The following is a 569,144-nucleotide window of genomic DNA, read 5'->3' on the forward strand; positions in this document are numbered from 1 at the left end:
AGATATGAGAAATATTTAGGAATGTATTAAAACACATAATTTAATTCTTTAAGTTTGAGTGTTGTATGAACTTACACGAAGAATATAAACTGGTATTGAGTAACACGTTATGACGGTGTCAATGGCTAATGCATTTTAAAGCAATCGATAAAGTTAGACTTGCAAAATCGCTCCCCTACATTACGATATTAAATACATAGTAAATTTATAGTCTATAAAATAACTAGGAGCTCTTTCCACCACCAATTTGTGGCTTTTGTTTGATGGAAATCCGTTAATTAAAATTTAAAACAATTCATCCAGCATTTAGTGAACCCATGCAGGAGGAAGCTATCGATACATGCATTTTATGATCGCGGGCCGTTACAAAAAGTGGGGTAATTAATTTTAATGATGGAGCTCTAGATGCTCTAGAAAACAATCTCTGGGGTCCTTGAAGCATTCAATCTGATACCCAAAGTTAAGACGGAAGTAATTACAAATAAGCTAATTCAAAAGTGTCTAAGATATTTAAAATTATTCACCTAATGTGATGACAAAATCGTGCACAAATAATCCGTGCGTAAATTTTCCCGAACACAAAATACAGGTTTTGACGTAATCACAACAATTTATACATTAAAGGTTCTGTAATTTCATTTGTAAGGGAGACAATTTTAAAAATACATTAATACAGTGTACGCGATTTCTTCATATGTTTTATCTGGCGGCCCCCACATAATTATGTGGTGACTGCCACATAATTACTTTGTTTCTAATTATTGGCCCTCTTACTCAATATGGTGACATTGACCTTTAAACCTTGACCTGTTTGATTTAATTAAATAACTGATGAAATGGTGCACCTTTAAGCAACATTTATGTATTGCATCACACCAATGAACGGTAGAATCAAAACTTAGAGCGACTCCTTAAAAACAGTCGCCGTTATTAGAGATGTTATATTATGTTTTATCTATCAAATAATGCTGCTGAAGTCGAATCAGCTCTCAGACGACGCTGACTGCAATAGAATGACCAATGTGTAACTAAATGATAAAGGCCTACAATAAATATAAAAAAAAAAAAACCTCAGATACGTATACATCAATGCATATTACTGTATACAAGGACATATTTGCCTCGGTTTATTTTTGTTCCTTTTGCCTTTATTGTCTGCGGGTGATTTTAAGACTGAGCAGCTAGATTCCATTGTCTCAAATCATTTCTCATTAAACAAAGCTGTGTTTGGACGAATTAAAGACGAGGCAAAACTGTTTGCCAGTGTTTATTGGCGAAAATTACATGGGTCGAAAATTACCCTGTATACAGTATAGTATTTCTTAATGAAGCTTAACTTTATACATCAATTCTATTCAAGGATAAATAATTTCATTAACATATCTTACTTGTTAGCGGATTTTGAATTATGTCGAAACAAGTAATATTACGAAGTGGGTTTTTAAGGTTTTCAATTTAATAGTAAAAAAAAATAATCAAGTAAAGCATTTAGCGAAATAAAGATCTCACAAGTCATACTTTTAGACTGGAAAAACTTATACTCCACGGTAAATGATAAAATAAGGTCATGAACCATAATTCAAGAGAAAAAGAATCAAATAGCGCATGCACAGTATAATCTTAGAAACAATCAAACGTCAAGTGACAAATATCATAACCAGATGGTAAATCGACTAGGTTCAACATAAAGTTAATCAACTAACACATCGGATAATATGCGTTTACAGTAGTAATGAAATAACCGGAATTTAATTTCAAAACGATACAAAGAAGAGCTATTCTCATCATAATGTTTAGTTAAAGCTGTCCTCTCTGGCATATAAAGCCCCGATCTGTTGTTCCAGGTGTGGCTTCTAGACGGTAAGCGTCCGTGTTAAGTCTTATGTATTTGCCATCAGAACTCCACTTTAGATCTTTCATTTCTCTTCCTTGGTTATCAAAGTATTCCGAAATGAAAATTGTTTCGCGGGAACCTTGGACATACAAAGAACCCGTAGAATATGTCTCTGAAAAATAATAAATATTATTTTATCAACTGGTTTTTGTTTTGTTTTGGGTTTTTTTTGTCGAAATCAAATGAATAACTGTTTGGGTAATTGTGTGTAATAATAGCACATAAAAAAAAAACCAGATAACCCAGAACTGTTTTTCTGAAGTACACAATAATACTTTATCTTATCTTAATATATTCTTACTTGCAAGTTAATAAATGTACATGTTCATGTAGTATAAAGTAATTTTTCAAGCCCCCGTTTTGAAAACATACAATGTACATGTTGTACCTCTAAAAAAACAAATAACAAGTGGCCCATGGGTCATGTGAGCATAAATAAGTCATTCATATTAATAACGTTTATTACACGTAACAGATACCGATTTCTCATTATAAATTAAAGCTAGTCACAAACCACCCGGATTCAACGGCACTGACGTTCTCAATTTCAAGTTGATTAGTCTGCTTTTATTTTGATAAATAAAAAAAAAAATAACGGAAATATAAAAATTGTTTAGTTGAAGAACACATGACGATTTCAAATCCTTAGTACTTACTGATAAACCAGACGGCAAAATCGTACACACGATCAGAGGTCAACAACAGCAAGCGTGCAAACTCATCCCTGCACGTCGATCTGGCTTCGCTGATGGTCATTCCTGTTGAGTGATATTTGTAACAGATTCGGTAAGTAGGATCCCACGTATACCCCTTTAAGGAGCAAGTCTCCGCAACTTAAAATAAATCAAATGATCATCATCATTAAAATGTGGGTTTTTTTCATCAAAAATGCCTTGGACTAATTTCTATCTTACAAAAATCGTAATCGCAACACTCTTTTTTAAATGTTTAACACCGTAACTGCATTTGAGTATTTTTACTACCTAGTACTTTCTTAAAAATCATTATGAGTTTACTTTGCTCTTCAAACGTACAACCCTTATACTTATTTGATTTAATTCTCAAAATAAAGTCAGCACCTACATGTTAACACCAGCGCAAATGATTTTTTACGGTACTTGGGTTTCAATGTAATTTTTGTGTAACATTTCATCAATTTATTTCGTTATGAGACTGTGGCTTTAAATTATAATTGAAAAGGAATAATTTTTTAAAAATAATGTGGCTTTGTGTATTTGGAACCGCACAGGTTGACGTGTAGATACAGTATATTTGCACATCCATTGTTCTTTCCCACTGTAAGTCCATACGGAGGAACTGCAATTATTTTTCTATAATCGCAATTGCTTTGTCTGTATATTATAACGTCATAAAGGCGTGACGTCATAATTTTTTCCATGACGTTAAAGATTTAAACCACTTTATGATACATCATGTGTTTTTCTCCAACTCCAAAAAATTGATGTATTTATAATTAAAACATGTCTTTTAATAACATTTTAAAGGAATTACTGTTATAACATATCATTGATTCTGTTGACAAATATATGTGAATTAAAAAGATACATTACAGTCTAAATGTTTATTTTTGAAGCAATATCTAAATATCAAGGTCTAGGCGAATACAGGGTATTTGCGAGTGGTAAAATGCAAATATAAGTAATAAACAATGATAGTTTAGTGAACATGGCGTTATGAATAGCAACTGCTCTGATGGCATACATTCCATGATGCGCTAGCGCGCATCATGAAATATGCCAACAGAGCAATTGCTATTCATAACGCCATGTTCACTAAATAACGTTGTTTATTTCTTTTAAAAATGAAATCGTATACATGTATGATAGAATAACAAGGTCTCAAAAGTCTAGATAACAAAATCCATTTTGTAATTTAATGCAAGTCTATTTTAACTAGAATTTATAAAAATCAATTTATTTTACATATAAGGAGGTCGGATATACAATTATTACACTGGTTCAGAAAATTATTCCTACATTTTCCAATATATTTCGATAATCACACTTGTGCTCAATAAATTCACTTCCATATTATAAGTTTAATTTCACTTTAAGTTAACTTTAATCTAAACTTGTTTATGTGAGGAGTAATGAACATTTAAAACAGCAATAGAGAATACCTTTGTACCTTTTTGTACGTGCCATGTGCCATTTGACATTATATATTCTTTGTAAATCAGAAAAGGATTACCGAATCCTAGACATGTATGAGAACAATTTTTTCTAAGAACCGAAAAGCAGTCTCGTTGTAAGACACAAGCGTTTCAACACTGCACCAGAGACTCGAATTTCTCTTCAAAAACAGGTGACTGTACCGGGGCTAAATTCTCCATTTCCTTATAGATACTGAAATATTCACTGCATTGTCCACACCAGTTTATACTTATCTGTAGAGCAAAAGCAGAGCACATCAGATATCTGAACATTTCGAAAAGTCGAAAGATTCTAAATTGTTACAACGTTCTTTGCAAAGCTTTTTGATTTTAAATTGCTGCTCGAGATTTTCCATCAAAACTAAAATCACTGACCTTTATTTCATTACAGTCTTTGGAATGTTAGAGTGATTTTTATACACGAATTAAAGTTAAGCACTTATTTTCATTTTTTCACTAATCTAGATCCATAACTTGCATTTTGATGTTCACTTTCTTTCACCGAGAAACTTTCATTAAAAAAGGTTTAGTTTCTATGATGGTGTAATGCAGTTAGAAAAAATCATAAAAAGCTTGACATGATCATACTTCGTTGCATTCATTCTATCCGAGATGATGCTATTAATCTGAGTTAATTGATATAAGGGAATAAATGAATTGATCGATCGATGAGATTTTAATTAAGAGGTTGTCCTCGAAAAAATCAATCGAACGAAAAAAAAAACATGCTAATCAATTATGATTATGTCAGGTATCCAGATATATAAAGATCAGATATAGAAAAACATTTTTAAAAATAATGTTTACTGTTCAAGGGACATGGTCACGATTATAGTCGAATTCTATTTTTCTTTTTGCATTATTTACAATGCTTTAGAAATGCATTTCTATTTTATCATGTGAAATCTGAGAGTCAGTCGTAGAGTTATAATAAGTAAGATACAAGGCTCACAATTCTTTGTCATGTAAACAACGCTCCTGTCCTGTTTTTGCTTACATACATGTAGGTTCAACTTATGAGTAAAAAAAATTTTCAAGCTGATTTGTTTATCTTATTTTTTCTTTTTAAGCAAAAATAAACATTTTTTAACGTTTAACACATTCATTGCAGGTTTAAAGCTGAAAAAATTCACTTCAACATTCGGAATGTAAATAACAGCTTTCAAATTGTTTACTTTAAAAAGAATTGCAAGCTGTGAAACTTATAACTGAACGGAAGACCTTCAAGTTCTGGTTGCCTATTAAAATGCCTCACTGAAGTTGTGAATCAAAAAATCGGAAAAACAATTTTTGACCAAAATCGTGACCATGCCCCTTTAAGATGTCTGTATCATATTCTATAGAAACATTTCCAAGGTGCACTGAAAATTCAACCCCCCACATTTTTCCCTAATTTTACAGCACTCTCTAGGATATTCCTCGTAAGATATTCCGTGCTTAAATGAACCATTTTCATTTATGCAAGTGTTTGTGCCGATGTTTAACTACGATGTGATAAATTTGATGGACCATCTTTGTTGTCTTTAAGAAAAAAATAATCCTTAATTAGTTACAAAGTATTTTTGTCCCTTCATTATAAAATGTCCTGAGATAATATTCGAATCAAAGTTCATTAAAGGGACTAAACCCTATAAAAATGTTTAGGATTTAAAATTTATCGTTGCTAAGTCTAACTTGAAAGTTTTACCTCGAAAAAACTCCGATAATGTTAAATATCAAGCGGAAGTAGGGGTGTTAAAATTATGTATCATAAAATTACGTACGTCACTCTGTTTTTTATGTGCAAGACATCTTTTTTATTGCTCTTCTTTGTCGTTTTGTTTTTCAAAATAAGTTTTTTGGAAATGCATATTAAATAAATATTGAATCACTGTTGCAAAGTATAAACATGTATCGATAATTGTGCATTTCTTGGTCATAAATTAAATTCGTGTTATACACCTGTTTACCTGATATGTAAAATTTGCTCAGAGACATAATGGCGGCACTGTCGTGGCTTTTATTTATATCAACATTCAAAATTAACATGTCACTTCCATGTTCATACTCTATGCGCCGAACCTATCACTTGTAAGCTTTTGGCAGTAACGTATTCACAGAATTAATTCAACAAACTATATCAGAACTTGGGGGATCTGGAGAAAACAGTATCCCCTAAGCAAATGGTTATATGTCAAAATTGCGCCAATTTGTTTTCACACAAAATGAAATTCAACCGCCATCAAAGCGGTTTAATGTTGATCTTTACAAGCTTACAATGCATCATTTACATATATTTACATCTCCCAAGTTTTATTCCCTCTATTTCTTACGGAAACTTATAGTCAATTCATAGCTCTGTAGAAACAGCCAGACTGAAATATACACGCCCCATTGATCGAAATCTACAGCGGCTGAAACTGACAAGAAATGACAGGACAGATATCGAGACGACCTGTTTATCGATTGGTCCAAACCTATAGCGACCTAGGAAAAATCACGGACTGCACGAAATAATCATGACAATCTCAGACTCAAAGGCTCACAGGAGAAGATTTGGCTGTTTCTTTTAGCTAACTTACTTACGTACATCAACAGTAATTTAGTGGATTTTACTTACTTATCCTAACCAATTTATTGATTAGCTTAAAGTTGTTAATATAAACAATACAATGCTTTCTTTGATGATTCATTCGGTTATGAAGGTAGTGATCATTGCAGACAAAATTTACATAGCAACGCGGGTTATGAATTTTTTCTGCAATGTCACTACCTTCATATCCCAAATGAATCACCAAAGAAAGTATTTTATTGTTTAAATAACCACATAGCAATATATGAATATACATAATCATTTCTCATCACATTCAAAATCAAAGCCACATCATTTCCCGAACAAACTATACTCATGATCAATACTTGGATAAGATAAACTTTTACCTTTAGTGCTTTAGAGCTGACTGCATCGTTGTCAAAAATGAACCCCGTCATTCAGAAAGAGATTAGTCTGACTGGGTTTAATTTGAAAACATTTTATTGAAGCACCACCTTCGTTCAAAACAAGAGTGGCCACAGAACTATTAATCCTAAGTCTAGCTGTCTCTGCTACAATGTTTGAAATAACATGTAGCCAATATAATCTAGGTAATATATGTGACCAGACAATGCATGTTAAAGGCATAGTCAAAATCCCTTTTTATAAACTTTTGTTGTCTACGTAACCATGGTAACGGGTTATCATATTTACAAATGTTATTTCCACCTGCATGGATAACCAGAAATCTTGCAAGTCGATATTTTGAACGCAAGTCACAAATAATATCAGCAACACCGTCAAAACTGAATCCTGATACTCCTTTCTACAACACTGATACACCTGGTAATGAATGGTACATACCAAACAGCTGATGAATTCGATGCATATATATTGCTTAGATTTTTTAAAATGAGAGATGAACCTACAATCCGTATTTAATCTACAATATCATAAACGTTAAACAATGCATATACACATGTACATATATCACTTGCAAGCTAAATTGATAATCAGCCAAACTGAAGAATTAATAATGTTGTTAGTTTAGATCGACAGTAAATATGTAACCAACTCAGGTCTCGGGTAATGTTTATAAGCAACTGAAGACCATCTTCCCCTTCTTTGAATTTCTTGTTCAGCTATGCCTAACATGTACATGTATGTAGCAGCTCTTTTTTCTGAACGAAAGCGTTTTAAATGTTTTGCTCCAATACCTAAAAATGTCAGTGTTTTTTTTATTAAGGTTAAAAACTGGTATGAAGGCAAGGAAGTACCTCTTAAATGGCAAAATAAAGGGCCATCCTCCATAGAGCTTACTTGCAAAAACGTCTCCAGCATGTCAAAACATACTAATGACCCTGAAGATAAATATAATAAAAGCCTTGCCACATCGGTCTGTTTTAGAAAAACGCAGGCTAAGTATGATAGTATATTTGGTGAATTGTAGATCTCAGAGATGTAAGACCTTTTTGGGAATTGATTTTAATCAACTCTCCTATGCACTTACTCGGGCAAACCGAAAATGAAACAGTGTTTGGACCTAAGCTCAATTCAATAACGCTGACAACACTTTGTTCCTGAAAATAATCGATAAATTCAGATGCAATGTATTCTGAAGCATTGTTTTTCAAGAAAACCTATTTATTAATACCATGAAAATAGTAAGATTTTAAATGGTACAAACAGTTTAGATATTTTTTGAAGTCGTATGTATTCATACGCTAGACTTCAATATACTAGTCTCGTTCAACCAGACGCTCGGATGTCTCCGTTAATATCCGACAAAACAGAGAGTCTCTCTTGCTTGTCGGAGACAAACGGAGACAGTCGAGAGTTTGGTTGAACAAAACTAGAGTTCAATCTTGCCTGGATCCATAAACTTTCTCAGAAATATTTCGATTACTGATACTACTTGCCATGCAAAATCACATATCGCTGATTTTAAAATTAATGATAATCGATAAAATCAACTGCTGTCAGTACTCCAGTACTTTGATTGTTATTGTTGTTTGATACAGATGTTAGTTTCAATAATGCAGAGAAGACCGAAACATGCAATTGAAAATGCAGATCAAAATAATAATGCTCATACTTAGATTAATCATTGTAGGTAATATATAGTAAACCAGCAATATTTTGAGCAAAAGTTAATAGGTAATGGGGCATCTAATCTCTTTAACAGGTTTGGTTTTTCTTAAGCCAGCCAACATATTTTGTTCAGTAAAAGTTTTACATGGATTCTCCAGGCCAAGGATTTGCATATTAATTGTTGCTCAAAATTGACAAATAAACTTTCTCTGTCGAATATGCAATACCTTTCGAAGCTAACAAGGCTAAAAATATTGACTATGTGATCTACCGGGATTAGCCAAAGTGGCGGCAAACAAAACTGTAACCTAAAGTTATGAAAAACATTACTGGCTTTAACATAAGCTACTTTGTGTTGTGTGAGAGACTCGCGTCAATAAAATGATTGACATGTCATTCAAAAGGCTCCAAAATTGAGAATCTGAATCGGCAATCTCATGAATGACATTACCCTTTTATTTTTTTTATGTCTTTTGATTCAGAACTTCTACCAAGTCTAGATTATCAACATGGTGTATCAATTTCTTATTTTTCAACTTGTCAGAACAAATAAAATCCTAAAACTGTAGGGACAAACTCCAAGAAAGTTATATCGTTTCTCATATCCATATTTCACTCTTTTGACCGACATAAATAAGACCAAGATGTCCCAAAAATAACCCAATATCCTACTGTCCTTGAACTATCTGTGCAAGTTTTTATCAGATTCCCAATGTGAATCTGGAATTTTGTAGTTCCATTCAATTCATTAAGATTTTTTAACCACATCTGAAGATCACTACATGTATACTATTATACATATTTAAATTTCTCTTGACAGGGGTATGAAATGATATGGTTTGGAGACACCTGGCATAAGCCCATAAATGCGACATGTAAATGTCCTACCCGCTGTTAAGGCGCTCGTTACAAAAGCTAATGAGTGAAGCTGTTTCAATGTAATTTTGTATTTAGTATACTTTTCTTTAATGCCCCAACTCTCTCTTCTGGAATGACCATTGACGTACAAACTGAGGCTATACTTAACCCCCCAAAATCATTATAAGTTGTTGGACCCCCAATCTTTTCATCTCATAAAGGAACACCGACATGTAACCTGTAACAAATTTGCTAAAAACTATCCATTAAAACTGAACAATTGCCTGTCCCTTGATCTCCAGAAAACAAAAAATCATCTACATAATGAGAAATGGAATTTAAATTACTGTGCCGTTCTACTGATCAATGTAAGGAAGTAGAAAATTTCTCAAGCAATGCACATGATATGGCAGAATTCATTAATAAGCATTTTTCTATGTAGTATTTGTCTAGAAAATTAAAACCGAGAAGACTTAAGTCCTCGGGTCTTATTAGTAACAATCTAACAACATTAGAAATATCCATATTTTTGTTCTGTGCATTTGGACCAAGGTTTTACACTTTGTAAACATTTTGATCAAATAATGAATAGTTTCCACTGCAGATTTCAGTAAAACTCCTATTGGACTGCAATTACAGTTTTTAAATTGTGGGCCATCCAATGGACCAAAAATGCGACCTAATTCTATTTCTTTGCTCAATTAAGCTAACAATTGGTCTTTATTTTCTGAGGCTTACACCATATTTTTACAAGACACAGGACCCCTAGCACCAATCATATTAAATGTACTCGGAGCTAATCTGTAGTCCTTTGTAATTTCACTTTTTTAAAACTCAATGAGTCTTTGATGGCTAAGACATGAAAGGCATATAATTACGCAATGTTGGTTCAAGAGATTAGCAGTTCTTGAGAGAAGCATCTGTCTGATTTGTAATTACAATTAAATAAAGAGTCTGCCAAGTGTCAACGGCTAATTCACTTTGTAAACATTAAATTATTAGAATGCATGACAAAACAAACGTTGAATTTGGAAAATAAAGTTCGAAATAAAGTTAATTATAGAACAGTCATTTTTGCACTGTGAAACTAGCATAAAACCCCCTTATGTGCTCTTAAATCCTGGTAAACCCTACATTACTATTACTGTTGAATATAACCTGAAGCACATTTGCAGCTCTGTTCTGCTGCTACCTTGATAAAGAAAAACTATGGCTTGTGTGAAGAGCATTTAATAAAAATGCCAGATGATGTTATACTGAATATAAGAATGAAAATGTGAGACTGCATACATTTAGTAAATTATCAACAATGCAGCAGAAGGTGGGGCCCAAAAAATATACTGAATATAAGAATGAAAATGTGAGACTGCATACATTTAGTAAATTATCAACAATGCAGCAGAAGGTGGGGCCCAAAAAATAACCCACAAGAGGAACACTGAACTGCATGAGAAGTGTCCCTCGCCCCATCCAAAAATGTGCTTCGTTTAACAGTAAAGATTCTAGTAGAGAATCAAAATTTAAAGTGGAAATTAGTCTATCCGAACTTATGAAAATATTTCCTAAGAACATTAAGAACAGTGGTTAACTAAATTTACAGCAAAAGAAATGCAATAAAGTGTGTTAATTTTGACATGCATGCTCACTGTGAAATGAAATACATTGTTATTGCCCTAGATAACCCATTTCAATAATCATAAAGTTTATTAACTAAGACATATTTGGAATGCATCAAAATGTAAAATGTACATGTTTAAACTGAAACAATTGCTGTAACAATGCAAAACAAGCCCTTAAATGTCTATTTATCTAAACATGTAAACATCCATGTACACTTCCCTTGACAACCTTAGGTGCCACCTCAGTTAGGCACCTCCCAAGCAATGCTAATTAAGAGATCATGAAATATGTCAGCCCTTTTAAAAGCTGGAGGTAAACAATTGTTCTACTGAAAAATATTCTTCACACATTTCTTGCCAAAGAAACAAAATTAAAAACACGTGAACACACCTACATCTTGATGTTAAATACCTTGTAACACCCGTTACACATCTTACAACTTAATCCCAATTACTTTTTCGAATATGGGGTGCCACCTCAGATAGTCGCCCCTTAATATTAAAATTAAACCTGGAGCATGATAAATCTTTGTCATAAGACTTGTTAAAATAAAACCTGAAAAGTATATAAACTATCAAGATGATAAATCATCAACTCTCAACACTTAGGGTCTCATGCCCTATATTGTAAACATCTATTACTTCAATACAATGTACTTCTTCCCACTTTACTCTAATAAAACAAAAGGAAATTGCAAGATTTCAACATCATGAAAATACAGAGCCACCAACAATGGATACTGCCTCAGTCAGTTATCCATTATCAGTAGACCCTATATGACAAATATCCTACATTGTATATGTGTTAATCTTGTAAAACAGCAAACCTGCCAATATGAGATTTAAACCTCATACAGACACCTGAATGTTAAAAATACTCAAATACTTAGCCAGTAATAATGGATACCGCCTCAGCCAGTTATCCATTATTACTGGACCCTAAAAAACAAATATCCCAGAACATTATTGTGATATAGAAACTACAATGTTGGAAACAAGGACACCCTGATATATCTCTGAAATGACTCGGAGTGCCATCTTCCCATAACTCTTATTTGAGAATCTGAGAAGCCCTGCAGGTGAGTCTGAGTTGCTGCTCCTATTCTGAAACTGTGTGCTTTGAATTTATGACTGTCCAACTTTGAGAACTTCAGAGCCGATTTCAGCACCTTGCAGAATTCTGACCGGGATATAGGCCTTCCAGAGCCATAGCAAAAAAGAGGTCCATCCTTCACACCTCTCACTTTGAGATAATTCTTCATGATTTGCACAGGACAAAATTTGCGGATTGGCTGAGGTTTGATTTCCAGATGCATAGGATTTTTCCCCAGATTATGCTTGAAGTTGGTCATTGTTATGATCATACAACTTGCTTTGGCTATTGTCTTGAAGGATACATTACTCAAAAGCAGCAAGTTTGGGTTAGAATGGGAGCAAACTGTGATTTCTCCTACTCGGAGGAAAGCATAAAATGCTATTATAAACATAGCCATGAACAAACATCTTTGGTAACTAGAATTGGCTACATGAGGCACTGCTACTAAAAGGTTTTCCAGGATATCCAGAGTAATAGGCTGCCTCACATCAGGAGAGCTGACCAGACGCTTTGCCCCACTTAACATTTTCTTTATCAAGAAATGATTTGAAAAGTCTGGAATATTAGACATTTTAAAATAATATGCCAGCGCTGCCAAGTATGTTGTTATCGAGCTTGGTGCTTTGCCTATACTAAATAGATAGGAAACGAAACTAATAATGTGTTCGAGAGAAACATCCTTAATACTGCATGTATTGTAATAACTTTGCATGAATGTCTGAAAACAATTTAGGGCCTGCTTGTAGACAATCTTTGTATTAGGGGCTAAAGCTGCCTCAATCAAGGTAACAGCTGTGTTTTGGATAGCTGCAAAAGGTGGCTTGGTATGGCTGTTGGTTCGTCCTCGCTGTCCAATGACACCTCCAGAAATTTTTTGACCTGCAACCGTGAAAGTAAATCAGGTAGAGTATTGAACAAACCTGGAATGTGTTCTGCAGAAAACAATATATTGTACTTCATAAGTGCCAACACTAGTCTTCTAACCAAAATCATGATTTTCGAATCCTTTGATGTCTGTGCATTTACTATGTTGACCACTGCAGCATTATCAGAATGGAAAATCGCACATGAATTCTGCAAAACGTGGCCCCATACTTCCACAGCTACAACAATTGGAAATAATTCTTTCAGAGTAATATTATATTCTTTCATACTCTCTGGCCAAGCTCCATAGAACCATTTTCTTCCAAACACAGCTCCAAAACCCCAAGAGCCAGCAGCGTCAGTATATAAATGTAACTGCTCTGATGTCTTCCAAATGGGTTTAAACAATATGGATTTCCCGTTGAAATGATTGATGAATAATGACCAAGCCGCTAAATCTTGCCTACTCTCTTTAGTAAGATCCTTGTGATGATGTGGCTTCGCAATACCTTTAGTAAGGTCTATAAGTTGTCTTAAGAAAGTGCGTCCTGGTATAATCACAAGACATGCAAAATTAAGCAGTCCTATTAAAGACTGAAGTTCTCTTAGGCAAACTTTGCGTTTGTATTTCACTGCATCTATTGCTTTTTTTAGCTTAACCAATTTGTCCTCAGGAAGCCTCATCTCCATCGCCACAGTGTCAATCTCAATACCCAAGAACACTAACTTTGTATTTGCCTGAAATGTCTTTTCCTCCTTCAAATAAACACCTAAGCTCTCACAAATAAGTCTGAAAACTAACAAACTCTGATTACAAATTTCTGATCCAGGTGGACCGATAAATAAGAAATCATCCAAAACATGTACTATGTGTGGAATGTGACCCTTTACCCTACCAATCCATTCTAGTCCTGAAGAAAATTTCTCAAAAATAGAACAAGAACTAGCGCAACCCATGGGTAAGCATTTATCAAAGTAAAAGCAACCATCCCACTGAAAACCCAGTAATTCATGATGGTACGATGCGAAAAGCTGATTCAATGACAGTTTTGGCAATCAGGCAACCCTTACCCAATGAAACAATAATATTCATAGCATCATCAAGAGTAGCATAATGGACTTTTGTAAACACTTCTGGTATAAAATCATTAATAGAACTGTTTTCAGGAAAAGATAAATGGTGTATGAGCCTAAACTGACCCTTTTCTTTTTTTGGAACAATACCAATAGGGGAAATTTGGAGATTATCAAAAGGGAGTGTAACAAAAGGTCCCACTATTCTGTGAGCCTCGAGCTCTTTTTGTAGTTTTTTGTTCACAATAACAGGGTTCTGCAAAGCCGACAAAAGATTTTTAGATGACCTGAATTGTCTTGGTCCCTCATAATGCAATTCAAACCCGTAAGTAAAACCTGCCACCAGATAATCTGCCATAGCAGTATCATAGCCCTTTAAAAAATACTTCAAAACTTCGGGTCTTACTGGGGTTACAATTTCATTGTTGTTTTGTTGTTCCCAAAGAGGAGTTGACACTTTGGTTCTTAACGACTGCTTGGGTTCTGCATTTTGTTTTAGGGTGGTTTTTCTTACATTCTGTACAGATGTACTGAAATTTGCAGCGCTCAAGCTTGCAACCTCCCTCTCTATTGTAAGACCAGCAGATACCTCTTGGTAATTGGTTTGTAAAAGCTGATCTTTGTCCAGGCCTTGTACGAAAGGAACGAAAGGACTGCTTGTTCTCTGCTCTGGATCTCTGGGCCTGCAGCATGAACTCTACATTAATTTTACCCCATGGAGTACCCCTTATCTGTCTATCCATTCTTATTTGCTTATCATATGTTTGCCATGACACATTTCCCGATGCAGCCATGTCACGTACTGTCTCTGCATGTTTTATGAGATTTGGTGTTGCATTTGGAAATTTCTCAGCATATATGGCAACAAAGCGCAAGAAAGCTGTCGTCCATTGAAAAATGGAGTTAATAGACTGTTTGGCCTTTTTTGGTACTACCGATATGTTGTCATTCTTCTCGAGTTTAAATGTATAGTTGCTACTGTCTGGACCAGGAACCAAGTTATTAGGGAGCAGTACCGCGAGATCAATAAACTGATCCTCCCATATTTTCTGTTTCAACTTCTGAGGAACCATAGCCGAAATAGGGGTTGACCAAGTAAAAGTATCTATTGCCTCACTGGAAGCATACTCATCATTTGACCTTTCTATCTCTTTAAATGTAATCTCTGAATCAGACTCACCATCCAAACTCTGGGGGGACTCGCTCCTGTCTGGAATGGCGGGGACAGCTCTGTCCTCTAATGCTTCCAACACCGCCTGTGTTACTCTCTCTACCAATGTTTCCTCCTGATGATCAGAGCTCTGATCTTTTTTGGACTTTCCTCCTTTTCTTTCCGCCGAACCAGCTCTTTTTCTTTTCACACCAACTTTTGGTCTAGGCATCATGCTGTAAAAAACTGTACCCTACAGCTGAAGTTTTCTATGACTTAATGTAACCAACCCTTATTCTTGATACATTGCCTACTTATCAATAACAGTAAATTCCTACAGGATCTAAAACCCAACTTGAACTTTATCCTAAACCCCAGTGAGTCCTTCCAATGTGTGAACAGAGATTAAAATTTTTGGATTTATTTGTGCCTATTCATGCCTTTTAACAATTGGAATCACACCATCAAACCTAAATTTATAATACATCAAAAATTTTATGTCATTCAGGAATGACTTAAACCATTGAAAAATGTAATGTAAGTACAAAAGTAATGGCAATTACATGTACATTGGCTCCGTTAACCACAAGTTTCTGACCTACAATCCAAAGCACAAATATGCTAAGCCAAATATGCTATTAAACACATAACCCATGATTCAAAATAATGGTTACCAAACATATATATTAAACCAAACCTTTAGAAATTGATAACCTACAACTATACTATACATGTAGACCTAGCAGCTTACCATAAAAGAACTCAAAATTAAAACCTATCTATACGTCTTTGTTCACAAAGCTAACGAAACTTGTACTGCAAACTCAATATGCATGTAAAGTATGTATAACTCACCCCACATTAAGGTAACCACCTAACACTCAACCATGTAGAAGAAATTATCTAAACACCTCATAGACTAGTCACACTGGATATGATAACTGATCACTAAGCCATATGGTGACCAATAAGTAAACATATCATAACACCACCACACTGGATATAACATCATAGGTAAACCGCCAAACATAATCCAACTACCTCGGATATTACAACGTTGCACCTAAACCATAAAGGGGCTCCTTGGTAAGCCATATATCATAATCCAACTGTATTGGATATGACAACATAGCACCCAAACATAAGGGGGCTAAATGGTTACCAGAAGATCCAAGCATGCTGGACATAACAACATAGCACCCAACCATATAGGGGCTCTTTGGTAAGCCATACACATGTATATCATAATCCAACCAGACTGGATATGAAAACATAGCACCCAACCATATAGGGGCTAAACGGCTACCATATGATCCAAGCATACCGGATATTACATAACATAGCACCCAACAAACTAGGGGCTATTTAGTTTACCAAGTATCATAGTCCAACCATGGGGGATATCACCATATAACACCCAATAGTATAGGAGCTAAACCGTCCATCATATATTAGTACATACAGATATTGGCCAAAACAACTAACCTACACTCAAGCCTATAGCAATGGACCATGCGCAACACCTGAGTCCAAACGATAGTAAATATTTTGTATCAACAACATGAACAATATGATTAAAGTCACTACAATTTAACCCTACTTGGTATAATACCTATGTTCAGTGTATGTCGTACTAGAACAAACTGCGAATATCAACTGTGAATCTAAACTTATATATTTGAACCTTTTATGTTTGTGACATTTTATATACTATTTTTCTCCAGCACTAAACACTGAGCTTTCATTTTCCACAAGCTAATGAAGCTATAGGCTATTAAGTCCTGAAACCACTGATGCTCTGACACTGTTGTAAAACTTAGGGTAGCCCTGAGTCTCATTCAAATGCACACCATCCTCACAAAAAACCTTAGCTTTATTTTCAGGTGACCAAAAGCCAGCATGGCGCCAGAATCTGACTCCTGACAAAAAATCTCTTCCTAGCCTCTCATCCAAAAGCCTGTTAACTAAATCTACCCTAGAATTGAACCACTGTGAGTCAACAGCAAATCTACCTGGTTTAGTGGGAGGCTTCCTGTGCAGGATTTGGTATCCGCAAACTCTGCGCACTCCCCGACCTCGAAGCATCTCTGTAAAGTCAACTATTTTATCAACTAAATCATTTACTTCTTCATCAATACTGCAGAGATCGTTAGAGCCTATTTGCAAACACACTAAAGCTGGTTTAAACTTTTCCACCTCCCGGATACCTCTCTGAGAAGTCTATCAATCGTGCAACCCGAATAACCTCTGTACACAACGTGTTCACGGTTAAGTCCTAAGTTAGTTCTAAAATTCACTGAGTGATTCAAAAACCTCTGCAGGCGCACGATGAATGAATGTCCAAGAAACAAAATTGTATTCTGCATGTCCCCAAAAAATTTAGATACTCACAAAAAAGAACAACACCTGCCAAAACTTCCGATGCAAGCTAATTTGGAGCCAAAATTGAAATATTTAGGATCAGGCTAATAGCCTGAAAATGCTCTTACCGGTATGAGTATAAAAACCCCAAAAGACCCTTTAAATCCTCATACTGTACAAATATGACTAATTAAATGTAACATAGTAGAAAACTATATAATACCTAAACTATAAGTATTTAGATCACATAATTTCCTTTATATACATGTACATAAATACACAAAGATCAGAAGATATCATTGCACCATAGAATAAAATGAAAAATACAGAAGATAAACGGAATAGTGGGAAAAATACATACAGATGTATAATTGTTATGAGAATTTTCATTCAAAAGAAAGCAACGTTATAGTACTAGCATAAAAACCCAAAGATCAGAAGATATCATTGCACTATAGAATAAAATGAAATATACAGAAGATAAACGGAATAGTGGAAAAAAATACATACACATATTTGATTATTCTGAGAATTATTCATTCAAAACAAAGCGACGTAACTAAGAAAAAATTCATTTCAATGAGTACACTTTTCAGACAATTTAACAAAGTAGCTAGATTTTCAAATAGATGTATATTATGCATGTTGCAATCTGTAAGGTCTGTTTGCAATCGACCAAAAGTCGCATTTTTACACGTTGATGGCTTATTAAGGTCTTCCGTTTCCAACGGAAGACCTTATTGTTATTCTTCGGTTTCTTTTTCCCTATTATTTTTATTCTTTTTTTTTCTTCCCATTTTTGTGCACGCAATTTCTCAGAAACGGCTCAACCGATCTCCATCAAATTTTCAGATGTGATAGATAGTGGTCTGAACCTGATAGCAAATTTTTTGCATTGATGACGTCACATCCGTTTTTGAGATATTGAGATTTTTCTAATTTTTATATGGGTATTTTGTCTGCGGCCGTTCTCCTAAACTAAAAGAGATTTTGAGCTCAAATTTCTACGGTTGGTAAAGGAAAGATTGAAGTTTTGCATGATTGTTGTTTTGTATGTTTAGCACTATTGGCGCCAAAGCTCGCTATGGCTCGAAAATTGACATTAAAAAAGCGTCGTTAATTTTTGTGCTTTTCTCTCTTTATCTCTTTTCTGGAAAATATTTTGTTAAAACATGTAATGTAAAAAAAATTATATTTACAAGACCTTTTAGCTGATATCAAGAAAAAGGGGCTGGCCCCTCAAATTAGGGACCTAGAGGGCTCTAAAGTCTTTTACCCATAACTCTTTACTGAGGGATATTTTGTAATAAATTATAGAAGTAAATATGCTTATCTTAATTTTATGTATTCAAGCAATGTAATGATTTTATCATGGGTTACGTAATTAAGGGTTTTTAGGGGCCAAAAGTCCAAAATTTCGATTATCCATATCTCAGAAAGGAAAAATAATTTGTAATGCAGTACAGAAGAAAAGTTGTTCAAAATGATGTTCTCAACAAAATGCAATCGTCAAAATTTCGTTAAACGGCCCCTAAAAGGAGATAAGGGACCGGCCCCTAAAACCTTCTTTTTCATATATCTCCGGAACAGTAACGAATTTCTAAACACTTGTTTAACAAATTTTAAGTAGAATTAAATGACCTTTTATTTGATATCAAAAAAAAGGGGCTGACCCCTCAAATTAAGGGATTAAAGGGCTCTTAAGTCTTTAATCTGTAGCCCTTTACTGAGAGATATTTTGTGAAATGTAATAGAAGCAAATGTGTTTTTTATCAATGTTATGTATTACAGCAATGTAATAATTTTATCATGTGTTACGTAATTAAGGGTTTTTAGGGGCCAAGAGTCCAAAATTTTGATCACCCATATCTCAAAAAGGAAAAATATTTAGTAATGCAGTACAGAAGAAAAATTGTTCAAAATGATGTTCTCAACAAAATGCAACCTTCAAAATTTCGTTAAACGGCTCCTTAAAGGAGTTATGGGATCGGCCCCTTAAACCTTCTTTCTCATGTATCTCCAGAACGGTAACGAATTTCTAAACACTTGTTAAACAAAAATTGTGTAGAATTAAATGACCTTTTATTTGATACCAAGAAAAAGGGACTGGCCCCTTAAATTAGGGGACCAAAGGCCTCTAAAGTCTTTAATATGTAGCCCTTTACTGGGATATATTTTGTGAAATGATGTAGAAGCAAATGTGTTTATTTTATAGTTATGTATTCAAGCAATGTAAAGATGTTATCATGTGTTACGTAGTTAAGGGGTTTTAGGGGCCAAAAGTCCAAAATTTCGATCATCCATATCTCAGAAAGGAAAAATAATTTGTAATGCAGTACAGAAGAAAAGTTGTTCAAAATGATGTTTCAACAAAATGCAACCGTCAAAATTTCGTTAAACGGCCCCTAAATGGAGATAAGGGACCGGCCCCTAAAGCCTTCTTTCTCATATATCTCCAGAACGTAACGAATTTCTAAACACTTGTTGAACAAAATTTGTTTTCAAGCAATGTAATGATTTTATCATGTGTTTTGTAATTAGGGGTTTTTAGGGACCAAAAGTCCAACATTTTGATCACCCATATCTCAGAAAGAAAAAATATTTTGAAATGCAGTACAGAAGAAAAATTGTTCAAAATGATGTTCTTAACAATATACAACCTTCATAATTTCGTTAAACGGCCCCTATAAGGAGATAAGGGATCGGCCCCTAAAACCTTCTTTCTCATATATCTCCAGAACGGTAACGAATTTCTAAACACTTGTTGACAAAATGTGTTCAGAATTAAATGTCCTTTTATTTGATACCAAGAAAAAGGGACTTGCCCCTACAATTAGGGGACCAAAGGGCTCAAAAGTCTTTTATCTATAACCCTTTATTGAGGGATATTTTGTGAAATGTTATAGAAGCAAATGTGTTTATCGTATAGTTATGTATCAAAGCAATGTAATGATTGTATCATGTGTTGCGTAATTAAGGGTTTTAAGGGGCCAAAAGTCCAACATTTTGATCACCCATATCTAAGAAAGGATATATATTTTGTAATGCAGTACAGAAGAAAAGTTGTTCAAAATGATGTTCTCAACAAAATGCAACCTTCAAAATTTCGTTAAACGGCCCCTATAAGGAGATAAGGGATCGGCCCCTAAAACCTTCTTTCTCATATATCTCCAGAACGGTAACGAATTTCTTAACACTTGTTGACAAAATGTGTTCAGAATTAAATGTCCTTTCATTTGAATCCAAGAAAAAGGGACTTGCTCCTAAATTAGGGGATCAAAGAGCTCTAAAACCTTTTATCTATAGCCCTTTAATGAGAGCCATTTTGTAAAAGGTTATTAAAGCTAGATTAGGTATAATACGTTTATATATCCTAACAATATAATGATTTTTTTGCGTTACCCAATTAGGGTTTTTAGTGACCAGAGGTAAACAACTTTGATCTTTTCTATCTTAATTGAAAGAAATGCAAGTATTTAAAAAAGCAAGAGAACTTATAAAAAGCGATACAATAAATCATTAGTACTTCACTCCTTTTTCCATAACATGTTTTGTTGTCGAAAATCAAAGTCGATGATGTCATATTTCATTCTAAAAATCGAACGGAAGACCTCCTCGTTGCTCGCAACGAGATCGTGTCTAGTTAAATTTCTCTTCATAAACTGTTCATTGATTTATTGTTTTTTAATAATATCAAATGTCTGCAAAACAATACCAATTGTTTGATCTATTTTGACAATTTAAAAATACCCCTATACATTTGTACATATACCTTCTATCTTGCTTGGTTTATCTTTTTATATCGCTCTTTATACCGGGCGTCAAGTAGAGGAACAAAGAAAAAGAAGAAGAAGGCATTTTTATGATTAAATTGCATTTAAACATACATCGATTTCACCATTTAAGGTTAAATTTATTTATCCATTTATCAAAGTGAACGGACAATATTTTTCCTTTTTTTAATTAAATTTCATAATTTGAGCTTTAATGACTTTGCGCGCGAAAATTAGCGAGAACATCATGAATTGCTGACGTCATTATAGTACGCATTTACATCATCAGTCAAAGCAGAAGATTTTAACGAAATGCCGAAGAGAAAAACACAGAGCAGCGAGAGCCAACCCTATCAACGAGCAGGGAAGCAACCGCCTTTCCTAGAGCCGCCTAAAGCCCCTTCGACTACGGATTATCCTGAAGTTCAGATGAATCTGGCACCTGAACTGCCCCAGTCCATCCCTGGTCCTTCTTACACACTTGGTGCACAGGAAACTCCCCCTGTGGAGCCGCTACCTCCTCACCAACTGCAAGACCTGGCGGAGCGGATATCCACCATCTTAAAAGACAGAGGGAGTCCTCAGTCGCAGGAAGAAGGTATATCTCAGTATGGTTCTGAACTTTTGAATGCACGTGTAGCCAGTTACGATAATGAACTGGGACATAATTTACCCAACAATGTCAAAATAAAAATTGCTAATGGGGAATATGTTAATTTGGCATCTTTGATTAACAATAGAACCGAAACTGACCCAAATGATGATACAAAGTATTTCTCACTTCAAAATGGCAGCTTAGCTCTATCTGCTTAATCCAAATTAAGACCCATCACTGATATTCAGGTCTGGACGGATGCTTTCCTTGTTTATGCATCCATCTTTGCTTTGGCTCATCCCACAGAAACTTCAGGCCTGTTTAAATATATTCACACAATACGGCTTGGGGCAAATCGGGTCAATGGTTTGGGGTGGCGCGATTATGACATCCAATTCAGACTTAAGAAAGAGTGCAATCCTTCAATGCCATTTGCCACAGTGGATAAGGAGCTATGGCTGCTTTACATGTACAACAGCGCACCTTCTCCACAGCATCTGGTAAACCAACCCCAGCCTCTGAAATGCTATAATTTTAATTACAGGGGCATACCACCCATACACAATGTGTAGAAACACTACTCGAAATTCCTTGAATTTTAGATCTGGAAACTTCCAATCAACCTGGCGTCCCCAGTCAACAGTCAAACCAGCCACAAACAGTAACATAACCCCCCCTTCCCTTGCATGCTAGACGTCAGTAACGTTGCTTGCACTCCCATTAAAGTCCCAGCATTATCCAAATATTTGGCAAAAAACCCTTATAGGGAAAACCCTCGAATTACTAGAGGGGTTTCAATTTGGTTTTAAATTATGTTATGAAGGTCCTAGACGGCCATACAACTGTAACAACCTTAAGTCTCTAAAGTTACTTACCACAGAAGCCATACAATTGGTTAACAAAGAAATAAATATGGGCAGTGTTGCTGGACCTTTCCTTTATATATGCCATTTGGGTGTTCAGTAAGTTGTGCTAAATTTGAAAAGTTCGCTTCCTTTTTGGAATGGGTATTAAAAACTCTGTGTCAATCTTATAACGTAGTGCACTACCTTGATGATTTTCTACTAGCTGGTCTTTCTGGGACTCAGGAATGCTATTATCTAGTGTCAAAATTTACCACTCTTTGTGATGAATTAGGGGTTCCACTAGCCCATGACAAAACCTTGGGTCCAACAACAAAATTAGTGTTTTTAGGACTCGAAATCGATACAGTTGCAGAGACGGTTAGTATTCCCTTAGACAAATTGGGTCAATTACGTCATCAACTTGACTATTTTCTTTACCGTAAAAAGCTGACCCTTACTGAAATCCAATCACTAACTGGCCTACTTAATTTCTGAATTAGAGCTATTCCAGCAGGCCTAGCATTCGTAAGGCGCTTGTATGATGCCACAGCTGGGCTTAGCAAGCCTTATCACAAACGTAGAGTTTCTTTGGAAATGAAGCAAGATATACAAATGTGGCTTGTGTTCCTGGAGTCATTTAATGGTATAAATTCTTATAAGCAGGTAGACTGGGCCAGTGACTTTCAGTTAGAATTATTCACAGACAGTGCTGGTTCTGAAAACCTAGGTTGTGGGGCTATTTTGGGAACTCATTGGGCCTTTTTAACATGGCCTGAATCCTGGAAAGGGGCATGCATTTTTAGGGACATCACATTTTTAGAATTGGTTCCCATAGCAATGGCATTCTCTATTTGGGGTAAGGAGTTGGTGGGAAAGAGAGCAATTCTTCACACAGATAATAAAGCACTTGTTACCATTTTAGATACTAAACATCCAAATCACTCAGAGTCATGATTCTCTTAAGATTGTTAGTCCTGAAGGGACTTGTGCATAATATTCAATTTAAAGGGCAGCATAATATAGGAGTTCAAAACGTTAAAGCTGATTCTCTCTCTCGTCTGCAGTGGAACAGATTCAGACATGTCTTTCCAGAAGCCGACGAGCTCCCATCGACTGTTCCAGACTCATTCCTCAGACTCATCTACAATATCGAGCACAAGAATTGCTAAGTTGTTCCTTGTCTGAAAACACAAAGAAGTTATACATGACAGCAGTTCATCAGTTTAATTTATTTTGCCATGCTTATGAACGTAATCAAACTTGGCCACCAAACCCTAATGACTTGATCCATTTTGTAGCGTATCTCTCATTTAAACAATTCTCATCAAGCACAGTCAAAGCATATATTGCAGGAATATCATATTATTGCAGAATCCGGGGTTTTCTGGATACAACAAAATCATTTATATTACTAAAGGTATTGGTCGGATTTAGTCGTATGAACACAAGAGTTGACAATCGCAAACCAATAACCATCAGCATCCTTCAAGGTCTAATTTCTATTTTTCCTCAGGTTTGCCTATCAAACTATGAATCAATTTTATTCAGTGCACTTTTTTGCACAGCATTTTTTGGATATTTTAGAATAGGGGAGCTAGTACAGGATTCAAAAGTAAAACCAGGTCATGCAATACAAGTAGGTGATGTTCGGTTATCAACCAGCAGTTCAGTCATTCTAACCCTAAGACACCCCAAAACTGATCAAGAGGGAAAGGGTGCCACAATCATTTTAGTGCCCTCTAGCTCAATCTGCCCTATCCAACATCTAAATAAATATGCAACTTTAAGACCAAATTCCCTTGGAGCTTTTTTCATTCATTTGTCTGGCTATCCAGTGACCAGATATCAAGCAGAATCGGTATTTAACAAGGCTATTAGAATGCTAGGCTTGGACACCAAAATGTATAAGACTCATTCTTTCCGCATTGGAGCAGCTTCCAACGCATGGGATAGTGGATTGAGTCAAAAGGATATTGCGGGCAACGGGGGTTGGAAATCTCGTTGCATGTATAGGTACATCAGAGGTTAAGCATTTTGCTAGCATTTATATTGTGCATTTAAGGTGTTATACAATTTAGTTTGTTATTGTCTCGCTGCCCTGTTTTTATTTATTTCACAACAGGGTTACAATGGTAGCTGCTGTATGTCATATCTAGACAAAAACTAACATACTATTGTGGAATACGTAATATGTGTGTATATATTTCTCGTTCAATTAATTTTGTATTTGTAGATACTAGAATTTGGATTGTGGGTTCGTCCATTATTAAGAGAGCCTTTTGTCAGACAAGGCATTCAATATTTCAAACTCACCTCGAGCTAGAAAGGCATCGGGCAACAGTTTTCTGGCAGGGTAAGGGTGGAATGAAATGGGGGGGGGGGGAATCATGCCGAAAATCAAGTGTTTACTAAAAGTAGAGGACCCACCCAATTTCCTCGTATAGCACTGTGGGGCAATAACATACCGGGTGATAAAGGTGAGAAGTCTGTTGATTTAAGACTAAAAATCAACAACACCTTGGTTAGTCTGGCCAAGCTGTTGCCCGACACTGTTTTGGTTTGGTCACAGATACTCCCCCGCCAGCACTGGCGAGGCGGTGTTGACCAAGGAGCAATGGATATGGTCAGAAAACGGTTAAACAGTTTTGTTGCAACCGCCTTAATCCGCACAGGGGGAAAAAATATATTCGATATCCAGAAATTCAGATTATTGTCCGCACTTGTTTGCCCCTAACGGAGTTCATCTCTCTGAACTTGGTAACCAATTTTTCTTGTACCGCCTCCAACAAGGTTTGCAGACCTTCATTACAAAACCCACTGAAAAAGTGTCACCAAAATTGGGAGAGTTTGGGCCGTGGCTGTGCTATGACTAGTTAACGGGTTATAGTCTCAGTCACAAATTTGTAGTGGCTGCATTGATTATATTATTGCTCCTGATTTATTTGCACTTATATACCCAGTCATTTTGATATTGCCAGACAATGATCTTGCCTATGATGCACATCTGTTATGTATCTGACAATATTTGATCATTCGTTAACCTTTTGTTGATTATTTTTTTATTTTTATCTAAAGTTCATTTTTCTGTTGAGATGGGGGCGCTTATTTATTTATCTATTTTTACTACTGGTGGCGCAGACTATGCCATAGCATTTGGCATAGTCTCGTGGCGGCTTGAAGGCTTACAGTAGTATCATTGGCCTGGTTATAACTAATATGTGCTTATCTTGACAGTATGCAATTGTGAACATCTGTTCCCAGGGTTCACCATTTTTGCATTTTGAGGGATGGCATACAAGGCTATATATTGATGCCTCGGCTCCCTCACTTAGACGGCCATGGCCCATTCAGCCAATAAAAAGAATTCAGTATGAACTAGCTATTTCTTCTTTTTTATTATTCATTGGGAATACTGGCACTCCCTTATTTTAACTTTCATCTTTGATAATAGGAGTTCACCATTTAAGGTTTCATCCATTTATCAAAGTGAACGGACAATATTTTTCCCTTTCTTTTTTATAAAATTTCGTAATTTGAGCTTTAATGACTTTGCGCACGAAAATTAGCGAGAACATCATGAATTGCTGACGTCATTATAGTACGCATTTACATCATCAGTCAAAGCAGAAGATTTTACCCACCCTCCCACCCTCTATAACTAGCATTTTCGGTTATTGAATAGAAAATGTTTCATATTAGTTGTGATTTTGTTACACCTTTTCTGCTGTTAGATTTGTTGTATTTACAGGTTGTGTTGCTTTTGATCTTGCTGAGTAAATGTACTGTCTTCACCAATCCCATCGTCATGCCCGTTTTTCGCATCTTCTTCACCAAAGTCTGAGACGCCTCAAAGTGTGGATGCGGCTTTTAGGCTTACCAGTAGTATCATTGGACTTGGTTATAACTAATAAGTGCTTATCTTGACAGTATGTAATTCTGAACATCTGTTCCCAGGGTGCACCATTTTTAGGGATGCCATACAAGACTTTATATTGATGCCTCGGCTCCCTCACTTAAACGGCCAATGCCCATTCAGCCAATAAAAAGAATTCAGCATGAACTAGCTATTTCTTCTTTTTTATTATTTATTGGGTAAACTGGCACTCCCTTATTTTAATTTTCATCTTTGATAAATTGCATTTAAACATACATCAAACACACTTGTGAATTTTTTTTATGTGCATCCTAACATTTCTTTATATTTTTCTTCATTTAAATTGTGTATTAGTATGTTGGAACATGTTTCATTTTAAGAAGCTTTATAAATGTGTATTATAAATATTACAATGCTTTTCATACAGAGGTGATCGGGGTCTATATAAGATATCGTAGTTTGGGTTATCACGATATGGGTTGACCTCATTATCATCTTGTTGCAGGGATCCGGAATGGTTTAAATCAAAACATTTTTTATTCACAGCCAAAGAAACCTGTACTGTCTCAGTTTCACATTCTGAAATTTGGAATCTTCCAGTATTTGTCACATCATTTTTATTTCCAGGAACAACATCCATGCATCTAAAAATACAACGTTAAAATTGAAATAATTGTAGGGAAAATTGGGCGTATTTATCCCATCCACTCATCACCTTCCTCCTGCCTCCTGCAAAGGAAGATGGAGCATGAGAAGGGAATCGATATTAAATAAGATTAGCAGTGCTTCGTTTGCGATTTACTTCATATAAAACTTCATATATATTTAACCTGACAATAAATAACTTGCACTATAAAAAATTATAGGTTTTATAATGTACATATTGATAATTGGAAGATATTCAAAAGTAGTTAATTTAATAGCTTTAGGGACCTTAACAAATGAAATTCAAAATTATAAACATTTTAGTATGTTTACTTAACAATTTAAAATTGTTTGGAACATCAAATTGATTTCTTTCATTTAACTGACAAACTTCTGCAAATTTAGATGGGTTTTGTTAATTTCTCGAACTTATTATGCATATGAAATAAGAGCATTGTTCTCTAAGATCAGTTGCCTATAGGAGAATGTAGGGAAAGATTAAATTACCTATTGAACCTGTAAAATAAAAAATAAGAAATAAATCATTGAAAGGTGAGTGGAGTTGTTGTCATTACAATGGTTTTTTTAAGAAACAAATTAACATACGAGTATGGTACACAGATTGTTTACATGTATTATTTGCATGAATTTGAAATCGTATTATTTACAGTGAATGTGTGAGTTTGACATTATTATACGCACTTCATTTTATATGTACTTGTATGGAGATTTTATCAACATTTCTGAAATGTTCGTTTCTTTTATGTCTAAATGGCACAAAACTCATATAAGTTGGTTTGATTTAAGAAATTTACATTTGTCCCATTTGAAATGAGTCTTGTGAAGTAAAGAATCATATTTGTTCATTTCTAATTATTATCTAACCAATGCATGAAATATTCTCAGCAATTAGAGTCCCACCTTTCTTCTATTACTGCAATTTCTGCAAAGTGGGTGATACAGCTGTTTGTCTCCGAGCTTTTGCGTTCGTTTAAATTTTCTATTGTTGCATACAGAGATGTTCGAGGCATTCGATTGGTGTGGGTTACCGTTTTATTTTTTTTATTTCTGAAACAAAAACAGTTTATCTTTTTGTTATTGTGGTGATACTGTAGAAATAAAAGAATTTGAGATCTTTTAAATTTATGGTATATGAAAGAAACGTTACGAAATATTCATATATTGATAATAGAGATTATAATTATCATTTTCCCCCTATTATTTTCTGTATTTTTCATTCAGTTGGACTTTAGCCAGCCCCTTATGATTCTTTGTAATGGTATGGGTTGGCTTTAGACAGACTGGTTTTCAATAATTGATTTTTTTTCATTTTCATGAAAATAAAATCGATCTTTTCAGTTGGATAATTGGGATAGGTCTGATGGAAGTTTCCTACGAAAAACATTTTTAACCATGTTCACATTTTTGTAACTGTTTTAGATATACATATAAGTAAGATTTATAAACAGTAAGCTGAACATTTTTACAGGTGTGGTTGTTTATGTGTTTCTATCTATTTCAAAGTAAAAAAAATGATTAGTTGTGCTATTTTTAAAGATAAAATTTTCGACATTATAAAATTTAAAAAATACTTACCTGTTATATCTTATCCATATAACTATTGCAACGAAAACTGATGTGCATATAATACCAGCTAAAAAGCTAGTCAAAATCACAACTGAAATACAAAGGATTTATAAGGGTATAGCGAGTTGTATAGGGATAACAAAAAGCGTGTAGAAAAATTATATTAGTACTTTCACTGCGTTGGCATTCAATTTTAGTTTATTAACTTTAATATTAAAGATGATAGGAAATATGAAAACCTGTAAGATAAGTTTTTTCTTTGAAAGGTACATCAACAGCTCTCCGGTGTATTGATGATATAACTGTCGCTGTCAAATATTCCTGACGTTCCTGAGATTCTTTTGTCGATATTAACTCTCTTTCATTAAACGGTTTTAACGAAGATAAATTTGAGAGGCAAATAGGTATGTTTTGACTGCAGTTTTCTAGAAATGTTGAAGAAAAATTTACATAAGGTACATGCACTCTCCAGGGTTTTTTATATTTCTGGTAAAACGAGAAATTAATACTTTTAACGTCTGTGTGAATTCCATTTCATTTTTGAAACGAACACTTTATAGTTATGGTTTTTAATTCCGTTTATCAATTTTTGGAGGGCATTATTATTAGTATTACATGTATTATTATTATTTCATAAAATTACTGACTTTTAACGCTTAGTTGAAATCCTGTGCCTTCGTACATATCGTCTGATATAAATGATATTTCGACTCCCAATCCCGCTGTTTCTATATGGTGTTTTTTTTCTTCACAGCTGTGAAACAAAACACGGGAAGAACTGATTTCTTCTATCTAAAGAAAAATAGATTTGGATGAGTGAAGGAAAAACGTCATGATATTTTTACACTCCAAGCTTAAACATGGAAATATCTGAAATTTCAATGTTTTAAATGAAGCATACACGTACAATAATTACATTATTTTGTAAAAACTAACTTTAATGATATATTTTACCAAGATGGCTTTAATGTGTTACATGCAGCCTATTACCTTCAGATAGTTGGTGCAACTACCATTAGTTGTGTTAATACACAGTTTATTTATACGGATAGACAGTCCAGAGGAACATTGCGGTTTTGAGACTAGAACAGTCCAAGTTATGTTCCTGTTTGGCAATTTTTCTGCAATGTATCGTTCATTACAGTCGTCAAGTGTAGTTATATAAGGGTCATAGAATTCACCAGCTGTTAAAAATACAATTTTAAAAAAAAACGAAAAACATATCGTGATAAATACCTATATTACCAAAGATACTAGTAATTTAATTGTATCGTGAAGACATCAAAATCTGTAGCATGCTCCATATCGATTTCTTAAAATGACGGCTGAAAATACACAATTTTCTAAATGCTCATAAAATTACTTACCCGAATGCTTCCAAAACATTATCACAAGAATTAGAACTGTCGATTCCATAAATCTTGTGTATATCAATATCTATTGTTCAAAGCAAATCTGTTAAACCTTTGATATGTGGTCGCTATTTCTCGGCGTGTCAAAATAGTTCCCGTTTTTGAACGCATGACGCTTGTTTAGATCGAAGGATATGATAAATATATTAGAAGGAAATGCATGATAAAAAAACCACACATGCACAAGGCCGCTAATCATATTATATTTAGGTATATTCGATTAATTGCAAGTTCTTTTTGGATGATAGAGGTGTCATCATTTATCATTTATTTCCTCATTTTATAATATTATCAAGCACGTACTTGAACGTTCTAAGTTATTATAATATCAAATTGCATACGCCTATCCTTGTGAATTGTATTTAAATTGACGATATCTTCTGTAAACTATCAAGTCAATGTATTTTTAAGCACTGTATTGAACTTTAATTTCAATTGAAATTTATTTGTGTTGGAACACTGAAAACTATACACGCTATAAAGATAACACGTATTGTTTTGTAACATGAAATAATACTTTCCACAAAGTATTTCGAAATAAATCATTCTAAAATATAAAAAATAAGTATAGTTTGTAATCAGGAATTCGATACTTTGTCTTGAATATTGATGAAAGAAAAGAAAAACAACCTCATCGCTTGGAATCTATCCGTAATTGTTCATTTTACGTTGGATTTTTTTTATTGTTTCTGTTCATAAAAATAAGAAAATCGATATTTTTAGGAAATTGTGAAAAACCAGATGCGGACATTTCCCAAGGATAACGTTTTTAACCACGTGTTAACGCTATTCATAGAGATAGACACCCATGTATCAATAGGATTTTTAAACACTAAGTGCAGCTTTTTACTCGTGAATTTTTTATTATCGTTTTCTTTGTTTCAAATTAAAACATTTAATTTTTCTCATATGTATTTATATTTGTATTTATTGTCTATGCCAGTTTTGATAAGAAAAAGGTAAAAAAAAAGTTAACATTTTTAAAACTTTAAAATTATGGTGGCATAGATCTGCCACCACTTGTCAGATAATTAGGTTGACTTGTCAGATCTTGATGTCGATTTGTCAGATAATTATGTGGACTTGTCAGTTCTTTAAGTCGACTTGTCACTTATCTATGTGTTTAAAATTTAACACTACAACCTTTCTACGCCCAATTTGTGCCATCAAGTTGAAATAATATTTTCTGACAAGTCGACATAACGATCTGACAAGTCGACATAAGCATCGTTTAAGTCGACATAATTATTTGACAATTCGAAATACTTATCTGACAAGTCGACATAATTATACGACATAACATCTGACAAGGCAACATCATTATCTGACAAGTCGACTAATAATATGAATGATAATTTTTTTTCTGTCAGATAATTATGTTAACTTTTCAGATCTTTATGTCGACTTGTCAAATAATTATGTTAACTTGTCAGATCTTTATGTCGACCTGTCAGATATTATGATGCCAGGTAAATGGCAGTTAGTGGCACTAACAAGCCTTAACATCAAAATATTGAGTTTCTAGTCAATACGGTAATTTTCTGACATGTCAACATAAATATCTGACAAGTTGACATAAATATCTGACAAGTCGACATAATCATCTGACAAGTCGACATAATTATCTGACAAGTCGACATAATTATCTGACAAGTGGTGGCAGATCTATGCCACCACATAAAATACTTACCTATTACTTTGTATTAAAATCACAACTGAAACAGCAATGGATGTGCATTTAACACCAGCAATATTGCTAGTCAAAATTAATTTCACAACTGAAATAAAGAAAATATATTAGAATATAAAGGGTGTATAGAGAAAAAAACAGCGTGTAGAAATATTGTGACCGTGTTGGCCTTCAATTTTATCATGAGATATTGGAGATGATATGGATAATGTTAACCTGTAGGATTATTTATCTTTGAATTTTACATCTTCTTTGTACCATAGTTTAGTTAGCATTATTTTAGTTAAAACTTTATAAGTTATATCTACATCAATAAAACGTTAGGTTATATTTACATGTTCTATTTTGATTTTTAAAAAACCAGCAAACGAATTTGTCTACTACACGTTCATGAAACCGTCAACAGTACAATATTCTTCCGCATCTAAATTACCCATAAAAAATGGACGTATAGTTTAGACTTTGTCCTTTATATAAATATTCGCACTCAATCCTATATGAAGCTTATATGTCGCTGTAGGGGAGACGGGACGTTGATCACGTGGCTTTTAGTGAAACATGGCAGTATTTATTAAACATTAAGTGATAGGTAATAAACAATGTGAACGTCAATTTGTGTAAATCATTTTTTAAATCTATAGATTTGTAAAGAAATTATATCCATATTGATTAAATGGTACCTTAAAAGAAACAATTTTCAGTTCTTTTAAAGCAGGCTAACATATTCTTATCCGTTGAATTATGTGAAATTTCCGAATTGAAAGTACATTTATTACTTAAAGGAATTTTTAAAGTGGCTTGAGACACCAATGCATTATTTGATTAATCGATGAGCAAAAATATTGTAAAAAAAATGAAACCAATATTGACTTCCAATAATTTTATATGAATTTTTTTGTATTTTATGATAGAAACCGAAAACATTGTTTTATCTGCGAGCGGGATATCTTAGAGCTTAAACTTTGGTATCAATTAAAACACAATACAAATTATCTATAAATACATATCAAAGACGGTCATATAAACTTTACAGTATTTCTGTTAAAAATACATTTATGAAAAACAAGAATTGTAGATATCTTTTTAATCTAAGGATAAAACTGGAAATAAACTGTTACTCACATTTAGCTGCACAATCATATTTCAACAAGAAATTGAAACGGATTGTGAAATTAAAGAAAAATTGATAAATTTTAAAATCAAACCGATCCCAATTGTAATTCAACTGATTTCTTTGTAAATTATCATTGTTTAGTAAGTACTTTATGTGACTATATGGTATTCATTAAATTTTATCTATAGATTAAAAAAATGGGATATAATATAATAAAAACAAAATTTTCAGAAATAATTATTTAATAAAAGAATTAAATACTAGACAAAACGATCTTTAGCACGTATTTATTTATACCAAAGTATCGATAACTCCGTTTGTGTATAAATCGAAATCATTATAAGTAGAGTATACCAAAAAAATACCCCCAAAAAGAAAAAAGCAAGCTTTAAGTCCAAAGACCCATGTTACAGTGTATCAGACCGAAGGTGTTTGCACGATATAGAACCCATTGCTGATCAATGTTTTTATTCATGCATATAAAGAAAAAAACTCCTATGATTTTTTCTTGTTGGTGATACAAAATTGATTTCAATCTTCAATTTCAGGTTCAATGTCGTCGTACAATATTACTACTGTTGCTGTACACTTAGCCTCACCTGTTTCCATAGTAAATGCGTCTTGCAGGATATGGCATCGACTAAACTGACGTAATTTGAACTTCGACCCGTACTAGATCCTACTCTTTCTACATAGTGTTACTGTCGACGTGAGAAAACATACCTAGGATTTCTATTTGTGTTCTTAATATGAACAGTGCACTTTATCATCATTTAATTACGCATATTCATATGCCTTTCAGTTGATTTTGCATCTTAATATAACAAATACATTTTTTTTTTAAAAAAACGACTATTTACTCTTCAGCTTTAAAACGTATATGCTTTTAAATGAAAGAATGTATTTTATAAAGTATCCCAGTAAATCATAGTTTTGATATCTAAGCTATAGTATGACTATCTCATTTCTAATATATGTGAAAGGTTAGTTATTGTTACCATATTTAATACCTGTAGTTAGAGAGTACCACTGTCAGAGGTACATTTAGCAGCTAAGCATATGTGATTGTGAAACCTTGTTCCATAAACAGGTGATCGTTGCAAAGTTTTATATTTATGTTTATCATTTATTATTATTGTTTATTATTGTATCTTGAAATAATGTAATCTACACAGGAGCTACATTCAAATTTTATGTTTTTATTTAATTACTTATTGATATTGATAATGATATAGAGCATATTTCTATATTTTTGTAAATTGTGTTCAAGTGCAGTAACTTGACCCTGAAAGTATGAAGCATTAAAATCAGGGTTATCCTTCTTTACAAATAGTTTGATTAGTAATGTATTTCATGAATATTTTCATGCTGATATCTATTAATTATATTACAGGATTTAGTCCTTTATTCCCTACATTCTATATCTGAATAAATGAAGAACCCTTAAGTGGACTTGATGATCTTTGGGACAGCCCACTACCACATAGGCTTAAATACTAAGTCATGGGTCACATTACATGTATCTTCACAGTAAGTAAATGGCAAATACCATTTCTTGAATCAGAAATTATTAACTCGTAAATAAAAACATCGTCAGTACTTTTTGTAATTTGATTTTGAAATGTATTTACATTGCTGTAATATTTAGGCGAGACAATTAATTATTTTATTTCATTTATTGATTTGGATGTTATAACGGGATTTAATTTAAGTACCAGTTTTATCTGAAAGTTCAAGAGAACGACAACTTTTTTCAAAGTGCGTAAATATAGTGGACGCACTTTGAAAAAAAAATTATTTCACAGTGCATTAAAATGATTCCATATTTAACGCACTTTGAAAAAAAATTCCAATGTGTGTTGTAACACAGCATCCACTGTTGACCGTTCGCACCCGCCGTGCGTTCCTTGTCACAGTTTGGAATTGAATGTTATGATCGAGGTTAATGTCATAATAGGGAAAAACGAAAAGCTAATGATTTGGTTTGTTTGTGTTAGTCAAAATACAAACAATGAGCAAACACTGACCTCCATTACATTGCAGATGAGATCAGGTACCTATGGGTAGTAAGCATCCCCTGTCGACCGGTCGCACCCGCCGTGTGCTCATTAACAAGATCATAAAAAACCGTAGTCAGTCCGGTGTATGAATAATAGTCTAACAAGTATGGAAAACGTCATTCAGCGTGTGTCTCAATGAAACATTATAATTGCCGACAAAGTCATTGTATTGACCATAGAACTTGCGTAGAGATGATTTACATTTTTTCTCGTTTTCCTCTTTTTTCTCCCAATTACTTATCTTTAATTTTGTAAATAAACAAATCATTAGAAAACTTCTCGGCAATTTACAAGTTTCGTTTTTACAAATTACTACTGATAAATTCCTTTTTTAACAAAATTGCTCTTTTGACCTTTACATCTGTATTATACAGTTGGCCAATACAAGAAATCTTCGAACTTCTATCTATCTGTAAAAATTATAAAGATTATCTATAAATAAGTTCATGCTGTGATAGTTTTGTTTATCATATATACGATGTTTCCAACAACTTCAACAACAGGTTTGTGAATCTTTCCCCGGAAACACATTCCTAATTACCAGAAATAAAATTTTCAAAACCTGGAAGAGTAAACATAACCATGGATTTACTTTGTTCTGCTATGTTTTGTTTCATATACCTAATGATATTTTACTTGTGAATTTACGTGAATTGTACTAAGTATCGAAAATTACGAATAATAATTCACACGATACCTACGTCCTATATGCTCACACGTACTGATCTATGGTTTAAGTATTTATACAGATTTGAATAAAAAGGCTTTTAAGAAGCCAATCACATAAGTGTATATCAAATTAAGAGCCATGTTATACCAGGAAGAATGTTAGGCAGTGAAACATGATTCGTGAATCGTGATAAATAATGCAACTCGCAATTCGTATGTACATGTAGAAAAATAACGCTCAACAAGTTCACACACATCTATTAATCACTAACAGCTTTCATTGTACAACTACGGTACAATAGCAGAACCACGAGCTACTTGATTACCATATGCAGTCTGCAGTATTTTACCTTTGATTTGTAAATTTTGCAATCATCAGGAAGCGAAGTAGATAGGAAAATTTATCGGTTTTGAAACCTTTGTTTCAATCAAAATAGTATACAAGTTTTAAAAAAAAAATTGCATTATTTAATTATAAGTATTTGTTTAAATTTAATAAATCTACGGACTGGGATTTCGCGCTTCTCTTACAAAAAAGAAGATCGAAGAAATATGTTCAAGATAATACGCGTACGTGTACCACCTCTCGAATACTTTGATAACTTTTCTTCGGTGACGTAAAGATGTGATCGCCGTCATTTATGGTAGTTTTGACATGAGCATTTCCATTTGTTTTTAGGTATTTATTCTTTTTTTTTTGTTCTCTCTGGTACTTTTAAAGGTCACAAACATTGATGTAGAGAACCTGAAGAGAGTTTTACGTAAATAAAAAAATACGAAGAACAAGGTGTTAAATATTTTGGCAAAAAAAACTATCTCCGATACATAATTGATTTAAGTATTATGCAATTGATGTGTTCCAAAGTATTTATTAATTCAGCTTCACACAGTCTCAACAAGCCTAATCATTATCGTATAAATACTTAGATATCGTATCCCCCCCCCCCTCTAAGAAAACAAAGTCGTACTTGGTAAAGGATGTTGACCATATCTGCAATTGAAAGAAGAAATCTTTAAAAGTTTATTTTTTAGCAAATATTGATGTACTTAAGTGCGTTCATCCTTTATGGATATTTAAAAAATAATGTGTTTTCTATATAAAATTTGTAGCATACCTTTTTGTACTCTAGCAAACATACATACTAATGCAATGTCTTGGATCCGTTCCGATTCTGAGTGCTGAATCCATGGAATGTGTCGGTAGTCCTTGTTTTGTGACATAGTATGGTTGTTTTGTGTTGTAAATACGCTTGATATGTCCATATCTAAACTGTTACTGTTTGCTATTTTTTACTCTTTAAGTTTAACGACTGTTCTAGCTTTTAAAATACACATATCACCATTGTTGATATTTAAAAACGGTTCAAATGTTTAAAAACGTGTTTCTTTTTACGTTGGCAATAGTGTTTTTTCTGCCAAAAGCACTGTCATTTGTTTGGGAGATTTTAACGTATTTCGAGATTTTTGCTTCTGATGTTTTTGGTTTCTTTTTATTTTGTCAATTATTGCTACTGATTGTGTTATGTATGATTTATATGTTCTTGTTATTGAAAAAAATATTTCTCCTATTTGCTAATAGCGATCAAACACCAAAAGTATTTTAAAAGAGACCAAATATTTAAAACGAATCTCTTCTTTCTATGAAAAATTAGCATACGTTTAATTGTTAAATTAAAAGCAAACATACATTTACCTAAAGAGGCTGATGTGATGTCTTTTGACGTTGTTTCCATCGTTATTGCGAGTGCTGAATACGTGGAATGTGTTAGTTGTTCCTGTGTTGTAAAGTATTGTTTCTTTTGTCTTGCAATTGGCACCGGCAAACTCCAGTTAGATGTCGAAATATTATTTGTAGCTGCCGTTGTTGTTCTCATTCTAATACTGGACCGCATTTCTGTTTTGCATACAAGAAAAGTAATACATGTAACAAGATTTATTCTGAAGCATTTTCTTGTAATTAAAATATCTACATGTATAACTCCACGCATTGAAACAATAACAAATATTGTAAAGCAAATAATGAAAATGTAGTTCAATAAATAACAATTCAATTATATGCAATTGTATTACTTAACGCATGTTAATTTTTGTTCATTTTTATACCAACATCTTGCCAATGTTTATCTGTTACAGTATAGCTCAATATTCGTATAGTTATTTTCAAAGTACATGTGTCTGCTAAGCTACATTTGTTTGTTTTGTAGATTGAATAGAATTAATAGATGACATACACATGTATTACCTGCTGTAGAAGATGATATTGATGTTCTCGTTGTTAATGTTGATGTTGTTATTCGGTCATTTAGCACTTGTAAAAAAAAAGGCTAGATTTTTCTATTGAAAAATATTTTTTCTAAGCACGTTACACTCTAAATGACGTTAAAAAATAGAAATGTTTGTTTTAATTTTCAGTTTGTCATTTTCTTAATAAAAAGAATTTTTCAAATCTTTATTTTTATTCCCAAAAATAGCGGAAGATTGTTACCTCTTAGATTTAATTCAAATCCTTTCGAAGTCAACTCGTCATAGTTTGATACAAGTTTTATGAGTAGTCGATTCCCCAGAGCGCTTCTCTTCATTGTTAGTTTACCACATTCGTTAAATATTGTAAAGCTTCCACCGAAGGGATCAATTTCCTCAATCTGATAATTGAACAAAGGTCAATTAACTCTTATGTATGGATAATTTTCTTTCTACATATATTTTGCTATGGTTTAATTTCTTAAAACCAAAATGACATTTTTTTTTATTTCAGGTGATATTTTTCACCATAAACGTTACTTTACAAAATAGATTAAGTTCTGTTCTTTTATCTAAAATCATATAAAATAAACATGAAATCTCATCAATTTAGTCCAATTGACGGTCCTGATGACATTCTAGTTTGTAAACAATGGCCCTGTATGTAAAAAGTGAAGTTACTTCTCTACCTTTAATAGCCCTTTGAAATTGAATAATGGAAAATGTATGCTCAACAAATAATAGTTTGAACTTATTTTCTTTAAATAGTACAAAGGGATTGGGCACAAGTTTTAAAACTGTTGTAGCCCTTTCTCTAAATAAACGAATAATGTGAATGATGAAAACACAATACTGTGGAATCATTTAAATTCGTGGGGGGCAATTTTCGTGGATTGTGGGTTTTATGTTCGTTAATGGGGACGTAATTTCGTGGGTCTCATTGTTTTCAGTTTTATTAAGAAAGATAGTTCTGGAAAGTTTGTTTGCTGACACGAGTTATCTTTCTTTGCGCCAGTACAGGTACATGCTGTTTATACCGATACTAGGTATTAGGTCTTGAGTAAAACTCAGCAATAAATTCGCCAGAAGGCAAAATAATCTATTTAAAGTGTGATTTTTTTCTTGGTCTGTTCATTTTTCTCGAAGATGTGGCTGAGACAATAACTGACTATAGGTAAACTCAAAACAACAGCATCAACAGTTCCTGGTCTGCCCGACCCCGGGGACTAAACAGAACCTCGGGAAGTGGCAGTATTCAAGCTGCAATTGATGCAGTTGAAACTATTGTTACTAGTACTACCGATAGTCCGCTCTCGACATCAAGGAAAAGAAAGCGGGGTGAACATAACAACCAGGTGGACGAAGAACAAAGGGCTTAAATTGGCAGACTCGCTGTTGAAGACGGTGTTGCAAGGGCAACAAGGCGCTTTATGTCCAATTCTGGTATAAAAGTGTCAGAATCAACAGGAAGAAGCATCCGAGACCGGTATCTAAGAGCAAGAAAAGCATCTGTTATGTCATAGTATTTAATTACTTTCATATGACGTAAATATTAAATTACATTAAGCAATGCCGCATTTTTTCTGTAATAAATAAAATTAAATACGCAATACATATGATGCATTAATTTTTGGGGGATTCACATCTCGCTGCTCTTCTCAAATCCCCTCGAGGAAACACTTTGATGCTTGGTTCCTTGGATAGTGAGGTACAAAACTGGATCCGCCAAGTACGGCTCAATGGGGGTGTTATCAATTTGAGAATCGTTATGGCGGAGGTGTAGGCCATTGTGACCTAGTTCTACAGAAAAATATAAGCCCGGTTTGGTGGCCACATTGAAATCACTAAGCATCTTGCTAGGTCAATTATGCGCCGTATGGGTTTTGTAAAACGGAAAGGGACAAAGGCTGTTAAAACTTTACCAAGTGATTTTGACGACATCAAATGTGAATTTGTGAAAAAGTCAATAATTAAATGTTGTGAATGACTATTTTGTCCAGGATTCTCTTATTATCAGCTGGGATCAAACTGGCTGCCAGCTGGTTCCCGGGGGTGAGTGGACAATGGAGGAAAAAGGATCAAAGCAGGTTACAGTCGCCGGAATTGATGATAAACGACAGATATCACTTCTTCTAGGAATAACAAAATCGGGAATTCCCCTGCAACTCATATATGCAGGAAAAACAGAGCACTGTCTACCTCAAAATATAGAGTTTCCTTCTAATTGGGATATCACGTTCACCGAAACTCTACGGAGCAACGAAAGTTCGATGCTGCGATGTGAGGATAAAGTGATCGTGCCCTATGATAACGAGATTAGAGAGGAACTTCCGTTAGATCGAATCAACCAGAAAACCATTGCTATTTTCGACATTTTTGCCGATCATCGCACGAATTCTTTAATTGAATAATTGAAGAGCCCGGCATTCAGCCCCTGTATGTCCCAGGCAAGTGCACTGACAAGCTACAGCCGTTGGATGTGGTCGTAAACTACGATTACAAGGAAAAGTTAAAAGCAGAATTCCACGAATGGTATTCCACCCAAGTATTAGAATCGCTTCACCATAACGGTCCAAGGAATACCAATATCGATCTAAGAACATCGACACTGAAGCCTTTACACGCTAACTGGATAATTAATACTCATTACAACATGTCAAAACGCCCCGAGCTGATTAAGAGCGGCTTCCAAAAAGTCGGACAGTAATTAGTCGATCTATTATTCTACCGAGTAGTAATTAAGATTGAACTGAAGTATTAAATGTTATAAATAAATAAACTTCTCTTCTTCACACTGCGTTCTAATATTTTTTGCTGTAAAACACAAACGTTATCTTTATATACTCTGCGTTCTTTGCATTGAAATATGAACATGAAACTTAAAAATGCCTTTACTTCTACTTTATGCGTACATATAGAGATTTTTTATTTTAAAAAGTACAAATTCGGTGTCTTTATTCGTTGAGGAAGTAAATTCGTGGGGAAGGGGTACCCTTGAAATCAACGAAAATTGAGCCACCACGAATCCTAATTATTCCACAGCATTGCTTAACATGTTAACCATCTACCAAAATATGAAACTTTACTAAATGAGAAAAATACCTTTAAATAATCTTCACATAAACCCCTTGACGGTCTTATAATATCCATGTTGATATCAATCAAAATTTCTTTTGTTTCGGCAGGTGCTGTCACATTCCATGTGTAGATTGTATTGCTTTTATAGTTGACCTTTGGGTAACCAGGGGACTTGATATGTATCACATAGGATGGCGACAGTTCTATGTCTTCAGAAATCAAAAGACTTGCTGGAATATTAGATAACGAAATAAATATAGTTTATTCTACTGTCGAGTGAATAAAAATGAATAGCATTACTATAACTGACGAATGTTGGTGTGATTAAAAAAATATCCATACTGTATGGGTCTTATCATTTTTAGCTGTCGAATTGCAACTTCAGGGTGACGTTTACTCAGAATGAAAAAAAATCCACTGATGATAATGAAAAACCATCTATTGTGTGTTATAGACCTGTGCTTGTATTGTGGTTTTTTTATTTTCAGAAAAGTAGGTCAATGGTCGACCTACTTTTTGAGTTAATGGCCATTGAATATTTATTGAAAAAATCAAGAAAAATCCCATAAAATTTTACATTACGATTGAGATTTTCTTAATCATAAAAATATTACAAATAATTAAACACTTTAAAAAATAAGATACAGTTTATGATTGGTAGTGGCACTAAATAAGTACACAGCAGCAAGATTTCAGCAACAATGTTAAGAAATAATCCAGTCCGAATTTCCTCTATCAGTTTTCAAATCCCTATTTTTTATCCAATTTTTAAAAAATTGAATGATAACATAACCAAAACATTTATAGTATTAAACTACTTATATTGACCTTATTATGTTGGCATGAAATTTATATGAGATCAATGATCCAAATTTTGAGATATGGTGTCTTTTTTTTAAAGCATTTTTCAGTATTTTTATAATTCTTGCCATAAGATTATTTTGATGAATAAGTAAGGTAAAAGCAACGGAAAATATGCAAAATTACATAGACTTAAATATAAAATCTTAACTTTTAATGTTAGACTACTGCCAAAGAACTTTTAGCACAGAACAGAATCTGCAAAATTTAGTCCGAATTTCCTCTGTTTGGCTAAAAGTCAATCTTTGTTTGAGCCTAATTCCATAATAAACTAAACATATTGAATGTTTTGTCAATAATAATTCATTTCATAAATACTTTTTGTGTTTCGAACAAATTTAACTCATTTCATTGGACTTGAAGTAATAACAATCGGAATTTGAGAACTCAAACCCTGAGTAAACAACACCCTTAACTGGGTAAGTAAATTATGAACGTACAATGTTACACTGACAATTTTGTTATATATTACAATCGTTTTGTTCAGTATGAAGAAGAGCTACATTAAACAACTGACTCGTCAGAGATAAAGTGCTTTGAGTCGGTACCAGACACCTCGTCGAATGCGACAATTCAATAAAAGTCAACTAATCGAAAGTAAAACTCGCCGATGCGACATGTCACAAATGACAACTCATGGATGGCAAAAACTTATCGGTATACTCTGAAATAAAAATCTTTGAACACTTCTCAGATTGTTTTTTCACACTCAGTTAAGACATGGCTGAGGAAGGTAGTGATTTCACTTTTATTTGGTCTCAAAGGAATGAAAACAAATTGACATACATGTACAATGACTTTGTACATCTAGTATGCTATATGAAAAATAAAAATAAACTCATTGGAAATGTATACTGAGCGATTGTAAGGGTATTTTAATTCAAGGGACCGCACAAAATGGAAATTACAGTCGTGTCAACCGTCAGGATGGCAACAGTTACTAGTAAATTACCCCCTGAGAGACATGCCCACACTATTAAGTACTTATAAAAATGTTTATATTAATAAAAATTTCAATAAATATTGTGGATTTTTTTTTTCACTTTCGATGACTGTCGATGAATATCGATGTGCTGTCGTATCCATGAGTTGTCTATTTCGTGAATTTTCCTTTAGATGAACAGTCCATTCTGTGAGTTGTAGCATCGATGATTTTTTTCGACGGATTATTTTTCGATGAGATGTCATGGGTAACAAATTTCAGTGAAGTTAACACATCATTAGCAGATGTCATGGGTAACAAATTTCAGTAAAGTTAACACATCATTAGCCCGAGATTCCCTAGAACAAACTGAATTATCCATAACGCTGGATATGTTACTGAACCTTTACTTTTCCATGTTTGTTAAACACCTTTTAAAATAACCATAAAGCAAGCTTTCTTATTATTAAACTTATATTATACAGTTTAATCAATATATACTTAGTTCAGTAGTTAACTTATCCGGCTTGTGCAATACAATCCCCGAGTTCAAATCACAGGCACTTGAGACATTTCAAATTGTAATAAAAATTTGAGGCCGACACTCACCTGTTCCAATGAATAAATTCTAACTTGCATATTATTTGTATATTGTGTACTATTTGAGAAACTATTTCAATGTACAACGAGCCACCTTAAATAGGTATAAATAATTAAAATTCTATTTCGCCATTTTTCATTTAACAATATTTTGCACTTTTTAATAGCCCTGTTTACGCTATACATTTTAAACTTCAAAATGGACTGATAACACCTTAGCTCTGTCGAGTCTGTTTGACTCTGCATATCAAAGTTGTTTTTTAATCAAATCTGCAACTTGTAAAAATTATACCAACTTGTATTTGCATTAACTTACAATTATTCTTTCTTTTTAATTTTTTTTTTGCTTCCGAATTCACTTCTTTAAACATGTTCACCTTTTATAAATTATCGCTCTGAATTTTTTTATTAAATCTTTGCATATTTTTATAGAATAATTGGTCAGAACAAAAACAAAAATTAATATTGGACATCAATGAAGTGAATTTTTGAAACCATTCTTGTGTAAAGAGATAGGTTTTTAAACTTTTAAACATGTTTTCTTTTCTCGTTTAGAGCATTTGACAAAAGTATGACAATTTTTCAAAGAGAAAATGAACACTGCACACTAGTACGGTCTCTATACCCATATGATTAAGTGTTTAGTTAGCTGTCCAGTGATGATATTTCAAAGTGAAATGGTGCACTAAATATTTATTTTATGGATTGTTAAAGTATCATTTTATGATTCTGGAACAGGAATTTGTTATTCAAAGGAAAAAAAAATATGCTCTTAATTATTTCATACATTATTTCATTCCTTAAGAGAAAGTTGAAAGCCTGTTTTGGTTGCAAGAAAGACACTTCAATAGCCAAAAGCTTAAATGTTTTTGTGAATAATTAATATATTTAATTAATATCTAATGAAAATATGTTCAGTAATGTCAATAAGACGTTTAATATTGTTTTTAAATTTATGAAAATTAAGAAAATAATTTTTATTCTTTCTTCTTCTCATTAAAAAAGATGTGTCCAGTTATAGTAAAGATATAAAATGTTAGGCAATCAAACATTTTAATGGAGCACTCTACCTTACCATTAAATAAACACATATTAGACGAATCAGAAGCTCTTTAAGAGTAAATAAAGATAAAAGAAAGAATTAATTTTTTCAGCCGTGGTCTAGCTACAAAATGCTCGTGAATTGTTACCTACTATTTTTATATGGTGTATTCACTGTTGATGCAGTTGACCTTGCTGACTTTTTTGATATTGCTGTCGTCGATTGTGTTGAGATAGTGCTTGTTGTAAATGGTATACCCAACTTCGACACTAAGAAATATAAGCTGTATTTTAAAGTCTCCAATATTCTATTACTTAGCGAGTTGTCCATAAGAATGTTTGGTACGATTTTTAATGAATATATACATATATTTTTGTTTTGTTTTAACGTTCTACCATACATTTGTGACAACTGACTGCATATGTTGTAACAAGTGGTCCAGAGGCCTTGGTAGTCGCCTGAGAACCATAGCTTTTAGATAGACATCCTAGAGAGTCTCATCTTTGCATTTTAAGCTTCATTTTGGAGTATAAACTCTAATCCAAGACTCCTGTCGTTGTTTCCACTGCTTTTATTGTTTGAATTTTGCAGACATCAATTCATAAAAGAGGAAGGGCAAGAGTCGGAGAAATCTTGGATTATCGTAAATCAAAAATCGTAAACTTATGGTAAAAAGAGACCTACTGGCCTTAAATGGTCATTCTTTTACAATATTAAGGTTTCGTTTATAATGCAGACATCATACATACAATTTATTGCTACAAACATGCAATGCACAAGAAATTAAAGTGGGTTTCCTAAAATATAACACATAACTTTTGCGGCAACATCTTTCTGGCAATATTGCCGCAATCTCATTTGCATACGAAAAATGCTACTGCAGCAACATTGCCGCAATGTATTGCCAGAAAGGTGTTGTCGCAACAATATGTTGCAGCAAAACTTTTGCGGCAACATCTTTCTGGCAATATTGCCGCAATCTCATTTGCATACGAAAAACGCTACTGCAGCAACATTGCCGCAATGTATTGCCAGAATGTTGCTGCAGTATTGCTGCAATAATGCCAGAATGTGTTGCCAGAAGGTCCATATTTTGCTAAGGGTAACCTTTGGACAAATCAATTCAAGCCGTTGCAATTCAATATAATTTTCTTTATTTGGTGGAATCTTAGTAGAGAAGTTTTTGTTTGCTGGTGGGATGCCGAAACTTTTAAAGACACAATGTCTTTCTTCCTAATTCCGCACATACTACATTATCCTTCTAATTACTTTGCATTAAAATTTCGATGCATATATAGGAAAATCAACCTTTGTAATTTTGTGCCGCAAAAACTATTTTGAATGTGTTAGTTTAAATTTAAATACATTTAAATTGAAACTGATTTGGGGTATTTTATAATTTATGAGAACAATTTTAATCTACTCTAGGGATAAAAAAAATGAAACAAGCAGTTATAAATATTTTAGATGTTTAATAAATATATTATTGTTTTTTTAATTGTGTCACGAAAGAAAAAGTCATTCAATACCATCAATGTTGCATCATTTGAATTTTTTTCAAGAACAATGTGTTATTTCCTACAATACACGATATTTACTTATTTATAAAACGACACGCATGTTTTCATAACGCGAAATCACGTATGATACGACAACTCTAGAACTAAGTCATTGTTTCCATCCCTTTTTGCTTATTCCATGTACATGTATCTCTTATTACAAAATTTATTTGTTTCTAGTGTACATTCTTACACCACAGTGTAAAAAACACTAATTCTTGCAAGAATTTTGATTAAAAACACCACTAAGAACATGTCAGGATTCAATACATATTTTACAAAAATGTTAAAAACAAGTGAAAAGTGTCCAAATAATAATTGTGAAAAAATTTGGTCTAGGACTTTTAAATGGATTAAATGTGTTAATTATATTTGAAGAAAATAAATAATAATATTATCACGAAATTATTTTTTTTTCATTTCATTCCAATATTTATTATTAGTCATCTTTTACCTTTCAATGTGAGTTGAAATCCTTTTGAAGTCAGCCTATCGTCGTTTGATATGAGTGATATTAGCAGTCGATTTCCCATTGCTGTTATATCAGTCGTGTGCTGACCACATCGCTTGAAAAGAGTAAAACGTCTCGCCAAAGATTGGATTTCTTGTATCTAATTGACGAACAATTATGAATATATTAATGAAATGCTTAGATTTACTCGTCGCTTTTAGACGGAGTGTGTTTTCGTTGCGACCACAAGTGATATAATACAACATGCATAGTCTATTAACGGGGTGAGCATCGAATGAATGATAGGTCGGTAGGCTTTTGTGTGACATTTATATAACTATACATTAGCCGAATGGATGCATTTCGAAAATCATTTTTTTTTTCTTAGGGGCACTTTATTCATAGTTATAAAGTTGCATGTTTTAAAATTACATTTTCTTAATTTTCTATTTTAGTTAATTAACTGAGCATCGCAAAATAAACTTCAGAAAATGACACATGTCTAAACCAATCACGCAGGCTTTTTGAATTGAACATTACAGCAGCATTTTAAAAAGTTAATTTGAATATGTTTATCTCAAACTGTTATTTTTCTTTCTTTTTAAAAATGATCCAGGAAAATTTTATCTATAAACTAGTTTATATTCATCACATTAACAAGACGTCTTTTTTTATCTGATGTAAACCTTGTCGGGAATGTAGGATAGTATAATCACCAGAGGTATTGATTCAAAGTTAACTTTAAAAGACACAAACCTGTAAATAGTTGGAACAAGGATAACCACGTGTCCTTTGGATTTCCATTGTTATCCTTATAAAAATTTCTTCTACAGCGTCATCTGCTACGACATACCATGTGTAGTTTGTGTCTCTTTCGTAGTCTGTGTGTGGATACCCTGGTGACATGATGACTTGTTCATTATTTAGCGACAGGGTAACAATTGAATAGTTGTAGGAAACACCCAATGCCGGATCTGAAATAACCAGAATTATTTCTTTTATCTGATAAATAGCGACAATGTAACAACTGTATAGTGGTTACAAGCACCCAATGTTGTATCAGAAATTAATTCAGACGTCACTCGGTACTTTATTATATCAGGATTTTATATATTTACTATCAAATGACTCGTAAAGGTTCATTCAACAACATCTATAAATATCATTCATTAGACTCTGTAGAATATTATCGGATTTTCACAAGATTTATTTTCAACAATATTGAGTGAATATTGGTTAGGTACGGTTTAACTACGATTCAATCTTTCCACGGAATGATAATTTCTAAGTATGGAAATAGGGATGCATAGAAAACACTTTCTTGTGCTTGCTTTTTTGATTGAAATTTAAAAAGATAAGTAAACATAAAGTAAATTAATTTAATTTCTTGACAGAATTGCTAGATCAGTTAAACCTTTTTTAAATCAAAAAATTCCTTTGATAAACTAACACCTAAAAATGCACGCGATTTCATATTTTTTATTTACACACAAAAAATCACATATAGAGTTGTATAGTGTGATCGTCAATAAGTACCAAAATTAAGTACTTTATTTAACAAGCGATCATTGTTCCATTCCCACACTTGCAACTCTATACGTTAAACATTCTCAAAACGTTTGAAATAGTACAAAAATTAATTACTATGATTCACAAGCGACCTTTGCTCCATTCCCATACGTGCAGGTCTTTTAGTTAAACATTATCAAAACATTTGATATAATAAGGATATGGTGGTGTCCATCACAAAGAGGTATTCACATTTACAGGCTTATTTGTTACAAGGAAATATATTTTAAATATAAGTACATGCACGCTGAGTAATTGCAATCAAAATCACTCAGCTGGGGTTACACTTGTACACCTGTCCTCTTATTATTTCGGGACTGTAAAATAGTTACTTTTCACTGATTGCCATTTTTTTCGTTACAGTTTATTGGTCCTTTGAATGTTGAAAATGTGATGGCGGAAGCATCAGTCACGTTTCTCCTACAAAACAATGATCGCTGAAATACTTTGTAGAAGATATTCCCTGTCGTATAATTTGATTCCCTATCCTCGGCGACGTTGAGATGTGATCGGCGTTTAAATGTTGTATCGTATACACCTTCAGGAAGTTCAGGAAGGGCTCTCATAGTCCGTTTTCCCGATGTCATCGATGGCAATTTGTCATATACGTTTGTTTCCTTGTAATTATTCCGTGTATCAGGTGAGATAAAACAGGTCGAAAAAGATTAAAAATTATATTGATTATTCTGATCGGCAAAGTAAAAATGATACAAAATGGAAAAGACTTAAAATTGTAAAAATCACTTACAAGCTTCAATATTTTAATAATGTTTCTAATATTAATTGAGTTTTAAAACAACTGTACAGTGTGTATAGTTATGATTTTCAATATTTACCCTCTTCGTCTATGTCTCCAGACTGCTAGTGCTACAATCACAATTAACGTCACTTAAAGAACCCCTAACCCCACCAGCAATATAACTTCAACATGATACAGAGAAAACGTTTAAACGGATTCTGTGAAATTTTCGAGAACAAAGATAAAGTTGCATTAACAAACGTTTATTTTTTTGAGAATGTTTCCCCTTTGTCAAAGGTTGTGTATGCTGGTTGGATTTTAGATTCTTCATGTTTGGTGTATAATGTGTGTAATTACTTAGTCGTCTAAAAACTCCAATTACGAATGCCCCCTATAAATAAACTAAATGTTTAAATAAATATCTACGATTAATGTAAAAATTAAATTACCTGTTGTCGTGTCCATTAACGTAAACAAACTCAAGGAAAATGTAAGGTCTTTTAACTTTGTTTCCGTTGTAATTGAAGTATTTGAATATGTTGAATATTTTGATTTTCCCTATGTTGGTTGGTATGGTCTTGTTTGTGTTGTTATTTGTTCAGAAACAAATGATCGGGATGTCGAAATTTCATTCGTAGCTGCTAGTGTTGTTGTCAGTCCAAGGCTTGACCTCTTTCTATGTGAGACGGGTATCCCCACGGTCGATAAGGAAGCTGCATAGCTGTACGTAGTCTTTGATGACGGTGGTAATGAGTTAGGTGTTGTAACCGTTGATATTTTTGGCGGTTTAGCTGGTTTTGAAACATTGGTCTTATATGATCAAACTACTATTTCATATTAATTAAAAAAATCTTTTTAGGTAAAAAATCGTAACACCTCAATCTTTGAATTGCTTAAATAAATACAATCTTTATATATACATTCAAAATTGTATATATTTCGATCGGTTTTTAATTTTCTAATCAATCGAATGCTCTGAATATTAGAGTAAATTATATGCAAAGGATATTCAACTAAATGGGTCGTTATAAATGTATCCAATACAGAAATACGTACTTTTTCTATATGTTGCCTTTGTTGTTGATGCAATTGTCGTTGTTTTTGATTTCAGATGTGTTGCTTTTGTTAAGATTTTTGTTAAGAATTTTGATGGTGAAATTATTCTCGACACTATTTTTTCGTTGCTTTTCATCTCTGTTGTATTCGGTAATGTTGTTGTTGTTGTTGTTGATATTATCGACGCTATTGTTGACATAGATGATTTTCTTGTTGTTAACATTGATGTTGTTGATCTCTCCTTTAGCACTTGTTTAAAGAAAAAAAAACGAACAATTAAAATTTAATCAAAGCACGTTTAAGACTGTTAACGACCCCTTAAAATAATTAGCATATGACAAATGTTTTTATTATTTTTTTTCATAGTTTTGTTCTCAACAAAATCTGACATGCTTCACTATTTTAAAGATATGTTTATATATTTATTACCTCTTAATTGTATTTGGAAACCTTTTGAAGTCAACAGATCAAAGTTTGAAACGAATTTGATAAGAAGATGATTCCCCTTAGTTATTCTGTTTGCCGTAAGTTTGCCGCATTGGTTGAATACAGTAAATTTTCCACTGGATGGATTGATTTCCTGAATCTAATATAGGAAGCATCGATATTCATTTTTTGGACATATTATTTTATCATTAAATACCTTTAAATTAAAAAAAAATGCAATTCTAAGTGACATTTCTTAACCTTTAATTAATATGATAACTGCAATTCTTTTGTTTAATTTAAAAGAATGAAAATCGATTTTGTGGATTATTTAAAATTTACAGAGCCTAAATGTTTTGCAAACAATGGTGTTGGTAAATTAGATTCTACACTCCAAGACTGTTTGACAATGTTGATCGACTCAACAACGAGATTTGCTGTTCAATAAACATTAATCAAACAACAGTATAGCAACGCATGTAAAAGAATAATTATCACTTATTTCTTTTTGAAAAATAACCTGTAAATAGTCTTCACATAATCCATTTGGGGGTTTTACAATATCAATCTCAATGTCAATTGAGATTTCTTCTGTGGAGGCCGGTGCTGTCACATTCCAAATTAAGACTCTGTTGTTTTTGTAGTTGACGTCTGGATACCCGGGGGACTTGATTTTTAACACAGTAGATGGCAACAGTTCTACATCCTTTGTTATCAGAATCCATGCTGTTATATCTGAAATATAAGTACATGTATACACATGTATATTGATATGTTTTACATTTTCGAATAGGTAATCAATTGTTCTGGTACCTACATTGTATTAGAGAAAGATCTAACAGTGAAATGAATGAAGAAAAAATAATGACGACATAGGCTTTATCAAAGTTTTAAATTAGTTTTGTTTGTTACAAAGGATTCGTGATTTCGCATATGTTTTACAAAATAGCAATTATATACTCGTATTACCTTCCCAGATACTGGTAAGTTTCTAAGCATTTAATGATGTTTCTGTTTTTAGTTAATGAAATTCGACATGTAGATGGTAAAACACAAAAACAAAAAAATGCTCTAGAAAGATTATTTGTACGAATTTCCTTAAACATGGACGATAAATATACGACGTAAACAAACAAAAAACTGAATTTAATGTATTTAAATTTTGAAATCATTCTGATCTAATTCAGTTTTATTTTATTTGAATGATGAAAAAAAAAAGAAAAAATGCTCGTTTGTACTCTATTAGTTTAAAACTACACCTATTAGGACCCAACGTAATCTGTTGAATCGTGTTTTTCGGTGTAATTGACAATTCACTGCGGTAGATGTATTTGCCCTCAACAAACACCTTTTCCTTGGCTGAAGCCCTCGGCAATTTTAATTTTTGTTAGGGGAATAATATTAAATATTACTTTACCATCATACAATAAACGTAAAATGTCTAGTCTGATTTTTAGTCTGTTGATTTTTCCTATTGATAAATGCACCAGGTCCAACGCAAAACTAAAGTAACGTAAACAAGGGGTATGGATGTAGAAAAATACTCTGTTGAGCCAATATCTTCTTTAAAAAATGATTTTAAAAATGTATCGCTTGAAATTGTTTTAATTCTTATTGCTCTCTGGACACCCCCCCCCCCAAAAAAAAACCACGTTTTTACGACACATTGACCACTAAAGATAGGAGAATTATCCTTATTATTCACAAGTTCAAAATTATGTTTGTCAAAAGAATTTACTCACCACAGAGGATCAGCAGGAAGAGTTTGATAAAGATATTCCTCATATTTCTCAATAGGCCAGTACCTGAATAAGAACGCAAACAAAACTTGCCCCGAACTACAATCACGCGTATCGTGCTTTTAAAACATTATAATGATTAACAAGGAAATAACAATCCTTAAAATAAACAAACTATTATCACTTATGTATCAAATATGGCCTGAAACATAAAAACAGAGCTGTCAAAATTATCACATAAGTTTGATAATGGATATTTTTTTATCTAACTTCTTCAATATTAACAATGCTTGAACCTTCCTGCAAGTACTTTAATTAAGTGCTTAATTGGTCGTTATATTTAAAACATATATGTTGTTTTATCATTGAAATTGTTGCATAATTTTATAGTATACTTTTTCATTATGTCAGCTAAATTAAAATTGATTTACGATTTATATCTCAATAATTGCTATTATAAGGTCTTATGTATCATATATATGCATTTACTGCTTTAGTGCTTTATCTCTTGTTTTAATTCCAAGCTCATAACTGTAACATAGTTATTACCACTTATGTAACACAAGCTTATGTTACATATAAGCGGATTTTTGTATCAGTTTTTAACATCACAATTAACGGTACCACTTACAGAATTTTTAAACAAAATTTTATATGTAAATGTAAAGAATATTTAAACGTTTAACCCAGAATTTTTGGAATTATATTTTTGTAAAATTCAGAACAAACCTCCACTTTGTCTTAATAGAGACGGGTCGATGGATAACATACATGTACAACGACATGACAGACTCATAATGTGTGTAGGGATAATCAAGCTGGATACGTGTTTCACTTGTTAGAATGTGATATTCTATTCTTCAATTGGCAATATGATTTGGAAAGAAAATGTAAATAAATGTTGAACGAAATATTTTAAAGTTCTGTGATTTACTGTCAACAATCAGTTTTGTAATTCTTAAAAAACTTGAATATCCATTGCAAAAATTTATGGGTTTAACTGGTTTCCACAGTATAATGATTAAGCTTTAAACTTCAGCAGATTCCAGACTGTTTGTATGTACACGAATGGACGTAACTGGTACCTTTTGTACCATTTTTATGATTTTTGAGAGAACAAATAAAATGATTAGTATTTTTTGTTGAGTTCGCTACCTTCAAATAGGCATGAAAGACAAAAGATAACATTTTAATATTCATTTTTTATGATATGAATCAGTGTTATTGATAATGTTATTGTTGCCAATGTTTTCTTAGATAGTGGTTATAAATCAACTGTTCTTTTGTTGCAAACGTCTTTCAATTCTATCATTATAAAACAGGAACACATGAATAAAACAAACATTCTATGAGCATTGCATAAGCAATACATGTCCTCTGCCGGCGACTCCAGTTTATTTGAGGGTATTGTTTTATGTGCCAAACATATACGGTCAGTGGATAAACATGATTCGATTCTGGAACAGAGTACTTTCATTTGACTCTGATCGTATTACCAAACTTGTATTGGACATTGATTTTAACCTTTGCTTTAAAAAAAACCTGTAACTAGTGTAGTGAAATAAAAAAAATACAAAATATAAATTCATTGAATTATTTTATCAATTTTTTTATTATCTAAAAATCCACGCCAGGGATCAACATATGTATACAATGCATTAAGACGATCGGATGTGTATTATTAATTATAATGTTTACTCAATTATTACAGTTCATTTTTCATTACGCTAATTAAATGTATATACACGGGCAACTGGACTGATATATAGCGCCGTGCATGTTGCATGATTTTAATATTATATTTTTTGGATATTTTTAGACTGACTTAAACGTTCGACAGGCCGAGTCTTCCTCGTTTTTAATGTATATTGTAATTAACAAACTGACTGTGTGTATTTACATACTCAATTGTACACAGGTCACTATTTACTGAGCAACAAAGAAATGGAATATTCACTTAAGTTTTATAGAAAAAAAATTGTTTATTTTACATTTACTCAATACTGAATAAACTACTTAACAATTAAAAAAAATTAATAAAACAACCATTAATCAAAATGCAACGAATCTGAACATGTTCGTGAAAATGGTAATCATAAGTGTATTGTCATGTAATTAAGGTTTAATCTTTTATCGTTTGACATACAAATCAATTTTGGTGTTTATTTAAAAGAATCATTTCATTAGTTACTGCATTTGATTGCAATTGAAAGCTATTTTGTTTTATGCTCACACGTTCAGATTAAATGAATATACACTATACATATATATCTAAATTTTAGCCCTCTCAAATCCATATTTACATGTATTATCCTAAAAACCAGAAAAACGATTCTTATTTTTCGTTGGTTTGCATTCATATTTGTTGTCAATTTTGGCCTTTTGGAGTATTGATCGAAATATCTGACTTAAAAATTAAGCCGCTTCCTGGATAAATCAAAACTTGCACCGGACGGAAGTATGCATTTATTTTTATGATAAAGGTCGTGATGATAAAAACTATTCTTAGCATGGTCTGCATGCTCAAACTACATGTACAAGGCAGGATAAATTATAAAGATTTAAATAGAGCACAACTGAGAAACGTCCAATTATCTGAAAATACAAACATAAACTCAAAATTGTTATTCTTTATAAAAAAAATACAGTCATAATGATATTGAAACGACATGGCACTGGTTTCAAAGGTATGAAACTCTTACAAGACATTAATTCTATCAGCCCATAGAATAAAAACAACAAATTTGTGGAATTATGAGAGTTTTAAAGCATCCACCATATTTTCATGCCTTAAGCAGTAACTTTTTTCTCTTCTATCGACTTAATAAGATGTGCCACGAATAGAACAGAACACACAGTCCTTACTTAATTGGGAAATCGACAAAGACCTTGAAAAATAATAGATACGAGAAATATTTAGGAATTTATTAAAACACATAATTTAATTCTTTAAGTTTGAGTGTTCCATGAACTTACACGAAGAATATAAACTGGTATTGATCATGAGTAACACGTTATAATGGTGTCTTTGGCTAATGCATTTTTAAGCAATCGTTAGACATAAAAAATCGCTCCCTTACATCACGACATTAAATAAAGTAGTAGATTTATTGTGTATAAAATAGTTAGGAGCTCTTTCCACAATCAATTTTTGTCCCCCGCCACAACGCGGAGCGGGTACATAGAAATGCCGGGCGTCCGTCCGTGGGTCCGTGTGTCCGTGCGTCCGTCTATCACACTTTTTTGTAAGCGCTCTCATGCCTACAAATTTTGACGCATTTACATTAAATTTATACCAAATGTTTATACCACTATTGCCTTAGTCAAGTTCGAAAATCAGCATTGGTCGATACTTTTTTTTTAGAGTTATGGGACTTTGACCACAATAATGACTCCGTTTTATCCAAAAATTGACCTTGTAAGCGCCTACAAATTTTGACGGATTATAATTAAATTTATACCAAATGTTTATACGACTTATACTTTGGTCAAGTTCGAAAATCAGCATTGGTCGATACTTTTTGTTGGAGTTATGGGACTTTGACCACAATAATGACTCCTTTTCATCCAAAAATTGACCTTGTAAGCGCTCTCATGTCTACAAATTTTGACGCATTTTCATTAAATTTATACCAAATGTTTATACCACTAATACTTTGGTCAAGTTCGAAAATTAGCATTGGTCGATACTTTTTGTTGGAGTTATGGGACTTGGATCACAATAATGACTCCGTTTTATCCAAAAATTGACCTTGTACGCGCTCTCATACCTACAAATTTTGACGGATTTACATGAAATTTATACCAAATGTTTATACCACTAATACTTTGGTCAAGTTCCTTTGGTCGATACTAGTATACTGCTTGACTGGCGGGGGACCCAGGAATTCTATTCTTGTTGCTTTTTGTTTAATGGAAATCCGTTAATTAAAAAAAAATAACAAATTCATCCAGGAGTTGGTGAACCCATGCAGGAGGAAGCTATCGATACATGCATTCTATGATCCCGGGCCATTACAAAGAGTGAGGTAGTTAATTTTAAGGATGGAGCTCTAGAAGCTTTAGAAAACAATCCCTGGGTTATTTGAAGAATTCAATCTGATACCTAAAGTTATGCCCGGAAGTAACTAACAAATAAACTAATTCAAAAGTGTTTAAGTTATTAAAATTATTCAACTTAATGTAATGACAAAATCGTACACTAATAATCCGTACTTAAATTTTCCCTAACACGAAATACAGCAACAACAATTTATACATTAAACGTTCTGTTATTTCATTTGTAAGGGAGACAATTTAAATACATTAATACACTGTACGCGATTTCTTCATATGTTTTATCTGGCGGCCCGACAAAATCTCAGACGACGCTGACTGCAATACAATTACCAATGTGTAACTAATTGATTACGGCCTACAATAAATATAAATCAAAGGCCTGAAGGGCCACATTGGCATCGAGTTGAAGTTAATTTGAAGAGTACAAAGCTGAACAACTTTTTTAATGAGTCAAAATAATTTTTGGTATTCCATCATTGATCACACATACACTTGATTAAAAAAATCCTTAACAAATTATGATTCTGTAGCTCTTAAGAAGTGTACGTACAATAACATGAGACCAACTTTTCTTATTGTTTTGCTGGAAATTAATTTTTTTTTTAAATTGAGTCGGGCGGTCAATTTAGCACAAATAAAATTTAATATAGATTTTATGCAGTCAACTAAAACAATAAAAATATCAAAATGAACTGGGATTTCTTTTATTATCAAAAGCCATTTTAATTTGGCTATTGACTGCATTCATTTAAAAATTGGTATCAATTATACTTCCTTTTTAAAAACAAATATATTAGACAAAATACATCTGTCGACTACTTTCAGATAAATAAAAAATATGTTTTTATCACAAAATTAATCAAATTTCAATTCATTACAATTGACTCACCTTATTCCTAAAAAGTTTTGAATGTTACTTAAAAATTTTAATAGAAATATTCTTGGAGTTAAAACATTGTAGATATTTTTTTTCTCTATTCAAATAGAATTAATAAGTATTAAAAGTATGATTCTATATATTGTACATTGCTGATAAAAACTGTCTCTTATTATCAATTGATTTAAAAATTCTATGGGTCCAAATGACTGGACCGAAAAGATCAGGTGTAGATATAAGAAGGCCCCCATTCATATCGTTTACAGTTAAAAGTGAAAGTACGCTAGTTGGTTTAAAGTTACTTTTTGATGTAGATATAGCTCTGTGCAGGAAGTTTTTTGTTTCTAAAAGATCAAGCATTTGTACATAGTCAACATTCGATATGGATTCAAAATAATCTGTTTTGCAGGCAGAATTATTTTATAAACAAATTGAGTATGTAGGCCTAACTATCGCAAGTGTGTGAAGTGTATTCATCCGCTGAAACCAAGTCATATTGTTTACAATAAAATATGAACATTGTCAAAGACATCAACTATTTTTTATCTGCCAACTTGTTATATTGACGTACAGTTCTGTTCTAAATGGAAGCAAGTCTTCTTTTATTCCTCAAATACAAAAGAAAACTTTGCACTCATTTTCGCGGATTTATTGATAGCATGCGTTGTTCAGCTCCTTACACTTCCGGTGGACGTACGATCCCTAGATGGCTTTCGAGCTTCGCTCGACGCCATAAAAATGCGCAGATAGGTATACATCAATGCATATTACTGTATACAAGGAAATAAGCGTTCCTTTTGCCCTTGTTGTCTGTGGGCGATTTTTAGACTGAGCAGATTCCAATATCTCAAATCATTTCTCATTAAACAAAGCTGTATTTGGACGAATTCAAGACGGGGCGAAACTGTTTGCCAGTGTTGATGGGCGAAAATTACACGGAGCGAAAATAACCATTTATACAGTATTATATTTCTAAATGAAGCTTAGCTTTATACATCAATTCTATTTAAGGATAAATATTTTCATTAGCATATCTTACTATCTTACTTGTTAGCAGATTTTGAATTATGTCGAAACAAGTAAAATTACAAAGCGGGTTTTAAAGGGACTTGGATACGATTTGACTTCAAATTTTCAAATTTTATTTTTCCACTTTCAATAATATACTGATAAATATAAAAGTTTTTAATGCTATGTCAGAATTTGAAAGTCAAAGATCAAGTTATAGGCGAGATACAGAGTTCGTAATACTTTGTTTTGTAAACAAAGCTCGAATATTGTCATTTTTTACATGTGTTGTATTGGTGTAAGTTTCAATCAAATGTATTTCTCTTTTATTGATACTAGTATTTATGAAGAAATTGAGTAAGTTTAAATTATTTTTTACATATCATTCTGTCTAAGAAATGGTAAATCTCTACATTACATATTTTGTAAACAACTATAAGACTCGAGCTTAGTTTACATAACAACCAATTCTTACCTCTGTATCTCGCTTGTACAAGTTACAAAATTTTGGTCAATCAGTTAAACTGCACCAGTAAACCATTTTATACATAAAAAATTAATATTTTTTTTTTTATCTCAAATCGTGTCCAAGTCCCTTTAAAGGTTTTCAATTTAATAGTATAAAAAAAATCAAGTTAAGCATTTAGTGAAAAAAAAGATCTCACAAGTCATACTTTTAGACTGGAAAAACTTATACTCTACGGTATATGATAAAATAAAGCCATGAACCATAATTCAACAAAAAAAAAATCAAATAGCGCATGCACAGTATAATCTTAGAAACAATCAAACGTCAAGTGACAAATATCATAACCAGACGGTAAATCGACTAAGTTCAACATAAAGTTAATCAACTAACAGATCGGATAATATGCGTTTACAGTAGATTTGAAATAATCGGAATTTTATTTTAATGATACAAAGAAGAGCTATTCTCATCATAATGTTTAGTCAAAGCTGTCCTCTCTGGCATATAAAGCCCCGATCTGTTGTTCCAGGTGTGGCTTCTAGACGGTAAGCGTCCGTGTTAAGTCTTATGTATTTGCCATCGTACGATGGTTCACCAGAACTCCACTTTAGATTTTTCATTTCTCTTCCTCGGTTATCAAAGTATTCCGAAATGAAAATAGTTTCGCGGGAACCTTGGACATACAAAGAACCCGTAGAATATGTCTCTGAAAAATAATATTATTTTATCAACTGGTTTTTGTTTTGTTTTGGGTTTTTTTTTTGTCGAAATCAAATGAATTACTGTTTCGGCAATTGTGTGTAATAATAGCACATAAAAAAACAGATAACCCAGAACTGGTTTTTTTTAAGTACACAATAATATTTTATCTTATCTTAATATATTCTTCTTTGCAAGTTAAAACATATACATGTAGTATAAAGCAATTTTTAAAGACGCCGTTTTGAAAACATACAATGTACATGTTGTACCTCTACATAAACATATAATAAGTGGCCCATGGGTCATGTGAGCATAAAAAAGTCATTCATATTAATAACGTTTACTACACTTAAAGCAATATGAGCTGTATTTTTTAGAATTTTATTTTGCTGCAAAAACCTGCTAGTATGATAAGTATGCATATAACTTAAACTTTTATGATAAATAAGGTTTGAAAAAATCATTATTTTTTGTCAAAGGAAATACTTTTCTTCTAAGGAATATATAGCAAATCAATTTGTGTACAGGACGACAATAATTCAATTTTGCTCCAATTAAGGCTTCTTAACGGCCTTTTCCACAAAAATATGGCTTACAGAAATTTAAAAACCATGATATTTTTGTCATTTTAGTAGAAAAGAACATTGTAGTAAAAAAAAAATTCAACATCAAAAATGCAGCTCATATTGCTTTAACAGACACCGATTTCTCGTTATAAATCAAAGCTAGTCACAAACCACCCGGATTCAACGGCACTGACGTTCTCAGTTTCAAGTTGATTACTCTGCTTTTATTTTGATAAATTAAAAAAAAATAACGGCAATATAAAAATTGTTTAGTTGAAGAACACATGACGATTTGAAATCCTTAGTACTTACTGATAAACCAGACGGAAAAATCGTACACACGATCAGAGGTCAACAACAGCAAGCGTGCAAACTCATCCCTGCACTTCGATCTGGCTTCGCTGATGGTCATTCCTGTTGAGTGATATTTGTAACAGATTCGGTAAGTAGGATCCCACGTATACCCCTTTAAGGAGCAAGTCTCCGCAACTTAAAATAAATCAAATGATCATCATCATTAAAATGTGTGGTTTTTTCATCAATAATGCCTAGTACTAATTTATATTACAAAAAACGTAATTGCAACACTCTTTTAATGTTTAACTCCGTAACTGCATTTGAGTATTTTTGCTACCAAGTACTTTCTTGAAAATAGTGATGAGTTTACTTTGCACTTCAAATGTACAACCCTTATACTTATTTGATTACTTCTCAAAAATAAAGTCAGCACCTACATGTTAACACCAGCGCAAACGATATTTTCACGGTACTTATGTATCAATTTAGTTTTTTAGTAACACTTCATTAATTTATTTCTTTATAAAACATCGGCTCTAAAATATAGTTGAAAAGGAATAATTTTTTAGAAAGATAATGTGGCTTCACTGCATGCATTTGAAACCACACAGGTTGACATTTGTGTACAGTATGAAATGGTAATGGTAAGGAGATCGGATATACAATTATTACACTGGTTCAGAAAATTATTCCTACATTTTCCAATACATTTCGATAATCACACTTGAAATTTTGCTCAATAAATTCACTTTCATATTATAAGTCCGATTTCACTTTAAGTTAACTTTAATCTAAACTTGTCTGTGTGAGGAGTAATGAACATTTAAAACTGCAATAGAGAAAATGTTGTACCTTTTTGTACATGCCATGTACCATTCGACATTATATATCCTTTGTAAAACAGAAAAGGATTCCCGAATCCTTCGCATGTATGAGAACAACTTTTTCTAAAAATCGAAAAGCAGTCTCGTCGTAAGACACAAGCGTTTAAACACTGCACCAGAGACTCGAATTTCTCTTCAAAAACAGGTGATTGTACCGGGGCTAAATTCTCCATTTCCTCATAGATACTGAAATATTCACTGCGTTGTCCACACCAGTTTATACTTATCTGTAGAGCAAAAACAGAGCAAATCAGATATCTGAACATTTCGTAAGGTCTAAAGATTCGTAATTGTTAAAACGTTCTTTGCAAAGCTTTGTGATTTCCAATTGCTGCTCCAGGTTTTCTATCAAGACTAAAATCACTGATCTTTATTTCATTACAGTCTTTGGAATGTTAGAGTGATATTTATACAAGACTTAATGTTTAGCACTTGTTTTCATTTTGATCCATAACTTGCATTTTGATGTTAACTTTCTTTCACCGGGAAACTTTCATTAGAAAAGATTAAGTTTCTATGATGGAGTAATGCAGTTTGAAAAAATCATAAAAAGCTTGGCATGATCATACTTCACTGCATTCATTCTATCTTAGAGAGAAAATCCGAGATACTGCTATCAATCTTAGTTATTTGATTTAAGGGAATAAATGAATTGATCGATCGATGAGATTTTAATTAAGAGGTTGTCCTCGATAGAATCATTCGAACCAAAAAAAAAACATGCTAATCAATTATGAACATCTGATTATGTCAGATATCCAGATATATAAAGATCAGATATATATAAAACACTTTTTAAAATAAGCTTTCGTGTTCAAGGGACATGATCACGATTATATAATTATGGTCAAATTCTATTTTTCTGTTTTTATTATTTACAATGCTTTAGAAATGCATTTCTAATTATCATGTGAAATTTGAGAGTTGTAATAAGCAAGATACAAGGCTCACAATTCTTTGTCATGTAAACAAGGCTCCTGTCCTATTTTTGCTTACATACATGTATGTTCAACATACAAGTAAATATTATTTTACAAGCTGATTTGTTTATCTTATTTTTCATTTTAAACAAAAATAAACACTTTTTAACGTTTAACACATTCATTGCAGGTTTAAAACAGAAAATTTCACATCAACATTCAAAATGTAAACAACAGCTTTGTTTACTTTAAAAAGAATTGCAAGCTGTGTAACTTCAACTCAATGGAAGACCCTCAAATTTTGGTTGCCTATTAAAATGCCTCACTGAAGTTGTTGTGAATCAAAAAATCGGAAAAAAAAATTTTTGACCAAAATCGTGACCATGCCCCTTTAAGATGTATATATCATATTCTATAGAAACATTTCCAAGGTGCACAGGATATTCCTCGTAATACTCTATGGAAACATTTCCAAGGTGCACTGAAAATTCAAACCCCAACATTTCTTTCTTCTGATTTTACAGCACTCTCTAGGATATTCCTCGTAAGGTATTCCGTGCTCAAATGAAGCATTTTTATTTATGCAAGTGTTTGTGACGATGTTTAACTATGATGTGATAAATTTGATAGACCGTCTTTGTTGTCGTTGAGAAAAAACTAATTTTTAATTAGTTACAAAGTATTTTCGTCCCTTCATTATGAACTGTCCTGAGATAATATTCAAATCAAAGTAATTCCTATGAAAATGTTCTGTATTTAAACTTAATCGTTGCTAAGTCTATCTTGAAAGTCTTACTTCGAAACAACTCCGATAATGTTAAATTACAAGCGGAAGTAGGAGTTTTGGAATTATCTATCATAAAATTACATACGTAAGTCTGTTTTTTATTTGCAAGACATCTTTAAATTGCTCTTCTCTGTCGTTTTGTTTTTCAAAATAAGTTTTATCGAAATGCATAAATATTGAATCACGGTTGCACAAGTATAAACCTGTATCGATAATTGTGCATTTTTTGGTCATAAATTAAATTCGTTTTATACACCTATGTTTACCTGATATGTAAAATTTACTCAAACACAATGTTTGAAACAGCATGTCGCCAATATAATCTAGGTAATATATGTGACCAGACAATGCATGTTGAAGGCAAAGCCAAAACTCAAATTGTCAATAACCTTTTCTATAAACTTTTGTTGTCTATGTAATGGGTTATCATCATTACCAATGTTATTTCCACCTGCATGGATAACCAGAAATCTTGTGGATATGTTGAACACAAATAATATCAGCAACACTGTCAAAACTGAATCCTGATACTCCTTTCCACAACACTGATACACCTGGTAATGAATGGTCTATACCAAACATCTGATGAATTCGATGCATATTGTTCAGATTTTTTAATAAGAGATGAACCTACAATCCGTATTGAATCTACAATACCATAAACGTTAAACAATGCATGTATACATGTACATACAGCACTTACAAACTGAATTGATAATCAGGCAAACTGAAGAATTCATAATGTTGTTAGTTTAGATCGACATTATATATGTAACCAACTCAGGTCTCGGGAACTGTTCTGAAGACCATCTTCCCCTTCTTTGAATTTCATGTTCAGCTATGCCCAACATGTACATGTGTGTAGCAGCTCTTTTTTCTGCGTTTTAAATGTTTTGCTTCAATACCTAAAAATGTCAGTGTTTTGTGTATTAAGGTTAAAAATTGGTATGAAGGCAAGAAAGTACCTCTTAAATGGCATAATAAAGGGCCATCCTCCATAGATCTTACTTGCAAAAACGTCTCCAACATGTAAAAACATACTAATGACTGATGATATTTATAATAAAACCCTTGCCACATTGATCTGTTTTAACGTATGATAGTATGTTTGGTGAATTGTAAATCTCAGAGATGTAAGACATTTTTGTTAATGTTGTTTGATACAGATGTTAATTTCAATAATGAAGAGAAGACCGAAACATGCAATTGAAAATGCAGATCCAAATAATAAATGCTTATACTTAGAATAATCACTGTAGGTAATATATGGTGAACCAGCAATATTTCAAGCAAAACTTGATAAGTAATGGGGCATCTAATCTCTTTCAAAGGTTTGGTTTTTCTGAAACCAGCCAACATATTTTGTACAGTAAAAGTTTTACTGGGATTGTCCAGGCCAAGGATTTGCATATTGTTGCCCACAACTGACAAATAAACTTTCTCTGTCGAATATGCAATATCTTTTGAAGCTAACAAGGCTAAAAAATTGACTATGTGATCTACCGGGAGTGGCCAAAGTGGCGGCTAACTAAACTGAAACCTAAAGTAATGAAAAACATTGCTGGCTTTGTCATAAGCAATCTTTGTGTTGTGTGAGAGACTCGCGTCAATAAAATGATTGACATGTCATTCAAAAGGCTCCAAAATTGAGAGTCTGAATCGGCAATCTCATTTCTATAACCACTGCCTTAATCTGAATGTTGAACTTTAATGATAGACTAATTCTCTCAGGAATGACATTACCCTTTTATTTTTTTATGGCTTTTGATTCAGAACTACTACTAAGTCTAGAGTATCAACATGGTGTATCAGTTTGCAACTTGTCAGACTACAAATAAAATTTTAAAACTGTAGGGACAAACTCTAAAAAAGTTACATCATTTCTCATATCAATGTTGCACTCCTTTGACCGACATAAATAAGACCAAGATGTCCCAAAACATCCAACTTTCCCTGAACTATCTGTGCAAGTTTTTCTCAGAATTCCCAATGTAGATCTGGAATTTTGTAGTCCCAATCAATTCATTAAGAAATTTTAACCACATCTGAAGATCACTATATTATTATACATATTTATACATGTATTCCTCTTGACAGGGGTATGAAATGATATGGTTTGGACACACCTGGCATAAGCCCATAAATGCGACATGTCCTACCCGCAGTTAATGCTCTCGTTTCCGATTTCATGAAATTCTATTTCATAAATATAATTTATTAATTTTATAATAATATGGACCACAATTTATTTACAATGCAGCTGTTATGCTTAAATCTGAAGTCGCATGTTTGACGTAGATTTACGCGACCCGCATTGCCTGTAATGTACAGTACAGGTAAAGTAACAACAACAAGCAGCAGCAGGAATAACGGTCAATCACACCGTCGCGGTGTCATCACGGTCGCAATCCATACCGCGATCAAAAACCGCGATGGTGTATCGCGAGAACGATAAAAATACCGTGACGGTAACGCGGGCCAATACGGGATCCGCATTGCCTGTACTGTATTCCTCTTGACAGGGGTATGAAATGATATGGTTTGGACACACCTGGCATAAGCCCATAAATGCGACATGTCCTACCCGTTGTTAATGCTCTCGTTACAAAAGCTAAAGACTGAAGCTGTTTCAATATAATTTGGATTTTTCTTGAATTTCAAGTATACTTTTCTTTAATGCTCCAACTGTCTCTTCTGGAATGAAAATTGACGTACAAACTGAGGCTTTAACTAAACCAAACAAAACATTTTAAGTTGTTGGACCCCCAGTCTTTTCATCTCATAAAGGAACACCTACATAAAACATGTAACAAATTTGCTAAAAACTATCCATTAATACTGAACAATTGCCTGTTCCTTGAGCTCCAGCAAACAAAAAATCATCTAAATAATGAGCAATTGAATTTAAGTTACTATGCTGTTCTACTGACCAATGTAAGAAAGTAGAAAATTTCTCAAACAATTCACATGATATGGCAGAACTCATTGATAAGTATTTTTCTATGTAGTATTTGTCTAGAAAATCAAAACCGAGAGGATTTAGATCTTCCGGTCTTAATTAGTAACAATCTAAAGCATTAACAATATCCATTTTTCTTTCTGTGCATTTGGACCTAGGTTTTGCACCATGTTAACAGCTTGATCAAATGATGAATAGTTTACACTGCAAATTTCAGAATCAATGAATTCATTAGTAATGTTTCCACGAGGAAACAGTAAAACTCCTAATGAACTGCAATTAAAGTATTTAAATGGTGGGCCATCAAATGGACCAAAAATGCGACCTAATCCTATATCTTTGCTCAATTTAGATAACAATTGGTCTTTATTTTCTGAGGCTGATACCATATTTTTACAAGATACAGGACCCGTAGGACCCATCGGAGCTAATCTGTAGTCCTTTGTAATTTCACTTTTTTAAACCCATTTTAAACTTAGTTAATTATTTCTAAATATATACTTTTGTTTCTAGCGACATTACTTTCCTCTTCCTTAAATTCGAAGCCATGACAGTGAACATTGCAATAAAAACAACTCATCATTATGTCTGAATGTTTTTAATCTTTTGCCATGTGCATAAACGCTTGTGAAAATTTCATGGCCATACCGTTAGTTACATGGGACTAGCGTGTGCAGTCAAGCGTGCCCCGAGTACCTCGCTACAACCGATTATAGCGCTTACAGCCAAAGGCACAAATGTTTACCTCGTAATATACGGAGTCTCGTTATAAACGATCTCGTTGTATCCGGAATGTTTAAAAAGGAAATAAAAAAGAAATAATTTGGGACGAAAGAATCATCTGTTGTAAGCGGTGCCTCGTAATAACCGAGCTTGTTACAGGTAATATACCCGGAGGCCACAAGCAGCATAAATTAAAAATGCATCTGTCCATTCAGAAATGGAAGGTGTTTTCTTATCTTTTGATTTGTTTCTAATCTTAATCTGTCCATCTTCTAACACAAAAAACTGTTGAGTTTCAGGTGCAGGATCTAAATGCAATAGTTTGGCCAGGTCAAAGTATTCATCATTTCAAATTCTTTCTTGTGTTGTCAATGGAACATTAGTACCAAGATCAGATGTAATACTAACACGGAGATTAATATGCGTACCTCGTGAGCCACCAGAGTCGATGTTACAGTAAACATACTGGTTCTTTGCGTTTAACAGAATTGAGGCTCTAATACAGGCATAGTTGACATCTGTTCAGCACGCGGTGAGCTAGACATTTCACAAACATTAGGGGAACTGCTATTACTTATTAGGTTAGTTACTGACTCACTACGGAAATATATTTGGTTGATGAAACTCATAGATGGCGAGGCGAAGCCGAGCCGTCTATGAGATTGATCAACCAAATATATTTCCGTAGTGAGTCAGTAACTAACCTAATAAGTGTTTTGTTTTGTTTTCCCGAGCGACATATTTATTCACAAATAGCGATGATCTACGCAAAGCCATGTACAAGATGCCTTACATCTCGTTCAATTAAACTCATTTAAACTCTTCAGAATTATCAATATTTCCTGTCAAATACGCTTTAAAAATATTCGCTTCACCCATATTACTTACAATGTTTTGTTGTTATTCAATTTTAAACCTCTGCAGAGATTTGAGCAAATGTCGACGCTGCCATTTTGTTCTGCTCAAGACACAACAATGTGACGTCTATATTCAAAGGGCAACTACTCCAATTTAACAATAATTCCAAAGGGCAACTACTCTAAATATTTTAAGGACCTACTGAACACGATTTCTTGTAAAATAATATGAAATATCGAGATGAGTAGGTGAGGCGGCGGCCAATGACGGCCATATTGCCTAATATTAATCCTCAAAGAACCTACATAGAGATATATGAGGCAATCACGTGCCATGTTTAATCCAATGAAAATGTGACATTTCAGTCCGAGGGAAAAGAATTGGAAATTTGGGTATTGTTCAGAACACTTGAATTCGGTAGTTAGTCTGTGGCCAGCGTGGGGCTCGTTACACGTGCTTGGTCTGGCCATCGTGGGTCGAAATGATCGTGGAGGTCTCGCATACGGGTACTTTGATTTGGATCGCCGACACGCTCCCGCTTTCAGCATTCTAGTGCTAATTCTCTTGCAATAATTTAACAAGAAAACTGTCAAGATGTTGCTTGCAAATAACCTAATCTGTAAATCTATAGTTGAGAATTTAATCTTCGTACACGTCCTCGATTCTTTTTTCTTAAATTGGCCAAAAAAAATGAAAATGCATAAATGAAATATGAATTGATGTGTTCTGTTTTGCAATTTTGAAGCTTAAATTTATTCAGATTGCTACTTTACCTCACTGGAAGTATTTGATTTTTTTTTCCGCTGCTCATATTTCCTTCTGCACTCGGCCGAGGATTAAAATGAAGAGGCTCGAAAATAATTAAAGTATGAAGTCATGTTGTTAAAGTTTTCCGGAAAAATTTCACTAATTTATTCTCAAAAACTGTATTTATCGGTAAGGGGTAAATTTGATTATCTTGCACAACCAGAGCGCTAGACATCATGTTTGAAAATATTTTATAAATTATTTATGCTTGTTTGGGTTTCATAAACAAGAACGTAAGGAATGTCTATTTATTAATTATCATGCTCGGTGTTTTATAAAAAAATATTAATAATTTTAAAGCTTTTAATTTCAAGTCAAGAATATCTCATAGTTTATCAAAATATTGACCAATGCCCGTTAAGCATAGTCGGAGATTTTAATATAAAAGCAAATGAGCTAGGAAATACGTAAAAGAAAAAAGTTTTTATAACTCTTCTAATGTTAATTTTCAAAAATTACCATACCTTGTAATATAAAATTAATTTATTTGGTTTCCTCGGGCGGTTATAATATTCTCCAAAATTGATGAACAACATGATCCTGATATGGAGAAAATATTACAAACTAGTCAGAGACTACTGTATTTTACTACTATAGAAAAAATAGAAATAAATACCATATATCAACAATGTATGGCAACAAGGGTAAATAAAACAATAATAAAATAAAATGCAGAGAAGCTACTATAAATACATAAAAACAAAGGGTATTCATGAAGATTATGTATGCCTATCTTATCTTTTACTGCAGCAAATGCGCTATCCAAAACCTCTGGCATATAGTTCTTGATGATTTATCGGGCCATGGCAGAATATGTCATAGTAATGGAAAAGAAACGCGTCTGTATTTCATATTTCAAATTTGTAAGATATCGCCTTAAATTTTATTATATATTGTCTCCTTGTCAATCCGTTTGATACCAATCAGTAGTTCACTGAAATCAAAGTTCAGACCAAGTGTGTCTTCATCGATGTTTTATTTCATGTACAATGTACAGTAGTACTAGCATAAAAAACCCAAAGATCAGAAGATATCATTGCACTATAGAATAAAATGAAATATACAGAAGATAATCGGAATAGTGGGAAAATGTAAACAAATGTATGATTATTATGAGAATTCAAAGAAAGCGACGTAAGTACAATTTCATCTCAATCCAATCTAATTAAAATTAGATCTTACATCCGCTCACGTACGATCGCTACATTAAGAAGATCTTAGTTTATCGATCGTACGTGAATGGATCTAAGATCTAATTTTAATTATATTGATCTCAATGGGTCCACTAATCAGACAATTTAACAAAGTAGCTAAATTTTCTAATAGATGTTCATTAGGCTTGTTGCAATCTGTGAGGTGTGTTTGCAATCAGCCAAAAGTCCAAAATAGTTTCTAGACATGCTCGATGCCATACGACTTCAAATATGCCTTATTTGATTTACAATTAACCAAGTTTATAACATGTATCAACCCAGTAATTATTCTACAGATTTTCAAAAATACTTCTTATTTTCAGTCACATTGACCTATGCAACCCTGCTAAGAGACACATATCTAAGAAAGATCTGCATGATAGAAGATTTAGGGTTAAATATTTATGCATTTCTATCTTGTGCAATATTTGTGACTGTTCTATTTGTTAACATCGAATGTGAAATATATAATAATTGCATGCTTATTAAATGTTCTTCATTATCTATTATTGATGCATTGTTTTTTAATTATATCAAATGTCTACAAAAACAACACCAATTGATTCATTTACTTTGACAATGTAAAGAAGTCTTACACGTCTGTACTTATACCTTCTATCTTGCTTTGTTTATCTGTTTATGTCGCTCTTTATAACGTGAATGCGTCAAAAAGAGGAACAAATAAAAACAAGAGACCCATGGGCCACATCGCTCACCTGAACAGCAGTTCCTTGTAACATTACATTTCGTAGCATATGCTTTTTCTATTTTAAACATTGAACCCCTTTCTCGGGACCCAGTTATGGTCCGAGGTTTATGGTTGGCTTGAACAACATAAATAGTAACATAGGAATGAAAATGTGAAGCACTGCGGAGGGACCGCACGTACACAACCTGAAAAACTGAACATAGCAGAGTTCCACTTCAAGAGGAATAACTCTCAGACTGTACAGAACACAAGAAAGATAACTCTTGGTTCCACTACATTAGAGTTTACACAATTTGAGGATCCTTGTATAGTAATCTCACAAACTGTAGCATTATAGTTCTCGAGAAAAACTTTTTAAAAACATTTTCAATATATCTTTCTATGTTAAACTTTGAACCCCTCTTGGGGCCACAGTATTAGTCCAGTGCTAAAGTTTTAATTATTTGGAATCTACATTATTTAAGGATGCTTGCCTAGTTATCTCACAAGCTGAAGCATTATAGTTCCCTAGAAAAAGATTTTTCAACATTTTCCCTCTATATTTCTATGCTAAACTTTGAACACCTCTTGGGGCCCCAGTATTAGATTGAGATCACGGCTTTTATAATTTCGAATCTACACTATTTGAGGGTGCTGACGTAGTTATCTGACAAATTGATGCATTGTAGTTCTCGAAAAGAAGATTTTTAAACATTTTCCATATATACCGGTACTTCTAGATTTAACTTTAAACCCATCTTGGGTCTCTAGTATTAGTCCAGGGGTCACTATTTTAAAACTGTCAAACCTTCATTATCCAAGGTTGTATGCATGATAGTAATCTCACAAATTGAAGCATTGTAGTTCTCGAGAAGAAGATTTTTTAACATGTTACCTTTATATTTCTTTAATAAATTTTGACCCCATCTTGGGGCCCCAGTATTGGTCCGGGGGTCACGATTTTACCAATTAGGAATCTACATAATCGAAGGATGCATGCATAGAAATTCCACAAACTAAAACATTGTAGTTCTTGAGAAGAAAATTTTTAAACTTTTCCTTTATGTTTTTTAAAATGTTTAAATTTTGAACCCCTCTTGGTACCCATCAATTGTCCGGGAGTTACAATTTTTTGAATCTACATTATTTAAGGATGTACATGTATGCATAGTAATATCCCAAACAGTTGCACTATAGTTCTTGAGAAGAAGATTTTAAAACATTTTCCTACATATGTTAAAATCTAAACCCCTACTGGGGCCCCACTTTTTGTTCGGGGGTCACGATTTTTACAATCTTCAATATGTATACAACCTTTTGTGTATGTATTGGCATTTTTGGTGAAGTGGTTCTTGAGAAGAAAATTTTTAAACATTTTTCATATGTAGTTCTATGTTAAACTTTGAACCCCTCCTGGGGCCCCAGTCTTGGTCCGAGGGTCACGATTTCTACAATTTAGAATCTTCATTATACATACAAGCTTTTGTGTAAATATTGGCATTTCTGGTGCAGTGGTTCTTGAGAAAAAGATTTTTTAAACATTTTCCTAAGGTATTTCTATGTTAAACTTTGAACCCCGCCTGGGGCCCCAGTTTTGGTCCGAGGGTCACCATTTTTACAATTTAGAATCTTCACTATATATAAAAGCTTTTGTGTAAATATTGGCATTTCTGGTGCAGTGGTTCTTGAGAAGAAGATTTTTAAACATTTTCCTATGTATTTCTATGTTAAAATTTGAACCCCGCCTGGGGCCCCAGTTTTGGTCCAAGGGTCACCATTTTTACAATTTAGAATTTTCACTATGTATACAAGCTTTTGTGTAAATATTGGCATTTCTGGTGCAGTGGTTCTTGAGAAGAAGATTTTAAAAAAAATTTCCTATGTATTTCTATGTTAAACTTTGAACCCCGCCTGGGGCCCCAGTTTTGGTCCGAGGGTCACGATTTTTACAATTTAGAATCTTCACTATATATACAAGTTTTTGTGTAAATATTGGCATTTCTGGTGCAGTGTTTCTTGAGAAGAACATTTTTTAAACATTTTCCATATGTTGTTCTATGTTAAACTTTGAACCCCGCCTGGGGCCCCAGTTTTGGTCCGAGGGTCACCATTTTTACAATTTAGAATCTTCACTATATATAAAAGCTTTTGTGTAAATATTGGCATTTCTGGTGCAGTGGTTCTTGAGAAGAAGATTTTTTAAACATTTTCCTATGTATTTCTATATTAAACTTTGAACCCCGCCTGGGGCCCCAGTTTTGGTCCGAGGGTCACGATTTTTACAATTTAGAATCTTCACTATATATACAAGCTTTTGTGTAAATATTGGCATTTCTGGTGCCGTGGTTCTTGAGAAGAAGATTTTTAAAGACATGCACCCTAAACTTACTGTTTCGCAATTATCTCCCTTTTGAAAAGGGCTGTGCCCTTTATTTTAACAATTTATAACCCCCTTTCCATAAGGATGCTTTGTACCAAATTTGGTTAAATTTGGCCCAGTGGTTTTTGAGAAGAAGTTGAAAATGTGAAAAGTTTACAGACGGACGGACAGACAGACAGACAGACGGACGGACGGACGACGGACAACGGGTGATCAGAAAAGCTAACTTGAACCTTCGGTTCAGGTGAGCTAACAAGAAGAAGGCATTTTTATACTTAAAATGCATTTAAACATACATCAAACACACTTGTAAATACTTCTAAAGTGCAACCCTAACATTTCTTTATATTTTTCTTCACTTAATTTTTGTATTAATATGATGGAACATGTTTTGTTTTAAGAAGCTTCATAAATGTGTATTATAAATATTACATTGCTTTTCATACAGAGGTGATCGGGGTCTATATAAGATATCGTAGTTTGGGTTATCACGATATGGGTTGACCTCGTTATCATCTTGTTGCAGGAATCCGGAATGGTTTGTATCAAGACATTTTTCATTCACAGCCAAAGAAACCTGTACTTTCTCAGCTTCACATTCTGAAATTTGGAATCTTCCAGTATTTGTCACATCATTTTTATTTCCAGGAACAGCATATATGCATCTGAAAATACAAAGTTAAAATTGAAATACTTGTAGAGAAAATGGTGCGTATTTATTCCACCCACTCACCACCCCCTCCTGCAAAGGAAGAAGGAGCATGAGTAGGGAATTGATAATAAGTAAAATTCGCAGTGGTTCGTTTGAGTTTTACGTTTTTATAACCTGACAATAAAGAACCTGCACTATAAAAAATGAAAGATTCTCTTAAGTACAAAATAATAACTGGAAGGTATTCAAAAGTAGTCAAATTAATAGATGTAGTGACCTTAAAGCTATACACGCTATAATTTACATCAATTTTGAATGACAGTGAAAACGCATGTGTTTGTCTACTTATAAAAGTTATCCTTAATCTGTAAATTACAATGGTGAATTCCATCTCGTTACAAAGATATAGATTAATAATTGTTTATTTTCCTGCCAGGAAAATATACCTTTTCATGAATATTGATAAAGGAAGAGCAAACCGACCTCATTGCGCATGTCAGCGGAGAACTAGGCAGTCGTTATTGTTTGCCTAATTAAATATCCAACTTGATTTTTAATGTGCTTAACAGTTGTTAATTTGAAATACATACATGTATAATGAGTAAAATACGTTTGTCATTCACGATAACCTTACTTCTGCATTAACACTTATAGGATCTATAAATAGCACATAGGGGGAAAACACAGGTCTACGTCATTTTTTTAAAGGCAGTATTTATATCTACTCACAGGCTTGTTTTTTTTTCTTTTGTTTGTAATCGTATATCGGACAAATTTATGCTTTACTGAAAATATCCTTTCCTTTGTGAAACTATCACAATTATGAAGATGTTGACCCTTCACAAGTTTTGGTATGATAGGCTAAATTTAGCTGTCGATATCACGTGATAGATTGATATTCACAAGGAGGCATTACTTTCCTGGCAGGAAAAAAAAATATTTTTGTTGTTTAATATTTGATATATTTGTTATTTGATCGAATTGATTTATTTCTATAATTCAATTAAAATCAGTCAAAAATTGATATTTTTCTTATCTTTTTATGAATAGGATATAAAGAGGGGGAATGGGATATATAAAGCGGATGCTTGAAGAAGAAAAATTTATGTTACTTATTAGCCTTGGCTAGCTAGATACATTTCTAATTAAAATATTTTGTTTGTTCATGCATGCGCTCTATGTTTTCTGTAAGAAAAACTGCTTGAAAACAAGCTGTTTTATGCTAAAAAAATGCAAAAATGGCAGGAAAAGGTTGTCTTTACGATGTCGTTTTACTAAATTGTAGGCAGTTGAATCAAAATGAACATTATGTAAAACACACGCACACAATCATATATATATATATATATATATATATATATATATATATATATATATATATATATATATATATATATATATATATATATATATATATATATATAGAATAACAGTAATATGATGATGTTCATTTTAAGGGGCCAATTTAGGCCCGTATCATCTGTATCACCAAACTTATCATGCATATGAAAGAGAGCAAATTATCTATAGGAGAATGTAAGGAAAGATTGAAATACCTATTGAACCTATCAAATCCAAAATACGAAGTGAATTCATTGAGAGGTGAGTGAAGGTGTTGTTATTGTGGGTTTTTTTTCGGAAACAAGTTAAAATACGAGTATTATACACAGATTGTGTAAATATATTATTTGCATTGAATTTCTAAGTGTATTATTTACAGTGAATTTGTGAATTGACATTTTGATAATACATGTACTTGTATGAAAGTTTATCCACATTTCTAAAATGTTCTTTTATTGTATACTGAACAAAAAAGAAAGGTATATATGTAAGTGTACAATTTTGTTTTACTTTCGTTCGAACAGAAGTTTTGACAATAAATGTCCTATATAACAGAGTTAAACTACATTCTATTGGGATGAAAAAATCCTGATTATTCGATCGTAACGCCCTTTTACTGACAGTGAGTACAATGGTTAGAAGCCCGTGTTACACACAATTTGACCACGTGTATCCCCAAAATTCTTCGCGAAGAAATTGTTTGCTGTCTGAACCAAAAAAAATCAAAAATTTAGTTCATTAAATGCGAATTTTGAAATGCCCCGATTGTCTAAAGAAAACTGTGAACGCTGCGTTTGGATGCTTCATGCAGGCATGTACCGAAACGCTGTAGCAGCCACAGTCGGAACGTCTCAGAAGACGACCAGCCTTCTTTGGAGACGTTTCCAGACCACTGGATCTACCGATGACCGGCCCCGCGGTAGAAGACCTAGAGTAATCACCCCTAGGGAGGACCGACGAATCCGGTTGCTTCATCTGAGAAACAGATTTTTAACGGCGGTAGATTCAGCTCAAAATGCTTATGGGCGGATGATTAGCTCTCAGACGGTTTTAAACAGACTGAAGCGTTGCGGTTTGAAAGCCCGTAGACCGTCAAAGAAACAGAGCTGACAGATCGACACAAGACCTCCCGACGGAACTGGGCGCGGCACCATTTGCGCTTTCGGGTGAAAGAAGGGTCCAGAGTTCTCTTTAGTGACGAGTATCGTTTTAGTTTGAAGTTTGCCGATGGAAGAACTCGTGTCTGAAGGAGACGTGGAGAGCGTTTTGCTGGTTGCTGTGTGATAGAAGTAGACAGATTTGGTGGTGGCAGTGTAATGGTTTAGAGGAATTTGTGGTGGAAACCGAACAAGACTTGTTGTAGTGAATGGTACCTTAACATCATAAAGATATATGGTGTTGCTAAAACGCGGAACGGAAAACGGATAATCTTATCTAATGTTATTTACTTGATAGATTTGTTAATCATACTAAAGCCATATAAAACCAGGTAGTTTTTGATATTATTTTTAAAGATTAGCAATACTGGATTATTTATTCAAGAATAATATTATTTCCTAAGAATTAAGAGTACATGCATTGACCACTATATTCTGTCCCAAAATATCCTCGATTCACATTTTGCTGAATAACTCTATACCTCAGAGTTCAAGCATTTCCTTTCAGAAGCATGAACAATTCTCATTATTCCTTTTTTAAAACGTCGATCCTCTCTAGCTCATCAGCTGGTTTCAATACACGGCTAAAAATAAAGAAGTCTACTGGGTTTTGCATTTCAACAGACCCAGATGATAACGTTGAAAAATTGTGCAAGGTCTGCTGAGTGACTTCCAAATGAAGAAAAGGTGTCAACATTTCCCATTATAAATCTCCGTAAGAAATCTGTTCTCGATCCTGTTAATTTTTCCGATTAAAAATGATAATGTGTCAATTAAGTTTTCTGGGATATTTCTCGTTTCATCAATTTCAATTCAATCTTTTATAGGTATGTGTATTTTTTTTAAATCGTCCAAATGTGCTGCATGAATATTTTCGGATCAACAGACTATAGTCCAAATTTATAATCGGAAAATCAAACCAGGCAACTTCTAGTGCTCTCTATTCGGATGATGTGTATATAGCTGCAGTAATGCAAACGTAAACAAAATCGCATTGCTAAAAATACTAGTTTCACTAAGTACCGGGTATTTTAATGTATTTTTATTTTGAATGTCGTCACTCGTACGGGGTTTTTTTTCTCATCCTAATGAAACTCTATCGCCTGTATGATTTAAGATCGTATAGAAATTCAATGTTGATGTAGGTATATACATCATATTTGAAATACAAAAATACTCATAAAACACTGTAAACGCTTTCACCAAGTGCCTACGTAACGCTGATATGCCAGCAATACAATACTAGGAAAATAAGTAAAAAGTTACAGCTAATTTACTCGTTTAACCATGTTAATATTTCACAATTCGTAAACATTTGGGGTTTTTTCCCTTTCGTACTCAACTAACGCCAACTGAATATAATGCTACATGTATATTTGATAGACACTTATAAGAAAACCAATAGAACAGCCACATGTTGATAATCATTCATTAGATATGAATAAATGATACAAAGTCAATCGTGCCTTGCCAGTCTATATCCTTTTAAAGCGATGAACGTGATATGATATTTTCCGTTCCGTTCCGCTTTCCGTTCCGTTTTCCGTTCCGCGTTTTAGCAACACCCAAAGATATAGAGATGAAATTCTCTTCTCTGTTGTACTGCCATATCTGCGCACCAATGGCACTGGTCTAACATTCCAACAGAACAACGCAACAGCTCACACGGCTCGAGCAACAAGAGAATTCCCAAACCAGAACAACGTTGACATGCTAGACTGGCCCTCAGAATCTCCGGATATCTCGCCAATCGAACACGTTTGGGACGAGTTAGGTAGGAGAGTAAGGATGCGCAGACCCCAGCCTTGCAACTGGCAAAAGCACTAGAGGAGGGATGGAATAATTTCCTGGGGCATGTAATTCAACGATATGTATCCTTTACGTGTAGAAGATGTGTCGCAGTATTGAATGCAGGTGGTGGCCACACACGGTACTAACTTGTGAAATTCCATTTTGTCCCCAGGGTAGATCAGAAGAGTGTTTTAAGCCTGTTTGTTTCTAAAAGTGTTTTTTTACAAAAGAATATTGTTGAACATTGGTGCATTGTTATCTTAATCAAACACTGTTCTGATCCTTTGATTTTAAATAAATTGACAACAAATTATTTATGCTATACCTTTCTTTTGTTGTTCAGTATATTTCTAAGTGGCACAAATCATATATGCCCCATTTGAAATGAGTCTTGTGAAGTTAAAAAGACATGGTCACGATTTTGGTCAAATGTTTTTGTTCTGTTTTTTATTCAGAATGCTTTAGAAATGAATTTCTAATGATCGAACAAAATTTGAGAGTCATTCGTACAGTTATAAGCACGATACAGAGTCACAATTCTTTGTCATGTAACGAAGGCTCGTGCCCTGTTTTTGTTTATATCGGTTCAATATACATGTACCAGTTGAAAAAAAACGAGCTTATTGTCTATCTCTTTATTCATTTTAAGCATTTATTATAAACAGATATTAACTTTTAGAACATTAATTTTAGGGCCTACTACTGGAATTTTCACATCAACGTTTAACATATAAACAAACGCTTTGTTTACTAGCAAAGCATTTTAAGCTTTGTAACTCGCTTATAACTCAACAATGGACACTCAAATTTCGTTTGCCTATTAAAATGCCCTACTGAAGCATTGTAAATAATAAAATCGAAAACATAATTTTTGACCAAAGTCGTAACCATGCCTCTTTAAGTATCATATTTGTGCATTTCTAATTAGTATCATATTAATGCATAAAATATTCTCAGCAATTTGAGTCCCACCTTTCTTCTATTACTGCAGTTTCTGCAAATTGGGTTATACAGTTGTTTGTCTCGGAGCCTTTGCGTTCGTTTAAATTTTCTATTGCTGCATACAGAGATGTTCGAGGCATTCGAATGGAGGGGTTTGCCGCTTTATTTTTTTTATTTCTGAAACAAAAACTGTTTATCTTTGATTTTTGTGGTGACATTATAAAATCAAAGAATTTAAGATCGCAAAATATGTTTAACATTAATTATAAAACAAGAGGCCCATGGGCCACATCGCTCACCTGAGGAACAATAGGTATGATAAAACAGCTTAATGGAGTCATAATACATACAATCTGGACAATGTACAATAATACATGTAGATCCTGTATAAATAAAATCCATTTTTCCCCCTTTATATTCTTATGTTTATAATCATTAGTCCCTTTTCTAACAGGATGATTTTATAGTCATATCACATGATGAGTATTGCAGTTCTCAAAAAGATCCTTAATAATTGTTTATATATGGGATATAAAGCTACATAAAACTCTGAACCTTCTTGTGAGATCGAATAATTGTCCTCGAGTCAAAGTCTTAACAATTATAAATCATTTGGCTGATTAGTTTCTGAGAAGAAGATTTTTAAAGATTTACTCTATATATTCCTATGTAAAACTTTAACACCCCCCCCCCCAATTTGGCCTCACCCTACCCCAAGGGATCATGATTTTCACAACTTTGAATCTACACTACCTGAGGATACTTCCACACAAGTTTCAGCTTTCCTGGCTGATTAGTTTCTGAGAAGAAGATTTTTAAATATTTACTGTATATATTCCTATGTTAAACTTCGACCCCCCATTGTGCCCCACCCTTCCCCCAGGCCTGGGATCATGATTTTCACAACTTTGAATCTACACTACCTGAGGATACTTCCACACAAGTTTCAGCTTTCCTGGCTGATTAGTTTCTGAGAAGAAGATTTTTAAATATTTACTGTATATATTCCTATGTAAAACTTCGACCCCCCATTGTGCCCCACCCTACCCCCAGGCTTGGATCATGATTTTCACAACTTTGAATCTACACTACCTGAGGATGCTTCCACACAAGTTTCAGCTATCCTGGCTGATTAGTTTCTGGGAAGAAGATTTTTAAAGATTTACTCTATATATTTCTATGTTAAACTTCGACCCCCAATTGTGCCCCACCCTACCCCCAGGCCTTGGATCATGATTTTCACAACTTTGAATCTACACTACCTGAGAATACTTCCACACAAGTTTCAGCTTTCCTGTCTGATTAGTTTCTGAGAAGAAGATTTTTAAATATTTACTGTATATATTCCTATGTAAAACTTCGACCCCCCCCCCCATTGTGGCCCACCCTACCCCCAGGCCTGGGATCATGATTTTCACAACTTTGAATCTACACTATACCTGATGATGCTTCCACACAAGTTTCAGCTTTCCTGGCTGATTAGTTTCTGAGAAGAAGATTTTTAAAGATTTACTCTATATATTCCTATGTAAAACTTCGACCCCCCCCCCCTAATTGTGTCCCCACCTTACTCCCGGGGTCATGATTTTTACAACTTGGAATCTACACTACCTGAAAATGCTTCCACTCAAGTTTCAGCTTTCCCGGATAATTAGTTTTTGAGAAGGAGATTTTTAAAGATTTACTCTATATATTCCTATGTAAAACTTCGACCCCCTTTGTGGCCCCACCCTACCCCCGGGGGTCTTGAATTTCACAACTTTGATTCTACACTACCTGAGTATGCTTCCACACAAGTTTCAGCTTTCCTGGCTTTATGGTTCTTGAGAAGAAGATTTTTGAAAAATTCTAGAAATTTTTCATTAATTTCGTATTATCTCCCCTTGACGGGTGTGACCCTTAATTTTCACAACTTTGAATCCCAATTGCCCAAGGATGATTTGTGCTAAGTTTGGTTGAAATTGGCCCAGTAGTTCTTGAGAAGATGTTGAAAATGTGAAAAGTTTACGGACAGACGGACGACAGACAAAATGTGATCAGAATAGCTCACTTGAGCTTTCAGCTCAGGTGAGCTAAAATGATTGGTAAAAACTACGATGTTCTTTTGTATTTTTGAAATATGATACACACGTAACAAAATATTCATGCATGGATAATAGAGATAACCAGACTCTTGTTGCTATAGCAACAAAAAGGTCTTCCGTTTCTCATGTATTAATATGTCAAAAAAATGCATTTCTCTCGTATAAAAAGAAAATGAATGTTATATATCATGTAAAGAATTTTTCCAGTGATTATTTCCAAGAAAACAAAACAAAAAAATACAAAAAGTCATTTTTTTAGTACTTTCTGTGACAACCGAAAGTTATGCCAGTTGAAACAGAACATAGTAAACAAATCTTCATACATTTTTCTGTCTTTCCTCAAAGTTTGGATAATCAAGTTTTTGTTAGTTATGAGATCTCGTAGAGAAAAGGTTTTGGTACAGGACCGGAAATTGACAAACGGAAGTGATTAAAGAAATTTAAAGTAGATATTTTTGTGCATTTACTGATGGTACGTTACTGTTTATCACACTGGGTAAAATCTGTTATGAAATATAAACTTTTGGAAAAACTTCTTTTGCTTGAACTCTTCGAGTTAGAACCGGAAGTGACGGGCGATCAAAAAAAAAACCCGTTAAACACATTGTGCAACAAATGTATATCATCCATATAAGTTTTAGTATCTTGATCTCTCACAGTTTTTGAGATCTCGCAGGTACAAAGTTTTTATAAAAGAAAGCTACCTGAGATGTTTGAGATGTCTCACCGGAAGTAGAATTTTTTCATTTATTTAACCATGAGTAGAAGACCATTTATATTTCTACTGCTAAAATGTAAGTTCCATGTTAAATAATAACAAAAATCAAAATTGGGTGTACTTCCTAAGACGACCAGAAGTTACGCCGGATAAAACGAAATAGTGTTAACACATACAAATACACAGGTCTATCATCCCACAAGGTTTGGTTGTTCAAGTCGTTACCATTTTGAGATCTCGTCGAAATAATGTTTTTTGTCTCGGGAGAGAAAACGGACAAACGGAAGTGCTCAATGTAAATTGTATTAAATATTTCTTGTATACTTGCTTTTTGTACATTATTGTTCATCGAGCTAACTACAAATGTCAAGGGAAAAAAGTGAAACTGATAAACAGCTTGATTTTTTTGAACTCTTCCTGTGTGGACCGGAAGTGACGGAAGACAAAATGAAACTAGTTAAACACATTTTCAATCAAATGTCTATCATCCGTGAAAGTTTGTTGGGGAAATGTATATTGGGGAAAAAGTTATCGTTTTTAATACTGATGTTCTGAAAAGAAGGTACCAGCTATTTTGTACCCAAGCATACAATAAGCAACCTTGCGTATTTTGATCGATCAACAATATATAGGATGATTCAAGTGGAGGGTATACACACTTAAAACCTTCTCGATTAAAATTACACAAAAACTACACCCTTCCTTTCTCGAAATATGTAAATAGAAAAGCTAGGTTCAATAATAAAGTCCCTTATTCAGACAACATTTCTGCTGTAGTTAAATTCATTCTGACTTTAGCCGGTCTCTTATGCTTCTTTGTGATTATAAGGGTTAGTTTTAGTCAGACTTATTTTCATTTAATTTTATTTTTTCATTTTCATTTTCCTAAAAATAAAATCGATCTTTTGAGAAAATTTGAAATCGTTAAATAATTGGGACAAGCCTGGTGGAAGTTTCCTACGAAAAATGTTTTTCACCATGTTCACAATTTTTGTAACTGTTATAGATATACATAAAAATAAGATTTATAAACAGTAAGCTGAACATTTTAACACGTGTGGTTGTTTATTTTTATCTCCCTATTTCAAAGTAGAAAAAAAAACGTTTTGTTTTGGTGTGCTATTTTTAAAGATATAATATTTTATGTTATAATTTATTTTAAACATACTTACCTGTTATTTCTTATCAATATAACTATTGCAACGAAAACTGATGTGCATATAATACCAGCTAAAAAGGTAGTCAAAATCACAACTGAAATAAAAAGAATATATCAGGATATAGCGAGTTGTATAGGGATAACAAAAAGCGTGTATAGAAAAATTATACTTTCACTGCGTTGGCATTCAATTTTAGTTTATTAACTTTAAGATATTAGAGATGATATGAAAACTGAAAACCTGTAAGATAAGTGTTTTCTTTGAAAGGTACATCAACAGTACTTTGGTGTATCGATGATATAACTGTCGCTGTCAAATATTGTGTAGACAAAACACCTGGTGAAAGACGTTCTTGAGATTCCTTTCTCGATTTTGACTCTCTTTCATTAAAAGATGTCAAATATTGTGTAGACAAAACACCTGCTGAAAGATGTTCGTGAGATTCCTTTGTCGATTTTGACTCTCTTTCATTAAAAGGTTTTAACGAAGATAAATTTGAGGAGCATATAGGTATGTTTCGACTGCAGTTTTCTAAAAATGTTGAAGAAAATTTACATGAAGTACATGCACCCTCCAGAGTTTTTTTTATTTCTGGTATACAGAAAATTAATAATTTTAACGTCTGTCTGAATTCCATTTTTGAAACGAACACTTTCAAGTAATGTTTTTTATTTTTTTTATAAATTTTTGGAGGACATTATTATTAGTATTACATGTATTATTGTTATTATCTAATAAATTACTGACTTTTAACGCTTAGTTGAAATCCTGATCCTTCGTGCATATCGTCTGATATAAATGATATTCTGACTCCGTTTCCCGCTGTTTCTATATAATTCTGTTTTCCATCACAGCTGTGAAACAAAACACGGGATGAACCGATTTCTTCTATCTAAAGAAAAATAAATTTGGATAAGTGAAGGTAATATGTCATGGTATTTTTGCACATCTCCAAGGCTCAAAACATGGAAATATCTTGAATTTCAATACTTCAAATGAAGCATACAATAATTAAAAACTGATTTTCATGATACATTATACAAAGATGGCTTTAATGTGTTGCATGTAGCCGCTTACCTTCAGATAGTCGGTGCAACTATCATTGGTTGTGTAGATAGAAAGTTGATTTATACGGATAGACAGTCCAGAAGAACATTGCGTTTCTGAGACTAAAACAGTCCAAGCTTCGTTACTGTTTGGCAAATAACGATTTTCTTTGTTACGGGTAGTGGCAATGTATCGTTCATTACAGTCGTCAAGTATCTTTAGATAAGGGTCGTAGAATTCACCGGCTGTTAAAAATACAATTTTAAAAAAACGAACAATATATAGTTATAACTATACTTTATCATTACTAGTAGTTTAAATGTATCGTAAAGACGTCAAAATCTGTAGCATGCTCCATATCGATTTCTTTAAAAGACGGTTAAAATTACACAATTTTCTAAATGCTCATACAATAACTTACCCGAATGCTTCCAAAAAATCATCACAAGAATAAGAATTGTCGATTCCATAAATCTTGTGTATGTTCAAAACAAATCTGTCAAACATTTAGTATGCGGTCGTCAAAATATTTCCCGTTTTTAACGCATTACGCTTGTTTAAATCAAAGGATATGATAAATATATTAAAGGAAAAGCATGATACAGAAATACACAAGGCCGAAAATCAGATTATATTTAGGTATATCCAGTTAATTGCGAGTTTCTATTTGGATTATAGAAGTGTCATCATTTATTTCCTCATCTTATAATATTATCAAGCACGTACTTGAAAGTTCTGAGTTATTTTACATGTAACATCAAATTGCAAACGCTTAGTATCCTTGTGAATTGTATTTAAATTGACGATATCTTCTGTAATCTATCAAGTCAATGTATCTTTTTATGCACTGTGTTTAACTTAAATTTCAATTGAAATTTACTTCTGATGGAAGTCTGAAATTATACACGCTATAAAGATAACACGTATTGTTTTGTAACATGAAATTCGTTAATTGATCAAAAGTTAAGTGGTATGAGATAATACTTTCCAAAAAGTATTGCAAAATAATTCATTCTAAAATAAAAATAAGTATAGATTGTAATCAGGAATTTAATACTTTGTCATGAATATTGATGAAAGAGGAGAAAAACAACTTCATCGCAGGGAATTTATCTTTAATTGTTGATTTTACGTTGTTTTTTTAATTGTTTATTTTCATAAAAATGAGGGAAAAAGTCGATATTTTCAGGAAATCTTAAAACCATTGGATGATTGTGAAAAACCAGATCCGGACGTTTCCCAAGAAAAACGTTTTTTAACCATGTGTTAACGCTATTCATAGAGATAGACATACATGTATCAATAGGATTTATAAACACTTAGTGAAGCTTTTTACTCGTGAATTTTTTTTTGATCGTTTTCTTTGTTTCAAATTTAAACATTTAATTAGAGCTTTGTATTTATTTTATATGCCAGTTTTGATTTAAAAAAAGTTTTAAAAAATTGACATTTTTAAAACTTTGAAATACTTACTTATTATTCCGTATTAAAACACAACTGAAACGGCAATACTGCTAGTCAATATTAAAATCACAACTGAAATAAAGAAAATATATAGGGTGTATGGAGACAACAACAGCATGTAGAAATACTGTGACCGTGTTGGCCTTCAATTTTATCAAAAGATTTTGGAAATAATATGAATACTGATAACCGGCAGGATTATTTTTATCTTTGAAAGCTAAATCTTCTTTGTACCTAATTTTTGTGTGCTTTCTTTTTGCAAAAATTTTTACTTATATCTACATCAATAAAACGTTGGGTTATATCTACATGATCTATTTTGATGAAAAACAGCAAACCAATCTGTCTACTACACGTTCATGATACCGTCAACACTACAAAATTCTTCCGCATCAAAATTGCCAATAAAACGGACTTCTAATTTAGACTTTGTCCTTTATATAAATATCCGCACTCATTTAATATGAAGCTTATATGTCGCTATAGGGGAGACAGGGCGTTAATTACGTAACTTTTGTTGATCACGTGGCTTTTGGTGAAACATGACAGTTTTTATAAAATATCAAGTGTAAGTTTATAAACAGTGTGGTCGTCAATTTGTGTGAATCATTTTTTAAATCTATAGATTTGTAAAGAAGTTATATCCATATTGATTTAATGGTACCTTAAAAAACAATTTTTCAGTCCTTTTTAAGGAGGCTAACATATTCTTATCGGGTTGTATTATGTAAAATTTCCAAATTGAAAGTACATTAGTTAGAGGAATTTTTAACGTGGCTCGACACACCAACGCATTTTTTTGATGGATCGATGAGGAATTATTTTTGAGAAATGATTTTACAAAAATGTAACCAATATCGGCTTCCAATTATTTATATGTTTTTTTTTTTGTATTTAAAGATAGAAAACATCTTTTAAGCTGCGAGCAGGATACCTTAGTTTAAGAGCTAAAACTTTGGTATAAATTAAAAAACAATACAAATCAATAAAATCATATCATAGACGGTCATATATACTTTATAGTATTTCTGTTTAAAAAAAATGTATATGAAAATGAAAACAAGAATTATAGATTTTTTTAAATCTATGGATAAAAACTGGAAATAAACTGTTGCTCGCATTTAGCAATTGCTGTAAAATTATATTCCAACAAGAAATTGAAACGGAATTGTGAAATTAAAGAAAATTTCTTTAAAAGATCCCAATTGTAATTCAACTGATTTCTTTGATATTATCGACAGTTATTTCTTTAATAAAAATGGAAGTCGTAAAAATGCTTACCTTGTCATTGAAATCTAAAAAAATTATTTTGTTAAAAACCATTTTGATTCTACACACAAGTACTCTGAAGTTGACATTAAAAAGATGCTTGAGTTTCTGATAGACAACATCTATGTAGTTTTTGGAAATCAAGTCTTCCAACAATCTGTTGTCCCCATTGTTAGCAGACCTATTTTTGTATTCTAATGAAGCAGCAGAATTTATTAAAAATCTTGTACGTGAAAAAAAAATCACTCGCTGTGGCCTTCAACTCAACATTCAGGTATATTGACGACGCATTATGTAATGGATAAATAACTCGATAGTGTTGAATAGTTTAGAGAAAACATCCCCTCCGAGGGCCGAAGGCCCGACAAGGGGATGTTTTCTCTTAACTATTCAACACTATCGAGTTATTTATCTTACTTAAAAAAACTTCCCCCTACTGAACCTCAAAGAAGCATTGACCCATTGAGATATCCAACTGTGCTGTAATACAAAAGCATCTATCTCATTTATGATTCCAATAGTGCCATACACAATAGCCTAACCAAACAGCCCCTTTTATTCATGGACGAGTGAACAGGTGCGCATGCTTTAAGCCCCTTTCACAATTGGCGCACGAGCTGAAGCGACCAAATATTTGTGCAACCAAAAAAATTAGATAAGGTTCGCAAACTGTTGCCAAAATAATCGCATATGAAAAAAGTACTCGTACGAAACTCGCACAATATAAGCGAGCGTTGTGCGATGTAAACGCATGAAATCTTGCGATATATTTTGCGTCTATATGCGACTGTTGTACAATGAAAGCGAGTGTTGTAAGATAATGGAATAGGATCGCGCGGGAGACGAAGTGATCGGACGATTGAACGTGCGCCAATGCGATTGGACGGACGGTGCTAGTCCGATCATGCGTTCCATTGTATTAATGCTCGTACGAGTCAGAGCGGGTATATATATACGGCCCGTATTCGATGGTTTTTGTTAGACATTTTTGAATGCGAGGGAAGATGCCACCATAAAAATGACAAAAACAGCAGCTAAAGGCAAAATGGCGAACCGTCGAAAGAAGGCCAAGGAGGAGACCCAAGATCTGCCGCAGCAGCCGAGCCCTAAGCCTGTTGATGATCCGCTGGAGCCTACCGACGAGGGGGACGAGAGGGACAAACCGCTAGACCAGCCTGCTGAGCATTCAGAGCCTTATGGGTCCAGTGAGGAGGAGGAAATGGAGGATTCCATCATCAAACAGAAATCCATGGAATTGACTCCCGAGCAGGAACAAGAGCTGGCAGAGTTTTATGAGGAAAATCCATGCTTTTATGATAAAAGTCGGAGTGACTTTAAAAACTCAAAGAAGAAGGATCGCCTACTTTAGGAAAAGGCAGGAACCATGAACTTGACTGGTGTATGAATGAAAATAAATTAATAAAAATTTCATTTGTATTATTTTGATTCACCATATAAGTGGGATTTTTATCAAGAGGCAATTTTATCGGTTCATACCCATAAAATGGCAATATTCATCAATTGAGAAGTAATTTTACCGATTTTATAATCTATAACAACCGATACTTAATAAATTGTTATCATGATAGTCAATTAATTCTACCGAACTCAAAACCGTCGCTTATTATACCAGTATTAATCTGATTGATTGATTGTTCGATATCTTGATTTCTTAATATATACTTTTTATGACATTTGTTTCTTATCAGTGGCAGATATCCGGCTCTGGTACAGATCACAGCGGACCATCCTGGACAAGGTCCAGAAAAAGAAGAGTGGCCAGAAAAGATGTAACCTTACAGCCAGGCAAAAGTGGGTGAAAAGAAACTTACGCTTCCTGAGAAGACACATCGTGCACCGGCCACAGGGTTCCCAGCTCGGACAAATTCCAGTTGATGAGGAGGATGAGGATAGTGAACCCGCCTCAATTACACAGGCACCAACAAGGAAGACGCAGAGGAAGAATAAGGACTTGGATACAGCCATTATCGAGAAAAGTGACAGGCAGACGGTCGTCCTGACGGCAAAGGTGGACGCAGCAATGAGCCACGGCAGCAACGAGAAGCAGGCCTGGGTGGACTGGATGTTGCAAGCCCTCCAACCCCTCACTCGACACCTCTGGCGGGACTTCACGAAGGAGGCGTCGCTCTCGTCAATAGTACCAAGACTGGGCGGAGAGTGAGCAGCAGCAGCACGTTGAATCGCAGCCCCTGCAACAGTCTCTAAGACCCGCGACCCCAAAGTTGGTTCCGGTCAGGCCAGCGTCAATGCCCACACAATGGCCACAGGACCCAACACAGATGCAACCCCAATCCCAGATGTACCACTAGATGTATCCTGTCAGCTGGCCCGGGACAAGTCGCAAACATGCTCCCCAGACACCGAAAGGAGTTTCTACCAGCCAGCAGCAGTCCCAGTCTTCAGACGTTTTGGCCGCCGCCGCCCGTGCTCTGAATGAGTGATGGATGAAGTCCCAACAGCAGAAATTCAATTTTGTTTATAAATTAAATTTAACATTAATGAACAAAATTGTTAACTTTTCAAGAATAAACATAACGTAACTAGTAAAAAATAAAGTTTACATGTCACGTAAAGTTAACATGTACATTTTTTCATAAGGGACATGCAAGTAACGTTTTATTAAGTTTAATAAAGTGTGTTGTAAAAAGAAACGAGTTATGAATGATAATTATTACTCATTGTACTGTTTAGTAAATTAAAAGTTTATTTTATTGCTGTACAAATTACATCCTTATATGAAGAAATCGACATCTACATGCATGCATTATCAATATCACTATATCATATTTTGCTGTTACGGCAGGCTTCCAACCTCGCTGTTGTAGTAATGTTTCAGGTACATTTGTAGGTTTGGATTTTCTTGCCCTCCCGATTTGGCAAGTTGCCTCTGCCAACTGCTTCCACATCTTGCAAAACTCGGTCGTTTCTCCATGCCCCGGGGATGTAGTTGCCCGCTTCATCTTCCTGATCAAGTTCATTGTTCTGCAACCCGGGATAGCGAAGTCTCATCAGGTTATGCAGGCATATGGCTGCCATGACGATGAGCTTGACTCGGTCTGGATCCTGCTGCATCGTTCCCAGCATGCATCTTCAGCGGTGTGCAAGGATGCCAAAGGTGTTCTCTACCACACGACAAGCCCTGGACAGACGGTAGTTGAAGATCATTTCTTTGTTGTTCATGTTGCGGTTTGAGTAATCCAAGATCTGAGGGGGAATGCGTCGTCTCCTATTAAGAAATACGGGGTAGGTCTGTCATCATGTGGCAGGGGCTCTGGGTCTGGCAGGCAAAGAGTGTTATTTTCCAGTCCATTTCTCAGTGGGCCATTGTTGAAAATCTGGGCGTCTGATGAGGAGCCTGAGTACCAACGTCGGCCCAAAGAAACTTGTAATTGGCGTCGACCAAGGCCAAAAGGCTGAAGAACCCCTTGTAGTTGTAGTAAAGGGTACCAGACCGACTTGGGTTTCTTATGGCAACATGTTTTCCGTCCAGAGCTCCGCAGGTGTGGTAAAAATTCCATATTTCACCAAACTTCTGTGCTACTTCTCGCCACTCTTCTTGGTTAGTTGGAAAGGCAAATACTTCGTTCTGATACTCGTCGATCATGGCCTGGCACACTTCTGGGATGAGCAATGCTATGGTATTGTGGGCAACACGGAAAGAATACTGGAGGCTCTTGTAGCTATTCCCTGTCACTATATACCTGAGGGTGATGGCCAGCTTCAGTCCAGGCTCTAGTGGCCGTCCGTAACGTTCACTTTTCTGGATTCTTGGAGTAATACGCTGCAGTAGCTCGTAGAACATGGCTGGTGGCATTCTCACGTGGTTCACAAAGTTCCCCTGGCATTCTCTCTCTATCTCCGTCATCAATGTGTGATATTGGCCAAATAACATGCGCCTTTCAATCCATGGCTTGACCCACCAACGTCTTCTTTGTCTTTCATACCTTTGTCGACGACGAATAAGTAACGGCAGCACGGCCATATCTCTTTGCTGGTGTTCTTGGAGTTATGCTCGGATATTCAGCAAACCTAGCAAACGGCGGGGAGGTATTGGTGCAGCAGCATCCATGGTCAATAAAGGTCTAAAACAAATATGACTATACAGTGTATATGTACAAGTGGCAAAGCATGACAAACTGAAACTTATAAATCGTGCAGTGATAGTAAAACGTTGCAAGATTACATGAGACACGTTGAGCAACAGTCTCACGGTCGCAAAACAGACGCATTAACACCAGCGATTTATCTTACGATGTTTATAAATCATGCCTCACTCTTGCGAGTACACAAAACGTTGTAAAGTGTCGTACTAATGTTCGGGCGTTGCACTGCGAAAATTTTGAATGCGTTGGGTCGCGTCTGAATAGTGTGCATGTCCACTATTCAGAGGAGACTTGATGCGACCAGTAAAACGTATGCAACGAATGCGAGAGCTCGTGGAACGTACGCGAGGGCTCGTGCAACGTATGCGAGAGCTCGCGCAAAGCCCAAAAATTTCGATCGCAAAGTGGTGTAAAGAGGTCGTGCGCCAAATGGAAAAGGGGCTTTAGTAATCCAGTCCGCTGTACTGAGCAGACTTAAATTTAGATGATGATTTTTTTTAATGCAAAGTACATTAAATGTTTATAGAGGTCTACACTACCGGGAAAGACACGGATATCGTTTGAATGATATTTTAGACTTGCAAGGAGAAAGGACAAATAAAAAATTTGACGAAAGTTAACAGACGATGATTTGTTAAAATCTTTGAAAGGGGTCGTATGAAGTCATATTGCGACAATATTCCCTATATTGTTAAAACTAAGGAAAAGGATTGATATGGTTCAAGGTTCAAAGAAGAAGTCTAAAAGTGTTTATGGAAGTGATTTATATATGATCCCAAATCTATCAAAATTATGAAAAGGAGATATTACTTCTGAAATCTCATTCGTGGCTTATCGGATATAAATATGGATAACAAGATTCTGTGTAATAAATTTGGATATATGTTGGAAATACACGTTTCAACATTTTGTCATTTATATTTGTTTTATGCACTGTTGGATATTTAAATATCAAATTGATGGGCGGTTGGATATTAAAATTATCCAATTGCCAATCAGTTGGATATTTATATATTCAACAACTGTTGATTGAATAGTGAAAATAAACGTTGACTAAATACAATAGATGACGTCATAGAAGTTTTTTAAACAATTAATAATTGTTATTTCCATACTTACGTCGACTCGATATATCCCCGTGAACTTGAAATAAAATTAAAGATACCACTGACTCTGCTTCTTCTGTTTCATATTTGGATATTTTACTGGAAATGGACATTGATGGTAATCTAACAACAAAACTTTATGATAAACGCCATGACTTCAATTTTTCAATAGTCAACTTTCCTTACTTATGTAGCAATATACCTTCTTCACCTGCATTTGGTGTTTTTGTCTCTCAGTTAATTCGACACACAATGGCATGCTCTTCGTATGAAGTTTTTAAGACGAAGCAAGCTACTGACAAACAAGTTGATAACACAGGACTATCAACAGTCTCCTTTGAAGTCATCTTTTCGTAAGTTTTATGGTCGATACAACGACCTTGTCAGCTAATACAATCTTCCAATGAATTCTATGCTGACTGACGTTTTTCATACAAATTGTTAGACCCTAATTAATAACCTAATTGTCTACGGACTTTTCCGTTTTTTTCCCGATTGCGACAAAGAGCATACTACGGGTGTGACCGGTCGGCAGAGAATGCTCACTCCTCCTATGCACCTGATCCTGCCTCTGAGGTTTTTTAGAGGTCCGTGATTGCTCTGCTCTGGATTATTGATTGAATACTGAATTGTCCACAGATTTTTCTCCTTTTTTCCCGATTATGAAATTTTCCCCAAATTATGACATCTTTCCCCGATTAAGACATTTTTACCGATATGACATAGGGAACACGGCGGGTGTGACCGGTCAGCAGAGGATACTCACTCTTTCATGGCACCTGATCCTACCTTTTTTAGAGGTCCTTGTTGCTCTGCTTTGAATTTGTATTTCGTTTTATGGATTTTTGAGATGGTTGACAGTTTGTTATTGTCATTTTTTTCATTAGTAAGTACTTTAAATGACTATATGTTACTCTATGAATTTTATCCAAATATTTAAAAAGATATAAAATAATTAAAAAAATATTTTCAGAAATAATTTTTAATTAAAAAATTAAATACTGGAATAAACTATATTTGGCATGTATTTATTCATATCATATTTATTGATATCAGTGTATTGATAACTCCGTCTTCCTTAACACTGATATCAAAGTATCGATAACTCCGTCTGTGTACAAATCGAATACATTATTACATGTAGTAGAGTATACTCAAAAAATACCCCTAAAAATAAAAAAAGCAAGCCTTAAGTCCAAAAACCCATGTTACAGTGTATCAGACCGCAGGTGCTGGTACTATATAGAACTCATTGCTGATCATTGGGGTGTGTTTTTTTTTCACGCATATAAAGAAAAAAAATCTTATTTTTTTTTGTTGGTGATACAAAATTGATTTCAATCTTCAATTTCAGGTACAATATTACTACTGTTGCTGTACACTTAGCCTCTCCTGTTTCCATAGTAAATGCGTCTTTTTCTCTCTGTTGACATCAGTTAACCCAAGCATGGCATCGACTAAACGGACTTAATTTGGGTAGCGTCTATGAATTTGTTGATAAAATAACGGGTTTTGTGTAAAATTAAACGAATTATCTTTTATTGAAGTTTTCGCAAGGCATTTTGTAAACTTTGTTTGGTACAACAATTTTACACACACCTTGCATTATATACCACAGAAAACTTTTGCTTACTTTTTTTATCTGATTTATGGGAGGAAAAAAAACCAAGGGAGTAAGCTGCTGTTAAAACTAACTCGGTTTCGTTCTGCTGCTGTTCACATATTTTATCCATATCAGGGTTTGCTTTGCTTATATTAATTCTAAGGACATAATGGAAGTATAACTCCGAAATACAGATGCAGTCGCCCGTCATGACACAAAGAAGCGGTAGCGTGGTAGTTCCCGAGTGCCATTATGACCACTCCAATCAAATATCTGTACATATCACCAAACAAAATTATATATTTACATTCTACTGTGTTTTTCCATTAAATTCCGTGATGTTTAAATGCCTCTAAATGCAACTCCTATTCACTGCGTATGAATTTACTAGTTATTTACATAAGTAGTTCTCAAACAGTGATTTCTATGTTATCGGTTAAAAAATGTATTTCATGAATGTTGTCAAAACACCATGTTTTATAATTATTCAACAAAAAAATTGATTTTGTTGTTAAAAGCAACATTTCAAGAGTTATTTATCATGGATTATATTTTCATGCTCGTCGATCTCATCTCAACAGTCTATGTGAAAACCAGTTTAAACCGGTTTTACAAAACAGCTGTTCTTGCTGTTACTTATTCACTCCCTCCATGATCTGCACTTTATATAGATTTATTTAAGTAAACAATTGATTTCTTCAGTAAGGGAATGTAAATATAAGCATTGAATGATTTATTTTTGACGTCGTCGTGTCAATAACTGCCGTCAGGTGAGCAGACAAATTATCATAACGCGCTAACGCGCGTTATTCAATTTGTCTGCTCACCTGACGGCAGTTATTGACACGACGACGTCAAAAATGAATCATTCAATGCTATAATAATGCGTACTGTATTGACAGTACACTTGCTGAAAGATGTTCAGAAATTCTATTGTCGATATTGATTCTCTTTTATGCATAGTTGCAGGTTTCCACACAACTAATTCTTAGCTACAGATAGTTCTGTAATGACTGCAGTATTTCGCAAAATGTTGAAAAATTCTGCCTTAAAGATAAAGGAACTGTTTTTTATTTCTTAGAAATATTGAATAGAAATTGAGAACCTGGATTCTGTTCGAATATTTTTTTTAAATGAATATTTTAGCGTCTTTTATTTCATTGCAATTTTTTGCAGGGCAATTATAATATTTTAAGAACTATATTTTAGTGCATGTTATTATGTTTTCAATAAATATGACTTTTGAATATAACTGTTTATTTCACTCAAAACCACGTTGGTACAATATAATTCCTTTTTCCTTCATACGCGCAGTACAGAGAAATACTGCTAACACATATCAATTAGGTAGTACATATACATATACTGTATTCTAAAAGATTACTTCAGCGTTATGTTATTTAATGTCTTCCGGTTTATTAAAGGGACATGGTCACGATTTTGGTCAAATTCTATTTTAATGTTTTTATTATTTACAATGCTTTAGAAATGCATTTCTAATGATCAAATAAAATTTGAGAGTCATTCGTAGAGTTATAAGCAAGATACAGGGCTAACAATTCTTTGCCAGGTAAACAAGGCTCGTGCCCTGTTTTTGTTTACGTAGTTTCAATATACCAGTAAAAATCTTTTTTCCAGCTTATTTGTCTATCTTTCTATTTATTTTAGGCATAGATAAACAGTTCCCAACGTTTAAAACATTCGTTTTAGGTTTAAAACTGAAATTTTTACTTCAGCGTTCATACTGTAAACAAACGCTTTGTTTACATAGCGAAGAATTTCAAGCTCTGTTACTCGCTTATTACTCAACAAATGACAATCAAATTTTGGTACCTATTAAAAATTCCTTTATGATTCATTTAAAATCGGAAAAATAAGTTTTGACCAAAATCGTGACCATGCCCCTTTTAAGTGTTTTCAATCACTTTTTCTTTCCTTATTGCATACTCATAATGTAACGTATAATGTGATTTATGTTAATAACAGATATTGTTACATTAAATTGTAAAGAACTGTCTTAATGACTTGTATTCAAAATTGATATTTATCAAATGTAAACTTTTAATTAAATGCATCCTTTTTATGTACGCAGTTTAATTTGTAATTAAATCTCTGTCACTTGGAATACTTCTTTCGGAATAGTCATACATTTATTTTCAAAAGTATACATGACTTAATCTTTTCAGTAAGGCATTGCTTTTTTACAGTTTTTAAAAAATCAAAATATGCTCTAAAGAAAAGAGGTATCCTGCAGTTAATATTTCGTCTAAACTGTAGCGCTTTTGCTAACATAAAACATTTTCACTATTATGCAATACATGTATTTAGTTAAAATACATTTAAAGAAACGCAAATTTAAAAAATACTTATACGAGTCTTAGTTATGTTAGTTATCTTACACGACACTATGTTTTGTGAAAGCTATTTAAATTATAAAAAATAGTTAGTATGCAATAAAGTTGAATAGTATTTAAACCACATGGTACGAAAAGAACCCAATAAAAATTGTTTAACGGGAATCATAGTTCGCGATAACATTAGTTTCATTTTGGTTTTACGTGGTCTTCGTACTTAAATGAGACAAATATTTCAATTACTGACACATCAATGCATATAGCTACATGAACATGTACATACATGTATATTGAAAATGTAAGGCCTAGTGGTAATTTAACACGTAGTTGTTTTTGATTTTGCGGTCGCTTGTTTGATTCTCCATTATAGTAAAAGCAACACCCAGATAATATGTCAATCAAAAAGGGTACCACTCTGTGATTTTGCAGGTAGTATGTAGGGAAGATTCTCGAATTACACATGTTGTTTCAGGTACATGTAGCGCTAGCAGTTGTCATGATGCAAGGATGTCGAGAACATCTGATCTCTGGATAAATGGACCCTCGAGGTGCTCACATTATAGGGGATGCTGCATATCGTCTCAAGGATTGGCTACTGACGTCTTACAGAGATAATGGACATTAAACCCCAACTCAACGCCACTATAATACGTGCTTTCTCAATTACACGAGTAACGGTTGCATTTCGTGTGTACAAAGATTACAAAATGTAGACACTCACAAAGTTGAAACTGCTGTTGACTTAATTATAATTGTTTGCTGCATTCTACACAATATTTGCATTCTGAACGAAGATGAAATGATAGACTACTTCGAAGATGAAAATGCGGTAAATCATAATCCTCTGCCGATAAATCAGGCAGGTGGAAATGCGGAAGCAAATGCCAAACGCGATAATATTGCAAACAGTCTTTGAACTTAGGAAGTGTTGATGCTTACATGTACTCCTCCTAGGCACCTGATACCATCTCTATCTTTTTAGAGGTCCATGTATTTGTATGCTCTGCTTTGAATTTGTATTTCGTTTTATGGATATTTGAGATAGTTGACAGTTTTTCATTGTCATGTTTCCTTTTTACAGATTTCTTTCTTGTCTGCAAATGTAATTCAAAACGTTCTTTTAAATTACAAAGACATAATTTTGTAACATTTATATGTTGTTTGAAAAAACTCATTAAAGCGTCATTAATCCATGCCGATTTAAACTCTTAATATGATTACTGTATACAAGGGTTTTTTTCTGACAGTTGATTGGTGAATGTTCAAAGGGTCAAATTAAAATAACCCTGTATATAATATTGACATGAACGATCAAGTACAGATTAGATTTTTGATTTGTTATTTTAAATAACACTTCAGACAGTGTATTAAGCAGGAAAATATAGGTTAAGTTAATCAACCTTTAATCAAAATGAAAATTTTCAACAAAAATCGATGTATATGTACCATAGTTTTATCAAACAAAGTATCAGCGAGAAATTGAGTATTTTCTCTGATATAACAAAACAATATCTATCTAAAGAAGATATCGAGTATTTTCTCTGATATAACACATAGATAGATAGATAGATAGATAGATAGATAGATAGATAGATAGATAGATAGATAGATAGATAGATAATCATAGAAATGAGGAATCGGGTATTTTCTCTCATATAACAAACAAAAAAATTACGTAAAGAATGTAAAAATGGCACTACTGAACTACAAATAAAGTGCAAAGAATGTGTTCATAATGTCCCATTGTAAAATCAAAGTACTGGAGTACTGAGGTGAGTTGATTTTATCGATTAACATTTATTTTACAATCAACTAATCTTGCATGGCAATTAGTTTCTAGTCTGTATTTGAATTACGAACTTTAATGTATGAATGTTTAGGCTTTTCTGACAAGAATTTCGAGAAACCCCATATGAATCATGTTGTGTAATATTTAAAGATAGATTTCAAACTATGCGAAACAATTCTAAAAATCGTATGGCTCCAAGCACTATTAATATCGAACTCTAGTCTCGTTCAACCAAAAGCTCGGCTGTCTCCATTAATCTCCGACAAGCGGGAGAGCCTCCCTGCTTGTTGGAGATTCACAGAGACAGCCGAGCGTCTGGTGGAACGAGACCTAATAACACTCTGGCGTAGGAACACATGAGACTACAAAAATATCTAAATTGTTCTTATTATATAAAATCTTACTATTTTCAAAATGTTTATAGCTTAACTTTATAACTTTCCTTGAAAAACAATGCTTCAGCATACATTACATCGAATTTTTCTATTATTTTCAAGAATTAAGTCTTGTCAGCGATGATGATTTGTGCTTAGGTCCAAACACTGTTTCACTTTCGGTTTGCCAGCGTAACTGCAGAGGAGAGTTTATTAAAATCAACTCCCAAAAAATCAATAATGCATTACTGATTACACTTTGTATATCACATTTTAAAATTACAGTTCTGGAAAATTTTACTTTTTAAAATGTTTTATGATAAAAACATACAAAATTAACTGTGAATTTAAATAGAGAATTTCTGTCTTAATTATACCCCCCCCCCCCCCGCAAACGAAGTTTGGGGGGATATATAGGAATCACCTTGTCCGTCTGTCTGTCCGTCCGTCCGTCCGTCCGTCTGTCTGTGCAATCGTGTCCGGTCCATATCTTTCTTATGGAGAAACATTGGAAGTTCTTACTTCACACAAAGATTACTTATGACCTAAGGGTGTGTCATGACCTTGACCGAAGGTCATTCGGGCAAGGTCAAGATCACTGGCAGAAAAAATACAAAATTCGTGTCGGTCCATATCTTTCTTATGGAGAAACATTGGAAGTTCTTACTTCATACAAAGATTGCTTATGACCTAAAGGTGTGTCATGACCTTGACCCAAGGTCATTCGGGCAAGTTCAGGGTCACTGGCAGAAAACATACAAAAATTCGTGTCCGGTCCATATCTTTCTAATGGAGAAACATTGGAAGTTCTTACTTCACACAAAGATTGCTTATGACCTAAGGGTGTGTCATTGGGCAAGGTCGAGGTCGTTGGGAAAAATAGTGCAAAATTCGTGTCCGGTCATCATCTTTCTTATGGAGAAGCATTGAATGTTCTAACTTCACACAAATATTGCTTAGGACCAAAGGATGTATCATGACCTTGACCCAAGGTCATTTGGGCAAGGTCAAGGTCACTGGCAGAAAAAGTGCAAAATTTGTGTCCGGTCATTATCTTTCTTATGGAGAAGCATTGAATGTTCTTACTTCACACAAATATTGCTTATGGCCAACAGTTTTAAAAAAAATAGAGCAGTTGTTGTTTAAAGAAAATAGACGGTGAAATAGATTCATCCAATAATTTCTATAATTGGAAAATTACACGCATTATGATTTTTATCTTAGCGGGGGTATCAATTGTGAGCTTGCTCACAGTACCTCTAGTTTTAATAGTCATCTTTTCTAATTTTCAAAGCGAGAACATATTTTGTTTAAACTATAGTACATTTACACATAGTAAATATAACTGTTGTATTTCAGACCTGCATACTAGACAAGATTTTAGATTTTAAGTTTGCTGGCACAACCTCTACATGCCATCGTGTGGCCACACTCGACAAATGCAGATTCAATTTTATTTATTTCCATATTCCATGCATATCTTGCAAACATCAGTATCTGTAAAACATAAATTTGTAATAATAGATGTGACAGATACAAAATTTGAAACCAAACAAAAATGCACTTGCTTTCAATACAAACAAGACAAATATAATTATGTAAGTATGACAGAAAAGTATAGATTTTAATACTAATAATCGTCAGTTGAAACCAAAAAAATTGGAGGGGGGGGGGGTTCAAGATTCTAATGATCACATTTTTACATGCCACTATATACAGACTGAGAGTTTAGTTGTAATCTTGTGTTCTTTTAAAAAAAAATGAGCAAATATGAAGGGGAAAAATCACTACCGACAAATCAGCATTGGTTGGATAGATACACTCTATAAGTTAAGTCAAAGGCGATGTATTATAAAAGATGACCGATTTTTGAAAAGGTCAGTATTCAATGTTTCGAACATGTAAACCTTTCTACTTTTTTGCATCATTGGCTCCTTTTTTTAAGAAACTCAAGGAAACCGCCAAAGATTTCCATGTGTTCATTGTGCATGCCCTCCTTCCTTTGACACTCGTCATCATACCTTTTCCGTTGGGTGTCAATGAAATTTTTTAAGAACTTCACCAACTTCATTTGACCTTTTTCTCTATTTTGGCTCATATTCAAAAGATTCCTTTTTTATCTTCTTAGAAGCACTACTACATGAATTTTCTTATTCGGCATCAGACTAATTTTCAGTTAAATTTTGTTGCTGTTGCAGTTTCACTTGCAGTGAAAGGCTTTGAAGCTTTTGAATTACCACTACCAGAGAACACGTCAACAAAGGACTCTGCAATGTTTGGCTTTTCAGCCATGAAAGCCAACTCTTTTTATCATATGGGTAATATTTGAGATTCCTTCCTGATTTCTTATTATAATCATGCACATTTTTTAATCCCCTAGGAAATCCTCAAAAGGATTTTCTACGCCCCTCACATTGTGCATCTGTCATTATATGTCCTTTTCCTTCCAAAACTTTACATATTTTGTTCCACATTGATTTCTTTCTCAACTGTCCACTGTTAAGTAAATATTTGACAGAAGAAAGCACAGCATATAATACTGTGTCTTTATCACAACGAAATGTACCGCACGGAATGCTAACAGGACCGGTCATAATATTTAACTCATCATCATCATCATAACACTGTTCTCATTAATATTTGTCTTCAAATTGTCTCCCTTTCGAATGAAAATTACGTATTTTTTATGTATGAAATTTGTATGATTACGTCAAAACTTTCATTCTTTTGAATGAGAACATGTGTTGGGGCAATGCATAGATTATCTTTGTATGTTTTTGTCACCACAATCAGTGATTCACACTTCAAATTCACTTTGAATACCTCTCTATCCAACCATTATAGATAATCTAAAATTAGGACCATACCAGCTAAAATAAGTAAATAAAGAAACGGCTAAAAATATCAGCTTGAAACAGAACAGAATTATAAACTGAAAAATTTCATTCAATTTATAACGATAATGCAATATGCCTAATGATTCAGAATAAAGCCTAAATGCCTAGTTGCAATTCCGATAGCTTACTGAGAAAGTCTTGAAAATGCTAAATTGAAAGTAAAAGGAACCGACAAGACTTTTTTGAGTCAATATTTCTGACACAACTAGTTTGCAATGTAAACTTTGTAAAGATATGAGAAACTACTTTACCTATGAATGGTAAGTATTTAAAAAATAATTTCAAAATCCCTTCATGACGTCATTCATCACTAAAACACACTTTATTCATACAACGCCCCGCTTTGATTTCTCAAGTTCAAAAGGAACCGCCATCTCAATATCCAATGTAAACAAAACAAGAATATTCCAATCCCGGATGAAGTAAATTACAAAACCAAATGAGGAGAAAATATTTCCGAAATACTTATTTTTTTAAATTTGTGATTTTTCTCATTCCTCTCTATATATTCTATATTGTATTGAAAATCGCCATTGTGATAACAATATGGCCGCTATGCAAATTAGTAAAATGTACACCATTTCTCCATATGGGTTTAAAATAGTTAAATCAATGTTGATTTCTCTGGAAAGAAGATCTAGAGTGTAAAACAAATTTCAGTTTTGTACTTGTGATATATAAAAAGTCATGAATATGACGAACGTTATGCATTTGTGAAAAGAAATGTTGTATTCTAATTGGGAAACTGTTATGACAGTCACCAAAAGAGCTACCAAATGAACCTTATTCAAAATACTAAATCAAACATATTGATAATTTAAAAAAACGAGTGATAACATTAGTTCCAATGTTATTAGTATTTCAATTTTTCATATTGTTCTTGTTAGCAAATTAATTTTATTAAACGAGCGAATGTTAACATTGCCGTAGTTTATGGTAACGTTCCTCTTATTTTCCGTGACAAAAACCTGTCTCCTCAGAAGACCATCTCATTTTGCAATATTGCAGAATTTGGCAAAATGGTAGATCATGCAATGAAATCGTTTTAACTGCAATAAAGAACTTCAAATTTAGATGCATTAAAATATTTACAAAAAATTTTCAATGGCAGCCCACGAACCAGTATAACAAACGGGATCAAGTAGATCCTGGTGCAGAAAGCAATCCATTCTGTCATGTCAATACACAGAGAAGGGTTGGTTTATTTTGGGGATGATGTTTCAGTACCAATGGGCTTTACCAGGCTGTATCGGTTATTTCTTAAATCTACTTTATGGTAAACATTTCCTTGATTTTCATTCACATGGGATCTGCTAACAAACATTTTGTCGTACACATTGTTCGGGCAATCCACGTATAGATTCGTATCGCTGTCAATTATTTGTTGGTTCTGTGTAGTTTCTAGTTCCTGTTCTACGTCTGTTCCCCTAAATGGTAAAAGAAAACTGACTTCTTTATTTGGTTCAATTTCATCGTATAGCACTGCTGGTTTTTTAAACTTAGTCTCTTTTATTTCCTTAGTAAGTTTGTCTTTCGTCTCTCTATTGACACTGAAACAAAAACAAAAATATCTGACAATCTTTTATTCTAATTGAAAAGGAAAAGTTTTCAAACTATTATTTTACAGTGTTTTCTTGATTTTCATTCATTCATTCAGATTGGGTTTGTTAACAAACATCTTATCCTACACGCTGTTCGGACATTCTACTTACGAATTTAAATCGCTGTCAATCATTTGTTTGTTCCCGGTAGTCTTTGTTTCGTTCTCTTCATTGGTTCTTCTTAAATGCGAAATAAAAGTGAGTTCAATCTCAGGTTCAATGGCATCGTACAATACTGCTGTTGCTGAAATTTTGGCCTCTCCCGTTTCCAAAGGAATTGCGTCTTTCTTCTCTTTGTAAACACTGCAACCAAACAAAAATGACTGGTAGTCTATCCTACTTGTAAGAAAGGAAACAAGTTAATGTGGCTTGGAACACCTTTGATATTAACGCGGATAAAAGGTCATTATAATCATAATGCTTTCACTGGTTGGGAATTTTTAAGTTTTTATTACATTATTTGATCAAATATATGTTTTAAACAATTTTTGAAATAGAAAAATATATAGGCCCCTGTGGGATTTTAACTCATGACTAACAGATCAGTAGTTTACGCTCCAACTTATAACACCGTTAGGTAACAATTTATAGGGGGAAAACAAAAAAATGATACTTGATTTTATTGTATATTTCGATAGGAAAAGACGTCCCATACGACCTTAAAGTATTTCCTATTTGTTTAATTGTATAACTCTTATTTCATAAGTGGCAATTGAAACGAAACTCACCTCGAACGTCGCTGTTTATAAAAAGCTCGGATAGATAATATGCACACGCATATGACAATCACTCCCATTACCGCAACAGAAAGGACTGTAAAAGATGTGTATTTCAGATTTTTAAGAACCATACATAAACTACAGTGTAATAGCAACGAATCATTTTAAACTTATTATTTGAGTAGCTATCTATTATGTTATAAAACATTTTGTGACAAAATGGTGTGACCAGAACTTCATTACATTTAATTTCCTTAACATATATATATATACGTATCGATTTTGTACTATATAACCCATAATACAAATGACGCCAAAATGAGGCGCCGGCGGGGTTTGCTTATTTATATTTAAAGATTTAATCGTACGATGGCCTAAAAATATATAAATATAAGTAATAAGGAATCATTCTTTGAATATTATGAGGTGATAATTTCAGTCGGGGCGTGATCCAATCTATCATGAAGCCCTTCGGGCTTTATTGGATTTGATCACGCCCCGACCAAAATTATCACCTCCATGCGCGGATCCAGAAAATTTTTCCAGGGGGGGGGGGGGTCCGAAGGATAATTGTGTTTGCCAGGGGGGGTCCGAGGCATATTTTCGCGATAATTTTACTATGTAAATTTAATAAATTTTCATTTTCCAGGGGGGGTCGGGACCCCCCCCCCCCCCGACCCCCCCCCCTCTAGATCCGCGCATGACCTCATAATACTCAAAGAATGATTCCTTATTCCTTATATATATATGGGGGGGGGGGGTTGTGTGTGTGAAAGCTTATTATCAAACTCAAATGCCCTGCCATTGTTTTGCACGTTGTATATAGCCCTGACCAAATTAAACACAGGGTACACATTGTCAAGGAAGGACGGAAATTTACATCACTATATAAATATTTGAGCATTTTATTTCTGAAATATGCATATTATACTGTTATGCATATTCAAAAGGTGTCAATTTGAATTTGATAATCATATTACTTGAATATTGTCTGTGAATTATTTGTTTGCTTATTACACCTGTTTACACAATGTTATATCAACATGTTACTAAATATGTAAATTAAAGAATATTAGCATTAATACGTGATATAGGGAATTTGAATTTACAAACAAATGCAATACACAATCTCCCTGTCAACCATTTGTCACATTCTCTTGCAAGCAACAAGAAGATATTTTTTGAATAATTATTGCGGAGCGCTTGTTGTGATAAATCATTTTATACTGAGATGCTATTGGTCCGACAGCAAGATAAAAAAGAATGAAAAATAGAGGTTTATTTTGGACCATCAATCTTTAAGTTAGGTTGAGGTAACAGTAATGGAAAACCAGCCAAAGATATCGTGTGATGGCGATGTGATGTATATTATGATATGATGAGTATATTTTATTACAATAAACAATTGTAGGTGCCGGTACATGTATGTAAACATCATTATATACTTACTTGAAAGCACGAAAGGATCTGGAAATGAAATGGCACTCATTAGTTACAATTATATTTTAAAGACGATAGTTTATCAAACTGAATGTTATTAAATATTTGTTTGTGAGAAAATTATGTTCGGAGCTTTAAAGGGGCATGGTCACGATTTTAGTCAAATTTTATTTTTCTGTTTTTATTATTTACAATGCTTTAAAAATGTATTTCTTTTTATCAAATTAAATTTGGGTGCCAGTCGATGAATTGTAAGCAAGATACAGAGCATACAATTCTTCGTCATGTAAACAAGGCTCGTGTCCTGTTTTTGTTTACATAAGTTCAATATACCAGTAAAAAATCTTTTTTGTTCCTTTGTTATTAAGAGACTGCACTAGATTTAGACTGCACTAGATTTTTTGATGAAAATAGGAACACATAACATAGTTGAAGATGAAAATAGGCCATTTATTCCAATAAATGACAAAGATCTAAAAACCATTAAATATTGAGGGGGTCAGACGGGACTAGAAAAACACCGCTGATACATTTTCAAAATATATAGCTTGTTGTGATAAATCATTTTATACTGAGATGTTATTGGTCCGACAGCAAGATAAAAAAGAATGAAAAATATTATTTTGGACCATCAATCTTTAAAGTCAGGTTGACGTAACAGTAATGGAAAACCAGCCAAAGATATCGTGTGATGGCGATGTGATGTATATTATGATATGATGAGTATATTTTATTACAATAAACTATTGTAGGTGCCGGTACATGTATGTAAACATCATTATATACTTACACGAAATCTCGAAAGGATTTGAAAATGAAATGGCACTCATTAGTTACAATTATATTTTAAAGACGATAGTTTATCAAACTGAAGTATTACAAGTACAGACACTGTATCGCCAATTAACAATGAAAGAACCTGATTAGATTAGATCACAATTGATAAAAAGGGCTTTGTGTGTCTAAAAAATAATAATCATCTCAACTCTATGTTATTAAATATTTGTTTGTGAGAAAATTATGTTCGGAGCTTTAAAGTATTAAATTACATTTCAAAGTAAATGACCCCAACTCTGCTGTCAATTCATGTTAATGTTGATGGGTTTTTTCTTCACATACTTATGAGTAACCAAACATAAAATTCATGAGAATATTGAAGCTAAAAATTCAATTAGGAAAGCCTCGCGAGAATTTGACGTTAATGAGAAATAGTGCATATGCCGAAAATACTTGTACATGTTCTAAAATATCAAGAATACAGTTTAATTTCACATTCATGTTTTATTTAAACTTGAATGTACTTTGATAAAGAATATAAATGACTATTTGCACCTGGTAGTTGAGAAGCTATTGTAGACGACGTGTTGCTGATAATTGTTGTTTGATTCACAGACAGTGTTGTTTTCGAGCTAGTCTCTGGAATACTAGATGACTTCTGGTTTGTGGTAGATGAAATAAGACTGGTTGTGGATTGCGGTTCGCTTGTGGTGTAATGGGGTTGGCTTGTGTTGGCTTGTGTTGTATTGCAGTTCGCTTCCGTTGTATTGTGGTTCGCTTCCGTTGTATTGTGGTTCGCTTCCGTTAGACAGTGTTTGACATTAGATGTGTCAACTTTTGATTGTGGTGTTGTGGTTTCCATTTTTAGGGAGTTCGTTTGATCTGTTGTAGTCATCTGGTTAATAAAAAATATTTTGAAGTCCATTGATAATTATATTTAACTAGTTGTCTTAAAAACTGAAATATTTGATGCAAATTTACGGGTGTCTTTCATCTTATTATTTTATAAAAGATGCAATTTTATACATACCTTTTCTTGATAATGTAACAAACAAAAATTCCTAACGTACAACAACTTCCCTTTTGCAGCTTAAAATGATAAAAATAAAAAATATTGTGACACTTTGTAATTGGTGTGAATTATTTCCGGGAAAGATTTAGTTATTCAACAAGGCCCATTGTTTTAATGAACATTTGTCGAACAATCATTTAATTTGTATTACTTTTACTTACAGTTTGATTGTTCAAAAATGAAATGTGATCCTCACTGCTGTTGCAAAATAGAATTTAAAACTCAAATTGTAATATGTGTGGTGAAGTAAGGAAAATGTATAAGAGGAAGAGGAATTTAAATCATATTGCGGTAAAAATTGGCAAACGCCTGTTGTTACCAAATAAATTGATATTTTGACGTCATTTTTCTCTTACCAGAATAACTTTTAACCTCAAACTAATAAAAATTAATCACATAACGCGCTCATTATTTTACTAGGGAAAAAATGATTTCACTGATATCTGTTTTGTTTCTAAAACGGAGTACAAATATATTTAACTAAGTTTATGTAGTTTCTCGGAGGGGGAGTACACATCGCGCCATATCGTATGTATTGCTCTTTTATGGCTTCTTGAATAGTTGAAGCTTAGAGCATCGATTTAATATGAAATCTGGAGATCAAGTAATCTTGCCTGGCTTTATCTAAACTCACGTGAAAATTATTTGGAATGCTGATATAAGACACCCGCTCTTTTACCTGATCACAGTTCATGCTTATCCCATTGCTTAGAAATGATGGAAACGAAACGGACTTTACTAAACTTGAAAAGGAAGTTTCCCCTGTAATATTTAGCATGTTGTTAAAGGGGAAATAAAACATGTCAACTCAGAAAGCAAAGTTAATTGTGAATAACATAAGAGAATACATTTTCTAATTCCGAAAATGCAATGTGTTAATTATTCCAAATTAAGAACGAAGACGAACACTCGGCTTTATCTATATTATAAACCCTTGAAAACAAAGGCCCTTATATAAACACTTAAGTTTTATAAGACTTTAGTACAATGTATTCCATATGAATGCCCATGTATTTAAGATGTTTTATAAATTTCATACTTCATAAATAGCTGAGAGAGAGTGAGAGGGGGAGAGAGAAAGAAAGAGGGAGAGAAATAATAACATTCTTATTCAAACATTCACTTTGTAATACTGATTTTAAATTTTAAAAAAAAAATTAAGTGGAGAATATATATCTTTTGTTTCAACATTGTAGTTTGTTCATTTTGGAAACATTACCAACAGGACTTTGTGAAGACTGTTAAGGAGAAAAAGATAAATCAGACTACCGCAGTTGCCCAACATCTCCAGACAGTGAGTCATCTGCAAATCTCTCCCATAAAAAAACATTTGTTGTTTTTGACAACGAAGCAATAGGATGGTCTCGGTCGTCTGATATAGCACAGCTTTTTTTCATATGATGGCAAGAGTTACTTGAATTATAACATTGATATGTACCAAAAAGCAAGGGATATTACAGGGTTGTCTTATTATTCATAGAAGAATCACACGAATCGTCATGGTAAACGGTAGACAACACCAGTATAAATCGGGGATTTTTAAATTTTCGTAAATCAAAGAGATGTCCCGTACTTGTTTAGCAAAAAATTTAATTTTCAACTGTTCCACTATGCTTTAGATATTTTGAAAATTCTTAGTATGATGCACATAGGGTCTTAAAGATAAGATGTTTAAAGTTTATATCAGCTATTTGAAGAGAAACTGCACTGTTATTGTCGAAAAAAATAACACATTTCAATTTCAGGTGACGAAATTAGAAGCCTGCTTTACATCTGTAATTTTTGAAAAGAAAATTCCAAAGGCTAAAGCAAGACGTCTTGCGTTCTCTGGATATGGTTTGAACTTTTTAAGTCTTCCGTTCAAGGGAGATCGGAACTTTGGTGTAAAAAGTATTCTACAAGAGCGCGATTTAAAAAAGAAGATCAAGGTGTTATCCAAACTTTTATTTGGGGCCAAATGTACAGAGAAATAGAACTGTTTTATTGTTCCTGTCAAATATTAACTTAAATATCTGTCTATCTGTCTGGCTGATATTCTGTTGACTTGTGTTTTATTATTGAATTAATTTTATATACGTAAATAATAAAATTAATCTTAATCACCAGTACAAGGTCTTATTCATTTAAGTCAATTTAGTTTGAAACTTCCTTTATTGTTTAGGTGAAAAACAATAACGCCATCTGACAATTTTAAATGACTATTTAAGACCAGTTCTCTGTAAAAATCACACATATTCAAAATAGGGTGGACACAGCATCTCTCAGAATTTCTTGAAACTTGTCACATGGTATCATATTAGGTTGAAACTAACATGCATGACCATTTTTTTTTCTCAGCCTCTCCCGTTACCATGGTAACAGGAATGCAAAATTTTTGACCAAAATGGCCGATTTTTTGCATAGCTATTTTGTAAAAACTAGGCTTTTTACATGATTTGTTTTACACCCCTGCATCATACTGAACCCTGATTACTAATATTTTTTGAAACTACTATACCAACACTTTAGATTGACATATTTTATATTTTGCATGAATATTTTGAAACATTGTAATACTAAGTACTAAAGTTGCTAAAATAGGGTTTGAAAATTTTGAAAAAAAAATGAAAAAATTGAATCAAGTTGGATCAAAATAAAAGAAATATGCAGGATCATCAAGAAATATCACTTACATCATCTAAAACTAGAGGCTACATAAAATGAAAATCATTAGAAATATTCATGGGCAAATAATTACAAATGTTGTTTGCAACCAAATGAAAAATCGTCAAATTGGCAATATGCCAAATTTAAGATTTCATACATGTATCATGTAGCATCATACAGAATCTTTTTATAACAATAATGAAACCAATTAAAGCTTTACAGCTGAACAAATATTACAGTATTTGAAACATATATTGAAAAAATATGATTATAAATGAAAGGTTTCATGGAATAATTCTGGAACAACAACCCCCCCCCCCCCCAATTCATGTATATGCCAAACACATGTAACAATTTTCATACATGTATCACGTTGTGTGTCATACAGAATCTTTCAATAAATACATGTAATTCAACAAGGTAAAGCTTCACATTTGAACATCTAAGGCAATGATCAAAACAATAATCATTTATCAGTAATAAAACAATTCTGGAGCACCCCCCCCCCACACCTGAATTCACCATTATGTGAAATAACAGTTTTCATACATGGATCATGTAGTGCAGCATACAAAATCTTTGACACTCTAATTCAACAAGATTAAGCTTCACATCAAAACAGCTATGACAGTGTTTAAAACACACACTAAAAAATATAATCATGAATAAAGGTATAATAAAAATTTTCTTGAACATCTCCCTCTCCCAAACCTAGATTCACCATTTTGCCAAATAACAGCTTTCATTCATGGATCATACAGTGCAGCATACAGAATCTTTCTATAAATTCAACAAGGTTAAGCTTCATACCAGTTATATGACTAACTATGACAGTGTTTGAAACACAAATCTAATATGATAATATATAAAGGCATGGTAAAGTATATCTGGAACACACCCAAACCTCAGTAGAATTTAGAACATACATGTATCGATCATGACTACCGACAAGAGTTTGTACTCTGAAATACAAATAAGAATGGTATTACAAAGTATATACTGCTAGGTACACTAGAATAAACCCTTTCTGTTCTGTAAAATCAATTTTGTTACAATACTCACAATTACAGTTGCATTGATTATATTAACAAAACTAAAGCAAAATGTTAATTTTTAGGCGCATCTTTGACTTAAAGTCAAGACTTCATATTTATGACATTACAATGATCAGTGTTCAAGCTCAAGATTGTGCTTCTACAAAGTGGTCTGATTTATAATTCTGCATACTATGACAATTCCTCAAATGTAAACATAGCTAATAAATGACAACATTAAAAGTAAGTGATTATATCTTCTGTGAAAGCATCTTAGAAAATTTGATCATACAGTAGCAACCAAGATTATATTCTTGATGAACTTTTAAATATAGCTGTTTACTATTTGAATAAAAGACATGAATATTATGAAAGGTCTTTCAAGATTTCATTTTTAAACAGAAATAATCTTTCCTCTTCTGTCGCTGCCAATACATCGTCTCTGTCCATTTTTTTCTCCTTAAGTCCATTTCTGGAAAAGAAACTGGAAATCTGCTGGCTTGTTAGGAATTCAGACTTTCTGAATCGATTCTGTCCATTTCTCTGTTCTGTTCTCATTTCCTCTGCCACCTTTAATGGATCTTCTTTTCTTCCTGTTACTTTACCAGCATTGAATTTATCCAATAAAAACTGTTTCTGGTCTTCTGTAAATCTCGTTTTTGGTTTATGGACTTTGAGTGCCCATCCCATTTCTTTCAAAGGTGGGGTATAGTCATCAACCTCTACTTCTGTTGAGATTAACTGACTATTAGCTGATGAGAAAGCTCCAGAGCTCAGTTTTGAACAATACTTCAGCTTGCACCTATCTGGCATGGAACGCAATGCAGCATGATCATTTTTGCAACCAACAATAAGATGGGCATCAAGATTTGACGAAGTCCTGAAGGAGCTCATAAATCCTTCTTTTGGGCAAACAAACACTTTCTTTTGTTTAAGTACAACGTCTGGTACATCTTCGTCTGTTTCATCTTAAATGAAAGATAGTTTAATGTTACTGAACATCCTTTACAATGAAACTATCTATGGGTTAAATATAAATATTTTATTTTTAAGTAAAATGGGTACTTATAAATATAAATATAGATTGATATATATATAAAAATTATTTATGATATAATTATAATATACCATTATCAGAATCTGTGTCTGATTCCACCACATCTGCTGGGACCACAAGATCGGCATCAAACAAAACTCTCAGAGGGGTTGTGCTAATTTTACCTTGGATGAGAAAATCCCAAGGATACTGTTTTCCTGAAAATAAGGAAATGTAAACTATATATACATGAAAATGTTAATTAACAGTGGCATTTTCTTGTAAAAAAAAAATTAAATATATACATGTACATGTAGTATCAAGCACTACATGTATAATTTGTCTGAGAATCTAAGAAATGTTTTACCCTTTTCTTAGAGAAGCAATTTTTTCTTTAAATTGAAAAATTACAATGTATCAAAGTAATTATCAAACTGAAAAACTTTTACATTAAATATTTTTCTTACTTAACTAATACATGTAATACCTTGATTTTGATTTTCCAATGTAAATACTAAATATATTTTATTATTAGTACTAACTAGTATTTATAGTAGTAACCTATCGTTAGTACATGTATTAACTTTCAAGGTTTGGCTATATACCTGTCCCAATCTCGAAAGCTTTCCAAACAGTGAGGCCAGGGGCATCAAACACAAAATTGTGAAATTTTGTGATGGATGGAATACTTCGGATGGGCTTGTCTCCGTCAATTACCACAGTAGGGCTAACAACCTTCACTAAGTACTGTCCATGTTGCTGTGAATCTATAGCCTACAAAATTGCAATAGTGTTTTCAGACATACCAAATGTCTGGATTTAAAAAGATAATCCTAGACCTTCAAGTTTACTTTTGCTAAGGTGATCAAAAACTTACTCTTTTCATATCTGTAGCACAAGTAACATCATGTCCCTCATTGATGTAGCGCTTTATGGAACATTTCAAATGCGATGCCTTTCTGTCACAATCTCCTTTACCGGCCTGAGCTTCACAGAAGTTGAACGAGTGAAGACGACTTCCAAGCTCTTGATAAAGTATTGAAAAAGTGAGGGAGCTCTTGTAGCATCCTGCGTTGTCTGTCCAAAAGTTTACTTTTGAAATTCCATGGACACTTGCAACAGTATCAACTAGGATAGCTGCAGTGACTGAAGAATCTTGGGAAAATGGACCTTCAAGAATATGAACACATGTAAATATTTCTGTGTCATGTTTTCCCTTCAAGTAAACCACACTGATGTGCCAGCTGATGCCTCTTTTGGCAAACCAATCTGTCTGGCCTTCTCTGTACTTCCTGGGAAGAAATTTCATGGCCCAATCTCCAACTATGAATGCTTCACCATCATCCAAGCACTGTGTTATAGTCCGCTGTGCACGTTCCTGATTTTTGGATCTCACGATATGGCATCTCCACTCGCATATGTTTGAGACAGCATTTTCAACCTGTAAAAGCGAACATAAATATATATATATTGTTTTCATGAATAGTGATAAGGTTTTAAAAGTTTTTTGTCATTTTCAAGTTGAGCACATGCTAGAAATCCATATTTTTAAATAAATATTATAATTAATAATAATAAGTTCTGGTTTGCATAAAGAACTTTTCTCAGGGTGTGGATGACTCTTGAATAAATTTCACAAAAATTTGACAAAAAGGTTGAATTTTATGAAAAAAAATCAGTTCAAGAATGATTACCTTGAAAAGAAATGCATCTTGGTTGTCCCAGTTTCTTGCAGTTGTCTTTTCCAAAATTAACTGTAAGGTATCATCCAAATTCTTACAGTCAATGCATACCTGGTCATGTTCATGGTCTGTGCATGGATTGTGGAAGAAATCTGAGGAATCACTTAATGCATAGGAACAACAGTGATAAGCCACTGGAGATTGCAAAGTGATGTGCATCTGAAATATTAATTAATATTGTAAACTGAGAGCAAATGATAAATGAAATTTAATTCCTTCTAAACATTTGGGTGTGAAAGGATTTATCGTTTGAATGGAATGTTTCAGACATTTAATGCATTTTACCTTGTACTCAGATTTCAAGTATTGTTTGGCTGCTAGAAGTTTGGAAGTGATCTGCTGTTTTTCTTGAATGGTAAGATCAAGATCCGTAATGACATCTTCTAGGTCACTGAATGCCTGCCCTCCCTCCACAACATAATAATCCAGGCCTTCTAAGGAATGGCGAACAGATGCACGACAGTCTTGGAGAATCTTGAACAGAGTACTCTCCCCTTAAAAAGAAATACAGAATAGTAACATAAACCCAGAAGAAATATTTTTTATAACATTATTACATTTTCTATTCCAAATTTAATATTCTATTGTAATATACATGTGTATATATGTTTTTCAATGAATTTCATTTAAAATCAAATATCCAGTATTTAGTATATTATTTTTCTGCAGTAGCATCACAGTGAAAGCATAAAAAATCATGAGAAGTCATATGACATGTATGTACTAGTAACATTAAAATTCAGGAAATCAACGTATACACAAAATGCATTGTATTTAAATACAACTCAAAAGTAGATACCTAAGCATTCCATATTTTGTTCCTTGCATAACTGCTGATATTGTCTCACTACACTAGCTGGTGCCAGGCTCCTTATAACATTCGGAGTCTTTATGATTTCTCCTGTAGACAGAACAAGTGTTTTCTCCCCAAATGGCAAATCCTTGATAATATTGGTTGAAGTAATGAAGTCAATGAAATGCTCCAACTGACTGTCTTCATACTTGAGGCGGTATTGCTTCTGAGGAATAATTGGTGCTCCAATTCCATCTCTCTTCATGTGCTTTTTAGCTGTGTAAAAGCGATACCTTGTAAGATTTGGAATATATTTCAAAACTTCTTCAAAGGAGAAATCAATAGTAACTACAGATAATAGCTGTCGTCGATAACACCAAGATTCTGCTTTCATGTATGAATCTGCAACCGCTTGCAAAAACTGTTCCGGAGATTCCTTGTCTTCCTCAAAGTTTTCCACTTCACTAAACAAATGTTGTTTAATGCTATCAGAGTCTTCATCCCTAAATATAGTATCAAGTACTAAGGAAACACATTGGTCAGCTTTTACATAGTATCTTCTTTGAGTTCTTTCACTTGAGTCCTGCATTCTATTCAGCATACGTTTCACCGGACTTACTCCACACACAGTCAGAAAGTCATTTAGTTTTTCAAATCTTTCTTCTTGTTGAACAGTTGAGTCATCAGTTTCCTGGCTCCCTGTCAACTGTTGACTTGTCTGACTTGACTGACTTGATGCATAACTCACATTCTACAGAACAAATAAAATCAAAGTGGTGAAAGTATATGAATGAGTTAATTTGTAAAGTAAATATGACATTCTGAACATATATTCTATTGATATTTAGAATAGACACATGACCATTTATTTCAGCTTACACAATTATTACTTTGCATTTTACTTCTTTTTTAATATATCAGGCAGAGAGAGAGAGAGAGAGAGAGAGAGAGAGAGAGAGAGAGAGAGATATTTTTTAATCTTTATTTAAAAATAAACTCTGAACCCTTAGTTATTGTGCCTGGTAGCCATACACAGTAACATCCAATGCTTATGTGTTCCTTTTTTTAATCACATGCAATTCATCTTTCTTAACCAAGTGTTAGATTCATGGTTTTCAGATGAGAAAAACTTATATCTGCAGACATGTGGATAGCCAAGAAAGATACAAGTTATTGACAAGAACAGTAAAATCATTAGAAAACTAAGAAAGAAAAACAGCTTTCTAATCAATTTCTTTGTATATCTATGTGTTTAAGCCTAGTAGATAGATTTAATTATCTACTAGATCATAGCAAACTGACATAGAAAAATTGAATGACATTTAACCAATGCCTTAAAATAAGTTTCTATAAACATATATTACCTTGCTATTTATAGCTTACATCTAAGTATGCAATTATTGAGAACCATAAGTCAAATATATATTTTTTTACTCTACTCACTATAGTCATTGATCTTTTAGGTGGAAGGTCGTCTAAACTTCTTCCTTTTCTCTTAAGATCAGAAGTTGAGCACTCCAAATCCTGAAATGATTTATTTATGGTTAAACCGTGTAATAGCAATAATGAATACCATTATATATCTTACCTGCTGCTAAATTGTAAGGAAATCATTGGTTAACAGCAGTCACATGGACATCGTGTATATTCCATACACAGTCAGTACGAAATATATCTCCCCTTCAGCATTATGATGTCATTATTAGAGTATTGTGACGTCAGGTTTTGCACCCAGATTGAAACTTGTAACTTTGTTTTAAAACATTTGATTTTCATAAATTAATTATCTTTATGTCATTAACACAAAGGCAGACGGGACGATATAATCATTACATAGTCATGTAGTGATCGGGTACAGGATATGATACCTGGTTAGTAAATTTCACAACCGGCTCGGAATTAACTAACCAGGTATCATCCCGTACCCAGTCACTACATGACTATGTAACTAATAATACAATAGGTGAACAGCCAAAAGTGTTGAATGAGCAAAATTTATGCACCTATACATGTAATAACTTTTGTAAATATCTATCCTTATGGGAATTGATGTGATGATTTCTTTAATGGTCATAAAGTCATATTGTGATGTCAATTGCACCTTCTCAGGCCTATTGGGCAGAGCTTGGAAAAACACTTTGAATGTATCAATTAAAATTAACAGATGTTGAAATTTTACACAAAATGGAGCTAGCTCACTTCTAATCAATTAAGTACCGATATATTTAATAGACAACCTTATATTAGTCTCCTGGTAAAACCATTGAATTTAATGAAGTCTTACTCACATCACAACATATGATATATGTGTTATATTTACATTTGGTATTATAAAAAGGGGGTTGTCATGGAGTCCTACATAATACATTTGAGGTGACTTTTTTTTAGCTCTGCTGGAAAAGCCAGAGAAGCTGCGATTATGATGTCAATGATTACCTTCTGATCTATGTCATCGTCATGATTCTCTAAAACTCTTTCTCTACACAGTCTACATATAGCTGTAAATAAGAATCAATATACGGCCGTTAATTATGCAAAAAGTCTTGTACTCATTGCTGAATTAATATAAATTAAACATGAAAACCATGCGTGCATGTCTTTTACAAAAGTGAGAACATGCAGTCATCAGGAGTCAACCAAGAAAAACTATATAAAATATGTTTTATTAGTGCCATAGGCTAAGATGTATGTTCTTTATGGAAATCATATTAAAATGTATAAACTACAAGGTTTACTCCACAAATGTTGAAATTTAAAAAAATGCTGAATCAATCATCATTTGCCCAAAAATTTGACTGCTTGATTTGATAGACAAATGAAAAATAACAAATTAAAGAACAAAGAAAAATCAGTTAATTCAACACTATCACGGATTCCCCTAGTATTTATTCAAATTAACAATACAGAACACGTACATTGTACATGTACATAATTTGTGGTTTTGAAAATTATCTTCAGCTTTTCATGATAATGACCAAATATTGTATACATGTATCAAGATACTTACGCGTTCCAACTGGAATAATAACTCCAATGGACTGATGTATATTTGAACACATATCTGCTGTAACATGCCTATCTGCTCCCTTCCCTTGGTGATGGAACCTGAGAATAGGTGTATCTCCAATGCCACACCTTTTTCTCCTTTGTCGTTTTGATACATTTTGAAGAATAATTTCTTTATGATCCACACAAATATTAAGTTTACTGGTGAAATTAGATTTTGTTAATAAAATTTCTGCTAAAATAATAATTTGAATGTTTTCATCAAGATTAATTAAAGGTGTTTTAGAAGCTGAACACTGTAGGGAATCTTGTAGTTGTCTCCCGATGTCACACTTATTTTCCTCATTCATTTTGCATGGCAAATACTTTAAAAAAAAGAAGATAACTTTATCTTACAAAATAAGCAACCAACATTATTCAAATTATACATAAAGGGGAACTTGTTAGACTTGTAGTATGTATCGGTAAAAGACTGCACAATTATAGACCTACATGTATAGGCAATATCTTTCTCTTTCGATGTCATATTTTTTTTGTCCTTCAAAACTGGTTTTATTTGAATATAATCTATTGAATAATTGTTGCACAATCCTGTCTTATAATTTATTATTAAATTCATCATAAAATATGGAGAATCATATTACACCAGAGATTGCCTTGGGAAGTAAATTTAAAATTATGTTTGCAACAAAATTAGACCTAGGATAATATGGGAATGTGTTCAAGAATACGTAATTGTAACTGGAAATTACCTTCTTTCTTCATTGTGACTTCTTCTCCTCAAGTAAACACCAACAACTGCAACAGACGACAGATGAAATGTCAAAACACTTTGTTTACAACTACAATTTGCACCTCCAGACACTAGAGAGTTCATCAAAGGGGAGTAACTAGGTATCAAGAAATGCTTCAAATATTGAATATTTATAAACATTTAGGTCTGTATATCTTTTACGTCTTTTATTTGCCCACCAATAATTTATATGTTTTATAATATTCACATATTGGTCTTTCATATTTAATTGTCACACTTTATTAAAATGGCTGCGATTTTTTTTATTTTTTATCTTTGAAAACTAACAAAATTTACCCTATATAAAAAATTTTGGAATTAAAATATGATATATAATAGATTTGAAATTAAAATAATTTAAGCAATTTAATCATTTTGAACTCAATTTATAGAAAAAAACTGTTTTGACAATTTTTAAAACTTATAAATACATTTAAACACTTCATTTCATCATGAATACACGTTTTTCAAAAATGACAATAGGGCGGAAGTTTGTTCTCCGTTTCCATAGCAACAAAGGACCATTATCAAAAACTAATTTTACATTTCTCAATCAATGACCTATCTTTACAAAAATATGTCATAAAATTTTATTTTTTTCTCTATGCGTGGCCAACCTATTTTGATAGTTACAGAGAACTGGTCTTTAAAAGCTTTAAAAGCAAAAAGGTCACAATGGCAACTTTTGGGTCGGAAGGAAATCTTCGTAAATATTGTATTTCAAATGGTTAATTAGAACGAATTTAAACATGTTTTAGCAATTAAATTTCCAATTTATTCTCTTAGTATTGCTTGAAGGGGAAGGAAACTATACATGGTTATGAAATACACTTAAGATTATTTTTTCAATAGAAATTCCGGAACATCATTAAGAAAATTAAGAAAACTGTACGGTGACTCTAAAATAGAGCATAATCTAACACTTGACAAATGTGAACTTATCATAAAATGAAAACGAGGGTTGGAGTCGGAGGAATTCCGACGTAATTGTGGGAATAGTAAACAGAATCCAACCACCGAAGAAAATATCTGCTGCAGTGTTTTTGACCATTTAGAGGATTGATAATGTATCTTAATACATCCAAAGTTCGACATTATTTTCAGTTATTCCCCTACGTAACAAAACATTTTGACCCGGTTTAATTTTGAAATAGACTCGGGGTTCATTTTCAAAGAGGATTTTTGAAATCCATGGTGTTGAATTTAGACCAATATTCTTTAAAATTTAGCAGCATCTATATTTTGAATTGCACCTTTATTGAATCTCTTAAATCAACAACATAAAGAATTCATATTTACAGCTATCGTTTATTAAGAAATAACTGTGTGTGTGTGCGTGTGCGTGTGTGTGACCTTACTTCTCTTTATGTTTAGTTTGAACCACACGTGATTTTTCGATAAGCATGTGCGAATGTGCCATTAAGCTTCATTTATGCAAATTTATTATTTGAAAGTAGTATTTTCAACTGATTTTATTTATATTCGCCAAGTTTTCTCAAAAGTGATGAACAATGTCACGTAATATGTAATTAAACAAGCCTTGCGCTATCTGCTAAAATTCTTCAAAAACATATCCTCTATTGTACTGAGACTCAACCATTCCAATAATTTTTTATTGTTAAATTCACCTTTACTGTGTACGAAAAATTAGCAATAATGATTCAATCAACATTATTATATATATATTTTTATACTACATTGTATACAAAATATAGCCGCTGACATAATTATGTTATGGGATATTATCCTTTTAGACCAGGACACAGTCGTTATTCTATATTTAAACAAGCAATCAATTTATTTTATTATGCAGAGGACGACATATTTGACGAAAAGTATTCTTCTAGAAGATTATACTTCATGTAATATTTTTGACTTCAGTGCCACATTAGAAAGTTTGCTAATGTAAAATTAAGTAGATTTTTTTTTCAATTGTAAATTAATTTAACAAATTCATCCAAACACTAAGAAAAGTACATGTACAATACATAAACTTTTCAAGTTTTAAACAAGGAAGTGGGTTGTAAGTACGAACGTGTAATTCTTGCTTGTAATCAACATGTATAGACGTAATGGTTTGCTAACTATTTTAATATAATAAAAATGCATGTACTAAAAATCGAGGTTTTTTAGTATGATGTTCATTATCGTTGTTTTTATGTATTATATACTCGGATCTTGTTTGAACCCGATTTCCATTGAACACATGAATTTCAACAGCATCAATTATGATAGCTGATATTCAATGCCCTATTTTAGAGTTATGGATATAGAAGAAAGGAAGGAAATAAAACAGGAAAAACTACTAAGGAAGTAGCACCATCCACCTGGTACTTTGAATTAGTATTTAGTTATGTTAATGTTTTATGAAACGTTTCTAGCGAATACATGTTTTACAAAATTATGTTGATTCTTATGTCTTGTAAAATGATAATACACTCTGATCTAATTATACGTATTTATACAGCTCCTGTTAAGGTAAAAGTTGTTAAATATCATCAATATGAAACAGCAGATTTTTTTACCCCGCTCCGAAGGAGAAGGGGGTATATTGTTTTACCCTTGTGTGTCTGTCTGTCTGTATGCCGTAACAAAAATTTCTGTCTCATTTTTCTCAGCAGCTATTCATTGCAGATGCTTGAGATTTTAACACATTATTTGTTTAGGCATGCATATATCGTGGTGTATATTTGTACCAATCAGACGTCAACTTCCTGTTAAATGACGACTTTGTTTATTCTTAGCCTAAATTTTCAAACAAATTTTCGTAAAAGATTTTTCAGCAACTATTTATCGCAGATGCTTGAAATTTTAACACGCTATTTAATTAAGCATGCCATATCGTGGAATATATACTGGCCAAAATTTCTAACGCCCCACTTTTAATTTCTTGAAATCAAAGAAACCTTAACATTAATTTTTACGTCGTTACCACTATCGTCTGCCTTTTAAATTGTTTAACCTTCCATGCGAAATAACTGTAATCGAGTAAAAAAATTACACGACCGTGACCGTTTTTGTTAAAAAGCGGGGAGTGCGAGTTCGATAGGTTTTTCGGGTGTATTTTTTGAAAACGGTTAGATTCAGTCAGTTCCCTGTCTATAGTTTCTGATGAAAATCACAAAACAAATTGACTAAAATGCGGCATATGACTGCACAAGAACGTGCAAGAGCAGTTGGCTTGGTCCAAGCAGGACGCAGTTTACGAGAGGTTTGACATGTTTTCTTTAATAACAATTGCTTTATTTACTTACAACTTTTTCAAATTTTGTTCTTACACACTAAGAGGTAATCTAAATTCATGATATTCATTACAGGTCGCTAGAGTTTTTAACAGGGACGACAAAACAATTCAAAGGCTTGTCCGGAAGTTTAACGTAACGTAACCGGAAGTGTTGACGATTTACCTCGCAAGCCAAAACGTGACGACTCCTCAACAGGACCGCTACATTCGTGTAACTCTACTTCGGGAAAGGAATCTCACAGCAAGCGCTACAGCAAGTCACACTTTCGGAACGCTTGGAAGGCCCTTAAGTGACCAAACTGTGCGAAACAGGCTGAGGGAGAGAGGATTGCGTGCGAGACGACCATATGTAGGCTTGGTGTTGTCAGCCAGACACAGACAGCTTCGTTAAGCTTAAGCAAGACTTCATCTGAGGTATACCCTTGCAGATTGAGGTCAAGTTCTCTTTACCGATGAGTCCAGGTTCAATTTGCAGCGATCAAAGGGGGCAATTTGGTGGTGGCTCAGTAATGATATGGGCGGGAATATCATTGCACACGAAAACGCCCATGGTTCCTATTCACCAAAACCTAAATACAGCCAGGTATCAAAACTTAGTTCTTCAGCCAGCGGCGATTCCGCACATTAGAGCAAATCGTGGAATGGTTCTGATGCAAGATAATGCTACTCCCCACACTGCCAGAACAACACAACAGATGATACAGGGACATAAAATTCGCTTACTTGACTGGCCCCCATGCAGTCCTGGCGTCAACCCTATAGAGCATGTCTGGGACGAGATAGACAGGAGAGTCAGACAGCTTCCACAACCACAAAATTTGGCGGAACTTGAGAGAGACCTTATCAACACTTGGAATAACCTTCCGCAAAGGGTTTTATGTAATTACGTTAATTCCATGAGAAGCAGATGTCTTGCCGTTATTCGCGCGAATGTGGGACACACGCGGTATTAGTGCTGTGATGTTTACATTTAAGGGTACCTATACATTTCATGATTATGTAACAAAACCATTGAATAAATTTTGATTGAATTTCAAAAAATGTTTATTTACTCTTTATTCTTTACACCTAAAATTAGTTACGGTCGAAATGATTAAAACCAAGAATAGTACACTACAAAAACTTGCCTGGGGCGTTTGATATTTTGACTAGAATACATGTATTTTTGTACCAATCGGATGCCAACATCCTGTTAAATGTCGACTTTGTTTAATTTGCATATTCACATTAGAGTGGGGGTATTATTAATGAACATTGACTCAAAGACTTCTTGCATTAAATAGACTGCCCTCTTGGGGAAAAGGACGTTCTTTCAAATGTTTTTTTCCTTCCGAGCTGAAAATCTTTGGGGAGACCTTTAAATTGTCGGAAAAGGCTCTTTTAAACAACGAGGGCACTTAAATCAGGCTATGCTGTAGCAGCGTAGCGGATTCAAAATTCGAAAACGGCACTGGAAGTAAAACGCATCGACAATCTCGTCTAAAAATCATCCCAATGAAAAGACAAAGAAATGGGTGCCATGGAACAAATCATTTCTGCAAAAACAAACCAATGCGAGGAAATGAGGGACACTCTTAGTTCCTATGAACCATCTGTGTTCTTTGGTCATCCAGTTTATGACAAGTAATGGGGCACTGCCTAATCATACGAGGCAACAGTCAAAATCTCACCGAGGGCCTGGACGGGAAGGAACATCATGGGGGATATCATAGCCCGTGCAGCCGGAAATTTTTGAAAACGCAATAAAAAGAAAAGTCATCAGAAAAACATAAATTTCTTCAATTATGTAAAATGAACTCATTGACCCTTTTTGAACGTCAATTTTAAAGTTATTGTCGCTTAATGCACGCAGACTTGTCATTTTGAATGTTGTGAGTGGAGAAGATACTATATATCCATTTTGGCGCTGCTCGAAGGTCAAAACCCATACTCCAGGGCCTAGGGACATGAAATTTAAAATTTTAGCACGGAACTTCCTGGTAAACATAATTATGAAGTCATTTTTTATTACAGATGTGTCATAGTAGAGAAGAAGATTTTTAAACATTATGTGCATTAACATTATATTGCCATATTGCCCTCCCCCAGGTCCTGAACCCCTGACCAAGGGGCCATGAATTTAGTAAGAAGGGTTAGTGAACATCATAACCATGCATTCGGCTTTTCCCCCACATGTATGGGAGTAAAGAGGAAGATTTTCTAAGATTTAATACATATTCTCTATATGGCTATAGTGGCACCGCTAGGGCCTAAACCCCTGTTCCAGTGGTCATGAATTTATCAATTAAGGTAGAAGACTTCGTGGACATCATAAGCATAGATTAAGTTTTTAACAAATATCTATGGGAGCAGAGAAGAATTTTTTTTAAAGATTTAATACATTTTCTACATGGTCACATTGTCCCCGCCCTAGAGACTGAACCCCAGAAGCAGGGGCCATGAATTTAACAGTTGTGGTAGAGGGCTTCATTGACGTCATATTAAACCATGCAACCACTTTTTTCTTAACATGTGTGGGAGTAGAGAAGAAGATTTTTGAAAATTTGGCATATTTGGTGGCGCTCCAGGGGAGGCAGAGTCATGAAATTAACAATTTAGATTTCTCTTACCAAAGTATTGTTCCACGCCAAAAATGGTAACAATTGGCCATGTAGTTTTTAAGAAGTTAAAAATTGTTAACGGGCGACGCACGACGACGGACGAAAACAGATAGCAATTGGTCACTAGAGTAAACTCGGGTGAACTTAAGTATGGAATGCCATTGCAGTAAAAATTTTAGATTATTTTTTAAGTTGCATCATATGGTAAGCTATTTAATTTATACGTACGTAAGTTATCCCTTGCGCTCGATCGTCCGAACTATTCGAGATGGTTACTTGTTCACTTACTTCACATGGTAATGCTACAGGATAATGCACCAGAAGTGGAAAGTTGAAAAGGAGTTTAAGAATAGGAGATTTGTTACGCAGAATCTTATAATAGATTTTTATCAATAGTATCAGATCAAGCAAGATCCTTACTAATTTCTTCATCTTCTTCTACATCTTTTCGTAAGTTCTATGGTCGATACAACGACCTTGTCAGCAAGCAAGATCCTTACTAATTTAGCAATATACCTTCATCACCTACATATGGTGTTTTTGTAACTCGGTTAATTCGATACACAAGGGCATGCTTTTTGTATGAACAGTATCTTAACTGCTGACAAAAAAGTTGGTAAAACAGGACTATCAACAGTCTAGCTAGAAATCATCTTTTCGAAAGTTCTATGGTCGATACAACGACCTTGTCAGCAAATACAATCTTCCACTGGGTCGCATGTTGACTGAAGTTTTTTATACTAATCGTTAGACCATAACTAATCACCTAATTGTCTACGGGCTTTTCCGTTTTTTCCCGATTACGACAAAGAACACACGGCGAGTGTGACCGGTGTAATGAAGAATAATGACCCCCGTAGAATAATGACCGGGGGTCATTTTTCTACGTAGAATAATGACCCCCCGGTCATTATTCTATGCAGAAAAATGACCCCTCGGTCATTATTTTACGTAGAAAAATGACCCCTTTGCCTGAAGAATAAGTGTCATTTTCATAAAAATGAGCACACTCCACATGAAGAAAAGTGACCCCTGTAGAATAATGACCCCCTTGTAGATTAAAGTTTTTTTAGTATATTTTTTTTATTATTTGTGAAATAGTCTTTACACTATTGTAATTTTTACTGCTGCAGTTTACAGAAAGTAACAGAAATTTTAATTCATATTCAAATAAACTTAAAGTAAAGGTAGGGGTATATCTTAGAAAATAAAAATCCTTCCGTTATAACAATACATTAACGTATTGCATCGGGGTATGGTTGTCATCTTAAAGGGGCATGGTCACGATTTTAGTCAAAAATTATTTTTCCGATTTTAATGTTCACAACGTTTTTTTCAATAGGCAGCCAAATTTTGAGTGTCATTCGTTGAGTTATAAGCAAGTTACAGAGCTTGCAATTCTTTGCTATGTAAACGAAGCTTTTGTTTACATTCTAAATGTTGAAGTGAAAATTCCAATTTTAGACCTAATGAATGTGTTAAACGTAAGGAACTGTTTATTTATGCTTACAATGAATTAGACGATATAGACAAATCAGCTTGAAAAGATTGTTTACTGGTATATTGAACCTATGTGTGATAGGGTGATATTTCATATTAATTAAGTAATAATTTCATTATCATGAAATTATTAATTAATAGTTCTATAAATTATAAGTTTACAGTATTTACTATAAAAGTTGTCAATATAAACAACTTTATGTACAACCTAACAGTATGTAAATAGCTACATAGTTATTTATATAGTATGACATCACAATGGTCATTATGGTCAGTGTAAACCTGTTTTAGTTAATTATATATCACATGGTCAATTCTATTTTTGAATTCTCAATTTCATTGGTCCTTTAAATTCCCTCTCTTTGCTTTGTCCTTTTTGATCTGATCTTCATACTGACCAGATGTGTTTAGCTTAAGACCAAGAAGAAATCAATAGACTGTAAGTAATTGTTTTATATTTTATGCTATTTATATTAATGCTTATTTATAAAGCATATTGTATTTGCTAGATAAGTATATGCTATATAGTGAAATGTAAATCTATTTAAATGTAAATTATCATGAGTGAAAACTTAGTATTTGAGCAACACTCATTATAGTTATTTTAACAATCTTAAGCTAGATAACCTAAATGTAGTTTTAAGAGTATTGTTATATGTATTAGATTCCATACCTGAAGAATATATCAGGATCATGCAGATGCAGATCAATTAGGCTTTGTGTCACACATAGGTATGCATATATATAAATATCAGATTTGATACTTATTGCCTAAGTTAAGTTTAATATGTTTTATTTATTAAACATTAATAACTAACTAAATTATTAATTGCACAGGATAAATATTATTGAACTCTATATATAACAGTTAGCACTGTGATAAGGGGAATAACTCTTGCTTGTAAACTGTGCTTGGCAAAATCATGAAACCTATTCAATACAATGATATATTATGTGTGATCTATTTTATTTTTATGATGATGTGATATTGATAAATTACTTATTGTGATACATGTATTGTTAAATATTTCAGAGCTTATGATATAATATAATATAAAGTAATAATCAAGAACCCTACGTTGGAGTTGTTGTCTTAATCTGTCTACAATAACACCATCATTACATATGTAAACAACAACAGGACAGGACACGAGCCTTGTTTACATGACAAAGTATTGTGAACCCTGTATCTTGCTTATAACTTTACAACTGACCCTCAAATTCCATTTGATCAGTAGAAATGCTTTCCTTAAGCATTCTAAATAATGAAAACAGGAAAATAGAATTTGACCAAAATCGTGACCATGCCCCTTTAACAATTACAGTTACATATATCTATAGTGTTCCGATAGGGCCACTTCGACCTTAGGGCGAAGATGCAAAGTTGCAAAGGCGATAGTGCGAAGGCGAAGGAGCAAAAGTGCGAAGATGCGACGACGAAGCGCGAAGATGTGATGCCTAAAGTGCGAAGTTGCAAAGGCGAAGGAGCGATACTACTATCGCTCCTTCCCAACTTCGCACTCTGGCCTTCGAATCTTCGCACTTTCGCCGTCGCCTTTTTTGATTGCATTCAGCAAGTCTCGGTCGATTAAATAGAATTTAATGCAGGCACCGTACTTGTCAAGATTTTCCGATTAATCCAGGCTATTATTGGTACGCATGCGCTAGCCCATCGCGTTTACTATGAATGTTTATAAATATTTTAATGTGTACATTTGACATATATGTTCACCAGTGCTAGCTATGCCTAATAATTATCTACTCCACACAAATTTAATGTCCACCATAATTTGTACATATGCACTTCCAGACTCCTGTCACTTACCAGCCGTATGTTTACCGTGGACCAAACACAGTAACATTCTAATTTTATTATGCGATACTCCTTGCTCATGCATAGATCTAGAGGGGGAGAGGGGGTCCGCCCCCCCCCCCCCCGGGATATCTAATATTAATAATTTCACGCAGTTAAAGGGGAGAGGGGATCATGACCCTATCCCCTGGGATAATTTAATTTTATTAATTTTATAAAAATAAAATTTCCAAAATATGCCTCAGAACCCTTAAACGATAGAGAGCCCCGCAAGTATAAAACATAGGTAATCACAGATTACAAAGCTCACCGAGACGAGGCATCACCTTTGTGAGGCATCACCTTTATGAGACCACCTTTATCATATTATATGAAAACCATCCTTTATGATCTTGGATATTCATGGATTCTGTTTTGACACAATATCGTATATCATCTGTTAAAAAATTGTATGATAATCATATGATCATATGTTAATCAATACAATAATATAAAATTTAAAATTGCATCCTATCATACTTACAACATATATCATATAATACAATTAAATACCGTAAAGAATTCTGAGATATGATATTGTAACGTATGATATGACATTTTATTGTGTTATACATTATTGTATTTGATCAATAATACATCATAACATATGTTATTATATTGAATAATATAGTATGATATTGTATTGTATGATAATGTATCATATTTGATAAATAATATGATATTGTATTATATGATACAATATAATTTGCTTCAACATTGTATGGTATCGAATGATACAATATCATTGGATAAAATAAAATATTATATAATACAATTATATTAAACGTATTATATCATATGATACAATAATATATATTATAACATCATTACAATTTCATGTAATATAATAATATATCATATAAACCAATATCATATTATACAATATCGTATGATACGATATTTTATAATATTACAATATCATATAAACAATTTCATTTGATATATTTTTATATTACAAAACCAACATCATATTATACAATACTGTATGATACAATATCATAGAATATACAATATTATATCATAGGATGCAATATTCTATATTGCAACATGAAATGTAATAGTATCATGTGATTAAATGATTAATAATAGTACAATATAGTATTATACAATATTGTGTCATAATATACAATCCTATACATAACAATATCATGATACTATATCATATTAAATATAAAAAATGATACAATATTATATCGTATCATATAACGTTTTACAATATAACATATAGTGTTAGATTGTCTCCTATTAAACAATTGTGTTTCATATCATACAATACTATATCGTAGGAATCATGTTATATCATTTAACAACAACCATATCTATCTATCAAGCAGGTTTGAGTGAGGTAGGAGATTTCTTTAGCGTCCTTGATAATGGAGATCAGGCTCTGCATCTGAAGCAATTTCTGCGTTTTATTTATAATATAGTTAAATCATAGTAGTATCACTTCTTCGCCTTCGCAACTTAGCACTTTCGTCTTCGCATCTTCGCGCTTCGCCGTCGCATCTTCTATATTCTTCATATTGTTCATGAATTATACTTGCATTGAGGATTTCCACTATTACTTTGGATACAATAAAAATCGTGTGATCAAAATCAAGGGGGATATAAACCCCTAACATAGGCCCTAACCTTTTATCAACGCTTTTAGAAACAATCTTTTCTTAATATAATCGAGCAATGTTTATTATCTATTAAGATTTACTATAGTCAGGTACTCTTCACACATTTGCTATAAAAGAATAAAGTCTATTCATGATCACAAATACAACATTACAACAAATGTTTAGAAAATGATGTTCATGTATTACGTAGAAGAAAACAAAACAAACGCAAAATGATTTTTTTTAAAAACCACTTTCCTCATGAAATGCAAATAAGAAGTATTCATATACCTGCCCCCTTAGTATTTTTCCATAAAGATATATACATGTATCATTCTAAGATTGACAATTCATTCACCAATGAATATTGCTTATATTATTAAAACAATTATTCTTTCATGATAATTGTTCGTTAATTATCACACAATATCCTCATTGTGTATGAATCTTTCTTTATTTGTGTCATTTTCCGCCGTATGACGACGAGAGAAGTGGTGTAACTGTTAACATTCAATTTGTAGCAATGTAAGAGTGTTTTGTGTGTGCTTGCAACGGATATGAAAAACTATATACAGCGATTTATTTACGGGGTAACCAATACGGGGGGGGGGGGGGGGGGTCATTTTTCTATTGGGGTCATTTTTCTTCATGTTTAACATGAAGAAAAATAACCCCTGGGTCTTTTTTCTTCAGAAAAATCCAATTATTCTTCAGCTAGGGGGGTCATTATTCTACGTCGAAAAATGACCCCCGGTCATTATTCTACAGGGGTCATTATTCTTCATTACACCGGTCAACAGAGGATGCTCACTCCTCCTAGGCACCTGGGGCCCGTTTCTCAAAAAGGCCTACGTCCAGGCGTAAGCTTAGTCCGGACTAAATCAGGGACTAAACCTCAAAACCAGACTAAGTTGCGTTTCACAAAAAGGCGGAAACTTAGTCGGGACTAAATTTGGGTTTAAATCTACGCCTGCTAATGGGTAGGCGTAAGTCCTTAGTCTGTGCACAAAAATGGCGAGTGTTTTGTTTTTAAGGCAAAATAAACAGAGAATTTTAATTTTTGGTTTGTTATACGTGTTATTAAGGTAAACATTCACCATTTATTGAAATATTTGTACATGTACGTATAACTTTAAAAAATACCTATTGTTCGATAACTGTTCCTATTTTTAAATAGATTAAGATTAAATCAATTTGATAATTAATGGGCTTACCTTATTAAACACATATAATATACATTACTTTTCGTTAATGAAATCTATATTTTAAGTATGAAGAATTAAAGATGGGTATACCCCGATAGATGATATAAACACAATAATTAAAAAGATGCTGTAATTTTAAATTAAACATGTATTCCCCAACAAGATAGATGTATACATAAGTATGAATAGATTATTGATTTTTAAATCAATACTCAGTAAGCATAGACTGGAATTTAATGATTCTAATCAAATTTGAACCTATGAAACGAAACTGATTTCAAAATATTGAGAATACTCCTTTGAATAGGAGCAATTCAAAACGTTTACAGTTGTAATTTGTCCTTGTGTGTTGTTGTATATTCTATACATACATGTATACTACTTACAACTTTACAACACGTATACTTTCTCATTTTCATTTTTTTACTCCTAGTATCTTAACAAAACCGTATGAAAGCTACATGTATTTTGAATGTTTATGAACTCGCATTTAGATACATGTTCAATCAATTTTTGTTAAAATATTACTTAAAATATGTTTTAGAAGCGTGCAGAGTGTGTATCAATTGTAGATCTATTGACATGCGTTTGTCGAGGTTTTTGAAGATTCTAAAATTTCACATGCACACCTTGAATTTTCGGAGCTCAAATTAATTCATTTATTTTATTAATTCTAGGATTAAGTGTTCAATTTCCTTCATATTAAACGTCGATTGTAATTCTTTTTAAATAGGTATGGTTTACATGTACTATGGATGATCTTCGTGCATATGCATATGTGTTGTTTGTTTGTACTCATTTAACTGAATTGGTATTTAATTACTTGAATTCATGATAGTTTTGTTTCATCATATTTTTAAAGATGTATGTATATCAAGGGATGTTTTTTTTTTTATTTCGAAGTTGTCGACTTGCAATACAAAAGCGTTGTTTTAGCATTTTACAGCAGTGTACATTATTTACAAATTTAATTAGCGTGCATTTGTCATACTTGTTTTAATCAAGATACTGTACACAGAGTTATTTTCGTCCCGTGTAATTTCCGCCCTTCTAACATTTGCAAACAGTTTCGCTCTGTCATGAATTCGTCCAGTCACAGTTGTTACTTAAAAAAATTCACCCGCTGACAACGAGGGTGAAATGATTGGAAATTAAACGGGGGCGAATAATCCCCTGTATGCAGTATATATTACTTTCACCCCCCCCCCCCCCCCGGAAAAAAAACAAAACAAAACAATCAATCGATTAAACCAAAAAACAGGAAAGGGAGTTGAGAGACCCAGGCCACAAATGTTGATAATTTCTGTCTTGTTAATTGTTGACAATATCTTTCAAAACTATTATCATTTGAATCGCAGAAAATCAAGAATCGTTTCCATGTCACTGTCTACATTCTTTCATTATTGGAACAGACGATGGAACTTTTCTTCCTTTTGTAGACATGGACAAGGTTCATGTAATGTTAGTTATACAGTAGATATTTTCTATTTCAGTTGGTTGCTGTTTATAACCTATGGACATATTATTTTCTATAAATTATATAGTGATAGGGTAAAAAAGAATCAAGCCTTATCCCAGCATCTGAAAGTGTCTAAATATCTACATGAAGCATACTTATCATTCTGCAGATGTATGCGGGTATATCTACTGTACCCTGTCCCTGTATTCTATAAATATTTGAAGTTTACACGAACATTGGAGTTAATTTCTATGTATTGTTTCGTTCAATTAATATGTACAATTGTGCCTCAACATCATCTACAATGCATTGAATCATATATTTGGTTTCTGAATCCTCTTATATATGCCTTTTTCATATCAACTGTTTTCTTTAAAATTCCATTATGTTAAGAAGTGTATAGGCATTTGTTCTACTTTCATAAATACACACTGTTATGAGCGACTTGAACTATGCACAGTGGTATAGAATAGCATGTGTACTTTCGGGACATGTACTATATATATGAATTGGAAAATTGATCCACCACATATAATCATAGCCTCAAAGCAAAACAAAATAGGATATGCGCATGCTTAGTACTCAGCGGAGATGTCTAAGTTCTTCTACATTTAAACCCTAACTTACGCCTCTTTCAGAAACGCAACTTAGACCCGACTAAATATTGGCGTAAGTTCGTTAGTCGGACTAACTTAGGCCCTGATTTACGCCTTTTTGAGAAACGGGCCCCTGATCCTACCTCTATCTTTTTAGAGGTCCGTGTTGCTTTGAATTTGTATTTCGTTGTATGGATTTTTGAGATGGTTGACAGTTTGTAATTGTCATTTTAGCTCGCCTGAGCTGAAAGCTCAAGTGGGCTATTCTTGTCACATTTTGTCTGTCGGTCCGTCCGTAAACTTTTTACATTTTGAACTAATTTAGCACAAAGCATTCTTATCGAAAGACGAATATAAATTGCAGAAATGAAAGACCGATCTACATATATTCAAAGCGGAGAAAACCTCGAAAATGTAGAAAAAGGGGGTTGCATTTTTAAAACTCTTCTTCTCAAAAACTACTGAGTCAGTCTAATTTAGCATAAATAATCCTTATGGACGGGAAAATATAAATTGCAAAAATCATGGGCTAATTCTGTTTCAAATCTGAGTTATTACGAAAATAATAATAAAGAAAATGCGTGTTTCAATCAGTTTAGCTTCGGGTTCGGTATTCCATACGGAGTCAAGTGAAGTCGTACACAAACGGACTCGTACCCGAACAGACTAATAATCCATTGGTCCGGTCGAAAACAATGATACTTGGGTTGTAAATGTTAAATATAATCTGTAAAGGTTAGGTTTTGATATAATTACAATAATTAAGAAAATATGAGATAAATGAATGTAGATCTTTGATAATATATTGCCATCTCCTATAAGTTTGCAAAAGAGGTCCCTATGGTATATCAACATTTGATAGAAAATACCTGTTTACATGCAATCTTTTCTTTAAAAAATGATTAATTAGCTTGACAAATTTATAAATTCTTTTCACTCTTTGAATGAAGGCATAGTATTATAAATGAAGTCATTTTTTACTCGCAATATGATTACAAGTCTGTTTGGGTACGAGTCAGTTTGGTTACGAGTGGAATGTAATTTTTCCATATTTCTACAACGAGGTTCTTTATTTCAAGCAGCCATGACGTATGATAAACGGGTCGATCTGACAAAGATGAATTTGTTTGTTGTGCAACAATTCGTGTGCGACGTGCAAAGGGAATCTTTGAAACATGCAAAATACACTGGTGTCGATTTGTGAAGTAAATTGAGCTTAAATATTTCAATGCGTGGACAGTTTTCACATAAGACGGTGATGTTAGCTTGTTTTGATTTTTGTACCGTTTTCATTATTTATGCTTTGTAAACTGTATTATGTAATATTTACGTATCAAATCAAACAGAGACTTCGCTAAATGAGACAGTTGACTGTTTACCTGCGCAAATTAAGCAAAATCTGATGTATTAACAAAGTACTAAAATACAATTCATTCTATCGGTAATTCGGTATGATCATTTGCGTAATGGTTGATTAATGCAATGTGTTTTGTTGAGATGCTCAGAATTTTCTTGAGTTTATTCAGTTTAAACAGAGTTTAATATCGCTGACGGAAATATATAGGTATATATATGATACATTTTGAAAAATAAATTGTGCTCTTTATTTGTTATACTGCATGTTTCTTTTGTTTAATTGTTTACATTTTCTATTTACTAACCATATTTGAGTGTTTAGCTTCGAATTATAAGCAAGATACGGAGCTTTGCTCACAATTCTATGTTTGAACACAGATCTGAGGCCATTCTTTTTTCCAATTTTAATGCTGAATAGGAAATACCAAGTTAAAAATCTTAATCTGAATGTAATAAACTCATGTGAACAAAATATGACTCAAACCTAGCAGAATTGTGAGCTCTGTATCTTGGTTATAATTCTACTATTGCATGACGCTGAAATTTTGGTTGATCAATAGAAATGTCTCGCTAAACGTTAAATACTAGTACAAAATTAAAAGGATAATATGCTGTAACTATCCTCTGGGGCCCCCTCTTTATACAATGAATAATATGAAACCTACATCAATTTTGATAGTTTTTCAGACAAGAGTAAATAAAAACGACACCGTTAAAACAGTTTCCATAGTTCTGACACATTTCTGTTACGGGGAAGGCATTATTGCTATTCCTTAGAAAATATTATGCAGCGCAAAATCATCCTGGTTTGTAGCCATTTGTTGTTTTTTAATAAAGATGAAAATAATGGTTGGGCGTTAGTAAAATAGAGTGATATGCAACAGTCGTTTAATTATAATGGGGAAGACACCTTAAATTTTTGAATGCTTTTGATTTAAGGAAATGAGCGCATTGAGGTACAATTATCTTCTTCACATCTATAGGAATATTTTTAATAAAATACAATAACTATTATAATATATTTTTTAAAAAACAATAACTAGTAAGTAGTTGAGGAAGAAATGAACCGACATTCTCTCATATATTTTGATAGCTTTCATAAAGTGGGGGAAGGGGGGAGGGGAGAACGAAAATATAGGGAATTTGAAGTGAACAGTATACCCCTACCAAATGTTTAGTTTTATATCTTGCGTAATTTAAACGTTGATTGATATTAAATAAAGCGTGCTATTGTTCTAAATACACAACCGTTGTGTGGGTTACCTCCCCTTACCTGGATACACATCACTCTTTGACGCTATTTTTGAATTATTGTTTTTCAATTTTCGGTAATAAATAAAAATATTCCGACGTGTACGGTGATAATTTGTATTATATATTCGTAATTATATCGTTATTTCACAAACTAGTCTGAATTTAAAGCAGATATATATGGAAATTATCGATTTCAAATTTGAGGGCAATACACCCCCTTGACGACGGGCTGAGACAGAGAAATATCAGCCCCGACAGCCCTAGCTTTAGGTTGCTGTCCCACCTAGTCCAAAACACGTGTATCAGGGCTGATACACTACTAGGTATATGATATACAAAATAACCCTGTGTACAGTATCTTGACTAAAATATAGATATAAAAGCACTCATCTAAGAACCCCTAACCTATTTGAAGAAAGTTTTATAAATAAAAGGTTTATAAAAGTTTAATGGAAAAGGCATCTTAAAAATCCCCTCCGGATAATACATTTTGCATCTTTTCGGTTTTAACAAGTACATTTGAGTATTACTTTCCCCCCCCCCCCCATCTGCTTTGGGTTATTGGGGTGGGGATGTTTACAATTGTTGATATAATAAAAATGACAAATGCAAGCTAGTTAATTGTGTAAATAATGCACACTATTGTAAAACTGCTAATATAACGTCTTTTGTATCGCAAGTCGACAACCTCGAAATTAAAAAAAAATTCCCTTGATATACATACATCTTAAATATGATGAAACAAAACTATCATGAATTCAAGTACACTAATTAAAGATCAGTTCAATTATATGAGTACAAATAAACAACACATATGCATATGCACGGATATCATTGATAGTAAACCATACCTATTTTTAAAGAATTAAATCGATGTTCAATATCAACGCAATTGATCACTTAATCCTAGCATTTATAAGATTAATGAATGTAATTTCCGAAAATTCAAGGTGTGCATGTGAAATTTTAGAATCTTCAAGATCCTTAACAAACGCTTAACAATAGATCTAAAATTGATACACACTCTGCATTCTAAAACATATTTTTCAATTGTATCTAAATGCGAGTTTATAAACATTCAAAATATCAGGCGGCTTCCATACGGTTTTGTAAAGATACTAGGAGTATTGTAAGAAATGAGAATGCATACGCTTACAAAAATTGTAAGTACATGTAACATAGGTAAGGAACATACAACCACACACAAGGACAAATTACAACTGTAAACGTTTTGAGGAGTATTCTCAATATTTTGAAATCAGTTTCGTTTCATATGTTAAAATTTGATTAGAAACATTAAATTCGAGTCTATGCTTACTGAGTATTGATTAAAAAAACAATAATCTATTCGTACTTATACAATATACATCTATATATCTTGCTGGGAAATACATGTTTAATTTAGAATTATAGAATCTTTTTAATTATTGTTGTTATATCATGAATCGGGGTATACCCATCTTTTCTTCATACTTATAGTAGATTTCATTAACGAGTAGTAATGTATATTATATGCGTTTGATAAGGTAAGCCCATTAATTATCAAATTGATTTAATCTTAATTTATTTAGAAATAGGAACAGTTATCGAACGATAGGTATTTTTTTAAGTTATACGTACATGTACAAATATTTCAATAAATGTGAAGGTTTACCTTAATAACACGTAAAAACCAAAAATTAAAATTATCTCTGTTTTTTTTTTTTTTTGCCTTAATAACAAAAAACTCGCTATTTTTGTGCACAGACTAAGGACTTACGCCTACCCATTAGCAGGCGTAGATTTAAACCCAAATTTAGTCCCGACTAAGTTTCCGCCTTTTTGTGAAACGCAACTTAGTCTGGTTTTGAGGTTTAGTCCCTGATTTAGTCCGAACCAAGCTTACGCTTGGACGTAGGCCTTTTTGAGAAACGGGCCCCAGATGTTTCAACTTCTAGAGTAAGTGACCACATGCCCTTCATTTTTTACTGTACAGTATCAACAAAAAATGCGGGGTTACGGCCTTGGACAACAAACCTTTAAGCGAAAGTAAGGAAAATAATCCACAAGTAAGATAGGAAATCATTAAATATCGGTGCAAAAATTTATGTATCGAGTACTCGATTAAGAAAAATTAAAGCATACAGACCCGTATAAAAATATTGAAAAAGAAATTGGTGATATTGAACTTTACGATTTTGAAAATGAAATAGTCAAATATAAACAGAATCTATAAAAGGAATCAGATACTCTGTATGCATATAAATCAAAAGTGGCTATGCTGAGAGCTAGAGCTCATTAAATAGATGAGGGTGAAAAAATACTTCATACTTTCTACGTTTAGAAAATAAAAATCAATCGCACAATCTAATAAATAAATTATCATTGAGAGAAAACTGATTTAATGAAATTCGAAGTGCATTAAGTTCTTATTATGAAAAGTTGTACACTTCAATTATATTTCGTTATACGATATTGATCAATACATAGAAAACACGGAACTAACGAATTATTTGTCTGATGAAGATAAAGAAAGCTGTGATAAGATTCCCACTATCGATGAATGTGCGGAAGCCGTATATAACATGAAATAAAATAAATCGGGGGGTTTCTATGGAATTTCAAAAGAATTCTATAAAATGTTTTGGAAACGCATAAAACTTTATCTATATGAAAGTCTTGTAAGGTCTTTTGAAGTGGGTTAATTATCATCCTCTCAGCGGGCTTCTGTAATATCGCTTATACTCAAAAAAGGAGCCTTATTAAATCTCGATAACTATCGACCAATAAGTCTTAAAAATCAGGATTATAAAATGCTAGTTTTGTATTTGCAAAGAGGCTTGAATTATTATGAATAAACTTATGAATAAGAATCAGACTTGATATATCAAAGGAAGATTTATAGGTTAAAGTGTCAAGTTTGTTCTAGATATTTATGATTATTTTATCACAAAAAAAAGAATTAATATTGTTTACTGATTTTAAGAAAGCATTCGATTCGGTTGAGTGAGGTGCTTTGTTTAAAACAATTAAGATATGTAATTTCGGATGTATTTTCTAAACGTGAATAAAAATTTCATATACAAAGCCATATTTTTATATAAACAATAATAACTAGCTGAAAAGAAGGTGTAAAATGTCACGAGGCAAAAGACAAAGATGCACTGTCTCTGCTAGCTATTTATCTTTGTTATATAATACTCTTGGTATTAAAGATCAATGCGTCTAAAAGTATACATGGATTTAATTTAGGACAAACAAAATAAAATATGTGCAACATGCATATAACTGTACGTTTTCATTTTTAAAAAAAATGCAGAATCATTAAAAGATGCCGTAAATATAACAGGGGTTTTTTTCAAGAATGTCCGGTACTAAATTGACAACAGAAAAAAAACAAAGTGTATCCTTTTAGGGCCACTGAAAATTCGCTACAATATGTATAGGCTGTTAGAATGACCAACTATCCGGTAAAATCACTCAGAATTTTCTTAGGACATGATAAGAAAGCAAAAGATTAGAAAAATTGGTAGATTAAACTTTAAAACTTCGAAAAATACTAGACTCCTGGCGAATTAGAAAGTTAACGTTATTTGGAAAATGCACATCTAATAATATCTAAACTCCTGTATCTGTTTACAGTTCTGGACACTCCAAATATTGAATTCATAAAAAGTTTAAACAGAATTATATATAACTTGTCATGGGGTAAGAGAGAGAGGATACACGCAAGTCACTTGTAAGATCAATAAATGAGGCTGGTCTTGGCCTTATAGATGAAGAGTGCAAAATAAAAGTGTAAAAGGGGATGGATCAAAATACTCTATAGTAAGAAACTTTTTCTTAGAAAATATATGGAAGACATATTGAAAATTAATGGAATTGATTTATAGTAAATGTTGAGAAGCAATATTGTTAATTTAAATGATATTACTAAAAAGATGAAATCAAAGGGAAATTATTTTTGTGAATATCTTATCACCAAAAACGCTATTAGAAAGTTGAATGTAGATTATTCCAATGTAAACAATACTAAAAATCAAAAAACATACTTTCACCTTTGCAAAAAAACAGCCAGAACTTGAGAATCATGTATCTATTATAAAATCTTAATTGTCACAAAAGATCCATAAACTAATAATGAAAGCATAATGGTCAAACGAATTAAAAATATCAAATGATTAGTGGAACAATATATACAATATATACAAAGCTAAGATAATAAATGCATTTGATAAACAAATAGCAAAATTTAATTTTAAACCTCTACACAATCAGTTGAACTGTAATTATAATGTTAATAAATAGAATAAAGATGTTGGAAAAAACTGTATAAGTTGGGAATAAGTTGAAAATACTGATCATTTAACATATGGATGTTCTGAAACAAAAATTATGGGGAAAAGGATTGGGAATATTTAAGTTGAAAACACTTGTTGTAGGTTGCTTTACTTGCTTACGAGTTCATTATCACAAACACAACAAAAAATTTCAATAACATATCGTCTTTAGGATACAAAATATATAAATATAAAATAAAGTGTACTAGACTACAAAACAAATTCCAAATGAAAATGCACTTTTATCTACTCTGAAGTCATCTCTATTATTATCACTTTTTTAGGCAATGAAATCCAATTTAAAAAAATTGAAAATACTAGCAGACCAAGTATGATTTTTTTTTCTTTTTTCTATACATGTATAAGTATACATATTTATTCACATATACGTCTATTTACGCTTTAAAAATACAGTTATAAAGCTATTTTTTTATTAACATTGCATAATACTCATTTTTTTATATGTTATGTAAAATATTTACTCTTTTTTTAAATTGTACTTACACAAAGCTGAAACAAAGATTGCATTGTCAGCAAAAGCAGGCATTCTAGGAGTAGATTTTATAATCAATATATCATCGATATATATCCAATCAATATACCGGTATTTCGTAAAAATGAAAGCCTTATATTGATAACGGGATCTGAAACTATTTCATGTGAAGAACAGCATGATGAAACACCTATTCGGATTTCTGTTAATGACTTTGATGTACCATATAAAGACTGTCTTTGCTGGTTTAGAGGTCTTCAACTATAAAGTTGTATCGAATCTGAGGGATAAAATTCCAACGGACCTAGCAGTATTTAACATGAGAAATACCTCACCAGTTCGATGCGTCCAAAGATGTGCTTTAAATAAGAACTGTCTGTCAGTTTCTCTCACGAGTAATTCTATTTGTCAAGGATACTCAAAAGTGTATGGAATAAATTCCTCTTCTTTGATCACTCACACAGGAACAAGATTATATGCTTGGAGAATAACAGGTATTGCTCTTCCATGACAATGAAAAATGCAATAAAACGTCAACTAAAATGATTTTTGTAATGTTAAACATTCAGCGGAATTAATTCTTTCCAATTAACAAAGGAATATCTTGATTATGTTTATCTAATCTTTAATAACAAGAATGATTATGCATGTATTATCATCTTAGAATACCTATTCTTAATTTTTAAGCTAATCTAATTAAAAGCTTACTCACGTAGATATGTTTCTTGGACGAACACGAATTGAAAATGAATTCTTCAATAAACATGCTAATTGCAGTATAAACTGAAAATTTTACAGTATCCTTGGCAATTAAAAAATAGTTCTAGGTCATGATATGGCCGTATTTAACATCGAGTAATATCATGTATATCCATTACAAGATATACACACACCACGTTCATTCACTGTGGAATAAAGCATATACAATACCTTACTACAGTTTTTATTTAATACATTTACATGCTCAGAGTGAAATATTTTATTGTCCTCTCTGTCTCTCGGATTTATCTGAAATATTTTAATGACCAATATTTTCTGTTACTAGGAAATTATGCATTATGAAAATTTTAAAGCCGAGCTAAAGGTAAAAGAAACCGGATAAAACAAAAAGCGGAAATGCCCCAAAAGGTTGAACTATAAATATTACTTTACAGTTATTGAATTAATCAAAATTTGATTAGAATAAAAGTTGTTTGTGTCGAACTCTATGACACCATTAAATCTTGGGTTATAATTATGAAGTTCGATTTATTGTTTAAATTGCAAAACTTGCATACATCTAATCTCTAAAGGCCATTTCTACAACTTTTCTCTTTTTTCTAAGTACATACATTTTTTTTAAATCAATTGCTGCTTTCATCTCTTCAATAATCAAAAACAATTGAAGCTCTTAATTTTTGGTCGCTAGTTGAATTAGTTTGTTTATCAAAGTTTCAGAAAATAACAAATAAAACGAATAGCGGCCTCGTCTCAATGGATAAACAGTAAGCGTCAGTGCTATTAATTCTATTCCGAATACAAAGGGGAAAAAATATCGCACGAACACGTCAACTGTTATCAACGTGAAATCAAATTACTTCACCGTACGGCTACTGGTTTGGGTCCAATAAAACATTGCACTTGCAATTAAAACAGGCTTTCTAATCAGCTTTATCAGACACTTTATGTCGGATCCTTTAGAATTAAGTCACAGTTCTGGAAAATTTGATAGAATATCGGATTGTCCAAGACAAAAAGCAGAAATCGCCTGCAAAATACGCTGGTCGATTATATTAACTCTTGACACAAAACTACGTATATTTTAAAATGAGCTAAACATATATATATTTGTTTTAAAACTATTTATAAAATTCACTGCGATGACTGATTTTATTATTGTAAATTATTTTAAGGAAGGAGTCTTTTCGTTATCAAACACACTTCTTATAATAAGAAATTCATGAAATTTTGACACAGTCAAACGGATCATATAACCAAATGATTCTATCAGATTAATCAAATTTGACCTTTTTGTTTTTGCATAAAGGTCAGGTCAAGGTCACTACCTTTTTCCTGGACGTAAAGGATGATAAAAATAAGTATAGCTCTTAGTAGTTCTGTAGACTTTTGTTTAAGATTTGAAGATTCTATTCTTTAATGAAATGATAGAATATCAGAATGTCTATCAGCTTATACTACTAAATTGAAATGAATATTTATACTAAAATTGATAATGCTTAGCCCGCATTTCCTCTAATCTTTCTTAAATTTTGAAGAAATTTTGATTATTTTTTTTATGCTCCCAATAATAAAATATTTCTGATTTATATGTATTATGAAGACTGATTTTAGTGATTTTTTCACAAAAATCAATATATAGAATGGGCGCTTTAAAAAGCTTACAAAATTGTAATTTGATAGGCAAATCATATTTTAAAAACATATTCTGAAACCCAAGTATCATATTATTAATTCTAATTAGTAAAAAATCCAACATTAATGTTATTGTTTTAAAAATACTAAAACAGACTCATTAATCTGCAGCAATTTTGAATTGCGAAACATTTAATATTTTCCTACGCCAATATTACGCCAAAAATATTGTCCTTGTTAGATTCTAAACATTGATTAGTTTTTCTGTGCCAAGTTGTATGATAGTAATTAAGAAAGAAAAATATACTATTTTAATTTCCTTTCATCGTGATTTAATGAACAATTAATCAAATTTACGTTTTATAAGTCCAAAACCAGAAAAGACTCCTTCCTTAAAAACTCTGCTTTTAGAAGATTTTAGGCAATATAAGATGATATACCCACTGACTGAAAAACAAAAGTATAGATACGCATTTATTGACCCAATATGAAGTACATCATTTAATTGATTTACCTTTAATTTGACAATGGGAAAAAAACAACCCTCTAAATCAAGCAAAGAAACATATTAATTTTGGCCTAGATAGTTATCAAACATTTCCCAAATTATTACATTACTGGTTTTTTGGTTTTTTTTTTTTTTTTGGTTGTACATTTTGATATTATCTCTTTAAAAGCCTAAGGTAATACTCGAGCATAATTATCTCTATATGTGTACAAATAATTTCCGCAATTTGGTTTTAGCTAAATATTTTCTAATTGTTTTTGTCATCAGATCTAACTCTTTCATATCTCTCTGTACTTTGCGAACCCTTGATTGGAAAATATTTCTGACTAATTACAATATGAGAACACAAATTACTGACTTTCACTCTTGTAACCCTTGACCTATAACATTAAGTATACTGTTAAAAGACGAACGATTTCGATTTATTTCCTTAACCAATTTAATTAATTAAGATTATTTTGTATTATATGATAACGTTTGAAATCATATTTTCAAATTTAAAACAATTCTTTTTGTTTCAAATATTGAGGTAAAAAGAAACACGACAAGGTCATTATCGATTTCCTGAACTTTGTCTGGTGAATGATGTTAATTCTTTCTCCAAAGTGTCAGGGAACAATATTTGTTTTGGGAGGGGGTAATTTTCCTAACAGTGACTTTACACTGTAGTCATTAATGACTAGGTCCTTCCTTATAACTCGCATATGTACAGAACATGACAGTTGTTAGCAATTGATGAATTATGGCAAAAATGAAGAAGATAAATATTTAAAAACACATTCTTGGATATTGATGTGATTTTAAATATAGTACTTGTTCAAATTTGGGTTGTACTTAAAGACCGTCAAAATAGACGTACCATGCTGATTATATTTGATCTTTGAATAATCTATATATTTTCAAGCAATGAAAACAGACAAATACATGTAGTGATAAATTAACATTGGTCTTATTTATTTAAGATCAATGGTTGCAAATGAGTATGTACAGAGAACAAAACACAATTCATTGAAAACCAATGGCTGAATAAAATCAACCTTTCACTCGGTTATATTCTATTCAAACCTTCACGATTATTAATGACACAAAATATACGTAATCTTTATAAGAGTCCATACATACTTTTAATAGTCAGATGTTGACAATAACTTTAAATCAAGCCCGAAATAATTACAAAACAGGTAAACAAATTAGCACACGGATACTTGAGTATAGTCCACTAATGAATTTTCCATACGCGGTAATGTTAACGTTAGGGTTCATAGCTCTGGCCCTAATTTTCTTTCAGCAACGAGGGACCTCTTGAATGAAAGCTCATCAAATTGTCTCTTTCTAGTTAAAATTTCGTGATGTGAAGTCAGATTCCTTTTCCGGCAAAATGTGTCTGTATTGAAAAACTGCGAAAATGAAAGTAAGAGTAGGGAATTTCACAGTTTTGAAAAGGGTGTACATCAAACAATTTCAATTCTTTTCTTTAAATGATAATTTAATTGTGACACTTGCTTTTAAACTCTTTTCTGACATGTGTCAAGCATTTTGATTTAAAATGTCCCAATAAATGTATATACACTCTGCAGGTATAGGGACTATTTTGCTTAAAGGCACTACTTTGTTGTTAGAGGGATATACCCACTTATTACCTTCCACATTTATTTCAGAGGAGTCGTCTTGTAACGTATTTGGATATACTTGGAACGCATCTCTATCGGTTTGTTACAAAATTCACACGGGGAGCAACGTTTACCAAACAGCAGTATCACAATGTTCGTCGGAACACCCAAGAAGTAGACTGTTGTTGGTGGATTCAGAGTCAATCTACAACTTTCTTCTTGACCTTATAGGTATTGAAATATTTAAAACAAAACTGTTTGAAGACTTTTAGCAAAATATTTTATTTGTATAGCAACATTCATGACAGCATGTGTTGCAAAATAACATTATTTTTATTTTCATATCCAAGTAACACAACCTTAAACATTCAGCGTTGTAGCTTTAAGATGTGTTAATTAACACTGTTTTGAAGGTACTAGTAATATACTTGTGTTAAACTTTATTAATCTTTCTTCACAAAAACCCGATGAAACGAAGACAACAAAAAATTATAAATATGACAAAAATTAAAAAGTGTTTTTTATTCCGAGATATATTGAATTTCGCATTTGCTTCTGGGCCTGCATATTTTAATGGGTCACTAAATACTGTCGGACTGATCCAAGAAATATTCTTTTGGTCTGTAATAGATTCTTACATTAGGAATGATCAATCGTTTTATGGATACACTTTGATCTACCGCCATTTCTACTTGATTTGTAAATTATACTTTAATAGAGACCCACAACCTTGGAGCTGTCTACCTCCAAGGGACACGCACCCCTGGATCAGCGTACGTTGACGACGAAGGTCGACCAATCCCATTTTTCCGCTGGGATGTGGGAGAACCAGAACCTACAGGGGATTATCTCCGCACAGATGACGTTAGCAGACTGCAGGAAGTCTCTACAGGCGTTAATGCTTATAACTATATATGCAGCATATATAACTATTTTTGAGTAGTCAACTGACATTATGTTTTTTTCAGAAATAGCAGTGTCTCAGCATTAATAAATATTTGAAACTTTTTGACGTGTCAAAATTTTAACATATCTAGCATAAGACTAGTACTAAGATTCACACTGCTTAAAGAAAAAAATGAGAGCAAAGGATTATCTTTTTTACTTGAGTTAGTTTTGCATTATCCTTAAAATTAATATGTGAATTATTGAATCTGGTTGCAAATATGTCATGACATTATTTTTATGACTTAGGATTCATATAAATGGCAGAATAGACGAAACATTCAAAGTGTATGCTGCTACGAAAACTTTATATATATAAAAGTACGACTTAAGTAATTTGTTTATTGTGAATTGAATATCTTTGAGTCGAGAGGTCCATTGAGGGAAAAGTTTGATTTTTTATTCTATACACGTTCATGTAATTATATATTTTGTAAAATGTATATAAATAGCTGTCATTTGCATAAGAGCTCTCACTGATTGTCACCGAAATTGTCACTGACAATGAATCAAGAATTTTACTGCTTCTTTGGGAGCCTCGGGGGATAAACGTTGTCGCTTATATCGATAATCTTAGAATACCAGTTCATCTATTTAGCTGAAAAAACAGTCGTGTTATTAGAATATGTATCATTTGTTGCTTGCATGTTTGGAAATAAAATATATATTCATTTCAGGGTGTTACGGGATTTGTGTTTTACTGTAATTATAATCGGGGCGATTATAAAGTCTCCCAAACGAACGAGCCCATGATTGGGTGTAAAAATGACACACCTGGGTCAAACTTTACAGACAAAAAAAAATAATGCTTAAGATTATTTCTATTTCTGAAATTTGATGATGTTTCACCGGGGTCGTTTCCGGGGGTCATCAGGTGAACTGACATACCCAAGGAACAAGAATATATATGGATTACGGGTTGGGATCTTAACCGCCTTCAAGATATTTGGACACTTTCTGTTCGAGGGGTCGAAATACCCTCGGGGCCCATAACCTACATACCATTTGATGCTCCTTGACACAGCTGTTCGAGGGGGTCGAAATACCCTCGGGGCCCATAACCTACATACCATTTGATGCTCCTTGACACAAAAAACAATTATATATAGAGAGAGAGGAGAGAGAGAGCTTGGCGGTGGAGATTTCAACGGATTATATGATATTAGGGCACTTCCTGTTTCAGAGGGTACGGAACGACCCCATATGGTCATAACATTACCATATAAAGCCCCATTACACAAGGAACAAGAATATATATAGATCAGGGGTAGGGTTGTCAATGGTTTTTGAGATATTAAGTAATTTCCCACACCTGGGGGCTGGGGATGACCCCAGGTACCATATCTAATGTATCATATATATTGCCCATAACACACAATATATGCATCCGAAAACCCCATATGCATGTCAACATCTTGAACGGTTTTTAAATTATAACCATTTACAATACAGTGTATAATTTTTCCCATGGGATTCAATGACCCCCCAAATATGGTTGACCAACTCCGTTAAAAATTTAAGACAGGGTGCACAACTAAATATGCATACGTATTATATCCTCGAGTTTTGTACAATTCTGTTCAGCCATCTCAGATGCAATGGATAAGTTCAGAGGCGAGAAAGAAGGAAAAGAAGAAAACCGTACAAACAAAATAAGTTTCTAAACTTCGTTTAGGAGATAAAGAAGTTTATAGAAAAATTTGCAGTTCTTAATAAATATTGACGAAGTATATGTACTAGCAATAATTTGATAATGAAAAACAGAGATTTTCATATGCATATTCATAAACGATTAACGTTTGAGGTTGATTTTTGCATGTGCGCGGGAAAAGGATTTCTGAATAGCAGCATGCAGAACGAGGTACTACGACAGGTTTGTTTACAGTTGTTTAAATTCATATAAACAGGTCTTTGTGCTGTAACAGAAAAAATATCTGATATTGTCATCTGCATTTCACGAGGATTGTTGCGCATCGGTGCATTCTTGATTCATTGTCAGTGACAATTTCGGTGACAATCAGTGAGAGCTCTTATGCAAATGACAGATATTTATATACATTTTACAAAATATATAATTACATGAACGTGTATAGAATAAAAAATCAAACTTTTCCCTCAATGGACCTCTCGACTCAAAGATATTCAATTCACAATAAACAAAACTTCTTAAGTGTTCATACTGAAAAAATAAAATAATTCTAAAACCACTCAATAAAATGGTATAAAATTTTCTCTGTTTTGTAATCGATGTATCCTTAGCAATGGCACAGATAAAATAAGACACTGCCGAATAAAATCAGTTACCCGTGACGAAGACTCAGAAGAAATAGTGTTTTTTGCAGTACGCACTTCGTATAACCTACAACTCTTTGCTATAAATGTAACTCTTTAGTAACAGTTTCAAATGAAAACCACTTGGTATGGGTAGAATGACAATTGAGGAAACAGCCAAAGCCGTTGGAATGTTGGTGTCAGGGTTGTCTTAAGGGCAGATGTACTCACTTTCAATCCACTGAGCATTTCTTCATCGACATTGCACTAAATATCTAACAATTTGTGTTAAAGTATTTTAACATCTTTTTTCGCTATTATATATTGCAGGTATTTTCCATCGGCAACTAACAACAATCCGAAAGCTCTAGGAGAAATATAACAGAACCGGAAGTATCCGTGATCTCCAGCGAAGGTCAAGGTCACGTGTTATAAGCAGAGGTCAAGACCAATACATCGCCTGAAACCATTTGACGGATAAGTTAAAAATAGATACATGTACCTTAACGTCAAAACCAACGAATGGTATCAATGGCCGTCCAATATCACTACATATCATCCTCAACTGACTTTAGGAAGTAAACGAAAGACGTCTAGCCTACGAGCTAGACGTCTAAGAAGAGGATTGGTCCTAAATCAGAGACATCAAACAGCACGTATGGCATGGGCACAACGGCATCGCAGATTTGCCGAATGTTCTTTCTGTTGACGAGACCAAAGTAAATCTCCAAAGTCATTAAGGTAGGAGGGGTGTATCTCCGGCAAGGAGAATGTTACAGCACCGTTTGTATTGAAAAAAAAAATGACAGATTTGGTGGAGGCGATATATCATGGTATTGGCGAGAGTCTGTATGCACAAAAATTCTTTTCGTGTCATAAAGGGGTCTTACAACAAGAAGGTATCGGGATGACATTTTTTCCGACCAGTTCTTGCCCCTCATTTCATGGCTAACAGAAACGTGATTCTAGCACAAGATAATGTTCCATTATATAGCTCTTATTCAATGCAAGAGTTTCTTGAAGCTAGCAACATCCATGATTAGCCCTGACCCGCTAAATTTCATGATCTCAACCCTATTGTACACATTTCAGATTTAGTTAAAAGAAGTGTCAGAGCCCTCTCCGCACTACGCACTGTTGACGATTTGGTAAGATCTGTACAGATAGGTCAACCAACCGTCCAAAGGTATATTCTTTCCATGAGACTAATAGAATCATTCATTATATACTCGTGTGGGATAGTGAAATTCCACCTCGGGGACAAGATTCACGGTCTAGGACGAGGCTTTGCCGAGTCCTAGACCGTGAATCTTGGCCCCGAGGTGGAATTTCACTATCCCACACGAGTATATAATGAATGATTATTATTCTCGCATTATATTACCTTAAAAAATGATGTTTGACAACTTTCTGTTATGACGTTCAAAAGATTACTTTCAGTTTATTCCTCCGCGTGCTTCAAATAGTGCAAGTCAAAATGAGAGCATACGACAGTTTTTTAATTAAAAATATGATAAATTGTAATTAATTAAGCAACACAATTACTTAATGGATAATCTCAATGCACCATTTTGCATTTCCCTACAGCAGACAACGTTTGTTTATGTTTTAAAACGGCGTAGTAATACACAGTGTAAGAAAAATCTCACACTGCTGTCTCACACCGGACAAACCGATCTCACACCGGTGATAATGCGAGACAACGTTGTCTGGCAGTGATTCGAGCCAAAAGTGCATATACATCTTTTTAATCGTCGTGTGATTTTGTGTGTTAAGGGTTTGATATGTCAGGGGATCGTTGCTTTAAAGTGTTTTTAAATTAATCAGATTTTCACACATCATTTATGTGAAACATGTCTTAAGTGTAAAAAAAAATTACATTTCGTTTGTGGTTGTTTCACATACATTACAAATAATATTTGGTGAACACACAAAGGTTTTGTTGAATGTATAGATTTTAATGATTTGAGTAATAGCTATACAAGTTTTATCATATTCAGACAATGAATATCGTACCATACACAGAAGTTGGTTTTTTTCTACTATGAGTAAATATCTTATTAAACAAAACAAAACACATTGCTGTATGACCCACCTCCTGTCGATAGCAAGAAGCCGGCAAGTTCATAGTTAAATATGAAGTTTTTAAAATGCACGTGTCCACTGCTTAAAATGGTCTTCATTATAGGTTCTCATATTACAACGTTCTTTATCAAAGTGCGTCTGTCCTTCTTTTCTCTCCGAACGCGTTATTCTGCTGCCATCGGACCAATCACGTTTTCGCGTAGACATCTTGTGTAGGTTCTACAATTAGCTTGACACATCACGTGGTAATGAATATTTCAAAGTTTACTGACCAGTTTGACCCGGTCAGTAAATAAATTAATCAGAATTTATATTTAATTATTTTAGATGCATTTGATTTAAACCCTATGATTGGCAGAAAGTTTATAACTTTTGTAATTTAAAGGGGATGTGCGGCCATCTTAAACATTTGAGGATTTCTTGAACTGGCTTGTTTCTGTCCGAAACTGACCAAAACACGTTTTCGCGTAGACATCTTGTGTATGTTCTAAAATTAGCTTGTCACATCACGTGGTAATGAATGCCACAACTTCGGCCGGTTGTTAAAGGGGCATGGTCACGATTTTGGTCAAATTCTATTTTTATGTTTTTATTATTTAAATGCTTTAGAAATGCATTTCTAATGATCAAATATTTGAGAGTCATTTGTAGAGATATAAGCAAGATACAGGGCTCACAATTCAATGTCATTTAAACAATGCTCGTGCCCTATTTTTGTTTAGATAGGTTCAATATACCAGTAAAAATATTTTTCTAGCTTATTTGTCTATCTGTTCATTTATTTTAAGCATATATAAACAGTTTCTAACGTTTAACACATTCGTTTTAGGTTTAAAACTAAAATTGTTTCTTCAACGTTCAAAATGTAAACAAACACTTTGTTTACATAGCGAAGAATTTCAAGCTCTTTAACTCGCTTATAACTCAACAAATGACACTCAAATTTCGGTTGCCTATTAAAATGCCTTTCTAAAGCATTGTAAATATTAAAATCGGAAAAATAATTTTTGTCCAAAATCGTGACCATGCCCGGAAATACGTTGAATTGAGTTTTTAATATATCGTTAGAATTACAACACTTAGAAATTTTATGTACGACTTCCGGTTCGTGAAAGTGACCATTTTAAATCAACAACTTGATATTTTGTTGGATGTAGGCCCTGTAAAGGTAAGTAGCAAACGTTTTTGAGAAGTGGGGAGTTGAAAGGATGTCCAGAGTAAAAAACTGAAGCAAGCAGGAGATTAAATTTACCCTAATTTAATAAAAACAAGCAACCGTCTGAGCCGAATTTTGGGCTATATTTAACGAATTACTTAGAGAAGAACAGGTTCATAATTCAGAAGAGACTTTGACGATTATCGTCAACATGTTTATATCATATAAACCGCTGAAGATACGATACTCTTTTAAAAATAGTTTGGTCAAAATTAATATAAAATCTAGACATTTATTGATTTTAAACTTTATCTTCATTAATTGGTGGATAAAATGAGTTCTAGAAATTAATGTGATTATAGAAAATATAGTTTTTTTCTGCTGTTGCAACAGTTAACATGCTTAGTAGCGATCCCCCCAAAGGATTAATTTTCGATCCACGCCTGACCTAGTAATACATTCAATAGTAAAACAGACTATACTATTTTTTTTTCAGAATGTTCATTGAAAATGGCTCGATAAACGAAGTTTTAATACAAATAAGACATGCATTTAGTTTTTACGAAAGCAGGGTATTGCCAACCAAAAGCAACCAAAAGCAACAAACATGGCTATGATTTTATTAAGCAATCGAATGTTTTTTTCAACCACGTGTAGAGTGGTTAAACACGAACGATAACTCTGTTTTGAATATTATCTTTTAGTTTAAATAACCACTGGATGATGAAATAAGATATATATCTTAATATATTTTCATGTTTTAGCATAAATCAAAGTATGATTTAATATGAAAAAACGACCACTATTTACGTATTTTGAGAATATTATCCGACACTTATACTTCCGCTCGAAATTTTTCAGGAACTGAACAAATCTCGGGGGTGTCTCGTGAACTTTCATTCGAGCATCTCTGGATTCATTACATACTTGGCAACGATAAAGAAAAAAATCCGAACACATTCGCGGGGGTGATGATGCTAACACGCGGAAAAAAATGTCGGAGGAAATTAGTTGTACATGTACTTGCAAGTCAAAATTTACATACAGAGTTATTTGTGAACAAACGGGACGATGTTAAAGTACATGTATAAATAAATCTAGTGTAAAGGAACGGGCGTATGTAGATCAAGTCACAGATTGTACTTCGCTCATCGAATAACGTTATTCGGTTTATCGTGAAAATATTTGTTAGAAACTGTTAAGTGAGCATATATATTTTATACGTCACCGTTTGTAATACACCGTATGTGGAAAGTCGCATGAGTTGAACACACTATTTATCCTCACAAAAAGCTTACTGCAAAAAAGTAGATCCACGGAAAAATTCGGGTTGACACGCCGTGAAATCCACTAGACGTTTTACAGCATTTGTCTTTACTAAATCTGTACTGAAAATCTTTGAAACATCGTCCCCAGCTCCATGGTTGTTTATTTACATGTAAAACTACAAAATGCATTATGACGACTCGATCTTCACGTAAAATTTGCAATCCGAGGTTGATTAGCGTGTTTGAAAGTCAGCGGCAAGTAGAGCGTCAACAGGTAAGAGTGGGCGGTACTTGCAACTCGCGATCCAAATTGATAATCTACTGTGGTTTCATCAATATTCGATGAATAGCAATTTCGCGAATTTCGTTAATAAAATTGATCCACGAAATTAAATGTTTCTTAAAGTGCAATTTCTATTAACATTTTGTATTGATAGGGTCATTGGCCAATTTACGTATCCTTGAAACTGATTATCGCTTTATCCACAAAAATTGAATTGTCGTCACTCAACGAATCAGTCCATCGGTCGAAGCGTCTACACCCATGGTAGATTTGTGATAACAGAATATTTCGATTCCATCCTTTTTCTTGGAATTTCGGTCCGTTTGAACCTATAAATTAGCCATACATTTTATATAGTATGGAAACTTTTAGTAAGCGCAAATTCTTTTCAACCGCTGCATGGAATGAAATTTGTAGGCATTAAAGACACAACGTGCAGATATGCATAATACCAGGAAATTCCGATTCCTTAATTTTTCTGGGAATTTCGGCCTTTTGAACTTAGCCATATGTTAACAATTTGTAAGCGCGTCTCTGGGAATTTGAGTCCTCTTAAAAAACAGGAGTCGGATCTGCATGATAATATATGTTAATATCTTATAAATGTAGCTTTTTGGGTACCGTAATTCTGTAACTATGAAATGGAAAAATGAAGTTTTTTTAATCTAGTAAGCCTTCCATTGTTCTTCAAGAAGATTATACTTCAGATTATTTAATCGTGGGCTTCCATCCGAAAATGAATCAGGATGTGGAGAAGATGTAAACTGTTTGATTGTTTCAGTTTGTACACAAAAGATGATTAAGAAATATGTACATGTACTTTCAGATTGGCTCATGCATTACACCTTATATTATCGCATGGCATAATCACCTTTGCTTTCATTCTGTTGTTTGTTGTCCGGTTCATTAATTACTGATTTTTTTTTTAAATATCTTTGTCATTTAGGCCTATATACATGTAGTTTTGAAAGGACGAGTGCACTTATGGGCCCCGGTAAAAAGTGAAAAAATAAAGAGATGAATTAAGCATATTTTTCCCCAACATTATCTATTGATATCTATTCCATAAGAACTAACAAGTTTTAGCGCTGGATTTATTGTATATAGAAAGCACGAAGCTTTAAAATATAGTAGGGGTCAGCAGACATTCGTGATTTTATATACTATATACCAGTAGTAAATCGAGGACGGGCATTCATTTCAATGCCTTTGTTCACTGTCAGCGTAACCGAGTACAAACTTGTGGAAAAGACAATATACGCATTATACATTTAGAAAATGCCTGTTAAAGTAAGAAGTTTGTACTACATTAGGCTGGTACCTAAAAAATGAAAAACGTATGAAAATTTCAAGGTTTTTCCTAGAGCAAGCGAAAGCTACTTCCTGCGTGACCCATGTTTGAACCCACGCATGGAATAAATTATTTCAAACAATCACGTGGGTTCTATCCAGGTAAACGTTTGTCAAATGTGCTGACTGTAAAACATTGACACGTTTGAAATCGCTTTCCATCATCGTTGTATGGTCAGGAATGTTTGTTTGGTCACTATGGTAATATGCAACTTCAATGTTTATTCGATTTTTTATTCAGACGTAAAATAATGCTTCAAGTATAATTCAGCAAACGCACCAATTGATCCACCAACAGAGCAATGTTGATTTAAATATAAATCAGAAGTATCCATCACTGCTTAACTATTACGACAAAAAAGCAAGTTGTTGATATTTTCTACATAAAACAGCGCTAAAAAGGGGCCCATTCTCTATAGCTTAAGTGCACTTGTTCTTTCACCTTGACTTACTTAACTTAAATATCAGAATTAAATGTTCGCGGATATGGTCGGATTAAGTTAAATGCGGATTGTTGTAATTACTTTTTTGGCATTTGACATCATATATGATATAAGATTAATAGGCAAGACTTATTTTTAAATCAATTTAATAAATGGGTTTTTTTTCTATTTTCAGATATTTGCTAGTATATATTTTTTATACATCATGATAATATGGTGTACATAGACTGCAGCCTGTTAGCCTATACGCCACTGGCAGTGGTCTTAACGATTTATCTATACTGAGGGTAGGGGTGGAGTTCTCTACTTACTGACAAAGAAGCCTCCTCACTTGTCGAGCTCCCCTTTATAATTCATAATTGTAAAGCCGTCCAACAACTGTTGCAGGACATTGTCGGTCTATACACATCTCTAATATGATAGATCTTTAGGTATTGTCTTCCCTGAATAGTTATACTAGGTATCCTCTGTGAAGAAGATAAAATCTTCTTGAATTTTAAAAGAACAGTCCGTAAAGGAATTAAAATCTCATTCTAGTAATTCATTTTCATTTTTGTAATTCTTTTTAAGGCATTAAGAGGCATTCTTTGTAAGCATTTAAACACTTGTATAGGTGGTTTGGCACGCATAGTCACCGATTTTTCTAAAATTTAATATGGTGCATATTATCATATACCTATCATAAGAAGACCAAAAGTTGGTTGCTAGGCAACTCCGTTACCATGGATACCAGTATGAGCCAGAGAGAGCTTAAAAGGGGGCGTATATATATGTTTAGAATTTTTTTTAGAGTAATCTGATATGACCTTCATTAGATGGACAGATGTTTGAATGGATGAATGTACAGACAAACAGATCACTATATAGGTCACATTCAGCGCATGACCCTTATTTATAATTATTAAATATTCGTTGGCATTCTTTAAAAATCTTCTCAAAAATCATTTGGCAAAAAAAGCTGAAACTTGTGTGGAAGCATCCTTAGGTAGCAACTTGTGTGGAAGCATCCTTAGGTAGCGTAGACTCAAGTTTGTTCAAATTATGACTCCTAGAAGTAGGGTGAGCCCACAATCAGAGGGGGCGGATTTTTACATAGGATTAAAAAAAAGTGATCTTCTAGAAGAAAAAAAAGTTAAACATTTAACATGGGAATATGTGCAGAAAATTTTAAAGATTTATTAAAACAAGAATTACTTTCCTAACTTGTCAAGATATATTGTTCTGATTTCATCAGGGTTATGGCTACAGTTGAAAGGTGAGCCATGAGGCCCTCAGGCGCCTCTTGTTTGCCTAACTGATTGCTATTGTAATATGTTATTATATGGTAAGAAAGATCATAATGCTACATGTACATGTATCCATTTAGTGCGAAAAAAAAACAGTTGACTTCTTCCTTGATGTTAAATTTTCATTCAAATAATTTAAAGATTAAAGTATCGAAATATAGTATAGTAATTAAAATTAGAAGACTATTTAAAAATTGACGTATTTTGTAGCAGGGGTTTAGGCACTATACATGTAGATATAAAACTCAAAATAAGGTGTATATTCCTTTTTTATTAATAAACAAATTAAAGTTAAACTTGGTATAAACGTTTAACTTACTGATGTTTTTTTAAATTCGAATGTACATTAGGGTTTGTTAATCATAATGTAATATTAATCTATAATATAAAGTCTGTTAAACTCACGATGAACTCCATTACGTCTGTGAAATATTGAAAGGTTCTATACTCTATTCAAATGTGACCACAAGCATCTGTGGACTGACTGTATAGCGGATTCAGCACATCTAATTTTTTTTGAGATTGGATACTCAACGGTGGCATATCTTTACATATAATACATATACATGTATGGGCCTTATTCTCTTTTGAGAAGTGGACAGGCGTAGCCTACATCCACATCCTACATCCACATTCTCTTTTGAGAAGTGGATGTAGGCTATGCCTGTCCACTTCTCAAAAGAGAAAAATATGGGCCTAACGTTATGTGTTTGGAAAATATATTTTTCTAAGGATATTTGCGTTTTTCCGATTGAGTGAAACACATGTCTTTTTTTTTTTAGGTTTTAAATGGAAATCTACTAATTAGTATTTGCTACATGCATTGATCGACTCATAAAAAAAAATCCGGAATTATCTTGTTCAAATGGACTAGATATTATGCTACTTCCTGCTATTTCAAGTTAAATGCGCGGGCATGTTTAGACTTCCTTAGTTACGTAACAGTATTGCTATAGAGAAGCTGCGTTTTCGTGACTCTCAAAGATTGATAGTTTGTGAATACTATCAATCTTTGCCTTCGCCCATCGATTCGTCGAAAGTGTCCGGTGCTCGTGTGTGGTTATACATTGTTCAATTAGAACAGTTTATCAACAGTAAAATTATTTTTATTCTTTAATTAACTCAGAAACTCAGTTGAAAGGACGTATTTGGATATCTTGAAAATTATCGTGTCCAAAGATGAAGGACACTAAGATTGTGACATGTGAAGCCCTGCCCAAGCGTGAACCGATTGTAGTAAATCGGGACGTTTGGTACAGCTTCATGAGCAAAGAGGATGCCGACCCTCAGGCCTGCTGGCTTGAGAGGAAGCGACAAGAGAGGATGAATGTAAGTTTTTGCCTAAATATGAAAGTAATGTTTTGCATGTATTTACAGTTGTTAACAATTTATGAAAATATTTTTTTTAATATTTGAAAATCATTTTATATAAGGCTAAAAAACCTGCCCTGGGAGCTTCCACATCTAGAATTTCTACATCTACAACTTCCTCCTCTGGGTCTGTGGTCTTGGACTCCTTGAAATTGAGATGTATTCAGCAGAAGGGTAGGGGTTTTGTATTTTAGTTTGAATAGATTTATTGGGTCTGGTTAGTGTTTACTTGGCATATAAAAAGTTTGCTTTCCCTCTCTGACCAAATGACAAAAAATTTATAAAGCTTTAACTATTAATAAAACTTTTTTTTCTTTTTGTCATTTGAAATGCAGTTATTATAGCAAATATATTTTCTAATGGATTAAATTAGAAAAAATTAAGATCTTTTGTGCAGCTTTTATTAAATAAAAACAAATTCAAACTATGAGTAAAGGATATTAATTGCATTCATTTAGGTTAGTTGGGGGGGGGGGGGGGGGCTATTAAAGGATTTTCCTTTAAGATCATTAAATATTTACAGAAATACATTCATTTTTAATTTAATTATTCTCAAATTATAAATCATTTTGGAAACTTTTATGAAGGTATCATTTAATTGAAAAATGTATTTATACAATAGTGAACAGAAACCAAAACCAGACACCTTCTCCACCAAATTCAGTTTCACCACCAAGTTCAGTTTCATCAACTGCATCAGATGATGAGGTACCCAGAAACCTTGAAACTGCATCAGATGATGAGGTTCCCAAAAACCCTAAAAAAACATCTTCCAGGGCTGAATATGAAACTGAGAGAGCACCACTCTCAGGTCCTTCTAACAGCAAGCACTATGCCAATATCGGCCAATATTTAAACGAAATCTACAAAAGAGAACAGATTTGTGACATTTCATTCAAACTGGGCAACATTATTTACCCAGTGCATAAAGTCGTTCTTGCTAGTCAGAGTCCTTTGTTTGAGAAGTTGTTTAACAGCAAGGACTTTACTCAGCCACCTATCAGACCTAGGCAAATTAGGGTTACTGGTGTGTCAGATGAGGCTTTGAAAATATTCTTAAATAGCATTTATTCTGGTGATATCAATATCGTTAAACCTGATTGTCTGCATGAGGTACTTGTTCTCTCACGGATGTTCGAAGTGCAGCAAATCATACATATGTGTTTGCAGAAAATCTCCTCTCTTGGTCACCTTGACACGATTGAACTTTTGCAAAAGATGAGGAGTCATAAAGATGTGCAACTTTGTGACATTCTAATGGATGTGATAGCCAAAAATTTTATGGAGATTAGGAACAGTTCCTCTTTCTACGGCTTAGATGTGGACACCTTTTGCATGATTTTGTCAAATGAAAGGCTTCATGTAAATTCAGAGATGGACATTTTTGAGAGTGCTGTAAGTTGGCTTCACCATCATAAGGAGGATCGAATGAAGAATCTGGAGAGAGTGATGGACATGGTCAGGTTCTCGCATCTATCAAGCCAGCAATTGATGGAATGCTTCGTACAATGTCCCACCCTTAAGCAGAGCCCCCATTGTGTGGGCTTGATCACTATGGCCAACTGGTAAGTAAATGTACTTTTCAATCTTACCTTACTTTTTATATATGAAAAAAATAAATCATAGGCTTATAGCTTGAAATTAAACAAATTGAGCATAATCAATTCTAATACCAACTTTTATTTGCAACAACTTTATTTCTCAATTTACCAGAGTCAAACTGGTTTGCGGCTAATAATTTTTGGGACAGAGATCATCTGCTCTTTTTTTGTTGTAAAAGAAAATGACAGTGCATTAAAGAATATTTGAATTCAATGCATCTTTTATACCTTGTTGTAGGGTTCAAACCTCGATCAGCCTCAATCAGCAAGATCCTCTGAATCTGGATATTCAAGAACCTAGGAGCCTTGCCAACAGTGGAGGGAGTGTTGAGCAATATCTAAAGGTGCATGAATAGTTATGTTTTGTTATAACATGAGTACAGTGTACCGAATTGTTTTTCCTTTTACATTGATTTATGCTGTTTTTTGATTAAGTATTTTTATACAGTATTATAAGCAGGTATTACTGGTAGTTAGTTTTACTTCCACACAAAAGATCAGAATTGATGTTTCTATAAATAAATGACTGAATTGACAGCATGCATTATCAGGTTTGCTCCATGTGCAGCAAATTCTGCTTAGATAGATTGATCATCGGTCTGTATATAAAGTATTTTCAAAGGTAAGTACAGTAAATGTATATGTTAAAACTCACCCCAAAACTGGAATGAATTTATTTTAATGGAATGACTGTATTGACTATAAACCACCTTGAAATTCATTTGTTTGCCCTATTTTGACTTGCAATGTTTATAAACTTAGGAAGGGAAATTCATTTTTCTTTTCATATGCATGCATGAGAATTAATATTATGATTACACATATTATGATGCCCAGAATTTTATGAAATACACCTGCATACATGAATTACATAACTATTCATTAGCAGACTTGGAGAGAAAAAAAATTCTTTGAGAGGTGATCTAATATTATAAATATATTTGATATATCATTTCCTTTTTTACATGATGCATTTATATGTTTCAAGGAGAGAACAAAAACTTCATTGAGAGGTGGCCTAATATCAGAAATATATATATGATATTAGCTCTAGCTATTTCAACATTTCAATGCAACATTTCATTCTATGTCTGCTCCACATTCTGACCTATTCCTTTTCTGTCTTTCTTCTTCCTGTTGCCCCTACAGACACACTGTAGCTCTGAGTTCAAGGAACCCGATGTCACTTATGACATTGTTCTAATGACTGAAGATGCTATGGAGGATTTTAATCGTCATGCCTGTTCCCGAAGTCAAAGCTGGTCCACCATTTCTGCACCTTGTATCAAGCAATACAGGGAATCAAAATGTAATATTTTATTGTCAATATACCATCAAAAAGTAAAAAGAAATTGATGTGAAAATGATATAAAAAGGAGGATAAAACAGTAAAAAGTATATTTTTCCAGGCTCATCATAAGGAAAATTGACTTGTTTTAATTCAGTAAAATTCCCAAAATGTAAGAAGACATCTTTGGATAAAGAAATTTGGTTTCCTAATAAGTAAGCTTATTTATATTAGTAGAAGAGAGTTTAACAAATGTCAGATGGGTGAAATATTATTACTTCATTCATTAATCCAACAAAACCTATTTTTCTATTATCCAAGTTCCTTGTTAGCGAGTTTTACTGTACGTGTTTACCTTGGTAACAATTAATGTACTATTTAGGCATAGCTTAGATATAAGCCATTTTATTTGTACATAACCTGTTTTTTAATCAGTTTATCTTTATGTCACCTTTATTCACTTGATGTAGTTGCAGGCAAAAGGGCATGGACAGTTGGATACTTTCAAGTTTAAGTTGATCAAGGTTTAAACTATAAACCTTATCAAAGTGCATGAATGCCCCTAATTTTTAGACACTTCAAATATTTAAATTTGAAATTCATTTAGAAGATGTTATTATTATGGTCCGTCCTAGGGACAGAGTAAAAAAAACTTCCTTTACAAAGAATTTCATTATCAATGTGGAAATTGATATCTTAAAGTTCTATTGTTGAAACATTAATCATGCAGTTAGATATTCAGGTAAACAGAGCTAGGGACTTGCTTCATAATTATGTACATATGATGACCAGAGTTTATTATTTTGTAATAATTGAACTTACTTAAAACAGCTCATTATATGATCATAAATTACATATATACCTAGGGTCTATGATGAACGACAATCTGCAATGGGATCATAATCATACCAAACCAAGCTTAACTGGACTACAAAGCATGGATTGTATGATGGGGAGGAAACCAAAGCAAAAAGATGTTTCCATAGCAGAGGGGAAAAGCAACGACTGCGTCAAAAATGTTAAAAAGAAAAGGAGTAAACGATATAAAAAACAGGACCTCTCTGATGTTGGTAGAGACGATTCCAGAAAGGCGATGGTGTGGGGAGGAGACCAGTGGTACATGGTTGGTAAGTAGATACAGTTCTACCTCATTATGTAGAATGCCAGTATATTTAACTCCTAATACATGCACATGTACCCGGTAACTCTTTAGTCTTATTACATGGACATCTGGAAGGAATTTGCATCAGGAAGTTCTATCCAGTGTTTCTCTGGGGGGGGGGGTTAAAGTTCTATATATTTCTAATCTGTGGATATCTTAAAATAAAATTATCCTTCCTTTTGATCAACAGTTAAAAATATTAATGAAGCTTGACTTATGCAATGCTTTTAGTTTTTCATGACATGTCATCAATATAATAAACTGAAGAACATGTTTTCTTTCATTCTTTTCTGGGTCTTACTTTTTCTAACTTGATCATATCTTTTAAACTTTAAAATCAGGAGACTTAATGTCTTAAAGGGAAAAAGTCACTGTTAGAAGTCTATCAGGATTGTACTAGTAGATAGATCAAGTTGGTCGAATTTCCATGGGACTTTGACAGGGTCTGGGGTAAAGCATATTACAAAATCAGCAAAAATTGCAGATGACCAAAATAGTTTTCATTTTGAAGAGAATATATATATACGGTCAAATTTCGTTATCTCAAACTATATGTAGATGAGACTGTAAAAAAAACTTCGAGATATATGAGTATTCGAGATATCGAGCGTAAAATACTTTAAAAAATAAGTTGTTGGGACTTACAAACCAATTCAACATATCCATGGTATTTGAGGTAGAAGTGTTCAACTGTATTTGTCAAATCAAATTGTAGGTGGAGCCAGGTACAAAGATTCGGAGTGTCCCTCCCCCACCAATAAAGTGTTGGTGTACTCGTACGAGACAAAAGAGTGGAGACCATTGGCTCCATTGAATGTTGCCAGGATGGAACATTCCCTTTGTGAAGTAGATGGCTATATATTTGCTATTGGTGGAATAGGTGAAGGCAATCGGTATGTACCAGTATAACAGTCTTCACAATTTTCAGGACAAAAAGAGAAATATTGATTGAAATCAATAAAAAGAAATTTGGGTGATATAAACTTTTATAATTATTTTCATATATTTTTCATCAATTCAGCTTGCTTTCATCAGTAGAGTGTTATAATCCTAGAACCAACTGTTGGTTCTATGTGAAGGCACTCCCTGAGCCCAGGGCTGCTGCCTCTACCTCGGCTGAGGGGGGCAATGTTTGTCTGAAAGGGGGATACAGTCAAATGAATCATGGGCAGCCCTCCAATTTTTACTATGAGAACAAAGTTGAATTATTCTACAACATGGAAACCAATAGGTAAGTAAAGAAGTCATAAGCTAGCTCATCAAAACTTTTCTTTTCTGATAAGACTTGTCTGCCTTAACTGTCAATGACTTTTTGTAAATGATATAAGTAATGTGTGAACTTTTTCATATTAATTATTCTTCTTCTCTTTTGTATTTATTTTTAGGTTTAATTGTGATTAAATCCTATTTCTAATTTATTCACTGGATTAGTTATACTAAATAGTTTTGGTAATTCATAAATGTACATAATGTGATTATAAAGTAATCTTTTCATATCTTTTTGTTTTCAGGTGGTTAAGAAAATACTGAGCCATTCCATCAAACTGAAATCTTTTCTGAAGTTTTTTATTCTTTAAGGACAATTAAAAATCTGAACTTGATCAAATTTAAATCTTTATTATCAGTGTAATATTTTTTAATTGGATACTTTAGTAACATTGACGTAAATGGGGCAAAAGGAATTAAATTGTTGGCATTCATTTATTTTTTTTGTTACTTTGAATTTATTTTATAAGTTTGCATGTAAAGAGTATGAACTTTTCTGGCAATAGAACAGTGCCTGCAATGTGGGGGCTTAATTGTCCTGGCCAAATAGTCAATACTTGTACTCTTATAGGTCGATATACCTTGCTTTTCAAAACTATTCATATTGTGATTGTGTCTGTTTTTCAAGAAAATTGATCTAATAACATTTTTCCCATTACTATTCAAAAAATCTATCTGAATAATTTTAATGGAATAAAAGTATTAACAATGCAGTGATTTCAAAGCCTTTTTTTTAACCTAGCTTGCTTTAGGGTCCAAAAATCAACTAGATCCTCTGAATCTGGAGGCTTCCAAGCATAGGAACATTGATCTCAATCACAAACCAAATGTTTAACAATTTCTTGGTATATCTTTAATTAAATGTACATAAATGAGTCTTCAAGATACTTCAATAATTAATTCTGTTCTTTTCAAAAACACAATAAAAAAAAATAGTCTGCCGCTGGGAAAGAAACTATATGTTTTAATTACAGTTTATTTTAGAATGAGATTCTGGAATTTGAATGTGAAAAGTGTATTTGTAATTACGTATAATATGATACAAAACTAGGGAAAAGGGTCTAAGTGATTTTAATTAACTTGATCTTTAGTAAATAAATTGAAGGCCAATATGAATATTATTATCAAGCTTAGTCATATCAATTGATTAATTTGTAATATGATGATTAAGTTTTATTTTGAATTACTTTATTATGGAAAATTCAACATTCAATATACCATGTGCATATCTAACACAAATACACATGCGCGCGCGCAGATAGACCCTGCTGTGAGCGATATCAGAAGAAACCAATTTCATAATGAGAATCGGCAGCGGAAAGTTCTATATTTGTATAACTGTATTAATTTCTTTCGTTTCACTTTCAAACACTTGATTGACGAGCGGCATCATTTCGAATTTTGTAAAGGTAAAAAAGGGGCATTTGTAAAATGTTCGGCTATTATTGACCGGTTGCCATGGAAACAGAAATAAAATTTTTGAAAAAAAAATAGCAATTTAAAGCTATTTTAAAGACAAATTGCAAGTGGTACCATCAGTAGCTATACAAAATAAAATAATTATATAGATAAAAAAGGTTGTGAATTTTCAAATCATAGAAATTTATTCATGGATCAAATGAATAGCTAAAAAGGTGTTAACATGGTATATAAACAGCACTTCATGTATAACATTTTTTTCATTTATTTCAACATAAGTTTGTTTTAATGGAAGATCTTTATATTGTTTAGTTTAGCATATGAAAATTGAAATCCGTTGATAGGGTTACACAATAAATTAAAAAAAAGAATCTTCATATTTTGCGATACTCAAATGAACTGACTGCAATTACCAAACCTGTTCTCAACTTTTACGCAATATCAATTGAAGCTGCAATTTAGCAAAAGGAATTGTCGTTCATATATGAAGTTTTTAACAAGAATTTCTGAATGATTTTCTTATGTCTGTTTCCTTAACAACGACAGTTAAATAACGCTTGAATATATGATATAAAGGTTTGGCCCGTTTCCCACATATAAACAAAGAATAGTTCTAAATTGTGTTTAAAACAAGCACTTCTGCCTTACAGGATCACATTGATTTTTATTCATTTTTTTTATTTTTTTTTACTTTGTTACCATAGCAACAAGTATTAAATTTTAAAAATCTTAAATTCATATTTTAAATACAGCCACAAATCTATAAATAAGTTTGGTTCAATGATTACTTCTTATGATAATTCTGGTTGCTTCAAGTACATTATTCGTAAGAGATTTTTGGTTTGGGTCATGCCTCATATTTGAAGCTCTTCATTGATTTTGTATTTCCATTTCCTTTCGTACGTTCAACCAAATAGTCTTCTTTGTCATCCTGATTAATATAGCATCGAAATGTCTGTTCATTGTTAAGGACATTCTTTACTTGCGACGTGAAATGCTGAATCTTTGCAAAATCTCGTTATTTATGTCAATAATTACAAATATGTCCATGCCCTTTGTTGGTTTGCTACGTTTCCATTCTTGACGGTAACGAAAGTCACCGTCTCAATTTCCGATGTTAAATCGAAGAATCCATCCGCCATGAAACAAAGTGAAAGAAAGAGGAATAGTGATTATTTTTTGGGAGTTGATTTTAATCAACTCTCCTATGCAGTTACTCAGAGAAACCGAAAGTGAAACGGTGTTTGGACCTCAGCACAAATCATTGCTGCTGACAAGACTTAGTTCTTGAAAATAATTGATAAATTCGATGTAATGTATGCTAAAGCATTGTTTTTCAAGTAAACTTATTATACCCCCGCTCCGAAGGAGGGGGGGGGTATACTGTTTTACCCTTGTGTGTCTGTCTGTCTGTCTGTCCGTCCGCCTGTCTGTCTGTCTGTCCGTCCGTAACAAAAATTTCGCATTTATCTCAGCAACTATTTATCGCAGATGCTTGAAATTTTAACACACTATTTGTTTAGGCATGCCATATTGTGGGATATATTTTTGTATCAATCGGACGTCAACTTCCTGTTAAATGACGACTTTGCTTATTTTTTAACCAAAATTTTCAAACAAATTTTCGTCAAAGATTTCTCAGCAACTGTTTATCGCAGATGCTTGAAATTTTAACACAGTGTTTGTATAGGCATGCCATATCGTGGGATATATTTTTGTATCAATCGGACGTCAACTTCCTGTTGAATGACGACTTTGCTTATTTTTTAACCAAACTTTTTACAAACAAATTTTCGTCAAAGATTTCTCAGCAACTATTTATCGCAGATGCTTGAATTTTTTACACAATATTTGTATAGGCATGCCATAACATGCCATATCGTGGGATATATTTCTGTACCAATCGGGTGTCAACTTCCTGTTAAATGACGACTTTGTTTATTTTTAGCCGAAATTTTCAAACAAATTTTCATCAAAGATTTCTCAGCAGCGATTTATCGCAGATGCTTGAAATTTTAACACACTATTTGTTTTGGCATGCCATATGTGGGGATATATTTTTGTATCAATCGGACGTCAACTTCCTGTTAAATAATGACTTTGTTTATTTTTTGCCAAAATTTTCAAACAAATTTTCATCAAAGATTTCTCAGCAGCTATTTATCGGAGATGCTGGAAATTTTTACACAGTGTTTGTTAAGGCATGCCATATCGTGGGATATATTTTTGTACCAATCGGACGTCATCTTCCTGTAAAATGAGTACTTTGTTTATTTTAGCCAAAATTTTCAAACAAATTTTCCTCAAAGATTTCTCAGCAGCTATTTATCGCAGATGCTGGAAATTTTAACACACTATTTGTTTAGGCATGCCATATTGTGGGATATATTTCTGTACCAATCAGATGCCAGCTTTCTGTTAAATGTCGACTTTGCTTATTTTGCATATTCACATCAGAGCGGGGGTATCACTAGTGAGCATTGGCTCACAGATATCTTGTTTATAAATATCTTGAAAATAGTCAAATTTTAAATGGTACGAACAATTTAAATATTTTTTGTAGTCGTATTAATCCTACGCCAGAGTTCAATATAGTCTCGTTCAACTCGACGCTCGCGGCTGTCTCCGTAAATCCTTGTCGGAGATTTACGGTGTCAGCCGAGCGTTTGGTTCAATATTAGAGTTCAATATTGCTTGGATCCATACAATTTTCGAGAAATATTTCTATTACTGATACATAGTTTGATTGAATTAATTTTATCTTTAAATATTATTTAACATTATTTATATGGGGGCTTCTCGATATTCTTGTCGAAAAAGTCCAAAATTAGGATTTAAATTATAAAAATGTGCGTAATTCAAATTAGAAACTACATGTACTTGTCATGCAAAATAACATATCATTGATTTTAAAATAAATAAACATCGACAAAATCAACTCCCGTCAGTTCTTCAATACTTTCATTCTAATTACCTCTAGTCAAAATCAGTACTCTCATGAAATAAAAAAGTACCATTTTTTAATATTTTTGTCATGTACCTCCAATCAAATCGGTTTTGAGCTGCAATTTTGAACTATTTTAAAATATTATTGGTAACCAAACTGATTGACTTGTTTCGAGTACAATATTTATATCAATTGGTCAACTAGCTCAATAGCAATCCTTTAATCGTTAACGGGCTCTCTTAATATACACGTATATGTATATGAAAGATATATTCTTTGTACTGCGTGGACTGTAAAATTATGCAATGAACCAGCTACACACTATAAATGAAATCCAATCCTGTATATATAGAAAAGGCATGTGGGTAACTCTTAATCAATCAGCGTTTTGGAAGCATGAGTAATTTTCCACACTGAGAATGCGTGAAATCAATTGTGTTTTAATTAGATTTTACCAATGCCTACATTAATCTATATTGATGATGCAGGGTTTTTCTAACTTACACGGATTTTTATTGATTGCATTTTATCGATTGAATTTGCAACAAAATAATTAAATTTGCAATTTTAATGTCTTTGATACCGCTGGTTTTATTTCCAAGAAAAATGGAAAGTTCAATCCTAACTCAGATGTCCCTATGCCTGATTTTATTTTACTTCAACACTGGTGCTCTGTGCAGTGTGGAAAACTTTCATTATAAAAAAATAAATGAAATCCTGGACAAAATTCCAGTGGACGAAGCAATATTTTCCTCGGTCAACAGTTCGCCGATAAGATGTGTCCAAAGATGCATCCGCTCACCAAACTGTATGTCCGTGTTCTTATCCGGTGATTTTTTGTGTCGCGGGTATTCCGTTGTGTATGAGAAAGATTCCCCAAATCTTACTGCCAAAATAGGCGCTTCCTGTTACGCAGTTCATGTTTTAGAGGGTTTGTATGTTTTAATTTTAAAAAATGATGCACTTTAAAATTTCAATGCATTTTTTTAATCTTATGCTGTTTTTAATCATTATCAATTTAGGGTTTTTTTTATACTGCCTTAAAGTTATGAAATTGTCTTTTAATTTTATTTTTTTCTTCAATTATGAAAAATAATATGAAAATTTTAATACGCGCGTTATGTGTTTGTTTCTTTCCGTTCTATTATTCAAATCTCAAAGATGCAATATCCATTTCGTCAAAAGGACTTTAGTTCTGTGCTTGTTCTTTAGATCCTGTTTTTGATTGCACCCTTAAAGGATATGCATGGCATACGGAATTATCTATTTGCTACAAAATCCACAGACAAAAGAAATCCATCATTGATGCTATTGCACTGTGCAGTCTCGAGCATCTGCGCAGTCGGTTATTGCTCGTGGATTCAGACGACATGTACAATTTCCTCATCGACAAAATGGGTATTGTATCCATTTATACATACAATCATGTATAAATTATGTTATTTAAGCAAAGGTTTTGGGGGGGGGGGGGGGTCCTCATTCAGAATGAAAATTTTCAAGTAATATTTTAGTTTCATTATGGACAAGATCATCTTTTAAAGGAAGGGGGAGGGGGTTATTCTTTTTGTTTTCTGTTTTTGTTTTCTGTTTTTGTTTTTTGTTTTGTTTTGTTTTGTTTGTTTTTTTGGGTTTTTTTGGTTTTTTGGTTTTTTGGGGTTTTTTTTTTTTTCTTTTTGTTTTCTTTTATGCATTTCACCAACAGATGAAAGTGTTTGGAGCAAATGATACCTAAATTATTACAGGTTCTGTTTTAACCAAATTTTATTGAATGGTGCATCTTGGGATATTATTTATCTTGAAAGGCTAGGTCCATTTGTTTCCGATGCTGGAGAAAATAAAAGTTTTTGAACAGGTTAAATGTTTTGAACAGGTCACATTATTAGAAAAACACTAAATCTAACCTTTTTAGGCACTTTATGGACCCTTGTGAGCAGACTTGAACCTGACTTGCACGTTGGGATTGGTAATAAATGACATATAATAGGATACATATTCCTATAATATTGCACCATTTTTTTTGGGGGGGGGGGGGGGTAAAACTTAAATGATGTCACTATATTTAATATTAAGGTGGAATAACACATCATTACAAAATGGCTGACCGCTGATCGAGACGACATTTCGTTTTATTAAAAAGATTTTATGGACTAAAACATGTAACTTACTCCATTGCCGAGTGGATAAAGTGTCGGACTTGTGATCCGTACATCCCGAGTTCGAATCACGCAGGGGTTTTTGTTGTTACTTACTGGAATAATTATTTTAGATATTCATATTTTTATCCCCAAACTGCAAGTTTTTCGCTTATTTGACATTTGTACAGCTTATTTATCATTATATCTTTCATTATCAAAAAATTTCCTGTTAATTTGAGTGACATTTTCCAGGTGTGTTATTCCACCTTAAGATATCTACACACATTTTACAATACATTCAATGGTAAAAGATTGAGTCATATAATTTGACATATAATTTAATCGTACTTTGCTATAATATTTTTAAAACAAAAATCATATTATTTGATACACGTATTTATTATACAGTAATTAAGATGATTATAAATCATACGATACAATACAATTTTCTATCATTAAATTTACCATAAAAGCATATATGATAAAAAATGTCTTACAATACCATTTAGAATTGAATAATGATTTTTATTATGATTTGATAAATACATCTTTGCATCGTAAACCCATGGCTAGAATATTATCGCTTTATAGTTTAAAAAAGCAATCTTTTAGCTCCTAGCTAAAGGAAGAAGAAATCGTTTTTTCGAGCGGCTGGTGTTTAAAATCCCCGTGTATTAAATAGTGTATTTTCAGAATGGTCCGCATCTCAAACTAGAAAAGGTACCAATCTATTTTTCTCAGAGGTACTTGTTAATCACGAGTAGATTACCTTGAGAAATTTTAATAGCCCCATACGCAAAGATGCATAATAGAATGCACTTCACTTTTTCATTACTTGTTTGGATCTTCGTCCCAAAACTGATTACTGTAGTACCCACTAACCGTTTGTGTGTTTTTGAGACGGATATCCTTTTTTAAGTATATATAGGAGTATGGTACAAAATGATACCTGGATCTTCCATGTACTCTTCTAATCTACTTTTGGTATCAATTAATAGGGACTGACAGAGGGGCATGTTCTCTATAGTAACTTTTTCAGAAAATCCTTTCCCTTGCTCTCTCCCCTTTATTTACTCTCTCTCTCTCTTTCTCTCTCTCTTTCCCAAAATTTACTTTTACTACATAAGAACTGTATAGGATAGAATAACCAAATAGTTAAAATTTTTCCAAGATGATTATACAAACATATGTACAAGATATGTCACGTATGTCCATGTATGTGTTGTGAAAGTGTAAAATTCAAAACCTTTTCAGAAAATAAGATAATGCACTCAATGTTTTAAAACTTTTGAAAATTCAACAATACATGTACATATATTTTATTATCATTTTCAATTCTTTTCGATGCTTTAGTCTTATTTTTCCTTATTTGCTTAAACAGTTTCGGGCCACCTTGGATCGTTATATGTGCAAGGCAGACGCATTAGCGAAACCAGTTTTGTCGATGACGTTGGAAAAACGATGACGTATTTCCGGTGGGGCGCAGATGAACCTAAGACCGGTACATATCTCCTCGTTGATGTCGTCACACTTCTACAGGAAGCATCTTCAGGAGAGACGTCTTACGGTCACATCTGTCGAGTCTATTGATAACGTTATCCTTTATTTTATTGCGTATGACAAGAACTTTACTGATTTGAAAACAGTGGAGAACAATAATTCTTTTCTTTTTGTTTTATGACAATAAATTCCTGGATAAAGACTCCATGTTTAGCAAATTACTTTTTTAATTAAAGTACATTGTGACCAAATGCAAATTATGGAAACTCCCTTTGTTCAAAACGGAACTCCGTTGCTAGAAGAAAATAAGAAATTCATACATATTCATAATATGTACGCCTACAGAAAGAGAATAATATATGTCATCAAACTTTACACATAGCATCCCATTTTAATCCGAGAGTCCATTATCAAGGCCGAAGGCTGATATTGATCGAGGATTCCTTGATCCCCGCTTATGCTTATAATTGTTTAATTATCGTCTGACGTCATGACATCAGGCATATCTAAGGTTTTAAAGTTGCATTCTCCGAAACAATGCAGAATACTGTGCCGGGTAATTATGCCAGTGCCATGGTGGCATTTTTGCACCCGTCTAAGCTGCATATATCGAAAAATTCAAATATGCCACACGAAAGATCATTGCTTAAAGAGTTTACAACCACCTTTGTTATCATCGTAACTCACCTGTCAGGTGAGATATTTACCTTTCAAAAATAATTTCCTACAGGAAAATAATTTTTCCCGTAGAAAAAAACAATATTCCTTCAGGAAATTTGAAATTTCCTATCGGAATACAAGAACTTCCTGCAGGAATTTCAATTCCGACAGGATTTGATAAAATCCGATAGGAGATATTAGTTTCCTATAGGAAAACCGCCTATCTGATTCATATTCCCACAGAAAATACCATTCTCCTACAGGAAATATAATTCCACTAGGATTTGTAGAAAATACTATAAGATTGTCAATTTTTCCTTAGGAGAATCATTTCTCCAATGGGAATTATAATTTTCCTATGGGATATTAATTTTTAAAGGTAAATATCTCACCTGTCAGGTGAAACACACTAAAACAAAATTGATTATATACTTTCTAGACAATTGTCTATCATATTGTATGTATGAATTTTTCCGAAACTGCCTCTTAATCGGGTGCAAAAATGCCACCTTGGCACTGGCATAGTTATCCGCACAGAGTTGTAGGCAATGCCATGGTAGCTACTTGTAGCAATATCTATATTTTTCATTTTAAAAAAAAAAGTTAACCCGATGTATATTAATGTGGCAACAATTTCAATTCGTCATTTATGAAAATTAATGTTATTATGGGGTTTTATAAGCAACAGTGGGCAAGAGTTTTCAAGTAAAAGGAGGTTTACAATGTACATATGTAATCCTGATAGCCATGTTTGAACGGTGGAGGAAGGAGATGACTAATCGCAACAGGTTGTTACCTGTAGACTGAAAGTAATAATTGATGTTGAAATATCGTTAAACAACCTTGGACACGTTCAATCAAGACATCGGATATCCCATTTTTTTAGTTAAAGCTGAAGCAGGATATCGGACCATAATTTTAGTGGACAATTCCAAAAATGGGACAAATTCAATTATGTAAAAAATGCAGCTTTATTTGAAAAAAAAACCGCACTTTCCTTACGTTCCTGAGAAACCTGTTATTTGAAAGGCCTTTGATTTGTCTACTTGAAATAACAAATATGATTTAATAAATTACATTGCATATATATAATTATTTTCTTCGGCCAATCTCAATCTTACAGTTATTTGATACTTTTCTAAAAATAATTCAAAGTATTGAAATAAATAAGATTCAAAGAAAAAGACTTGCTATACACATTGAAATATTCCCCTTTTTCATTTTCGCACTTGGCTGTAGCTGTCAGCTGGCGAATTAAAAATGGGCGAATTCCATTGTCTCAAATTATCTCTCTTTGAACAAAACTGTCTCTGGGCAAAACTGTCCGGGCAAAACTATTTGCAAGTGTAGAAAGGCAAAAATTACACGGAGAGAAAATATAACCCTCTAAACAGTATTACTTCTTGAATTTGCATGTTTATGATCAGTAGCGAAAATTAAAAAAGTTATTGTTACATGCTTCCAATGATATAATTTATTTTGTCAAGCTTTTCGGAAAGTTATTACTTGTGTTCATATTATAGTTTGATAAATTAACACTCGCCCGAAAGCATTTTATTCTATTATGGTCTTTGATCCACACCTCTTTCTGTACAGGAGTTACATGCCCTTTGTTTATCCCGGATGTTTACTTCTTATCGCGATCTCTAGATTTCGTTGGAAGATTTTACAAGTTTTTTAAATTTTATTTGGTTTGTTTTCCTGCACTTATTGACAGAGAAACGATTATTAGTGTTTAAATTCATAGAATCCTTCCATGGCATTGCTGTATAAAGGATGAATATTTGGGATAAAAATACCTATTACATGTACATGTACCACAAGTTTTAATGGATTGCCTTATAAGGACATAAGTTCTGCATGAATAATAATCTAGATCAGTAAAACAGACGAATTTGAAGAGGGAGCAGAACTACAGGTATACAGGTTAGTCTTAGCCACAATTTCTTTTTCAATCTAAGCCCTTTAATTATTAGTGATGTAGCTATGTAAATTAATTAATGATAGTTGTTAAAATTTTGTATTATATAATTCAACTTTTAAAGCTTTGTGGCAATAACACATGGAATATTCGATCATTGCAAAGTCATGCACTGTCAGAGTTTCATAGAGCGAGACACGTTTCAGTAATATTCCAGATATTTGCCACCATAAAGTATATAACCATTTTTTGTCATTTTTTTATCTTGTTTTTTTCTGCACTAATAATTTTGTTTCCTGCACTATTGAAAGATCAAAATATCATCTGAATATTTCTGATTCTCTTTCTCTCTCTTTCAGTTATGTCTTTGGCGGACTTTCTTCGTGGCAATCTCCCGACTACAGAGGAAAAAGAGGAGTCGGATTCGGAAGCTCCAAGCTTCCCAGTGAAGTGGAATACGACAGCCGTCACTATCCCCGAAGATGAACACACCATCTTTGCAGCAGTACGCTATAATGACACCCACAGAATCGAACAGCTGCTTCGTCAGAGTATAGATGTTAATATTGTACACAATTGTACGTCAGTTTATGCTCTCTCTCTCTCTCTCTCTCTCTCTCTCTCTCTCTCTCTCTCTCATTGGTCTGCAGGAACATGATTGGTGTTTCTAATTTCAAAATTATCCATGCAAAAAAATGTTTAAAACACGTGTGTTGCAAAAATCCAACAACAGGTAAGAGAAAAGAATTTATGTTGTTTGATTGATTTCCTCGTGTGCTGTTTAATTTCCTGTCGAAAGATTTTACTGAGACGTTCTAAGAGTAGGTGAAGGGACCAAAAGTTGTTCGCCATCGTAAATTATTTTAAATAACAAAGAATCATGCATTAGATCTTTTGGTTTTAATTTAGTCTCAGAAAGTCTATAGTTTTCGTAAATTCGTTTCAATCTTCGTCCAACACTCGGGGACCCAGTTTCGCATAGGCTTACTTAGTACACATACGCTAACTGGTTCAGGGTTCTCGACGATGTTTCGACCAAAAGTGTGGAACAAAATTCTTACTAGTGCTGATAACCAATAAAAATACATGTAGAATAAAAAAAAAACATTGAATTATACGTAGCATCCTTATTGGTCATATCCCGGCCGGTGAAACGAAGAATTTGATCCAGGGTGAAAATTTGATGAAACTAATGTCCAGTTTGTGTGAGAAAAACTATTAAGAGAGTTAAATTGAAGCAAAATTACATTATTGTCATCCTGTAAGCACTAAGGTTACTGAATATTCCATTTCATAGATTTTTTTTATTTCTAGAAAAATAAACTTTTTATTGTAATCCTGTTCATCATACAAATTTAAAGTAACATGCAAAATTATAATAATAGCACAGAAATATATCAGTTTTCAAGATGTAATATATAGTAAGTTGCAAGTATTCTAGGATTGTACAAGAATGAGTATGCATGAAAATTTACTTGCAACATGCCTCAAGTTTCTAACGTTTTTAAAGTATACTCGTACTAAAATTACGAATTTTAGGAAAATAAACTTTTTAAAAATGAATACTGTAAACCTCTTCTCTTGAGCGAATTCAATATTGTTAGCCTTTTTATGACACTTTAGAAGTCCAAATTCAAAAAAAAGAACAAAACATATGCATGGTTTTACACTTGATAAACTAGGATAACCACAATCTTTAGATAACGATTCGTTAACTACAGTTTTCATCTGTTAAACCATTGTTGTAAGCTACAGTTAACGAATGCTAATCTAAGTTTATCTGTCTGTAATTAAACGTGGATTTTGCTGATAAATATAGATTTACGTCTGTAAACTATAGTTTGCGTTCGTTAACCATAGTAAAGAGTTTTTAATCATATATACAGTTTCACAAATCGCGAAACTATATATATCAGATAATGCTAATCGTAGTTTAGAGTTGTTAACAGTAGTCTATAAATCTTATTCATCAGATAAACTTTGATTTGCAATCGCTATTTTAGTTTACTGTCGGTAACCAGCCGTAAAACAATCTTCGACTAGTTTACCGACTGTGAAACTATGTTAAGCTCATTTTAATTGTGTGAATTTTGCGTGCAATGCCTATCGTATATCGTAAAGTTTACAGGATAGCTGTAAATATGTCGTATTGTAAATTATGCTATTATTATAAAACACCTTTGGTCTCAATATTCAACTTTAAAAAATGATCCCCAGGTCAATTTTCAACCCGGGTTAAAATTCTTCATTATATCATGACACGAGGCCATGGAAATATCGAGCGATTGCCGATAAATACATGTACAAAACCATTGAGTAAATCAACGATATATCGCCGATAAAAAGCTCCGCGGGCAGAAAGTGTACCGAGTGGCATACACTCGAAGAGCAATGTGTCATATATAGTAGAACATTTATCAATATTTTGAGCTGTCTGGTGAAATTCAATCAACAATTTGAAAAAGCGGGATTGGATTATGCTGATATTACATGTAGTTAGATAATCCTACCTGAATCATGTTAAATATTTTTGCATTTTCACATAGCATACATGAATCAATCGAAAATATGTTTCTTATGCATCTTTGCTGGATTCGATACTAACAATATTCTTTAAATTATAGCATCTCAGTGTTTGCTGAGGAAAAGCAAGGTGCAGAAAAGTGTTGCTATGCAATTGAATGAATACACACCTCTTCATGTGGCTTGTTTGCATTCATCAATTGAGGTATATTGTTTATGTAAAATTGGATGTAATATTGGGTGAAGATTATTTCTATCTAGATCTATCTATTAATCTATCTATCTAATTTAAATTAAATTATAAGGTAATAAAGTTGCTGTTAGAAAACAAGGCGGACGTGAATATGATAGATTCAACCAAACGCACTGCTCTACATTATGCCACCTTGGCAAACCGTCCAGATGTTGTCAATATTTGCATAGAACATGGTGAGTCTCTCTCTCTCTCTCTCTCTCTCTCTCTCTCTCTCTCTCTCTCTCTCTCTCTCTCTCTCCTCTCTCTCTCTCTCTCTCTCTCATTGATTTTTCAATTTTGCACTCCATTGCTATAGGTGCCAACGTTAACCAACAGACGTCGAGCGGGAAGACAGCTCTGATGTACGCCGTGCAGGAGAAGAACATGGCCATTGTTAAGGCTTTGCTGGCGGCTGGTGCTGACGTCACATTAAAAGACCTCAAAGGTGGTGCGGCCATTGAGATTTGTCTACTTTCCGCAGGGAGAAAAAGCAACGTACAGATTATTGAGGCTCTCTTGGAAGGTTGTTGGATAACTTTTCCATTACATGTATATGTCTTTGTTACTATCAGTAAAGTCGTATGGTATAGTAATCAGTGCATACTAGAGAATGATCTTGGGTTTATTATTGTATCTACCACGACGTTTTGCAAAGGTTGAAATTCAGGTGCATTGTTTTTAAGAGTATACTTCATCATGCCAATGCAATAAAATAAATCAAGACTTATCTAATGCTTCGAGATTTTCCCCTAATGATTGATGATAATCATGTATCTTGTATGCCTATAATGAATTAGATATATTTTAGCTGGAAGTGATCCTAATGCTGAGAATCACTCCAAAGCCACGCCCCTAATGCTGGCCGCGGGAACAGGGCAGTTAGACGTCATCAACCTCTTGTTGGACGCGGGAGTCAATATCAACCATGTGAGGGTTTTTTTCCTTATCCTATTTTTTATGCCGAATTTCAGTGCAAAGTTTTCTTTAGACCTTTATTGAACTCAAAGAATAGTTTGATATAGACTGTAATTTTTTAGGAACCAGTTACCTTTAAAACAGTATTTTACCCAGCATTCTTAAGTTTCAATTAAAGATTTCTCTTTGCTCGTTAGGAAGACAACAAGGGAAAGACGGCGTTCCACATCTGTTGTGAACACACCCGTATGACCCGAGCAGGTCGTCTGCTTTTATCCCGGGGAGCAGACATCAATCATAAAGACCATTCAGGTCGGTAGCAATTCCATTGTACAATGTATTTTGGGTTCCCGGCTTATTTTCCATATGTTCTATTTTTAATACCTTATTTTTCATGTCTGATTTTGTACATTTATATAGGAAAAACTCCATTAGACAAAGCCCTGCAGTTCAGTAAGATCGGGACCGTCATGTTCCTATTACAAGCAGGCTGTCAGAGAAGTCCCGATTTGATGAAGACCGAGAAGATCCGAGAACTCTGCGGCATGTATCCGCCATTGACTCTATTTTTGGAACACGAGTTCAATCAACCGTGGAACCTGCTGAGGTTATGCAGATTCAACATCAGAAACTCCGTTAAACCCAATAAACTTAAGGACATCCCACACCAACTTCTGCTTCCAAGAACTCTTCTAAATTATTTGACTTTTAGTGATGTAGATTTATACCTTCTTTAGAATTGTGCAATAAGTTGACGTTCAATTATGAACCATTTTTGTACGTTATGAAGCACTCTAGTATACTTCAAATATTTGAAGTAAATGGATAACTTTAGTACAATTATCGTGCAATAGTAGTTACTGGTTTCTTTTTTTAATCTACTTTTTTATCAATTTAACAGTGTTATAATTATGATGTCATAAAAAAATAAACAGATAAAAGTGCAGTACTTTGCTCACAAAGATTGTTTTGTTTGACTGCTTTCTCCAGCCATTCACAACCAAACTATCAAAATCTATCTTCCCTCTAATCATATTTGCCTTTTGAAACAAATGATTATAAAGAAATGCAATATTCGGAAACCGAGCTCCTGGGGGGGGGGGGGGGGGGGGGGGACAAATTACACCCTTCCCAACCACAGGCACTTGTTTCTGAGAGAAAAAATTACCCTATAGTATTATTAACTATAGGGTAATTTTTTTTTCTCAGTAACAAGTGCCTGTGTGTTATTATACTATAGGGTAAAAAATTTTCTCAGAAACAAGTGCCTGTGTTCCCAACCCAAAAAAAAATATGTCATGACAAAAAAATAAACTCATTCTGGCAGCAAAGAGGAGTGGCCTTTTTATGTGGGCGTTGTATCGGTCCCCTCCTCTTTTTAAGATATGTGACCCCGAAACGGTATACTCAATCAGGGAAGTATAATATACGTCTCTGACTCAATGCTATAACGTTAGGCCTTAGGCGTCGGAACCAGGGTAAGGGCTAGGGGCACAGTCACTTGTTTCTGAGAAAAAAATTTACCCTATAGTATAATAATAACAAGGGTGTTATTATTATATACTATATAGGGTAAATTTTTTTCTCAGAAACAAGTGTCTGTGGCTAGGGGGCACTTATTTGCAAATCTAAACATAACTATAACCATTATCCATTTTTCTTTGGCTTATCAACCTTTCTGATATGTCAAGCCCCCCCCCCCCCCCTTCAGTTTGCTTCCGACGCAACAGTAGACTCGGTGATACGTTGAATTCCGGAATTTGGTTTGAATATTATAAATTACAAGAACTCTTTTGTAGTTGAAAACAACAAATGGCCGGTGTGGACAATTTCGAGTTTCTTCTGCGTGAAATTAACAAATTATGTTCTTACTACCGAGATGCATTAGCTTTAATCGGCGCTTTATATGCATCTAGACAAGCATTACGTATTGTATGTTGTATATTGAAAACTGGGAATGATCATGTGTTAACCAAACTATCTGGTTTGGTTGACCTAAAGAAAAACTTCGGGGAATGGGCAGGTGCGATAATTTTCATTAATGTAAAGTAAGGTTACCGAAAAAGATTTTAGAGATAGGACTTATGACTTGATATTTGATTCGTCTGAAAAGAGATCTCTCTCTCTCTCTCTGACCCCCCCCCCCCCGCCCCCCCCCCCCCCCCCCATTTGGCTTGGTCATGCCCTTTTCTTCTAAATCGCATAGCCCCCTAACTCCGTCACTACCCCAACTCCGTCACTTTCGGGAAACTTCTCGCTGTTTATTTTACAAGTCGAGTTTAAACTAAATTGTTAATGTGTCTTCATTCCCTGGCGTATCATGGATCATGTAGGTGACGAACTATGATAGCACGTGTGATAAACGTCGTATTCAGAGGGCTTATTTGAATAATAATAAAAATATTTTTGTAAATAATTTTATAAATTATTACGTTTCAGATTATATTTAGTGATTGCAAATGATAAAAAACCGCAAAAAATAAATTGCAGAGAAACGCAGATGTTTTCTACTTATGGTGACAAAGTTTGGGTACTCGGGGATACACTTATGAACATACATATGGAAATTCAAAATTAATAAAAACAACATTTTAAATGTATGGGGATATCACAATGATTGTATTGTAATTTCAAGTTCAATTATTATGTAAAATCATATTTCCCAAGTTGTGACTGGAAGCAGTGAAGGGATTGGGAAGGCGTATGCCAGGGAGCTGGCCAAGCGAGGTGTGAACATTGTTCTCATCAGCAGAGGGGAAAACCGACTGTATAAAACAGCAGAAGATATTAGTATGTTGATTAATAAAAGAAGTCATTTCTATAATGATAATTTGGATTTTAGACAATGAAACAACATTGCACATTTCTGATTTTTTTAACAATTAAGTCAAAATGAAATAAAATGACTGAAAAGTGGCCAGTTTCATCAATATACACAAATAATATATTCATTTGGGTGCAAGTAGATTAATTTTTTTCTTCAGAAAAGGATTTTAAAGTTCAAACTTGCACCATAGCACTTGACTTTAACTCTGGGAAAGATGTATATTCAGTTATATGGGAGAAAATAAAGGACAAAGAGGTTGGTATTTTAGGTAAGTGAATAAATGTTGAATGTATATAATTTTATTTAAATATTTTGGTATGTTACAAATGCCTCCTCAAAATAAGTCATATAATTTTACGAGTTACAAACATTTCTATTGTAATCTATTGTTTGGCATTTATACTGTAAATTTAAGGTGTATTGGTAGTATACTGAGAACTCATATGCCAGTCATTCCCATATTTATTATCATTTCAAACAGTAAACAATGTAGGAGTGATGTACGACTACCCACAGTATTTTCTGGACGTCCCTGAAGAGAGGCTCTGGCAGCTGATCAATGTCAATGTGGCAGCTGCAACAATGGTTTGTAGAATTTTCATAATTTATAAAATTCTGATCATTTTTAGGATACTCTAGGTTTCATTATATTACTCAGTTTCATATGATTTTGAAAGTATTACATGTATGAAGATTGAACGATCTTGGTGCTGTATGCATACATGTACCCATTCGTTCAAGAATATTGTTTGATAATTTGTGATTTATTTAATTGTTTAGTGTTTTGTTTGCAGATGACATATATGATCATGCCACAAATGGTAGACAGGTAAACCAAACATAATTACTTATATGTAATATATTCTAAACTAAGCATTAACCCTTTGCCAAACTTTGCACCCCATCTGCTGCCCCATTTTACAGTAAGAATTAGAGCAAGTATATAATTATAGCCAACTAATATCTTACATTCACTGATAGATTGTTAGAGTTCAGCCTAGTTTGTTTTCATGACTTCTGACATCATCGACGTCACTGATGTAATATAAAAGCGAGTATAGGCCTAAAATATCCTCGTGAAAGCTTCATATAAAACATACAGGCTTCATTTAAAACTTGTTTTATCAATACAAAATATTTCAGAAAAAAAGGAGCCGTAGTGATGGTCTCATCTGGAGCATGTTCACAGATCACACCTCAGATGACTGTTTATGCAGCCACAAAGGTACTATACCTGAATTTCATGTACATGTACATGTCAAGGCAAATATTAAGTGACACTTATCCAATTTACCAATTGTAACAAATGTATTAGAGGTTTCATTAAGATTCCTAATTAAACTTGAGGAATTAATTTCTGCAAAAAATCAAGAACCTCCCATTGCAGATTCTAAAATTGTGCTTTTATTTTGTTAATGTACGGGAATACTACATGTACATTGAGTCATTACAAAAGTTCAGCACTTGCAATTATAAGTTCTCGCATTTTGGTACAAAACGGCAGGATCGCCAAATTAAGTACTCCTGTAAAATAAAGAATCGGTTCTACAAAATTTGGATGTCAGTCAAGCTGTGTAAAATGTCACTCAAATGTTCATACTTTTGATTGGCTTGTACACTATTAATTTTGTATACATTGCATGATCTCTTTTTCAGAGTTTTCTAGACTACTTTGCCAGAGCCTTAGATTTTGAATATCGGAGTAAAGGAATCATTGTACAGTCACTGATGCCGTTTTATGTAGCCACCAAAATGACCCGCTTCAGTCACACCTTATCAAATCCCGGTCTGCTTATCCCCTCCGCTGAGAGATACGCAGAGAGTGCAGTGGCAACCTTAGGGTACACTAGCAGGACTTCAGGGTACTGGCCTCACACAATACAGGTACAGTGATAGAATTCCTGGTAGGATGAATTAACTGTCCAAGGTTCTATTAAGGTATCCGATCCATATTAGGAGCTAATTTTCTAACCTTGAATATACATGTATATCATATACTCTGATATTAATTTGAAGCATTTTAGAGAAGAAAAGGATTTACCAAGAGAAATTTTCAAAAATGTTATTACCTTAGCAGTAATTTATTAAAGAAAATTGCATTAAGGTCTATGTTGAGAAGCAAATTTTTGAAAATGAAATACTAAATGTTCAAAATATCAATAAATGCTTATGTGGAAAGATGTATTTAATCATTAGTATTAGAAAAACTTATGAAAAAATTTTGTAGTGGAAAGGGTTTTTAGAATCAATTTTTATAGATTATGAGCAAGGGGGGCAATTCTTTAAGAAGAGGAAAATCTCATATATTAGGGTACATTCCACTCGTACATACTGATACTTAAACATGAAAATTATATCTAGTAGTAAGTACCGGTATACTCAGTATTAAGCCCATACAGTGAATCTGGGGCTATTACGGATTGGATACCTTAATATTTGTTGTACTTTTGGAATGGATCAAGAAGAAGTAAAGATGGCAGAAGAACTGGTATGTTACTTCTGTATGAAATACTGTTGTTTCAGCAGTAATACAACAAGAACATCAATTTTCAAAGATTTCATTGTAAAGTTCATCCATGAAATAGAATAATCATCTCAATGTATAGGAATTAGGTAACCTTGAAAATGTGAATTTTGCCATATCTATGGATACCAATGAAACCACAGCATATGAAATGCAGACAACGTCGTATTACCTAATGGTCAACACTTACAAACAAACCATGTGGCTTTTATTTTTTCAGGCTTGGTTTACCAATTGGATTCCAGAATGGTTGTGGATGAGAGGAGCCACCACACTTAATAATGCTCTGCGGAGGCAAGCAGAACAAAGAAAGGCACCGCAAAGTCTGATAAAACGAGACTCCAGCGAGTTTGATATATCCAAGTTTTCATGATACAGTCAATACAAGGATACTTTTAACAAGAGAGAGAACAAAGTAACTTGTGATAAAATTGAAGAGCATCTGTTCCCTGTGATTAGTGAATTTGTTCATTCTGGTTCAAAACCGTTTTGAATATCTTCACATCCCTTTTTTTTATACAAATTTGAACAAGTCTGGTCAACAAGTGAAATGGTACAGGTATTCCGCTATTCAGGTGCAGTTGAGGTATTTATTTCCAAGTGCAGTAAAATTACTAGCAATCTATTGCGGTGTATTTTATTTTCAGTGGAACTGAGTTTTATGTCAATAAAATATGTGTCAACAGTCTTCTTTTCTTGTCAGTTGAAAATCAAAATTGGAACACTTCTCAATATCTTTTATTTTTTCTGTACCTTTTAAGAACATGACAAATTATGCATTGTTTACTTAAAATATATTACCAATAAATTGGATTTTTTTTCTCAAAGATGTACCACTATTTATGAATATTTTAATATTATTTTAATATATGTATTAAATCATCACTGTCAGTTGTACCCTTTTTTATACACATTTTGACCAAATAATGGACAATTTAAAGAAAAAAACACTGTATATCCATTAAATTTAAAATAATCAACAAAACCCTGTACCTTAGCACTAGAATTCAAATACATTCCAAGAATGAACACAATAGAATTTCACAACCTTGTGTTTAAAAAAAGAGAAGTAATCCCTACAAAGAGTTTGTCCTTCAGACATGGGTAAATAAAATATATAAAGGCACAAATTAAGTAATACTTCTGGAAATTCTCAATTGATTTTGGCTTATGGGGTAAACATTTAAAAAAAAAAAGAAAAACAATTTTTTTTAAAGTGCTTAACAATTTCAAGATAACCTGGTCAAGTCTTGACTCTGTATAGTAATTAAAATTGTTTGCTATATACAGCTAAATCCTCAATAGCATATTATACTCTTATAAATCTTGATTTGCACATACTTTAAAAAACAAACCTTAAATTACAATCAACTGATTTTAATCTGGCTTGCGAAAACTTTAGGGTGTAGACAAAAAACCACGTAAAAATCATATCTGACATGAAAGTTGAAAAAAGAAGGAAAAATAGCTCACAAATTGCTAAATGATAAGCAAGATTCAGCTTTACAAACACAGAGTAAGGACCTGCAATATAAACGGTGTTAAGAATAGCATTTTGTTTTAAAAACCATCAATACTGTAAAGTCTCTAATATCAGTGGAGCATTTAATGACATTATATACATTTTCCACATACAGTGCCAATACCCAATGAAATGTGTATATATACTGATCGATACATAGGAACTTAATGTATGGCTGTCTGTGGCAAGACCAAATAAATTCATGCAATGAACTTAAAACTCATGAATGAGATATATAACTGTAAATGTATCCCCTACTAGATATACATGTATATGTGTACATGTATAGTATCGACCATTAGTATAGTATTGGTCAAGACAAAAACATGGAATGTTTGCATTGAGCAATAATTTGTAACAGTAAAACTTTTTCACAACAAATGGTATTAGACAGAAACACATGCAGTTAGCTTAGATGATATTAAATGGAGATGGGAGAATTAAATTCAATGCAATTGGTTGAAGAAAGATAACAGATAGTAGATGATGCAAATCTACCGGTACTCTCAATTAAAAACATTTGTGCTCAAATAATTTTTTAAAAAATTGCAAATAAAAAATGTATCACAAACGGTAAGGTATACTTATGAAATCTAGCTAATAAACAATGTGAAAATCGTTCATCAAAAACATGTGCAGTTAACAGTTGTTCATATAACAAAACAACAATAATAAATCATCAGTGTATAATTCCAATAATAACAGATTTCCTGCATAACATATAAAATATTCCAATGTAAGTTTATAGGCTCTGCCTATCAATCAGATATCCCACAGCCACTGATGTTCGACGGTTTATTGCCGGGAGAATTCCGCTGACGCGATCGAAGGTTCCAGCAGAGAAGTGGGAGGAGGACGGCATTATGGTGGGGGTCAGTGGGTGGGGGGAGGTAGAATGGGGGGAGCTGGTCAGGGTTGACGGATATCTCGGCCTGAGCGGGTGGAACGGAATCGTCTTCACTTTTTTGGAAATCGCCCTCACAAGGTCTCTAGAGTGCTTCAGATTGTATGCTGTAAAAAATGAAATATTTTCAATAAAGAACGAAATGCAGGCAAACATTTCACATGAAATGTAGTTTGAAGATGGAAAACTTTTTTAAGCTGTTAATTTGGGTGTGTAAGAGAGGGGGGGGGGGGGCTCTTTGGTTTCACTTACCTTTCAGTCTGGCTTTGATTTCATCATCAAAATATCCACACTCTATCCACTCATCATAATCTATGATGTAATCAAAAGCTGTTTGACCTGTACAAGTCAAAATATATTTATTAATATTTGCTCTTAAATATTTGTCATAAAAAATAACACAAGATATGGAATAAAATTGTTTTTAACAATAATAACAAATTGTGTAGGAGATTGAGTATTAGGGTTTGTTGATATAGAAAACTAGCAGTATTAATGTCAATGCTTTGGTTATCTGTTATGCCAAATTATAGTACAATAAAGAAAAAAATTGCATTCGTGTCAAAAAAATTTGAAAAGTAACGGAACATCTTTTCTTCTGATAAATGAGCTGTAATAGTATTGTAACAATCTACTTGTAAATTTAATGTATATTGCATGGTTGGAAAATAACTTTGAGGGTTTCTAATGAGAATGAAAGATGCAAATCACAATTACATACAAAACATGTTTTTGTCTCAAAACTTTGGACAGGTATATGTATAAAAACGCTATATTCTGTCGGTTTGCTCCTCATCAATGGTCTCAGTATCACCTACCCATGTTATTTTTGTGCCTGTAGTTTGCCTTTCTGTCAATAAGAGTGGAAGCTGCAAACTTGTTGTTGGACTTGGTGGCAAAGAACAATGGTGTCTCCCCATCATCATTCAAAGCATCTACATTGGCATCATATCTCAGTAAAAGTTCCAATATGTCAGCCTCCCCACTCAGACTTGCTGCATAATGCAGGGAACTACAAAACAAAAGGGTACAGGGTATTTCTTTATTGATTTATAGTTTCCAACAATTTAAATATTTTTTTCAGAGAATATTGAATTTCAAGCTGTTCAAAGTCGCATATTGCAATTTTAAAATAATTTATGAAAAAAGTTGTTAAGAGACACTTACGAGTTGTTTCCAGGGTGATATTTGGGATTTGCATCTGCTCCATTGTCCAACAGGAATTTAACTGCATCTTGGCTGTCTTTACTTCAAAAAAGAAAAGTCTATCAATCACAATATCTTCATTAAAATCATCTATTTACAGTTATGTTATCAGTTAAAATTTTGCAACAGTTATGCATACAGTGTAATTTGTTCTGTTAGAATTCTCCTCATCAAGATATCTTGTTCTTTCTCCTTGAAAAAGAATCCATTTGCCAAGAGCCTACAATAAAAAATCAAGAATCAATCTGTTGAAACTACTGTACTTTGAATATAGTAAATGCTTTTAAAAACAAGTCTTTGTATGGTCATTTTACAAATGCTCATTTTTTTTAGGTAGTTACAAACTGAAAAAGAAACTGCTAAAATTAAGATTTAAACAATGCATTCTAAAAACGCTTGAACAAGAAACAAACTTTGATGTTCAATCCCAATGCAAAAATATATCAGCAGAACACATTAAACTCTACAATCTCTCACCACTGAGCACACTCGGTGAAGTCGTTAGCTATGGCCAGGTTGAGCAGGCTCGGGGGAGGTTTGTTGGTTTCTTCTCCAGCAATGGCTTTAGCCATAAAACCATCATGGTCATATCTCATCATCATTCTCATCACATCGATACGACCTTGCATTGCACAGCAGTGAATAGGCAAAAGTCCCTGAATACAAGTAAATGCAGGTATTGAGACTATGTAATATCAATAATCATAAAATATTGTTCATTATTGATGTTGTTTATATGAAAATGTATATGAGTTCAATTGATTTATAGGTACATTACTCTGTCTGTTTCTTTAAAATTAATCATTTCTTTAAAAGGAAAATTGACATAATAAACAAATGGTTGCATGTGAATTCTCTCAGTAATTATAATAGATCTTTGATCCTGGTCACGGCACCAAATCACCCTGGCCAGAGATTCAACCAATACAATTTCAATTACATGCTTACCCTAGTGTTTCTTTTACTGAGACTGGCATTTTTGTTCAGAAGAAGCTCTATGCTAGTTAGATCAGATGGCTTGTTGCTTTCACCATAGCACTTGACATGAAGGGGAGTGTTTCCTTCCACGTCTTCAGCATCAACCATGGCTCCAGCATCTAGTAACATCTGCACAGAGATCAAACCATTGAAAATGTTTCTAATTTTGCTTATACAGGAACTCAATTTAAATGATGATTTTAAAAAATGTTTATGAAGTCTCATTATGAAGCTTGTTGTTAAAAAAGTACAATATTTTAGTTAATATTTTGCTTTGAAACAAACCTCCATTATGTCTGTGCTTTTCCCTCTGTGGAGTGGTGTAGCCCCCTTGTAATCGCGTACATTGATTTCTACTCTTAGTCGCAGAAGTTCCCTAATGGCATCCTTATGTCCATAGTAGGCTGCTGTATGGAGCAGAGTGCTCCCATTTATACACCTAGATAATCAAATTAAGAACCCTTAAACCATATTGTTTTAAAACTATAAAAACTTGGCAGAATGCTTCAAAATAATACAAAAATCTTTTAAAATTTTTTAGATTTGGTATTGTTAGGGGTTTTTGGTTGTTTTCTTTTTTCTGGGATGTGGGACTTTTTTAGGGGAAGATGGTATAAAGTAAGGAATATTCATTAGTAAATAAGAATTTCATTAAAAGATTCCATAAAGAATCTGCTTAATAAGGCAGACATTCTTAGATGCACTAATAATCATTCTATAATGAACTCTAACACTGTATTTTATGATAACTGGCATTAATGTAGACTGACCTGCTTCTGAGACAGCAAAGTTCCTTGACCCCAGTAGAGTGATCCTTGATGACCCGGTCCATTAGTTTCATGTCCCCACTCATAATCTTTGGAACAATCACAGAGTAATACTCGTACAGCTCTGAAATAGGACCAGATTCCATTCAGTTCTTGAAATGACCAAAACAAATCAATCAATGAGATTTATGAATTACAGTGTGGATGTTGAACATCATACCGGTATGAAGCTTTTTCTCATACACATGTACAGGTTTACTATTATATTTTCTATTAGATGTGGCATTATTTTATGCATGTAGACTTAACCAGCATGCAGATTGTAAGACTTAAGATGTAGATATAATTATTTCATGGAATATGATGATTCCACATTACACTGCTATTTGATGCATTAAGTTTTTGTATATACCAACGAGATATCTCTTGAAATCATCATTTTTCACTGTTTCAAATGGTGTGAGGTTCTTGACGTTTTTGCAATGGACATCACATCCCCACTCTATCAGGTACTACAATTACAAGAACAGTACATTCATGTACATAAAAAAGTATATTTAATTTCTACATACATTTCATTAAATCTATTCAATCAGACTATAATTATGAGAACAGCACATACATGTACATTAGAGTTATGATGTTTTTCTATATACAATGCATTAACCTATTAGATACACTGAACTTGAAGAATCCTGCACAATCAGTTTAGTTAAAACATCAATATTGGCAATTTAAATATACAAATTGGAGTGACACATATAAATAAAAGCAACCCACGTGACAGATTTTCCGCTGCAGTCCCTCTATCCCAGAATTCAGTGGGGTGTTTTTAAGGATATTTTTGCTGTCAATGTTGGCTCCATTCTCCATTAACAGTCTTGCAACTTCCTGTATGAAGGATACAGACAAGACTTTGTAGTAGTTAATTATCATTGCCGAAAGGATAAACATCAGATTTTTTTAATTTCTTCTCTTAATCTGAGACAATGTTTATTTTTAAAATACTGTAAGTATACTACAATGGACATTTATTTAAGAAATATCATATGAAGAGTATTAATTTAATAACTGTAAACATACTAAATTTTGTGTCAATCATTTTTCTAAGCACCTTTCACAACAAACAATATATATATGAACAAAAACACGCAGTACAGAGGCTTTGCTTTTAAAGTGCTACATGTAATTTATGATTACTGTGGAATCATTAAAATTCGTTGGGGCCAGTTTTCGTGGATTGCTTAAATTTTACAGGTTCGTGGGGACGTAATTTCTTGTATTCTCGTATACAAAAGGAAATATGACTTTATATTGCCTTAATTTATTAATTCGTGGAGGATGTTAATTCGTGGATAAGAGGTACCAACGAATTCCACGAAAATTGAGCCACCACGAAATCTAATGATTCCACAGTACATTAATTAAGTTAATACCATAATGAGGAATTAATACATGTATAGCTCTAATCTAAGACTCAAACTGATACTATAAAGTAATTTAATTCAATTTTTGCACTAAAATATATATACATTTAACATATAGCTTTATTAATAACCTTACACTAATTTTTTTATAACAAAAACCACTTGATTCGATCTGTACCAAAAAGCTAAAAACACAAAACAAAACAGAAACCACTAGCCGCTTTTGCATTTCTCAATAAATCTCTACAATCCATGCCATTTGATCTTTTTCTGCTTGGCTACAGTAAAACATTTAAAATACCAAAATACATGTATACCATATCTACATGTATAGCTGCTAAATTCAACATCAAATTTTATCATGTGGTGAATATACCAGCCACCCTACAAGTCTTCCTTACAAAATGGCCATTTTTGCAGGCCCAGTGGAGAGCGGTGTATCCCAATGAATCTTTGGCTGATAGCAGCCAACGATTGTGATTCATCCAGCTCTGACATAAAGGTGAATCAAAAAATTCAGAATACCAAATAATTTTAAATCATAATAAATTTTTCAATTTTTTTATTTAATTTTATACGTTATGTTATAGTTGCACTAAATGTGCAGACTTTTAGTTCTCTTGAACAAAAATAACTATAGATAACGCACAAACTAATTATCTCCAAAGACCAAATACAGTGCTGGTGTTTATGCATGTATAATGCAGGTGACTGAATTCACTATTAAAGAAAGATGTGAATATTAATTTTTAAATGTTTTATGGGTGATTTTCTATTTTGTACATTAAATTGTATTTACATCTGAATTTGGAATTCAAAATACTTCTAACTTTAAAAAGTCAAATTTTCTACTGAAAAAAATAATTTTCATTTTAAATCTATAATTATTGTAATGTTTTCTCTTATCATAATTCCTCAACAATATCATATTAATTAAAAGGAACAAACGTTAAACAACACAATCACAGATTCAAAAAGAGAAAATAAATTAAAAAAACAAGAGTTAAAAATTAAAACTTTATTTGAATCTTAAGTTAAAAAAAATCAAATTACGGTTATTACTTTATAAAAGCATCTTGCAAACTTACAAAGTGTCCATTTCTGCAGGCCCAATGTAGAGCAGTGTTTCCAGATTTTGGCTCCTTTGCATTGATGAACTGAGGATGACTCTGAAAGAACACAATCATTTTCTCCACAGTCTCAAACTCGTTGTCTCGAGCTGACTTGATGAACAGTCGTTGCCATGACCCTGTGTTCCCTGGGAACACTTGGTACAGGAACTTGGCCCCGGCCTTCAGCTGCTTGTTACGACTCGGCGCTTCCATATATATCTGGAAAATGAAAGTGTTGGTGAAGAATTGGCACCTTTATGAAAATACATTGTATTGATTGTTTGTAAAATTAAAAAAAAATTCTATCTAGTCTAAACAATTTGATGGAAAAATAATTATATTGAAAGAGAGAGGAAGACCTTTATATCTATACTCTTATTACCGTACCTTTTATTAGATTCTATATACTGGACCGATAATGTTAACAATGATAACAAAGTTAAGCTTTTTACCTCGTAATCAGGATGGTCTCCAGGCATAATTTCCAGTAATCCTGCCTCCGGTAATCGTAGCATTTCCCGCACTCCTGGACCTGCAACAAAGCAGGAGACACTCTTTGTTACATTTCAACATTTACCATGACAAGAATCATGTATTAAAAGATCATTATTCCAGGATAGGAAATACATTCTTAAAAAAGGGCTACAAAATAAATTATGCCTACATGAATGCCTCCTTCCACCTACCTTTAGAGACCCCACTAAAATCATCAAAATATTCCTCTGTGTCTTTGTGTTTGATGACAATTTTCCTTCCTTCTGTCCAAAGTTCTTTCGATGTTGCTTCATAAAATCCTGATCCATTTGTTAGGCTCTATTATGGAAAAATCCACAATACATTTGCTACATGCAAATATATATTTTAGTCTGGAAATTTTGGTTTAAAAAGTTTCTTACCAAGTTAATGACAAAAGCCAGACAGAAGTCATTGACAGTGACGTTCCGTGGAATGGTGATTACATCAAAACGGCTTCTCATCTTGTCACGAATCGCGCGTCGAACCTAAACGGGAGCAATTTGTTTTAAAACTTCAATAACCACATCTACGTACCTCTTTTATAACAGACATAAGAAAAAATAAGAGAATTGTGCAATATATATGTGCATGATAACTACGTGTATGTACATATACCTCACTCTTGCAATTTTCAATATGCTGCATCCATCTTTTACAATAATCAACATCAAATTTCTTCTTGATCTTCTCTTGGGCTATTCAGGATAACATTTATAAGTAGCATTATCGTATTTATATTTACTTCCCATTTTCCTTAATTTATATAATCAATAACATTATCATATTTTATCACGCATAGAAAAAATATAATTCCATATACTTTGACAAAATGTTTCTGCAATTTACACACAAAAAAATCGGGTTTTTTTTTACCTTGTCTGTGCATTTCAATCTCATTTTTCAGTTCTTTTCTCCTCTGAAGCTCTTGCATGTTGGCAACAATTGGCGCAAACTTATCAATTTCATGTTGGGCCTCTCGAATCAGCATTGCAATGAATTCCTACAATTAAGAGATTTTTAAGAGATTCTCATACCTTACTTAATCATAATTATCTCAATTTTTATCAGTGGGGTCTTTGTTTTACTGTATACAGAGAAATATTTGCCCCCTTTTATTTTCGCTCCTTTCGCCCTCGATGTCAGCGAGCGTATTTGAGAACGGACGAATTACAATGCTCATATTGTCTCTTCTTAAACACAACTTTGTCTGGGCAAATTCAAGACGGGGCAAAACTGTATGCAAGTGATGAAGGGCGAAAATAACAAGGGACGTAAATAAACCTGTATACAGTAAATGCATAGACTCCCTAAATAAATAATATAGAATAAAGATCCTCAAAAATTACCATAGCAATTGTTAATTGTAATACAGTATATATGTATCATTGAAAGTTTAATAAAATATGGCATTGCATGTAAGCAGCCAAAGTCAGAAAGCCATGATCTACCTTTTTTCTCCTACCAAGATAGTGACATTGAGTTCCTGACGATGGCAAATAGCAAATATTTCATTTCCAGAAACCCACACAGTATAAATCTATGGACTCTAAATCCCAAGCATTTTCACAGCTGCTTTAACAACAGTTTTGGCAAACATAGAATATGTGATACAACTTACAAATCTGTTGACAACTGCTCTGCATTGGCGGAATTTGTAAGCCATCATGAAGAAAAAACAGAAATATGAACACACTGCCATAGCATCAGCCTGCAAGGTTCAAAATGAAATTTAGGTAAATTTCAATTAACATTTAAAAATTACATTTTACATACTGATAAGGCCAAGAGATTTGAACAGATAATTTCTAAAAAGGTGTGTATAAAATATCAATTACCTCAACTAAATCCTCTGAATCAAATGGAGTATCAGCATAAAACATGTTCTCTGCAGTCTTCAGGGCCAAGTTGATTGTCCATCTGAAGAGTAATTCATTCTTACGGATCTTAATAACTACATTTATTTCACAGAGAAAAATTAGACATGGATAAATGTGTACATATGGATACATGTACATATACTTGACCATCTGTACTTCTAGCGACTTCACACAAATTTTATTCAAACTTTGTCAAGAAATTCGTTTTGTCATAGCAATCTAGTTTTATTTAATAACAATCACACATCTACTAAAACTAGCAAACTACTAAGTAAACTCATCTCTTCCAAAATTAGTTCATAATAATATATATATGTGAAAATATGTGATTAATTCAGCTAAGACTGTAAATAAATATATCCCTATAGTATCTCTTTACATGTGACCAAAGAGGCTTCATTCCTGAATAATTGCACAAATACTGGTGTGCTTTCATGATATATTTTTTATAATTCTTATATCTATACTAAAAAATTCAAAATAAATTCTAGTTAAAATGTTTGCATTGTGCATCAGACTGTAATAAATGTTAGAGAGAGAGAGAGAGAGAGAGAGAGAGAGAGAGAGCTAAAATATTAACCTACATGTACCATAAATGCAAAGATAAGGTACTTAGGTGATGCAAATTGATTATATGTATTTTGTTTTGCATTAATCCTAAGAGAGAGACAGACAAACAGACAGATAGAAATGAACCTACCGGAATAGAAATTACAAAATAAAAGAGATGACTTTAGATAGATGTACATCATATGTTGACTGATTAACACTACGTCTGGCACTAGTACGTCAAACTCACCGATCATTCAGAAGCAGGTCAGAGGTAAACGTGTTAGGGACGAAGGAGTTGACTAGAGCACACAGGACTCGGCTATCTACTAGGTCATCTATGGACTGAAAAAGTCAACAACCAGTCAAACCCGACCTTTAGTCTCTGGGCACACTGTATCGTCTGGTGCTTTATAGATTTAGTTGGGTTGTCAATAACTCAAATTCTACCATTCATAATATTATATGATTTTAATTTTAAAACTAACTTGGTGGCTTATTGCTTAATTGGTGCATATACTATATATCTTTGCATTTGTCTACAGGATTAAGGGAACTATCTAAGGAAATGCTAAAACACAAACACACCTCTATTTTATTTTCATTCTCTTAATACTTTTTGAAGGTAGATTATTGTTTAATTCTATAGACTTAGTAATTCATATGTTTTCATTTAAATTCCTTGTCATAATTTCAAGCATAAACTTAACCTGCAAATTCAAAACACAAAAAATAATAATGTTCAAGTTTAAAAACCAAATTCATTTTAGAACTTTTAGCTATCTTCATAGTTTTTTAAATTGTTGCATCCAGAATATGATTTAAACTATATTGAAATTTGTACATAAAAGGCAAACTCACATAACAGGAAAGGTTCTTCCCATCTTTTACAGTCTGGAATTTACAAAATAATAAAAAAAACGTATAAAACTTCTCAAAGTTTATGACAATTTACTTCAGTATTTAGTACAAGTACTTTCAATAAAGTAAGATTGTTTAGCTTTCTATAGTCAGTTCAGATAGAAACCTTGTAAATTTTTATTTCAATTTCATAATGCACAAATCTTTTTAATTTCACGTCAACAAATAGTATGCCTCAAATTTCTTCAGTAGAGGCGGTTGGTAACCAATTTCTCAATGGAACTTCTTAGGAACACTACATTTATTTAGAACATTGTACAGACCTTGAGTTGATAGTTCACCATTTCCAAAATACAGTCATCAGGGCTAGGATAATCCCCAAATTCTCTCTTCTTCTTTTTGAAGTTTTTGACATAGTCAGCATTGGGCCATTTAATCCAGTCTGCAAAGTCATCCTCCTAGAGACAAAGACGGATAAAAAATTTATTTGTATCTCATATGATTAAGCTTATAAAAACATGTAGTGATAATAATTGACCCATCTCTAAATTCTTAGCCAAACTATTCCATGCACCATCATGATTCATGAACAAGACTTGGTTCATCCGTCAATAGCATTTTATTGATGTTTCTGAAAATAATAGATTTATTACTTCTCTTCATATGTTATAACTTTTATTCCTATTTTGACTGCTTTTGCAACATCTGACATCATGCATTCACAAGTTCACATCATATGCTACTGCAGTCAGTAAGAATGGTCTAGAATGTTCACATACATGTACTTTCAGATAAATTCTGAAAATACTTGCTGTGCTTTCAGACTACATAACAAGTGATGTAGATGTATCACAAGGCTCACGAGCCATCAAACATAATGGATGATCTCACATTTGATCTAAGTCTCACTTTTACAAATTTAAATAAATATATGACTGAAAAATGAGACGGGGATCAAAAGTGAGCTTGTCTAAGCTTGAGTCAGGAACAATAACTCACATCATGTTCCTCCTGAGCCCCCGCTGCTCCGAACCCAGACAGTAAGGACTTTTTCTGCTGCTTCTTCTTTTTCTTGGCAGGAGGAGGCTCTGGGGTCCACTGCAAGATCAATGCATTTGCTCTGTATCAAAATATGTATCACACTGATTTGCCACCAGCTAGCAACATAAAATATATATATACATGTATATTAAGCTTTCAAACTGTTGCTTTTACCATAAACACTTCGGTCAAGGATGCAGCTCCTGTTTATATGGTAAACAATGTAGGGAATTTGAATCCCATTCAGTATTTTTATACTCTGGTCCAGAGTCTGGATTTTTTAACTCCTTTCAATAAGTTTAATGGTCATCTTTTATTATAATTTTTATACTCTGAATTTTTTAATGCCTTTCATTCATTTTATGTTCCATGGAGGTTCTAAACATATGATATTACCATAGAACACTTATTTGTTTACGTTTTAAAAGTTGTCTTATCCCACAGATATGCTAAATCAACTTTTAGTACATCAATGGGATAAGGCAAGTTTTGTTGTGTTGCAATATACTTAAATAATTGGTGTAGTATAGCCTACATGAGAGTTACATACCTTGAATGGGACCTGACATAGAACGTCTTCGTCTAACTGCTGGAGGTATTCAGCCCTCTCCCACACAAACCAAATGTCATGACAGATCAGTCTCCACAGTAGGTCAAACACCTGGTGACACAATCAAATGTTCCTCTAATTATTTTTTTTTCTACTATATACATGTACTATATTTTCTCACAATGGAACACAAACTGATAAAAAAGTGAATTGTGGGGGTTTTTATCCATTCTCCATTACATTTAATACATGAATGTATATTACTTGGGTGAAAATGTTTGCTACTCATGTTCCCTAATACTGTCTAACATCAATGTACAAAGGTATACTATATACCAGAATGACATACATGTACATACAAAAAGCATTTTATTTTTCATTTTGTAAGCTAATAAGTATCATCATCAAGTTTATAATCTATTATCAGGATGACTTCCGAATTTTTTTTCTGGTTAAGATCGAGTGCAATTATGTAAACTTCCAATATATATACCAAGTAAGTAAATAACAGAAATTAAATTCAGACCTGGTCAGCACTTCTCATGGCAAACATCCGTGTGTCTACAGATACATCTGCAGGTAATACTGAAGATTTTTTTAGTTCATCAACAATCCAGTCCACCCTAGTCTGCTTCTGTTGCTGAGATAGGCTAAAATAATAATAATAATTTGCTCATAAACAAAATGTTACATAAATTTTGCGGCATCACATGTGTGAGAGGGGCCTTACTAAAGTAATTAATAATGCAAGTCAGAGTAAAAACACTCCTAGTCTAACTTCCATTACCTGATAACTTAATTGTTAACGAATTACTGGATGTTTAATAAAAAAAGTCAAACAAATGTAAAATCTGAAATTATTGAAATAGATTATAATCTTCACGATCCCTACCAAATGCATAAATAGACACAAATGAAGGAAAAGATTTATAGAGTGCAGTACATTTGGGATTTTTTGTTGCATGATGCTTTTATTTAAAAGAGAAGCGACTTAATCTGTATTGTATTTCCTACACAAAAGTAATTTTTCCACAATAGTTACACATTAACTTATATCATTTCTGCTTGTTAAATATTTTGTGATTTATGAAAATGACAAAAAAAGCAAAACATAGATTTAAAAAAACAAATTAATGTGCATGTTGTTTGGAAAACAGTTCATTGTACAGTTAAAAACCTCCTAGGCTATAACATAAAAACGTATATTCTACCATTTTTATACCCCAAAAAAACCCACAAAACAGTGTTTTATTAAATAATACAAGTTTCTTACTCGTCCATGCTTTCAAGTCGTTTGATGTCATAGCCTGTGATGCTTTCCACCAGGTACTTCATGTGTGTTCCAGAGAGAAGATCCATGAGCACATTGTTTAATAAATGGTCGTAGGGCATGAGCCGCAGATTGACCCAGGCCGTAAAACCCTTTATTCTTGTCCTCAGTGACATGTTGGAGCAACTTATAGTAAAGGAGGAGGTCTGGTGCTACATTATTTTCTCCATGGAATCTGAAAAAATTAAAGATAATCACTATTGCAAAAAAGGGAATCAAATGAGTGATTTAAATAACGGTTAAATAACGGTTAATAAGGGTTAAACGATTTTTCGAAACGTTGAAATGTTTAAAATCGCCCATTTATTTTAGAGATTGGTATTATTGGCATGAATATTGAGTTGCATATATGGACAGAAGCTTCTGCTGGGTATATTACTCGAAGAGTAAATATTTCTGTGTGTAACTTACGCATTAATCGTCCACCATTATTTAGATTTCCGATAATCTTTTATTTCCGCCATTTGTAAACAACCTTGATGTTTCTAATGATTTAACTACTCGGAACCGAGCACTAGTTATATTTTTTGAAAAGTCTAGAGAGATTCGGAAACGTTAGTGACACACGAACCCGATTAAAATAAAGTTTCGCGTACTACTAAAAATCTTCACTTGTATCTCGTTAACTTTTTAAAATAAATATAAAGGAATATTCTATTGAAAATAAACTAACAAGCGATGGAATTTTAAATTCTTTCTCCTTTTTGCAATATTTTTTTCTTTATCTTTTTTATCTGCACCAAATGAAGAAACTTGAAGGGTGGGGAAATTCAGTCATGGACGTAACACTGCATAATGAATCCTGGACGTAAAACTCTAAATATAGTGAAATAAAATAAATTGAATCTTCTTTGATGAGACATCTATTCATCACTTTGTTCCCATATAGTTCATATTTGATATGAAATATATACATCCCTGATGTACGTTAACCGTCCGTCAGGTACATGCATGTACATACCAATTGAACAGATTACTGCTTACTATTTTGTCTTCCACCCAAGTCCACACGCGCGCGTGAACACACAAAATGATTTCACATTCGGTTTTGGGGTTGTTGTTTTTTTTTTGGGGGGGGGGGTGTAATATAATATATTACACATTATATAGATATACAATAAAGACATTATTAAATCGGTTAATTTCTTTATTTATAATTTCTAATGAAACCTTTAAACATGTTAAAGAGACATTTGGTGAAATTATTAAATTATTAAAATCATGTGCGGATCGTTATATATAGAGAGGGAAAGGAGAGGGGGATTTGGTAAATTCAAAATTTACAACATGACATTATTCTGGGAATTCAATTTTCGTGCATATGGGTACTAGTACATGCCTATATTTTTCAAGATTCAGAACTATACATACATATATATAGATCCTGTCCTTCTTTTTTATAGGCTGACCCCATCGCTCATCGAGACATTGTCCGTGCATTCTTTAATGCGACAAATATTCCATCAAGACTGAATTCCAGTCCCGAGGACTAGGATCCATATTTTCCTTTGTCGAGGAAAATGTTCAACCAGTGAGGTTGCCAAATGGTAAAAATTTTGAGTCCTTTTTGATAACCCAGTAAAATCGAACTTCATTAAGACAATTAATGTAGAATATGATGCGGACACTGAAGATGACTGGCAGAAACCCCATGCACCGTTACGCAAACGCGGCAGACCAGTAAATAATACAGAATAATAAAAAGTGTGGTTTAATAAACGATAATCTATAGTTGTGTCGGTGTGTACATTTCTATGACGACATACTAGTACCTCTGTTTATTAGAACCATTTTAACAAGAGCTTGGATAGTTGTGTCAAACAGCAATGTGACGAAGGCCTGTCTATTTCATTGCTGGCCATTCAGCCATGGCTCTTTGAAATCAACCAGATTTGTCTGGCTTTTGAGCTAAGACTACGCAATCGGTGTATATTTCGCTTGAAACCGCGTCATTTTAACTTGTTTTGACGCAAGAAATAGATATAGCTACGTCCAACCGAAAGTCCAAGGTCTTGTTAAAATGGTTCTGACAAAACAAGTTAAAAATAACGCGGTTTCAAGTGAAATATGCACTGATTGCGTAGTCTTGGCTCAAAATTAAGCCAGACACTTCCTGTTGATTTTAAAAAGCAAAAGCTGAGTGGCTAGCAATGACATAGACAGCTACCTACGTCACATTGCTGATTTACACAACTACCCAAAGTCCAAGCTCTAGTTAAAATGATTCTTAGTCTCAACTCCGCCTACTACGATCTGATTGGACAAAGGTCAATCAAAACATTACGTAAAAACTTTTTTGGAGTTAGCGCCTATTAAATGCTTAGAACAAGAACTACGTAGTTCGCTGTATAGTCTAGGAATAGCAATTTTCAAACAACCAATGTTATGTCAATTTAATAGTTGGAATCTGAAATTTAGAACTATTTCAACAAGAGCTTAGCCTTTTTAGGTAGCTGTGTCAAACAGCAATGTCGCGTAGTCCTGTCTACGTCATTGCTAGCCAATCAGCCATGGCTCTTTCAAATCAACCAGATTTGTCTGGCTTTTGAGCCAAGACTACGCAATCGGTGTATATTTCGATTGAAAGCGCGTCATTTTTAACTTGTGTTGACGCAAAGAATAGTTAGCTACGCCCTGCTGAAAGTCCAAGGTCTTGTTAAAATGGTTCTAATACCATACCTAAATGGAAGTAAAAATCTATATTGTAGCTGAACAGTACACCTCGCTTTAAATTACTATTAAAAGGATGTATTTATGATTTTATATTTTAAAAAAAAGTTGGACATAATATTAGGTTGTAAACAGCTACAGTAAACAGTACGCTGTAAACAGTGACCGTAAGCAGGTAAAGGTAAGCTGTAAACATAAGCAGTAACAGTAAGCTGTAAACTGAACGTAAACGTTTACAGTAATTATTCATCGTAAGCAGTTTACTGAGTTATTTATTTTAATATGATATTAATTTTTAAACAGCTGTAACTGCATATATTTAGCAGTCCTTAGATTATGGTAGACTTTCACTACCCTCAATCAAAGTAAACACAAACGCCAGAACGTAATAGTTCATATGAACGGAATGATACATGTATATATGAACTTTAATTAATATCTATCACAGATACATTTTTTTTTTACAAATAAAGAAAAGGTTATTTAATGTTTTCCACGCGAACAGTTGGGTGTGTATGCAATATGTCCCCAATATTAATCACGATTTAGTATTAGATAATTATGGTCCACTTTGTCTGATACTACACGTTGTTTGCCAAAAAATATTCTCTAGAATCTTTCATTATTTCCAGTATTGCATGGATATGCTTTTGATAAACAGATTGAGAGTGGGTGCTTTTCACAATCAACTGGTAATACATTTGTGACAAACTTTAAGCAATTTTAGCATGAATTGATGAAATCAAAATAAAAGGTTAGATATAAATAAAATACATGTAGGTGAGATACTATAATTTAAAAGTATTATACATGTATGTATATACATCGTACAGTAGTGAATTTTTAGTTACTGTAGTACATATGGATATATATATACGAATGATCTTCCTGTAAGTAAAATTTATTGGACATTAATTGTATAAGCCAATAGATAAATATGAATTAAGTTAAAGGTACGCGGATCTGCATATAGTAAAGTTATCAAAAATACACATTGAACACTCTAGATCTGGCAAACACACTTATCCCTCGTAGACCTTCACTGAGAAATTTTCTGGATCCACGCCTGGGTTTTGAAAACATGAGATCATATTTAGATATACGTGTGGGCGAATTGGTTTTTTTCCTCAAACAATATAAATTGTAATTCTATCTTATCAATGATACTTAAATATAGCTAATGTTTGAAAACAAATCGCAGTCATGCAGTTACGTCATGGACACAACTTTTCTGTGGTTATTTCATATATGCGAGGCAATAAGTGGCATGTAATGTAAGACATGCTCAGGAGATTTATTTCAAGATTACTATGTTACATTCTTAAACCCTAAAAACTTGACAAGTTTTTCTAATCTCTACACTGTTCCCGACAAATAGTTTCCCATTTCCTCACCGTATGAATGGAATTTACCTACCACGCTAATGAGATTTTTTTTTAATTAAATGTATGGTGGGTTTTTGTTTTGTTTTGACAATGTCCGCTACCCCATGCATACGATAGCGAGGATGGGTTGTCAACAAAATGCCCTTCAGATCGACTTTATTTTTTTGATAATTATAGCTAAAAATTATTTGTAAGTAAAGAAGATGTATTTTAACTTTAAATTTTAATGTTACACAATATCTTTTACAGAAGTCTTCTGTAAGGAGATTTATTTAGTCTAAAAAAAAAAAACACCATCCAGCCACAGGGCATCTTATCAGCTCTGCTCTCTATAATACAGTGGCGTCGGAAGCAAATTGGAAGTCGGGGGCTAAACTTATGAAAAATCTTGACAAGCAAAAAAAGAGTTATCGTTATTGTTTACGTCTAAATTTGCAAAAAATGTTTTGGGAGGGGGGTAGCTAAGCCTCCCCCTAGCCCCCCCCCCCCGGTTCCGACGTCTTTATTACATATATATAAATAATACACATAGGCTGTATATATATATATCATAGAGATCAGAGCGGATAAGATGTCCCTGTGATCAAGCCCTCCAAAACCACCCAGCCCCCCAAAATACATAGGACACATTTTTATTTATAACTTTAAGATACATATATATATATATATATATATATATATATATATATATATATATATATATATATATATATATATATTGCATCATGAGGAATAGCGCGTTCTCTCTAACCCCGCTCCCTTTCCCTCTTTCGTACAAACAGAAAAGGGAAACAGACAGACATGCCTACAGACGGACGGACCAAACGACGGACGGCCGACGGACGCCGAGCAAAATATGATTATAAAAAAGTTAAAACTGCATGATCTTTCAGCTCAGATGAAAGAAAATTGATTGAAGAATATTTCCACATACTTAACACTATGTAAATAGTTATATACATGTATTGGTAAAATGGAAGTTCTACGGCCTACAGTAGCCAGGGTGTAGGCATATTCACCTTTAAGTGGTTAAAGACTGTCTTTTTTCGCCAATGTTGTGCAAAAAAACCTATTCCTCCGTTCACGAAAATCTATTTGTGTTAAAAGTATATTATTTCTCAGAGGGTGACAATTAAATTCACACCCTCCGGTGGAGTTGTTGCTGTAAGTGAAGCCCAACAGAACACTTGCAGGTGATTTAAAAGGGAAACTGAATTAAAAATCAGATGAAACTTTGGTTTCTTTGAACGTCAAAGGACATAAGAGACAGTGGAAGGAAAAAACTCAATAGGTTTGTGGGTCTTATTATTTCAATGATCAATGTTATTAAAATATTTTTTTAAAAGTTAATTATACATGTAACTGGGTGTTGTGCAGTTGGATTCCACATAGGTGCGAATCTTAAAGCGAAATAGGGTCGGGAAAACATTTCTTTTTCATATTTTAATAATTTATAGCTTTTTGAATAACAGAAAAACAATTTCATTTCAAGCAGAGGCATATCATATATTTTTCTCTTAATAATCGCCTATCTAATACTATAGTAATGCATTCGTTTATCATTAAAGGGGGTTATATTATTACTAATATTGGGTTTGTTACCGACAGACTACGGAAATAAATTGGGTTGATTAATCTCATTGACGGCGAGGCGATTTCAGGCGAAGTCGAACCGTCCATGAGATTGATTAACCTGATAATAGGGGTTTTTTTTTTTCCTGGGGACTATTAAAGCGATGATCTAGACTTTCGAAAATCAAGGTAAAAGTGGCCTTTTATCTCGTCAAATTTAACACAGTCAAAGTCTTCACCCTTGCTTATTTGCAATATTTTGTTGCTTTTCTCTTTCTTCTGCAGAGGTTTAATCAAATCTCGACGCTGCCATTTTACATAACATTGTGACGTAAATTCGAAGGCATCTACTAAAAAAAAGTAATTTCAAAGAAGCTTCTCCAAATATTTTAAGAACTATAACGGAACACGGTTTCTGTGTGAAATATTATGCATTGTCGATGTGTGTGGGCAAAGGGTCGGCCATATTGCCGAATATAAGTTCTCAACAGACTGACATAGAGATATATCCGGCATTCACGTGTCATGTTTAAACCAATGAAAGTTTGACATTTCAGTCAAACAATTTTTTATCACGAGAAAAAGTATCTAACGTCAGGCGCCTGTGATTTTAAGTATCATAGGTATTGTAAATGAAAAAAATAAACGAATTTATCATGCAGACAATGTACATTGTTCATCTATTTAAGGATAAATTCACAACTACAATTTAAAAACAAAAGAAGTAAATAAATACATAATACAACTGTGACAATTATTATTTATACCAAGTATAATCTATAGTTTGACTAAGCTTTTCCCCCTTGGTTTCAGGTCCAACCAACATGCAGCTACTAATTCTTCTAGCCTCTTCAATTGCAATATGTTCCAGTATTCTCGAGCCACGGAAGTCCCCCGATTCGCTGCTTATCTCTAACATCGTTAATATGGAAGAAGTGAGCGATTCTATTTCTCCGGATGTCAAGCGCACCAAAGTTTTGTCCATCTGGAACGACCTTAGCGTGCTCTCAACAGTTCTCTCCAAGACCAGAAAGACCCCCAACAAGTTTACCAGAGTTTCAAACTTGTTTCAGCAGAAATACGATAATTATATCAAGGATAAATACTCTAAATTTAGTAAGGAGCAAATTAGGAAAATGCTCTTTCGTTTTGGATGAAGTTATTTTGTTTTGATTTAACTAAGGGTAGTAATAAATATATTGCAGCAAAATATTGTAAAACGGCTTTCATTTGTTTTTTTGTTTTTTTTTTTTTATTTATTTCATTTATTCTATATTTATTATGTTTATAGAGTTGAATATTTATGTCAATAGTGATTCATTTTGTTTTCCCTTTGTCCATTCCGTGCAGCGGTTTTTAAAAGAGAAGTTGCGTCGACAAAAAAAAAAAAAAGAAAAAAAAGAAAAGAAAAGAAAAGAAAAAGGAAACAAGAGGCCCATGGGCCACATCGCTCACCTGAACAGCAGTTCCTTGTAACATTACATTTCGTAGCATATGCTTTTTCTATTTTAAACATTGAACCCCTTTCTGGGGTCCCAGTTATGGTCCGAGGTTTATGGTTGGCTTGAACAACATAAATAGTAACATAGGAATGAAAATGTGAAGCACTGCGGTGGGACCGCACGTACACAACCTGAAAAACTGAACATAGCAGAGTTCCACTTCAAGAGGAATAACTCTCAGACTGTACAGAACACAAGAAAGATAACTCTTGGTTCCACTACATTAGAGTTTACACAATTTGAGGATCCTTGCATAGTAATCTCACAAACTGTAGCATTATAGTTCTCGAGAAAAACTTTTTAAAAACATTTTCAATATATCTTTCTATGTTAAACTTTGAACCCCTCTTGGGGCCACAGTATTAGCCCAGTGCTAAAGTTTTAATTGTTTGGAATCTACATTATTTAAGGATGCTTGCCTAGTTATCTCACAAGCTGAAGCATTATAGTTCCCTAGAAAAAGATTTTTCAACATTTTCCCTCTATATTTCTATGCTAAACTTTGAACACCTCTTGGGGCCCCAGTATTAGATGGAGATCACAGCTTTTATAATTTCGAATCTACACTATTTGAGGGTGCTGACGTAGTTATCTGACAAATTGATGCATTGTAGTTCTCGAAAAGAAGATTTTTAAACATTTTCCATATATACCGGTACTTCTACATTTAACTTTAAACCCATCTTGGGTCTCTAGTATTAGTCCAGGGGTCACTATTTTAAAACTGTCGAACCTTCATTATCCAAGGTTGTATGCATGATGGTTATCTCACAAATTGAAGCATTGTAGTTCTCGAGAAGAAGATTTTTTAACATGTTACCTTTATATTTCTTTAATAAATTTTGACCCCATCTTGGGGCCCCAGTATTGGTCCGGGGGGTCAAGATTTTACCAATTAGGAATCTACATAAGCGAAGGATGCATGCATAGAAATTCCACAAACTAAAACATTGTAGTTCTTGAGAAGAAAATTTTTAAACTTTTCCTTTATGTTTTTTAAAATGTTTAAATTTTGAACCCCTCTTGGTGCCCATCAATTGTCCGAGAGTTGCAATTTTTTGAATCTACATTATTTAAGGATGTACATGTATGCATAGTAATATCCCAAACAGTTGCACTATAGTTCTTGAGAAGAAAATTTTAAAACATTTTCCTACATATGTTAAAATCTAAACCCCTACTGGGGCCCCACTTTTTGTTCGGGGGTCACGATTTTTACAATCTTCACTATGTATACAACCTTTTGTGTATGTATTGGCATTTTCTTGAGAAGAAAATTTTTAAACATTTTTCATATGTAGTTCTATGTTAAACTTTGAACCCCGCCTGGGGCCCCAGTCTTGGTCCGAGGGTCACGATTTCTACAATTTAGAATCTTCATTATACAAGCTTTTGTGTAAATATTGGCATTTCTGGTGCAGTGGTTCTTGACAAGAAGATTTTTAAAACATTTTCCTATGTATTTCTATGTTAAACTTTGAACCCCGCCTGGGGCCCCAGTTTTGGTCCGAGGGTCACGATTTTTACAATTTAGAATCTTCACTATGTATACAAGCTTTTCTGTAAATATTGGCATTTCTGGTGCAGTGGTTCCTGAGAAGAAGATTTTAAAAAAATTTTCCTATGTATTTCTATGTTAAACTTTGAACTCCGCCTGGGGCCCCAGTTTTGGTCCGAGGGTCACGATTTTTACAATTTAGAATCTTCACTATATATACAAGTTTTTTTTGTAAATATTGGCATTTCTGGTGCAGTGGTTCTTGAGAAGAACATTTTTTAAACATTTTCCATATGTTGTTCTATGTTAAACTTTGAACCCCGCCTGGGGCCCCAGTTTTGGTCCGAGGGTCACGATTTTTACAATTTAGAATCTTCACTATATATACAAGCTTTTGTGTAAATATTGGCATTTCTGGTGCCATGGTTCTTGAGAAGAAGATTTTTAAAGACATGCACCCTAAACTTACTGTTTCGCAATTATCTCCCTTTTGAAAAGGGCTGTGCCCTTTATTTTAACAATTTATAACCCCCTTTCCATAAGGATGCTTTGTACCAAATTTGGTTAAATTTGGCCCAGTGGTTTTTGAGAAGAAGTTGAAAATGTGAAAAGTTTACAGACGGACGGACAGACGGACGGACGGACGGACGGACGGACGGACGGACGACGGACAACGGGTGATCAGAAAAGCTCACTTGAACCTTCGGTTCAGGTGAGCTAAAAAGGGAAAGAAAAAAGATATAGGGACCGACGGTCCGGCTGACTGATTTACCTCTCCTTCTTGGTTTTCTCTTCGGTTCATTTGGGTGTTTCTAAAACGTAAACCGACACAGAAACGGGGCTGAATGGAAAAAATTAAGTCGTTAACTTGATAAACTTGTCAATTTACTTTTTTACTATTTTAATATATCAATTTGCCCTTCAATAGGGCAGTACCGCAGTTATCAAGAAGGGGTCTATAAAAGGCAGCGCATGCAATACAATGCATGCGATGGTCAATAATATTTCATTTAGTAGACTTGCAGGCCTGACAACCCGATTGTAACGTATATTGTTAACCAATATTTACATCCAACAAGTATTATTCCTTCTATTTCTTATAGTTAATTCATAGCTCTATAGAAACAGCCAGACTGAAATCTACACGCCCCATTTATCGATTGGTCGAAATCTACAGCAGCTGAAACTGACAAGAAAATGACAGGACAGATATTGACACGCCCTGTTTATCGATTGGTCCAAACCTACAATGACCTAGGAAAAATCACGGACTGCACGAAATAATCATGACGATGTCAAAATCAAAGTCTCACAGGAGACGATTTGGCTGTTTCTTGTAGCTAACGTACTTACGTACATTAACAGTAATTTAGTAAATTTTACTTACTTTTCATAATCAATTTATCAATTACCTAAAAAAAAAAAAATTTAATATAAACAATAAAATGCTTTCTTTGACGATTCATTCGGGTTATGAAGGTAGCGATCACTGCAGAAAAAAATAACATATCCCGCTAACGCGGGTTATGTATTTTTCCTGCAATGTCGCTACCTTCATATCCCGAATGAATCACCAAAGAAAGCATTTTTTTATTGAAATGATGCTGGTTAACTGATATATTAACAAAGCTTAAAATATTTCTGTTTAGGTTATTATTTAATCTTATTAAACTTTGTCCATATATTAATATTCATTTTACTCCAAATTCAAAGGAATGTATTTTTTTTTATTTTCCGCTTTGCACTTGAGCAACCCTTGCGCTTCGCTAATATAGTTAATGAAATTTCATAAAACATATATCCATAAAACAACTCATATTTCTAATATTAAATGAAAACAATATTAAAAATATTAAAACATGCTGGGCATCTCATCAATTTAACGTTCGTTACGTTTCATTGATATGCGATCAATTAAATTGACATCTGAATGGCATACCAGTATGGATCATCTTAGTCCCTATTTAAAATCATAATTATATGTTTAAAATAGATGAACTAAATATTTGAATTACTATTTTATCTCATGTGTGTGTGTGTGTGTGAAGGTTTGACATGAAGGCGGAAAACTAATTACCAACATAACTCCCCAACCGCTCAGGATAACCGTATAAACCTGAAATGTTATCTATTCCACTGTTTGAAGCCTACATTACTAGTATATCATTATCATGAGCTTTTGAAATGTTTCCTAAATATTTTTATACTCTATTCTACATTGTAGCCTTTTTCTGACCAACGGAGGTCATTCTTTGGACACAACTTAATCTACAATAAATAACAAATGTATGAAGTAAGAAACATGTTTTATATATATTTATCATGATATTATGTACAATCAAAGAAAAATTCTTAATCAATTACTCCACTGATGATTTTAATGGCAATTAAATGAATGATGAACACATTAATACTTTAGAATGAGAGAGACTTCAAACTTATACTACATACTTGTAAGCTGTAACCAACCTTGATGTTTCTGATATTATTATAAAAATTAGTTAATCACAGTGTCTTTATGTGTCTCACAATTTCTTACAGTACCATTCCAAAACTTTCCTTCGTGTTTTCCTATAGGTACACTCATCAAAGGCTTGCAATAGTATCATTTTCCCACTCTCTAAATATAACAAGTCTTTTTCCTTAAAACACTTGCTATCATTACAATGCATTTCCGAAGTACCAGCCAAGCACAACAACAAAATTTTCCTTTCACACTCCACTGAACTTGCTTTCACTTTCGCTTTGACTTGGCTGCTGGTCTGTTGAAGACCTGTTTCATTCCACCTCCCTTGGTCATGTGGGTCTTGAGATTCTGGGCGGTGTCTGCTATCCAGGGCGAGTCAAACTGGGTGGTGTCCTGGTCCACCAAGTGGGTGTATTTGGTGCGCCCAGATCGTCCAAAGTTCTTGACCTGAAAAAACAAATGATTCAACACAGTTGAAATCATATTATTTTATGCAGTTTTATTTCTTTCATGGGAAAGGTCTGCCTTCATGCTACATGTATATCAAATAACAGCATGCCCAATATATTTTTTATAATTCTTCAAAACAATCTACAGAATTACAAAGTATTTAAAACTCAAAAAAGTCCATTGTAAAAATTATTTTTACAGAGAGCGAAAGCTGCAAATATTTTTCCACAAAAAATTGAAAGAAAAAACCCAAATGCAAATCCTACAGATGGAAACCCTATGAAGGTACTTGAATGTTCAACAAGTGAAATATCTATGGAAAGATGGAGATTTTGTATTTATACCAGAACTAAGTCTAAATACTACTCTAATCACCTGCATGACTTTGGGAAGAATTGTCTTATCGAAATGATCCTCAAGTGTAGGTGATGAGAAGTCCTGTTTGTACATATTGTCTTCATCGTTTTGCTGCAAAAGAAAAGTAGATTTGATTTGAACATAATATTATACAAACTGATGTAAAAAGTAAGTTTCCAAAAATCAGAACAAAAAAGATTCAATTAAAATGTATTTATCATTTATTATTTAATTTCTTCACATTAATCTTCATGTCCTAAGTTTCTTGAATTTCAAATATACATGTACTGCAAAAATTACTGTTTTTATTAACTAAAAGTTTGGTCCTTTGCTATGGCTTTACTACCAAACTTACCACAAAGAAGGCACCTCTGTGATAATATTTCTGTAGAAACTTGTATTTGCCTTTGGGGGCTTTGTTTGTGACAAGTTTGGGATTCTGTGCAAATTCCTGTCGTCTCTCTGCCTCACTCATGTTTCGCACTCTCTCTATCTCCATCTTATCTTTTTCAATGCTATAAAGTTGGGTAATTTATTTTTTAAATGAATTTTCAAAATACATAAACATTAGGAAGATAAGAACATGTATTGTTTAAACATGTATATAACAAATATACATGTAACTTCACTATGAGCACAAATAAGTTTCCCACATGAAAATCCAAAATTGTTCATAAATATTTCTTGTTCAAAAAATTTCTTCAACAAATGTGTTATGACTTATGAACTGACCAAGAATCAACAATGTATATCATAATTTTTTATAATCCATTCTCACTTATCTTAACCTTATTAACCAGTATATTAGAATGGCCTACTTTTCGCGCTCCTCCTTGTCTCTCTTTAGTCGCCTCAGCTCTCGGACTTTCCAAGCCTCGTACTCTTCTTCGTCATTTTCATCACCAGAGTCCAGAGCATCACAGGCATCCTCCACAGTTTTCTCCTCTTCAACTGCCTTGCGAGCATCATCTTTGATAATCTACAAACAGAAATACTGATGAAGAATGTTTGTAAAGTACAAACAGCGAAAATTTTAGATGTACAATGGACTAGAGTTCTGGTGTAAAATACTGGTACATGTACATAAAAAATTCAAGTCTTTCAAGTATAAAAAAAAATGGCTTTTTTGTCTAGTAGTCAATATCTGTAAAAATAAATACAGCTGTATGTCTTCCAAAAATACTTTTTGTGGTTATTCAAGGTGGGTACCTTTAATGTGTGGGACCTTCTTTCCTCTGCTATTTTCTTCGCCTCAATTTCCATTTCTCGTTTCTTTGCTTCTTCTTTTTCCTTCTCCTGAATGGTGATTCTGTCTCGTCTGATAAATACATCAGCACCATACAGATAATAGAACATCTTAGGAGACCAATATGTACTGTTCGGTCAAGTAACACAATAGATTTATTTAGCCTGGTGATTTTAGAATACATGTACAATCTAACAATCTTACATGCACAGTATAACCGTTCATAAGAAATTTTCTACATAGATTTTATCAATGAATAAATTATATCTGAAAACTTTTTGTTTTAAGTTTACAGTCAAATGGTAAATGATGCATGTTTTTTGGGATTTTTTTTTTTTTACAGTCAAATGGTAAATACAACATACTCCACATGTCTGCAAGTAGTTTTCTTAGTATTCATTTAAATACATCTCCTTTAATTCCCTATTATTTTTAAGTTTAAGTTTTAGGAATGCACAGCGGAATACTCAATGAACTTACTTCCTGACAAACACAGGTTTTAGTCTGGGACCAGTTTCTTCCTCAGAATCAGAATATTCTTCATATTCAGAGGATTCCTCCTCACTCTCCCCCTCCACCTTTTCTTCCTCCACTTCTAAAACTTCCTGTAAAATACAAATAAGTTAATACTAAAACTTCTCTCTCTCTCCCCTCTCTCTCTCTCTCTCTTTCTCCTCCATCTTTTATGATACAACAGCAAATTCTGAACCTTGTTCCTCATAAGTTGAATGTTTATACTTATTGTAAAGCATTACAAACATTATCCTACATAAACGAAACAAAGTTTATGTACAAATATTTCATTTACAAACCTCCTCCTCCTCTTGTCTCTGTTGCATCCGCTGGCGAAGGAGAAGTCTTCTTCTTTCAATTTCCTAAATATACAAAATATCTCTATAAACAACTTACTTCTTGTGAAAAACATGCATGCAATAACGAACTGGTGCAAACATTTATTTTATTCAGGCATTATTACAATCAACATAATCATTGTACCTCTTCGTCCAACTCCTCTTCCTCTTCACTGCTTTCTTCCTCTTCTCCAAATCTCTTCCTGTGTCGTTCATCTTCAGAATCGGATTTCTCCTGAATAAGTTCTGGTTCCACTACCTCCCTTCTGTGCCTTGCAATCCTATAACCAAAATAAATCATTTTTAAGGTTGTGGGCTCATTTTTCTCTCTCTCTCAAAAATTCATATCAAATCAAAGACTTCCACTTTCTGCTCTTGTCAACAAGCATTACCGTACATATGATAAAGCAATTGTAAAGTGATTTTAATTTTAGATATATTTTGATAAACAAATCTGATTTTAATATTAAATAAATGTATTTCACTTTTTCATGAAAAAATGTTCAATTCACAAAAACATAAAAAAGTAAAGTGTTTAAACCATATCAAAACATTATCAAATTAACTATAGAAGGTACCTGTCATCGTCATCACTATCGTAACCAACATCTCCGCGGTTTTGTAATCGCCTGAGTCGTCGGTCTTGTGTGTCCAAAGGAATCTCTTCTTCCTCTGGAGCGCTGTCTTCATTAGCCTGTTGCTGCTTCTTCTTTCTGTTGAACTCAAATTCCTCATCACTTTCTTCACCTCCACTGCTGTCTGGTGCAAAATCTGGTCTACAAATTCCAATGTGTTTTATGATTAATACAATGACTGGAAACATTTTAAGCCATTGAAATTCATGAATGAAGGGTAACATGAATAGTGTTCTCATTCTGTGTTATGATAATCCGATCGTTACAACAGAAATCAAGATTTTATATGACACTGAAAGATGAAAGGGGGAATAATGCATATTCATGAATACATGTTACATCAAGTCAGCTTTTAATTTTGATACTTTAATAAAACTGTTATAAATTGCAATCTACTTTTAAAAAAAATTATATACATTTACATATTCACTTTCTAAAGCATGTTGGAATACCGTATAACGGGTATTTTCTGCGGCTTGAAATTTTTGTGGTTTAACCCCTAAAAAGTATCAAATTATATTCTGCGTTTTCAATTTCTGCAGTTACATTAGACCGCAAAAAAAAATAAATACATACCTGGGTATGTCTACCGGATTTGCCTTAGGGAACGTAAACTAGAGAACCAAACTTACACTATTGTAGCGTTTTTATTTCAAGTTCAATTATTTTATTTCAAAGTCTAATTTTCTTTTTCTGTTTGTAAGCTCGCGTTTATATGAATCTCTGAAATATCTTGTCGTGGACTCTTTTAATTTTGGATAATCGGCTTTGAATTTTCTCATAGCTGCGGCAGGTCCCTGTTCAGCGGCGTAGTTCCCGATTATGGCTCGGTCCCCGGGTGAATAGGTCGAATATGAACCACATTTTTTGCTCGAATTTGGTGTTGTAGATTTATCCATAACTTCAGACACCCTTGTGTTACACTCTTGGATCGATCTAGGGGATAAACTTGCCGATAACTGTCCGTTAGGATTTGGAAGAATACTTCCACGCTTTACATATCTTTAAATCGACATTCTTACCGTGTTCACGGTGAATGAGAACTAACTCTCAAATGTTTTACAAGTCTACTAAATACTGCTTGTGAACTTTTCTCAGATCATTTTTATTTCATACTCGACTAAAAACACAGTCCTTATATCTGTTCAGCTATAATTGATATCGCACAGGTAACATGAGATAATTAGGTGTGAAATACGACGCAGAGCCCCCTAATAACGGACTGATCACGTTTGAAAATTATAACTTGTATTTTAAATAGTGTCAAAATAAGTGATTTTTTTTAAAGAATATTTTGCATTTTGAATTTTTGCGGATTTTTCTTATCCGCAAAATACCGCAGAAAATAAACAACCGCAGAAAATACCCGTTATACGGTAGTCTATATTGTAAAAAAACCAATGTTTCTTTTTCACAATCAAATTCATATAACGATTTAGTATACATAAGGTTTGATAAATTTTACCGTTTTCCTGTAACGTATCTGTTAACCTTCACTTTCTGCATAACAACCTCCCCTGAAATGTAAGTTCTTTATTATCACACAGAAGAAATAAACATCTTCTTTCAGATTTAGTAAATGCACGTTACAGAAATTAAATCTATGGTAGAATAAATGTTAAGAAATCGAGAAGTCACCACATTGCTGCAAGATAATCAAATTCTTCTGGAGATATTTTGTTGTTATGATGTATCAAAATCATTAATTACCTTTCTCATTTTTCATGGGGATGGCACCTGCCGTGGACTGGATGGGAACGTTTGGAAATGCTTTCGACATGTTTAATACCGAATTCTGTATTCCAAATAAGTCAGTAACACTGATCAAAGAGAAGATGTTGCTGATCTACGTTTAGCAAAAGAGATCACTACATCACATTGTCAATTTGAGATACAGACTGTTCACTCACAAACACAAAATTTTCGTTTACCAGTGCCAAACACGAGCTTATCCTAAACACTTCCTTCCCCCTTTATTACAAACGCTTGGCTGATGATCGCACTTAATATTCTAAAATGAAAACCGCTTCATAAGAAAAAATATTTATCCGGATACGCTCACCACCAACGAAAAAAAGTAATAAAAATTAAAACAAACAAATTATATGAAATAATTATGAACTAAAATAACAAAAAATCTATTAGGAATAAAATATTTAGGCCGATTTAGCAAAGATCGAAATCAAACTGATAATATTCTAATTTAACTAGGAAATCATAATTACAATGCACGCTGTGTTTTAAATGAGACAACTTAATTAATTCATAAGCAGTTGTGCCGTGCAGTTCAGCTACCACTTCTTTTCATTGTGCTCATAATTATTGCCTTGTGTACTATCCTAATCTTTCTTCTCTTTTTTTAAGCGATATTTTTTCTAAAGCTTAAACGAGGGTTGTCCAAAAAGTTCGTGGACAATCGCGTTTTTGTCATTCTAAATGGGTTTACATATACAAATTGTATATCAAAATCTTTGTCATAAAATTTCAAAAGAAACTTAAGGAAGGAGTCTTTTCATTATCAAACATACTTCTTATAATAAGAAATGCATGAAATTTTGACACAGTCAAACGGATCATATTACTTAATGATTCTATCAGTTTAATTAAATTTGACCTTTTTGTTTTCGGATAAAGGTCAGGTCAAGGTCACTACCTTTTTCCTCAACGTAAAGAGTGATAAAAATAAGTGTAGCTCTTTATAGTTCTGTAGACATTTGTTTAAGATTTGAAGATTCAAATCTCCAATGAAATCATAGACCATGAGAGTGTCTATCAGCTTATACTACTTAATTGGAATAAATATTTATACTAAAATTGATATTGCTTAGCCCGCATTTCCTCTAATTTTCTTAAATTTTGAAGAAATTTTGATTTTTTTATGCTTCCAATAATAAAATATTTCTTATTTTTATTTATTATGAAGACTTTATATAAAGATATAAATTGACAGAAAAGCTAATATATTGACCGTTTAATAAGAGAGAAAAACTGATTTTAGTGATTTTTTCACAAAAATCAATGTATAGAATGGGCGCTTTAAAAGCTTATAAAAATGTTATTTGATAAACAAATCATATTTTAAAAACATATTCTGAAACCCAAGTATCATATTATTAGTTCACATTAGTAAAAAAAAATCCAACATTATTGTTATTGTTTTTAAAATGCTAAAACAGACTCATTATATATATATAATCTGCAGCAATTCTGAATTGCGCAATATGTGATATTTTCCTACGCCAATATTACGCCAAAAATATAGTCCTTGTTCCATTATAAACATTGATTACATTTTTCTATGCCAAGTTGTATGATAGTAAAAATGAAAGAAAAATATACTATTTTAATTTCCTTTCATCTTGATTTAATGAACAATTAATCAAATTTACGTTTGACAAGTCGAAAACCAGAAAAGACTCCTTCCTTAATTAAAGTGGTTTTTTAATGTTTCCCATAGAAATAAACTAAAATTTTAATGTATCAAAGGGTTGCGGAATGTACGCACGACCTAGCGTAAAAATTGTCCAAACTTTGTAATTGAGTTTTTAGATATTAATATTTACAATTTTTATAAAACATTTCAAAACTTCATAATCTTCTTTTATGATGTAGTCTGTATGATGTACGTCATTTTCGCACGTCGTATGAAGCTATTTTCAAACTAGCAGAGGACTTTTAAAAGATATTACAACAAGAACATGTCTTTAAAAACGCATGAAAAAGCGACACCATCTGACGGCACGGAACAGCGCGCCATCATAAAATTGTATCAACTGGGGTAAAACACCGATAGAAACAAAACAAACGATTAAGGAAACAGGAAAACCATCGAATTAGTTCTAGTTTACTTATCCACAAGATGGAGTATGCTATTGTACCCTCTGACCAAACGGTAAATGCGGCATATTACTCTCATGTAAACCGTTATAGATAAGTTGTTATAGGCCAACGTCAGACTGGGCCGTGCCGCCTGTATAGGCAATGTATATACTTAGTATAATGATAACTTCAATACAAAAATGTACATTGCTCTGATTTTTATGCATATACATGTACATTAGTATACTCTATATTAAAATATTATAATGCTTTCGTGATAATGGCGCCGTTATTTGGAATAAAATTACATGTGTCCACGAACTTTTTGGACAACCCTCGTATATAATCGAAATATAATGCTAGAATTATCACAACAGAAAAAAACCCTATTGACTCTTGTTTGAAAATTAACAGTCTTGGTAGATTTTTATAGTTCATCGCAGAAAGGAGTGGCTGGAATAATAACATCTAGATATCATGAACTCTGGAATATATGTTTCTCTCTGCTTCATTTAGTGGACAATCAGTAAGAAAGAGATACAAATCTTTTACACTGTTTATATTTTTATAAACATGTTCTTTTATTAATTAAACTTGTATTCGTTCTTGGTATTTATATGCTAAACTACAATAAAAATATTCAAGACTCAGTTGAGTACTAGTGTGTGCTGTGTGTTCGACTGAACTACGTTAAAACGTTACTATAAATATGCGGCATCACTGATTGGTCAATGGTGTGTCGAACCTTCATGATTTCAAAATAGTCATTGGGTTTTTTTAAGTAGATCAAGTTGCTTAAAAACAAAACCTTCATAATAAACGAAATTGGATTTTTCCGTTTTGGTTTTTATTCCATTGCGCTTTTGTCCTTTATTGAACGATTCATTCCTTTATTGAACGATAATTGCCAATTGATGATTAATGAGAAAATATAACATTTTAACAAAGTACTTTCCTAAAAAAAATTATGCAGCGTGACCATTTCTTTTGAAACTAGATATGTAAAAGGAAGGGCATGCGTCGAACCTTCATGATTTCAAAATAGTCTCTCTTTTTTTAAATAGATCGAGTTGCTTAAAAACAAAACCTTACTAATAAACAAAATTGGATTTTCCGTTTTGGGGTTTTTTTTTCATTGCGCTTGAGTGGTGTCCGATGTCATTGATCTGAGACATCGGCTAAATCAGCATCCGATTCATTGGTATTTTTTCCGTATAATTGTCACAGGGTCGTGTGTGAATAAATAACGCTGAATCCCTGGTACTGATTTCAGCTACACACCGGTTCTTTACTTCGAGGATTATATTTAATAAATAAAACCAGGTATTCAGAACTATGAGTTTACAAAATATATGAAATATCTTGCACAGACTGTTTCTACCATGAAGATTGAAGATGGGGTTGGGGAATTAGCGGGATTTAAGCTATTTATAGTGAGTTAGTAAAGTCATGCATATTAATGAATTCAGTCGTAAATTTCTATTGGTCAGCTGTAGTATAGTGTGGTCAACATACACCCGTAAACAAAATCCTCACGTGACTAACCAAAACTCATTCATACATTCACTAATTCACTCGCATACACGCTCGATTGGCAATGCAGCGTGCCAAATATAAATACTCAAAATATAAAACTTTTAAAAAACAAATGCGACATAATTATAAACAAACTAAATCTTTAAAATATGTTGTGAATCTCAGCTCGTTATGTTTATTGGTTTCGTCGTTGGATTAAATCATCGATCCAAAATTATTATTGGCGAATCATAGGTTATTTTTTTTCGTTTTACCACACACGAACAAAACATAAACAACTGTATCATGGTTTTTTTTAAACAATCATTTTCGAAGTTCAATTTATCTTTAAGAAAGAGGAGCCATGCACGGATCCAGAACTTTTTTCCGTGGGGGGGTGCGGGGGGGGGGGTCTGAGGGATAATATTGCTTTCCACCCCGATCTAGATCCGCACATGAGGCCTATCACTTTCTTGTTATTTAAGACCTGTTTCATGCTTATAAAGGTATTATAAAGCTTATTTAATAGGGTTTCAGTCTGGTAAAATCTAAAAAAAAAAAATATAAACTATGGTCAAGAGAAAATATTCTAACGACTGCATGTCTTACAGGCAGATCACTTCAAGCAGTGATCATTTTGTCTGCTGTTCCTCCGAGGTCAATCAGCACTTTAAATTTTCATTGATTAATCTCACTTGTTTGTTCATCAACTTTATTAAATTTGTTTGTTCATCAACTTTATTCATTAATTGCTTAGTTTTTATGAAAACAAATTTGTAAAAGAAAGAGAGAATGATGTTTATGATTCTGAAATATTATTTGAATTCAAAATAAAACAAGTGAAAAGCCGTCAATGTGACAGCAAACCGGGTTTTCATTTATGTGAACTGTATCCATAACCCATGTCTACCAGTATCCAGTGAAATGGAGTACCCTATATGCAATATTTTGCCAAAAAATGACTAAGTTCAAAAGCTGGTATTTTTTTTCATAAATTATCGGAAATCAAACTCCTAGCAATGTGCACATCTCTTTTATGTGCAATTGATCTGCAAAAGAACAACTTCCTATCTTAGGAACTGTAGGAGGAGTTATCCGTACAATGAGGGTACCCTATATGCAATATTTTGCCCAAAAATGCCAAAGTTCAAAAGCTGGTATTTTTTTCAAAAATTATCAGAAAATAAAATCCTAGCAATATGCACACCTCTGTTATGTGCAATTGATCTGCAAAAGAACAACTTCCTATCTTAGGAACTGTATGAGGAGTTATCCCTACAATGAGGGTACCCTATATGCAATATTTTGCCAAAAAATGACTTAGTTCAAAAGCTAGGTTTTTTTCCAAAAATTATCGGAAATCAAATTCCTAGCAATGTGCACACCTCTGATATATGTACAATTGATCTGCAAAAGAACAACTTCCTATCTTGAAAACTGTAGGAGGAGTTATCCGTACAATGAGGGTACCCTATATGAAATACTTTGCCCAAAAATGACTAAGTTCAAAAGCTGTTTTTTTTCCATAAGTTATCAGAAATCAAAATCCTAGCAATATGCACACCTCTTATATATATACCGGTATGTACAATTGATCTGCAAAAGAACAACTTCTTATGTTGAAAACTGTAGGAGGAGTTATCAGTACAATGAGGGTACCTTATATGCAATATTTTGCCAAAAAATGACTAAGTTCAAAAGCTGTTCTTTTATTCCATAAATTATCGGAAATCAAAATCCTAGCAATATGCACACCTCTGATATATGTACAATTGATCTGCAAAAGAACAACTTCCTATCTTGAAAACTGTAGGAAGAGTTATCCGTACAATGAGGGTACCCTTTTGGCAGCCGCCCGCCCACCCGCCCGCCTGCCCGCCATTTTCACCATTTAACCCGGTTAAAAATGAGTATACACATTTTATTGAAATTTTGTTTATTTTTTTTATTTTTTTCATAGTTACATGTACATGTACATTACAACACTCTTCAAAGCACAACTTTGTTGCTCCTATACATTACATGAACACTATTCATGATGACATCAATTTTACTTTATACCAGTCCTGTATGTGACCTTGCTAGCTTTACATGTGTATTGAATAAGAGATACTTTCTACATAAAAAATCATCATTTTTCAATAGTTGTTCAAAAATTAATTTGAGTTGTGCCTAGTACTGCTTTCAATTTTTGAATTGCATGAAATAACTTTTTCTGTCAAGGTATTACAAATTTACAACATTGACCACTTTTCTTCAATACTTTGCTTAACATATACATGTATATCCATGTACAAAGAAAATGCGTTACCAGTAGTACATCTTTGAAATTTTTGCAGCTTATTATTTGTTTCATTTTGATCGATATTCTACTCAATATGAGAAGATAAAATACATTGTTTCCTTTCTCATTCAAACCCTTTTCAATACAAAATGTCAATGGTAAAATTATTGACTTGCTCGCTCATTCCAAGAAATTTATTCTGGTGTAATCAGAATATTAAAGGAATGTTCTATAAGCGTTCTCTCTGGCTGTATCGCTAAAGTCTCCAAAGACAAACATTTCACTTCAGTTTCCCTTCAATCTGACGTTTGATGGTTTCCCTTTCCTTGATGGCTTTCCAAGCAGAATCCCTTTCTTTCTTGGTGGGAGTTTTCTTTTTCTGTCTGGTTGCTTGGATTTTTCTGTAAGCTTCCAAAACCTGCATAAAGTACAGTGTGAGTACATGCATTAAAGTAGTTTTGAGCTATATCTTTACCATGAAGTATGTAATGTTACCACTAATTTCATAAATATATTATACTGTACTGCACCGAATGAATTGCAGATATTTTAGGATAAATTTACCCAAAAAATCCATTTAAGGACACACAAGACATTCCTCAATTTTATATAATTTTCTTTGATATATTATTATTTATTAATTATCATTTAAACCTGTTAATTCCCAAAAATTCAGGGTACATTTCCAAGCTCTTTTCAGGGCTAAAATTTTTAGAATTTTCCTTAAAATAGCATGCAAAATGCATTTGAATGCTTATTAATAAAGTTGTATCATATATTTTCAATTCAACATTTCATATCTAAATAAAGAAAGTATCAAATAACATAAGAATATAATTTTGGAGTTACCTAATGGAAATCTTCACATTGTGGAGATGAAAAAAAAATAGAAAAAATGGAAGATAGGTCGCGTCTGACCTTAAAGTATGGTCTACTAGTATTTCAGGGATAAGTAAAATTATTTTCTACTTAAGTATCTTAGTGAGTGTAGATTTTACCTCAGCATCTGCAGTTGCGAGCTTCTTCTTCAGTTCCTGTTTCTTCATTTCCTCCCTCGCCTTGTCTAGCAGTGTTTTAGTGACAGAGACGACGTAGTTACTGACGGCCTTCAACTCCTGCTGTTTCTGTCGGAGTTCTGACAGAATCTCGTCGTCGGGGTTATCATCCACTTTATCTTCACAGTCCAGAATACCTGTAAATACATCAATAAGATTAGTATATGTGCACCCTGAGAATATCTATTTCAAATAATCAAATTTACTCTCTTAAACATTTCTGGTATAAAGGTAGTTATGTGTTGTCTGTGTTGTTGTTTTTTTTCTTCAAATGTTATCAATTTCATGTATTTCAAAAAAACTCTATTAGTCTCTGGCCTATTCAGTGTTATGTAGCAAATAAAAAAACCAGACTTTACTTTTTTGCTGATTCCATTGATAAACAAATGCTGCATTTCATCTGACTAATTTCAGCATTCTATACATAGCACTGCAGTGTTTGACAATTATGTACAGCTTAAGGGTTTTTCAAGTTTGTTTCACGATACTCTCACCTTGTTCCTCCAATTCCTTTCTAATTCGCTTTTCCAAATGAGCTGGATTACCAATATTCAGCTGTTTAGCCAACACTCTGGGTGAAATGGCTGGAGCTTCATCTGGGGACTCTGCAAATTTTGAAATTCTTTATTAACTTATTCATTAAACAATTATTTACACTATGTACTTTTGTAATAAAAATTGAGCTTCATTCACTTTCCATCTTTATTATTTAAATTCCAAATAAGATGTGATTTGTATCATTAATTTTTCAAATCTACTAAAAACTTTTCCCAAATATTTTGCTTCCATATTCAATTTAATATTTATAGCTTTAATTTCATTATATGCATGATACCTTTTCCTCCAGTGATCTCATTCATAGTGTCATCCATTGGCGTCATTATATTTTCCTCAATCAGAGCCGATACCAATCTCTGGGTAAGCGGTCCAAATGGTGATTCCTCCATATTGCTTACAATGAAGAAATAAAATGGAATGCAGAAATAATGCAGTAAAATAACAATATTAGTATTTTTTGTTTGTCCATGCATATACAATGTACTGATTTTCTATTCAAGCACATCTTCATTACATGGACATTTAAAAAGAACAACAATAGAGGAATGGATAAAATGACTTTCTAAGATGGTACCTCTGTTCTGCCTTCTTCAGTAGGGTTGTGGCATCATTGGAATTACTCATGCTATTGTTATTGTTGTTGTACTGGCTCCTTCTTTTTTCATTCATCTTAGAACCTGTTGATGTGAGAAACAGGAAAACATTCAAAAGTCAGGATCCAGACATACCTCTACATTACAGATACTATTTCTTTTTAGATCAATAACAATCAATAATTTTTTCTAGAATTTTACCTTCTCTCTGCTCTTCTATGAGATCCTCTTCTGCCCATTTTTCAGCATAATGCTTTCCAAGGGGAGGAACTCTGAAGTAGTCAGCCTCCTCATCGTGAGTGTTCAGGATGTCCTCTAGGACTTTTACATCCTCATTTGTAATGTCTGCACAATATGGCTCAACTGATGCCCAGAACCTATTGACTGCATCATTCTTTGGTAAGCGGGGCAAGTCTAAAGGCGAGTCTGCAGAGAAGTCCAACTCTTGGGCCTTTGTCTATAGAATCATGGACAGAAGCTACATGAGTTCATAACATATTCCCATTAAGTACCAGTACAATCTATTTTATTGTTTTAAAAAAGTCTTATAATAGTCCTACAGTACAGGCAACGCGGATCCCGTATTGGCCCGCGTTACCGTCACGGTATTTTTATCGTTCCCGCGATACACCATCGCGGTTTTTGATCGCGGTATGGATTGCGACCGTGATGACACCGCGACGGTGTGATTTACCGTTATTCCTGCTGCCGCTTGTTGTTGTTACTTTACCTGTACTGTACATTACAGGCAATGCAGGTCGCGTAAATCCACGTCAAAAATGCGACTTCAGATTTAAGCATAACAGCTGCATTGTAAATAAATTGTGGTCCATATTATTATAAAATCAATAAATTATATTTATGAAATAGAATTTCATGAAATCGGAAACTACATTCGAATTACAACATAACATGATTATTATGCTGTTAAATTTTGTGATGTGTAAATAAGAACACATATCTTTGTATTTGACGTGCTTATTTCAGTTATTATTTCTATTAGTTGATAATCCTGTTTTTATAACAATCTTAAAATTAAATATTTTCATAAAATGAACTCGTATCAATGCAGAGCAATTTTATCTTCTCATTTTATAAGTTGACACGCATAGCGCCGTAAACTGTCAATACATGACTTGTGTATGTTTTAAATTGAGAAATAAACAAATGTCGGGAATCAACTAAGAAATCTATTTTTCCATTCAATAATAAAATTATCATTCATATATAAAGTTGGTGCTGCGTTAAAGCACATGGAATCATAACGTGTATCAGTATGCGTTTCCTGTGTATACATATAAAGTTTAAGTCACAATCATTTTCTGTGTATACATGTAGTGATTAACAAACTCTGGGTAGAAAACGACATGCCCTTGGGGGTTTTCACACCTATTCACGACAAAAGAAAAAGTCTATATCGCGTACGGCTTCGTCTAATCGCACAACACCTTACGAGAGAGAGAGAGAGAGAGAGAGAGGGAGAGAGAGAGAGAGAGAGAGAGAGAGAGAGAGAGAGAGAGAGAGGAGAGAGAGAAGTTTAGGCGTAATTTAACGTACACTTCTGTGAAATATACTAATATCCAATACTAAATATTCATAAAATTAGTATTCATAAAAGAATATGGTACACTGTGATTGAATCCATCATGCAATTTCAGATTTGAGTCCACGTGCTGCACCTGTCAATCAAATCAACCCGCTAGCTCTACCACGTGTTTCCTCCATGATAAAGTTTCGTTCTATAAGTTTTATTCTTAATAAAGAAAATAAGAAGTATGTTTAACAGTTAAGTTTTTTTTACAATGTTCGTGATGCATGATGTACTGTGTTTGGAAAGTTTAATTCGTTGTGTTTTTTCCCTATCTCTTTTAGTTTATAATGGAGGTTTTTTGCGGGAAGGAACATCTTCAACACGTTTAGCGGTTAAAGAATGCAATAAATTCTGTGCGTTCAAGCGTAGAGTGATTTCCTGTCAGTGCGACGGTTTCACACCTTTGTGTAAAACAATTGGGACTAAAGTCAAATAAAGTTAACTTCGACAGTCATAAAGCGGTGGGGGGGGGGGGGGGGGGGGGGGGGGGTAAGATTACGATAACGGGAGCGGGTTTACATACACTGTATTTGTAGTAGCTTTATATTCAATAAGATTACATGTACATGCCCACATAAAATGATATCAATACATTTACTGAAATGTTTAAATGTTTTTTTATCGGCATGAAATGCAAAACTTTCAAAACATGTTCTTAATTTCTTTGAAATGTGTAAGAACATAAGAACGGTTTAACAACATTTCCTTCTCAAAATTTTTTATCTAGTTATTCTGTTAAGAGAGAGAGAGAGAGAAAGAGGAGGGCTCGGTCGCGAGCGAACGCTAACCTCCGTCACGGCGGGTAGCTGGTACACCATCACGACACCATGACATGGGATACCCACAATTTCTTTCGATTACATAATTTTATGCAACTCTGGGTATCTCTAAGGCTCCTTACTCTCTCAGTCAGACTGAGTCTTGAAGAACACACGGCTTCGCACTTAAAGATTGTCGTCGCAAACGTAACGCACTAGAAAGTGGGAATCCTCGCGCTATGACAAACGACGAGCCATATATGTATCTAAAGTAACTCAACACAATTTCACTTAAACGTGAATTCACAAAAAATATTCTTTACACGTAGAAGACCTTGTAAGAAATGAACGGAACATGCTAAAAATACCGGGTTGGTAATTTTATAGGAAGCCCTCATTTTTAATCATTTGCTCGTCATTAGTTGACACGCATGGACTTCAAAACAAACAATACAAATTTAGGCGGACCAATTAATTGTTAAGAAAACACAATCACACTGCGTACATATTTATAATTTTATTGGCAATTAAAATCATTTCATGATAATTTTTAATTCAACGACCTTCTTAAAATATGATAATGGATTCGAAAATATTTTATTTGCAATTGCTGCACGAGTATTAAATTAAATACTTTTATAATTTATTTAATAGCTATGAAATAAAAAAAAATAGTAAAACAGACTCCAAGTATTTCGATATAATCTCTGTCAAAATCTGGTTAAATATCGTCATTAAATATTAAGAAACATTCAATTTATTTGTCATTCGGGGAGATAACTCCCGCTTGTATACGATACTTTTCCATCGATAATTTTACCGTGGCGGGGACAGGTAGATGATGAGTTTACCGTGATGGGAACGCGGTATACCTGTCTCACCTGGCCGATCACCTCGATGTGTTTATACCGTGACGGGGCGCGGGAAACACGGGATCCGCGTTGCCTGTACTGTACATCTTGTATAATTATATCACCTCATGAGGTGTCTCTTATCTCAAATACAAAATGTATGTGCAAACAAAACAATCTAGAAACTGCCTCTGAGCAATGCACTCACCTGAGCAATTTTACTTTTGGGTCTTCCAGGACCAGGTGGTGTTGGATGAGATCCTTTACCACTCTCAGAGCCCTTGAACTTCTTGTTCGGTTTGTCCTCAATCACTTTGCCTCTTTTTCCAGAGACGGGGGTATCAGGCTACAAAAATAACAGTATCTTAACAATGGTTTTACCTATTTCTTATTTTATTCATCAGATTCAATCATTTGGGTAATTTTTTGCTACTTGAATAAAGAGTGTGTATTTGTTAATTCAAGGGATTTGTAATGTTGATTCACACCTTGTTTGATTTAAACCCTTTGATATCTTTCTTGTCTGCCCAATTCACAAGAATTTGTTTCTCATTTTCCAGCTGTTTAAGTCTGAGACCAGCCGCTGCTAACAATGTTTCCAGATCAGTCTGAATAGCATCCAACTCTTCAATACCGATACCATCTTCCTCAGAGCGTGACAGAACTGCAAAAGAAAAATGTTTCACAATTAACAAATGTGTGTCCATCAATGTAACAATGAAAGTTTTTACTTGGTATTGAATACATTCAACACATACATGCATAAACAATGAAAGGATACATCTATGTGACTTTCTTGCCTTTTAGTCTCTGTGTGAATCAAATAAGCAGCTAGAGAATTAAAAGATGCGCCTCTAGTCCTAATTTTTTAATTATCTTACATAAAATACTTCTTTAGTCAAGATTCATCACCCTACAAACTACTAATAACCCTTGCACTTACTATTGGTGTACTTTTGGCATTGTGTCACATGGTCCACTGGTTCAAGATCGGGAAACTGCAATGGACAGTCTTTGTCGTTTGCAGTTTTACCCTTTCCCTTCATCTTGGATTGCAAAACACAAGCAATGTAAAGAATTAAACGCGATATTCAGAGCATTTTTGGTTGTTCGCCTTTTTTTGATGCAAAAAACACCATATAATTCTTCATCAAGATAAAGATAATGCCATTAATTCATATTTAGATTCCTGACTTGGCTTATTGTTTTTATTCATTGAGGTCATGCACACGTTTCTTATTACGTGACAAACGCATTAGCCCTTCAAACGTTTCCCTAACACAGATTAATGTATTGTCCAATAATACGCCTCGTAACATTTACAGCGAATAATTTTAATTATAACAAAGTCGTTTCGGCTTCCTCTCCAATATGGCCGTAGCCGATGGTCTCGAAAGGAAACTTTTACTATTTGCCGTGTTAAGTCGCTGTGTGTTAATAGTTCTGCAGGTAAAATTAGTCAGTGGCATAAATGGTTCACTTAGAAACTTTAAAGGTTATTATATGTGTATTTTCTGTATGTAGCATACTTTTTACATTTTTTTGGCCGATGATATATACAAGACCGTCGTGCACATAACTAAGCAAAGTCTATTTACACGACCGTCGTGCAAATAGCTATAACTGAATATTGTGATAAACACACGACCGTCGTGTGAATTAATTTATGAAAATCTATTTACACGACCATCGTGTGGATAGTCTATCTATGTAGCCAAGCTATATACAGGATATTTTTTTTTTAGTGTAGGACGATATCATAAATGTCAAAGTTAATTATGAAATGGAATTTATGTGATCCTGAACCCGATCAATTTCTAATATCCTCGCAACATTTTTATGATTTTACATGTGTATAAACTGATAAAACTGGTAAGTTGATGTATCCACACATAAAAAATATATCACTTCCATATATCACCACGTATTATAAATTAATTTATTTATTATAATAAGATGATAATATAATAATATGATGAAGAAGGATATTTTCTGTTGTAGACTATAGTTGGAGCTGTATTCAAAATTTCGGGTATAACTGTCATTGTGTATAAAGGAATTACAGTCAACTCGTAATCAAACTAACACGTACCCAAACAGACTTGTAATCAAATTGTCTAGTGAAAAATGACTTCAATTATAATACTTTGCCTTCCTAATCAAAGAGTGATAATAATTTATAAATTTGTCAAGCTAATTAATCAGGGTTTTTTTTAAGAAAAGATTGTTTGTAAACAGAAATTTTCTATTAAATGTTAATATAGGGACATCTTTGGCAAACTTATATGAGATGACGATATATTATCAAGAATTCTACATTCTTTTATCTCATAGTTTCTTAATTATTGTAATTATATCAAAACCTATAACCTTAACAGATTATCTTTTACATTTACAATCCAAATATCATTGTCTACCACTGGACCAATGGATCATTAGTCTGTTTGGGTACGACTTCACTTGACTCCGTATAAAGAAAAGACTTCCAGGCAACACACATTTTTCTCTGATTGACAACACTGAGCATGTCCGAGGTTTTGTTATGTTTACGTTTTTTTATTACCGGAAAACCATAAATTTCCTTCTTTGAATATATATGTCTTGTTTCATATCCAATATATGTACGGTGTACCAGACAAGTATACTCTATGTATACAGACCTTTTAAAGAATTTAATCAAAAACATTATAAAATAATAGAGTTCGGTATACATTATCTTTTATTGATAGAAAAAAAATCGTCACTAAATTTAATATGAATAAGCAAAAAAAAAAAAAACAACAAAAATACAGTTAAATGTTAAAATTGTAAATTCGGACATTAAGAATATTTTATTCATCATATTTTGTCATTAAAATAAATTGAAAGTTAATGTGGAAGAAAAATTGTGTTACATAAATAATGGTAACTTAAAAACAGTAGATATCATTATGGTTATTTTAAAAAAATCACAAAAGCAGACAAATACCTCAATTATCGTAAATTAAATGTGGTTTGAATTGTACCAAATTGTTAGAAAATAAGTCAAATGCTGGGTTTAAATATACATAAATTATTTACAACTGCATAAAGTTACAAAGTCAAACATGCATGTAATTCATTCATCTAGTATCAAGGGCCCTTAATGGGGGGGGGGGGTATACCAGGCACATTAAAAACAATAATATATTTATCATTTTCATCCTTATAACAAAATAGTAATGAAATACACAGACACGATGTCCAGATCAAATTACAATTTTTCTAAACTGAATAAGAAATGATTCATAGATGAAATATATGACTGTCAAAATAGTAAGAATAGATCATCAAAACTGCATCAGAAGTCAATTTGAGGTGGATAAATTTGCGTGGTCATTTTTTTTTACATTTAGTACAGTACCATTTCGAATTCACTTCTTCAAACACCTTCTTTGGAATTGAAAGGCACGACTTGTGAAACCACTCCTTACATTCCTCACATTTCCCCATTTTTTCTTCCCTATTGTCTGGTAATCTGCAAATGCAGAAAAGTGGAATCTTAAAGGACTTTGTCACCCTTTTCTGCATATTCCTTTCTTCTGATGGAAAAGGGCACATTTGGTTTTCTGCCAAACATGAGAGCAAATGACTTCTCATACTTTTCTGGGTGTAAGTTTTCATTGATGGGTCATTTCCAAAACAAAGATCTGTTGCATATGCAATTGAAAATAATCCACAATCATATCCTCCTTTTTGTCGCTTGCAATTGATGACATTTATACCCATGGTCTGCTCTTGGATCATCATAATGCATGCAGCTTGCATTTTAACGTCCATGGAGACTGATGTATACAGGGAGTCGAAGATGTCAACACAGTTATCATTACAAAACAGGTTTGATATTGTCAACCAATGCAGGGCACCATCATGTAGAATTTGTATGAAATCTCCAGTTTCAATCGCAAACTGCAGTTTGCTTCCAAGAATGGTGTCCTGTAGTCCATGCATCTTTGGAAATTGTTGTGTTAGTAATTTTTGTGCTGCATTTATGTGGACATCAGTAAGCATCTCCTTAGGGTCTCCAATCATGTCTATTTCATCACTCCTACTGGTATTGGTTTTACTATGCCTGCTTTCATTATTTGTTTCCTTTTTGTTCAACCGTTTTTTTTCCAGCAATCTTTTTCTTGATTGGAAAACATTTTCTTTTCCTTTCTGAAGCCTTACATTTCCTCTAACTGGAGGAGTTTTTGGTAACTTTATAGTCTTCAAGTCTTTAAGAATTTTGGTTGCTCTGCCTGTACTGCAGGTGGATGTTCTTGATTTATCTTTTTTGAATCCTGCTGGGGAAGGCACAGGAGTTGTGCTTTTTTCTGGAGTGTTCGATTCAAAAGAAAACGGAGAAGAAGGCATTGGTGTTAATTCTCTTGGATTGTCTTGAAGTGGAGTTGGAGATAAAGATTGTAATGAGGCTAGTGAGGAAGGCCAGTCTTGAAAGGATTCACTAGTACAAGGTGAAGGCACCATGTTGTCATTACTGAGTGAAGATTCAGGTGATAATGAAGGCAGTGAACATGGGGAAGAAGGCAAGTCTTCAACGCTTTCATTGGTTTGAAGTGAGGGCACCATGTTGTTATTTTTGGACAGCAATGGTGAAGATTCTGGTGATAATGGTGGCAGCGAACATGGGGAAGAAGGCAAGTCTTCAACGCTTTCATTGGTTTGAGGTGAGGGCACCATGTTGTTATTTTTGGACGGTAATGGTGGAGATTCAGGTGATAATGGTGGCAGCGAACATGGGGAAGAAGGCAAGTCTTCAACGCTTTCATTGGTTTGAGGTGAGGGCACCATGTTGTTATTTTCGGACGGTAATGGTGGAGATTCAGGTGATAATGGTGGCAGCGAACATGGGGAAGAAGGCAAGTCTTCAACGCTTTCACTGGTTTTAGGTGAGGGCACCATGTTGTTAATTTTGGATGGAGATGGAGCTGAGATGATTGGTGTCTCTGGTGTCACACAGGGATAAGGTTCATCAGCTTCTTCTGCTTTAAAAATGACTTTTTCCCCACTGAGCCATGCATCATACATCGTAGCAAGAGTATCCATTTTTTCATTGAACTCTTTTGTACCCAAAGTAGATGCATAATCTGCAATAGCCTTGCATAATACCATCATTTCCTTGAATTTTTGGGTTTTTGATAATGGATTTTTCTTAAATTTTTTTCGCAGATGTTGACTGCTTTCTGGTGTTTCTGTATTTGTCCTTTTGTGTCTCCTACTTGTCCATATTTTTTTCTGGTATGATAGGTGCCACCTCTCTGCAACATCATCAATATTGAATATATTTTCTCCCTGCTCTATCCTTCTGGCAAAAACATGTCTACATGGCAAAAGCATGGTCTTCTTAAGAGAACAACTGCACATTTTATTGTTCTTTAATGTGCTGAAACGGGCTTTCTCTAGTTCTGCAATAAGGATGCCTGCTGCATATGGTGTTATGTTTTTAACAATGTCATCTTTTACAACATCATCATCTCCTAGGCGGTATGCAGTTTTAAATGTATGGTTGAATTCTCTGTGAGTCATTTCGTTTACTTTTCCCCTGTGCAGTAGTAAGATGCTCTTTACTGCCTCTGTTAGTGTCATATTTCTTTTCAGGATATCTTTGATTTTCTGGTTATGTGACTCCATCCTATTATTTGTTGTGTTTCCCAGATTAATTTGTTGGATTGTTTTATAGAATGCCCAATGTTTTATCTGATGTGGCTTTCCCCAGTTTTTGTTGTAATAGGCCATGAAACTATCAGGGGCTGTTGCTGCCAGGTGACATAATGCTCTTTCAAAAGCTGATTTTGATTTCGAAAACACAAGTGACTGAAAAGATTTCTTAAGATCATTTTTTTCCTCTTGTGGTTTTGATAATTTTTGAATAAATCTATCTACAGCTTGAATGACATGGAATTTACAAAGTTGAATTTCTGCCCCTGGAATAACTTTTCTGACAGCTGCAATTTCCTTCATGTCTTTGTCTAATACTACAACTTTTACTTTTTCTAATTTGTGTATTCTTGAAATCTCTGTCATGACAGCTGAGAGGGTGTGTTCTGTTTCATGGGTGATAAAAGCATACCCTACAGTTTGCCCAGTTCCATTTCCGTCTTCTACCAGAAGGGAAAATAATGGCATTCTCAGCCTGTTTGTACAGTAAGTAGAGTCAATCATTAGCACCTCAGGGAACATGGCAAATGTTTGCTTCATGTCACCAGTGACCAGAAGAAGAAACTCCAATACTCCTTCATTATTTGCTTGAACTGAAATGACAGCCTCAGGGTCATCTTCACCTACAAGTTATTAATTGATATTAATTTTTGATAGCACATGAAAATGCTAAACCAGTTTAAAATTTAAATATTTATCACTTGATTATGGTTGTGAATCTCATTCATCCATCACTACAATTTATTTTAAAGAAAACATCAAGTTGAAATATTTCAAGGAAGCAATTTCCAGGCGGGGTAAATAAATCATTCTTCACTAAACTTAGAGACACTTAATAGCACCGTAGCAACAAATATTGACAGTTCAGAGTTGTGGCACAAATCAGGATAATTAATCCCTGAAGACTTATTAATGTTCACCTTTTCAATTTGGCTGTGTAAATTCTTTAATTATGATAGAAATTCTTGATAAGTTAAAAATAATAGACTTGTTGAGATATTATAGATAAATAAAATCATAAATTAATCAGATAAATGATATTCTTTCATGTCTCATAATCTACTTACAAAGCTTCTTTAGTTCATCCATCAATAATTCTTCTTCAGTCTTGTCTCCATTTCTTTCTCTTTTTGCTTTTTGGTGTACATTGTGGAGATCTTTAAGGGTGATGACTTGGTGTTGTTGTGCTTCAATATGTTCTTTCAGGTATTTGACTTTTACACCAAGCTCAAGCATTGTTTCCACTTCTTTTTTCTTTGCTTCACTTAACCGCCGTTGTTCTGGGTAATGCTTAAATGCATTGCTGAAAAAAATATAAATTTAAATGCACATTATTGTTCAAATGTATATGTTATTTCATTTTTTAAAAATAGATCAAGATGTTTTATGTCACGATTTGATTTAAATTGAAAGCTTAATTTGTTAATGTGTTCTTTGACTTTTTCAGAAGTGCAATCCAAATTTGATAGATTTTCAAATGATTTTTTTTTTTACATTGAGACCTTAATACATAAATATAAATGAAATCTTATGCATACTTACTTGCTAGTCTCATGATTGTGAGCAGTGACCAGAGTTTGAACAACAAGCTTTGTCTTCTCTTTGTTAACAGTGAGAAAAAGTCTTGCTTGGCAATCTTGTTTAAAGGAACTGGAAATTAGAAATATGAAGTATTATCAAGCTATTAAAAACTGTCAAACAATTACCATATTTATTCTAACATAAAGTATTTAGATTAATATTCAGACTTAAATCATGTTATCATTTTTCATTTCACTCCTCATTTAATAGCATAGTGAAGTAAGTGAGTAAGGGATATGCCTCCATTTTGTGAAATCAACATATACAGTACATGTACTTCCTTTTGATAAACTTATTCAAATCAATTGAACTAACATATATGTAAAGTATAAAGGTTTCCATCAAACTAATTAAATTAACACAGTAAAATTAACCCCCAACCAATCCCACCTCCCCCAAACAAAATTATCCCTCAGTTAGCCCCTCCCCTCAAGGTGGGGGGGGGGGGGAGGTCTGATATAAAACACTTTGGCATCAGTGTCAGGACACTTAAGTTAGCCAACATAATAAAAATATGTATCATGCAATCTTATTCATATGCTATTGCTTCATATTATGAACAGTATGAATAGTATCATATTGTATCTTATGATACAATGTTGTATCATTATAAGCACAATATTGTATTATGTTACAATATGAAATTGTATCAGATGGTATGATACTGTATTATCTGAATCATGATATTATATGACACAATATTGTAGAATATGACACAATATTATATCATTTGATTTGATATAATATGATACAATATTGTGTAATTTTATATTATAACATTATATTATATGATTATTGTATTTATAGAATTGTATGATATTGTATTATATTGATAAATGTTTTATCATACATGATGATATAATATGAAATTGTACATATAATAATACATTATTGTATCATTTGATATGATTTAGTGTGTTATAACAATCAATGTGTTATTTTAATATGTAAACGGTGTGACCGTTGGACCGAGCGCAGATATAACACAGTGCAGTTTGATTTTTGTAGATCAAAATTTATTTGAACGCACTCAGTAAGATCCGCCTGGTTGCCTACTCAAATCATTAGCTAAAGTTTAAGTAAACGTCGCGTGCTCAGTCTACATTATGACGTCATGTTTCAGACGTAAAACATACACGTTTTGTCTTCGGAAATAGCCGAAGAGAGTAACGTTATTCCGAACGTTTTTAAAATTTCTTCTTTCATTGTTTATCAATTTAATTCAAATAAATAACGCGGTAATAAAATCGAATACTTTATTCAGTATCTAAAAGTTCAGTTCTTGATGGTAATGTTTTTATTTTCCATCTGATAATTTGATAAGATATACATAGAACTAGTCGTGTTTCTTGATTGAAGCACTTTTGAAGCTTATCTGGTGTTCTCTTTTATTTCTTTTAATTCAAATTACCTATTATTGAAACACTAGAAAATTTTAATCGAGTTTAGGGGCAATAAACATCGATAAGTACCAGTCAATCAATGATCGAACTAACTTTTAAAAAACAAAATGGCTGCCAATATGGCGGCGCCCAGGGCTGGAAGAAAATTTTTTTGGCCTTAGTACCCCTGATTCAACTTTCATTTTTCACTGATTTTCTTATATATACGTGTTACCATTAATCCTCGCTTCGCGAGGCGGGCTTCGCCCGCCTCTCGCTGCGCTCGGTAATAATCATTAATTATGCTATTCATATAATATGATAAAGTACGTGTTGTCTCAGAAAAGTGATGTCTCGTCTCGGTGAGCTCTATAATTTTTGACTACATATGTTTAAAATTATCTACTGTTGTATATAAATTTGGTTTTAGAGCTTTTATAGATTAATGGTTATATTTAGAACCTAATTAACTTGCTTCCACCTCCATATATACGTAAGTGGTGCTATATCAAATAAATCATATATATTAATCTCGTTGATCAGTGGGTCAAGATTGTTTTAAATATGGACCTTCTAAAACATGGATATTTGGACAAAATATCATTGAGACTCACAGTAATCTAAGACTTTTTAAAGAATCAAATATTAAGAAAGGATGTTAGGATTAAAGGACTGTGTGAATTTCACACGATTTTCCTAGCCGCAAACGGGATGACAAATTTGAATGACATCAACAATATTGTGAGCGCAAGTGGTGGTGAAATGTAAACCTGTGAAGCTAATGAAGTCAAATGATTAGATTGAAATGGTCATGTCTCATCCAAATAAACCAGCATTAAACAGATTTATGTACATTAATTTCTATGTCGGGTAGCGTTTATCGTAGTCCACACTCGCGGAGGTATTGATAATTTTGAAGTGCATAAAGGACATTTGCATTCAAATGAAAATAAAAAAATACGCAATGTACATGTATTTCTTTAAGGGACTTCTGATCAAGCACACCCTTTGTCGTGGTTATATACCTGTAGGTACTCCAGTGCAATCGGAATTTTTAGTAAGGTCCATTTGCACAAGTATGAAAATAGGCATAGAAACCCCACCCCATCGCGCGACTAAATGTAAAAAAAAAAAGAAGTAAAAATAGAAAGAAAAGAAAACAGTATATATATAAATATCAATTGAAAACTACAGATACCCCCTCCCCGATTTTAAAAAGAAAATTAAATCCAGGCACGTAGCATCGGGGGGGGGGGGGTGGGGCTGCCCCCCCCCCCCCCCCCTTTTCTCGCATCGGCCATTTTTTTTTTAATTTATTTAAAATTGATATAAAAATAAGAAAATTAGGAGTGAAATACTTATTGATTTCAAACCAGTAAAAGCGCGCGTTTTTTCGGGAGGGGGGGGGGGGGCATGGCTTAAAATACAGTTCTTGAGACTTCAAGTTTTTTTAAAGCTATACACGCTATAATTTGCGTCAATTTTGAATGACAGTGAAAACGCATGTGTTTGTCTACTTATAAAAGTTATCCTTAATCTGTAAATTACAAGGGTGAATTCCATCTCGTTACAAAGATATAGATTTTTAATTGTTTATTTTCCTGCCAGGAAAAAATATTGATGAAGGAAGAGCAAACCGACCTCATTGCGCATGTCCGCGGAGAACTAGGTGGTCATTATTGTTTGCCTAATTAAATATCCAACTTGATTTTTGATATGCTTAACAGTTGTTAATTTGAAATACATACATGTATAATGAGTAAAATACGCTTGCCATTTACGATACCCTTACTTCTGCATTAACACTTATAGGATCTATAAATAGCACATAGGGGAAAAACACAGGTCTACGTCATTTTTTTAAAGGAAGTATTCATATCTACTCACAGGCTTGTATTTTTTTCTTTTGTTTGTACTCGTATATCTGACAAATTTATGCTTTACTGAAAATATCCTTTCCTTTGTGAAACAATCATAATTATGAAGATGTTGACCCTTCACCAGTTTTGGTATGATAGGCTAAATTTAGCTGTCGATATCACGTGATAGATTGATATTCACGAGGAGGCATTACTTTCCTGGCAGGAAAATAAATATTTTTAATTGTTTAATATTTGATATATTTGTTACGTGATCGAATTGAGCATTATAATTAACAGAATAAAGGTAACTTTTATTAGTAATCAAACACATACATTTTCCTCTTTATTCAAAATTGACGCAAATTATAGTGTGTATAGCTTTAATTTTACAATTAAAAATATGCAATATAATTTTTTGTCATTTTCATCCCCCCTACTGCCAGTACATAGTAAATAAAAATAAATAAAAAGAAAAATACCTTTGATTTGGCCGTAGTCCTCTTCCAGTTTGTCTCGGTGCACCTCCATGTTTACACCTGTACAACACGTTTCTAAACTTGAATTTCTGGTCAAATGTTTTTGATTTAGATGAAAGTTTCTTGTTGGCAGTCTCTACGGTTTTGCTGTGACTTTTTACCCAAACCGTATTTGTAGCTGTAGACCATTGTAATAATTTGTCCTGAAATTCCTGAAATGAACTGAATTCGTCCCCTTCGTTCATCCTAACATCTTAAAGTTTCCCGCTATAAACTCTAGCTATGTGCATTGAATTGATGCGCGGGCATGCACATGTCTTAAGGCTTCCCGATGGATTTTACAGCGATATGTAGAAAGTCACTTGTCTGTACTTCATACGATATGACGTCATAATTAACTTTGACGTCACGATCTGCATTCAGGGAATGTATCTTAACGTTAAAAGTGAATTATATCAAACCAGTATAATACCGCACGTTTCCTTTACATAGATGCTCCTCTATTGAAAAATTGACCAATGACTAATTGTTGAATTAATTTCACTCGTCATTTCTACACAGTTGCATAGGGAGTTCCTCATGAACGACAACCGTTTCAATTCAATTAACAGGGTTCATAGATACTGCACATAATGTTTTACGCCAATTATTTAATGAGCAAGGAAGAAAGGAACGACTTGACAACAGCAAAATCTATGTCGGTAACTGATTAACAAACTTGGAGATGAAATGAACATCAAAGACGCAATCAACTCGCCTGACCGGCAAAATTTTATATTTTAATAACTTTAATGTGATTATTAAAAGTTGTTACGAAAAAGTTATATATATGACATTTATTAATTTAAATTTATATATATATAACAGTTTATGCTAACTGTTATAGATATTAAAGTTTGAATAGATTGTTTTCAAACATTTACATGTTGCCCGATCGAGTTCTTTGCGCCCATTAATGTACACAAGACAGTACCATAAACTGCATCGTCGGATACCCACGGGTGATCGCGTCTTTTACTTATCGATAAGTAAAAGACGCAATCACCCGTGGGTATCCGACGATGCATAAACTATGGGAGCTTTGCAATTTAGTACATACGTTTTGGTTGTATTTAAAAGCATTTCCGTTCTTGCAAGGCGTTCAAACTTGATAATTTAAATCGTACGGTACTAATGTACAAATGGGAATCATTTATCACAAATCAACGCTTCGTACAACAGACATCATTTTCTACATTGTATTTGATCACCTCATAATATTCGAAGAATGATTCCTTGTAACTTATATTTTGTATAATTTAAATAATTTAATCAGCAATTGTACGATCAAATATTAAATAGTCATTGATCTCATGAAATGTATTGGATAATACATTACAAAATGATTTGTAATGTAATTATAGACAGATACTTGAATATATAATGTACCGGTACATGTATATGTTTTTAAAAAGCACAGCCACTAGATCTTTTATCGATCATATTTTACAGAATGATTCAGTCATTACGACAACTGTATTAATTCAATGAATAGGGTTGATAAAATACCGCACATTATGTTTAACGGTATAATATATTGAGCGTAGAAGAAAGGACGGACATGACAACCTCATAATTTATGTCAGGAACTGATTAAGAAATTGAGAGAGATGAAATGAACATCAAAGATGCAGATATCTTTATTGATCATTAATCAGTTCGCTTTATCTTCGACTGTGTGTCATTTTTATGATAAAATGCAGTGTGGTAGTTGTTGGGAGCAATTACAAACATTTTGAATTTAATAAAATTTATTAATATAAAATACTGAGTAATTCTACTGTCAGCCACGCGCTAATTTTGCCCCCCCCCCCTTCCCATTTCAAAAAAAATGATGCTAAGTGTCTGAATATTGTGTTTGATACGAGGATAAATTTTTATAAGATCAATAATACATAACGTTAGCTTTGACGGATCATGAAAAAATATCAATAGAGTATAACGTTAGTACTGATTTTCATTTTCATGTATGGTACATGTAGTGTTGGCTAATGCACTTTTGTTTAAGATTAAAGGGAAATTTTATATGTTATCAGTCATCAAGATAGCAACCGTGGTGAATTATTTCATGATTCCCAATGAAAATCCATTTATATCATTTTTATATACTTAAGTTAATAATAATCATTTTTCATTATGCACCCGTGTGGCTAATTGATTTTTTTCTTCATACACCAGTTATGCTTTTAACTGAAATTGGTGCGATTTCGTCATTTAGATCCACCGATGCGTGCCGAACTTCACAGGGAATGAAACAACACATTACCTAGTATGTAATAACAACCTGAAATAAATGGTCGTGCGAATAACCGGTAAACAATAAGTGAATACACGACGGTCTTGCAAATAGCTAATGAGAGTGAATACACGACGGTCGTGCGAATAGCTGCTGAGTGATTTATATACACGACGGTCGTGCGTATAGACACTACCCATTTTTTTACACTCCATCATTTTTTGGGGTCTTTTTTCTAATATGAATCAATTTGCTTTTTAATGTGACTAGGTCCAGTACAATCACTATATTTGCTTAAATTGCCCACAAAGCTTTATTTACCTATCTGAAGTATGCTTAGTTAGCTACTCAATCATACTTTTTTTCTTGGTGGGCATTCTTACCAAAAAAAATCGCATCTAAAAAAGCAACCCAGAGCAAAAACAGTTCAAACATCGGTGCTTTTGAGCAGTTTAAAGCTGTAACGGGATTGGGGAAATAATGAAGGACCAGACCGGGATTTGAACCCGGGCCCCCTGAATTCTTTAGTCAGGTGCTCTACCAACTGAGCTATCTGGCGCCAGTATAGCTGCAGGTCTGTAGCTCCCGGGCCTGAAAAAATTTGGATGGATGACCTGGGAGCTACAGTGCCTCCCATAGTAAAAAACTGCAATTTACGGCGCACAAAAAATTGCGCTAGTTTTGGACTGATTAATCTCATTTCCGAACACATTCTGTTCAAATGTTTGATTCAAAAAAATTCCTCGGACATTTTACTACAGATATCGTCACTTCACTTGCCTCTGATATTCTTTTAAACTAGCTGCAGAACTGTAGCTCTCCGAGAAAAAAAATATTGACAGACCGGAGAGCTACAGGGCCACCCATTGAAAAAATTGTATATTTATTGCGCAGAAAAAGGTGCGCTAGTTTTGGACTGATTTACCTTATTTATACGCAAATTCTGTGAAAACGATTAGTACCATTAAAATCTTCATGCAATTTACTACTGACATCGCCTCTTTATTTGCCTCAGACTTTCTCCGAAACACGCTACCGACCTCGGAAAATCAAGTAAGTTGAATTTACATCGAGATCGAGAGTCGCCATTTTTACATGTAAACAAAGTGGACTACATGAATTTACGGGACTGGTGATGGTGTTTAAAAGACTATCCGAGGCAAGTGAAGAGAGGATATCAATAGTAAATTGCATGAAGAATTTAATGGTACTAATTGTTTTCACAGAATTTGCGTATAAATAAGGTAAATTAGTCGAAAACTAGCGCACGTTTTTCTGCGCAATAAATATACAATTTTTTCAATGGGTGGCCCTGTAGCTCTCCGGTCTGTCAATATTTTTTTTCACGGAGAGCTACAGTTCTGCAGCTACTTTTAAACACCCTCACCAGCCCGGTAAAGTGAAGTGGCGCAGTTTGTTTTACATGTAAAAATGGCGACTCTCGATCTCGACATGAATTGATATTAATACTTCATTTTCTGAGGTCGGATAGCACGTTTAAGAGAAAGTCTGAGGCAAGTGAAGTGACGATATCAGTAGTAAATTACCTGATAATTTTAATGGTACTGTTTCCCCAGAATTTGTGTGAGAATAAAGTTAATCAGTCTAAAACTAGCTCATTTTTTTGTGCGCCGTAAATTGCAGTTTTTTACTATTGGAGGCACTGTAGCTCCAAAGTCGTCCATCCGAATTTTTTTCAGACCGGCAGCTAGCGCCAGTAAAGTGTGTATTCGGAACGGTCTGACCGTCACAAAGCATAACATGCATTTCTATTGTTTGAGTAATTATACAATTACTGTTGTGTCTCTGAAGAGTCATAACTTGATCATTTATTAATAAATTTTATTCAACATGTTAGAATTTCACAAGAAATTTTATGATCAATTGTTTGCATACTCATCTAAATTTCTTTCTTCCAGATCATTTTTAATAATCTTATTCCTGACCATGATGCTGATGTATTCAATCCCCCCACAAAAGTGGATTCATCTCATCCAAATGGAGCTCTTGACTATGTTGTAGAAACTACGCTTTGTGGACTTAATCGTTGGGATGCTATTTATTTCATTCACATTGCAGAGCATGGATACATCTATCAAAACAGTCTAGCCTTTTTCCCTTTGTTTCCATTTCTTGTCAAACTCATTGCAAACACATTTTGTTATATTCTACAATTTGTTTTGATTTATAGAAATGTAATACTTGTATCAGCTGTTATTTGCAATGTGACATTCTTTGCATTATCTGTGATATTGTTATTTAGACTTGGTAGAAATGTTTTGGATAATTGTTACACTGCATATAAAGCTTGTCTCCTTTTTTGTATAAATCCTGCAAGTATTTTTATGGTAGCATCTTACTCAGAAACTTTGTATTTTTTCTGTGTAGTGTATGGGCTCTATTATTTAGAAAGCAGTAGAAAGATGCTAACAGTGTTCATGTTTGCATTAAGCTCACTAGCAAGATCTAATGGATTGCTTAATATTGGATTTATATTATATGATAGTTTTACATTCTTGGGAATGACTTTAAGAAGCTTCTTCTCTGGTATTTCAATCACAAAAATGAAAACAAAAATGTTGGCATTTAGAATTTTTACATTCTTTAATATTATGTTAGCTCAGTTAACTTACTTATTCATATCAGTAGTTTTGTTCTTAGTGCCATTTATCCTGTATCAAATCTATTATGTGAATGAAATATTTTGTAAAATTGACACAAGCACTCTCTCTGCAATTCCAGATTATTTAGTGACCTATGGACTAAATAGAGGTTATCATATTATTGGTGACAGTATACCACCTTGGTGTAATCTAACCATCCCTCTGTCGTACAGTTATATACAGAGTTCTCATTGGGGAGTAGGATTCATGAAATATTATGAGCTCAAACAAATTCCCAACTTCCTTCTGGCAGTGCCAGTGACAGTGCTGAGTGTGGGTTGTATGTGGTGCTATTTCAAGTGGAACCGAAGGACATGTTTGACACTGGGAATGGAGTCTGATATAACAGCAATCAAGAAAAATGATGGAGAGAGAAGGTGTTTGTGGAACAATCCCAGACTTCTTCCATATGTTGTGCATATTCTGATGCTGACACTCTTTGGATGGATGTTCATTCACATACAGGTAAAAACTTTTCAAGCTACTTGTAAAACAATCTTAATCTCCCCAATAACATTCTCCTGTGATTACCAGTAATCTATTGTTATCACTTTTATGTGATGTAACAATAATAGGAATGAGTTCAGTTACCGTAGTGAAAGATAATACATGGTTATTGTGAAAAAGTTTGCGAAATTCAATGTAATTATTAAAATTAAATCTGAGATCCGCTATTGTATGATCGCTACACTAAATATAGCGTATCAAAGAGGAGCAGATTTATAAGTCTAATTTTAATTAGATTGGCGGTATTGAACTTGAAACCCAAAACATTCAGTAGAATGGTTTTCAACCAATGAACCACTCAGTTAATTAAATACAAGTACATGTGATACCAGTACAAAAATTTGATTAAAATCAGATCTCTTGATCTGTTCTGGCGGTGTAATGTTGCTACACGAAACTTTGTGTAGCGATTTTCAGAGCGGATCAAAGATCTGATTAAAATTAGATTGACCGGCAATACTGGTAAAGATATTAGTATCCATGAATGTTTATCGATCCCATCAAAAATGATCCTTTTCAAAACAGAAGTTGTTACTTTATTTTATGATTTTCCTTAATATTTTCCTCGTCCTTGATTTGCATACTCTCATTGAAGGATTATTATGCTAATAAAAATGATTTTTTCTACAAAAATTTGAATTAAGCTGACGTGTTGATATCTTCCAGGTACTGACAAGAATGCTGTTTTCCTCCTCACCCATACTCAACTGGTTTGCTGCCTACTGCACCACAGATGAAACAAAAACACAAGTTACCATAAGAAACGAATATGATGTTATCAGACCAAGAGAGGACATTTGCAAGGTGGAAAATGAGGAGAACCTTCGACATTCTCTGAAAAACATTCTTACAGACCAGATCGTAAATTTCAGCACACAAAGCTTTGTTTCTAAACTAATTTTGTGTTATTTCTTATTTTATTTTACTGTTGGTACATTTATGTTTTGTAATTTTCTGCCATGGACATAGTAAATTTAAAATGATAATTAATCACTCATTGTTCCTGATTTCTCAACTGAATACCAGCTATTACAATATTATATATAATATGCTACAATGTATTTCTCGCTATCACTACCCTTAAGTTTGACTTTTTCAGAAGTTATTTTTCTTTATTTAAAATTATTTGTCCATCAAATCTTCCCTTATTTTTAGAGATGGATGGGAGGTATGGTGTTTGGAAAGAAATAACTATAATAGGTGTTCTTTCAATTATGTGTACACTTTATCTGTAGTGCAACTGCATACATTTATAACAGCGTCTCCACTTATAGGATACACAGTTCATATCAAGACACCTTCACTAGCCAATGGTCAAATTCTTTTGTTCTCATCTCATAAGAATAAATGGATTGGGCAATTTGTGGCTATAATTATTTTTATATGGCTAATATATCTGATCCTGTTCCATACATTGATGTTTGAGTGAGCAGGGATGTACCATTATTTATTAAGTGATCAAATAGGCAGATGGCAGATATCTACAGGGAAGGAGGAGGGGTAACTATTTGTGGCTATTGCATTTTTAGTAAGTGTATATACACAGCTTTTTTAAAATCTTGATTCAATAATGAAATTTTGACTTCTTTAAATCCTTTAAAAATTTCTATTTATCAAGATTTATATTTCTGCTACACAAGTTTGATATTCAGAGGACTAATAATTTTTTTGTGTACGAGTTTTTGTAAAAAAAAATTAATACACATGTACCAGTAAGCAGTTTTTATTTTCCAAAGTCCAGCTATACAGCAAAATTCTTAAACTCTCAGCAGTTCCACATCACTACAAAATCAGTGACATTAAACAAAAAACAGAACTTATTATAATTTCAAGTTCATCCATTGGAATAGGCTGTTCTAGATATTTGTGATAGCTTAATTTGCCAATTATTAATTGGTAAAAATTCCAAACAGGTGAATTCTAATCATTGAATTAGGAAAACTGTCAATATATCATATTTGGCCTGTACAATATTTGGCTGATTTTTACACAAGTTAGCATGGATTTGAATTAAACAAGAGATGTTTGTGAAACACTTATGCCCCCTCCCTTGGAAACATCCACAGAGAAAATGAACGGAAACTGCAAATAATTGGAATTTTTCTAAGTCAAAGGGGCATTACTCTGTTGAAAAGTAATCGAACATACCCAAAATGAAATCTGACCTAGATATTATTATTATTAATGGTATACCATATTTCATTCCAATATGTGCAACCTCTGCAAAGAAAATGTAAGGAGACTGCAAATGAGTGGAATTTTACTAAGTCCAAGGGGCATAACTCTGTCGAAAATTGCTTGATCGTACCCAAAATCAAACTTGACCTAGATATTATAATAAATCTGTATACCAAATTTCATTTCAATACCTGCAACCTCTGCAAAGAAAATGAATGGAAACAATTGGTGAACTGACCCACTGATGGACAGCAGCAAAGTAATATGCTCTCCTTTCTTCGAAGGGGACATAATTACACCTATTCTAATACCTATATGCAAGGCATTTAGCGACATACATGTACTTACACTATATGAATACACAGCCAATGTATAGTATTATATTTACAGTAAATCACTTCCTATTGCCCCTTATGGAAAGCTCAGAAATTAAAATGATAATTCCTCCCAAAAATAAAATTAAATCTGGTTATTTAAGTTTTATTTCATTTTGTATTGCATACAAATTAAAACAAGTATATCACAACATAACATCAGCTTACATTATAGATTCTTACATAAGATTTTAAAATTATTTGTAACACTACCGTTTTTAATTTGACATACACTATCTAAAATCTTGATTACAACACACTTTTCTATATATAAACTGGTATATGCTGTACATTTTTCAATTTGTTGTCATCACAGAAAAAGAACAGGTAAACTAAACACATCAAGCACTTAATAACAAATACACACATTCCAAACATTAGCAGGATTTCATTGTGTCCTTCAGCTGATTTTCCAGATATGTACGGTCCTTGTATTATTTTCCATGCAGCGGTATAGTCCAGGCATGCAGAATTGGAATGTTAAATGTATAGCGATGTACACGGTACCATACAAAGGTCATGGCATGAAGTGAAAAATCTACTTTAATAAAAATGATTTTTTCCTGCAGTTTTTAAAATTGACAAGAAACAATATATTTTTCAACTTTTAAATGTGCAAAACTAGATTTTAACCCATTTCATGTTCATGTATTTTCTTATAAAATTCCTTTAATATTATAAAGCCTTTTCATGGTAACTGCTTTTAATAAATATGCTACCTTGATACCCTCTAAAAATAACAATAATTTGACATAATACATATAGAGCTCTTCACCTAAAGATTAAATATGGTAAATGTACTTTTGTTTTCTGCTTTACTATCACTGAACACTAATAAATAACTGAATATTGTCCTTTTTAACTACAAAAAAAATAATGATAGCAGACTAGGATTGTTCATTGTTTTTGTCAGACACTTTGCTGTGGTCCCTTTAAGACATTTCATAGCTGGCTTTTGAGTTCATTCTCTGTTGACAGCAGGAAAAAAAGAAGAACAAGATGTAAATCCCTGCAGCAATAAAACAGTTGTAGGCTGTTTGGTCAAATTTTTCGTGGATTTCTGTCATGGAGTAATTCCCTTTAGCCCATTCTTCTGCTGAAAGGGGAATGTCTTCAAAGAGAGCCACACTGTGAATTTTGTAGAAAACCCCCAACAGTCCCTGCAAAAAAAGTAGATATATATACATTGTATATATATAATGGATGATATAATGGATGTCATGTTTCTCTTTGTCGGAGGAAGATCATCTCAACTCAAACAACAGATGGTATAATAAGCATGATGAAAATATTTACATATATATACCATTTAGCGGTTAAGTTCTGTGATTGTTTATTTTCTGCAGTATTTTGTGGGAATGAAAAATTCGCAGAAATTGAAATAGCAAGCTATTCTGAAATTTACTAAATTATTCACAAATTGCGATAATTACCATATCTACCAGTTTCAGCCATTTTGTATTCTCAAACGTGCTACAAAGAAGTTTGTACCCAGTAATACCTCAAATTTACTTTTTATATCATTTCTGAGTGGAACAATTCCTAAAATCCCCAATAACAATTATATCATAATATGTTACCGGGACATCTTTTCCAGTATATATACATGGAAATTGAAATAGCAAGCTATTCTTAAATTTACTAAATTATTCACAAATTGCGATAATTACCATATCTACCAGTTTCAGCCATTTTGTATTCTCAAATGTAAAAAATACACACTCAAAAACGATATATTCTAAAAAAAAATTTGGTAAATAAATATACACGTATCGATCTGCACATTTGGATAATGAAGATAATGTATTCTTAACGGTTGTACGAAATTCATTTGCTTTATTTAAATTTGTTAGATAAACACTGACCATGCGACAATTACCGCATCTAAAATTTCAAGAGGTACGTTGGCTAATTATGTAATAGGAAATTACATTGTGTCGAGGTGTCTTTTATATGGGCCAGCATGTCAATACTTTTTGGCCAACCTGTCAAGACCGAGGTGACCACCAGGGGCCGAGGTGTCTGTCTACCATAATGGATGTCATGTTTCTCCTTTTGTTTTAAAATTGTCTTTTATTTTTCCGAGCACTTTCATATGTCATTCCCGAAGAAATTTATGTAAACTTTTAGCCCATCTTTCAACCCAAAAATATGGAGGGAACATTTCATAGGAGAAATATTGAGATTTTTTTCATTCTAGTCTGTAATAATTGGTTATTGATTGAACTTTTGAAGCAAAATGATAAAGCAAAAAATGTAATCATGTGATCCTTGCAAACACATCTTTATGTAGATTTTAACAACAGCAAAAATAGTTTTAAAACTTTGAGTATAGCGCTTTAAAATAATTTTGATAAGTTCATGTTGATAGTAAAATGATATCTCATATCTAGTACATGCATTATACGTAAACAACATAATTTGGATAACATTTTCAATTTGTACATTATCAAGACAATACACTGTTCAGACTGGTATAGAAACTTACCAACATGACAATACCCCAGATGCTCAATATAGAGCAACATATTGAAAGTTTTGGACCACAAATTGGACATTTAACCATCTTGATCGTTTACAGATTCCTGTGACTCCTAGTCTGAATATGGCCTTGACCTTCTGTCACATGATAATTTGTTGAAATTCACATTTCGAACCCGAAGAATATCGTTTTTAGAAAAAAAACCTTCCCAAAAAGTAATTGTTAATTCTATTCTAAAACAACAATTAAGACTATTGTGACAATATACAAAGGTTTTAAATATATCCTGAAGATTGTTTTTCAAGCAACAGAAACTTAATATATCATCGGGATCGATATTCGTTATACCTTAAAGATGGTGGATCGATTGGGTGGGTGATTAATTTTTAACTACTAGTAGGCTTATGTATTTTGACAATATTGCCTTGATTTATGTGTTTTACTTGCCTAACTCGTTTTATTGTATGAGTTTATTTTGTGTATAAAATTTCCAGCAATGTTATTGGTGTTTGGATTTAATATTATTTGACAAGTGATGAACTGATGAAGGCAAAGATCCTGATGATCAGTATATGTAGGAAACATGTGCTTGTTTACCATTATCTTATTTCATATGTATATGTCAGATGATATGTTCTGAAAATTACGAGACACGGGTATAAATCAGGAATATATTTATTCACTTCAGGTTTATTAAGGTGAATAGGATAATACGATCACTGGCGGTGTGATGTCTAAGTACAGTCTAACTATTATTACAGTCAAACTTCGTTATTTCGAACTAGATGGTGCTTTATAAAAACTTCGAGATATCCGAGTATTCAAGATATCGAGAGTAAAATACCTGAAAAATAAAAAGTTGGGACTTACAAATCACTATGCACTTGTATTCGAGAAATCAGTGTTCGAGATAATGAAGTTCAACTGTATTTCTAACTTTAATTGATAAAAAATTACGAGATTCAAAGTTCGTTATATTGAGTATTAATGCTTTAAGAATAAGTGGTTGAGACTTAAAACCAATTAAAACATATCCATGGTTTTCAAGAAAAGGTTGTTTGATGTACCAAAATTCAACTGTATGTCACCTTTCATTTCATAAAACAACCAAATATTAGATTTTAAACTTTTCAGACATCAAAATTGAAGTAGGATACTATGTCTTTCAAAAAACTATAGAAATCTGTAAATATTTTTAAGCAGTTACTGGCTCTTAGCCATACTGATTTAATATTTATTATGCAAAAAGGGAAAATATTTCCCAAACTGTAAAAGTTGCAAAAGTATCCTGATATTTTTGAATTTTTGTCAAATTAAAGAAAGATGGTAATTAAATTTACGAGATTCAAAGTTCGTTATATTGAGTATTAATGCTTTAAGAATAAGTGGTTGAGACTTAAAACCAATAAAACATATCCATGGTTTTCAAGAAAAGGTTGTTTGATGTACCAAAATTCAACTGTATGTCACCTTTCATTTCATAAAACAACCAAATATTAGATTTTAAACTTTTCAGACATCAAAATTGAAGTAGGATACTATGTCTTTCAAAAAACTATAGAAATCTGTAAATATTTTTAAGCAGTTACTGGCTCTTAGCCATACTGATTTAATATTTATTATGCAAAAAGGGAAAATATTTCCCAAACTGTAAAAGTTGCAAAAGTATCCTGATATTTTTGAATTTTTGTCAAATTAAAGAAAGATGGTAATTAAATTTACGAGATTCAAAGTTCGTTATATTGAGTATTAATGCTTTAAGAATAAGTGGTTGAGACTTAAAACCAATAAAACATATCCATGGTTTTCAAGAAAAGGTTGTTTGATGTACCAAAATTCAACTGTATGTCACCTTTCATTTCATAAAACAACCAAATATTAGATTTTAAACTTTTCAGACATCAAAATTGAAGTAGGATACTATGTCTTTCAAAAAACTATAGAAATCTGTAAATATTTTTAAGCAGTTACTGGCTCTTAGCCATACTGATTTAATATTTATTATGCAAAAAGGGAAAATATTTCCCAAACTGTAAAAGTTGCAAAAGTATCCTGATATTTTTGAATTTTTGTCAAATTAAAGAAAGATGGTAATTAAATTCCAATCTAGGGTTGAGGGTTGCCCTATGACAACCGTGGGTCAAGGATAGTTCAAAAGCTGGTTTGGGTTGCAGTGTTTTTGGGGGCCTGATTTGGGGCTGAAATTCGGCCCCAGTCCCAATTGGAAATTTCCAAATATTTTCCCAATTTCGGACCGAAAATTCACAATTGTAATTTAAAAAAAAATCTTTGTACGAGTTGTCAAAATTTTATGTACGTCTTATCTAGCATGTTCCGGTTACGGTAATGAATACTGGATAAACAATAGAAAAAGAAGCATTGTGCTTTAATTTGTATTTCATTTTGAATAAATTATAGTCATAGAAACCATTAAATTTCATTATTATCAATGAAAATGAATTTTCCCAATTTTCCTGTTTTTCCCAACTGAAAGGGCCCCAGCCCCCAGTCCCAAATTTGTGAGAAAAAAAACACTGGGTTGGGTGCAGTGCCATTGTTCCTTAATTTCGGTCTGTGAAGCCCTTAACCAATATGTATGTCTGACATTACTTGTCTGGAATATATGACCAGTCAGGCTCCAATTTCACTCACATATTACTTTTTGGTATAGAATAGAAAGTGACTTTGAACCAAGTTTATAGGTCAAGGGCTTAGCATATTTAAGAGATATCTTTATAAAATATTTTTCCGGGGTTTTTCTCTCACTCTGTTCCCCTAGCCCCATCTAGTTTAATACTTTAACTCTAGAACGACAATGCATGTTACTTACAAGATCATACCATAATATAATCTAAAAATTAGATATTATTTTTTTCATTGAAATTTGTAAACTTTTTTCTGTTTATTTTAGTTCATTCGGAGGCCAACAGCAGGCGCATAGCCTATGTGGAGCAATGTTTTGGTGCATCTGGACAGGTAGTTTTAGGCTTTTTCTCTATAACGGTACTTCAGTATTTTGACATGTTCAAGATTTGCGAACGCAGAATGATTACTTCACAGAACTGATTCCTTGTCATTGGAAAACAGAAGTCTTTCCACAAATTAGTCATTTATCACAAATTACTCATCTAGTACTGCATGACATTGTATGGTTTAAGTTAGCTGAGTCACTATGTGCAGGGATAGGTTAAAATTTGTCATTATACATATCAGTACTTCTGACCATTGTCATAATATTATTTAAATTAAGCTATCTTTTATATGGATAACATTAAATACATGTATAGGAAAACTGGCATTGTGGTATGTTCTATGAGTATGTTATATGAAAATTTGTGCCAAAGTATGTTACATATCAGTGACATAACCCCTTCCTTCAGCCCCCCCCCCCCCCCCTTGTTCTGTGTGTTGAGTTTCCAAGAAAAATTTGACCCTGAGACAATCATAAAGACAAGAATCTAATTCTTATCGATAAATCAAAGCTCTTTATATTTCTGTGGTATGAAAACCATAGCTTCATTCTTTCTTTTATATGATTCAAAATATGATAGAAATGAAAACTTCTTAATTAGGGATTAAGCTGTTGAACGGTAAGTAGTAGTAAGCTGTGAATCACACAGTAATTGTGTTGTTTAGTAATATACAGAGAGTTATTGACACATTCCTTCGGCATTTCTGTCAATCCGTGAATGTATTCATCAACAGGAAGTAAGTTAACAAAGCTGAAATTAGTTGCAAGCAGGGAGCTTTGTTTTTTTTGCCGGTACACAGTCTAAAGTAGCTCTGCTTCCTTTAAACTTCTAAAATGTAAAAAACGGCATATCCAGATCAAATAGCAATATATCCGTATAAAAATTGTGAAGTAAAAATGAAAATCAGTTTATTTATGTGTCAAGGGACACTAGATTTCCATTTCCATTTAGTTTAAAATAAAATCTATTTCAGATTATAGAACCTGTATTACATATAATTATGTATAAAGGAAACACATTGTACTCTTGCACAAGTCTCTATGTTGTTTTAATGTTTCCATTTAAATGTATGAAAGAGAGCATAAAATGATGAACATGGAGACTTAAGCAAGTCTACACACACTGTTCAAAACTTCATTTTGAAAATAAATACTGTTAGTGTATACAGGGTTATTTTCGCCCTTCAACACTTGCAAACAGTTTTGCTCCATCTTAAATTCGCCCAGACACGCTTGTTTTAAAGAGGTAACTTGGAATATTGGAATTTGCCCAGTTTTAAATTCGCCCACTGACAACGAGGGCGAAAGGGGTGAAAATAAAACAGGGGCAAATATTTCCCTGTTTACAGAACGGTAGATTGAAAAATTTGTTGCCTTTAAAGACCTATGGACTATGAAAAGGATACAAAATTGGAATGATCAGTGAAAGTGTAAAATTTTAGTATACTGTTATTAATTGATCACTTTTTATAAACATACCCATTTATATCATCTCCTTGCTTTCATTGCAGCCATTAAATGTAACCGGTCGAGCATTAGTTGGAGAAGGTGTCCTAACCAAAATGTGTCGGAAAAAACCCAAACCTCGGCAGTTCTTCCTGTTTAACGATATTCTTGTGTACGGCAATATTGTCATAAACCGAAAAAAGGTGTGTAGAATGAAACTTAAAATTTCAATGAAAAAATTTCAGATTATTTACTAATATCAAATATTTCCATAACAAAAGTTCCATTGTATTATAATGTATGCATGAAAATTAATCATGAATTAAAAGCAAATTAAGTTTTTTTTTCTGTAAAATTAAATTACATGTACCGATATTCCTATAATTATTCTAGCAGACATATATTTATTACAGGAGGCAAGTTTGTTTAATGACAAGAATTTTGTATTTTTATGACTTTATAGTTGACGTAAATTTTAGTACTACACTCAATGCATATTTTTCTGATTTTTTGCAGTATAATCAACAACATGTGATATCATTAGAAGATGTTAAATTAGAGGATGTTCAAGATGAAGGAAGTATGTATATCTTAGAAATAACTAGCTTATTGAGAGAGAGAGAGAGAGAGAGAGAGAGAGAGAGAGAGAGAGAGAGAATTTTATGATATTGAATAAGGATGGATTTCTGCTTTTAATTTTTAATTTTAATATATTTAATAATAATGTGAAAATATCTGTAGTGATACATATATGTGTTGAATTGATAATCCTGTTTGGAGTTTACTGATGGCAGAACTGTGTTGTTTGTCCCTTTAAGGTTCTTTTTACACAACCGATGGTAAACGAGGTACATGTACTGAGTGATTGCTGTGTAGTGTTTCTCTTAGTATGCTATCTTTTTGTACTAAATATTTCAGCTATATACATTTGCCCCAGTAAACAACATCTTTTACTCTCCTTATACACATTATAAACATTTGATATGAAATAAGTTTTATACATGTACATGATGTATTTTGATATTAGAAGATATCATTGTTACATGTACAGAATTACTGGTAAGTAACCAGAAAAAAACCCACTGTAATTATAACAGTATATCAAAATTAGTTTGGGATTCCTGATTTATATTTAAATGTTCTGTATAACAGCACAATAATCTTTTTTTTTAATTGATATAATGAAAAATTCTTCCATGGAAGTGTTGAAATGTGAAAGAAAATTGTAAAAGTAAAAGATATTTAACTACATGTATTTTACATGAATAGATGTTATTTTCAAACACATGCAAATCTGTTACAGAATTACCAGGGTGTTTTAATTTCATAGGATGAGTGTTTATAGGGGCAAATATTGAGTACTGATTGATACATTAATCTGGTTTTTGGTTTGTCATGACCTTCATCGCACACACAAAAATTTCATTCCTAGTTTCAGTTTAGGCAAAGTTCAAAATGTAAAAGAAAATATAAAACTGTATTTCTATGTAATATTGTATCATGCATTGCATCTCAAGGGTGTTTAAGGTACATCATAGACAGTGCAATATTGCGTATCTATTAAGTACATTTGTATATCATGGTATATAGCATTGATGGTAAATGAATATATTGCTGTCATTAGAACAGTTATAATTACAGAATATTTGTTATAAACTGGATTTTTATCAAAATGAACATTATGGTAGATCAATTATAAATTGTTGATTTTACAAGTTAACCATACGTCCAAGGCATGAAAATTGGGGAAGTTTCGAAAAGTATGATACCAGACCAGAAAATTCATATTCACCACAAGATAATTAAATTGCTGAGTTTTTTTTCACTGACACTTTTTAGGTATATTTGAATTTTAATGAAAAAGAAAAATTCACTGTTAAATAAAAGTTAAGGGATTTCCTAAATGTAATGAGTTTATATGTGAAAATGCGCCACTGCATGTATAGTCAGTACAGTGTACGTCACTGAGTGACACACAGTGACACAAAATGATAGCTGAAAGTGCAACAATGTTTTTAAGCAGGAAGCCTCCTGCCTTTTGTTAAGTGGTTTATTTTTATATATTTTTTTTATTGGTAGTTTCATTATTCTAGAATAAATTTTGTTCTAAACTGGTTTTGTAATTAATAGGAATACATTATTTTTTCAAGTACCAAATTTTAAAAAATCCATCCAGAACTCCTGCAAACAATTAGTGCATTGTATAGATTTATTGTAAGAATTTCCGTGATGCCGAAGGTTAATATTTAGATGAAGCAACTTGCAAAACACAGACTCTGAACGTGGTACAGTGAATTATTAGAAGGGTGTCTTATAGATAATATTGATTTCACAGCTTTTATTTCTAAAGTATGAAGCAGTTATCTGAGAGTTAATCTGAGTGGTCTTTTTTCTTTATTTGATATCGAAGTTCTTTACATACGGATTTAAGACCTATATTATATACATGCTAGAATTCCTTGGGCTTGGTGCTGATCTTTCCCCCATTTTATAGCTTTGATCTTAAAACTGCTATTGGAATTGTCAGAACCTCCACTGTTTATAAAAAAAAATTTTGTTCTTTTGAAATATATTTAAGGTAGCTTTACTTAGTATTTCATAACTTGCACTATAGCTATCTGGGTCACATATTTGTAGCTTAATTAAAAGCAGGTAAATGAGAAGTAATTTTGACTGTCGATCTCTTTATTTTTCATTGATGAACGAATGCCATTAATTTGGTCTTCATGTAGGTTCTTTATGTAATAATGCATGGAATTATGGAAATGATTGGTTTTGTAGTACTCAGGTACAGAAATGAGAGTAAGAACCCATTTTCTTATAGAATCAAATGTCAACAGCAACTAACACAAGCAAAATCATTAAAGAACAGCCAATTTTTTTTAATGCAGCAATATCCTGAAATAAAATTTGAATAGATTAAATCATGTCCCCTTTTATGCAATCTTTATTTTCCATTTTTGGTTGATAATAGTTAATTTTCATGGCTTTTACTGTCCATAGATTTTATTTCTTGCTTCACCATTGCCCATAATACACATTTTATGAACATTAACAAAAGAATGTTTTCAGCTGCCTTTAAGATATTATACATATAAAAGAAATCTATAGGTAAGAATGAATATAAGGTTGTCATTTTCCTTCTGCTTTAAAAAAAATGTACTAACCAGGAACCATTTCAGTATTGGGTAAAACTTAGTATGTTGAGACATGACTTACAATACAGATCTTATCAATGGCTAATTTAGATGTGTTACTTTAAACATACGTTATCAAACAGTGATTATGTTAAGGTTATATAGGGACACATCCCAATTTGATCGTAAATGTAATGGAAAAAAATTGTGTTCCCAAAATTTAAAGGTTGTTTGTTCTTATAACGCTATTCTTTATGCCATGGTTATTTTTAATGTCCATTGAAAGATAGCAATATTTTGTTTTGTTTACTTTAGATCATAAATTCTTACAGTAATATTTTTTTGTTTTATACTGTATTAAGTTAGCTTTGAATATAGAAAATTAATAATAATTGAAAGTAAAATGGCAAAAACAAATATGCTGAGTTTTATATTATGTAAAAAAAAATGCTGCGAAAACTGATTACATTATGAAATTGGTTATTATAATAGTCAAAGAGATGCATACAATATTTAAAAGTACTTCCTGATAACAATTGACCATCTGTTACTTGTCTGATTATTTGTATTAATCGTAACCTTCGTTTGATTTCAGCCTTACGGAATGGCTGGAAACTAATAAGTCCAAGCAAATCCTTTGTTGTATATGCAGCTACTTCTACAGAGAAACACCAGTGGATGTCACATATCAAAAAGTGTGTGGATGATCTCCTTATTAAACGTATGTACTGGCAAGCATGCCTGTCTGGTTCTTTCCATAAAAAAATAAGAAGCCCATTCTTCTGCAATATCAAGGTCATTGTTGAAGGTCAATGTCATTCATCAAGGCCAATGTCATATCTTCTTAGGTTTAATAACTATGATCAAATGAAATCATTGGGATGGCCTCTACGATATCAAAACAGATCTGATGTCAGAGGTCAAGGCTATCCAGCAATGATAAGGTCTTTCTGCAGCTCTTTTAAATTGTCATACTGAATCAAGCATTTCCTTCACAAAGTGAAGTTTGTATTAATCTGCTTTATAATGTATTAAAGTACATGTACTTTTGGAACAGATGTTAAGAGCAGTTTTAATCAGTCAAGACACTTTTTCAAAAGCTGATTGACTGGTCGATTTTTGGAAAACAAATTGTCACTGTCATTGAATGGTTTGGGAGGGAAACTTCAAAGTTTTATTTGGGAAAGATGGTATTTGAATAAGTGATTCAGACATTGTGAATGTTGGCAGCTGACACCACTGAACTATTAGATGAAGATTAGAGAGGGATGTTTTGTCTTCTTCATAAATAGTTTGATGTGGGAATACTAGGAAATAATGTAGGTGTTCCTGCTTTAATGGTCACGTAATATGTGTTTATAAAGGAAACAATTGTTATTTTGTAGAGGGAAAAACCCAGAACACAGACAATGATTCCCCTGTGTGGGTGCCTGACTCGGAGGCCACTCTCTGCATGCATTGCAAAAAGTCCCAGTTCACACTGATCAATCGGCGGGTTAGTAAGCAGACTGGTGTACTGTCAAACGGTTATTTTGATATTGAATGGGGACTGAGAAAAATACATGGAGATTTCGAAGCATTCCAGATATTTGGGTTAAAATACATAATGAAATGGTGGTTGAGATGTATTCCAATTCACTTGGATACATTTATGGTACTAATATGATTCAACTGTTCATGAATGGTAGTGAGCAGCAAAAAGTACAAAAAGCTTTGAAAGATACACATAGAAAAGTCTAAAATTGTTATACTGGTTGTGAATATTGAGCTGACATAAATTAATAACCAGTAATGCTTTACAAATAATTCCTGAGTACCCGTAGTCATTCTGTTTGGGTCATGCTCAGTGTTCCAACTGCTACAAGCCATCAACATAAATCATTTGTTCCTTTTGTGTTGCTTACAAAATAAAACTGATGTGTGCATGAATGTGTGGTGTACACTTTATGAATATGATGCAGAATTGATGCTCCATGCCATTTTGTTGAGCAAATTCTTATATTAAAAGTATGGTTGATAAGAATAAAAGAAATAGTTAGTTTTGTATGATGTTGATGATATGCATATTCCACATAATGTTATCCTCTGTATGTTTGAATTTTCAGCACCATTGTAGAAAGTGTGGGATAGTTGTATGTAAGGACTGCTCCAGCAACAAATGGCTCCTCCCCCAGCAGGCATCTAAACCCCTCCGTGTGTGTCTAACATGTTACCAGGGCCTGTCACACACCAAGGCAACAGTACCGGTGACTAGTGAGTACCGTACAACATAGTACAATGTATATTGCACTAGCTATTTCATTCTTACAGACTGGTAATTTGTTGGAAATAAAGTGATTTGTGTGAACATCAGGTTTTCCTTATTACATATTGGATATATAACAAGCTGAAAGGTTAAGTTCAGGCCTCAAATTAAAAGCCATATCTGTTGGAGATAAGTATCAAAACAGAGAAAAATCTATTGCTCTAATAAAATGAATGTTAGTTATACATGTATTAAATGGACACAATCAAACTTTTAGTTAGCAACATGACAGGCAAAGCTAATTTGTAATTTTGAGTGCATATTTTATAAAAATGCATAAAAGCAGAGAACAAATTACTGAGCCCAAGACTGCCTCTTGATCTTGGGGCCTTGCTATGAGTCTCTTTCACATTTATACCTATACTTTATATAGTCATTATGTAATTTGTAGATACTCATGCTACAGACGATTCCTCTGGTGATTCATCCTCTGATGACGACGAAGAACCAGCCAATCAAGATGTCAATGAGGTTAGTGTCATTACTTCACAGCCAGGAAGCACTCCACAGCCATTGATTTATATTGCTTGCTCCTTATACATGGGGGGATCTAGGGGAGTGTCAGGGGCAGTCCATACCCCCCCCCCCCCCCCCCCAAAAAAAATAAAAAAAATTCTAATTTATTAAATTCACATGGTTATTTTCTGGAAAATTTGCCTTGGACCCAACCTCCCCTTCTCCCCCTGAAAAACCGGAAAACAAATTAACCCCATGGCCATGGACCCTCCCCCCCTGTGGAAATATTTTCTTGATCCGCAGGTTTTTGCCTGATGGGTTAACTTGGTTTCTGTTTATATAGTCAACTTGCAATTGTAGGGAAGGAAATGTAGCTTTGATGTACTCAATCAAATCAATCAATGTGGTTGTTGTTTTTATTTCAGGAGAATAGCATTCCCCCAGAGGTACATATGTCCATATGAACTATCTGTATAATGACATCTTAGCTTTATATCTACCGTAGAATAATGCTGTCAATGCTATGATGAGCATGCTGCATGAATTTCATGCTTTGTAACAAGTAGACATGAAATTTGAACAGATTACTTCTAATCTAAACTTTTTTTATTGAAATTATTACATGTAAATGTATTATCAAAATTATTCTTTATATATCAAAAAGGTCTTCATACTGTCTATTTTAAAAGAAAAGTATCAAAACAACAGATGTTTTGAAAACCTTTTTCTGAAGACTGAATGAGCTTTTCTGGTCAAAATTTCGCCAGGATATGGTGTCCCCATTGTCCTTTATTTTTCTCCTTTTTTACATGAGTGGAATCTTGAACTTGTAATCATAACAAGACAGCTAGAAAGGTCAATCAAATTTTGCTCTAAATGAAAGCATTCTGAAGAAAGTGTGGGGAGGGTGTCGGGCAATAATGTTTTATTCTTTCTGTTAATTGTGCATCTCACTAGATAAAAGAGAAATACAGGTTTTAATTTAATATGTTTCTGATACATATGGTGCTGTTATAATATCATTGTGTAGTATTTTATTGTAATTTGATACTAATATTTGTTGACTAGCAATGACGACTGAAATGATATGGAGTTTATTTTCTTCAAGTTATTTCTTTAAATCTTTCAAATAAATTCAAGAGGAATCCTAGCCTAATATTTATTTTACATTTATAAAAATGTTAAAATAAAGGGATTGGTCATGTATAATCATTAAAGCTTTTGTTATTTCAAAAGATCATTAACCAAAGTACAAATCTTTGATATGCTATATATGCATGATAGTTTTTCAGGTAACTTCACTCAGTGCATGAGCACACCTGTCTATTTCATTTTTTTCACGATTTAGATGCTTTTTACTTAATCTAAAGCAGTTGCTGTATTCTGGGAAATATTTCCCACGTTTTATTATACCCCCCGCAAACAAAGTTTTGGGGGGGTATATAGGAATCACCTTGTCCGTCCGTCTGTCTGTGCAATCGTGTCCGGTCCATATCTTTCTTATGGAGAAACATTGGAAGTTCTTACCTCGCATAAAGATTGCTTATGACCTAAGGGTGTGTCATGACCTTGACACAAGGTCATTCGGTCAAGGTCACTGGCAGAAAAAAATGCAAAATTTGTGTCCACTCCATATCTTTCTTATGGAGAAACATTGAAAGTTCTTACTTCACACCAAGATTGCTTATGACCTAAGGGTGTGTCGTGACCTTGACCCAAGGTCAAGGTCACTGGCAGAAAAAATGCAAAATTCATGCCCTGTCCATATCTTTCTTATGGGGAAACATTGGAAGTTTTTACCTCACACAAAGATTGCTTATGATCTAAGGGTGTGTCATGACCTTGACCCAAGGTCATTTGGGCAAGGTCAAGGTCACTGGCAGAAAAAATGCAAAATTCATGCCCTGTCCATATCTTTCAATTGAGGAAGTTCAAGGTCATTGTTTCAAAAATGCTAAATTCTGTCTGTGTCATGTCTTGTATTAATGGAATTATTAGAAGCTAAAATTTGACACAAAGCTTGCCTGTCTCAGGCCACATAAAACTATCTCATCCCTGTCTCTCTAAAAATAGCCTGCCCTGATGAAATTTTTTTTAGGAAAAAAAAAATGTGTGGAAATTTTTTTTTTGGAAAAAATCAGCCTCGGTATACCAATAATTCAATATGTTTATATATCAAATTTTTCTTAGCGGGGGGTATCAATTGCGAGCTTGCTCACAGTACCTCTAGTTTTTACTCCTTTTGCCCTTATTGTCTGGGCAAATTTTTAAACTGGGTGAATTCAAAACAAATTAGCTTTTAAATAGCTGTGTTAATTAGAAAGAGTATTTATTTCAAACTTTGTCTGGGTGAATTCAAAATGGGGGCGAAATAGAAGGGCGAAACAAACACAGAGCGAAAATAACCCTGTATACGGTATTAAAATTGTATCTTTTGAGTTAAAGTTCATGCATTATATAATATTGTTTGACTTATCTTTTTACTAGGGACAGTTCCAGTCTTATGAGTGATAGTAAAAGGGAAGTGTATTGGATATTCTGCAGGAAAGAACCATCCTTCAACCAGTTGAACCAACCATTATAGTGCTAAAGGGAAACAATTTATTCACACGGATAACAGATATATATTGTTGTGGCTTAAAATTCTTCTACTAGCAACACAATCTTGCTTACTTGACCATCTGTTTCACTTGAATATAGTCTTGAAAATGTCTTTAGATATGCCATTTCAGGTCTGTGATGTATTTTGTAAACATGCTTTTGACATTTTTTTTTTGTCATTGGTGAATGATGGTGGTATATTTCAATGGTTTATAACCGTTCATTAAAAAAAAAGCTTACCAGTATGCAATTCATTAACTCATGATTTTTTACATAAACTAGCAAGTACATGTACCAGAGTAATGATCAAGTGTACATTAGGCAAAAAGAATAAGAATTTGTCAGTAATGTTTAATGTAGGCAATTTCACATTATTGGGAAATGGAATTCAATGTTTTAATAAAATCTAAATTATTTTAAAAAATAAAAATCTTGATTTCTTCCAAAGCTGATTCATTATAGAACTATACCACCAACTAAATTCTATTCAAATTTACGGTCATCCCTTTGGTGTGAAACTACTCATATTAATCGTGATATTTATTAGCAAATATTTGTACATATTTTTCTTTAACAAATTCACATACTATATGCAAAAAACAAAGTTCACATCTATAGTGTTTATGTATATCAACAGTGAAATGTATGTTCAAAAGATAATGCAAAATTCAGTCAGATTTCAATATGTATAATATGTATTTATACATACCGTATATAAATTGTGTAGCATGCATGATCATACACTTTGAATAAGGTATGTTTTTTTTTTGTAATGCATATAAACAGATTTGTATTTTGACACTAGCAGCTGGTTTATCATTTTAAAAAAAGCAGTTTAGTTTCTGGGATATGTGGTCTGTTCCAGAGAGAAAATTTTATTTTGATATCATGGCATGAGTTTAGCATTACTGTACAGTTATGTATGTATGGTATGAAATTTCTGAAAATTAAATATTTTCATTTCCCTTTCATATATTAAAGTGGCTAAAATCATTCTTGGTATGCAAACATTTTGTTTACAAAGCGAAGAATTGTAAGCTCTGTAACTCGCTTATAACTCATCAAATGACACTCAAATTTTGGTTGCCTATTAAAAATGCCTTACTGAAGCATTGTAAACATTAAAGTAGGAGAAATAATTTTTGACCAAAATCGTGACCATGCCCCTTTAAGTCATTTACATATATATTTGCAACTAAAGTAGAGGTCTTATTTACATGTATCGGTACTTTTCCAAACCTCAGTTAAAAGTTCCTTATAGAAACAAATTGGATAGGTTATTTTTTAAGCAAGCTAAATTACAATACCAGTATCTTTGCTTTGCATGGTTTTTGAAACATTTACCAGTAAAGTGTCTGCTTCATGCATTTAATCAAAAGATTTTGTTTTACTTCTTAAAGAGTTTTAAAACAGATTGATATAAAAAGTGACGGTTTTTTTAAATTCTTGAGGAAAAAATTTGATTAAATTTCTCAAACCTATCTTTGTACAATGTAGTACATATATATAATTTTTTTTAAAAATACTCCATTGTAACCTTAAATCTGTTTAGAAGCAATGTAAGCTTGTATTAAACTCATAGTATTCATATAAATCAGTTTATGTAACTCAGGTTTTTAATGTTTATAATTATATCATTAACTGGGTTGTTAACAAAACAAGACTTGGATCCATATGTGCTGGAAAAATGATACAAATTTCGTTGTATGACATATTTGCAAACGCTGATTGTTTTTTTTGCTTGTTTTTTTTTCTTTGTTTATATGCTGTAAACCAAATTTATTCGCGGTGACTTTATTTCACGATTAACTTCCAATAAACTGGCTCGCGATGACTAATGTTCGTGACCAAGCTTTATCCAGACCCGTATTTTGTTATAACAACCATACGATACAAAGACTGGTTTGCGGCAAGAAATATTCTGCGACGATGAGGCTCTCGCTAACCCTTCGAAAATTTCTCGCACACGAATAAAAGTTGGTTTACAGTATGTTATTGTTATTGATCATTCCATTTCCAGTACATGTGTACTGCTGATTGTTTTCCCATGGGAAGTTTAAATGGAATGGATGTAATAAAATAGAATGGAATAGAGTAGCTAGTATGATCTATTTTATTGAATTGAAGAGTTAAAGTTGAATAATTTTTCTACCGTTTATATGTAGTCGCTAGGCTATTGATAAATTTGTACAGATGAACATTTTTCAATGACTGTAATTAGAAATTGCCAAAATTGTCAAATTTTCTTTTAAAACAATTAAGTAGCTGGGTTGGATCATATGTACTTAGACCATCACCATAGAACAGTATTTTTGTACAGGTGTATAAAACAGACCTTTTTCATGATAAAATTCACAGTGCATTTCATGCTACGATTTTTTTAATTCTGTTAAATTTGTACGTATCTTATATAACACAATAAAACTATGGTATTATAAAAATAAATGGTTTTGATTATTTGTTTGTTATAGGGTATACATGTATATCGTTATCTATATCAGGGTTGTTAAAAAACATGCTCTGACATATCCTGTTGTATGTGTACTCTATCTGGGTTGTTAAAAAGCATGCTCTGACATATCCTGTTGTATGTGTACTATATCAGGGTGGTTAAAAAACATACTCTGACATTTCCTGTTGTATGTGTACTATATCAAAGTTGTTAAAAACATGCTCTGGCATATCTTGTTGTATGTGTACTATATCAGGGTTGTTAAAAAACATACTCTGACATATCCTGTTGTATGTGTACTTTATCAGGATTGTTAAAAAACATGCTCTGACATATCCTGTTGTATGAGTACTATATCAGGGTTGTTAAAAAACATATTCTGACATTTCCTGTTGTATGTGTACTATATCAGGGTTGTTAAAAAACATACTCTGACATATCCTGTTGTATGTGTACTATATCAGGATTGTTAAAAAAACATGCTCTGACATATCCTGTTGTATGTGTACTATATCAGGATTGTTAAAAAAACATACTCTGACATATCCTGTTGTTTGAGTACTATATCAGGGTTGTTAAAAAACATACTCTGACATATCTTGTTGTATGAGTACTAAATCAGGGTTGTTAAAAAACATACTCTGACGTATCCTGTTGTATGAGTACTATATCAGGGTTGTTAAAAAACATACTCTGACATATCTTGTTGTATGAGTACTATATCAGGGTTGTTAAAAAACATGCTCTGACGTATCCTGTTGTATGAGTACTATATCAGGGTTGTTAAAAAACATGCTCTGACATATTCAGTTGTATGTGTACTCTATCAGGGTTGTTAAAATAACATACTCTGACATATCCTGTTGTATGTGTACTATATCAGGGTTGTTAAAAAACATGCTCTGACATATCCTGTTGTATGTGTACTATATCAGGGTTGTTAAGAAACATACTGTGGAATCATTAATTTTCGTGGGGGCCAATTTTCGTGGATTGCTGAAATTTTATAGGTTCGTGGGGACGTAATTTCGTGTATTTTCTTATACCTACAAAACGAAATATGACTTTATAACCCTAATATATTATTCGTGGAGGATGTTAATTCATGGATGAGAGGTACCCACGAAATCCACGAAAATTGAGCCACCACGAATTCTAATGATTCCACAGTACTCTGGCATATCCTGTTGTATGTGTACTATATCAGGGTTGTTAAAAACATACTCTGACATATCCCGTTGTATGTGTACTTTTTGCATTTAGAACATAACCCACATTTTCAGCCATCAGCAGTTGTTGAATATTCTATTAAGTGATGTTTTTAATCATTAAGAATTTTACTAAGCTCACAGCAACATCACATTTTCGATAGACAACCAAGAGAACCATAAACAAGGAGGGATAATACTTAATTGGCCCAGACTTTTTGATCAGCAAATGATCGAAAAAGTGCATTATGTTCCAAGTATATTAAATCATATTCAATAAAACTAGACAACATTGAGATGGTGACCATCTTAAATTATGGACAATATGATGAAAAGCCTTTCAGAGAATTTTCCTTTGACCTTGACCTATAATATAGAAATTTTCCAGCTGGCATAGAACTTCTAATTCAATCTCATCACCCCTTACATACAGGCAATTTGTTCAATCTGAGTAAGATATAACAAACAGGGAATAATCTTTAGTATAAAACTGATTATTAAGAGATCTGATATGACCTTCTCATTCACTTGGTTCAAGGTCACTGCACACCATTACCAAAAAAGCTTTGTTTATAAAAGTATTGGTCAAATAAGGCTAAGTGAAGAGTATCTATGCTCTTCAAAAAGAGTAACTGTGTGATCTGTTATGACCTTGACCTACAAACATCATTCAAGGTCACTGCAAACCATTTATCAAGGACAACATGTTGGAGCAACGAGAGAGAGAAGTTATGCTCCGGACAAGGATTTTTCACATAATTCTGCTATGACCTTCACATTGGACCTTCAAATTTGGTTCAAGGTCAAGGTTCAAGGTCACATAACACCTTTTACTCTAATGCTCTGTTTATGTGAAGCATGAGTCAAATAGAGCTTAGTAGAAAGTATATATGCTTAGGAAAAGGGACTTTTGCATGGTCGGATATGACCTTGACCCTTGACTTACAAATGTCACTGCACACCCTTTGACTACTGACACTCTGTAAGTGAAGTTTGAGCCAGATTGGACCAAGGGGAGAGAAGATATGCCCTGGACAAGGATTTTGTATATAATTCTGCTATGAGCTTCACTCTTGACCTAGAAACATACCGTAGTTCAAGATTGGACCAAGGGGAGAGAAGATATGCCCCGGACAAGGATTTCGTATATAATTCTGCTATGAGCTTCACTCTTGACCTAGAAACATACCGTAGTTCAAAATCTCTGCACACCTTTTACCCAAAGGCACTCTGAAGCTAAAGTACGAGCCAGATTAGGGGAAGGGGAGAGAAGATATGCTCCAGACAAGCGATATCGTAAAACCGAGGGACAGAAAGACAGATGGGCAGAAAGACAGACAGACGGACAGACTGATCACTTTAGGGCGCCCACAGAGCTGATCCCTAATTATGCGCTTAAGAAGGGGCTTGGTTGCTTCCCTCACTCCACCCCCTTTTTAATCTCATAAATTTTACTTGGTATGATCAAATTATTGCTAAACAAATCAAACTGTGCAGAAAAATTTATGTTTTACAATTACATGTAATATGCAAAGAATGGATGTTTCTTGATTGAAAAACACATATAAATAAGTCATTAGACTTTTAATTGCATTGATAAATTGCAGCCTTCAAAGCACACAACATTTTTCATGTAAATCGATGTGTCTATGAAATTTTTTAAAAACTCTTACAACTTTGCTGATGGGTGCTGGAAGTGTCTTGTAAAGGCCCCACTCTGCCCTACAGCTATCATTCTGTCCATCCATTTGTCTGTCTTTCCATCCATCTGTCTGTCCAAGATCACTTGTCCAGAGCATATCTTTTCTACCCTTTGCCTAATCTGGCTTATACTTCATCTACAGAGTGCTTTTTGGTGGAGGGTGTGCAGTGAACCATATTTCAAGGTGTAAGGTTAAGGTCATAGTAGAATTATATACATAAAATCTTTGTCACAGGCATATCTGCTCTCCCTTTGATATACCGGTAATTTGGCCCATAGTTCGCTCAGAGTGTCTACTGTTGATGGGTGTGCAGTGACCTTGAATGAAGTTTGTAGGTCAAGGTCATATTGAACCACTCAAAAAACTTTTTTTCCATATCATATATGCTTTTCACTTGGCCCTATTTGGCTCATGCTTCACATAAACAGAGCTTTTGAATAAAGTGTGTTATGTGACCTGTCTGCTTATAGAAAACCAAGCTTTCAACAAGCCAATTTTGGCCACCAGTTGACCAGAATTTTTATTAACCTCCTCAGTCAAACAAGTGTATATTTATTATTTTGCATTTTATCTTCTGCTAATTTATAAGAACATTATTGGTTAAAAGCCATCAAGCACATCCATACACAGACTGTCCTAAATATCCCTCCCCCTGTGTATAATGATGCAATTCTAACTACCGGTACCTATTAAAAGCAATGCAAGCCAAAATAGAATATCATATTAACTACATATGAGAATCACTTGTCTTTATTGCTCCAAGTGGGGTATTTCTAGCACCTTGTACTCCCCTCTCCTTTGGGGCTTTAATACACTCAACTCTTACTGCTCTTGCATTTGGTCAATATACGTGTATTCAGTTATCTACAACTCAGGAAGATGGAGATATTGTCATTGCTCAATCTAACCTAGTCAATCTCTGAAGATTATTCACCATGATGAATTGCCTAGAATGATAGAAGCGGGAAGTACAGCAATACATGTATATTGATGTATTGAAATTCTACATGAACCAGTACTACTTAGCAATTCACAACCTGTACATGACTTCATGTACATGTATTACTAGACCAAATAGAAAATTTGGATTTACTTCTAATTTGTAATCTGTCTTTTCTTTAATGTTTTGTGCATTTTTATCTAATCCTACTATTTCCTGTAAACAAACAAGTAGAAAACACAATTTGAGGAGTTTTTTTTATTTTAAATAATGGCATCACATGTTTACTTTCCCTTCTTAGTTTTAAGTTTTCTCTGGTAGAACTCGAGTTCTTTTCCCTCCAAAATGTAACCGTCACATCGACCACACTGTCCTGGGCGGGATGCCACTTTAGCTGTTGAAAAAGAAGAGAAAAACATTACTGGTAATGGTATAATCATTACAATACTGCTTCTGGTAATCTTAGTCCTATAAACATGGAATTCAGAATCCGGTAATTGTCCTGCATTTTGTGACAAGCACTTCTCAGGATAATTCATAAAATTCATCATGTAACCACATCATATTCCACAAAAATTACTTAAGACACTTCTTCATTTTGAAGCCTTAAAAGGTTGATTAATTCTATGTTCACTGCACTGAAAACACTTTAAGGCAAAACAATTTTTTCATAGAAAAATAGAACTAGAATGAAAACCTTTATGCAACTAACTCTGGCAATCTTAATCCTACAGACATGAATGGATATCAGAATCCGGTAATTGTCCTGCATTTTGTGACAAGCACTTCAGGATATGTTTTAAAATTCATCATTTAACCACATTATATTGAAGAACTAGTTTACTTCAAAAGTTTATATAGTATAATAGAGCCAGTCTTTTCTAAAAGTCTAGGTAATCTATGGGTTTTTTTCCTGAATGAGGATTTCCATTACTTATTCTTTTAATAAATCTCACCACCGTCTCCACACTGAAAATAATAACCTATGCTTTTTAATAAGAATAGGTTATTTGTACATGGTCTATTGTAAATTGTATCAGTTTTAACTTCAAGTCCTGTGTCAAAAGATTACACGAACAGCGACAAACTGATTTTGATATTAGCACATAGTTTAGGTTCATCAAGTCATGTACAGACACTAGGAACCAAGCAAGATGTGCTCATACACTTGGTACAATTAATAGACAATGATAATGATCAGGGGTCAGAATTTTTGATTAATTGGAAGATGTATCTGCATCAGCAGGGGGTATCAGTCATAGTGAACTGTACTCTCCAAATACAGACTTTGTGTTTCACTCTGGGAAGGTTACACATGTCAGAAAAACACTGCAACAGCAAAGAGTGATGTCTTCATCAAGGTTAAGAACAATGCTGGCTCATACTAATATCCTTCAGGAAAAAAAAATAAGAAACAAATACCAAAGATGAAACCAATCAGCACAACTGCTACAACTCCTTGCCAAAAAAGTAAATACCTTGTTACCTCTTTCAGAAGTTCATGTTCTCAATCACAGACTCGTGTAGGGGAATCCGAACTAACTCATCACCAGAGGTCATAAACAGAGTAAACTAAGTGTTGTAGTAAATAATGATTAAGACCTCTGGCCTTGACCCTAAAGTTAACTACTATTGACACTGGACCAAATATGAAGTCTATATTTTGTACATATGCCAGTCCAGTCAAGAAATAAATCTTTTTTATTTGATTTCATTTTATGAAAGTAATGTAAATTTAAGATTTTACGATGGTCATCAACATAAGCACGAAAATCCATTAAAAATGTATCTGCATCAGCAGGGGGTATCAGTCATACTAAACTGTACTCTCCAAATACAGACTTGGTGTTTCACTCTGGGAAGGTTACACATGTCAGAAAAACACTGCAACAGCAAAGAGTGACATTTATCCCTTGATATATTAATACTAAATAATCATATTTCAGTGCCTCCTTCTCAAAAAGCTCTAAACTCCCACCCCTTTAGAACAAAAAGCTGATTTCATTTAATAGTTAATTAAATTTGAAGTATCTCTACTTTGATTAAAATTATCCCCTTCCCCATTTATTCAACAATATCCTATAACAACATACCAAATTTCTTTATGTGATCAAAATTATAAATATTTTGGGTTTTTGGATAAGGAAGTATTTCCTGCCTTCCTAGAAAAGTCAAGCCATTGTTTTCCCCCCGTCATGAAAAATCATTTATACATAACTAATTAACTAAATGATAATCTCTCTCAGATGTTCGTTTTGTCAATCACAGATTCATGAAGGGGAATCCGAACAAACTCATCATTAGAGATAATCAAGAGCTTCATGTTCTCTTGAATGTTTACAATAGCAGGTGAAAGTCTATCTGGCATGGAACTACCTATCCCAAAGGATACAACACATCATACTACCTGCTGAAAGCCAAAACTATACCAAGTACTAGTATCTAACACATGGCACTAATTGGCGAAAACTTATCTAGCCCAGGATTTTGAAGGAAAGCTTTTATTATCCATGTTCAATTTGACACACCACCTCTTACATCAAAATACAACAATAATCAATTCTTTTTTGGCCCAACTTGTTGAAAAAAATACTATTTCCACAAAGAAAAACCTACCACAACAAATCATTAAATTCCAGTTTCTTTAACGTGCTATATACATCAAAGGCTAAAGTAAAATCCGAAGATTTTCAAAATTTTGATGCGAACCAAGATGTGTTGTAGATCAAAATCTGTCAAAGCATTCAACGGCATGATTCAACCCTGATCTCTGACCCAGAATGGTAGAAAGTTTGCAAGAAGAGCTGTCCTTGAGGTTAATTATAAATGGACCAGAAATGTAGGTTTCCTACACAAGAAATGTGCACAGTTTTCAGAACTAAATACCATGATAGCAACACAAGATTTTTCAAGCAGATGTATGTATAACATGCTTCATCATGGAGCAGAAACAGTGTATATTTACTTTGTTTGTGCTCAGTGTAACTATGACAAAGCTATTCCTTGGAATGAGTTAACCAGTGTCAGAACGACAACTGAACAACATTCCTCGCTTCTATTTTTTTCTTCATCGCACAAAACCACCTTTGCATACCATCTCTTCAGTACTAATTCTATATTTATAGTTTAACAAGAGGACAACCAGTCATATATGAATTGAATAAATAATAAACTATACAATACACATAGAGTGGCTAACATCTGTGAAAATCAGTCATTCATCACCATTATTTACCTAGAACTCGTCCAGCTGAGAATTGATCGTCCAGGGCATGTTCAACCTTTGCCAGCTTTTCTCTCTCGGCGTACTTTCTCTTTGTCTTTTTGGAGGCTGTCTCCAATTTCTTCAGTACAGCTTCCTCTTTTTCTGCCTACAATAGTTTGCATAATACTTATTACCAAGAACAAAATATTCCAATATCAATATAGAATCTGGAACTTTGTACAATAAAACCTATCATTACAATAAAACCCTGATATAGCCTTTACCTCTCCTTTATACCAGACTCTACACACAGACTAGCCTGTAATTCTGCTGCAAGATACTGTCAAGGCTTAGGTGTAAAGAACACAGTAGAATGGTAAAATCACTACCTTACATCTTTAATTTCATTCTTACAAAAATCCATTTTAATAAACTTTTTCATCTCATTCTGACATGAACACAATCTAAACCACAAATTGGAATATAATATCTGGGTGTCTCAGATACTTAGGAAGAGGGAGATATTCAAATCTCCATCTCCGAAGAGCTCTAAAATTAATTTTTCCACCACGATGAACCATATCAACATAAAATTGATGCGGTTTTAAAAGTGGAGAGTATCAAACATACCCTTTATACTTCAGAATCTGAAAACTTGTAATCTCTTCATTCCCCCCCCCCCAAATACTTTGTTAAAAACAATATGGAAGTTTAATGAGAGAGTTAAATCTCCTCTTTAGTTTACTTTCTAGGTGTCTGAGAGACTTAGGAAGAGGGGGACATGCAAATCTCCATCTCCGAAGAGCTCTAACATTAATTTTTTCACCACGATGAACCATAAGAATATAAAATTGATGCGGTTGTAAAAGTGGAGATCGATAATCAAATACATCCCTCATAACCGGAAACTTTTAATTCTCTTTCTGAAAACCTGAATTCTTGTTTCAGAAAATATGGAAGCAATGAAATCATTGAATCTCACCTTCGAAGCATTTCCTAAATTGATCTTTCACACTTTAAATTTCCATATTTAACCAATTTGGTTTAAAATGGTCAGACAGTGTGATCTTACTTTTGTAAAAAAAAATATTCATTTCAATCTTACCAAAGTTTATACTAATACTGATTGTAACAGACCATGATGTTAATGGTAATCAATAATAAAATCACCCCCGGAACAGTCTGTATTCATATACCACAATTTTCATTCACGTCAAGCCACTAATCCAGCTAGCCATGCCAAGCAAATTGTGGACAGCCAGTAGAAATATCACTATAGCTTCAATGAAACATATACTTCCACAGAAACACTACTACACACAACTTTTTACCTTACATTTCAAAATTGATAATAAATCTATGTAAAAATCTTGACTTCTAAATATACAATCAGAAGCTGGATTAATTTATGGGTCACTTGCAAAACTACTTTCAAAGATTTTTAACTAAAACAGTGTTCTTTATTTACTATTCAGACTAAAAATATCTGAAAATAATTTCAAGTACCTACCAGCATTTAAATTTGGTAGTTAATTTGGTAGTTCAGTTTAATAACTGTACTATCACTTCTACCAATTTCATAGGTTATAAAATTTTAAAGTATATATTTATATATCAATTCATAGCTTTACATGTCTCTCATACTCAAGGAAAGATGACAATCAGAGATAAAAAGATCATCACTTTCAATACAGCCGAAAGATGGTGAAAAACAAATCATCACCTTGTCCATCTTCCTTGACAAACTTTTTTCTTTTGTAAAGTGAAAAATTCTAAATGTATCACTATATATTATAAATTGAAATTTGAAGATTTCTACAATCCTTTTTGTAAACATATTTTCGTTCTACTTCAACAAAAAATATTTTTGTTCTATTTCAAAGTATACATTAATTTGTAAGCCAAGACAACTATCTCTATATACAAATATTTCCTACTATTTATTACTATCAGTCTCATTATAAAGCTAACATGGATTCAATAAGTAAACAGCAAAAAAAAAACAACATGTACACAAAACATTTCAGAAGACTTTCAGCAGTTAAAAAAGGGCAATTGCTTCAAATTGTAAAAAAAAATCTTTATGCATTTTCTTGTCCCCTTTTCCTTCAAGACAATGACACCTTTTCATAATGCTAAAAAACCTTGCAGTGTCCTTTGTTGACGTACTTAATACAATTTCAAAAATAATGTTTGAAACAAGTTTTAGATACATCTTGGTCATCCAGTAAAAATACTACTTGCCATTCAGACATATCAGCAGAGTTTGTAATACATCACTGGCATCAGCCGAAAGATGGTGAAAAACAATCATCATTTAAGTCTTCTGGCAATGGCATGAAATGCACATACACTATCTAACTCAATAACTACACAACAACCCTTACCAATTTCACTCCAGCCTTCCTTCCCAAAGGCTTGGCATAGTGAGCCTCGTACCACTGTCGGAATGGGGTGGCATCAATCTGCACAATACAGGATTTGACAAGAGTCTTGGTTCTGACCAGTTCATTGTTGCTGGCATTGTAGACGACGTCAATGATACGCGTCTTTCTTGTGATAGCCTCTGATCCCCAAGCGAAGTTCCCTGATTCCAGACGAAGGGCTCGGTATTTTTTGTTGCCACCCATTGTCCGCACCGAGTGAATTCTGCGGTTTCCCAGCTGCACACATTAATTTGAATTTGAGCATTTATTGAATTGTGAATATTTCTAGAGCTACTTAATTTGATCTTTTATAGTTCACTTTTTTCTAGGTTAGAAATACAATGTATTGTACTATGAAAGGAATTGTCACCTTGGTGTTAGCAGCTGGACGACCCAATTCAAACTTTCTCTTCTTGCGGATCTGGGTCATACGCCCACCCGTCTTCCTCCTCTTGTGCCATTTATCACGAGATATACCTGTAATTCAAAACACCAGACTCGAGTCACATTAGATTACCTTGCCTTCTTAATCATTCACAATCATACATACAAACTTGACCTACGAAAAACAGGGTATCAAATACAAATATCTTGTATTTACAATTAATTAAACACTAGCTGCAGCAACATGCATCAGCTCATATTCAGATATCTCCTTATCCTACCCTGACCCATACTTTCACTCTAGCTTTCAACCACCAATTTTTCTTAAAGTTTATACCAATATACATATTAAAAAAGCTCATGAAAACCTTGAGTATTTAAGGTAAGAGTGATGCTTTACCAGTATCCTAATTAAAGTGCCGAGAAATTAAAGTGCCGAGAAATGTTCCGCTGATTTTCTGACTACATGTGATTTTTCAGCAAAAATCAGCAATACCGAGAAAAACATCGCCAAGTAACCCAAATTTATAAATAATCGAAGCTGAAACTACTTAAACAAAAACCCTTCTTCATTCCTTAATTATTACCCTAACACTGCCTTACAACAAAATGATACTGGCGATAAGTTTTAATGACGATTGTCAAAGATTTGTTAAGGCAAACAAAACTTCACCGTACCCATGATGGCGATTTAACCGGAAAAGGAAGTGTGTAAGTTGTATTCAAGAGTTATTGGCCTTCCACAATTCAATATATCTCAAAACCAGTTTTGACGTGTACAGAGGGATAGTTTCAAAATTGTTTTTTTTCTCTTCAGATCTTTAAGGCCAGGGAGGTCAGGGATCGGGAAATTATTTAAACATCTTAAAGTGAGCTTAGTAAACATGGTAAAGTATAAATAAAAAAAGCCTCTGACACCTCAAAATGCGCAGATCAAAAAAAAAAATTCTGGGGGGGGGGGGGGGGTATGAGGGATATGGGGGTGGGGTGGGGGTGCCCGAGGAATATTTGCGGTAATTTTCTATGAAAATTTATGATGGTATGAGCCATTTGTTGATATTTAATTGGATAAAATTACATTATAATCAAAATACTTTCACCATTTTAGAGTTTTTAAATTATTGATTGACAATATTTGACCACACATGAAGTGGTCAAATTTTTTGGAAAAGTAAAAATGATTAAAGTCCAAATGTGATTTGAACTCATGACTTATAGATCCACAAGTAATTCTCTAACTCACTGCACTATGCTGTTCATTAATTAAGGCATCTTCGCTCACCAAGGGTTTACGGTGTACTCTGCTCCTCTACAGAGAATCGGAGTAGATCGTATACCCATGGCTAGCGAAGTTGGCTGTTAAGTGGAGACATAAAAGAAATAAATAAGAAATAAATGTCTCTGCTGTAAGGTAACTAATTTGGGGGGGGGGGGGGGGGGGGGGCAATACTAAAAGTTAGAATCATACTTGAATTTATTAAATATTTTGATATGAAGTACATCACAATAGGTAGGTGTCCCATACCACCCTTAATATATGAACTGGTTTTCATCAGACTGTTCTTCCATCAATTTAGCAACCAAACTACTCATGTACTGCAATTTGAATTGCTGTACCAAGGAACCAACCTAGACCCAAATTTCAGGGAGACTTCACTTCTCCCTCAGTCTGTGAAATTTACCTCACCTTGTCAAATCTCGACTTAAAATAGTTGTGGTCAATTTTATACTGCATGTTTATTAATTTCCCTAGGAAGAAGGGTTTTGTATAAAGATACAGCAATATCGGCAATATACAGATATATCAAAGCTAAATTATTTTTTTCTTAACTTAATGGTGGCTTATAACAAAGAATATATTTTTTTTAAAAGGATAATCTGATATGGCAAATTTGTTGAACACCTAGCCTTCTTTAAAATTATACACTAGCTGTCTAGATCTATAGATAAAATCAAAAGAAGACAATATTTTTTAGAGATCTTAAGCTTTATTTCATCAGAACAAAGTACACCTTTCATGATATGCAATGCATGAGCACATGTGAAGATTTTCAATTTGTGAATGTACATGAAACAGAGTTGCCAAGACAAATTTGAGTACAATTCATTTATGTAACAAATACCAGGTAATTCATATTAAAATGACACAAATTCAATTACAAGTGTATTCATACATTAATTCCTTGAGATATAAATTTAGATTTCCCAAAAGTTAATACATAATCTACATGATTCTTATGTGTAAAATTTCATTATTTATAGATAATTTTTTTTTTGCATAATATGATTGCAGGTTTATTGTTTATTTTCTTTTTTCTATTTCCTTTATTTTCTTACAAGATATTACAATCACAGTAGCACATCATTCTCTGTCCTTCAATAACATAAGAGTTTTGAACTTTTGTTCTACCCCCAAACCATGGAACAGAACAAGAGATATATTAAGAATCTATCATTAACATGAAATCTAGTACAAATCAACAAATTGAAACAACTAACCTATCTTTAACATTATTGCACCTTTGTGTGTTTTCTTGAAAAGAAACACACTTTTTATATAATAAATGATAAATGGTCAAAGAATAAAGTTCAATCTTCGATTATCTTAAAAAAATTGGCACAAATCTCAGTTCTATTGAATATGTTGAGACTTCTTTTTCATTTAAATCTTACCCAAGTGCCTTATGAAATATGTTGGGTTTTTTTTTGGTAAATCAAATTGGTAAATATATCATTATTAACAAACAAAAAAACCCAAATTAAACTGTCAGAAGACTGTACAGTAATGTTCCACCCAAAAAATGTACCTCATTTTGTTTTAGAGTCATTAAATTTTTTTAAAAAATCATTTACCACTGACCCTATAAAACTAAAAGAATATTACCTCGGGACATTATTTAAATTGCAATTATATCAAGTTTCTTCCTGTATGGCATTTAAACACATGATGAACATGAGGATATATATGAAATTATGATCCAATGCAGTGTACTGGTGTAAAATGGACTAGAAGAACACCGTTAAAAAAAAAATCATGAAACTGATTACTAATTACTTAAATTCTGATGACACTAAAATCATAATATCAAACTTAACAACAGCTACTGAGTATACCAGTCAAGTTTTAACATGCAACACAATGAAAAGTTGGAAGATTCTGAATGTTAACCATACAATGCAAAGTATAATTCATTTGAATGGTTATTGAGAATAATTTGTCGGCAGATGGAACTAACAAATTTGGGTCTTATTTCAATCCCATGATCCCCATTCACAGCTTTGTTCTAGAAAACCCTTATCTTTTTGCAACATACCCACCCCAGCCCTAAAAAAAATCAATTGATAGGTATCTATTCTAATGAAACAAAGATCATAAATGATGATGATGATATCATTGATATCAGACACAATGATTCAAAATGATGGTGGATGATTTCTTTTTAAAAATACATACTTTTGTTTATCAGAATTGGCAACAGTATAGAGACTCTACAAGAGCATTCAAGCTAATACAAGTCCACACAAATAACTGGGTTAATCAAAAATACAAAACAGTGACAATCTCTGAGTGTAGTACATGCTATCCAATTATATTTACATCATATTTCATTACAGTGACTGCTTAAAATTACATAATGCTTGAGACATTATGACATACATGTACTACCGGTACTTCCTGAAACTGAGGAAACTCAATATTGGACATATTGTAAACACTCTCCCACTACAGGGAGAATTCAGCTGTAAAAGGGTGGGATTCAATCCTACAGAGAAGGACATGTAACAAGACATACACATATAGATGAATAATTATTCAACAAAAAATTTAAATTAATTAACCTTTCCCACAAACTAAACAAGAAAGGAAGCACTACTGATTATATATTTTTTTGTTTTGCTAACAAATTATGTTTTAATTAACCATACATTGTATGTCAGTACCAAACAAATACATATATAATTCAACACACCACAAAAAAAAAAGTTTACTGAAATCAACAACGGTCTGGTCATGTTTCAGACTGGACAGAAGAAGATAGAGGTACATGCGCCAGACACGGTACATGCATCTATTGTCAGTACATTTACTGAGACTTCAGGTTCACTGAATCAAATGAAATAATTCACTGACAATCACACAAATTTAACTCAACAATACATGCTTTGAATCGGTAATAGTCATCATGAGAAGAGAAGATTGTAACAAACAAATTTCCTAATAACTACATGTAAATCAAGACCAAGAAAATCAACAATGTCAGAAAAAAATCCACTTTTTAAAAAAATTTAAAATTTTTTCACTCTCTATTCCATCTTTTTTTTTTAATATAATTTTATATACACATGTATATCAGAATTTTAAAAGAGAAGGAAAAATAAAGTTTATCACAATTCATTAAAGATACTAGCTATCTCAGCACCATCAACCGTGATGTAGCCCCGTGTATTGGTTAAACCCATCTGTCTGTGTAGTTCAACATCACAGGTTGTAAATTCAAGCAAGAGATCCTTTTGTCGCAAGCCTTAGAAATTGTTCTGTCTTTTCTTCTTGGCATCGATTGCATCCAAAATGGGTTGCCTCTTTGCTTGGTAACGTGCTCGCAATTCATCAATTTCTCTCTCCATTTCTGGGTCAAGATCGGATAGCCTTGATTCAAGTTCTTCATACGACAAATTTCTTAACTGGAAAAAATAATATTAAAACTTAGAAGTACAATATTTTCCCCCAGTTTTTGCTAAATAAACAAAGATGATATTTTTTTTTAATATGGGGAGAAATATAAAACATTAACATCAAACAATTAATATAAAACTGCCTTTTTGAAACTGAATCCCAATTACCAGTAATTAATTTAATTGTTATACCCATTTTTCAATTTACATATACATGTACATGAATTAGAAATCAGAGAAACATGCTTAAGCCATGCTGTTATGAAAGTTCAAGGGGAAGAAGAAATCTTTACAAGATAGACAGATCGTTCAAAGGGTAAATAAAAATACACGTCAGTGATTGTCATGTATGGTAAATTGAACTAAAATATAAATTGATGCCCTTGGATATACGTTATACTACCCTAACAAAATTACATACAACTCATACTGAATTTTGTTAAGACTGAATAATTTGTGTACCTCAAAAAATAACATATAGAGAGTTGATACACCACATGTATACATACATGTAGTACAAATACCGTGTGTTTTTCCTTCATTTTTCAGCTATCACATAAATTAATATACTTACGAAATCAAAATCTCCATCAATGAAAGACCGTTGGGAATGGTGAGGGGGTGTGACATGTTTGATGGGCGGGGCCATCTGGGGCTGGGCCCTGGGTGGTGCCACCTTGTCCTGCTCCTTCTTCTCAAAGTGGTCGAGGTAGGCCGGTCGGTATTTCTCCTTGCCCTCAGTTCCTGTGTCATGCCCTGTCAATCACATACTACCTTTATACACAGAGTGGAACAATTAAATGCTAAAGAAATTACCAAAGTACTATCCAGAAAAATATATCTTTCTCATTTCCAAAAACTAATTTTTACACTTTTTAATAAATTTTCCAAAGGAATAATACTTGTTCTTACTTAATCTTACTCAATCTTCACACATTTACTCAAAAACAAAATACGTACATATACTGTTCATCAAAAAATAATCTCAAATTCAGAATATTCTATTTTAATCAATTGACATATCACTGTGTGTAACAAGAATGGTAGAGTATTAAAAGAATCAGAAATATTGTTCTGTCACAAGGACACATGTCCAGTTTTCACAAATCCACAAGTTATCAACAAAGAAGTAGAAACCTATAGCGTTTTGGTTACATATCATGATCAGTGGATTTCGATCAGAGTTTCAGAGTTCAGCTCTGAATTGAGTAGTAAACATAAGAAAAGAAAATATCATGCATGAAATCTCAATATCTTTAACATAGGGCAAACCATTCATATAGTTCAAAGACCTGAAAACAATTGGCTTAGAAACCATCTATGTTGAGGACTCATATTGTTCATGATGCAAAAATGAGGAAAATGAAATGAAGTGATAGGGAAAAACAAATTTTAAAACGTCATAGATTAAACGAATATAGAAGAGAAGCTGAGATACAATCTGTTTTATATATAATGATAATTACTGGCACTACTACTGCTGCTTTTGTAGCCGGAGTCACGGGGAGTTTTCACTATTGTGTCACATCCTTTTAGGCAAAAATCATTTATAAATGAACTCAATTAAGATTACCGGTAAATTTTTTTCTCATTCTTTTTATTTCTTTACCATTGGTCAATCATCACTATTGCAGTATTTAATATATACAATGCACAAGTAGCCTGAATATCATGAAACTAAACATTGGTTTTTCTTTAAAGTTTAGATATACATGTACACTATGAAATTTAGATACGTGTACTACAGTTTCTGAAATGTCACTTAATGCCTATCAGTTTTAACCAATAAAACTCATTTGAAAAATTCATGATCAAGATTTTGAAAAAAATTTCAGATGTACAAGAACTTACGTTTCATGGTTGAGTCATCCTCCGAGTCCTCGTTGATGACCAGTGTGCCGAGATCGGACTCGACGAGTGTGTTTGCCTCGCTGTTTACCACAACAGTTCCACTCTCACTCTTACTCAGGGTTCCTGCAAAACAAATGAACCTTCATTCTATAAAGACCTATACACTAAAAAAACTCTCATATATAAATGCAAAGAGTTTATGTAAGATCATACAGTACATTTGCTTGCTCTTGTATATAATGTACCTGATGAGGATTTCATGGTTGAGTCATCGGTTTTCTTCATGGTTGACCCGTGATCAACATCATCATCTCCATCCTTTTCAACAGAGAAAACACAAATTAGAATTCATTTTGAGATTTCTCTTTATTTTTCGTAACGTACACATGCACAACACAAATGTTATTTTTCTGTTTCTGATACCTCACAAACTACTACGATTCTGAAGTACCACATTATTTTGGCAATTTATATATCATCTGATCCTGGTACCAAAAATACTTTATTCAAGGAAAAATTGTCAAAGTTTTTTGGAGAAATCCAAGTGTTTGTTTACTGAGAAAAATTCATTTAACAAACTTTCAAAATATTTGTTTATCTAAATCATCCTAGCTCTTAAGAGGGAAAGGAAAGAACAAATATTGAAACATCTAATACAACCATTAGGCAGGGACACATTGTGTCTGACGACTCACCGAATCATCACCGTTGGTAATGATGCTGTTTTGTGCTGCCTGGATTTCTTTGGCGTCGTTAATCATTTTGTGCAATGCTTCTCGTGGTTTTGCATTTTGAATAAACTCATGCTACAAAATCAAATTAAGAAAATGTCAAATTCCCTCATACCAGTTACCTATCATAAAAGATATCTCCAGGATAAATAGTACACTGTATAAGCTGCACATTATTAGGGAGGCTAGGTGGTCAAAACACTTTTAAACACAATACATGTATTTTTGGCTATCAACTATCATTTAATAAATAAAAAATACAATAATTTTAGCATTTCAACATTTTCCTATTAATCTTTATAGAGATATCTTTGTCCAAAGGAGGTAAATATAGCCCAAAAAATGGTCATGACCATCCAGCCCTCTTAAAGGGGCATGGTCACGATTTTGGTCAAATTTTGTTTTTCTATTTTTATTATTTAATACAATGCTTTAGAAATGCATTTCTAATAACCAAATGAAATTTGAGAGTCAGTTGTTAATTTATAAGCAAGATACAGAGCTCAGAATTCTTTGTCATGTAAACTAGGTTCATGCCCTGTTTTTGTTTACATAGGTTCAAAAGCATTAAAAAAAAACTTTCTCAAGCTGATTTGTGTATCTTTTTAATCATTTTAAGTATAAATAAACGGTTCCTTACATTTAACATATTCGTTTTAGGTCTAAAATTGGAATTTTAACTTCAACATTCAAAATGTAAACAAAAGCTTTGTTTACACAGCAAAGATTTGTAACCTCCGTTACTTGCCTATAACTCAACAAATAACACTCAAATTTTGGTTGCCTTTCAAAAATGCATTACTGAAGCTTTGAAAACATTAAAATCGGAAAAACAATTTTGCCCCCAATCGTGACCATGCCCGTTTAAGCCCATAGATTTAACTAGTAAGTTAAATCCTACCTGCATGAGTTCAGCTGCTGAGACCCTTTGCTCTGGGTTTTTGACAAGACATTTCGAGACAAAGTCTATGAATTCTGGGGACCATTTATCAGGGTTTCGGAATGATGGGGGTGGTTTTGTTGGGATCATGAATATTGCCTATAATGAGAGTTTAAGAAAAAATCTCATAAAACAGATTCTTTGAATATACATGTAGTTATTATCAATTCAATCAAATATAATGCAAAGATGCAAATAATCAATTACTTGCAAGGACAGGTATTTGAACAAGTTTTACTCAAATATATGAAATTGTTGATCAAGGATATGCACATGAACTACTTTCATATCTAATTTGAAATCTCACAGCTGTTTAAGTTATTATACATATAAAATCTTTTAACTTTTAACTCTTTCTTTTTCATAATTATGGTTTTTTTTAAAGCAACTTCTGCAGTTCTACATAAATTCAATGTTAAAAGAACATACCCTCATAGGATGAATGTCACCATAAGGTGGTTTGCCCTCGGCCATCTCCAGCGCAGTAATACCTAAAATATTGCAATTAGATAAAATTTTCATGTTCTCCTCCCATCCTCTGACTCAATAAAAAATATTCAATTTATAGCCATGTAGTTAGTGGTTGTTTTCCTTTGCCAATCTAACAAATTTGTACATGTATCTACTGTCCCAAAATACACTGTGCTTGTGATTCAAATCAATCATCTTTTTTTTGTGAAAAACTATTGTAAGGTGTGCTATCCATCTCTCTGTAAATCTGTCTTAAAATGTCTTATATTTGTTAAATGTCAACTGCATAAGCTCAGTTGTGAAAATTAGCCACCAACGTCCAAAAACTATGGTAGTTTTTCAGTGGTAACTTGCAAAATAAAGTTGTCACACATAAAAAATTGTTTACAGTACTCTATAAATGTATATCAATTGAACAGTTCTAAGGTCACCTACCTAAACTCCATATGTCTGCCACACAGTCGTATCCGATCTCCTGGATCACCTCAGGAGCCATCCAGTATGGTGTCCCTATCACAGTGTTTCTTTTGGCCATAGTGTCCTGGTGTAAAATAATACATCACATTCATAATTCTTTTTTAGTTTTCAGATGTCAGGTTATTACATTCATTTGTTGTATGCTACGAAATCAATATCAATTGGTTTTAACTAATTATCAATTATTAGTCTGTATGAGTCCTGACATAATTGCAGTACATTTACAGTTAGCTGTCTTGGTACCCCATAGTCTAGATGTTTATCCCTTTTAACCAACTGGAGTGTATATAAACTAGCTTAAAAATCAAACACTCTTATTCCACTGCTAAGTACACAGAACACTAACAGTAAGCTGTCCTGCCACACCAAAGTCTGCCAGTTTGGCGTGGCCCTCCGTGTTCAGCAGGATGTTGCCTGCCTTGATGTCCCTGTGGATCTTCCTCCTGGAATGTAGGTACTCCAAGCCTTTCAGAGCATCGTAGAGTATTGTAGCAATCTCCTCCTCTGTTAACTGGATTATCAAGGGTTACATTCAGTTAAGACATCATTATGTATAATACTACATGCACACATCAACAGAAACATCAATTGAACATGGTATGTGACTGGATCTAATTTTCATGGTGTTCACTGCTCATTATCAATACATGTATCAAACATAGAACAATATATATCTGTTTATGACAAAATGATATAGGTACATACATGTATATCAACACACACAAAAAGAGAAAAAATAAAAGTTTCTTGAATTTTCTTTTTAAAACATAAGCAGATTTTTTAAAAAGCTTTATGTAGATGAAACCTTTTTTGTCATAATATTGAGAACATTAAATCATGAACAGTCTATACTTTCATTCCCCCCAAAATTTCAATTTTTCTAAAAAAAAAAAAAAAATACAAGAAAATAAACAGGAACTCCATAAAATATTTTTGATATGAAAATCACTACCTAATGTACAAGCGTGTCCATGTTCATGTAACTTTACATAATAATGTAAACATCCTTTGGGTTGTTTACATGTTACAGGAAATAGCTGTAATACATACTGTTTTATTGCGTAATCTCATTATGTCTGACACTGAGCCAGCTCCACAATACTCCATCACAATCTAAACAACAAAAAAAATAAATACATACATGTACACTAGTTCACCCTTCATAAATGTAATACACATAAAAAGTATCATTAATTCTTAGGGCACGTGTAAAATGCATGTTTTAATTTCAATTCATGTTGATATCTGCTAATCTTTAACAAGAGGCCCAGGGGCCACATCGCTCACCTGAGCAACAATTGCCTTAATTCTGATCAAATTAGCATTACAGTATCAAACTATCTTGACAACTAAGTACATTAGATCTTGATAAAAAAATTGAAAATCTGCCAATTTTTATCCACCTCTTTCTTTTGGTAAATACCAAGCCCCTTTTGTTGTTGTACCTGTAAGAAGATTTTTCTCTATTCCTTTATACCCCCCCCCCCCCCCCCCCATTTTGATGCCCCACTTTTCTCTAGGGTATCATGGTTTCATCAAACTTATATCTGCATAACCTGTGCTTTCACACTAAGTACTGAGTTTTGGACCGAAAAACTATCCCAGAATATTTTTTAAGATTTTCTCTATATATTCCTATGTAAAAATTCAAACCGCCATCACGGCCCCACCCTACCACTAGGGACTGTGATTTTGAATTTACACTCCCCGAGGATGCCTCTACACAAGCTAAAGCTTTTCTGGCCAAATGGTCTTTAAAAAGAAGATTTTTAAAGATTTTCTCTATATATTCCTATGTAAAAATTCATCCCCCACTGTGGCCTCACCATACCACTGGACTATTATTTTAACAAACTTGAATCTATACGATTTGGAAATGCTCTCACTCAGATTTGGGCTTTCCTGGCCTAATAGTTTTGAGAAGAAGATTTTTTAGAGATTTTCTCTATGTATAAAAATGTATCCCCCATTGTGGTCCCACCCTACCCCCAGGGACCATGATTTGAACAAACTTGAATCTACACTATCTGAGGATGCTTCCACTCAAATTTGAGCTTTCCTGGTCAAATAGTTTTTGAGAAGAAGATTTTTAAATATTTTCTCTATATATTCCAATGTAAAACTTGATCCCCCATTGTGGCCCCACCCTACCCCCAGGGACCATAATTTGAACAAACTTGAATCTACACTACCTGAGGATGCTTTCATTTAAATTTGAGCTTTCCTGACCTAATAGTTTTTGAGAAGAAGATTTTTAATAAATATTGCTATGTTAAACTTGATCCCCCCATTGTGGCCCCACCCTACCCCCGGGGACTATGATTTGAACAAACTTGAATCTACACTATCTGAGGATGCTTCCATTTTAATTTGATCTTTTCTGGCCTAATTGTTTTTGAGAAGAAGATTTTTATAGATTTTCTCTATATATTCCAATGTAAAACTTGATCCCCCATTGTGGCCCCACCCTACCCCCGGGGACCATGATTTGAAGGAGCTTGAATCTACACTACCTGAAGATGATTCCATTATAATTTGAGCTTTTCTGGCCTAATAGTTTTTTAGAAGAAGATTTTTTAAGATTTTCTCTATATATTCCTTTGTAAAAATTCATCCCCCTTTTGTGGCCCCACCCTACCCCCAGGGACCATGATTTGAACAAACTTGAATCTACACTATCTGAGGATGCTTCCACTCAAATTTGAGCTTTCCTGGCCTAATAGTTTTTTAGAAGAAGATTTTTAAAGATTTTCTCTATATATTCCTCTGTAAAACATGATCCCCCAATTGTGGCCCCATCCTACCCCCGGGGACTATGATTTGAACAAACTTAAATCTACACTACCTGAAGATGATTCCGATTGAAATTGAGCTTTTCTGGCCTAATAATTTCTGAGAAGAAGATTTTTAAAGATTTTCTCTATATAATCCTTTGTAAAACTTGATCCCCCAATTGTGGCCCAATCCTACCCCCGGGGACCATGATTTGGACAGATTTGAATCTGCACTACCTGTGGATGCTCCAATTTTAATTTGAGCTTTTCTGGCCAAATAGTTTTCGAGAAGAAGATTCTTAAAGATGTTCTCTATATATTCCTATGTAAAACATGATCCCCCAATTGTGGCCCCTCCCTACCTCCGGGGACCATGATTTGAACAAACTTGAATCTACACTACCTGATGATGCCTCCACACAAGTTTTAGCTTTTCAGGCCAAATAGTTTTTGAGAAGAAGATTTTTGAAAAATACCAACAAATTTTCAATAATTCTCAATTATCTCCCCTTTAAAGAGGGCGTGGCCCTTCATTTGAACAAACTTTAATCCCCTTCACCTAGTGGTGCTTCGTGTCAAATTTGGTTGAAATCTGCCCAGTGGTTCTTGAGAAGAAGATGAAAATGTGAAAAGTTAACAACGACAACGACGACAACGACAACGACGACAACGACAGACAACGGACAAATTGTGATCAGAAAAGCTCACTTGAGCCTTTGGCTCAGGTGAGCTAAAAAAAAAAAGGACATTCAATAATTTTCATCAACATTCTTTAAGCAGTATTTTCCTTCTTACACAATCAAGAAAACGGGTAGCCAATTAAAATAATGATACGTCCATGAAGATAATACTGGAATATTGATTGACTTATTGAATTCAGGTTTCAATACACTGCAAGCCTTACCCACAAGTCTGTGTTCTTGAAATAACTGCCATAGTACTTGACTATGAAGACACTATCACACTGCTGCATAATGGAGATCTCCTTGATGATCTCCTGCAGATCTGTGTCCACCGGCACTTGTTTGATGGCCAGGACCTGGCCCGATTCCTTGTGAAGCGCTTTGTAAACGCTGCCATAGGATCTACAGAAACAGTCGCAGAACATTAGTTTCTCCTCGATATCAGAGGGAAACACGTACATCTCATAAAACACTGGCTTAAGTGTTTATCATTATCATTACAGTTTACATTTAAGATTACTTTTAAAATTTGAATTTCAAAGAAATGAAAACAATTTGAAAATAGTAAGACTATAAATGGAAAATATTGCCATTCCAATTTAATTTTTTATAGGTATATTTGCACTGATTAATTAATGTGTACTTAAAAATCAGGGTTCTTTACTATCAGATTAGAGCCAATTCATAAGAAATTATAACACACTTTCAGTAAGAGAATTAAGTACTAAAGGAAATGAGCAGTACATGTAGTAATTCAAGTGCATATTTCCATGTCTTAAGAATTTGTGAAGATATATTAAGTAAATGTTTACACCAGGTATAGTTATTGAGATAGAGATTTCCTGATACATATTGCCAAACTACACTTTCAAGTCTGCTGTTAGTAAATCTAGGTCAAGGTTCCCATTAATGTGTATGTTGAAAGAAGTTACTCTATTTTTATTTTTTTACTTTCATCCAATCCCCCCCCCCTTCTTTCAATTCTTAAATTTTTATTTTCCACATAAATTTATAATGAGTTTTTGAATTTAATAACTAAAAAATTCATACTTTGTTTTTAAAATATAAGATGGCTTTCTATCAGTCTGAGAGCAAAAGTAAACTTCTGAATTCTTTAAAAAAAATGATTTCATAAATTCAACATTTATAGTCTTTACAATATTCTTAATATCAATTAATGTTTTAATATCAACAGCAAGATTATGGGTAAAATTGCACTGCAACATTCACCCATGCTAATTAAGGCAAAACTAGACCACAACATTCATGCATTAAGCCATCCAAAGGAGAAAGCAGAAGAATGGCGCAGAACATGGTGGACAAAAATAAAGGATGCGCAGCAGTAAATATCTAGCTTTAATAATTCATTTTAAAAACTTGGAAGAAAAAGGAGAAAAATGTCCCAATTAAAATAACTAGAAAATGACAAAAAAAAAAAAAACTTATCAAAAAGAGTTTTGTTACTGTAAATTGCTTTTCTTTCAGAAAAAAAGTCTTATCATATGTCACATGTACAATGGCAATTATCAATATATTGTATAGTCTAGTAAAAAAAAAAAACTGTTAAGATGCTGAAGTTGAAATCGTTTTTTTATTAAATCAAATGAAAAAAAAGTGCTATTGATTTGTTTTTTGTTTTGCTTTTCAGATTTCAGATCTTACCCTTCTCCCAATTTGCCTAGAATATCAAAAACTTCTTCTGGTGACCTCGTAAGGTCGTCCTCTGGAAGTCGCTTTAGGGGGTCACTAGGGGGTAAAAGCAAACCAAAAAAGTGTAAAGCTAAATGCAAGCCATGAAAAAAAGTCCTCTGTGAATTAGTATGTAGGATTCTCTACTGGAATGCATGTTCAGGACTTGTACATCAAATGAATATGGATATCACATGGCATGCATCAGATTATAACTTGTCATTACAAAAATGCTATACTTCTTTGTATGGTGTTTTAAAATAATGAATATAAAACTAGACAGGTTTTGACAGAAAATATCTTGCAGCTGTTTTCTCCAGAGTCTATTGATTTAAATTTGTAAATGACAAATTTTTTAAGGTTGTGAATTGCTAAATTATTAATATTCTCTAAACCAGAATGAGAAACTAATGGTAAAATAAATATTTCAAAAAGAACTTTCTGTCAAATCCTTTTCAACAATTCTATTCTGTAAATAAACCTGATATCAACTTTGTATATTTGTTCAAGAACATGACATTCATATAAATCATATGTCCAGTCCTGAATGTATTACAGTACACAAGTATTTCTATTACACTACAAAAAGTATTAGAGAACTTGAAATGATTACTTCATTAACATCACACTTCTGGGGTGTTTTTTTTTTCATTTAAGTTTTACAAAAAAGTGCTCTATTGATTTTCATTATTTTTGTAAAATTTCTTTTTTGAAACTCGAAAAATGCATTGCAAGTTCCCATAACACTATGTTCTACAAACATAACTACATTTTGTACATACATGCAACCAAAATAAATCAGGCAAAATGCACTTTAAAGCATGGAAGTCTGTCTTTGTTTTAAGATTTTTTCTTGAAAATTTTAAGTATGAACAATACTATCCAGGAATAAACAATGACAAACTCCCATCTCCATCAATCTCGTACATTAAATTTTATTAGAGAGGTGTGGTCTTGAATCTGTACACAAGTTTGGAATGCAACTCACAGCAAATGACACTACATTAATAGAATTAAAAATCTTGCTGGCAATTTGCTGTACGAGCTCTGCATCACTTGTTCAGTTGCAGCGTGCAAATAACCAGGAAAATACTAATAAGAGCAGAGATATGCATGAGGAGACAACAAACATAAAAAAAAAACTGCCGCCACATTTCACTGATGCCTTACCCTCTTCCTATTTTACAAATTATATCAAAAACCTCATCAGGTGGTCGAGCCAAACTCTCATCACTTAATTTTGTTAACTCACTGAATCAAAAGAAATGATAAACCATAATTAATTTCATTTAAAATGCAAATATTATACCCTAGCTAGCTAATTTGTAGAAACAAAAATATCAATTACATATCTGTGCCAAAACCTAAATAATGTATAGTTACAAAGTGGCAATACAGAATATTATTACGGAGCATATGCTGAACCTAATTCTTCTACAACAATGTTTAGGTTAACACTATTTGAAAACTGAAAAGAATTCAGAATTCATATACAAGTGCCAGCGATCCGTCATATTGAGATTGTGTTACACTCAAAATTCTAAGTTTAATGATAAAAAAAAAACCAAACGAAACTTTACATTTACAAAATTGTACTATTAAATGAGTACATTCTAATATTATGATAGTCCTTAGTTGTGTACAATAGACATTTATCATCTGATCATGATGCGGGTCCTCATCTTTATATTGTCATTCTGCATCATATCCTGTTAAAAACTAAGAAACCTTTTTAAACATGAGTTATGATAGTAACATTTTCGATGACAGTTTGTACAATTCTTTGCAATATATCTAACAATGGTAACCAAACAAGTATCGACGGTTAAAAACAATGAAAATGACACCGTATATTCCTGATACTAAGCAAGTTTCAAAACAATGATCAGATTGTACTTTAAACTTCCTTAAAAGTTCAAAAAAACTAATTTGAAAAACACATTTACCTTTGACTAGTCATATTTTGATGTACGACAGGGTAAATAATCGTGTGGTTTCATGGAAATTAGCTTAAAACGCTAAACATTCCACATTTCTACATTAGTTTTCTTTTCCGGAAGCTGTGCGACAAGGTGAAGTTCTTCCATCTAAAGCATTTCGGCGCTTTGATTATGTGGTTTATTAAAACACATCTATGACTAAGACAATTTTAAGTGCTTTTATTTTTATACTTTAACATTTTGTTTACAAGGACATTTAAAAGCTGAATATATTTTTTTATCAAATGGATGATTGTTTGTGAAAATTATTCTTTTATTCCTGATTTTTTCTTACTATAATTAAATGCTCCGGAATTTGTAACTTTGACCGTTAACAAAGTTATTTTAATGACCTCAAATTCTACTTCCTGTTTGAGATATTGATAGACCTAGTGATCAACATGCTAAAACTTCATTAATTTTTAACGTGCTTCTGGGTTAGATTTTCTTAACTGCGTGTTACAGAGGTAAAGGTTGTGCAAAGGATTACTGAGGAACATGAATGTTTTCAGGTACTGGTACTTACATTTTATTCTCTAAATTTATACATGTAGGTTGGGCACAGCCCACCGGTTAGAGTCTGTCCCAGGATGTCCTCGATTCTTATTTGCCTAAATACTCTATATTTATCAGTATGAAAATTTTCCAAGATTTCTCAGTTGGAACATCCCCTCTAGACTGTGAAATTTTTTGAGTGAAAAATGATCACATGTCAATAAAGATATCTTGAAAATTTTCCCTTTCATCAATTTTAATTGCACTTCTTTCACACACACACACACACATATATATATATATATATATATATATATATATATATATATATATATATATATATATATATATATATATATATATATATATATATTTATTGAAAATTGTCCAAGTGTGTTACATAAATGTCTTGGGACAGACTACAGTATGAATTATCTGACGTTTTCCTGGCTTTTTTTTAATTTTGATATTTTACTTGCCAGGAAATCGTCTGCTTAGAATTTATGTCATTATGAAAACTGGAAATTCACTGCCTCCAACTAAAAATGGCATTTCAGGCTCGATTTTAAATAGGTATAGATTTAAACTCAAAAATATAAAATTATATAAAAAATTACATAAAGTATAATTTTACTTCAAGGTTTGATAATAACACTGATAAACAATAGTGTTGTTGACTTTTTTTCTCGCAAGATTTCAGAAATGCACAAAAGCAAAACATTTTAAATCTCTACAGTTCAATAGAATGTGTTCAACAGCCTGTTTATTGCATCAGCCATGTAAGGAAACATAAAAGCAATATTAGTGAGCAGTGAGTGAAACATTTGTTTCAACTTATCACCTGATCCAAATGGAAGTGGCAAATTTTCATTTTTAGCTCACCTGAGCTGAAAGCTCAAGTGAGCTTTTCTAATCACCAGTTGTCCGTCGTCCGTCTGTCTGTCCCTCCGTCCGTCCGTCTGTCCGTCCGTCTGTCCGTCTGTAAACTTTTTACATTTTGATCTTCTTCTCTAAAACCACTTGGCTAACTTTAACCAAATTTGGCACAAATCATCCTTATAAGAAGGTGAATATAAATTGCAATAATAATAGGCCAGATTGTATTCAAAGCGGAGAAATCCTCGAAACTGTAAAAAAGGGGGGTGCATTTTAAAAAATCTTCTTCTCAAAAATTACTGAGTTAATCTTAACATAATTTAGCATAAATCATCATTAGGGAAAGGAAAATATAAATTGCAAAAATTATAGGCGATTTCTGTTCCAAATTTGAGATAATTGCGAAAATACTAATAAAGAATGGCTCGTTATTCCATATATCTTAGACTGGCAATTCATTGCGATAGACTGGTCTTATGACAGGCATCGCCAGTCTACCGCATCTCGAAAAAGAGGTTCTTTGTTCGAAGCTGGCAGTTTGTTGTGCAACAGTTCACGTGCGAATATAATCTATGAAACATGGAAATAACATTGGTGCCGATTATTGTGAAGTAAATTGAGGTTAAATATTTCAACGCGTTGTCATTTTTACTTGTGAGGGTGGTTTATAGCTTGTTTTGATTTTTTCATTTCATTTTGCTTTTTAACTTGGTAAAAATTGCCTTGTATTTGGAACATAGACTTCGGTAAATAGGCAGTTGATTGTTTACCTGTGACAATGATAAAATCTGATGCATTAACAACGTACTAAAGTGCATTTCCCTCTGTTTTTATAGTTTATTAATTTCTAATTGTGCCAACAAGGATCAAACAAGGGAGCGACTTTGGTTGAAATAATTGATTTTTGATCGGTAACTTCGCCGGAATTTCCTCCGAAAGAGAATTTGAAGTAGCCATGTTTTCCGAGTTCATAATCGTGTAAATTAAATCCAAAGACAATAAAAAGATGTTTATGAATTTGGAAAGACGTTTTCACAACCTCAGTTAAACCATGTTGTGATTAATCACCCGCGACTGTCTTATCTTTAGAGGTTATAAATATGGGTGATGCAAACACATATACCGTGCATTGAAAATTACAATCGATAATCATTACATTTCTTGTTGATACTACAATTAGAAGGTAATTTGTAATTATTTAATAACTCTGCCAAATTAATGCAAAACCGTTTGTTTACAGTTATCTTCAAAACTAAAAACTGTTGTAATTGGGTCATAGGGTAGGATAATCCGAGATTCCTCTGACTCTAACCCCCGCTTTTATATTGGGACGTGCGTCCCAATATAAAAGCGGGGGTAAGAGTCAGAGGAATCTCGGATTAAGGGTAGGACTAATTTCTCCAAAATACACAGTGCATAAACTGATTTTGTGTCACCTGGCTAACTCAATTACAAAACATTTTATCTATATAATGTATGACTGCATTAAAAAATGAAATTAAACAAATTGGATAAGTTTTTAAAAGTTGCCTATCACTCTACGACTGACACTGAAATGTTTGTTGATCATTGGAATTGTCTTGCTAAACATTATATACTTCTGTACAGAAAAATCAAAAGGATGATGTGCTATAACTACTTTCTGGGGTACTTTCTCATTTGATAAATTATTTGAAATCTGCAACAATTTTGGTATTTTTCAAACGAGTAAATAAAAACTTCTTTTAAACAGTTATGACACATTATATTTATGAGGATATCCGTGCATTATCATTATTTTAAAGAAAATATTGCAGCAGAAAATTATCTTGGTTTGTAGCCGTTTTTTGTTTTTGAGGGAATATGAAATAATTAATGGGCCTTAGTACAGAACTGATACCTGCATGCCTGACAATACATTAAATTATGTAGCTTTTTAACACATCATGTGACAACATTTTCCAGTCAAATGTTTTTATCGATCAAGTGAGTATGGATATAAAACGTCACACAAGTTTACATCAGGTAAACAATTATTTAAGGGAAGACCAATTAAGTTTTTTACTGTAGCCTTAGCAACTTTTGCCACAGAGTTCAAACACTGCGTACTGCCTTCCAGACTAGCTGGCGATTCTCTGTCCGTCAATCTTTGTTAACTTTCACATATGAGATATCAGCTGTGAAAATGAAATGTATCTCATCTGCATGGTATATTCATAGAGCTTGGCATCTTAAATAAACACACTAAAAATATTCACTTAGATGTGGAAAATGAAAATTACACTAATTTAAGTTCGATATTTTTTTTCATAAATACCAATATACCAAACAAGAAATATTGCAGGTAAATGGTAACTACCTTTTCCAGTTTTTTCATCATATAAAATAAATATGCATTGCATGACCTCTAAGACAACATATTAATGAAATAAAATGTTGGCATCCTTTAATTGTGTAGATTCAAAATGTTCAAATTATGATTACACACAATAAGGTAGGCCCACAATGGGTGCTGATTTTTTAACTGATATACGTCTTAGGAAATGTATGATTTTTTTTATCTGAAATGAGCTAATACTGTTCACATATTTGCAAAAACTGTAGGAAATAATATACCGGTGTTATATATAATTAATATATCACAATAATATTTTCACCCCTACCCCTTTTTAAAATATTGAGTTTTAGGTCAGAAAATGATCATGGTACTTAACTCTGCTAAATATTAAATTTTACTGTTCTTAATTATTTAAGGACACACGAGACGTTCCTCAATTTTATATAATTTTCCTTGTCAATGATAAATTATTCCTTATTTATTAACATTTAAACCTGTTAATTCCCAAAAATTCAAGGTTTATTACCAGGCTTTTTTTAGAGCTACAATATTTAGAATTTTCCTTAAAATAGCATGCAAAATGCATTTGAATGCTTATAAATAAAGTCATAGTATATATTTTCAATTGAACACTTTATATCTAAATAAAAAAAGTATCATATAACAGGAAAATATAATTATGGAATTACTTGGTGGAAATCTTCACATTGTGGAGATAGGAAAAAATAGAAAAAATGGAATATAGGTCGCGTCTGACCGTAAAGTGTGTTAAGTCAATGTAGTTCGCCATTGTTGCTCAGGTGAGCGATGTGGCCCATGGGCCTCGTGTTTGTATTGGCACCTGTTCTGACATTTTCCTGGCAATTGTAAAATATCAAAATCGTTAAAAAAGCCAGGAAAATGTCAGATATTTCGAACTACCCATTGGATTGGTGGTTTTATCCCATTTGATGGTCAAATGCCCGTACTGCACCCTTAGTTTACCTACCAGATGGAATTCAATTTTTTTGTTTGGATGACGTTTTTTGAAGAAAGAGGTATTGTTAACTGAAGGGCAATGACTCTAACATGTGTACTTCATAAGTTTACAGAATGATACACCTTTAGACTTCTTTTTAAAGGGACTTGGACACGATTTGACTTAAAATTTTCAATTTTTTTTTCCATTTTCAATGTATATACTGATAAATATAAAAGTTTATAGTGCTATGTCAAAATTGGAAACTCAAATATCAAATTATAAGCAAGATACATAGTTCATAATTCTTTGTTTTGTAAACAAAGCTCGAATATTGTCATTTTTTACATATTCGTTGTATTGGTGTAAATTTCAATCAAATGTAACTTTCTTTTGTTGATAATAGTATTAAAGAAGATATTAAATTAGGTAAAATTGTTTTTTTTACATGTGATTTTGTCTAAGAAATGGTAATTTTTTCACATTACATTTTTTGTAAACAACTATAAGACTCAAGCTTTGTTTACATAACAATCAATTCTTACCTCTGTATCTTGCTTGTATCTTGACTTTAACATTTAATAGTTTGGTCAATCATTTAAAATGCTCCAATAAACCATTTTATACATAAAAAATAAAAATTAAATTTTTGACCTCAAATTGTGTCCAAGTCCCTTTAAATTCTGTGCATTTGAACATTTAAATAAACAACAAAAACAAGGCATGAGATGCACTTCAACAGATAAGTTGGCTTACTTTTTCAGAAAATAAAAGCTACCGATATTGATAGTTCTGAACACACCCAGAACTGATCTTACCAGTGTACTAATAGAAAGGTTTGATTAAGTTATTGCTTATCTATCTATCCATCCATCCATCCAATGGCATCCATCCATTTTTGACATATTCATGTATAGTGTTTAACATAAATATACAGAAGACATTGTATTGAGTATATAGAAACATACATATATATACATGTACTTAATAAATGTTCATGTCTTTCCTAGCTCTTTCAATCATCCAAATATTTCCCTCTTGTATATGTTTATGGAATGTTTTATGTACATTGAATTTTGTATGCACAATCCTCAAGTTGCCCCTTGAGGGCCCTTCATTGTTGTCTGATAAATGATATATGATGTATTGAATCAGATGGAATTTTTGTCAAATTTGAAATGTGAATTATAAAATTTGGACACAGGTGTAAGTTTAAAGTTCCAGTAAGGCATGTCTTGAAGTATTGATATTTGTTATCAATGTCAGTGTTAAATGTATGACTATCATGATGGAACTGTTACTACGGTATACAGGGTTATTTTCGCCCCGTGTAATTTTCGCCCTTTTACACTTCCAAACATTTTTGCCCAGTCTTGAATTCGCCCAGCAATTTGTATTAAAAGAGAAAGAATTGAAGACACTGTAATTCGTCCAGTCTTAAATTCGCCCAATGACAACGAGAGTGAAAGGGCCGAAAATGAAACGGGGTGAATATTTCCCTGTATACAGTATTTTGGCGAATTAATTTTCTGAGAGAACTGAATTCTTTGACATGTACAAATTCCTTTTCTTAGTTTTTTGTATCAAAATAATCAAATTTCTTTTCAATATTAGGTTTAGATTCCCAACCATTCAACAGCTGAAAAGGTCACTGAAGAACCATTGGGGAAAACTTTTGATATTTTGTTTTTTACTGGTGGTGTTTGCTGGGGTACTTGTGTTAATTGCAGTTCAGAATGAAGGTTTGTAAAGTTGTTTTTCTCAGATTTCATCTTATGTCTGAAAATTGGTCTCTTAAGCCTTGTCTTTTCCTCAGGTATAAATTGTGAATTGTGAAATTATGAAGTTGTCCAATGCTTATAAATCATGCTATAAGTATGGTTTACTGCAATCACAATCGCTAGCAATCTGACTATTAGAAGAAGAATAAAGATCTAATTTTAATTAGATTGCATTTACTGTAATTGTCTTTAATAGTACATGTATTACATCACCAGAAATCATAATCTCACAACTGAGGCTTATTGTTACATTTCTCACACTTTTTTGGAAGTAAGTTATTCTAAAACATTGACATTTTGAATGTGTTGGTATCAGGGCATACATGTTTGTAGCAATTTTACTTGTTGAGGGTTAAAATTACAAAAATATTTTGAGATGGGAGAAAATAGGGTTATTATATAATCATAATAATACATGTAGGTACTTGATAATGTATGTATGTATGTATTGTATGTATGTATGTACTATTGTATATATTGTATGTATGTATGCATGTATGTATGTATGTATGTATGTATGTATGTATGTATGTATGTATGTATGTATGTATGTATGTATGTATTGTATGTATTGTATGTATGTATGTATGTATGTATTGTATGTATTGTATGTATGTATGTATGTATGTATGTACATGTATGTATGTATGTATGTATGTATGTATGTATGTATGTATGTATGTATGTATGTATGTATGTATGTATGTATGTATGTATGTATTGTATGTATTGTATGTATGTATGTATGTATGTATGTATGTATGTATGTATGTATGTATTGTATGTATGTATTGTATGTATTGTATGTATTGTATGTATGTATGTATGTATGTATGTATGGTATGGTATGGTATGGTATGGTATGGTATGGTATGGTATGGTATGTATGGTATGGTATGGTATGGTATGGTATGGTATGGTATGGTATGGTATGGTATGGTATGTATGTATGTATGTATGTATGTATGTATGTATGTATGTATGTATGTATGTATGTATGTATGTACTTTAATTGCATTATGGGAATAGATTTTCAAACTACAGAAAAAAAATCATATATTAAAAGACCATTGAACATGATCTGGCTTATTATAATGGATTAAGATGTTTACCTTACTCTCTAATTTTAAAAAATGATATGTTTATTTTTTTTCAAAATGTCTGTCAATTTTCCAACCTCTTTCTTTCCAACCCCCATTAAGAGTAAAATTTAAGCTTGAATAAACACACTTCTAAAATCACTTTAATAAATTTTACTGATAGTGCTTGTCTGAAAGGTTTAGTCATGTTTCTCTGAATATGGGAGTGGTACTTACCTGTGCAACAATTGTATTTCGATTTTATTTTGTGTTTGAATTATTTATTACCAATAGTATCAAATTTTAGACAAAGAAATTGAGTTTGGATCCTGAAACAACTTGAAAGTTGATAGCATAAAAAAATGCTAACAAGTATTGCATGGAGTCATGTTGTATGTGACAACATTTCTCTTTTAACATTTATTCTAACTTTAAATATATTGATATTGATTCCTCCCATTAAATATGGAATTTACAGTACCGGTATATTGAAACAAAAATCATTGGTTCACCATGTTTCTTCAAATTTATATTACTTTCTGGCAAAAATTGAAGTTATGTTTCCACAAAATTTTATTGCAAAAATGCACTTAACCACCATTGCATGAATTTCATTATATATAGGAATAACATAACAAAGCTTATGAAAAAAAAAATTTGCAAACGCAATGAATGAAACCTAAAAAATGTCACATATTTAAAATGGGACAGCACCCTTCAGCACTATGTAAAATTGTATCATAATGTATGAAAGTCATGCAATATAGCTCATTAAATATTGAATCGCTTTTACTTATTCAAAGAGACAGTTCAACTGTAACATTTCTTGATCTGCAGAGAAGTCTATCTCTGCGATAAAATAACCCTGATTTCCTTTTTTATCATAATTTTATCAATCACCCTACCCCTCCCCCTCCATTCTCCACCCCAAAAGGGGGGGGGGTACATTATGAATAGAGGAAATTGTGGTTAGGTAGGAAATCAAAGCTTGATACAAAGATATGTACTAGTCATGATTTGTCTTTTATTTGCATTTCAGACTTTGTGATATTTGCAAGGTCTCTATTCCGTTCATTTGACTACAAGAGACTAGCTAAGGAGTACAGTGATGAATCTACATGTAAGTATATGATTAAAACAAAAACAAAAAAACTTAACATTGCTTAGCACCAATTTTCATAAATTTGGGTGTTGAGTGGACCTTCAGAAATTAACAAAATAATATATAAAGTTAGTATAGCCATTGTCCACAAGTTATTTTTAAATATCTATGAAAATTGATGTCAATAAAAATTGATGTATTGTCTAGCTGTCATTTGTTTTGGGTTTTTTTCACAGTATATGTGGACACAACAAAAGCAGATGAACTATTCAAGAAAGTGAAAATCTTGTGTTTTGTGATAACAACATCAAGCAAACTGGACAAAACTATTCCAGTGGTGAATGCAACATGGGGGCAGCGCTGCAACCGTGTTCTGTTTGTGCTCTGTCCCCCTGACAAAAACAATCCCCATTTCCTAAGCACCTGTCATATAGGAGAAGGATCCAGCCATCTCACGGCAAAAGTTAGACACGCCTTTAAGGTGTCTTATGATAACTATTTGGATGACTATGACTGGTTTCTGAAAGCAGATGATGACACTTATCTAGTCATGGAAAACCTCCGTTATGTTCTGTCCCATCATGACCCCAACAAACCTGGTTACCTAGGATACCATTTCCAGAAGTTCATGCACCAAGGTTATGCTTCAGGGGGTGCAGGTTATGTGGTCAGTCGGAAGGGGGTTAAAGATTTGGTGGAGAAAGGATTCCAGATGGATGAAGAGAGGTGTAAAAAGGATGGTGAGATAGAGGATAAATACATTGGACAATGCTTAGAGGTACACATCATACTTAACTACATACTGCATTAGTTTTTTCTTAAGTTTTCTGTGTTCATTTTCAGGTCATAGCCAGCTCTAGCACTCTTCATTCATAGAGTAAAGATTACAAACTGGTTTGACTTCAATCTATCCTTTATTCCTAATCCAGAAAAATTAAATTCATATCATGATTGGTATAGTTTTACATGTACATATTTTAAGGATCTATTACAAGGCATTGTAACTCTCATTCATACCCCATGTATACGAGTATCTAAAGAATAGTTTTCTAATCATGAAGAGTACTATGATTTATTATTCAATGATTCTGATTACCGGTATTGCTACTTACACTGTGCGTTCATTTTTTAAAGGCCAGTGGGGTACCAGTGCTGAGTTCAATTGACAGATTCGAAAGACAGACATTCCATACAGATAAAATTTGGCAACATGTATGGGGGACATTCCCAAAATACCTTGTGTCATATTCCAGAGATCCAATGAAGGATGTGAGTTATTTTAGAATATTGTCAAGAAGTGTACCTTGTATATAAAGTTTACGGTGAACAATTTGAAGGTTCTACTTGTAATTCAATGTACCGGTACATGTTTCTCCTTCTTTTTCCTTGATTATCGGTACATTAATTTATTTTCAAATCCCTTTCAAAAATGCCCAAATTGCTTATCTTAAATTTGATTTTTGAGCTGATATTTTTGAGAGTAATATGAAACATATATATAATTCAATTTTATATGCAGTTCGCAGTGATCAATTTTATGCCTATATTATTAAGAGTATTCCATATATATCATAGCATGTACATTCATCATTTGATTTATGTGATAAGTCTTATATGATATCACTCAATTCACCTATATATAACATGTACATTGACTTTGTTACAGGGTAGTAACTGTTGTAGCCAGTTCCTGATCAGTTTCCACCATGTGGACGCGGGAGCCATGATATTCGTCCACCAGCTGCTGTACAGGACCAGCGTGTACGGGAGGAACCTTCCTCAGAACATTCCCAGCGATCTCTTCCCCGTCAAGAAAGTTCCGCCTAAAGATGTGATCGACAATAAGATATAAATGAACTTATTTATTCATTAGATAACTTTTAATTAATGTATTTACAGAGAGAAGTCCCCCCTAGCTCCTTTCAATATTCAATTTTGCCTCATTCATCCACATGGCTTAATTTTGAGAATATTTGAAATGGTGCTGGTTAAAAATGATAAGTTATACATTATTTATTTTAAACGTGATCTTGTTACGGGTTATGCAAACTAACAAGATGAAACATTTTTACAAAACTAACGGTGTGAAAAGAATCATGAATACAATATGAATCCATACTAAGTTCATGTTGGTAACGTGGTTTTTGTTTTCACTTGATTTTACACATATTTTTTTGGGCTTATTTTACCCTACATGTACATACATGTGATATTTATTTATCATATATTTTGCACTTATAAATTTAGGATAGTGTCACGAGTTAATGACTTGTGACTATGGAATTCCAGATAATGTTTGTACACAATTTCACATGAATGTAATTCAATGAGACTGTGTAGATTTTATGAATTCCCCACCAGTAAAACTGGGCTGATCCATAGATGTTTTCTGTGTTCATCCTTTAGTCTTTCTCTCACTTAGCTACTCTGTCCAACTTTTTTCCCATTCCACATTTTGTCACCCTCTGATATGATCTGCAGTATGAATGTGATTGATTCCAAAGTCTCGTTGTGGGCGTCATAACATATATGCTGGTACAAATCAGGTTCCAATCTGGAGATTTTTGTTTTTAACAATTGCTTACAGTAGCACACATCAATGTTTTATAATTGTCATGGTGTCCCCACATCAAAAGTACATGTATTTTACTCTGTGGAATTTTTTTTTACATAGGTCACAACGATAAGACAGAGGACCCCCAATTTGTGTGTGGGGAATTTTTTTTTTTTGGGGGGGGGGGGGGAGTGGGTGTGTTTGTTTGGAGGTGGGGGAAGAAATCTGATCAAATTGTAAACTTATTGATGTGCTATATTTTAAGAACAGCAATATATATTATTTATGGGTTTGGGTTTTTTATTATTTATTTACTAATGCTCAGTATCATCAGAACAACTATTCCTTTTATCTTCATTTCAGTTCATGAATTGATCAATGGTGGACATGCTATCTCAGTTAATGCATTTCTAGTCATAAGAAAATATGTAAATGGTGTTGATTTATTGTGAAACATTTGGGTAATTAATTAATCTCTACTAACCAGATTGTGCTGGCATGCACACCAGTGTTGCATATTAACATACAGTTAAACTTCAATATCTCAAACACCGATATCTCGAATACAATGGATATGTCGAAGTGATTTTTAAGTCCCAACCACCTATTTTTTATGTATATTACCCTCGATATCTCAAATATTCGGATATCTCGAAGTTTTTCAATAGCCCCATCTAGTTCGAGATAACAAAGTTTGACTGTATATAGTAAACATAGGAAAGCCTTATTGATAAGTAAACTTATCATAAATTGATAAGGAATAACTTTACCATCAGACATGAATAAGCGTAAATTAAGTTTATAAAATTACTGCCTTTGTTTGTCTGTTTGATATTTTTTCATCCACTTTACACTTATATAACCTGCCTACCACCATTACCACAATTATTGTGAATTACTGTTTAACTTATGCTATATGGCAATGTATGCAAGTTATACGCCAATTAACTACAGCAACTCTAATACATGTAGACATATATCTATGTCTGAAATGTATACCATTCAAAGTACTTGTGATATGTTACTTACATATTTAGCTATTGTTTTTCAATGCATGTTGTGAAGAAATAAAATGTAAATATAATTACTTATTTTGTTTTCTGTAACAGTATTGCATTGAAGAAATTTTATTAAAGGCTCAAGCAATCTAACGCATGTAATTTTAACCAATGCAACAAAGTTGTGAGGGGTATCGTGTTTTTGACTGGTCAGTCAGACCATCAGTCAGTCCTGTTTTTTGTAAGCGTAACTCATCTTAAACTGCTGCACAGAATTTCATTAAACTTCATAGGTATTAAAGACAATGTGTAGATGTGCATATTACCAGGAAATTTCAATTCCTTTCTTTTTCTGGGAAATTCGACCCTGATGAACTTAAATTTGGTCCTATTTTGAATATTGTAATGAACAGTTGGTAATCAGAACTTAGACGCAGCTTCTTTAACTTCTGCACAGAACTTATTGAAACTCTGTAGGTATTTAGGACAGAATTTGTACATGTACTTATTATCAGGAAATTCCAATTTTATATACTTATCTTTTTCTTGGAATTTCAGCCCTTTTGAACTTTTTTTGTTGTTGAAACTTTGGTCCTTAATTGAAAATTAAGTTGTCTAGAACTATAATTCCGTATGCCAAAGATTCAAGGCAAGATACTTCTAACCAGATTGTACAACACAAGGTGTACAAAAAGATTTGAGGCACAAAGCTCTCAAAGTCCTACAGTCAGTTCCCAGCTATCTTGTACGAACCTTTAGTGTTGAACCTTGTTGTCAATGATATCAAAATGACAAAAACGATAGAATGTTCCATTTAAAGAAATTTTAATACTTGACCAGAATTATGAACAAATCTTCACGGTCACAAAGAAAACGTTCTCACAGAGAAAAACAAAACATTATAAAACACAGTGTAACGACATAATCTCAGGGAGCAGTCAAATTCAGTATAACAATGGAGTCCACCTTGACACACAGATTTATCAAAATATGCAAGAAAAATATACAATTGAGAGCAAAATATTTCTTTTCTTTCTCTTGGTTGTACGGTGGAATGTATACCTGATTTGCACACATAATTGGTTCAATGAGCACTTCACATATTTTTCACAGATTCAAATAAATGTTTTTAAAAAATCATCTAAAAAGTTAAATCTTACGTTGCACAGATGTTGCATTACCGGTACCTTAAAACTCTGTAAATACATGTCCTTGACTATTCACAAAGCACTGCTACTGTTCAGTAATTTTCACCAATTCATATGCCACAAATGTTGAACAGAAAAGGGGAGAGGTTACAGTTCAAAACATAGTCATGTCTAGTCTGAAGTTTAGCACTTTAGCAGCATCTTTTGCAATTTTTTTTATATTTCTAAATACAATTTTAATTTCAAGCCATAATTTGTTACATTTAAAATGAAGAATTTTTCAATAAGTATTTATGAATTTTTTAAAAATAAAATAAAAGCCATAACTGTTTAAAAGTTCTTCCATTTGTGAGATATATCCTTATGGCTTAGAATTAACAGCTGATAAGTAGAAATCAACATGTAGGCTATTATCAAAATATTTCAATTTTATTGTACACCTTATATTAAATCTGGATAACCAATACAAATATTGAGTCCAATAAGTTAAACACATTTCTCTTTATCAATGACAATATTTAAGTTCTGGAATGTATAGCTAATATAACTTTTATAATCTCGACAAAAAAAAAACTAAACCATAATAATAAATCCACTTATCTACAGCCAGCTAAGAGCTGAATGCAAGATGAAAGACATGAAACAAGAAATAAATGCATTGTATATATATATAGGTATATATGTTCTTTTCTGTTGTCATCCACAATATTAATAAATTACACACACAAGAAAAAAAAATAAACATGTGCACAGAGAAATTACACTTGAAAACAAGACCAGATTAAATAAGAATAACTATGTCACAAAAACTATGAAAAATAAACATATGAAGCACTTAACAAAAAAAAATCATATAGAACTCTCTGATAAAATTGAGCATTTCTCTACAGCCAAAACAAGAGTGAACTTGCACACACATAACATGTCATGGACATCCCCATCTCTTCAATGAAAGCCCAAGTGGTTCAAACGTCACAAAAAATAACAACATGACTACATATTGGATAGGCAATACACTGATATATATATACCTAATGAAAATAGTATCATTTAACTCTAATTTTATATTACATATATGTCTGACACAAATATATTTTTCTTATTGATAAGAAATCATCTATCTTAAAATTTATGGATCGACATATATTTGAAAATTAGAAGAAATTTATGTTGCAGAGCATTTATTTTACATAAATAAATGTTGCTTCTTTGATTTAGTAAAAGGTAAAAACATCTTGGAATGTATACTTGTATGAGATAGTTGTCATGGAAGTTATTTTTAAAGAAAGAAGGAAAAAGATGATATAAAATCAGAAAGAATGGCAAAACTTTTATAGTTCTTTTTAAACATCTTTTCAAATATAGATTCATTATGCTAAGATCAAATAATAATAAAATGTTAAATCTTTATTCAAAAAATCTAGGCAAGCTACTTCATGTAAATAGAACTATGCATTTGAAAAATAACAAGGAAAAATAAATTATATCTCTGAGATTCTGTCAACATAATCTGTAACATGCAAGAAAACTATGCATACATGGGTAACATCTCTATTTCCAATTATTAAAAGGCAAACAAAACACAACAGCCACAAGGCTCCAGTAAAAAATATTGAGTTACTTCCCTTTATGCAGACTAGGCAATGTAGTATTAATAAGGCTTGCAGAGCAAAACAGGAATGTCTCATATAATAATAATAATTTCTGTCATACAAAAAATATGCAATATCAAAAAAAACAAACAAACATGAATAACATTTCTGAATAAGTCAAGTGCAAATAACATACGTTTTTTTTTAAAGATAGACTCTATTTCCAGTCGTTCGTGTAGCTTAGGTTACATGTCTTTCCCTACTTGGAAGGAGATATAGGCTCCTCCTTGACGGTCACTGGAATTCTATCGGTGGGAGACACCAAGCCTTTCTTACCCGGCGAATTCTCCTCGTCCTCTAAAGAAGTATCTCCTTTTGATTCACTGAACGGAACGAACCCTTTCGCCATGGCTGCATGCATGCTGGCCATGGAACTTGTGTCCATGGGTTCATTAACGGAGGAATCCATCTCCTGGTCCTCCTCTCCCACTGTGAAGCCCCAATGTGACTGCTTCATGTGTTTGTTGAGTTCGTACTTGCGAACGAAGTCCTTGCCACACAGTGAGCAGATGTGGGGTCTGTCCTGTGTGTGGATGCTCTGGACGTGGCGCTTCAGATGGTCGGAGCGGCTGAACCTCTTGTTGCAAACTTTACACTCGTGGGGTTTAATTCCAGTGTGGATGGACAAGTGTCGCTTCAGGTGGATGTTTTTTGCAAAAGCTACTCCGCATGTTGGACAGATAAAGGGCTTCTCTCCAGTGTGTGTGCGCAAGTGAGTTTTGAGAACAGATGGACTGGTGAAAGTTTTATCACACGTGTTACAGGAGTAGGTTTTGTCGTCCGAGTGTTTCTTCATGTGAGTGTGCAGGTTTGATTTCGTGCTGTACGTTTTTCCACACACATTGCACGGGAAGTGAGAATGGGTTTCATAATGTCTGCTGAGGGAGTCCTTGTCCAGGTAACTCTTGCCGCACACAGGGCAAATGAACTTCATGTCGCTCCCGTCCACTGTTCCACTGGTGACTGTAATGAGCAGAGGGTTGGTGGACTGAACACGACTGGGTGTGGGAGATCGGGAGTACCTCTGGCCAAAGCTGGGGCTGTCCAGTCCTCGAGCTCTCATGTACTGGTCAAAATATGACCCGCCTGAGTCATCAGTGTTGTTAAGGTAACTGGAAAGACTGCTACTAAAGTCAAGTGACTTGTTGGCATTCATCTTGATGTAGTCCTCGTACGGGCTGAATGACCGTGGGGGTGGGGTTGAGAATTTGGTGGGGGTAGGGCTATAGGACAAAGAATTAGGACTGTTACTTTTGCTGGACTGCTTTGAAGCATGGTTTTGATTGGGCGATATGTTCTCTTTCTTTATGTACACCTTGTGGCCCTTGGCATGTTCCTCCAACTCTGCCTTGGTATCAAATTCCTCTGCACACTCAAAGCACATGAAATTCTCCTCGGCCTTGCCATTGGGGACTGTGGGGGTCTGACTTGGCCCCTGGGGTTTGTTGCTGTGGGGGGAACAGCTGTTGTCACTCCCTCCCTTGTCTGAGCCATTGTGTGAGCCAATACCATTTTCTAAAAGAAAAGAAAGAAAAATATTTCATTGCATTTATGATTTACAAAATTTTTAAACCAGTTTTTTTTTTTTTTTTTTGGGGGGGGGGGGGGGGGGGCTTAAAGGCAATGTTTGCTTCGCCTTATTATTGATAAAAGACTTTTGCAGTTTAGTAAAGTCTAAATTTCTCATAAATTGCACATTTGAATACCGCTTTTACATTATTTCATCATTTTGCTTATATGAACTTAAAGGCCTTTGTACTAAACGAGTTTTCTATAAGCATGCTGAGACTCAATCCCGTACATTTACTGTCCAAGTATAGTACACTCGTAATATCATAGATATTAAAAACCTAAGCATAGATAATGTTGATATTGTCCCCTGCGAAAAAACACCTACGCACATCTCTATATTGCTAAGTATTGGTAAACCACAAATCCTGATATATCATATTTCAAGCTTAATTTGATGAGAAAAATAAATTCAATGTACAAATGAGGTGGATGGCATTGATTTTTTGCTTCACATGGGGATTATTAGAAACACATACAATGCAAAAAGTGCTTTTTTCAACACAACCTCTCTCAGGCTGTAATTCTGGTCTTAATATTGTTTGGCAAGGTGTGGTTAAAAAAAACAAACGAAACCCAACTTCTCAGGTTCATATCAATTTTCATGAGCTCTGTATGTATTGATCAAAAATAGCTGTTTTTCCATACTCCTCGATGGAGTGATAGATTACTTTCAGGGATTTTTTTCACTAATTCTATTATGACATGCAAAATACCTATATATATAGACATTTTTAATATAAAAGTTATTAAATGCATGCATGTTAATGGAAAAACAGAGTATTGGTCACTTTGGATTTTTTTTTCAAGTCAAGATAAAACTTTTTACCATAAGGAGTCTTGGGGGTGCTAGTGTGGGGCAAAAGCGGGGTTCTTTCAGCTGATTGGTCATTGTGGGTACTAGTATAAACTTGACGCAGGGGTAATTTAAGTCCCTTTCTCTTTGAAGCTTTCACTTGCGTACCCTGAATTTCACTTTCGTTTTCAAGGAACTCTAGTGGAATGAACTCTTCAAGCTTGGCAGCAAGGTTTGGAAACTTCTTGATGATCTGTTAATAAAACAAAATTTTGAAATAAATGATTTCACTATTTACTATCCTTCCCAAAAACCTAAAAATACCCAAAAGAAAAGGGTCATGACTACAGACACATGAACAAGCAAACAGGATCCCCGCATAGAATCTTGTCAAACGAGATCACACATATTTCATCATAATTTACATAAATTATATGAACCAGTAAAAAAAATTTCATTATATGTATAATATTCTATTATATGTAAAGCAGTAAGAAGTATACTGCTAACATCTACCTGGAAATATAAGTTTGATATTTCGCAGTTACCCTACTCAAATTACAGAGCTGTTCTCATGTATACATGTATTTTAACCCCCTTACAGGCATACTCGTACGATATCTTGCTGGTTTAACTTAACAAGTAAACCATAAGTGTATCGTATTACATGTACAACTCTAATGGAGTAAAAAAAAAAAATATATAAAACTTCCTTCCTAAAACATTTCATATATAAAGCCATTTACAAAATAGGCCAACAGCTATCTTTATTTATCTTTCCTATTTGTTGTTTAAGACCCTCAATCCCTTCTCCCTCTTTTCCCCTTCCATCCAAAAAAGGAAATGCTCATAGCTATCTTATTTTTACTAGTGAAGTTTTTATACAAATTTTTGGCAGATGGAAAACAGCCAATAGTGTTAATTTAATAAAAATTAGCACTTGTGTAGACTGACACTCAGCAGTGTGTATCAATGGAAGATTTTGTTTATTAAAGGCCGCAGCCACCTGCAATATAACAAAAATAATTAAGATGACCATTTGCACTTTTAACACATTCTACATGTATTTACATGAATGAAGTGTGAGGTCACAGGGCTGGGAGGGTCACCGCGAGGACAATGCCTGGGTCAGACTCGCGTCAGGCCACCTCCTTGCATCCTACTGCACAACACTGAGTGCACTGTGCATCCTACTGCACAACCCCTGCTGCATCGTGCAGCGTTACATGCAGGTTCCTTGATTAGATCCCTCTCCTGTTATTGTTGTCTTTCTGACTTATCATGCGCACTTTGGGGATCTGATTTTACTGTTTGAATATGGAATTGCGTCTGATCAATGAATGGTTGTATATATAATAGAACATACTGGTATATTTCTATCTTTGATTTTCCTAAACTTAAATTAGACACTACAACGGGATGGGAGAGGATTATGAGACATGATTTTTTTTCTAAATGTTTATATTTTTTATGCAAAAGAAATACGGGTATGATTTTCTTGTTTAAAAACTCATATGAGTATTTCTATAGGGAAGCATTATTAGCAATATGTTAAAAAAAATCAGACCACAGAGTATCAATTGATACAGGGAAGTTTCATCAAAAATAACTTTTCAAAAACTATCAAGGATGGTACCCAATATCTTTGTTAACAAGTATCAAAAACAAAATTGGTTTTCATTCCATATTTTCCTGTCTCTAAATCTTTTATGTGAATTTGTTTTCTATTTGTTTCCTTTAAACTTATGTTGAATTCTCTTTTTTTAAATGAACTTTTGGGGGTATTTTCTGCCCCCCCCCCCCCAAAAAAAAATTGTATTCTAAGTTTCTAATCAATCGCTTTCCAATTTGATTAGAAATTTACAAACGAAACACTTTATTTCTTTTTAATCTGGCAAGGAAGAAAAAAATTATTTCACACATCATTCTTAATTTTATTATCCCAAAGCAAAGAAATGATTTGGAGGTGTTTTAACACTTCCATGTCACACATCAATGCATAAATTACCCTCAAAGGGTTGTAGATAAAAAGTTCACAATTCAAGGGGGGAGAGTGGGTGACAAAGGTTTTAAAATTAAAACCTCATTTTGCCAATTTTTTTTCTATCTCCTTTTCAAATTCTCTATTATGCTGAGAGCTTTACTTTGCCATAATACCTTATGAGGAATGTTTTTTCAATCCCCACGCTTTTGGGTTCAGCCAGCCGTGACCAAGTAGATTCTTAGCAGAGCGTGTCCTTCAGGGGATAAAAAAAAAAATTTGTCTACATCGTCGGGAGGAAATGAGCGGTGGTGTGGAATTATATGCATACCATCCAAGTGATATAATTACCTACTAATGCCCTAGGCACTGGAGTGTTCTACCTGGCTGGCATTTGAGGGAGAGAGAGACGAAACTAGCCCAATCCCTAGCAATGTCAACAGGGTCCTTTAATTCTATGTGTCTACCCCCTAGCTATACATTCAACTGTTTTACTACTGCTTGGCTGAGCGGAGGGAATAAAACGATCAGATTAATTCAACAGATCTCTCTGTACATTGCCATAGCTCGAGGGGGTACAAGTTTGTAAATGTGTGCGACACAGATGGGGGGTTTGTCGTGTCTAAGCCTGGCCTAGCTGCCTGGGATTCGGGCACCTGAACGTCAGCCTTATGAATTTAATATCCCGATGATACTGTGAAAATATGATAATTACCTCCTATTAATGAATCTAGTTTAAATAAAACTTTCAGCGGCACCAAGTTCTTTGCGGGATGATTAACCCACATTTTCTCATACATAATTCTGTATTCATTTCCTCCCCAAAAGGACATACTTTTTTCAAAAAATGTATGTCTTCCGAGAAAATTTTCCTCTTATCTTAGGACACAAAGTAACTTCGAAAACCATCTTACAAGATTCACAAAAAGCCCAAAAGGCTAATATACATCAAACACAGGAAGACACCATGCAACTTCAAGAATATAAAAACACAGATTCTTAGGTTCAAGAACTAAGAATTAAGGCAATGCTTACCTTTGGTCCAAACACCTGTCTTTCATCGATGGCAGCGACCATCCAACACTTGATGGCATGAAGAACTTGGTCGTTGGTAAGTCCCGTGTCTCCTAGACGTTTCAGGTGTGGCATGGCCTCTCCGAACTCCAAGTCCAAAAAGCAGTCTTCATCCAATAGCTGAAAATAAATCAATTCAATACAATGTCTGTGTTAACAGTGTGAATGAAATTCCACTTATTGTAAATGTATTCCTTATAAAAGGATTATGATTTTTTTCCATTTTAAATAATCATTAGTAAAAAAGTGTATTGCTTTAATTCCTAAAACTGCTGACTCTCATAAAATATGCTTTTGAAAATTAAATGTGATGCTGTCAAAACCATGAATAATTAATTACTGATCATTGATTATAGATACAGATGATGATAAACGTATGTCCCATATGCCAGATTACCATAGGTTAATTCTGAAGACAAAGAAGGTTAAAAATACAAAAAAAAATCGTGACAATACCTTGTCAAAATTTTCTTTAATGAAGTCGGTGCTTTCTTTTAGGAGATTGGAAGCTAAGCATTCCGTAGCTATATGATGGATCTTCAGGCAGTTTTCAATGTCTAGTATCGAAAGCAGAAAGTTGCTGCACAAGCTTTGAATCTCAGCAACATGCAACTTAGCAGCCGCCGGCAACAAATCCCACACTGTCTCCTCGTTCACAGACACGGTGGCGGTGTAGAAGAAATTCACGATGGTCTGCACTGCATCCCCCTCCACACCTTTCAGCGGATGTTCGTACAACCCAGGCTCCATGTAGTAGCGGGTGTTCATGAGACCCTTGAAGTAGGGAGAATTGACCGACAGCACCAACTTGTGGGCAAAGATTCTGGTCTCATTGCAGCGCAGGATGATGTCGCAGAGTTCTCGTCGGTTCCGCAGCTGGTTGATCTGCTCGATGGCCTGGTGAGCATGGTTTACGGAGGTGTAGTGCATCGTCTTCTCCATGCTCATGGTTTGAGTCTTTCTTCTCCTCCTCTCACAGAACGTACTAACTACCGTAATAATAATAATAATGTTTCTCTTCCCTCACGCATTCTACAAAAGAAAAAAAAATTCCTCCCTTTAAGAAATAACATAATTTACCTCCACTTATTTCATTCCAATGACAGAAAAAGAAAAATCTTTCTTTTTTTAAACCCCCATTTTTTAAATCCCTTCAACTGACTACAGATAATAGTATAATGTATGATAACTTAAAGCGAAGTACAGTTTCAGTGCTGACACCTCATAAATGCTTAGCCAAAGCATTCACAAACCGAAAAAAAAATCAAATATATACAAAATGTATATCCCTCAGAATACTGATATTAAATCAAAACTACAAGGTTTTATCTGATTGGCGGTAAAAATCATACTCACACACAGTTTTTGATCCTATTACTACCAAGGATGATTACCATATAATGCTATGTAAACTGGAAGGCCAAAATAATAAAAATTCAATAGATAGAGCCCAAATATCAGATCCTTCTTCACTGGAGGGCTGAAGTGGAGAAAATGTCCTCTGATTTATGACATGTACCCACTATATAGCTAGCACAGGTGTAATTATGTTGAAGGAAAACTTACCCCAAATCAGAACAGACCAAGGGCCCTGGGGCTAATTCTCTGAGGTAATCTTTCAACCTAACACAGACAGTTAGCTGACTGCAGGTCAAACAGTCACGGTGAGGTGATAATTATGAATGTAATTAATTCCTATTGATTATGATGTGATTAATGACAGATTGGTCCTATTTTACATAATGACCATGTCAACTCAGTTAAACTATCCACATTTACTACAATAGAGGAGGAGAAACTTTAAATATGTCAAAATGAAAATGGTAAATTTGATTCCTTTTTTTTTAAAATATTAATTATTAAAGAGGGAAAACATTAAGAGATTAATAACAATAATGATTTGAATACTATGAAAAATTGAAATAATTGTTATAAAATTTAACAAGGTGATGATTACTTATGATATAGAAAAACATTGTCAAAATTTATCAAGAAAATTCTCAAAGTATACTCTCCGTGAAAAAAAATTAACTAAACACCTACTGTATTCCCATTCTTTTTACCTGTATTACATGTACATGTACTTTTGATCCTTACATGTTTTTGTGTTCATTTGTAAATACTTATGTTAAACATGAACTTCATGTTCTCGGGTGAATAAAGAAAAGAAAGAATGAAATTGTTGCTTTTACTGGCTACCTGTTTACTCAATGTGACATGTAGTTTCATTAAAATATTACAATTTAAAAAGTAATATCATACTTTGAAATATTTTTTTCAGAGAAAATATATGTTGGTGAAATAAATTATACTAAACTGCATGACTTTGCAATTTTGTTATCTAAATTTCTTAAAAACACAATTTTCCCAACAAATTAAACAAAAATTGTTTTTCATATCTGTAAACATAAATAGTAAAATGAAATATTTTTTATCCCTTATTTAATTAGTATGATAAAGCAAATCCTTCATAAAACTTGCAATTTGCAGTGAGTATTTATATAAAAACAGGAACAAAATTTTCCCTCTTTACTGAGGCACAGTAATATTCTCCATTTTCCTGTCAGCGCTACCTGTTAAAGACCTTTGAATTAACACTTGGCTTGGCTACAGTAATTTAGCCATTGTTCTCTTCCAAGCCAAGATTTACATACTCTAAATATTACCTTCTTTTAAATATTAATTGCCTCATGTGCATGCACCAGAACAAACTCTGAGGGATTTCTAAAAATTCACATGTCATTATGAGTTATATTCAAACCCCCCATAAATTACACAGCACGGATTATATAATACACCTGCATTTTTTTTTTAAGCAAAAAGATACTATACACATAGGTGAACAAAAGACAGGATAAAATCGATGGTTTTCAATGATTGCGGTGATTCAGATACCAAACTTGAAAATGAACAAGGTATTAATATTTCACAACGACTTACTTTATTAAAATTGTATAGTATAGATTAAAAAACACAAAAACCCTTGATGGCAGCAGAAACAGATGATATTTATAAATAACATACACCAACACTGTCAACTTGCAAACAATTGGTTTGATAAAACCTGTCCCCGCTTTAGGCGAGAGAAACCCATGAAACGTTCCCCATATAAAACCGACACACTTCACTTGACATGTCAAAAAAATTAAGTACAGCGGGGGACTTCTCGTCGTTGAAATTCGCCATGGAATTCATTTCCCCATTTAAGCTGAAACCCCCGGAGTCATTTTAGAATTCATATAAAAACATAGATGTGGAATGATTAGAAAGTGGCTTACCTGTGTATGCGGTACCGTTTCATGTCACCTCTCCATAGCCGGTGGGAAAGTAAACATACGGTCCGACACCCACCTGTACAGCGGGAGGGAAATTCAGCGGAAATGCTTCGCTACGTTGTGAGGAGGATATCCCATTTGCGCACTACGTCACAACTTTTGCTAAAAGAGGAGTGGAATCCCCCGATAGTCGTTTTCATTAAATTGTTAAATCTATCATTCGAAGGTTTTAAATGGCATAAAAAGTGATGAATCATAATGGTCTAAATCATCAAAGTAGTTATCTACTGTCTAAACCACCCAAAACATCAATGTTTACAACCTACACGTGTGTGAAGTGAAATCGAAACTGAAAGTCGGTAGCTGTCAATAGCTTGTACCTGGAATAATTCAAATGCGCACAATACATGTATGCGGTTTTTTGGTGTTTTTTTTAATTCACTGCATTGGACGAAAACATTTGAGAGAGAGAGAGAGAGCTTCCTTTCAGTTGTACTTCCTTATCATTTTATATACAACGTATTTATCTATATCATGCATATAGTTTTTTGATGGGCATCAAACCGTTTTTAAGAAAGTGTTTAACTATAAACTGCATCTTTAGGCGCAAGTAAAATACTTTGTAAAGCAGAGTTATTTTCACTTATAAGGTTTTTTTTCTCAAGAAATCCCAGTAAGAACTTTTTCTTTGGAAAAAGTACCTTTTTCTTTGGAAAAAGTACCTTTTATATATTGTCTTATACTTCATGTTGATTGGATTTCAGGAATTTGTAAATTGAATTACTTACAATAAAGTTGCGACTCTTAAAGTTAAGTAATAGAAAGATAGAAATACGTCTTGTTTGTTTTCCACATAGCCTTAATCTCGCACACAGTCGGAGATAAACAGTTATCTTCTCTTTTTTATTGACGCTTGATTTTTCATATAAATTATCCCGCTTGTGTTCTTGCTAGATGAGCTACTTCGTATAGCTTCATCATCGGATATATTTATTAACACAAACACAGTGATGATCTACATGTAGTTCACATATATCTCAAGTTTCTTTCTGCAAAACTTGATATAAACGTTTGCATATTATATACCAGCAAAGTTGAATTTTATTAGAATATTTAATAAAGACTATCCAAGTAAGCATTGAAAAATATTGTGATATAAAATAACAGCAACAGATATTCTGGAACCAACCATCATTTAAAACAATTGTTCAGTTATGTTCAGTATTTACTAAAATAGAAAAAATTCCAATCGACGAGTCACTGACACAGCTCTTTGTGGTTCAGATGCTGCAAGGGCTTTCATCATGATCTTACTCATCGGGTTTGGTGGAAGTGGCGGATATTTTAGCCTGGTAGGCTTGCAACACAGCAACTGCTTCTTGAACTTGTATAACATTTTAAATTATCTTTTAAATGAGCACATATAGCAAACACATCGGTAACACGTGTTTTAATCACATTTATATTAGATAATCATTTTCAAATGTTGAATTTACATTTAACGGCAACCAATCCACTCGAACTTAAAGTACAATTTTTTCATAACAGAAAATAAACATACAATTAATTTGAAATTCGCATGTTTAGATTCTTATTACTAAACTTCATTTTATCTGGTAATTACGATTGATCACAGATAACAAATACAGCTAAATCTGTTCAAGACTTGCGCGGATCGAGACAAAATTTTCCAGTGTGTAGTGATGGGGGTGGGGGCAATGTCTTCTTTTGGTGAGTATACTACGTGAAATTAATAAATTCGAACTCCCTATCAAGATCTGCGCATGCAAGAATTCGAACGAAAGGGTTTACCCTGTCCCCAGCCTTCCTGATAACTGGTAGGGCAACTCAATTTTCAACGTCCTCCCAAGCACGAAAGCTTCGCAACAATGACATCTACAAATTTATTCTCGAATAAATGAATGAGTGTTCGAACGAACGAACGAATGAATGAATGAATGGTGAATCGTACATTTATGGTTATGGAACGGGCATGAAGAGTTAACTAAAAAGCTGCAAGAGTATTTGAAACAGACATTGAACGTGTTGTTTTCAATATGTTGACTTTGTTTTTTTTTTGTTTTTTTTTTTTTGTTTTTGTTCTTTTGGGGTTTTTTTTTTGGGGGGGGGGGGTTAATACTAACCTTTTCCTTTTGTCGAAAGAAAAAATGGACGAGTTTAGAACAACTGTATTAAATCATTCTAAAATATAAATTAAGTTAATCAATTGTAAATAAGGAAAAAATTCAGAATTTACAAAATACCTAAAGCCTTACATTAACATACAGTTGAACTTCGGTATCCCGAACACCGATATCTCGAATACAATGGATATGGCGAAGTGGTTTGAAGTCCCAAACACTTTAAAAACTTTAAGTATTTTACCCTTGATATCTAGACGTTTTTAACCAGTGCCATGTAGTTCGAGATAACGAGGATTGACGCCTCATACATTCAAACTCAGAATAAAACATATCACCTTAGTACACTGGCTTCGATTTCGATTTCTTCCCCAGCCTCATCTAGTATGTCATCAAACCAATCATCGTGAAAATGATGATAATCCATGAAGTAAACTTTATATTCATATGCAACCAGTTAAACAAGAATTACTTCGACGCCGATGAAAGAACAATTGTATACATACTAGTATAAGGCTTACCAAGTCCGAAACAATGAGATATTCTTGAACTGGTCTTGGCTATAGGATAATGTGGAGTGTACATTATATTATCAATCGATTGAAAATATTGATAAAATTTAATAGTACATCATAGGTTAAAACTGGTTGACTATTAGATTTGATAGATACCTTACTCAGAATAAGTTTACTGCTTGTTGTGGTCGCAGGCTTATTAAGTACTGAAGAAAAGTATACAGAAATTGTATTTTTCAAAAGTACCACATGGAGTTGGGGTACTAACGAAAAGTACAGACTGAGAAATTGACACATCATTCAAAATCGCCACATGCAAATAGAGTTCATGTAAAAGTGAATTAAAGTCTTAAACATTTCAATCTCCACCGGTGTGTACTGGTGGTGGTGGGGGGGGGGGGGGGGTCATATTTAACTAATGTCCAGGTATGCCTACGAAGGTACATGTAAGATATCACTAAAATATACGGCTATAATGCGGTAAGATATTTGGATATACGTAGAATATACATGTACATTGTATGTAAGACACAACGAATGATATCTACACGTTCATATACATGTACACGAAATCTTCTATTCTATGCTATAAGAATGATAAATCGTACATGATTTTGTTTATATATATGCCTGCGTAACCACTTTTTGGGAATATTTCGACCATTGTACCAGTTTTCATCAGTCGTGTTTATTAACTTTTTCAAACTAGTTTGTAACAGCCATTTCAGAGATTTTATATAAGGGGTGGATTTTACTATTTCAAGAATATACCATTAATTGTGCTCATTGATGTTAAGGTTTGTTTTTGTTTTTATTACCCTGTGTTAGCACCATGGTTTTTTTTTATATCTATTTTTATAATTTCGTATACTCATTTCCTAAAGAATTATTAATTGACAAAATTTCCTGAAGAACTCTTCGTGTTATGGATAAATTAATTTATTGGTATTCAGCATGAAAATGTACTGACGGTAGTTTCAGTGATGATACTTAAACAATAAAATGCTTTCTTGGTGATTCATTCGGGAAATGAAGGTAGCGACATTGCAGAAAAAATACATTACTCGAATGAATCATCAAAGAAAGCATTTTATTGTTTATATTAACATCTTTCTTTTAGCCAATTGATAAATTGATTATGAAAAGTAAGTAAAATTCACTAAGTTACTGTTAATGTACGTAAGTACGTTAACTAAAAGAAACAGCCAAATCGTCTCCTGTGAGACTATGAGTCTGACGTCGTCATGATTATTTCGTGCAATCCGTGATTATTCCTAGGTATAGTTGTAGGTCTCGACCAATCGATAAACTGGGCGTGTCAAGTTTGGTCCTGTCACTTTCTTTCAGTTTCAGCCGCTGTAGATTTCGACCAACCAATAAACGGGGCGTGTAGATTTCAATCTGGCTGTTTCTATAGAGCTATGAATTAATTATAAGTTTCCGTAAGAAATAGAGGGAATAATACTTGGTAGATGTAAATATAAGTTAATCATCTCTATAAAAAGCATGGTTTCTACATTTAGTGCATGTATGCTGCCATTGTGTGACATCTACGGCACGTCAAATTCACAAAGATGAGCAAATCATAGTTTTACGGCCGATAAACTAGGTTTAACGGCTGTAAACTATAGTTTACGAACAGAAAACTTTAGTTATAAACGACGTTAATCTATATTTCACATCTGTAAACCATAGTTAACGCGATCATCTATGTTTCAGAAATGTAAAACTATAATTAACACTGAAAACAACCATTTGGGATTGCAGAACATAGTTTATTTGATAAATATAGTTTTAAGAGCGTGAAACTATGATTAACAACTCTTAACCATAGTTAACGAATGCAAATTAAAGTTTACATATGTGAATAATATTGCTGGTAAATGTATATTCACTGAATATACATTTACCAGCAAAACCTATCGTTAACGTTATTTGGCTAATATTTGCCGACATATAAACGGATTATCATTCGTAAACTATAGTTTACAACCGTTAAATATGGTTTTGCAGATAAAACATAGTTAAAGGATCGTTGATTATAGTCAGCAAATCGTTAACTATAGTTTACGGTTCGTAAACTATAGTTAACAATTAACTATTGTTAACTATAGTTTAGCATCCGTAAACTATAGTTAAAAGTTGATAAACCTAGTTTATCACCTGTGAAAAACGAATGTAAATTATAGTTTTACAGATGTTAATCTATATTTATCAGCAAAATCTATTGTAAACGTTATTTGCAGACAGGTAAACTTAAATTATCAGTCGTTAACTATAGTTTACAACCGTTAGATATAGTTTTACAGATGAAAAAAGGAATTGTTAACTATAGTTTGCGGTTTGTAAACTATAGTTACCAGTCGATAAACCTAATTTATCATCTGTGAAACTATGTTTAGCTCATTTTTGTGAATTTGGCGTGCCATTGACATCATCAAGTAGTTTACTTTGCGCAACAATTTGAATTTGTATTTATGAATAGTAAGTTTAAGTAGATACTGTCGAAATAATAGTGTTATTAACTTAATCCCTTATACATTGCCTGTAGATATATTTCATATTTTTATTAGACCTTTTTAATGGGTACTATTTTACTCAGCACCATAATTTGAATATACACTTCCTGAGGATACTTTAGCACAAGTTACAATTTTTCTGGCCAAATAGTTTTTGAAAAGAGGATTTTGGGAAAATATTAAAATCTTTCTTATAATTTTAATTTTCTCACATAGATATAAGGTGTCACCCTCTATGGGGAAGAAGTAGACGTAATAAGAGGTCCAGAGCAACAATAGCCTTAACTATGATCAAATCATCATTTTAGTATCAAATTCAAATATCTTGACAAAACTTTTATCCACATATTTTGATTTTAAATATCAAGCCCCTTTTGTTTTTTGAAGATTTTCAAATTCTTATCCATTTTTTTATGTAGCCCCCACCCTTGTGGGCCCAGCCTAAACCCTGGGATCATGCTATGATCAAACTTGAATCTGAAAACCTTAAGTTGCCTTCACACAAATTTCAGCTTTTCTTGCTAAAGTTTTCAATAAGAATATTTTAAAGACGCCTCTTTTTCTTTCGATGTTAAAATTTAACACCCATCCTACCCCTCAGTGATAATAATTTTAACAAACCTGAATCTATACCTCCTGGACATCCTTTAACATCAGTTTCAGAGTTCATGGCTAAATGGTTCTACGAGGGTCAATCAAAAAATACGAAGACAATGTGGCTGTCTATCATTTATTTTTAAAGAGAGTCATACTTAAAAGATTAATCTGTGCACCAACACTAATGTTATTGATATGCGAAGTTTTAGTCCATTTGATGAAACGGTATTTTTGTTAGCCCTTTTTAAAAACAACATGTTTGTCACCACGGCGCACGGTAACGTTCAAAACACGACGTCAAAATTAAACACGCACAGGTTATAGATATACCCCATCTTCATATCACGCTTAGTCTCTTGTGCCTTTCTCCTTACAATTTAAAATGGCACTGAACCACTTAACATCTTACTTGCACACATCTGTTCGAGAATCATAAGTTAGTTCTTTAAAGTTTTCATTTTCTAACCGTGTATCTCTTAGTTTACAGCAAGGATAACCCTAGAAGTCGGTTGACGTTACTTATTTTTTTTTACCAAATATTTACAGATATTCTGCTCTCTTTCGGACTGTTTTATATTCAAAATACAATTATCACCACCCCCACAAAATTTATTACAGTTAAACACAAACTTGCAAATAATTGTTGACTTATTTTTTGCACCATTTAGCATTTTCACAGCTTGCGTCGGCTTTTTCCTGGGTTAAATCCATTTTGTTTGTACCTCTCGTTGCACCGTGACGTCCGGTGTCGTATAATTTAAGGTCCGCCCCGTTAAATGGTCCGGCCGGACCTTTAATGTTAACATTTAAGGTCCGGCTTTCCCTTATAAGAAAAGGTCCTACCCGTAGTCATTTATTAAAGTTTCTCTAAAATTAATTATTTTCTTTTGCTAATACACTTGTATCTTAAAGATGTCTTTGTTTACATAATCCAGCCGGTGTAATGAAGTATAATGACCCCCGTAGAATAATGACCGGGGGTCATTTTTTTACGTAGAATAATGACCCCCCTAGCTGAAGAATAATTGGATTTTTCTGAAGAAAAAAGACCCAGGGGTTATTTTTCTTCATGTTAAACATGAAGAAAAATGACCCCCATAAAAAAATGACCCCCCCCCCCCCCCCCCCCCGTAAACATGAATAGAAATTGGTTACCCCGTATCCAAGATATGACTTTGAAATTACTTTATTTTTCACTCTGTTCAACTGATTTTGAAGTTATAAACACCGATTTTGTAAATAAATCGCTGTATATAGTTTTTCCTATCCGTAGCAAGCACACGCAAAACACTCTTACATTGCCACAAATTGATTGTTAACAGTTACGTTACTTCTCTCGTCGACAAACGGCGGGAAATGACGCATATAAAGAAAAATTCATACACAATGAGCATATTGTGTAATAATTAACGAACAATAATCATGAAAGAATAATTGTTGTAATAATATAAGCAATATTCATTGGTGAATGAATTGTCAATCGAAGAATGATACTTGTATATATCTTAATGGAAAAAGACTAAGGGGGCAGGTAACGTAGGAATACGAATACTTCTTATTTACATTTCTTTGGGAAAGTGATTTTTAAAAAAGCATTCTGCGTTAGTTTTGTTTTCTTCTGCGTAATACATGAACATCAATATTCTAAACATTTGTTGTAATGTTGTATTTGTGATCATGGATTGACTTTATTCTTTTAGAGCAAATTTGTGAAGAGTACCTGACTATAGTAAATCTTAATAGATAATAAACACTGATCGATTATAATAAGAAAAGATTGTTTCTAAAAGCGTTGATAAGAGGTTAACACCCATGTTAGGGGTTTATATCCCGCTTGATTTTGATCACACGATCTTTATTGTATCCAACGTTACCAATGCTCATACAAACTATTGATGCATTAATCATCTTGATATTAACTAAACTTACTAAAGTATGCCGAGGATAAAGTAAAATATATTTTCTGTACGAGTACTCTCAGCACTTTGACGATTTTCCTTATTGGCCGTTAACCTCTACTGGCGTAATGGCTCTAACTTCAGCTTGGCTAAAATGCCTAACAGTGGAGTAAACTTTTCATAATTTTGGTTTCATCATTAATTCTGGGTGATGCACTTGTATACCGAGCAGTTTGTATTGCGGAAATCCTCAATGCAATTCATGAATAATATGGAGAATATAGAAGATGCGACGGCGAAGCGCGAAGATGCGAAGACGAAAGTGCTAAGTTGCGAAGGCGAAGAAGTGATACTACTACCGCTTCTTGCCTTTGCAACTTCGCACTCTCGCCTTCGAATCTTCGCGCTTTCGCCTTTTTAGCTCACCGAGACGAAGTCAATGGGAGCATATGCTTTACCCCCGGCGTCGGCGTCCGGAGCTGGTTAAAGTTTTAGTTGCAGCTCCTGTATCTAAGCTATTACTTGTCCTCTCTTCACCAAAGTTACATGGAGGATGCATCTGGACCTACTGAATCTGGTTCCTAACTTTCAGATGCTGGAGGAGGTTAAGGTTTTTGGAGCAGGTGCCTTAAATAGCAATATTTAAGTTACTGCCGGTCCGTACTTCACCAAACTTGCATAGATGGTGTGTCTTATGATACTGATATACCAGACAGGCTTGAGTGCTGAATCTGAGTTATAGATTTCAGATGCAGGAGGAGGTAAAGGTTTTTGCAGCTGGTTAAAGTTTTTGGAGCAGGTGTCCTCTAATGATAATATCTTAGTTACTACTGGTCCTAACTTCATTAAACTTGTATGGATGGTGCGTCTTATTATAGTGATGCACCTGACAGGCTTAAATACTGAATCTGAGCCACAGGTTTCGGATGCTGGAGGAGGTTAAGATTTTAAGAGCTGGTTAAAGTTTCTGAAACATGTGCCCTCTTATGACGATATCGTATTATTACTGGTCCTAACTTCACCAATCTTGCATTGATATAGTCTTATGATACTGATGCACCTGACAGGCTTGAATGCTGAATCAGAGCCATAGGTTTATGATTCTTGATAAGGTTTAGTTTTTTGGAACAGGTCACATGTTTTATAGCTAGATAGATAGCTTGCATAGTTGATTTAACTATATTATAAATGAAACGCAGAGGTTGCTTCAGATGCAGAGCCTGATCTCCATTATCAAGGATGCTAAAGAAATCTCCTACCTCACTCAAACCTGCTTGATAGATAGATATGGTTGTTGTTAAATGATGTAACATGATCCCTATGATATTGTAATATTATAAAATATCGTATCATACGATATTGTATAATATGATATTGGTTTATATGATTTATTATTATATCACATGAAATTGTATTTTATGAGATTTTAATATATATTATTGTATCATATGATACAATGTGTATAGTATTAAATAATATTTTACTTTATCCCATGATATTGTATCATTTGATATGATAGAATGTTTATCAAATTATATTGTATTATATAATACAATATCATATTACGTATCAAATATGATACAGTATCATACAATACAATATCATACTATAATGTTTACATTCACTTTCTTTCCCTCTATTAAATTGCATTAGTTAATTTTAGTGATATTTACACACAACACAGAAGACCCAATCACCAAATCTGGTGCGTATGAATACATTCAGTATTTCTTCAGTATTTCTCGAAGAACAAGAACTAACTCTTCTCGCGACTTCAAACCGGATAACGACCTGATATTATACTTACGCTGATAAATATTTCATTGATGTAAATATATTTTGACACTTAAATTAATTCAATTGATTAATTTCTTAGTATACCAAGACTAAATTCATTAAATTACAGAAAGAAAAAAAATAATTGTGTTATTAGAATTTAAAACGCTGCGTACTATTTTTGTCAGTATATTTCGGCTGTTCCAGTGGCCATTCTGTTAATTTTGCATTACTTGTTGAATAAGACAGAGCCTTTAAAAAAAAATCATATTTGCGGGAAGGAAATACATGTTTAAAAAACGTAAATATAAGCATTGAATCATTATTTTTTGAAAGATGTGGTCTCATAACTGCAACAATGAGTGCAAACAAATTTTCATAACGCGCTAGCGCGCGTTATACAATTTGTATGCACACACCGTTGCAGTTATGAGACCACATCGATTCAATGCTTAATTATACAATATAATATCATATGTTTCAATGTTATGATGTATTGATGCAGTTTAATATTGTTTCATATAATACTATATTGTATTATGTTTTATGATATTGTATTGTTTGATCAAATACAATAATGTATAACACAATACAATGTCATATCATACGTTACAATATCATATCTCACATTTTTTTACGGTATTTTATGGTATTATATGATATATATTGTAATTATGATAGGATGCAATTTTAATTTTATATTATTGTATTGATTAACATATGAACATATGAATAACATACAATTTTTTAACAGATGATATACGATATTGTTTTCAAACAGAATCCATGAATATCCAAGATCATAAAGGATGGTTTTCATATAATATGAGAAAGGTGGTCTCATAAAGGTGATGCCTCATAAAGGTGATGCCTCGTCTCGGTGAGCTTTGTAATCTGTGATTACCTATGTTTTATAATTGCGGAGCTCTCCATCGTTGAAATGGTTCCGAGGCATATTTTGGAAATTTTATTTTTATAAAATTAATAAAATAAAATTATCCTGGGGGATGGGGTCCGAACTCCCTCTCCCCTTTTACTGCGTGAAATTATTAATATTGAATTTTCCGGGGGGGGGGGGGGGCGGACCCCCTTTCCCCCTCTAGATCCATGCATGAGCAAGGAGTGTCGCATAATGAAATTACATTGTTACTGGGTTTGGTCCACGGTAAAGAGACGGCTGGTAAGTGACAGTCCTGAGTCTGGAAGTGCATATGTACACATTATGGCGGACATTACATTTAGTGTGGAGTAGATAATGATTAGGCATAGCCAGCACTGGTAAACATATATGTTACATTTACACATTAAAATATTTATAAACATTCATAGTAAGCGCGATGGCCTAGCGCATGCTTACCAATAATAGCATGGATTAATCTGAAAACCTTGGCGAGTACGGTGCCTGTATAAAATTCTATATAATCGACCGAGACTTGCTGAATGCAATCAAAAAAGGCGACGGCGAAAGTGCGAAGATGCGAAGGCCAGAGTGCAAAGTTGGGAAGGAGCGATAGAAGTATCGCTCCTTCGCCCCTCGCACCTTCGCATTTTAGGCATCACATCTTCGCGCTTCGTCGTCGCATCTTCGCACTTTTGCTCTTTCGCCTTCGCACTATCGCATTTGCAACTTCGCATCTTCGCCCTAAGGTCGAAGTGGCCCTATCGGAACACCATAGATATATGTAAATGTAATTGTTAAGATGACAACCATACCCCGATGCAATACGTCAATATCTTGTTATAACGGAAGGATTTTTATTTTCTAAGATATACCCCTTCTTTCACTTTAAGTTTATTTGAATATGAATTATAATTTCTGTTACTTTCTGTAAACTGCAGCAGTAAAATTGCAATAGTGTAAAGACTATTTTACAAATAATAAAAAAATATACTGAAAAACTTTAATCTACAAGGGGGTCATTATTCTACAGGGGTCACTTTTCTTCATGTGGAGTGTGCTCATTTTTATGAAAATGACACTTATTCTTCAGGCAAAGGGGTCATTTTTCTACGTAGAATAATGACCGGGGGGTCATTTTTCTGCGTAGAATAATGACCGGGGGGTCATTTTTCTACGTAGAAAAATGACCCCCGGTCATTATTCTACGGGGGTCATTATTCTTCATTACACCGGCCATTTGCGTATGGTACAAGTATGACGGTATTATTTTAATAAATGACTTTGTGGAATATCAAATATGAATAGCGGGTTAGATTTTGACCAATTGTTTAAGAATCTGAAAAAAAAACAGGAGTATTTTGTCGATAATTTGCACACACCATGTATAGTCCCTTTGTTTTTAAATCTCTTCCGGTGTATATGTATTAGCAGAGGGTTTCACAACAGGTGAACACGGGTAAAAGAAGCCCTGCAGGCATTCACATCTGTGCTAAACAGAATACACCCCATAGCTGAGAAAGAAAAACAACGTCTCCGCTGTATAGTGTTCTTCGCAACTAAGATTGTCTTTTTAGCTTGTACTTTGTTTATTTTCAGTAGATCAGAAACTTATGATAATATACTAATAATGTATACGTCTCTAGGTAAATTTATCACTAGTTTAAATGATAAAAGGTCGCATATGTGGATTACCGTAAAAGAGGGTATTCGTTGACAATATAGTGTACATACGTAGCTGTGGTAGATATAAGGGTGTGAAAAGACAAATGAAATTAATTAGATGATACGTGTACCTATAATTAAAAATCATGTTTTAATTGACTACCGGTAAAGTGTTTAAAAAAGGAATGAAAGGGATAATGTTGTAATAATTAATCTCTCTCTCTCTCTCTCTCTCTCTCTCTCTCTCTCTCTCTCTCTCTCTCTTAATTAATTAATCTCTCTCCTCTTGTAATTAAGCAAGGATTTGGTAACAAGTAAACACTTAATAAGTAAATCCGTTTCCATCAATAAAGTTTACAAATTTCAAATTTTTGATATGTCTAAGTTATGATTTCTCTGAAAGCACATTTATGAAAAATTAAAGACAGAACTGATACTTACAAAAATTGCGTTGAGCAAGAAAATAACAACATGTAAATGCAAGGTGTATAATTTGTGATAAAACTGCTATATTACAAAGCGCTTTAATGCAGATATATAATTATATTTGTAAACTGCCTAAAAAACCACAATATCCTTGCGGTTTAAAGAAAAATATGTATCTCCATGGAGAAAATATTGATGTTCTTATCAAAAGGGATAGTGTCTAATATTAGCGGTCTTGCATTGGTATAGATTAATTGAGATCAGTCTCGATGCAGCAATGGTACATGTATCATTGTTAAATAGGAAAATGCATGTATGCATTGACTTTTATATAATGATGATTTTTGTTTCAGTGGGTTGGACCCAATAGTTTATATGTAGTTTATGAAAAGGTCCGCCCCGTTGAAATACTGAATGCAGATAATTAATATTCAAATTGATACTTGTATTGATTTATCCCGATGCTATTTTAGAAAAATTGGTTGTTTTTTTTTTTTGCGAAGCTAGACCTAACCGTTAGGCACACATCCTACTTTTTCTCGCAGCAAACATAATTGTTCCTAAATTTACCATAAAAAGAATGGAATATTATTAGTGATATTGAGAATTGAAGATTATACCAGCCCCCCCCCCCCCCCCCCCCCCCCCCACGGATTCGAAAATTAGGAATTTCATGATTTGGGAAGAATTTTTTTGGGTAATATTTTCTTTTTTTTAGTTACAACTCTCTCTCCCCACGGATTAGGATTTACCTGATTTTGGAATTAAGTATTTTTTGTGTCGAAATTTCTGATGATTAGTCTAGCGCCCCCCCCCCCCCCCCCACTCACCCACTTTTAAATTTATCCGACGACCTTTTAAAAATGTGACAAATTCATGGAATCCATTGTAGCAAACGATTGTCCGTTTTGTTGATAGATTTGTCCTCTATGTTTGACAGTTACTGTATCGATTTTCATCGAATGACATTTAGAAATGCTTGTCATGATGTTGACACGATATTTGTGAAAAAAATAATTAAATATAAATTATATATGTGGGGGTACCAGGCAGGCAGAAATCTAGAATAAAATTTTACCGGGATGTAAACATTTGCCTTTTTCACACAAAATATTTAATATTTTGCACAGGTGCTTGAGGACAAGACACAGCCCCCCCCCCCCCAATCTAAATCCTCGGTATAGTTGACCTTTTTGATAGAGATTTCTTTGAAGTCATGTACACAACATGTTCTAAAAATTAACTGAAAATAAACGATAAATGTAAAACACTCCCAATGCATTTGAAAAGAGGATCCTTTTTTCATGCAGGTTGGAGTTGTTTTAAATAAATCGTTTATTTTCAATTAATATTAAGATATTCGATATAGTACATGTTGTGTACATGACTTAACATAACTTACACATATGCCCTAGTGCAAATAAAAATAGCAATGATAAACCGCTTGCAGGTATCGTTGTAATTGAATTGTAAATAGTATTTGATTTTAAAATGGGTAACGTTTTTAAGCTTGTATCATATTGGAAAGATGCGCAAAAAGGAGACGTGTGAAATGTCAATTGTTTACACAACAACTTCAAACAGTCAAACACCTGAAGGTGTGAACCCCTCACACCTGCAGGGTGGTGTGTGTATATATAACACCTGGTTCTAGCCATTGTTTAATTATTGACACCAATCAGTTTCATTTCTTGTTAATATAAGATCGACCAGTAAAGTTGAAATAATTATTGTGATTTATTTGTGTTCACCAAGCTACATGTATATGTATTTCATTTATATTATGTGCTGGATATATAGCAGTCTGACTCACTTCGGGTAGGTACTCCTTAAAAAGAATGACAAAATAATCCCACTTATTTTGTTCCAAAATACTCAATATTGAAAAAAAAAATGAAAAATATACCCCGGACCTTTTATGTTAGGCGGACCTTTTCTTATACGGGCCGGACCCTTTTAGAGCAAAGGCGGACCCTAAATGTTAACATTAATGGTCCGCCCCGGACCATTTTACGGGGCGGACCTTAAATTATACGACACCGGCGACGTCGATGATTTTAGTCAATTTTAAAGAGGACTATCTGTCTTTAGTTACTAATATCTGTTCGACAAAACAATATATCCTGTCATTGTTTGGAACTTTGAATACCAAGACAAAACTTAATTTGAGGTTTCAATATCATTTGTTTTTAAGCCCGATTTATAGAGATATTACTTTCAACATTATATGGATTATTGTTGACATTACACAAATTTTGACCGTGCGCCGTGACCTCATTTTTGCAGGATTAGATTCTAAATAATTCTTAGAAATAAAGGAATTTATTAACTATTTTTCTTGGAAACTGTTCGAAACTGTTGCTAAATTATGTCTACCTTTAGTAATGATATGACGTTAAGTAACACAGCTATGACAAAAGTCTTCGTATTTTTTGATTGACCCTCGTAGCTCAGCGAGACGAAGTCGGGGGAGCGTATGCTACACCCCCGGTGTCGGCGTCAGTGTCCGGACCTGGTTAAAGTTTTTGGAGCAGGTAATCTAAGTTGTTATGTGTCCTACCTTCACCATACTATGATGGATTGTGCTACTTATGGGCTTAGAAGATTTGGATGCTTGATATGGGTCATGAATTTCAGATGCTGAAGGAGGTTACTTTTTTGGGAGCAGGTTAAAGTTTTTGGAGCAGGTGCCCTTTGATGCCATTATTTAAGTTACTACTGGTCCTATATTCACCAAACTTGCAACTTGCCTGTCTTATGATACTTATGCGCTTGAAAAGCGCGAATGCTGAATGTGAGCCATAGGTTTCTGATGCCGAATGGAATTAAGGTTTTTGGAGTAAAAGTTTATCGAGCGGATGCCTGTTAAGGTAAAGGACACAAAGGATTTACTTATTCAAGCTAACTACGTAGCTTCACATACGGAGATTCATTTCGATTACCTAGGCCGCAAGAAAACCTTTTCCTACCCCATTCTAACCTGCTTGATAAAATAGAAGGGATTGTTGATTATAATATTTCATGACTCCTATTCCAATTACATGTATATTTAAGTATATTGTAGTAGTTGGGGCTATCTGGACCGTGGATATCGGCCTGGATAGCTCAGTGGTAGAGATCCTGACTAGAGTTATACAAGGTCCCCGGTTCAATTCCCGGTCCAGCCATACATTTTCAATATTCCTCATTTCCTGTTTCATTTGGTGCCGTGACCGGCCCCTGGAACTGACAGGTTAACTCCTGCCAGGGGAAGAACCTTGGGTGATCTTCGAGGGCGAAGATCATGTAAGGAGGGAGGAATGTAGCAGTTAGGGATATATGGACCATGGATCGGCCTGGATAGCTTAGTGGTAGAGATCCTGACTAGAGTTATACAAGGTCCCCGGTTCAATTCCTGGTCCAGCCATACATTTTCAATATTCCTCATTTCCTGTTTCATTTGGTGCCGTGACCAGCCCCTGGACTGACAGGTTAACTCCTGCCAGGGGAAGAACCTTGGGTGATCTTCGAGGGCGAAGATCATGTAAGGAGGGAGGAATGTAGTAGTTGGGGATATATGGACCATGGATCGGCCTGGATAGCTCAGTGGTAGAGCTCCTGATTAGAGTTACAGGGGTCCAGTGTTCGATTCCAGGTGTCCAGCCATGTGTTTTCAATATTCTGCCTTTTCTGTTACAATATGATTTATATCTTATAATATTTTAACAATAAAATGCATTCTTTAGTGATTCATTCGGGATATGAAGGTAACGACATTGCAGAAAAAATACATAACCCGTGTTAGCGCGTTATGTAAATTTTTTCTGCAATGATTGCTACCTTCGTAATCCGCATGAATCATTAAAAAAAGCATTTTATTGTTTATATTTACATCTTTAATTTAACAAATTAATAAATTCATTGTTAAAATTAATGTAAATGCACTAAATTACTTTTAATGTACACTAGTACGTTACCTAAAAGAAACAGCCAAATCGTCTCCTATGAGACTTTGAGTCTGACATCATCATGATTATTTCGTGCAGTCCGTGATTTTTCTTAGGTCGCTGTAGGTTTCGACCAATCGATAAACAGGGCGTGTATATTTCAGTCCTATCAGTTTCTACAGCTGTTCTTTAGAGCTATGAATTAACTATAAGACATAGAGGGAATCATGAACGGTAGATGTAAATATTATACAATATAATCAGGCACGTAGCATCGAGGGGGGGGGGGGGGGGCAGGGGGGGCCTGCCCCCCCCCCCCACTTTTTCTCGCAGCAACAAATTCTTTAAAATTTACATTTAAAAAATGAAATTATCATGGAGTTGGCCCCCCAACTTTTTTGGAGTATGTAAAAAATTGATATGAGAATAAGGAAATGAGGAGTGAAATTGAAGTTATATAACCAACCCCCCAACCCCCCCCCCCCCCCCACGGATTATGATTTTGAAGATTTTGAAAAACTTAAAATTTTCCTCTTTTTTTTTTTTTGATTTTTTTTTTTTTGCTTGTCAAGATTTTTTGGATGAGTCTGCCCCCCCCTTTCAAAAACGATGCTACGTGCCTGTCTTGCCTGATAATATCATATTATATTTACACCTACCGAGTATGACTCTCTCTATTTCTTACGGAAACTTATCGTTCATTTATAGCTCTATGGCACCCCTGCGAATGTTATTGTAATTTGAAGCAATATGAGCTGTATATTATAGAAATTTATTTTGCTGCAATAACCTGCTAGTGTGATAAGTCTGCCTGTAACTTAAACTTTTATGATAAATAAGATTTTAAAAAATCATTAATTTTTGTCAGGAGAAAGATTTCCCTTATAGCATATCAATTTTTGTACAGGACGACAATAATTCAATTTTGCTCCAATTAAGGCTTCTTAATGGCTTTTCCCACAAAAACATAGCTAACAGAAATTTTAAAACCATGATATTTTTTGTCATTTTAGTACAAAATAACATTTTCTTATAAAAAATTTCAACATGAAAATTGCAGCTCATATTGCTTTAAATTTTAGACCACGTGGTTTTATTTGACTCTTTCAGTTCCGCAGTAAAAACCGTGCCTCATGTTTATAGTCTATTTCATAGAATCTGGGTACTTGTAGTCAAATATAAAATCTAGAGGTTTATTGATTTTAAACTTTATCTTCATTAACTGATGGATAAAATGTGTTCTAGAAATAAATGTGACAATACAAAATATAGTTTTTGTCTGCTGTTGCAACAATTAACATGCTTTGTAGAGATTCCCATGAGGATTAGTTTTCGATCAGCGCCTGATCTAGTAATATCATCAATAGTGAGACAGACTATACTATTTTATGCAAAATGTTCCTTGAAAATGGCTTGATATACAAAGTTTTTATGCAAAGCAAACACCATTATTTTGTTTAAAACTAATATTGCACACCTTAAGTATCAAACATGGCTATGATTTTATTAAGCAACCCAATGTTTATATTTTCAACCATCTTAACGTGGTTGAACACGAACGATAACTCTGTTCTGAATATTACCATTTGATATAAATAACCGCTAGATGGTAAGATAAGACACACATCTTAAAAGATTGTCATGTTTTAACATAAATCAAAGTATGATATGATATGAAAAACGACCAGTACTAACGTATTTTAAGAATATTATCCGAACACTTATGCTTCCGCTCGAAATTTCACAGGAACTGAGCAAATATCGGTTAAGTCTCGTGAACTTTCATTCGAGCACCTCTGGATTTATTACATACTTAGCAACGATAAAGAAAACATCCCGGACACATTCGCAGGGGTGTATAGAAACTACAAGGACTGAAATCTACAGGCCCCTTTTATCTATTGGTAACGCAGGCAATGTATTTTTTCTACAATGTCGCTACCTTCATAACCCGCATGAATCATCAAAGAAAACATTGTACAGCTTATATTAATATCTTTTTTAATACAATAAAATTTATTTTATTATGAATTTATTGTAAAAAGTAACTATATAATATTTACTAAATTACCGTTAATGTAAATCAATACGTTAACTTAAAGAAACAGCCAAATCGTTTCCTATAGGAATTTGAATCTGACATAATCATGATTTTCTCGTTCAGTCCTTTATTTTTCTTAGGTCGCTGTAGGTTTCTACTAATCGATAAACGGGACATGTAGAATTCATTCTTGTTAGTTTCTATAGAGCCATGAATTAACAATAAGTTTCCGTAAGAAATAGAGGGAATCATACTCGGTAGATGTAAATATATAATGATAAAATTTGTATCATATACAATACAGTTTGAAATTTACATACATGTATATGATGCAATATTGTCACATATGATTATGTACGATATTGCAATAAATGCCATCAATATTTATAAAAATCAATAACTATGATTTTTCTATACATGTAATATGATGAAGGTGATCTCATAAAGGTGATGCCTCAACTTTGATGTTTGAGACAAATTTAAAAGATTTCTCTATATTTAATTTCATTGTAAAATTTTGACCCCATGTGTTCACTTGAGTTTTCGGTTCAGGTGAGCTAAAAGGTTTACGGACGCTGGACAAAATGTGTTCAGAGAAGCTCCCATGAATTTTCAGCTCAGGTGAGCTAATAACCGTAACTTGCCGTCTGATTAGTTAAATCAAAGTTCATTCTGACGTCATGGAATAAGACCCTCAATGGTTTCTGTCAGATCTCTCTGCGCTCTGCATGCGCTCTTGTAGAGATACGTAGTTTAATCAGATTGGTTTTGTCCGACAATGACTCATTAATCTCACTCATAAGAGTGCATGAAGATAAGTTTCAATTATTTAGTTGCCTAAACATGATCTTCAGATAGAACAATTTTATGGATAAAATGTGTTCTTGTATGTCACGTTTTTAAATCGTTATTACTTGATAATAAACTGTCTTCAAGCTATTTGAAATATTTCATTTTAGGCCTATGTTGTAAAGATTATCTGTATTATTGTTTAAGTCGAGTCCGACTTCAATTCCTATCGTGACGTCAGCAAACATGAGAGCCACCTTAAATAAAGGAAGTATGAAAATTTTGATAACGTTTTTCGAGTTTATCCAACTTACATATAACAAGCCCATCAACAAAAAATAGTCCTATGAGATAAATTTTTTGAGATATGGAGTTGCATTATACCGAAAAGGAGAAAATTGTTGAAACGGCTAATTGCATCTATAAAGACTCAGATTAGATACAAACAGAAGGTTTAGTCTATCTAAGAGCTTTTAATGGCTATTTTCATTTACTGCAAAGGGAGGTGTTATTGTCAATGTGTTTTTTTTTTCTCTATTAAAAAAAAAGAAGAAAAAATCATCGGATACAGAAATCTGTAAATGTAGTAAATATGTATTTACAGTGAATTTCAGACGCTTTCAATTTTTTCTATTAAACAATATATTTATTTTCATTTCTGTGATAATTTTTAATTATGACATAAACTTTTATGATAAATAGTTATTTTAGTTACCTTAAATTAAATTCATATTTGTCCCATTTGAAATAGCATTGCGGGTGTATTAATCCCATTAGGGCAGGTCCAGTTCAATAATTTGCATGCTTTCTTTAGTGATTCATGCAGGATGCGAAAGTAGCGACATTGCAGAAAAATGCATAACCTGCGTAATTTTGTCTGCAATGATCGCAACCTTCATAACGCGCATGGATCGTCAAAAAAAAAAGCATTTTATTGTTTATATTTACATCTTTCTTTAACAAATTAATAAATCGACCATAAAGAGTAAGTAAAGTTAACTACATTATTGTTAATGTATATCAGCACATTAAGTACAATAAATAGCAAGGTCGTCTTATATGGGAATTTGAGTCTGACATGATTATTTCGTGCAGTCCATGATTATTTTTCTCAGGTTGCTGAAGGTTTTGACCAATCGATACTGGTTAGAACTGGGTTGTGTAGATTTCAGTCCTGTCAGTTTCTATAGAGCTGTGAATTACAATTAATTTGAGTAAGAAATAAAAGGAATCAAACTTAGAGGATATGAATGTTGTACTTTATTTAAAATAAACATTTTCAATCTTCATTTTACCTGTGCAACACCTATGAAGAAAAGCACACATTTATCTACTTGTACAGCTACTAAACCATTCATTCATTCACCATTTCCTTTTGGAACATTCTTTTTCACTTAAAGTTGTAACTTGTACAGAAAATTATATATTGATGTGATAGAACTTTGACCTTATCTTCTTCGAAAAATGATACCCTGAGACAAAAAGGTAAATCTATAATTGGCATATGTAAATTACATCTTTTAAAAGCTCTGCTGGATGGTCACGGCCATTTTTAGACTACTTGAATCTCCTTTGAAAGGAGAGCTTTTTATATAAAGGTGTAGGGAAAAAATCATTTGAAACTTAAATTTAAGGATTGCTTCTTTACTTAATACCATGGTTTCATTAATATTCAAGGATATCAATTTTCGTGGATAAAGTGAAAATCACAGTTTCAAGGATACAATGTACGTAAATTCGAGGCCAATGACCCTATCAATACAAAATGATAACAGAAATTGCACTTCAATGAACATTAAATTTTGTGGATCAACTTAACAATGAAATCCACGAAAATTGGTATTCAACGAATATTGATGAAACCACAGTAATAGATTATGGCTAAAATAAAGGCATTTCTATTTTAAGTAAATCTGGTGGAAAATTTGTGGACCACCCAGCCTCCTTAACGGAATTCAAAATGTCATCTTAAACCATGGAAAATCCATTTTGGATCCTTGATAAAGAATCACATAGTCCAAATAAAAAATAATATACTGAAATAAAATTCCCGTTTCTGTAGTCCAGAGAGTATAGTGAGTGCCTTAATACATGAATAATCATTTTGGGAAATTAATTTGATCTCTGTCCATTTTTGAACAAGATGCAAACCAAATTAAATGCTGTGGTTTCATTAATAAATACCAGATTTTGTTGTTCATGTGATTTAAGAAAGATAAATGTTCATTGAAGGGCAATTTTTAGCAAACTATTTTATGAAAAGGATAATTTCCACAAAGGTACGAACCCTTGATTTTCCACTAAATCTTCGGAAATAGATGCCCAAGAATATTAATTATTTAATGAAACCGCAGCAAGTAATGCGGACTAAAAAGTGATATACCACAGAAAATGGGTGTTCCTCAAAAGATCAGAAATAGGTTATTGACTGAATGTTAAGTAAGAAGATAATGGGCCGTGTGCAGTTCCATTTAAAATAAAAGAGGATTAAGGAATATAAAATTTTCTGAAAATAGGAACACTTATCCATAAAAAAAAAACCAAAAACAAAAAAAAACCAAAAAACCCAAATAAAAAGAAAGAGAGGTGAAATGCATTTGACACATTCATTTGTAAAATATTTAGTGGTGTTTAGTATTTGGACAAGAAACAATTAAGTGTAATTACATGTACATTCTATCAATTTAATCATTCAAATTAGTACAAAATATGCAATCAAATGGGACTGAGATAAAAAATTGAGTAGAATGAAGATTCAAGTTTATCCAAAATTACATGTATTTTGAATTTCAAGTCTATGCACTTGTTACATATAGATGATACACAAATAAATAAGTCAGTCACTTAATCAATATATTATCAATATTGAATTCATTATAGAATTCCAAAATATTTCTGAATATACTGTAAAATACTGTAGCGCACTTATTAAGATTTTATCCTTTAATTTATCCATATTTAAAATATTCAACTGTCTGTAAACACAAATCATTTCTCTCATTCAGAATAAATATTCACTCAAAATAAATTAAACATAAAGAGCCTATATAATCTTTCACCCATATACAGTTATACAACAGACATAAGCTTGGATATTGTTGGTCTCTTTTAAAATTACAATCCTTCGTCAAGAGCTTTCTGTAACATGGAGGTTTTCTAAATGGTTCGAAACTTTTTCCATCTCCTCTTTTTCAGCTGGGGAAATTTTCTTGTCAAGAAAGTCATTCAGACTTAATTTCGCAATGTCAAGGTTGCCAAGCGACCTTGACCTAGTCAATGACGTCTCAGATGGTGCTTTAATCGGCGAAGCAGAGTTGGATTTTGAAAGCAGGTACTCATTTTCGGTCTGCCTCATTTCCGTCTCTGGAAGAGATTGATTTATCCGCCATGGAACTTCGTAAGGCTTTCGGAACCTCTGATAACGACCAGCTCTTAGTCTGGACATTCGAGTTATCCTACATTTCATGTTCCGTCGTATATTTGCCTCTTCTTCTGGATCCCTATAGCCTGTTCCAAATTCTATGGAATGTGCTGGACGATTGGAATCTTTATCACTTGTAAATGGAGATCCTGGATCTGTAGATGTACTAGAACTAAAACCTGTCACATATGTAGGGTCTATCTGAACAATTTTAAATCGGGAACTTTGAGTCAATTCTTTTGCTCTAGTGTGCCTGTTTCGCTCGCGCAAGTATTCCCTTCTGCTGTTTGTGACAGAACTGATCATTCCAAGTTCATGTAGAGCACTGTCAACGTCCATACCTGCTGGCACAGGGTTGCAACAGTAACAACCACTTTGGGACATACTTTCATCTGCAAAAAAGGGAAATATCATCACAGGGTCATAAGTAAATTTGTACACGTCTACTAGCTGTCTATGAAAAAAAAATTAAACGATATATTTTACATGGAGTGAACAACAAACATAAACACGACAAACATGGACTTTATATCGCATTACGAAATCGCATTTTATGATTTGGTGTATAACCGGTCAAAACAGATAAAAATATGCCACACAGCCTTTCCAGTGGGAAACACGAAACTTACATAATGCACGTTATTCAGGGATTTCACCATAGCATCTTTACATACAGCAACACGTTTCTTTAAGAAGGAATTAAAAAATGGTTTGTTTACACTGCCAGGCGCCAAACAAATGTTCCTGGGTTCTGAAAACTTCTGCTTTGTATTTATCTCGTGCACAGCGAGATTTTTCGTAAACTTTGAAAATCTTCGGAATATCTCAATATGTAAACCCGATATTCAACCTATATTCTCGAGGAGTTCCGAGAGTACAAAAATGGCGCGGTGGCTGAACATAGAAAATGACATCAAAAAATTAGTTAATCAAATAACTGGATTCCAGGTATTGATGTAGAATAATTTCATAACAGCTTGTAGAAAATTTCAAATGACTTAATAAACGGTGAAGAGAAAGGTTGTAAACATTGTGAAACGGTCTATTTTCTGAGTTAAAACTCTGCCTAGACTTGCACCATATCCACAAGTATCATGGTCATTTACATAAGTAATCAGCAGATCAGAGCTTTCCCCGGACCTCAGTTCCCTACGAATTTTAATTTATACGTTAATCCTAATGTATTTGCAAACTTGACATAAATCTGTCATGCATTTCAATGACCAACCATGTTGTTGATGTCAATTACAGTCAATATATACTGTAGCTGTATCAATATCGATTCAAATTGATTTAACATGCATCTAATAAAAATTTTAACTTTACTGGGATGCAACCAATTCTCACCAAGGACCATTTCTTGCCAGTGCATTGTTAAGTCGTTTTATCAAAACAAAATTATATATGAAAAATGACTTAACAATGCACATAATACAGTATATAGTCCTTTAATTGTTTGACCCATGCACCATTTATATCAACTGGATATCATTTCAATAGTTAGGTAAGCAAGTGCTTTGAATAATAAATAATGTATGATAATTTAAGTTCAAAAAATGACAATGACAACAGCATTAATATTAAATTGCTGCAATGCTGAATTGATATCGATCTGATATTGTTGATGCAATGATATTGACTCCATTATAGCTCCTTAAACATGCAGTACTTAATGTACTTGCATTTATGTACAATATAATTGATGATTATGTAAATATCCTTGTATTCCCAAATATCGTTCTTACTTTTTGTCTCCTTTGTATCCAAGAATAGAATAATGCAGCTAATTTTTAGAGAAGTTCTTTTCCAAGTTGGAAGTACATATAGTTTAAATACAGTGGAATCTTTACGTTTCATGGTGGCTCAATTTTTGTGGAATTCGTGGGTACTTCTCATCCACGAGTTAACATCCTCCACAAATTAGTGTTATAAAATCATATGTCTGTATGTTGGTATAAAAGAATACACAAAATTACGTACCCACGAACCTGTTAAAGTTAACTAATCCACGAAAATTGGCCCCCACAAATTTTAATGATTTCACAGTAGTTAGGAAAATTGCATCCCTTGTGCATGAACTTTTTTTGGTCATAAAATAGTATTGAACATATTTTTGCAGGAAGGGGAGGAAAACTTCGGATTATGTGTACAGTTTGCCTTGACAAACCTCAAGTTTCATCGTTTCCTGAGTGTTGATAGCCACAAAGTCACCAAATCCCTCAATGGGTAAACTACATTAATTATTCATTAATTAAATGTAGATTACATGTAGGAATTTCTTTTGATAGTGTTGGTAGAAGCATACACAATTAAATCATACAATCATAAATATGTTTTTAAGCAAACTTTATCAAGATTATTGTTTAAACACTAGCAACATTTGGAATACATTTTTTCATCCATTTTTATAGAAAATAATGAATTACTGTGTCTATATTAAATAAGTACACTATAATATTAGTGATAATGTATCATATTTTTAAATATTGTTGTTTTGTTACAGAATGCTGGACAAATTTGAGATCCACTCCCAGTTGGAGAAAAAGAACAGTCTACAGAGACTTTGTGACCAGTTCCTCTCTACTCCCTGTTTTGAAGGACGCGATACAGGAAAAGTATAGCAATTTTTTTCCCCTTTTTTTCATTGAAAGGTTTTATTTAACCCTTTCCAAAATTACAATTACAAGATACCCTTTTCAAAATACCATTACCAGATAAACTCTCATCTGTATTTAAAAAGCAAACTACTGCAGTTTGAACTGCAACCATTTGACTTGGTGCACTATAAAATGCATTACATGTACCTATTATTAAAATGCACCAAATATTTAAGGCCGACAAATAAAGCTTGTTGGATCTGAGTTTTTAATGAGCATTTAAGTTTGCTTATCTTTTAAAGAAAAAAATGATAACCTTTGCAAGATGGACAATTGTGACCTTTATAATGGCCGTCTCTTTTAAGGGATTTGTATTTATTACTTAAAAACATGTACATGTATCTCTAATTATATATGTTTTACAGACAAAAAATATTAAATTGACCTTTGTGCCAAATCTAAAATCCACAAATATTTATTTCTTTTTTAATGAAGTATTAAACTATGTTTGTAATCCCGGAATTCCATTTTAAAGTTTGATAAGGTTTTCTATAGTGTTACAGATGTTATATTACATTGCATACATTGCAAATCAAGTAAGAGTGACAAGTAAATTGATATGATTTTGTTACTTATGTTGTAGACAGACACCCACTACAGTTTATTGTTGCTGCTACTGAATATTGGAGAAAACCCCACCCATGCAGCATACACTGAAAAACCCCAAATTCTGAAAGTCCCAGGTACATTCAAAAATCTAAATAAATATGCGAAACTTATTGACCCTTTCAATAATATTCAAAAAGTTGATAACGAAATCGTATTTATGTTATAATTCATTGAACTTCATTTTGGCTTTGAATAAGCTCATTATTTTATACATATATAGCATTTATGCCATAGAAATTTATCATTCAGTGCATGCATTGCTTGCAAAAACACAGTACATCATGTTTATTATGATTTAAACAATAAATTTATGTATTGACCTGAAGAAGTGGTGGATGATTTTGACTGGGGAGCGTATCTAAGGGAAGGAGAGGAGACATACTCTACAATATATGCTGACTCAGATGTACGTTTTTATGTTGGACACAAATTTGCTCTCTCTCTCTCTCTCTCTCTCTCTCTCTCTCTGACTGACTTTTTATGATCTTTTGAAATGATCATGTGATAAGGAAAGTTTGAAGATTTGAACTCTGTTATGGATACTTAATTAAAAAACTTATTGTTTCTTGTATATAAGTTAAAAAGAAGAGATTATAAGTTATTGTCCTAGAGTTAAGAATTATGATCAGTTAAGTTGAAGACTCAATAGATTGCAGTTGTTTATCATTATAATAATATTAAAATAATATGTACTTATACATGCATATTTTGAAGCTTGTTTATCTTATTATGATTTTATGAACATTTAGTCAGAGTCTGACTGGGATCCCCTTAGTGATGAAGAAACAATAGTTCCTGTAGGGCCGAAACCTGTTGAAGAAATCTCAGATAATGGGGTGGTGGATCCAAGCCTGTCTGCCATTACAGTGGATGCCACCACATTCTGTGTAGAGGAGGAGCCGGACCCCAGAGAATCTGGTACAACCTGGTTGACCAGGAATGTTACAGTCCAGTACTGGTGTGGTCAGAACCGACCAGAGGAAATCCACTCAACTGAAAACCTCAAGAAAGACTGGTAACTGCATTGTTTGAAAGGAGGGTAGGGAAGGGGGTTTATAATACACATTGTTTTGCACTGTATGAAACTGTTTCGAATTAATTTTAAAGCAAATTTGTTGATGAAAAGTCTTGAAAATTCAATCTAATATTTAAGCCAGGAGTAGAACATCTGATCTTATGGTAAAAGGATTCTTTCTACTTTATTTGCTTTGATAGGGAGAGATACAGAGAGGCGACTGATCCAATCTACAGCAACCACAACAACATCACTGTCTCTGAGATACAGCTCCTGAGGGAAGTGTTATGGTGAGTATATTAAATCAACAGGGCTCTCAATAGCTTTTCAAATGAGAATATTCATTTTTCTATTTAAAAAGGCTGCATATACTTGTTTAATTTGACAATTATGAAATCTGAAGTAGTGAGAAATCCCCCGAAACATGTTAAACCTTCAAGGTTGCCCCTTCTTGAAAGCATTGTAATATTGTCGCTGTTGAAGCTACAGCTGTACACGTGTATCTGATTTTGTTAAGGTGTGGAGTAGAAGAGAGTTTTTGTGTTGTGTAGCTTTCTTAAGACCTGATCTATTCATGTGATAATTGCATAATTGTTGATAGAAATGAACTCCAGAGGAAATAAAAATGGATTTTTTTTGGTGTGAATTGATGCAGTTGGTCTTGATTTAATATTCTACCAAAATGTTTTCATGTTCTTAAGGATTCTTGGAGGAGTGACAGACTCCTTTGTGTTTATTCTACATGGAGAGGAATTCATTGTGAGAGAAAATGTTTTTGTCCAGCATTTAACAGATGTAAGTTTTAATGCTGCAAAACAAAAAGAATTTCTATAATTACATTATTCCTTTTCTTTTTCACTCTTTTTAGGATGTCATCTTTATTTGCTAACATTTATTTTACATCATGTAATTCTTATTTAATCTTTATTATGGTATCATGTTGCAGAATTCTTTGGAAAGTTATCTCTCCTGTTTTGCGAAGTACGGCTCCTATGTACATCGTCTGTTATGCTTTGAGGAGGAGTCTATCTGTGGGTCATGTGACCTGTCAATCACAGACCCCAACAGCCTGACTTGCCAAACCTACCAGGCATTCGCTAATGCAATCTCCAACTTCATTAAATCTTTGAGGAAAGAGCTGACGATAATTGAGAAAAAAATAATACAGCAAGGTAGGTGGAAATTCTGCAGATTTTTGGAATGGCTTGATATTATACATTTTCACATTGATACAAGTGTCTTTACATTGAGATAAACGGTATGGATTTATACAGTACTCATTAGTTTTGAAATGGATTTTGAGAAGCACCAAGTATTCCTAAGTTAGGCCAGGTGAAGATAAGTGTGAAGTATAATGGCCTGTGTAAGTGTAAAAGTTGTTTTATTTTCAGAGCAGACAATGACACTGGCCATGCTGCATGGAGATTTGTCATTGTGGCTGAAGAAGATAGAAGTGCTACACTCTGTGTACATTAGAGGAGTCAGAGAAGCCGATTGGCTGGTCAACAACTGTCAGAGGGCGTCCTATCTACTGAGTGTACTGTTTGATACTGTGGTGGAGTATGACACGCTGGGACAGAATGCTTCAGATATTGTAAGGCTTATTTCTGTACTGTTCTTACTTTAATTAAGTACTGTGATTTCATCAATATTTGTTGAATACCTACTTTTTGAAGCGGATCTATGAAATTTAATGTTCATTGAAGTGCAATAAGTGAATGTGAATAATTATATGTTGAATTGATGGCATCATTGGTTGCAAATTCATGTATCCTTGAAACTGTGATGTACTAAATCCATGAAAATCAATGTCCATAAATATTTATAATGAAACCACAGAATATTCATGTTTGATGTTTTCTTTCTATAAATTTCAACGCTTCAAACTTTTAGTTCCACCCAATAATTGCATTTATACATGTATATATTAGTGTAATAAATATTGATGCAATATACATGTAGTTTGGCCAGATGGAATGAATCAACCACGTCTGATTCTTTAAAAAAAATTGTTGGTCCAATATTTGCTCACATTTCTTTTTATTTTGTTTCCATAACAGACAGAGCTTCTGATCCCACTGTGGATACAGACCACCAAGCCTTACATAGAGGTGATAGATGAGTGGATCACTAACGGAAATCTAGTCGACCCCAGAGCAGAGTTCATCCTCAAAAGGTAGGAAGAATTTAGAAACTTATTTATATTGCCAGAAGTTCAACACCTGAATTACTGCATGAAAGGGGTATTCTTATGTGTATTAATTTTTTTTTTTGGGGGGGGGGGGGAGGGGGAGATTGAAACAAAACACAAAACAACATCATTATTACAGCTGTATTAACTTTTATCTTTATTAATGCATTTTGACCAGGAATGAGAATGTTAAATCTCTGGATGAGAGTTTCTGGGAGACAGCCTTCACTATACACGTACCAGCAGACTCGGTGCTGCCTGATGAAGTCCAACAGTCCCAGCATACCATCAGGAGTACTGACAACAGCAAGTCTAGCAGGGGGAGTAACTCTGTACAGCTATCCCAGCATGCCCAGACAATCATGGATAACAGATCACAGAGGGGCAGTAACTCTATAGATAAGACTAAAGGTAAGTATTATTTTGAAGGTAACGCAAATTATTGTTTCATTTTCATATCTTAAAGATGGTCATATTGTAGTTTTAGGATTTGTTTGTCAGTATTTGTAAATGTACATTTAAAATTTGTAGGTTCTTCTCACTGGGCCCCTGAGTTTTTGGAGCCTGTTATTTTGGAGGTGGTATTGGCAGGAAAGTCCATGGAAATGTTACAGGACCTTGGAAAACTGGCTGATGTTTGTGGAGGTAAGCAATGGAATTTACTAATAGAACTTTGTCAAACTTCAGGGCTGTTGTACATATATGTGTTTAATGGAATGCAAAACTTAACATTGTACATTAAATTTTGTACTAGTATTTGATGCTGTATTACAGTGAACAAAGAAAAGTCGTTGTACATGTCATTTTTGGAATCGCTCCAAGACCTGCTGGGGACGCGACCACATGATGATTTTGTAGAAGCCCTGCCCTCTGAAATCAGCATGTACCCAGAGCAGATTGACAGGCAGATGAAAATGAAGGGAATTTTTGATCCACTGTTGAAGATTAACTTCATGAACATTTTTCACTCCTGTAATGTCCGGTTACAAGGATCTATAGATGAAGAAGAGCAGGATAGCAAGTGAGAACCAGTTTAGTTTTGTTTGTCCTGTGTTTGATAATGTTGTTGGGTTAATAGGTGCCTGAATATCAGTCAGATTGTCAGATTTCAGTGGCTCAACTGTAAAAATCCTGGCTGTTATCCCATAGGTCTTGGGTTTGTGTCCTGGTTGAAATTGAAGCTTTCATTACTTGTTTCAATAATTCGAAAGATATTGCACAAATTTTGTATAATTTTGGATTGTTTGTGAAATATTTGGACAACAATTTAAAGTGAAAGGTCAATCATTAACTTTTTGATTGATCACTATTCAGAAAGCCATCCAGGGAGCACCATGTGAATACACTTTTCTTAACTGTATTATGACAAATGTAGAAAGCCTATTGAATTTCTCTGTATCAATTGAATGAAATGTAAAAGTTTTCAGAATTTCTCTTCTCTCTTACATTAGGATGTTGAGTATACTGGAGACAGAGAGATTACAGCCGGTAAACCTTGTCCTTAGGAAGTGTCTGTACCCCCACATCAGTCAGAAGTACTACCGAGTGTGTACCCGCCTAGTCCAGATCCTGAAGGAGGAGTACAGACTGATGGGATACCTGGCAGCTATGAGGGTGAGACGAGATCCAATACAGTCAACCAACTGTTGTTCATCTTTGTTTCGCATTTTGCATTTCATAAAGTTGTTTGCTGCAACTACAGTTGAACTTCGATATCTCGAACACTGATATCTTGAATGTATACAGTGGATATGTCGAAGTGATTTGTAAGTCTAAACCACTTATTTTTTTAAGTGTTTTACCATTGAAATTTCAAATACTCGGATATCTCGAAGGTTTTAAACAGTCCCATCTAGTTCGAGATTATGAAGTTTGACTGTAATTTTAGGGATTTCAAATAAGCTGAAAAAAGCACTTGCATTTGCTCCTTTTTTCAGCATTTCTTTCTGATGGAAGCTGGTGATACAATGTTTGATTTCTACACCCCTATATTTGACAAGGTAGGATGTTTGACATTGAAAACACAGAGTGCATGGACTAAAGGCAAACTTTCAATAGTTGTACCGGTAGTACCTTCCATATATTGAAGAATAAGCACCTTCTTCTATGTAGCATAATGATCAATGATAACATATTTTTACAATTTAACTTTATCTGAATAATATTAAATAAATTCAAATAAAGGTATGAACATGTATCTTAACACTAAAATGTTTTCTTTTGTACCTCATGCTATCTTTGAAGGAAGATATCATTGCAGAACAAAATTAACATCTTCAACATCACTGGTTATATATTTTTGTTAAGCAATGTTCATAACCTTAATACCCACATAAACCACCATTCTTTTGTAATAACACTGTGTATCATTACAAGTATCATTGTATGTGTCATGTATTGTAAATTCCTTATATTACGCTAGTACCAGTACTTAATTCTGCAATCTTGATTTTTTGTATCAAATCGCGACAATAAAAAATGTAAACACAGAACTCTTTACCTTATTTCTTATTGTTCTAAACTCTGAAAAAGAATGGCGAGATTTTAAATTCCATGAAGGGTGCTTCTCACGATTTTACACAGATATTGATTGCTCGCGTTTAATAAGGAATCTACAGTATCATGAACCCCCCTTTCTGCTGACAGATACGCCTCAACAGTCACTGGAGAGATATCTCTACTGTCAACCTGATCCTACAGGAAGCTTTACAGACCCATTATCCAGAGGAGACTAGTCGGTAAGAGAAACTAATGCTTTTTGTATGCTGGAAAGTGTGCCATTATTTTATCTGATATAATATGCAGATGCATTTTCCATAGATACCTAGATACCAGTATTATATGCCGTACTAGAAAATATTCGCCCCCGTTTTATTTTTGCCCCTTTCCTCATCGTTATCATTGGGCGAATTTAAAACTTGGCAAATTCCAAAGGCTCAATTTATCGCTATTTAAACACAATCTTGTCTGGGCGAATTTAATTGGTGAATCCATTTTCAAGTAAAGAAGGGCGAAAGTAACCCTTAATTCATTATGACAATGTTCTTTTCAATTTTTAGCTCACCTGAGCTGAAAGCTCAAGTGAGCTATTCTGATCACATTTTGTCCGTCGTCCGTCTGTCCGTCTGTCTGTCCGTCTGTCTGTCCGTCTGTAAACTTTTTACATTTTGAACTTCTTCTCTAAAACCGCTTATCCAATTTCAACCAAATTTAGCACAAAGCATCCTTATGTGAGGGCGAATATAATTTGCAAAAATAAAAGTCCGATCTGTAATCAAAGCGGAGAAAACCTTGAAACTGTAGAAAAAGGGGGGTGCATTTTTAAAAATCTTCTTCTCAAGAACTACTGATTCCAATTCAACGTAGTTTAGCATAAATTATCCTTATGGGAAGGAAAATATAAATTGCAAAAATTAAGTGCTAATTCTGTTTCAAATCTGAGTTATTACGAAAATAATAATAAAGGAAATGCGCGTTTCAATCAGTTTAATAGCTTCGGGTTCGGCATCCGGTAATCCGGCATCCGGTAAAATGGGTAGGTAAGACTAGGTCTGGGCAAAACAAAGATTGGCAGTTATTAATTTGCCAATCTCATTAAAATTTCAGGATATTTGATGGACTAGTATATTTGTATTCGCTGTAAATATTGCTGCAAAATAATGCGTATTTGGAATTGACGATTGTCGATCTGCCTTGGCTTATATTTTGCCACGGCCCGGGTTTGCATACCCATTTTACCTAGACTCGTATTCCATACTTCTAAAACGAGGTTCTTTGTTTAAAGCAGCCATAACATTATACGAAAAAGGGTCGATCTGACTATGATGAATTTGCTTGTTGTGCAACAGTTCGCGTATGAAGGAAAGTTTTGAAACATGCAAAATATATTGTTGCCGATTTTGTGAAGTAAATTGAGGCTAAATATTTCAATGCGTTGACAGTTTTCACACATGACGTTGGTGTTAGCTTGTTCCGATTTTCGTTTCGTTTTCATTATTTCTGCTTGTAACCTGGGAACTATCGTCTGTATTATTTTTGTGATTTTTACGTATCAAATCAAACAGAGACTTTGGTAAATCAAACAGTTAACTGTTTACCTGCGCAAATTAAGCAAAATCTGATGTATCAAAAAATAATGAAATACAATTCATTCTATCGGTAATTCGATCGGCATTATCTTTGCGTAATGGTAGATTAATGCAATAGGTTTTGTTGCCATGCTCGGCATTTTCTCGAGTTTATTCAGTTTAAATAAAGTTTGACATTGCTGACGGAAATATGTAGGTATATACATGTATATATATATATATATGATTCATTTCGAAAAAATAAATTGTGTTCTTTATTTGTTATAGTGAATGTTTCTTGTGTTTAATTGTTTTCAATTTCTATTTACTAACCATATTTGAGTGTTAAGCTTCAAATTATAAGCAAGATACAGAGATTTGCTCACAATTCTATGTTTGTACACAGATCTTAAAAACTAAAGATTAAAAAAGTAAAAAAATTGTCAATATTTATTTAGAAAATTTTCAAAGTCTGTTCGTTCAGAAACCAACTTTAACTTCTTATTGTATTGTAAACTTAACATTTTTTCGTCATTATTACTCCTACTGTACATGTGATCCTTCACTGTGTTTGTGTACATTTGTATAAACTGATTTTGAACCTCAAATACCAGTGAACTGGTCTTGAGTGAATAAAAGAATATAAAATCTTAGGCCATTCTTTTTTTCCATTTTAAATGCTGAATAGGAAATACCAAGTTAAAAATCATAAGCTGAATGTAATAAACTCATGTGAACAAAATATGAATCAAACCTAGGCGAACTGTGAGCTCTGTATCTTGCTTATAATTCAACAATTGACGCTGAAATTTTGGTTGAACATTAGAAAATCTCTATGAATTCTTGTACAAACAAAATAAAAGAATGATGCTGTGAAATCATTAGATTTCGTGGTGGCTCATTTTTCGTGGAATTCGTGGGTACCTCTCATCCACGAAATAACATCCTTCATGAATTGATGAATTAGGGTAATAAAGTCATATTCCCTTTTGTAGATATATATGAATACACGAAATTACGTCCCCACGAACCTGTAAAATTTAAGTCATCCACGAAAATTGGCCCCTACGAAATTTAATGATTCCACAGTATTCTGTATATATCTTCTCTCTGGGGCCCTCTCTTTATACAATAAATAATGTGAAATCTACATCAATTTTGATAGTTTTTCAGACACGAGTAAATAAAAACGACATCTTTAAAACAGTTTCCATATTTCTGACACATTTGTGTTGCGGGGATAAAGTAATTATCGCTATTCCTAAGAATATCACAGCGGAAAATTATCCTGGTTTATACGCGAAGTAAATAACAGTCATTTAATTATAATGGAGAAGGCAAATAAAATTTTTGAATGTTTTTAATTTGAGGAATTTAGCACATTGAGGTACAATTTTCTTCTTCACATCTATACATGTAGGGTTTTTAAAATAAAAAACAATAACTATTATTTTTTTTTAATACAATAACTAGTAAGTACTGAGTAGTTGATGAAAAAAATGTACCTATATGCTCTCATATATTTTGATCGCTTTACAAAGTGGGGGGGGGGGGGCAGAACGAAAATATAGGGATTTGGAAGTTAACAACTTAACAGTATACCTCTACCAAATGTTTAGTTTTATATCTTGCGTAGAATTTTCTTATTCTGGTAAAATATAGTATTTCATGAAGGTACGATGTCAAAGATTACATATATACAAAAATAAGTGTAAAATTCGAATACTTTACAATGTTTATTTTTTGTTTTTCTACCGAGGGACCATAGTGCACAATATCTTTTGAACGCCCATTGTTGCTCAGGTGAGCATTGTGGCCCCATGGGCCTCTTGTTAATTTTTTTGAAAAAATTATACATAAAAGTTTTAATGGTTTACTCATTTGATTGTAAATTTCATTAAATAAATAACATTTGTTGGTAGAAATTCTGAATATATCTTGTTTTACACATTTTATTATTATAAAATGATTACTAGTATATATGTAATCGTCTAATGTACAGGTTGTATGTGAGTATTGAGGAGTTGCCGGAAGACCGGCGTCCCATTAATATCACAGACTGCATCAAACTGCACTATAAGGTATTTGAAAATAAAAACTATAGTAGTTATTGAATTGATATCATAATTGAAGGTCTCAAAAATGTAAAATTTCTTTTGAAATAAACTTGTCCTTTCTCTCACTTGTACTTAAATTTCTGTGTATCAATCATGTTTAGTTCTTTAAAAATAGGTCTATCTGGAAACTCAGAGATATCTGATACTTGTATCTGGCTGATGTGTAGTATAGCTCCTTATCCTCTTTTGACAGGTGCCCTGTAGTTTTGCCTGGTAAAAAACACAGATGCGTGATATAATTCTTTTCTATCTTCTTTTAACAGGTGCCCTGGCCAGTGGATGTGGTCATCAGCTCCAAGTGTCAGGCAATCTACAACCAGATCTTCACCTTTCTCCTGCAGGTGAAGCGGGCCAAGTACTGCCTGGACGAGCTCCGATTCTGTGGTATGTACACAATGGTTATGTAAAGATGTTCGTTGTTTTTCTTTGTTCAGTGATTGTTGTAATATTTTTCAACTAAATTGGATATAAAATCATAAGGTTTAGATATTTTTGGCACTGAAAATTGGTTGTGATGGTGTATTTTAAAACAGTAGTAGTCATGTATCATTTTAATCTAAACAGTGCAGTTCACTAGGTAACATAAAAAGATCCATTTGAGAATAATCATAAACCAAGTTTACATGCAGTAAAAACTTACCACAGGAACAATAAAAATGTGACCTTGTTTCAGACTTGGAGAAGGACCTTGGGCTCCAGAGTCACTCGGGGACAGAGTTTTCTCTTCATCTTGATGAGGACATGCCCAGGGAGGGACGCATTCACCGCATGCATGTTCTCAGAATGAGGCTGACGTACTTTGTCAACAGTCTGCACAACTATATCATGACCAGGGTATTTAATTTCCGACTCAAATTTTGACATATCTTTTGATGATTCTATTGCAGCATGCCTCATCATTTAAAACCTGTGTACAATGTAGTGTGGTTTAAAAATATTGTTTGGGTTTTATGAAGACTTTTTTGGTATAGACTTGTCCATCCTTCAATGCTTCAGTGGTTTGATTGCAAGAAAAGTTGAATTAATACTTTGTTTATATGATTGGAGAAAATGTTATAAATCAATTTACTTCAACCTTTATCAAAATACCAAACTGTGATGAAATTATGCGGGTATGATAAGGCAACTCTCAGCAATCAAATTTCCTCTGATAGATATGACATCACAATAAGCAGTATGATGTCATATTTTAATCAGAAACATGTCAATTTATACTTTATCTCTGATTTAAATCATAAAAACTACAGGCGTAAAATGTCACTAGAAACTCTTCTAACTGAATATATCTTCGATTCCTCTGTATTATGTATATTTATCATTGATGATGTCACATGCATGTTTAGTAGAGAAGATCAATGTCGGGAGACAAATATGTTAGGATACAAATCATCGGAATGCAGGGTTGGCAAAAAAGCGGGAATTACTCATATTTCCCAGGACGGTGGGAAATACTGGTAATTCCCGGGAATTACTGGTATTTCCCGGGAAATACTGGGAAATAAAGTACAACTACATATTATAGTACTTCATACTTAAGACATTAGTCTTAATTAAATCTGTAGGGATGTAGACAATAGTACACCTTGTCAGCAATGACATTTTATAATGGTCTTTGATTTTAACAAGTTTTGACTGGTCAGTAATGCATTGGTTATCTCTTATGAATACTCAAAACATGGTTCATTCATATACCATTGTAATTTGTTTTTAAGGCTTTAATCAGGTATAGGTGCATCTACACAGTTATCATAAACATGATATCAAAGGTTACATTTTCTGGTTATTTGGTGAATATGAAAATGGGGCAAGAAAATTGTGAAAAATAAAGTGTGACTATGTCACTACCTCAGTATGCAACACACCTAAGAAGAAGCCAATTAGCCCCACTCATAGTATATATCTCCCCAAAACAGGAGCACAAAACTGTCAAGTGTAATTATTTATTAAAAAAACATGTGTGATTATTGAATTTTTACTTACAACACCAACACTAATTATAACAGTTTATTTTGTGCTTTGAATTATAAATCTGTAAAACACAAAACTTGAAGTTAAAAAAACTGAACTAAAATTTGTACATTAGCAGCTATAGAAATCTTTTGGAATAGGTGAACTGGTGAATTTAAGATTTATAAACTGACATTGAAATGGGGAAGTATAATATAAAATTGGTTTTTGATGCTTACTGTTAATATCTTTTATCATAAACATAAGTTTTACATTGAACAAACTAAAGAAATAAAGATTATAAATTTGTATTTCCCAGTATTTCCCAGTTTAGTGGAAAACAGTAGTATTTACCGGGACGGGAAATACCGGTATTTACCACCGCTAATTCCCAGCACTGGTATTTCCCGGCCAACCCTGTCGGAATGCAGTGTAAACAATGCCAAAATATGACTTATTTAATACTGATAAACAAGATTTAGATAAATGTCAGTTTGGATATAATCAGGATAATACAGGCATGGATATTTTGTTTTATTAGTGAGTGATATAAGGTAAGCAGATAGACATTTACGTGGCATGACCGGCCTTTTCTCTGTCAGTGTGTACAAAAAAGGCAAAAGTGTAACACTACCCTGAATATTATGAAAGTTGAATTAGGCAAATATCAAAAGCATATATGACTTAAACTACTTGAAAAGTTCGTAATATTTTCTATGAAATTGATTAAGTCGAGGGGGTTTCCGATAAATAATGACAATAATTATTTTATGTGATCAACAATAGGATTCTAACAGTAAAACTAACAAAACAAATTGCTGATCGAATTACTGTATAATACATACAAATGAACTTCGGGGTAGTGTTAAACTTTTTGAATTTTTGGTAAGGTAAAAAATTTATCTATTTTTAACTGTCACGCGATACCATGGCACGGCAGCTTCAAAGATTGACTGGATTCCGAAGTCACGGCAGCTTCAAAGATCGACTGGATTCCGAAGTAGAAAAATGATATCGTGACGAACACATTCACTTTATATTAATATTCAGCGCTGTTTTCGTAAAAATAAACAATGTTTAAATTGATCATAATATCACCCGTCATTTAATTCGGAGTTGCCTTAACCTACCCGTGTAAACTTGCATACAGAGAATACTAGTAATCGAATGTTCTGTATATCAGAATGTAAACAGAATTTTTGACAATTTAATGAAAAGAAACAATAGTTTCTGTAAGAGTTTTTTGATCTCATTAAACTTTCATTAGTTGCAATTAAAATAATTTTGTATTAAGATACATCTCTATTTATTCCACCAGTTCTTTTCTAATGCAACACCTACCAGAATAAAAATCAGATTACCTGTAATTTAATAGTTATGGCATGCATTTCTCCTCTAATTCACTCTTTAAATTTTCTTATTTAGATTTTACATAGCACAGGGATTGAATTTAAGCAAGACTTGGAGAAAGCCAAAGATCTAGATCAGATTATTGCAATCCACAATAAATATGTCAACACGATACACGAGCGGTGCCTCCTGCACAAGATGGTGAAGCTTCTCAAGCAGGCAGTGATGAACGTCCTCAACCTGATCCTGAACTTTCAGGCTCTCTGGGACGAAGGCATCCATGAAATCAGGTACTGTAAACCAAATTTGATTTCTCATGACTTTATTTTGCGATTTAATGGAGATAAACTGGTTTGCGATGAAGATGCAGATTATCTAGAAAACAAAATACCAGGGACATTAGTTGACTTGTTCGTGACAGTGAGGCTTTTGCAAACCTCATGAAAATTTCTCGCACATGAATAATAGTTGGTTTAGAGTCATCAAAATGATTCATCATGAAGGGGGTTGGATGTGGTTTATAATTACTCTTTTTCTTGTTTAAAATGAAAGATGCTGTCATGAAATGAAATATCTTTGGAATGGTTCCCTTGTCTGTCCTCAAAAGATGATATTTAAGGGAACTTGTATTAAGTGCAGAATAACCATCTGTTTGTATTGCAGTTTGAAGACTATTGAGGGTATGGAGATTGAGTTCTCCAGATGTATTCTGTTTCTTTCTACATTCCTCAACAACGTCATCAAGAGGGGGTCTTTTCCACATTGTAAGTACATGTACTGATTATGACTTTGATATTCTTAAATAATGGTACATGCATCAGCATCTTGAAATTCATTTTGGTTTCTTTCTGCTTTCTATTTTTCTCAGAAAGTTAAAGAAATATGTCAACTGAAAAAAATGATTTTTCACATGTATTTTCTGGAAATGCATACAAATTGCAAACAACTCCAATTAATTAGAAAAGAATTTTCAAAATACATGTATCACTAATTTCTACCTTCAAAGAATGTATGCACTTGCTGATTTTTATTCTTTCATTTTCAGTGGAGTCCCTAGCATTTGCGTTAGTCACATCTACAGAACACTTAACAAAAGGAAGAGCCCATGTGACATGATAGCGACCAATGAACATATAGCAGCTTGTTCATCTCATTGAATAGTGATAAATAACAACGAGCGACCAATCATAGCTACTTGCTCATCTCAGTGGATAGTGATTGATAACTTGTGAATTTGACCAATGAATATTTGTGTTATATAGAGATTGATAAAACTTCTGTGATCTATGACACAGCTGAATGTTCATGCCACGCAAAGGAGACTAATGGTAGTGATTTATGTTCTCTCAACATTTATGCTACTGGGATGGTGATGAATTCGTATACACTGTATCCAGAATCTTCACAAAAGGTGGCAAATTCACAATTGAGGGAGTTTTTGAATTTGTTCTGTTATATATCTGTGATACGTATTTTATTTTAACAGACATTTATTTGAAATTAAAATATTTTTAAGTCAATTTTCTGTGTTATCTACTGGTTTCCCCCAGGAATCCGAGTAATCACCAAGTTGTGAGTGGGAAAGTTTGTAACAGAAGTAATAATTTTAAATTTTCATCTTACTATATGTAAAGTTGCCTGTTGTGAGAATATATGTATTGCATTCACAATTTGTTGTTTAGCTAGAGGGCCTCCATTTTGTAAATTCTACATGTACCACAACCATCCATCATGGAAATATGTCTTACATGTCAACATCTGTGCAATAGCAATTAACAATTGTTATTTTTAAGAGAATATGTTAAGACATGTCGTTATATGGTAGGAAACTCTCTCCTGCAGGTCAATTATTTAAAAAACTGCTTGAAGAACTTTTTATTTTGATGGAGTATGTATGAAAAAAAAAACCCCACTTAAAAACATAGAAAATAAGCAGTGACATTTACATGTATTCATTAAAATTGAAGAACCATTAACAAATGTGGCAAGTACAGCAACAAAAAAATATTTTCCATAACAAAGTAATGATGGCATTTTCCAAGTAAAAGGCATATAACAATTACGATAAGCTAATAACTATTAGCAGTGTCACTTGTCAGTTTTGAGTTTTTTGCCTTTATTCAGTATGGCATCAATTGTACGTTTGTACTGGTTGGACAGAGTTGTTGCCGATACCATGATTTCTTGAGCACTGGGAATCTCAAGAGCTGGAAACATTGTTTTAGGAACAGACACATTATCTTCTCCTGAATCCACAGATACCGTGTCTCTGCCCGTCAAAGACGGCTCAGATACCATAGTATCAGATATTTTGCCTTTAAGCTCCCTGTTATTGAAAGTGTTTAATTTTGTAGCAATTTCCAAATCGCAGTCCTCAGGATATTCGGTGTCTTCAGTGATGGTTTTGGTTCTGGAGAGAGAAGGATCAGGAAGAAAGTCATCCACACAGAAGGCCAGAGTGTTGCTAGACTCTACCCTCTTCCCATCGATGAGCAGAGTGGTAGCAGGGAGACTTTTATCAGAGACCTGGGTCCGTGCTTTTGAGGGTCCATCTTCTGTATCATTGTCATCGGAGTCTGAGAAAAGGTCCTTGTCACCGTCATCATGCGATACACTCTCCACAGAGGTTTGTGAAAGCTTCAATTCCAAATAACAAAGTGAAAAATATTAATGAATTAGTTCTATAATGAATGTTGAATTTCACCTTTAACAAAACAAATTGTTATGCCTTGGACTTAATGGTGCAACGTCATTGAATAAATTTAAATGGCAACACAGTGGATGCAACGTCATTTACATCACATTTCTTTCTTCTATACACTAATTTACAAAAAAGTTTTGGTCCTCAACAAAACAGAATGCGCGTCGGCTTCTATGGAGGTTGACAACCCCACAAATTTCTGTACACAGTAACTAACCTATTTAGAACGTAATAATATGTGCAGTCGATAAGCTCTTTGTTGAAAGTATTAATAACTGATTCTGATATAAAACAAGAGGCCCATGGGCCACATCGCTCACCTGAGGAACAATAGGTATGATAAAGTCAGCTTCATGGAGTCATAATACAAACAATCTGGACAATGTACAAAAATACATGTAGATCCTGTATAAATAAAATCCATTTTTCCCCCTTTGAACTCGGATAGCCCTGATTGCTGCCAATATTCACAAGAGCAAACTTTAATCACCGCTCCTGCACATATATAGGGACTCAACGTTACGCAGGCAGGGATGACCGCACAGCTATGCAACTCAACAGGTACCAACATTAACGCAAGCAGGGATGACTGCACACTTGCACCAACAGCTCAACCTAGCGCAAGCAGGGAGACGAAGATTAGAAAGAGCAGGGATGTCCACACACTCAATCTATCCGTACCTGTTCAAGTTTAACCCCAGACAATCGCTCGTCACATTGCAATAGACACTGTCCCTATATATGTGCCGGCCTAAAATAATTCATAGTATCTAAAAATTGGAAATCAAAAATAAACAAACTAATCCGGCCTAACCCAAAACTACTTATGCAGAACAACTTATATACATTGAATATTTATTATTGTATAAAAATAATCATCACAATAATTTGTTAACAGTGGATGCATTAATTAAAATAATCAAGAATCAATAAATCAAGGGCAATAACTCAATACAGTAATACAAAAAGATTCTAATGAAAAAATAGCTGCCTGCTTCAATTTTATAGTCATATCACATGTTGAGTATTGCAGTTCTCAAAAAGATCCTTTACAATTGTTTATATATGGGATATTTAGCTACTACATCAAACTCTGAACCTTCTTGTGAGGCCGAAGAATTGTCCTGGAGCCAAAGTCTTAACAATTATAAAGAATCATCTTGCTGATTAGTCTCTGAGAAGAAGATTTTTAAAGATTTACTCTATGTATTCCTATGTAAAACTTTAACACCCCCCCAATGTGGCCTCACCCTACCCCCAGGGGTCATGATTTTCACAAATTTGAATCTACACTACCTGAGGATGCGTCCACACAAGTTTCAGCTTTCCTGGCTGTTAATTTTCTGAGAAGAAGATTTTTAAAGATTTACTCTATATATTCCTATGTAAAAATTCGACCCCCCATTGTGGCCCCACCCTACCCCCAAGGGTCATGATTTTCACAACTTTGAATCTACACTACCTGAGGATGCTTCCAGACAAGTTTCAGCTTTCCTAGCTGATTAGTTTCTGAGAATAAGATTTTTAAAGATTTACTCTATGTATTCCTATGTAAAACTTCGTCCCCCCATTGTGGCCCCACCCTGCCCCCAAGGTTCATGATTTTCACAAATTTGAATATATACTGCCTGAGGATGCGTCCACACAAGTTTCAGCTTTCCTGGCTGTTTAATTTCTGAGAAGAAGATTTTTAAAGATTTACTCTATATATTCCTATGTAAAACTTCGACCCCCCATTGTGGCCCCACCCTACCCCCAAGGGTCATGATTTTCACAACTTTGAATCTACACTGCCTGAGGATGCGTCCACACAAGTTTCAGCTTTACTGGCTGATTAGTTTCTGAGAAGAAGATTTTTAAAGATTAACTCTATATTTTCCTATGTAAAACTTGGACCCCCATTGTGGCCCCACCCTACCCCCAAGGGTCATGATTTTCACAACTTTGAATCTATACTGCCTGAGGATGCATCCACACAAGTTTCAGCTTTCCTGGCTGATTAGTTTCTGAGAAGAAGATTTTTAAAGATTTACTCTATATATTCCTATGTAAAACTTCGACCCCCCATTGTGGCCCCACCCTACCCCCAAGGGTCATGATTTTCACAACTTTGAATCTACACTACCTGAGGATGCTTCCAGACAAGTTTCAGCTTTCCTAGCTGATTAGTTTCTGAGAATAAGATTTTTAAAGATTTACTCTATGTATTCCTATGTAAAACTTCGTCCCCTCATTGTGGCCCCACCCTACCCCCAAGGGTCATGATTTTCACAAATTTGAATATATACTGCCTGAGGATGAGTCCACACAAGTTTCAGCTTTCCTGGCTGATTAGTTTCTGAGAAGAAGATTTTTAAAGATTTACTCTATGTATTCCTAAGTAAAACTTCGACCCCCCATTGTGGCCCCACCCTACCCCCAAGGGTCATGATTTTCACAACTTTGAATCTACACTGCCTGAGGATGCGTCCACACAAGTTTCAGCTTTCCTGGCTGATTAGTTTCTGATCAGAAGATTTTTAAAGATTAACTCTATATTTTCCTATGTAAAACTTCGACCCCCATTGTGGCCCCACCCTACCCCCAAGGGTCATGATTTTCACAACTTTGAATCTATACTGCCTGAGGATGCATCCACACAAGTTTCAGCTTTCCTGGCTGATTAGTTTCTGAGAAGAAGATTTTTAAAGATTTACTCTATATATTCCTATGTAAAACTTCGACCCCCCATTGTGGCCCCACCCTACCCCCAAGGGTCATGATTTTCACAACTTTGAATCTACACTACCTGAGGATGCTTCCAGACAAGTTTCAGCTTTCCTAGCTGATTAGTTTCTGAGAATAAGATTTTTAAAGATTTACTCTATGTATTCCTATGTAAAACTTCGTCCCCTCATTGTGGCCCCACCCTACCCCCAAGGGTCATGATTTTCACAAATTTGAATATATACTGCCTGAGGATGAGTCCACACAAGTTTCAGCTTTCCTGGCTGATTAGTTTCTGAGAAGAAGATTTTTAAAGATTTACTCTATGTATTCCTAAGTAAAACTTCGACCCCCCATTGTGGCCCCACCCTACCCCCAAGGGTCATGATTTTCACAACTTTGAATCTACACTGCCTGAGGATGCGTCCACACAAGTTTCAGCTTTCCTGGCTGATTAGTTTCTGAGAATAAGATTTTTAAAGATTTACTCTATATTTTCCTATGTAAAACTTCGACCCCCCATTGTGGCCCCACCCTACCCCCAAGGGTCATGATTTTCACAACTTTGAATATATACTGCCTTAGGATGCGTCCACACAAGTTTCAGCTTTCCTGGCTGATTAGTTTCTGAGAAGAAGATTTTTAAAGATTAACTCTATATTTTCCTATGTAAAACTTCGACCCCCATTGTGGCCCCACCCTACCCCCAAGGGTCATGATTTTCACAACTTTGAATCTATACTGCCTGAGGATGCATCCACACAAGTTTCAGCTTTCCTGGCTGTTTAGTTTTGGAGAAGAAGATTTTTAAAGATTTACTCTATATATTCCTATGTAAAACTTCGACCCCCCATTGTGGCCCCACCCTACCCCCAAGGGTCATGATTTTCACAACTTTGAATCTACACTACCTGAGGATGCTTCCAGACAAGTTTCAGCTTTCCTAGCTGATTAGTTTCTGAGAATAAGATTTTTAAAGATTTACTCTATGTATTCCTATGTAAAACTTCGTCCCCTCATTGTGGCCCCACCCTACCCCCAAGGGTCATGATTTTCACAAATTTGAATATATACTGCCTGAGGATGAGTCCACACAAGTTTCAGCTTTCCTGGCTGATTAGTTTCTGAGAAGAAGATTTTTAAAGATTTACTCTATGTATTCCTAAGTAAAACTTCGACCCCCCATTGTGGCCCCACCCTACCCCCAAGGGTCATGATTTTCACAACTTTGAATCTACACTGCCTGAGGATGCTTCCACACAAGTTTCAGCTTTCCTGGCTGATTAGTTTCTGAGAATAAGATTTTTAAAGATTTACTCTATATTTTCCTATGTAAAACTTCGACCCCCCATTGTGGCCCCACCCTACCCCCAAGGGTCATGATTTTCACAACTTTGAATATATACTGCCTTAGGATGCGTCCACACAAGTTTCAGCTTTCCTGGCTGATTAGTTTCTGAGAAGAAGATTTTTAAAGATTAACTCTATATTTTCCTATGTAAAACTTCGACCCCCATTGTGGCCCCACCCTACCCCCAAGGGTCATGATTTTCACAACTTTGAATCTACACTACCTGAGGATGCTTCCAGACAAGTTTCAGCTTTCCTAGCTGATTAGTTTCTGAGAAGAAGATTTTTAAAGATTTACTCTATATATTCCTATTTAAAACTTCGACCCCCCATTGTGGCCCCACCCTACCCCCAAGGGTCATGAATTTCACAACTTTAAATCTACACTACCTGAGGATGCTTCCACACAAGTTTCAGCTTTCCTGGCTGTTTAGTTTTGGAGAAGAAGATTTTTAAAGATTTACTCTATATATTCCTATGTAAAACTTCGACCCCCCATCGGGCCCCACCCTACCCCCAGGGGTCATGAATTTCACAACTTTGAATCTACACTACCTGAGGATGCTTCCACACAAGTTTCAGCTTTCCTGGCTTTCTGGTTCTTGAGAAGACGATTTTTTAAAATTTCATGAAATTTTTCATTAATTTCTAATTATCTCCCCTTGAAAACGGGTGTGACCCTTAATTTTCACAACTTTGAATCCCCTTTGCCTAAGGATGATTTGTGCCAAGTTTGGTTGAAATTGGCCAAGTAGTTCTTGAGAAGATGTTGAAAATGTGAAAAGTTTACGGACAGACGGACGGACGGACGGACGACAGACAAAATGTGATCAGAATAGCTCACTTGAGCTAAAAAGTTGACTATCTTGTGATACCTGATGTATATCATGAAGAGGGCTGCCAAATGTCACTTGTTTTCTTGTTGAAATGTTACCTTGACCTAAATAAATACAAAAAAATACCATGCATATTGTACCATCATCATGAGTCTAACAAGATAGGTATAACAGCATAACCATTGAATTTTCTGTTTTTTAAATATTGAATTTTGAAACCTCGTTATCTTTAGACAGTTTACCTTTTAAAATCCCTTTCACTTCCTTTAATCCAGCATCTACAAAATCAATGAGTTGAATTTTTGATTACATTAGTCTGGTAAATGAACACAATGGTGTTATTAATGTAAGTCAAATATTTTCACCAATGATACACAATGCTACAAATAATTCGAACTTTGATGACCTGTCTCATCCTTTTGATGGTCAGACATTGGAGAGTTCAAAAGAATATCCAATTGTTCAATTGTCGATGATGTTTGTTTTCCAGACCTGTTTACAGATTATCAAACAAATGCACTCATTATTTTGGTGTAGAAGCATACGCATTCATAAAAAAAAAATTTCCCCCCCACTAAAATGGTCTTTCATTAAATTTAATTTTGCATTACTTGGTCTTTATCAATGTAAGATGTAAGAACATCAATCAGTAATTTTAGAATTTTAATAAAATATCATATATGAAATTGTATGGGCATTTTTTTCTTTAATTAATATGGTTGTATTGTAATCATAACTCCCCAAGAAAAAGTAAAAATTAGCTGAGTTTTTTAAATAGCAGAATACTAGTTATGCACCAACAAAATAGATTTATTGGCAAATCTAAGTACTGAAACAACATACATTTTGCATGCCTCACTCCCCACAGCATCCTCTTGTTTACTTTTCAAAGATGGTGTTGTTAAGAGTGTTTTGGGTCTTGACAATGACAACTTGAGTCGTGAGCCACCAGGACTTCTGGGAGACACACAAGACTTGTCTGGGTCATTGGGAACCGTTGAATCAATGGCAGGGTCATTGGCATCCTGTCTGCTAACTACCAAACCATCACAGGACACCTGATCCCTATCAATTGGAGTAGCCAGACTTGGAGTTGGATGAACAACAATCTTTACTGTTGATGCTTCAGATGTCTCTGTATGGGTTACTTGGTTTTGCAACAATTCTTTAGTTAGATTGTCAGTTTCCATCACTGAATGGTGTTTCAAGGTTTCAGTTGACATACTTTTGTCACATATCAAGGAAGTTTTATCATCCACGACCCCTTTGGAGACAGGTGTTACTTGATCAATAGATTTATCTTCATCTGAAGTAGTATTTTCAAGAAGCTGAAAGGATTGTCGTCTAATGGCATTTGACTGTATCACTTGGCTTCTATTGGTGATATTTTCTTGATTTTCTCCCAATGTCCCATTTTCAGGAAGTTGCTGAGCAGTTTCTCTTTGATTAACATCTTCAGTCTTTGCTAGATCAATGTATTCTGATGTGTGTTGACAGTTGGGATTTTGTAGTTGTTCAGGCTCAGTCTGCATATATTGGCTAGTGACAGCTGACAACTGACTATCTGATTGACTTGCTGAACCTTGAAGAGTTTGACTGTCTGATAAAGTTACTGCATTTGACTGACTACACAGAGCTTGGACTTCTACTGAAGATTGTTGACCAACTGATTTACAAGACCTGTTAGCAGACGACAGTGACTGGCAGAACAGCCTCTCTTTGGAGTTGTACTTAATGATCTCTGCCAGCACTGACACACTCTGTATCTCCACTCTCTCTGTCTGAGAGCTAGAGTTGGCCAGGGCTGGGTTGTTTGTCTGCGTCTTAGAAACAGTGAGTTCAGGAGCAGGGGTCTGGGTGCTGTTGGTCCTCTGTGGGACGGACATGGTTTGGATGGACGAGTCAGTACTGATTACCTCTACTTGACTCTCACTATCCACCATGTTCATCAGGCAGAGTTCTGTCTGCAGGATCTGGTCTCGTCTTGGTTTGTTCAGCTGTTCCTGGAATCAAGTTAAATTTGAAAGTTTGGTTTGAATCAATCTCAACTTTTTATGAATATGGAACAGCAGCCAATCATTTAAAACATACCTTTGTGAACTGAAGCTGCTCTGTTAGTTGGATATTCTGGTTTGACCATGTTGTATTCAAGTCCTCCAAATCTGCACATCTTTTCTTTTGTTCTTCCAAATCCTCCTTGATTTTAATAAGCTCATCCTGGATTTTTGAGGTCTGCAAAAGAGTCAAGATATAAGCTAAAAATGACATCAATAATTCTTGTGAAAGATAATTTTAAAGAATGTTTTATGTCATGTAGCAGTTTTGTGGAAAACTTGAATTTTTCAGTGAAAATTTAACCTTTTTTCGCCATTCCTCTGCCTCTGCCTTATGCTGATCCCTCTGCAAAGTAACTTTGTCCGTCACCTCCTGAAGTTCACCTTTGACCTCTGCTAATTCTCCCTGCTGTTGTTGGATGAGCGTCTTCTGTTGGGAGGCATTCTTTTTATGTATCTCTGCAATCTCAATCTGATGTTCCAGCAGTTTGTGTGTATCTTGCAATAACTGAGACACTTTCTAAAAATATATTCATCAAGTAAAAAAATTATCATGCTTAAATTTCGTTAGCAGGAATGACCAAATAAAATAAATTCTCTGATCTGATTGCAGGATTACCTCATACTTTGCAGCACACTCATTGATTTCTTTTGAGGAACCTTCTTTTTCAGCTTTTAACTAGATTTGAAAAAAGAAAACAAATTTTTAATCAAAAAGCATACTTTCTCCATTAGCAATCGACAAATGTTAAAATTGGAGATATATGTGGTAATATAATCCCCTAATAAGCATAACTGTATATTTCTGAGATTGGGACTAACAATGCTCCCAAAGTTATAACCACAAAACTGCTTTGGTTTAATAACAGAGTAACTGTTATAATAGTACCCTCTCTATCTTTTGGTTCAGTGAAGCTATTTCCATCTGATATTGCTGCAAACTGGTTTCATCTGGTTTCTTTTGCAGGTGACTTTTGACCTCCAGTAGTTGTGACTGCAGACTGCTGACATGGTGTTTCTCCTCATTAAGGATGCATTTCTGATGTTCATTTATGTACAGCAGTGCCTGGTTGTGCCTCACAGCATGCTGAACTGAAATGGAAGCAAAAAGGGTCTTTTAGGTAATGCCATATCCACATCGAACATGTTCCATCATACTTAATCTTCATTTTCCCCCTTACTTCTATGTGTCTAATAAAAGGTTTGGGTTTTTTTTAACCATAAAAAGTAAGTTGGTACCGGTACATTTTGACAACACGACACCAGTCTGGTGAGTTCCATGTATATATATACTTTAACAAGACTTATTCCATATTTGAAAACTGAGAGTATAAAATTCTAAGTTGTCAGTTTGAAAATGGATAGACCAATGTTAAATTTACCTAGAAAAGTATTGGGAACTCTTTTATATGCAAATCTGATCAAATACCCTCTTGAGTATTAAGTAATGCAAATGTTTTAGATCTATGGTAATAAGAAAAGTCAAAGAAGTCTTAACTGTGTTGGAAGAAATAGATAAAATCTCATAAGGTGGTTTTTTTTTGCTAATTATAATGATCAGTGCAATTGTACTGTAAATTATGTTAATCTGTGGGCTACATATTAAAAATATTTTCCCCTTTATGTTGAATACAGGTAATCATTCAATTAAGATTTATAATACCTAATACAATTAATTCGATGTGAAGTCAAAGAATGAATTTGTTTACATGCACAGGAAAAAGTATAGAAATACTGTAAGTTAGAATGTGACAATTTAATCTGAAGTAGTCCAATGGAACTGCAGTGTACATTTAAAATCTGCAATAGTGTCACCTTAAAATCTGAATAGAAAAAAAAAGCCCCAAGTCAAGATATATCTCAGACAGGGTTTTTTAAACGCAATACAATATTTACATGTTTGTTGAATTTTACCTATCAAGTACCTGGATCAAGCCGTAGATCAAATCAATATTGACACATTGTTCTCGAGCGATGAAATCTACAAAAGGTGTGGATCTGCACCGCTATGGCTAATTGGAGATGTAAACAGAGACGGAAAAAAGCAGCTAATGTATTGAAAATCAGTGCTAATTATCCCTGAATCAATCTACAGTCAATCTATTACAGTTCTCAATTGGCTGTCTTGATAACAAAGTTTTTGGCTATATACACATGTTTGCAAAAAAAATGTTTTATTGAACTTGTGAAAACATTTATATTTTGTAAAATCCCAAGACAGCCAACATGTACTTTTAAAAATCTGAATGGTACCACATATTTTGATTAGTTAAATAAATTTCTTTTATTTGTTAGGTAAATAAATATTATAGGAGAATAAAGGATATTAGAAATCAAAGGTACATTTGGTTTACCCATTGCAAATACACGTTAGGTGAACTTCAAACTAAAATTGATGCAATTTAGATAGCTCTTTGAAAACCATGTTTCCTTCTAAAATTTCTCAAAATATTAAACTGCAATTTTTTAGTTCATCAATATTTCACATCTGACTGTTTTCACAAGTTGCCTGATTTTTCCTTGGGGGGAAAAAAGGGTCTTTTTGCAATTGTGTTTAGAACAAAAAAATGCACAGCATCAAAGGCCTTATAAGAGCCAAACTCTTGGGGTCAGGACAATTCAGAAGAGTTAAAGCCCCTGAGAGGACAATTGGCGGTGATTTACGGGGGTGATACATTTATGACCATGGAGCTGTTTGCCACCTACTTCACAACAGGGCAGATTCCACTCTTGTCAAGTCTATAAAACCCACAGTACGGGGCTGCAGTATTGCACAAACTAGAGACAAGTCTCATGCAAAGATTTGTTTCCAAGAGTGTACATTAGAAATGGGTGGATATAATTCAGACTAATTCCATCAAGAAATAATTAATTGTGCTATATACATTTTGGTGACAATATTGAGTGTTTTTTTGCTTTCATGTTCACATATTTGAATGGAATTAACCTGATGCAAAAGTGAAAGGATCGAGTTGTATTTGGATCTACCTCAAGGAAAAAAACCCCAAGTGGTTAGTAACATGTTAACTTGTGCTTTAATGTGCAGAAAAAATTAACACTTAATATATGTTAAGTACTGCATTGACTTCAAGATTGTAAGAGTCACTTCAGTTTGAGAAAAGTATTGAAGATCAATTAAGGTTAGGATTTCTGTACACTCTTACTCCAAAAAGTTCTTTTCAACCCCAGGGTGTCTTAAATTAAACAAAGAGTGTGAAGCTAAATAATTTTGTCTCTTTAAAGATGGTCAATTCTTGTTTGACAAGATTCCATTATCTTTTGAAGTGTCTCTATAAATCCTCATTTAAAATCAATCAAATATTGAAAGAGTGAAAGTTACACAAAGGCATCGAAAGTGTCTCATTAAAAACTTAAAAACCCAAACATTTTTCAAATTCTCTTTAAAAGGTGATTCCTCCATTTACACATTTTGTAAAACTTGCAGCATTTACTATTTTAATGCAATGGTTGAAATATTAAATACAAGTACATGTACATTTAATTTACTGTTTAATTACAAGAAAACTTTTCAAAATGAATTTTCATAATTATGAAAATAATACAAATGTACTGATCTTCGTTACACAGCTAGTGTACTGAATAGAAGGAGGATGTTTATCTCTTTTAACCTTTCCTGTTGCCATTGACAAAATTGATGCACAGTTTTTCTTGAGTTTGAAAATAATCAGTACAATTAAGTAATTAAAAGATATTAAACATTTTTATAGAAGCACATACAGAGATAAAAATACCTATTGAATATTTAATATTGCACATGCAGTGACACATTCAAATCAAGCCTTGATGATGTCTATTCCTTATCTTTACTATTCTTTGAAGTTCAAACCAGCTAAATCAATAGATTCCGCAAAAAAGATCCACAATGTTTCCTTTAAAACAAAACCCTCCATGATTATTTGATCTTCCGACTGGGGGTATTTCTTTTTTATCACGCATGCCATCAGGATTTTATTTACCTTCACCCCGGTGACACACCTATTCATATGTTACAGTAGTTTCGTCCAATCAAGCACTAAATTAATCAAGCACTTATTAGCAAAGTCCAAAGTATCATCATGAATAAATCACTTAAAGGACTGATGAGGGATAAATGTTCAATCTTTGATGTCTGAATAATGAATATAAGAGGTCTCCTTTTATATATTGCCTACGCTAAGTAATTTTCAGTTAATGTTAACACACTGGGCATTAAATAAGCACAAATTTTAGCATGTGCTGCTATGTTGATATCAAAGTACTGAAGTACTGACGGGAGTTGATTTTATCGATTATCATTTATTTTAAAATCAATTGATCTTGCATGGCAATTAGTTTCTAGTTTGTATTTGAATTACGCACTTTTTTATAATATGAATTTTTAGACTTTTCCGACAAGAATTTCGAGAAACCCCATATGAATCATGTTGTGTAATATTTAAAGATAGATTTCAACTACTAGTATGTATTAGTTATGAAACAATTCTAAAAATTGTATGGATCCAAGCACTATTGATATCAAACTCTAGTCTCATTTAACTAGACGCTTGGCTGTCTCCGTTAATATCCGACAAGCAAGAGAGCCCCCTATCTGCTTGTCGCAGATTTACGGAGACAGCCGAGCGTCTGGTTGAACAAGACTATATTAACTCTGGCATAGGAGTACATGAGACTACAAAAATATCTAAATTGTTTGTAGTATATAAAATTTGACTATTTTCAAAGTGTATATTGATAAGTTTCCTTGAAAAACAATGCTTCAGCATACATAACATCAAATTTTTTTCTATTATTTTCAAGAACTTAGTCTTGTAAGCAGTGATGATTTGTGCTTAGCTCCAAACACTGTTTCACTTTCAGTTTGCCAGAGTAACTGCATAGGAGATTTGATTAAAATCAACCCCCAAAAATCAAAACACCTTTTCTGTCTTTAAATGGGACAGTTTACTTAAATTCCTTAGTATATATATACACCAGCAATGCCAAATATAGCCACGGTGTAACCGATATAACCGACTTGGCATAATCCCATAAACAATCCATCAGTTTCTTATACATATGGTCAGATATACCAATAAAAAGTGAGACTTAACATGCAATCTTTTTAAACTTGATGAGAGAAAGCTTTTAGGTACTAAGTGGTACAAAGTGGAACAATTTCTCCATCTGCTCCTTCAGACCAGAATAAATCTATACTTCATAGCACCAGAGCAATGAAATATCAAATAAAACAAATTATTACAAAAAACACCTTAAAATCCAAAAATGAAACAACTGCCAACAACTCAGATTATTTTAATGCAGCTGTTTTAAATGCTCTATCTGCATGTAAATAGCCAGGGCAGAGTGTTTGTCATGATTGTTTGTCTCACAGTCTTCCATCACTTTTTCAAGTCAGGAAACTTTATATGAGCTTATTTGATGGCATTTTTGGAGACACTGTAGGCATTCTAGATGTATTTCATAAGTCAAAGGTAGACAAAACTCTGAGATTTGTTACTTATTTACTTTGTTTTACATAGAAATTAATAATTAAAAACTTAGATATTTTTTTTATTATTGTGTATACCAAAAAATTAAACCCTGGTACACCCTTTCAAACAAAGCTATTGTTCAATCAAATATGTTCAAGATATTTTCATCAAACTCCAAAATGCATTTTGGTGATATCAATCAAAGGATGTAATCTTTTCTGACCTTGACCTTTTCTAATGATCCTTACTTCATTATTCCTTGAAAATAGCAGTAAGCTCAGTTTCAAAGAAGTTATCAATGATAATTTCATCAAACCTCAATAAAAGATGTACATAAGTGAGCAATGGGTTCTTAATTTTATTCACCTTGACCTTTTTCTGACCCTAACATTCCTATTATTTATTATTCATTTACCTTGGTTCATCAATAAACTTTTAAAAGTTTGCTATTATTTGTTAAAATAAATCAACAAAACAATATTCATTCGTTTATGATATCATAATTGGAATGTTCCACAAAGATATATAAAAGGCAGATTTCATTTCATATTGCAAATCTGCTATACAAATTTACCATTCAGGAGGGCCAGCATTTAAGATTTGCAGATATATATCAAGTGAAACTTGTGCTTTGCCTATAATTTATTCATTGCTCTTTTTTGTAATAATCTCCTAAACAATCTGAATGAAATCCAACTCTGAATGAAATTTGATACTGATATATGTACATTTATTTCTTTTCAATGCCTTCTGCAGTTGTGCAAACAGATCCTAGTAAGTTTTCATGGTAGAGATATGCATCATAGAATATAAAAGTTCAGATAAATCTATTGTTTAATGAAAACTGATGCTTCTCATAAACGTTTTTACTTTTAAATAACCCTTTCAAAGCAGAAAACAGAAATGAAATAAGGCAATGAGAGGTATTTAATAAGGTTAAAACAATTTTAAAGAGCTCTTGTGAGAACTTTAAAAAGTGGTAAAATACAGCAAATCCACAAATCAAACATTTACAGACTGAAAAGAACAATTATTATAGCTTTCTTCCTTAACAATCAAAATCTTAAATGAAACTAAGTGTACATAAAAAATGAAAATAAGGGACTTTCAATTAATGTGCGAAGGCAGCTGTAATATTAAACAATATTTGATTAAAACTTTTCACTCCAAAGCAGCCCAGAAATTTGCTTTATTCAAGAAATATGGCCTAAAGTTGAGACAAAACTCCAGTGTATAGAAAACAAGGAAATGTCTGACAAGTTGATAATAAGTCCGCTCAATTCGAATCCAAAACATCGTTACGGTAATACTCGAAAACACCTTTAATTACCTAAATTACCTAACAGCGGTGTAGCAATCTGATTTTTATTGTCCTAGCTGAACCTCCCAAACCATTGTGGGAGAGCGGTTGGGTAGAATGAAATCTATTGTACGACGTAAAAAAAAAAAGAATTCTATAAATTATAATTGATTGGGATCGCATTTGGATAACAAAATACCTCGACCTGTTGTATTGAATACACTAAGATTCTTTGTCAACAGAATTAAAGCTCTTGTTCTAGAGATACCTGTAGCCGATGAAATGCTATAAACTCGGGGCCCTGGACTTTAAATCCTCACCTGACAGAAATCAGTCTTATGGATAAGACAAGTGCTGGGCTTTTTTCGGGGGTGATTTTTGAGCCCACCATAATCTGTGGAATCTTCCTTCATATTTCGGATTTACTTTTACAACTTTGAACAGATAAGACATTTAATATTCATACTTTTTTAACCTTTTGTTTTTTTGAAAGTGGTTATTTTTCTTCTAGTCTGCATTTTAGTAAAGTGTGTACTTTTTTCATTCTAAATCTACTTAAGAAATTTGTAATTGAAATATTTACTTTCCAAAGCCTCTTATTACCGTAAAAGATCTTTAAGAGATAACTATCTTTAACTCTTTCCCAAAAGTGGTTTTCTTAATGAAAGAAGTAAAAACAATTTTTCAACAAACGTTATCTATTGTTTCAACAACTGCTTAGTTCATTTTGTATCACTGAAATATCAATGGAATGGCAGCCTAGTATACATATATATAACTTCTGCCATAAAATTAATGTCATATTTCTTGTATCATACTCTGAAACTGTAGAAAACAGGAATAAAAATATGGATACTTGTTTATTAAAATTAAAATTAAACAGTTAATGCCCATCATTCCTTCAAAACATTGAGGAAAATTACGCAGAATTTTCCAATAAATTTAAACTGCTAACATATCCTTTTCATTAGCAGATAACATTTGTCAAAATAGACAATGGTTCAGACTTAGAGAAACAAAATCAATAACTTTACATCAGAATGCACCCCAAAATGTTAAGCATATTGATTGGAAAAAAAGTTGGAGGGTTTATCATAAATTTTATCTAAACATTCATCACTCTAATGCATTCATATAAAACCTTAAAAGTAAAATGTCACTTAAGTTTTAAGCTACGGCTTTAAAAATTTGCATGTTTTATAGCAATTTAAGCTCCACAAATCTTTTCACTCTTACATTCCATATTATCCCATGGTTTAAGAGTAATAAGTTATGTAAGGAAGGTACCTCTATGTAAGACAAATTTTGTTGCTCCGGGATGATAAAAAATCCCAAGGATATCAATTTAGATCGAAGTTAACTTTAAACATTGTCCTTAAGTGTGACGGTGCATGTTCAATTCTCTCTGCCAAAATTTGGCAAGTTTACCACAACCTAAGTTTTAACACTATCTTATTTCATCACGAAGTTGTTAATATTTAAATGTACTTTAGTCTACGCTGTTGACAGGTCTCTTAATTATCTATACACACTGAGGCGGTGCTTTGTCTAAATACCTGAATGTTTATCTAGATGCATTATGAATGTGTCTAGCAAATTAATCCAAGATACTTTTTTATCCTTTACCAAATATGTTCATATTTTTTTTTGTTTTCAATGCATACTATTTTTAACTGTCAAGTAACGAAATATTTTTTTCATTTTACAGATGTGAAATTGAAACAAAATTGTAAAGAAAATCTACACAGCTATTAAAAATGGGAACATTGAAAGGAAACCTTCTTAGTGCTACTTCACAACAGTGGTCGACCCTTAGAACTGATGATGACATTCAAAAAGCTGTGTCCGAGTTTTTGGATGTGGAGTCCTCAAAGCATCAGGAACAGTCGTTTAAAAACAGCATTGTAGAAATCTCCCACTGGCTAGGAGCCATGATCCAACAGGAACGCGAAGGATGGGCCTACAAAGTTAGAATGGCCATGCAGGAAATCGAAAGCCACCGGAGGGAAGCTCTCAAAATACAAGGAGTTCTAAATCAGTGCACAGAACAGCTTCATGTTATATCCGAGTGCTGTAATTTGGATAAAGACCGTTTATTGAAAATTGCTGACAAAGAGCCTAAATACGCCTTGCCACTTTACATTGAATGTTTGACAGATCTGATTAACTCTTTGGTTGAGGATCGAATACAGTGTCTTCATCTTCTACGCAAGAAAGAAACCGATGCTACGTCACTGTGTGAGATGCTCAAGGAGCATTTACACAAAGAACACAAGATCACCCAGCAAAGCTTTTCTAGTCTCTCTCAAAAGGTGATTGATCTCGAAGCAGAAAATCTCAAACTTAAGAAACTGTTGATGAGAAAAAGTGATGAAATGGAGAGATTTCAGAAACACAGACAAACCCAGGATGAATATTCAGAGAAACCTGCAGTTTTTGAGAAAAAGCCCAAATATAGCAATTTGCCTCCTATAGAAAGAAGCTCTCCTTCATCTATGCAAACTGGGTCCTCTCCTGTTTCCAACAATGACTCTGTTATTCCATTGTCTGAGGAAAAACTCCACAAACTACGACACAGTGCCAAGAAACTGGAAAATTCCTTGCAAGATGCTCTATCTCAGTTAGACACTTATCGTAAAGGTTCCCAAGGAAGCATAAAATACAGCCACGCTTCCATGATTTCAACCAACTTCAAGTTGAAGCCCCTGCTTCCAAATGGAGAAGAAGACACAAGTGAAAATGATCAGTTTGTAACATGGGCACAAAACAAAATGGAAGTCAGTGGGAAAACTAGGGAATCACCTAGAGAGAAGACAGTTAAAAGCTCTCAAGATCAGATCAGAGAAGTCAGAAAGAGGCCAAAGCAGATCCTTTACTCTGACAGCAGAATGCGCCAGGAAGAGAGAGAGAGCCGTCGAGTTGAAAGGATCTATCCCACTGACTCACAGAAAGCCTGCACGTTCCGTTCTCTTGTGCGCTCCTTGGACGAGATGCGCCAGCGCAAAATCAGTAAAGCAAAAGGTGGGAAAGTTTCTAAGTGTCTTAGATGCCAGAAATTATTTACCCTTAATGACAACCATAAGAAAGCTTGCTGCTACCACCCCCGAACAAAAGAGAGAGTAGAAGAGTACAATAGCAAGGGGAAGCTACAGAGGGTGACCTATGTGTGGCAGTGCTGCCAACAGGGCATAGACAACCAGGGCTGTATCTACGGCCAGCATATATAGTAGCTAAATAGCTAGATACTTTTAACTCTTCAAATCTTTCATCCATTGACCAAGTCATATTTTCCAGTATTATCAGTATTATTTGCCATTACTCCATTAGTTTGTTAATCATTGCTCATATAAATGACCTTTTATTTGGCCAGATCTTGTAAATGTTACCATATTTTTTTCCAGTATTGTTTGCTTCAAGCTTAAAATACATTGCAAAAAGAGAGACAAATGGAAATTATGAAAATTGATAAATTTACCTTGTTTCATTTTTTTTTAAATTATGTAATTTATATATTGATAAATATCATGAATAAATTCCAATTTGCAAAATAAATTTGGATACTATTTCTGTGCCTATAAAATCATAGAATTGGTCAATATTTAAAACTATCATTATACATATACCTTAAATGAAATGTATACTAGATTTTCTTCAGTATTTGTAAAGACCTAACCGTTTCTGTATTACTGCATTAATCTGACATATTGAAGTAGTTACATTATGTAGGTGACTGACAAATAGCCTGCATGTGGTCATTATCAATCAAATTTCAACATGAAGTACTTCATCTAGGATGAATATAAGCATGCAATATTTACCTGTATCAATGTGTACCTATTACCATCACAAATGACTCTTGCAGAGCTTTTAGACACACACAGAAATTTGACATTGATCAACATTGACATGTCATAGAGAAAAATACATACCCATTTTCCATATTACAACCTATATCAGCCTCAACCAATTTCAGCCCTTGGGCTGTCTGGCTGATATTGGTGTCACAGGCTGACAAAGGGTGTAGTATGGAAAATGGAATATACTATTGGTATAATTATATTTGTTACATACTTTATAATAACATATAGAAGACATCGTCTATGCCTCAATTCAATTGAGACATAATAACACTTGAATTACATCAGATGTTGTTTTGTGACATTTTAATATTTACCTTGAATTTCTACCCAATTCTAAAAACAAGGGAAACAAGAGGCCCATGGGCCACATCGCTCACCTGAAGACCAATAGGTATGATAAAATAATGGAGTCGTAATGCAAACTATGTAGATCTTGTATAAATAAAATCCATTTTCCCCCTGGATATTCTTATGTTTATAATCATTAGTCCCTTTTTCCAACAGGATTTTTTTATAACCATATCACATGTTGAGTATTGCGGTTCTAAACAAGGGCACCGCCAAGTAGAGTATCCCCTTGCGACATGAATCATTGTGTAGGGGAATGCATTATTTAGGAATATACAGTTATGGAAATGTAACTGAAGAGACCATATTGTACTAAACCTCCATTACTACAAAAAGTTCCAAGTTTTTTTTTTTACCTGTACTAGATCTAAATCCCAAAAATTTCAAGTTGTTGATTTGAACTGCTTACTTTCACTTTAGTTTGACAGTAGTGAAGTTGAAGAAGTTATTGTCAAGTTGTACATAAAATTTCTGTTATTTTAACAATATAATAAAAAGTATTTAACTAATTGACATAAAAATTAATACGTTTTGTCATTTTACCATGCCAAATAAGTGTACAAAGTTTGATATATATCCGTGAAAGCGTTTTCTTTAAATCATGCTTCCAAGCTGAAGAAGACACACACACATGCACAACAGCGATGCTATATCCGCTTCGCAACAAGTTGCACAAGGGGATAAAAAGATCCTAAATAATTGTTTATATATGGGATATAAACTTACATCAAACTCTGAACGCCATGTGAGACAAAGAATTGTCCAGGGACCAAAGTCTAAACAATTAAAAAGAATCACCTGGCTGATTAGTTTCCGAGAAGATTTTTAAAGATTTACTCTAAATATTCCTATGTAAAACTTCACCCTCTCCTACCCTGGGAATCATGATTTTCACAACTTTGAATCTACACTACCTAAGGATGGTTCCACACAAGTTTCAGCTTTCCTGGCTGATTAGTTTCTGAAATTTTCCTTAAAGGTGTTACTCTAAATACTCCTTTGTAAAACTTTGTGCCCCCCCCCCCCCATATGTGGCCTCACATGATCATGATTTTCATGACCCTGAATCTACACTACCTGAGGATGCTTCCACATAAGTTTCAGATTTACTCTTTATATTCCTATGTAAAACTTTGACACCCCCCCCCCCCATGTGGTCCCAACCTACCCCCCAGGGATCATGATTTTCACAACTTTGAATCTATTCTACCTGAGGATGCTTTTCAGCTTCCCTGGCCGAATGGTTCTTAAGCAGAAGACTTTTGAAAATATTGCCCTTTGCCTAAGGGTGCTTTGTGCCAATTTTGGTTGAAATTGGCCAAGTAGTTTTTGAGAAGATGGTGAAAATGTGAAAAGCTTATAGACAGACGGACGGATGACAGACAAAATGTGATAATAAAAGCTCACTTGAGCTTTCAGCCCAGGTGAGCTAAAAACCAGAGGAGTTCAACAAGGTGTGATACAGAATCATATCAGCCCTGCAGATCAATATCTTCCCTGAAGACTGATAAGCGTATTATAAAGTAAGCTTCATCGCAAATGCAAAAACGCTGTATTTATTACAAAGTACATTGTATGTAATAAATAACAGGAATGTGTACCACAAAAACACAGACCAGTGACACTGTGTCCTTAAAAACTGCTGTAAGACAGTTTTTCATTGATATCACAAAATTTAAAATCTATAACTGTAAATGTATTATATTTGTTGTTAAATTTTGAAAGAGTTCTCTACTGAAACTGAAAACGTCCACATCCACAAAATTACATCCCCATGAATAAGCAAAACCCACAAAAATTGGCCCACACAAATCTAAATAATTGCATAGTATGTAACTTTAAAAATTAAAACATAATACTTTTTCCAACTATGTCGATATCTTATAATCAAATGTTTATTTCTATTTCAAAAGCTCGAAATAGCTTATAACCATTTAGGACTTAATTACCAGACACATTTACACTGCTTTTGTGATTTTTACCTGTCCCAAAAAAAATTTAAAATCATTTTTTGGGGTCAAATATTGTTTATTTTTAAAACTCTAAACTGATGAAAATATTTTTTTTATTATAATTATGTACTTTTATCCATGATATCGACAGATGTCCCATACCACCTTAATCTTTCAAGTTATGACTATCTGAAATGGATTATGTCATTATGCTAGTAAAAAATAATTCTACCCATGGGTATAGGTCTTCAAAATTAAAATTTTAACAAGAAATGATTTTCATGCTCCCTTGTGTCAATATTAAAAAGAATCACACTGATCAGAAAAGCAAAAGTTTAAAAGATAATGATTGTGACAATATATCCATCTTATGGGTACAAAGTGGAATGTAGCATCTGACTTAAAAATCAATAGGGACCATCTTCTTTAATCCTTAGGCCAATGTACTAAACTTTCTGTCATGCTAACTTCCTGAGGGCACCTGAGTCACAGTTCAAAGTTTGGTATACGGTAATTTACATGTATGTCATGACAAGCTGCAGAGTGAACAGGGGTGGACAACTCTTTGTGTACTGGTTGCTGTGTTATAAGCTGCAGATCTGAAGCTCTACAGATAAATTTAAGTTCACAGGCCATAGGAAAATATATAGTGGTACTTTATTGTGGTTTGGTGGGGTATAGAATGGGGCTGTGTGTTAAATGTCATAAAACTTACTTATCATAAAGTTCAAATCAGGTCAAATCACATTCTTACATTCAAAATCATATAACAATTTGACCTTTACATATACACAAAATCTCTCTCTCTTAAATCTAACCAAAGAGGAATTAATTCAAAACAAGTTACAGGAAATATGAAGGGCTATAATGCCCCCTCTCTCCTTCTCTCTCAATTAAATCTAACCAAAGAGGCATAATTCAAAACGAGTTAAAGGAAATATGAAGGGATATGCCCTTGCTTTAATAACCTGTGATATGATATATAGAGGATTATTTAGTAAAAATACTTAATATCTAATTTTACCTCATGGGTTAAAAAACCTAATTTTATCAATTTGATTAAAACTATGTTGTCTCTTTCAGAGAAAATAAAGAAGCAAAGATGAGGTCAGTGAATGCACTGACTACACCACCCCAAAGAGACCTCGGTTTGCTGTGCTGAAGATTATATATATAACCAAATACATGTCGTTTGTATACCACTGAACTTTTAACTTGGAATTACGTGTATATATAATGCATGATCATGTTCTATAACATTTGCCTACATGCATGTACATAAATTCTTTTTGTTCTTTGAAAAAAAAATCAATTTCTCATATCTTATACAAATGTATTTCTTACAAATTAAAATTAACAGTCTTTTAATGAGTTATTTCCCTTTCATCTACAATCTATGATGTACATATATCTATCAGAATTGGATAAAATACTTGTGAGGGCTTAACTATCTATCTTACTATATTACTTCAGGTTTTGTTTCATTTTGCGTACTTATTACAGTGCATGTCAAAATTATGGCCCAATTAATAAACAGTTTAATTGTAGAGCACACAATTGGTCCCATATCATTTGAATCCCTGAATAGTCCGTCTAAACCATGGAAGCCATTGGAAGGTCCCTCATTTGTTTCCTCTTATCCCATCATATCCTGATGTATTCACAAGTTTAACTCCTACCAGAATCTTAAGATAAGGAATAACTAAAGACAGTAAGACTTGTGCAAGATGGATAATTAAATTGGTAAAGCACATGACTGGGTTTGAATCCCTAGCTGTCTTAACTAATGTCATATATGATATACACACCCTCCCCATTCATTATGGATCACCTTCTAGAGCTGACATATTTAGAATATTAATACCTGTTTTGTGTTCTCAAGAACCTAGCTGGGATGTGGAATTTCCGGGTGAAAATCATTTAAAGGGGTGAAGGTATAGGGTAAGATTGGCTAGGATAGGGTGACTGCAGACAAAATGATTTGATTGCTATTGCCTTAAATGACTCAGATGGAAGAGCAAATGACTGGAGGTTAGATAATATGGCCCTGCTTAATTAAATACCAAATCTGGAATAGATTGATTGTGTTTTCCCTTCCCTTTACATCTATATCTTAAAGGAGGGATCCATAATTTCTTGTGAGGTTGAAGAAGATGGGTGTTAATTCAATACTTGGAATACAGGTTACTCTCGATAGCTCGAAGTCCATATGGGACCAAGGAAAAACTTCGAGGTTTCAAGAGTTCGAGTTTTCAAGAGTTCGGAATTTTCCGGGTTGACCAACGGGTTTTAAAATTAGTCTTACCAGATGTTATGATGAAGCCATTTATTTAGTTCTAACCTTTTGCACATGATTAAACAACGTTTTCTTTTCAGTAAAATATACAGTACTGGATGTTATTAAAACTAAATACAAACAACTATTGAATAAATTCATGATAATTATTTATTTCATGCATCATATTAAGACCAGATTGCTCAATACAACTGGACTGCAAGAAGATCGACATGTCATAAATGTGATAACTGAGTATCACTCATTGTTCCCACTGTACGGGTCCTTCACCAGCTCTAAGAACTTGTTCAGCAATAATCATTATTATGACAATGATGCCAATAAGCTTAATTTTTACAGTTTTATAATTCTAAATTTTGACCATGGCCCAATATTATCGTTTCGTCTCAATTAATTTCACATTTTCATTGCATCTCCAAAATATCGTAAAACAGTTAATTATAAATTAGGTATCGGTATGGTCAATCATCAAACAATTATCACCTTGCAGGACAAGTGTCGCCTGAATAAACAACCCGTGACACGGGTCCCGCGTCGAATGCCTGGAACCATTTAAATGGAAAAGTAGGTAACTATTAATTAGGTATAGCTGTTGGAGATACACAACGACTTCGAGGTATCGAGAGTAAGAAACTATATAATATGAACAACGGGACTGCAGTTTGACTTCGAGAGATCAAGGGTTTCGAGAGATCAAGAGTTCGAGAAATCAAGAGTAAATTTGCTTAGTTATATAGGGAAAAAAATCGGGACCCTAGACTCACTTCGAGCGATCAAGAACTTCGAGCGATCAAAGTTCGAGCCATCGAGAGTTACCTGTATTCTAATTGATTTAAACTGGCGTATGCATAATAAAACATCCAAATAGTGTTCTTTATTAGAAATTCAATGCCTTTTCTTTTATAGAGTGGGTCTGTGCTCCATACTTTTATGATAATCTAATTATAGTCTAAAGAATCTAAAGAGTCTAAAGAAGACAGATTTCAATCAACAAAATTGTAGCAAGATGACCCACGTACGTACTATACATTTAAAATATCATTTTGTATCCCAACAATTGAACGTTTTAGAAAAATAATACAAATTCATAAATTTGTGGCAGATAAAGTCGGATAAAGCATTTAAATAATGCACTTTGTTTAATGAATGAAATTGTTAAAATATTCAAAACTAAACATATCCTTATAAATTGTGTCCTTGCAAACTTGTATTATTGGAAATTGTTTTATTTCAACTTGTATTTTATGACTAACCTAAATGAGCATTTGTACTATTCTATTTCCATTTCCCCTACCCCAGGCCATTTTCTTGAACCATTTTGAAACTTTACTCCTATATAAGGATGGTTCATACCTACACTGAATGTTTGAATAAAACCTTGTCCATTAGAGTGTCAAACAATTCTGTAATGGCCTGTGACTTGGAAACAAAACAAGATGATTTGACTACTTGAATGTGCCATGAACAGCAAATGTTGTGATTATAAGCTAATTAATAAACACTCATATAAATCTAGAAATATAGATAATTACCTTCATAACACTAAATCTAGTTTAAAGACCTCTACTTCAGGAAAAAAATAAATAATGTAAATACCGACATATTAACCCTATATTGGTAATTTAATTATCTTGTTTGCGATGTACCTTCATCCTGAAAAGGTGAAATAAAAGTAACAGTGCATTACATCTTCATTAAGATTTTTTTGACTTGCCGTCAGAAGCAGAAACATTATATTGACTTTCCTACGTCAGAGCTTACACGTCAAAGACTACTCCAAACGCTAAACATGCTAACCTTATAGAACTGCAATTTTTTGAAGTTGATGTCTTCAATAGATGATGAATTTCTTTACTTTATGCAGTTTAGGCCAAATGCATATATTCTAAATATGGATTCTTTGATACTTGTTAGGCATTATTTTAATCTATATAGTTCTAGATTAAAGCGATTGGTTAACTCAGAACAGTACAAAAATAAGGGATCTTCAATTTGAATCCAATTATTCTAGAAAACAAACAAGCAATACTATTAAATGTTATATAAACTGACCAACAATATTAATTTTGAATTATCTTTTGGAGTTTTGTAATGTCACTACGGTACTCTGCTCTGTGACCTTTATTATAAACCAAAAAGGTTATATGACAAAGGCGATTTCAGGCTAAATTTGCATCATGCTGGATTAATTCTGCCAATGTTGGTTCAATTATTGGCATAAGAAGACGAGTTTTCATGTCTATGCATCATTCCCTTTATTATTTTAAGATTTTATGGCGCAATAAAAATTTGAACTAGCAAAAGGTTAATATCTCTTTAATGCCTATTCACCCCAGCAAATGACCATTTGGATTTTCTAATATAACTTACAATAGATTTTTTTGTCTTTTGACTAAATGCATGGACTGACACCTGTTAAAGTTATTTTTTTTTCCATATTGAAATCACCAAAAGATAAAATGTTTCCAACTGCAAGCATATACATATAGTGTACATGTACATCAAAATTCTTTGAATCTAAAAGAAAAGGAAATTTTTCCTTCGCCATGGCTGTGAAAAGTTAGAAATTTCTTTGAACTGGCTCCTGAATGAAAATCACTCCCACTTGACACTTCTTCCTTTTCATTTGAAAACCATGCAAATGAACTGTAGAAAGGAGCCTTAATGCAAATGAATTCAGACTGAAACTTAATTTGCAAACGCACATCAGATAGAAGCCTTGAAAATGAACTTCAGATTTGCAGAAACCGAAAGCAAATGAACTCTAAAATGAAACTTTGCAAATGAACTTCAGATTGATTGAAACACACCCAGTTTTTTGCGACATGCAGAGAAAAGAAATTGAGAAAGCACAGCAACTATTGATCATAGCAAGAAGGATATAAAATCCTGCATTGTAAATCAAAATAACTGATATCCTTGTGGAATTACGCCATATGGCAGCACGGTTATGGAATATCAGAATGAACAGCAAAAGACTGCTGCGGGAAGACAAAATGATCCAATCTTCCAGGTAAGTTGGTCAATTGCTTCCTGCTTCAAAGAGTACGTCCATGCAACTTTACAAGATGACCAATCAGTAGCTCAAGGAAATGTAGTGTGATATGTCTGTCATTTGAATTGTAAAATTTATATAAGTTCATGCATTGTAGGATTGATGATATTTACCTTGGATTCAATAATTACTTATGTGCTTGCATACACACATATATATAATTATGCACAATAATTGAGTCAAATGCTTTAATACTGTAGATTGACAATTAAGCATTGAATCATTATTTTTTGAAAGATCTAGTCTCATAAACTGCAACGATGTTAAAGAGAGCATTTTGAAATCAAATTATAATTGCAACTGATTAGTTATGAACATTTTAATTTACCGTTATAAGTATCAATTTATTTCATAAAATGAAATAAGCGATAGATTTGTCCCTAAGAAGTTGTTGTCCTTTGATTTTTAATATTATAAAAATAAATTGAACAAATTTTATTAGGTAAAAAATAGTTCATTGAATGAAATTTTACTTCTGAGTATAAAATACAACGTTTTACTGCAGGATTTAGTAGTGCTCTTTGCAAAAAACTTAAAATTTTCAATTCAATTTCTCCATAGACTTCAACCCAATCTTCCTTGATTGATTACCATTTTGGTGATTATATATATATATAAATTTCTTGATATTATCCTTTTGGCAATTAATTTACAATGCCTCAAATATCATATAAGCAGGATTGCTTCATCTGAGGAACTTCTACTTTGGATAGGCTCCCTGCATGTGTGGACGATGATCCCACATTGTGGGTTCTTCCCTTCTCTTCCTTTCACTCTTTGGCCCCTTGGTCCACACAATTGACCTCTTTTGACCTTTGGTATGTTTGCTCAAAAAATATCCAAATTGTTATTTTAAACTTAAAATTCAATTATTTCCTTAATAATAATTCAATGATGAATTAATTCTTTTCACAGTCAAAATAAGGTACATATATACATAGACAATTTAAATAATGTTCTCATGGTAAACCACAAGTCTAATGACTGGCAATTTTTTAAAAAATCTATTCCAATCAATCTAAAATTATATCAACAAGCAAAAAAAATAAATATAACCGCTTTAGGATGTGATACTTATTTTGCATAAATGCCTTATTATAAACATTGAACATGTAAGTGCTGCCAAAATTATTTTGAAATTTGAAATGATTTTCAGCTCCTTAAATTACCTGCAACCTTTCCTTTCCACTACTGTATGAAAAAGGGGAGATAATTGGGAAATAAAGTGCCTAAATACCAAACCCTGTGGGATCGGATATAAAACATAAGACATAAAAGTATAGGATGATTATTAGGATTATGTGATTAACAATGAAATAAATCGGACAAAAATCAACATCAGCATGCAGAATTATGCATTGAAATATTATTGAAGATCATTACAGATATTCACGTAGATCCTTAATTTCTCTGACAGATTTTACATTATGACCAAAAATGAACAAGATTACAGTTTTCGGTTGAGAACTGAACAATTTCAAAAAAAGCCTGTTAACAGACAACACACAGTGAAGGAGGGCCGGTGATTTAAGCAATAGCTTGCCTGCATGGTCACATGAAACTTTTAATAAGCAGATCAATGTTGTTCTACCATCAAGATCCAAGTAAAATTCACATACAAGTACTTTAAAGCTAGGTAGCTAGTAAAAAGATTTTAAATCTATTAATACAACCGAAAATTTGTTGAAGGTTATTAAGAGACCTTATATAACCTAGAAATAATCAGGAAGAAATAAAATCTATCTGTTAAATAAACAACTGAATAACCCCCCCGCCCCCCGCAAAAACCATTAATTTCATATTTTTTCATCGCCTGTATAACATCCATCAACATCATCAGTGAAACAATAAAAGATTCATTTGCCAGCTTGCTACTGACATTTGTTGACTCATCCAACATAGTTGACCAATCTGTAGTTAGTCAAACACCAATAAGACTTGATATGAGAGATTGGATAAACACAGTTTTCCCATTACCATCATCTTTCAAACCATCTGACATATTGTCCCAACTCAAATCCTATTGATTTCAAATATCTAGATATTTGCCCTAACACCTTAGTACCAATGTGTGATTTTTTTTTTGGGGGGGGGTAGGGGTAGGGTGGGAGTGGTGTGTGTGTGTGGGGAAGTGGGGTAGGTTATTCTTACTATTTATATATAATAAATAACATCTGATTCATAAATTCATTTTTTGCCGGGCTCTGCTGAAAGCAGAGTCCTGGCTATAGGCAGGCCAATCGCCAATGTTACTATAAATAGCACAAATAAACAAAAAACCAAACAGCGTCAAGGTAAAGCTTCCGCTATACCAAATAGTTACACAAAGAGTCACGTTTTGTCAAAAGTGTTGGCATTTTGTTTCTTTTTTTAAATTTCGAATGAATTGTCTATCTTTTTTAGTGTTCTTATTAATAACGTGTTTTTAAAACATTACTATGCATTTTGGACACATACATTGCGCATGAATTTCCATGAACTACTTTGCTGCACGAAGAGGAAAAGGGGATTGAATATATAATGCTTGTTGCAAAATTCAAGGCAGCAACTGTTGAACATTTTAACTTCTACTAGACAGAAAAGCATGAGAGAGAGAGAGAGAGAGAGAGAGAGAGAGAGAGAGAGAGAGAGAGAGAGGGATTCAGTCTTTACTACACAATATGCATGAAGACACACCAAAAGAGCCTGGCTTTCAGTACTTCAGTACTTTGATTTAAAGAATCACTTGAGACCAAAAATATTTAACATGACTTAGAATTACTTTATCATATTTTAACATAAAATAATTATAATCACAATGAACTTATGATTGGGCTCCTTAGTATTAATACATGTTTGCACGTACATCTTATGCCCTAACTTCACATCTACAGCTATATATGTTAGATTGATTCATTTTATGTTGTTTTTTGTCCCATTTAAATTCTTTAAGGAGGCTGGATGCTCAACAAATCAACCATCAGATCTGCCTTAAACTATTTAGTGAAGAAAAATCCAAATACCTTAGCTTTAAAATTTGAACATTTTTCTATATTTTTATTCAAATCTCATTGTCTAAAAAGTAGAAAGTAAATGTATAAGCTTAAAAATGCCCACGGCCATCAAGCCCTCTTAATTTATCATGATGCCAGCGAATGTCTTAAAATTTAAACTTAGCTAATTGGCCCCTTACTGGGTCCTCGAACATGGAGGGGTTTCTTAAACTATGTCAACTCCAACGGTGATATTGAACTCATCTGATTGACTTATAATCTCTGTCTATGCCTTGAATGTACTTTCCATGAAAAGTTGATTCAAGACGTATATTTAGGTCTGCAGGTCTGTTCTGTTTTGGCATGATGGCATATGTACTTGGAATCTATCAGTAAGAATTCAAAAACCAAAAGGCCAACACAGGAAGACAGAAATTTAAAAATAAAAAACCATCAGCTATTATCAAACTTCAGTGAAATATTCATAATATCAATGACAGGTTAAAGTTGGTATATTGTTTTTAAAAGAACATCATGATCCCCCCCCCCCCCCAAAAAAAAAATCCAAGGAAGAGAATTCATTTAAAATGCAGATGATAATACAGTTAAACAAGCTTATAATGAAGTGCCAAGAACATGCTTAGATTTTTCTTCGTTATAAGTGAAATTCGTTATATCTGTCAACTTTACAACATGTGATAAAGTCACAAGGAATGAAATTCACTTTGCTGTAAGCATCATATCATTATATGCATGTATGCTTTAACCATGTTTTAATGTATATATGTATCTCTTCACACATTCCTTTATTTTATCCATTTCTCATCCTCGGCTATATTTACTGACATAATGTAGGTAGGTCATTCTCAGGTCTTGACTATTACCCTATAATTTATATCTTGTTAAAAGAAGGAAATTGATAAATGTACTTTCTGACCAGTATCTGACCTTTAAATGGGTGACATCAAATCATTAGTTACCACTGATAATTGCATGGAAGCTAGTTGTTTAATGATGCAATAATGTTCTCTTTTTTAAGCCATAACATACAGGTAAATACATACATGTATTTATAAAGCATCTAGCTATTAACTTGACATATGTGAAACTTATTTTAACTTCACACAATAATTTTATTGTAGGAATCATTTTAACAAATACAAATATCATAATGTCTAGACTAATTTAATATTTACATGCATTAGCATCAATCCTGAGAAAATATTTGGGGGAAAAGGCCAAAATTTGGTGAAAAGTTCATCTTTTAATAAAGAGGAAATGGTTTACAAAACAACTTTTAAATTCTTTATTACCTGTATTTGGAACTGCCAATCTGTTGATAATTCAGAGAATTTAAAGCTAATATTGCCATAATCTATATATCTAAATTTATCCTTACAAATGAAGGTAGAAAGAAATCAAATAGAACTATTCCTCTTACCGGTATATATGGCAAACAAACAAACCAGAGCAGAGCCTAGAGGTGTGCAACAACAGGCTTTTAAAAATGTTAAATACCCATCAACAATGCAAAATGTAGGTATGTAAACAAAATTAAAAGCCTCTATGGAAAAAATCAAAGCTATCGCACAGCCTTAATCAAATTGTCTATGCAAATCAAGTTCAATGCTTTGGTTGGTACACTTATATAACACTCAAAAAGGCCCAATATTCTGACAGCAAAAGCCTGCTGTCATTTCCCACACACTACAGAGGAGATCACTGATCGAGTATTTATGCCTGAACAGAAACCTGCGGGGATCTATCTTTGTAGTCTATCAGGAACGTCAAGTTAATTCTTTCACTCTCTGAACCTTTACTAGACGACTTACCGTACATAGACATCAAACTCTTTTCTACTAAATCTTAATTTGGATAATTATGATCAAGTCGAGAGAACATGGTATAGCACTTTTTCTTGGTGATTGCCTTCAAGATTGTGGAGTTCACTGTGCTGTAATTATAGAGAGATCATGGATAATTTAGAAGGAACCGATCAGCCTTACTGTAAAGGGTAAGAATTTTTACTGAGAAATCACATAATTGGCTGAATTCATCTTTTAGATAATACAAAAATCATTTCACTCGACTTCTCCTTACAATCAGTGTATACATGTCCAAAGGTTTAATTTACATGAAAGTGCAATCTACAGTCTTTCTTGATTTCAGAACAGCAAAACTAAAATTGAAATAATCGATTAGTGTCTTTTCAACAGAGAACTTTTGGTACAAAGCAATTGGCATGCCCAGTTGATAAGTAAAAGTACGGGTAGATATTTATTAAAATTACATCATGTACATGTATTTTCCTATTAGGCAACAATAAAGCATTACTTAATTTTCAAGTGTGTTAGTATGTTGGTGTTAACAAAAGCTAAATTGTAGTAAAGATATTTAAAATGTATAATCAGTAAAGGCATGTCACCTAAAATCATAAACTTAGCATACTTCTTCTGGATTGCAAATTCTTAGAATATAAATAATTAGTCCATTTTTTGTGATTTACAAAAAATGGTATTTTAAGCTAATTTTTCTATTTGACCATCATCATAGATTTATTTTTTTCTAACATGGCATTTTTGCTGACATAACATAACAAAATCTTGCAAACTTATCACATTTACTATCTCAAAAAAAGACAATATAAATATAATCACAAGAAAATTAACATACACTGTGTTCAAATAAATACATGTATTTTCAATTGTTGACTTGAAAAAAAAAAAGTTTTTAACTAGAATGAAGTGCCCTTAAATGTTTCAAAGACATTATTAAGATCATGAGTCAATCTAGATTGCAACTATACAACATTGAGATGGTGACCATCTCAAAGGGCCCCACTAAAATAATGGACAATAGGATGAAAAGCATTTCAGAGAATTTTGCTTTGACATTGACGTATAACTTAGAAATTTTCCAGCTGGCATGAAACTTTAAATTCAATCTCATTAACCCTTCAGGGTTTTTTTTAGGGCCTAAAAACAAGGGCCTGGGCCTTTCCATTTGGGAAAAATAGCGACATTTGGATGAAATTGGGAAAAATGTCATACCTTACATTTCTCTAAATAATTTCAAATAAGACATAACCGTATTGTTAGAAAAGTATGTGTTTTTACATTTTTACATCATCCAGTTTAATTTTTTTTCTGCAATACTTTGAATTGTGCGACATGGTTTACAGTTACAATATGGCGGCCCTTATCTGGAGCATGCGGTTTAGATTTTTCAAACCCCGATCCCGATTTACTTTTCACGAACTTCGAGACACGTTGTTTTATTCTTAGACGATATTTGCTTTTAACTTTTGGGAATTTTCTGTGATGAAATTGGGAAAAACACCTCCTTTTTACCGTTGGGAATGGGGCCGATTACAGGCCCCCTATGACCCCTAAAAAAAACCCTGCCCTTACATATGTGCATTTTTTGATATTTTCATTTATATAAAGATTACATTTATAAGGATATATAATTCTGCTATGACCTTCACATTTGACCTTGGAACTTGGTTCAAGGTAACTGCACACCCATTACTCAAAAGCTCTGTTAATGTGAAGTATAAGCCAAATAAGGCTCATTCAAAGTGGTGAATTTATATGCTCTGAAAAAAGAGGGTTTCCATGATCAAATATGACCTTGACCCTTGATCTACAAACTTCGTTCAAGGTCACTGTTCATCCTTTGACCATACGCATTCTGTGAGTGAAGTTTGAGCCAGATTGGACCAAAGGGAGAGAAAATATGCTCCGGACAAGGATTTTTCATATAATTCTGCTATGACCTTTAGCTTTAACCTAGAAACATGGTTCAAGATCACTGCACAACCTTTACCAAAAGGCACTCTGTGGGTGAAGTATGAGCCAGATTGGGCCAAGGGAAGAGAAGATATGCTCCAAACAAGAGATCTGTGATGGACAGATGGACTGATCACTATAGGGTGCCCACAGAGCGGGGCCCAAATATATGTAATATGTATATTTATAGCTTTTGCTGGGCCTATATGTTGGACAAGAAATAGCTAATTAACTATAATTCAGTGTAATTATTTACATAATATCCATAACAGGGAAAGAATTCTATTCTCTAAATTTTTGGAAACATAGAATTTATCTTCAAAATAAGACATCTGTAGCATAAAGATCTTTGAATAAAAATATTTTTGGGTTAATGACAGAATACTTTGAAATTCTTTTTTTAAAATGGTACACTTTGGAATCCTTGTATTTTACATTTAGCTCAATGGAAGTGGCTCAGCCTTTATAAGCTTTAATTGTATTTGCTTACAAGAATACAAAAAAAAAAAACTTTCCCAAAGTGCATTTCATTTAATTCTTGTCATCGAAAAAAGGAAATGGATAAAATGAAAGTTGAAACTAAGTGTATGTGTCATGGTCTGCTGGATTTTAATGCTAACAAGATTTCCTTCAGATGTAGCAGCATTTAAACTTTAAGGCCCCTGGACAGAGTGATTTCAAACAAATTTTTTTTCACACCCCAGAAAATAATTTACTACAGCTGCCTATATCGCCTAGTCTCTAAAAAGCTGATATTGTTCCATGGCTTACAAACGGATCAGCAAATCTTTTGGAAAGATTAATTAACTAGAGCATTGTTAATCCTGTTTAAATGTCTTATAATGCCGCAAGCATGCCTCGACCCAAGCATATGTTGGGTGAAACAATACTTGCATATTTCAGTGCAGTACAAACTTTACTAACTCGTAGACCATAGGAGTTTGAAGTCGTCTGAGGGCAAGTTTTCGGGTAAGTGGAAATCAAATTCGCAGCTCATCACTTCTTTCATGCCTCTCTTCAAATCTATCAATTACGCATCAAATCTCTTTAATGACTCCCAAATAATCTGATATAATTTAAAAGGACCTCATGCAGTCTGACCTCAAGACTTCGGAAAATGTCCCATTTTGTAGTGAAAGTGTACTATAATTAGATTCACTTTCAAACTGACAGTAAGGTTGTAGGATTGATTAAGAAAACTATGGTTTTTAAGTTAAAGTCCCAAAAAGTAAACACCCAAAAAAAATTACAGAGCATATTGTCTGATATAATTCGCCCATTAATTGATCAGCAAAGACGTCACACTACTATGCTCTAAGTCAATATCATTCCGCTGTTTGCTGGACATTTGCAAGTGTCATTGAACTGTAACTTAGAAACCAGGAATAATGAAATATTTCACACCATGGAAATAGTCAGAGTGCTGGACTATGAGAATGATCTCCAGAATTTTAAATCTAGGTATTATTTTGCTATATTTTGTCAATTTTTCAATGCCATTTTTGATTTTATAACATAAGTGAAAAATTTATAATTAATAAACTAAATGTAAATTTTGTATATAAAGAAAAAGGAACTTTGTGTATTATCAGCTGTATGATTTTTAGGAAAATGTAATAATTATAACTTAAGTTTTAACTATAATTATGTGAAATTTCTATAGACAGTATTATTTCTGAATACTGTGTATATACTAAGTAAGTAGGTACCAGGGTATGTAGTACATAAATGAAGGAGTATGTATGTAGATCAATATAGAGATAACATGAATCATTAAAACTATTAAGTTAAATACATACACAACTATTCATATCTATTTGTAATAGTATTTGATATTCCAATTAGTTCTAAGGGATAGAGAGTCTGCAATCGAGCTGACACTTTGACCCATAAACTATGAAGAGATGTTACGTGACTAATTAATGAAGCCCTAGCTTGCTTTTACAAAAGTTTAACATAATTCACATTGTACTTCTGTCTTCACACCTTGGAAAACAACGATTTATCTTCATGAAATAATCATTGATTTTCTGATTTGTTCTTAAAACAAACAAATAGGTGACATGCTGAGAAATTTAAAATGTCAGGAATCACAGACTTATCTGGGAGTTGGCCGTTATTCTGTTTATCTGGAGATCTCCAGGCAAATCGGTGTATTCGATCTACCCATTGTCAAGATTAAAGAATAAAGTCCCTGTTGTTACGATACAAGATTGGTTTTTTCCTTAGACTTTGACAATCTCTGAATGTTGTGTACATAGATGTACACTAGCACTTCGTTAATGGAAGTTGAATGCAATGAATTTTACGCAAGGGGATTTATGAATAATAGATTCATTTTTTACAGTGAGTGGATCGAGAGTTAAGCGCTACTCAGAATGAAATACAGAGACAAGATGTCATTTCTTTGATTGTCATGTTTGAGAATTCTAATTTGGAAACTTGTCTAAATTTTAATTTTTCAGACTCAAACCTTGGAGGATGTTGTATGTCTTATGCAAATATATACACTGCTAATATAAATATGTGGTGCCAAAATATTTGATAGATTGAGAACTTTAATGTAGTGGATTTAATATCTATAACCACCTCGAGCAATCCATGGGGGATAATGTATGTATTATTTCATTTAAGACTTGGCAGATCTAGAAAAGCATTGAGTTCTTGACAGTTGAATCTTATGTCTGGGACTTTATGCATGGTCCAAATGCAAAGATTTTGATTGAGTTCAAATCTGTAATCTCAATTAAAAATCTTCTACAGAATAAATTCATAGACTCAATTTTCTGAAATTTCACATTGCAGATATTATACCTAATGGTTTTTCTGCCTTAATTTTTTTCAACTTGATGTATTTATCAGTGAATGGAAAAAAAATTGATCTAAACAATTATTAAAGATGCATTCATACATGTACATGAACTCAAATAGGACTAATGACTTACTGTAATTAAATATAAAACTGCCAAATAAATTATCGTTGCAGAGATTTTCAAGATGAGGCAGTGAAAGGCATATCAGAGGCAGTGGATTTACGAGAAACCATGACAACACCTGCCCCAAGTAATGGCCGCCTCCCTCCATCAGCAGCATCATCGGATCAGCTGTCCATGGAGTTCGAGATTGCCACAGTGGATGATGACATACTTAACACTGTAGAAAAGCTGTTTAACTTTGGGAAATCTGGAGCAATCCCTTATGACACAATACAGGATATTCTAGGTAGAGGATTACTGTTCATCGTATTTATACTGGTCCCCATAGGAGCAAATTGTGCTCGATAATATCTATGGGTTTTATTAACTCTTAAAAATAAACTTGATTAAATGTAGCATATGGAGAATACATGATGAAAACAAATAATTGTCCCTAACCAAGAAATATTGTTAAATTGAATATTAATTCATCAATTCAAATACTGTGAAGTCATTGTTATTCGTTGGGGTCAATGTTCGTCACAGGGTAGCCAACATTTTCCTGGTTTTTGGGGACGTAATTTCGTTGTTAGAATGATTAGGAAAATTTCAATAAAGTATTAAACAAATGCTAGCTTGTTTATACATTTGTGGGGATGTAAATTTGTGGCCAAGGGTTACCAACGAAAACCACGAACATTGGTCCCCCATGAACAATAATGATTCCACAGTATGATTCCACTTCATTTTATATTTTTCCACGTTAGATAAATCCCAGGGTCACTCTATGACTTGGCCTCTGGTGTAGTTGTTTGATACCCTGTGGATATTTATTGTTCATGAGAGAGATAGATAGATAATCTCTATATCACTATTTCCTACAATTTTTAGATCTATATTTCTATAAATCTATACAGATCTATAAAAAAAATATAAATGAATTTTTAAAAAAAAAAAACCCAACAATATAAATAATCATATTAGACAAATAAATCATCTTTGAAGAAAAATGTTGTTTTTATATCTAATATCACTTTTACACAGGTTAAGAATAATTTATTACCGGTATCAAAAACTTCAATTAATCGGTACAAATAAGCTGGATAGAAGTCAAACCACATCTTCAATTCTAGTATGTAGGTAAAACCTCCAAAAATCATTTTAAATTTTCAGAAATGTAAGGTGTCTTACTTTATATGTAATTTTTAAGTTGTAAATGACATGAAAATCATGATAATCCATGTGTAGATCTTGGTAAGGTTGAATAAAAATAGCATCTCGGTCTTTATAATAGTTATGAATAATAGAAGTTACTAAAATAATCAGTCTATGAATCTATATAGATTCATGCAAGGCCTCAGATCAAAGTCGGTCGTGAAGGTAATTATTATGATGGAATGAACTGTGTGCAATCAATTCAGATTATAATCACAAATAGAAAACAGTACATCCAATGAAAAGACATGTTTGATTAACAAAATTGAACACCTGAGGCAATTCATAATGAATTGTATATCCAAATGGGCAAATGTATAATTAAAAAATTGGCAGCTTAATTTTATCTCCTTCAGGTTATTTAATTTATTAAAGTACTCCATATTCTGTTTAAATTTTTCTGATGTCAGCAGTTTGTAAATTCAAACTCAGAATGTCTTTATCATTTAAAATGATATAAAACATCAATATTTTTATACTGGTAAATACTGATGCATAAATTTTATCTTCATCCTTATCTAATTTCACTTACAATGTACCAGTAAGCAAAAGGATAGTATTATGAGGACTTCTTTGCCTTGAATTAGCCATTAATTTCTACATGCATACTAATAATCACTGCTATTGGGTTGTTTTTTTTCTCGGTTCCATTTACAGTAAAACACGGTTATAGCGAACACGCTTATATAAAGAATTGACGCTTACAGTGAAGTGATTTTCATTCCCGGTGACTATATTACATGTTGTAAACTTGATGGATATAACGAACAAGATATCTGTGAGCCAATGCTCACTAGTGATACCCCCGCTCTGATGTGAATATGCAAAATAAGCAAAGTCGACATTTAATAAAAAGCTGGCATCCGATTGGTACAGAAATATATCCCACAATATGGCATGCCTAAACAAATAGTGTGTGAAAATTTCAAGCATCTGCGATAAATAGCTGCTTGAAAAAAATTTGAGGAAAATTTGTGCTAAAATAAACAAAGTTCTCATTTAACAGGAAGTTAACATCCGATTGCTACAAAAATATATCCCACAATATGGCATGCCTTAACAAACACTGTGTAAAAATTTCAAGCTTCTGCAATAAACAGTTAAAGAGAATTCTTTGACAAAAATTTGTTTGAAAATTTTTGCTAAAATTAAACAAAGTCGTCATTTAACAGGAAGTTGAAGTCTGATTGGTACAAAAATATATCCCACGATATGGCATGCCTATACAAATACTGTGTAAAAATTTCAAGCATCTGCAATAAATATTTGCTGAGAATTCTTTGACGAAAATTTGTTTGAAATTTTTTTCTAAAAATAAACAAAGTCGTAATTTAACAGGAAGTTGACGTCTGATTGGTACAAAAATATATCCCACGATATGGCATGCCTATACAAATAGTGTGTAAAAATTTCGAGCATCTGCAATAAATAGTTGCTGAGAATTCTTTGACGAAAATTTGTTATAGCGGGGGTATAATTACGCTTTTAACGAAGCAAAATCGCCCGTCCCTGATGCTATGTTATAACCGTGTTTTACTGTACCTTTCAAGACTTCTATAAATCAACCTTACAGTAATGCACCCATACAAAGTCGGAAGACATGCACAACTATTTTGAACTAATCAGTGCCTTCATTACTTTGATTGTTTAAATTTTCAGGTAAAGCCATTCAAGCTGAGAGAAACCATTGGAAGGATCGGCTGAACAGTGCCATGCAGGAAATTGAGAGACAGCACAAAATTCTATTGGCAGAGCAGTCTTCTCTTCAAGATCTCTGTGGCATGATCGACGAAAGCAAGGCCACCAATGGTGGGAAACCTGTAGAGGAAATTCCTGAGGAAAACCTCACCACAGAACAACTTCTGCAAAATCTCAAATTCAAAATCGAGCACTTAAAACAGATCTCTAGTTATATGGACCAAAGCAAGGACCTTGGACCTATATCGGACAAGTTTCCGTCTAAAAAGAAGTACTCGGAAATGGATATTAAGTTCATGAAAAATGCAATAGCTAAAATTCATTTTGAGAAAGAGTCTTTGCAGAGTAAGTTATCTGAAAAAGAAAATGAAAACAAATGGCTTCAAAGGGAACTGAATGGAGTGAAAAATCAATTGTTCAAATTACAAGACATTGTCAAAGAGTACAATGAAGATCACCAAGGAGCACAGTTTCACCTTAACCAAGTCGAGGCTAGTCCGCGTCAAAGTCTCCGCCCCAGTGCTAAAGTTAAAAGAGAACGGACTTATATAGAGGGGGACCAGATGCAGTCTTACCCTTCACCACAAGAAGAGTCGGCACTGTGGAAATTACGGCTCCGATCTCAAATCTACTCGTCTCGAAAGGGAAACGTACGCACTGGGGTCACTCAATGTCTTCGATGTCAAAAACTGTTTAAGCCCTCGGACAATGGTCCAAAGGCCTGCCGGTTTCACAACAAGGGTCGGGAAATCAAAGAACAATATGATGAACATGGAAAACTGTTGAATGTTGTTTACAAATGGGCATGTTGTAAAAAGGGATTAGACACTGTTGGGTGCTCAACAGGATTTCACATTTGATGATGTGGGGGATCCTAAATCAAGCTGAGTCTTTACCTGCAAAACATAGCTGCCAATTGTAGTTGTCTGTGTATTATATTGTATACATTGTTGGTTAAATTTCTACAGCAGTTTTGATTTGAATTATGTATTTCTTGTTGCCAATAAAGGGAAAAAACTATTATTCAACTCTTAGAGCATCATTTATCATCATTTTAAGAAATTAATGTCAATTAGTTGTAAACTACCTATAACATGTTTATGTGTAGTTTTACATGTGCCAAACTTGTATTAAATAGGGCTTAAATCTTTTGCAATAGAGCTTTATTTAATTTTCAAAACCCAAAACTCTGTAACTTGACTTTTGCACCAAAACCTTTAAGATGTAAATTAAAAATACCTGTGAAAGTTACCTCTTGACAATGTGTTTCAATACACAATAAATTCATAATCTTGCCAACTGCATTGTACATAATACGGTTACCAATAAAAAAGATTATTATGCATGCTGCCTAAAACAATATTTTAATGTTCTTCTTAATTGATTAATTGCCATATAAAACCCTCCTTCATGCGCATTAAAGAAATCTTAAACTTGTGCTATAATTAAGGTATTAATATTTTCTTTTGTGTCAGAGAGAATAAAAATGCAGTACTAATTGCATGACATTGTAGATCCTGACTTTGTTGGAGACAAACTTTTTTTTTTTTTTTTTTTTTTTTTATATACCGGTATGTACTTTCCATATTTAAGATGATGTCTTCCCAAGAAAAAAGAAAAAGAAATTGCTTCATATGACACATTAAACTGGAGTGAAATAATATACTGTGTGTACATTGATGAAACAGACATAGCTCACGTCATCATTCATTTGCTTCACTTTGTCAATACATCTATACTGTCATATATATGCGTTTTCCACATTTTGAAATTTTCATGCAAAAAAAAGAACTATAGGTATTGACGTTTTTTTTTCCTTTCTTTTTTTTAATAAAAATAAACATATCAATTATGAATGCAATTCCCTATTCATGATTTTCACTGATAATTGAAAATAACAGAAAATTTTTTAGTGAAAAAACCCCACAATGTTAAGTTGGTATCTGCATGGTATTACTAAATGCTAAATTACAAAATTAACAATATAAAAAAATAGTCTAACATGATAATTGTTCATTGACGGTCAAACTACAGCTGGTACAAACATAGCTACAGTCATTTGAATTGTTAAATGTCTAATCCAAGCAATACATCGGTTAAGAGAAAAATCAAATAATAGATATCAGTAAGTAATTATTTCTTCCCGAACACATCAAATGAAGGTTATATTCTACAATAAAAAAAAATCTGTAATTGACATAGGCTAACCCCTCCCCTTTTTTATACCCCGTCCTATTCTAAAAAAAAACCCATTGCAGTATCTAAAACACAAACCTTTTAAATCTCATGGCCTTAGAGATTCTTCAATAAAATTGATGACTATAGGAAAATAGGGATTAATTTGGTTACAGACATTTATGCATGAAACTATTTAATTACAGCATATGTCTTTCATCTAAAGGATTACTATAATCTCTCTCTGTCCTGAGAGAAAACAAGGATAAGCACTTATAAGGTTAATTAATTAATCCTTTGTGCACCAGTACATGGAATTCATTTCTAAACTTTTCAAACAAACAGTATGCATAGGATTAAAAAAAAAAATTGATTACAGACTTTCAAATGTACAGATAATAAACATGCACCAATATCAGTATATGAATTTAAAACAGACTGGTGTCTGAGAACATTAGTACAATATTTGCTAATTGCAATCGGATGTAAAATCCTCAGTCTAAATGTTTAAAACATCCACATTGAATGAATAAACCAAAGATAGTCACTTCATATTAGATATTTAAGGAAATTATTATAGAAAGGAATTTTTTTAAAATGGCAATGAAAATGTAAGGTGTTGCTACACTTAATTTTGCTCCAGATATAAAATTTCAATTTCAAATTTTTGGCTATGGTGGTCCCATTAAATTCGATCGACTTTTACAGTATTTATAATGTTGCATTCTGCTCACTGTACTGATCAAACTTGTCTTTAAAGTTTATATAAACAATTAAAACCTGCTTACTGTTAATCTCCGCTAATCTGCAGTCCTCCATCTTTATTATGACTGCAGATTTACTAATCCTGCCACACACACAATGACCACTAAACAACCTGCGTTGGACTTAGGGCCCCATTGAGTCATGCACACAAAAAGGTACCCACAGAACCAAAAGCCTCTTACACCTGGATCATGAGCCGGGTTTAATTCATTCGACCTTAGATTAAAGATTAACAGGACAAAACTTGGCTAAAGAGAATGCCTTTTTCTTAATTCCGAAATGACGAAAGAAAATTGTGCATAAAAATAGTATCTTTTTTCATAACTTTTGCAACGCTGCACAAGTGAAATGAACTTTATATTCTTAAAGTTTCATCCTCTCGCTGGATTCATTTTCAGTATTTTGCGTTAATTTTTTTCTGAAAAATTTGGATTTTATACAGACAGTGACCTTCGTGGTAAAACAACATGTAATGATTGTGTTGTGAAAATATATTGCATTTCATCCAGGATATGCACAAACATTTGAAAATAGTGGAGAAGTTGTGTGCATTTGTCATTAAAATGATGATGGTGAGCTTATAAAACTTATAAGAGAAAATGAATGAAGCACAAAGAAGCGTGCTGCAGCGGCACTTTCGCCAACTAGCCAGCGACCTGATACTGACGGAAGATTTCATAGGGATGTTGTATCAACACAGGATATTTGAGAGGAATATGATAGAGATCATAAAGGTATTGCCATATTGTACATTAATTAAAGGTCATTCATTCATTTTGAGAAATTGTCAACAAAAGATAGGTGAGATTTTGTTTTAGGTTTCCAAACTCTTTTTATCTTATGACAAATAATGAATTTCTAACTGAGTGGCATGCCCATATGACATGTTTAAGGTCATTAAATTTTTTTTAAATAAAATTAAATCTTCATTTTTAATTCTAGCATTTTACACATAACAAAATGCAATATAATCTTTCAGACATTAGAAAAGATATCAAATAAATAACTGGAACTATTATACATTGGTAAACATCTAAAGACACAGTGGCATCTGATTTCTCATTCATTCATTGTTGATTTAATTTTGGTTTATACAATAATAAGCTAGCAAATGGAACCTTAAATTCTGAGAATTGGTTGCCAAAAGGGTCTTTAAAGTTCACAATTCATCCCTACTATGTACAATGACCTTGTAGATTTTCAATATTCCCTCGTTCTGTTCTTTTTCTCTTATTGGCCTTCATGTCAATACTTCTACAAATTTCTTGGATAAATTGCAGGTCTTAAAAACATTCAATATACATGTACCTTATTTCCTCCAGGAGGATCAAGATAATTAAAAAAAGAAACAAATTTATGAAAACAATCCCTCTGGAAACAACATCAGAATTTTCATTAGTGCTATAATGAGTCAATTTATACGACAAATAAAGCCAATGCACCTGCAGAATCTGGTTAATAACCTAGGGTTTACTTGTTGATGTACGCTTACATGTCAATAAATTCATGTTAAGTGTCCATAAAAAGGCCACATTTTCCAATTTATTAACTGAGTTACACAGCCTAGTATAAGTACATGCATCACCATAAAATAACATAGGTACATATGTACCAGCATATTTTTACAAACATATTTTTATATTCAGATTATAATTAGAAGTACAAAACACCAGACGTTTGTACATGTATTCAGTATCTAAAATATCCCACCTCCCAACCCCCCTCCAAAGATTTTTTCTAAAACTTAAAGAAATGCATTTTATTTGGTGAAATTTAAATAGATGCACACAGGGCAACATCATCATGAAAACTCTTCCCTTCATACAAACATTTATATCAATGTATTTTAAAGTTTTTTAAAAATAAATTTTGACAGGCTGAGAAGACTGAAGGAGACATGGTCTATAAGATGTTGGAGATGCTGCCAAAGAGGGGGCCTGATGCGTTTGATCACTTTGTAGACATCATACAGAACGATTACCCATGGCTGGCAGCCACCCTACAGAGCAGTCTCAAGTCAGAAATGGCCAAATCCTGTCGAATAGACTCCCACAAAAGTGATTTCACAGGTAAGTTAAGCCAGAAACATTAACTAATGAGCTGCAAAAATATTCCTTTTAAAAACTCTGTGCACAATAAATAATCTTTGAAGTCAAAGGGTGATAACTTGAAAGCTTAAAAAAATAGACAACCTCTGAGTATGTTTATTTAGAGCTGAGATTTGTAAAAAATTTGTTTTGCAGATAATGGTCGCTCTACATCATGCCTTGATCATGAGCCAGAACCAGACATCAAAGCCAAAGTGAGCACATTTGTCCACAAACAGTTTGGACAAAGTAAACGCATTTCTGAGAACGACAAGAAAAGCATTCTTCGCTGGATGTCTCTGCAGCTCCAGTTGGAAAGAAAGAGAACTGTTTCGGCATCTAGCTCAAGAACAGATTCATCCATGGCCTCCCCTCCACCAGCTACTGTGGATGTATCCACCACAACAGAGGATTTGATTATTGATGAGAACAGAATACCAGAGAGAATCTTCCACAAACGAGTACAACAAATCATTGAAAAACTTCATCAGATGAAAATGGTTTCAAACGAGTTGGATGATCAACCTGATAGTAAAAGCAGTAAAGTAAATGGCAAAAAGTCAATGACTCCTTCCACAATGGATGTGGTTCTTGCTGAAGTGGATAAGCTAGTGGAAAAAGTGGAAAAAATGGAGAACGAAATCAGCAAGTGTCATATAATGTTAGGGGATAGGGAGAAGAAAATGTCGCTTTCTTTACTTATTTACGATTTGTCACTCTCTGGTAAAAAGAGGGACAAAGAGGTTCAGTTGGAGAAAAACAAAAATGAGAAAATGTTGACAGAACTCTATGAATATTCAAAGAAAGTGACCAAACAAGAGCAAGTTCGGCATCAAATGAAACAGCTCATTGATAACCAAGCAGAAGAACTGAACAAGTTCAAAACTGAAAACACCAAGCTAAAAGATCAAGTGATAAAACTAGAGCAGATCAATATGATGCATGCCGAAAAACAAAAGACTCTGGAAAATCTCCGAAACATGGTGCGCGAGATTCAAACCTCTCAACAGGATTTGTCTACTGCCAGTGTAAGAAGTGTTCAAACAAGGACATCTGCTGAATTAAAGAACAATAACCACAGGGTACCTGCTTCTCGTAGGTCCTATCGACCAAACCAAGTTAGACCTACTGACGAGAATGCTATTCCCTACTCGAGCAAACGCACTCCATCAAATGCCTCCATTCCATATTCAAGCAAAAGAAATGACACAACCATTCCATTTTCCACAAGGAAATATGGCACAAATGTAAAATCAGCTCAGAGGAAAGGAAACGGTGGACCTTTCAAGTGAATTTGATTTTGGTCAGAATTCAGATTTGTTTATTTCACATTTTGAAATAAGTGGGAACTACTAGCTGTGCATTTGAAAAATATAATTGTGCTATATGTAACTAGTAATGCCTAACCTCTGTTAATTTCCAAAGATGCCAAGACCCAGGATCGGTCTTAGTTTTGTATTCTTTCATCCAAGAACTTGAAGAATTTAAAATCGTTTCCCTATCACTTTGCCAATTGTCATGAAGTAGTCCGTTATATTGCCAAATTTCATTTTCATAAATGCTTGTTATTTAGATTGAAGATTTTGATTTCAGTTTTTCTTTAAAATGCTTAATGATCAATAAGGCCTAGTGTTGTAATTTCTTAGATAAGAAATGTTTTTAGTCTGTTTAATATATGCACATCTTAAAATTAAGGTAAGAGTTATTTCCCTTTGTTCACTAAAAAGCAAGTTGACAGTGTAAAAACTTGCGTCGAGTACCCATAATTTAAGGTAAGGTTTGCAGCTTGCATTTTTTAGAGGTTGTACCAAAGTTACATACCATTTTGTTCACTATACTAAAGTCTTTTTTCTCATGAAATTCAAATGAATTTTGCCCGTCCCGTTTTATAACTACAAAAGGTCAAAGTTCATGATTTCCAATTTTCATTTTGATGAAATGTAAACAATTTCCTGAAAATATGTACATTTTATATGTGACTATTATGGGGGTTATATATGCTTAAAATGTTCGAAAATAATATCACTATTAATATCATGATTCACTTTTATTAATTTCTGATGAACTATCAAAAAATAGAATAAAATGGAACAAAAGTCTTAATTTTGGACTACTATTATGTAAACGAAAACATCTTATTCGAAACCTTTCCAAGTCCACCGATTTCAGGAAAAACGTATCTTAGAATATGTGTAATCTGATGTTTCTAAAACACTATTCAAAACCATATGATGCGGATTTTGTTTTCGTGAAAATTGATAAAATGCTTGTGTCCTCTTATTTTTTCATTGAAACTAAAAAAACCCGCGAAGTAAAAAAAACTGAAATCAATTATGACGTCATATAAATTTTGACGTCATAACTGAAATAAAGGGTAGTTGGTGTTACGTCACAATGAAAATGTGTGAGTTATCTCCCTGTAACCGCAAAACTTACCTTAAAGCATAAGAGCCATAAGCAGTACATAGCTCTGTGTCTTTATATACATAATTAGTACATGTATGCAGTACATGGTTTTGCAACATTAAAATTAGTCACCAGGTGACATGTAATGCATACCGGTATATTTCATTTCATATTTCCATTCATTAGAGATATTTGAAAATATTCTTAATCATATTTAAAATTTGCTTTATGTGACCTACATCACGCTAGTATATATATTATAATGAAGCTTGTAATTGATATGCAAAATCTGGGGATTTCCCTAAACTTTCCGTCAGTTTTAGGTAATCCTATTATTGTTTGCTGGGTAATAGTTGCCATGTTGCTACATGGAACTTTTTGGCAGGATAACTGGATCATATGGATATTGAGAAATACATGGCTTTTGATTACAAAATCATAGCAAAACAAATACATTAATTAAATAATATCTTAATTACACCTTCCTCAAATAATCTTTTGATACAATTTAGTAAATCTGTCCAAATCATATATAGGGTATATAACTTACTTCCTTTGCAATGCACGGATGGCTATTTAAGTACACAGGCATCGGAACCAGGGGGGGGGATGGATGGCTTAAGGAGGGAGCTTAGCCTAGACCTAACTGTTAGGCACATAGCATCAGGGAGGGGCCAGCTCCCTCCCCCCCCCCATTTTCTCGCAGCAAATATTATTGTTCCTAAATTTACATTAAAAAGATTGAAATATTAATAGTAGTGATGTAGTGATATTGAAAATGGGAGTCATAGGTATACTAGCTGCCCCCACCCCATCCCACAGAATAGGAAATTTATGATTTGGGAAAATTTTTTTTGCTTGTCAAAATTTCTGGTGGTTAGTCCAGCCCCCACTTTCAATTTGCTTCTGACGCCACTGCTATTTATGCACTAAAGGTTTCTTCAAGAAATGGATGGATATGGAAGTTCCATGCAATCAGATTTATCTGCCCTAAGAGAATGATTTATTTATCATTGCGCAAAATCAATTAAATACTCTTAATTAATTAAAACATTCAATCTCAATACATGTACTATAATGTATGTTTTAACAGATGCTAATCCACATGCCATAATATGATACATAAATGACATCTTATTGGGATAAAAAATTGTAAATATAAGAAATATATGTATTTAAAAAAAAAATGGTTACATGTAATTTTGTTGTTTATAAACCATACTACAATAGTTTTGCTGTTGAGTGAAGCAATGCCATCAAAGTATACACTTCTAATTGTAGAGATGACTGCATTAACTTCATAGAATATACTACCCGGTATCTATGATAATTAAGTGAAAAAAAACAACTATATTTTGCAGAGCACAGACATTATTTCTCAAATATATTTCACTGAAACAACCCTATATGAATGCCAAGTTTTAACGCTCTGTTAGACAGATTATAAGCAAAACAGCATATTGGACATATAACCAATCATGATGCTGAGATAGAAACAAATCTGAATCTCATAGTGGCCTTTCAATGTATCAGTTTCCCTTTGAAGAACATGCAATTAGCAATGGCCATATTAATGATAGCTAGCCCTTTCATGATGCCTACACATAAGCAATCTTATGCAAAATTGAACAATTTTTTTTTATCCAAATAATCTACATTACTTAAATTTGTTTTGACTACAAAATGTCATCACTATACACTGTATGACAACCTGCATACACATTTAAGTCAATTTCACATTTTTGAAACCATTGTCAAATCTTTTAAAGTAAGAACTGCTCAAAATGATTGGATGCAAGTGAAAGAAAATTGCCCACTTGTAATCAGTTTCCTGTCAATTTCTGCTGATTAAATGAAACAAATTCTGGCGGGAACAAGAAAAGAACCAGCGCACTGCCCAGCGACTATCAGATCCCAGGCAAAATATTTGCTTTGGCACTTTCTGGAGTCTTTTACCTTGGGAGGCAAATGTGTTGATTTATTGCATGCAAGAAACTAGTTTCTTAAATGTGACCAAATTCACAGAACAACAAAATATTCTTTTTTTTTCTTTCTTTGAATCAGAAAAAGGTAACATGCACTGAAAATAAAGTTCTTAAACGATTCCTTAAGAACATGTAACCCTTAGTAAGTGTTTGGATTTACATTCAACTAACTCCAGGACAACATTTCGAAATATCTAGCTTCATTGTGGTAACGGTTGTATAATAACCTGAGTGGTTTGTTGTGCGGTGCTTTCTGGAGGAATGGATAAGCAACAGAGAACGGCGCTACAAAAGAACCACATGATGATTGTGGAGGACCTGCTCGTAACTGATGATTTCCTGGGACAGTGTTTTCAGGATGATCTGTTTGATCTGCATCTTCTTGAAATCATCAGGGTAATTAATAATGTTGGATTTTTATTCATTGTGTGCAACTTTAAAGTTCAAGGGTTGACCTGAATGCAGAGTAAGAAGTGGTTAATTTGATATGTTGATTCCTCAAAATCTCAATACATGTATATCAAGGTTATAGGCATAATTTTATATAATCTCGATCTGTACAACACTCGTGCAACTTGTTAAAGCTCTTTTTGGAAAGTTTGCTAAGACTAAAAATATTGCAGACATTTTTTTCTTGCTGGTATTTGAGTAATAAAACCAAATAATTTACAGCTATCAGATGATCTGTAAATCCGTTACTAAAAGTATATACAGTTGAACTTTGATATCTTGAACACTGATATCTCAAATAAACTTGATATGTCAAAGTGATTTTTAAGTCCCAAACACTTATTTTTAATGTATTTAACCTTGATATCTTGAATACTTGGATATCTTGATGATTTTTAACAGTCCCATCTAAATTGAGATAACGAAGTTTGACTGTAATCAAGTTAATCAATTAAATCCTTTCCAATCCATGTGGCTCATTTGAGCTTGCTAGAGCTTAAACACCATTTCTGTGTGTGGTAAGACTTTGAGAGTCATTGACTCCTTCATGATTAGTACCAGTCCATTGCAAATTCTCTCCCATGGTATGCCGGCCAGTACCCATTTTCAGCTGGATGGAGACTTTAATTGAGATATAAAGTAAGCACAAAACAATTTGAGCCAATGGTCTTTGCTGATCTCTAAGCCACAATCACTCTACATTCTCTTACACAAATTGAAGTGTCTAACTTCTAGATATATCTTTCCTGTTACCACATCCTGCTGTGGTAAATGTTCCATGAATACTTTATTTAATAATAATCTTGAAATTCATAGGACACTATCATAATCATACTTGTAAGCTAGTTTAAATATTATAAAAGCAATAAATGAATGGTATGTAAAATAGTTGGAACCAAAAAAACCTTCTTTTTTTCAAAACAAATCTTTTCAAAATAAATCAAAACAAATAAAGAAAAAAATCAATACTGACAAGCTCTAAAAATGTCAAATTACAAGGTACAGAGGACAATAGTATCTAATCTAGAAGTCTAAGTTATTCTATTGTTATGTTGTACTTTGAATGAAATGCCTTTTTTCTTTTTCAAACTAAATAATGGCTTAATAACACATTTAACGTATATTTGTATGTGTGGTTTTGAAATTACATAAACTTATATTGTTTACATTAGAAACATCAAAAGAATAGCCAGCTGATGTAAATCTTTGGAACCCCAAAGATTTATTTAGTAAAACTTTCCAATATTGATAGGAAAAGTCAAATGTTCTCAAAAATCAAAGACTGCTTGCTCTAAGATTGTCAAATACACAAGATATAGAAAACAATGCCGAACTGTTCAATAATAATATCTTTGCATCACAACAGTAATATCTTTGGATCCGCGTATATAACTACACCTACATATCAATCAGATCTAGTGTCAGACTGTGTTCCAATTTCCTTTAACATGGAGGAGAGCCTGCTATCACCTGGCCTATAACTGTCAAAAAGGGGTCTCCCTAAATCCCCGACAGCTAAATAAATGAATTTGTACTAAGCTGCCCTTAAGATAACACTTCAATCAAACTTACAATAATCAAAGCTCTTCATTCTCTATATCAATTCTAAAATTCCAGGTATGCACAGTATATGTACACAAAACCGGTTTCACTATATATGCAGACTAAGTTCTGTTATTATCAGGAACTGCAAGAATAAAATTACATGATGGGAGAAAATTAAAACAATTTTTGACTATATATACCACTTTGACCACTTTACAGAGTTAGATCCTAATCTAGACCAATTCTTCATGGTCCTAAACCACTTCATTTTTGCTCTTGGAAGCAATTATTATGAATTCTCAATTGGATCATTAATTAACCGACTGATTAACCGAATCATCTGGCTTTGGTCACTGAAAATTTCAACTTGAAAACATTTCACAATCTTTAATATTAATTAATACAAATGTTCAAATGGTTTAGTTTGCTTCTTGCTATTTTTATTCCAATGGCATTGTAAATATTTATGGTATAAGTACACTCCTTTAAGCATTTAAGGTTTGATAACTCTTTATAAATCCCAACACTGCTGAAATATAATAGTACCATAGTTTTAGTGATCATTTATGACTTTCGTCCATTAGTATCCTTGATGTTTTAAGGTCATAAATTTCCATTACAGCTCAGTGGGGGAAAAATGATACAACTCAAAAATACACTTGTGTGAACCCATGACCAATAGAAAACTTCACATTGATTTTTTTATATACAAATAGGGCATGGACATAAGAAACATAAGTTTACACTTTGAAAATTGATATTTAGATGATCTAGGATTAAACAACCAACTGGTAAACAAACAATAAATTTGTTTGTTTTAGATTTGACAATATCAAGTTATCAAAATAGAAAATCAGAATGGTCCAGTTTTAAAATCCTTTGGCAATAAAGGTCAAAGTATGCATCCATTTTTTTAAAGAGTACGTGCTGCAGGTTCTTGAATATGTACTTTTGATCATTACATGTGTCTCATGTCATTTTTACTAAACGTTTGCAACCCACTATATAAACAATATGATGTTTGAATGCATGTCTCATCATAACATCCTTTGAAATTTGTGTTGACACATTCACAGTACCTGAATTTGACTCGAATCTCAATGTCTATGAAATCAAGCCCAAAAAACCAGTACTTTGTATTTTCTAACACAGTGGTAGGTGTTGGTCCACTAACTCATAACTGTCTTGATATTTTGGGCCTGAGATGTAAGTAATTGGTTAAAGTGACAAGCCCCATTCACACACTGTGTATTTTAGGAGTGATAAACAGATTTGTGGCCTATTATTATATCAAATTCAGTTTGGTTATCTTAGCTTTGCGTAAAAAGAACTGTCACTTTAAAAGAAAACATGACAAATTAAATTGTGCAAGAGTGTTCAAGCTGCGAGAACCAGATTTCCTGTAATTTGTTATGTTGTAATTGAAATTTGCACTTTAAAAAGGGCTTTGCGTAATCCAGCATTTTTTTTGGTAAAAACAATATATTTATCACATTAATGTTACCATGCAGATTTGGATTAAAAAATCGAAAGATACTATTGTACTAATACCAGTAGTTGATTCTAGATTTCTGTTTAGAACACACTTAAACAGGTTTCAATACAATAAGATTACCATACTTCAATCAGAGCAACAATCATCATCTGGAGAAAAAAATTCCAAATAACAGACAACTCTGCAAATTTAGAATGGAGAGAAAAACTTTTTTATAGTTCACACCTTCATCTACTGTTCTTGCATACATGAAATCTATATGCAGTTCATATTTAACCTCGATCTTGTTGATTTGGCAGACTGAAAGAACAAATCAGCAGAAGGTTCACAAGCTACTGGAACTGCTACCACACCGAGGCCCTGATGCCTTTGACAAGTTTGTCAGCATCATTGAACTCAAGTATCCGTGGCTGGCCAAGTCCTTGGAGAATGGACTCAGTCAGGAGAGACAGAAACATCAGGAGAACCGCTGGTCCAGCCGCATCGACCAGCTACCCCGACTCAGTCTGGAAAGGCTAGGTAGGTCAAAGGTCAAGGTCATTTAACTACTACAACTTAGTTTGGAGAAGCTAGGTAGGACAAAGGTCAATGTCATCTATCAACTACCCCAACTCAGTTTTGTGAGGCTAAGAAGGTCAAAGGTAAAGGTCATCCGAGTACACTAAATTTTTATAGAGAAAACCAGATAATATTTTCTTCAAACAGATTGGTGTAGACTTGGTAACATTCTCATCAACAAAGAATCAATCACTTACAAATGAAGACTGGCTAGGTTGACAATTCACTAAGCCTTAATATTTTTTTTTTTCATACTAAGCTAACATTTAGGGATGTGCAAAAATTATCATTTGACCATTATGATACAAAAGTAAAACTTTGTGTCCATTTACAGGATCCCCAACCAGATATCAGTCCTATAAAATTACCAGTCAACGAGAACTCTGTTCATCTGTGGATGTCTCAGAGAGAATTGAGAACTTTACCCAGAGAAGTTTCGGGCTCCATCGAAAACTATCTCAGTCTGATAAAAGAGCAGTAGAGCAGTTTCTACTGGAACAAATCAAGCTGGAGGTCCAGAAACAAAATGACCTTCACTCCAAAGGCAGTGGCACCATTCCTCCCCACATAAAGCAATGGCTTCTGAGCACCCACATCAAGTTCAAAGTTCACATTGACTGTCTCCAAGAGGAATCAATCTCCAAGGAAGAACTTCACACCTCGTATTCTATCTCTTTTGAAATCATAGAGAAACAAATTGAAACCTTGCTAAATCGCATTCAGTTTTTGGAGGAACAGATGACAAATCTCTATGACGTTCTGGGAGAAAATTCTCGAAAGAAGAGTCCTGCGTTACTGGTGGAAAACATTTTGCACAAGTGCCAGGACATTGAGAGTAAGCTTGAGCGGAAAGAGAAGGAAGTGGACAATATGAGCAATGAAAACTACGAGCTGACGATGCTCAAGAAAAAGTTAGCTCATGAAATGCAACTGAAGGATGTTCAGTTGGAAGTGAAATCCAATCAGATAAGCAGACTACAGCAGGAAAATAAGGCGTTACATGCGGAGATTGAAAAACTGAAAAAAGTTACAAACACACAGACAGAGAAAGAAAGGACACTGACAGAACTGCAACAAATAGTTAATGACTTGCGACAATCTCGAGATCATGTGCGAGATGAAAACACAGAGTTAAAATACAAACTTGAACAACAACGAGCTAGATTTTTGTCACCTAGGCGACAGTCCTCCTATTCTAAAACCTCAAACAGTAAATCTTTACGAGCAAAAGCCGCTAACAAAAAGAAACTCAACAATAGATAAGTGAATGGTGCTTATTTTGAATTTTTTTTTTAACCATAGCAATATTAAGATTGGAAATTGACATAAAATTGCATTTGTAAATAAATCATCCATCGATTCAGATAATTTGTTTTATTTTACCAGTGACTACATATTGCCTATCCCCTTCTGACTACTGACTTCTTCTACAGTAAACTTCTCTTAACAACCCCCCCCCGCCTCAGACCTTAAGACAAAATAATAAAATCCCCTCAAAAATCAACCCACTGTGACCCACCCCCATAAATAAAACAAGAGGCCCATGGGCCACATCGCTCACCTGAGGAACAATAGGTATGATAAAATCAGCTTAATGGAGTCATAATACAATGTACAATAATACATGTAATTACTGTATAAATAAAATCCATTTTCCGCCCTGGATATTCTTATGTTTATAATCATTAGTCCTTTTTATAACAGGATGACTTTATAGTCATATCACATGATAAGTATTGCAGTTCTCAAAAAGATCCTTAATAATTGTTTATATATGGGATATAAAGCTACATCAAACTCTGAACCTTCTTGTGAGGCCCAAGAATTGTCCTGGAGCCAAAGACTTAACAATTATAAAGATTCATCTGGCTGATTAGTTTCTGAGAAGATTTTTAAAAATTTACTCTATATATTCCTATGTAAAATTTTAACACCCCCCTCCCCCCCAAGTGGCCCCACCCTACCCCCAGGGATCATGATTTTCACAACTTTGAATCTACACTACCGGAGGATACTTCCACACAAGTTTCAGCTTTCCTGGCTAATAAGTTTCTGAGAAGAAGATTTTTAAATATTTACTCTATATATTCCTATGTAAAACTTCGACCCCCATTGTGGCCCCACCCTACCCTCGGGGTCATGATTTTCACAACTTTGAATCTACACTTTCTGAGGATGCTTCCACACAAGTTTCAGTTTTCCTGGCTGATTAGTTTCTGAGAAGAAGATTTTAAAAGATTTACTCTATATATTCCTATGTAAAACTTGGACCCTCATTGTGGCCCCACCTTACCCCCAGGGGTCATGATTTTCACAACTTTGAATCTACACTTTCTGAGGATGCTTCCACACAAGTTTCAGTTTTCCTGGCTGATTAGTTTCTGAGAAGAAGATTTTTAAAAATTTACTCTATATATTCCTATGTAAAACTACGACCCCCCATTGTGGCCCAAACCTACCCCCCAAGTTCATGATTTTCACAACTTTGAATCTACACTTTCTTGAGGATGCTTCCACACAAGTTTCAGCTTTCCTGGCTGATTAGTTTCTGAGAAGAAGATTTTTAAAAATTTACTCTATATATTCCTATGTAAAACTTTGAGCCCCCATTGTGGCCCCACCCTACCCCAGGGGGTCATGATTTTCACAACTTTGAATTGACACTACCTGAGGATGCTTCCACACAAGTTTCAGCTTTCCTGGCTGATTAATTTCTGAGAAGAAGATTTTTAAAAATTTACTCTATATATTCCTATGTAAAACTACGACCCCCCATTGTGGCCCAAACCTACCCCCCAAGTTCATGATTTTCACAACTTTGAATCTACACTTTCTGAGGATGCTTCCACACAAGTTTCAGTTTTCCTGGCTGATTAGTTTCTGAGAAGAAGATTTTAAAAGATTTACTCTATATATTCCTATGTAAAACTTGGACCCCCATTGTGGCCCCACCTTACCCCCAGGGGTCATGATTTTCACAACTTTGAATCTACACTTCCTGAGGATGCTTTCACACAAGTTTCAGCATTCCTGGCTGATTAGTTTCTGAGAAGAAGATTTTTAAAAATTTACTCTATATATTCCTATGTAAAACTACGACCCCCCATTGTGGCCCAAACCTACCCCCCAAGTTCATGATTTTCACAACTTTGAATCTACACTTTCTTGAGGATGCTTCCACACAAGTTTCAGCTTTCCTGGCTGATTAGTTTCTGAGAAGAAGATTTTTAAAAATTTACTCTATATATTCCTATGTAAAACTTTGAGCCCCCATTGTGGCCCCACCCTACCCCAGGGGGTCATGATTTTCACAACTTTGAATTGACACTACCTGAGGATGCTTCCACACAAGTTTCAGCATTCCTGGCTGATTAATTTCTGAGAAGAAGATTTTTAAAAATTTACTCTATATATTCCTATGTAAAACTACGACCCCCCATTGTGGCCCAAACCTACCCCCCAAGTTCATGATTTTCACAACTTTGAATCTACACTTTCTTGAGGATGCTTCCACACAAGTTTCAGCTTTCCTGGCTGATTAGTTTCTGAGAAGAAGATTTTTAAAAATTTACTCTATATATTCCTATGTAAAACTTGGACCCCCATTGTGGCCCCACCCTACCCCCGGGGTCATGAATTTCACAACTTTGAATCTACACTATCTGAGGATACTTCCACAAAAGTTTCAGCTTTCCTGGCTTTATGGTTCTTGAGAAGAAGATTTTTGAAAATTTCTCAAAAATTTTCATTAATTTCTAATTATCTCCCCTTGAAAATGGGTGTAGCCCTCAATTTTCAAATCTTTGAATCCCCTTTGCCTAAAGATGATTTGTGCCAAGTTTGGTTGAAATTGGCCCAGTAGTTCTTGAGAAGATGTTGAAAATGTGAAAAGTTTACGGACAGACAGACGGACGACAGACAAAATGTGATCAGAATAGCTCACTTGAGCTTTCAGCTCAGGTGAGCTAAAAAAAGAGACCATAGAAAATATTAATTTAGCTAATGGCTTCCTGTGGCAATGCTTCTTTTTTTCTTGGGTGAATAAATTCTACATTCTTTGATCAATTTCTTTTTTAGTAAAGTCTTGTTAGAAATACAAAATTTAATTCCAAAACTCTAGGTAAATTTTTAAGTCTTTAAAAATGGCCAACTGTTAGAAGATATTATCTATTATCTTCCCCTAAATTTTCATTTACCAGGTTTATTTTAATTTTTTGTATTTTCAAATAAGTATCATGATAATAGGCTTTAAACCATAGTCTCTGGTCAAGGACATCCATACTTTTGAGTTTAGATGAACTGATAGATAAAATTATGACTAATAAATGAGTCATCAACTGGTGCTCTTTGCAAAAAAAAAAAGGCTTTGTCATTATGTTTCTGCAGTTTTTGTTAACAGCAATTAGCAGTTATAAGGATTGAAAATGCAAGCAAACTAAATGCCCACATACTAGCTTACAAAATGGAGCATATATCTGTCAATGAATACAAAATTATTTTTAAAATTTTTTCAACACCACTAATTATCTGCATTATACCAGTATAATTATAAAAACAAAATGTTGGATAATTGCTGCAGTATAATCCAACAAAACTATGAAAAAAACAAACCAAATGATAAAATCAATGATCATCATGCATAGCCAACTATTTGAACAAGTTGTTAACCCTTGATAATATGATAGATGGAATTGAAAGTCATCAATAGTATTCCCCGATCATATCTTACCATTTCAATTATAGATTAAATGACCATGTTCATGATTTCAATTTAATTCTTTTTTTTTTGTAAAACAAAAAAAAGTAGCTTTGTTAGTCAAATTGATAGAAGTTCAAACAAAACTAATTATATAAACATATATGGAAAATTTGGAAAATAATACCCCTTTTTCAAATTGCTTTCAAAACATAAAGCATAAAAAGAGGTTAATCTTTAATAAACATGCAATATTTGATACACATATAATTGCAGTACCCACAATCCCCACCCTAAATGTGATACACAGATGTTACAATCAGATAGATATATTTCTTGATAGTTTATAGAAAAGAATAGAATCAAGATTGATCACAGAAGCCGAATGATATCGGGACACGTGCCTGCTGGTTTAAATATCTCTATCACACATAAGCCTGTAAATGACTTAGTGGCCGTGCAAGAGTATCAGACAACTGGTAGCTCTGATTATCAGATTAACCAGGGATTCAAGCATAAACTTTAAAAGTCCATGCAAAGTGCTATATGAAATGAATTCAATCTATCCATGTAGATCTCTCAATGCTGGGGCATAAAAGAGGTTCCAATCTTGTATTCTCTGATTGAAATATGATACCAGTAACGATTATTTGAATAGAAATTAAGCAAAGTTGCATACATGGTTTGATACAAACTTGCAAACATATATCTATACTTTGAGAATAAAAGGAAGTTTCCAGTTTTAGAATATGTAGCCAGTTTTCCCTTGGTGGACCTCAGTAGGAAAAAAAAGATTTTTAATTATCACATTGGTCAAAAAAGGACTCTATTTATAGTCAAGTTTATTTCATACATAGAGATGAAGTAATTCGAAGGTAAGATTTATAAACTGAATAAATCAATGATATCCAAATGCAAGAGAAATCTTTTAATTATATCATCACATAAATTTTAAAGGCATTTTCTCATAGATATTTAATTAGATGAGTTAAAACTTGACAGTTCTCAATGTGTTGTGTTTTTAAATGAATGGTAACTTTAAATACATGTATATATGAATACAATGAATCTTTAGACAAAACTTTGAAGTTGCATGCTCTAAACAGAATCTGTATAGCAGTTAACAAGTATACTTAAATGTCATTTCATTGCAAAACAAGATGAGCAAAATGTGTTACAATATCTAAATATTCAATAGATTTCAACTTTTTTGTCCATATAATTTATTAAGTAGGAACTTGAAATAATCTGCTTCAATGCTGCTGCCAGAAATGGACCCAAGAGAGAAGGCGACCTTGAAGAACTGCTTGAACTGCTTTTTGGAAGACCTTGACCCAACCTTGACCTTCCTCTCACAAATGGTCTGTTCAGGGGTGATAACAGATGACCAAAAGGACAGAATAGAGGTAAAATTGATAACACAACCATGAAAGCTAGCACAACTTATTACCCTGTAGTGTATAAAATTACTCACGCCTCAAAAGAATATGTTAATTACTATATCATACACTCACACCCTTTGAAGAAAAATAACTGGTAGGAAAAAGAAACATTTCTGATACCAGATACTTAAAAAATTGACAAGTAAAATAAAAAAAATAAATAAATAGAACAAGGACTTGAATATTCCCAAGAGCCATATTCTGCTGACATTATTCCCCTTGTGAATGAATCCAATCATGAGTTGTGTCACTGTGGCCATCGTTTTCATGACCAAGCAGTCATAACACTTTTCAAAGTGTTAAGAAACTACTACTTTGGTTCAATCTAAGGTCCAAGCAACCATCAAATGAACTATAAACTTGTTTTCCTTCATTCAAAAGTACCAGTAATCAGTTTTCTTTTGTCTTTTGTTCTGAAGAAGCAGACGACCAGACAAGACAAAGTGATCACTCTGCTGGAGATCCTGCCCAGAAGAGGACCGAGGGCCTTCAAGAAGTTTGCAGTGATTCTGCGCCAAGACTACTCGTGGATCAGTGAGAAACTGGAACAGGAGTACCAAGTACAGGACTGTAAGTCATGCTTTAATTGCAATCTCAATCTACCTCTAATCTAAAATTAAGTTCAGCAAGTATATAATACAAGGAAAACTTATGATGAAGCAATATTGTTAATTAGTACCTACCAGTCTTTCACTGACAAATTAAGTGAAGAAATCTTCATGCACACGAATTTTAATTTACTAAAAACTAAAAGTGCAAACAATAACAAAACTTTAATTTCAACCATATTTCTAATTTGTAAAATTTTGACACCTCATTTTTTCAATGGAAAGGACAAACTTTGCCATCAAAATGATTTTTCATACTTTTTTTCATACAGTCACCAAAAGGATAGAAAATGCACTTGAACAGAGAACCAAGAAGATGGGTGAGCTGATCAAGGACCGTGATTACATAAACCGAGTGATAACAGAGACTGTGGTTCCTCTGATGATAGAGGAGTGTGGTACTAGTGTGTCCAGTGGTGCCATGGGATCAGGGTTTGATGCCCCTCTCAAAGACATCATCAACGACCATTTGATACCACTTCTAAATGGTAACAATGGTCATAGGACTCACTTAGATTCCATGCATAGTGGTATGTTACTGGATAAAGTGGTGGATATCATTCAGGACTTGAAGGAGAGATGCTGTAAGACTCTGTGTTTGAGCGATGTGACCGAGTTCCATTCTCCTTTGCCAATTCTGATCGAGACTCGGCTTCAGGAACTGAGGGACATCATAACTGCCATGAAGAAAGAAAACAAGAAGATAAAAAAAATGGAGGAAAAACTGATCACCGAAAATCAGAAACTAAAAAGTGATTTAACAACTCAGAAAGCTGAAGTTAAAAAGGGAAAAACTGAGAGTGTGAAACAAAACTCTGAGATCAAGAAATTAAAAGACCAAGTGCAGAAAACTAAATCTGACAATGACAAACTGAAACAAGAGCTAGCAAATCTGAAGGAACAGATGAGCAAAGCAGGGATGGATCTTCAAATATCGTCAGACTTCACTTGATTTCTACAAAATTTATAATACTTTTTCTGCAATCAATAATATGATAGCATTTTAAAAAATCAAATTTAAAAGAAAATATTTTTTGTATAATCAATTTTAAGGATTGTGTCTCTTCAAGTTTATGCTTCTTCAAAGAAGAGGATATTTGTTTGTTTGAGAGAGAGAGAGAGAGAGAGAGAGAGAGAGAGAGAGAGAGAGCAAATAATCTCCTTTAAGCTTGTCGGTTGCTAAGACTGGCTAATAATGTTTATTTAATAAAGATAGTCATTTTTATTCTATCTTAAAGAAAAATAAACCATTGTGCCAACACAATCTAGAAACTTATGTATTTATCTTTGTTCAGCATCCTAGTTCCAAAAGGGACATGACCAGATTGTATTTTTTAACATAAAAAAATAACCACTTTATGTAGAGCATCAATTCCTCCATGGGGGATGGAGAGATTGAGCATGCAAGTGGTTGGATATTTAAATGCCTTAAATTTGGACAGTCTTGTTTTAAAATTTTAAATCTGTCACTTAGCATATTTAAATTTTCAAAATCAATAGATACGTATTCAAAGTCCAATTTATTTTCATTGTACTTTAAAATTAATTAAAACCAGCACCTGTTGTGCACTGGGCACCTGCCTTCTAGGTGTAATCAAAGTATCACATATCGTATATGTATATACATATGACTAACAGAGATTGTGATTAACAACAAATTGAAATAATTGAAATATGATCAATTTAAAGCTTAAATCAAATGGATAAAAAAAAAAAAATGCTTCCCAATTTTTATTTCTAATGCAATTATCTTTATTAAGAGGACTTTAATCAATGGCATTAGACATTGCAAATAAATCCAAGCTATTTTTGCTTAGTCATTAGACAATGATGAAGCATTAATTACACAATGATTTATCAGATAATTTTTTCAGAAAAGTTTAGGCTATAGAAGTTTAGTAGTAATAAACATATTGAGACATTGCATCACATTCGATGTGTTTGATGTCTGGCGTGTACTTGTTTGAACATATTGCCCACTGTAAAAACCCCATTCCCTTGACCTCATAGTTCCCAACCAAATTAGCATAATGGCCAATCATTGGACAAAAAAGCTAGAACACAAAGACATAATCCTGTACTGAACTTTGTAAAAGGGGGTATGAATGGATTAATTCTCCAGCTATTGTTTGAGTATCAAAAATTACTGGGTCTTTAATCGAATTAACATTTCAACAACTAGGTATATACAATGTACTTACTTAGAGGCCAGAATAATGGAGGCCTGATAAATCAAATATTCAGGTATGATATTTTTTTCCAGAGATGTTTAATATTATTGATAAGCAAAACATATAAGTAAAGTTTCCTGATATTTGAGAAATCTTTTTTATAGAACTAAAGATTGCATCATACCAGGGTTTATTTTGTACGTTTCTTAATACAAAAGAAAAGGAGATTATAAACCCTATATGATTAAAAAGGCAACATTGATCAACGTCATAGGACTGTGGGAAGGCGTTTTAATACTGGCATTCAGATTAAATATGAATCCGACAACTGAATATGTGCATTGAAATTCTGTTCTGTTATGTTTGAAAAGTAAAACAATTTCAGGAACTCAAATAAATGTTAATTGTTTAACTTTCCCCCATTGACACATTTTGTGAAAAATTTCAGGACAATGTGAGACATCTGTGATTGTGTAGGTATATCTGATCCATTATGGAAAAGGAGCAGATAATGGCAGTGGATGCCATGATGAGGGAGATAATGAACATTGGGTGGACCTCCAGCCAGATCATCAGACACCTCTCTCAGAGCGGTACCATCACCCTGGAGGAGCGCAAAGAACTGTTGGTGAGGATATTATTACTCAGTTATCTACTGTATAAACTGTTATTGACCTTTTGAACACTTTTCCTTCTTTAATCTTTAGTGATATATACCGGTACGTACAAAAAAACAAGCAAGGGTAAAACCATTCATCAAGCATTTTCCTTTTTCCAAACCTCTGTTACCCAGTGACTATGTGATGAGTTATTCCAGTCATTTTATAAACTTTTTCCTGGTCAAAGTGTATAAGTAGATTCTTCAATAGAACAATCATTTTGTGCCTTTTTATGGTTTTTATGAAAATCATCAGGCTGTATTGCTCCATAGTATTAGAGAAGCCCTGTAAAATGGTTTTCCTCATCCTACAGCCTCGGGCAATAGTTTCTACTCTTTACCTCTGATAAGACAACAATTTTGACTGTTTCCCAACAGGCATAAAACAATCATTTAATAAAACAAAATTTTAAGGTAAACCACATCTATCAACTTATCAATTTAAAATATATATGAAAGATGCAACTTCAATCTTGTGTATAATGAAAATCTATAAACCTAGAATAATAAATACTTTTTCATAGAAATATTATTATTTTTTCAGCTTTTAGACAAAAGACCACTGAGGACTAAGAAAATTCTGACAATTTTAAAGAAGAAAGTTGGAGGATGGGTGGCTTTAAAGAAAGCATTGATGATTGAAAAAGTTCACAATAGACACTTGGTTGAAAAACTGGAAGCCAGATACCAGAAATTTCTACAAAATCCCGTTTCAGAAATTCAGAAACCAAAAGTGAAGGAGAAGCTCTCGCCAACTGAAGTCATGCACATTTTCAATAAACTTAGCCTCTTAGTTTGGGGCAAGAATTCAAAGGAAATGAATGATGTGAACTTTGAAGAGTTTGATAAGGTTTTGGATGAACTTGAAAGTAACAGAGACTTGTTATACAATGATGATAGGCGGGATGAATTCCGATCCCTGTTCACTCTGATAATGCAAGTTAAGGAGGAAAACCGCTTGTATGCCAAAAACGAGAAAGTCATGAAGGATGAGGCAAAGAAATTGAAACGGAAACTTAGAGATGCTGAAGCCAAGAATGAAGAACTAGAAATAGAAATAACTGACCTTCATCTCAGTCGCGAAGAAGAGGTCAATCGCAAAATTGAGGAGGTCCGTCGAAGACTTCTAAGAAGTGGCTTAGATGATCCTGATGAAGATTTTTTCAAAAGTAACATGGCAAATCGGGCAAATGATGATGATGATGATGATGAAGAAGAAGATGAAGAAGATGATGCAGAACCAGAGGATGAATATAGAAAAAGTGACAATGAGGACAAATTTGATGAGAACTTTACCCCAGAAATTACAGAGAGCAGCCATCTACATGCAAACAGACGTCTGTCCTTAGAATCAACATCTTCAACCATTGTCATCAACAAGCGACAAGTCATGTCCTCACAAAATATCATCCTAATACAAAAACCCAGAAATGTTAACATATTCTCTTAATCTTGTACATGTCATCAGAATTTACAGACAAATAGCAATCTAGGCTTTTTTATTGTTTGCTTGAACCATATTTTGCTGACATTCAGCATTTCATCCATTCATTCATATGATGTACATGTATAATCTTCCATCACAAGAAAATCATTATTTACTAATGTCCACTTGGCAAGCAGAGTTTAGAATGTTGTAATAAGGGAAAACATTTTCCAGTGGTACAGTGCTTGTATGCAATGCCTTTTTTATCATTTTATTTTCAAATGGTTTACTAATACTATTTGAAAAATTTGTTATATACTGCATGTTCATGTTAAATTTACAGTGTATTAATCATTTTCATTTGCAATACTAAATTACTTGTTTAAATCCTTTAATCAGTCCTAAAAAGCTACTATATAGCACAACTGCACAAACATACATTTAGAACATTACTTCTTGTTGTATAGTTTTGTTAAATTACCATAGAGGATTGTTCACAGTATGTTTCATAATTCATAGGTTACATCAATTCAATCGAAAGTAAGCAAAAACATTAAATCAAATAGTTTTGTTTGGTTTTTACCAGAGACATAAATAACATCATGTTATTTATGTCTCTGGTTTTCACTCTACATTTCATTTCCTATCTTCGAAGCAATGTAACCAGAAATTTCTTTCAGATTGTTATCAAATAAAAAATTGATCTGTTATACATGTTTTATTCATCTATCTCTTGTTTGTGTGAATATCAATTACAAAGAGATGCAAGAAAAAAAAAACCCACCAAAACAACCAAAAAAAAAAAAAATGTGGAGTCTGCAAGAAGAGATTCAACTCATACTTACCAGGATTATAACTATCAATGCAATTCCTTAAAAAAGAGAATTTAATGCCCATATTTTTGTTTCTTTCTTAGTATAAAACTATAATCATCAACACAAGATATGAATGTACAATATAGAGATACAACAATCTGAGCATTGAATTCCAGTCATTTGCAAACTCTTCTTTTATTACCCAGTTTTTCCCAACTTTTGCAAAAAAAGGAGCTTTTTATCCCTTTCAATAGATCCAAAGTTTAAACCGAGTCAGGAAAGGGCAAAACAAATAATCTTTTTAAAAGGTGGTTATTAGTTTTGTCAATAAATCATGGTTAAACTGTAAATGTGTTTTATAATAAACTAATCTACAGGCATCATAATAAAAAAAGTTATTTTAACTTATTTTAGTTTATTGACGTGGGCATCAACACTTAATTGTGAAAGGTTTCCTGCATGTCCACTCCACTTCCCATAAACTTGTTAAACATTCATGGGGAGCAAAATTAACTGAAAACCCATGGCTAGCAAAGATCTGACTACCGGTACTTGGTTGTCTACAACATATTCTAAGTACTAATAGGAATAAGGTCGAATAAAAATCAGCATAAACTTCAAAATATTTCTTTTTTCAAACTTGAGTGCATTATATTAGCCACTACTCTCCAAGTCATTTAATGTTCAAAATCAACTATTTTGCGAAAAATGTATTTAATGGTGGTATAATTTTGAAATGATGTGCTTTTATCCACATTTCTCAGTGTCCCATACCACGTTAAAATTGATGTCCTGCTTTGACAACAATCACAGGTTATTTAGTATCTCAGTCAGTCTCAGTACTTGAGCTGCAGGTCTGTATCTCCCAGTCTGAAAAAATTCAGATGGACAACCTGGGAGCTACAGTGCCTCCCATAGTAAAAATCTGCAATTTACGGTTGCACTTACATCTTTTATCCAAGTACTTTGTTGCTGAAAAATATCAAACGGGGGAGAAAAATAGGGTCCAGACAAGGATTTTACAGAGGCATGCTATGACATTTTCATATGCTATAGAAACTTGATTCAAGGTAACTGCACACCATTTACATGTACTAACATGCAGTCTTTCAATGACTCTGAGCAAGATCAAGTCAAGAGGAGAAAAAGAATGGTCCAAGACTAGATTTTAAGAATATCTGTTATGACCTTAGTTCACAAGCACTGCATGCATAACCTTTACCCGAATGCACTATGAAAATATACATAAATTTTTATTATTGTCAATTAGCTTTATACGAAGAAGAAACAGAAATTCTTCCATGTGTGTGAAGGTTACCATGCATGATTACAATATTGTACCACGTACAACTACTTGAGAGACTGAGGTCAGCCTGTGCTAGTCTGTGGAGTTCCTGCTCTCAATGAGTTAAGATCCATAATGATTAATTAACAATGCATTGTCAACTTCAAAAGTATTTAAAAAGACACAAATAAATAGTGTCAACAGTAATGTCTTATAACATAAGGCCAATATTAATACTGCAGTCTTTGCTCTTAGTAATTGTTTTTGTCCTAAAAACGCAATCTTTCAAAAAAAATTCTTGAAATCTTATTAGCAATTAAAATGACCATTAATGGTGCCAGCAGGGAACATGTATTGTTATGCAATTTTCTAAGACTGCCTGTTAATAGTGAGTGCAGCGAAGCGAGCACTTTCCAGCAAGTGTGTGTGAATAGAAATTTCGTACTACAGCAAAACTGGGTTATAGCGAATTCCTAGGGACCAATGGAATTACTTCGTTATATCTGTAATTTGTTATTATATAAATAGTGCCTGTTTGGGAGGGTAACAGTTGAAATTGACACCCCGAGAAAACCATTGTCAACCGACGCGAAGCGGAGGTTGACAATGGTTTTCGAGGGGTGTCAATTTCAACTGTTATCCTCCCAAACAGGCACTATTTATTTTGTTATACTGAATGTCTTAATTTTAAAGAAAACTTAACTGCTTTTACATAGGAATAACGTGAATTCTACGGCGAACCGTACACGCATAATTTTCGCGCATGTAACAATTTTTAATGTTACCCATTGCTAAGTGCGTTGCTAACGCTGAGGGTAATAGAAAAAATTATGAACTGCGTCTAAACCAATCAGATTTCAGTATTTAACATGAAAGTATAACAAATCCTTATAACGAATTTGTAATAATATCTATAGCGAATTCACTATATACATGTTTTCTTTCACCAGACTATACTTTTTGCTAATTGAGGCTTAAAATAAAAATACATTACTTGATACCTTTAAAAATCGGATTGTGAGTTAAAAAAATAATATGAAAAATAAATTATTTTGTTTAATGGTAGTGCAAATTTTTTAAACTGTAAAGAAATTCACTTTAAAGGTGTTAAAGAACTATATATGATATTAGTCAAATTTGGCCCCCAAAATTCGTTATTTTTAAAATGATTCAGGTACATTACTTTGTTGTGTTATTTTATAAAAGAGTTGACATGAAGTATGTTTTTTACCTATTTATTTGATTTATATGCACTCACTGTCAGTATATGACGTCAGAAGTGACGCTATTTTTATAATTCAATCAAAATCAATCAAAAATTGACATTTTTCATATCTTTTTTCGACTGGGAAATATAGAGCGACTCTTTGAACAAGAACGAACTTTTTGTCACTTATAAGTATTGGAGAGATACATCTTTGGTGAAAATATTTTGTTTGTTCAAGCAGTCGCTCAATGTTTCCTTAAAGAAAAACTGCCTTAAAACAAGCCGTTTTATGCTAAAAATGAGAAAATGGCGGGAAAAGGTAAACTTTATGATGTCATATTTTTAAATTGTGGGCACTGAAATCAAAATGAAAATTATGAAAAAACTTCAAATGTATATTTGTACAAATAAAACAAAGAATTACAGTAAAATGACAATGTTCATTTTAGGGGGCCATTTTAGGCTCAAACCATATATAGTCCTTTCGTTATTATTCACCTATACACTCAAAATCAGTTCGCTATATCCGTAAATTCATTTTATCCGAATTCATTATAACCGTAAAATTTCGCAAAGGTTTGTTAAGAATTTTACCGAGAACTAAAAAAAAACTTCGCTATATCCAAGAATTCACTATAACCGTGTTCGTACTAAACAAGTTTTACTGTAGTTGCACATTCATTCAACAGATTTTTTTTGCGTCAGTTACTCGCAACGTACACAGATTAAAGGAGCTATCGCCCTCGTACATCAATACAATTAATCAATAAAGGTCATAATGGTTTTCTTGCACACTGATGTGGCAGAATTTTTCGGTGTCAATAAATTTTGACCCACAATGCAATTTCAAGCATTGCAAATTAATAGCGTTCTCATGTTCTCGCGAGAATCAAAGTAAAACTTTTGAGAAGCAGATAAAATGTGTACATTGTTTTGTAATTGCAAGAACATCATGCTTTTAGGTAACTAAAACAGTATACTATGCATAGTTTTAATAATCAGGGGAGTTTTTAAAGAGCCAGACAATACAAAACCAACGTGACCTCTGACCTCACAATTACATTTAAATAAGGGGAAATAACTCTAACTATAAATATTGAATATTGAATAACCGCATAGGCAATTATGCATTTTTTGTATTCTAATTACTAGGTAAATGGACATGGCTAGGTGTTAAGATGACAGCAAATCTTATTTATAGCCTTAATTAATCGGCATATATTCCTTGATATGGAAAACCCTCCAGTTAAGCTTTTTGTTCTCTGAGCATGTATGTGCATGCATGTATCTGTATCGATCATGTATCTATGTATCTAGAATAAACTAGATTGCATCTTGTGGATGTATTTGGCTTGCGGTAAATCCATCAACAGAAAAAACAAAGGTAAGTAGATAATTTTATGACAATTTAAGGACAAAGGAGTTAATTGATTCAACTCTACAGAAGAAATTTTATGAAAATTCATCATAACATGGATTATAGATTTTTTATTGACATGCAACCCCAAAAATTATCCATCTCTTTTTAATGGATTAATTTATAACAAGAAATAGCCATCTTCTGAAATAAAAAAGTATTTTCAAAATCTTCATTAGCAAATCAATCTCAAATTAAAATATGGTCTTTTTACCACAGATTGTAAGGATGCATGCCAAGTAAATCATGAATTCTTTAAAGGAGATAAAAAAAAATTGTACACACAAAAATAAAATACAGAGTGATACTGGTTGTACACTCTAATTTATATCATATGAAAATTATCGGTAAAGGAAATTTAGTAAAATTAAGAATGTTTACATTCCAAATCAATTTACTTTGGAAATTCCTTTAAATGTAGTCTATTAAAAGACCTGGTGTCATAAAAACACAATGTTCTGTGAATCTGCCAAATTCTAGTTTCACAATTGGTTTTATCTTTGCTTTAATCATTCATATTGTTGCAATCAGCATATTAAGACAATTATATAAAACCCTGTACTATTTCACAGGCTTTTGAAATTGGAGCAATCATTACTACATGCATGTCATAAGTGCCATTTAAACATCACTAAAGTATAGTTAAATGTAAATAAATTTTAAACTAAATATTAATAATTTATTTTCAATCAATACGGTAATATATGACAATTAAACAAAAAACAAGAGGCCCATGGGCCACATCGCTCACCTGAGGAACAATAGGTATAATAAAATCAGCTTAATGGAGTCATAATACAAACTATCTGGACAATGTACATGTAGATCACATATAAATAAAATCCATTTTTCAACTGGATATTCTTATGTTTATAATCATTAGTCCCTTTTCTAACAGGATGATTTTATAGTAATATCATATGTTCTCAAAAAGATCCTTAACAATAATTTATATATGGGATATAAACCTACATCAAACTCAGAACTTTCTTGTGAGGCCAAAGAATTGTACTGGGGCCAAAGTCTTAACAATTATAAAGAATCATCTGGCTGATTAGTTTCTGAGAAGACGGTTTTTTAAGATTTATTCTATATATTCCTTTGTTAAACTTTGACCCCCCATTGTGGCCCCACCCTACCCCCAGGGGATCATGATTTTCACAACTTTGAATCTACACTACCTGAGTATGCTTCCCACAAGTTTCAGCTTTCCTGGCCGATTAGTGTCTGAGAAGAAGATTTTTAAAGATTTACTCTATATATTCCTATGTAAAACTTCAACCCCCCATTGTGGCCCCACCCTACCCCCAGGGGTCATGATTTGCACAACTTTGAATCCACATTACCTGAGGATGCTTCCACACAAGTTTCAGCTTTCCTGGCTGATTAGTTTCTGAAAAGAAGATTTTTAAAGATTTTCTCTATATATTCCAATGTAAAATTTCGAACCCCCATTGTGGCCCCACCCTACCCCCGGTGGTCATGAATTTCACAACTTGGAATCTACACTACCTGAGGATGCTTTCACACAAGTTTCAGCTTTCCTGGCTGATTAGTTTCTGAGAAGAAGATTTTAAAGATTTTCTCTATATATTCCTATGTAAAACTTCAACCCCCCCCCATTGTGGCCCCACCCTACCCCATGTGGTCATGAATTTCACAACTTGGAATCTACACTACCTGAGGATGCTGCACAATAATACGGATAAAACAAAGTAAATCTATAGGTCCCTAGGACTTCACTAAAACCAAGTTTTACTGTATAACATATGAAGAACATATATGAACAATCTTAGGATCATAACTTTAAAGATTCTCCAACACATTAAATCATTATAAAATGTTGGCTAAATTCTCTATTGATATGTTCATCCACTAACTACCTACTGTTAACAAGATAATTTTCGTCACTATTTTCAATCTCAATTGAGTGCCTTTATTTTGAAATGGCAAATTCAAATAGGACTTGAATTATTGTTGAAATTACAACTTTGATGAGAAAATTTTTAAAATGGATCAATTAAAGCTTTTTATATGTGTATTCAGGTTAAAATGACCCTTAATTACACAAATTATTATGACTTATTATATAACGTGACTATTTTTTGTAGGTGGAAAGCAAATAAGCAATGGACCAGAATGAGATTAGAGCCTTGAATCGCTGTGCACAAGACATCAAGTCTAACATAATAGTGTCATCTAAAGTTCTTCAAAAATTAGAATATAGAGGGATGATATCTAAACTTGAGAAACAAAATCTCATGGTAAATATATTCACACTAAGTTCAATACATTCTTTGGTATATCCGGTACCCGACACCTTTTCGAAAGACAACTAATTGAAAGTAAAACTCCCCATCACAACATGTCACAGAATGACAACTCATGGATGACGACAACTCATCGATATAACATCTGAATTAAACAAGATATCTGTGAGCCAATTAATTAATGCTCACCACTGATAACTTCGCTTTGATGTGAATATGCAAAATAAGCGAAATCAACATTTAGCAGGAAGTTGGCATCAGATTGTTACAACAATACATCCCATGATATGGCATGCCTAAACAAATGGTGTGTTAAAATTTCAAGCCACTGCCATAAATAGTTGCTGAGAAATCTTTGACAAAAATTTGTTTGAAAATTTAGGCTAAAAATAAACAAAGTCGTCATATATCAGGAAGTGGACGTCCGATTGGTACAAAAAAATATCCCACGATATGGCATGCCTTTACAAATAATGTGTTTAAATTTCAAGCATCTGCCATAAATAGTTGCTGAGAAACTTTGATGAAATTTTCAAAATCTTCATTAGCAAATCAATCTCAAATTAAAATCTGGTCTTTTTACCACAGATTGTAAGGATGCATGCCAAGTAAATCATGAATTCTTTAAAGGAGATAAAAAAAAATTGTACACACAAAAATAAAATACAGAGTGATACTGGTTATACGTTAAATAATGTTTATTTGAATAAAAATAAAAATTCTAATAATAATGGGCTTTTTTTCACTGTCGATGAGTATTGATGTGTTTTCATATCCATGATGATGAGTTATCTATTCAATGACTTGTCTTATCTTTGAGCTGTCCATTCTGTTGAGTTCCCTCATCAATGATATTTTTCGACGAGTTGTCTTTTGATGAGTTATCATAGACCCGGTATACCCTATATTAGATAGACAATTTTGCCAAACTAAAAATGTCAGCTTCAAGTGGATAACTGTTTTTTATTCCCAAAAATTAAAAGCAATTAACATACCCTTAATTTGCAGAGAAGTCACATCTTTGTATATAGGGGTATTTGACAATTTTTTTTCTCCTTTTATCAAAATACCCATCATTATATACCTTTAAGTGTTTATTGAATCAAAAGTCCACCAATGAATGATCATTTTGTTTTTTATGATCTAATAGCAACAGCGCAATGCATGTGATCGAAATTCACAACTGGTGGAAATAATGAAGAAGCAAACAGGGGGCTTTCAGGCTTTCACTGAAGCTCTTTTACAAGAAAAAATTTCAAATGAACACTTTGTAAATAAGTTTAGAAATAACCTGAAAATTTTGAACTCTAAACCACGAGTTGTTCCAGAGGACCCAAAGCAAGCAAGTAATATGAGACATTTAGAGCAAAAAATTAAAGAATATGAAATTTTTTTTGGTCGAGTATCCATTTTAGTACTTGGTCATGATGGTGCAACATACGCTGAGGAAACAAGAAATGAGGATGCAGTGATTAATGAGCTTGAACAAACAAGGCAAATTTTGAATATGAGGGAACTCGGGCTACATGAGACTGTTTCTGCTTTTAAAACAAATTTTGAAAGAGAGAAAACAGATCTTTCTCAAATGTCTAAAAAAAGAGAAGATAGTTTGAAAAAAAGTCTTGATGAAGTGAACGAAAAATTAGCTATCATGAGTGAGGGTATGCGTATGCTTCAGAAACATCATGATGAAATCATTCTTGACCTAGTGGAGGCAGAGATCAAGAAGAGACTCATGACTTTCAGTCAGCGTACACCTGTTGCAGAACCGCCCCTCTCCTTGAACCCTGAAACATTAGAGACTGATAATGATCCAGATGGAAGTCCAGATGGAAGAACAGACCAGGGTATCCCCACTTCGACAGAGGCCGCAGGGACACAATCACTCGTTACTAACCATCACATTAATTATTTTCAGAATGTTCAAACTGTTCAAATCAGTCATAATGGCAATAACGTTGCAGAAACTGTAACTAAGTAAGACAGAAGTGAAATTTCAAACATTAAAATATACACTTATTTATGAGCTAACTAGTGAGATCAGTTGTTTAAATTTTCATTATTCATATAGTGATCTGTCAGAGTGCATCATGTCAAATAGTATTCCACAGTTTGTGACCATGTATAAATTACATTTGAGATTTTAGTGGTTAGGTACATATTGCTCAGGGTGGTATATTGTCTACTAGGGACTTCAGATTTTGATTTGATTTCTTCATATTAAGTCTGAGTTAAAAAAGAAAAAACCCTTCCATAACTCCACCAATATACTGTGAACATCTACATGTACAGTAAATTGTCAAATCAGGAACACATATCAATCTTGCAACTATATTTTTTAATTATGAGAAAAAACTTACTGTAAATGTAGTTATTTACACATGTGGGAAAACATTAGTTATGTTGTAAGCTTAAAACTGTACAAAATATCCTCGCACATATTTTTACAAAAAACAAAACAATGGAAATGTTAATCACACAACAGTGTATTTAACACCCATGTATGCATATTGTTTGACTTTAAAAAATGCATACTTTAAACCATCAGCATAAAGAACCTCTTTTACGTTATGTCAATTTCATATTTCAGCTTTCATATTTCAAAAAAACATTTCATGACATTGAAGGTTGTACCGCAACATCCACAAAAACTTGTACTGTATTTCTTAAGCATCACTCAGACACACACAAGAACTGTTCAGGAGTAACTTACTTCCTGCTACTAGCTTTGCATAAAACCTTTGGTGTATAAGATGGTTGTTCAGGAGCGAGAAAAGCTACGAATGTAGCCAACATTTCTTTGTGTATTGCAAGTGAAAAACAATGACGGCCAGTATATATCGGCCTGAAATACCACTTGGGGACTGGATGAAGATTTCACCCATATAAATATTTAAGGATACCCGAATATTACTGTTATAATTATCAATAACCTGTCATTACCAGGTAATCTCCTAATGAATGACCAATGATTTTTGATGTTGCTTTTTTCAGATTTACTTGTGTTATTTTTAGATCATCACGAATATTACCGGATACACAGTATAATTACATGACTACTTGAAAGATAGTGTTTGGTGTATTTTCTTGTTTACTTTAACAAAGAAGAATTTTTTCTCATCAGTTTCCCCCATTTAAGATTTTGAAGTTCTGTTATTTACCTATGTTTTTTAAAATTGTTTGAGTAGTTTTAATTATCATTATGTTTGCACATCTCTTAATGAGACAGTATATACCAAAATCTCACTGTATACTATATAATTATGGACTTCGTTGTAGGTCTATATGTGATTATATGGACCCATGTCAAGTGATATCGACCGAAGGCACAGAAGGTGATATCGACTAAGCCTGTGATACTTTTTGTGTCCATATAACCACAAATTGACCATGCAATGACGTCCATAATACATGTACATGTAGTTATATTATATAATCAATCACCACACAATTATGGCTGTCAAAAATACAGTTATAAATACAAAAAAGTTAATGAATTGTACATTATGATGTAACAAAAATCTGCAATCCTTTAAAATACTTACCGCATCAATAACGAATTCAAGCTATCCCTATTTTAATAGTCACTACCAACATATGGACATTATATAATTATTTACAACACCATCATCAATCCTACATGCTGAAAAAGCAAGAGGCTGATCTCATTGAACAGCTTACAATTAAGTCATCTGCCTCTTAATGACACACAAAGTGAACAGATAGAAGGAATTCAATGACAGTTTTTTAACAACGAAAATTAGAAATTATAGATAAACAGACTATGATTGAAGAACATTTCACACATTATTATTTTTGATATTCTGTATTTAACAATTCCCATTGGTAACTTGTCTTTACAATATCTATTTTTGTTGATACTGCTGAGTAGTGCAATATCATATTCCACAGATGCACTTTCACGTCGATACCGCCAAGGAACGAATGTTAAGTGATGTACCTTCAGTCAATGAAAACGACAAAATTTTTTTTGTCTTCTATAATATTTGAAGTTTCATCATCAGGGATAAAAGTATCTCAGATATGTTGTTTAGTGTCTGTACAATATCAATCAATTACTATAAATATTATTGATAAAACATTTCAAGCTGATCAAAACCATGTGTGAATACTAAATAATTATGTATTTTCATAGTTTTACACCAAAAAACAAATTACTTTGTGGGCAAGGGCATAACAACTGCCTGTATCCTTTTTTAATAATCAATATTTCAACTTCATAACTATATTTATATTTTTTCGGTTTCATTTTATATATGTCTGTTGAATGTCATGTGATTTGTATACCGGTATACCGGAGTGATTTTATTTGTAGATGACCCTCTACAGCCGATGATTGATACAATTGATTCTTTTAATATATATCAATACTGGCCATGCAAGAACATGGTCATGCATTTCTGTAGGATAAATAATTAATCTTTTAATTCATTGGGTGAAACTTGACAACTCAAATATCAAGAGTCCTCTCTTTGATATAAGTCTTGAGTGATCAAGAATTCGAAAAATTAAAAGTTTAAAAAATATATAAAAGTTTTTGTTCTGACCATTACATGGCTTAAAGTTTATTGAAGGCAGATGTTTATATGTATGATATGGAAGGCTTCTCATGACACCTATGTCACCAAAGATTTACCACCAGTTTTAAGGTACTTCGTTCAGTCAAAATTTCAGTCAGATATAAATTGGTGTAAACTTTTCAAAATTAAAAATTATGATTCAAAATAAATCCATGATAGCAACTATAATTTATAAGAATTATATATATGTATGCTCCTTACAAATTTCACACACCAAAACTGATCAAGAGAAGTGCAAAAGTACAATGTAATGTTATCTACTTTTAATTTATTCTTTTCATGTAAAAATCATTGAAAATAAAATCGCATGAAAATTTACAATCTTTGTTTTTTCTTTCAATTTCAATTTACAATTATACAGTGTAAAGTCTAAATGTAAAGTCTATTTGCCTCCTCAACTGACGAAACACAAAGAATGAATAATTCAGTGGCATAGTGACTATTATCACAAATCATCAAATTCAATTGTCATATGTATACTGTCTTCAGAAACCAATCAAATGCCATATTTTAAACAGCTTACTGGATGAAAGGTTTACACAAAATGCATCTCAATATAGATACATATTAAATTACTTCATATTGTTCTATTTTTCACAATTAAGACAATGGTTCACCTAGAAAACAGAACAATGGAATGACCCATACTCTAAAACATAAAGGACACAGACAAAAATCCAAGGCTCGGATGCTATTGAAACTTTAAAATAATAAAACTTTAAACAGCGCTTGAGCATGTGATACTTAAAGGATTAAGATAAGAAATTGTGTAATGTTGCAAGGAACTGTTGACACATGTGTATCATTGTAAAGCGAGATATTCTTGTAAAATAGGACTTGGGGAAACTTGGAACGATTTCCCCTCAAAGACTTTCATCGGTGAGTAATAAATATTATGCAAACAATCTAATTTCTGTGTCAATATATATACTGTGTGCAGATTACAAACTTGGTTCTTTGTATTCATTATATTTAAAAGCACTATGATCATCAAAGAATTCAAAAACACCAAGTGACCAAACTATAACTAGCTATAATTATGTTTTAAAAAAAGGAAGCGTATTCTTAATTGAAACCAATTAAGAGTATTCTTGTTTGGCTTTTATTCTGTACATGATGCAATCACACAACTACCCTCAATTTTTTTTTCTTTTTTCATTTTATAAAGAAGTTTAATGAGACATTTTACTTGCTTCATATTACATTTACATAGTCATCTACTGGATATGATGGCATGATATTTTTTGCTGACCTTGATAAAGGCCAATAAATAAGGGCAATATTTCTGTTCGAAAGTTAATTAAACTAATTAAATAAAAATTAACATACATTAGATATGCTTACTTAGGCCGACTCGGACTTTGAATTACTTTTGGTTATTTAATATACTATGCATGTACAGAAGCTGCTTGGTTTTTTTTTTAAATTATTTCAACCATGCATCATTTGGTTAGATAGCCATTTGTAACCCTGATTGTTTATTTATTAATACATGTACTTACAATCAATCTAGATACATGTACTTGTTAAAATCTAATTTATTTTCTCTTCAATGCATATACTACCTAAAATCTGCAAAAACGTTGTTGATAGCTTTAGACACATTTCTATGGTCCGGACAGATCACAACTTGGCAAACATGTCATTCAAATTTAATGCTACTGTTTTTAGCTTGATTGACAAGCAGAATATTTTAAATTTACAATGGTTAAAACGGGGGGTGGGGGTTTAAAATGCGTGGGCAATTTGGTAATTAAATATCTCAATGTAACTTGACTCTTATGTCTACTTCATATTTGTTTGATTCTAAATATTTTTACAGCAGGCTTTAAAACAACCACATATTAGCCTGGGTTCAGATATGATATGATCGTTAATTGGAGGATAAAACCATGAATGACTCCAGAACAGGCAAACGCAAGGTTTTTTCACTTCCTTCTCCAAGAAAAGATAAACTTGGAAAGATACCAGAAAAAGACTCAATAACAAAACTCAAGCAGACAGACAATGCAACCGTAAACATCAGTCGCAATTACACCACATTGTTGGAACAAGTTACAGAGCAACCAGTGCCCCAGTTAAGCTTCGTAAGGCAAAGAACAAATGTCAGTCTACTACACTGTAGTCAGAACACCAAACGCAGACCCAATAGAAAGGCAAACCCAGTTCCTCCAAGTCAGATGTTAAATCAATTGTTGATTGGGAAAGAAAACATGACAGGTAATAAAGTGAAAGATGTAGAAAGTTCCTATAAACAGCTTGAAGACTTGTACAATGAAACCATAGAGAAACTGACTTGCCCCGAAAATGAAAATCTCAGCTTTCTTGAACTTTTCAAATTACTAGTAGACCTCTATGATGCATCAAAAAAGGCAACTGATGAACTGTCTAGCAAAAATAAAGATTACAATGAGAAAATTACAGAGCTTGAACAACGGATATCAGAGAATGCAGAATTTTATCAAAAAGAACGTGGGAAGCTTAAAAACCAACTTGATGAAAAAGATGTTGAGATTCAAAGGCTTTGGAGAAAAAATGAGAGGTTGATTACAGAAAAGCAAGAGCAATCAGAGAGATTGAAAAAGCTTGAGAAAGAATTGGACCAAAAAGATACAATGTCCAAAGATGTGTGCCCAGAATGTCAGCTGAAGAGCCAGATGAAATCTTGCAGTGAGCTAGATACCACTGACTCCATGGCTATAGCTCTAAACATTATAGAGATAATGAAACAGCCACAAACATCTAACTTTATGAGATCAAATGGCAGTCTTCCTACCAATGAATTCAGAAGTCAACTTGTAAGGAAAGATAGTGAAATATTGGAGAGTATGGAATCCCCAAGACCCCTGTCTTCTAGAGCAAGTATTTTAAGTTCTGAATTGAATGTTTCAAGAAACTCATCTGCCAAAAGCTGTAGGATAAAGTCATCAAAACAGAGCAAAACAAAAACTACTTCCATTAAACATTTGGACCCCTGGATGGCTAATTCTGAAAAATCGGGCTCCTCCATGCCATTGAACTCTCGAAGCAACACAGAGATTTCATTTTGCAGCTCTCATATTAGTTTTGCCAACCAATCAGCAGCCAGTTTAAATGGACATTGGTCAAGAGAGAGTAGTGGAGAGAGTAGTGATTTATCATTTGCAAACAGTCCTTGCACTATGTAATAATGTTATTACATGTACAAGTATACATATTTTATTACTTTTTCATGTTTAACTGTGATCTATGTATGAACATTTCAATTAATAAAATTTGTGTTATTCTGTTAAAAAAAATTCCTTTTTAAATACAATTAAAATCTAGTAAGAGTTCTTCTTTTTACCATAATCTTTTACTGTAATACACAATTGGGATTCAATTCCTGAAGCATTCATTGCCTGCAGAACTTGCATACACATGCATTCATACCGTATATTTTCTTTTAGGGATTGACTTCTACATTCTGTTTTAATACTATGAAGTCGCAGGATCTTATTAATACTATGTAAACACTGATTATTGAACGCAATATCAATATTATGATCCAAGACATTTAGAAGCACAAGTTTAACTTGCACTTCGGAGTGTGTGTGTGGTAAGGGAACAATAAGCACCAATTATATATACATTATAATAAGTCATCTTTCAGTGTCATGCATTCTTACAATAAAAGTCAATGAATGATTTACTTAAACTTCGATAGATACCTGTGCGGTGTTATATGGCCTAGCTTGCATGTAATAAATTGCTAAAAGTCAATCTTGTACATTTATATTTGCCAGCTGTTGATATCATAAATCAAAGTTTTTTTTTCATTTATAAATAATATACTTCATTTACTATAGGTTTATTTCAAGATATTTGATCACTATTGCTCTGAATAATGTTACAAACCTTGGGCAGGCATTTCATCTACTACCTTTATCATAAATGATAATACAGTGGAGCCTCACTTATCCGGACACTTTTGTCCCCAGGCCAAATCGTCCGAATAGGTGAAGCGTCCGGATATCTGAATTGTGATATTTACCTTTAATATGTATAGAAATATAACTCATAAATAAATTATACAATTAAATATTTTATTTTGATAGCCATAAGCACTACAAAAAAAGTTGAGTTTTTATTTTTAATTAACAAAACAAAATATTGTTAAAAACATTATTTAAGGTATGTTTTTTCCACAGGAAAGCAAGCACTACATTCTACAAGGCAACACATGTACATGTACATAACAATCACTGTATTAAAATGATTGAAAATGGATGAAAATCTGTATATATTCCCTTATTGATAATTGTCCAAGCTATTTTTTTCATTGACAGAACTTACCCAAGCTAATTTTACGTATCCATCTTACTATAGATTTAATTGCACCCAAGCGATATTTAAAAGTAGCGTGAACACTCATCCACGCCATGTTTGGCATAAATTATTATTACACTGTTAATTGAACACACGCTATAAAATTAATGTCGATACCCTGAACATCCCAAGCGGTCTTACGGTAATAACTATCGTAAACAGAACTCAAATCATCAAATATTTCATTTCAATTACGTTATAAAATGAATAGGCGTACGAACGATCTAATCACACTACGATTAATCGAATTTTAATTCAATCAATAGATGACTTTTTTAAATACAAATTAAACAATTTTCATGACATTTTAATCAAATAATAACAGTTCATAAGTTAAATGGCGACCATTAAACATGTCGCATCCATGGTTATCGTAATATCCTCGGGCGAGTACATAGCGTGACACAGGTGACCCCGATTACCGATGGAAGGCATTGTTTAAAACCAACAACCAGTGTCAGATGTTTTTACACCAATTTGCACTTGCGCATAAAAAAATTTTGTGCCCCCGAACACTAAAATGTGACTGTCCGGTTAAATGAGGTAAAATTTAAAGGAAAACTGTATTATGTGGTAAAATTTGACCGTCCGGATCCGGAACGCGGAATTCCAGATAAACGAGACAAATTATTGTGTAAAAATTCCGTTCCCAATAAAAATCGACCGGAAAGTGAAGTGTCCGGATATCTGGCGTCCGGATATCTGAGGCTCCACTGTAATTAACAATAGCTAACAGTTCAAATAGACATTGGATACTTGGTAATTATTTTTTTTTTACTCATTTTCAAAAGCACCAATTATCCAGTGCTGCATTTTGTGACTGATAATTCATAACGGATATTTAAATATTTACACAAAACAATTTTTCAAGGGGTTTTAAATTTATCTTCCAATGATAAAGCATGCGAATCTTCTCCAGTTTAAAACTGCATTATGCAATCCATAGCTGTCCATTGCAATTTAAATCTCTCCAATTGAACTAAAGATAAGTTGTATGGAGAATTCTACAAACCTTTCAATTCAAAAAAGTGTGAACAAGTTCTTAAATTCAAATGAATATATACTGCTAAAAGGACCAGACTTTGGGATTAATACACATATAACAACAGATCAGAATGCATCTGCTGAAGTGAACGAAGCTGAAGTGATTTTGGTGCAAATTTCCTTCCACTTTTAAGATTGATTTCCTTGAAAACCCTGCATCGAGACATATCTAGAAAGGAGCTACCTTATATATCTAGGATACAGAATATGTGACAACTGTTTGTCTGCTGGGAGGCCTGCAGAAATTTACACCTGATAAGAATATACTTTACCTTGATCACCAACAAAATTGAATATTGATATTTTTCCCCTGCATTATCATAGAGGTGTGGGAAAACCACAATCTGTGACAGTTTGATTAGAATTTACATACCATTGTTCAATTGTCGAAATGTTTGTGGAATATGAAGTGATTTTGGAAACATGAAATAATCGTCAGTGTAAATTTTTGTAAGGTAAGACTTCTTTTTCAAATTCATGGTGGGGGGGGGGGGGGATACAAATTCAACTTGATCGTTTGCCAAAAATATCAATTTAAATTCAGTGAAAGCTGAATATAAAAAGAATACAAAATTAAAAGAAGTAAAATAGCTGTATATGCATCCATTAACGGTGTTTAAATTTTTTGAAAATCTCTCTGATAACACTGAATTTTTAAATATACCAAGTAACAACTACGTTGTAACAGGTCATTGGTAATGTCAAGTCCAAATACATGTACCTGTATTAATACTAAATTAAATCTCTTAAAAAGGGAGTATAACTTGAAGATTTGATATAATTACCACTTAGAATAGGATGAAATTAAGCATAGTATAAAATTAAAACCCTCAGGATGTGCAAAGGTGATCTTTTACTTCAACACTTCATTGACTCAGCTAGTCTATTTTGGTGCAATTTAAAAGAGTTTTCTTGTAACATTTGTTCCAAAAGCAAATTCAATATATTGAATTCACAGAGCCTAGTACATCTAATATATGAATGCCACCTATATGGAACAAATAATATCTTAATGTTTAGCATTAATTTCCTTATTACACACATATGAACTGGTATTAAAAGCTGCAATTTGCAAGAACATTGCTTCATATAAAACTACATAGAGAACATTTTGGAAACAGGTCACCTTTTGGCCCTATCATGTAAATTCTATTACCGATAACCCTTGAATCTTCCATAAACTTGAAGAATAGTTAATCAGCTTAATCAAAGAGAACACTGAGTGATTATTGTATTATTTTAGATTAATCGTTTATTGTGATGGTATGTATATACATTTCATCTAATGGACAATTAATCTGATGCTTTGAAAAAAATTCGGTTATCTTGCATTTTTGTTTTGCTTTATTGACAGACAAACTTAATTTGGGACTTCATTAACTAAATGGCACAAAATCAGACAAAGAAATCAAGATCTTCAAAAACCAATTCCAGTGACAAAGACCTACCAAAGAGAGAGGAAACGATGACCAAAGAAACATCTGAGAAGGGCCAAGCTCCTATGGAATCATCTCGGAGAATGTCTGGCCAGGCCAAATCCATGCTGGAGTCTCCAAGAAAATCACTCGAACACTCAAACAGACAAGACAGAGGTTCCACTGAGGTAGCAAAAAAACAAACTGACCCAGTGAAAAACCAAGCTGAGCCAGCCAAGGGACAAGGAGCAAAATCAAAAACAAGTCCAACGAAGAAGCTATTAAAGATTGAAAGAAACCAAACTGAGGCTAAGAAGATGCTTTGTCAAATGAACAGCCAGCTGACAGAGCTACTCTTGGGCAGGCCGAATTTAACAGAAAGTCCAACGGACCTTACTAGAAGATCTCTAATAGAAATTCAAAACTTAGGCAAGGACATTATGGCTCTTTTGGGTGGTTTAGGCAAAAAGCCAGGCTGTTTTCTGGAGGAAACAAGACGTCTTCTGGGAGACTTTGAGAAACTTAAACAGAATTACCAAAAAAGTGAATCCAACCTAAAAAGTGAAAAGGACCTAGTGAAGTTCTACACAAGCAAATGTAGAGCATATCAAAATGAATCAGAAAAATTAAAAGTAGAGAAAAAGCAAATTGAGGAAAAAATTAAAGAATTTGAGGATAAAATCATTGAACTTGAAAATACTATTGTTCAGACAAAGCAGAGCCATCACAATGGGATTAGAATACTCACTGACAAACAAGCAGGTCTGCAAGAAAAACTAAACAAATGTGAATCGTCTTTAATATCTACATCAGAGAAAAACAAGGAACTACTTGAGGAAAACCAAAGTCTTAAAGACAAAATCCTAGATTTGGAGCAAAAGCACAAATCTCTTGAAAAAAAGTGTGTGAATTATCATAAAGATATCGAAAAAATTACTCACAAAAACAAACTACTGGATAATAGGAACAAAAAGATGCAGTCAGAGATGGATATGATGAATGTCCGAAACATTGAACTCAGGACCAAGAACAAGTCCATCTTGAAAGAATCCAACCATACAGATGAGAGAATTCGTGAACTTGATGAAAAAGTATCGAAACTGTCAACTGAATTAAACACCAGCTACTCAGAAGTTGATCATTTACGAGAGGAGTGTCACGCTCTAAAAGCAAGACTCTCAGACTATGAATGTGAAAATGAGTCGGACTTAATGAAAATTGAGGATTATACAGAAGCATTACATGAACAAGAGGTCAAAATGAATTTCAGGAGGCGAAATAGCGAACACTCTGTGATCAGTTGTGCTAACAGTGGACTCAGCTCGACCCTGGATAGTCAGGGAAGAGCATCTCAACTCACAAGACCTGACACAGGGATTTCAGATGTTAGTTTTGCAAACAGTTCTCACTCAGATGAAGTGCCAAGGTGAAGAAACGGATACTTCCGTGAACCGCACACAATCTTCAAAAAGACTTTAATCAGGACACTGAATTGTGTAGGTGTTAGAACTGGGGATGACATTCATATTCGATCTAATAATAGTACATTACAAAATTCTGTATCTATTACTAACTTAAATGCTCAAACAAGACTGTACTTTATTAGGCATGAAATTATATTTTCAATGACAAGTATTTACCAATTCTTCTAAGAGCCGCAAATCAAATCTTTTTTCAGATAAATAAAGACTGTAAGATAATCGCCTTCCTTAAAGTATTTCCTCGATGACGTCTATTGAAAATTGATATGAAAAGAATCCAATATAATCACTGAATGTCTATCTTGCCAGGGTCAACAGATCAACTAGTGGTGGAAATGAAATATGTTCTCCTGTTATAGCAACCTATTTATGCTGTCTAACTTGAAAATGACACTTTGAAACCCTCTTATCCATTGAGAATATATCATGACATTTGAAAAAATTATCAATATTCATGTGCATTGATATAGTCAAAGCAGATGACAAAAGTCCTTAATATCAAACACTTAATGCTATATAACTTAATCACAATTATATTGTACATGTATTGAGAAATACTGAAAACAGGAAGTCGCCCATTTTCCAATTTTATTAATCGCATCAATCTAAATAGTAAATGAATATATATAAAAAATGAATATATAAATTTTGAAAAATTTGATCTCAAATTGTATCAAAGTCCCTTCACTGACAACTAATTATCAGGACAGCAGCAAATAAATTCACATTTCCAATGTTTCTCAATGAAAAAGGTATAGAGTAGACACAAATATTTTAATTTTCCTTCCAGCGACCTTGAACTTGCCCAAATGACCTTGGGTTAAAATCATGACAGAGCCTCAGGTTATAAGCAATCTTTGTGTGAAATAGAAGAATTTTCAACATTTCTCCATAAGAAAGATATGGACTGGACACAAACTTGCACGTTTCCTTCCAACAACCTTGAACTTGCCTAAATGACCTTGGGTCAAAATCATGACACACTCTCAGCTCATAAACAATCTCTTAGTAAGAACTTCCAATGTTTCTCCATAAAAAAAGATATGGAATGGACACGAATTTTGCACTTTTCCATCTAGTGACTTTGAACTTGCCCAAATGATCTTGGGACAAAATCATGACATACCCTTTGGTCAAAAACAAGCTTTGCATGAAGTAAGAAATTCCAATGTTCCTCTATAAGAAAGATAGGAAATAGACAAAATTGCACAGACAGAAGGACAAAGTGAACCTTATCATGATATCCCCTCCCCCCGATATTGTGTGTGTGTGTGTGTGGGGGGGGGGGGGGGGGGGGGAGGAGGGTATAATTGTCTATTGATTTTCCAGTTAAACCTCTTTTAACATTTGATTTTACAGACATCAAATTTAACCCATAACTCATTACCATAAGAATTATCTGGTATCGTTTTCATATACAAATGTATACATTCCATGAAAACTTAATTCAATTTAATTGCATGAGACGACAATGAAGTCAGCAGCTGTAAATATTCCATAAAAAGGGAATATCACCATTCCCTCTCCTATACAAAAAATTAAAACTTTCATTAAAACGTTATCAGCAAGTAAATGCATGCAACAAAATACTTTAAAGTTAAAAATGTTCAAACAAAACTTCATTTGATATAGCAGTAATTAAAAGAGACTGAAAAGGATCATGGTCAATTTCTACAGTCAATAGATGAGGGTCATGAAGAATAGAAAGGTTTCTTAGTTTATGAAAATATGTCCCTATTTTTTATGGGCCAGCACATTCAGACATCAATGATATAAAAAATCTGTCTCACACAATCTTCAAAATGAGATTTTATCGATACAAACTGCATTCCATTTAAATACATTTTTTTAAAGTTTTGACAATATAATTGACAGATTTAGGGAAGATTTTCATGAAATTCCATTATACCATATTTATATTATGACATACAATCATGATCATAGCTTAAGATTTTATTCTACAAAGCACTAAATAAAGATCAAAATAGAATTTCAACAAAAAAATTAAAGGTGGATATTTAAAAGACAATTTTATTCATTTGATTGACAACTGTATCAAAATACCCCTCTCAAATGTTTGATGCATGTTTTATCATTGTAATTTATTGATAAATAACTTTTTAATTACCCCTGCCCGTTAATTTTTAGTTACCTTATATACTTAGAGTATAGAGTTGGTTTCAATTGAAACTCACCAAAAACATAACACTGACGACATTTAAATTAGCTATAGATTGTCACGCCAAATGACATATAATATCCCAGAAAATTTTTGGGAAATTTTTGCACACAGCAATCAACTGAAGTGACTCCTTTGTGAAGTGCTTCCTACGAAATGAATTTTGTAGTCCCCAAAAAGATGATAAAGTAGACCCCATGCTAAGAGCAATCGGACAGAGCCTTATAAATGACAAATCAATAAGAAGTACCCGCATGTCTGCAAATAGAATAAAACAATATTTCTCTCCTAAATCGGCACAATCGTGTTTGCACCCCTTTCAAGTATCTCTGTGAAAGAGATGACCCATCCCTATACTGTTTTTGAAAACTAAGCGATGAGAAAAAGTGTCTTGTAAATTACTGTCACAAAAGACGCAGCAATGAAACAAAATTTTCGTATTTATTTAGACGTCGGAACAGAAAATTAATACATTATCTATACCTTGTAAGGATCAATTATGCAAACAAAGTGTCAATCTACCAAGATATTTGGTAAATAGCCCAAAATTCTGGTCGTTTTTCATGCTGCTCTTGCTTAAAACATTGTAACACCCCATCACAAAATGTAACGCAGTACTCAGTTGTACATGTTCCAAGCTCCTGAGGATATTGAAACCTTCACAGGTAGCCACAACCTGAGGACACCTTATTAGAAAGGTATTTCTTTTTTCATTTAAACATTTCAAATGAAATGACAATTGAAGTCTAACGACTAGAATCTTTTATTTGTATGAAAAATAAATTTCTATTCTTGCTACATTTTAACTTATTTCAATTCAATACATGAAATTACCAAAACATGCTTATCGAATGCATGCAAATTAAGCAAATAGATATATCTATTTATCATATCTACCATTTGATCTAATTCATTATTTGAATTTTTCAAAAATATTCCAATGAAACAAGACCCCTTACCTAATCTCAATTTAAAAACTCATATAAAATAGCAATTTGTGATGCTTTAAATTCCATCAATGCTTTACAGGATATGATACCATATTGAATACCAGTTACTTATGGTAAATAGGCAAGTGATTTGTATCTTTTTCATCTTAATAAGGAAATGGCTGGACGTACTAGCAGAGATTTTCTGAGGGTTCACAGAATCCCAATGGGACGACAAAGTAAACCATCTCCTAACCCTCAACAAACAACCAAAGGTCAAGCCTCCCCCAGAAAGACAAAGGGGGCAGCAGCACTGAAAACATCAGTCGATTTGCAGAAACAGAAGGTGGAACAACTCTGTGAATTTCTCCTTGGAAAGGCTTCCATGAGTGACAATGTTTTCTCCAATTGTCAGGATTCTGTGAAAAGACTTGAATTGCTAAGAGCAGAAATACTAAAGGAGGTACCATGGGCGAAGGATTTGACTGAGCAGAACAGTTTCATGGGAATAACCGGACTTCTTTTAAAAGAGTTCCAGAAACAGAAAATTGAAATTAAAAAGCTTCTGGATCATCAGAGTGAACAAGTGAGGTTAATGGAATACAAAGCAAAACAAATTAAGGAGCTGCAAAACAAGCATCAGATTCAGATTGTCGCAAAAGAGGAAGACAACAAATATCTGATTTCTGAGTTAAACAATATAAAACTAGAAAATCAGAAACTTCAAAAGCAATCCAAGGACTATTTAGAATGCATTGAAAATCATAAAAACCAATTAAAAGCCAGTAGAGATAGTGAAAAAAAGTGTCAAGATGAATTAAAACAACTGACATCAGTCATGAGGAGGAAAGCAATGAAGTCCTCTCTTTCATTTTTGTCAAGGGAAGTTAGTGGAAAATCTTTCAAAAGTGATTCAGACACGTGCGATTCTTCAGTGAGTTTCGCAAACAGTGAAACCTCAACAGTATTTAGTGTCTCCTCTGAGAGAGAAACCAGTCAGCTATCAGAGTTAAGTTTTGCCAACAGCACTAAATCTGAGACACAACAGTTCCCTTGTATTCTGTGTTCACAGACATCCCAGACAACCCAAACATTTCTCTGTAAAGAATGTATCGATAAAATAAAATCATCTGAATTGTATTTTTATTGTATTTTCTATACATGTAATTTCAAAATCTAGATTTTATATCAAATCACTCTACATATTAGATATAGATAAGTAAAGAGTCAACTGTATCAAATCCAAGTTCACACAACATGTAAGCTGTACCAGCCTTGGTTTCCATAAGCCTAAATATTTCCCTTTTTACGGATAGAGTAAAACATTAAGCACCCTGTAAAATTGATCTGTGCAAGAGTAAAATATATATCATTCAAATTCAAGATTCAAATTCAAAACTAATACAACAGTATGTTAGGAGGTCAGGGGTTAAAATTCATAAAAAAAGGATTGAATGAAAATTTAAAACTAAGTTTTTTACCAAAGTATTTGGTTAAATGGTCTGATATCATGACATAATCGATTTTCATAAAAGACGAGTTTGCACGCTTTGTACCACAGTGAAAAATTAAATGATCGGAAAAGCCTGTGTGCATGCAAATCCCAACTGAGAGATCAAGAATATCAATTTGTTCTATCAACATTGTGGACAAGTAGTGATAGAGTGAATTTTGATGATATCAAAACATCACATTTAAAACCTAATTTAAATGAAAGCTGTACAGTATAATTTTGCTGTATAGATTCATTCACATGGCTGTTTGACAGTTCCCTGTAAATGAAGGCTCTCAGCCTATATGCTTAATTTTGATAAGCACATGAGATGCCTGATGTAGTTTTAATTATGTATACGGCATAGAACAAACTTTTAATTACTTTCAGGTAATAGGTATTTTTAAAATTATTTCACAATTCATTGAAGAATATTTTTCTTTACTTAGCAGTTATATGTCCACATATGGAGAATTGAAATATGATGCTGGGGAAGGGACTATTATGATTGTGTTTAATGTTTGGCTTTACTGTTGAATGCTGGGGGATCATTGCATGATGCCTGCATGCTGTAACCTGGAAAGTTTTAATGACCCCAAAACACTATGCACTAAACCTATTGTATATCATTTACTGGCAACTTGTCTGTCAACTTGCCATTGATAGGAACCTGTGAAATCCCCCCCCCCCATTTTTTTTGGCTGCTGTATGCTTATTTTCTATTGTTACAGCAATGCAAAAATGTGCACAATACACAATAATTTAGTAATCTTAAAAGACATACATGTTAAGTCCATCCAGTTGATTCAGTAGAGACAAGTGCATGGCTATTCCATTAGCTTCATTACCTGTTGAAGTTCTAGTCTCCATTCATGTGGTCTTTATGTGATATAAATATTAAATGAAATGAAAAATGCTGCGACATCTATGTACAATGTTTCTGGAACTGTTTGTGGATGAGAGAGAGAGAGAGAGAGAATTATTCAGTTGCCAAGGACAAGCACCTACAGTCCTTTTGAGACATACAATAAATCTTGACAGGAAACTCTACAAGTAGTTTGGACTCCATAACACGGAGTCTTGTTAGTTCAAATTGATTGAGTCTAAGATCAAATCTTGACATGATTATGCAGGTCCTTTAGAATATTTTCCTTATGCAAATACATGTATAGAGCTATCCCAGGGGATTAAAACCTTCTAAAAACGAGAATTGGTTTAAAAAATGATGCCATGATCATCATACAGAAGACAGGTATAGAAAATCTAACAAATGCTACAAAATACAAATTATCACTTCAACAGGTTGGCACAATAGAGCAAGTCTTTTTAAAATTAGAGAAAAAATCTCTTTCAATTACCTGGTATATCAATTATAGATTTGTTCTTGATTTTCAATAAAAATATTGAACTATTAATCATCTTTTAATTTATAATAATGGCAACATATATTTTGGTGGGAATTACCCATTCCTTGACCCTTGTAGACAGTTACACTGAAGATCTTATCTATCATTTTAGTGCCGGATTGATTGAATTGCTAATTAAATAAATAGATACGATAAGTGGTACAATACATGCAAATTAGATCAATTTTATCTGTGTGAAGATCTGATAAAATCTTGAATAGATGCAGACCTTCTTATCTGAAATGTATGTGGTATTACTTTAACCACTCATTGACAGTTTGGATCTAGTAAAATCAAGTACTGGTCTTTAATTTGATTTATATTGGGAATTCTTTTACATGTACTTTTCACACAAGTGAAGAATAAATCCAGCTACTTTGAGAGAACCTAAATGAGCAAGTATGCCAGACCCGCCAAAGAGATCTAATTCAAAGCTAAATGCTCTGGACAAAAAACGAAATCGACAACCTTCCTTCATGAAAAGTACTTTATCCAAGAAAGGGAAGGAGCAACCTAGCAAACCTAACCTGGACATCATTATACAGCAAATCCATGAACTTGTGCTAAGTCCAAAATCCATTGGCAATGATTCTGTGTCTAATGCTCAAAATACTCTCTGTCAGCTTCAGGCATTCAGAAATGAGGCTCAAACACTGCTAGGAATTCCTGAAGGATCCAATGTGACTTGTTTTGGAGATCTGGCAGACCTCATATTGAAAGAGATAAAAAACCTACGGACCAATTTGACTGAAAAAGATGCAAACTTTGAACAGCAAAAACAAGTGACCGAGTTTTTTCAGCGTAAAAAACAAGAAGCTGATAATAATCTTCAATTGAAAATAATTGAATCTGAGGAACTTACAAAAGAAAAACAAGATCTGGAGAAGAGAAAACAAGATCTGGAAAAGAGACTTGCAACTTTTGAGCTAGAGCTGAAACAGTTAAAAGATTGTTATAATGAAGAGAAAAAAATGTGGGAAAGGAAACATTTGACACAGATGAAATGTGAGTGGGTGGAAGAATGGGTTAATACAGAACCAAACGATCCAGGGAAATCTGACCAAACAGACAGTAAAAATCTAGTAAGACCAATGTCAGCCCTTCTTAGAATAAATAGTGCCGTTTCAACCTTCAGTTGTGCCAACAGTGGAAAAACAAATCCTGATTTTTTTCGGAAGGACACTGGACAAACTGATACTGCTTTGGACAAAACCTGGAAAAAAAATTTCCACCTGCGTCGAAAGAACAGTGGACAAACTGACATCAGTTTTGCAAATAGCAGTGAATTTTTAAGTATTGTGCAAAATGAGATCTGAAAAGATAGTGGTGTCAAATTCAATCTAAAAACTAATTTCTTGAATTTCTAATAATTTAATTCTGGTTGTAACACGCTTCCTGATTGGCTAAAAAATTATTTTATATCGTATACAGAATGTTGCCTATGTCATAGTAAGACTAACGTCAAACAGTATAAATACGCCTAACATTACGTTTGAATTTTGTACAATTTTACGTCATTTTAAAGGTCAAATCACCTTTTTTAACTAAAATGAAGCATAAAAAAATTAAATTATAAGCAATGAATTCAATATGTATTAGTTTTATAAGATATAAAATGGTTTGAAACAGTTTATATGCTTTTTTATGAAATGCCTCGCGGTTTATAAAGCATAAACTGCCTCAAACCATTTTATATCTTAAAAAAAAAATATATTGAATTCATTCCTTAAATATTTAAATATTGTATCATGTTTTATTGTTTTATGTTCCAATGACACTGTTAACATAGCTGCAGTGGATGAAAAAATACAGACAGAACATTGTTTGATTAAAAATCTAAAGTATTCACTAATTATTAAAAAATGTTTGCTTTTTAATTGATTTTGTGATATATTCATTATTGCAAAATTAAGAAACATTTTATGAAGAACAATACAACAGGTTTCTGATCATGTTTGATCTATAAGTATTCAATTTCAACTGTTATTCCCCCATACCCAAAAAGGCACTATATAATGTTATATGCAAATGAAGATCAGATGGTGCAGTCCAATTATTCTATTCAAACCATAACATGCATGAAAATACCTCTTAGTCAGTTTAGAGACTTTACCAATCAAAGAAATAACAAGAGATGTTTGTAAAACACTTATGCCCCCCTCCCTTGGAAACATCTGCGAAGAAAACGAACGGAAACTACCGGTACAAATAATTGAAATTTTTTAAGCCCGAGGCACATAACTCTGTCAAAAAAATGCTTGATCGTACTCAAAGTTACACTCGACCTAGATATTATTATGATAAGCCAGTATACCAAATTTCATTTGAATATGTGCATCCTATCGAAGAAAATGAACAGAAACTGCAAATAATTGAAATTTTTCTAAGTCAAAGGGGCATAACATTATCGAAAATTGCTCAATCGTACCCAAAATCGAACTTGATCTAGATAACATTATAATAAACAAGTATATTAAATTTCGTTTCAATATGTGCATCCTTTGCGAAGAAAATGAACAAACTGCAAATAATTGGAATTTTTCTATGTCCAAGGGGCACAACTCTGTCGAAAATTGCTCAATCGTACCCAAAATCGAACTTGACCTAGATATTATTATGTTAAACCTGTATATCAAATTTTATTTCAATATGTGCACCCTTTGCAAAGAAAATGAAGGAAACTGTTGGTGGACCGACCAAAAGACCCACTGACAGACCAACCGACCGACAGACAGCAGCAATATGCCCTCCCTTCTTCGAAGGGGGCATAAAAATAAACAACATGCTGAATTTTTTGTGGTATGTAAAATTGATCATTGACCTTGAAATTTCTGTCATGTTGCTTAAACATTGAACTAATTATACCATATACATTTAAGGTAATATATATATATATATATATATATATATATATATATATATATATATATATATATATATATATATATATATATATATATATATATTACAAGTTAATTAGCAGAAACATTTAGGTAACTTAATGTATCAAAAACAGAATTGGGAGAAACATTTTACATATATAATTAAGTTGCCTAAAGAACAGACAACATAACACCGCATTTCTTTGAAATATAAAAATGTATTGGATCTCCTGATGTTTGTTCTGTACTTTCAGATAATATCAATAACACAGCTAGAGTTTGAGGTCAAAAAGCTTGAATATTATTGTTTAAATTCCAAGAAGTCTTCATGATAGAGATGTTTAAACTCTCAAGGATCTATTAACAGCTGTCAAAATTCTGTAAAAATTAATCAGCTGTAATCTTGTCTGATACCTTAGCTTTATGATTATATAATACGCAGTTAAATAAAAACAGCCCCGATTGGTTACATTAGGTAAATGTAACACCCTAATCCTTTTGTATAGAAGTGATCACATGACATGGTGCTTCTGCACTGAATTCAGACATGACTGGTCCCAATATTATTTAATCTGGCAGATATAATCAAATGATTTAGTGATTTTGTAACCTGGTAGATATAATCATAAGATAACTTAGCTCCGTTTCTTAATGAGGACATATTTCGGTTGTAAAAAACCCCCAATAAACGTCGGATCATTTAATACTATTCACCCCTGATGATAAATCAATGTAAAATGAATGGGTCTCAACACAATCAATACCCGGTATTCCTCATTAATTACTAAAAACAATTAATATCTTACCATAAAAAGATTAGTCTTTACATAATTTAGCATTGCATGCAGTCTTCATTAAATTAAGCAAAATACTAAATTTTATTTAATTTAGAAGTAAAATATTTGTCAAGAAGTCAAGGTCAACTTCTAGGAATAACCATCCCATAAAAAAAGTTTTAACAATGCATGTCCTTATTTGTTTGATGCTCAATGGATTTACATAAATATATAATAATGGTAGATGAGGGACACAATTTTTTTTTTAAGTCATTGAAAAATCATTTTGTAAGAAAAAAAACACAATTAAACATCAGGAAACTGTCAATTAGGTGCAATAATGATACCATCTGTGATGGGAAACACCCTGTCTTAACCAAAATCCACTCTACAGCAGAGCATTACAAAGCTGTTTTTGAATGTCCTTCAAAGAGCATGTCTCTCAAACAAGCTATCTGACTGGGTATAGTCTATTAGATCATTGATGGAACTCAATCAGAACATCTTATGTGTTGGCCATTGTTTTAGCTCTATACGCACGACGCCACAAGTCATTCAAGACACAGCTGATTGACCACATCCAGAGGTGTACTATCAGATCCAAAGTTGTGGTTGTCTCAGATGGTAAGTAATTGCTTATTTTGAAAAATACTCATAAGATTTCTCCTCCTTAATTACTGCAAAATAAAGTTTTCTTGCAAATGTCTGTTTTATCTTAGCTAGGTCTTGAAATGAAATTTTTTGTGTATGGAATATTTCTTAATTATCTAAAAACATCATGTAAATCAATCTGGTATTCAATATCGACTGTGTCTTTTTTTTTCTCAAAAAGATTTCATACTAAAAGTGATGAGTAAACCAGTTGCTAAAGATAGCCCTTCTGTGAACATCAACTACAAGTCATTCGGACCGGGTGGCAGGGAGACCGCGAGACGTGTCATCCCAAAACAAAAGGGTCGACATAAACCAAACAAGACTCTAATAATTGTGCCTAAAAAACAGTTCAGTGAAACCTTTACACAAACTGAGGAGGACTGTGTTACTGATGTGAATCAGTTAACAAAAGCTGCCCAGGTCATTTACTCTTTCTGTCATTCAAATGGAGGGGAAATCCTGCACACTGAAAAAGTTCTTGAAGAGTCGACAAAGATCCTACAAGCCCTCTCTCTTCTGAACAAGTCTTTTGACTTTTCTGATATTCCTGAATCAATACCATTTACCAGAAAGTTGAAAGAGGAAGTCAAAAGCATAGAAAAGTGTCAAAAACGCTGCAGAGAACTTATATCTTCTGAAGAACTTAGAACCTTCTTACCAAAATCTAAACTGACAAGTGGAAACCTTTTGGTTCACTGCAGATATTTATTGGAGGAATTCAGCCACAGAGAAAGGAAGTTCAGACAAGCAGTTCTTTCCATAGTTGAATCAGAAAACCTAGGTAAGACCAAAGCTGAAGCTATTTTATCACAGACTGACCACAAAGAGCAAATTCACAATCTTGTAGAAAGTGTTGTCGATAAACAAAGGGATTCCACTGATAAGGATAAAAGTGAACTTCACGAACAATACAAAGACATCAGCATCAAACAAAAAAATGAAATTCAAAAACTAAAAATGAGGGTAGAAAAATTTGAAGAAGAAAAGGAAAAAATAAATGAGGATTGCCGAGAAAAAGTTATTGAAATTCAGCAAGATGTCATTAAGTGCAATGAGTTTTGGGAGAAGCAGCAGCAAGATCTTCTGGAAAAACAGAAGATCTTGGAATCAGAAAAAATGAAAATGGCAAAACTGATTGAAGATGAAAAACATAGAGTCACTCAAAAAGAAAACGAAAACAAGAAACTCCAAAAACTTTACCATGAAATGAAAGAAAAACTAAAGGAAATGGAAAAACTGAATTACAACATGTCTAAGGCTAGGAGGAAATCACAGAAGAAAACAGAAGATAAGGGATGCCATGCAAATCTGCGACCTGAAAGTGAAAATGTTTCCTGCCAAACTGACAGTGCTCCAACCACCATGCAAGAAACTGTCAAAACTGTCTCCAAAGCAATTACCACATCCACTCCCCTACCAGCTAGCATTCAAGAGAACCTGGAGCCTAGATATCAAAACCACTTTCATGGTTCAGTCAGTAACATCAACCTCTATCAAATCTTCCATGACCGGGTGTCAACTTCTAATGCACACCACAGAGACTCTGCAAACACTGGACGCAGCAGCAGATCCCATCTCCATGTTTCGTCCAGTTCTTCTACAAGACACCACAGAACCGCTCAGCACGGACACAATATGACCATGGACCGCTATGAAGCAAGTGAAATAGCCATGCGATGCGAATCCAACATTTCGTTTGCCAATCCCGAGTCTCTACATGGTGATGACTTTATTCAGGAATAATTTGAACACCAAATGACTTCCAGTGCATTTGTATCAATATCCTATGTAAGAGTTACACCCCTTTGTTCTTCTTGGAGTTCCAATGTTCATTCAAGTTTGGCAGCATTGACACCCCATTTTAAAAAAAAAGTTTTTAAAATAACCATGCTTGGAAACATTTTCATCAATTTTTTACACATACATGCACATCATGGTTACATAGAGTAATAGTCTCCAATGAATAATGTAACCTATAATTGTTTCCATTTCATTTGTTCAAAAACCTTCATTATTTTAATACATAATTATATTCATATGTTTGGGGTTTCTTTGGTAATTAACTGTCATTGAGTTATATTTTCTCAATTTACTGTGGAAATTATGTGAATTTAACTCAGTAAATGGAGTATGTATGGGCAATAAAATATGCAAAGAGAATGTAACTTAAGTTGGCTTTTAATATAAAACTAATTTGCAGTCAAAGAACAATTAGCATTTTTGTAACTGTATCAATCTATATAAGACAAGTAATATCTTTGAATTTGCAAACAGACAATCATATATTACATATACTAAATTTTCAATGAATTCATAGATTAAACTAAAGAGGTATAGCACCGTTTCCCATTATTTCGTCTACACCTGTGTTTGGATGGAAAGAACCTTTTACTAAAAATAGCTTCAGGTTCCTAGCTGTCGCAGTATGATTTTCGAAACCCAGATACTGATTTTATAATGGTGTCCGTAACAACTGATCAATTTTGTCAAAAATTTGGGAAAATCTGTGTAAAATGTTAGCTGATATTCGGAACCAAGATAAGTTCAAGCAAAATGCAATGGGTGTAAGTGTAAATAGAGTACATGTATAGTGTAAATGAAGAGATCTATATATATTGGGTGTGCTCATACTCGACTGAATTAAACAAGATAATTTTAAAAAAAACCAAAAAACCCAGAAGATTACATACATGTAACTTAATCTCTCTATTCTTTTTATGCTTCAATTAAGTGAAAAAAAATATTTCCTACTTGGTGGATTCGATCCAGCGACCACAATATCTAAAAGACCTCCTAGTTACCACTAAGCCACGCATATAACACTTTCGGTAGATTGATTTTAAATACATACATGTATAGCTATATACAGGATATATTAGAAAATACACTAATTGAAATATTTGTCTAATTTTCAGTACAAAGACCACATTAAACCAAAACTAATTCAATATAAACATATACTATAATACCTGTAGAACATAGTTTTAATCATATTTTTTTGGTTTAGAGTGGTTCAAATAGTCAAATTTCCATTTGTTTTATCATATACAAACTATTTTCCTCTATATCCCTAACAAAATATATTTATGATGTTGTGTAAGATAATTAATTAAGACTCTTTCAAAATGGTAATTGTGTTATTTTAATTTCTTTGAATATATTTAAATTAAATATTGTATAATATTAAAAATGTCTGATGTTTGCCAAAGTGCAATATTTTGCGACGAAATCGTATATTAAGTGTGCTTTGGGTTTAAAAAAATAAACGGCTACCTTTCTGTTTAATAATTGTATACACAATTCTCTTATATTACAGAGTTTACAAAACCAAATCATTAAATAGCATTACATATCACATTGAACAAGGTTGATCAAACATAATGTCTAAAATGTTGAAACTCTTCACAGTACTAGACCACTTTAAATTTATCTTTAGTAACACAGGTAAATTCTAATCTGTTGAAAAGTTGTCCCTCATATACAGAATGTGGGGGGGACAAGACAATTGAAAGAAAGCTTTCTGTCAATAATGGAAATCGCTGTTTATGTATTTAACCCCAGCCATATATTCCTCATGGCCAAGAGTTTATTGATAGATACTCCAGATACGGGAGTTAAACAGCGTCCAATTGCCATAATACAGGCCAATACACGGTGTGGATTTAAATACTTTCGCACTCGAACTCATGGGATAAAGCTTTTTCGAACTGCCAGGTCATTTGAATCCAATGGATCCAGTGACGTCAAAGAATAAATGAACGACTGAAATATTTGACACAGTTCCAATTCAAGCGAGCATTGCAAATGTACCCGAAAGCTTGGGATTTCCCACTCAAGACGACAGTTGACAACTGAATGGTTCACTAGTACCTGACTGTAAAGGGTTCAGTAATTATAACCGTAAGTATCATTTATTATGATAAATTGACATACAGTTAAGACAGCTTCCTTTTAATGAACAACAAATGACACCACCTTCAAAAACATAATTAACTAAATAGGAAAATGTTTTTTGGAAGTTTTTTAATATTTTTCCAGGAGAGAAAAAAAGAATTAAATAGCTTATAATTATGCATATTACATTATCTTGTCAAATCACATGGTGTCACAAAATCTATCATTATGCTTGAATAATTGTTGCGCACCCTATCTTTCTAAGCAAAGACTGTACTTAACAATGCCAAGATTTCTGTTTGAGCAACGATAAGCATGTTCCCAAAATAAAGATTTCCATATGTCACCTTTGACCCGATTTACGTCATTTAACACTTAAACCAAAACCAATGCACCTCTCTTTGAACTAGATCATTTAAATGTCTTGGCATTCTTTAAAAGCTTTGTGTCAATTTTTAGAAATTTAACGATAACCAATGCTCATTTTTGACCAGGATTTTGAGTAGGGAGCACTGAAAGTAAAATGGAGCCCGCTGAAAGACAAGCTTTACACACTGTAAAGGAGGAATTACAGAACTGTGCAGTGGTCAGTGACAGAATGCTCAGCTATCTCCTACAGAACCAGAAAATCACAAAGGCTGAAAAATATGAACTATCGGTATGTGTCATTCAATTGAGCACTTTTTTTAATTCCAGATTAATGGTTTGATTGTAAAATTCTTTTGTTGCCATGGTTCAAAGTTAATTTTAATCAACCTTACATCTGCATCTATTTTCTTAATTTTTTTTATAGAGACAAGGAGCCAACTGCCAAAGAGTGAAAAGAATATTACAGATCATGAAAAATCGAAGAGAACCCTTAAAAACACTCACAGAAGCTTTACTCCTGGATGTGAAAAATGACTACATTGTTCAGAAACTTAAGAAAAAGGTTCGATTTTGCCGCAAGCGTCTTCAAGCACAAGAAAACCAGACTTCCTCCTACTTCGGTCAGCTTGATGATGTTGCCGATGTTCTGTACACGCGTGGATATCTGACAATTTATGGTCAATCTAGAAAAGTCAGTGCAGGAACCAGCCACCAGGCTCTTGTTGACGACCTGAACAAGTTCGTTGAGGATGTGACCAAGTGTCGTGGGAGCTTGGAGCCATCCAGCGAGAGACAGAGTTTTCAAGAAATCATCGCCGAGTACAAAGAAAAGAAACAGCAGGAAATTGAAAATGCTAAACTTGTGTGTAGCAAACTCGTGAAAAGCAAAAACAGTGACTTGGAAGACAAAAAGAAGCACATTGCCGACTTACAAGAAGAACTTACAAAATTGAAAGTGGAAAACGAGTCTATGCGCAAGAAAATGGGAATGGAAATCAAGAACAAGGTGCAGGAGAATGTGGATCGTCTTCTGATGCTTCCCCGCCTGTCTCCCGCTGATCCTTACAGGGAGACGGAGGCGGACAAGCTAGACAAGAAATTACGTCAGCGATCCCTGGAGAGAAACCCAGAGCCAGTAGAGCACTCTGATTCTGGAAGTGAATATGACTCTGAATGTGAACAGGACAGTGAAATTCCTGGTCCGAGGCAAAGCACGACAACGATTCAGAAAGGATCCAAGATTGTCCACAACTACAACATCTACAACAATCACATGTACAGCAGTGCCAAAGTGTTTCAAAATTAGTGTCTTATCTAAGACTTTTTAACAGAGTAGCTTTAAAGTTGTTACATTGTTATATCTTTTCTATTGTACAAAGACTTGTTATTTATTTTGTTATATGATTAAAGTTGTTGAAAATAAATTTTCTTTTTATTCTTTTTTTCTTTCCTGAATTCCTATTTCTTGGGAACTAAGGGAAGGTTTAAGATTCCCTGCCAAAAACTCTGACCTAGAACTTGGTTTCTAGCCAAAGTCAATACTGACCATGGGCAGCCAATAGTTCAGTGAATATCAGAGGATAAAGAAACCACCCTGCTATTAGAATGCCTCTGTAGATTAACAGGGTTCTAACCTGGTAAGGAGCTATTGGAATTGGAAGTCCAATGTATGTTAAATATCCTAGGTACATAGGAAAGTTCACTTTTTTGGATGAATGCCAATATTAAGACTAACATTTGCAAACCACCATATACTGTTAATGTCCAGCTCTATATTGAGGACAAATCACTTTAATGAAACTAACACATGCACATTAAGTTACAAAATCTATATTTTGATTTTAAATATCAGTAAGATTTCTTTGAAATCTACATCTGACCTCATAACCATTTTTTTCTTTTGAAACTATTTTGCAATGACATTAAGTCAGACAATAAATTCAAGAAAGAACACAGATCTATTTTTTGAGAAATCAAAGTTTTATTAAATAGTTTTAAAAATCATGTAAGTTCACAAATTATGATCATGCTGGAATACTAAGTTATCGTACTCTCTGAAATTTGTCCCTGTATAACATTAACTATTCAGTGCTGTGTAATTTTTAAATTTTGAAATCTATTCAATCCTCCAGTATCACTGATGTCAAGAAATAAAATTAGAGCCAATGCATCTATCTTTAAATCAAATGACAGTTTAAGAAAAAAATTGAAGAAATATCAGTTTCTACAGGTAAAAAAAAAATGCAATGAATCATTAGATTTAGTTTTTGCATATCTGAAACCAATCGAGTTTAATATCTCTTACAGCAATGGGCATTTGAACTCATAAAAGAACACAAGTGAAGAAATTGCATAAGATTTATAACCACTTCTCAAATAATAAAGCTTTGAACTTAAGGATTGGAACCCAACTCAATTTCAATAGGAGAAACTGTATCATATGCTCAGTTTTAAGATTATTACATGACCAAATCTGACAATATGCAATCTATTGAATAAAATCAGTTGAGACACAGGGTTCCTGCTTGTAATATTGCACATGCAAAGGAATTAGTCTTGGTAACCATCATAAATGTAAGCCATTTAGTGATTTTAAATCTCCATATGGAGATGACTCATCTATGGGTATTAGGTGTACTTAAATAGTGTTTGAATAAGAATAAAGCATATCGATCTTTTTCATTTTCTGCTACACTAGGCATGTTAAAGTTAAAACCATGGTCAATGAGTATCGCAATTATTCTTGTTAATTAATGATTTTCTGGTTCATGCTCAGAGTCTTTTGATTGGCTGATTACTCCCCTTTACAAGACCATGTCGAATATTGTTAAGTTTTACAGAAGAGCAATAACAACCCAATATTGGTCAGACAAAGCAACACAATTAATTAGTTACTCAAAGAATACTATCTGGCCCCTGAAAGACAATATCATAGTCTGATAAACATCCAATTATGCCTTCCTATAAAATTGGAACCCACAAAACTTGAATACCTTGCACCTGTTCTTTAGAGTTACCTTGCTGTGGTGGATGCCATCAACATTATATGTACTTTAACCATTTCCTAACTATAAGCAAAGAACATGTCAGAGAGTGCAGTAGATCTAGTTTGACACATTGTAAACAGGCATGCAGTGCTGAATGCTGCTTTGCCCATTATTATTGCAGATTGATTATATTTCATTGTGTATTCATTTAAGATTTTTGGTAGAAAGCATGTATACGTACCCAGCTCTGCTAATCAAGTACATCACTCAATGTCATGCATATATGCATGTAAATACATACATTCAGAAATGCTCTTTATCAAATGTATACTAAAATGTCGAAAAGTTAATTTCTGCAAAATATTGTAGGCATGTAAATGCTTATAAAAAATGCCTTATGCAGCAATGTATGAAATTTAATAATCAATATTCGAGCCTGGATGTACTTACTTTATTATTTTATGACCAAGCAACTTTCAGACTTCTCATAACAAATTAACAATCAATTAATCTTAAATCTACAAAATCTTGTCTCCTTGTTTTTTTTATTCATAATTTCAGCTATATACAGTTATTAGAGCTGAAAAATGTGCATGAATACAAGACATTTGTACTTTGCAGTGCTCATATATCAAAAACATTTCAAGTCCTTATTGTTCAGTGTCCATTATTACAGAAAGTCATTTTGTTCAGTGCCCAAATGGAAAAATTATTTTAACATCTGATCAATGCTCAAAGGAAAATTATAGAGAACTCAAACCTCAAGTAAAGCACCAGAGTTTATGAAATACTAAGAGGAACTAAGAGCAAGAAATGGAGCCAAATTCTGCATTTTCAGACTTTCATATGCCCCCCCCTCCCATTTTTAGGTAATCTTAGCGAAGTAGTTTATTGGATATGCCTTCTTCTTTTCTTTAAATTCCCACAAAAATCATTATAACTACTGGTATAAATGTTTACATATTCTGGAAAAAATGTGTGGATCTAAAATATAACTTGTCTCAACTTCTTTCATAATCAAGATGTCAGTTAAGGTGACAATGGTGGCTGTTCAAATTAAGACACGTGATCATTGCATGTGCCCACATAATTCAGAAACTACAGATCGTACTTAAAATTGACACCCTTGGATTTTTTTAAAGATAATTTAACAAATAGATGAGAATTATTGCAAAGGAATGACTTAAATTTTACCATATTAGGTAAATTACATATGAATGTGTGTTTGACTGTAAACCTGAGAACAGGGATACCTTACAATTAATACAAATACAAGACAAATTTAATTATAACCATATTTGAAAAACTCTCCCCTATTCTGCCAGAGAACTTTAACTTACATATCTCAACTCAGAGGAGGTTCAAAATTGGGCCCCCCCTGGGGAATGAACATAGATATAACGTCTATTAAGACCTCAGTAAATACTACATGTACAAAGTTCCAAATCAAATATCCTGTTCAAATCAGCATGTTGAATACTACAAGTATTATGAGCAGCCCTTAAAGTTTTACTCTAATCTTTCATTTTTATTTTATGGTTATCCAGGGAAATTCTTGAACTGATAAGATCGCCTGAATTGAGCTATTCAAGAAATTTGTCAAACACTTAAAAATGTTTTTAATATACCACAAAGAGAGCTGATATATCTAAAATGAAGAAATAAAAATTGTTTATGAATTGATGCTTCATTATTTGACAATTTAATTGGACAGTAACAAAATGGGAAAAAAAGGTTTTAAAGGGTTAAACAATTTGACTACAGTGTGTATCTGCACGCAAATGATCAATCGATAACTTGTTAAAAGCAAGAAGCCCTTTAAAAATTGCATGTCTAAAGATAAGTCTGATATTATGGAGCTTTTTATTAGTTTGACACTGAATTCCGATTCACTTTTTACAATTTGATATCTCTTTCTTCTGAAGTCAAATTCCACAATCTCAGAGCTAATTTAATGAAGAAAAAAAAAAAGGTATATATTTAAGCATTGAATCATTATTTTTTGAAAGATGTGGTCTCATAACTGCAACGGTGTGTGCATACAAAATGAATAACGCACGCTACCGCGTTATGAAAATTTGTTTCCACACCCCGTTGCAGTAATGATACCACATCTTTAAAAAAATAATGATTCAATGCTTATATTTACGTTTTTTAACATTCATTCTCTTTCTAAAAACATGATTTATTTTTAAAAATCTCTTCCTTATTCAACGAGCAATGTGCAATTAACGGAAAAGCTATTGGAACAGCTGAATCATGCTACCGCGTTATGAAAATTTGTTTCCACACCCCGTTGCAGTAATGATACCACATCTTTAAAAAAATAATGATTCAATGCTTATATTTACGTTTTTTAACATTTATTCTCTTTCTAAAAACATGATTTATTTTTAAAAATCTCTTCCTTATTCAACGAGCAATGTGCAATTAACGGAAAAGCCATTGGAACAGCTGAATCATGCTGACAAAAATAGTGAACAGAGATTTGATAACTTATAAGAGAATTTTATTTTTCATTTTGTAATTTGATAAATTTACTTTTGGTTTACTAAGAAATTAATCAATTGAATTCATTTTACTAATAAAATGTGTTTACATAAATGAAATATTAATCAGCGTAAGTATAGTATCAGGTCGTGATCTGGCTTTATGAAGTCGCGAGGAGAGTCAGTCATGTTCTTCGAGAAATACTAAAGGAAGACTGTATCCATATGCACCAGAACTGGTGATTGGGTCTTCTGTGTTATGCGTAAATATCACTCAATTAAATCAATGCAATTTGATAGGGGGAAAGAAAGTAAATGTAAATATTAATTGGTAAACAGTAAAACTGAACAACATGTGAATCTGAAATTTACGCAGAGTCATAACAATATCACAGATGAAACAATTAAAGGAATCAAGAAGAATATCCCAGCTATATAGCAATAATAAATTATGCACGATTTTATTTTTGTCTGGGTCACAATTTGAATGCAGATATAACATACCTCTTTTTTTTTTAAAACATTACTTTAATAAAGAAAACATTTTGTAATAATTTCACTTTAATAAAGAAAACATTTTGTAATAATTTATGTACTTGTTATACATTATTTAAAAAAAAAAAAATTGAATCATAGGAAATAAGCTGCATTGGTACCAAATTGACAATTAGCAGTACATAAACTGGCCTGGAACAGTTTGTGTTCTAGCAGCTACTTTATGAAAAGTTTGTGAGTATTAATTCAGTTATCTGATTAAATCAGTTATATTAAAAAAAAAAACCCAAAACACCAAACATTTCAATTTTAGCAGTGTTTACCATGCAGAACTGACCATTGGAGTAACATTCTCAGTGGATGGTTTTTTTTTCTCTTTTATGCTTGCCATGTTCATAATGATGTGACCTTGACCATCAATTATTGACCCCAGGACAGGGTCATTAAATACCTGAGGTCAGGAGCAACTTGTGCCAAACCTGAAAACATCAGGCTCCAGGATCATTAAGCAATTTTAGACTTAAGTCAAAATTTGTACACTGTCTTATTGTCTTTGATTGAAAACATAACTGGATGGGGCACTTGCCCATAATCTTAATAGCTATGGGCAAGTTTGTGGCATTTTTTACACACAAATAGCCCCATCTTTCTTGCCATTTCTAGTCAATTATATGTTGTATATGCTTTCATATCCATTATTTTGTGATATATGCCAAAGAAGACAAGGGTGATTTGTTATTTTTTTATTGGTAGCAAATGCTGTTTAATTTTCATCTAGCAAGCGTGACCATTGTATAATAATATTTTTCAATACTTTTGGCATTTTTTAATAAATGCTTTTTTTTCAACACAATCTGTTTTAAGTTTCATATTTGCAAAAAACATTGCAGAGTAGACTCATGGAGGATTTGTGGAATGAAATATAAAGAGGATGGTATAAAGAGCAAGAATGTTGGATGTACAGACATGCAATCAAATGGATTCCAATGTAAACAAATACGATCTTAATGCATGGCATGGTCCTAAAAATTAGACTATGATGTAAACGTTCTTTATAGATACATTTTTTCCATGAGATAAAATTACACTTCCAAGAAACATTTATTTTCTTCCTCCTTCAGAGTGTACTTACATATGTTCTGACCAATGAAATTTCACTAATTAAAAATAATACAAACTAAATTCTGCATACCAATGTCAAATCATACTAAAATGGAGGATTTCCAAATAATACCTATAATTTATACAAAAACAGATTCAGTTTAGGCCCCATGCATAGCGAAGCATGTGGTGAAATATACATAAGTTGGTCTAGATAGTTGCATTGAATACATTAATGGATATCAATTGAACAAATAAGAAAACCCAAGATGCAGTTAATTTAATGTACTGTATCAAGTTTTATGGATCAAATATGGTTTAGATCATGATCATACATGAGACACTTAAAATTACTATCAGACTCTGTTTAAATTTCTTCACATTAAAATACAAATTGTTAAATTATTACAAAGTGGGATTTTGTTATGCAGGTCCTGTACAATATGATTTTTAGCTGCAATGATGTAGCTCTCTCCAATTTTTTGTATCTGATGTTTACCCCCCTCCCCCCCCCCCCCCCCCCCCAAAAAAAAGAAGAGGCCCATGGGGCCACATCGCTCACCTGAGCAACAATGGGCGTTCAAAAGATATATTGTGTCATATGGTCCCTCGGTAGAAAAACAAAAAATAAATATTGTAAAGTATTCGAATTTTACACTTATTTTTGTATACATGTAATCTTTGATAATTATTGTACCTTCATGAAATACTATTTTTGACCAGAATAAGAAAATTCTACGCAAGATATAAAACTAAACATTTGGTAGAGGTATACTGTTAAGTTGTTAACTTCCAAATCCCTATATTTTCGTTCTGCCCCCCCCCCCCCCCACGTTGTAAAGCGATCAAAATATATGAGTGCATATAGGTACATTTTTTCATCAACTACTCAGTACTTACTAGTTATTGTATTAAAAAAAATAATAGTTATTGTTTTTTATTTTAAAAACCCTACATGTATAGATGTGAAGAAGAAAATTGTACCTCAATGTGCTCAATTCCTCAAATTAAAAACATTCAAAAATTTTATTTGTCTTCTCCATTATAAGTAAATGACTGTTATTTACCTCTCGTACAAACCATGATAATTTTCCGATGTGATATTCTTAGGAATAGCGATAATTACTTTATCCCCGCAACAGAAATGTGTCAGAAATATGGAAACTGTTTTAAAGATGTTTTTATTTACTCGTGTCTGAAAAACTATCAAAATTGATGTAGATTTCACATTATTTATTGTATAAAGAGAGGGCCCCAGAGAGAAGATATATACAGAATAATAGTATCATTCTTTTATTTTGTTTGTACAAGTATTTAACATATTCTAATTCATAGAGATTTTCTAATGTTCAACCAAAATTTCAGCGTCAATCGTAGAATTATAAGCAAGATACAGAGCTCACAGTTCGCCTAGGTTTGATTCATATTTTGTTCACATGAGTTTATTACATTCAGCTTATGATTTTTAACTTAGTATTTCCTATTCAGCATTTAAAATGAAAAAAAAGAATGGCCTAAGATTTTATATTCTTTTATTCACTCAAGACCTATTTGAGGTTCAAAATCAGTTTATCCAAATGTACACAAACACAGTGAAGGATCACATGTACAGTAGGAGTAATAATGACGAAAACATGTTAAGTATACAATACAATAAAATGTTAAAGTTTGTTTCTGAACGAACAGACTTTGAAAATTTTCTAAATAAATATTGACAATTTTTTTACTTTTTAAAGCGCTAAGCATAGCTCAGCGCTTTATTATCGTTAGACTTCTATTTCCGGTGCAAGGAATAACTGCCCTCTATGAGCAGAAATATACATCATTTAAACTGATTAGAGGTAAAGGGAACCAGTTATCTGGGTGACGGAAATGGCCGAGTAGATACGATTGGTTTGCGGGGCTTACGTACATCAGCACGGGATGCTACGCAGTGATGAAAAAATATAGTAAAAAATATAGTGCGTATTCAGAAGCTAAAATATAGAAAAATAAAATCGATTCTTTGCAAGAAAATGTCAAAAACTGTGAAAAATTACTGTTCAAAAGGTATAATTTGTGATTTTAACATATCTTTTTTCAGGCAAGTATCCATATACAAGTCCAGCTTGTAATTCACATCATCTTAAGAAAGTAACATATATTTAAAGAAATCTGGCCTTCGATACTTTAAATTGATATTCATTTAACATAAACCAAAATTTCAATAAGGCTCATTTCCGCCTACGCTTGCACACAGTAAATTTTCTTTGAACCAAGCTAGGTTAGCGCTTTTCAGTACTTTCAGTACTTTGATTTAATCTTTAGTTTTTAAGATCATGTGTACAAACATAGAATTGTGAGAAAATTTCTGTATCTTGCTTATAATTTGAAGCTTAACACTCAAATATGGTTAGTAAATAGAAATTGAAAACAATTAAACACAAGAAACATTCACTATAACAAATAAAGAACACAATTTATTTTTTCGAAATGAATCATATATATACATGTATATACCTACATATTTCCGTCAGCAATGTCAAACTTTATTTAAACTGAATAAACTCGAGAAAATGACGAGCATCGCAACAAAACCTATTGCATTAATCTACCATTACGCAAAAGATAATGCCGATGGAATTACCGATAGAATGAATTGTATTTCATTATTTTTTGATACATCAGATTTTGCTTAATTTGCGCAGGTAAACAGTTAACTGTTTGATTTACCAAAGTCTCTGTTTGATTTGATACGTAAAAATCACGAAATAATACAGACTATAGTTCCCAGGTTACAAACAGAAATAATGTAAACGAAACGAAAATCGGAACAAGCTAACACCAACGTCATGTGTGAAAACTGTCAACGCATTGAAATATTTAGCCTGAATTTACTTCACAAAATCGGCAACAATATATTTTGCATGTTTCAAAGATTTCCCTTCATACGCGAACTGTTGCACAATAAGCAAATTCATCATAGTCAGATCGACCCTTTTTCGTATAATGTCATGGCTGCTTTAAACAAAGAAGCTCGTTTTAGAAGTATGGAATACGAGTCTAGGTAAAATGGGTATGCAAACCCGGGCCGTGGCAATATAAAAGCCAAGGCAGATCGACAATCGTCGATTCCAAATACGCATTATTTTGCAGCAATATTTACAGCGAATACAAATATACTAGTCCATCAAATATCCTGAAATTTTAATGAGATTGGCAGATTAATAACTGCCAATCTTTGTTTTGCCCAGACCAAGTCCTGCCTACCCATTTTACCGGATGCCGGATTACCGGATGCCGAACCCGAAGCTATTAAACTGATTGAAACACTCATTTCCTTTATTATTATTTTCGTAATAACTCAGATTTGAAACAGAATTAGCACTTAATTTTTGCAATTTATATTTTCCTTCCCATAAGGATAATTTATGCTAAACTACGTTGAATTGGAATCAGTAGTTCTTGAGAAGAAGATTTTTAAAAATGCACCCCCCTTTTTCTACAGTTTCAAGGTTTTCTCCGCTTTGAATACAGATCGGACTTTTATTTTTGCAATTTATATTCGCCCTAACATAAGGATGCTTTGTGCCAAATTTGGTTAAAATTGGATAAGCAGTTTTAGAGAAGAAGTTCAAAATGTAAAAAGTTTACAGATTGACAGACAGACAGACGGACGGACAGACGGACAACGGACAAAATGTGATCAGAATAGCTCACTTGAGCTTTCAGCTCAGGTGAGCTAAAAAATCGGGAGAGTACTACATTATTGCAGATATGATTTTGACTGAATGATTGAAATACTCTTTTTTATTTAATAATTAATCAGATGGTTTTCAATAAACCATAAATTAAAGTTTTTTTTTCAATTTTACCTCTTTCACTTTATTTTGTTTTTTGGTTGATTTAGGGGTAGGGGGTGTGAAGGATATTACACAATATATCACATTATGTATTTAATCAAAAATGTCTGAACATATGAAATGAAAGTGCTAATGATTCACAATTAGTGTTGCTTTTTTTCATAATCAATGTTATCAACTTTAAAAAATTGATTAAATGCATTCAACTATTTCAGGTATTCTTATTGATATTACCCTCTATTATAATATTCCTGCATTATTATTTAAATATATAAAGAAGTCATGAACAAATTTCAGAAAAACTTCAATAAATGAATAGGAAAATTCCCCAAATTTAACAATTCAACACCATAAAAAAGATCTGAGATCAGGGACAGTTTCGATATCAATAAAACATCAGCGTTGCTTAATTTAAATTGTCAGATTTTTAAAATGCCATGTTCAAATAGTATACCACCTTTGAATACATCTATTACTCTATCACAAGGTCTCGTGACGTCAATGAGATTAATTTACAGGTGTTTTGCAAGTGGGAACTAGCATTTCTAAAGCAGGGGGCTTATAACACTTTAATCCAAGCCTCTTATTAGGAAAACTAAAAATATATCATACAGTACATAGCAAAACCAAATATCGAAGGCAGTTATTTTGATACATCATTCTTCCTAACTCCATGGTAAGTCAATCTTAGACTAGTATATACTATGTTCTTGATCAATAAATTTTTACAGGAGAAAATTTCTTTTCTACACGTTTTAAATAATTTTTTCCTTGAACAGACTGTTTAAAAAATATCAACTCATATAAATATTGCTATTAATTACGATATGAAACAATGAATTACGATATGAAACAATGCCTCAAATACAATTCACTCATCTTCTTTACATAGGTTGGAAATATTTGCCAAAATAACCCACTGATAGTTTTAATCATGTCTATTAATCAGCAAACTGTACCCAAATCAATTTTAAAATTAATCTGAAAATTATATCTGTTCTCCTGGATCTGTATAATTCTGTAAAGTGTGTATTTTATATTCAGTTAAGTTTATGCTAAAAGCTTCCAGAAAGATAGTAATTTAACTTGATAGTAAACAGGTTTCATATACTCATGCAGGCCTAAATGTATAATTTGAAGTGATAGAATTCCTTCCGGGTGGGGAGAACTGGGCCCAGCTTATACATGGATCAGAACAAAGGTATACAATTTATCAAGATGGCATATTTATGACTGCATTTAGCTTATGGAGTTCTACATTTTCTCTGAAAATTCTTGACCTTTATACCATATTTTCAACTTCCCACGTGATAATCGGTCATTTATACAAACAAACATCCTTTTTCATTGTGGACCAAAATCAAGAGGCATCTTGTTGGGCTTTCAAATTTCAAACCATATTGCATGGTCAAACTTTAGGTAATTGGGATAATCAAATAAAAATGTGAGTTATGTAATAAACATTTAATTGTATACATGTATCTGATGTTCTTAATTTCTTTCAGTCTTTAAATAAATCTATTATGTGCGGTATAAAATAATATAATGCAATTAATAAAACATGAATAAAGACAATTAAAAAGTAGGAAAACTATTCATAAAACTTTTGAATTCATCATGTAAATTTTGAGATGGATGTAAATTATACAAATTAACTTTCTAAAAAATATCAGAAAAATAACCAACAGTGAATGATTTTCTTCAAACCCCAAGATTTCCATTCTACATGGAAAATCTGTCAAAATTAAAGACTCGGTGTAATGTTTACACTGTTACAAAACACACGTACCCTTTTAGAATAGAAAAAAAAAAAATTAGGAAAGCTTTAACACTCCAAAAATAAAACGGGCCCGGTGGTTTTAAATGAATTTATAAGCTTTCTAGAGATACGATATCTCAAACCTTTAGATCAATAGAAGTCTTGAAGACATATTGATTAGAATATAAGTAAACCCACACAGTTCTGGTGGTGGACAACTGTCTCTTTAAATTCAAAGACCTAAATGAATCATTTCTTGGCAGTGGGTTATCGTCTCTTTCTTTGTTTCAAGGTTAATTCCCAAACTGTTAAAGTTTGTTTTACTGGAACATAAGCTTTAGAATGATCAGTTTGTCTTTGAGTATGTCTGTGACAGGAATTCTATGACAGTCGCTGCATGTATGAACAGTAATTATTTTGTTTCTGTACGACAGAAGCAGTGTTTTGAGGAGGATGGATTCCCCAGAGAAACAGGCGTTACATAATCTGCGACAGGACCTGCAAAGTCACATGGTCATCACTGATCGGATTTTGCGACATCTTCTGCAGCAAAATAAAATCAACAAATCTGAAAAACATGATCTCTCTGTAAGTATAATGTTGGGTTTTTGTTCATTATTTGTGATGGCTGTAGGTTTAAAATTTTATAATTAAATTATTTTTTTACGAATCTTAAATTTGCAAATGTGATAAACTATTAGGTTACTAATTTGCAATAATAATGTAAGAAAAATATGCATTATTTTACATACCAACAGAACTGAATATGTTATCTACCGGTATATGAATCCAATTACCAGTATATCATTTTTAATAAATAATCTTCATACATTTTATCTAAGATTCATGGAGCAAGCTCACAAAAGATCAAAAAGCTGATACAGATTCTACAAAACAAAGGACAACCACTGCAAGTGTTGACACAGGCCCTCTTATTAGAAAACAGAAACAACTTCATTGTGAAAAAACTCAGTAAAAAAGTGCGCTTCTACCGTTCCAGGGAAGAACAGAGTGAGCGCAATTCCAAAACTCATACAAGCAACCAACTTGACCCTCTTGGTGAAATTTTATTCAAGAGGGGTTACCCTGTGCTCTATGGTTCATGTCACAAACAGGCATATCCAAAGGGACATCAAAAACTAATGGAAGGTATGAACGGATTCATGGTAACTCTTGAAGATTGTCGTGATGTTTTCAATGGCTGTGAGACCCGACATTTCAAAGACATTCTGAAAGACTTTTGTGACAAGAAAGAGAAGGAAATCAAGGACGCCAAAGTTCTCTGTGCTCGGTTGGTGAAGTCCAAAAACTGTGAGCTGGATCAGGGATCCCTAGAAGTGAATCGCCTTCAGCAAGAAGTGGATAAACTGAAAACAGAAAATGAAAATATACGCAGAAACTGGGAACGTGACATTCGTCAGAAAGTCACGGAAGGAGTTCGTCAGCGATTATTATCAATGCCAATGTTAAGTTCCTGTTTTGGGATGCCACCATCGGCTAGGGCCAGAGAGCATTCCGAGTCTACAGACTTTTCAGAGAACAGTGACCAGGGGTCTTTCAGTAATGGTAGCTATCACTCTGACCCCCAGGCGGAAGAGAGCGAGGGGGAGAGAGAGGAAGAAGAAGGGTTTGTTACTGAAATAACTGATACTGAAAGTGAGGCTGAATACCCAAACAATAGGGTATCCCATGTCACATACAATATATATACTAATCATATATATAGCACAGCAAGGCTTTATCAGAGCTGATGCTATCAAATATTATCATGTAATTCATGGATATGGATACTTAAAGCATATAGTTTTTTGTACAGAGCAAAGTTTATTTCATTTAATTACATGCCATATTACTTAACTAATAGTTAATTTTAATCTAATTGTGGTACATTAAATATCTACCTGGTATATACATGTATATAAAATATATATGCAGCCAAATCAAAACTTTTACATATGTTTATAGATTTATATATATAGATATATATTTACAAATTGTGCCAAATTTAATACATGACATTTTTCCCAAAATCAAAGATATAATCTGTAGGTTTGTTACATTTAGTCACAAAATAAGTAGACAAGTGTGCTTTGATTAGAATACAGTTGGATTCTGAATTCTGGATTTGAAATAGCACGCTGATCGTAAGATATATTTTGTCACATAAAATTTCAGTAGTGATCCAAATTCTGAAGATTTCTCTCGCAGCAAATCACAAGCAAGAAACTTGAAAGAAGAAAAAGCACACTAGCTTGTAATATTTTTGTAATAAGTTATTCAGCCAAAAGAAACCCTTTTGTTCATTAGATCTTTTTTCATGTTAGCGGTTGTTATAGTCTTCCAAAAGAATATAATGCTAGTGTTATCACTGCCCCCATACTGTTTGATCTTTTGCCAACCATTATTATTCCTTAATGAGTATTTGAACATTGAACACTACAAAACCCACCCAGCATACACCATTTGTATGTGGCTTTACTAGTCCTATTGTGAAATCATATTAGTTACTGCAAAAATATTTAATGTTAAACTTTAAGGTAGGCAGGTCCTACTGGCAGTGAATTTCACTAAAGCATTGTCTACAATCCGTTTTATGTATCAAATCCATTGAGTTAAGAAATTTGAGTTTATAAGATAAACATTTAATGAATTCTTTGTCTGGAACTGTATTAAGATTTTAAGCAATTTAATTACTGTTAATAGAATTACCTTTGCACAGGGAACTGCATTTCATTTTATAAATGAATGCATTTAATTCACATGGTCTCCACCCCCTCCCCCCCCCAAAAAAAAATATTTAAAAACCCTACAAATTAGTGTTACATGCATGCATCTGTTGTTAAGTTTGTTAAAGTTTATTTTTGTTACAATGTTACAATACTATTTGTAATGTATATGTACTTGTATCTTATTTGTATGCCAACATTTTTTTTAATGAAACTAGATGATCAGTGTATCATTCTATTCATTGATCCTTATTTTGGCACAGTTGTTAATAAATACTTTTTATATAGATGATTGCATTGTTAAGTAAAATCCTTTATATTATATTGTTGATAATGATGGGTATGTTACAAATATACCCTTTGTTTTGTTGATTCCTGAAATAAAAATTTGTTTTTGATAGAAATAAAGCCTCTGTTTTTATTTCATATTGTATTGATGTGCGGGATGAATGAAGATCACATACGGTAAATGGTGGCACAGCATCATGCCCATAACAACTCAAATTGAAGACATCTGAACTAATAATAGATTTTGACCTAATATCTCAAATTCAATTTTAAACAAAATGTTGGGGTCATAGCATAAGGTCAGGGCTTTGTATTAGGTCAAGGTCAACTACTGTGGTTTCATCAATATTCGTTGAATATCAATTTTCGTGGATTTCGTTGTTTAGTTGATCCACGAGTTAAATGTTTATTGAAAGGCGATTTTTATTAACATTTTGTATTGATATGGTCATTGGCCACGAATTTACGTATCCTTGAAACTGTGATTTTCACTTTATCCACAAAAATTGATATCCTTGAATATTGATGAAACCACAGTAAATTGGTTCAAATGCATATCCGTATGTAGATTCTTCATATTTGCCAAGTCCAGTTAAAACTTTAGTATCTGAAAACAAATTTCAATGCAATCTTCCTGTACATTACTCTTAATATTCCCATTCCCATATGTAAAAGTACAGTTATGTCCCTTATACATCCATCTTCCACCAATAAATAAAGAGCATGCTTCCCACTCTTTTCTGTAAGAGTACATGCATGAATTCAATACAGCCATCTTCCATCTAATGAAATCCAACTTACCACTGTCTTCCAGTTGAGCCTGTGCCTCGCTGAGCTGTTTACACTGGAGCTGGAGGGCCTTGAACCTGTGTTCTGTCTCTGTGAGCTGGTTAAGGTGCTGCTCCGAGGACTGTACATGAAGCTGTAGTTTCCTCTCCTGCTCTTTCAGGTCTTTTTCCAGTGTGTATTTGACCACCTTTTAAAAATACATGCATTCACAAACAGTTATGTGTCTATTACCGAAAAGAACCCTTTTTTGTACTGATGAAACCATTTTTTATCTCTTTTTTTCCAATTAGACTAATTTCTCCTTTAATTTAATTAGATTAAAGAAAAACTTTTAATAAATCAAAGAAAAATTCAACACTCTAAAATTGTAAACTGTATAAAAAGTACCGGTACTGGGATGACAAACATACACAATGAATCTTACCTAGAGAACATATAACCAAACCCGGCCTACATACCTCTAAGTTCCTTATTTCATCTTTTAGTCCATTTATTTCTTTCTCAGTACAGTCTTTGAAGACCTTTTGTTGCTTCTGTCAGAACAAATATAAAGGCATTCAAAAAATAATTCAAAAAGAATTCTACATATTCATGGCATATTTCTGTACATTTCAGGATTAAATTTGCAGGAGCTTAAAATGTTTGCAAAAATAAAAATTCCCTACATAGTCAGTGCATACCAGTATTTGAAATGAGCATTAAATTTTCAAATTTTGGCCTATTGAATTGAAAATTACATGTCAGAGAGTCACTCAGTGTCCATTTCAGTGTCAAGCAAATGATTCTTTACAGACATTAACTGGGCAACCAATTCAACAAATAACTCCAACATCTTAAACTTCTTGGCAAAATGGGGGAGGCAGGAAGAAGTTGTTTAAAATTAATTGGTAAATTTCAAAATAAATTCTTGTATCATACCAATTGCTCCTCTGCCTGTGACAACCTCTCCCTGTACTTCCTTTCTGCATCTTGTATCTGCTTTTGGAATTGCTCTTTTGATTCATTTAATTTCTGTGTCTCTGCCTCCTGTAAAAGTTGGCATTGTGTTAAAAGGGGAATAACTCTTCTTTATTTATTTTTTTTCAATTTCAAGTTTTGATCAATTTGATAATGAATGAATAAATAAACTTAATATGCCTAGAATATAATTGTAATTCATTTATTGATAAATCATACAAAAAGGATTTAAAGCTGGTGAGGTACAATTTCCTGTACATTACTTACACATTTTCTACTTAAATCATACTTTTCTTGGTCCGCCTTCTTGATTCTCTCCTCATTTTCTTTATCATTTATCTGTACAAAAAATATACATTTTTATCTCACCACTCTTCAAACGTAAATCATTATGCAATTGAAAATTAGATTTCACTTTCCAGGATGTAAAAGTCACCCATATCTCTTTTTTTTAAATGTCAAAAACACAAATTATAGTTCTCAAAGAAATATTTTCCATGATCTATATAGGTGCAAAAATTGATACATGCATGCACAGATATGTGCGGATCTAGACGGAAGTCTGGACCCTCTCTGAAAAATTTACATTTCTCAAAGCTGCACTGTCTGATTTTTTTGCTAATAGAATACAAATAATTTTCCATACAAACCAATTATCTTAAGAACGTTATAGACTTTTGCCTATTTACACTAGCAGCATCAGTCTCCTTTCAAAGTTTAGTAATATTACAAGTAAATATCCAAAAATAATTTCTTTACGGGAACCTGTGTATTAAAAACCATACCAAATGCATCATGGGCATATTTAGAAAAAGGGAACCATTTGGTTTTGTCTCTCAAATAATTGAGTTTATTCCACCCCTATATATAATATGCATTGGTTCGAAACAAATCGAACCTCAGCAAGATTAGTGATAAAATGTACACAGGTTTAATTTTCATTTGCCAAAACATTATGATCTTTATTCATACATGTAGCAATGTCAAAGTTGTAATACAATCATACCCCTCTAAAAGTGGGGAGAGAATTTCTATATATTGTAGGGCGAAATATTTGGTACTCATGCATCAATATGTTAGGTTTTTGTATATCTCTGATTCTTCATTAAAATATGGCTTAACTGACCAGGAAAACTACCACAATGTCCATTCAATTACTATACACATACTCAGCATAACCGCCATTTCTCTTCATTTAAATTGGTATTATGCATTTTGCAAATATCAAGCACTTACTCTTCGCATCTTAAGCTCTTCCAAGATTTCCATAAGGCTGTTCTTTAATCTGAGACATTCTACTGCACTCAGATGATTTCCATCACTTCCATTATTATAAGTTGATGAAATTTTCTGTTTGTCTGCAAAAAGTTATTCACAAGTCGTTCACAGTTCATTTTTGGGAGTTGATTTTAATCAACTCTCCTATGCTGTTACTCGGACAAACCGAAAGTGAAACAGTGTTTGGACCAAAGCACAAATCATCGCTGCTGACAAGACTTAGTTCTTGAAAATAATTGATAAATTCGATGTAATGTATGCTAAAGCATTGTTTTTCAAGGAAATTTATTTATAAATACCTTGAAAATAGTCAGATTTTAAATGGTACGAACAATTTAGATATTTTTTGTAGTGGTATGTATTCCTACGCCAGAGTTCAATATAGTCTCGTTCAACTCGACGCTCGGCTGTCTCCGTAAATTTCAGAGAGTCTCTCTTGCTTGTCGGAGATTTACGGTGTCAGTCGAGCGTTTGGTTGAACGAGACTAGAGTTTAATATTGCTTGGATCCATACAATTTTCGGGAAATATTACTATTACTGATACTTAGTTTGATTGAATTAATTTTATCTTTAAATATTATTTAACATGATTCATATGGGGGTTTCTTAACATTCTTGTCGAAAAAGTCCAAAAATTCATATTATAAAAATGTGCGTAATTCCAATACAAATTAGAAACTACATGTACTTGTAATGCAAAATAACATTGATTTTAAAATAAATAAACATCGACAAAATCAACTCCCGTCAGTACTTTGATTTAACAACATACCTGTCAACTCTCCGGATTTTTTCGAGAGTCTACCGATTTTGAACCCATTCTACCGCTTTTCTACCGATATATTTTTTACCCCCAATTTCTACCGATTTTTAAGAAATCTGGAATTTTTACCGATTTCGCTTTAAATAATACCATATTTCCTGTGAAAGAGAAAATGGCAGTTCATTGTTTATCGGTAGAATACCGTAGATACATGTTTATTGCCGCTGATAACAGGTAATCAACAAGGTGTCAACTGTGCTACCAGTGATAACTGGGATTGTAATTGCTTCCGATTCTCATTAACAGAGTTTATTAACAGAGACAGGCATGCCAGATGTGGGAATTTTAGAAATACACATTAGCAACGGGATACTAGCTAGTGTCGAATTGACACTCTGCAGCAAAATATGACAATATACTAATAAACGGCTTATAAATGGAAATAAGTATTGCAAATATGGCATTCCTTATCATAATCACGTATGAAGTTTTTATACACCACCAAAGCCAAAAAAGAAAAGATATGTCTGCAAGTACCTAAATTCTTGGGGAAAAGGAAGCAGAATTCCAAGGTTGGTTAACAAAAAGTGTGAAAGGTGAAGATCATGCTTTCTGCAGACTGTGTATGAAAAATATAAAGATTCCAATTCTTAGTAAAATTGCTCAGTCTATGTGCTGTATCCCAAATACATGCAGATTGTGAGAGGGTGTTCTCCCTTGTGAGAAAAATACAGACAGAACAAAGAGCTTCCATGGACAATCAGACACTATTTAGTCTTCTATGTGCTAAAATAAATTGTAAAGAGGAATGCCATCAAGTGAAACCTTCTAAGAACACTCTAAAACTGACTAAATCAGCAGCTTACAATTACAATAAAGAACATTAAGGTGTATCATTAGTTATTTCTTAGTTATCAGTATGAACTAAAAGAACGCGCGATGACTTTTTACTATAGTCTGTCCCAAGTTATTTTGCCGCATATTTTCTTAAATTATTCAATATTTATAAATACCTCTTGGTTCAGACGATGTTCATTCAATAGTATGAAAAAATTCCAAGATTTCCCTTTGAAACGCCCCCTCTAGCTTGTCGGGTATCAGTACACGGCTAAAAATAAAAAGTCTACGAGGTTTTTCCATTGCCAAGGAGATGAAGACGCCCGGATGATAACGTTGAAAAATTGCGCGAGGGGTCCCGAGTACTTCCGAATGGAGAAAAGATGTCAACATTCCCCATTATAAATCTCCGTAGGAAATCTGTTTTCGTTCCTGTGAATTTTTACGAGGGAAAAATGATGTGTGAATGAAGTTATCTTGGGAATTTTCCCTTTCATCGATTTTAATTGCACTTCAGTCACAGGTATGTGTATTTTTATTAAAAATCGTTCAAATATGCAGCATAAATATCTTGGGACAGACTATATCAAAAAAAGTCGTCGCGCGTTTTCTCCCCCCAAAAATATTTCGAATGTTGACAGGTATGTGACAAGGAAATATGTTTGCTAGATTTTGATTTATTTCACGAAAAAACAAATAAAGGTTATGGTTCGATAAAACAATTTTTGTGCATATATTAACAATGTCAATTCAACAAACTTAAATTTTATACCTTCATGTTGTTGGCTATCCCCATCACATGTGACTGTCTTTTCCTCCATTTTCTGATCGACTTCTCATTTAAAATTGAAGAAACATTGAAATATTCAAACCCACATTTCTGATTTTGAATTCAAATTGTAAAATTAAATACACCTATTCAAGCATTTTCAACTTCTTTTGACATCGTAGCTTTGACATTTGACATTTCCCGCGTGGTCCTCTTTTGCTGAGAGGATCGTACATCAAACTATTCGACATAAAAATATATTTGAAAAGTTAATTTTTTTTTTTACCAAATTAAGATTAATAATCTAATCAACAAATGTCACTATTGATACTACATACAAATTGTAAACGACAAAAGTAAACATTTTTGTGTACAATTTAACAAACGTTGAAGTGTTTCCGGTTGATACTTTGCCAGCTGAAATATTGCACAACAAGAAGGTAATACTCTTTTTCAGTCAGTGACGTTTTAAGCTATTTTTGTATTTCAAAGCATGTATATATACTACAATATGAACTACCACGTTGTTTTTTAACTATCTTACAACATTGAACAGAAAATACGTTTGTCTAAACGACTAAAGTCACTTCGCCAATATTGAGAAAAAATTATCTAAACCGACAAAAGATAACAGATTGAATATACTAATGGAAGGTTGTGAATTTGATTACACATTTAGAAATCGTTTTTTTTCAAGTTGCAACTCCCCAAGAAATATGTCAACCCCCTGGGGGAAAACTCGGGCAGCACCTGTGATGCCATGTTCACTACAAGATGTGATGAGTGAACAGCTTGCAACTGAACTACAACACCAAGAAGAAAAAGAAAGGTAGGCAGTGTATGGTGAAGAGTTTTGCTGCATTCATCAATATTCATTTTTATAAAGTGATGTAAGAACTAATGTAATGGGAAAAATTATCATTTTGTTATAAATTTTGGTGTTTTTTTTCTCAAAATCCTAAAATTGGCCAAAATGATTCAAATATAGGGGTCCTCATGATTCCTGATCAGGTCCCAAACCCTTAACAGCAAAATTTCCTATCATTATGTATCATAGATTAATTTTGTGTCATTCAGTTTAAATGCGGGGGAAACAAGAACTTTTCAAGAAATCTTGGCCGCAGCTTCAGAAAATTCTGCAGAGACCACAGATGACTGGCTCCTGGCTCAGATGTTACAACAGGAGTTTGACCGGGAACATGACCAGGCACTAAAGATTGAGGAAAAGAAATTCAATGGAAACAATAAAGGTTCCATTTATAACCTATATGGCCTTAGTTAATAATTTCCAAGCCAATGTACATGTATACTCTATTTCTCATTGCTAATATCAATTAATACAAGTTCTACATTACTAACCCAATTCCATTGAGAAAAAGACTTGATTGGGAAATCACATAGATGTACTAATGACAAGAAAATGAAATATTCCAAGTAAAAAATGTATATGATGTTAATCTGATAATGTTTTGATATTTTCCAATTCATGTACATTTGTATAATTATTCTGAAAATCTAATTTCCAGGCATCATTATGTGCTAACAGTCGAGCATTATCAATGGGAGTTCTTTTCTGAACAATTCAAATTTTTTTGACAAAAATTCCCTCCTTTGAAAGCACTTGCATAAAAAAAAAATCGCTAGCAAGGTTTTGCTTGTTCGAAATAATCTGTTTATGCAAGAAATTCATGTTGCTGAAATGCTTATTTCATTTACTCCTTGCAGTGTCCATTTCATTTGAAAACTACAGAGCTGTTCATCCAGCATACAGAGACGATGAGGAGGACGACGAGGAAGTAGACCAAGATGAAATGGAGAATAGGAAAAGCGCATGGGGTACTTCAGTCTTCATCCTCATTTGTCCTCTTATCAAAGAATACTGCATATTATTTTCCTTCTTTTTTTTTTGGTCTTAATTACTTCCCTTAGGTTTATCAGCTGATCATATGATGGGGAAACTATTTTTTTAATTTGATAGTTTGGACTTTGCTTTTTTGATAACAGAAATAATTTGATTTGATTTGAACCTATTTTATTATGCAAATATACATTTACATAAATGGATTAGGCAGCAGGCAATGCCTATGTAAGCCTTCTCCATGAAACAGAAATAATTGATTACATACTAGTATGTTAGATGTCACACATCATCTCTCAAGATTACAAAAAAAAAAAGAATATAAAATTTCAGGTTGGTTAAGAGCCCTATATGACTCAGCTTTAAGCAGTCATTTAATATGGTTAAGTGACATACATGCAGTCAATTAGTTTATCAAGCTTGAAACACAATTTAAATTGAAATGTAAAATACTTGCCCTATACAAGTTGGATGTACATGAGAATAAAACTATATTGATGTATTTTGATTAATTACAGACAGCCCTAGTCCAAAGTTTAAGAAAAGTGGAGTGTCGGGGAAAGGGAAAAATATCACCACTAAACATGATGCTGTGATATGTGGCAGGAGAAATGCTTCCAAAATAATGGATGTATGTACACAAAAGCTGCAAGCATATATTTCTGTCTTGATAAACTTGCCATCAGAATTCAATTAGTCAAATTTGACCATGCCCAAATGATCACTGATAAAATTCTTACTCTCTTGTACAGTTTGGTCCAGAATTTCATTCTGGTGATGGTGAGGGCATCGACATGAAGCTGTCAAATAAAGTCTACAACAGACTGAAGATGCACTCCCTTTCAGAGACAAAGAGAAGCCAACGGTTACACGAAAAGAAGGAGTTCTCAACCAGTGTAAGTTTTCATATATCTTGAACTATGATGGAATCTTTGGATCTTATTTTTTATTCACATTCTGCAGTATCTGTGTGGAAATTGTTGAAAAGAAAATACATGTTAATAAAGTCTATATATGGTTGTGTTTCTTTTACTGTTTGCTTTGAAATTAAAACAGTAGTACTAAGAATCTATTTCTTGAAGTTTATTATTTTCAGAAGCAACAAAGAAAAAATAAACCTGACATAATCAAAAACAGAATCATTACAAAAATTATTAATCAAATGTATTGAAAAAAAAAAACAAATCCAAAACTTTAGAGTTTTAAAGAGCTAATGGTTTTTCTTATTACAGGAACATGTACTAGACCCTCGCACCAAACTGCTGCTGTATAAGATGGTAAATAATGAGACACTGGAGTCAGTGGGGGGAAGCATCAGCTCCGGGAAGGAGTCTGTCATCTACCATGCGTATGGAGGGAGGTTTGTCTATGCCCATTAGTATACTCTCAATTGAATGATGTAGTCTTGATTTTTAAATTGTTAATGGATAAAAAAAACCAACCAGGAAATTAAGCTCTATGGTTTGATGTTACCTGAAAATAAAAAAAAAGTGAAGAGTAATGGAAATGTAGATTTTTCATCTTTAAAGTTAGTGCAGATATGATTTTTTTTAATACAAGATAAAAAGTTGCATGCCATTTTCAATGGATGATTGAAGCTTTAAAAATCCAAATTTATTGATATATTTAATACTTGGTGGATTTTGATATCTGAAAGTTGAAATTTTATTTACAGCAAAGAAGGGGTGCTGCTGTCTCATGAATGTGCAATAAAGATCTACAAGACCACGCTGAACGAGTTCAAGAACCGGGGGGCCTACGTGGACGGCGATCACAGGTTCTCCAGGGACGAGTTCAAGAAGAACAACCCCAGGAAGGTGATCCGCATCTGGGGAGAGAAGGAGACAGCCAACCTCAATAGGTCAGCTGGATTTTTTTTATCATAAATACAACGATTTAGAGAAAAAATACATTGAATTGTAATATTCAAGCATTGAACTCTCTTTCATGAGCTTGTTTTTGCAAAGAAGATATTTTAACCCAATTTCATTAGAAAAAGAAAATGTAGGAAACTTTTAAAAAAAGGGGGGGAAAGGGTACTGTAAACTCCTTTATATTTTACGTGAGTACTTAATTCTGTGATATCGCCGTTTGGTATCAAATTGCTAGAATATAAAATCATGTATGCAGACCTTTTCTCCTTATTTCTTATAGTTCTCAACTCTCAGAAAATAATGGCTAGGTTTTAAAATCCACAAAGGGTGCTTCTTGCGATATTATGCAGATATTAATTCCTAACGTTTAATTAGGAATCTACAGTAGTGTCCCTTTTCCCTCATTGCATGTCAAAAAACTCACATACCTAAGTTCATGTAGAAAGTTAATGATTTAGATTGTTTTGTGTGTGAATAAATAATGTTTGGTGCCAACTTATTGTCTGAGTACAATTATTTTCAATTTCGACATTAAAAAGGTAGTTATAACATTATGATTATCTTTTGATATTAAAATAGGATGAAGAAGTTTGGGATCCCTTGTCCTGCAGTACAGGTCCTCAACAAACATGTGCTAGTGATGAGTTTCATTGGTAAAGATCAGATCCCAGCTCCTAAACTAAAGAATGCCCATCTGTCTGTGGAAGATCTAGAAGATGCATATGAACAGGTTGTCAAGGTGAGACTGCATTTTGAGGTCATAAAATGTGCTTGAATTTCTTTTCCGTGTGTAGTTAGTAGCATCTTGTCAAATAATTTGGAATGTAAGGCATTCTAGTCAATATCAGAGTTCACCAGTTTAGTTGTCAGTGTACATGTATGTTAAACAACTCAAGGAGAACACTATGTTGTCTTATTTTAAAGTATATAAATAAAAAAAAAAATTTTTTTCTGATGGAGGTCTATCTGCAATACCTGTCTTCTCAAATAGGGGTGATTGCATAATTGAAATATCATAACAGATACCCGCAGTATAATATTTTGGCCAATGATTCAAAATTATAAAAACTTTTAGATGCAACCTATTTGTGACCAATATTTTTACATTGTCGACAATTACCAAAACAGAAAAAAAGAGAACAGGAAGAAAACTCTATTTCATCCTTTGATTCACTTTGCAGATAATGGATACCATGCAGAATAAGTGTGCCCTGGTCCATGGAGACCTGAGCGAGTACAACTTGCTTTGGTTCGAGGATAAGGTGTGGGTCATTGACGTCAGCCAATCAGTGGAGCTCACACATCCAAAGGCAATGGAGTTTTTGTTCAGAGACTGCTACAATGTGTGCAAGGTACTTTTATAAATATTAATCAATAAAAATGTCTAGCACATGTTGTCTGGTTGAAGGTTGAAGTAGAACTTTTCAGTGTTTTTTTTTTTTACAAAGCAATATTCTGCACTTATTAGTTTATGTATTTTATAGACTTATAGTTGCTTAAGGATAACAAGGATAGTTTATATGTTAGATTAATATACCTGTTCTTAGTATATCTTAACTGATTACATAGTAAAAACATTAGAGCACAGTGTACATAGAGTGACCTTATTTACCAATACCCTCTTCATAGATTTATTACATGCATAAAAAGCACATCTGTGCTGTAAATCTTTGTAACAGAAAAACTGTACACTAACCCAGGAATAAAGCTAGAGTGTTATGTTTAAATATTTATTTTTCCTTCCATTGCAGTTCTTCAAGAAGGCAGGAGTACACAATGTCAAAGAACCAGAGAAACTGTTCAACCAAATCACTGGACTCAACATAAAGGGAAAAGGTGCAGAATTTGCTGCCCAGGTGCAGAGGTATGACAAGGAAAGGAGTGCCGAATTACTGGCCCACCAAATCACCATGAAGGAATACGCCTTCGATTACTACTTTGAGAAGTCCCAGCAGGACAGACTGCTGGAAGAGCAAGAAGAAGAAGGGGAGGATCTAGGAGAGGTGTTGGAGGAACGAAATGACCCGTTTGAATATTTCTACGAGAAGTCATTACAGGATAAGGCTGACAGAGAAGAGGAGGCGGAAAATTCCTCAGAGAATGAGGAGGATGATGATGATGAGGTTATTGAGGAGGAGCTGAAGAACGCAGATGAGAGAACGATGGACAAAATAAAATTAGGATAGTAAATGTTACAGGGAAAGGGGGTGGGGTTGTTTTGTTTGTTGTCCTTATTGAAACTGCCAAATTTCAGTATCAGTTGATTTATACTAATATTCTGTGGAGGGACCCACAGGATTATTGCTCTAAAGAGAAATCCTGTGGGTTCCAGTGGTGACATTACATGACGATGATGTATCAGTGTATTGATGGGTTTTTTTGGGTGTAGATGTGAAAGTCTGACTATAAAGCAGGTTCTTTATTTATTCCAGTTAAAAGAACTGATGTGATCAGCATAATGAATTCAAAGAAGAATATTTTTTATAAATCTAAGAGATGAAATTGAACTGTTAATTTTTTTTTTTATTTTGATATTGTCATTTTATTTTATTAAAATATCATTTAACCAAAGTAAGTTTCTATTTATTTCTTATTTTGTATGAAATAGCATTGTTCCATATAAATCTCAAAATTTTCACCTGTTTATGACCTGATGGCACGGTATTTAAATATGGAGCTTCTTTCACTATAAAACAGATGATCAATATTTTTATTGCTGGTACAAATCTCTCTATATAATGTAGAAGTCAAGGCCCCGAAGACATAAAATAACTCAGTAGATTCCTTATTTTATGTGGGTACTAATTCTCCCAACTTCCATCTGATGTTATCTTTTCTTATACATGTAGTTCTCACCTGCCGGAAAAACAAAAGCCAGATTTTAAAACCTTTGATAGCTAGAGCTTATCACGATTTTTTGCAAGTATTAATTCCCTTGATTAAGAATATACTATAGTATTTAATGTTGGTTAATATACAAATATCAGACTTTGGTATGATGAATGAAAAAAAAAATCCTTGCGTGGCAGAGGTCAATCTTCTAGAATTCATAAAACAAATGTGGTCACAAACCAAGACTCATTTTATGGGTCCTCCACACCTTTATGAAAAGTTATCTCAAATTAACACAGACTGGTATTTTCGTAGAGAATATAATATTCTGGTGTGTGCGTATTTTGAAAAAGAAAGGATAGCAATTAATTGAGAAAATTAATAAGATATATATTTTCCTAACTGTTTTGCACATCCTGTCAGCAAAGGTACTTGCTGGGTTCAAACAAGGCTCAGTACTTAGTCTAGTAGTCCAAGCTTTATACACTGATTTCTAAAGTTTGATCAATCTATTTAATACGTCCTATATAAATAATTTTACAAGACTAAGTAAATCCCCATATGTGACAAACAGTTATAAAAAGTGAAAGTCATGGGTGTTTATGTACTTAATACTGTAAATGGATTATATTTGGTTGTGTATTTTATTTGGCGTTTTTGGCAGAGAGAAGCTTCCGATGTCTTTCAATGAAGCAAGTGCATCATTAATGCCTCTCATATACCGTATGTGAAAAAAACCAGGTACATTCAGAAATACGCTTACTGGTATTTAAATCCATGCAAACTTGTTTAAAAATCTGATTTGTCAGATATCATACACACTTCCGTAAACCTATTATATTTGGCGTGTACGATATTTAGCGGAAATTAGTTTTTGAACAAGTTGGAGTAGATTTGAATTGCCGGTAGCATATTCCTGAATGTGACTACTCTTATACATATATGCATGGCATTTGGCAATGTACTTAATTTAGCGGAAGCTGCATTCCGCCAAAAGTGCTAAAAAGAATACACAGCCAAATGTAGTACGTTTACAGTATATATAGTTACTACATTTACAGTACATAATATGTAGTGTAAATGTATTATATACTATTTTACTGGACTGGTGTTCAGTAACAGCCAATTACGAGGTTATAATGTGATTAAAAATTATGCAAGAACGTGGACACAGCAAAATCATTTTTACAAAATTTATCAAATACCCAGATCTGCATGCTTCCTTGCTAAATATTTATGATATGTTCTATCACCTATTCAGATAAATTCCTTTACCTATTACCTTTAACATGCAAACAGGAAGGAATGTTCAAAGGAAGTCAAAATGGATTGTTAACCTTTTAAGTTTAATATTGACAAACAAAATATCGTTAAAGTAGGGAAATCATTGAGTCTGTTTTTATTTTAATCTCTAAGTTGTGTAAAATAAGGGGTTTAGGTTGACATATATCCTCAGACCTCTCAAATAAAATATACGACAAACAATGAAATTAAGTTGTAAAGTACTAGCTCGAGCCAGGTAGATTTTGCATTTATTGCTTTTTAAATCACACCATTTATTTGTCCTCACTGTTGTACCAGGCAGCTGAGTCTTACAATCAGTTTGCTGACACATGCTTAGGAATAAATCTGGTATGATAAAATCACTTTGTAGCTAGGTCCAATTATCATAAAAAATAATCTTAAATATCATGTGTGAAGTTTGAGGATTTACACATCGAAGTTAAATTTTGCAATCACTAAATATTTTTTGAATAATGATAATTTATGAAGTTTATATTATAATCACCATGAAGTTTATATTATAATCACCATGTGTCTATTATCCTTCAAAATATTTAAAACATAACTCCCATAAATTTTTAAATTACTACTTGGGTATTATAACGATATACATGTACATTAATTGTAATTTCTGAAAAACATAAAGGTAAGTTGATAAGAAAATTATGTAGCAGGTATTTTCAAAGCAAGGTTTTAATTCAATCCAGTACCAGTAATTCGATTGGGAGTGATATATTCTGACTCTCAGATTTTGCAACACATGACATTTAATTTTGATTTCACAGTTCAGACCTAATCAAAATATTATTACAACCTTGACAATAAATGGGTTATCAAAGATGTCCCATGACACGATAAACTATGTGACCTGGACATAAATTTGTCTGCACACATGACCATTTTATCAGTGCATGTGTCTCAATGCAGACTGATATATTTGATGTAACAAGGCAAGGACCTGGAGATAAAATTCAACCTTTGTAGCATACTGGTTAAAGATACAGCCCTTTATATGTTGCACTAAGTCTTCTGTGTCATAGGACCATCCATCAGATGATCATACAAATAAGTCCCATCAAATTAATTCATTGAAATAACGGGAACATTCTAGAGTGTCAAACAAAAGGTATAGAGAAAATTTTTGTTTGCGATCGAATTTCTACAATAGCATACATGAACATAAAACTGCTAAAACTTGCATTAATTATCGATAAGCAATTTTACTAACATTCATGTTTATACATTGGTTAAAAAGGCAAGACAATATACTGCCACTAAACCAGTCCTTTTTGTTTTTTCATTTATGGAAGCTAGAGGATCATTTTCCCCATTTTATAGTCTTCTCAAATTGATTTTTCCAAAACTGTTGCCATGAAAAGACTATTTCTATTCATACTATCATAAATTGTTAAACATGCATAAACTCTTAATTTTATTTAATATTTCAAATACAAATTGTATCAAAGTATCAAATATCACACTTGGAAAATATACATTATATATGTAATATCATAAATCTAACAGTCTGTGAAAAAAAAACTTGGAAAGCAAAATATGTCTGAAATTTCATTTCAATAAATCTCATGGTAATGTTAAGTTGAGCACTTTAGTGGGTTTTTTTAGTCAGTGTTTTTTAATATTTTTAACTGAGTTTGGGCTCTCCAGCACTGATCTGGGACTCAATTCCACATTCATCTTGTCCTCTTAAGATCTTGAAGAAACCTGCAAAAGCAAAAAAAAAAAAATTATAAGTTTTCCAATGTTTGATCATTCCACAATATTACCAGATACAACCGTTAACACCCTAAAAATGTAATATGTTTTCCATACATTATATATAGGTTCAAATTTCTAAGTTTCAACATCAAAGGACATATACATTGTATTTGACCAGATATATATTAAAAAGTATCAAACATTGCAGAGGATTGAACATCGACATTCCAATTCACAGAAATCTGAGATTCAATCTCTCTGCATATTTAAGACTGACTTCAGTTTGGAAAAAACTTCTTACACCTTTTTTCAATTTATAGGTGATTCCCGGTAAAATTGTGTTCTGTCTGAACCCGGCTTTGAATGAAGTGGGACTTACCTTGATCTCCCCAGTCGGGGTTCCAGGAGTTGGCCACCAGCCAGTAATCATCTCCGTTCTCAGTTCCCCACCCGAGGATCTTGATAGCATGACCTCCTAAGGGCTGTCCAGTAGTATGCTTGTATACACCTAAACAAAATTGAAAAACTAATATTTACTATGTTTTAATTACATGTATCTTCATTTTTATTGATCTTACTAGATACATGTTTAGAAAAACACAACAACCTACAGAGAAAAAAATCAGCTTTTTAAAAATTCATATTTAGTACAGTACAGTAAAACACGCTTTTAACGAAGTCCCAGGGACGGCCAATTTAACTTCGTTATAAGCGTAATTTGTTATATCCGTCAAGTTTACAACATGACTTGGGGAATGAAATTCACTTCGCTGTAAGCGTCAATTCATTATAAGCGTGTTCGCTATAACTGTGTTTTACTGTAATATGGTTAAGGTACATACATGTATATACTCTTTTAAAGAATTTTTAAGTTAGAAGAGTACTTGGGCATTAATGGAAATTGTACAAAAATTTCTCACCAGATTTGTATTGTGGGAAGTCAGCGTAGACTGTGAAAGCACCTTCCACTGGGCCATTGGTCATGATCTCTGTCATAATTTTCTCTACACCATGTACACTGTAGGCAGAACTTCCTGAAAAAGAAAACCAACATACACTAATTTGCTAGCTCCTAAACACCTTAACATTTTCCGTTCTATCGGTAATTAGGACTCTGAGGTTTTTGCGGTCATATTATGAAGATCGAGATATGTTTTCAATATTTTCATGGAAATATCCTTGTTCTGTTAAGTTGAGTTTCATTTTTTTTTTCAATTAAAATGTACTGTTGTGCAAGATCAGGGTAATCTTTCAAAATCAATTGATGTCCTAGTGGCAAAATAGAAAATAATGTTATTTTTATCCCTTTTATTTGTAACATCTAGCAAAGCCCTTTGTGACCTTAATGACCTTTTGTGACCTGACTTACCATAGTGTTTGTCCTTCTCATAGGTGACATTGTAACCTGCTTCACAGGTGTGTTTACATTTAGGAGTGGGTCCGATGCTCTTACTGCATGGCTTGAGTTTTCCTACCACATGGTGGTCACAGGCCTTGATTGTGTAAGGTAGACATCCCTGTTAACAATGCATAATGTATATAAGAGACAATTTGCAGAAAAATGCAGGCTTATACCCAAATTGGTAATTTTTTTCTTTACACAAAAAGCATCAGGAAAGAATTTTATGAGAGAGAGAGAGAGAGAGAGAGAGAGAGAGAAATATGTACATTTTTTATTAAACTAATGTGACCTCTACCATATGCAATACATGCCTATCATAAAGGAGTGACTTTTAAATAGATTGATCGACCCAGGCCGGGTATATAATAAAGAAGCGGTTGTGATCTGACCTGGTGTGAGTTGTACTGTCCCCCGGTAACCAGACCGTCTCTCTTATAGTAACTCCAGGCAGCAGATGGGAAACCTCCCTCACACCTACAGTCAAGAAGAGTAACACATTTAATACTGCATTGAAATAATAGTAATTGTAAAATAGACACTGAATTTTGCGCTGAAGTTGGACTCCTTCTATTAAAAGAGAATGTCCTCTTTAATTAAATCAAATTCTGAAGTGTATGCACTCTCAACATCACACCTTCCAAACGGTACAAAGTTTAGTTTTTTTTTTTGTTTTTTTTTCAAAGGTTTACAGCACCTGGACATAAGGTTCGATATGGATACATTAACAAATCTGAGAAACATTTGGCAATCAAATATCTTTCTTTTTTTATTTCCTACCATTACTAGAGATTCAATTAAAACAACACATAAGGAAATTTTTTTCAAAGTGCAAGATAGCTGGGAAATATGTATGTGCAAATGAGGAAAAAATGCCCCACATCACAAGTACATGTATTTTATTCATAATGATCACATTTACATGAGTCACATAGGGAACAATAGAGTGAATGCCCTGGGGACACATGTCAATCATTTTTTTCAGGAAGCACTCCTGAGATTTTGTTAGAACTAATTAAATAAACCACTTCCACATCTTTTATGAACCGGAAGTTTAAAAGTTTTTGCAATTAGTATTCTGATAGTCTAAAAAATCTACATGTATATATATCGATCAAGTGCAACAAAAAAACCCAGATATCTATAGATGGCACAGTTAAAGACTTGTTAACCATTCCTCAACATTTTCCACCTACCCATTTCCACAGGTTCTGCAGCAAGATGTCAGATCCTCGGCTGAGATGTGGGTATTTTCTTTTCCTTGAGACTTGATACAGATACGATCTGACATGGCTTCAACAGCTCCGAAAGCCTGCGACAAAGAAATTTATTCATGTTTCACTTCTCTTACATTATCAGACCATGTGAATTCAGTTTGTCAATCAAGAGATCTGTTCTTAAAATGTGTCCGTTATGAAACCGACTTTGTCTGACAGCAGCAGTGGAAGATTTTATATCTTGTATAAGTGTTACTTCAACAACAAAAAATGTAATTGCTTGCACTCTTCATATACAAGTACAAGACACTTGACAATGCTTGTCTGCTATTCTAAAATCAGTTGCCAAAACCAATTCACATTTATATATTTACTTATTTTTGTTTAGTTTTCCTGTCGACCTGTGCCCTTAACAAAAGTGTTGATTATATACCCCTCCATTTTTAACAATTAAATTACACTAAAACACATTTACAGGAAAGACACTCATAAAGAATTCATATTCAAGTCAATTTCACACCCCTAATTCTAAAACTGTATAATAAACCTATCAGATATAAAAAAATCACACACATACTGAATCAAAATTGCTTCTTCATAGTCCTTGACTATTACCGTTTTTAACTTCAAATTCTCATGTTTTCCTCTGTATTGCAGCCAGGTATTAATAAACCTTCCACTCCTACTAAGAAATAAACTAAAACCCCAATCATTCCTACCCAGCAGGATCCACAGGCTCCCTGGTCTCTGACTTCCTTCAGGGTGGGGCAGTTAGGCCACTGTGTGCGGGAATCAAAGGTGGCGGGGAGGTCCTTCAGGGGCTCCATCTTCTTCTCGGGGAGCCTCAGCTCTGGGGGTGTGTTCAGATAGGTACCACACATCATCTTAACATGGGCTAGTCTGTCATCCTTGGCAATGTGATGGAAGTTTTGTCCTGCCTATTAATGACAAATGATATCGATAAAATACCTATACAGGGTATCGATACATATATTTAAACCATATTAAAAATGAACATTTTATTTTTCATCATTAATTTATTTTGTCTCAATAGCATGCATAGCCAAATAGAATAAAGAATCAACAGCTGCTGATCTGCAAGTCCCAAGTTCATAACCTGGGGGTTCTTTCAACAATTTCTAGATATTTTAAAATTGGATTTATGAGCAAGTATTGTACCGGTACATGTACAATTTGAAAATCAAGTTTTAAACATGTTGCACTTTTGTTTATACATGTATTTGTATCCCTAGGCATCCCAACCCACCTTAAATAATTAAATTTACCCAGGTAATTTTCTTTTTACTGCAGCTATTGAGGTTATATAATAAACAGAGTCTTCATAATTACCTTCCATGTTGTGTTCATCTTGTTGATGAACCAGATCATCTCATCTGAAAGTGGCTCAAAGATGTCCTTGTCTCGGAACTCAACGAGCGCACTCATGGCGCCAGCCACAAGGGCACAAAGAACCAACACCTTCATTGTAACTGTCAACAGAAGGAAAAATATAACAATTGGTGGTTGCTGTACTAATAATTATAGAATAGTGTAAACCAAGCATTATATGCATCATCTTTTATTTGTGAATCACCAGTTGATGACCAATCCATGATTAATTCATTTCCATCAGCCAGTAGTGATTGTACAAGATGTATTATCTCATCTATGTCCTCCCATGTGCGACATCTGCATGGTCGTGAAAAATATCCGCAAGCAGATCGAGTATTTATTCCATGTATATAATACTTGGTTTTCAATAATTGTACCAAGTAATTTTTTTTTCATTTTTTTGGCTAGACATTATTTATGTTTTTATTCACTAGCCAATGAACCTATACTACATTTATAGTTCATACAGTAAGTGTATTAAATTTATGAGTTTAAGATTTTTTCAGCTCATGAAATATAAAAATAAAATTTGGATTGTCATCTGTTTATTAACATTAAAAAATGAAGGGGCTAATCAATTGCATATGTATTATTAAAGTTCTATATTAAATTGTCTGAAAAAATAAAAATGAACATATATATATATCAAATTCAAGTAAATAATATAAACCTTTGATCCTTGGGTTAAAGAACTGGATGCATGAATATCATAAAAGTAGCAAATTAATTTCCATTAAACTGACAACATATAGTTGTAATTATGATCTGGGGAAAACAGCTGGTGATGAATGTACATTGCCTTTTATCATGTTTTAATTGCTATAGCTTATAAACTGGTAAATGCATATCTAGAACCAGGATTGTACTGCATTAACATGAACATATGGAAGATTACATCTTATTACAAAAAAGCAATTGAGAAATGAAATAAATTCCTTAAAAATTCAATAACTTAATTAGCACATTTAGCAATAAACTTATAAACCACAATAAAAACATTCACAAAATAACCAGACGGAAGATCAAAATAAGGAAATAGAATGCTTTTCAAATAAATAAAGTCAGTGACGAAAATTAGTCTATACGTAATTGTTATTCATACATTTAATTTCAATGATTTTTAATGAGCATCATTTACACGGAAGTTCAAAATGCATGCATCTGAATGTCAGCTTCAAGATCGTAATCATACAGCATTTAACAGACTGTTTAATCTTACGAGTTTTTAAAGCATCAATATCACTTTTAAAAATGATCTAATTTCTTAAAAAGTGAAAGTAGAACATGGTCAAGCACAGAACACGCACATAAGGAACAAAAATTTGACTAAACTCTCCGATATGAGAAAGAATAGTTTTACGTCTACGAATAAGAATTAATTCTGGTACAAATCAATGTTACATTACCTATATAGATTATTTCTTCCAACCTATAAATCAAATAAGTCGTTTATCCAGGCTTTATACAAGCATTTATCACTGGTCACGGGTTTTAACAACAGGTCGGGTCATGTGACAGTCAGGTGATAACACACGCGAAAAAAAAACACAACTCAGTTATCTCGCTTGCAACCGAGTCCGCTAACGCTGATCTACATAATTATTTTAAAGCGAGTAAGATATAAAATTTAAAAAAAACAAAACAAAACAAAAAACCCATTGTTTATTACCATACCATTTGGTACAATTAACGAATTTTGAGGGATAAAATTTTAAAAAAAATACATGTAACCTACAGTAGTCTTTTTTAAAAACACTTATGGCATTACACTGTATAAATATGACGCGCCACTATTTATTCATAAAAATGAGCTAAAAAGATTAAATATGGCCAGAAATTAGTCCTGACTTTTACCCAATTTCATTTGTAACCGGTAACAATTAAGACACTGTTTTCTGGTGACAAAAGTAACATAACCTAAAACAAAACTTAATTTTCTTTCCGCTGGATGATTTACTTTCACCCAGTAACAATGTTTACAACTATATTCTATTGGTGACAAAAGGTAACAGAGGTGACGAGCCTTTTTTCTGTTCAGCTGGGGTTCTTATTTTATTTGGTTACAATTCATGGTTACAATGGTTACAACTATATTCTATAGGTAACATAGGTGACAAGCCTTTTCCTGTTTAGCAGGGGATCGTATTTTACTTGGTTACAATGGTAACAGCTATAATCATAGGCGTCGGAACCGGGGGAGGGGGGGGGGGGGCTAGGACTTTTTTATGCAAAGTTAGACCTAACCATCAGGGACATAGCATCATAGAGGGTTCAGCCCCCCCTCCACTTTTTTTCGCAGCAAAGATAATTATTCCTAAATTTACCTTGAAAGATTGAGAAGTTGGAGTGATAGGCATACTAGCTCCCCCCCCCCCCCCCCCCCCATTTACAATGGGTACAATGGTTACAGCAACATATTCTCTTAATTGGTGACATAGGGTAACAGTGGTGACAGTCATGTTCATGATTTACAGGGGGTCTTTTTTTATTTGGTTACATTGGTAACATTATTCACAATGGTTACCCTAACCCTAATCCTAACCCTAAAGTAACCCTAATCCTAACCCTAACTAAAACCTAACCCTATTTTAAAACCAATGTTACCAGTAACCACTGTAACCTGTCACAAGTACATCAAAGTTTGAAAATCATTCATAATCAAGCATTGTTACCGGTGTAAAGGAAACATAATTTACATCTTTCTTTTAACAAATAAATAAATTAATTGTAAAAAGTAAATAGAATTCACTAAATTACAGTAACTGTTAGTGTACGTCAGTACGTTAGCTAAAGGAAACAGCCAAATTGTCTCGTTTGAAATACAATGGTTAATGACATTAAATCAAAAATATTTTTATAGAAATTCCTTCAATAAGTAATGTATTTTGCAGTTTGCAGTTCTTGCTACATGTTCAATGAAAATATTTCATCATACTTCCTTGTAAAGAATTATGTGCTTATTTGTCAATTAAGAACAAAAAATCGGACTTATGAAAGACAACCCTTTATTTGTTCTCCTCATATCTATTCACATCTGAACAGAACGCCAAACAAAATCTATAATAAACCCAATGTTTATCTAGTAGCTTTAGCAATTTTCTTTTCATTCTAACTTCCTAGTCACTATCGTACGCTCACCGTACTGTTTTTAATTTGCCACGTATACTTTAACTTTCCCTGTTTATTTTTTAAACAAACTGTGAATATAACTTGTCAATCAATGACAATTAAATACTTACAATTTAGTATGATTTTCTGTTCAGCATGAGTAAGCGTTATGCTACTGAAAGCTATACAACATTCTGTTTAAGTCACAACACGTATTTCTCTCGAATGGTATTACTATTTTTTTTTACCATTTTGCATATTACAGATCTAGAGATGTCATTAATTTGGTGTTTGGAATTTTTTACCATATCGTATGCGTATGGTAAGTAAACTTTTTATAATTAAAGGAGCTATATTTAACAAGCCAACTACAAAATATACATGTATATAAACTAAAGAAAAAATAATTAGATGCATTATGAAGTAGTAATTTAATTGTGGATGTAATGTGCTTTCAGATTGGCTGAAAAATTATCTTAAATCGTATAAAGAATGTTGCCCATGTCACAGTAATACTTTAATCTTACCATAGTAGTAACACAATATATACTTATTCATAAACTACATAATTTAAACATGATGGAAATAAACATACAGCATATATTTTGAGATTTATTTATTGCAACAAAAAACACAAGGAATTAATGAAAACGTTTCTTGTTATTCTCAAGAAATATATGTATAAATATAACATATGCATTCATTCATTTTCTAAAATCATTGATCAACTATCAAGCAGAAATAAACTACCTCTGTTTATTTAGAACACTTATCCATCACACACATTACATACCATGCTTCTAATATACATGTACATATGTACATTTAATTTATTCTGTCTACACAGTTAATATCGCCCTCAACAAACCAGCATACCAGCAGTACCAATTTGACTCATGGAACAACGTTTTTAACGCTCGTAATGCCGTAGATGGACAAAAATCTAACCTTACTTGGCAAGCTGGTCAATGTGCAATATCAGCAGATAATATACAGACCGCCACCTGGTGGGTGAATCTGACCAGCATACACAGCATCCATCACATCACCATCTACTTCAGAACGGACAATTTTGAATGGAGTACGTATAAGTAACGCTTATGTGTCATAACTTTGACTGATATTTCTTTTCATACCATTAACAATTCAATCAATATATGTACTGTGTAACTTTTATTATCTAATTACTATAATTTTGTTCAGATGCAGCAAATGACCACACAGGTAGAGTTCTTGGATTTTCGTTGTATGTATCTAATACAACTGACAGATTACATGGAACACTGTGTTACAAGGACGACAACTTTACAAGAGATACCCTACCTGTTGTCTTCACCACCACCTGTCCTGTACGTGGACAGTACGTAATCTACTACAACGAGAGACTGCCAGGAATTACATATCCTGACGGGTACTCGAAGTATGCTTACAATGACCTCTGTGAAGTTGAGGTTTATGGTAGGTCTCTATATTCCCTAACTAACAATTATCCAAGCAGTTCATGCATTATTGTTTTTCGGAGCGTTGAGGATGTAAACATGTATATAATAATAAAAAAAAAAACCCAATGCCAATATATATGCAAGTACAAAGATGCAGTATAATAAACATTGAAAACAATTTTTAAAAAAATAGGAATTAAAGTTTTAGATAGCAATGAAAATGCACTGAAATATAAAGCAAACAGATAGTAACAAAAACATTTTTAATAGAAGGAAATTTTCAAAGTTAATAAAAAACTATATTAAGATAGAATTGATTTAAAATGTGACTCGTTTTCTATCCGTCCTTCTGTTTTATGTGTAAGTACCTTCGTGCATTTATTTCAGGATGCCCCGTGCAGGGATTCTTTAGATCAAATTGTTCAGATTCCTGTCCAGATGTTAACTGCCATATTTGTCAAATAGAAACAGGAGTCTGTCAAGGTTGTGGGCCAGGGTTTCAGGGTCATCGCTGTCAATTTGGTACTTTTATCTCTATTTAGATTTTAATTTTCTGTGACTGTAATTCAGTGATATTTGGCTTTGCCTGAACCTATTTACATTTGACGTTTGATATTAAAAACGTTTTGCGAATTTCTGAAGCATTGTCTTTTTGACAAATAATTCATGTGTACAAAAACAGAACATAACTCCATTCATTAGAATCATTTCTTTACAAAACAACCTTCGCTTTATATACACATGTTCATTACATGTGTGTTTGCTGCATGAAATGCATGTACGTAAAGTACGGAAACAGATTCATCAAATCAATGATAACGTCATAATGGTCCTAGCACCAAGAATACAATCTGAAATCATAAAATTATTTTACTAGATCCTGACCTTAAAGTTTCAATCATAATAGTTACTTTTTTATGTTCACAGAATGCAGCGACGGTATGTTTGGAGAGTTGTGCCAAAACAAGTGTGGACATTGTGCAAATTTATCACAGTGTGACAACATTGACGGGACTTGTCAAAAGGGGTGCCAACCAGGATACAAATCGGAATTCTGCAATCAGTGTAATTAAAGGGACACGTAGACACGATTTAAGTTTAAAATTTTAATTTTTTTTCTCATTTTTATGCTTAAAAAGTTTACTCGTTTGTTTGAATGATTGACGAAAATTTGTTAGAAGTCAAATTACAAGCAAAATACAGAAGTATGAATTAACTGTTATGTAATCAAATCTCATGTCTTACACCTACATGTATATTTGTTTACAAATAATGTAAGAATTTACATTTGTTTGACATAATAATTTGTAGCAAACAAGATAAACTGCTTCAGTGTGTTCATCAATGATATTATCGTAAAAAAGCAACTAAAACTCAACATTTGATTTCGACAAAAAACCAAAGCAACTTATGTAAACAATAAGAAGACTCGAGCTTTGTTTACAAAACAAAGCATTTCAAACTCTGTATCTTCCTTTAAACTCAATATTTGACATTCCAATGTTGACGAAGCATTAAGAATACTCATCTTAACGTTTCTAGACATTAAAAGCGGAAAAATTGAATATGTATTCAATGATAATCTCTGCATTTGATAATTATATTGTTTGGTTGTAAAATTTATGATATATATCCATTGAAAAATAGATTTAAAAAATCAAATTGTGTTTTGAAATACAGTTGCACGATTGTTTCTGTTTAAAATGACTATGTTTTAAAATTAATACATTGGTGTATATTCTTTAATTTTTGTAATTTTAAATTTTGCAATTGTATTGTTAAGCTTGTACCGATAGTATGTATGGAAACAATTGCAATCATTCCTGTGGAAGATGTTTCGAGTCGGAACAATGTCATCACATTACCGGATATTGTATCAATGGGTGTGAAAGCGGATACCAGAGTTTAAAATGCACGGAAGGTTAGAAAATCATTTTGAAAAATCCAGTTTCGGTATTTAATTTTTAGATTGAACAAATTAGTCGATTGAAATTGTTTGTTATTCAGAATGCGATGATAATTACTTTGGAATTAACTGTTTACAACAATGTGACAGTAAATGTAATGGCTGCAACAAAACCACAGGAATATGTGATAAAGGATGCCAACCAGGCTGGGTAGGGGCATCATGTCAAAAAGGTAAACTATGCTTTCAGCAAAATTGTTATCTGTTTCTGTAGGCACTTTAAATTAACGGAGACGGCCGAGCGTCTGGTTGAACGAGACTAGAGTTCGTTATCATTATTGCTTGGATCCATAAAATTTTTAGAATTGCTTCGATTACTTATACCTAGTTTGAAATATATCTTTAAATATTACACAACATGATTCATATGGTATTTCTCGAAATTCTTGTCGGAAAAGTCTAAAATTCATATGATAAAAAAGTGCGTAATTCAAATACAGACTAGAAACTATTTGCTATGCAAGATAAGTTGATTTCAAAATAAATGATAATCGATAAAATCAACTCCCGTCAGTACTTCAGTACTTTGATTCTTGGTAGAGTGCGATCCTGGATTTTATGGAGACAATTGTACCAGTAAGTGCAGTCACTGTTTGAACAGCACGACGTGTGACCACGTGACTGGAGTGTGTTTTGAAGGATGTAAACCTGGATACAGAGAACCGACTTGTGACACGGGTAAAGACTCTTGATTCTTGATATACTATTTAAGTATATATTGCGAGACCTTGCCTCCATGAGATTGAATAACCCGATGTATTACAGTACTGTAGTCAGTCAGAAACACACTTACAAACTTCAGTGTTTTTGTTTTCACTATCAAGTGAAACATTAGTTCACAAAAAGTGATGATCTGTGCAAAGCCATGTAAAAGAAACCTTACATCTTGTCCAACTTATCTATTGTGTAAAGAATAATAATTGTAGTGGTGCCTGTGTAAATTGCAACTAAAATTAAAGGTCTTCATATATGTGTGAAGATCGTTGTTACACGGGATAGAAAAGAGAGATAATATATCATGTACTGTTCGTGAATATCTAAAAAATTATTCAACATGTTCAAAGAATCTTTTCATTTGTGTGTGTGTGTGTGTGCGTGCGCGCGCGCGCGTGTGTGTGTGTGTGTCTTAAAAATAAGTAAGAGTAAACTATTATTACTTGTGGGTTTGAAAAATTCTTACCACGTTAGGGCAAGTGTACTGTCCTTCATTTATTTTGACAATCAGTTGACGTTTTTAATATTATGGTTTTTGCCCTTCAAATTGTACATTTTTTTTTATAAAACTTATAAAAACTGTTTTGTACCCCCAATTAAAAGTAAACTTTAAACCGCATTGTAACAACCGTTAATGATACAACGCCGCTTAATGATATAAATAGCATTAAGCGTTGCAATTGCAACGCTTAATGCCATAAATTCTTGCATTAACAGTTGACATCTTCAACTGTTAATGATAAATCGCCGCTTAATGATATAATTGTATCATTAAGCGTCACAAACGCACAGCAGCCCTAACGCTTAATGAAACAAGCAAATATCGACATCCTCAACCGCTAATGATACAAACTTTATATCATTAAGCGTTGCAGTCGCACCCTTTAATGATACAAAATTGTAAAAATGATTGAAATATTATTGTGTTCATAAAGCAATGGGATGAATATTTGCTTAAACAAGGCAGATCTAATATTTCAAGGTGAATTATTAATTTTTTTATCACCCCCCCCCCCCACTTTTAAAAACGGTGCTACATGCCTGTAACATCAGTTTTAGCTGAAATACACTTTGCTCACAATTCATAGCGTGAAATTAATCTTTTAACAGCTTTTTTTTTTACAATATTTTTACAAATTGTTAGATCATATTCATACGATGTACATTGAAAAAAATCAGATGCTATATTGTGTCAAATATAAAAAGCGAGAATATATTTACAATTTCACATGATTGCCTATATACACAGGTAAATTAGCGAATACAAAAAACATTGATAATGAACTTATTTAAAACAACTGTGTGATTTTTGCGTGATTGCCCATGGGAGGCCCGCTGCTTAAAGGGAGCCGAATGGAAAGCTTTTCTTGTAATATAACTAATGGACTTATCTATTATCTCTAATCTTACGAACTAATTTATAGATCATGTGTTATAAAGAAGGGGTATTGAATGGTATCTCTTAGTCTTATTTATTTATCTATTTATTTTTGTGAGAGGGGAGGGGGGGGGGGGGGGCTACATCAACGCAGGCTAACTATTTTTTTTTTCATTATAAAAATGTGATTTATCCTTCAAACTTTAAAAACGAAATAAAATAAAAAGAATTTTTTTTATGATATCCATGCATTTTATGAAGTTATTAAAATTTTTGCTACAATGGATATAATGGAACAAATATACAAGTTGAGACAAATAAGAAAAAAACCCGGTTTTACAGGTGCATCGGTTGCTCGGACCCCTTTACCATTATGTACTAGGTTTCCGTGGAGTCACCAAGCCAAGCAGATCGTTCAATAGATGTGGTTAATATTAAATCTGCAAGTCTAATTAAATTTGTACATATAAATGGCAGATTTATGGTACGAATAAAAAAGAAATCTGGACAATTTAGAGTTATAGAAAATTGCTGAGTTCGGATCGGAGTTCGTTAAGGTGGTTTTGATGGAGGGAGGGTGGGCGTCTATCTCTTTTGCTACATGGAATCATTATGAATTTCTTCACTATTAAAATAACCTTATATTTTTGTTTCAATTTGTTTATTTCGAAATTACTATTGGTGAGTTAAACTTCAAAACTTACAATATGACAACTGGATACAAATTGAATTCAATCAATGAGTAAGATATGTGTGTGCTTGGGAGGGGGGGGGGGGGTAGGAACGCGGCTTCAGTGAGGATTCAAACGGATAGTGACTTTCTTTGAAGTATGGAATGTCCGTTTCACTATTTGTTTTTAGTAAAACACAAATAGAAACAAAAAGAAATGATGCTGGAAACAGGAAAAAACATAGAATATTTCGAGTTAATTTATCTACAAGTGAAACAAGCAATTTTTATGGAGCGTTCGATTGTACCTTCTGGTCAGACTGTCAATGCGGTAAATCACTCTCGGGTAAACCCAGGACTACGACTTTTTAAGGACGTCGTTATAACTCAACATGCAGACTGTAAAGGCAATGTATATAAAATGATAACTCCAATACAAAAATGTACATTGCTCTGATTTTCATACACATACATTAATATACTCTTTATCATAATAGTATAATGCTTTCCTGATAATAGTGCCGTTATTTTGAATAAAATTACATGTGTCCTCGATTTTGTTTGGACAATCCTCGTATATGTAAATGTAAGCAGTGTAGATTATGTTTTGAAATTTTCGTAAGAATTGTTCTTCACACATGCCGTCAAAAGATTAAAAACAAAATTGACCCCCTCCCCGTAATATTTAATTCGGATTTCTGTCATGCATATTAGACATTATACGTTACAACGATAAAAAAAGCAACTTTAATTTAATTAGGTAATTTTAGTTTAGTACAATGTTTATACTATACAAAGCAAAACATATCAAATCTTCTTTTTTAATTTTAGAAATATTGAAACAATCAAATCATTGAGCATGTGTCACCCCCCTCCCTCCCGCACGCACACACGCACACACACCGCAATGATGAATCGATCGTATTACGCTGTTCAAAATCGCAAAACAAAATCGAACTAATTTTTCTTTTTACAACTAAAAATGTATTACTTATATATAGAACTGTGTTCTAAACAATGACCCCCTTTTTTTGACATCGAATAATGACCGGAACAAATTGACTATGCAGTGCGCAACACCAACACTTCCAAACGCCAGAGAACGCCATTTACACTTTCAAAGATACCTTCTAGTACAAGATTTGGACATCGTATAAAACCTGCAGGTAACAATATATTTATTTATTTATTGTTCTTTAAAGACAAGTATAAATAAACAAATGTATAGAAACAGATAAACCGCATATATATTCATGAAAGCGGGATGGTATTCGCAAGGCATATTCCATCGTAAAACTTGTTTTCTTCACTATTAGTAATTTCATTAGATTATGTAGAGAACCGTAAACGTGTTAACAGTAATGAGCTTTTATTATATTGATTGATGAATCAATTTGATTCTCTCTCTCTCTCTCTCTCTCTCTCTCTCTCTCTCTCTCTCTCTCTCTCCACACACACAAACACACAGAACTCGCTTAAAAAACCCACTGGAATCAAGATTGATATTTTATGAAGAAATAAATGCTCTTACGATTGTATTTTTAAGCATTGAATGCTTATTTTTGGATGTCGTCGGTCCTATGACACACCAATGCGGTGCAGACAAATTGAATACCGCGCGCTAGCGCGGTATGATAATTTGTCTGCACCGCATTGGTGTGTCATAGGACCGACGACATCCAAAAATAAGCATCCAATGCTTATATTTATATTCATACTGGTTTTTTTTTGTATGAAATATATGTTTATCGTCGCTGTAAAGCCATTATATACGCTCTCAGTCAGGGATACGAAACATACATGAAATAGCCATATTAGCATGTTATTAAGTACGCTTCCGCGGCTATAATATAGTGCCAGAAACTTTGTAGAGAAAACTCTTTTTAATTTAGGAGTAGATATAATTCGATGTTGATAATTTTTCAAAAGTACATATCCAATTGGTTATATAAGGTTGAACTTTTCATTAAATGTTATTCTTACCGAAATAAATATACTCAAAACACGTGGTGACGTTTGTGCTCATGGCGCATGAATTAGCAAAGTGCATTCATAGGAAATTGAACGTCTCAGAATATTGCGTCTCATTTCCTATGTGAACTTTCTATCAAAACCGCAGGTAGATAGGAAGCTGGATAATAACATTGATATATATGTTTCGTATTTTATACTTGCTTTAGAATAATTGATCATTGCAACAAGTATTCCAATAAATAATCCACTAATGCGGGTCGTTACCATCCATTTATTTAAGGTAGTCCTATCCTTGGCACTTAATGGGATCAATCATTAAAAGATTAGTTTTAAATGATAGACATACATTCTAGCAATACATATACATAGGACAATATGTATGTTTACATGCTAGTTTGTTTTCTATCACCTCTCCCCTTGCAACAATTATTGACAATAATGAAATTTGCCAGACGTCCGTTTTTAAATAATTACAAATTTTAGGAAAATTAGAACTGGACATACAAAATACAGTATAAACATTTATGTAATCCATATCTCATCAATAATTTTGCGCAAATTGTTGTAAGTAAATTTAAGTATGCCTTATGGACCTGATGTATCAAAAAAAAAAATTAAAAAATGAGATGCATGCATCGTGTTTGGTCATTTTTTTTTACTATTTTATGGACTTAAACTTAATTTTTGTCTATAGATTGACATCTTAGAAACAAGATTTGCTAGAATAAATCATATGTTGACAGATTACTTTTCACGCTATACATGTAAGCTCTAAACCAAGTAGACCCTGACGAAAAAAAAATCCGTAAAAATCACATTTTTATACAGTTTTCTGCTTAGATCTGTCAACAATGTTAGATTTCATTTAAACATTAATTAATTGACGATGGATTAAATTCGAAATAGCTTCTGTCTCTAAATTTAAACCGGTTTTAGTAAAAGAAAAAAAAATTCGGGGGGGGGGGGGCATCATAACAAAGTTCTAAGATATAAGCATAACTGAGACTCGGTTAATCAAAAACTTCGTTTTTCATTTTACTTTAACAGAATCGAGTTTCTCAACATGAATCATTTCTATCTCTCATAGAATATATATATTACCGTTCTAATTGCTTATTATTGCCTTTGTTTACAAGAGCGATGTAAAGCAAAATCAATACCGGGAATCTAAAACGCTATGTAAATGTCGAAACAATATTATGACGTAGTGCGATACTCGGGCTACTTTAAGGTTTCTAACATAGATGATACATTCCATGCCTTAGTAACCACAAATGTTAGTTGGAACAAAGCGTCTAGCGTATTCGCTAACGGCTTAAAAAGCGAAAGATTTATATTTCCGGTTTTGCATATGCTGTTAACCAACATTTATTTGCGTGCGAGAAATTTTCGCGAAGTAATAAGAGCCTCGTCGTCGCGAATATTTCTCGCTAAAAACCAGTTGTTGTTGTATGGTTGTTACATGTATAACAACGGGTTCTTGATAAGGCTTGGTAGCGAACATTAGTCGTCGCAAACCAGTTTATCTAAAGTTAATCGCGAAATAAAGCAGACACGAATAAAATTTGGTTTACAGTATATATGATCATAACTTGATCTAATGGTTCGGATCATGTGGAATAGCAAGGGGTGAATCAGCAGATCAAACAAGAAGCGAAGCGAAGTTACATGTATTACATTATACCACCGCTCTGAAGCTAATGACGTGGTACCCAATAAATCAATTTTGCTTGTTAGACCGTTTTCAATATATACTTTGAATTAAATTGTTTTCAATAAGTATGATGGTTTGTTTTGTTTTGTATTTTACCTTGCGGAAAGGTATCTAATGAATTTATTATCATAGGGGATCATGTTCCAAAGAATCAGATCACGTCTCGTTGCAAGGCGCGAATCATTAAATCAAACTCGACGCTACGGGTTACTTCTTATCTGATGATCCGCGTCTGGCAACTCCATGTAATCTGACCCTTTGATCAAGTTACTGTAGTAAAAATATAGCTAACACTCACATTCATGTACGTTATTTCATTTGATATGTCAATCACAAAGTAATTTATTTCTTCATGTTAAAAAAAAAATTGCATATAGACAATAAGTCCTTTTGTTAGACATAAAATACACATAACTGTTACTAGAAATAAAAAAAAAATTGGTCATTAAAATGTGTTTGGCAGGAAAAAACAAGGAATTGCCTTTGTCATAATATTAGTTCTTTAATGTTTTTGTCTATAACATTACTATCAAGCATTAGTGGTTGTGTAATAATCTTTGATTTTTTTTTTATTTGACAGAACTCTTACAGAGTATGCCATGGACAAGAAAACTCGATCTATACGTCCGTTTTCAAGAGAAAGATATAATACCATTCTATCACTTATAAACAAATCATTTAATGTGGCAGTCAAAGAACGATCCTTAGAACAGAAAAGAGCTGTCCTTCAGTTCTATCGTGCTAAATCTGACTTTTCTGTTAGGAGGGACGTTTTACATTTCCGAGGCAAGAGAGTCTTATTAAAAGATGATTTGCAAAATATTGTTAAAAACAAATTCAATGATGCTCAAGGCAGTGGCGCTAGAGCGCTCAACCATCGGATTCAAAAAGAGTTCACTGGAATAAGTGAAAATCGTATCCAAAGTGAATTAGCGAAAAGCAAAATATATGCACGACAGTATGCTAAGTTCACCAACAAGCCCCCACTTAAATCAATCATTTCAAAAAATATCGGTGACCGATGGCAAATCGATCTCATAAATATGAGATCAGAACCAGTCCAATGCCATGGGCAGACATACCAGTACATTCTATCTGTCATTGATGTATTTTCCCGGTTTTTGATTTGTCGACCTTTGCAAAACAAATCAAGCAAACTCGTATGCAAAACAATGAATGATGTCTTTTTAGAATATGGAACTCCAAAAGTTCTTCAATGTGACAATGGGACTGAATTTAAAGGATCCTTTGACTCACTGTTATTAAAAAAGGGAGTTAAGAAAATTACTAGTCGCCCTTATCACCCAGAATCACAAGGAAAGTGCGAAAGGTCTCATAGAACGTTAAGAAGAAAACTTGGATTTCTCAAAATCTCGACAAAAGGTTCAAATTGGGTAACAGATCTGCCAACAGTCGTGCATTCTATGAACACAACAGCAATGGAAGTTCTCAATTATCAGACGCCGTTTGAAATATACTTTGGCCGACAGCACAAAAAACACAAAGCTACTCCAAACATTTCATTATTGAAACAACGGGTGAGAAACTCGACGGCAAGATGCGCAAACAGAATGCAACGATATAGAATGAAAGCGTCACTACCATCAATGTATGAGATTGGAGAAAAGGTTCTGATTCGTTTCCCCACAGGCAAATCAAGGATTCCAAGACGCAGATATATTTTGTCCGGAAGGATAGTAGAAAGGAGGCTAAGATCTCATAAATACCTTGTTAATTTTCAAGATCCAAGGTCGAGTTCTTCTAGAACAGAATGGGTAGGGGTTGAAAATATCACAAGTGAGACAATACAGAAAGAGAAGTTCAGAAAAATGCATACGATGAACAATGAACACAGAAAGAAATATCTTATTCCTTTCTCTCATACAGACAGATTGGAAGGCCTAGATTTAATAGAAAACGATTCAGTCACACTTTTGTTTGATCCTAAGGGAGATGGTAACTGCCAATTTGAGGCAGTAGTTCATCAACTATCAATGATTGGCATTTTTAGAACAGCTTCTAGTCTCCGCACAAGTGCTGTGGATCATTTAAAGAAGCATGGCGAGTTCTATAGATCGTTCGTCTGTCAAGATTTTGCAGAATATATTCAAAAAATGTCACAAAACGGAGAGTATGGTGATAATCTTACTTTGCAGGCATTAGCTCGAGAGCTAAATCTGCAATTTTTGATTATATCTGCAAATGGCTTAATGCATTGCAAAATTATTTCTAATGATGGAAAATTTGATGAAGGGTTAAACGTGCTTTGTCTTGGATATTTCCCAGAGGGTCAGGGTGAACACTATGTCAGCATTGACATACATCCTCAAACAAAAGAGTACATCATAGAAAATATTGAAACACACAATGAAAACGAACTACAGAATGGTCGTGTAGACGAGTTGATGAGCGAAAACAGTTTTCAGCAGAAGGAAAATGACACGTTTTCAGCCTGTAACATTTCTGTTAACGAGGATAGGTCTTCTCCTATAGAGTTAGATGAGAGCTGTGACAATGATGTTGGTCACATAGAAGAAGAAACACCTTTAACCAGTAATTGTATCCCCTCTTCCGTTGACGAATGCAGTAAAGAATTTCTACTTGACCCCAACAGTCCACCGCCTGTTTTGGATGAATACAAAAGTCCTTTTCCAAGAGAGTCAGATGAGAGCTGTGACAATGATGTTGGTGATATAGAAGAAGAAAAAAATTTAACCAGTAATTGTATCCCCTCTACTGTTGACGAATGCAGTAAAGATTTTCTACTTGACCCCAACAGTCCACCAAATGTTTCGGATGAATACAATAGTCCCCATCCTAGAGAGTCAGATGAAAGCTGTGACAATGCTGTTGACGGACTGGAAAAAGAAACACCCTCAACATGTAAAAGGCCACCCACTACTGTTGTCAAATGCAACGAGAACATGCTCCCTGGTGTAAACAATCAGCGCCATGTCTCAGACAATGAAACGTGTCCAAGTACTTCTTCCAAGAAATCAAACAAGGAAACCAATAACAGCCATATCCACGGCGCGTCTATCGAATTGCCGAAAGAAATATGGTGGAAAATACTTCACATTGTTTTGGATAGGGAACCTAGTTATAGGTTTCGTCTTAGGAATGTTAACACATTATTCCGTACCATCATTGACGACACACCATGTCCAATGGTGTACATTTCTCCAAATGTTTTGCATTCTGTCCCTTCACCTGTAAGTGTGCGTCGAATAATAAGACTTGTAGGTTCTGGAAGCGGACTTGTTTTAGAGTTAAAAAGAGTTATTGCTTCCCCATTTTGGCACCATGCGTGGCTTAACCTTCGAGAGGTTGACAATCGATGGTTTGAGGTTCAAGACATTAAATACAGAAACAGAGCATGTTGACACTACCAGTAGTAAAGTAAAAACCAAAATATGAAAAACAGAAATAAGTTTACATGTACCCAGCTTCCAGACAGTAGCTGTAGACATTTCCAATTTTGTAACGAATATTTTAAACAAGATATTCAAAGAACAAACTTGGGGGTCATATATAATAAAACTTTTCATCAATATCATGCTAGTTCATGAGTCTTAATAAACACTGATGCTCATTAATGCCCTGCGTGTGCTATTTTTTTAGGCCATATCAAAGCAATGATAAGATGTTTAAACATTATTTAAAAGCCAGTTTATCAAATAACTTGAACAACATTTAATCTTTTAAGTTTTTGTTTCAGAATATATTTCACATTATGTCTGTTTTTAATTTCTCTTGATTAAAATGAGTTTGATTCAGTTTATTTTCTGTTGTTTTATACTTATTGATGTTTTTTTATCTATCTAAATATCTATCTATCTATCTATCTATCTATCTATCTATCTATCTATCTATCTATCTATCTATCTATCTATCTATCTATCTATCTATCTGTACACCCGTCCATTCATCATTTTATCTATCCGTTCATCAATCCATCTACCATTGCATCGATCCATTTATCTATCTATTTGTGTCTGATATATCGATTCTCTCTCTCCATCTCACCTCTCTCTCTATATATATACAATATATATATATATATATATATATATATATATATATATATATATATATATATATATATATATATATATATATATTCTATCTACCACTTAATGTACTTAATGTACAATTGTTGAGCCAATTGAGGAAAAGATAAAGATGTTTTTACATTCTTTATTACAATTTTGTATCATTAAAGGGTGCGACTGCAACGCTTAATGATATAAAGTTTGTATCATTAGCGGTTGAGGATGTCGATATTTGCTTGTTTCATTAAGCGTTAGGGCTGCTGTGCAATTGTGACGCTTAATGATACAATTATATCATTAAGCGGCGATTTATCATTAACAGTTGAAGATGTCAACTGTTAATGCAAGAATTTATGGCATTAAGCGTTGCAATTGCAACGCTTAATGCTATTTATAGCATTAAGCGGCGTTGTATCATTAACGGTTGTTACACCGCATGCATGCAATTATATTTTCTAATCTTACAAAATATGTTTTGTTTGAATGTTTGATTTAATTTTTCTTTGTAGAGTGCATTCCTGGATTTTATGGACACAATTGTACCAGTAAGTGCAGTCACTGTTTGAACAGCACGACATGTGACCACGTGACTGGAGTGTGTTTTGGAGGCTGTGAACCTGGATACAGAGAACCGACCTGTGACACGGGTAAAGACGCCTTTATGAGATTGATTAACCCGATATATTTCTGTAGTCAGTCAGTAACAAACCTAATAATTGTTTTGTTTTACAAGGCGAACAATCATTCACTAAAAGCGATGATTTGTGCATATGCAAATCCATGTTGAAGTGTCATTATGTATATCTTGTCCAATTTTAAACCATCGGATTCTTCGAAATTCTCGTTCATACTTTTCAAATATTGCAATAAGACTGTTAACCAATATGTGATAAAGAAGGATATGAAACTCTACGAGTTTTGGGCTAAGGTGTTGTAAGAAAAGATTATTGTAGCAGTGCCTGTGTAAATTGCAACTGAACTCAAAGGTGTTTCAAAATTTGTGAAGGTGGTTGTTACACCGAAAAGAATGGACACTTTTGTCGTGAACGTTAATAACATGCATTGTTAGTGTGTATCTGAAAAACCCAAAAATAAAATTTTGTTAAACATTTTCAAAGAAGCTTTTCGTTTTTCACCATTGAAAAATATCTATACACATGATTAATAAAGGGGCATGGTCACAATTTTGGTTATATTTCATTTTTCTGTTTTTATTATTTACAATGCTTTATGAATGCATTTCTATGGAACGCCATAGCTGCCTTATGTGGCTATTTTATATGTAGATGGTGCTTTATCATATTATGCTGTGGTTATTTCATGTGAAGATGGTGCTTTATTATATGAAGATGGTGCTTTATTATATGAAGATGGTGCTTTATTATATGAAGATGGTGCCTTATTATATGAAGGTGGTGCTTTATTATATGAAGATGGTGCTTTATTATATGAAGATGGTGCTTTATTATATGAAGATGGTGCCTTATTATATGAAAGTGGTGCTTTATCATATGAAGATGGTGCTTTATTATATGAAGATGGTGCTTTTTTATGTGATGGTGCTTTTTAATGTGAAGATGGTCACTTGGAACTTTATTTTTGAAGACTGAGTTAAACATTTATTATCTCGAACTTTTGAAACTAGAACAAAATTGATACAGTTAAAATTCATTTAATACACAATTGCTAGTTTCTCCTTTTTAGCATAATAAGTATTTATGTTACGAGATGAACTGTACGACTTAATCTCAACTGAATTGACAAATATGATTAATTGAATAATACAATATTTTGTCAGTATTTCTTGACATTTTACTTTTGCCTTTACCACTTTTAAAAAGGGCTTTCTTTGAGCTATATTATAGTATAGTATACCTTTCCTTGGACTTTTTCGACAAGAATGTCGAGAAACCCCCATATGAACCATCTTAAATAATATTTAAAGATAAAATTAATTCAATCAAACTATGTATCAGTATTCAGTAATAGAAATATTTCTCGAAACTTGTATGGATCCAAGCAATATTGAACTCTATAGTCTCGTTCAACCAAACGCTCGGCTGACACCGTAAATCTCCGACAAGCAATTAAGGGAGACTCTCTGCTTGTCGGCGATTTACGGAGACAGCCGAGCGTCGAATTGAATGAGACTATATGGCGTAGGAATACATACGACTACAAAAAATATCTAAATTGTTCGTACCATTTAAAATCTGACTATTTTCAAGGTATTTATAAATAAGTTTCCTTGAAAAACAATGCTGTAGCATACATTACATCGGATCTATCAATTATGTTCAAGAACTAAGTCTTGTCAGCAGCGATGATTTGTGATGAGGTCCAAACACTGTTTCACTTTCGGTTTGTCTGAGTAACTGCATAGGAGAGTTGATTAAAATCAACTCCCAATTAAGAGCGGATCGAAGATCTTATTTTAATCAGATTGCTAGGGCATAACCTTCGCTTAAACACAAATAATTAGTAAATTCAATTTTCTGCTTTTCAGGATAACGTTACTAGGCTTTAATTCTTGTAATATTCCGGTATTATATAGTTGTCACTTTAAACAAGATGTAAGTTCGGTTGGGGTAAAGTCGTACACAGCTAGATCTCCTCGATAGCTTATATACTAATTGTGCTAGAAAAAAAGAGGAACTAGCGATAGTGTATCAAATGGATTTTGATCGCATCAATTTTTTGTTTTACGTTTTACTTTCAATATTTCGAGATAATACATAAATGGTTAACTCAGTATTCAAAAATAAGAGGGGTTCCGAGTGATCACCTTCACATTAAAAAGCACCATCATATAAAAAAGCACCATCATATAATAAAGCACCATCTTCACATAAAAAAGCACCTTCACATAAAAAAGCATCTTCATATAATAAAGCACCACCTTCATATAATAAAGCTCCACCTTCATAAAATAAAGCACCATCTTCATATAATAAAGCACCACCTTCATATAATAAAGCACCACCTTCATATAATAAAGCACCACCTTCATATAATAAAGCACCATCTTCACATGATATAGCCACAGCATAATATAATAAAGCACCATCTTCACATGAAATAGGCACATAAGGCAGCTATGGCGTTCCATACATTTCTAATGATCAAATGAAATGTGGGTGCCCGTTGATGAGTTTTAAACAAGATACAGGGATCGCAATTCTTTGTCATGTAAACAAGGCTCGTGCCCTGTTTTTTGTATACATAGGTTCAATATACCAGTAAAACATCATTTCCAACCTGCTTTGTCTATATTCTTATTCATTTTAAGCATAAATAAACAGTTCCTAAGGATTAACACATTCATTTTAGGTCTAAAACTGGAATTTTCACTTCAACGTTCAAAATGTAAACGAAAGCTTTGTTTACATAGCGAGGAATTGTAAGCTCTGTGACTCGCTTATAACTCAACAAATGGCATTTAAATTTTGGTTGCCTATCAAAAATACCTTACTAAAGCATTTTAAACATTAAAATCAAAAAAATAATTTTTGACCAAAATCGTGACCATGCCCCTTTTAGGGGCTTCTGAAAAATATGTAAATAATTACTTGACATTTGGGTCTTCTCTTTTTGCATTGATAGAGAGTGAAAAGATAGAACGTATAGAAGATATTGTCAATGAAAGTTAAGACTCACAATGTCACCATGTTACGTGGCATGTGGTTTTCATGGATGAAAGACGGGATACAATCTAGCTTATCTACTTATCTGTTTTATCTCTCTTGAGTATTTCAATATCAAAATCAATGCGCATGTACATATAGGTTTTTTTCAGCTTTAGAATTGTAAGTAAATAAGGAATAAGGAATCATTCTTTGAGTATTATGAGGTGATAATTTCGGTCGGGGTGTGATCAAATCCAATAAAGCCCGAAGGGCTTTATGATAGATTTGATCACACCCCGACCGAAATTATCATCTCATAATATTCAAAGAATGATTCCTTATTTCTTATATTTATATAATTTTAAGCCATCGTACGATTATATATTTAAATATAAATAAGCAAACCCTGCTGGCGCCTCGATTTGGCGTCATTTGTATTATGGGTTATATAGTACAAAATCGATATATAGTGTTATCACAGGCAAAGACACTGGAAAATGTAAATATTTGTAACTATACACAAAAAGACCCCCCCCCCCCCCAAAAAAAAAAAAAAAAAACAAACCAAAAAACAAAAAAAAACAAAAAACAACCAAACAAAACAAAACAAAACAAAATCAAAACCAAAACAAAACAAATAAAAGAACAAAAACAAAACAAAACAAAAAAAACCAATAACACACAAACTAACAACCAAAAAAAACCTCATTGAAATGCATTATCTGTCAAGCAAAAAAAAAAAAGATTCTGGAATACTATTCTTATTTCATCTGAACACACCACCTCTGCGAATGTTATTGTCATTTAAATTTAGACCATGTGGTTTTATTTGACGCTTTCAGTTTCGCAGTAAAAATCAGGCCTCGTGTTTATAGTCTATTTCCTAGAATCTAGGTTACTTGTAGTCGAATATAAAATCAAGACGTTTATGGATTTAAAAATTTATCTCAATTAATTGATGGATAACATGAGCTATAGACAATGTGACAATAGAAACTATAGGGGTTTTTACTGATCTTGCAACAATTAACATGCTTATTAGCGACATCCCCCCCCCATGGAAATTGGGCTGATATACTAAGTTTTAATTCAAAACAGACACCCATCCATTTTTTAAAAAGCATTGTAATGCACACCAAAAAAATCAAACATGGCTATGATTTTATTAAGCAACACAATGTTTATATTTTCAACCACGCATAGAATTGTTTATCACGAACGACAACTGTTCTGAATATCATCGTTTAGTGTAACCGCTAGATGATGAAATAAGACATATCTTAATAATTATTATATTTTTATGTTTTAACATAAATCAAAGTAGGATATGATATGAAAATGATCAGTACCTAGGTATTTTGAGAATATTATCCGAACATTTATTCTTTCGCTCGAAATTTCACAGGAACTGAACAAATCTCGGGGAAGTTTCGTGAACTTTCAATCGAGCACCTCTAGATTTATAACATACTATAGTACTTAGCATCGATCAAGAAAACATTCCGAACACATTCGCAGGGGTGACATGATTTGCTATAAATTCGAAAATATAAATACATCATTATTTTATTTCATTGCTAATGATAGATTGTGAAAAAGGATCGTATGGAGTTAGATGTACTGAAAAATGCGGACACTGTCTTGGTGGTGACAAGTGTTCTCATATTAATGGGACATGTTTAACCGGATGTGATGCTGGTTATCACGGAGGCTTGTGTAAAAAACGTAAGTTGTTAACTGTTAAAGAGAGAAAGATAGCCACATAGTTTGAAAATATTTAGGTTTCATTAATTTTTAGCTCTCATCTTGGGTCTATTCCTTTCACATGTAGCATTGGCTGTTTACTTTTTCGGAATAGATTGTGCTAATTAATGTAAAAATACACGCAGAGGTCGTAACAATGCGAATGGTTTGTGTGAATAAGGATTTTATTAGGTTGGAAGGGAGACTACTGCCATGAAGGTTACATGCTTGATGTACTTAATTTATATCAATACCAATGAATTGAAATATAACTTTACCATCAAACATCTTGTAAATCAGTACCTATGTATTTTGAGAACATTATCCGAACATTTATTCTTTCGCTCGATATTTCTCAGGAACTGAACAAATCTCGGGGAAGTTTCGTGAACTTTCATTCGAGCACCTCTAGATTTATTACATACTTAGCTACGATCAAGAAAACATTCCGAACACATTCGCAGGGGTGACATGATTTGCTATAAATTCGAAAATATAATACATCATTATTTTATTTCATTGCTAATGATAGATTGTGAAAAAGGATCGTATGGAGTTAGATGTACTGAAAAATGCGGACACTGTCTTGATGGTGACAAGTGTTCTCATATTAATGGGACATGTTTAACCGGATGTGATGCTGGTTATCACGGAGGCTTGTGTAAAAAACGTAAGTTGTTAACTGTTAAAGAGAGAAAGATAGCCACATAGTTTGAAAATATTTAGGTTTCATTAATTTTTAGCTCTCATCTTGGGTCTATTCCTTTCACATGTAGCATTGGCTGTTTACTTTTTCGGAATAGATTGTGCTAATTAATGTAAAAATACACGCAGAGGTCGTAACAATGCGAATGGTTTGTGTGAATAAGGATGTTATTAGGTTGGAAGGGAGACTACTGCCATGAAGGTTACATGCTTGATGTACTTAATTTGTATCAATACCAATGAATTGAAATATAACTTTACCATCAAACATCTTGTAAATCAGTACCTATGTATTTTGAGAACATTATCCGAACACTTATTCTTTCGCTCGATATTTCTCAGGAACTGAACAAATCTCGGGGAAGTTTCGTGAACTTTCATTCGAGCACCTCTAGATTTATTACATACTTAGCTACGATCAAGAAAACATTCCGAACACATTCGCAGGGGTGACATGATTTGCTATAAATTCGAAAATATAATACATCATTATTTTATTTCATTGCTAATGATAGATTGTGAAAAAGGATCGTATGGAGTTAGATGTACTGAAAAATGCGGACACTGTCTTGGTGGTGACAAGTGTTCTCATATTAATGGGACATGTTTAACCGGATGTGATGCTGGTTATCACGGAGGCTTGTGTAAAAAACGTAAGTTGTTAACTGTTAAAGAGAGAAAGATAGCCACATAGTTTGAAAATATTTAGGTTTCATTAATTTTTAGCTCTCATCTTGGGTCTATTCCTTTCACATGTAGCATTGGCTGTTTACTTTTTCGGAATAGATTGTGCTAATTAATGTAAAAATACACGCAGAGGTCGTAACAATGCGAATGGTTTGTGTGAATAAGGATGTTATTAGGTTGGAAGGGAGACTACTGCCATGAAGGTTACATGCTTGATGTACTTAATTTGTATCAATACCAATGAATTGAAATATAACTTTACCATCAAACATCTTGTAAATCAGTACCTATGTATTTTGAGAACATTATCCGAACACTTATTCTTTCGCTCGATATTTCTCAGGAACTGAACAAATCTCGGGGAAGTTTCGTGAACTTTCATTCGAGCACCTCTAGATTCATTACATACTTAGCTACGATCAAGAAAACATTCCGAACACATTCGCAGGGGTGACATGATTTGCTATAAATTCGAAAATATAATACATCATTATTTTATTTCATTGCTAATGATAGATTGTGAAAAAGGATCGTATGGAGTTAGATGTACTGAAAAATGCGGACACTGTCTTGATGGTGACAAGTGTTCTCATATTAATGGGACATGTTTAACCGGATGTGATGCTGGTTATCACGGAGGCTTGTGTAAAAAACGTAAGTTGTTAACTGTTAAAGAGAGAAAGATAGCCACATAGTTTGAAAATATTTAGGTTTCATTAATTTTTAGCTCTCATCTTGGGTCTATTCCTTTCACATGTAGCATTGGCTGTTTACTTTTTCGGAATAGATTGTGCTAATTAATGTAAAAATACACGCAGAGGTCGTAACAATGCGAATGGTTTGTGTGAATAAGGATGTTATTAGGTTGGAAGGGAGACTACTGCCATGAAGGTTACATGCTTGATGTACTTAATTTGTATCAATACCAATGAATTGAAATATAACTTTACCATCAAACATCTTGTAAATCAGTACCTATGTATTTTGAGAACATTATCCGAACACTTATTCTTTCGCTCGATATTTCTCAGGAACTGAACAAATCTCGGGGAAGTTTCGTGAACTTTCATTCGAGCACCTCTAGATTTATTACATACTTAGCTACGATCAAGAAAACATTCCGAACACATTCGCAGGGGTGACATGATTTGCTATAAATTCGAAAATATAATACATCATTATTTTATTTCATTGCTAATGATAGATTGTGAAAAAGGATCGTATGGAGTTAGATGTACTGAAAAATGCGGACACTGTCTTGATGGTGACAAGTGTTCTCATATTAATGGGACATGTTTAACCGGATGTGATGCTGGTTATCACGGAGGCTTGTGTAAAAATCGTAAGTTGTCAACTGTTAACGAATGAAAGATAGCCACATAGTTTGAAAATATTTAGATTTCATTAATTCGTAGCTCTCATCTTGGGTCTATTCCTTTCACATGTTGCATTGGCTGATGACTTTTTCGGAAAAGACTGTGCTAGTTAATGTAAAAATACACGCAGAGGTCGTACAAATATGAATGGTTTGTGTGAATAAGGATGTTATTAGGTTGGAAGGGAGACTACTGCCATGAAGGTTACATGCTTGATGTACTTATTTTGTAGCAATACCAATGAATTGAAATATAACTTAACCATCAAACATCTTGTAGTCTTATGTGTGATTTTTTTAATAGAAATTTTATTAATTATTTAAAACATATTTCATAGACACAAACAAAAATTAAATTAATAATTATTATATTTGTCCATATTTGTCGCGATGCATTACGCTTACACACGAGTGAGCTAAACCTTAAAGTATTCAGAATGTTTAAATGTTGTCATACCAAATCTCTATTGCGTCTAAGGCAATAATATATGCTAAAATGTGTTTTCATGAATGAATTTTCATATATACGGCACTAAGAAAAACAAATAAACGCACAAAATTTTCACCATACGATTCCAGTAAAAATGATCATATAAGCAAAGAGCCAATTTATTTTGTAGTGTGTGAATTCGGTTACTATGGATTGGGTTGTAGTCAGGAATGCAGGACGTTTTGCAAAATGTTACATGACTGTCATCATGTGTCTTGATTGTAAAAATGGTTGTAAAATTGGATGACAAGGTCTTGACTGCCTGAGGGTTAATAGTTTGATTATTTAATTACAGTTTCAAGGCACAATTACTAGAAAATTAAAATCATTTTAAACGGACATTAACAATAGATGATAATGAAGATTGTTAATGCCATGCGCATTAAAGACATTCAAACTTAACATAATACGTTATCCTTTACAACAGTTCCGTATTTCCCTTTTCAGTATCAAAACTTGCGAGTGATGAGAAAAACTGCTGGAAAGCTGAGTTTAATGGAATTGTCAGTGCATTTTGCATCTTACTCATTGTCAATGCGATTGTCATTGCATACTTTGTAGTGAAACGGTAAGACAAATATACATGTATCCAGATTGTCTTGAATCATTTTGCTGTTGTAGTTAAAGCGATATCTTTTAAAGAATATTGAAACATGGGTTTTATTATTTTTTCCCATTAGAATTAGAAATTCCAAAGCAGAACTTCCAATGATTCTTCAATCTATTGATTCTGTAAAAGCAAGAGAAAGTGATGTTTTCAATGTGTATATTAACGAAATCGATACAACTTACTACCAAACACTTGGAGAAATCAACAAAGCTGAAACATATGATACTATTCAGCATAATATGAACTGCAATTGATTGCTGTTAATTAAAAACTTTAGAAACTAGCGACGTTTTCTTGTTCAGGTACGTGTAGTTAGCAATAATGTCATGAAGAGCAACCAGTTATCAAATAAAACCACTCTAATCCTGGACAAACTGGGAACTTTAGGGAACAACCAATACCTTGATAAAAGAAAGGGACCCTGGTAAATTAAAAGCGTTTAAAATCAATAAAGAAAACATCATTTTTCCGCTGATACCGGTATTTGACCGAGATTCATACATTACCAAAAAGCTTTTTTTTTGATGAATTTTAAAATTTGCGTTTAAAACTGCACTTATATAGTTTTACATTTCTGAAAATTGTACTCATTGTTTCCTCAATTTATATTGATAGATTAAAACTCGACAACTACTTTTGGCTAGGTTTACTTGTTTGTAACAAAGTCCTATACTTTGATCTAAATGTTAAATGAATTTAAAGTATGCTGTGTTTTTATAGCATCTTCAATAAAATAACATTAATCATATTTTTTATACATGTAAACTATTCAAATAATTGTCATAATTATAATGCTTGATTTTATGATATACATGTAGTGTTTGATTTAATGTTATAGACAATAATGGAATTTATCCCAAAGGATAAATTCATTGATACAAGCAACAGCAACCATATCCTTAGTCGTGATCCTAATAAGGATAAGGTTAGCTTTATCTTAACCATTGGATTTGGTGTTCGCAATTGCTATCGGGTTCGGCATCCTTTTTCATCAACTTCCATGATGCCGGATCATCTGACAAAATTACAGGCGGAATTTGCAACATGGCAAGGTTTCTCAGGTCTTTGATGTAGGCAACTGTTCCCAGGGCCTGCTCAAAGCTTGAGAATAAGTGGTCAACTGTCCCCAGGGTCTACCTAGCCTAGCCATTTACCCGCTTTAAGCAAAGCGCTATTTATCTACTCTACTGTTTGATCCATTGATTATCTGTTGACTCAATTCATCAATTGACAATGATATTGATTGATAGATTGATTGATTATGGGTTGATTTATTCAATAATTCTACATGTATTGCTAATGTAATTGATTTATATTGATTGATCAACAATTTGATAGATTGATTTATGGAAAAATTGATTGAACAATCCTATTGCTGATGTGATTGATTTATATTTAGTGATTGAACAAATGATTGTTGATGATTGATTGATTGATTTATTGTGCAGCCATATACCTGCTCACCAATTGGGTGGCAGGTCGGTTGCTAAAATGCATGTTCAATTTCAATAAATAAGCCATGACCAAAAACGCCAGTTGGTGCTCAGCTGTTGTCTTTTATAATTTGCGATATACAACAATTTATTCTTAATCAACATTTTCTATAGGAAAACACATACATGTAGCTATCAAATCTTGAGAATTCTATAAAACTTGGAACTTACTGACTAACAAAACAACACTTCTCCACTGAAAACTGTGTTCTAATGGACATTCCAAAATTCCGGGTGTGACATTAATAGATTGTATTACAATCTGTATATGTACATGTATATCTAAAACACATCTCATTTTAATCAATGATTTACTGACTGACTTACTTACTTAATAGGTGGATGGTACACATATTCGAATATTAATTATGTATAACTAAGGTAGGCCCTACATTTATGAATATGGCTGTTGACAAACACTTATTTAATAATACAGAATAATTAAAAAAACTAGAGCAGAGCTCGTGGCAAAGCCACGAGTAGGTCTTCCGTTGTTGCTGCGAGTTGAAAATATATGTGATATGGTGTCAAACGATTATAATTACTAAACTTTCAGTTCTGCTTTTGTTATAAAAACGTGTTGTGATTGAAAGCCGGCATATAAAACGTGTTTTGAAAAAGAAAATAAGAAAATGTTTCAGGAAAACTATTTGTCGCACACAGTTTATGTAATCGTAACAAACATTATTTAAAAAATGAGATATTTAATGGCGAGTTAAATTTTCAGAGGGTAGCAAGCATTGTTATAAACAGTATGTACTCATGTGTCATGTCAGGAATTGTGTTTTTTTTTAAACCGAACCCGTTTACAAAACATGTAACCTTTCCTCTAAGATAACTTCTTTATTTAGATATTTCTAATTTTTTTTAAGACAATGTGCAATTTAGAATTGTTGCATGCTGACAAAATTTACAGACCCTGAAACGTACTACTACACCAAAAAAGCGTGTGACTTACGTGCAAGAAACTTTTCGTGTTAACCGTTTAGCGTTTCGTGTGAATCGTAAAGCGTTTCGTGTAAACCGTTTAGCGTTTCGGACGAAGCGTGTAAATCGTTTCGGGCAAAGCGTGCGAGAACCATGTGAAACGTTCATCAGATTTCATTCGGAACTCTCTGACAATTTTTTTCAAAATGGCGCCCGTGTTTTACATTACATGTACTTTAAACTGTTTGTGATTGGCAAAACTCTTTTGTATGTATTTTCATGAAAAAAAAAATCTAGAAGAAATGAAATACTTATCTTTTTACAAAATTGAATTTATTTTTAACAAACAAAAGAAAGGTACATGTATATGTATTAAAAGACGACTAGTTACAGAGTACATGTATATATAACGTTTTTATACGATGTTTCAGTACTGGTACAGTCGTTTTACCGGTAACGAGTATTTGTCAGTATCAGATTGAACCACGTGTAGTTTTCCTAGTTTCGGTTCATTGCGACAGAAGTATTATTTGGCTGCATATATTGATAGATATACGGGAAAAACAAAGGAAAATGGCAACTACTTATCATCAATTACTATTATAAAGTGTTTTTATGAAAACTCAATATTATAAAGTAACGCAAATGAAAACTGTTCAAGTCCAGTTTCAATTTGACGGGAAAACGGTATGATAAAAATAACGATCATATTATTTGTTTAAATGACATATTCCCACAATTGTTTTTCCTTCTTCATTTATAAGTCCATTAACATGTACCTCTAGTATATTTTTGAAATCAATTCGCCTCAAAATATTCGGTCAGAAGTGATAAAGGGCGCTTAATTCGATACTGGGAAACGAATACGAAACTAGGAAAATGGAGAGGGTGTTGAAATTACTGTCTCCGTAATTCATCCTTTATATTTTCGGAAGTTTGATACTACAATTTACAAAGAAACGCGATTTAAACAAAAAATAAAAACATTTGGAATTCCGATAGTAATAGTTGCATGCACGACGAAACCGCATACTGATTCGTTACCGGTAAAATGACTGTACAATATTAAAATTCGCTATAAATAAAAAAAAATATTAAATACAGTTAGCAAAACATGATTTCTGTTGGAACAAGCCTTAATCAACTTTAACTTACAAGACATCGGGTGAGACCTGACTGAACCTGTCAATCAAACTCTGTATATTTGTTTTCATTGGATGGTCAAGCGTCTCTTTTTTGTTGTCAATAACCAATGGAAAAATTAATGACTTCAAGGTAATCGGAATCAGTATTTGATGAAGCACACAATTTAAATGATAGAAAATTTATTAATTATTTGAACAAAATTAAATGTAAACATAGAAAGAAAATATACTGATCATTTCTATGAATTGCAGGAAGTAAGTTGTTTGGAATCCCGATTCTAGATATTTTTTACAAGTAATTATTCTTATTATTTAAACCACTGTTAACGGAAAACAAGAGGTCTTAGAAGTAATTATCGCACAGGGATTTGCCTACAATCTACAGAGTCATGCAATTAATCATTATGGGAATCTTTACGTATGGTACTTAATTCAAATAGATCATGATAATCTATACACTGTACGCCGTTATACGTGTAAGGAGCGCCGGTATTGTATTGTATTGTTTATTACCAAGAACCATACGATTCATAGGTAATATATACGAATATTGAGTCAAAAATTTAAATCATTATTATTTCTTGTTCTTTTCAAAACCATGTTAAATTACTTTGAAAAAAAAATCAGAAATAGTAATTACAACTTTCTTTGTTGTTAAATCATTTGAATTTTTCTGAGCTACATGAATATGTACAGACCATATTTATTTACGCAAATGATACGACATAGGAAAAAATGATCGGATGTTTGTATAACATTGTTTTCTAACGAATGTGACTAATTTAATTTTAAATATTTTTCAACATTATCAATGTAAATAATATCAGATTTATTTACTATTTGTATTTTTACATCGTATTCTCTGAAACCAATAAAAATACTAATGTTAAAAGAAAAATCAAATCCCGTCGAATACTGAAAAACCGATTTAAGTTTGTAATCATACGGATTTTATTGGTATTATCGTGTCGAAGATTTTACGTCTGTTTATTTTGTTTTTCTTATAAATTTTAGCGCGATTTTAATCAAAATACTTTCTCAGGGTTTGAATATGGCTATTGTTTGTTAAAAGCTTTTGTTAGCTTCAAATGTTGTTTAATCTCATTTACTCGTTTATCTAAGTTTATGATAGTAAAAACGTCAAATGTCTTAGAGTTTTAGATAATTGAATTTCCTCACCTGTCATCTTTATTTTGCTAAAAGCATTTACAGGCATTATATACTTCAAAGGGAATTAATTGGCTAGGTAATTTACTTAGGGATTAACTCAGGTGTCATGGTCTGAGCTACTATTCATTTATCGTTTTACACATGTTACATAATTTTTGTTTTATATACTGTTGAAATTCTTTTGTACATCAGTCGGAATCGGACAGCCGTCCCGATATCACCGATCTGTATCAAAATTACTGTCAGGTCCTTAATAAATGTTGAAACGCTGATTGGACTTAACTCGGTTACTTTTACCAAATCGAGGGCTACCACCCGAGTGTTGATCGGGTTATAGTACAGCCGAGTGTTGATCGAGTTGTACAGTAGTCGTTATTGGTGGTGCTAATTTAATTGTCGGTAATCGTCCCAAACCTTTCTGGACTGGACGTTGCCGGTAAAATCCTTACGGACATTCCGGGAAAAAGGATAATAGTTGTCATGTACAAATTTTGATTATCAATAATCTAAATTTTTGTAAAGGACAGTATTGACTATTGAGTTACGGTAACCTTTTTTCTGGATGATTTTTTTTTATTTATTATTTTGCACCATTTCAACTGTCACTCAATTACATAACAATTGATGACCCGGGGCTATATATGTTCTGAGCTGTGTGCGCTGAAGCGACACACGATTCTCGGTCGCACGTGGCGATTGAATTAACACAGACTGACCGAATAAACAAACGGGTGGGAAAGTGAAACAAAATGTTACACATAAGAAGAAGCCACCAAAAATGACTTCGACAGATCTTGATATCTTTTCGCCAATTAAAAAAAAAATACAGCGCGAGCTCCTGTCAGCGGGGGGGGGGGGGGGGGGGGGGGGGGGGCAGCAATGAGTTCGCTTCCACAATGAAACGAACATGTAGAAAAACTACAGAAGTGATTAATATATGACCGATAGAATCTAATCTAAAGTTGTTTAAAACTCATGTGAATATTCTTTTAAATAATCATCGAATGCCTCAACTCAGGACATTCTTTTATCGTGCTAGCACCTACCGCAAACATGTAAATGGAACTTTGATTATAATTTGATTTGATTTTTAAACTATACCTTGTACGCTATCGTATACATCAATGCTTAATCAACTATACAAGTAAAATAAATTTATCTTTTCATATAAAACCAATATAATAGTTGAAAACATAACAAAATATAGTTGTGTCCGTGCAAAATTTGAAACATGAGCGCGTGATAAGGTACATGTAGAAGATCACGAACCGACCGCGGGTCACTTGTCCACTCGCGCCGGATCTCCTCAGCCATGTGCGATGGATGATCATCATTTAAATGTTTAATATTTAGGGGTTGTTGTTGTTGTTGATTTAAAACATTATTTGTACAGTTTATAAAATATTTTACATAAACAAACCAACCATTAATTTCTGTCTGACGATGTTTCCGATTTGGAGTAATATCGTTCATTAATATTCATTTACACTCAAATTTAATTAAATAAATCCAAAATGGACAAACTTTTATAACATAAAATTAAAACAGTTCTTGTATTTACGGCTATATTAACTCAAACACCTTCATATACATGGAAGTGTGCGTCTCGGTGTGCCAATCTTGTGTATTAAATAACCGCTAAGTAGTGCAGCCGTGGCTGATCTCCTCGGCCGTGGGTGAACGATAGATTACGTAAAGGTACAACGCACAGAACCGCACAGCTCAGAATCCAGGAAGCTTTGAAATGATTGCCGTATAATGACCTTACTCTATCAAATAGAAGTTATTTATTTTAAACTTAAAACCCATAATTGATCTATATCTATTATTGCTTTAGACTGAGAATGACATTGCTTTTATCAATTAACTGAACGATTTCTTAATTGACACCAAATTGTTTAATTCATAAAAAAATATGTGTAATCAAAACGAAAACAATTCTTGAGTTTGCGGATAAATAAACTCATATATGAGAGACGCAACTCTTGTGTATTAAATAACCGCTGACCGCTAGGTATTCAAGCCGCGACTATCGTGCCCCGATTTTCTCGGCCGCGGACGAGGGTGAGCTTACGTAATGGTACACACACACAGCTCTGATTCAAGGTATATTTTTAAATGCATGGAGTTAATAACAAAAATGTAATGCATAGAATTTTTTAATTCCATATTTTGTGGTTTACTAGAAAAGAAAAACAATGATTTGTTTTCCAAAACCCGTTTTAAGGATTGTGCATTATAAAAACTTAACAGCAATGACTTAAACTCCTAAAAAAAAGCATGTATTCTAAAAAAAAAAAATTCTTATGAATTAATGCCTCCTGTATAAACCAGCATACTTTCTGCGGTAACTTCATGCCAGTTGTACGCACAAAGTCTTTCGTTAACTTGTCAAATAAAAACAGGTACATGCTAACATGTAAAGCTTTTTACACTCATACTACACAAATCACTTACAAAATAACATTGAAACGACCTTCATGAGATCCCAACAAACAACTTTTCCAGCGACAGCCATATCAAAATCCTAACCGTTTTTGAGTTATTAAGCAAAATTTTTTAGGGGCCATTGGCCCTTAATTTAAGGGGCCAGCCCTTTTTTATTGGTGTCAAATGAAAGCCATTGATATTTTGCACAACTTTTATTCTACATGTCTTATCAAAATATTTTTCGTTTAAAAGATATAAAGGAAAACATGTCTGAATTTTCGCACTTTTTTGAATCCTGTTTTTTGACCCCCTACCTTTTCCTAAATAAAAAACGTAATCTTAAAACAAAAACAGATGTGCACAACTACAATGTCTCTGTTATTCAAATTCGTTGGATTCCCATTCCCAGCTATCATAGTCTCGGAGCCTTTGTCTGGAAACAAAAGGCCCTAAAAAAATTTAAAAGGGGAATAACTCTTTAACGGAAAGGGAATTCTACATTTTATGAATTGCTTAAGATAGTATTTTGTCAAGTACATTAGCCCTGAAAATTTGAGCAAAAACCGTTCAGAAATGAGCAAGATATGAAGCCTCAAAGTTCGCGTCTAGGAAACAAAAAAAAAAAAAAGAAAAATAAGAATAATCTTAATTTTTTTCCCGCACAATAATAGAAAGGTCTTCCGTTGGAAACGGAAGACCTTAAAAAGAATAAGTAAGACTTATCATAAACAAGAAGTAGCATCACTCTGTTCATTTCAATATTTCCACTTACCTGCCTCCTTAACTATTTGCAATTTCGGATCCCTCAAGTTCCCCATACAATGCGTCGATATAATTTTTAGAGTGACTACGGTATTACCTCCAGTTATCCCCCTTAACTATAACTCTTCAGTTTTTCTCTCGACGCCATTTTAGATATGCGGTTTTCCTCATACAGTGCAAATAAAATTTGATTTTGGCGTTTTTGGATGTAATTATCGCGTTTAGAAGATGGATAATAAGTTTAAAGATTGTTCTGGTAAGATGAACGTACTAGACGATCACGTTTTTTGTTATAAACATCGTCTTTGTAACGAGGCCTTTCCATGCGACACGTGTAGAACGTGGTCCAAAGAACGGCGGGACAAGATTACGAAAATGATCGGTAAAAGTCTACAGAAGACGATTAAAATGAACAATAAAGTGCCTCAATCCGTCTGTGGAGACGGTATGGCAATCCAGGACACAAGTCCGTCTGTGGAGGCGGCAGTCCGCGGGACGAGTAACATTGAAGAGTCCCATGTCGGGAATATCAACAATGAGGGATCAGTCTCGGTGATCGTAAATTTATCCGACATTATTCAAGACCAAGTAAGGCAACATCTTGAATTATTGCTCAAGCGTAAAGACGTTGATATAAATTTTAATGATCAACATACAGTCACTGCAAACGAGGTAAGGACGACCGGTAAAAATGAGAGCGCCAATTCCAAAATGGCGACCATAGCCAGGCCTCATTTTGACAAGTTTAACAGGTCGAGACCACTATATTTTGTGACATCGGCATAAATTTGCATACTAAATTAGGCATCTGTTTACTTTTATCGACAAACCAATCAGGTGAATGAGTTGCAAGGCATTGTGGGCTACTACAAGTTTCAGTGTATACAAAGCGTATTGAAACTAGAGCAGAGCTCGTGGCAAAGCCCCGAGTAGGTCTTCCGTTGTTGCTGCGAGTTGAAAATATATGTTATATGGTGTCAAACGATTATAATGACTATCAGGCTTGGGGTAATGCTAAATGTAATGGTAATGCATTGCAATGCATTACATGTTTTCAAAGTAATGCTAGTAATGTGTAATGCCTCAAAATTAGCATTACAAGTAATGCTAATGTAATGCATTACTTTCCAAATTCTAGTGTAATGCTGGCATTACATGGCATTACTTTGCATTACTATGCATATTTATGCATGTTCACTTTAAAAATTGTGATGAATAAATGAATAGTTAAAATTGAATGTTATTAAATTTATTTTTAAAGAAGAAAGAAATAATTCTAAATGAGAAAAAATGTTTTAATTGTACATGTTTTATTAAAAAGGGTTTTTTAAAATTCATTTTTGAATTGTTTATATAACTAAAGATAACAGCACAATTTCATAACATTTTTAAGAGTGTTGTTATTAAGAGTTTTTAATCATTTAAACAATTTACTCCAACTAGTTTGCACTTCAATAAGAAATGTGTCAACAACACAATATGCCCCCAGGATAATCTAAGTATAAAAACAATCTATACTATTGTTATAAGAAGTGCTAAACACCCAAATCCCCTTCCCTTCGCTATGTCACAATAGAATAGGAGACAGACATGCCCCTTTAAAAGCAAAATGAATGCACTGTCCATCCATGATGAAAATCAATATCACGTCCAATATTATAACCCATTTGAAAATAATCTTACTTATTTTCTCTCTCTTTCTCTGTCTCTCTGTCTCTCTCTCTCTTGTAAATTAATTACACTGTACATTAGTTTGGACTGATAGAAAATACAAGATTTATGTATTTAATCTATTTAGTATTATTGCACTTAATATATCCTAAGATAAAGATCGTCAAACAGTATTTTCCAGTCCAAGCTTTGACTGCTCCTGCAAAAGATTTATTTAGTATAGCCCGGAAGATGGATGCATTTAAAAGATGAACCCTTTGAAACTTCGATCATAAAGTGCAACAGCAATCTTTTGTCTTAAAGTGTCCTCCGTAAAAAGGAATACGATTAAAATATATTAAGAAATATAACTGGGGAAAATCATCTGTTAATAAATTAATAAAATTAAGTGTCCAAAATTATAAAGATTTGTGTAATCTGGGGATATATCTATATTTAGCTTTTAAAAACTGCAACATTATTTCATAAATTGTTTTTTGTTACGCATGTTATCCTGTGTCTCTATTTCAAAGCTGATATTGTATCATGCCAAATGTCTATAAATATCATTTTACTTATGTAATATGTTGTTCATATTGCCACAATATGATTATATATTGAGCAAATAAAGAATGACTCTTGTTTATTCATTGAATTTGAACCTGATACTAAGCATGCAGCTGCAGATATGTTAAAGAGTGTTGTATATTAGAAACATTTGCAAAAACTCTTTATTGGCTTTACTTTAAAAAAAAAGTAATGGTAATGGTAATGCATTACTTTACTCATGTAATGGTAATGTAATGCATTACTTCAAGAAAATCAAGTAATGGTAATGGTAATTTAATGCCCAAATTCATGAAGTAATGGTAATGTAATGCATTACTTTACAATGTAATTCGCCCCAAGCCTGATGACTATACTTTCAGTTCTGCTTTTGTTATAAAAACGTGTTGTGATTGAAAGCCTGTATATAAAATGTGTTTTGAAAAAAGCAAGGAAGAAAATATTTTAGGAAAACTATTTGTCGAGCAGAGTTTATGTAATCGTTTCAAACATTCTTTAAAAAATGAGATGTTTAATGGCGAGTTAAATTTTCAAAGGGTAGCAAGCATTTTTATAAACAGTATGTACTCATGATTCATGTCAGGAATTGTATTTCTTTTTTAAACTGAACCCGCCTACAAAACACGTAAAGTTTTCTCAAAGATAACTTCTATATTAAAATATTTCTAAATTTTTGAAGACTATGTGCAAGTTTAGAATTGCGTGCTGATAAAATTTATAGACCCCAAAACGTACTACTACACCAAAAAAGCGTGCGGCCTACGTGCGAGAAACGTTTCGTGTAAACCTTTTAGAGTTTCATGTAAACCGTTTAGCATTTCGGGCAAAGCGTGTAAATTTTTTCGAGCAAAGCGTGCGAGAACCGTTTGAAACTTTCATCAGATTTCATTCGGAACTCTCTGACAAGTTAATTGTTTCAAAATGGCGCCCGTGTTTTACATTACTTTAACAAAATTGAACGAATTTTTAACAAACAAAAGAAAGGTATATATATTAAAAGACGACTAGTTACAGAGTACATGTATATTTAATGTTTTATTGCGATGTTTCAGTACTGAAACAATATTAAAATTCGCTATACATAAAAAATATTAAATACAGTTAGCGAAACATGATTTCTATTGGAACAAACCTAAATCAACTTTAACTTGCACGATCATGTTTTGATAAGCATGTATTTTTATTATTTATTTACATCGATAACTCTTACTGAGACCATTCGGCTGTATACAAGAAGCACACATAACCTTGGACATCGGGTGAGACCTGCACCTGGCTGAACCTGTCAATCAAACTCTGTGTATTTGTTTTCATTGGATGGTCAGGCGTCTCTCTTTTGTCAAAAGCCAATGGAAAATTAATGACTTCAAGGTATCGGAATCAGTATTAGATGAAGCACACAATTTAAATGTTAGAAAATTTATTAATTATTTGAACAAAATTAAATGTAAACATAGAAAGGTAATAAAAAAATTAATTATTATGAGAATCTTTACCCATGGTACTCAATTCAAATAGATTATATTATGATTTTATTATTTTATGTAGTAAAATCACCTTCCAACTGTTACTCAATTACATAACAATTGATGACCTGGGGCTATAAATGTTCTGAGCTGTGTGCGCTGAAGCGACACAAGATTCTCGGTCGCATGCGGCAATGAATTAACACAGACTGGCCGAATAAACAAAGGGGTGGGAAAGTGAAACAAAATGTTACACATAAGAAGAAACCACCGAAAATGATTTTCGACAATCATCTTGCTATCTTTTCTCCAATTAAAAAAAAAATCCAGCGCAAGCACCTGTCAGCGAGGCGGGAGGAGGGGGGCAGCAATGAGTTCGCTTCCACAATGAAACTACAGAAGTGATTAATATGTGACCGATAGAATCTAATCTAAAGTTGTTTAAACTCATGTGAATATTTTATAAAATAATCATCGAATGCCTCAATTCAGGGCATTCCTTTATCGTGCTAGCACCTACCGCAAACATGCAACATGGAACTTTGATTATAATTTGATTTGATTTTTAAACTACCTTGTACGCTATCGTATAAATCAATGCTTAATCAACAGTACAAGTAATATAAATTTATCTTTTCATCTTAAACCAATATAATAGTTGAAAACATAATAAAATATAGTTGTGTCCGTGCAAAATATGAAACATAAACGCGTCATAAGGTACATGTAGAAGATCACGAACCGACCGCGGATCACTTATCCACTCGCGCCGGATCTCCTCGGCCATGTGCGAGGGATGATTTAATATTTGAGGGGGGGGGGTGTTGATTTAAAACATTAATTGTACAGTTTTTAAAGTAGTTTACATAAACAAACCAACCATTAGTTTATGTCTAACGATTTTTCCGATTTGGAGTAATATCGTTCATTAATTTTCCTTTACACTCAAATATTTAATTAAATATATACAAGTAGGACAAACTTTTATAACAAAAAATTAAAACAGTTCTTGGATATACGGCTATATTAACTCAAACACGTTCATATGCATGTAAGTGTAAGTCGCGGTGTGCGAATCTTGTGTATTAAATAACCGCTTACCGCTAGGTAATGCAGCCGTAGCTGATCTCCTCGGCCGTGGGCTAAGGATAGATTACGTAAAGGCACAACGCACAGAAATGCAAAGCTCAGAACCAAGGAAGATTTGAAAAGTTTGCAGTATAATGACCTTACTCTATCAAATACAATTTATTTATTTTAAACTTAAACCCCACAATTGATCTCTGTCTATTATTGCTTTAGAGAATGACATTGCTTTTATTAATTAAATGAACTGTTTCTTACTTGACATCCAATTGTTTAATCCACAAAAGATTTTGTGTAATCAAAACTAAAACAATTCTTGAGTTCGCGGCTAAATAAACTCATATTTGAGAGACGCAACTCTCGTGTATTAGATAACCGCTGACCGCTAGGTAGTCCAGCCGCGAGCATGGTGGCCGATTTTCTCGGCCGTGGGCAAGGGAGAGCTTACGTAATGGTACACACACACACACATGCAGCTCTGATTCAAGGTAGATTTTAAATGCATAGTGTTAATAACTAAAATGTAATGCATAGGGTTTTTAATTCCATATTTTGTGGTTTACTAGAAAAGAAAAAGAATGTTTTGTTTTCCAATTGCCATTTTTAATGATTGTGCACCATATGAACTTAACAATAATGACTTAAACTCCTAAAGAGAAAGCTTATACTCCAGCAAAAAAAAAATTCTTATGAATTAATGCCTCCTGTATTTAAACCAGCATACTTTCTGCGGCAACTTTATGCCAGTTGTACGCACAAAGACTTTCGTTAACTTGTCAAATGAAAACGGGTACATGTCAACATGTAAAGCTTTTTTCACTCATACTACACAAATCACTTACAAAATAACATTGTTACGACCTTTATGAGATCCCAACAAGCAACTATTCCAGCGACAGCCATATCAAAATCCTAACCGTTTTTGAGTTATTTAGCAAAAACTTTTAGGGGCTATTGGCCCTTAATTTAAGGGGCCAGCCCTTTTTTATTGGTGTCAAATGAAAGCCCTTGATATTCTGCACAACTTTTATTCTACATGTCTTAACAAAATATTTTTCGTTAAAAAGATATAAAGGAAAATATGTCTAAATTTTTGCACTTTTTGGAATCCTGTTTTTTGACCCCCTACCTTTTCATAAATAAAAAACGTAATCTAAAAACAAAAACCGATGTGCACCACTACAATGTGTCTGCTATTCAAATTCGTTGGATTCCCATTCCCTGCTATCATAGTCTCGGAGCCTTTGTCTGGAAACCAAAGGCCCTAAAAAATTTTAAAAGGGGAATAACTCGTTAAAGGAAAGGGAATTCTAACTTTTATGAATTGATGAAGATAGTGTTTTGTAAAGTCCATTAGCCCTGAAAATTTGAGCAAAAACCGTTCACAAATGAGCACGATATGAAGCCTCAAAGTTCGCGTCTAGGAAGAAAAAAAAAAAAAAAAGAAAAATAAGAATAATCTTAACCAGCACAATAATAGAAAGGTCTTCCGTTGGAAACGGAAGACCTTAAATATATACCATTTTGAATTGTCTTTTGGAAACTCATTTTGAATGATTTTTCAGAATTTATGAAAGTAATATGGACAATGATGTCTGAACTTCAATTTTTATGCTCACATTTAAAAAATATTGCATATGAGGACTTATATCAACCTATTTAAATACCCCATTGTCAATGTTCAAAAGAGAGGTACGTCCTATTGAATTAAAAGCAGTGAGTACTGTTTTTTTTCACGTGATACCTCATATTTTGGACAACATTACTAGAACGCGCGTTGATATTCTCTTCAGGGACATTCATCAGAATGCTTAACGGACAAACTACTTTATGCTGCATATAGCTTGCGCTTCTGCGTTTGTATATTTGTGCATTTCTACTACAGTGGCTATTCACGTATGTTAAAAATGTACAGTTACCTGTTTTTATTTCTAGTGCACAATGATAATGTCACCAATACACAAATGTGATGTTTTTTTCTTATCAAAATATGTTTGTACTTGTATACGTATGTTTGTCAGTCGTTTGATACTGATCATTTTTGAAGCCACAATTAATCAACTAAAACAACAGTATTTTTTAATGTGAGCATGGAACAAAGTTAATGGTACGTAATCTTTCCTTTTTTACCTTCTAAAGTAAAAATCAAGATGTACAAACATTCCGGCAAGCAATTAAATATTGTGTATAAAACAGACAAATACCACGTGCGTTTGTTGAATCGTAAACACGTTATAGACCGTCATGCATTGCAACTCATTCAATGGATTGGAGAATCAGTTTGCCAAAAATACTGCCACGTGTTTAATAATGCTATCCATATAAGGTAGTGTACCCGACCTGTTTAAGGCTTACGATGAACAAATGTCGTCCTTTGAGTCCAGTGCGGCAGACGTTTTGTCTGTTAATGCACAAGACAATGACTTTGAGGATATTGATTCAAATGCATCTATGGCAGGTATGTGTACTATTTCAGATGCACCGGTAGAGGTGCCTTTTGGTGCACCTGATTCTTCTGATCCTCTGCAGTGGAACTGTTTTGTATCCAAGGTGGCAAAAGTTCTCAATATTGACATTGAAGCTGAGGATCCGTTGGAGAATGAAAGGAAACCGTTTATTTCTTCACGATTGAAGGGAGACAAGAGTGACAAGAAAAAGTCTCTTGGTAAAATGCCTATTGAAGGTACACTTATTGACATGATCAAGACAGTTGAAAAAGAGGCAACCTCTGGGCGTTTGAAAAATAGGTCTGTACGTGGTAGAGATGACAAAGCATTTATGGTAAAAAAAAAGATGACTTTGATGCATTTTGTAATCCTCCCAAATTGGATGACAATATTGAGGAGGGGTTAGTTGTAGGTCAGAAAGGTAATTTTAGGAAATCATAAGTTTCTCTCTCGCCTTTTCATAAGGAGTTAGACAATGATTTTCGTCGAATTGACAATTCAGCAAGATAAGGCACACTTTTTCTGTAACTCCGAGCTTGTATGGTTTGAATTTGGTTGAAATATGGATGGTTACACTTGAGTTGGCATCCCTGATTATTTTTATGCACGGTTTTTGTGAGAAATAATGTCATATGCAATAATTAGTGGCAACTCAATTTTCAACAACCCCTCATATCATGAGACAGAATCACACACTCCACCATCATTGGTAGCTCCTAAACGCATCATCTCCAAGTAGACAAACAAAGCACATGCATCGTCTTTCTTGCAGCCTTTTCCCCATTAATTCATTGTATCTTACTTCTGCCTTTCTTCCATGATCCTTCTTTATTTATTTGCAGTGGTAGAAAAGTTCTTGCAATGTGGTTTCTCACTTTTTGAATGATGAACAAACCCGAAAGCGATTTCAAAGTTATTGATATTTTTTGACAAATATAGGGAAATTTTGATGAAAAGACGTCAATATGAAATTGTCAAGGGAAATTAATTTGTTAGAAACTCTAAAAATGGGGGGGGGGGGGGGGAGGGGGGGGGAGGGGGGGGGTTTATATTAAGCAAATATCTTTCATTTCTATAGTTATTCCGATTCCTATTAACAAAGATTGAAATGTTACAAACGTCGTTTATGTTAATAAATTATTATCTGAAATGCAAAAATATACAAGAAGAGGAGACCGAAGTCAAGAGTGAGAAAGATCAAACTGTTACGTGAAAATGCTGCTGCAGAACTTGCAAAGTACAAACATTACTTTTAGCTTGAATGTGGAGTTCAGCAACTGGTACAACTGAAAAAGCGGCCATCTGGACAACGTTTTCTTGATTTTTTCGCATTTGATTAAGCGGTTTATATTTGTCTGAGGAGTACTGAGTATAATTTTTTCAGAGAACGTAGATAGGCGTATGTTAAGCTTGATTAAAATACTGTATATTTGTTGTAACGTTATTGTTAATTATATTGTAAGAATGTACATGAAATATTAGGGAAACGTGCAGATAATTTCTGTAAATAGCAAATGATATGTATTGAACAACTCTCATAAATAATAATTATACACACACATACATTAACAGTGAAAAAAAATTTGACACTTGTTTTATTTGTTTTAGTAATGAACTAAAACATCGATTTCGTTTTATTGGCTTTATTCAATCAGACATTTAGTCAGCACTTTTATGATGTTATACAGTTCTGTTTACAAGTATGAAAGGCTACGATGACACAATATTTATTACATGAAGTGAAAGAAAACTAAGAAAAGAATAATTTATACTTTAACACGGTATAGATAATAAATACAAGCATAAAATCAAAATCAAACAGAGACCCTGCCAAATTCAAACTCGTCTTCCGGTGTTCTTTTTTTGCCTAATTTTAATATAACCGAACTAACACAAAACACTACAGACAATTTTTAAAAAATACAATGTATACCCATTGATATCACAATTTTGTGATGGAATAGAATAAAAATACATCACTTTTAAATTGTGTAATTGAGGCACTACTAAACAACCCGTTATAAAGTCACCACGTTGTGACATTTTAAAAATAACAACTGATGATGTTCAATATAGACTCATCAAAAAGAAATAAGGCATTCATATTTTTAAAGTATGAAATGTCTACAATTCTTACACAGAATGGAAAAAACACACTTTGCATTTCAGATCTAAAGATATCCTCATGGTGCAAAAGAAGAAGTAGTAATTCATGTTTATCACAAAATGCGTTTAGTGACTTTTTTACTCAAAATTGACAGTGAACATGAGACCCTTCGTTGAGGGGTTTGCCCGACATATTTGTACACTTCTGCATGTAATAGTTGTAGTCATCAGATCTGCGACTTAAGTCAACGGCAAGGCCAAGGTAATGTTTGGATGTACAGGAGTGACAGGCGCCAGCTATGGAGCTCACCTGTTGATTAAAATATAGAAATTTGATCTTATGACTATCTATCAATTAATCTATCTATCTATCTATCTATCTATCTATCTATCTATCTATCTATCTATCTATCTATCTATTTATTTAATTCATTGGAAAAAGACAAATCATTACGTATAGTAAAGCATTGAGGAGAGAGAGAGAGAGAGAGAGAGAGAGAGAGAGAGAGAGAGAGAGAGAGAGAGCTTACAAAGATATTTTTTTCCTTTCCAAGTTCATTAATGAAATTAAGTAACTTCTCTTCCAAGCACACGTCTCCTCCAGGGGCTCCCGGATAAGAACATTCACTACAAGTGTACCTGTGAATAGATGTTAGTGAATGTTGCAATTGCTATGTTTCTGTGATATGCTTTCATAATAGTTATTGTTTCAGCGTCTGTGATTCAGTCTCGGCAGACACCATTGTTAGTCTCATCTAAAAGAGAAACATTCAAATTGCAAGCGCCTCTAGTTTGTTTGTTTTTTTTTCAATTTACACGTTTAATACTCCCATATTTAGTCCGAGTTACCTATCTATAACTTTAAGGTGGTATGGGACACTTCCATGTTGTGACGTATTGTTTATCGAAATAAACAATAAAATAAAGTGTAATTATATAACTAGTTTCTTTCCAAAAATGGTCACCTAACTCTGTAGCGCAGTTGGTTAGAGGGTTTACTACGTACCTGTAAGTCATAAGTTCGAATCCCGCTGGGGGTTTTACAATTTTTACCTTTACAAATATTTTTAAAAGCTATTTTTTGGTTAAATATTGTAAAATTTAAAAATGCTAAACCGGTGAAAATTTTTCAATTATATAGTACTTTAATCCACATTAATATCGACAGATGTCCCATACCACCTTAAGCTGACATGAATTCATGAAAGCATTTGGTCGCCATATTAGTTTCGATCGCTCCTCTTTTGCCACTTGGGTATATATACCGGTTGAGAAAGTTACGGTCGGTTGCTTTCCGATCGAGGCATTCAGGTTGCACGGAAGTCTAATACATGAACTACACACTGTAGTGAAATGTTTGAGATAAAGAATAAAGGAAACTACAATTAAGAAAAACACAAAAATTATTTATTCTTTGAAAGAATTTCCAAGGTAACCGTATTATTTTCACTAATAGTGCTGCTTTACTTCGCATGCACATCGAACACGTGTGTCGTTCATACAGAGTGCATAACGTCTGCATTTTTTTAAAAAACCTGGCGGCACTACATCCATCACAGTAGATAAATGACAGTTAATCCAAGTAAGGAACAACATAACATTGTTTTAACAAAAAACGCTCCGTTTCTAAAATCCATGCGATCAATGACATTGCTCGATCTGCCACAGTGTGTGTGGGTTGCGCATGTGCGATGATATGACATACACAGGAAAACGGTCTACAATTATCGAGAGGAGTACCTGGACTTTAGTCTGTCTTGTTTCGTCGTTTATTGGATGTTCCTTGCCAGTACAGTGGTTGTCATGATAATATTTTTGTTCAAAACGCGTTTCTACAAGTCTTTTCGTCCAATATAACGTGTTCGGGTGTATGAAATATCTAAATGCTCCTTATATAGGGGTGTATAGCGATGAGCAGAACAAAAGAAATCGGCAACTAATATAGCGGTAGTCGGAGATAAAAGGGAAATAACGTGTATTCATAAATTAATGTCAGCTTTAAAATTTCATAAATCCATAGCTTTAATCGCTATGAACAATGTAGAAAAGACAATGAAAGAAAGATGACTGTAACAGAAAAAAACCTTTGCAGAGACCAGAGAAAAACGTTTGAAAAGGACATCATAATTACATTGATCTGCAAGCAGCACGCCCGTTACAAGTATCCTCCATATTCTTATTAGCATACGCAGAATCGACCTTTTTCGAGGGATGGTCCGTCCTCAATATAATGTTGGCGTTGTTCAGAATATCACAGGCTAACTCTTTGGATCGAGTGGAACAGACTGGATCATCACAAAGGGAAGCATCCGATTGGCTGATATACGAATCCGCAACCCAAAGATTCTGGAATATGAAAAAACTTATTTTGAAACAATATTTGTTGATGATCCAGTTCTCATTCTTTTTCGTATGTGTTTCATGTCGGTTATCGTGACGTTAGCGGTATAACTGTAACCAAAACTATTACAAAGCCCGAAAGCTTATTCAAAGCGTTGTCTATGATGAATCGAAGAATTGAGAGTATTAAAAGTCGATCTTCATCTAAATGTGATTGTTCGCTTTCTTTAAAAAAAAAGACAATGCAAATTTTCATTTATAATTCTAAAATAGGAGTTGTTCTTTTTAATAATGAAAACATTTTTTTGACTTTGGGTCTAGAATGGGTAAAAACCCTGCAGTTTATCATGAAAACAAAGAATTTGATCCATAGTTTGAAAGAAAAATAATTTCCGAGAAAAAATGTGTCATGATATTGCGTTGTTGCGTTTTACTAGGACATTTTTTTCTTGTTCTGTATGCATAAAAGTTAGATTCGTAATAAAAATGATTATGGGAAGTTTATAATTTTTTAATCATTACATATATCATCCCAAGTTCCTAAGACTAATGGCTCTCTCTTAAATTTCTAAAACATACAACCAGCCGTGTATTGCAAGAACTAAAGTAGAGAATTATTCCCAAGATTTTTTTTTTACACACAATCTCTTTTTTTTAACTGTACATTGATTAATAACTAGCTTTTATTTTATTAAATCATTAATAGGTAGAGGACTAGATCCCCCTATCTTTCGTGTAAACCGATTATTAAGATAGATCATGTGGTACTTTACTTTCTAATATGTAAGTTGAAACGTACTTATTGGTAACTATCGACATACTAAAGAATTATTTTTAGAAGACACATATATACACCGGTATTATAGAAAGGGAAAGATATTAGCTAGCCATACCGTAAAATGTTTGTTTTTTCCCAATCTATAAATTCTTTATGCAGTATATGCAAATAAATGTATTTCAAACAAGCTTTTTAAATACTTTTCACTACCATTAGTACTATGATTATATTTAAAGCTGAACACAACTTGTAAAAAGCATTTTCCGCATATTTCTCTTTCATCGCCGCTATCTCTACATTCCTTTTAAATGTTCAAAGCATTTCGCTGTTTAGGTCTCACCTGTGTGTACATTCATATTACATCTCTGTTTTACTCGGTTGCAATGAAATTATCAAATTCATTCGAACTTTTTCTAAGCTAGGAGAATACTCAACAAATATACAGGTTAATGCATCATTATATACAAACAAAAAATGCACATAAAACAAGAAATAAATGCATGAAATCAGAGTCCAAGAAAGGAATACTACACGTCGACGACGGGTTTCAGGTGTGCAATCGGGTGGAACGATATCGAAGGGTTTATATTACATACATGTATCTATGTAACAGTGCCTATTCACGAGCCTTGCTGCAATGCCATCTGATAAAGTAAATTAAATTTTTCATGAAATAAGCAACACACAGTCTCGTTTGATGATTTTTTCTAGTGAAAACGATTGTAAAAAACCAACTTTTTTTGTTGTGTATGGAAATGTACACAGTTATAGACTTAAATATCTAGATATTAAAATAAAAGACACAGTTCTACAGAATACATTGAACCTCATTCCAACAGCGATGTGTTAGTTGATACCAGATGTATTTGTCACTTTTGAATGGACCGTCAACAATTTTGTAGCAGGAACCCTTCCTAAGTCGCCCACCAATACCAGCAGTGGTGCTAGCTGCAAAAAAAAAAAAAACCAACAATCACGGTTTTTGTCAATAATGCAATCTCACGCATTATTGATGCTACTTGTTCACATAAAACATAAGCAAAAGATTAAAAAAACAATTATGACAGTAATATGTTATCGTAATCAAATAAAGTATTACCTTGCTTACGACCATTGACAGCATTGTTGACGTTCGACACGCATGCGCACATACCTTTTCTAAATTTAGCTAGTATATAAAAAATACATATATATTTAGATAACCAAAACAATTAATTTACAATATAATTTACTATTCAATATTAAAAAACTTACATGTCCTGAAGGCAAACGAAGTGGAAGAGCAAGAAGGATCGTTACAGCCTTTGATGCCCTGAATTTTCAAGGTTCTTCCACCCTCCAACGCTAGCGCAACAAGTGTGTTACTTAACCCACGTTCAATCACACTATTCACAGCTTCATTGACATATGCATTATTGTAGGTCTTGGAAGAAATGACAATATTGACGGGAATTGAGCTAGGGTTACTAAGTTTTGAACTGGAAGATGAAAACATTATATCTGTCGGCCACCCCAAGACATAGGCTAGTCTCACGCTAATATCTTCTACGTTTTTTTCGGTGAGTTTAGTCTTGGGAGGCTCGATTTCCAGCTGAATGATTCGTTCCGTTTTCTTAGGATAGGAACTTGAAAAACAAGTTTTAAAAACCGACCATCCAGACGAAACAGTCTTCGTAAATTCTTCCAATAAAGCACCCTTGATTGTCCAAAACACGCGTAATTGATCGCTTAGACTCAGATCACAGAAGCTAATACCAGGTTCAGGGTTTTTATAACAATTTATATGGGACAAGAAGGCAGTTTCTTTTACACTTTGGCATGTCACATCCGATTGGGGATACATAACATAAGCTAAACTTTCTTGCAGACACTTCCTCACGGCATCAATCCATACCTTTCCCTTATCAGAGAATCTAGCATATCTGTCGTCATAGAGCTTGCAATACTTTTCTGCATAAGTTATCGCATACCTTTCGTTGGTAGACTCACACGCTATCCTGGTTTCGAGGCATTCTTTATACCACGAGCAATCAGTTCCTGCAGGGATGTAACATTTTATTGGAACCAAAGAATCACGTGGTTTTATTTCTTTTTGGGGGTCACATTGACAAAGATTTGTTCCATGGACTCCCATACCGGAGGTCGCAGAACATTGATGCCAACAGTAATTTGTGTTCGGGTCGCGACATGTAATTTTGTTGGTTAGACTTTTGATGGTTGATCTCTTAAGGCACACCGCAGGCTCATAGTTCGAATCTCCGAAAAACACTGATGATATACACTCTGTCTTTCCTTCTGTCCCTTTGCCGTTCTCGCATTGGCATTCCACAGTCGGAGATAGAATCAGAAGAAAAGAAATAACTTGGAACACAAAGATCAAATTCTCCATTTTTACGAAACTTCCTGGTTGTAAGCTAAGTGTCATCAGGATTTTAAACATCCGTTTAAAGGTTTTACTTACACAATCGATTTAAAGAGCCACAGATTGAAATCATCGATTTCCTAAAATCATAATTAAGTAGCTACGCTTTTAAAACAGTTTAACTGTTATTCTTTAAAACGAAAGATTTTGAATCGTACTGTATTGCATGTGTTTTTTTAAATTTGCTTGATTCACAAGCCTTATTGTATATTTCGTTTTCCCACTAACATCTTTCCGGAAAATGGCTATATAGCAGTCCCTCTACCGGAAAAATTACTATGTAGTTAATTTTTCCCCCACGGAAAGTCTATTTCCCAAATTTTATAACCAAGTTACCCCACGGAAAGCCTACTATATACCGGTAGTAAATTTCCCCCCTTTCTTCCATTCCGGTCAGGTTTATGGCGGATCGTTTGTGACAATATTTTGCAATTTCTGAAATGACATTGATTACTCAAATGAAGGGTAATTAACGCTTACTAGCTCCTCTCAAAAACTACTTTGTTAATCTTACGTAATTAATGATTACGTAATTAAAGGAATTTAAAATATGTTTTCAAACATTTGCATACTTAGAAATAACATCTAGCGTATTGATATTATTATTATAATTTATAAAGCGCACAATTTTAAAAATAAAAATGCAATCATTGGCGCTGTAAGTACAAAAAAACCCCATAAATCTGTTATACATGCAGAATTTTAAAAATGTTGTGTAAGAAGAGTTCACAGGTTTTGTTTTTTGTTTTTTTTTGTTTTTAAATGCACATAATTATTTAAAAGCACACCTATAATAATTTTTTTAGCTGGCGCTTAAAAGTAGTCTGTCGGCGATTCATTCCAAACGGTAGGTCCTGATATTGCGAATGACCTGGCAGCAAAAGTTTTGCGTAAGAGTTTATGTAGAGCTATCACTCGACAAGCACAAGTTTTACAGAGCAATTTTGCAATAACTGCAACCTTTGGGTGGTACATTCCGGCAATCCGTACAAGACACTGTTGGCATAGTCCTGATGGCTAGTAACTAAGGACTGTAATATTTGCTTACACGAGTCGTCAGTAAGGTATTGGCGAATATGGTTGATTTAGACCAATTTCAAGGAAATTGTTTTTCATTTTTCGCTAAATTTCTTAAAGTTAAATGTTCATCTAGATAACAACTGAGATATTTGATACACATAGAGGAATTTACACGAGCACCCACAACATTTATGGAAGTGGAAGAAGACAAAGACATCATCTGCTGACTTCCAAATAACAAAAATTCAGTTTAACTTGGGTTAAGTTTCAATCTGTTTACTAGATTTATCCAGTCAATGATATTAACTAAGACGTTTTTAAAGCGCTAAGCATAGCTCAGCGCTTTATTGTCGTTAGACTTCTATTTCCGGTGCAAGGAATAACTGCCCTCTGTGAGCAGAAATATACATCATTTAAACTGGTAAGAGGTATAGGGAACCAGTTATCTGGGTGGCGGAAATGGCCGAGTAGATACGATTGGTTTGCAGGGCTTACGTATATCAGCACGGGATGCTACGCAGTGATGAAAAAATATAGTGCGTATTCAGAAGCTAAAATATAGAAAAATAAAATCGATTATTTGCAAGAAAATGTCAAAAACTGTGATAAATTACTGTTCAAAAGGTATAATTTGTGATTTTAACATATCTTTTTTCAGGCAAGTATCCATATACAAGTCGTGTTCAGCTTTAATTCACATCATCTTAAGAAAGTAACATATTTTTAAAGAAATCTGGCCTTCGATACTTTAAATTGATATTCATTAAACAAAAACCAAAATTTCACCGCCTACGCTTGCACACAGTAAATTTTCTTAGAACCAAGCTAGGTTAGCGCTTTTCAGTACTTTCAGTACTTTGATCTAAATTTGTTATTACACGTTTTTCATCTACAAATGCCTTTGGATTGAAACTTTCATATGCGGAGTGGTCATCGGCATAACCTAATAAGAAGACTCCCGAGTCTTTGAGGAACTGTTGTAGAGTGCTTGCGTATACAGTGTAGAGCGCAGGTCCACATAAACTGCCTTGTGATACTGAAAATTCCAGTCATCTAGGCTGAGATTTAGACGCATTAACGTAGCTTGCGGGTTTGCTGACATCACAATAGGAATCAATCGACGTAAAGAGTTGAACGTCTTAGTAAACTCATACATTTTATTTTAAATGATAAATGAGATATTTAGAAGCGTAAAAGGAAATATTTAAAAAAAGCTTAAACGCAGTTTATTACTGTTTATACAAACATTTGTAATATCAAGTGCTGAAAATTTAAATATGTCACATACATTGTCACATTTTGTTCTATAAAGTATGAGTGTGCGTTGGAACTCTTCCATTTAAAATCATGTTTTAAAATAGACAAGTAAATCAATTGAACTGTACATTTTGTTTAACAATTATTACTTCCGTAGTTTTAACATTCTACATTCTTTTGGCTTGAGATAGCTATTTTATACGATTACAAACTTATTATGTCAGTAGTTGCCTGGCAATTTTTTTTGCGTTGATTGACTCAGAGTTTCATAAAAGCAAAATAGCAATTTTCTGTATCTTTACAGCCTTACATTTACTGCATTTGGTAACATTCACAATAATGTCTAATTAGTATTCACATGATTTAAAATGTATTAATCAGCTAGTTTTGTCAATAAATGCATTTCATTTTGGGGCTTTCAGACGTAAGAAAATTATGACGTCGGGCTTACGTCAAGTAATGAAAATATAAGATTTTGAGAAATCTTTTAAATCTTTAAAGTTGTTTTGCCAAAAATTATCCGAGAACACATACTGATTTTTTTTATGAATTGATTCATAATTATTTCCTCTGTTATTGTGTTGAGTATAATTAATTTCGTCTGAATCGTTTAAAAGTTTCGAGCATAGTTTTGTAATGCGTTTCTCGACTAAGATGTGCATTTTACTATATATTTCATTGAAATGGCGTTGCTTGATTATATCAATGACACTGTATTTAAAAAACGATAACATTATTAACGGGCAGACGAATCTCAAATAAATTTTAGAAATAAAACTCTGAAACCTATGGATCACGTGGACAAATTTTCAAGGTATGTTTTCTCAGAAGCAGGTAAACCCGCGAGCCACCTTAATAGACACTTCCGCCCTCAATGAGGAAAGGCACGATTGAAACCAATCAAGTGCTGACTCGGTCACTCCGAAGGTACTTTGTAATACTTTGCTAAGTATGGAGTTCTCAACCGTATCTAATGCAGCGGAAAGATCTTATGCGACTAAGGCGGTGACTTCCTGCTTCTCCATTTCCCACAGAATGTCTGATGATAGTTTTAGAAGAGCTGTTTCGGTACTGAACCACTCTTATATGCACTTTGATAATCAGGTAGCAGATTATTCGATTCGAGATATTTAATAATCTGGTTTAAAGCACACTTTTCGACAATTTTTGAGAGGTAACTTAAATTACTCACCGAACGATAATTTTCAAAACTACACCCAAACTGTTCCTTTTCATTAGGGGTTTCATAATTGCTGTTTTCCATTCATTTGCAAAATCACCCGATGTTAGGGGTTTTATTAACTATGGAAGTAATTATTGGCAATAACACCTCGGAAAATTGCTTGATCAGTTTTGATGGGACTGGGTCAGTTAGGTAGGTAGTGGACTTTGAGTTGTTGATCACACCTTACACACCTTCGTCTGATCCTGAATCAAAATGTTTAAAGTCATTGTGCACTTAGATCCAAGATTTGGGTCAAATTTTTTAAAATTATCTAAAGTTTTGCGAATAGCAAGAATTTTATCCACAAAGAATGAACCAAATTCGCCTGCTAGTGATTCGTCGCTAATTTTGGCGGCATTGGATTACTATTAGTTCTACCTATCAATCCAAACTCAAGTTTATACATTGTGGATGCATCTTTTCCAAACTCGGTAATATATGTTCCGAGTTGATATGCTTGGCATGTATTTGTTGTATCTGAGATGTTTTCTATAGGCCCGTTTGGCACATCGAAAGACCATCATTGTCTGCAGTCTTGTTCCCTTCCTCCTATCTTCTTTCCGCGGCTATTGGTACTTTGCGGAACGGAACGGAACGGAACGGAACCAGTTAAGAGGCCCCAAAAGGGGAAACAAGATTTTTTTAAACGTCATTATTTCAATTTAACTTATCGTAAATGGAAGATTGTTTTACAAATTTTGCTGTTTTAATGAATTGTGTATTACATAAAATATGCTACTCATTGCTCTATAAGTCAATACACGCTTCTTTCCCGAGAAAACCTAAAGTCACTAGTTGTTTTATGATGTTTGATTGACACTGTAAATATAAAGTTGAGGTTTAAACCAGACTCAATTAATCTGTGTGTGTGTAACGTCGATGAAAATTACTTAAGTAATCTTTCTCCTGAATATATTTATTCTGATTCCGTTCCGTTCCGCAAAATACCATTACCCGTGTGGATATTGGTATTTAACGGAACGGAACGGAACCGTTTAAAAATTTTTAAATAAAGGAAAACATCATAACAACTACTAGCTGTTTGTTTATTTCTATGTTATTTTGAGATAAATGAAGCAAACCAACAAATCATTTCATCAATTCAAACATCTTGCATATGTGCTTATCACTCCTGTGTTGTGTACAGCTATAACTTTTATTTCATCTATGATACTACATTACTTACACGGATGATATTACTAGTTTGTTCATCAAGCTAGCAATAACGCAATGTGCATCCCATATTCCGTAGAATTCTAAAATATAACGAGCACATTTGCAAGGAAAAAGTTTAATATTCATCACTTACCATCCGTCTGATCAATTTTCTTCTGGTTCCGTTCCGTTCCGCAAAATACCATTACCCGTGTGGATATTGGTATTTAACGGAACGGAACGGAACGGAATCTTTCAAACTTTTTAAATAATGGAAAATATCATAACAACTACTCACCGTTCCTTGAATTTTTTATCAGATTCTTTAAAGATGAATGAGTCTATCAATCAAATCAATTCAGTCATCTTGTGTATTTGCTGATTATTAATTTTAGCGTTTGTCTGCGTGTGCTGCATACAACAACAACTCTGTTTTCATTTTTTTTTATCAATTTCATATCATTGTCACGGCAGAACTAACTAGTTGGTTAATTAAGCTAGCAAAAACACAATGCTTAGATCAAGTAGAATTCATGTTATACCAAGATCATTCGCAGCGCAGGGATAATATCGATAAAAATACTTGATAGTCTTATTTGAAATAAATTTGAATGAATGATGATATAACAAATGTTGTTACCATACTTATAAATAATTTTCTTCTGGTTCCGTTCCGTTCCGCAAAATACCATTACCCATGTGGATATTGGTATTTAACGGAACGGAACGGAATCTTTCAAACTTTTTAAATAATGGAAAATATCAAAACAACTACTCACCGTTCCTTGAATTTTTTATCAGATTCTTTAAAGATGAATGAGTCTATCAATCAAATCAATTCAGTCATCTTCCCACGGTGTATTTGCTGATTATCAATTTCAGCGTTTGTGTGCGTGTGCTGCATACAACAACTCTGTTTTCATTTTTTTTATCAATTTCATATCATTGTCACGGCAGAACTAACTAGTTGGTTAATTAAGCTAGCAAAAACACAATGCTTATATCAAGTAGAATTCATATTATACCAAGATCATTCGCAGCGCAGGGATAATATCGATAAAAATACTTGATAGTCTTATTTGAAATAAATTTGAATGAATGATGATATAACAAATGTTGTTACCATACTTATAAATAATTTTCTTCTGGTTCCGTTCCGTTCCGCAAAATACCATTACCCGTGTGGATATTGGTATTTAACGGAACGGAACGGAACCGTTTAAAAAATTTTAAATATAAAATATATCATAACAACTACTAGCTGTTTGTTTATTTCTATGTTATTTTGAGATAAATGAAGCAAACCAACAAATCATTTCATCAATTCAAACATCTTGCATATGTGCATATCACTCCTGTGTTGTGTACAGCTATAACTTTTATTTCATCTATGATACTACATTACTTACACGGATGATATTACTAGTTTGTTCATCAAGCTAGCAATAACGCAATGTGTAACCCATATTACGTAGAATTCTAAAATATAACGAGCACATTCGCAAGGAAAAAGTTTAATTTTCATCACTTACCTTCCGTCTGAACAATTTTCTTCTGGTTCCGTTCCGTTCCGCAAAATACCATTACCCGTGTGGATATTGGTATTTAACGGAACGGAACGGAATCTTTCAAACTTTTTAAATAATGGAAAATATCATAACAAGCACGGCATTTATTCAATCTATAACAAACATGTATTTGTTACGGGAGTTTACGGGAGATTTAACGAGTTTGTTTATCAAATTAAAAATACACAATGTTTACATCCAGTAGAATTTTATATTATATCAAACATATTCTGAGGGATAACATTATTTCCAAAAATAATTGATGGCTTTATTTGTAATACATTAAAATAGATATTAATATAAGAATATGGATTCCATACTTATTAATAATTTTCTCATGATTCCGTTCCGTTCCGCAAAATACCAATACCCGTGTGGATATTGGTATTTAACGGAACGGAACGGAATCTTTTACATTTTTTAAAGCCATCTCAGGGCTTTGTTCGTATGATCAGTTTTATAATAGAGATTAACTGCCACTGATCATGGCTAAATATACATTTACATGCTTTATATGTTAAAAATATAATGTGCACATTAAATGGATTGCATGTCACTGAATTTTCATATCCATGATACAGCAAGAGACAGATTATCATAATGTTGATTAAATGTGCTTAATCATGTGTCTCTGTATTCCGCTTGTAAGTTTGTGTTACTAATCAGTGTAGTCTAATTGCAACTTCTCGGGCCTTCCCGACAGGCTCGGAAAAAAACATGAATGCATTAACATTACCGGATGTTAGAATTTTATACAAAATGGAGTTGCTTCCCATTTAAATAAGGATAGACTAAACAGCCTTGTGTGTCGTTTTTCGTGGTATAGTTTAGGATATATCGTTGGCTTTAATGAAGTCTATGTCAGATCTCAACAGATCATAGATTGTGTTGTATATAAATCAAGTTTTATAAAAATGGATGTTACCATGTACGCCTATCTAATACTTTCAATTGTGTCAATTTCAACTGTTACCCTCCAAAACAGGACTATTAATATTTTTATACTGAATGTTTTAATTTTAGAGAACATTTTACTGCTTCTACATAGAAATGACGAGAATTATACAGCAAACCGTACGCGTATGTAACAGTTTGTGTGTTACCCGTTGCCAAGGGAGTTGCTAATTCTGAGGGTAATATAACGGATTATCAACTGCGTCTAAACCAATCAGATTTCAGTTAAAAAAAAAAATTTATTCGAACTTTCATGTACAAGTTATTCACATCTTATATACTAGTATTTAGTTTTACAGTGCATACACATCATATATTCACTTCATCTGAGATTTAGAATATAAGTATAATATAGACACAGTCACATACCGAAGATAAAAAAGCACATGTACAAACAAGTGTATACACCGACAGACAGACGTATATATGCACAAACAATCTCGAAAACTTGCTTTCAGAAATTAACATAGAATTATATAGAATTATAATAAAACAAAATATTCGGAAATGTATTTATTGGCCAATAAATCTCTCATCGACGGTAGAAACTAAAATATACATATAAAGACAAATGAATTCAAAGCACAAATCACACACCAACGCTAGATCAACATACAGACTTGAATCACAACGACAACTGATTACCCTTATGGCACGTCATACTATTACTTATTAGGTTAGTTACTGGCTCACTACGCCTCGCCATCTATGAGATTGATCAACCCAATATATTTCCGTAGTGAGTCAGTAACTAACCTAATAAGTGTTTTGTTTTCCCAAGGACTATCAAGCGACATGTTTATTCACAAATAGCGATGATCTACGCAAAGTCATGTACAAGATGTCTAATATCTCGTGCAATTTAACTCATTTAAACTCTTCAAAATTTTCAATCTCACCTTTCAAATACTCTTTAAAAATCTTTGCTTCACCCATGTTTACTTACAATGTTTTGTTCCTATTCAATTTTGAATGTTTTCTCCCTTTCCTCTGCAGAGATTTGATCAAATATCGACGCTGCCATTTTGTTCTCCTCCAGACAAAACAATGTGACGTCAATATTCTAAGGGCAACTACTCTAATTTTAATGAATTTCAAAGGGCAACTACTCCAATTACATTAAGAACTTACGGCATGCGGTTTATGTATTGAATTCAATGAAATGTCGAAATGAGTAACGAAGCGTCGGCCAATGACGGCCATATTGCCTAATACTAGTATTATTTCTCACCGAACAAATATAGAGATATGTGCACGTGCTATGTTTAAACCAATGAAAGTGTAACATTTTAGTCCAAGGGAAAACAATTATATATTTTCTGCATAATAAACACATCGTTCCGAAATGTACTAGATACTCGCCAAACTTATCGAAAGCAACGGAAGTTGATGCAAACTCTCCATGTAATCACTGAGGAGATCCGAAAGCATTGGATAAACCAAGAGGAATATCTTTTCGCGGAATTTTTGCTCTCTCTGGATTTATCATACATTTTCGGAACATCTCAGTGATTATATGGAGAATTTACGTCACTCAAAAGTAAACTTCCGTTGCTTTCGATATGTTTGGCAAGTATCTAGTACATTTCGGAAAGATGTGTTTATTATGCAGCGTACAGATGTAGTCAGACGATAGGAATAAGCAATTTTAACATTTTACAACCTATATATCGTCAGAAATCGTTGGAGAAACGGAAGAACTTGTTTAAAACATAGCTTGAAATGAGGACCCCCTATAAATCCAAAATGGCGAGTGTCGTCCCTTTACTTTTTTTAATGTACATTGAATAAACTTTTTTATCATGATTGAAACGGGGGGTTTCGGTGAATTTATTTATTGCAATACACAAAAATACACATAAGATTACCAATTTTAATCAATTTTTTCTTCGGGAACAAATAATTAGGAAATTCACTATCCAACAACCAAGCCCCTGTGATTAAAGTATTCTCGTGCAAAATGTGACATAAAGTAAGCATTAAAGATTTTAATTGACAGATAACTGCAATGCGATAAGAATCTGTAATAAACAAAATACAAATAAAAATGACAGGTATTGGTTTCCATAGAAAAACAATTCAATAAAGCTTTCACAAAGAATTAAGTAATGCAACATATCTTAAATATATTCTATAAATAAATTCATTCATTGAATAGAAAATAATGAGTTAAAACCGTAATCAATTGACTTTATTAAACTGACAGTACGTAATTATCAAGTTCAAAATGTAATGTTTGTCGACGAAATGGCGCACCATACTTGAAGCACATGGTAAACTAAAATCCATCGGTAACAAGAATATGCAAAACTAAGCATAGTTGACAATAAACACAGAGGTAAATTACATCACTAGAAGATTAATAATACATAATTATAACAGTCAAAACACTTACACAGTGGAATTCAAGGCTTACAAAAAACTGTAGTACAGAAATATGGCGCAGTACTCCACCCATAAACAAACAAGTCGTACACAAAATCTTTCGTACAAAATACATGTAGTAATCAAAATAAGATATGCACAAGACATAACAGAAATAAAAGTTAACGTTGTACACAAGATAAGCACACAAGATATTTATAATTTTATATTAAGGAAATGGTTTGTTAGCTTGCTTCTTATATCCCAAAATGATGTTTTGATATTTTCCATTATTTTTTTTTTAAGATTCCGTTCCGTTCCGTTAAATACCAATATCCACACGGGTAATGGTATTTTGCGGAACGGAACGGAATCATAAGAAAATTATTCAAAAGTTTCGTAACAACAGTTGTTATATCATTATTCATTTCAATGTATAACAAACAAGCTATAGGTTAGCTTTTTAAAAAGAAAGTTAAGAAAGTCAGCCAGCGGAATATTATTTTAGGTCAAACATGAATACACAATCTATTAAAATACGGGTTATGTAGTTTTCAGAAGAATGATAATAGGCAAGTGTATTTTTAGTTTGCACGCTTATTTTCATGTCTGTATGAATATGTGCGGAGAGAAGCTTATATATTATAGCAAAGTCCTTACATTGTACGATTGCAAATCTACTTATTACTTAAAATTGTAATTTGCAAGATTGCACTCTGAATTTCATGGTCCTGTCGCAAACTACTGCCAATGCATTTTCTCTCCAATCTCACTAAGCTGATTCCGAAGACCCCGGCCCGTGACTGCAGACGATACTTATGGGCAGTCTTTCAAGATATATACATGTATCCAGTTTGACCTAGAATCTTCGAGTTTCTCTAACAAGGACTGTCTAATTCCTACTCAGAATTTTAATTTACGGAAGCGCAATTGAAGTTTAATCCCAACTTAATAAGTCAGCCCACTCATAAGGCTATCAAGTATTTATTTTTTAAAATGATTATAACCCTGCAAATGGATTTGATATAAACTTCGACTTTATGTAAACATTGTTTTTCGCTAGCTTGATTAACCAACTAGCTAATTCTTCCTAAAATAAATCAAATGATTTATTATATAATGAATAAATGTTGCCTTTGTAAAAATATGTTTCACATTTTAAAAATTTGGAAAAATTCCGTTCCTTTCCGTTAAATACCAATATCCACACGGGTAATGGTATTTTGCGGAACGGAACGGAACCAGAAGAAAATTGTTCAGACGGAAGGTAAGTGATGAATATTAAACTTTTTCCTTGCGAATGTGCTCGTTATATTTTAGAATTCTACGTAATATGGGATACACATTGCGTTATTGCTCGCTTGATGAACAAACTAGTAATATCATCCGTGTAAGTAATGCAGTATCATAGATGAAATAAAAGTTATAGCTGTACACAACACAGGAGTGATATGCACATATGCAAGATGTTTGAATTGATGAAATGATTTGTTGGTTTGCTTCATTTATCTCACAATAATATAGAAATAAACAAACAGCTAGTAGTTGTTATGATATATTTTATATTTCAAAATTTTTTAACGGTTCCGTTCCGTTCCGTTAAATACCAATATCCACACGGGTAATGGTATTTTGCGGAACGGAACGGAACCAGAAGAAAATTATTTATAAGTATGGTAACAACATTTGTTATATCATCATTCTCAAATAAGACTATCAAGTATTTTTATCGATATTATCCCTGCGCTGCGAATGATCTTGGTATAATATGAATTCTACTTGATATAAGCATTGTGTTTTTGCTAGCTTAATTAACCAACTAGTTAGTTCTGCCGTGACAATGATATGAAATTGATAAAAAAAATGAAAACAGAGTTGTTGTTGTATGCAGCACACGCACACAAACGCTGAAATTAATAATCAGCAAATACACAAGATGACTGAATTGATTTGATTGATAGACTCATTCATCTTTAAAGAATCTGATAAAAAATTCAAGGAACGGTGAGTAGTTGTTATGATATTTTCCATTATTTAAAAAGTTTGAAAGATTCCGTTCCGTTCCGTTAAATACCAATATCCACACGGGTAATGGTATTTTGCGGAACGGAACGGAACCAGAAGAAAATTGTTCAGACGGAAGGTAAGTGATGAAAATTAAACTTTTTCCTTGCAAATGTGCTCGTTATATTTTAGAATTCTACGTAATATGGGATGCACATTGCGTTATTGCTAGCTTGGTGAACAAACTAGTAATATCATCCGTGTAAGTAATGTAGTATCATAGATGAAATAAAAGTTATAGCTGTACACAACACAGGAGTGATATGCACATATGCAAGATGTTTGAATTGATGAAATGATTTGCTTCATTTATCTCAAAATAACATAGAAATAAACAAACAGCTAGTAGTTGTTATGATATATTTTATATTTCAAAATGTTTTAACGGTTCCGTTCCGTTCCGTTAAATACCAATATCCACACGGGTAATGGTATTTTGCGGAACGGAACGGAATCAGAAGAAATATATTCAGAAGAAAGATTACTTAAGTAGTTTTCATCGACGTTACACACACAGATTAATTGAGTCTGGTTTAAACCTCAACTTTATATTTACAGTGTCAATCAAACATCATAAAACAACTAGTGACTTTAGGTTTTCTCGGGAAAGAAGCGTGTATTGACTTATAGAGCAATGAGTAGCATATTTTATGTAATACACAGTTCATTAAAACAGCAAACTTTGTAAAACAATCTTCCATTTACGATAAGTTAAATTGAAATAATGACGTTTAAAAAAATCTTGTTTCCCCTTTTGGGGCCTCTTAACTGGTTCCGTTCCGTTCCGTTCCGCAAAGTACCAATAGCCCTTTCCGCTGACCAACAGCGCATCTTTAGATGACATGATTCCTCTGTAAACCATGGAAACGTCGGTCGGATCGTAACTAATTTCTCTTTTTCTCTCTTTCAGGAGCACGTTCGTCCAAAATATTTCGGAGTTCAGAATTATAAAACTTTGCTTAATCTTCCAACTCTTCATGTTTGGTTGCAATTTCATAGATCGTTCATAAACTGTGTCGAATTTAGAGCACTGAGTTTCCGAACTTTATATAGGTATCACAAATTTCAAAATTTTCGATTGGTTCGGACAAAACAATTTTATCGTTGTTTTGTCTATCTATCTATCTATCTATCTATCTATCTATCTATCTATCTATCTATCTATCTATCTATCTATCTATCTATCTATCTATCTATCTATGAATGAAGAACCAGCACTGTCTCACATCTACCGAGTATGATTCCCTCTATTTCTTACAGATGCTTCTAATAGTTAATTAGTTTAAGAAATAAACAGCTACATGTAAATCACCGTGGTGTGAACTTTGTTGGTCACGTGATCAAATCCCGTGAAGCCCGATATACATCTTTTAGATACATGTAAATGAGTAACAAGAAAAATAACTGAGAGGAATTTTGATAAGTGACTACGGATTGGACCTTTTCTTATAAGGGAAAGGAGGGTATTAAATGTTAACATTTAATGCCCAGTCAGACAATTTTTGGGGGTGGACCTTAAATTATATGCCACCTGTCACCGGCAAATAATTTCCGTCATGTTTTTTCGTCATATTTATGGTTTTCCTCTCCTTTTGAAAAATATGAGCTCTATATTTTTACTGAAGCTACCGACCCATACTTGTTTAATAATTCAAATTAAATACATATCATCTTAAATTATTATTGATGTGCCCAAATCTATAGCCGGAAAATTATCACACTGTTTAAAAAACTAAGAACCGGACACCAGAACCACTGGGTCTACCTTAACAAGACCTTAGACTTTCCATAGAATAAATCTATTTCCTAAATCAAAAGAAGTGAAAAACAAGAGGCCCATGGGGCCACATCGCTCACCTGAGCAACAATGGGCGTTCAAAAAATATTGTGCCATATGGTCCCTCGGTAGAATAACAAAAAATAAATATTGTAAAATATTCGAATTTTACACTTATTTTTGCATACACATAATCTTTGACATTGTACCTTCATGAAATACTATTTTTTACCAGAATAAGAAAATCCTACGCAAGATATAAAACTAAACATTTGGTAGGGGTACACTGTTGTTAACTTCCAATTCCCTATATTTTCGTTCTGCCCCCCCCCCCCCCCAACTTTATAAAGCGATCAAAATATATGAGAGCATATAGGTACATTTTTTTCATCAACTACTTAATAACTAGTTAGTGTATTTTTTTAAAAAAAAAAATAATAGTTATTGTTTTTTATTTAAAAAATCCTACATGTATAGATGTGAAAAAGAAAATTATACCTCAATGTGCTCAATTCCTCAAATTAAAAACATTCAAAAATTTAATTTGTCTTCTCCATTATAATTAAATGACTGTTATTTACCTCGCGTACAAACCAGGATAATTTTCCGCTGTGATATTTTCTTAGGAATAGCAATAATATTACTTTATCCCCGCAACAGAAATGTGTCAGAACTATGGAAACTGTTTTGAAGATGTCGTTTTAATTTACTCGTGTCTAAAAAACTATCAAAATTGATGTAGATTTCACATTATTTATTGTATAAAGAGGGGGCCCCAGATTAGGTATATCCAGAATATCATTCTTTTATTTTGTTTGTACAAGTATTTAAAATACTCTAATTCATATAGAATTTCTAATGTTCAACCAAAATTTGAGCGTCAATCGTAGAATTATAAGCAAGATACAGAGCTCACAGTTCGCCTAGGTTTGAGTCATATTTTGTTCACATGAGTTTATTACATTCAGCTTAAGATTTTTAAATTGGTATTTCCTATTCAGCATTTAAATGGAAAAAAGAATGGCCTAAGATTTTCCATTCTTTTATTCACGTAAGACCAGTTCACTGGTATTTGAGGTTCAAAATCAGTTTATACAAATGTACACAAACACAGTCAAGGATCACATGTATAGTAGGAGTAATAATGACGAAAAAAGGTTAAGTTTACAATACAATAAGTTGTTAAAGTTGGTTTCTGGAAGAACAGACTTTGAAAATTTTCTTTAAAAATATTGACAATTTTTTTTACTTTTTTAATCTTTAGTTTTTAAGATCTGTGTACAAACATAGAATTGTGAGCAAATCTCTGTATCTTGCTAATAATTGGCTATTGGTACTTTGCAGAACGGAACGGAACGGAACCAGTTAAGAGGCCCTAAAAGGGGAAACAAAATTTTTTTTAAAGGTCATTATTTCAATTTAACTTATCGTAAATGGAAGATTGTTTTACAAATTTTGCTGTTTTAATGAACTGTGTATTACATAAAATATGCTATTCATTGCTCTATAAGTCAATACACGCTTCTTTCCCGAGAAAACCTGGAGTCACTAGTTGTTTTATGATGTTTGATTGACACTGTAAATATAAAGTTGAGGTTTAAACCAAACTCAATTAATCTGTGTGTGTAACGTCGATGAAAATTACTTAAGTAATCTTTCTTCTGAATAGATTTCTTCTGATTCCGTTCCGTTCCGCAAAATACCATTACCCGTGTGGATATTGGTATTTAACGGAACGGAACGGAACCGTTTAAAAATTTTGAAATATAAAATATATCATAACAACTACTAGCTGTTTGTTTATTTCTATGTTATTTTGAGATAAATGAAGCAAACCAACAAATCATTTCATCAATTCAAACATCTTGCATATGTGCATATCACTCCTGTGTTGTGTACAGCTATAACTTTTATTTCATCTATGATACTACACTACTTACACGGGTGATATTACTAGTTTGTTCATCAAGCTAGCAATAACGCAATGTGTATCCCATATTACGTAGAATTCTAAAATATAACGAGCACATTCGCAAGGAAAAAGTTTAATATTCATCACTTACCTTCCGTCTGAACAATTTTCTTCTGGTTCCGTTCCGTTCCGCAAAATACCATTACCTGTGTGGATATTGGTACTTAACGGAACGGAACGGAATCTTTTAAACTTTTTAAAAAATGGTGAATATCGTAACAACTACTCACCGTTCCTTGAATTTTTTATCAGATTCTTTAAAGATGAATGAGTCTAACAATCAAATCAATTCAGTCATCTTGTGTATTTGCTGATTATTAATTTCAGCGTTTGTGTGCGTGTGCTGCATACAACAACTCTGTTTTCATTTTTTTTTATCAATTTCATATCATTGTCACGGCAGAACTAACTAGTTGGTTAATTAAGCTAGCAAAAACACAATGCTTATATCAAGTAGAATTCATATTATACAAAGATCATTCACAGCGCAGGGATAATATCGATAAAAATACTTGATAGTCTTATTTGAAATAAATTTGAATGAATGATGATATAACAAATGTTGTTGCCATACTTATAAATAATTTTCTTCTGGTTCCGTTCCGTTCCGCAAAATACCATTACCCGTGTGGATATTGGTATTTAACGGAACGGAACGGAACCGTTTAAAAATTTTGAAATATAAAATATATTATAACAACTACTAACTGTTTGTTTATTTCTATGTTATTTTGAGATAAATGAAGCAAACCAACAAATCATTTCATCAATTCAAACATCTTGCATATGTGCATATCACTCATGTGTTGTGTACAGCTATAACTTTTATTTCATCTATGATACTGCATTACTTAAACGGATGATATTACTAGTTTGTTCATCAAGCTAGCAGTAACGCAATGTGTATCCCATATTACGTAGAATTCTAAAATATAACGAGCACATTCGCAAGTAAAAAGTTTAATATTCATCACTTACCTTCCGTCTGAACAATTTTCTTCTGGTTCCGTTCCGTTCCGCAAAATACCATTACCCGTGTGGATATTGGTATTTAACGGAACGGAACGGAATCTTTCATGAAAATATCATAACAAGCACGGCATTTATTCAATCTATAACGAACATGTATTTGTTACGGGAGTTTACGGGAGATTTAACGAGTTTGTTTATCAAATTAACAATACACAATGTTTACATCCAGTAGAATTTTATATTATATCAAACATATTCCGAGGGATAACATAATTTCCAAAAATAATTGATGGCTTTATTTGTAATACATTAAAATAGATATTAATATAAGAATATGGATTCCATACTTATTAATAATTTTCTCATGGTTCCGTTCCGTTCCGCAGAATACCATTACCCGTGTGGATATTGGTATTTAACGGAACGGAACGGAATCTTTTACATTTTTTAAAGCCATCTCAGGGCTTTGTTCGTACGATCAGTTTTATAATAGAGATTAACTGCCACTGATCATGGCTAAATATACATTTACATTCTTTATATGTTAAAAATATAATGTGCACATTAAATGGATTGCATGTCACTGAATTTTCATGTCCATGATACAGCAAGAGACAGATTATCATAATGTTGATTAAATGTGCTTAATCATGTGTCTCTGTATTCCGCTTGTAAGTTTGTGTTACTAATCAGTGCAGTCTAATTGCAACTTCTCGGGCCTTCCCGACAGGCTCGGAAAAAACATGAATGCATTAACATTACCGGATGTTAGAATTTTATACAAAATGGAGTTGCTTCCCATTTAAATAAGGATAGACTAAACAGCCTTGTTTGTCGTTTTTCGTGCTAAAGTTTAGGATATATCGTTGGCTTTAATTGATAAATTAAAGGAGACTTACTTGTAAGGCGAACTTTGATTGAAATTCTCCGAGGCATTCAGGAACGTGGGGGCAGGTGAGATATGCTTGCTAGTTCCCAGATCAGTATTTAAAGAATCATGTGATCAATCGAAAACTGAATAATAATTTGAATAAATTGCAAATTAATAACAAAACTTATATAAGGGTGGGACAGGGTCGGGCACCTGCCCCCACGTTCCTGAATGCCTCGGAGAATTTCAATCAAAGTTCGCCTTACAAGTAAGTCTCCTTTAATTTATCAATTCTCCTTCGGCATCCAGTCACGTGGTGTCATGTGAGACTTTAAAGTCGATTGATACATGATTAAAGGATAAAGTAAAAACGTACTTCCAAGACAATTACAATATTTATTTGTACAATGCGACTATTTCTTCATTTTTGACAAAATTCCTGAAGAAAAACAAACATCACTTTCAATGTTTTTGTCATAATATTTCGCAAAAGTCTGAGCAGATGTCCAACCAACACTGTCCATGATCGTAGTAATCGGAACACCTGATGATTTCGCCGCACTCGAAGATGCCGCCCGAGTGCTGTGCGCCTTATAGATATCAGTATCTATCTTGGCGTTCTGTAAACATAACTTAAGCCACCTAGCTAAAGTATCAGTAGATACCGCTTTATACGGCTTTTGAGTTGAAATTAACAATTGAGAAACATTATTTCTAAACACCTTTGTTCTATCTAAGTAATCTAAAATACAAGAAACAACACAAATACAAGGATTATCTACATAATGCTTAAATTGAAGAGGTTTCAAATGAAAACCTGGTCTGCTCTGTTTCATTAATTCCTTAACATCAAAAATTATTACAGAAGAATGCTCATTGACAGTCATAAACTCAATGTTTAACGCTTTCAATGTCTGCAGTCTTTGTCCTGAAACTAAGGCCAATAGCATGACCAATTTCATTGATAAACTTAATAATGACATGTGTCGGTTTTTGCCTAAACTAACTAAATAATCTAACACTTGTCTAACATCCCATGTACTGGAATAACGTGGGAAACTGGGATTTATGTTGAACACTCCTCTCATAAATCTTTTGACTAACGAATGTTCCCCTAAATTCGAGTCATCATCTAAACAGACAAAGGAAGATAAAGCACTCCTTGCTGTATTTAACGCACTATAACTAAGTCCTGATTTATGAAGTGAAGTTAAATATTCAATTACCAAGTTCACAGAAACTTTATCAGATCGATCAACTTTCCCATCTATGAACTGAAACCATTTGTTTATATAAATGCCATACTGTTTATGAGTAGACCTTCGCCAGGACTTCATAATGATTGAAACTGATTCCTCTGATAAACCGCGTCCCTCGTATAATTGCCGGACACATGACAAGCGAGGAGGTGGAGTTTGTTGTGAAGCGAGTGAATCGCAGACAGCCGATTTGGTAACTTCAATGTCTTTGAGCTGTTCGGAATCTTTATGGGCGGAGCTACACACATCCTCATTAGCACCGGAAACCATAACTGTGTTTCCCAACACGGAACAATTAAAATTCCTTCGGCCCTGTCTTGCTTTATTTTCTGTAACACTCTGTCTATAATGCTGAAAGGAGGAAATGCATAAATGGTAGAAAACTGTTGCCAATTAATTGTGAATGCATCAAAAGCTAACGATCCTGGGTCAGGATTCCACGAAACATAGTTTTTTAACTGAGTGTTTATACGAGATGCAAATAAATCAACACTTGGAAAAAATAATCTTTTACACAATGCATCAAATATATTTGAATTCAACATCCATTCTGTGTCGTCTCTAATTTTCCGACTCTCAAAATCTGCCTCAATGTTATCTTTACCCGGCAAATAAGCCGCTGAAATCCATATGTCGTTAGCTTTAGCTAATAGCCAAATTTTTCTTGTAATATCATTACATTTTGAAGATCTTGTTGACCCGAAATGATTGATACAAGCAACAGCAGTTGAATTGTCAATATGAATCTTTATATGTTTTCCACAAAGAATTGATAAAAAACTCTTCAGTCCTAAAAAGACTGCGTACAATTCTAAATAATTAATATTCGGGGCATAAGCAACCTCTGATTCTGTGCAATTACCCCCAGTTTTAGAATCACGTAATACTGCGCCCCATCCGGATAACGATGCATCCGTGAATAACTCAATTTGAGGATTAATACGTCTTATCGGAGCACAAGTGTTCAACACAGTGTCATAAAACCACATCATATCATAATAAGCCCTCTCTGATAATTTCATAGGAGAATCAAAATTTCCAAAACTCTTTGACAATGCTTCAATCTTCTCAATTTCAATCGTCTTAGAAAACAACATTCCGTAAGGAATTGCCACTGAATAAGCAGTTAATAATCCCAAGAGTTCTGAAATATTGCGAATTGTGTACGAATTTTGTTGAATAAACTTAATCTTTTGTCGCAAAGTAGCTATCTTCTTATCAGTCAGACTTATTGTCATTTCAACAGAATTAATTTCAAATCCTAAAAATGCAAATGACTGCGTAGGTTTAAAAATAGACTTCTCTTCATGTATGATAAATCCCAATTTTTTCAAAAGATCACATGTGTAGAACACATTGTCTGCACATTCTTTAAACGTTGCACCCTGTAAATACACATCGTCAATGTAAACTACAGAGATAAATCCTTTTGATCTTAACGAAGCAAATACTGGCTTTAACAATTTTGTAAAAACTCTTGGTGCCGAACTTAGTCCCATTGCCAGACATGTGTATTCCATAACATTGCCCTTCCAAATAAATCTCATAAATTTTCTAAACTCGTGGTGCACATTAACCGTGTAGTATGCGTCTTTCAAATCGATCTTAGCCATGTAACAATTCTGAGTCATAATATTTAAAACAGACTGAAAATGTTCCATTTTGAAATGTTTGTACACAACAAATTCATTGAGATCTTTAAGATTTAAAATAAGTCTAAAGGATCCGTCGGATTTTGGTACCGTGAAAACCGTAGATATAAATTGATCATCACAATGGTTAGCTTTGCGAATAATGCCCTTCTTCTCGAAGGAAAGAATGAGATCTTCAATTATTTCTGAATCACGCTTACAAGCAACTGTGGGTCTAGCCCTTGTCTGATATGGAATTTCACTAAATTCAATTTTATATCCTCTAACAATATCAAGAATATAAGTATCTGATGTCAATTCTTGCCAGTATTTTATATACTTTGATATACGACCAGCAATGTGTGCACTGACCTGCGAGTCTAGAACTTCTTTGCTTTGTAAGGGGTCCGCACACTGCTGCCCTTGTTCCATACGGATGACTGGGTGTTGTCTCGGGTTTGTTTTCCCCACCCCGTCTTTCCCTTCTTGGATCCATTTGTCCAAGAAGGCCTTGATCCTAAAAAAGGCTTTGTTGACGATTGATATTTGTCAACTTTCTTTCCAACTTTGTTGGCTTCCTGAATCAATTTTAGTTGATCGGCAATGTTATCTCCAAAAAGCATTTCCGTCACCGGAACCTGGTTAGAACACAAGGATCTATAATCCGTGTGCAGATCAGGCTTGATGTTGTTCCTTCGATATTCATTCATGTCATCATTAGCCATAGAAAGGAGAACCACGGTATCCATTAGACTTTCGATTAGCGGTGAAATTTCCTCATTTTCGCCTTTTGGATCCTTTTCAACCAGTTTTTCCAGAACATACGCAACAGGTCCAAAAGCCCGGAGAAGAGAGGATTGTGTTTTCTGAAATTCAATATCCTTTGATCTCGTAGTCGTTGAAATCTTTCTCCAAATTTCGGGATTAACCCTCGGAGTAGAGAGGTAATCACAATTTTCGGGCCGAGGATTCTTCTCCAATAGATCAGTTCTTCTTTTTTCATCATCCTTTTTTGTTTGCCGATCGCGAACAATAGATTTCAGAATTTTAGATAGTTCTGAATTAATACACGGCCCCGTCTTTTCGGAAAAAGTGAATTTGTCTGAAAGTTTAGACAAAATTGAAATATTACCGTCTGGCTTAGTTTCCTCTCTATCTTGCGAAGAGTTTCCTTCTACAGAGAGATTATCTATCTCTATATCATCGTTAGATGATTTTCTTTTCTTGGTAGCGGGCTCCTCACAAAAAGTGTCCATCCGCGCATTTGTGGATTTGATTTCCTCAATCACCAAAGACTGAAATTCTTGAAACTGTCTTTGTTGTGATTCGATCAGAAACTTTATCGAATCGCTTAATGACTCCGGAACAGATTGCTGTTCCTTTATCGGAGTACTTGTTTTTTGAGGACTTCCGAGATTACTCGGGGCATTTGCCACCTCAGTAGATATATCCAAATGTTCGTCAACTTCCAATTCTTTAGCCAATCTTTGCAGTAACGAATCAGTCATATTTCACAATGTAAAATTCCGCGTAAATTAAATTTCACGATAACAATTATAACCAAAGCACGTGCGCTCGCACTGGGAATAGCAGCAAAACTGATCTGGGAACTAGCAAGCATATCTCACATGACACCACGTGACTGGATGCCGAAGGAGAATGAAGTCTATGTCAGATCTCAACAGATCATAGATTGTGTTGTATATAAATCAAGTTTTATAAAAATGGATGTTACCATGTACGCCTATCTAATACTTTCAATTGTGTCAATTCCAACTGTTACCCTCCAAAACAGGACTATTTATTTTTTTATACTGAATGTTTTAATTTTAGAGAACATTTTACTGCTTCTACATAGAAATGACGAGAATTATACAGCAAACCGTACGCGTATGTAACAATTTGTGTGTTACCCGTTGCCAAGGGAGTTGCTAATGCTGAGGGTAATATAACGGATTATCAACTGCGTCTAAACCAATCAGATTTCAGTATTTTTTTTTTTTTCGAACTTTCATGTACAAGTTATTCACATCATCTTATATATTTAGTTTTACAGTGCATACACATCATATATTCACTTCATTTGAGATTTAGAATATAAGTATAATATAGACACAGTCACATACCGAAGATAAAAAAGCACATGTACAGACAAGTGTATACACCGACAGACAGACGTATATATCCACAAACAATCTCGAAAACTTGCTTTCAGAAATTAACATAGAATTATAATAAAACAAAATATTCGGAAATGTATTTATTGGCCAATAAATCTCTCATCGACGGTAGAAACGAAAATAAACATATAAAGACAAATGAATTCAAAGCACAAATCACACACCAACGCTAGATCAACATACAGACTTGAATCACAACGACAACTGATTACCCTTATGGCACGTCATACTATTACTTATTATAGTCTGTCCCAAGATATTTTTGCCGCATATTTTCTTTAATTATTCAATATTTATAAATACCTCTAGGTTCAGACGATGTTCATTCAATAGTATGAAAAAATTCCAAGATTTCCCCTTTGAAACGCCCCCTCTAGCTTGTCGGGTATCAGTACACGGCTGAAAATAAAAAGTCTACGAGGTTTTTCCATTGCCAAGGAGATGAAGACACCCGGATGATAACGTTGAAAAATTGCGCAAGGTGTCCCGAGTATTTCCGAATGGAGAAAAGATGTCAACATTCCCCATTATAAATCTCCGTAGGAAATCTGTTTTCGTTCCTGTGAATTTTTATGAGGAAAAAATGATAATGTGTGAATGAAGTTATCTTGAGAATTTTCCCTTTCATCGATTTTAATTGCACTTCAGTCACAGGTATGTGTATTTTTATTAAAAATCGTTCAAATATGCAGCATAAATATCTTGGGACAGACTATAGGTTAGTTACTGACTCACTACGCCTCGCCATCTATGAGATGATCAACCCAATATATTTCCGTAGTGAGTCAGTAACTAACCTAATAAGTGTTTTGTTTTCCCAAGGACTATCAAGCGACATGTTTATTCACAAATAGCGATGATCTACGCAAAGCCATGTACAAGATGTCTAACATCTCGTGCAATTTAACTCATTTAAACTCTTCAAAATTTTCAATCTCACCTTTCAAATACTCTTTAAAAATCTTTGCTTCACCCATGTTTACTTACAATGTTTTGTTCCTATTCAATTTTAAATGTTTTCTCCCTTTCCTCTGCAGAGATTTGATCAAATATCGACGCTTCCATTTTGTTCTCCTCCAGACAAAACAATGTGACGTCAATATTCTAAGGGCAACTACTCTAATTTTAATGAATTTCAAAGGGCAACTACTCAAAATACATTAAGAACTTACGGCATGCGGTTTATGTATTTAATTCAATGAAACGTCGAAATGAGTAACGAAGCGTCGGCCAATGACGGCCATATTGCCTAATACTAGTATTATTTCTCACCGAGCAAATATAGAGATATGTGCACGTGCTATATTTAAACCAATGAAAGTGTGACATTTCAGTCCAAGGGAAAACAATTATATATGTTCGAACTTTAAAACAGAGATTTCATATCATTAAAGTCACAGGGGCTTGGTTGTTGGATAGTGAATTTTCTAATTATTTGTTCCCGAAGAAAAAATTGATTAAAATTTGTAATGTTATGTGTATTTCTGTGTATTGCAATAAATAAATTCACTGAAACCCCCCGTTTCAGTCATGTTTAAAAAGTGTATTCAATGTACATTAAAAAAAGTAAAGGGACGACACTCGCCATCTTGGATTTATAGGGGGTCCTCGTTTCAAGCTATGTTTTAAACAAATTCTTCCATTTCTCCAACGATTACTGACGAGATCTAGGTTGTAAAATGTTAAAATGACTTATTCCTATGGTCTGAATACATCTGTACGCTGCATAATAAACAAATCGTTCCGAAATGTACTAGATACTCGCTAAACTTATCGAAAGCAACGGAAGTTGATGCAAACTCTCCATGTAATCACTGAGGAGATCCGAAAGCATTGGATAAACCAAGAGGAATATCTTTTCGCGGAATTTTTGCTCTCTCTAGATTTATCATACATTTTCGGAACATCTCAGTGATTATATGGAGAATTTACGTCACTCAAAAGTAAACTTCCGTTGCTTTCGATAAGTTTGGCAGGTATCTAGTACATTTCAGAAAGATGTGTTTATTATGCAGCGTACAGATGTAGTCAGACGATAGGAATAAGTAATTTTAACATTTTACAACCTATATATCGTCAGAAATCGTTGGAGAAACGGAAGAACTTGTTTAAAACATAGCTTGAAATGAGGACCCCCTATAAATCCAAAATGGCGAGTGTCGCCCCTTTACTTTTTTTTAATTTACATTGAATACAGTTTTTTAACATGATTGAAACGGGGGGGGGGGGGGGGGGTTTGGTGAATTTATTTATTGCAATACACAGAAATACACATAAGATTACCAATTTTAATCAATTTTTTCTTCGGGAACAAATAATTAGGAAATTCACTATCCAACAACCAAGCCCCTGTGATTAAAGTATTCTCGTGCAAAATGTGACATAAAGTACGCATTAAAGATTTTAATTGACAGATAACTGCAATGCGATAAGAATCTGTAACTAGAGCAAAGCTCGTTGCAAAGCAACGAGTGGGTCTCCCGTTAATGTCGGAAGTAAAGCTGGAAGTTCCTGTAAGAAGCAGAGCTCTTAAACCAGTAACAAGAGAAAGTAAAATAAAAAGATATAAAAATCGAATTATTCCTGGTACGACTTAACAAAATCCGAATGATTTTAAGTACGACTTAACAAAAACCTTGTTGATTTTAAGAACAACTTAACAAAAAAAAAATCCGAATGTGTCTAAGTAAGACTTAACAATTATTTTTGGTACGAGTTAATTTTACTATTAACATTACGCTATTTTTTAAACCAAGGACGCGGAAACAAAATTTCCGGAAAAATCAATTTTTAAACCCCGATATCTCTGTAATGCATCGTCCGATTTTCAAACGGATTTCAGTTTCGTATTCAGCATGAACAACTCTACAAACCTCGAAAACATTTAAAATTAAAACGAAAAATTCGAAAATTCGAAAATTTTAAAACACTTCCGGTTTAGACCGGAAGTGACGGAAACTAAATTCCAGCCTTATGTCTAAATAAAAACGATCAATGCTTCAACACAAAAAATTCCAAGTCTCTATCTTGAAGCGTTTTTGAAAAACGCCCTGGACAAAATCACGTTTTTAAAATATAAAAATTGACGTTACGTTGAAACGGAAGTGACGTTGTAGTTGAAAATTTAATATCTTTTAGGGACGATAATGGTACATAATCCCTGAAAGTTTCATGTAAATCTGTTGAAAACTATTTGAGATATTAAGCTTTAAAAAAGTCAGAAAAATAAAGAAAAAGAATAATAATAATAATAATAATAACTAGAGCAAAGCTCGTTGCAAAGCAACGAGTGGGTCTTCCGTTAATAATGAAAGTTAAGCTTGAAGTTCCTGTAAGAAGCAAAGTTCTTAAAACAATAAACATAAGTAACTAAGACAAAAAGAAAAAAATCGAATAATTTTTAGTACCAGGTAACAAAATCCGAATGATTCTTAGTACGAATTAACAAAAACCTTATCGATTTGAAGAACGACGTAGAAAATACAAATCCGAATGTGTAATAGTACGATTTAACAATTATCGAATAATTTTAGGTACGAGTTAATTTAATTCTGAACATAAAACTATTTTCTTAACCAAGAATGTGGAATCAAAATTTTCGGAAAATCAATTTTAAAACCCAAATATCTCTGTAGTGCATTGTCTGATTTTAAAGCTGAACACCGCTCGTAAATAGGCACCGTCACACAGATACCTGGTATATAAACCCTTCGATTTCGTTACACCCGATTGCACACCTGAACCTCGTGGCCGACATGTAGTATTCCTTTCGTGGTCTTTAGATTTTATGCATTTTTTTCTTATCTTATGTTCATTTTCTGTTCGTAAATAATGCATTGACCAATTCATTTGATGTTAGTATTCTCCTGGCTTCAAAAAGTGCGTAAAATTTGATAATTTTATCGCGACCGGGTAACACGGCGAGGCAAAATGTACGTCCACACAGGTGAGACCTCTAGAGCGAAGTACTTTGAACTGTTTAGAGGTCTGTCCCTTATATAAGGGTTGTAGGGACAGCAGTGATTAAAGAGAAATATGGCGGACAGTGCCTATTTACGAGCGGTGTTCAGCTTTAAAACGGATTTCAGCGTTAGATTCAACTTAAACAGTTCTCTTTTTTTGTTTAATGATTGGTATTAAATCATCGCTCAGAAAAGAGTTATTATAAAAAGACTGTGTAGCCTTCCTGGTCCCTAATTTGAGGGGTCAGCCCCTTTTTCTTGATATCGAATAAGAGGTCTTGGAAATATAAACATATCTTGTTCAACAAAAGTTAACAAATTGTTAACCGTTTCAAGATATCTGACAACTTTGGTTTGGGGGCTGACCCTTGAACTCCTTACCGGGGCCACCAACAACAAAATGTTAGGTATCATATTATTAAGAACTTAATTTTGAGCAACTTTTTTTCTACATTGCTTTTAAAAATATTTTTCCTTTCTCAGATATAAATGATCAAAGTTTTGAATGTTTGGCCCCTTAAAACCCCTAATTACGTAATTAAAGACTTACGTATGGTACTGTATAGGTAAACATCTGTACAATGAACATTTTTGCTTCTATAATTAATAACAAATTATTTTTCTGTTATGAGTTATTGTAAGAGGAATTTAATGCCTCCTTGGCCCCTAATTTTAGGGGCCAGCCCCTTTTTCCTGATATCAAATGAAAGGTTTTGCAAATATAAACATATTTTGTTCAACAAGTGTTCACGAATTGTTAACCGTTCTCGAGATATCTGAACAATTGTGTTTTAGGGACCGACCCTTAAACTCCTTAATGGGGCCATCAACAAAAAATATAAAGAAAGCATATTGTACAGAACATTTTTTTAGCAACTTTTGTTATACATTGCTTTTCAAAATATTTCTCCTTTTTCAGATATTTGTGAATAAAGTTTTGAACTCCTGGCCCATTGAAACCCCTAATTACGTAATATATGACTTAGGCATGGTACTGCATAGATAAACAGCTCTACAATAAACATTTTTGCTTCTACAATTGATAACAAATTATTGTTCAGTAAAGAGTTATTGTAAAAAGACTTTAGAGCCCTTTTGGCCCCTAATTTTAGGGGCCAGCCCCTTTTTATTGATATCAAAAGAAAGCCCGTGAAATTTGAAACAACTTTTGCATTACATGTTTTGACAAAATATGTATACATCAAAAGATATTACAGAAAAAGTGGAAAAATTTGGTGCTAATTTTCAGGTTCAGGCGAGCTTCGAGGCCTTGAGAAATTTTTATAATTGGAAGCATGGGGGTACATCTACAGACATTCATCTACAATCTCTGAAAATTTCAAGCTTCTATCTCGATGAGTTATGGAGGAGATGCGTGGACAAAATGACCCTTAAAAATTTACAAAATTCTCAATACCTGAAACCGGAAGTGACGTCATCATTTGAAAATTTTATACAATGTAGCACTAATCATGTTCTATCAGTCATGAAAATTTTGTTCAAATCCGTTGAATAGTTTTTGAGAAATAGCGCTCCAAAAAAGTCAGAAAAAGAAAAAAAAGAATAATAAAGAAAAAGAAACCGTAGAATAACAAGAGGGTCTTCCGTTGGAAACGGAAGACCCTAATAATAATTATAATAACTAGAGCAAAGCTCGTTGCAAAGCAACGAGTGGGTCTTCCGTTAATGTCCAGAGAAAAGCTAGAAGTACCTGAAAGAAGCAGAGTTCTTAAGCCGAGAACAAGAGTAACTAAAACAATAAGAAACAAATCGAATAATTTTTGGTACGACTTAACAAAATCCGAATGATTTTTAGTATGACTTAACAAAAACCTTTCGGATTTCAAGAATGTCTTAACAAAATAAACCCGAATGTGTTCATGTACGACTTGACACGATTATTTTTGGTACGAATTAATTTTACATTTCAATTCACGCTATTTTTTAAACCAAGAACGCGGAATCAAAATTTACGGAAAAATCAAATTTTAAACCCCAATTTCTCTGTAGTGCATGGTCCGATTTTATAAGGAATTTCAGCGGTAGATTAAGCTAAAAAAGTTCTTTGTTTTTGCAAAATGAAGAATATCAAATTATTGCTTAGAAAAAAGTTATCATAAAAAGACTTACTAACCCTTTTAGCCCCTAATTTGACGGCCCCGACCTCAAATAAAAGGTCTTGCAAATGTAAACATATTTTGTTCACATGTATTCACGAATTGTTTAACGTTTCGAGATATCTGAACACCTGTGTTTTAGGGGCCGACCCTTTAACTCCTTATCGGGGCCACCAACAAAAATTTTTCAGTTGCCATATTGTTAAGAACATTATTCTTAACATTTTGTGTTCTACATTGCTTTTAAAAATATTTCTCCTTTTTCAGATATTATTTATGATCAAAGTTTTGGACATCTGGCCCCTTGAAACTCCTAATTACGTAATACATGACTTAGCTATGGTACTGTAAGTTAAACAGCATTACAGTGAACATTTTTGCTTCTATAAATAATAACAAATTTTTGTTCAGTAAAGAGTAATTGTAAGAAGATTTTAGAGCCCTCTTGGTCCCTAATTTTAGGGGCCAGCCCCTTTTCTTGATATCAAATTAAAGGTCTTGCAAATAGAAATATATTTTGTTCACAAAGTGTTAACCGTTCTCGAGATATCTGTACAAATGTTTTTTTAGGGACCGACCCTTGAACTCCATAATGGGGCCATCAAGAAAAAAATTAAGGTGGCATAATATACAGAAAATTATTTTGAGCAACTTTTGTTCTACATTGCTTTTCCAAATGTTTCTCTTTTTTCCGATATAAATGATCAAAGTTTTTAACTTTTGGCCCCTTGAAACCCCTAATTACGTAATATATGACTTAGCTATAGTACTGTATAGATAAACAGTTGTACAATAAACATTTTTGCTTGTATGATTGATAACAAATTATTGTTCAGTAAAAAGTTATTGTAAGAAGAATTTAGAGCCCTCTTGGCCCCTAATTTGAGGGGCCAGCCCCTTTTCCTTGATATCAAATTAAAGGTCTTGCAAAAATTAAGATCTTTTGCATTACATTATTTAACAAAATATGTATACATCAAAAGATATTTTAGAAAATGTTCAAAAATGTTGTGAAAAAATTTGATGCTTATTTTCAGGTTCAGGCGAGCTTCAAAGCCTTGCACAATTTTCCTAAGTGAAGGCAATGGGGTACATCTACATACATTTATCTACAATCCTTAAAAATTTCAAGCTTCTATCTTGATTAGTTACGGAGGAGATGCGTGGACAAAATGACCCTTAAAAATTTACAAAATCGTCAATTTCTGAAACCGGAAGTGACGTCATAACTTCAAATTTTGATAACCTCGAGTATTTTCGATACCAAACAAGTTCTGAAAATTTTGTGGAAATCGGTTGAATAGTTTTTGAGATATAAGCCACAAAAAAAGTCAGAGGAAGAATAATAATAATGAAAAAGAATCCGAAGAAAAACAATAGGGTCTTCCGTTGGAAACGGAAGACCCTAATAATAATAATAATAATAATAATAATAATAATAATAATAATAATAATAATAATAAACTAGAGCAAAGCTCGTTGCAAAGCAACGAGTGGGTCTTCCGTTAATGTCAGAAGTAAAGCTGGAAGTTCCTGTCAGAAGCAGAGCTCTTAAACCAACAACAAGAGTAACGAAAATAAAAAGATGAAAAAATCGAATTATTCCTGGTACGACTTATTAAAATACGAATGATTTTAAGTACGATTTAACAAACATCTTTCCGATTTCAAGAACGACTTAACAAAAAAAAATCCGAATTGTTCAAGTACGACTTAACAATTATTTTTGGTACGAGTTGATTTTACTTTGAATATTACGCTATTTTTTAAACCAAGGACGCGGAATCAAAATTTCCGGAAAAATCAATTTTTAAACCCCGATATCTCTGTAATGCATCGTCCGATTTTCAAACGGATTTCAGTTTCGTATTCAGCATGAACAACTCTACAAACTTCATAAACATTTGAAATTAAAACGAAAAATTCGAAAAATCGAAAATTTTAAAACACTTCCGGTTTGGACCGGAAGTGACGGAAACTAAATTCCAGCCTTTTGTCCGAATAAAAACGATCAATGCTTTAACACAGAAAATTCCAAGTCTCTATCTTGAAGCGTTTTTGAAAAACGCCCTGGACAAAATCACTTTTTTAAAATTTAAAAATTGACGTAACGTAAAAGCGGAAGTGACTTTGTAGCTAAAAATTTAACATCTTTGAGGCACAATAATGCTACATAATCCCTGAAGGTTTCGTGTAAATTTGTTGAAAACTTTTTGAGATATTAAGCTTTAAAAAAGTCAGAAAAATAAAGAAAAAGAAAAATAATAATAATAAAAAGAAACAATAGAATAACAAGAGGGTCTTCCGTTGGAAACGGAAGACCCTAAAAAGAAACAATAGAATAACAAGAGGGTCTTCCGTTTCCCCTAATAAACAAAATACAAATCAAAATGACAGGTATTGGTTTCCATAGATAAACAATTCAATAAACCTTTCACACAGAATTAAGTAATGCAACAAATCTTAAATATATTCTATAAATAAATTCATTAATTGAATAGAAAATAATGAGTTAAAACCGTAATCAATTGACTTTATTAAACTGACAGTACGTAATTATCAAGTTCAAAATGTAATGTTTGTCGACGAAATGGCGCACCATACTTGAAGCACATGGTAAACTAAAATCCATCGGTAACAAGAATATGCAAAACTAAGCATAGTTGACAATAAAGACAGAGGTAAATTACATCACTAGAAGATTAATAATACATAATTATAACAGTTAAAACACTTACACAGTGGAATTCAAGGCTTACAAAAAACTGTAGTAATCGAGCGTTTAGAAATATGGCGCAGTCACCCATAAACAAACAAGTCGTACACAAAATCTTTCGTTCAAAATACATGTAGTAATCAAAATCAGATATGCACAAGACATAACAGAAATAAAAGTTAACGTTGTACACAAGATAAGCACACAAGATATTTATAATTTCATATTAATGAAATGGTACGTTATCTTGCTTCTTATATCCCAAAATGATGTTTTTATATTTTTCATTATTTTTTTTTTTTAAGATTCCGTTCCGTTACGTTAAATACCAATATCCACACGGGTAATGGTATTTTGCGGAACGGAACGGAACCAGAAGAAAATTATTTATAAGTATGGTAACAACATTTGTTATATCATCATTCATTCAAATTTATTTCAAATAAGACTATCAAGTATTTTTATCGATATTATCCCTGCGCTGCGAATGATCTTGGTATAATATGAATTCTACTTGATATAAGCATTGTGTTTTTGCTAGCTTAATTAACCAACTAGTTAGTTCTGCGGTGACAATGATATGAAATTGATAAAAAAAAGATGAAAACAGAGTTGTTGTTGTATGCAGCACACGCACACAAACGCTGAAATTAATAATCAGCAAATACACAAGATGACTGAATTGATTTGATTGATAGACTCATTCATCTTTAAAGAATCTGATAAAAAATTCAAGGAACGGTGAGTAGTTGTTATGATATTTTCCATTATTTAAAAAGTTTGAAAGATTCCGTTCCGTTCCGTTAAATACCAATATCCACACGGGTAATGGTATTTTGCGGAACGGAACGGAACCAGAAGAAAATTGTTCAGACGGAAGGTAAGTGATGAATATTAAACTTTTTCCTTGCGAATGTGCTCGTTATATTTTAGAATTCTACGTAATATGGGATACACATTGCGTTATTGCTAGCTTGCTTATCAAACTAGTAATATCATCCGTGTAAGTAGTGTAGTATCATAGATGAAATAAAAGTTATAGCTGTACACAACACAGGAGTGATATGCACATATGCAAGATGTTTGAATTGATGAAATGATTTGTTGGTTTGCTTCATTTATCTCAAAATAACATAGAAATAAACAAACAGCTAGTAGTTGTTATGATATATTTTATATTTCAAAATTTTTAAACGGTTCCGTTCCGTTCCGTTAAATACCAATATCCACACGGGTAATGGTATTTTGCGGAACGGAACGGAATCAGAAGAAATCTATTCAGAAGAAAGATTACTTAAGTAATTTTCATCGACGATACAAACACAATCAGATTAATTGAGTTTGGTTTAAACCTCAACTTTATATTTACAGTGTCAATCAAACATCATAAAACAACTAGTGACTTTAGGTTTTCTCGGGAAAGAAGCGTGTAATAACTTATAGAGCAATGAGTAGCATATTTTATGTAATACACAGTTCATTAAAACAGCAAAATTTGTAAAACAATCTTCCATTTACGATAAGTTAAATTGAAATAATGACGTTTAAAAAAAATCTTGTTTCCCCTTTTGGGGCCTCTTAACTGGTTCCGTTCCGTTCCGCAAAGTACCAATAGCCTTATAATTCGAAGCTTAACACTCAAATATGATCAGTAAATAGAAATTGTAAACAATTAAACACAAGAAACATGCACTATAACAAATAAAGAACACAATTTATTTTTTCGAAATGAATCATATGTATAAATGTATATATACCTACATATTTCCGTCAGCGGTATCAAACTCTATTTAAACTGAATAAACTAGAGAAAATGCCGAGCATCTTAACAAAACCTATTGCATTAATCTACCATTATGCAAAAGATAATGCCGAATTACCGATAGAATGAATTGTATTTCAGTACTTTTTTGATACACCAGATTTTGCTTAATTTGCGCAGGTGAACTGTTAACTGTTTGATTTACCGACGTCACTGTTTGATTTGATACGTAAAAATCACGAAATACAGACGATAGTTCCCAGGTTACAAAGCATAAATAATGAAAACGAAACGAAAATCAGAACAAGCTAACACCAACGTCATGTGTGAAAACTGTCAACGCATTGAACTATTTAGCCTCAATTTACTTCACAAAATTGGCACCAATATATTTTGCATGTTTCAAAAATTTCCCTTCATACGCGAACTGTTGCACAACAAGCAAATTCATCATCGACCCTTTTTCGTATAATGTCATGGCTGCTTTAAACAAAGAACCTCGTTTTAGAAGTATGGAATACGAGTCTTGGTAAAATGGGTATGCAAACCCGGGCTGTGGGAAAATAAAAGCCGGGGCATATCGGCAATCGTCAATTCTAAATACGCATTATTTTGCAGCAATATCTACAGCGAATACAAATATACTGGTTCATCAAATATCCTGAAATTTTGATAAGATTGGCAGATTAATAACTGCCAATCTTTTGTTTTGCCCATGCCAAGTCTTGCCTACCCATTTTACCGGATGCCGAACCCGATTGAAACACGCCTTTCCTTTATTATTATTTTCGTAATAACTCAGATTTGAAACAGAATTATTCCTTAATTTTTGCAATTTATATTTTCCTTCCCATAAGGATAATTTATGCTAAACTACGTTGAATTGGACTCAGTAGTTCTTGAGAAGAAGATTTTTAAAAATGCAACCCCCTTTTTCAACAGTTTTAAGGTTTTCTCCGCTTTGAATACAGATCGGACTTTTATTTCTGCAATTCATATTTGCCCTCCCATAAGGATGCTTTGTGCCAAATTTGGTTGAAATTGGATAAGCGGTTTTAGAGAAGACGTTCAAAATGTAAAAAGTTTACAGACGGACAGACAGACGGAAGGACAAACGGACGACGGACAAAATGTGATCAGAATAGCTCACTTGAGCTTTCAGCTCAAGTGAGCTTATGACGCTAGTTTCAAGTAAAATTGCACAGATTGTGTAGTTTTAGCTCAAAAGCCAGACAAATCTCGTTGTTTTCAAAGAACCATAGCTGAGTGGCCAGCAATGAAATAGACATGTCTACATTACTGTTTAACACAACTATCTAAATTTAAAGTTCAAGCTCTTCTTAAAATAAATTGGGTTTTCCCGGCCAGACTTTATACTTAGTCTACTTTATAAGTATACTTTACTTTATGTCTGTCCTTCCCACTTTCATTCCAGGTTCATTTTTTACTTTAAAAACAACAGGGGCCATTTCAAAGTTGACATTGTTTTGGCATTAAGGAATTCGATGTATAATGAAGGGATATTGAACAATTTTCAATCATTTTAAACTAGTTAAATATCCATTGCTAGATAACGATGAAAGTGAAATAAACCAAATTCACAAGACGGATAACATATAAGAAGCCGGTCATTTTGCACCTTTAAAAGTTTTTTAAGAGTTATTTCCTCTTGATGAAAAAAGAAAAATTTAATTTCGTCAAAATATCTGCAGTAAATGATTCATTTTATTTCATATTTTGACAAAGAGAAAGTGTATGCATGTATTAACCAAGAGAATTTTACGAATTTTAAGTTACTTTTTACAATATCTTAATTAAAAATACGTTGCCCATAGACTTTAATGCAAAATTCAAGGTGTATTTAATTGGACCATTATCAAAATTTTGAAAATTCCTTTGGTGGAGTATTTTTATTTGATTAAACCTTCAACATGATATCATGATTAAAAACACCGGACCAATACAAAAAATGGTCGTTATATACACTAAATACCTTAATCTCAATTTAACCATAAAATTAAAAAATCAAATTTGTACATTATTTATCTTCCATCTTTGAATGTAAATAGTGAAGTTACAAGCGAGATGTAGAGTTCTAAATTCTTTAATTTGTTAACAAAGCTCGACCTAGTCTTTGTTTCTAACATGGGTAATTTCATTTAAATCTGTAATGAATTCCAGATTTTCATCTTCCCCGTTTAATGTAAAGCTATTTAAAAACATGATAAAAGTGTTTGTTACTAGCCATTAAAGAGGTGATTATTTTTAAATTACATTATTCATAAAAAAAAATATTACACTAAAACTACCCAGCGTAGAAATCGTGTCTCAGGCCTACGAAAGCAGATTGAGCTCATTTTCGAAGGTTAAGGTGGTACATATACATGTCGTGTCGAAAGGTTTAATAGAGACTTATTATCGCAAATAACTATAATAATAAAGTGAACTTCAAAGGCAAAAAATAAATATTAGTCAAAATGAAGTAAATAAAAGCACACCACCATTAATCTATGTTGATTTTGCACACCTTTTCCTGAATTGATATTACATTTAGATCCCAAATTCGAGTGAACAACGACTTCTGTAAATACCTACATGTATTTCTTGAGAAAAGTGTGGTGTTTGTGGACTTCTTATACGTTCAACTTAAGGTATCCCACTCCTCAATGTTGTTGTATCAAGATTTTCTTGAGAAGTATATCATTGAAATCTGTAGACAAAACAAACTTAAAAAATACAAAGATAATGGGGGATCAGTATCCATCCCTCTGAGTTATGGCCCATTTAAATTGACCTTTTTGCACCTAAAATGCAATTTCATCCTGATTAGGATTTGTTGTCAGTATTTTTGATTAAGCAAACTTATTTCTTCAAATATTGTTTTTAATTATGCACAATAGTCACACTGAATAGAGGGATTACGAAAAAAAATTGTACAAAGCTGCATACATTTTTTGTGTGACCTTTTTGCACTTAAAATAGACAATTTCTATAATAGTTACAATTTGATTTGAAATAAAAACTTTTTGAATATCAAGAATTTTATAAGATTGATCCAGTTTGCCTAAATATGTATTCAGTATCATTTTGACATAATATAACATGGGGGTCAGTGATGTCAAATTTTAGATATAGGGCTTCAAAGGTAAAATTCTCGCAAAATTTGGCTTAAAAAAATTCAGACGTTCTATATATATGCATGATTTTATGCTAAACGGCTATCACATTCTCAAGATTTGATTTTGTACATGTCACACAGAACCTATAAAATATGTTACAAACCTATCAACTGTTAAAAATGTGAATAATGAATGAAGTATAATAAAAAGAAAAGTATATTGAAAATTCATAAAATTGCTTGTTTCTGTCATTTTCGTCTAAAAAACCTTCCGCACGAAAAAATAGTTCCCCCAAAAACTTGTTTGTTTCTTGAATTCAAATGGATTTTCTTTATGAATGTTGTGTAATTATGAAATAATAATCTATCTGTGATGATTAAATAAATAAAATCGTATTCATTTTAAATATAATGATCATCTGCGCAATGAAATCAAAACATGAGGAGTGAAATACCTTAACTAAGGTGAGGTGTCAGACGGCGCAAATTGTGCACGGACTTCTATCACGCGGGCTCCCTGGTCGACCACCATCAATCTATGTTGATTTTGCACTCCGTTACCTGTATTGATATGTTTTTTCTTCCATTTAGATCCCGAATTCGAGTGAACAACTACTTCTCTATCTTCATGTAATTTTTAGTATAGTGAGGTTTTTGTGGACTTGTTATGTATGTACATCTTAACTATGGTGTGTCGTCGGACGGTACGAATGGTGCACGGACTTCTATTTCACGGACTCCCTGGTCGAGGACGGAATAGTCTGGTACCTTTCCCAGTGTGAACGCTCTCTCTCTCTCTCTCTCTCTCTCTCTCTCTCTCTCTCTCTCTCTCTCTCTCTCTCTCTCTCCATTGACGACAGGCACCGGTTACATGTAATTTGAACTGTTCACACATGTAATTAATTCAACATGGCGGACATCGTAAGTGTTCGACTTGTATACAGAACGTGTATTTTCTCTTTAGTGAAATTGTTTTAGCATTATTTATTTGCCTTATTTTACTTCTATGTTGATTTTCTTCTGTTTCCTTTAATTATTATGCATTGTCATGCATTTAGAATCGCCGAAACACCGAGAAGTCATGTAAACAAATGGAGTGTACCATCGGTGGTAAACTTTGACAGTCATTATTCTTTTATCCCGGGACAGACATCTACATTTTGGTACAGCATCAGTTGGAGGGATCAAACTTTTCGTTGACGCATTGGACAGTGGTCATTTATTGTAGCGTTGTTCTTAATAAATTAATTTGCTCCAACTGAAGGTACACTGCATTCTGCTCTAACCAAATATTTAGGACCACATTCCTTTATAAACTGTGTAGATTTAATTTAAATATATTTCTATAAACATGTCAAGATTCATAATTTCCTTCGTCTCCTTCCACAATTATTCATTGTTCAAGTCCCCTAGCCTGTGAGGACACGCCAGTCTATATAAAGACCCCGAGGTACCCCTACAGGAGCAACTCCCCGACAGCCCCATAAGGTTTTTCCGGAAATAAAAACTTTTTCTAACAAATGTAACTCATTTGAGATTGTACACTCATAACGTTGATTTAAGATACAATTATATGTAGTTAATAAATTTCGCATTTACTGTTGTATTAATGATCTATTTATGATTGATTCTATATTTATTGAGAACAAGAGGTGTAATTAAATCCGCTATTTTCCTTGAAATGTATTTTTTAATTGTTCAAACTCAACAAAACATTCCCTTACTTTTCCAATTAAAATCAGGACTATCAAGAATTTTGCCCATAAGCGTTAATTAAAGTAACTCTGTTTTCACCAATGCTTAAGTCTAGAGCCAAAATATTACCTTTGTTATCGTTTTTTCTCTATATTGAGATTTAATTCAAAATTATTATAATTAAATAACACAGCAACAACTCTTGAGTTTGACAAGTTAGAGTTAAAACACATTTTTATCCCCACTGAGTCTCTATAAATGGCTTTAGATCAGAAGTAAAATGAGAATCTTGTAGACAAACAATAAAACAGTTTTTTGAATTATACATTTTGTAAAAATTCAATATATCCTTTCTTTTTGATGTAGTACTAAGCCCTTGATAGTTGTTTGTTATTAACTTAATGGTGTCAGCCATAGTAGTGTAAGTATATAGAAAGTAAATAGTAACGTGCATACATCTTTCATTCAAGCAAACACACCAAAAACTAAATGAAAAAAAACCCCAAGAAAAGGTCAAATGAAAAGCGAAAAATAGACTTTAAATACGACACAAATAGTCCGCTGTGGATCATTGCGAAAAACTCAAACCGGAAATTGATG

The 569,144-nt window shown here is 33.3% G+C and overlaps 43 protein-coding genes, 4 long non-coding RNA genes and 2 pseudogenes across 77 annotated transcripts; 26 read left to right on the forward strand and 23 right to left on the reverse strand.

Annotated features, from left to right (window-relative positions):
* Nucleotides 1-1,555: 1,555 nt before the first annotated feature.
* On the reverse strand, nucleotides 1,556-17,927 carry LOC128157664 (uncharacterized). 4 transcript variants are annotated; one of them, XM_052820259.1, is made up of 4 exons: nucleotides 17,723-17,927; nucleotides 15,362-15,567; nucleotides 2,551-2,652; nucleotides 1,556-2,006 (listed from the first exon to the last, which is right to left on the reverse strand). In XM_052820259.1, the coding sequence occupies exons 2-4, from the start codon at nucleotides 15,564-15,566 to the stop codon at nucleotides 1,798-1,800; spliced, it is 516 nt and encodes a 171-aa protein (XP_052676219.1). In that variant the 5' UTR covers nucleotide 15,567; nucleotides 17,723-17,927; the 3' UTR covers nucleotides 1,556-1,797. The 4 variants fall into 4 exon arrangements, 3 of the variants coding, with proteins under 3 accessions (XP_052676219.1, XP_052676209.1, XP_052676201.1); XM_052820249.1 differs by having other exon boundaries at nucleotides 1,573-2,006; nucleotides 2,551-2,727; XR_008239845.1 differs by lacking the exon at nucleotides 15,362-15,567 and having other exon boundaries at nucleotides 1,575-2,006; nucleotides 2,551-2,727.
* A 3,850-nt stretch (nucleotides 17,928-21,777) lies between these two features.
* LOC128157657 (uncharacterized) lies at nucleotides 21,778-22,763 on the forward strand (annotated as a pseudogene).
* A 4,278-nt stretch (nucleotides 22,764-27,041) lies between these two features.
* LOC128157697 (uncharacterized) lies at nucleotides 27,042-29,108 on the reverse strand. Its single transcript, XR_008239849.1, has 3 exons — nucleotides 29,021-29,108; nucleotides 28,346-28,492; nucleotides 27,042-27,423 (listed from the first exon to the last, which is right to left on the reverse strand). It is a non-coding gene; the product is annotated as an uncharacterized LOC128157697 (long non-coding RNA).
* A 5,384-nt stretch (nucleotides 29,109-34,492) lies between these two features.
* LOC128191978 (uncharacterized) lies at nucleotides 34,493-46,860 on the reverse strand. The gene is made up of 5 exons (XM_052864379.1): nucleotides 46,714-46,860; nucleotides 41,300-41,505; nucleotides 38,442-38,598; nucleotides 37,650-37,850; nucleotides 34,493-34,512 (listed from the first exon to the last, which is right to left on the reverse strand). Exons 1-5 carry the CDS (start codon nucleotides 46,790-46,792, stop codon nucleotides 34,493-34,495), a joined length of 663 nt encoding a protein of 220 aa, XP_052720339.1. The 5' UTR covers nucleotides 46,793-46,860.
* Nucleotides 46,861-49,557: 2,697 nt separating this feature from the next.
* LOC128157677 (uncharacterized) lies at nucleotides 49,558-52,348 on the reverse strand. Its single transcript, XM_052820277.1, has 5 exons — nucleotides 52,243-52,348; nucleotides 51,021-51,235; nucleotides 50,504-50,660; nucleotides 50,075-50,323; nucleotides 49,558-49,809 (listed from the first exon to the last, which is right to left on the reverse strand). Exons 1-5 carry the CDS (start codon nucleotides 52,283-52,285, stop codon nucleotides 49,577-49,579), a joined length of 897 nt encoding a protein of 298 aa, XP_052676237.1. The 5' UTR covers nucleotides 52,286-52,348; the 3' UTR covers nucleotides 49,558-49,576.
* A 6,778-nt stretch (nucleotides 52,349-59,126) lies between these two features.
* LOC128157687 (uncharacterized) lies at nucleotides 59,127-61,566 on the reverse strand. The gene is made up of 3 exons (XM_052820284.1): nucleotides 61,070-61,566; nucleotides 60,233-60,409; nucleotides 59,127-59,358 (listed from the first exon to the last, which is right to left on the reverse strand). Exons 1-3 carry the CDS (start codon nucleotides 61,365-61,367, stop codon nucleotides 59,135-59,137), a joined length of 699 nt encoding a protein of 232 aa, XP_052676244.1. The 5' UTR covers nucleotides 61,368-61,566; the 3' UTR covers nucleotides 59,127-59,134.
* Nucleotides 61,567-71,822: 10,256 nt separating this feature from the next.
* LOC128157614 (uncharacterized) lies at nucleotides 71,823-84,134 on the reverse strand. Of its 5 annotated transcripts, none has more exons than XM_052820208.1 (7): nucleotides 83,730-84,134; nucleotides 83,339-83,553; nucleotides 83,009-83,153; nucleotides 82,598-82,792; nucleotides 82,274-82,355; nucleotides 78,330-78,488; nucleotides 71,823-73,081 (listed from the first exon to the last, which is right to left on the reverse strand). In XM_052820208.1, the coding sequence occupies exons 1-7, from the start codon at nucleotides 83,776-83,778 to the stop codon at nucleotides 72,823-72,825; spliced, it is 1,104 nt and encodes a 367-aa protein (XP_052676168.1). In that variant the 5' UTR covers nucleotides 83,779-84,134; the 3' UTR covers nucleotides 71,823-72,822. The 5 variants fall into 5 exon arrangements, with proteins under 5 accessions (XP_052676168.1, XP_052676183.1, XP_052676173.1 ...); XM_052820223.1 differs by having other exon boundaries at nucleotides 82,502-82,681; nucleotides 83,730-84,133; XM_052820213.1 differs by having other exon boundaries at nucleotides 78,330-78,476; nucleotides 83,730-84,132.
* Nucleotides 84,135-86,639: 2,505 nt separating this feature from the next.
* LOC128171449 (uncharacterized) lies at nucleotides 86,640-87,430 on the forward strand. The gene has a single exon (XM_052837239.1). The coding sequence runs from the start codon at nucleotides 87,060-87,062 to the stop codon at nucleotides 87,408-87,410; it is 351 nt and encodes a 116-aa protein (XP_052693199.1). The 5' UTR covers nucleotides 86,640-87,059; the 3' UTR covers nucleotides 87,411-87,430.
* Nucleotides 87,431-89,375: 1,945 nt separating this feature from the next.
* Nucleotides 89,376-90,044, reverse strand: LOC128191988 (uncharacterized). The gene has a single exon (XM_052864385.1). The coding sequence runs from the start codon at nucleotides 90,042-90,044 to the stop codon at nucleotides 89,376-89,378; it is 669 nt and encodes a 222-aa protein (XP_052720345.1).
* Nucleotides 90,045-98,838: 8,794 nt separating this feature from the next.
* Nucleotides 98,839-106,361, reverse strand: LOC128184325 (uncharacterized). Of its 2 annotated transcripts, none has more exons than XM_052853869.1 (7): nucleotides 106,059-106,361; nucleotides 105,856-105,914; nucleotides 105,381-105,720; nucleotides 104,058-104,075; nucleotides 102,618-102,702; nucleotides 102,001-102,192; nucleotides 98,839-101,715 (listed from the first exon to the last, which is right to left on the reverse strand). In XM_052853869.1, exons 3-7 carry the CDS (start codon nucleotides 105,718-105,720, stop codon nucleotides 101,490-101,492), a joined length of 861 nt encoding a protein of 286 aa, XP_052709829.1. In that variant the 5' UTR covers nucleotides 105,856-105,914; nucleotides 106,059-106,361; the 3' UTR covers nucleotides 98,839-101,489. The 2 variants fall into 2 exon arrangements, with proteins under 2 accessions (XP_052709829.1, XP_052709759.1); XM_052853799.1 differs by having other exon boundaries at nucleotides 98,839-101,838; nucleotides 106,059-106,347.
* Nucleotides 106,083-108,060, forward strand: LOC128184464 (uncharacterized). The gene is made up of 3 exons (XR_008243737.1): nucleotides 106,083-106,188; nucleotides 107,094-107,191; nucleotides 107,643-108,060. It is a non-coding gene; the product is annotated as an uncharacterized LOC128184464 (long non-coding RNA).
* Nucleotides 108,061-108,105: 45 nt separating this feature from the next.
* LOC128191999 (uncharacterized) lies at nucleotides 108,106-110,579 on the reverse strand (annotated as a pseudogene).
* A 200-nt stretch (nucleotides 110,580-110,779) lies between these two features.
* LOC128168304 (uncharacterized) lies at nucleotides 110,780-111,579 on the reverse strand. Its single transcript, XR_008241322.1, has 3 exons — nucleotides 111,491-111,579; nucleotides 111,219-111,387; nucleotides 110,780-110,831 (listed from the first exon to the last, which is right to left on the reverse strand). It is a non-coding gene; the product is annotated as an uncharacterized LOC128168304 (long non-coding RNA).
* A 27,032-nt stretch (nucleotides 111,580-138,611) lies between these two features.
* LOC128158428 (uncharacterized) lies at nucleotides 138,612-143,924 on the forward strand. The gene is made up of 3 exons (XM_052821295.1): nucleotides 138,612-138,923; nucleotides 142,948-143,130; nucleotides 143,618-143,924. Exons 1-3 carry the CDS (start codon nucleotides 138,638-138,640, stop codon nucleotides 143,836-143,838), a joined length of 690 nt encoding a protein of 229 aa, XP_052677255.1. The 5' UTR covers nucleotides 138,612-138,637; the 3' UTR covers nucleotides 143,839-143,924.
* Nucleotides 143,925-154,945: 11,021 nt separating this feature from the next.
* Nucleotides 154,946-161,282, forward strand: LOC128157481 (kelch-like protein 3). The gene is made up of 9 exons (XM_052820053.1): nucleotides 154,946-155,315; nucleotides 155,420-155,531; nucleotides 155,980-156,922; nucleotides 157,197-157,302; nucleotides 158,108-158,267; nucleotides 159,113-159,373; nucleotides 160,124-160,301; nucleotides 160,430-160,639; nucleotides 160,920-161,282. The coding sequence occupies exons 1-9, from the start codon at nucleotides 155,166-155,168 to the stop codon at nucleotides 160,936-160,938; spliced, it is 2,139 nt and encodes a 712-aa protein (XP_052676013.1). The 5' UTR covers nucleotides 154,946-155,165; the 3' UTR covers nucleotides 160,939-161,282.
* Nucleotides 161,283-165,397: 4,115 nt separating this feature from the next.
* On the forward strand, nucleotides 165,398-168,863 carry LOC128168193 (uncharacterized). The gene is made up of 3 exons (XM_052834376.1): nucleotides 165,398-165,971; nucleotides 166,253-166,438; nucleotides 168,557-168,863. Exons 1-3 carry the CDS (start codon nucleotides 165,611-165,613, stop codon nucleotides 168,763-168,765), a joined length of 756 nt encoding a protein of 251 aa, XP_052690336.1. The 5' UTR covers nucleotides 165,398-165,610; the 3' UTR covers nucleotides 168,766-168,863.
* A 2,084-nt stretch (nucleotides 168,864-170,947) lies between these two features.
* On the forward strand, nucleotides 170,948-180,968 carry LOC128181146 (putative ankyrin repeat protein RF_0381). Its single transcript, XM_052849440.1, has 14 exons — nucleotides 170,948-171,261; nucleotides 171,616-171,834; nucleotides 173,881-173,984; nucleotides 174,085-174,208; nucleotides 174,331-174,537; nucleotides 174,823-174,941; nucleotides 175,127-175,241; nucleotides 177,597-177,719; nucleotides 177,914-178,024; nucleotides 178,238-178,341; nucleotides 178,551-178,585; nucleotides 178,900-178,981; nucleotides 179,413-179,640; nucleotides 180,501-180,968. Exons 2-14 carry the CDS (start codon nucleotides 171,618-171,620, stop codon nucleotides 180,651-180,653), a joined length of 1,722 nt encoding a protein of 573 aa, XP_052705400.1. The 5' UTR covers nucleotides 170,948-171,261; nucleotides 171,616-171,617; the 3' UTR covers nucleotides 180,654-180,968.
* Nucleotides 180,969-180,996: 28 nt separating this feature from the next.
* Nucleotides 180,997-195,423, reverse strand: LOC128181138 (uncharacterized). 2 transcript variants are annotated; one of them, XM_052849420.1, is made up of 28 exons: nucleotides 195,332-195,423; nucleotides 194,864-195,095; nucleotides 194,117-194,240; nucleotides 193,591-193,701; nucleotides 192,999-193,097; nucleotides 192,323-192,457; nucleotides 192,000-192,032; nucleotides 191,389-191,483; nucleotides 190,548-190,629; nucleotides 190,331-190,420; nucleotides 189,586-189,712; nucleotides 189,328-189,407; nucleotides 189,093-189,197; nucleotides 188,883-189,009; nucleotides 188,649-188,728; nucleotides 188,173-188,415; nucleotides 187,486-187,575; nucleotides 186,438-186,548; nucleotides 186,070-186,169; nucleotides 185,661-185,781; nucleotides 185,176-185,329; nucleotides 184,861-185,019; nucleotides 184,390-184,568; nucleotides 184,052-184,132; nucleotides 183,874-183,954; nucleotides 183,525-183,718; nucleotides 182,959-183,045; nucleotides 180,997-182,813 (listed from the first exon to the last, which is right to left on the reverse strand). In XM_052849420.1, exons 2-28 carry the CDS (start codon nucleotides 195,034-195,036, stop codon nucleotides 182,545-182,547), a joined length of 3,330 nt encoding a protein of 1,109 aa, XP_052705380.1. In that variant the 5' UTR covers nucleotides 195,037-195,095; nucleotides 195,332-195,423; the 3' UTR covers nucleotides 180,997-182,544. The 2 variants fall into 2 exon arrangements, with proteins under 2 accessions (XP_052705380.1, XP_052705387.1); XM_052849427.1 differs by lacking the exon at nucleotides 187,486-187,575.
* A 4,637-nt stretch (nucleotides 195,424-200,060) lies between these two features.
* On the forward strand, nucleotides 200,061-201,767 carry LOC128159417 (uncharacterized). Its single transcript, XR_008240142.1, has 2 exons — nucleotides 200,061-200,266; nucleotides 201,361-201,767. It is a non-coding gene; the product is annotated as an uncharacterized LOC128159417 (long non-coding RNA).
* Nucleotides 201,768-205,836: 4,069 nt separating this feature from the next.
* LOC128159407 (microfibrillar-associated protein 1-like) lies at nucleotides 205,837-211,525 on the reverse strand. Its single transcript, XM_052822492.1, has 11 exons — nucleotides 211,264-211,525; nucleotides 211,019-211,070; nucleotides 209,497-209,694; nucleotides 209,064-209,199; nucleotides 208,880-208,942; nucleotides 208,548-208,672; nucleotides 208,031-208,139; nucleotides 207,640-207,800; nucleotides 207,177-207,336; nucleotides 206,840-206,932; nucleotides 205,837-206,461 (listed from the first exon to the last, which is right to left on the reverse strand). Exons 1-11 carry the CDS (start codon nucleotides 211,331-211,333, stop codon nucleotides 206,282-206,284), a joined length of 1,347 nt encoding a protein of 448 aa, XP_052678452.1. The 5' UTR covers nucleotides 211,334-211,525; the 3' UTR covers nucleotides 205,837-206,281.
* Nucleotides 211,526-216,806: 5,281 nt separating this feature from the next.
* On the reverse strand, nucleotides 216,807-223,785 carry LOC128159336 (transcriptional adapter 3-B-like). Its single transcript, XM_052822429.1, has 9 exons — nucleotides 223,521-223,785; nucleotides 223,066-223,241; nucleotides 222,786-222,923; nucleotides 219,579-219,834; nucleotides 219,359-219,461; nucleotides 219,062-219,177; nucleotides 218,721-218,831; nucleotides 218,170-218,363; nucleotides 216,807-217,589 (listed from the first exon to the last, which is right to left on the reverse strand). The coding sequence occupies exons 1-9, from the start codon at nucleotides 223,621-223,623 to the stop codon at nucleotides 217,452-217,454; spliced, it is 1,335 nt and encodes a 444-aa protein (XP_052678389.1). The 5' UTR covers nucleotides 223,624-223,785; the 3' UTR covers nucleotides 216,807-217,451.
* A 114-nt stretch (nucleotides 223,786-223,899) lies between these two features.
* On the forward strand, nucleotides 223,900-239,992 carry LOC128159182 (GPI mannosyltransferase 2-like). 2 transcript variants are annotated; one of them, XM_052822271.1, is made up of 3 exons: nucleotides 223,900-224,026; nucleotides 237,752-238,960; nucleotides 239,669-239,992. In XM_052822271.1, the coding sequence occupies exons 1-3, from the start codon at nucleotides 223,949-223,951 to the stop codon at nucleotides 239,969-239,971; spliced, it is 1,590 nt and encodes a 529-aa protein (XP_052678231.1). In that variant the 5' UTR covers nucleotides 223,900-223,948; the 3' UTR covers nucleotides 239,972-239,992. The 2 variants fall into 2 exon arrangements, with proteins under 2 accessions (XP_052678231.1, XP_052678296.1); XM_052822336.1 differs by lacking the exon at nucleotides 223,900-224,026 and adding an exon at nucleotides 224,034-224,072.
* LOC128159110 (uncharacterized) lies at nucleotides 225,772-234,239 on the reverse strand. The gene is made up of 4 exons (XM_052822185.1): nucleotides 233,561-234,239; nucleotides 229,799-229,906; nucleotides 229,324-229,559; nucleotides 225,772-228,879 (listed from the first exon to the last, which is right to left on the reverse strand). Exons 1-4 carry the CDS (start codon nucleotides 233,800-233,802, stop codon nucleotides 225,932-225,934), a joined length of 3,534 nt encoding a protein of 1,177 aa, XP_052678145.1. The 5' UTR covers nucleotides 233,803-234,239; the 3' UTR covers nucleotides 225,772-225,931.
* A 1,652-nt stretch (nucleotides 239,993-241,644) lies between the features above and the next one.
* On the reverse strand, nucleotides 241,645-244,200 carry LOC128159666 (ribonuclease kappa-like). The gene is made up of 2 exons (XM_052822873.1): nucleotides 244,043-244,200; nucleotides 241,645-242,714 (listed from the first exon to the last, which is right to left on the reverse strand). The coding sequence occupies exons 1-2, from the start codon at nucleotides 244,118-244,120 to the stop codon at nucleotides 242,487-242,489; spliced, it is 306 nt and encodes a 101-aa protein (XP_052678833.1). The 5' UTR covers nucleotides 244,121-244,200; the 3' UTR covers nucleotides 241,645-242,486.
* Nucleotides 244,201-244,265: 65 nt separating this feature from the next.
* On the forward strand, nucleotides 244,266-259,397 carry LOC128159421 (pleckstrin homology domain-containing family F member 2-like). Of its 4 annotated transcripts, none has more exons than XM_052822542.1 (11): nucleotides 244,266-244,407; nucleotides 246,948-247,012; nucleotides 248,519-248,656; nucleotides 248,970-249,033; nucleotides 249,272-249,301; nucleotides 252,186-252,311; nucleotides 252,976-253,085; nucleotides 253,696-253,843; nucleotides 254,287-254,366; nucleotides 254,777-254,797; nucleotides 256,839-259,397. In XM_052822542.1, exons 1-11 carry the CDS (start codon nucleotides 244,392-244,394, stop codon nucleotides 256,860-256,862), a joined length of 822 nt encoding a protein of 273 aa, XP_052678502.1. In that variant the 5' UTR covers nucleotides 244,266-244,391; the 3' UTR covers nucleotides 256,863-259,397. The 4 variants fall into 4 exon arrangements, with proteins under 4 accessions (XP_052678502.1, XP_052678575.1, XP_052678641.1 ...); XM_052822615.1 differs by lacking the exon at nucleotides 249,272-249,301 and adding an exon at nucleotides 251,235-251,255; XM_052822681.1 differs by lacking the exon at nucleotides 254,777-254,797 and having other exon boundaries at nucleotides 244,268-244,407.
* A 4,101-nt stretch (nucleotides 259,398-263,498) lies between these two features.
* On the reverse strand, nucleotides 263,499-319,877 carry LOC128159496 (40S ribosomal protein S8-like). 2 transcript variants are annotated; one of them, XM_052822616.1, is made up of 5 exons: nucleotides 319,858-319,877; nucleotides 269,257-269,363; nucleotides 268,848-269,123; nucleotides 266,491-266,626; nucleotides 263,499-263,649 (listed from the first exon to the last, which is right to left on the reverse strand). In XM_052822616.1, the coding sequence occupies exons 1-5, from the start codon at nucleotides 319,871-319,873 to the stop codon at nucleotides 263,540-263,542; spliced, it is 645 nt and encodes a 214-aa protein (XP_052678576.1). In that variant the 5' UTR covers nucleotides 319,874-319,877; the 3' UTR covers nucleotides 263,499-263,539. The 2 variants fall into 2 exon arrangements, with proteins under 2 accessions (XP_052678576.1, XP_052678584.1); XM_052822624.1 differs by lacking the exon at nucleotides 319,858-319,877 and adding an exon at nucleotides 269,949-270,023.
* On the reverse strand, nucleotides 271,239-285,650 carry LOC128159460 (serine/threonine-protein kinase 3-like). 4 transcript variants are annotated; one of them, XM_052822577.1, is made up of 14 exons: nucleotides 285,507-285,650; nucleotides 283,534-283,617; nucleotides 282,093-282,273; nucleotides 279,465-279,527; nucleotides 278,761-278,925; nucleotides 278,373-278,478; nucleotides 277,896-277,957; nucleotides 277,428-277,565; nucleotides 276,491-276,601; nucleotides 276,041-276,113; nucleotides 275,796-275,918; nucleotides 275,411-275,473; nucleotides 274,519-274,700; nucleotides 271,239-273,953 (listed from the first exon to the last, which is right to left on the reverse strand). In XM_052822577.1, exons 1-14 carry the CDS (start codon nucleotides 285,518-285,520, stop codon nucleotides 273,795-273,797), a joined length of 1,524 nt encoding a protein of 507 aa, XP_052678537.1. In that variant the 5' UTR covers nucleotides 285,521-285,650; the 3' UTR covers nucleotides 271,239-273,794. The 4 variants fall into 4 exon arrangements, with proteins under 4 accessions (XP_052678537.1, XP_052678542.1, XP_052678550.1 ...); XM_052822582.1 differs by lacking the exon at nucleotides 283,534-283,617 and adding an exon at nucleotides 284,731-284,811; XM_052822590.1 differs by lacking the exon at nucleotides 275,411-275,473.
* LOC128159486 (glycoprotein-N-acetylgalactosamine 3-beta-galactosyltransferase 1-like) lies at nucleotides 285,908-297,785 on the forward strand. Its single transcript, XM_052822605.1, has 6 exons — nucleotides 285,908-286,051; nucleotides 291,800-291,927; nucleotides 294,085-294,165; nucleotides 294,384-294,925; nucleotides 295,282-295,416; nucleotides 295,814-297,785. Exons 1-6 carry the CDS (start codon nucleotides 286,038-286,040, stop codon nucleotides 295,997-295,999), a joined length of 1,086 nt encoding a protein of 361 aa, XP_052678565.1. The 5' UTR covers nucleotides 285,908-286,037; the 3' UTR covers nucleotides 296,000-297,785.
* Nucleotides 298,503-309,604, reverse strand: LOC128159448 (zinc finger protein 235-like). Of its 2 annotated transcripts, none has more exons than XM_052822555.1 (5): nucleotides 309,198-309,604; nucleotides 306,376-306,951; nucleotides 305,881-306,039; nucleotides 302,898-303,117; nucleotides 298,503-302,014 (listed from the first exon to the last, which is right to left on the reverse strand). In XM_052822555.1, the coding sequence occupies exons 2-5, from the start codon at nucleotides 306,865-306,867 to the stop codon at nucleotides 300,699-300,701; spliced, it is 2,187 nt and encodes a 728-aa protein (XP_052678515.1). In that variant the 5' UTR covers nucleotides 306,868-306,951; nucleotides 309,198-309,604; the 3' UTR covers nucleotides 298,503-300,698. The 2 variants fall into 2 exon arrangements, with proteins under 2 accessions (XP_052678515.1, XP_052678523.1); XM_052822563.1 differs by having other exon boundaries at nucleotides 303,033-303,117; nucleotides 309,198-309,602.
* Nucleotides 319,878-329,622: 9,745 nt separating the features above from the next.
* LOC128187190 (uncharacterized) lies at nucleotides 329,623-332,618 on the reverse strand. Of its 3 annotated transcripts, none has more exons than XM_052857463.1 (2): nucleotides 332,445-332,618; nucleotides 329,623-332,198 (listed from the first exon to the last, which is right to left on the reverse strand). In XM_052857463.1, the coding sequence occupies exon 2, from the start codon at nucleotides 332,188-332,190 to the stop codon at nucleotides 331,513-331,515; it is 678 nt and encodes a 225-aa protein (XP_052713423.1). In that variant the 5' UTR covers nucleotides 332,191-332,198; nucleotides 332,445-332,618; the 3' UTR covers nucleotides 329,623-331,512. The 3 variants fall into 3 exon arrangements, with proteins under 3 accessions (XP_052713423.1, XP_052713415.1, XP_052713430.1); XM_052857455.1 differs by having other exon boundaries at nucleotides 332,436-332,618; XM_052857470.1 differs by having other exon boundaries at nucleotides 332,526-332,608.
* A 39-nt stretch (nucleotides 332,619-332,657) lies between these two features.
* Nucleotides 332,658-349,279, forward strand: LOC128187178 (gamma-tubulin complex component 5-like). 2 transcript variants are annotated; one of them, XM_052857436.1, is made up of 23 exons: nucleotides 332,658-332,754; nucleotides 333,926-334,032; nucleotides 334,310-334,421; nucleotides 335,047-335,146; nucleotides 335,399-335,478; nucleotides 335,822-336,087; nucleotides 336,288-336,377; nucleotides 336,789-336,882; nucleotides 337,034-337,259; nucleotides 337,479-337,681; nucleotides 338,148-338,263; nucleotides 338,457-338,689; nucleotides 338,810-338,923; nucleotides 339,053-339,299; nucleotides 339,730-339,892; nucleotides 340,216-340,278; nucleotides 340,925-341,016; nucleotides 344,348-344,426; nucleotides 344,726-344,846; nucleotides 345,136-345,296; nucleotides 347,835-348,049; nucleotides 348,423-348,523; nucleotides 348,805-349,279. In XM_052857436.1, exons 1-23 carry the CDS (start codon nucleotides 332,689-332,691, stop codon nucleotides 348,873-348,875), a joined length of 3,120 nt encoding a protein of 1,039 aa, XP_052713396.1. In that variant the 5' UTR covers nucleotides 332,658-332,688; the 3' UTR covers nucleotides 348,876-349,279. The 2 variants fall into 2 exon arrangements, with proteins under 2 accessions (XP_052713396.1, XP_052713403.1); XM_052857443.1 differs by having other exon boundaries at nucleotides 335,402-335,478.
* A 348-nt stretch (nucleotides 349,280-349,627) lies between these two features.
* LOC128179495 (coiled-coil domain-containing protein 73-like) lies at nucleotides 349,628-468,483 on the reverse strand. The gene is made up of 15 exons (XM_052846926.1): nucleotides 468,294-468,483; nucleotides 465,879-466,000; nucleotides 464,910-464,981; nucleotides 464,604-464,711; nucleotides 464,144-464,218; nucleotides 463,698-463,872; nucleotides 358,296-358,498; nucleotides 358,026-358,085; nucleotides 357,711-357,926; nucleotides 357,444-357,584; nucleotides 356,196-357,355; nucleotides 355,759-355,844; nucleotides 355,595-355,630; nucleotides 355,392-355,456; nucleotides 349,628-350,396 (listed from the first exon to the last, which is right to left on the reverse strand). Exons 1-15 carry the CDS (start codon nucleotides 468,340-468,342, stop codon nucleotides 349,848-349,850), a joined length of 3,117 nt encoding a protein of 1,038 aa, XP_052702886.1. The 5' UTR covers nucleotides 468,343-468,483; the 3' UTR covers nucleotides 349,628-349,847.
* Nucleotides 359,997-371,716, forward strand: LOC128179512 (uncharacterized). Of its 3 annotated transcripts, XM_052846965.1 has the most exons (3): nucleotides 359,997-360,417; nucleotides 365,886-367,198; nucleotides 371,421-371,716. In XM_052846965.1, the coding sequence occupies exons 2-3, from the start codon at nucleotides 365,935-365,937 to the stop codon at nucleotides 371,441-371,443; spliced, it is 1,287 nt and encodes a 428-aa protein (XP_052702925.1). In that variant the 5' UTR covers nucleotides 359,997-360,417; nucleotides 365,886-365,934; the 3' UTR covers nucleotides 371,444-371,716. The 3 variants fall into 3 exon arrangements, with proteins under 3 accessions (XP_052702925.1, XP_052702910.1, XP_052702920.1); XM_052846950.1 differs by lacking the exon at nucleotides 371,421-371,716 and having other exon boundaries at nucleotides 359,999-360,417; nucleotides 365,886-367,742; XM_052846960.1 differs by lacking the exons at nucleotides 359,997-360,417; nucleotides 371,421-371,716 and adding an exon at nucleotides 364,485-364,621 and having other exon boundaries at nucleotides 365,884-367,742.
* On the forward strand, nucleotides 375,529-389,302 carry LOC128179578 (uncharacterized). 5 transcript variants are annotated; one of them, XM_052847022.1, is made up of 3 exons: nucleotides 375,529-375,646; nucleotides 385,438-385,673; nucleotides 388,241-389,302. In XM_052847022.1, exons 1-3 carry the CDS (start codon nucleotides 375,570-375,572, stop codon nucleotides 389,137-389,139), a joined length of 1,212 nt encoding a protein of 403 aa, XP_052702982.1. In that variant the 5' UTR covers nucleotides 375,529-375,569; the 3' UTR covers nucleotides 389,140-389,302. The 5 variants fall into 5 exon arrangements, with proteins under 5 accessions (XP_052702982.1, XP_052703001.1, XP_052703009.1 ...); XM_052847041.1 differs by lacking the exon at nucleotides 375,529-375,646 and adding an exon at nucleotides 380,352-380,674; XM_052847049.1 differs by lacking the exon at nucleotides 375,529-375,646 and adding an exon at nucleotides 383,130-383,420.
* LOC128179532 (uncharacterized) lies at nucleotides 391,449-395,284 on the forward strand. Its single transcript, XM_052846971.1, has 3 exons — nucleotides 391,449-391,953; nucleotides 393,096-393,288; nucleotides 393,463-395,284. Exons 1-3 carry the CDS (start codon nucleotides 391,819-391,821, stop codon nucleotides 394,596-394,598), a joined length of 1,464 nt encoding a protein of 487 aa, XP_052702931.1. The 5' UTR covers nucleotides 391,449-391,818; the 3' UTR covers nucleotides 394,599-395,284.
* On the forward strand, nucleotides 397,069-403,104 carry LOC128179550 (centromere-associated protein E-like). Its single transcript, XM_052846995.1, has 3 exons — nucleotides 397,069-398,093; nucleotides 401,487-401,706; nucleotides 402,080-403,104. The coding sequence occupies exons 1-3, from the start codon at nucleotides 397,959-397,961 to the stop codon at nucleotides 403,006-403,008; spliced, it is 1,284 nt and encodes a 427-aa protein (XP_052702955.1). The 5' UTR covers nucleotides 397,069-397,958; the 3' UTR covers nucleotides 403,009-403,104.
* LOC128179623 (uncharacterized) lies at nucleotides 407,119-409,755 on the forward strand. 2 transcript variants are annotated; one of them, XM_052847132.1, is made up of 4 exons: nucleotides 407,119-407,316; nucleotides 407,673-407,847; nucleotides 408,303-408,453; nucleotides 408,764-409,755. In XM_052847132.1, exons 2-4 carry the CDS (start codon nucleotides 407,698-407,700, stop codon nucleotides 409,441-409,443), a joined length of 981 nt encoding a protein of 326 aa, XP_052703092.1. In that variant the 5' UTR covers nucleotides 407,119-407,316; nucleotides 407,673-407,697; the 3' UTR covers nucleotides 409,444-409,755. The 2 variants fall into 2 exon arrangements, with proteins under 2 accessions (XP_052703092.1, XP_052703083.1); XM_052847123.1 differs by having other exon boundaries at nucleotides 407,120-407,316; nucleotides 407,676-407,847.
* LOC128179610 (uncharacterized) lies at nucleotides 410,675-413,452 on the forward strand. The gene is made up of 3 exons (XM_052847079.1): nucleotides 410,675-410,735; nucleotides 411,111-411,290; nucleotides 411,865-413,452. The coding sequence occupies exons 2-3, from the start codon at nucleotides 411,156-411,158 to the stop codon at nucleotides 412,768-412,770; spliced, it is 1,041 nt and encodes a 346-aa protein (XP_052703039.1). The 5' UTR covers nucleotides 410,675-410,735; nucleotides 411,111-411,155; the 3' UTR covers nucleotides 412,771-413,452.
* LOC128179560 (uncharacterized) lies at nucleotides 424,949-427,508 on the forward strand. 2 transcript variants are annotated; one of them, XM_052847004.1, is made up of 2 exons: nucleotides 424,949-425,220; nucleotides 426,164-427,508. In XM_052847004.1, exon 2 carries the CDS (start codon nucleotides 426,234-426,236, stop codon nucleotides 427,506-427,508), a length of 1,275 nt encoding a protein of 424 aa, XP_052702964.1. In that variant the 5' UTR covers nucleotides 424,949-425,220; nucleotides 426,164-426,233. The 2 variants fall into 2 exon arrangements, with proteins under 2 accessions (XP_052702964.1, XP_052702971.1); XM_052847011.1 differs by having other exon boundaries at nucleotides 426,167-427,508.
* Nucleotides 429,604-433,335, forward strand: LOC128179542 (putative leucine-rich repeat-containing protein DDB_G0290503). The gene is made up of 2 exons (XM_052846984.1): nucleotides 429,604-430,187; nucleotides 431,087-433,335. Exon 2 carries the CDS (start codon nucleotides 431,117-431,119, stop codon nucleotides 432,575-432,577), a length of 1,461 nt encoding a protein of 486 aa, XP_052702944.1. The 5' UTR covers nucleotides 429,604-430,187; nucleotides 431,087-431,116; the 3' UTR covers nucleotides 432,578-433,335.
* LOC128179619 (uncharacterized) lies at nucleotides 433,958-438,154 on the forward strand. Its single transcript, XM_052847108.1, has 2 exons — nucleotides 433,958-435,505; nucleotides 435,912-438,154. Exon 2 carries the CDS (start codon nucleotides 435,915-435,917, stop codon nucleotides 436,914-436,916), a length of 1,002 nt encoding a protein of 333 aa, XP_052703068.1. The 5' UTR covers nucleotides 433,958-435,505; nucleotides 435,912-435,914; the 3' UTR covers nucleotides 436,917-438,154.
* LOC128179506 (uncharacterized) lies at nucleotides 442,787-445,116 on the forward strand. The gene is made up of 2 exons (XM_052846936.1): nucleotides 442,787-442,916; nucleotides 443,125-445,116. The coding sequence occupies exon 2, from the start codon at nucleotides 443,142-443,144 to the stop codon at nucleotides 444,687-444,689; it is 1,548 nt and encodes a 515-aa protein (XP_052702896.1). The 5' UTR covers nucleotides 442,787-442,916; nucleotides 443,125-443,141; the 3' UTR covers nucleotides 444,690-445,116.
* On the forward strand, nucleotides 446,697-448,633 carry LOC128179613 (myosin-2 heavy chain-like). Its single transcript, XM_052847095.1, has 3 exons — nucleotides 446,697-446,846; nucleotides 447,335-447,498; nucleotides 447,634-448,633. The coding sequence occupies exons 2-3, from the start codon at nucleotides 447,364-447,366 to the stop codon at nucleotides 448,513-448,515; spliced, it is 1,017 nt and encodes a 338-aa protein (XP_052703055.1). The 5' UTR covers nucleotides 446,697-446,846; nucleotides 447,335-447,363; the 3' UTR covers nucleotides 448,516-448,633.
* LOC128179601 (uncharacterized) lies at nucleotides 460,158-463,006 on the forward strand. The gene is made up of 3 exons (XM_052847069.1): nucleotides 460,158-460,174; nucleotides 460,317-460,470; nucleotides 460,725-463,006. The coding sequence occupies exons 2-3, from the start codon at nucleotides 460,336-460,338 to the stop codon at nucleotides 461,631-461,633; spliced, it is 1,044 nt and encodes a 347-aa protein (XP_052703029.1). The 5' UTR covers nucleotides 460,158-460,174; nucleotides 460,317-460,335; the 3' UTR covers nucleotides 461,634-463,006.
* A 170-nt stretch (nucleotides 468,484-468,653) lies between the features above and the next one.
* Nucleotides 468,654-474,609, forward strand: LOC128179635 (serine/threonine-protein kinase RIO3-like). 2 transcript variants are annotated; one of them, XM_052847146.1, is made up of 11 exons: nucleotides 468,654-468,730; nucleotides 468,988-469,119; nucleotides 469,368-469,540; nucleotides 470,016-470,126; nucleotides 470,667-470,779; nucleotides 470,901-471,044; nucleotides 471,381-471,508; nucleotides 471,824-472,009; nucleotides 472,602-472,761; nucleotides 473,204-473,374; nucleotides 473,774-474,609. In XM_052847146.1, exons 2-11 carry the CDS (start codon nucleotides 469,007-469,009, stop codon nucleotides 474,206-474,208), a joined length of 1,734 nt encoding a protein of 577 aa, XP_052703106.1. In that variant the 5' UTR covers nucleotides 468,654-468,730; nucleotides 468,988-469,006; the 3' UTR covers nucleotides 474,209-474,609. The 2 variants fall into 2 exon arrangements, with proteins under 2 accessions (XP_052703106.1, XP_052703101.1); XM_052847141.1 differs by lacking the exon at nucleotides 468,654-468,730 and having other exon boundaries at nucleotides 468,827-469,119.
* Nucleotides 474,610-477,557: 2,948 nt separating this feature from the next.
* On the reverse strand, nucleotides 477,558-483,409 carry LOC128179648 (cathepsin B-like). Its single transcript, XM_052847160.1, has 9 exons — nucleotides 483,269-483,409; nucleotides 481,821-481,960; nucleotides 481,190-481,408; nucleotides 480,450-480,565; nucleotides 479,646-479,730; nucleotides 479,224-479,371; nucleotides 478,775-478,888; nucleotides 478,234-478,362; nucleotides 477,558-477,860 (listed from the first exon to the last, which is right to left on the reverse strand). The coding sequence occupies exons 2-9, from the start codon at nucleotides 481,953-481,955 to the stop codon at nucleotides 477,781-477,783; spliced, it is 1,026 nt and encodes a 341-aa protein (XP_052703120.1). The 5' UTR covers nucleotides 481,956-481,960; nucleotides 483,269-483,409; the 3' UTR covers nucleotides 477,558-477,780.
* Nucleotides 483,410-485,126: 1,717 nt separating this feature from the next.
* LOC128192010 (multiple epidermal growth factor-like domains protein 10) lies at nucleotides 485,127-509,645 on the forward strand. The gene is made up of 16 exons (XM_052864402.1): nucleotides 485,127-485,130; nucleotides 485,818-486,051; nucleotides 486,174-486,428; nucleotides 486,800-486,934; nucleotides 487,340-487,477; nucleotides 488,196-488,333; nucleotides 488,420-488,551; nucleotides 488,919-489,056; nucleotides 499,390-499,527; nucleotides 504,094-504,231; nucleotides 504,782-504,919; nucleotides 505,470-505,607; nucleotides 506,158-506,295; nucleotides 506,846-506,983; nucleotides 507,954-508,074; nucleotides 508,187-509,645. Exons 1-16 carry the CDS (start codon nucleotides 485,127-485,129, stop codon nucleotides 508,368-508,370), a joined length of 2,307 nt encoding a protein of 768 aa, XP_052720362.1. The 3' UTR covers nucleotides 508,371-509,645.
* Nucleotides 509,646-524,886: 15,241 nt separating this feature from the next.
* LOC128159400 (uncharacterized) lies at nucleotides 524,887-531,145 on the reverse strand. Its single transcript, XM_052822482.1, has 6 exons — nucleotides 529,738-531,145; nucleotides 529,583-529,651; nucleotides 529,310-529,431; nucleotides 527,497-527,711; nucleotides 525,896-526,004; nucleotides 524,887-525,675 (listed from the first exon to the last, which is right to left on the reverse strand). The coding sequence occupies exons 1-6, from the start codon at nucleotides 530,921-530,923 to the stop codon at nucleotides 525,508-525,510; spliced, it is 1,869 nt and encodes a 622-aa protein (XP_052678442.1). The 5' UTR covers nucleotides 530,924-531,145; the 3' UTR covers nucleotides 524,887-525,507.
* Nucleotides 531,146-549,579: 18,434 nt separating this feature from the next.
* Nucleotides 549,580-552,653, reverse strand: LOC128171522 (uncharacterized). Its single transcript, XM_052837304.1, has 2 exons — nucleotides 551,367-552,653; nucleotides 549,580-549,714 (listed from the first exon to the last, which is right to left on the reverse strand). Exon 1 carries the CDS (start codon nucleotides 552,500-552,502, stop codon nucleotides 551,375-551,377), a length of 1,128 nt encoding a protein of 375 aa, XP_052693264.1. The 5' UTR covers nucleotides 552,503-552,653; the 3' UTR covers nucleotides 549,580-549,714; nucleotides 551,367-551,374.
* Nucleotides 552,654-569,144: the final 16,491 nt, after the last annotated feature.

This window comes from Crassostrea angulata, chromosome 1, assembly GCF_025612915.1.
Source record: "Crassostrea angulata isolate pt1a10 chromosome 1, ASM2561291v2, whole genome shotgun sequence".
Taxonomy (NCBI): Eukaryota; Metazoa; Mollusca; class Bivalvia; order Ostreida; family Ostreidae; genus Magallana; species Magallana angulata.

Bases quoted from the DNA above. Each gene is read 5' to 3' on its own strand.
- LOC128157664 (XM_052820241.1), bottom strand. From the start codon at position 15,566: ATGATGCCTAGACCAAAAGTTGGTGTGAAAAGAAAAAGAGCTGGTTCG.
- LOC128191978 (XM_052864379.1), bottom strand. From the start codon at position 46,792: ATGGGAAATCGACTGCTAATATCACTCATATCAAACGACGATAGGCTG. The intron at 37,851-38,441 runs GTAACAATCTTC...TATGCAAAACAG, and splicing joins ATTTGAATTAAATCTAAGAG to AAATGCGGTCCAGTATTAGA. The intron at 34,513-37,649 runs GTAAATGTATGT...TCATACTTTCAG, and splicing joins CATCACATCAGCCTCTTTAG to GGTCAAGTTACTGCACTTGA.
- LOC128157677 (XM_052820277.1), bottom strand. From the start codon at position 52,285: ATGAGGAATATCTTTATCAAACTCTTCCTGCTGATCCTCTGTG. The intron at 50,661-51,020 runs GTTATTTTTCAA...TTCCTATATTAG, and splicing joins TATGTGAAGACTATTTACAG to ATTCAGGAAATCAATCCATC. The intron at 50,324-50,503 runs GTAATAAATATA...TCTTTAAACAAG, and splicing joins TTTCCAAATACAATTAAGAG to TGCTAAAGGAGAGATCAACA.
- LOC128157687 (XM_052820284.1), bottom strand. From the start codon at position 61,367: ATGTTCAGATATCTGATTTGCTCTGTTTTTGCTCTACAGATAAGTATA. The intron at 60,410-61,069 runs GTACAACATTTT...ATTTATTTTAAG, and splicing joins TACATGGCATGTACAAAAAG to TTGCGGAGACTTGCTCCTTA. The intron at 59,359-60,232 runs GTAAGTACTAAG...ATTATTTTTCAG, and splicing joins TTTTTCCGTCTGGTTTATCA to AGACATATTCTACGGGTTCT.
- LOC128157614 (XM_052820206.1), bottom strand. From the start codon at position 83,778: ATGGAATCGACAATTCTTATTCTTGTGATGATTTTTTGGAAGCATTCG. The intron at 83,554-83,729 runs GTAAGTTATTGT...TATTTTTAACAG, and splicing joins GATTTTTTGGAAGCATTCGG to CCGGTGAATTCTACGACCCT. The intron at 82,793-83,008 runs GTCAGTAATTTA...CAACATTTTTAG, and splicing joins ATTTCAACTAAGCGTTAAAA to AAAACTGCAGTCGAAACATA.
- LOC128171449 (XM_052837239.1), top strand. From the start codon at position 87,060: ATGACAAAAACAGCAGCTAAAGGCAAAATGGCGAACCGTCGAAAGAAG.
- LOC128191988 (XM_052864385.1), bottom strand. From the start codon at position 90,044: ATGGCCGTGCTGCCGTTACTTATTCGTCGTCGACAAAGGTATGAAAGA.
- LOC128184325 (XM_052853799.1), bottom strand. From the start codon at position 105,720: ATGACTACAACAGATCAAACGAACTCCCTAAAAATGGAAACCACAACA. The intron at 102,193-102,617 runs GTGAGTTTCGTT...GTTTGGTTGCAG, and splicing joins TATAAACAGCGACGTTCGAG to TGTTTACAAAGAGAAGAAAG. The intron at 101,839-102,000 runs GTAAGTAGAATG...TTTTTGTTTCAG, and splicing joins ATTGACAGCGATTTAAATTC to TGTCAATAGAGAGACGAAAG.
- LOC128158428 (XM_052821295.1), top strand. From the start codon at position 138,638: ATGACTTTGATGTACCATATAAAGACTGTCTTTGCTGGTTTAGAGGTC. The intron at 138,924-142,947 runs GTATTGCTCTTC...CATTTATTTCAG, and splicing joins ATATGCTTGGAGAATAACAG to AGGAGTCGTCTTGTAACGTA. The intron at 143,131-143,617 runs GTATTGAAATAT...ATACTTTAATAG, and splicing joins CTTTCTTCTTGACCTTATAG to AGACCCACAACCTTGGAGCT.
- LOC128157481 (XM_052820053.1), top strand. From the start codon at position 155,166: ATGAAGGACACTAAGATTGTGACATGTGAAGCCCTGCCCAAGCGTGAA. The intron at 155,316-155,419 runs GTAAGTTTTTGC...ATTTTATATAAG, and splicing joins AGCGACAAGAGAGGATGAAT to GCTAAAAAACCTGCCCTGGG. The intron at 157,303-158,107 runs GTGCATGAATAG...TTGCCCCTACAG, and splicing joins GTGTTGAGCAATATCTAAAG to ACACACTGTAGCTCTGAGTT.
- LOC128168193 (XM_052834376.1), top strand. From the start codon at position 165,611: ATGTCTTTGATACCGCTGGTTTTATTTCCAAGAAAAATGGAAAGTTCA. The intron at 165,972-166,252 runs GTTTGTATGTTT...CTTGTTCTTTAG, and splicing joins CGCAGTTCATGTTTTAGAGG to ATCCTGTTTTTGATTGCACC. The intron at 166,439-168,556 runs GTATTGTATCCA...TTGCTTAAACAG, and splicing joins TTTCCTCATCGACAAAATGG to TTTCGGGCCACCTTGGATCG.
- LOC128181146 (XM_052849440.1), top strand. From the start codon at position 171,618: ATGTCTTTGGCGGACTTTCTTCGTGGCAATCTCCCGACTACAGAGGAA. The intron at 174,209-174,330 runs GTGAGTCTCTCT...CCATTGCTATAG, and splicing joins CAATATTTGCATAGAACATG to GTGCCAACGTTAACCAACAG. The intron at 178,342-178,550 runs GTTTGTAGAATT...TTTTGTTTGCAG, and splicing joins ATGTGGCAGCTGCAACAATG to ATGACATATATGATCATGCC.
- LOC128181138 (XM_052849420.1), bottom strand. From the start codon at position 195,036: ATGTCACTGAGGACAAGAATAAAGGGTTTTACGGCCTGGGTCAATCTG. The intron at 193,098-193,590 runs GTATGTAACTCT...TTGATCTTGCAG, and splicing joins TATGTCAGGTCCCATTCAAG to TGGACCCCAGAGCCTCCTCC. The intron at 190,421-190,547 runs GTAATTGATATT...TGAACCTTGCAG, and splicing joins ATTCAGAGGATTTAGTTGAG to GCTGATGCTATGGCAGTGTG.
- LOC128159407 (XM_052822492.1), bottom strand. From the start codon at position 211,333: ATGTCGAAAGCATTTCCAAACGTTCCCATCCAGTCCACGGCAGGTGCC. The intron at 208,673-208,879 runs GTTTGTAAATGA...TGTATTTTACAG, and splicing joins AGAGACAAGAGGAGGAGGAG to GAAGTTTTAGAAGTGGAGGA. The intron at 206,933-207,176 runs GTAAGTTTGGTA...TTTCTTTTGCAG, and splicing joins ACAGAGGTGCCTTCTTTGTG to CAAAACGATGAAGACAATAT.
- LOC128159336 (XM_052822429.1), bottom strand. From the start codon at position 223,623: ATGAAGGGAAAGGGTAAAACTGCAAACGACAAAGACTGTCCATTGCAG. The intron at 222,924-223,065 runs GTGTGAATCAAC...TTATTTTTGTAG, and splicing joins AAGGGTTTAAATCAAACAAG to CCTGATACCCCCGTCTCTGG. The intron at 219,462-219,578 runs GTAAAATTCTAG...TCACATCAACAG, and splicing joins CATAGAAGAGCAGAGAGAAG to GTTCTAAGATGAATGAAAAA.
- LOC128159182 (XM_052822271.1), top strand. From the start codon at position 223,949: ATGGCCGTAGCCGATGGTCTCGAAAGGAAACTTTTACTATTTGCCGTG. The intron at 224,027-237,751 runs GTAAAATTAGTC...TCTTTCTTCCAG, and splicing joins GTGTGTTAATAGTTCTGCAG to ATCATTTTTAATAATCTTAT. The intron at 238,961-239,668 runs GTAAAAACTTTT...GATATCTTCCAG, and splicing joins GGATGTTCATTCACATACAG to GTACTGACAAGAATGCTGTT.
- LOC128159110 (XM_052822185.1), bottom strand. From the start codon at position 233,802: ATGAACGAAGGGGACGAATTCAGTTCATTTCAGGAATTTCAGGACAAA. The intron at 229,907-233,560 runs GTATTTTTCTTT...TCTAATTTCCAG, and splicing joins GGACTACGGCCAAATCAAAG to TTCCTTTAAACAAGATTGCC. The intron at 229,560-229,798 runs GTAAGTATGCAT...TATTTTTTTCAG, and splicing joins CACAATCATGAGACTAGCAA to CAATGCATTTAAGCATTACC.
- LOC128159666 (XM_052822873.1), bottom strand. From the start codon at position 244,120: ATGGTTAAATGTCCAATTTGTGGTCCAAAACTTTCAATATGTTGCTCT. The intron at 242,715-244,042 runs GTAAGTTTCTAT...CTTTTTTTGCAG, and splicing joins TCTGGGGTATTGTCATGTTG to GGACTGTTGGGGGTTTTCTA.
- LOC128159421 (XM_052822542.1), top strand. The intron at 247,013-248,518 runs GTAGTTTTAGGC...CTTTCATTGCAG, and splicing joins GTTTTGGTGCATCTGGACAG to CCATTAAATGTAACCGGTCG. The intron at 253,086-253,695 runs GTTAGTAAGCAG...TTGAATTTTCAG, and splicing joins TCACACTGATCAATCGGCGG to CACCATTGTAGAAAGTGTGG.
- LOC128159460 (XM_052822577.1), bottom strand. The intron at 275,474-275,795 runs GTAAGTTCTTGT...TTTGCCTAAAAG, and splicing joins GGATGACTCAACCATGAAAC to GATGTGACACAATAGTGAAA. The intron at 274,701-275,410 runs GTAATTATCATT...TGTGATTGACAG, and splicing joins AAGCAGCAGTAGTAGTGCCA to GGCATGACACAGGAACTGAG.
- LOC128159486 (XM_052822605.1), top strand. The intron at 294,166-294,383 runs GTAAGTATATGA...TTTTTTTCACAG, and splicing joins GTACAGTGATGAATCTACAT to TATATGTGGACACAACAAAA. The intron at 295,417-295,813 runs GTGAGTTATTTT...ACTTTGTTACAG, and splicing joins CCAGAGATCCAATGAAGGAT to GGTAGTAACTGTTGTAGCCA.
- LOC128159448 (XM_052822555.1), bottom strand. From the start codon at position 306,867: ATGAGCATGGAGAAGACGATGCACTACACCTCCGTAAACCATGCTCAC. The intron at 303,118-305,880 runs GTAAGCATTGCC...TTTTATTAACAG, and splicing joins GACAGGTGTTTGGACCAAAG to ATCATCAAGAAGTTTCCAAA. The intron at 302,015-302,897 runs GTAAAAAGTTTT...CTTTTCTTTTAG, and splicing joins CACCCCCAAGACTCCTTATG to AAAATGGTATTGGCTCACAC.
- LOC128159496 (XM_052822616.1), bottom strand. The intron at 266,627-268,847 runs GTAAGGGTTGTT...AAACTATTGTAG, and splicing joins GGAAGGCTGGAGTGAAATTG to GCAGAAAAAGAGGAAGCTGT. The intron at 263,650-266,490 runs GTAAATAATGGT...CTTTTTCAACAG, and splicing joins CTCAGCTGGACGAGTTCTAG to CTAAAGTGGCATCCCGCCCA.
- LOC128187190 (XM_052857463.1), bottom strand. From the start codon at position 332,190: ATGTCCCAAAGTGGTTGTTACTGTTGCAACCCTGTGCCAGCAGGTATG.
- LOC128187178 (XM_052857436.1), top strand. From the start codon at position 332,689: ATGGCGCGGTGGCTGAACATAGAAAATGACATCAAAAAATTAGTTAAT. The intron at 338,690-338,809 runs GTAAGTATTATT...TAAAATTTGTAG, and splicing joins CTCTATAGATAAGACTAAAG to GTTCTTCTCACTGGGCCCCT. The intron at 348,524-348,804 runs GTAAGTACATGT...TTTCATTTTCAG, and splicing joins GAGGGGGTCTTTTCCACATT to TGGAGTCCCTAGCATTTGCG.
- LOC128179512 (XM_052846950.1), top strand. From the start codon at position 365,935: ATGGGAACATTGAAAGGAAACCTTCTTAGTGCTACTTCACAACAGTGG.
- LOC128179578 (XM_052847022.1), top strand. From the start codon at position 375,570: ATGGCAGCACGGTTATGGAATATCAGAATGAACAGCAAAAGACTGCTG. The intron at 375,647-385,437 runs GTAAGTTGGTCA...TTATCGTTGCAG, and splicing joins AAAATGATCCAATCTTCCAG to AGATTTTCAAGATGAGGCAG. The intron at 385,674-388,240 runs GTAGAGGATTAC...TTAAATTTTCAG, and splicing joins CACAATACAGGATATTCTAG to GTAAAGCCATTCAAGCTGAG.
- LOC128179532 (XM_052846971.1), top strand. From the start codon at position 391,819: ATGAATGAAGCACAAAGAAGCGTGCTGCAGCGGCACTTTCGCCAACTA. The intron at 391,954-393,095 runs GTATTGCCATAT...AAATTTTGACAG, and splicing joins ATATGATAGAGATCATAAAG to GCTGAGAAGACTGAAGGAGA. The intron at 393,289-393,462 runs GTAAGTTAAGCC...TTTGTTTTGCAG, and splicing joins CCACAAAAGTGATTTCACAG to ATAATGGTCGCTCTACATCA.
- LOC128179550 (XM_052846995.1), top strand. From the start codon at position 397,959: ATGGATAAGCAACAGAGAACGGCGCTACAAAAGAACCACATGATGATT. The intron at 398,094-401,486 runs GTAATTAATAAT...TTGATTTGGCAG, and splicing joins ATCTTCTTGAAATCATCAGG to ACTGAAAGAACAAATCAGCA. The intron at 401,707-402,079 runs GTAGGTCAAAGG...GTCCATTTACAG, and splicing joins ACTCAGTCTGGAAAGGCTAG to GATCCCCAACCAGATATCAG.
- LOC128179623 (XM_052847132.1), top strand. From the start codon at position 407,698: ATGCTGCTGCCAGAAATGGACCCAAGAGAGAAGGCGACCTTGAAGAAC. The intron at 407,848-408,302 runs GTAAAATTGATA...TTTGTTCTGAAG, and splicing joins ACCAAAAGGACAGAATAGAG to AAGCAGACGACCAGACAAGA. The intron at 408,454-408,763 runs GTAAGTCATGCT...TTTTTCATACAG, and splicing joins GGAGTACCAAGTACAGGACT to TCACCAAAAGGATAGAAAAT.
- LOC128179610 (XM_052847079.1), top strand. From the start codon at position 411,156: ATGGAAAAGGAGCAGATAATGGCAGTGGATGCCATGATGAGGGAGATA. The intron at 411,291-411,864 runs GTGAGGATATTA...TTATTTTTTCAG, and splicing joins AGGAGCGCAAAGAACTGTTG to CTTTTAGACAAAAGACCACT.
- LOC128179560 (XM_052847004.1), top strand. From the start codon at position 426,234: ATGAATGACTCCAGAACAGGCAAACGCAAGGTTTTTTCACTTCCTTCT.
- LOC128179542 (XM_052846984.1), top strand. From the start codon at position 431,117: ATGGCACAAAATCAGACAAAGAAATCAAGATCTTCAAAAACCAATTCC.
- LOC128179619 (XM_052847108.1), top strand. From the start codon at position 435,915: ATGGCTGGACGTACTAGCAGAGATTTTCTGAGGGTTCACAGAATCCCA.
- LOC128179506 (XM_052846936.1), top strand. From the start codon at position 443,142: ATGAGTAAACCAGTTGCTAAAGATAGCCCTTCTGTGAACATCAACTAC.
- LOC128179613 (XM_052847095.1), top strand. From the start codon at position 447,364: ATGGAGCCCGCTGAAAGACAAGCTTTACACACTGTAAAGGAGGAATTA. The intron at 447,499-447,633 runs GTATGTGTCATT...TTTTTTTTATAG, and splicing joins CTGAAAAATATGAACTATCG to AGACAAGGAGCCAACTGCCA.
- LOC128179601 (XM_052847069.1), top strand. From the start codon at position 460,336: ATGGATTCCCCAGAGAAACAGGCGTTACATAATCTGCGACAGGACCTG. The intron at 460,471-460,724 runs GTAAGTATAATG...ATTTTATCTAAG, and splicing joins CTGAAAAACATGATCTCTCT to ATTCATGGAGCAAGCTCACA.
- LOC128179495 (XM_052846926.1), bottom strand. From the start codon at position 468,342: ATGGAGGAAAAGACAGTCACATGTGATGGGGATAGCCAACAACATGAA. The intron at 464,712-464,909 runs GTAAGTAATGTA...CAACTTTTACAG, and splicing joins ATGATTTAAGTAGAAAATGT to GAGGCAGAGACACAGAAATT. The intron at 357,356-357,443 runs GTATGTTTTAAA...ACTTGATTCCAG, and splicing joins AGCAGCTTCAGTTCACAAAG to GAACAGCTGAACAAACCAAG.
- LOC128179635 (XM_052847141.1), top strand. From the start codon at position 468,938: ATGGAAGGTTGTGAATTTGATTACACATTTAGAAATCGTTTTTTTTCA. The intron at 471,509-471,823 runs GTTTGTCTATGC...TTTTATTTACAG, and splicing joins TACCATGCGTATGGAGGGAG to CAAAGAAGGGGTGCTGCTGT. The intron at 473,375-473,773 runs GTACTTTTATAA...CTTCCATTGCAG, and splicing joins ACTGCTACAATGTGTGCAAG to TTCTTCAAGAAGGCAGGAGT.
- LOC128179648 (XM_052847160.1), bottom strand. From the start codon at position 481,955: ATGAAGGTGTTGGTTCTTTGTGCCCTTGTGGCTGGCGCCATGAGTGCG. The intron at 481,409-481,820 runs GTAATTATGAAG...TGTCATTAATAG, and splicing joins AGATGAACACAACATGGAAG to GCAGGACAAAACTTCCATCA. The intron at 478,889-479,223 runs GTAAGTCAGGTC...TTTCTTTTTCAG, and splicing joins TGAGAAGGACAAACACTATG to GAAGTTCTGCCTACAGTGTA.
- LOC128192010 (XM_052864402.1), top strand. The intron at 504,920-505,469 runs GTAAGTTGTTAA...TGCTAATGATAG, and splicing joins CGGAGGCTTGTGTAAAAAAC to ATTGTGAAAAAGGATCGTAT. The intron at 506,296-506,845 runs GTAAGTTGTTAA...TGCTAATGATAG, and splicing joins CGGAGGCTTGTGTAAAAAAC to ATTGTGAAAAAGGATCGTAT.
- LOC128159400 (XM_052822482.1), bottom strand. From the start codon at position 530,923: ATGTTTAAAATCCTGATGACACTTAGCTTACAACCAGGAAGTTTCGTA. The intron at 529,432-529,582 runs GTAATACTTTAT...TTTTTTTTGCAG, and splicing joins TGTCAATGGTCGTAAGCAAG to CTAGCACCACTGCTGGTATT. The intron at 526,005-527,496 runs GTAATTATGATG...ATCTATTCACAG, and splicing joins CGTGCTGCTTGCAGATCAAT to GTACACTTGTAGTGAATGTT.
- LOC128171522 (XM_052837304.1), bottom strand. From the start codon at position 552,502: ATGACTGATTCGTTACTGCAAAGATTGGCTAAAGAATTGGAAGTTGAC.